This window comes from Carcharhinus amblyrhynchos, chromosome 7 (assembly GCF_965287045.1).
Source record: "Carcharhinus amblyrhynchos chromosome 7, sCarAmb.v2.hapA, whole genome shotgun sequence".
In the NCBI taxonomy this organism is placed as follows: domain Eukaryota; kingdom Metazoa; phylum Chordata; class Chondrichthyes; order Carcharhiniformes; family Carcharhinidae; genus Carcharhinus; species Carcharhinus amblyrhynchos.
This window is the reverse complement of record NC_137330.1, coordinates 121,640,200-122,193,667: the sequence shown is the minus strand read 5'-3', so window position 1 is coordinate 122,193,667 and position 553,468 is coordinate 121,640,200. Positions and strand designations below refer to the sequence as shown.

Here is a 553,468-nt window from a genome sequence, read left to right as displayed (position 1 = left end):
AGAGACGCGTGGGGGTGGGGGTGGGGGGGGGAGAGAGACGCGTGGGGGTGGGGGGGGAGAGAGAGACGCGTGGGGGGGGGGAGAGAGAGACGCGTGGGGGTGGGAGAGAGACGCGTGGGGGGGAGAGAGAGACGCGTGGGGGTGGGGGGAGAGAGACGCGTGGGGGGGGAGAGAGACGCGTGGGGGGGGGAGAGAGACGCGTGGGGGTGGGGGGGGAGAGAGACGCGTGGGGGTGGGGGGGGAGAGAGACGCGTGGGGGTGGGAGAGAGACGCGTGGGGGTGGGGGGGGAGAGAGACGCGTGGGGGTGGGGGGGAGAGAGACGCGTGGGGGTGGGAGAGAGAGACGCGTGGGGGTGGGAGAGAGACGCGTGGGGGGGGGAGAGAGAGACGCGTGGGGGTGGGGGGAGAGAGACGCGTGGGGGTGGGGGGAGAGAGACGCGTGGGGGGGAGAGAGACGCGTGGGGGGGGGAGAGAGACGCGTGGGGGTGGGGGGGGGAGAGAGACGCGTGGGGGTGGGGGGGGAGAGAGACGCGTGGGGGTGGGGGGGGAGAGAGACGCGTGGGGGTGGGGGGGGAGAGAGACGCGTGGGGGTGGGGGGGAGAGAGACGCGTGGGGGTGGGGGGGGAGAGAGACGCAGGGGGGTCGGGGGGAGAGAGACGGGTGGGGGTGGGGGGGGAGAGAGACGGGTGGGGGGGGAGAGAGACGCAGGGGGGTGGGGTTGGGGGGGAGAGAGAGACGCAGGGGGGTGGGGGGGAGAGAGACACAGGGAGGTGGGGGGAGAGAGAAGCGTGGGGGTGGGGGGGAGAGAGACGGGTGGGGGGAGAGAGACGCAGGGGGTGGGGGGGGAGAGAGAGAGACCCGCGGGGGGGAGAGAGAGACACACACGCGGGGGTGGGGGAGAGAGAGACACAGTGAGAGAGAGAGACACACACACGGAGAGGGAGACACAGAATGAGAGGGAGAGAGACGGAGTGAGACACAGAGTGAGAGGGAGAGAGACACAAACAGGGAGACACAGAGAGAGAGAGAGACACAGACAGGGGGAGAGGGAGACACAGAGTGAGAGAGACACAGACAGGGGGAGACAGAGTGAGAGAGAGACACACAGGGAGACACAGAGTGAGAGAGAGACACACACAGGGAGACACAGAGTGAGAGAGACATGCACACGGAGACACAGGGAGAGGGAGAGAGACACAGTGAGAGGGAGAGAGACACAGTGGGAGTGAGAGAGACACAGGGAGAGGGAGACACAGGGAGAGGGCGAGAGACACAGGGAGAGGGAGACACAGTGAGAGGGAGAGAGACACAAACAGGGAGACACAGAGTGAGAGAGAGACACAGACAGGGAAACAGAGTGAGAGAGAGACACAGACGGGGAGACAGAGTGAGAGAGAGACACACACAGGGAGACAGAGTGAGAGAGACACACACACAGGGAGAGGGAGACACTGAGAGGGAGAGAGACACAAACAGGGAGACGCAGAGTGAGAGAGACACACAGGGAGACACAGTGAGAGAGACACGCACACGGAGACACAGGGAGAGGGAGACACAGTGAGAGGGAGAGAGACACAGTGAGAGAGGGAGTGAGACACTGAGAGGGAGAGAGAGGCACAAAGTGAGAGGGAGTGAGACACAGACAGGGAGACACAGAGTGAGAGAGAGACACACAGGGAGACACAGTGAGAGAGAGACACATACAGGGAGACACAGAGGGAGAGAGAGACACATACAGGGAGACACAGAGGGAGAGAGAGACACATACAGGGAGACACAGAGGGAGAGAGAGACACATACAGGGAGACACAGAGGGAGAGGGAGACACAGTGAGAGGGAGAGAGACACGGAGTGAGAGGGATAGACACAAAGTGAGAGGGAGAGAGACACAGACAGGGAGACAGAGTGAGAGAGAGACACAGACAGGGAAACAGAGTGAGAGAGAGACACAGACGGGGAGACAGAGTGAGAGAGAGACACACACAGGGAGACAGAGTGAGAGAGACACACAGACAGGGAAACAGAGTGAGAGAGAGACACAGACGGGGAGACAGAGTGAGAGAGAGACACAGTGAGAGGGAGACACAGTGAGAGAGAGACACACACAGGGAGACACAGTGAGAGAGACACACACACAGGGAGAGGGAGACACAGTGAGAGGGAGAGAGACACAGGGAGAGAGAGAGACGGAGAGGGAGACACAGGGAGAGGGAGACACAGTGAGAGGGAGAGAGAGACAGTGAGAGGGAGAGAGACACAGTGAGAGACACTGAGAGGGAGAGAGACACAGTGAGAGGGAGAGAGACACAAACAGGGAGATGCAGAGTGAGAGAGAGACACACAGGGAGACACAGAGTGAGAGAGAGACACACAGGGAGACACAGAGTGAGAGACATGCACACGGAGCCACGGAGAGGGAGACACAGTGAGGGGGGAGAGACACAGTGAGAGGGAGAGAGAGGCACAAAGTGAGAGGGAGTGAGACACAGACAGGGAGACACAGAGAGAGACACACGGAGACACAGAGTGAGAGAGAGACACACAGGGAGACACAGTGAGAGAGAGACACGTACAGGGAGACACAGAGAGAGAGACACACACGGAGACACAGAGTGAGAGAGAGACACACGGAGACACAGTGAGAGAGAGACACAGAGGGAGAGGGAGACACAGAGTGAGAGGGAGAGAGAGACACAAAGTGAGAGGGAGAGAGACACAGACAGGGAGACAGAGTGAGAGAGAGACACAGACAGGGAAACAGAGTGAGAGAGAGACACAGACGGGGAGACAGAGAGAGAGAGACACAGACAGGGAGACAGAGTGAGAGAGAGACACAGACAGGGAGACAGAGTGAGAGAGAGACACAGACAGGGAAACAGAGTGAGAGAGAGACACAGACGGGGAGACAGAGTGAGAGAGAGACACACACAGGGAGACACAGTGAGAGGGAGACACAGAGTGAAAGAGAGACACACACAGGGAGACAGAGTGAGAGAGACACACACACAGGGAGACACAGGGAGAGGGAGACACAGTGAGAGGGAGAGAGACACAGGAAGAGGGAGACACTGAGAGGGAGAGAGACACAGGGAGAGGGAGAGAGACACAGGGAGAGGGAGACACAGTGAGAGGGAGAGAGACACAGTGAGAGGGAGAGAGACACAGATAGACACACAGTGAGAGGGAGAGAGACACAAACAGGGAGACGCAGAGTGAGAGAGAGACACACAGGGAGACACAGAGTGAGAGGGAGACACAGAGTGAGAGAGAGACACACACAGGGAGACAGAGTGAGAGGGAGACACACACACACAAGGAGACACAGTGAGAGGGAGAGAGACACTGAGAGGGAGAGAGACACTGAGAGAGGGAGTGAGACACTGAGAGGGAGAGAGAGGCACAAAGTGAGAGGGAGTGAGACACAGACAGGGAGACACAGAGTGAGAGATACACACAGGGAGACACAGAGTGAGAGATACACACAGGGAGACACAGAGTGAGAGAGAGACACACAGGGAGACACAGAGTGAGAGAGAGACACATACAGGGAGACACAGTGAGTGGGAGAGAGACACAGTGAGACACAGAGTGAGAGGGATAGAGAGACACAAAGTGAGAGGGAGAGAGACACAGACAGGGAGACAGTGAGAGAGAGACACAGGGAAACACAGACTGAGAGAGAGACACAGACAGGGGGAGACAGAGTGAGAGAGAGACACACAGGGAGACACAGTGAGAGAGAGACACACACATAGGGAGACACAGGGAGAGAGACACAGAGTGAGAGGGAGAGAGAGACACAAAGTGAGAGGGAGAGAGACAACACACACAAGGAGACAGAGGGAGAGAGACACAGACAGGGAGACACAGAGTGAGAGAGAGACACAGACGGAGACACAGAGAGAGAGAGACACACGGAGACACAGAGAGAGAGAGACACGGAGACACAGAGTGAGAGGGACACAGTGAGACACAGAGTGAGAGGGAGAGGGACACAGTGAGACACAGAGTGAGAGGGAGAGAGAGATACAAAGTGAGAGGGAGAGAGACACACAGGGAGACACAGTGAGAGAGAAAGAGACACACAGGGAAACAGTGAGACATGGAGACACAGTGAGAGGGAGAGAGAGACAGACAGGGTGACGCAGAGTGAGAGAGAGAGTCACAGAGTGAAAGAGAGAGACAGAGACACAGTGAGAGAGAGACACACGGAGACACAGAGTGAGAGAGAGAGAAAGAAAGAGGGAGACAGTGAGAGAGACACACACGGAGATACAGGCACACAGGGAGACACAGAGTGAGAGGGAGAGAGACACTGGGAGACAGTGAGAGATACACACAGGGAGATACAATGAGAGAGAGAGAGAGAGACAGACACAGAAACACAGTGAGACAATGACACACAGACACTGAGAGAGAAAGACACAGACACACAGGGAGACAGAGAGACACACAGGGAGACAGAGAGAGACAGAGATACACACACAGGGAGACAGAGAGAGAGGCACATGCACAGGGAGACACAGAGACACAACAGGGAGACATGCAGAGAGAGAGAGAGAGTCAGACAGACACAGGGAGACACAGGCAGAAAGAGAGAGACACACACAGGGAGACACAGGGAGAGAGAGTCACACACTGGGAAACAGAAAGAGAGACACACGCAGAGACAGACAGACAGACACGCAGGAAGACACATACACAGGGAGACATGAAGAGAGAGACAAACAGAGGGGGACACAGATGTACACAGGGAGAGAGAGAGAGACACAGACAGTCACACGGGGAGAGAGAGAGACAGACAAACACAGACATTGAGAGAGTGAGACGCACACACACAGACAGGCAGACACACAAAGTCAAAGAGAAGCAGACACACACAGACAGATGCAGAGTCAGACACACAGAGAGAAACACTGGGTCACTCAGTGTCCAGAGATGATATGGAGATGCTGGTGTTGGATTACATAAGAACATAAGAAATAGGAGCAGGAGTAGGCCATCTGGCCCTTCGAGCCTGCCCCGCCATTCAGTAAGATCATGGCTGATCTGTCGTGACTCAGTTCCACTTTCCGGCCCTCTCCCCATAACCCTTAATCCCCTCTCTTATCAAAAACCCATCAACCCGCTTCTTGAAAATATTTAGCGAGGCAGCCTCCACCACTTCAACGGGTAGAGAATTCCAGAGATTCACCACCCTTTGAGTGAAGAAGTTCCTCCTCAACTCCGTTCTAAAACGCCCCCCCTTTATCTTGAGGCTGTGCCCCCTAGTCCTACTGTCTTTTTTGAGCGGGAAGAGTCTCTCCACCTCTATCCTATCCATCCCATTCATCATCTTATACGTCTCAATGAGATCTCCCCTCATTCTTCTAAACTCCAACGAGTACAAGCCTAGTTTATTCAGCCTCTCCTCATAGTTCAACCCCCTCAACTCCGGTATCAGCCTAGTAAACCTCCTCTGCACTCCCTCCAAGGCCAAAATATCCTTGCGTAAGTGCGGCGACCAAAACTGCACACAGTACTCCAGCTGCGGCCTCACCAATGCCCTATACAGCTGCAGCAAGACCTCCCTACTTTTATATTCAATCCCCTTCGCTATGAAGGCCAGCATTGGGGCAGGCACAGTAAGAAGTCTCACAACACCAGGTTAAAGTCCAACAGGTTTTGTTGGACTTTTCCCACATACTCAATTACAAGATAATGGTTGGAATGTGAGTCTTAACAGGTAATCAAGTCTTTACAGGTACAGACAATGCCAATGGTACCAAATAAACCTATTGGACTTTAACCTGGTGTTATGAGACTTCTTAAAGTGTCCATACAGACAAAAAAAAACATTGGAACACACAGCATCCAGACAGACAGAAATACTGGACGCTCATATCAGGCAGGCTGATTCCCCCTCAACCCCACCCCGGACCCTCCTGCACAAGGCTTCCATCTCCTCTGGACTCCATGTGACACTTCCCTGTTTCTCTGCGGCCCCCCCATCACCACCCCTCCCATCACCGCCCCCCCATCACGCCCCCCCCCAACCCACCCCCCCCATCCCCAATCATTGAGGCATTCATCCGCCCCGCTTCCCATCAGCACGCCCACAAGTGTTCACTTGCCTTTCCCTCAATGCTAACAATCAAACTGCATGGAACTTGCTGGAATGCTCTGCCAAACTGCCTGTAGCTGATCTGCCCTAACAAGGGGCAGCTCCTTAAAAAACCCAAGGATGGACAGGCAGGCAGACATTCCTGCACAAGATGTGCACACGACCAAACTGTGCACCCCACCCCACCCCCGAATTCTCTGAGGGCGACTTGGGGAGGCTGCTGAATTTGGCAGAGCTGAGGTGGGACACCCTCTTGCCCCCAGGAGGACACAGATTAAGAGAGGCTGATGGAAATGCTGCCTAGGAGGAGGTTGCCACTTCAGTCAGTGCCATGGCAGTGGCCCCCCCGGAACAAAGAACAAAACAGCACGGGAAACAGGCCCTTCGGCCCAACAAGCCTGCGCTGCCATTTTAACATTGAGTGCCCTCCTCTACCTATGACCTTTGTCCACGCCCATTGGGGAAGATTGAGGGAAGACTAATTTAGGGACAATTTGTTACACCAATCTGCCTAAGAGCACATTTTTGGGGTGTGGGAGGAAATCAGAACACCTGGAGAAAACCCACGCAATCACGGGGAGAATGTGCAAACTCCCACAGACACTGGCCCAAATCCACGTATCTGCACAGCAAACAGTGATAGTCACTGAGATATCACATTGCCCGTCAGATGGTCCAGTTTAAGCGTACACTAACGACGTGAAGCACTAGGCAACTCTCGAAGAAACATCCAAGAGCAGCCCTTGCACGACCCACCATGTGTATGCCCCTTGTTGGCAGTGCCAGAAAAAGTCAGTGACCTCATCCATGCGGCAAGGGTGAGCGCTAAAGCCCATTTTGAATCTCCCCCAGATCCTCCCATCCCAACGTGCTTCCAGTTCCTGATCCTGAAGCACCTCCTTCCTCTTCCCCCCTCCCCAAGCCCCACTGTACTTGCCCTCTTAAGGGCCACCACTCGATACTCTGCAGGAGTCACGCTGCCATTTCTTTCATGGTTTCTTCTGTCTCGATGTGGAGGTGCCGGCGTTGGACTGGGGTAAACACAGTAAAAAGTCTGACAACGCCAGGTTTAAGTCCAACCGATTTATTTGATAGTAAACTCACTAGCTTTTGAGGGGTTTCCCTCTTCAGGTGAATGAGTTTACTATCAAATAAATCGGTTGGACTTAAACCTGGCGTTGTCAGACTTTTTACTGTCCTTCTGTCTCCACAGGAGAAGAGTGGGCACAATATCCATGAGAGGGCGAAGATAGGGGGTGGTGAGACAGACCTCTGGGTCCTCACCCCCTTTGAGGAACAAGCGCTGGAGCTCACTATAGAAGGGGAATATGGGCTGTAAGCAACAGCATGGTCAGGCTGCTATCAAGACGTGAGCACCTGTTATTCTTTCAATCATTTTGAGTCAACTTCTCAGGGACACGAGTTTTGGGTGCGAGGAACAAGGTTTAAAGAGATATACGAGATATAAATGTTTATTTTGCAGAGAGGGTAGTGGGTGCCTGGAACTTGCTGCCACAGGGAGGTCATGGATGCAGGTATGATAGTGACCTTTAAGGGGCATCTCTACAGCTATGTGAATGGGATGGGAATAGGGGCATATGGTCCCCAGAAGGGGGGTGATTACAAATCAGATGGGCAGCCTGGTCGCTACAGGATTGGAGGGCCAAAGGCCCTGTTCCTGTGGTATCATTTTCTTGCTTCTTTGTTCTATGTTCAATGAAGACATGTGAATCATGTGTTTAGCATCCCGGATTCCTCTCTCCCTTGCACTTAACCTTGTGTCATGTGCTGCAGGTACAGATCCAGACGCCCCCGGGACCTTCTGGATGACGTTTGCTCCAGCTCCCAAGCTGGTCCAGACAGCTTGGACAAGTCCTCGGAGGAAGCAACTGAAGGGACTTCTGAGGATGACACCATTTTGGCATCAACTGCCACCTCACAACTCACCGTCCTAGATACTGTCACATTGGTGGTTCCAATTAGTGTTGAGGCTTCTGTGTCACTCTCTGGTGAGCACGACACATTGGGTACTTTGGGTGGAGGAGGGAACATCCAAGGCCTTTGGCATACAGGGGCCTGCTGGAGGTGAGGACTTAGCTGGCCCCAGGCTACATGCTAGTCCTCTGCGATCATTTCTCCCTCAGCTGCTGGAGTTGCAGCAATGGGGCCAGGGAATGCAGGAGGGCCTGAAAGCCATTCTGGACCAACTGAGAGGCTGTTGGGAGGAGTCCCAAAGCTTTCAGGCGGATCAGGTTTTGCCTGTGTTGCATGATTCCCAGGTCAACACTGCAAGAGTGGCATCTGCAGTGGAAACCCTGGGCACAGAATCCTGGGCACACATGAGTGGCAGGCTCCAAGAGATGGCCGAGTCACAGCAGGCCACAGCTGAGGGACTGAACAGGCTTCTCAAGCTTCTGCAGCCCATGGCTCAGAGGCTTGGTGACTAGTGGAGTGCCCCAGGGGTCGGTGCTGGGGCCTCAGCTATTCACCATTTATATAGATGATCTGGAGGAGGGAACCGAGTGTATGGTGTCGAAATTTGTTGATGACACCAAGACTGGTGGAACGGCAAATTGTGCGGAGGGTGTGGAGAGTCTGCAGAAGGATCTAGATAGGCTGGGCGAATGGGCCAGGAAATGGCAAATGGAATTTAATGTTGGCAAGTGTGAGGTGGTCCACTTTGGTAGGAAGAATGGTAGGAAGGATTATTACTTATGTGGTGAAAAACTGCAGCAGGCGACGGTGCAGAGGGACCTCGGGGTCCTTGTGCATGAGTCGCAAAAACCCAGCCTGCAGGTGCAGCAGGTGGTCAGGAAGGCTAATGGGATGCTGGCCTTCATAGCGAGGGGGATTGAATATAAAAGTAGGGAGGTCTTGCTGCGGCTGTACAGGGCACTGGTGAGGCCGCAGCTGGAGTACTGTGTGCAGTTTTGGTCGCCGCACTTACGCAAGGATATTTTGGCCTTGGAGGGAGTGCAGAGGAGGTTTACTAGGCTGATGCCGGAGTTGAGGGGGTTGAGCTATGAGGAGAGGCTGAATAAACTAGGCTTGTACTCATTAGAGTTTAGAAGAATGAGGGGAGATCTCATTGAGACGTATAAGATGATGAATGGGATGGATAGGATAGAGGTGGAGAGACTCTTCCCGCTCAGAAAGGACAGTAGGACTAGGGGGCACAGCCTCAAGATAAAGGGGGGGCGGTTTAGAACGGAGTTGACTCAAAGGGTGGTGAATCTCTGGAATTCTCTGCCCGTTGAAGTGGTGGAGGCTGCCTCGCTAAATATATTTAAGAAGCGGGTTGATAGGTTTTTGATAGGCAAGGGAATTAAGGGTTGTGGGGAGAGGGCGGGAATGTGGAACTGAGACACGACAGATCAGCCATGATCTTATTGAATGGCGGGGCAGGCTCGAAGGGCTAGATGGCCTACTCCTGCTCCTATTTCTTATGTTCTTATGCTTGAGAGATTACAGGAGACCCAGCAGTACAACGCTGCGACACAGCGGCTGCAGCAATTGAGAACGTGGCCCAGTTTCAGAGGCTCGTGGCTGAGGGATTGCAGAGCATGGCCCAGTCTCAGAGGGCACTTGCTGCAGCCATTGAGAGGTGCCACCAACTCAAGTGGCCATCGCAGAGGGCTCAACCACCATGGGTAGGCTGCCGGTGGTTTTCCAGGACTGGCAGGGCCAGATGACACTGGAACTCACTGCAGAAGCATTGCTGTCCCAAGGAGTGACCTGGAGGCCCACAGGAAGCCCAAGGGAGGAGGAATAGCTGGAGCCCATACTGAAGCCTTCCAGACAAGACTCTGTGACTACACCTTTTGACACTCCCTTCCTGATACTGGAGCATCTCAAGAGCAGCAGGATGAAGAGGGTGTCATGGGAACATCCCAGACACCTGAAAGCTGACAGGGTCCTCAATGTCCAGGGCCTCGAGAGGACATCTGCCATGTGCATCACAGGCAATGGGGCAAGGTAAGCAGCTGGCCTCCTCCACATCCAATGTATGTTCTGGGGAGTCACTGAGACAGTGGTAGGCCACATGAGGTTAAGAAGTTGTAGTTGCACTAAGATGGCACAGATGACGGGCTGCACTAGTTAGAAAGATAATTAAGCACCTCAATGTTTTCTGTTCACAAGTTTTTATGTTAGAATGCCTTATTTAAACACCCTTATTGTAAATAAATGTTTTTCACTACCCGCTCTGACTAATTTGTCTTGATTATGAATCTTCTTCCACTGATGATCGCCTGAGGGATGCTTCATGTTGATGTCAGTTGGGGAGGCCCCTCAATGCTGTGTCACTGAGAAAAGGAAGACATTGGTTCCCCAGACCCCATTAGCAGTTTCCTCCTGTCATCCACCCCACTTGCCCCAAGGCCTTTTATCCCTTACCCACTCCACAGACATGGGCCGAGGTGCATCATGCATGCGGAGCTCAGATAGAAGTCAGACTAGTTTGCACCAGGGCATCATCATAATGGTGCTTAGCAAATTGTCATCCCCTTCCTCCCTGCCAAAAAACTCACTAACACAACGTACCAAGGCCTACCATTCTGGTGTGACAAGGTGCAGGAAATAGAAGGAATTTGGGGCGGGAGGGGGGATGGTGGAGCCCACAGACACAATCCCCTAGTGAGTGAACTGACTAGTTATCAGGGCCTCCCTTGTCGCCCTTGCATGCCTCATTTGTACTGCCAGCCCTCAACCGCCTGGTTGGTGTTCCTCAGCATGGTCTTCCTCATCTTCCTCCTCCTCCTCCTCCTGCTGATCAGCCTCCCCAATGACAGCCAGCTGGCCAGCCTCCACGCCTTCCACTTCCAAGACATGACCTCTCTGTAGAGTCAGATTGTACAAGGCAGAGCACAGGATAACTTTGCAGGAACAGATCACTGGCCTGTATTGGAGGGCCCCATCAGATCAGTTCAGGCACCAAAATTGCACCTTGAGAAGGCCAATGCATCTCACTACTTTCATGCGGGTGGCTACATGGGCCTCATTATAGCGGGTCTCTGCCTCAGACATAGACTTCCACAGAGGCGTCATCAGTCATTACTGAACAGGTAATCCATATCACCCAGGAATCAATCTGGCAGCCTGGGCTCCTTCTCAAATGCCTCCGGGATGTCCAAGCTCTTGACAATGAAGCTGTCGTGCACGCTGCCTGCATATCTGGCACAGACGTGCATGATGGTTATATTATGGTTGCTCACGAGCTGAACATTCAGGGAGTGGAACCCCTTCCTATTTATAAATCGTGTATTCTGTTAGGGGGCTTTGACGTGTGTGCAGTCGATCACCCCCTGCAGGTTAGACATCCCCACAATGGCTGTGAACCCTGCAACCCAGGCTTCCTGCTGCGCTTGGTCCAGGTTGAAGTTGATGAACTGGCCAGCCCAGGCAAACATGGCTTCAGTGACTTAGCTCACACAGGTGTACACAGCAGATTGGGAAATGCCACAGAGATCTCTGCTTCAGAGTCTGGAAAGAACCAGTTGCATAAAAGTTTGACGTCAATTTGACAGCCACCAAGAGTGAGTGTGTCTCATAAGAATATAAGAACATAAGAAATAGGAGCAGGAGTAGGCCATCTAGCCCTTCGAGCCTGCCCCGCCATTCAATAAGATCATGGCTGATCTGCAGTGGCTCAGTTCCACTTTCCCGCCCTCTCCCCATAACCCTTAATCCCCTCTCTTATCAAAAACCCATCAACCCGCATCTTAAAAATATTTAGCGAGGCAGCCTCCACCACTTCAACGGGCAGAGAATTTCAGAGATTCACCACCCTTTGAGTGAAGAAGTTCCTCCTCAACTCCGTTCTAAACCCCCCTTTATCTTGAGGCTGTGCCCCCTAGTCCTACTATCCTTTCTGAGCAGGAAGACTCCACCTCTATCCTATCCATCCCATTCATCATCTTGTGTGTCTCAATGAGATCTCCCCTCATTCTTCTAAACTCTAACGAGTACAAGCCTAGTTTATTCAGCCTCTCCTCATAGCTCAACCCCCTCAACTCCAGTATCAGCCTAGTAAACCTCCTCTGCACTCCCTCCAAGGCCAAAATCTCCCTCACCCACCTCTTGGTGCCAGGTCCTGCAACAGGTTTCAGAGTCAGAAATGTCGGTGGCACCCCATGTCTGAATTCTGCTCGAAGGACACTCGTACACAGAATTGCTGGGGTCTCTGCTCTCTCTTTCTCCTACGCTCCCCTCTGGTTCAATGGTGGCCACCTCCTGCTTCTGGTGGTCAACTCCCTCTGATTCTGGAAGTGGTAAGGCCCAGGCCTCCTGTGCCCGCAATTCTTCCTCCTGCTCCTCCTCCTCCTCCTCCTCCTCCTCAGCTCTAGCAGCAACCAAAAGAACAACAAGATCAATTGATTTTGCAGAAAAAGCCATGTTGTCACTCTGAAGGAGTGGGGAGGGGAGATGGACAAAAACACATGTAGAGGTTATGGAAGGCTGCTTGACCTTAGCACATCAACAGTCACTGTCCCTACTGTCCAATTTCCCCACCTCACGTGCTCCCTACAATCACAGCCCCCACCCCCCCAATTCCCACAGCCACATGCTCCCTACAATCACAGCCCCCACCCCCCCCAATTCCCACAGCCACATGCTCCCCACAATCACAGCCCCCACCCCCCCAATTCCCACAGCCACATGCTCCCTACAATCACAGCCCCCACCCCCCCCAATTCCCACAGCCACATGCTCCCCACAATCACAGCCCCCACCCCCTCAATTCCCACAGCCACATGCTCCCCACAATCACAGCCCCCACCCCCTCAATTCCCACAGCCACATGCTCCCCACAATCACAGCCCCCACCCCCTCAATTCCCACAGCCACATTGTCCTGACAATCACAGCCCCCACCCCCTCAATTCCCACAGCCACATTGTCCTGACAATCACAGCCCCCACCCCCTCAATTCCCACAGCCACATTGTCCTGACAATCACAGCCCCCACCCCCCCAATTCCCACAGCCACATGCTCCCCACAATCACAGCCCCCACCCCCTCAATTCCCACAGCCACATGCTCCCTACAATCACAGCCCCCACCCCCCCCAATTCCCACAGCCACATGCTCCCTACAATCACAGCCCCCACCCCCCCAATTCCCACAGCCACATGCTCCCTACAATCACAGCCCCCACCCCCTCAATTCCCACAGCCACATGCTCCCTACAATCACAGCCCCCACCCCCCCAATTCCCACAGCCACATGCTCCCTACAATCACAGCCCCCACCCCCCCAATTCCCACAGCCACATGCTCCCCACAATCACAGCCCCCACCCCCTCAATTCCCACAGCCACATGCTCCCTACAATCACAGCCCCCACCCCCCTCAATTCCCACAGCCACATGCTCCCTACAATCACAGCCCCCACCCCCTCAATTCCCACAGCCACATTGTCCTGACAATCACAGCCCCCACCCCCTCAATTCCCACAGCCACATGCTCCCCACAATCACAGCCCCCACCCCCCAATTCCCACAGCCACATGCTCCCTACAATCACAGCCCCCACCCCCTCAATTCCCACAGCCACATTGTCCTGACAATCACAGCCCCCACCCCCTCAATTCCCACAGCCACATTGTCCTGACAATCACAGCCCCCACCCCCTCAATTCCCACAGCCACATTGTCCTGACAATCACAGCCCCCACCCCCTCAATTCCCACAGCCACATTGTCCTGACAATCACAGCCCCCACCCCCTCAATTCCCACAGCCACATGCTCCCCACAATCACAGCCCCCACCCCCTCAATTCCCACAGCCACATGCTCCCCACAATCACAGCCCCCACCCCCCCAATTCCCACAGCCACATGCTCCCCACAATCACAGCCCCCACCCCCCCAATTCCCACAGCCACATGCTCCCTACAATCACAGCCCCCACCCCCTCAATTCCCACAGCCACATGCTCCCTACAATCACAGCCCCCACCCCCCCAATTCCCACAGCCACATGCTCCCTACAATCACAGCCCCCACCCCCCCAATTCCCACAGCCACATGCTCCCCACAATCACAGGCCCCACCCCCTCAATTCCCACAGCCACATTGTCCTGACAATCACAGCCCCCACCCCCCCAATTCCCACAGCCACATGCTCCCCACAATCACAGCCCCCACCCCCTCAATTCCCACAGCCACATGCTCCCCACAATCACAGCCCCCACCCCCCCAATTCCCACAGCCACATGCTCCCCACAATCACAGCCCCCACCCCCCCAATTCCCACAGCCACATGCTCCCTACAATCACAGCCCCCACCCCCTCAATTCCCACAGCCACATGCTCCCTACAATCACAGCCCCCACCCCCCCAATTCCCACAGCCACATGCTCCCTACAATCACAGCCCCCACCCCCCCAATTCCCACAGCCACATGCTCCCCACAATCACAGGCCCCACCCCCTCAATTCCCACAGCCACATTGTCCTGACAATCACAGCCCCCACCCCCCCAATTCCCACAGCCACATGCTCCCCACAATCACAGCCCCCACCCCCTCAATTCCCACAGCCACATGCTCCCTACAATCACAGCCCCCACCCCCCCAATTCCCACAGCCACATGCTCCCCACAATCACAGCCCCCACCCCCTCAATTCCCACAGCCACATGCTCCCTACAATCACAGCCCCCACCCCCCCCAATTCCCACAGCCACATGCTCCCTACAATCACAGCCCCCACCCCCCCAATTCCCACAGCCACATGCTCCCTACAATCACAGCCCCCACCCCCCCAATTCCCACAGCCACATGCTCCCCACAATCACAGGCCCCACCCCCTCAATTCCCACAGCCACATTGTCCTGACAATCACAGCCCCCACCCCCCCAATTCCCACAGCCACATGCTCCCCACAATCACAGCCCCCACCCCCTCAATTCCCACAGCCACATGCTCCCTACAATCACAGCCCCCACCCCCCCCAATTCCCACAGCCACATGCTCCCTACAATCACAGCCCCCACCCCCCCAATTCCCACAGCCACATGCTCCCTACAATCACAGCCCCCACCCCCCAATTCCCACAGCCACATGCTCCCCACAATCACAGCCCCCACCCCCCCCAATTCCCACAGCCACATGCTCCCCACAATCACAGCCCCCACCCCCTCAATTCCCACAGCCACATTGTCCTGACAATCACAGCCCCCACCCCCCCAATTCCCACAGCCACATGCTCCCCACAATCACAGCCCCCACCCCCTCAATTCCCACAGCCACATGCTCCCTACAATCACAGCCCCCACCCCCCCCAATTCCCACAGCCACATGCTCCCTACAATCACAGCCCCCACCCCCCCAATTCCCACAGCCACATGCTCCCTACAATCACAGCCCCCACCCCCTCAATTCCCACAGCCACATGCTCCCTACAATCACAGCCCCCACCCCCCCAATTCCCACAGCCACATGCTCCCTACAATCACAGCCCCCACCCCCCCAATTCCCACAGCCACATGCTCCCCACAATCACAGCCCCCACCCCCTCAATTCCCACAGCCACATGCTCCCTACAATCACAGCCCCCACCCCCCTCAATTCCCACAGCCACATGCTCCCTACAATCACAGCCCCCACCCCCTCAATTCCCACAGCCACATTGTCCTGACAATCACAGCCCCCACCCCCTCAATTCCCACAGCCACATGCTCCCCACAATCACAGCCCCCACCCCCCAATTCCCACAGCCACATTGTCCTGACAATCACAGCCCCCACCCCCTCAATTCCCACAGCCACATTGTCCTGACAATCACAGCCCCCACCCCCTCAATTCCCACAGCCACATTGTCCTGACAATCACAGCCCCCACCCCCTCAATTCCCACAGCCACATGCTCCCCACAATCACAGCCCCCACCCCCTCAATTCCCACAGCCACATGCTCCCCACAATCACAGCCCCCACCCCCCCAATTCCCACAGCCACATGCTCCCCACAATCACAGCCCCCACCCCCTCAATTCCCACAGCCACATGCTCCCTACAATCACAGCCCCCACCCCCTCAATTCCCACAGCCACATGCTCCCTACAATCACAGCCCCCACCCCCTCAATTCCCACAGCCACATTGTCCTGACAATCACAGCCCCCACCCCCCCAATTCCCACAGCCACATGCTCCCCACAATCACAGCCCCCACCCCCGCAATTCCCACAGCCACATGCTCCCCACAATCACAGCCCCCACCCCCTCAATTCCCACAGCCACATGCTCCCTACAATCACAGCCCCCACCCCCTCAATTCCCACAGCCACATGCTCCCTACAATCACAGCCCCCACCCCCCCAATTCCCACAGCCACATGCTCCCCACAATCACAGCCCCCACCCCCTCAATTCCCACAGCCACATGCTCCCTACAATCACAGCCCCCACCCCCCCAATTCCCACAGCCACATGCTCCCTACAATCACAGCCCCCACCCCCTCAATTCCCACAGCCACATTGTCCTGACAATCACAGCCCCCACCCCCTCAATTCCCACAGCCACATGCTCCCTACAATCACAGCCCCCACCCCCTCAATTCCCACAGCCACATTGTCCTGACAATCACAGCCCCCACCCCCCCAATTCCCACAGCCACATTGTCCTGACAATCACAGCCCCCACCCCCTCAATTCCCACAGCCACATTGTCCTGACAATCACAGCCCCCACCCCCTCAATTCCCACAGCCACATTGTCCTGACAATCACAGCCCCCACCCCCTCAATTCCCACAGCCACATTGTCCTGACAATCACAGCCCCCACCCCCCCAATTCCCACAGCCACATGCTCCCTACAATCACAGCCCCCACCCCCTCAATTCCCACAGCCACATGCTCCCTACAATCACAGCCCCCACCCCCTCAATTCCCACAGCCACATTGTCCTGACAATCACAGCCCCCACCCCCCCAATTCCCACAGCCACATGCTCCCTACAATCACAGCCCCCACCCCCCCAATTCCCACAGCCACATGCTCCCCACAATCACAGCCCCCACCCCCCCCAATTCCCACAGCCACATGCTCCCCACAATCACAGCCCCCACCCCCCCAATTCCCACAGCCACATTGTCCTGACAATCACAGCCCCCACCCCCTCAATTCCCACAGCCACATTGTCCTGACAATCACAGCCCCCACCCCCCCAATTCCCACAGCCACATGCTCCCTACAATCACAGCCCCCACCCCCTCAATTCCCACAGCCACATGCTCCCTACAATCACAGCCCCCACCCCCTCAATTCCCACAGCCACATTGTCCTGACAATCACAGCCCCCACCCCCCCAATTCCCACAGCCACATGCTCCCTACAATCACAGCCCCCACCCCCCCAATTCCCACAGCCACATGCTCCCCACAATCACAGCCCCCACCCCCCCCAATTCCCACAGCCACATGCTCCCCACAATCACAGCCCCCACCCCCCCAATTCCCACAGCCACATGCTCCCCACAATCACAGCCCCCACCCCCTCAATTCCCACAGCCACATGCTCCCCACAATCACAGCCCCCACCCCCCCAATTCCCACAGCCACATTGTCCTGACAATCACAGCCCCCACCCCCCCAATTCCCACAGCCACATTGTCCTGACAATCACAGCCCCCACCCCCCCAATTCCCACAACCACATTGTCCTGACAATCACAGCCCCCACCCCCCCAATTCCCACAGCCACATGCTCCCTACAATCACAGCCCCCACCCCCCCAATTCCCACAGCCACATGCTCCCTACAATCACAGCCCCCACCCCCTCAATTCCCACAGCCACATGCTCCCCACAATCACAGCCCCCACCCCCCCAATTCCCACAGCCACATTGTCCTGACAATCACAGCCCCCACCCCCCCAATTCCCACAGCCACATGCTCCCTACAATCACAGCCCCCACCCCCTCAATTCCCACAGCCACATTGTCCTGACAATCACAGCCCCCACCCCCCCAATTCCCACAGCCACATGCTCCCCACAATCACAGCCCCCACCCCCCCAATTCCCACAGCCACATGCTCCCCACAATCACAGCCCCCACCCCCCCCAATTCCCACAGCCACATGCTCCCTACAATCACAGCCCCCACCCCCTCAATTCCCACAGCCACATTGTCCTGACAATCACAGCCCCCACCCCCCCAATTCCCACAGCCACATGCTCCCCACAATCACAGCCCCCACCCCCCCCAATTCCCACAGCCACATTGTCCTGACAATCACAGCTCCTTGCAACGTTGAGAGGCTGCAGCAGTGCTGTCTGCAACGGCTTTGTGCACACACATCCTTCAGCTGGAAGTGAGCTGAGTGCAGTATGACCCAGCATACTTGCAGTCTGTTCTGAGACCTGGGTCCATGCTGCAATTCAGACACTGGACACCCTGCAGAGCAACAACTTTCCCACCCACTGCCCCCCCACACACACACTCGCGGAGCCCCCACTGACCTGAGAAAATGGCGCAACAACAAGTCACCCATGAGTGGCAAACAGTTTTGGACGCTCTGCACTTATCTCCTCGCTAGCCCTCACTGGTGGAGCACACAAATTGACCTTTTATTGATAGGAGAGTCATAGAGGTTTACAGCATGGAAACAGGCCCTTCGGTCCAACTTGTACATACTGCCCTTTTTTTAAATTCCCTGAAGCTAGTCCCAATTGCCCGCATTTGGCCCATGTCCCTCTATACCCATCTTACCCATGTAACTGTCTAAATGCTTTTTAAATGACAAAATTGTACCCGCCTCTGCTACTACATCTGGCAGCTTGTTCCAGACACTCATCACCCTCTGTGTGAAAAAATTGACCCTGTGGACACTTTTGTATCTCTCCCCTATCACCTTAAATCTACGTTCTAGTTTTAAACTTTGGGAAAAGATATTGACTATCTGGCTGATCTATGCCCCTCATTATTTTATAGAACTCTATAAGAGAAAAAAGTCCCAGTCTGTTCAGCCTCTCCTGATAACTCAAACACCAAGTCGCAGTGGCATCCTAGTAAATTTTTTCTGTGCAGTTTAATAATATCCTTTCTACAATAGGGTGACCAGAATTGCTCACAGTCTTCCAAGTGTGGCCTTACCAATGTCTTGTACAACTTCAACAAGACATTCCAACTCTTGTATTCAATGTTCTGTCTGATGAAACCAAGCATACTGAATGCCTTCTTCACCTGTCCATCTGAGACGCCACTTTCAAGAAGCTATGAACCTGTACCCTTAGATCTCTTTGTTCTGTAACTGTCCCCAGTACCTACCATTAACCAAGTAAGTCCTGCCCTGGTTCAATCTACAAAATGCACCACCTCACATTTATCTAAATTAAACTCCATCTGCCATTCATCAGTTCAAAGGTCCAATTGATCAAGATCCCATTGCAATCCTAGATAACCTTCTTCATTGTCCACTATGCCACCAAACTTGGTGTCATCGGCAAACGCAAATGGAATTTAATGTTGGCAAGTGTGAGGTGGTCCACTTTGGTAGGAAGAATGGTAGGAAAGACTATTACTTACGGGGCGAAAAACTGCAGCAGGCGGCGGTGCAGAGGGACCTCGGGGTCCTTGTGCATGAGTCGCAAAAACCCAGCTTGCAGGTGCAGCAGGTGGTCAGGAAGGCGAATGGGATGCTGGCCTTCATAGCGAGGGGGATTGAATATAAAAGTAGGGAGGTCTTGCTGCAGCTGTATAGGGCATTGGTGAGGCCGCAGCTGGAGTACTGTGTGCAGTTTTGGGCGCCGCACCTGCGCAAAGATATTTTGGCCTTGGAGGGAGTGCAGAGGAGGTTTACTAGGCTGATACCGGAGTTGAGGGAGTTGAGCTATGAGGAGAGGCTGAATAAACTAGGCTTGTACTCGTTAGAGTTTAGAAGAATGAGGGGAGATCTCATTGAGACGTATAAGATGATGAATGGGATGGATAGGATAGAGGTGGAGAGACTCTTCCCGCTCAAAAAAGACAGTAGGACTAGGGGGCACAGCCTCAAGATAAAAGGGGAGCGGTTTAGAACGGAGTTGAGGAGGAACTTCTTCACTCAAAGGGTGGTGAATCTCTGGAATTCTCTGCCCGTTGAAGTGGTGGAGGCTGCCTCGCTAAATATTTTTAAGACGTGGGTTGATGGGTTTTTGATAAGAGAGGGGATTAAGGGTTATGGGGAGAGGGCGGGAAAGTGGAACTGAGCAGCGACAGATCAGCCATGATCTTATTGAATGGCGGGGCAGGCTCGAAGGGCTGGATGGCCTACTCCTGCTCCTATTTCTTATGTTCTTATGTTCCTAACCATACCTCCTATATTCTCATCCAAATCATTAATATAAATGACAAATAATAGTACACCCAGCACAGATCCCTGAGGCACACTGCTGGTCACAGGCCTCCAGTTTGAAAAACAACCCTCGACAAACAGCCTCTGTCTTCTGTCATCAAGCCAGTTTTGTATCCATTTAGCTATGTCATCCCGGATTTTGTGGGACTTAACCTCATGTAACAACCTACCATGAAGTACCTTGTCAAAGACCTTGCTAAAGTCCATGTAGACAACATCAACTGCACTGCCCTCATCTACCTCCTTGGTGACACCTTCAAAAAACTCAATTAAATTTTTGAGACATGATTTTCCACTCACAAAGCCATGCTGACTGTCCTAATCAGTTCTTGTGTCTCTAAATGCCTGTAGATCCTGTCTCTCAAAATACTTTCCAACAACGTACCCACCACAGATGTGTGGCTCACTGGTCTGTAGTTCCCAGGTTTTTCCCTGGAGCCCTTTCTAAACAAAGGCATGACATTTGACACCCTCCAATCTTCAGGCACCTCACCCGTGACTATCAGTGATTCAAATATCTCAAAAAGAGCATGTCTGATTTGTGCCAATTCCTGATTGGTGAATGCGTGATAAAGGGGTAAGTGCTGATAAAGTTGGGCGTCCAGCCCATCAATTCAGTTTAAATGCATCCAAATGCATTTAAAATGGCTCAGAGGCAGTCACAGATTGCGTTACTCGCCTCACGCACAACATTACCGAGTTTTTGTGCTTGAAAACAGGTGCAACGTGATGATAAAATTAGATGGAGAAACACAATGACACACAATGTCCAGAACGGAAACACTGAGACACAGATTCCAAATAGAGAGAAACATTGAGACACAAAATGTCCAGACAGAGAGAAACACTGGGACACTCAACACCCAGATAGAGAAACACTGGAACACACAGTATCCAGAACAGAAACACTGGGACACTGTCGACACAGAGAAATACTGGGACACAGTGTCCAGACAGAGAAACACTGGAACAGTGTCCAGACAAAGAAACACTGAGACAAGCAACGTCCAGACAGAGAGAAACACTGGGACACACAGTGTCCAGATAGAGAAACACTGGGACACACAGTGTCCAGATAGAGAAACACTGGGACACACAGTGTCCAGATAGAGAAACACTGGGACACACAGTGTCCAGATAGAGAAACACTGGGACACACAGTGTCCAGACAGAGAAACACTGGGACACACAGTGTCCAGATAGAGAAACACTGGGACACACAGTGTCCAGATAGAGAAACACTGGGACACACAGTGTCCAGATAGAGAAACACTGGGACACACAGTGTCCAGACAGAGAAACACTGGGACACACAGTGTCCAGACAGAGAAACATTGGGACACACAGTGTCCAGATAGAGAAACACTGGGACACACAGTGTCTAGATAGAGAAACACTGGGACACACAGTGTCCAGACAGAGAAACACTGGGACACACAGTGTCCAGATAGAGAAACACTGGGACACACAGTGTCCAGATAGAGAAACACTGGGACACACAGTGTCCAGATAGAGAAACACTGGGACACACAGTGTCCGGATAGAGAAACACTGGGACACACAGTGTCCGGATAGAGAAACACTGGGACACACAGTGTCCAGATAGAGAAACACTGGGACACACAGTGTCCAGATAGAGAAACACTGGGACACACAGTGTCCGGATAGAGAAAGACTGGGACACACAGTGTCCAGATAGAGAAATACTGGGACACACAGTGTCCAGATAGAGAAACACTGGGACACACAGTGTCCAGACAGAGAAACACTGAAACAATGGGACACAATGTGTCCAGATAGAGAAACACTGGGACACACAATGTCCATTTAGAGAAACACTGGGACACACAGTGTCCAGGACGGAAACACTGGGACACACAGTGTCCAGACAGAGAAACACTGGGACACAGAGTGTCCAGATAAAGAAACACTGGGACACACAGTGTCCAGATAGAGAAATACTGGGACACACAGTGTCCAGATAGAGAAACACTGGGACACACAGTGTCCAGACAGAGAAACACTGAAACAATGGGACACAATGTGTCCAGATAGAGAAACACTGGGACACACAATGTCCATTTAGAGAAACACTGGGACACACAGTGTCCAGACAGAGAAACACTGGGACACACAGTGTCTAGATAGAGAAACACTGGGACACACAGTGTCCAGACAGAGAAACACTGGGACACACAGTGTCCAGATAGAGAAACACTGGGACACACAGTGTCCGGATAGAGAAACACTGGGACACACAGTGTCCGGATAGAGAAACACTGGGACACACAGTGTCCAGATAGAGAAACACTGGGACACACAGTGTCCAGATAGAGAAACACTGGGACACACAGTGTCCGGATAGAGAAAGACTGGGACACACAGTGTCCAGATAGAGAAATACTGGGACACACAGTGTCCAGATAGAGAAACACTGGGACACACAGTGTCCGGATAGAGGAACACTGGGACACACAGTGTCCAGATAGAGAAACACTGGGACGCACAGTGTCTAGATAGAGAAACACTGGGACACACAGTGTCCAAATAGAGAAACACTGGGACACAGAGTGTCCAGATAGAGAAACACTGGGACACACAGTGTCCAGACAGAGAAACACTGGGACACACAGTGTCCAGATAGAGAAACACTGGGACACACAGTGTCCAGATAGAGAAACACTGGGACACACAGTGTCCAGATAGAGAAACACTGGGACACACAGTGTCCAGACAGAGAAACACTGGGACACTCAGTGTCCAGATAGAGAAACACTGGGACACACAGTGTCCAGACAGAGAAACACTGGGACACTCAGTGTCCAGACAGAGAAACACTGGGACACACAGTGTCCAGATAGAGAAACACTGGGACACACAGTGTCCAGATAGAGAAACACTGGGACACACAGTGTCCAAACAGAGAAACACTGGGACACACAGTGTCCAGATAGAGAAAGACTGGGACACACAGTGTCCAGATAGAGAAACACTGGGACATTCAGTAACCAGCTGGAGAAACATTGGGACACTCAGTGACCAGACAGAGAGACACGCTGGAACACACAGTGTCCAGAGAGAGAGAAAAACACTGGACACTTAGTGCCAGACACAAACACTAGGACATACCATGTTCTCACAGAGAGAAACACTGGAACATTCAGAGCCCAATTTTACCATCACGTGGCGTCCATTTTCTGGTGCAAAGACTTGGTAAAGTTGGGCGTGAGGTGAGTAATGTGGTCCATGCCCACCTCTCTGCAGGTTTCCCCTTTACCAAGTTCGGAAAATTGCCGCGATCGGAAGCGCACCTGAAATGGGCACGACAGCCATTTAAATGCATTTGCCTGCATTTAGAGGAACTTAATGGGCAACACACCCAACCTAACCAGCACTTCCCCCTTTACCACCACATTCATCGATCCACAATCGATGCGAAATAAACATGTTCTACAAAAGTCCAATTCAGGCACTCCAGCTCATGAGGAGGTAAGTGCTCAGCATCCAATGGATCTCTGCTTGACACTGGGGGGAAGGGGGGTCTGACAGCTCTCTGCTTGAGATCGATGGGGGGTGCAAAGGCGGGGTCCGCTACCACTCTGCCTGAGGTCAGTGAGGAGGAAGGGAGGGGTGGGGCCTGTCATTGGTCTGGGTGGAGGGAAGTGGAGGGATGAGGGGGTCATTAATGTGGTGGGTGTGGGGTAATGTGAATGGGGAGGATAGGGGGTCAGTGTTATTGGTAAAATAATACCTCTGAAACAAAGTACAGTGGATTTATTACAAAAGCTTTTGGGAGAAGCTGGTTCCTAAAGCCAGACTTCTCCCCGACTACAAGTGTGCATACTTATACATTATGGTTCCCTGCTCCAGTCACGATCGTGGCCCCCGGCTCCAGTCACGATCGCTGTTCACGGCTCCAGTCACGATCACGGTCCCCGGCTCCAGTCACGATCGCGGTTCCCGGCTCCAGTCACGATCGCGGTTCCCGGCTCCAGTCACGATCGCGGTTCCCGGCTCCAGTCACGATCGCGGTTCCCGGCTCCAGTCACGATCGCGGTTCCCGGCTCCAGTCACGATCGCGGTTCCCGGCTCCAGTCACGATCGCGGTTCCCCGCTCCAGTCACGATCGCGGTTCCCCGCTCCAGTCACGATCGCGGTTCCTGGCTCCAGACACGATCGCGGTTCCCGGGTCCAGTCACGATCGCGGTTCCCGGCTCCAGTCACGATCGCCGTTCACGGCTCCAGTCACGATCGCGGTTCCCGGCTCCAGTCACGATCACGGTTCCCGGCTCCAGTCACGATCGCCGTTCACGGCTCCAGTCACGATCGCGGTTCCCGGCTCCAGTCACGATCGCCGTTCACGGCTCCAGTCACGATCGCAGTTCCCGGCTCCAGTCACGATCGCGGTTCCCGGCTCCAGTCACGATCGCGGTTCCCGGCTCCAGTCACGATCACAGTTCCCGGCTCCAGTCACGATTGCTGTCCCCGGCTCCAGTCACGATCGCGGTTCCCGGGTCCAGTCACGATCACGGTTCCTGGCTCCAGTCACTATCACAGTTCCCAGCTCCAGTCACGATCGCGGTTCCCGGCTCCAGTCACGATCGCGGTTCCCGGGTCCAGTCACGATCACGGTTCCTGGCTCCAGTCACTATCACAGTTCCCAGCTCCAGTCACGATCGCGGTTCCCGGCTCCAGTCACGATCGCGGTTCCCGGGTCCAGTCACGATCACGGTTCCTGGCTCCAGTCACGATTGCGATTCCTGGCTCCAGTCACGATCGCGGTTCCCGGCTCCAGTCACGATCGCGGTTCCCGGGTCCAGTCACGATCACGGTTCCTGGCTCCAGTCACTATCACAGTTCCCAGCTCCAGTCACGATCGCGGTTCCCGGCTCCAGTCACGATCGCGGTTCCCGGGTCCAGTCACGATCACGGTTCCTGGCTCCAGTCACTATCACAGTTCCCAGCTCCAGTCACGATCGCGGTTCCCAGCTCCAGCCACGATCGCGATTCCCGGGTCCAGTCACGATCGCGGTTCCCGGCTCCAGTCACGATTGCGATTCCCGGGTCCAGTCACGATCGCGGTTCCCGGCTCCAGTCACGATCACGGTTCCCAGCTCCAGTCACGATCGCAATTCCCGGATCCAGTCACGATCGTAGTTCCCGGCTCCAGTCACGATCGCGGTTCCCGGCTCCAGTCATGATCGCAGTTCTTCCTGCTGTTTCAGCAGTTTCTTCCTCTGTGTAGCTTGTGTGGTCGCGGCCGACTCAGTACTGTTCCTTGGTGGTTATTTTCCAGACGTCGCTGGATTCCGGGGAAGTGCCGGAAGATTGGAAAACGGCTAATGTTACGCCGTTGTTTAAGAAGGGTGCCAGGCAAAAGGTGGGGAATTATAGGCCGGTTAGTTTAACGTCTGTGGTAGGTAAAATGTTAGAATCCATCATTAAGCAGGAAATTGCGAGGCATCTTGAAGGGAACTGCTTGATAGAGCAGACGCAACACGGTTTCATTAAAGGGAAGTCGTGTCTGACAAATTTACTGGAGTTCTATGAGGATGTGTCTAGGGTGGTGGATAGAGGAGAGCCGGTGGATGTGGTCTTTCTGGATTTTCAGAAGGCGTTTGACAAGGTACCTCACAAGAGGTTATTGCAGAAGGTCAGGGGACATGGAGTTGGGGGTAGGGTGTTAGAGTGGATAGAGGATTGGTTGTCAAATAGGAGGCAGAGAGTGGGGGTCAATGGGTGCTATTCGGATTGGCGGATGGTGACTAGTGGGGTGCCCCAGGGGTCGGTGCTGGGGCCTCAGCTATTTACCATTTATATAGATGATCTGGAGGAGGGAACCGAGTGCAGGGTGTCGAAATTTGCTGATGACACCAAGATTGGGGGAAAGGCAAATTGTGCGGAGGGTGTGGAGAGTCTGCAGAAGGATCTAGATAGGCTGGGCGAATGGGCCAGGAAATGGCAAATGGAATTTAATGTTGGCAAGTGTGAGGTGGTCCACTTTGGTAGGAAGAATGGTAGGAAGGACTATTACTTACGTGGCGAAAAACTGCAGCAGGCGACGGTGCAGAGGGACCTCGGGGTCCTTGTGCATGAATCGCAAAAACCCAGCTTGCAGGTGCAGCAGGTGGTCAGGAAGGCGAATGGGATGCTGGCCTTCATAGCGAGGGGGATTGAATATAAAAGTAGGGAGGTCTTGCTGCAGCTGTATAGGGCATTGGTGAGGCCGCAGCTGGAGTACTGTGTGCAGTTTTGGGCGCCGCACCTGCGCAAGGATATTTTGGCCCTGGAGGGAGTGCAGAGGAGGTTTACTAGGCTGATACCGGAGTTGAGGGGATTGAGCTATGAGGAGAGGCTGAATAAACTAGGCTTGTACTGGTTAGAGTTTAGAAGAATGAGGGGAGATCTCATTGAGACGTATAAGATGATGAATGGGATGGATAGGATAGAGGTGGAGAGACTCTTCCCGCTCAAAAAAGACAGTAGGACTAGGGGGCACAGCCTCAAGATAAAGGGGAGGCGGTTTAGAACGGAGTTGAGGAGGAACTTCTTCACTCAAAGGGTGGTGAATCTCTGGAATTCTCTGCCCGTTGAAGTGGTGGAGGCTGCCTCGCTAAATATTTTTAAGAAGCGGGTTGATGGGTTTTTGATAAGAGAAGGGATTAAGGGTTATGGGGAGAGGGCGGGAAAGTGGAACTGAGCCACGACAGATCAGCCATGATCTTATTGAATGGCGGGGCAGGCTCGAAGGGCTAGATGGCCTACTCCTGCTCCTATTTCTTATGTTCTTATGTTCTAACCGTTCTTGCACTTCAACATCTGCAGCTGTTTAGCTATGTTTAGCTAGCACACAAGCCTGCACAAACAGATAAGGATGCTCTTGCACAAATTCCAGGTACAAAATTCATTAACCCTTTCCTTTCAGTCCCCCGTTTTGGTCAGGGCCAGGCCCAAGCATGGCTAATTCAGAGCCAAATGTTGCCAGCATATGGGCCTACCCTCCTTCGTCAGGAGGTCTGCCCCTTCTGCCTGTACACTTGCACTTGACATAATCCAGACTGTTACCGTTTTACAACAAACTTTCAATAATAAAACATACAAACACAACAAGCAATAACAACGACAATTAATACAATCAATCCATGCATCAAGTATGATCCCCACGATTCAAACCATTGCCCCAGCCATCGTAAAGGGTTATAATTATGATAGTGGCTCGCTTCATCTTGTATTGTCTTCACTACTCGTTTGATATGATCTACCAAAAGAGTTATATTTTCCGAATCACCTGGGATATACGTACAGCATTCAGATCCAATTATAGCGCATGTTCCTCTCTGGGAGGCTAACACATAACGAGTGCCAATCGGTTCTGTAAAGCAACAGTCCAGATAGCTACAACCACGGCTGATACCTCAGAGATAGCGGTGCTTACCTCCTCGAACCCATCTCTAGTTTCTTTTGCAATCCTCTCCAAGGTTGAGGTCATAGGTATAAGTTCCTGAGCTGCTTTTGCTGTCCTATAAGGTGGGTAGGCTATCATGAAGAACCATGCTCTCTCACTAATGGCTCGCTTAGCCATAAGAAGCTGTATTTCGGGGTGGTCCCATAAGTCAGTGTAATGGTGAATATAGGGCACCACATACGCTAAATAACACAATCCTGCCCAATCTCAGGGAAGCCACGGGTAGGCATTGTTTCCACAGATAAATTAGGTACTATTATATGCAGTCATACTGCTCACATAAGCAGAGAAGAGGCTGACTGGGACATTGGCACTGGGGTAATTGATTGTAATCTATCGCATAAAAGCCCAGGCGCCACTGGTGACATTACTGGTAATGTTCCATTTCTTACCAAGCAGATAGATCCCCTTTGTTGTTTTTCACAGTGAAGTGGGGAGGAGAGTCTGATCTATTATAGCTAGGCTGGTAATGGTTCTTAAAATGCACCCTCTGCCTCCTAACCCCAAAACAGCATCACTGTCACTGACATTGAAAGTACCTTGCTTAGTGGTACCTGATGAGGTTTTAAATGTCACTTTCCTTGCCTTGTCCTGGGTTCCATTCTGATTCAAAATCCATTCTACCATTTTTGGAGTTGACAAAGGGATAGGGAATAAAGGACTTCCCCCCTCACCTCCGTGCATGGGAATGTGTGAGCAGACCCAGCACTTACTCAAATTTGACTGTAATGCATACAAATGAGACATATACAAGAAAGTGTTCATGTGACGGGGTCTGATTTTAAAGGGTTGGTGCAATGATCGCTTGGATCAGCCAAATCTCATGTTGATGTACTCATCCCCCCGAGCCCTAGGCTGTCGCCAGACACAGGAGCATTCTGGTCCCTCAGCTAAACACCGGAAATTTCAGCTACATCAAGTTACATTGCATGGGAGACCCCAATCACCTCGCCCATCCAACAGAGTTGGCAACATGGTACGGTTAAGGAATCCCGAGCGGCTGTCCCTACGGGTTACCTCCCAGGGACCCATTCCATGTGTCAGAAGGTTACAATAGACAGAGTCATCATTACAGAGATGCTTGCGATGCTCTGTCCCCAAGTCTACACAATTCCACCTATACTTTCCCTCCATCACTGGCAGGGTGTGGGTTGTGAGAAGCAGCAAAAGAATCATCCTATCATTTAATTATAATCTGCACGACCGTTATACAATGGACCAAAGGCTATATTGCTCGTGCGCGACTTCCTGTGCACCCGTTTAGCTTGCTTGGAGGTCAACCGTCTCATGGGCCTGTGAATGGGAGCTCACTAGCATCCAATAAAGCTTCAATTATCTGTCCATGCTTCACTGGAATGCCCCTGTTGTAACAAATCCCCTTCTTCCCCAAATGGTCATATAGTCATGCACAATTCCAAATGTATATCTACTGTTGGTGTAAATGTTGACCCTTCTCTCTGCCGCCTCAGAAAAAGCCTGGGTGAAGGCCACTATTTCTGTCACTTGTGCTGACATACATCCCTCTATCCTCCCTGCTTGGACCATGTGTGAGTCCGGGTTTACTACCGCCCATCCCATTCGCAATGACCTGTCTACATACTTCCGTGACCCACCACAAACAGGGTCTCCTCCGGTGCCTCCAAGGGCACATCCTTTATTTTAGTTTCCTCTATCTCCTCATCTACGTTGCCGCACGTATGTGGTTTCCCTTCACCTAACATTCCTTCAGTGGGGTTCTCTCTCATGTCTCGTATGATGGTGATGGACTTAGTGGGGGGAAGAAATACTGCCTCCCACTTCACCCTTCTCATATTTGAGACAGACCGTAATTTTCCTGTATTTAACATTTCCACCAAGGTATGTTTGATGTGCAAGACTGTATTTCCCGTCATTACAATGGGCTCGCTGACTTTTACTGCCCATGCTACACAATCCAGTGCAGCTATACACCGGGGCAATCCGATTACTACGGGGCTCTTGGCTGTAGAATAATATCCACCGGCCACTGTTTACCTCCATGAGTTTGAGTTACTACTGCCGAATAGAACCCTCTTTCATTGTTACAATAGGTATGAAAATCTTATTAGTGTCTGGTAACCCAAGTTCTGGGGCTGACACTAATCCTACTTTTAGTTTACTATATGCCTCTTCCTGTTCTGGCCTCCACTCTACAGCTTCTAGAGTGGGTTTCCCCCCTTTTACTAGTCTTTGTATTGTCTCAGCTAATTTAGCAAATTCTGTTTGGACAGTTACTAGCCTTGGCATTTATTGTATTGTTGTTTTCCTGTCTATGGGCATTTCCTTGGCCCTTTTGGATATTAAATGTCCTGTATTTTTCCTATTTTGGGCCTTTTTTGGGTTTGCCTTTAACCCTCGATCTTCTGAGTGCTTCAAAACTGAGTACAGTGCCATCTGATGTTCCGCTTTCGTTTCAGAGGTTATCAAGATGTCATCTATGTACTGTAAAGCTGTGCTCCCTTTTGGGAGTTACGCTTGTTCCAGTATCTTACGCATTAGCCAGTGAAATATGGCCGGGCTGTTACGGAATCGCTGAGGGAGCCTAGTCCATGTATACTGTTTATTGCCTACTGTGAAGGCAAATTTATCCTGTGAATAAAAGTCTAAGGGGATGGACCAAAACCCATTGGCAATGTTTAATACTGTAAAAATCTCATGGGATGGTGACAATCCATTTAAGGTGATGAAGTGGCTGGCCACGATGGGATGTAGTTTAGGAGTAACTTTATTTAAAGCTGTATAATTGATGGTTAATCGGTAACTCCCATCCGGTTTGGACACTTGCCAAGTTGGGGAGTTAGTGGTACTAGTGGTCTTCCACAGGATCCCTTTTTCCATCAATCCCTTCACAATTTCCTCCACTGCTTCTTGGCTTCGGGCTTAATCGGATATTGTTGGTGAACTTTATGCTCCAGACCTTCCACTATTATGGGGTCAACTTTAATTAGTCCGGTATCTTGTTTAGCTTTTGCACATATCAAGAAAGAACAAAGAACAAAGAACAACCCAGCACGGGAAACAGGCCCTTCGGCCCAACGAGCCCGCGCCGCCGCATCACCCTACACCTATTGTACCCTGCGTGTCTACGAATGGAACCCCTAACTTAGCCAGATTCAGGGGAGAATAGTGTCAATTTAGTAAACCATTCAGCCTAAGACCACATCTTTGGGATGTGGGAGGAAACCAGAGCGCCCGGAGGAAACCCACGCAACCATAGGGAGAATGCACAAACTCCCACAGACACAGGCCCAAATCCATGTATCTGCACAGCCAGCAGTGCTAGTCACTGAGCTGTTGCGGCGCCCGTCTACCGGTCCAGGATCAAGCACACACACCAACACGAAGTACTAGGCCACTCCCGGAATCTCCAAGAGCAGCCCACGCACGACCCACCGTGTGCATGCCCCTCGTTTGACAACGAGGTGGACCTCCACCTGCGGAATAAAAAGACAAAAACGTCAACATACAAGTCTGCATTTCCGGTGCCTCCCGAGGCTCTGACCTTATTTAATAATCCCTACTATAACCCTCCATCCTCGTTTCATTCATGTGTCTGTCTAACTGAACCTTAAACGAGTCCAACGTTCCTGCCTCCACCACCCTACTCGGTAGCGCATTCCATACCCCCACAACTCTCTGCGTAAAGAACCTTCCTCTTACCTCCAAATTATACCTCTCCCCCCTCACCCTTAAATCATGACCTCTCGTATTTGTACCCAGTCTAGGGAGCAGTCTCTCACTATTGACTTTATCTATTCCCTTCAGTATCTTATATACCTCTATCATGTCCCCCCCAACCTCCGTCTTTCCAAGGAGAAAAGTCCCAGTTTCTCCAACCTTTCCTCGTACCCCAGCCCCTCCATGCCAGGCAACATCCTGGTAAACCTCCTCTGAACCCTCTCCAGAGCCTCCTCGTCCTTCCGGTAGTAAGGTGACCAGAACTGGACGCAGTACTCCAAATGCGGTCTAACCAACGTTCTATACAACTGAAGCATTAGATGGCAGCTTTTATACTCTATACCCCTACCTGTAAAGGCTAGCATTCCATAAGCCTTCCTAACAACCTTCTCCACTTGTGTCGCAACCTTCATGGATTTGTGAACCTGCACTCCCAGGTCCCTCTGTATGTCTATACTCCTAATCGGTTTACCTTTTATCACATAGCTCCTCTCTGCATTATTCCTTCCAAAATGCATCACCTCGCATTTGTCAGGATTAAATTCCATCTGCCACCTATCTGCCCAATGCACCAACCTATCTATATCCTGTTGTATCACCTGACAATCCAGTTCAGTACCCACCAACCCTGCCATCTTGGTGTCATCTGCAAACTTGCTGATCACACCACCTATGCTCTCTTCCAAGTCATTTATGTATACTACAAAGAGGAGAGGTCCCAGTACTGAGCCCTGCGGCACACCACTGGTCACTGGCCTCCAGCCCGAAAAGGTCCCCTCCACAACTACCCTCTGTCTCCTATTGCCCAGCCAGTCCTCAATCCACCTAGCTACCTGACCTCGTATCCCATGCGCCTTAACCTTTTCTACCAGCCTACCATGAGGGACTTTGTCAAACGCCTTACTGAAATCCATATAGATGACATCAACGGCTCTCCCATCGTCAACTGTTTTTGTCACCTCCTCAAAGAATTCCACCAGATTCGTAAGGCAAGACCTCCCTCTAACAAAGCCATGTTGCATATCCCTAATCAGATCACAACACTCCAAATGCTCATACATCCTACCCCTAAGTATTTTTTCCATTAATTTCCCTACCACCGATGTCAAACTCACAGGTCTATAATTTCCAGGGTTATCCCTACTACCCTTTTTAAACAGCGATACCACATTTGCTACCCTCCAGTCTTCTGGGACCTCACCTGTGTCCAAAGAAGAGACAAAGATTTGCGCCAGAGGCCCAGCAATTTCATCTTTCACCTCCCTAAGCAGCCTGGGATAAATACCATCAGGCCCCAGAGCTTTATCCGTCCTTACGCTACCTAAAAGCCCGAGCACTTCCTCCCTCGTAATAGATATTTCCTGCAACTGATCCTCCGCTCCCTCCAAGACACCGCACGACTCCGAACCCCTCTCCTTCGTGAATACCGACGCAAAGTATTCATTCAGGAGCTCCCCCATTCTCTCCGACTCAATACATAACTCCCCACTTTTGTCCCTAAGAGGACCAATTTTCCCTCTAACTACTCTCTTGCTCCTAATATAGGAATAAAATGCCTTTGGATTTTCCTTAATCCTACCAGCCAAAGCCATTTCATGCCCTCTCTTCGCCCTTCTAATTCCCCTTTTTAGCTCCCTCCTACTCTCTCTATATTCCTCCAGCGCACTCTCCGTACCCAGTTGTTTCGACCTAACATACGCCTCCCTCTTCTTCTTGACCAAGTCTTCAATACCCCCTGTAATCCACGGCTCTCTAATCCTACCTTTCCCATCCTTCCGCTTAACCGGAACATACCTCCCCTGCAACCATTTCATTTTGCCCTTAAAAGCCTCCCACTTGCCAACCGTGGACTTTCCAGCTAACAGTCCCTCCCAATCAGTGTCCTGCAGCTCCCTCCTAATCCTGCTATAGCTCACCTTTCCCCAGTTCAGCACACTCCTGTTCGGCCGGCACTCGTCCCTTTCCATTTTTATCCTAAAGTAGGTGGACTTGTGCTCACTGTTAGCCACATGTTCACCTACCTCTACCTCAACCACCTGCCCCGGCTCATTTCCCAACACTAAATCCAGTATAGCCCCTCCCCTAGTCGGGCTAGTTACGTACTGCTCTAGAGACCCTTCCAAAACACATTTCACAAACTCCTCTCCCTCCATACCCCCAGCTCTAGGCCCCCTCCAATTCACTTCAGGTAGATTAAAGTCACCCACTACAACCACCCTATCCTTCCTGCGCCTATCCAAAATGCCCCTGCAAATGCCTTCCTCCACTGACCTCGGGCTGTTGGGTGGCCTATAGTACACCCCTGGCAACGTAATCTCTCCCTTTTTATTTCTCAACTCCACCCATAGTGACTCAATCCCTATCTCTTCCATATTGTCCTCCCTCTGCACTACTGTGATGTTCTCCTTTACTAACAGTGCCACCCCTCCACCTCTCTTCAACCCTCCTCTGTCACACCTAAAACACTTGTACCCAGGAATATTCAGCTGCCAGTCCTGCCCTTCCAGTAACCACGTCTCCGTTACAGCCACCACATCTAACTTCCTCACAAACATCAAGGCCCTAAGCTCATCTGTTTTCCCTGTCACACTCCTAGCATTGAAACAGACACAGTTCAACCCACGAGTGTCCCTCGGAACCTCCTTCTCCCTGATAATTTTCCTTTCACCCGACTCTCTCCCAGCCACATCCCCACCCCCCGTCCCTATTAGTTTAAACCATTCCTAAACACCCCAGCTAACCTCCCTGCTAAGACACTAGTTCCCCTCCAGTTCAAATTCTCCCCACCCCTCCTGTACAGTTGCCCTTCTCTCCTAAACACCTCCCAGTGATCCACAAAAGTAAAGCCCTCTACCCTACACCAATCCCTCAACCATGCATTCAGCTGCATGATCTCGTCATTCTTTGCCCTGCTGGTACTGGGCAGCAACCCAGAGAGTGCCACCCTGTAGGTCCTGCTCTTTAGTTTGGACCCCAACTCCCTAAATTGCCTATGGACCTCTACCCTACTCCTCCTTCCTATGTCCCCCTCCCCTACGTGTACTATGACCTCAGCCTGTGTCCCCTCCCCTTTCAAAATTCCCTCTACCCTTTCTGTTACATCCTTTACCCCTGCTCCAGGGAGGCAGACCACCATCCTGGAGTCACGCCTCTGTCCACAGAACCTCCTATCAATGCCTCGGACCCTCCCATCCCCTACCACTATCACCTTGCCAGTCCCCTTCTGTCCCTCTAAGTCAGTCTCCCCCTCCTGCCTATCTTTCTGTGCCCCTGTCGTCGAACATTGGGGGGCCTCTGGGGAGGCTGGGGGACCCTGACTACTCTTCTTCTTCCTGTTTCTCCTCCTAACAGTCGTCCACCCTTCCTGCTCTTCAGCCCTTGGGACCTCTTCCTGCTCGTGGTTCCCAGCCATTATCTCCTCGTTTTCCCTGACTAGAAACGCATCTTCCAGACGCCCCTCGAGTTGCCTGACCCGGGCCCTCAAGCGCTGCAGTTCTAAACATTTAGTGCAGATGTGGATCTTGGGGACACGTGACGCCACCAAGAACTCCCACATGTGGCACCTGACACAGCTTATATTCCTCCCTATATTCCCTACCATGTCCCAACCTCCTATAAGCGCCAAAAGGTCGAAATGTGCAACTCACCTTCTCTAAGCCTGCTCTCTCCTAAGCCCAGCGAGCCAAAGCCCTTCTCACTCAGCTCCCACTCACTCCGCTGCCCGCTCCCGATGCTGCCCGCTGTGTGCTGCTACCCCTTTTTTATACCCCCCGCTCCCCCTTACCAACAATCCCCTCGCCTAACTTCCGGTACGGAAGTAAACTACTCTGAAACAAACCCCAAAAACCGGAAGTACAGAAAAAAAGCGGTTTTCAATTTAAATCAGGCACTCACCACAGCCACAGCCACCAGGTTCAATGCTCCGGAGAACATATCCCTGGGACAGAGGCGCAATTAGCACCAGATCTGCTGTCCTCTAATTGCCAATCATGTGCTGTCGCAGATGCGGCATGGACGATTCCCAAATAATTTGCATAGGCTCCTATCTTTTCCTTTTTTCCATTGGGACGGGGCCAAATCAATTTGCCCTTTTCACAATCTATTAAAACTTCATATTCCTTCATTAAATCATTCCTCATAAATGTTCCTTCATTGTTCTTACACACATAAAATCGCATGGGTTTATACAAATTATTTAATTCTACCAGAGTGGTTTCGCTTAGATAGGCTGGGGTTTTCTGTTCCCAAGGGGGCTGCTGACCATCAGTTAGCCTCCCCCCGTTGCAGCGGGAGACGCTGGGTTAGGTCGACCATGTTTGGTCCAACAAGTGGCTTCTGTATGTCCACTCTTGTTGCAAAATTGGCATGTAAGCATTTTCCTCTTATCTCCCTTAGGGGCCCTACAGTCCCAGGCAAAATGTCCTGGCTTCCCACGATTATGACAAGTCCCCTTAGCCTTGATCCCATTAGTTAAGGCTATGTGCTCCTGCTTTATTCTTGGATATTGCTTTTCGTCTGCTCCATCCTTAATTCCAGAAGCCCATTCCGCTAATTCATCATAATCCTGTGAACTGATAACTCCCATTTTAAGGATTTTCTGATGAGCCAGTGACAGCCCATCTTTAAATGTCTGGATGAATGCCCTACCTGTACGAGCGGCTTCGGGCATCCCTGAACATTCCTGGTCGACCTTAAAAAGTCACTCCCCATATTCGGAGGCCCCTTTACCCTTCTGATGTTTAGTATTTGTAATTTTAGACCAGTTGGTTGGCGCATTACCCAGGACACGCTGAACTGCTACCTTAAACCCATTAAACGGTTCCTGTTGTGCCTCCACTTCTGCTGTTAACTTGACTGCGAGTGTCTACCTTCCTCCCTGGTAATCAAACCGACACTGGTTGGCGGGGTCCTGTTGGATCGTCCTGTCACCCATCAGTCTCCATTTGTCCTGTGGGCAATCGGCTCGTACCAACTGATATATATCTCGTAAGTGTAACTGGTGGCCAACCCAGACTGTCTCCAACTTTACAATGACAGTCTCTGACTGTCTCCGAATTTATTGGAATTCTATGAGGGTGTGTCTAGTGCGGTGGATGGAGAGGAACCGGTGGATGTGGTGTTTCTCGATTTTCAGAAGGCGTTTGATAAGGTGCCGCACAAAAGGTTGTTACAGAAGGTTACGGGGCATGGAGTTGGGGGTAAGGTATTAGCGTTGATAGGGGATTGGCTGTCAAATAGGAGGCAGAGAGTGGGTGTCAATGGGTGCTATTCGGATTGGCGGTTGGTGACTAGTGGAGTGCCCCAGGGATCGGTGCTGGGGCCTCAGTTATTTACCATTTATATAAATGATCTGGAGGAGGGAGCCGAGTGTAAGGTGTCGAAATTTGCTGATGACACAAAGATAAGTGGAACGGCAAATTGTGCGGAGGGTGTGGAGAGTCTGCAGAGGGATCTAGATAGGCTGAGCCAGTGGGCGAGGACCTGGCAGATGTTGGCAAGTGTGAGGTTATCCACTTTGGTAGGAATAATAGTAGGAAGGACTACTACTTAAAGGGTGACAAGCTGCAGCATGCTACGGTGCAGAGGGACCTTGGGGTCCTTGTGCATGAGTCGCAAAAACCCAGCCTACAGGTGCAGCAGGTGGTCAGGAAGGCGAATGGAACGCTGGCCTTCATAGCGAGGGGGATTGAATATAAAAGCAGGGAGGTCTTGCTGCAACTGTACAGGGCACTGGTGAGGCCGCAGCTGGAGTACTGTGTGCAGTTTTGGTCGCCGCACTTGCACAAGGATATTTTGGCTTTGGAGGGAGTGCAGAGGAGGTTCACTAGACTGATACCGGAGATGAGGGGGTTGGACTATGAAGAGAGGCTGAATAGACTGGATTTGTACTCGTTAGAGTTTAGAAGGATGAGGGGGGGGTCTTATTGAGACGTTTAAGATGATGAAAGGAATGGATAGGGTAGAGGTGGAGAGGTTCTTCCTGCTCAGAAAGGATAGCAGGACTAGAGGGCACAGCCTCAAGATAAGGGGGGGGTGCAGTTTAGAACAGAGTTGAGGAGGAACTTCTTCACTCAAAGGGTGGTGAATCTCTGGAATTCTCTGCCCATTGAAGTGGTGGAGGCTGCCTCACTAAATATATTTAAAGACACGGGTAGATAGGTTTTTGGTAGGCAAGGGGATTAAGGGTTATGGGGAGAAAGCGGGAAAGTGGAACTGAGCCACTTCAGATCAGCCATGATCTTATTGAATGGTGGGGCAGGCTCAAAGGGCTAGATGGCCTACTCCTGCTCCTATTTCTTATGTTCTTATGTTCAACTCCGACCAAAATTCAGCATTCACACTCCAGGGCTAAAGTTTCCCCAGCGAAATCAGGATCTGTGTCTTTCCCCTGGGATGAAGGGCTTAAATCAGACATTGGGGCATTTATAGTACCTCCCCAAACTACAGAGTCTAAGTTATGAAACTCCTCCTCATCGGGGTCAAAATCTCCCACCGGCGTCGTGGGCTTTATTATCCGGCTACCGGCATACAGAGGCAGGGATCCCCAAGAATGATCACTTAATGTTTGACTTCTTTTTCCCAGTTCTCTAACATGTGATTCTCATGTCTTGATTCTTTCCTTATTATCGGCCCATTTTTTACTAGAGACAGAGCCCTGCCTTATCAGTCCGGCTAGTTAGTGCATCAACAAAACTCCGGTTTTCTTGGTCTTGTCTTTCTTTTCTTTCTCCAACCACTTATGCTGTTGATCCAGAGGGTGGGACAGGTCCCACCAGGTTGATCCAGAGGGCGGGATTTTTTGTCATCTGTTTAATGAGTCTATCTCTTTCAGTCGTGTACTGGTTCATCAAGGATCCCGGGGATCCCCACTGTCATTGTGATTCAAACTTATTGAATTTTATACTCACCATCTGGAGTCTTCTATTCTCCCTTCTCATTCTCCCACTCCTCGGTCGCTCTTATCAGAGTCCGGTGGTACCTTTCAGGGTTGATCAGATCCCTCCGTACCACCGCTTATGCTATTAAGCCAGCTTTTCTTTTTCCTCCGGCAATCATTCAGACAGTTTCTCTCCCATTCACATCCAAATGTCACACCCTAGGCACCTCTTTCTCCAGTGTCTACACCCACTTCAAGTTCCTGACCTTCATTTGGGGGGTCTACCCCTCTTAACAACCGATCTAAGGCTGGGCGTTAGAGATGGATGCCTCCTCATCCGCATATGTTCAGTTCAGATCTTCCACTTCCACATTATCTCATCATAGATGATTGCCCACTATAGTTTGACCCATTCCATTAGACTCAATGTTCTATTCTGGTGCCCTGGCTGTGGCCATTCAACCAGGTCTGCAAACTGAATCCCTGTTTGTGATGCCAATTTGTTGTCAGTAAAATAATGCCTCTGAGATCATTACTGAGTCAAAGTACAGTGGGTTTATTACAAAAGCTTTTAGGAGAAGCCGGTTCCTAAAGCCAGACTTCTCCCCAAATACAAGTAAGTGTGGATATTTATACATTATGGTCCCCGGTCAGTCACGATCGCGGTCCCTGGGTCCAGTCACGATCGTGGTCCCTGGGTCCAGTCACGATCGCAGTTCTTCCGGCTATTTCAGCAGTTTCTTGCTTTGTGTAATTTGTGTGGTTGCAGCTGTCTCAGTACTAAAGAACAAGGAACAACACAACACGGGAAACAGGCCCTTCGGCCCAACGAGCCTGCGCCACCATTTTAACATTGTGAGTTCTCTCTTCCACCCATGACCTTTGTCTACGCTTATGGCACCCCACATTGGAAACCAGATTGGGGGAGACTATGTTAGGGACAATTTGTTACACCAATCAGCCTAACAGCACACCTTTGGGATGCGGGAGGAAACCGGAGCACCCGGAGAAAACCCACACAAACACGGGGATAATGCGCAAACTCCCACAGACACTGGCCCAAATCCATGTATCTGCACAGCAAACAGTGATAGTCACTGAGCTGTCGTGTTGCCCATCAGCTGGTCCAGTTTAAGCACACACTAACAACGTGAAGCACTAGGCTACTCTTGAAACATCCAACAGCAGCCCTTGCACGACACATCACATGTATGCCCCTTGTTGGACAACAAGGCAGACCGAAGCACCTGTGGATTAAAAGAGAAAACATCAATATCATGCACATCTTATGCAAACATTCAAGGGAATCCCCAGAAGCTCAAAAGTAAAACAAGTGAGCCAGAAAATATGTTGGAAGGTCCATAGGAATCAATAGATTCCCAGGAATGTCCCAAGGCTCTTGATCCTTATTTAAAACAGTCTCCTATATCCCTCCATCTCTATGCGGCTCATGTGCCTATCTAAGTATCCCTTAAACAACTCCAGCGTGCCTGCCTCCACCACCTTACTTGGCAGTGCATTCCATACCCCCACAACCCTCTGTGTGAAAATCCTCCCTCTAACATCCGAATTATAACTTGCCCCCCTCACCCTACTGTTCCTCCTTTCAACTAACCGCTACCGCAGCTGTTTAGCTATATTTAGTTAGCACACAAGCCTGCACAAACAGATAAGGTTTGCTCTTGCACAAATTCCAGGTACAAAATTCATTAACTCTTTCCCTTCTTCAGTCAGGAATCTATTGGGGGTGGTGCAATGTGAATGGGGAGGATAAGGGGGTCAGTGATGTTGTGAGAGTGGGGCAATGTGAATGGGGAGGATAAGGGGGTCAGTGATGTTGTGAGAGTGGGGCAATGTGAATGGGGAGGATAAGGGGGTCAGTGATGTGGGGGTGGAGCAATGTGAATGGGGAGGATAAGGGGGTCAGTGATGTTGTGAGAGTGGGGCAATGTGAATGGGGAGGATAAGGGGGTCAGTGATGTTGTGAGAGTGGGGCAATGTGAATGGGGAGGATAAGGGGATCAGTGATGTTGTGAGAGTGGGGCAATGTGAATGGGGAGGATAAGGGGGTCAGTGATGTGGGGGTGGAGCAATGTGAATGGGGAGGATAAGGGGGTCAGTGATGTTGTGAGAGTGAGGCAATGTGAATGGGGAGGATAAGGGGGTCAGTGATGTTGTGAGAGTGGGGCAATGTGAATGGGGAAGATAAGGGGGTCAATAATGTTGTGGAAGTGGGGCAATATAAATGGGGAGGATCAGAGGGTCAGTAATGTTGTGGGGGTGGGGCAATGTGAACGGGGAGGATAAGGGGGTCATAAGAACATAAGAAACATAAGAACATTGTAAAGTTTACATTAACAGCTTATATTGTAAAGTTTACAATAACAGTTTCCACTGTAAAGTATGCAGGAACAGATTATATTGTAAAGTTCACAGGAACAGTTTCCATTATAAAGTTTACAAGAACAGTTTATATTGTAAAGATTATATGAACAGTTTCTGTTGTAAAGTTGACATGAACAGTTTATATTATAAACTTTACATGGACAGTTTCTACTGTAAAGTTTACATGAACAGTTTGTATTATAAAGTTTACAGGAACAGTTCATTTGGAAAATTTACATAAACAGTTTATATTGTAAAGTTTACACAGTTTATATTGTAAAGCTTACATGAACAGTTTGTAATATAAAGATTTTATGAAGAGTTTCTATTGTAAAGTTTACATGAATAGATTCCATTGTAAATCCTACAGGAAAAGTTTCTATTGTAAAGTTGACATATAGGGAGCATAACTATAAGTTGGGAGATATAGGAGGGATGTCCGAGGTAGATTCTTTACTCAGAGAGTGATTGGGGTGTGGAATGCACTGCCTCTGTGATTGTGGAGTCGGACACTTTAGGAACTTTCAAGCCATTATTGGATAGGCACACGGAGTACACCAGAATGATAGAGAGTGGGATAACTTGATCTTGGGTTCAGACATAGCTCAGCACAACATCAAGGGCCAAAAGGTCTGTACTGTGCTGTACTACTCTATGTTTCTATAACAGTTTCTGTTTAAAGCTTACATCAACAAATTCTATTGTAAAGTTTACATGAACATTTTCCATTGTAAAGTTTATATGAACAGTTTCTATTGTAAAGTTTACATGAACAGTTTACAGGAAGTTTTTTTTGTAACAGTTGCAGGAACAGTTCATATTGTAAAATTTACATGATCAGTTTCTATAGTAAAAATTTATAGGTAAGTTTATATTGTAAAGTTTATATGAAAAGTTTCCACTGTAAAGTTTACATGAACAGTTTATGTTGTAAAGTTTACATGAAAAGTTTATATCGTAAACTTTACCTAAACAGTTTGTATTGTAAAGTTTAATGAATAGTTTCCATTGTAAAGTTTACATGAACAGTTTATGTTGTAACGTTTACATGAAGGGTTTCTATTGTAAAATTCACATGAACAGTTTATATTCTAAAGTTTACATGCACAGTTTCTAATGTAAAGCTTACATGAACAGTTTCTCATGTAAAATTTACACTAAAAGTTTCTCTTGTAAAATTTACAGGGACAGATTCCATTGAAAAGTTTACATGAACAGTTTATACTGGAAAGTTTACATGAACAGTTTGAATTGTAAAGTTTACATGAACATTTTTCATTTTAAAGTTTACATGAACAGTCTCCATTGGAAAGTTTACATGAACAGTTTCTAATAAAAAGTTTACATGAACAGTTTCTAATGTAAAGTTTACCTGAACACTTTCTATTGAAAAGTTTACATGAACAATTTTTCATGTAAAGTTTCCATGAACAGTTTATCTTGTAAAGTTTAAAGGACATTTTCCATTGTAAATTTTACATGAACACTTTCTAATGTAAAGTGTACACAAAATGTTTCTACACTAATGCTTATATGAACAGTTACCATTGTAACATTTAAATAAATAGTTTCTAATGTAAAGTTTACATGACATGTTTCTACACAAAAGTTTACACAAGCAGTTTCTATTATAAAGTTTACATAAACAATTCCTATTGTAACGTTTGCAAGAAAATGTTAAATTGTAAAGATTATATGAACAGTTTCCATTGTAAAGTTTACATGAACAGGTTATATTGTTAATGTTATAGGAACAGTTTCCATTGTGGTGGTTTGCAGGAACAGTTTTGATTGTAAAGTTTACCGCAACAGTTTATATTGTAAAGTTTACAGGAACAGTTTATATTGTAACATTTCCACCAACAGTTTCCATTGTAAAGTTTACATGAACAGGTTATATTGTTAAGGTTACAGGAACAGTTTCCATTGTAGTGGTTTGCAAGAACAGTTTCGATTGTAAAGTTTACAAGAACATTGTATATTGTAAAATTTACATGAACCATTTCAAATGTAAAGTTTACATGAACAGTTTATATTGTAAAGTTTACAGGAACATTTTCCAGTGTAATCTTTACAGGAACTGTTTATATTGTAAAGTTTACATGAACAGTTTCGATTGTTAAGATTGTATTAACAGTTTCCATTGTAAATTTTACATGAACAGGTTATATTGTTAAGGTTACAGGAACAGTTTCCATTGTAAAGTTTACAGGAACAGTGTTCCTGCAAAGTTTACAGGAACAGTTTATATTGTAGTGGTTTGCAAGAACAGTTTCCATTGTAAAGTTTACATGAACAGATTCTATTGTAAAGTTTACATGAACAGTGTCCATTGTAAAGTTTACAGGAACAGTTTATATTGTAAAGTTTACAGAAACAGTTTCCATTATAAAGTTTACATGAAAATTGACTACTGCAAATTTACATGCACAGTTTATATTGAAAACTTACGTGAACGGTTTCTAATATATATTTTACATGAAGAGTTTATGTTGCAAAGGTTATAGGAACAGTTTCCATTGTAATGTTTACAGGAAGAGTTTATGTTGTGAAGTTTACATGAACAGTTTGCGTTGTAAAATTTACAGCAAAAGTTTCTATTGTAAAGTTTACATGAACAGCTTCTCATAGAACATAGAACATAGAACATTACAGCGCAGAACAGGCCCTTCGGCCCACGATGTTGCGCCCACCAGTTAAAAAACAATGACCCTCTAACCTAAACCAAACCCTTACCATCCATAAACCTATCCACGGATCTCTTAAACACCCCCAAACTAGGCGCATTTACAACTGCAGCAGGCAGGGCATTCCAATCCCTCACCACCCTCTGGGTAAAGAACCTACCCCTGACATCCGTCCTATAACTACCACCCCTTAATTTAAAGCTATGCCCCCTCGTGTTAGCTTTCTCCATCCGAGGAAAAAGGCTATCACTGTCCACCCTCTCTAAATCTCTAATCATCTTATATGTTTCAATAAGGTCCCCTCGTAGCCGCCTTCTTTCTAACGAAAACAACCTCAAATCCCTCAGTCTCTCCTCATAGGACCTCCCCTCCATACCAGGCAACATCCTGGTAAACCTCCTGTGCACCCTCTCCAAAGCCTCCACATCCTTCCTATAATGTGGGGACCAGAACTGCACACAATACTCCAAGTGCGGCCGCACCAGAGTTTTGTACAGTTAGAACATGACGCTGCGGCTCCTAAATTCAATCCCCCTACCAATAAACGCCAAGACACCGTATGCCTTCCTAACAACCCTATCTACTTGATTCCCAACTTTCAGGGATCTATGTACACATACACCTAGATCCCTCTGTTCATCCACACTATTCAGAGTCCTACCGTTAGCCCTATACTCTACACATCCGTTATTCCTACCAAAGTGAATTACCTCACACATTTCCGCATTAAACTCCATCCTCCACCTCTCGGCCCAGCTCTGCAACTTATCCAAGTCTCCCTGTAGACTAAGACACCCTTCCTCACTATCTACCACACCTCCAACTTTGGTGTCATCAGCAAATTTACTAATCCACCCAACTATACCCTCATCCAGATCACTTATAAATATTACAAACAGCAGTGGCCCCAAAACAGATCCCTGAGGCACACCACTCGTAACTGAACTCCATGTCGAATACTCCATCAACCACCACCCTCTGTCTCCTATCCGCCAGCCAATTCCTAATCCAATTTCCTAGATCACCCTCAATCCCATACATCTGCAATTTCTGCAGAAGCCTTCCATAGTGAACCTTATCAAACACCTTACTAAAGTCCATATATACCATGTCAACTGCCTTACCCCCAACCACCTCTTTGGTCACTTTCTCAAAAAACTCAATAAGGTTAGTAAGGCACGACCTACCCTCCACAAAACCATGCTGACTATCTCTAATCAATCCATTACTCTCCAAATAACCATAAATCCTATCCCTAATAATTTTTTCTAAAACCTTGCCCACAACAGAAGTAAGACTCACCTGTCTATAATTCCCAGGGAAGTCTCTGTTCCCCTTCTTAAACAATGGGACAACATTCACTAACCTCCAATCTTCTGGCACTATACTGGTGACCAACGACGACCTGAAGATCAGAGCCAGAGGCTCTGCAATCACCTCCCTTGCCTCCCAGAGAATCCTAGGGTAAATCCCATCCGGCCCAGGGGACTTATCTATTTTCAAACCCTCAAGAATAACTAGCACATCCTCCTTATCAACTGCAATACTGTCCAGTTTACAACCCTGTAACCCAGTGTTCTCCACAGCTACATTTATGTCCCCCTGCGTGAACACCGAACAGAAATATTGGTTCAATGCCTCTCCAATCTCTTCTGGTTCCACACATAAATTCCCACTGCTGTCTGTAACTGGCCCTAATCTTGCCCTAACCAACCTTTTGTTCTTAACATATCTATAGAACGCCTTAGGATTCTCCTTAATCCTATCAGCCAAAGTCTTCTCATGTCTTCTTTTAGCCCTTCTTAACTCTCTCTTTAACTCCCTCCTAGCCAATCTAAAGCTTTCTAGTGCACTACCTGAGACCTCAAGTCTCATCCGGACATAAGCCTCCTTTTTCTTTTTAACCAGCGAATCAACTCTCCTAGTGCACCACGGTTCCCTAGCTCGACCAATTCCTCCTTGCCTGACATGGACATACATATCAAGGACTCGCAGTAGCTGCTCCTTGAAAAAACTCCACATTTCAGACGTTCCGAGACCCTGTAGTCTCCTAGTCCAACCTATGCTCCCTAATTCTCTCCTAATAGCCTCATAATTACCCTTCCCCCAGCTAAAACTACTGACCCGAGGTTCATGCCTATCCCTTTCCATCACTAAGGTGAACATAACCGAATTGTGGTCACTATCACCAAAATGCACACCAACTTCCAAGTCTAGCACCTGGTCTGGCTCATTTCCCAGCACCAAATCCAATATAGCCTCACCTCTAGTTGGCCTATCAACATACTGAGTCAAGAAACCTTCCTGCACGCTTTGTACAAAAACTGACCCCTCTAATGAGCTAGAGCTATAGCTATTCCAATCAATATTAGTAAAGTTAAAGGCCCCCATAACAATTACCCTATTTCTTTCACTCCTATCCCGGATCGTCTCCGCAATCCTTTCCTCAACCTCTCTAGAACTTTTAGGAGGTCTATAAAAGACTCCCAACAGGGTGACCTCGCCTCTCCTATTTCTAACCTCAGCCCATACTACCTCAACAGACAAGTCCTCATCAAACTTCCTCTCTGACACCGTGATACAATCCTTGACTAATAATGCTACCCCTCCCCGCCTTCTACCTCCTTCTCTACTCCTACTGAAGCATTTGAACCCCGGAACCTGCAACAACCATTCCTGACCTTGCTCTATCCATGTCTCTGAAATGGCCACAACATCAAAGTCCCAGGTACTGATCCACGCTGCAAGTTCATCCACTTTATTGCGAATACTCCTCGCATTAAAGTATACACATTTCAAACCCTGCTCCGCTTCACCCCCACGATGCCGTGCATTGCAGTCCCCATCTATGCCCCCCTCACTTTCACCCCCGCTACTCAGGATCCCACCCCCCCTCTGAATCAGTTTAAACCCCCCTGCATAGCCTTAGCAAATTTTCCCCCCAAGATATTGGTTCCCCTCTGATTCAGGTGTTGACCATCACTCCTGTAGAGGTCCCACCTTCCCTAGAATGAGCCCCAATTGCTCAAGAACCTGAACCCCTCCCTCCTGCACCATCCCCTCAGCCACGAATTCAAACTTTCCCTCTCTCTGTTCTGCTCTGCACTATCCCGTGGCACAGGCAAGAGTCCCGAGATAACCACCCTGTCCGACTTGGCCTTAAGTTTCCACCCCAACTCCATAAATTTCTGCTTAATATCCCCTTTCCTTAACCTCCCTATGTCATGTGTCCCCACATGAACTATGACTTGGGGTTGATCCCCCTCACCCTTAAGAGTCCTGAACACCCTCTCTGAAACATCCCGGACCCCAGCCCCTGGGATGCAACACACCAGCCCTGAGTCCCTACCATTACCTCTGACTCTCCTATCCGTCCCCCTAACTGTGGAGTCCCCAATCACTAGGCCCAATCTTTTACATCCCCTAACCACCTGAGCCTTCACAACAGGCTCACCTCCAGAGACCTGCTCCCTTTGGCAATCTCCAGTTGATTCCTCCTCAGCTGTAGCCTCCAGGACAGAAAACCTATTTTGGAGGGGAACAGCCCCAGGGGATTGTCCCCCTAATTGCTTCTTTCCCTTCTTCCTGGCAGTTACCCAAGACTCATTTCTAGGAGTGACTATCTCCTTGTAACTCCTATCGATGTCCGCCTCAGCCTCCCGAATTATTCGGAGTTCCTCCAATTCCAACTCCAGCTCCTTAACACGCTTCTCCAGAAGCTGCAATTGTATACACTTCCTACAGGTAAAATCAGCAGAAACACTACTGATGTCCCTCACCACATACATACCACAGGACGTGCAGCTTACTGCCTGAACTGCCATCCCTGAAACAATTTCCAGCAGAAAAGAAAAGAAAAACGACAAAAAAACTTCCCACACACTTATAATTAGGTTAGAGGAGGTGGGAGGGTAGGATTCTCTACCAGTGTAGAGGATCGGGTCTCCTCTTTGTGCCGATTTATAGGGTCGGAGACCCGGAAAAAAAACTACAAATACCGGTAAGCGTCCTAGTGATGACTTCCGGTTTCGAGCTAATTCAAAAAAAAGAAAAAAAAACCCACCGCTACTCGCGACTTTAAACTAGAAATAAAAGTTAAAAAAAAAAACAAGAAAATGTACCTTACTCGCGACCTCCACACACACCCAGAAATCACTGCCTCTCGATGCTGCTCCACAGGAACAATGAGGCCGATACTCGGAGGTAAGTGCTTATAAAAGTAAGAAAAAAAACCCACAAATACCGGTAAGCGTCCTAGTGACCATAGACTCATAGGCTCATAGAACCCTACAGGGCAGAAAGAGGCCCTTCGGCCCATCGGGTCTCCACTGACCACAATCCTACCCAGGCCCTACTCCCAAATACCTACATATTTTACCCGTTAATCCCTCTAAACTAAGCATCCTAGTACACTAATGGTTTTTATTGTAAAGTTTACATGAACATTCCCATTGTAAAGTTTACATGAACAGTTTCCATTGCAAAGTTTACATGAACAGCTTCTATTGTAAAGTTTCCACAAACAGTCTCCATTGTAAAGTTTACATGAGCAGGTTATATTGTTACGTTTACATGAACAGGTTATATTGTAAAGTTTACAGGAACATTTCCCATTGTAATCTTTATAGGAACAGTTTATATTGTAAAGTTTATATGAACAATTTCTATTGTAAATTGTACATGCACATTTATATTGTAAAGTTTACATGAACAGCTTCTCATGTAATGTTTATATGAACAGTTTCCATTGTAAAGTTTACATGAACAGTTTTTGTGGTAAAGTTTATATGAACAGTTTATATTGTAAAGTTCACATGAACACATTCTATTGTAAAGTTTACATGAATGGTTTATATTGTAAAGTTTTCAGGAACAGTTTCTATTGCAGTTGTTACAGAAAGTATTTTCATTGTAAATTTTACAGAAACAATTTCCATTGTAAAGTTTATAGTAAAAGTGTCTACTGTAAAGTTTACATGAACATTTTCTAATGTAAAGTTTACACAAAGAGTTGCTTTATAAATTTTTGCATGAACAGTTTCCATTGTAAAGTTTACACGAACAGTTTCTATTGTAATATTTGCATTGAACATTCTATTTTGCAAAATTTACATGAAGTGTTTGTATTGTGAAGCTTACAGGAACAGTTTATATTGTAACGTTTACAAGATTAGTTTCCATTGTAAAGTTCACATGAACAGTTTCTATTGTAAAATTTACATGAACAGTTTCCATTGTAAAATTTACATGAATAGTTTCCATTGTAAAGTTTGCATGAACAGTTTATATTGTAAAGTTTATATGATCAGATTCTAATGTAAAGTTTGCATGCACAGTTTGTATTGTAAAGCTTCCATGAACAGTTTCTATTGAAAAGTTTACACAGTCTCCATTGTAAGGTTTACATAAAGAGTTTCTATTGTAAAGTTTACATGAATAGTTTCAAATGTAAACTTTACATGAACAATTTCTAATGTAAATTTTACATGAACAGCTTATATTGTAAAGTTTATAGGAACAGTTGTCATTGTAATGTTTACATGAACATTTTTTGTGGTAAAGTTTATATGAACAGTTTATATTGTGAAGTTTACATGAACACATTCTATTGTAAAGTTTATATGAACGGTTTATATTGTAAAGTTTACAGAAACAGTTTCCATTGTAAAGTTTGCATTGAACTTTCTATTTTGCAAACTTTACATGAACTATTTGTATTGTGAAGCTTACAGAAACAGTTTATATTGTAAAGTTTACAGGACTAGTTTCCATTGTAAAGTTTACAGGAGCAGTTTATGTTGTAAAATTTACAGGAACAGTTTCCATTGTAAAGTTTACATGTATAGTTTCCATTGTAAAGTTTGCATGAGCAGTATCCATGATGAAGTTTACATGCACAGTTTATATTGTAAAGTTTATATGAACAGATTCTAATGTAAAGTTTGCATAAACAAATTCTAATGTAATGTTTGTATGCACAGTTTGTATTGTAAAGCTTACATGAACAGTTTCTATTGTAAAGTTTACATGAACACTGTCCTTTGTAAGTTTATATTAACAGTTTCCATTGTAACGTTTACATCAACAGTGTCTTTTGTAAAGTTTACACGCACAATTTATATTGTAAAGTTTACATGAACCAATTCTAATGCAAAGTTTACATGCCCAGTTTGTACTGTAACATTTACATGAACAGTTTCTATTGTAAAGTTTCCACGAACAGTCTCCATTGTAAAGTTTACATGAACAGGTTATATTGTTAAGTTTACATGAACAGTTTCCATTGAAGTGGTTTGTAGGAACAGTTTCAATTGTAAAGTTTACAGGAACTGTTTCTATTGAAAAGTTTACATGAACAGTTTATATTGTAAAGTTTACATGAACACATTCTATTGTAAAGTTTAAATGAATGGTTTATATTGTAAATTGTACATGCACATTTATATGGTAACGTTTACATGAACATGTAATGTTTACATGAACAGTTTCTCATGTAACGTTTACATGAACAGTTTCCATTGTAAAGTTTACATGAACAGTTTCCATTGTAAAGTTTACATGAACAGTTTTTGTGGTAAAGTTTATATGAACAGTTTATATTGTAACGTTTACATGAACACATTCCATTATAAAGTTTAAATGAATGGTTTATATTGTAAAGCTTTCAGGAACAGTTTCTATTGCAGTTGTTACAGAAGTGTTTCCACTGTAAAGTTTACAGAAACAGTTTATATTGCAAAGTTTACATGAACATTTTCTAATGTAAAGTTTACATAAAGAGTTGCTATTGAAAATCTTTGCATGAACAGTTTCCATTGTAAAGTTTACATGAACAGTTTCCATTGTAAAGTTTACATGAACAGTTTCCATTGTAATATTTGCATGAACAGTTTCCATTGTAAAGTTTACACAAACAGTTTCTATTGTAATATTTGCATTGAACGTTCTATTTTGCAAAGTTTACATGAACTGTTTGTATTGTGAAGCTCATGGGAACAGTTTATATTGTAAAGTATACAGGACTAGGTTCCATTGTAAAGTTCACATGAAAAGTTTCCATTGTAAAGTTTATATGAACAGATTCTAATGTAAAGTTTGCATGCACAGTTTGTATTGTAAAGCTTACATGAACAGTTTCTTTTGAAAGGTTTACAGGAAGAGTTTCCATTGTAAAGTTTACATAAAGAGTTTCAATTGTGAAGTTTATAGGGACAGTTGCCATTGTAATATTTACATGAACAGGTTGTGTTGTGAAATTTACATGAACACTTTGCGTTGTCAAGTTTACATCAAGAGTTTCTGTTGAAAAGTTTACACAAACAGATTTACAAGATTATGAGAGGCATGGACAGAGTGGATAGTCAGAAGCTTTTTTTCAGGGTGGAAGAGTCAATTACCAGGGGCACAGGTTTAAGATGCGAGGGGCAAAGTTTAAAGGACATTTACAAGGCAGATTTTTTTACACAGAGAGTAGTGGGTATGTGTTTATCGTTGCTGGGGGAGGTAGTGGAAGCAGATACGGTAGTGACTTTTAAGGTGCATCTTGACAAATACATGAATAGGATGGTAATAGAGGGAGACGGTCCCCGGAAGGGTAGGGAGTTTTAGTTAATTCGGGCAGCATAGTCGGTGCAGGCTTGGATGGCTGAAGGTTCCTGTGCTGTAATTTTCTTTGTTCTTTGTTTATCATTCAGTCTCCATTGTAAAGTTTACACAAAGAGTTTCTATTGTAAAGTTTACATGAACAGTCTATATTGTAAAGTTTACATGCACAGTTTCTTCTGTAAAGTTTACATGGACAGTTTCTTCTGTAAAGTTTACACGAACTGTTTATATTATTAGGTTTGCAGGAACAGTTTCCATTGAGAGGTTTACATGAACAGTTTCTTATGAAAAGTTTACATGAACAGTTTATATTGTAAAGTTTTCAGGAGCATTGTATATTGTAAAATTTTCATGAACAGTTTCTGATGCAAAGTTTACATGAAACATTTCAAATGTAAAGTTTACATGAACAGTTTATATTGTAAAGTTTACATGAATGGTTTATATTGTAAAGCTTTCAGGAACAGTTTGTATTGCAGTTGTTACAGGAAGTGTATCCATTGTAAAGTTTACAGAAACAGTTTATATTGTAAAGTTTACATGAACATTTTCTAATGTAAAGTTTACATGAAGAGTTGCTATTGAAAATTTTTGCATGAACAGTTTCCATTGTAAAGTTTACATGAACAGTTTCCATTGTAAAGTTTACACAAACAGTTTCTATTGTAATATTTGCATTGAACATTCTATTTTGCAAAGTTTACATGAACTGTTTGTATTGTGAAGCTCACAGGAACAGTTTATATTGTAAAGTTTACAGGACTAGTTTCCATTGTAAAGTTCACATGAAAAGTTTCTATTGTGAAGTTTACACAAACAGTCTCCATCGTAAAGTTTACATGAACAGTTTCTATTGTTAAGTTTACATGCACGGTTTATATTGTAAAGTTGACATGAACGATTTAATGTAAGGTTTACATGAAGAGTTGCTATTGAAAATTTTTGCACTAACAGTTTCCATTGTAAAGTTTACATGCACAGTTTATTTTGTAAAGTTTACATGAACAGTTTCATTTATAATGTTTTCATGAACAGCTTCCATTGTAAAGTTTCCATCAATACTGCCCATTCTAATGTTTACATGATCAGTTTCTATTGTAAAGTTTACATGAACAGTTTATATTGTAAAGTTTTCATGAACAATTTCGGATGTGAGGTTTACATGAACCATTTCAAATGTAAAGTTTATGTAACAGTTTCAGTGCAAAGTTTACGTGAACAGTTTCTGTTGTACTATTTACATGAACAGTTTCTATTCTAAAGTTTACATGAACAGTTTGTTTTGTAAAGTTTCCGGGAACAATTTCTATAGTGTTTACATGAACCATTTATATTGTAAAGTTCACATGAACAGTTTCTATTTAAAGTTTACATGAAGTTTCTACTGTAAAGTTTACATGAAGAGTTTCTAATGTAATGTTTACATGAAGAGTTTCTATTGTTAAGTTTACATGAACAGTTTCCATTGTAAAGTTTTTGAAAACAATTTCTATTGTAATGTTTACGTGAACCGTTTATATTCTAAAGTTCACGTGAACAGTTTCTTCTGTAAAATTTACATGAACAGTTTATATTGTAAAGTTTACATGAACAGTTTCTATTGTAAAATTTACATGAAGAGTTTCTAATGTAACGTTTACATGAAGAGTTTCTAATGTAACATTTACATGAAGAGTTTCTATTGTGAAGTTTACATGAACAGTCTCCATTGTAAAGTTCACATGAACAGTTTCAAATGTAAAGTTTACATGAATGATTTCTGATTTACATTTTACATGAACAGTTTTTATTGTAAAGTTTATAGAAACAGTTTCCATTGTAAAGTTTACATCAACAGTGACCATTCTAATGTTTACATGATCAGTTTCTATTGTAAAGGAACAGTTTATATCAGAAAGATTACATGAACAGTTTATATTGTAAAGTTTACAGGAACAGTTTCTATTGCTAGATTTACAGCAACAGTTTCCATTGTGTGGTTTGCAGGAACAGTTTCTATTGTAAAGTTTACATGAAGAGTTTCTATTGTAAAGTTTACAGGAAGAGTTTCGATTGTAAAGTTTACAGGAAGAGTTTCTATTGTAAAGTTTACATGAAGAGTTTCGATTGTAAAGTTTACAGGAAGAGTTTCTATTGTAAAGTTTACATGAAGAGTTTCGATAATAGAGTTTACATGAACAGTTTCTATTGTTAGGTTTACATGAGCAGTTTCCATTGTAATGGTTTGCAGGAACAGTTTCGATTGTAAAGTTTACATGAACATTTTCCATTGAAAATTTACATGTAGAGTTTCCAATGAAAAGTTTACATGAACATTGTATATTGTAAAGTTTACATGAACATTGTATATTGTAAAGTTTACATGAATCATTTCAAATGTAAAGATTACAGGAACAGTTTATATTGTAAAGTTTATAGGAACAGTTTCCATTTGAATCGATATAGGAACAGTTTTTATATTAACATTTACGTGAACAGTTTGCTTTGTAAAGTTTACAGGAACAGTTTCTCATGTAAAAATTACATGAACAGTTTCCATTGTGAAATTTACATGCATAGTTTATATTATAAAGTTTACATGAACAGTTTATATTGTAAAGTTTACATAACAGTTTCCTTTGAAAATTTTAAATGAACATTTAGCCTTTATTAACAGGGGGTTTAAGTTTAAGAGCTGTGGGGTTATGCTGCAACTATACAGGACCTTGGTGAGACCACTTTTGGAATATTGTGTGCAATTCTGGTCACTTCACTATAAGAAGGATATGGAGGCATTGGAGAGAGTGCAGAGAGTTACTAGGATGCTGCATGGTTTGGAGGATAGGTCTTATAAGGAAAGGTTGAGGGAGCTGGGCTTGTCTCTTTAGAGCAGAGGAGGATGAGAGGCAACTTAATAGAGGTTTATAAGACAAAGAAGGGGATAGATAGAGTGGATGTGCAGAGACTATTTCCTAGGTGGATGTAGCTGTTACAAGGAGGCATAAATTTAAGGTTCATGGTGAGAGATATAGGAGGGACGTCTGAGGTAGATTCTTTACTCAGAGAGTGGTTGGGATGTAGAATGCACTGCCTGCTGTGATAGTGGAGTCGGACACTTTAGGAACTTTCCAGTGGTTATTGAATAGGCACATGGAGCACACCAGAATGATAGGGAGTGGGATAGCTTGATCTTGGGTTTGGACATTGTTCAGCACATCAAGGGCCGAAGGGCCTGTACTGTACTATATCAACAGTGTCCATTTTAATGCTTACATGAGCAGTTTCTATTGTAAAGTTTACAAGAACAGTTGTGTTGTAAAATTTAAATGAACAGTTTCTATTGTAAAATTTGTATTAAAGGTTTCATCTGTAAAGTTTACATGAACAGTTTCTATTATAATGTTTACATGAACAGATTTCATTTGAAGTTTACATCAACAGTGTTCATTCTAATCTTTACATGAGCAGTTTCTATTGTAAAGTCTACATGCACATTTGTATAGTTAAGTGTAAATGAACAGTTTCTGATGTAAAGTTTACATGAACAATTTCTACTCTAAAGTTTTAATAGTTTCTATTATAAAGTTTACATGAATGATTTCTTATGTAAATTTTATTGGAACAGTTAATATTGTAACATTTATAGGAACAGCTTCTATTGTAAAATTTACAGGAAAAGTTTCTATTGTAAAGTTTACATGAACAATTTATATTGTAAAGTTTCCATGATCAGTTTCTATTGTAAAGTTTACAGGAACAGTTTCCATTGTAAGGTTTACATTGAACATTTTATATTGTAAAGTTTACATGAACAGTTTGTTTTGGGAAGCTTACAGGAATAGGTTCCATTGTAAAGTTTACAGGAACATTTTCCTTTGTAAAGTTTACATGAAAAGTTTACATTGCAATGTTTACATAAACGGTTTATGTTGTAAAGTATCCATTCTAAAGTTTACATGAACATTTTATATTAAAAAGATTACACAAACTTTTCATATTGTAAAGTTTACATAAAAACTTCTCATGAAAAGTTTAAATGAACTATTTCCATTGTAAAGTTTACAGGAATAGTTTCTATTGTAAAATTTACAGGCACAGTTTTCTATTGTAAAGTTTACAGCAACAGTTTGAATTTTAAACTTTACATAAACTATTTCTAATGCAAAGTTTCATGAGAAGCTGTTCATGTAAACTTAACAGTTAATATTGTAAAGTTTACAGGAAAAATTTATATTGTAACATTTAAATGAACAGTCTCCATTGTAAAGTTTACATAAACAGTTTCTATTGTAAAGTTTACATGAACAGTTTATATTATAAAATTTTCATGAACAGTTTCTAATGTAAATTTTACATGACCAATTTATAATGTAAATTTCACATGAATAATTTATATTGTAACATTTACATGAATAGTTTCCATTGTAAAATTTACAGTAAAAGTTTCTATTGTAAAGTTTACATGGACAATTTATTTGGTAAAGTTTGCATGAACAGTTTGCATTGTAAAATGTACAGAAAAAAGGTCTATTGTAAAGTTTGTAGACTTTACAGCAACAGCAACAGTTTCTATTGTAAAGTTTACACGAACAGTTTATATTGTAATGTTTACATGAACCGTTTATATTGTAAAGTTTGTAGGTACAGTTTTCATTGTAAAATTTACAGCATAAGTTTATATTTTAAACTTTACATGAAGCATTTTTAATGTAAAGTTTATACGAATAGCTAATATTGTAACATTTAAGGAACAGTTTCAATTATGATGTTTACAGGAACAATTTATATTGAAACATTTACGTGAAAGGTCTCCATTGTAAAGTTGACATGAACAGTTTCTATTGTAAAGTTTACTTGAACAAGTTATATTGTAATGTTTACAAGAACAGTTTCTCATGTAAATTTCACATGAACAATTTCTACCGTATAGTTTCCATGACCAGTTTATATTGTAAAGCTTACATGAAGAGTCTCCATTGTAAAGTTTACATGAACAGTTTCTAATATAAAGTTTACAAGAACGATTTCTAATGTAAAGTTTACAAGAACAGTTTGTATATTAAAATTTACAAAAACTGTTTCTATTGTAAAGTTTACATGAACAGTCTCTATTGTAAAGTTTACATGAATAGTTTCTAGAGTAAAGTTTACATATTAAGGTTTACGTAAACAGTTTCTAATATAAAGTTCACATGAACTGTTTGTGTTGTAAAACTTACAGGAACAGCTTCCATTGTAAAGTTTACTTGAACAGTTCATATTGTAAATTTTTCATGAATGATTTCTAATTACAACGGAAACTATCCATTAAAACTTCACAATATAAACAGTTCATGTAAACTTTACAATGGAAACTGTTCATGTAAACATTACAACAGCAACTGTTCAAGTAAATGTAAGAATGGAGACTGTTCATGTAAACCTTATGATAGAAAATGCTGTGTAAAGTTTACAATGGAAACTGTTCATGAATAGGTTACCGAGGAAACTGTTGATGTAAACTTTATAGTAGAAACTGCTCATGTAAACTTTACAATAGAAACTGTTCCTGTAAACTTTACAATTTAAACGATTTGTAATGTAAATTTTACATGAACAGTTTATATTGTAATGTTTCAGGAACAGTTTCCATTATAAAATTTACATAAACAGTCTCCATTTTAAAGTTTATATGAACAGTTTCTAGTGTAAAGTTTTCATGAACAGTTTCTAATGTAAATTTTACATACACAGTTTATATTGTAACATTTACAGGAACAGTTTCCATTGTAAAATTTACAGGAAAAGTTTCTATTATAAAGTTTATATGATCAGTTTCTATTGTAAAGTTTACAGGAACAGTTTCCATTGTAATGTAATCTTTATAGTTTGGATTCTAAAGTTGATATGAAGTCTCCATTCTTATGTTTACTTGAACGGTTTCTCTTGTCAAGTTTAGATGGACTGTTCCCATTGTAAAGTTTACTTGCAAGTGCTGAAGATGGACTGTTCCCGTTATAAAGTTGAGGTCCCAACACTGATCCCTGTGGCACACCACTCATTACATCTTGTCAACCAGTAAATTACCCAATTCTGCCTATTCTCTATTTCCAATTCACTCATCAATCTTCAATCCTTGCCAATATGTTATCTTGCACCATGTGTTATCCCCAACACCATGAGCTTTTACTTACCGCAAATCTTTGATTTGGCACCTTAACAAATGCCTTCTGGAAGTCTACATACTGTACATTCAGTTGTTCCCATTTATCCATAACACATTACCTTCAAGCAATGCCACTAAAATAGTAAAACATGATTTCCTCCTCACAAAACCACATTGACTTTGCCCAGTTTATTGAAATGCTTTGATCTAACGTCTTTAATAATAGCTTCCAATGGTTTCCCTGTGACAGATGTTAAGTTAACTGTATTTCTTGTTTTCTGTTTCCCTCTGTTTTTGAATACATGAGTGACTGTTGTTATCTTCTAACCTATTAGAATTTTTTTATTCATTCACATGACATGGGTGTCACTGGCTGGCCAGCATTTATTGCCCATCCCTAGATGCCCTTGAGAAGGTGGTGATGAGCTGCTTCTTGAATTGCTGCAGTCCATGTTCTGTGGGTTGACCCACAATGTTGTTAGGGAGGGAATTCCAGGATTTTGACATAGCGACTGCAAAGGAATAGTGATATATTTACATATCAGGATGGTCAGTGGCTTGGAAGGGAACTTGCAAGTGGTGGTGTTCCCATGTGTAATAGGGAATTTAGGATAATTTGGGATTAAAAGATTAACAGATCAGCCTAGATTAGATCAGAGTGGATAGAGTAAAGAGAAGTCACAAAGTGCCCAAAAAGTACTATTTGCATAGGGGCAATATAACCACTAATAATAGAGAATTTAGACATGTAAGGGGCAATTCTCCTGACAGTGCTGAATTGGCAGCAAAACCAGTCTAGATCGACCAGTTCTGACAGTTCAGCTTTCACCTGAATCTCCGCACTCTGTGCACTGAAGAGGTCACAGTCGTGAATCTCATTAAAAACCCAGGGGAGGCGAGGTCTATTCGCGCCAGAGTTTTGACAGTTCTGGAGCTCTGCGCATGCATAGTGGCCCCAAACTGTCAAACTCCCATTATCTGACCAGCTTAAATCGATGACTAGCTTGGGACTGCCGCTAAGCTGCCCCTTCAGCCCACCCCCATGGTCCAACTGTGGCCCCCACAATTCCTGGTCCAGCCCTGACCACCCCAATGCCCAGACCCCACACCTCCAGCAGTGTCAATCCCACCACCCCCCTCACCCCAGAAGACACCCCCTTGGGATCAGACACCCCAGAGTGGACCATCCTGGCAAATCACACCCCCCCACTCCCATCGTTGCCCTTCATCCCAGACCGATCCCAATGCAGAGTGGCAGCAGGAACCCCCAACCACACCGATTGTCCCTAAGCCCTGCCCACAATAGGCCCTGCCCCCTTGGCATTGCCTGATGCCTGATGGGCTATGCCAAGGTGTCCCCCTGGACATGTGGACATGGCCCTGCCCACAGTAGGCCCCACCCCCTCGGCATTGCCTGATGCCCAATGGGCACTGCCAGAGTGCCCATGCCCAGTGAGCACCAACCCCCAATGCCAACCCCCAGGGGAGCCCTGATTGCCCCCCCTTCATTCCGTCGAGGTCTTCCACAAGCTCCCTGAACATGGGGAGCTAGTCTGAACTCCGCCAGAATGAAGTCCTCCTGGCGGGATGAGAGATTTCGATTGGGGCCTGAAATATCTCAACAATTAACTTTTCTACATATTTAAAATAGATTTTAAGAATATTTAAATGACATACCTGCCTTCCCGCCAGTTTCCAGCGTGGTCTGTCAGGCGACTTCTCGCCAGCTCTGGGAGATGCGCATGCATTCTCCGCACATACGCAAATCCCTGTTCAAGGCCGCAGATGCACATCTCCTGGCCGGACCCAGGAAAGTGGCAGGCGCGGATGGGAGAATCACGGCCATAGTTTTGAAAACATATTCTGCATTAAAAGCATGTCCTTGTTAGTAAGATAATGCTTGTGAGGTATGATGGGACGTAGTTCAGTGTAAAGAATCACATTCCTTGGAACAATGCAGCTACTGAGCAAAGGGAAGAGCAACTATTATCAGTGCCTCTGGACAGTCCTAATGAATAGGATATACATTAAACCAAGCATACACCAGGGGTTCCACACAGTTCTAATGAATGGGGTGTACATTGCACCAGACAAGAGGGTCTAGAAAGTATCAGGGGCCTATGAGAAATGTTCTTAAAGTCCACAAACTGATAACGTAGTCCCATGCTGTCCAGGAGCAAATGTTATATTGGCCAAGGTAAATAATCTATACTAATAATTATTGGCTCATACCCAGATGGGGTAGGCAAGGGGTGGGCACGTGGCTTTTGAAAATTGTATAATTGTAATACTGAGAGTGATGTAATTTCAGAGTGATTTGGAGCTGCCCCAAATCTCTTTTCTTTGAATGCTGACCAAGTTTGGAAAATAAAGACTTTTACCAGAGTACTTGTTTCTATGAGTCTTTGTGTTTGCTGAGCTAAAATTAAGAAGGGGAATCTCACATGAAAGCCAGTTTAATATAGTTTCTGAAAATGCTCCAACACCATGTATCTGCTGCCCTTGTCCTTATTGATGGAAGTGGCTGTGGGTTTGGAAGGTGCTGTCTAAGGATCTTTGGTGAATTGCTACAGTGCATCTTGTATATAGTACACACTGTTGCTACTGAGCATCAGTGCTGAGGGAGTGGATGTTTGTAGATGTAATGCCAATTAAGCGGGCTGTTTTGTCCTGAATGATGTCAAGCTTCTTGAGTGTTGTTGGAGCTGCACCAATCCAGACAAGTGAGAGTATTCCATCACACTCCTGACTTGTGCCTTGCAGACAGTGAACAGGTTTTGAGGAGTCAGGAAGTGAATTACTCACCATAGTAATCGTAGCCTCCGACCTGCTGTTGTAGCCACTGTGTTTATGTAGTGAGTCAGTTGAGTTATTTCCCCAAATCTAGGGAATTTTGGAAAATTAAAACCAATGCATCAACTATCTCACAAGCAATGTCTTTTAAGACCCTAAGCTAAGTCCATCAGGACCTGGGAGTTTGTCAGTCTACAGCTGTGACAGTTTGCTCAGTACCATTTCCTTGGTAATTGTAAACTTTCCCTTCTATTTCTTGTTTAAAGTTATTTCTGGGATGTTACTTGTATCATCTATAGTGAAGACTGACGCAAAATATCTGTTCAATTCACCTGTCATCTCTTTATTTTCTATTATTAATTCCCCAGACTCACTTTCTCTAGGACCAATGATCACTTTGTTAACTCGTTTTAAAGAAAATATCAATAGAAACTCCTCCTTTCTGTCTATTGAGGAACCAACTAGAGAACAGGCCATTCTAGACTGGGATGCCTAGAATGGCCTGTGATGAAAGAAAGGAATAATTGGCAATCTAGTTGTGTAAGATGACTTGGGGATGAGCGACTATCATCGATAGAACTTTTCATCAAGGTGGAAAGTGATGTAGTTGATTCAAGATGAGAGCCCTGAATCTTAATAAATGAACATATGATGAGATGAAGCATGAGTTGGCTATGTGTGTAAGACAGGATTAAGCTATTGAGTTGGATGATCAGTCATGATCATAATGAATGACGGAGCAAGCTTAAAGGGTTAAATGGCCTCATCCTGCTCTTATTTTCTATGTTTTTATATTTCTAATTAACTTTCTCCTGTATAGTCATTTAATTTTTTCTCGTATAGTCATTTAGTCATTCTTTGTTGGTTTTTCCCCCATTTTTTCTGTCTAATTTTCTGTCTTGCCGCCCACCTTTGAACAACTGTACACTTTTTCTTTATGTTTGATTCTACCTGTAATTTTTTAAGTTAACCACAGATGGAGGATTCTCCCCTTGGAATGTTTCTTTCCTGTTGGAATGTGTCTATTCTGTGCATTCTGAAATATCCTTTGAAATGATGACACTGCAACTCTGTGAAACTTCCCTTCACCTCATTTACCAGTTCACTTAGGTTCCCAGAGTTCGCTCTGCTTACTTGCCCTCATAATTGACATTATTTAAGTTTAAAAATATAGTCTCAGACACATTCCTCTCAACCTTAAACTATGTTATGATCACTGCTACCTAGGGACACCTTCACTATGAGGTCATTAATTAATCATACCCCATTGTACATTACCAGGTTGGTAAAGCTTCCTCTCTGGTCGGCTCCAGAACATTCTAAGAAACTATCCCAAAACATTCTGTGAGTTCCTGATCTAAGTAACTTTTGCCATCTGATTTTTCCAGTATATATGTAAATTAAAATCCTCTTGATTATTGCTGATTACTCTGACAAGATCCCTCTATTTATTCATTTATATTCTGTCCTATCATATGGTTCCTATTAGGGGGCCTGTATACTACTCCCCCAATTACTTCTTGCCTTTATCATTTATCATTTACTGGAGTTCTATGAGGATGTGTCTAGGGCAGTGGATAGAGGAGAGCCGGTGGATGTGGTCTTTCTGGATTTTCAGAAGGCGTTTGACAAGGTACCTCACAAGAGGTTATTGCAGAAGGTCAGGGGACATGGAGTTGGGGGTAGGGTGTTAGCGTGGATAGAGGATTGGTTGTCAAATAGGAGGCGGAGAGTGGGGGTCAATGGGTGCTATTCGGATTGGCGGTTGGTGACTAGTGGGGTGCCCCAGGGGTCGGTGCTGGGGCCTCAGCTATTTACCATTTATATAGATGATCTGGAGGAGGGAACCGAGTGCAGGGTGTCGAAATTTGCTGGTGACACCAAGACTGGGGGAAAGGCAAATTGTGCGGAGGGTGTGGAGAGTCTGCAGAAGGATCTAGATAGGCTGGGCGAATGGGCCAGGAAATGGCAAATGGAATTTAATGTTGGCAAGTGTGAGGTGGTCCACTTTGGTAGGAAGAATGGTAGGAAGGACTATTACTTACGTGGTGAAAAACTGCAGCAGGCGACGGTGCAGAGGGACCTCGGGGTCCTTGTGCATGAGTCGCAAAAACCCAGCTTGCAGGTGCAGCAGGTGGTCAGGAAGGCGAATGGGATGCTGGCCTTCATAGCGAGGGGGATTGAATATAAAAGTAGGGAGGTCTTGCTGCAGCTGTATAGGGCATTGGTGAGGCCGCAGCTGGAGTACTGTGTGCAGTTTTGGGCGCCGCATCTGCGCAAGGATATTTTGGCCTTGGAGGGAGTGCAGAGGAGGTTTACTAGGCTGATACCGGAGTTGAGGGGATTGAGCTATGAGGAGAGGCTGAATAAACTAGGCTTGTACTCGTTAGAGTTTAGAAGAATGAGGGGAGATCTCATTGAGACGTATAAGATGATGAATGGGATGGATAGGATAGAGGTGGAGAGACTCTTCCCGCTCAAAAAAGACAGTAGGACTAGGGGGCACAGCCTCAAGATAAAGGGGAGGCGGTTTAGAACGGAGTTGAGGAGGAACTTCTTCACTCAAAGGGTGGTGAATCTCTGGAATTCTCTGCCCGTTGAAGTGGTGGAGGCTGCCTCGCTAAATATTTTTAAGAAGCGGGTTGATGGGTTCTTGATAAGAGAGGGGATTAAGGGTTATGGGGAGAGGGCCGGAAAGTGGAACTGAGCCACGACAGATCAGCCATGATCTTATTGAATGGCGGGGCAGGCTCGAAGGGCTAGATGGCCTACTCCTGCTCCTATTTCTTATGTTCTTATGTTCATCCCTACCCAAACTGCACCTGCATCCCGGACTTAGCTCTTCGATCTCTACTGTGCTAATGCCATCATTAATCAACAGATCCATCCCTCCACCTTTTCCTTGCTTCTTGTCTTTCCTAAATATTCTGTACCCGTCAATAGTCCAATCAATGCAGCCACATCTCAGATCATATCAGCTATCAAGTCGTACTTACTTATTTCTATTTGCATTATCAGTTCATCTGTTTTGTTTCAAATTCTATGTGCATTCAGATAGTTTTGTCCTTGTTTATTTCTATAACTTCAAGGATTATCTGTTGACTTACTCTTAGTTTTGTACTCTCTATCCTTTCCTATTTATCATTTCCCATATTAGTACTTTCTCTCTTGCATCGTCTCCACTCTTTGGTGCATCACATCTTCCTCAATTTGAGTTCTTTCCTATTTAATTCAAATACTCTCTCATATGGTTCTAGCAAGCCATTTAGCTTGGGGCAGCACAGTGCTTAGCACTACTGCCTCACAGCGCCCGGGACCCGGGTTCGATTCCCGCCTGGGTCATTGTCTGTGTGGAGTCTGCACGTTCTCCCCGTGTCTGCATGGGTTTCCTCTGGGTGCTCTGGTTTCTTCCCAAGGTCCAGATAACATGCTGGTTAGGAGCATTGGCCATACTAAAGTCTCCCTTCAGTGTACCCGAACAGGCACCGGAGTGTGGCGACTGGGGAAATTTCACAGTAACTTCATTGCAGTTTTAATGTAAGCCTACTTGTGACACTAATAAATAAATAAAAATAAATAGATAAGTTCCGGTGTAGACTGTCCCAGTAGTATGGCCCCCACTTTCCCCAGTAATTAATTATACACCTGAATTAAATCTGCTCTCAGCCTCCTCTGGTGCAAAGAAGTCACTCCTTGCCTAACCAATCTTTCCTAACAGCTACAATTCTTCATTCCTGGCAACATCCTCATAAATCTCTTCCGTACCCTGTCATGTGACCATTTCCTGGGAGATCAAGAATATCCCAGGTTTAATAAGTGGAGTGACTTTCCTATTGTTTGCTAGTTCAGAGTTGTAATAGCTATGAACAAGGCTGACCTACTCTCTCTCTCCAGTCATTAAATTGAGGAACTGCTCAGCATCCTAAGAGCTTTGCTCAGATGGGTCTAACTCGGTGTCACAAGTTTTACATGTCAATCCACATTGCAGCCTTCATACGTAGTGTGGGTGAACACTCCCGTACAGTACTGAAAGAGCGCAATCTTTTCACTGAGGAATTAAACCTTCAGAGATAAAAGGCCCTGTCAGTTCTCTCAGCCACAGAGAAAAGATCCCTTGATACTATTTGAAGAATAAAGTGAACTGTTGTGGTGTTCTGCTTAACCAATATCTCTACAACTGATTAGATGGTGAATTGTAGATGAATACTATGAGTATCTTGACTACCATATTTCCTATGTTACAACAGTGATGACACTTCCTTGACTATGAAGTGTTTTGACAAGTCATGATGTCATGAAAGGCACTCATTGCAATATGCTGATTCCAGTGACAATTATAATTGGGCATCTTACTGCTGCATGGTTCTCTGTGGAAGAAACACATTACTTCCCATATACATCCCGCCTCTGAACAGCCATGGGTACAAACCACCTAAGGAAATTTGACATGTCCACTATGTCTCATCAACTTTTATAGACGCACCATAGAAAGCTTTTCTGGGTGCATCACAGCTTGTTATGCCTCCTGCTCTGCCCAAGACCGCAAGAAACTACAAGCGAAGCCCAGTCCATCACTCAAACCAGCCTCCCATCCATTGACTCTGTCTACACTTGCCACTACCTCAGCAAAGCAGCCAGCATAATTAAGAACCCCACACACCCTGGACATACTCTCTTCCACCTTCTTCTGTCAGGAAAATGATACAAAGAGGACACGTATCAACTGACTCAAGAACAGCTTCTTCCCTGCTACCATCCAATTTTTGAATGGACCTACCCCACATTAAGTTGATCCTTCTTACACCCTAGCTATGACTGTGACACGACGTTCTGCACTCTCTCCTTCACTATGAACAGTAACCTTTTGTCTGTACAGCACGCAAGAAACCATACTTTTCACTGTATACTAATACGTGACAATAATAAATCAAATCACCTCCCCCTTCATGTTGAAGCAGCCATCATTTCAGCATGATCTTGGTAAGAGTCTTCAATTACCCTTCCCTGGGAAAAAGACAGGAGAAAAAGGAGCAGGGTTTCAAATGGCCTCAGGTTTACAAAGGGAAAGAAATGGGACAGCAGCCAGGAGTGCATTGCAATAGTCAAGTCTTGAGCTAACAAAGGCTTGGGTGAGAGTTTTAGCAGCAGAGGAAGTAGGGGGTCCAGTGAGGAGATGTGGACTTTGGTGTTCTCAGTGCTGGCATGGTATGTGGTCAGAAGCTCAGCTCCAATTGCTTGCAGACAGTCTGGTTCAGTCTCACTCACTGGCCAAGCAGAGTGATGGGGTAGCCAGCAAACAGGGTTTTTAGTGGAGAGATTCTTTTTTCAACTTTCTCTTGGGTGTCAATTAGTTTGAACTTTTTAAATTAATTCTCTCAGGGGGCATTGCTGGATAGACCGGCATTTATTGCCCATCCTTAATTGCCCTTGAGTAGCTGATGGTGAGCTGTCTTCTTGAACCACTGCAGTCCTTGAGGTATAGGTACACCCACAGTAAGGGACGGAGTTCCAGGATTTTAACCCAGCAAAAGTAAAGGAAAGACAATATATTTCCAAGTCAGGATGGCAAGTGACTTGAAGGAGAACCTCCAGGTGGTGGTGTTTCCAGGTATCTGCTACTCTTGTCCTTCTAGAAAGTAAAGGTCACTGGTTTGGACGGTGCAGTTAAAGAACACTGATGAGTTCCTGTAGTTCATCAGTGGTGGAGGGATTAAATGTTTGTGGGTGTGTTGCCAATCAAGCGGGCTGCTTTGTCCCTAGTTTTCAATTACCCTTCCCTGGGAAAAAGACTATGTGCATTCATCCTATTGATGCCCCTCATGATTTTATACACTTCAATAAGGTTAGCCCTCATTCTCCTACATTCCAAGGAATAAAGCTCTAGACTGGCCAGCCTTTTGCTATAATTTAGGTCCAACAGTCCTCCAGGCAATCCTCATAAATCTTCTTTGCAATCTTTCCAGTTTATCAATGTCTTTCCTATAACAGGATGACCAAAACTGTACACAATGCTCCAAGTGCAGCCTCACCAACAATATATACAACTGTAACATAATGTTCCAACTCCTATACTCAATGCCCTAACTGATGGAGGCCAGTGTGCTAAATGCCTTCTTCACTACCCTGTTCACCTGTGATGCTGCTTGCAATGAACTGTGTGCTTGTACTCCTAGGTCCCTCTGTCCTCAACACTCCGCAGGGCTCTACCATTGACTATATAAGTCCTACCCTGGTTTGACTTTCCAAAACGCAACACCTCACATTTATCTATGTTGAAATCCATTTGGCAATCCTCAGCTCACTTCCTTAAGTGAGGTAGGTTTCAATGTCAAACAGTTCACACGTTAAATAATACATTTTACTTCAGAAACATTGCTTGCATTGATTTATTGCAAATAGAAAGTTGGGGCATCATAAAACATTAGGAACAAAACGATATGTCTGCTAGATGAGGGTATCCATAGTCAGAGTGTTTGAGGGAGATCAGATCCACACCATTTCTCCACAAGAGTTCAGACTCTTTATTAGACAAAAATCTTTGTTATTGTAACCAGGATACAGATATCTGTTGCTGATATTGTCCATCTGATGCACTGTAATTAGTGAACACAAGAAGAAATGAATGATTAACTGGAAGGTGTTTGAATAGCTTTTGCATTATCACAGCATAATTAGACTGACTTACTGAGGAATTGGATCGCTGACACTCACCTCAATCCTCTAGCTCTGGAACCTCAGCTAAACAGGATGTAGATTCTCTCTGCCGGTCTCCATTCCTCACTCTCAGCTTCTTCTCTTATCCTTGCTCTGTCTCTCTCTGCCCGTCTAGTTTTACTCTTTGATCTACTATAAGCGACAATTTCATCACCTCTTCCTTTCCAACTCTGCCAATCTCCTCTTCCTCGTTCTTTGCTCCTCATCTTCTCATTTCTCTCATCCTCAGTGCGCCTTGTCCGGCTCTTACTCTGTTTGTACCGCACCAGTCCATCTTCACCTTGCTGTCTATGTCCATCTCCTCTTCCTCTCTCTCTATCATCTTCTCTTTCTCTCTGTCTGTCCTCTCTTCCCCTTTCTTTTTCTTCTTTTGGTCTCTGCCTTGTCCCATCTTTTCCTCTATCTCGATCTCTGGCAAGATACTTCATCCTCTCTCTCTGCTTTTGGCCATCATTTTTTCCTGTTTCTGTCTCTATCCATTTTGCCTTCCTCTCTTTCTCTCTGCCAACGTTCTCTTCTTTTCTGATTGTCTCTTTCCACTTAGGCTTCATCTCTGTCTCCCTTGTCACTTTGTCTTCATTTCTGTTTGTCCCTGAATGCTTGTTTCCTTCTCTCAGTGCCTTTCTGATTCCTGTCTTCTTTTCCTTCTGTCTCTGGTCATCTTGTCTTCCTCTCTCTCGTTCTCCAAATGGTTGCTCTTCCTCTTCGTCTGACTCTGCCCACCTGAATTTTCTTTCTCTATGTTTCTTTTTGTCTCTCTTGTCTTCCTCCCTCTTTCTCTCTTTAGTCATCTGACCTTCATGTTTGAGCTCTACCCATCTTGATCTTGTTTCTTGCATCTTATGCTTATCACTCACTTTCTGTGTGTCTCTGTTCAATTTGTCTTCCTTTTCCTCTTGCTCTCTTCTTTCTGTCCAAGTTGCTGTCCTCCTTTTCTTCTCCTCTTCTTCTCTCCTTCTTTCCTGGTAGGCCTTTGTCTGTCTCATTTTCCTGTCTCTATCTCTATGACAATACGCTTTTTCTTTCTCTCCATGTCTTTCTCTGCTCATTCTCTCCCCCACTCTATGCCTAATTGTCTTGTCTTCTCCCTCTCTCTATGTATGCTGTGCATTCCTCTTTAATCTTTTCCGTGTTCTCTCCCTCTCTCAATCTCTATTATTTCTCAAGATACTTTGATGAAAGATGTTGGATAGCCTGACTGATTTCAGCTTCACTGATTGACAGTGTAACGTGCCTTAAACTCAGCAAAGTAACTTAGTGAGGTCATCAGAAAAGAGATTATGAGAAATGAAAATGTCACATGGGAGCATGCCCTGAGCTTGCTGACTGTGAAATGCAGGTCAGAGAGAGGAAAGGGAAATAAACTTCAGTCAGTCTTATATTTTCACCCAGTACTCACTGGGGAATTGGGGGATCACTGATTGGAGTCATATCCACCACAGAGGAAGGTGTTGTGGTGGTTGTTGTGCTTTTCTGAGGCAGCGGGAAGTAGAGACAGAGTCAGTGGATGGGAGGCTGGTTTGAGTGATGGACTGGGCTACATTCACACCCCTTTGTAGTTTTCTTGTGGTCTTGGTTGGAGGAGGAGCCATACCAAGCTGTGATATATCTGGAAAGGGTGCTTTCTATGGTGCATCTGTAAAATTTGCAGAGTCATAGCGGGCATGCCGAATTTCCTTAGTCTCCTGAGAAAATAGTGGGCTTTCTTAACTATAGTGTGTCGGCATGGAGGGACCAGGACAAGTTGTTGATGATCTGGACACCTAAAAACTTGAAGGTCTCAACCGTTACCACTTCATCTCCATTGACGTAGACAGGGCTATGACCTCCACTACGCTTCCTGAAGTCAATGACCACCTCCAGCATTTTATTGATATTGATGGAGAGATTATCGTCATCACACCGTTTCACCAGATTCCCTATGTCTTTCCTGTACTCCTTCTCATTGTTTGAGATCCAACCCACTATGAAGTCAAAAGCAAACTTGTAAATAGAGTTAGAGCAGAATTTGGCCACACAGTCATAAATATATAAGGAGTATAGTAAGAGGCTGAGGACACAGCCTTGTGGGACACCGCTGTTGAAGTTAATCATGGAGGAGGTGTGGATGAAGGAAGTGTAGGTCCTGTCCTTACTGAATGCAGTCTGTTGGTAAGGAAGTCTAGGAACCAGTCACAGAGGGAGGAGTCAAGCCTTAGGCTACGGAGTTTGAGGGTGAGGTTTGTAGGAATAATGCTATGAAGGTTGAGCTGTAACCAATAAATAGGCATTTGATATAAGTATCTCTGCTATCCAGATGTTCCAGGGTTGAGTGTAGGACCAGGGAAATGGCTGTGGACCTCTTGCGATGATAGGTGAACTCTAGTGGACCCAGGCAAGAGAGAATCCAACCATCATTTTGACATTCAATGACATTATCATCACTGAATCCTCTACCGTCAACATCTACAAAAATATCTAGAAGGATCGACAAAAGGTCATGAATGGAGCCCGATCCATCACGCAAACCAGCCTCCCATCCATTGACTTTGTCTCCACTTTCTGCTACCTCAGCAAAGCAGCCAGCATAATCAATCTTCCATCTTTTTCCTTTGGGAAAGGATACAAAAGTCTGAGATCGCATACCAACCGACTCAAGAACAGCTTCTTCCCTGCTGCTGTCAGACTTTTGAATGGACTTACCTTGCATTAAATTGATCTTTCTCTACACCCTAGCTATAACTATAACACTACATTCTGCACTCTCTCCTTTCTTTATGACAGTATGTTTTGTCCATATAACGTGCAAGAAACAGTACTTTTCAGTATATGTTAATACATGTGACAATAATAAATCAAATCAAATCAAATCAAAAATCCTTGGGTTCCTTATTGACCAGAAGCTGAACTGAAATGGCGTATAAATACTGTGGCTACAGGTTAAGTCAGTGGCTAGGAATCCTGCAGCAGTTAACTCACCTCCAGACTCCCCAAAGCTTGTCCAGTATCCACAAGGCATAGTTCAGGAGCATGAGGGATGCTCTTCACTTGCCTGGATGAGTGCAGTTCCATCAACACTCAAGGTTCAGCACAATCCAGGAAATAACAGTTCACTTAATCGTGACTGCATCCACCATCTGCAAAGGTGGCAGGAGTGTGTACCATCTACAAGATGTATTGCAGCAAAACACTGAAGATTTCCTTTGACAGCGTCCTTCAAATCCATGACGTCAAAGGACAAGGGCAGCAGGTACCTGGGAACAGCAAGATGTGAAAATTGCCTCCAAAACACTCACCTTTCTGACATCAAGAAATATTGCCATGCCTTCATTGTCACTGGGTCAAAATCCTGGAAATCACTTCCCCAACAGAACTGTGGATGTACATACGCCCCATGGACAGCAGCAGTTCAAGAAGGCAGCTCACTAAAACCTTAAAATTATACATTGTCCCTCCATCAAAATACACAAAAACTTATGTTCTTATATTCTTAAAATACACACATATAGACAGACACTGTCCCTCCATCAATATACACACATGTTCCCAACATCAATATACACATACACTGTCCCTCCATCAATATACACACACTCCCTCCCTCAATATACACACACAATGTTCCTCCATCAATATATACAGACACACTGTCCCTCCATCGATACACACAGACACACTGTCTCTCCGTCGAGGCACACAGACACACTGTCCCTCCGTTGGTGCACACAGACACACCGTCCCTCCGTCGGTGCACACAGCCACACTGCCCCTCCGTCGATGCACACAGACACACTGCCCCTCTGTCGATGCACACAGACACACTGCCCCTCCGTCGATGCACACAGACACACTGCCCCTCCGTCGATGCACACAGACACACTGCCCCTCCGTCGATGCACACAGACACACTGCCCCTCCATCGATGCACACAGACACACTGTCCCTCTGTCGATGCACACAGACACACTGTCCCTCCGTCGATGCACACAGACACACTGTCCCTCCGTCGATACACACAGACACTGCCCCTCCATCGATACACATAGACACTGTCCCTCCATCAATACACACAGACACACTGAACCTTCATTGATATACACAGACACACTGTCCCTCCATCAATACACACAGAGACACTGTCCCTCCATCAATATACGCACACTCCCTCCCTCAATATACACACACAATGTTCCATCAATGTAGTCCCTTGTTTCCCAAATATTTCTGGGAGATTTTCTGTACCTTCCTTTACAAAGACAGACAAAAGTAATAGAACACAGAACATAGAAAAACTACAGCACAAACAGGCCCTTCGGCCCACAAGTTGTGCTGATCATATCCCTCCCTACTAGGGCTACCTATAACCCTCAATCGCGTTAAGTCCTACGTACTCATCCAGAAGTCTCTTAAAAGACCCTATCGAATTTGCCTCCACCACCACCGACGGCTACCGATTCCACTCACCCACCACCCTCTCAGTGAAAAACTTACCCCTGACATCTCCTCTGTACCTACTCCCCAGCACCTTAAACCTGTGTCCTCTCGCAGTGACCATTTCAGCCCTGGGAAATAGTCTCTGAGAATCCACCCGATCTATACCTCTCAACATTTTATAAACCTCTATCAGGTCACCTCTCATCCTTCGTCTCTCCAGGGAAAAAAGACTGAGCTCCCTCAACCTATCCTCATAAGGCATGCCACCCAATCCAGGCAACATCCTTGTAAATCTCCTCTGCACCCTTTCAATGGCCTCCACATCGCTCCTGTAATGAGGCAACCAGAACTGAGCACAGTACTCCAAGTGGGGTCTGACCAGGATCTTGTGAAGCTGCAGCATTATCTCCCAACTCCTAAAGTCAATCCCTCGATTAATGAAGGCCAGTACACCATACGCCTTCCTGACCACATCTTCCACCTGCAAGGCCGATTTAAGAGTCCTATGGACCCAGACCCCAAGGTCCTTCTGATCCTCTACACTGCTAAGAGTCTTACCCTTGATATTATACCCCTTCATCCCATTTGACCTGCCAAAATGGACCACTACACATTTATCCGGGTTGAAGTTCATCTGCCACTTCTCCACCCAGTCTTGCATCCTATCTATGTCACGCTGCAACTTCTGACATCCCTCCAGACTATCCACAACACCACCAACCTTCGTGTCGTCAGCAAACTTACCAACACATCCCTTCACTTCCTTACCTAGGTTATTTATGAAAACTACAAACAGCAAGGGTCCCAGAACAGATCCCTGGGGCACTCCACTGCTGACTGACCTCCATGCAGAAATGTCTTGTTTCTTTGCCAGTTCCCTATTCTCCAACATAAATTCTCCTTTTCGGTAATGGACTAACTGGTGTCCTTGTTAGTCTTTTCCATTTTCACAGAACTAAAGAAGCTTCATGTTTCTCACTGTCTTCACTGGTTCTGATTTTACCTGGCACAAAGGATGGTGGTTGGGATGGTTGGAGGTCAACGATCTCAGCTCCAGAAAATCACTGCAGGAGTTTGTCAGGGAGTGTCCTAGGCCCAACCATCTTCAGCTGCTTCATCAATGACCTTCCCTCCATCATAAAAGGTCAGAAGTGGAGATGGGATGGAAGGGGGTAGGGGAAGAAGGGGGTGGGGGCAGAAGGGGGTTGGGGTGGGTGGATGGGGTTTGTGTGGACAGGATTGGGGTGGCTGGGGGTGGGGGTGGATGGGTTTGTGTGGACGGGATTGGGATGGATGGGGGTGGGGGTGGATGGAGTTTGTGTGGACGGGATCAGGATGGATGGGAGTGGGGATGGATGGGGTTGGGTGGATGGGGTTTGTGTGGACGGGATTGGGGTAGATGGAGGTGGGGGCAGACGGGGATAGGGGTGGATGGGGTTTGTGTGGACGGGATTGGGGTGAATGGGGCTGGGTGGATGGGGTTTGTGTGGATGGGGTTGGGTGGATGGGGTTTGTGTGCATTGGATTTGTGTGGACAGGATTAGGGTGAATGGGGTTCGGTGGATGGGGTTTGTGTGGATGGGATTGGGGTGGAAGGGGGTGGGGGTGGATGGGTTTATGTGGACGGGATTGGGGTAGAAGGGGGTGGGGGTGGATGGGATTGGGTGGATGGGGGTGGGGGGTGGATGGGGTGTGTGTGGATGGGATTGGGGTGGAGCAGGGTGGGAGTGGATGGGGTTGGGTGGACGGGATTGGGGTAGAAGGGGGTGGGGGTGGATGGGGTTGGGTGGATGGGGTTTGTGTGGATGGGATTGGGGTGGAACAGGGTGGGAATGGATGGGGTTGGGTGGATTGGATTTGTGTGGATAGGGTTTATGTGGACAGGATTGGAGTGGAAGGGGGTAGGAGATGTGGAAGCAAAGCAAATGATGTTGGATCGTTTATTGCCATGGTTTCAATCATTGTTTAGCTTTACATTTCTGGTGATGTCACAATATTCTATTGCCATGGTTACAGTAGTTTTATTGGTGTTTGATTTTATAAACTTAAATCTGTAAAGAATTAGCTAATAGGAATCTGATCGAAGCCCATCAGAGTGAGGTACGGCTTCACTGATACTCGAGCGATATTCATTCTTAACTTTTTGATTTGATTTATTATTGTCACATGTATTGGGATACAATGAATAGTATTGTTTCTGGTGAGCTATGCAGACAAAACATACTGTTCACACAGTACATAAGGAAGAAGGAAAGGAGAGGTAGCAGAATATAGTGTTACAGTCATAGCGAGGGTGTAGGAAAAGATCAACTTAATGCAAAACAGATCCATTCAAAAGTCCGATGGTAGCAGGGAAGAAATTGTTCTGGAGGCGGTTGGTGCATGTCCTCAGACTTCTGTATCTTTTTCCCAATGGAAGAAGGTGGAAGAGAGAATGGCCAGGGTGCACAGGATCCTTGATTATGCTGGCTGCTTTTCTAAGAGAACAGGAAGCGTAGACAGTCAATGGATGGAAGGCTGGTTTGAGTGATGGACTGAGCTACCTTCATGAGCCTTGTAGTTTCTTGGGGTCTTAGTCAGAGCAGGACCCTTAACAAGCTGTGATGCATCTGGAAAGACAAAGTGGCAGCTGCCCCCCTCCCTCCACCAGACATAGACAAAGTCACAGCGGCCCCCCTCCCTCCACCAGTCATAGGCAGAGTGGCAGCAGCCTCCCTCCCCCTACCAGTTATAGGCAGAGTGGCAGCGGCCCCATCTCCCTCCACCAGTCAGAGGCAGAGTGGCAGCGGCCCCCTCTCCCACCACCAGTCATAGGCAGAGTGGCAGCAGCCTCCCTCCCCCTACCAGTTATAGGCAGAGTGGCAGTGGCCCCATCTCCCTCCACCAGTTATAGGCAGAGTGGCAGCGGCCCCATCTCCCTCCACCAGTTATAGGCAGAGTGGCAGCGGCCCCCTCTCCCTCCACCAGTTATAGGCAGAGTGGCAGCAGCCTCCCTCCCCCTACTAGTCATAGGCAGAATGGCAGCAGCCCCCCTCTCCCCCCACCAGTCGTAGGCAGAGAGGCAATGGCCCCTCTCCTCCCACCAGTCACAGGCAGAGTGGCAGCGTCCTCCCACCGATTGCAGGCAAAGTAGTAGTGCCCCTCCCTCCCCCCACCCCGACCCACCTGCAAAAGACCCCATCTCCCCTTGACTCCGATAGCTGTATGACACTTTCCTCTCTCTCCCCTACCCCCGTGGAGGCATTGATTCTCCCGCCCTCCCATCAGCACACTTGCAAGTGTTCACTTGCCTTCCCCTCAATGCTAACAAACAAACTGCAAACTTGCTGGAATGCTCTCTCACACTGCCTGCAGCTGATCTGCCGTAACAAGAGGCAGCTCCATAAAAGCTCCAACGATGGAGAGGCAGGCAGGCAGTACAGGAAAAAATGTCTAAGACGTCAGTGCCCAGGTTCATGGAGGGTAACCTCAGCAGGTTGCTGGATGCTGCAGAGACAAGGCAGGGCATCCTCTTCCCCCAGCGGATGTAGACCCAAGAGAGGTGACGGCAAAGCGGCCTGGGAGGCGGTTATCACCTCGGTTAATGCCGTGGCACTGGCCCCCACAACATGGAAGCAGGGCCGCAAAAAGGTCAATGATCTCATCCAGGCAGCAAGGGTGAGTGTGCTTAACCCAATCTAGCATCTCCCCAGATCCCTCCACCCCCAAGCATGTCCTTCTTCCCCTCCAAGAGTATCACTCATTTGACGTCTGAGGGCCACTCCTGATACTTTGCAAGAGTCACAATGTAATTTCTTTCATGGCTTCTTCTGTCTCCACAGGAGAACAGTGACCATAACATCCATGAGAGGGTGAAGATGGGGGTGGTGAGCCTGGCCTTTAGGTCCGTACCCCCATTCACCAGCGGGCACTGGAGCTGTCCAGAGAAGAGTTCATCCATGCTGTCAGCAACAGCATAATAGGCTTAGAGTCAAGAAGTGAGCACCTGTCAATTCCACTCAATTTAAAGCAATTACGAGGGGGCATGGGTTTGAGGTGCAAGGGGCAAGCTTTAAGTGAGACGTATGAGGCATGTTTACTTACAGAGTAGGAGGTTACAATTCAGATGGATAGCATGGTCACTGCAGGCTAGAAGGGTCAAAGGGCCTGTTCCTGTGATGTAACCTTCTTTGTGCTTTGTTCTATGTTCAGTGGGGAAATGTTTAGCCACATTCTGACATCCCAAATTCCTCTCCCTCTCTTGCACTTAACATTGTGTCCTATATTGCATGAAGAGATCCAGACAAGCCTGGGCCATCTGCACTCGAGGCCCCTATTGCAGGTCCTGACCATTCTGAGGCTGACAACTCCGAAGACTCCTCAGAGGAAGCAGGTGAAGGGACCTCTGAGGGTGGCACTTTTTTGGCATCAGCTTCCACCTTACAACTCACTGTCCGAGGTATTCTCACATTGATGGGTCTAGTCAGTGACTTCTGGCTCACTATGGTGAGCACAACACATCTGACAATGTACATTGGGTGAAGGGAACATCCGAGGCCTCTGGCACATGGGGGCCTGCCAGAGGCAAGGACTCAGCTGGCCCCAGGCTACATGCTGGACCTCTGAGATCACTTCTTTCTCAACTGCTGGAGTTGCAGCAACAGGGCCAGGGAATGCAGGAGGGGCTGACGGCACACTGGACCAACTGTGAGGCTGCTGGGAGGAGTCCCAAGGCTTTCAGGCAGTCTAGCTATTGCCTGTCTTGCGTGCTTCCCGTGTCAACACTGCAAGGGTGGTGACTGTGATGGAAAGCCTGGGGCAGGGAATCCTTACCAGGAGTGGCAAGCTCCAAACAATGGCTGAGTCACAGCAGGCCACAGTTGAGGGACTCAACAGGATTCTTGAGGTTGTGTGATCCATGGCTGAGAGGCTCAAGAGCTTGCAGGAGACCAAGCGGGACAGCACTGAGGCACAGAGGGCTACCGCAGCAGCCCTTGAGAATGTGGCCCAATCACACAGACCTCCAGCAATACAGTCCCACCAACCCCTATCCACAACCCCCCTCATCTCCCACCCACAGCCCCACCCATTTCTCACCCACAGCTTCTCCCATTCCCCCACCCACAGACCCCCCAGCAACACAGCACCCCATCCCCACCCACAGCCCCCTCACCACCCACCCACAGCCTCCCCCAGCAACACAGCCCCCATCCCCCACCTGACAGCCCCCCAGCAATACAGCCCTCCCACCCCCACCCACAGCTCTCATACCCCATCCTCAGTCCCCCCAGCAACACAGCACACCATCACTTATCCACAGAGCCCCCATCCCCACCCACAGACCCCCATCCCTCACCCACAGCCCCCTCAGCAACACAGCCCTCCCACTTTCTGAACCACAGACCCACAGCTCCTCTATTCCCCATCCACAGCCCCTCTATTCCCCACCTACAGTCCCCCCAGCTGCCACCCATAAACCCCCATCCCCTACCCTCAGCTCCCCAGCAACACAGTTCCCCCATCCCCCACATACAGACCCCCATTCCCCCACCCACAGCTTCTCTATCCCCCACCCACAGCCCTCCATCCCCTACCCACAGTGCCCCCATGCATCACCCACAAACCCCCATCCCCTACCCACAGTCCTCCCATGCGTCACCCACAAACCCCCAGCAACATAGCCAGCCAACCCCATCCATAGCCCCTCAGCAACACAGCCCATCCACCCCCACTGACAAACTCCCATCGCCCATCCACAGTCTCCCATATCCCAACATAAGAACATGAAAAATAGGAGCAGGAGTAGGCCATCTAGCCCTTCGAGCCTGCCCCATCATTCAATAAGACCATGGCTGATCTGAAGTGGATCAGTTCCACTTTCCTGCTCTCTCCCCATAACCCTTAATTCCCTTGTCTACCAGAAACCTATCTACCCATGACTTAAATATATTTAGTGAGGTAGCCTCCACCACTTCAACAGGCAGAGAATTCCAGAGATTCACCACCCTTTGAGTGAAGAAGTTCCTCCTCAACTCCGATCTAAACTGCATCCCCCTTATCTTGAGGCTGTGTCCTCTAGTCCTGCTATCCTTTCTAAGGAGGAAGAATCTCTCTACCTCTACCCTATCCATCCCCTTCATTATCTTATATGTCTCTATAAGATCCCCCCTCATCCTTCTAAACTCCAACGAGTACAAACCCAGTCTATTTAGTCTCTCTTCATAGGACAACCCCCTCATCTCCAGTATCAGCCTAGTGAACCTCCTCTGCAATCCCTCCAAGGCCAGTATATCCTTCCACAAGTGCGGCGACCAAAACTGTACACAGTACTCCTGCTGCGGCCTCACCAGTGCCCTGTACAGTTGCAGCAAGACCTCCCTACTTTTATATTCTATCCCCCTCGCTATAAAGGCCAGCATTCCATTCGCCTTCTTGATCACCTGCTGCACCTGCACTTGCCCAGGTCCCTCTGCACTGTAGCCTGCTGCAGCTTTTCTGTCTTCACGGAGGAGGACGTGAATAGTTTGCCGGGTGTTAGCGATGGAAAGGTGGTAGGACTGGAGGGTCTTAATGACATTACTGTTACTAGAGAGGCGGTGCTCGACAGACTGGAGGGGCTGATTGTGGACAAGTCCCCAGGACCGGATGGAATGCATCCGAGGGTTCTGAAAGAAATGGCGGAGGTGATGGTGGATGCCTTGGTGGTTATTTTCCAGACGTCGCTGGATTCCGGGGAAGTGCCGGATGATTGGAAAACGGCTAATGTTACGCCGTTGTTTAAGAAGGGTGCCAGGCAAAAGGCGGGGAATTATAGGCCGGTTAGTTTAACGTCTGTGGTAGGTAAAATGTTAGAATCTGTCATTAAGGAGGAAATTGCAAGGCATCTTGAAGGGAATTGCTTGATAGAGCAGACGCAGCACGGTTTCATTAAAGGGAAGTCGTGTCTGACAAATTTACTGGAGTTCTATGAGGATGTGTCTAGGGCAGTGGATAGAGGAGAGCCGGTGGATGTGGTCTTTCTAGATTTTCAGAAGGCGTTTGACAAAGTACCTCACGAGAGGTTATTGCAGAAGGTCGAGGGACATGGAGTTGGGGGTAGGGTGTTAGCGTGGATAGAGGATTGGTTGTCAAATAGGAGGCAGAGAGTGGGGGTCAACGGGTGCTATTCGGATTGGCGGATGGTGACTAGTGGAGTGCCCCGGGGTCGGTGCTGGGGCCTCAGCTTTTTACCATTTATATAGATGATCTGGAGGAGGGAACCAAGTGTAGGGTGTCGAAATTTGCTGATGACACCAAGATTGGGGGAACGGCAAATTGTGCGGAGGGTGTGGAGTGTCTGCAGAAGGATCTGGATAGGCTGGGCGAATGGGCCAGGAAATGGCAAATGGAATTTAATGTTGGCAAGTGTGAGGTGGTCCACTTTGGTAGGAATAATGGTAGGAAGGACTATTACTTACGTGGCGAAAAACTGCAGCAGGCGACGGTGCAGAGGGACCTCGGGGTCCTTGTGCATGAGTCGCAAAAACCCAGCTTGCAGGTGCAGCAGGTGGTCAGGAAGGCGAATGGGATGCTGGCCTTCATAGTGAGGGGGATTGAATATAAAAGTAGGGAGGTCTTGCTGCAGCTGTATAGGGCATTGGTGAGGCCGCAGCTGGAGTACTGTGTGCAGTTTTGGGCGCCGCACCTGCGCAAAGATATTTTGGCCTTGGAGGGAGTGCAGAGGAGGTTTACTAGGCTGATACCGGAGTTGAGGGGGTTGAGCTATGAGGAGAGGCTGAATAAACTAGGCTTGTACTCATCAGAGTTTAGAAGAATGAGGGGAGATCTCATTGAGACGTATAAGATGATAAATGGGATGGATAGGATAGAGGTGGAAAGACTCTTCCCGCTCAAAAAAGACAGTAGGACTAGGGGGCACAGCCTCAAGATAAAGGGGGGGGGCGGTTTAGAACGGAATTGAGGAGGAACTTCTTCACTCAAAGGGTGGTGAATCTCTGGAATTCTCTGCCTGTTGAAGTGGTGGAGGCTGCCTCGCTAAATATTTTTAAGACGCGGGTTGACGGGTTTTTGATAAGAAAGGGGATTAAGGGTTATGGGGAGAGGGTGGGAAGGTGGAACTGAGCCGCGACAGATCAGCCATGATCTTATTGAATGGCGGGGCAGTCTCGAAGGGCTGGATGGCCTACTCCTGCTCCTATTTCTTATGTTCTTATGTTCTTACTATTATTTCAACCAAAGTGGATAACCTCACACTTGCTAACATTGTACTCCATCTGCCAGGTCCTCACCCACTCGCTCAGCCTATCCAGATCTCTCTGCAGACTTTCCACACCCTCCATGCAATTTGCTTTTCCACTCATCTTCGTGTCATCAGCAAATTTCGTCACCCTACACTCAGCCCCCTCCTCCAGATCATCTATATAAATGGTAAACAGTTGAGGCCCTAGCACTGATCCCTGCAGCACTCCACTAGTCATCAACTGCCAACCAGAATAGCACCCATTGCTACCAACTCTCTGCTTCCTATTAGACAGCCAATCCTCTACCCATGCTAACACATTACCCCCAACTCCGTGCACCCTAACGTTCTGTAGCAACCTTTTGTGAGGCACCTTATCAAACGCCTTTTGGAAATCTAAAAACACCACATCCACCGGTTCCCCTCTGTCTACAGCACTAGTCACATCCTCATAGAAATCCAATAAATTCATTAAACACACCCCCCACCCACAGCCTCCCACATCCTCCAACCACAGCCTCTCCCACTCCTCACCCACACAGCTTTCCCCATCCCCACCCACAGCCCCCCAGCAACACGACCCACCAATCTCCATCCACAGCCCCCCCCATCCCCCATCCACAGCTCTCCAACAACACAGTCCCCCATTCCCCACCCACAGAACGCCCCATCCCCCACCCACAGACCCATACCCCCCACCCACAGCTCCCAGCGATATAGCCCCCATTCCCCAACTACAGACCCCCATCCCCCATTCACAGCTCCCCAGCAACACAGCTCCCCATCCCCCACACACAGACCCCCACCCCCACTCACAACTCCCCAGCAATACAGCTCCCCATCCCCCAACCACAGCCCCTCCAGCAACACAGCCCTCCATCCCCCATTCCCCACCCACAGACCCCCCAGCAACACAGACCACCCACCCCCACCTGCAGCTCCCCAAGCAACACAGCCCCCATCGCCCACCCACAGCTTCACACATAAGAACATAAGAAATAGGAGCAGGAGTAGGCCATTTAGCCCTTCGAGCCTGCCCCACCATTCAATAAGATCATGGCTGATCTGAAGTGGATCAGTTCCACTTTCCCGCTTTCTCCCCATAACCCTTAATTCCCTTGTCTATCAAAAACCTATCTACCCGTGACTTAAATATATTTAGGGAGGCAGCCTCCACCATTTCAATGGGCAGAGAATTCCAGAGATTCACCACCCTTTGAGTGAAGAAGTTCCTCCTCAACTCCAAACTAAACATCCCCCACCCACAGCCCCTACTCACAAGCCCCACCCATCCCTCACCCAGCCCCTCCAGCAACATAGCCCCCCCATCCCCCACCCACAGCCCCCCCAGCAAATTAGTACCCCCACCCACAGCCCACCATTCCCCATCCACAGTCCCTCCAGCAACACAGCTCCCCATCCCTCATCCATACCCCCATCCCCCACCCATAGCCTCCCCCATCCCCACCCCCTCCCCCCATTGCCTTCCCATCCCCCTCCCCCTCTCTCTTCCTACCATTACCCATACACAGATCCCCCCATCCACCACCCACAGCCCCCTCCAGTAACACAAGCCCCATCCCTCACTCACAGCCTCCCCCATCCCTCATCCACAGCTCCCTCCAGCAACACACTCCACCATCCCCCACTCACAGTCCCCCATCCCCCACCCACAAACTCCCATCCCTAACCCACATCCTCCCAACAACACAGCCCCCCATCCTCCAACCCCATCCACAGCCATCCCATCAATACAGCCCCCCATACCCCACACCTCAGCCCCCCCACCCACAGACCCCATCCCCCACCCACAGCTCCCTAGCAACACAGCCCCACACCCCTCACCCACAGTTCCCCTAGCGATACAGCGCCCCATCCCCCAGCCAAAGCCCTCCCAACACAGGTCCCCCATTCCCCATTCACAACCCATCCATCCCCACCCGCAGTTTCCCATCCCCGCCCCCCAGACCCTACATCTACCCACAGCCCCCACACCCCCATCCCCCACCCACAGGCCCCATCCCCCCATTCCCCACTCATTGCCAACCCATCCGCTACCCACAGGCTCCCCAACAATACAGCCCCCCATTCCCCATCCACAGCACCCCCAGCAATACAGCCCCCCTATCCCTCACCCAGTAATACACATCCAGATCTCATTCAGTAGTAGAATTTGTACATATATAAAGAGCAAGAGAATAGCCAGGGAGAGGGTTGGCTCACTCAAAGACAAGGGAGGGAATCTGTGTGTGGAGCCAGAGGAAATGGACGAGGTATTAAATGAGCATTTTGCATCAGTATTCATCAAAGGACTTTATGAGGTGGATGATGAGTCCTGGAAAGGGTGTCTAGATAGTTTGAATCATGTTGAGATCAAAAAGGAGGAGATATCGGGGTTCTTGAGAACATTAAGTAGACAAGTCCCCAGGGGCTGGTGGGATATGCCCCAGAATACTGAAAGAGGTAAGGGAGGAAATTGTTGGGGCCTTGAGAGAAATCTTTGTATCCTCACTGGCTACAGGGGTCCCAGAGGATTGGAGAATAGCCAATGTTGTTCCTTTGTTTAAGGGTAACAAGAATAATCTAGGTAATCACAAGCCGGTGAGCCTTATATCAGTGGTAGGGAAATTATTGGAGATGATTCTTCCAGACAAGATTGATTCCCACTTGGAAATAAGTGAACCTATTAGTAAGAGGCAACATGGCTTTGTGAAGAGGAGGTCTTGTCTCACAAACTTGATTGAGTTCTTTGAGGAAGTGACAAAGGTGATCGATGAGAGTAGGGCAGCGGATGTTGTCTGTGTGAACTCCAGCAAGGCCTTTGACAAGGTCCCTCATGGCAGACTGGTGCAGAAGGTGAAGTTGCATGGGGTCAGAGGTAAGCTGGCAATGTGGATACAAAACTGGCTCAATCAAAGAACGTAAAAAGTCTGACAACACCAGGTTTAAGTCCAACCGATTTATTTGATAGTACACTCACTTGCTTTCGAGGTTACCCCCTTCGTCAGGTGAATGGAGAGTTCTGGCCTCAGACAGAGCATATAAAGCACAGACAGTTTACAGATTACTGATTCGAATGCAAATCTTTACACCTAACCTGCTGTTCAAAGACGTCCTGAAGCATGGTACATTGGGGAGATCATGCAGACGCTACGACAACGGATGAATGAACATCGCTCGACAATCACCAGGTAAGACTGTTCCCTTCCTGTTGGCGAACACTTCAGTGGTCACGGGCATTCAGCCTCTGACCTTCAGGTAAGCATTCTCCAAGGCGGCTTTCACGACACACGACAGCGCAGAGTCGCTGAGCAGAGACTGATAGCCAAGTTCCGTACACATGAGGACGGTCTCAACAGGGATCTTGGGTTCATGTCGCACTATCTGTAACCCCAGTGACTTGCCTGGGTTTGTAAAACCTCACTTACTGTACTGTCTGGAGACAATACACATCTCTTTAACCTGTGATCAGTGCTCCTTCCACTCACATTGTTAGCCACTTTAAGACTTGAACAGCAGGTTAGGTGTAAAGATTTGCATTCTATTCAGTAATCTGTAAACTGTCTGTGCTTCATATGCTCTGTCTGAGGCCAGAACTCTCCATCTCTCCATTCACCTGACGAAGGGGGTAACCTCGAAAGCTAGTGAGTTTACTATCAAATAAATCGGTTGGACTTAAACCTGGTGTTGTCAGACTTTTTACTGTGTTTACCCCAGTCCAACGCCGGCATATCCAAATCAGTCAAAGAAGACAGAGGGTAGCAGTGGATGGGTGCGTTTCTGAATGGAGGGATGTGACAAGTGGCGTTCCTCAGGATCAGTGCTAAGACCTTCGCTGTTTGTAATATATATAAATGATTTAGAGGAAAATGTAACTGGATTGATTAGTAAGTTTGTGGACATTACAAAGGTTGGTGAATTTGTGGATAGCGATGAGGACCATCAGAGGATATAGCGGGATTTCAATCAGTTGGAGACTTCAGCGGAGAGATGGCAGATGGAGTTTAATCTGGACAAATGTGAGGTAATGCATTTTGGAAGGTCTAATACAGATAGGAAATATACAGTAAATGGCAGAACACTTAAAAGTATTGACAGGCAAAGGGATCTGGGTGTACAGGTACACACGTCACTGAAAGTGGCAATGCAAGTGGAGAAGGTAGTCAAGAAGGCATACAGCATGCTTGCCTTCATTGGCCAGGGTATTGAGTTTAAAAATTGACAAGTCATGTTGCAGCTTTATAGAACCTTAGGCTGCACTTGGAATATAGTGTTCAATTCTGATTGCCACACTACCAGAAGGATGTGGAGGCTTTGGAGTGGGTACAGAAAACACTTACCAGGACGTTGTCTGGTATGGAGGCCATTAGCTATGAAGAGAGGTTGGAGAAACTTGGTTTGTTCTCACTGGAACGACAGAGGTTGAGGGACGATCTGATAGAAGTCTACAGGATCATGAGAGGTATGGACAGAGTGGATAGTCAGAAGCTTTTTCCCAGGGTGGAAGAGTCAATTACTAGGGGGCACAGGTTTTAGGTGCGAGGGACAAGGTTTAAAGATTTTTTTACACAGAGTGGTGGGTGCCCTGGATCTCGTTGCCGGGGGAGGTAGTGTAAGTGGATAGAGACTTAAGGGGCGACTTGACAAATACATGAATAGGATGGGAATAGAAGGATATGGTCCCCAGAAGAGTAGGGGCTTTTAGTTCAGCTGGGTAGCACGGTCAGTGCAGGCTTGGAGGGCTGAAGGGCCTGATCCTGTGCTGTAATTTTCTTTGTTCTTTGTTCTAGTGAGCACAAATACACTGCTGCTTGAAAAGTTGTGAGGCTGAAGCACTGCCATTTCAATGGCATTTGGGCACATCCTTCAGCTGGAAGAGGCTCCATGTACAAAGATCCAGCAGCATCCCCGATAGGTCAGATAACCTGCTGAGCAACAGCCCCCTAAACCCTCCCCCCACACACTCATAGAGTCCTCCCGACCCGAAACGCAACATGGCCACCATGAAAGGAACTCCCGTGAGCAGCATGGAGCTGTCCAACAACAGGCGCTTATCTCCTCACTAAGCCTCACTGATGCAGCAGCTGAATTGGATCTTTATCAAGCATGTCTGTTCCAGACCGATTCTGGATTGGGCAAAAGTGGTATTAAAGGCAAACATGCTGGTAAAGTGGGGCATGAAGCTCATTAAGAGGATTGAATGCATGCAGATTTATTTAAATTGACATCATGCCTGTTTTGGACTGTTTCCTAGTCATGGTCATTTTCAGGTCTTGGTAAAGTGTGAACTGGCACAGAAGCAGGTCAGATTGCACTATTTGCCTCATGACTGACTTTACCAAATTCCCTGCCTGAAAATGGGCCCAATGCGATGTCAAAATCTCGGTTTCTATCTTTTTCCGGTACTCCACCTCATCGTTTGAAATGAGACCAGCCTGTGCTGATGTAAATGACAACAATAACTTATGTTTATAAAGCACATTTAGTGCGATGTAATACTCCGGATACTTCACAGGGCATTATAAAATTACCAACAACATAAATCAATTTTGGATCAGAGACCAAAAGCTCAGTGAGTGATAGGTTTTAAGGAGTGACATAAAGGTGAAAAGTGATCGAGAGGTGCAGAGAGGGAATTCTGGGGCTGAAGCAACTGAAGGCACAGATCCCAATCGAGGAATAATTCAATTTGGGGATGAACAAGTGGCCTGAATTAGTGCAGAGCAGATTACACAGCTAGGGAGGGGTAAAGTCATGGTGGGATTTGAAAACAAGGATGAGAATTTTCAAGTCAAATCTTTGCTTGGCTGGGTCGGTCAGTGAGTGCAGGAGTGATGGGTAAACTCACCCCTGGCTTCAGTTTAATCAACATCTGATAATTACCAGCTGAACAAAGAACAAAAAGCAGTACAGCACAGGAAACAGGCCCTTCGGCCCTCAAGCCTGTGCCGCTCATTGGTTCAACTAGACCACTCGTTTGTATCCCTCCATTCCCAGTCTGCTCATGTGACTATCCAGGTAAGTCTTAAACAATCCCAGCGTGTCCGCCTCCACCACCCTACTTGGCCACGCATTACAGGCCCCCATTACTCTCTGTGTAAGAAAACGTCCCTCTGATATCTGAGTTAAACCTTGCCCGTCTCACCTTGAGCCCGTGACCCCTCGTGATCGTTACCTCCGACCTGGGAAAAAGCTTCCCACTGTTCACCCTATCTATACCCTTCATAATTTTGTACACCTCTATTAGGTCTCCCCTCATTCTCCGTCTTTCCAGGGAGAACAACCACAGTCTGTCCAATCTCTACTCATAGCTAAGACCCTCCATACCAGGCAATATCCTGGTAAACCTCCTCTGCACTCTCTCCAAAGCCTCCACGTCCTTCTGGTAGTGTAGCGACCAGAACTGGACGCAGTACTCCAAATACGGCCTAACCAACGTTCTATACAGCTGCAACATCAGACTCCAGTTTTAATACTCTATACCCCGTCCTATAAAGGCAAGCATGCCATATGCCTTCTTCCCCACCTTCTCCATCTGTGCTGCCACCTTCAAGGATTTGTGGACTTGCACACCTAGTTCCCTCCGTGTTTCTATACTCTTGATGGTTCTGCCATTTATTGTATAACTGCCCCCAACATTAGTTCTACCAAAATGCATCACTTCGCATTTATCTGGATTAAATTCCATCTGCCATTTCTCTGCCCAATTTTCCAGCCTATCTATATCCTGCTGTATTGTCCGACAATGTTCATCGCTATCAGCAAGTCCAGCCATCTTTGTGTCATCGGCGAACTTACTGATCACACCAGCTACACCTTCTTTCAAATCATTTACATATATCACATATAGTAGAGGTCCCAGTACAGAGCCCTGCGGAACACCACTGGCCACAGACCTCCAGCCAGAAAAAGACCCTTCAACTGCTACCCTCTGTCTCCTGTGGCCAAGCCAGTTCTCTATCCATCTAGTCATCTCTCCTTGTATGCCATGAGCCTCAACCTTTTTCACCAACCTGCCATGAGGGACTTTGTCAAACGCCTTACTGAAATCCATATAGATGGCATCCACAGCCCTTCCTTCGTCAACCGTTTTTGTCACCTCCTCAAAAAACTCCACCAAACTTGTAACGCACGACCTCCCTCTTACAAAGCCATGCTGTCTGTCACTAATGAGATTGTTCCATTCTAAATGCGCATACATTCTACCTCTAAGAATCTTCTCCAACAACTTCCCTACCACGGATGTCAAGCTCACCGGCCTATAATTACTCGGGTGATCCCTCCTACCCTTCTTTAATAATGGTACCACATTCGCTATCCTCCAATCCTCTGGGACCTCACCTGTGTCCAATGAAGAGATAAAGATTTCTGTCAGAGGCCCAACAATTTCATGTCTTGTCTCCCTGACCAGTCTAGGATAGATACCATCAGGCCCTGGGGATTTGTCAGTTTTAATGTTCCCTAAAAAACCTAACACTTCCTCCCTTGTAATGGAGATTTTCTCTAACGGGTCAACACTTCCCTCTGAGACACTCCCAGTCAACACATCCCTCTCCTCTGTGAATACTGATGCAAAGTATTCATTTAGTATAGATGGCCTACTCCTGCTCCTATTTCTTATGTTCTTATGTTCTTGTATCTCCCCTATTCCCTTGGGTTCTAAGCATAATTCACCTCCTTTGTCCGAGAGGTCTGATTTTTTCTCTGACAACTCTTTTGTTCCTAATGTATGAATAAAATGCCTTAGGATTCTCCTTAACCCTGTCTGCCAAGAACATTTCGTGACCTCTTTTTGCCCTTCTAACTCCCTGTTTTGAGTTCTTCCCTACCTTTTCTGTATTCCTTCAGCTCTCCGGCTGTTTTCAATTGCCTGGACCTAACGTACACCTCTCTTTTCTTGTTGATCAGATCCTTAATTTCCCTGGTTATCCACGGCTCTCAAATCCTACCTTTCCTATCCTTCCTTTTTACAGGCACATGCCTGTCCTGCAGCCTTATCAACTGTTCCTTAAAAGACTCCCACATGCCAGATGTTGACTTACCCTCGAACATCCTCTCCCAATCAATGGCCCTAATTCCTGCCTAATCCGGCTATAGTTAGCCGTTGCCCAATTTAGCACCTTACCCGTAGGACAACACTCATCCTTGTCCATTACTGTCCTAAACAGAATTATGGTCACCATTTGCCACATGTTCCCCTACTGAAACTTTGACGACCTGACCAGGCTCATTTCCTGTACTAGGTCCAGTATAGCTCCCTCTCTAGTTGGGCTATCTACATATTGTTCCAAAGAGCCTTCCTGTATGCACTTTACAAATTCCTCCCCGTCCAGACCCCCAGCCCTTAGCACTTTCCAGTCTATACCAGGGAAATTAAAGTCTCCCACTACAACAACCCTATTTTTTCTGCACCTATCCAGAATTTCCTTACATATCTGTTTCTCCACTTCCCATGGGCTGTTGGCTAGCCTGTAGTACACCCTCAGCATAATGATTGCACTTTTCCTGTATTGAGCTCCACCCACAGCGATTCATTACATGACCCCTCTAAATTGTCCACCCTCTGCACCGCTGTAATATACTCCCTAACTAATATCGCTACTCCCCCACCTCTTTTAGCCCCTCCTCTGTCTCACCTAAAACACTTATACCCCGAAATATTCAGCTGCCAGTCCTGTCCTTCTTTTAGTCAAGTCTCCGTCACCGCAACCACATCCAAATTTCGCGCAAGCATTAAGGCCCTAAGTTCGTCTGTCTTATCTGTTATGCTCCTCGCATTGAAGCAGATGCACTCCTGACCTCCAGGCCCACTGAGGTCATCCTCCTCCAGAACGCTCTTCTTCTTAGACAGCCTTGTCCTGGCCCTCTGCCTCAGTGCTTACTGACCTACTGTTTTGATCCCCACCTCCCTGCCACATTAGTTTAAACCCTCCCGAAACACTCTAGCAAAACTCCCAGCCAGGATATTTGTGCCCTTCCAGTTTAGGTATAACCCATCCTTTGTGTACAGGTGCCATCCTCTCTTGAAGACTTGCCAGTGATCCACGAATTTGAAACCCTCCCTCCTGCACCAGTCCTTTAGCCACGCATTCAATTGTACAATCTCCCTGTTCATAGCCTCACTAGCACTAGGCATCGGGAGCAGTCCAGAGATTGCTATTCCGGAGGCCCTACTTCTTATCCTAGCACCCATCTCCCTGAATCGCTCTCGTAGGATTCCCCTGCTCTTTCTACCTATGTCATTTTCACCAATGTGTACAATGACATCTGTTTGATTACCTTCCCTTTTTAATATGCTTCCGACCTGCTCAGAGACATCCAGTACCCCAGCACCAAGGAGGCAGATTACCATCCTGGAGTCCCGTTCATGCCCACAGAACCGCCTGTCCGTGCCTCTAACCATCGCATTCCACATTACTATTGCTCTCCTAATCCCTTTCTTTCCATTCTGGGCCACGGAGCCTGTCTCCATGCTGGCAATCGTAGCTTACCCCTGGAGAGTCATTCCCCTCCATAGAATCCAAAACAATATACCTATTTTGGATGGGGACAACTGCAGGGGATCCCTCCACTGACTGCTCACTCCCCTCCCCTCTCCCATCTGTCACCCAGCCCTTACTATTATGGGAGATTGCCACTGGGGTACTCTCTGGTACGTCACCCTTCTGACTTTTATCCTTCCTAACTGTGACCCACGTGTCTTCCTCCCGAGGCCCCGGTGTGACTACCTGCCTATAACTGTTCTCTATTAATTTCTCCTTTTTCTGACTAAACTGAGGTCATCGAGCCACAGCTCTAGCTCCCTAACACAGTCCCTCAGGAGTTGTAGCTGCAGTTCCACGCACCTGGCACAGATATGGACTTCTGGGAGGCAAGTCATCTCCAGGAACTCCTACATCCAACACCAAATGCAGCAAACTGACTTCTCACTCATACTTGCCATTTCCTTTATAGTTTTGGAAGAACAAACAAACAAACAAAAATAAAAACAACCTACCTTGCCTCCGCCTGTTTTTGCCAAAGCCTGGTGAGCCAAAGCCCTTACAGCTCACACTCTGCTCCCTGCTCACTCCACTGCCCGCTCCCGACGCTGCCTGCTGTATACTGCGACCTTCCTTTTATACTTGGCTTGCTTAAAAAAAACCCTTCCCAGCACATCCAGGGGTCCACTTCCGTTTAAATTTTAAAGTTAGTTTTAAAAATCAGAAAGCCCGCGAGAAACTTAAAAAAGTCAGTCGCTCACCTTCTCTCTCTCAATCCCCCTCTCCACTTGTTCCATGAACAATGAGAAAGCTTACCAAGTGAGTACCTTTATATATTACAAAAACCCTTCCCAGCACCTGCAGCCCACTTCGGTTTAAATTTTAAAGTTAGTTTTAAAAAATCAGAAAGCTGGCTGGAATGTTGGAGTTTAGAATAACTTGGGACTAAAAGACTAACAGACCAGGGTGAATAGAGAAAAAGTCACAAAGTGCCTAGAATATGCTGTTTGCAAGGAGATACAAAAAACCACTGTTAGAGAATTTAGACATGTATTTTTGAAAACATATTATATGTGGTATTAAAAGCACACGTCGGTGAATACTCTAAGGCATGATGGCACATAATCAAGTAAAAAGAACCACATTCCTCAGAACAATGCAGTTGCTGAATGAAGGGAAAAGCAATTCTTATCGATGTTGACCAGTGTTGTCCCTGACAGTTTTAATGAATAGAACATACGTTATACCCAATCAGGAAGTATCAGGAGACTGTGAGAAACTCTTAACGTTCATGAACTTACCATGCAGTCCCATGCTGTCCAGGAGTAAATGTTATTGGCCAAGATAAATAAGTTACTTTGTCTACCTGATACGTTGCAAGAAAGGATGCCCCGAAGCATGATACTTTGGGGAGACCGTGCAGATGCTACGACAACGGATGAATAAACATCGCTCGACAATCACCAGGCAAGACTGTTCCCTTCCTGTTGGCGAACACTTCAGTGGTCACGGGCATTCAGCCTCTGACCTTCGGGTAAGCATTCTCCAAGGCGGCCTTCACGACACACGACAGTGCAGAGTCGCTGAGCAGAGACTGATAGCCAAGTTCCAAACACATGAGGACGGTCTCAACAGGGGTCTTGGGTTCATGTCGCACTATCTGTAACCCCCGTGACTTGCCTGGGTTTGCAAAACATCACTTACTGTACTGTCTGGAGACAATACACATCTCTTTAACCTGTGATCAGTGCTCCTTCCACTCACATTGTCGGCCACTTTAGGACTTGAACAGCAGGTTAGGTGTAAAGATTCACATTCTAATCAGTAATCTGTAAACTGTCTAAACTTTATATGCTCTGTCTGAGGCCAGAACTCTCCATTCACCTGACGAAGGGACAAACCTGAAAGCTTGTGAGTTTACTGTCAAATAAATCGGTTAGACTTAAACCTGGTGTTGTCAGACTTTTTACTGTGTTTACCCCAGTCCAACGCCGGCATATCCACATCAAGATAAATAATCCATACTAATAATGCTTTGTTCATACATAGCTGGGGTGGGTAAGGGTTAGGCAAAAGGCTTTTGAAACTAATTGTAATACTGAGAGTGATGTAATTTCAGAAGGATTTGGAGTTGTCCCAAATCTCCCTCCCTCATATGTTGAATCTAGCTTGGAAAATAAAGTAATGGCTGTTACCGGAATATTTGTTTTTGAGAGACTTTGTGTTAGCTGAGCCGTAATGAAGAGATGAAATCTCGCACCTGAAATACATGGTCTCTGAAAAATACCCCCAAAACCTGCCACACAGCAACACACACACACGTCAGTTGCAGTCATCAGACTCTGCCATGGTCCACACCAACAGTAACAGCTGCCCACTGTCGAATGGAGGGGGTGCTCCCCAGTCGATGGAAAGTGTCCCAGAGTCTGCGAGTCCATGCATCAGCCATTCACAAGGTCAGGTGGGAAGTATCTCCTCAGAAATTCCCTCAGAATTTTCAATCCTCTTGCACATTCATCTGACCAACATTGACAAAGTGCCCACAGCATTGTCCAACACAAGAGAGAGAGGGGAGGGATATTAGCAGAGGACAGGTGATGGGTATGAGCAGGAGACTGGGGATGGGAGGATATGAGCAGCAGAATGGGGATGGGGGGGTATGAGAAGGGAAATGGTGATAGGGGAGGGGTATGAGCACGGGAATGGTGATGGGGGAATGAGCAAGGGAATGGTGATGGGGCAGTGTTGTGAGCAGGGGAATGGTGATGGAGGAGAGATATGAGCAGAGGAATGGTGATTGGGCAATATGAGCAGGAGAATGGTGATGGAGAGAGGTCTGAGCAGGGGAATGGTGATGGGAGGTGGGTATGAGCAGGGAAATGGTGTTGGGGGGGTATGAGCAGAGGAATGGTGATGCGGGGGGGAGATATGAGCAAGGGAATGGTGATGGGGCAGTGTTATGAGCAGGAGAATGGTGATAGGGAGGGGTATGAGCAGGGGAATGGTGATGCGGGGGGGAGATATGAGCAAGGGAATGGTGATGGGGCAGTGTTATGAGCAGGAGAATGGTGATAGGGAGGGGTATGAGCAGGGGAATGGTGATGGAGGGGTATGAGCATGGGAATGGTGATGGGGGGATATGAGCAGGGAAATGGTGAAGGGGGGGGATGAGCATGGGAATGGTGATGGGGGAGGGGTATGAGCAGTGGAATGGTGATGTGGGGGTATGAGCAGGGGAATGGTGGTAGAGGGGGTATGAGCAGGGGAATGGTGGTGGAGGGGGTATGAGCTTGGGAATGGTGATGTGGGGGTACGAGCAGGGGAATGGTGATGGAGGGGGTATATGAGCATGGGAATAGTGATGGGGAGAATATGAACAGAGAGTGGAGATGGAAGAGGATGAGCAGGGAATGGTGATGGGGGAGGGCTATGAGCAGGGGAATGGTGATGGGGGAGGGGTATGAGCAGGGGAATGGTGATGGGGGAGGGGTATGAGCAGGGGAATGGTGATGGGGGAGGGGTATGAGCACAGGAATAGTGATGAGGGAAGGGAATGAGCAGGGGAATGATGATGGCGGGTATCAGCAGGGGAATGATGAATGGGGGAGGGGTCTGAACAGGGAAACGGTGATGGGGAGGGGTAAGAGCAAGGGAATGGTGATGGGGGAGGGGTACGAACAGAGGAATGGTACTGGGGGGAGTTATGAGGAGGGGAATGGTGATGGGGGGGTATGAGCAAGGGAATGGCGATGGGGGTGTATGAGCAGGAGAATGGTGATGGGGGTGTATGAGCAGGGGAATGGTGATGGGGAAGGGGTATGAGCAAGGAAATGGCGATGGGGGGGGTATGAGCAGGGGAATGGTGATGGGGGAGGGGTATGAGCAAGGGAATGGCGATGGGGGTGTATGAGCAGGAGAATGGTGATGGGGGTGTATGAGCAAGGAAATGGTGATGGGGGAGGGGTATGAACAGGGGTGTGGGAATGGAGGAGGGGTATGAGGCTGCAAGGTGACAGGGACTGGGAGCTGAATGCCCAGGGGTATCAAGTGTTTAGGAAGGATAGGCAGGAGGAAAAAGGGGGGGGGGGGCGTAGCTCTGCTGATTAAGGATAGCATCAGGGTGGTAGTAAGGGATGATATAGGAGCCAAAGAGCAAAAAGTAGAATCATTGTGGGTGGAGATTGGGAACAGCAAAGGGAGGAAGACGCTGGTGGGTGTCGTTTATAGGCCCCCAAATAATGATCTGGAGGTGGGGCGGGCTGTTAACGCGCAGATAAATGCGGCGTGCAGGAATGGGACGGCGATAATTATGGGGGATTTCAATCTACGTATTGATTGGTCGACCCATGTTGGACACGGTGGGATTGAGGAAGAGATCTTGGAATGCTGCCGGGATAGTTTCCTTGAACAGTGCATGTTGGAGCCGACAAGGGACCGAGCTATCTTGGATCTGGTGTTATGTAATGAGGCGGGTAGAATTAGGGACCTTGTGGTGAAGGATCCTCTTGGGGAGAGTGATCATTGTATGGTGGAGTTTCTGATGCAGATGGAGGAGGAGAAAATGGGTTCCCGGACATGTGTCCTTTGTTTGAACAGAGGGGAGTACGGTAGGATGAGAGAGGAATTGGCGAATGTTGATTGGGGGAGCGTGTTGGAAGGTCGTTCTGCTGAGGAACAGTGGAGGATCTTTAAGGAGATCTTTCTTGGTGCTCAGCAGAAATTTATTCCGATAGTTAAAAAGGATCGTAGGAGGAGAGATAATCAGCCGTGGATAACAAAGGAGGTAAAGGAAAGTGTTAAATTAAAAGCAGATGCGTTTACAGTAGCTAAGAGTAGTGGGCGAGAAGAGGATTGGGAGAGGTTTAAATGTCAACAAAGAATGACAAAGTAGGATAAACTATGAAGCTGGGCTAGCACTTAATATAAAAAAGGATAGCAAGAGTTTTTATAAATATATAAAAAGGAAGAGGCTGACTAGGGTGATCGTTGGACCCTTAGAGGATGAGAGGGGGGACTTAGTGGTAGGGGATGGGGAAATGGCTGAGGCCTTGAATAACTTTTTTGTTTCGGTCTTCACGGAGGAGGACGTGAATAATTTGCCGGGTATTAGCGATGGAAAGATGGTAGGAGTGGTGGGCCTGAATGACATTATTGTTACTAGAGAGGCAGTGCTCGACAGACTGGAGGGACTGATTGTGGACAAGTCCCCAGGACCAGATGGAATGCATCCAAGAGTTCTGAAAGAAATGGCGGAGGTGATAGTGGATGCCTTGGTGATTATTTTCCAAACGTCGCTGGATTCCGGAGAAGTGCCGGAAGACTGGAAAACGGCTAACGTTACACCGTTGTTTAAGAAGGGTGGCAGGCAAAAGGCAGGGAATTATAGGCCGGTTAGTTTAACGTCTATTGTAGGTAAAATGTTAGAATCCATGATCAAGGAGAAAATAGCGAGGCATCTTGAGGAGAATTGTTTGATAAAGCAGACGCAGCACGGTTTCGTTAAGGGGAAGTTGTGTCTGACAAATTTATTGGAGTTCTATGAGGATGTGTCTACGGCAGTGGATAGAGAGCCGGTGGATGTGGTGTTTCCTGATTTTCAGAAGGCGTTTGATAAGGTGCCGCACAAGAGGTTATTACAGAAGGTCAGGGGGCATGGAGTTGGGGGCAGGGTGTTAGCATGGATAGAGGATTGGCTGTCAAATAGGAGGCAGAGAGTGGGGGTCAATGGGTGCTATTCGGATTGGCGGTTGGTGACTAGTGGAGTGCCCCAGGGGTCAGTGCTGGGGCCTCAGCTATTTACCATTTATATAGATGATCTGGAGGAGGGAACCGAGTGTATGGTGTCGAAATTTGCTGATGACACCAAGATTGGTGGAACGGCAAATTGTGCGGAGGGTGTGGAGAGACTGCAGAAGGATCTAGATAGGCTGGGCGAATGGGCCAGGAACTGGCAAATGGAATTTAATGTTGGCAAATGTGAGGTTGTCACTTTGGTACGAATAATGGTAGGAAGGACTATTACTTCCATGGCGAAAAACTGCAGCACGCGACGGTGCAGAGGGACCTCGGGGTCCTTGTGCATGAGTCGCAAAAACCCAGCCTACAGATGCAGCAGGTGGTCAGGAAGGCAAATGGGATGCTGGCCTTCATAGCGAGGGGGGATTGAATATAAAAGTAGGGAGGTCTTGCTGCAGCTGTATAGGGTACTGGTGAGGCCGCAGCTGGAGTACTGTGTGCAGTTTTGGTCGCCGCACTTACGCAAGGATATTTTGGCCTTGGAGGGAGTGCAGAGGAGGTTTACTAGGCTGATACCGGAGTTGAGAGGGTTGAACTATGAGGAGAGGCTGAATAAACTAGGCTTGTACTCGTTAGAGTTTAGAAGAATGAGGGGAGATCTCATTGAGACATATGAGTCTTACTTCTGTTGTGGGCAAGGTTTTAGAAAAAATTATTAGGGATAGGATTTATAGTTATTTGGAGAGTAATGAATTGATTGGAGATAGTCAGCATGGTTTTGTAGCAGGTAGGTCATGCCTTACTAACCTTATTGAGTTTTTTGAGAAAGTGACCAAAGAGGTGGATGGGGGTAAGGCAGTTGACGTGGTATATATGGATTTTAGTAAGGCGTTTGATAAGGTTCACCATGGTAGGCTTCTGCAGAAAATGCAGATGTATGGGATTGAGGGTAGTCTAGGAAATTGGATCAGGAATTGGCTAGCAGATAGGAAAAAGTCTGACAACACCAGGTTTTAGTCCAACCTATTTATTTATTTGATAATTATCAAATAAATAGGTTGGACTAAAACCTGGTGTTGTCAGACTTTTTACTGTGTTTACGCCAGTCCAACGCCGGCATACCCACATCATAGCAGATAGGAGACAGAGGGTGGTGGTTGATGGTAAATATTCGTCATGGAGTTCGGTTACGAGTGGTGTGCCTCAGGGATCCGTTTTGGGGCCACTGCTGTTTGTAATTTTTATTAATGATCTGGATGAGGGTATAGTTGGGTGGATTAGTAAATTTGCTGATGACACCAAAGTCGGAGGTGTGGTAGATTGTGAGGAAGGGTGTCATAGTTTGCAGGGAGACTTAGACAGGTTGCAGAGCTGGGCCGAGAGGTGGCGGATGGAGTTTAATGCGGAGAAGTGTGAGGTAATTCACTTTGGTAGGAAAAACAGATGTGTTGAGTATAGAGCTAACGGGAGGACTTTGAATAGTGTGGATGAACTGAGGGATCTAGGTGTATGTGTACATAGATCCCTGAAAGTTGGGAATCAAGTAGATAAGGTTGTTAAGAAGGCATACGGTGTCTTGGCGTTTATTGGTAGGGGGATTGAATTTAGGAGTCGCAGCGTCATGTTGCAACTGTACACAACTCTGGTGCGGCCGCACTTGCAGTATTGTGTGCAGTTCTGGTCCCCACATTACAGGAAGGATGTGGAGGCTTTGGAGAGGGTGCAGAGGAGGTTTACCAGGATGTTGCTTGGTATGGAGGGGAGGTCCTATGAGGAGAGACTGAGGGATTTGGGGTTGTTTTCGCTAGAAAGAAGGCAGCTAAGAGGGGATCTTATTGAAACATATAAGATGATTAGAGGTTTAGAGAGGGTGGATAGTGATAGCCTTTTTCCTCGGATGGAGAAAGCTAGCACGAGGGGGCATGGCTTTAAATTAAGGGGGGGTAGTTATAGGATGGATGTCAGGGGTAGGTTCTTTACCCAGAGCGTGGTGAGGGATTGGAATGCCCTGCCTGCTGCAGTTGTAAATGCGCCTAGTTTGGGGGCGTTTAAGAGATCCGTGGATAGGTTTATGGACGAAAAGGGATTGGTTTAGATTAGTGGGTCATTGTTTTTTTTTAACTGGTTGGCGCAACATCGTGGGCCGAAGGGCCTGTTCTGCGCTGTAATGTTCTATAAGATGATGAATGGGATGGATAGGATAGAGGTGGAGAGGCTCTTCCCACTCAGAAAGGACAGTAGGACTAGAGGGCACAGCCTCAAGATAAAGGGGGGGCGGTTGAGAACGGAGGTGAGGAGGAACTTGTTCACTCAAAGGGTGGTGAATCTCTGGAATTCTCTGCCCATTGAAGTGGTGGAGGCTGCCTCGCTAAATATATTTAAGACGCGGGTTGATAGGTTTTTGATAGGCAAGGGGATTAAGGGTTATGGGAGAGGGCGGGAATGTGGAACTGAGACACGACAGATCAGCCATGATCTTATTGAATGGCGGGGCAGGCTCGAGGGGCTAGATGGCCTACTCCTGCTCCTATTTCTCATGTTCCTATGTCATGAGGAGGGGAATAGTGATGGGGTATTAAAAGGGGAATGATAATGCAGGAGAGATAGAAGCAGGGGAATGGTGATGGGGGGATATAAGCAAGGAAATGTTGATGGACATGTTTGAGCTGGGGAATGGTGACAGAGAAAGATTATGAACAATATGAGTGGTTGGGGAGCAATCCAACTTGTTGCAGGTTTTATAGGGAGAAAGCAATGTCTGATTTTGTTGAAATTGGGCAGAATTGATGGTGAAGTTTATCGTAATGTCCAAAATACTGGCAAGCAGAGAATGTAAATAGACAGATTGGAATTAAACAGGTTTAAATGGAGATCACATGAGCTGCCAGTATCGCATGGTGTTGGATAAAACCCCTATAAGGCAGCATGGAGGCACAATGGCAACACTGCTGCCTCACAGCGCCAGAAAGCTGAGTTCAATGGTTTGGGCCACTGGCTGTGCGGAGTTTGTACATTCTCCTTGTGGGTTTCCTCTGGGTGCTCTGGCTTACACCCACAGTTTGATAGATGTGCTGGTTAGGTTGATTGGCCATGATAAATTCTCCTTTAGTATACCCAAACAGGCACCTGAGTGTGGTGATGAGGTGATTTTCACAGTAACTTCATTGCAATGTTAATGTAAGCTTACTTGTGACACGAATAAATAAACTTTAAAATTATTTCAGTCCCAGTGTTCACATACATACATACACGCAAATCATTCAGTGGTGGTCAGGAGCATGAATCCTAGCTGATCTGCCTTCCTTCTAGGCACAAACTCTGGTCTTGGTAATTTAATTTTATAAGAAAGATCAAACAGGATATCAAGAAATCTTCCAGATTTGCTTGACTAATTTCTTTCCTAGACCTTAAAACTGCAGCACTCACTACCTTTTACATTGGTCCCTTCATTTAGACTGTTCAAATCTATGCTGGGTATTATCATTATTAGACCGTGAATCATCTAATTTTCTGGCCTATTCTTCTCAAACCTTGCTGTCATCCTTCAATTTGTGGCTTGAGGCCCTTCACCTGGGTCACGGCATCAGGATGTTTCAACATGCTAAACTAGCAATTAAATACTCTTAAAATGTAGTCACTAGCATAGTTGTAATGCAAGGAAACACAGCTCCTAACCTACATGTAGCAATTTGGTGACTGTCCTACAATAGTTCAAATAGATAGAAGCTACAGCCCAGCAGCCTTACAGCAAAATACTCAAGTATAAGTAAGATATAGAGTGTAACTTCCTGGCATATTTCAGTGACATTAACTTAATATGCTTAAGGAAATGCCAAGAATCCATTTCCAAACAGAGAATACTACACACATCACAGACATGAGGGGGCAAAGAGAAACTGGAGCAATGCTATGGAATGGGACAAAAATAAACCCAGCTTGCAGGTGCAGCAGGTGGTCAGGAAGGCGAATGGGATGCTGGCCTTCATAGCGAGGGGGATTGAATATAAAAGTAGGGAGGTCTTGCTGCAGCTGTATAGGGCATTGGTGAGGCCGCAGCTGGAGTACTGTGTGCAGTTTTGGGCGCCGCACCTGCGCAAAGATATTTTGGCCTTGGAGGGAGTGCAGAGGAGGTTTACTAGGCTGATACCGGAGTTGAGGGGGTTGAGCTATGAGGAGAGGCTGAATAAACTAGGCTTGTACTCGTTGGAGTTTAGAAGAATGAGGGGAGATCTCATTGAGACATATAAGATGATGAATGGGATGGATAGGATAGAGGTGGAGAGACTCTTCCCGCTCAAAAAAGACAGTAGGACTAGGGGGCACAGCCTCAAGATAAAGGGGGGGCGTTTTAGAACGGAGTTGAGGAGGAACTTCTTCACTCAAAGGGTGGTGAATCTCTGGAATTCTCTACCCGTTGAAGTGGTGGAGGCTGCCTCGCTAAATATTTTCAAGAAGCGGGTTGATGGGTTTTTGATAAGAGAGGGGATTAAGGGTTATGGGGAGAGGGCCGGAAAGTGGAACTGAGCCACGACAGATCTTATTGAATGGCGGGGCAGGCTCGAAGGGCCAGATGGCCTACTCCTGCTCCTATTTCTTATGTTCTTATGTTCTTATTATGTTCAATTCAGAGATTATATGAGATGGAATCATTCAAAGACTGACGGAAGCAGAGAAGTTGCTCATGCTGTTATAATGAAACAGCTGTACAACAGTTTCAGTTAACACAAACAAACAGCAAATGGGCCTCGATCTCCTAGTCACAGCTGGTGAAACACATCCAGACAGCAAGTTGGATACCTACATCCTGAACAACAGGGTTTGACACACACTGACGTATGTCCTACAAACTGTTTCCACCGTGCGCATGCCTACTTCCACACACTGTTGGATGGGTATAAGCAGAAAAGCATCTTTAAAACCATTTGTAGTACATCCATTCAGGAAGGTCTGTGGCTTTGATCTTAAACCAGAGACTCCTATTAAGTAAAGGCCCAAAAAAGGCTCAGAACCATTATTATTGGCTCTGTTGGTAGATCGTGGGCAAAACTTTTTAAAAACTGTACAAGGAAAAATACATCTGTTTTGCACATTATCACACTTCAGAAACAACCTAAAGTATTTCACCGTGATTTTGGATTACCCACCATTTGAATGGAGGGGGAGACATGGTTCCTGTTGCTCCATAACTTTATTTAAAGGAGTGCAGCACTGAGACCTGGGGCAATATTTCCCCCTCGCAACATCTGGAATTCATAAAACAGCATTGCTGGGTGGTTATTGCTGTTCACACCCTGCAACTGTGAACCTTTCACTGGGATTTAGTGAAACTAAATAGATCCCAGTATTGGCTGGAAGGAATTAATGGATACAGCTCCATTTACATGAGAGTTATTTACAAAACATCACCTAATGATTGCGCAAATATCTTACTGTATTGGAAATTCTAGACTCTAACCATGAGTTCCCTGGGCATGATAGATCTTTGTGAAGAAAATTCCTAACTCTATCCTGCTGATGAAACAAGCAGCCTTGTGTCTGGAGAATTGGGGGGGCAAGGGGGAGGCAGACCTTAAAGTGCTGAAATATACTCAGGTCCTGTGTGTGCACAACTCTTACTGTTCTGTCCTCTGGGATTTGCTCATGCTTACTCTATTCCAGCAGTAGGGCCTAGATCCCTCAAGAGAAAATCGCCTAATTTTTAGACAATTCCAATTTTTGCAGTCAGATTTTGAATTATGTATCCCTATCCTACCTCTTCTCAATGACATTCAGATATACACATCAATGTTTTCCAATAGGATTTCAATGTTTGTCAAACTTGTGGTGATCAGGTCACCAAATTCACCTTGATACAAAATATGTTAAACAATATATTTAAATAATCTTTTGAAAATAGATTTGACATTTTAAACCACCAATTGAGAGCAATACATGTTCTGTCAGAGCCAGGAGTTCAGCTTCATACAGGTTTTGCAAGCCAACTGTTCTTTAAGCAATACACTCTCAAAGGATGGTGACAATCTGTTAACTGAAGTGTTCTCTTACAGCGTTCCAGTTTATTTCAACCTAACAAATTTCTTCAGGAGCAAACTGTCTCTAGCAAAACTGATATCTTCGGAGATGCAGAGAGTTTAAAGAATCACCAGATCTGTGTCTCTTGGATTTTGCATTCTGACTCTTGCTTTGTTCCTCCTCTGTTCTCTGCCATTTCAGAGCATAGCACCTGGACAATTGTTTGTAATCTCTTTCCTTATGCTAGGGAGACAGTGCATAGTGGTAATGTCAGTAGATTAGAAATATAAATACAGAGACACAGGCTGATGTCCTGAAGACATAATTTCAAATCCCACCATGGTGTGAGGAAAATGAGTGTTTTTAATTTTTGCAATACCAATGTCATATGCTGGGAAACAAGCTTGTTTGTCAGTTGGTGCACTAGTTTAATTAAACTGAAGATAGTTGGACTGCAAAAGTCAAAACATCAATGAAGGAAGTGCGAAGGCAAGTGCTTGAAATGGTAATGAACATGGGACCAGGGAAGCGGCTTGATTAAGAACGAAGGACAAAGAACAATGCAGCACAGGAAACAGGGCCTTCGGCCCTCCAAGCCTGTGCCGCTCATTGGTCCAACTAGACCATTCTTCTGTATCTCTCCATTCCCAGTTTGCTCATGTGACTATCCAGATAAGTCTTAAACGATCCCAGTGTGTCCGCCTCCATTACGCTGCTTGGCAGTGCTTTCCAGGTCCCCACCACCTTCTGTGTAAAATACGTTGTGATGTGGGTATGCCGGCGTTGGACTGGCGTAAACACAGTAAAAAGTCTGACAACACCAGGTTTTAGTCCAACCTATTTATTTGATAATATAACATAAGAACATAAGAACATTAGAAATAGGAGCAGGAGTAGGCCATCTAGCCCTTCGAGCCTGCCCCGCCATTCAATAAGATCATGGCTGATCTGTCGTGGCTCAGTTCCACTTTCCCGCCCTCTCCCCATAACCCTTAATCCCCTCTCTTATCAAGAACCCATCAACCCGCTTCTTAAAAATATTTAGCGAGGCAGCCTCCACCACTTCAACGGGCAGAGAATTCCAGAGATTCACCACCCTTTGAGTGAAGAAGTTCCTCCTCAACTCCGTTCTAAACCGCCTCCCCTTTATCTTGAGGCTGTGCCCCCTAGTCCTACTGTCTTTTTTGAGCGGGAAGAGTCTCTCCACCTCTATCCTATCCATCCCATTCATCATCTTATACGTCTCAATGAGATCTCCCCTCATTCTTCTAAACTCTAACGAGTACAAGCCTAGTTTATTCAGCCTCTCCTCATAGCTCAATCCCCTCAACTCCGGTATCAGCCTAGTAAACCTCCTCTGCACTCCCTCCAGGGCCAAAATATCCTTGCGCAGGTGCGGCGCCCAAAACTGCACACAGTACTCCAGCTGCGGCCTCACCAATGCCCTATACAGCTGCAGCAAGACCTCCCTACTTTTATATTCAATCCCCCTCGCTATGAAGGCCAGCATCCCATTCGCCTTCCTGACCACCTGCTGCACCTGCAAGCTGGGTTTTTGCGACTCATGCACAAGGACCCCGAGGTCCCTCTGCACCGTCGCCTGCTGCAGTTTTTCGCCACGTAAGTAATAGTCCTTCCTACCATTCTTCCTACCAAAGTGGACCACCTCACACTTGCCAACATTAAATTCCATTTGCCATTTCCTGGCCCATTCGCCCAGCCTATCTAGATCCTTCTGCAGACTCTCCACACCCTCCGCACAATTTGCCTTTCCCCCAATCTTGTATATATATACTCACAAGCTTTCGGGGTTAGCCCCTTCGTCAGGTGAATGGAGAGTTCTGGCCTCAGACAGAGCATATAAAGCACAGACAGTTTAGAGATTACTGATTAGAATGCGAATCCTTACACCTAACCTGCTGTTCAAGACCTGAAGTGGCTGATAATGTGAGTGGAAGGAGCACTGATCACAGGTTAAAGAGATGTGTATTGTCTCCAGACAGTATAGTGAGTGAGGTTTTGCAAACCCAGGCAAGTCACGGGGGTTACAGATAGTGCGACATGAACCCAAGATCCCTGTTGAGACCGTCCTTATGTGTGCGGAACTTGGCTATCAGTCTCTGTTCAGCGACTCTGCGTTGTCGTGTGTCGTGAAGGCCGCCTTGGAGAATGCTTACCCGAAGGTCAGAGGCTGAATGCCCGTGACCACTGAAGTGTTCGCCAACAGGAAGGGAACAGTCCCGAAGCATGGTACATTGGGGAGACCATGCAGACGCTACGACAACGGATGAATGAACATCGCTCGACAGTCACCAGGCAAGACTGTTCCCTTCCTGTTGGCGAACACTTCAGTGGTCACGGGCATTCAGCCTCTGACCTTCGGGTAAGCATTCTCCAAGGCGGCCTTCACGACACACGACAGTGCAGAGTCTTGATAGCCAAGTTCTGCACACATCAGAACGGCCTCAACCAGGATCTTGGGTTCATGTCACAATATCTGTAACCCCCACAACTTGCCTGGACTTGCAAAATCTCACTAACTGTCCTGGCTGGAAACAATACACGTCTCTTTAAGCTGTGCTTAAAGCCATTCCCACTCACGTTGTCTGTACCTTTAAGAATTGATTAGCTGTAAAGACTTACATTCCAATCACTATGCATGTAAATTGAGTTTGTGTCTTTGTGTCATTTTTACGAGCAGAACTCCCAGCCACCTGACGAAGGGACAGACTGTCCCGAAAGCTTGCAGCGTTTGCTACAAGTAAACCTGTTTAGACTTTAAACTGGTGTTGTGGGATTTCTTTGTAAAATATTCCCCTCTGATATCTGAGTTAAACCTCTCTCCCCTCACCTTGAACCTGTGACCCCTCGTGTTTGTCACCTCCAACCTGGGAAAAAGCTTCCCATTGTTCACCCTATCCATACTCCTCATAATTTTATACACCTCTATTAGGTCTCTCCTCATTCTCCATCTTTCCAGGGAGAACAACACCAGTTTACCCAATCTCTTCTCATAGCTAAGACCCACCATACCAGGCAACAACCTGGTAAACCTTCTCTGCACTCTCTCCAAAGCCTCCATGTCACCAACTGACTAGGAATTTAAATTAGGCAGATAAGAGAAATGATTTTAAAATTGACTGTTGGAATTCAAAAGAAACATATACAATTGGGTGATTGTACATCTGTGAAGTAAAATAGTAATACAAGTTTACTTTGTATACAGCCATAAAATGTTTTAAAATGTTTTGGAGTGACTTCCAAAGGACTGTGGAAGATTAAAGTGAAAAATATATTTAAAGTGAGACTGCAGGCTGTTGAGTAATGGCTGTGAGATCTTAAATCAAGACAATATATGCTCAAGTCAGACCTGTTAACCCCAGTTTTACTACTGCCCTCAGAGAGGACAGTCTCCAGAGCAGAAGGGCATTGTATGATAATGTCACTGGAAGTTTTATAGATTAGAAAACCTATAAGAACTATTGCCTTAAAAAGGTTCTAGCTCAGTTTATTTGAGTCAATGTTTTGTAAGAAATGTTGGTAAAAGAACTTGACTGTATAAAAATGTTCTTATGCCTTTACCATGAACAAAGAAAAGTACAGCACAGGAACAGGCCCTTTGGCCCTCCAAGCCTGTGCCAAGAACTATTAACTTTTTTCCCTTTAATTTGTATATTTAAATGTAATATTTAAAATAATCACAAGTGGTCTAAGGTTAATTATCTTCACTTCAGAAACCTCCTCGTAATTTCAAACTGTAGTGGGAGCTTGCTTCAAGTGTTCCTTTGGGATTTGGGCCACTGGGCACTTACCATCTGCCATGTGATAACAATGGCATTTGGAAGAACTTAAATTCAATTAATAAAAGCTAGTCTCAGAAATGAAACTTGTCCTAAAAATCCATCTGGTTTATTAATGCCCATAAGGAAATTTGCCGTCCTAACCTGGTTAGGCTCGATGGGCAACAAATGATAGCAACACATAAACCCCAATTACTCTTTTCAATAAATAAAGGGTGAACACATTTCGCTGCATCATCCAGCTTGCCAGAACTGTACTTTTCAACCTCACCGACAGCCAAGTAGTGCTGCAGCTCATAGCTCAACGATTGTTCAAAAACTGCCAACTACCAGCTAAACAAAACCAAGCAACAAGTTCTTCAATTAGCATCTCCTATCTCATGAGATTCCCCAAGAAAATTGAAAGCAATGAGGACTGATGTCTATCAAAAGACAAGCTTGCTTCTACAGTGCTTCACCAAGTGGCCCCACATGCATTATGATTTCAGAGGCACCCAGAGAGAACAGGAACAGAGAAGGTAACAAATGGTGGACTATTTTTCTCATTTCATTGGGGAAGTGACCCTTCAGCTTCAAATCCACCAAACTGACTTATACCCTGATAAACAAATGGGTGCTCCTGTTTTAACAACAACATGGTTGATTCTTTCTTGCTCAATTAGGGATGGACAACAAATAGAGTCAACAATAAGACAGATCACACAGCACTATGTACAATCACCCTTCAGTATTGCAACACAAATAATACAAAGGGCAATCATCAGCCTCTTTCAACTGCAGAGCATAGAAGTCACATGACCACACCCAGTCTTCCCTTGATATACAACTAGCACCTGGCTATGTCTAGCACCTCCACTGTGACACTGATTGCCATGAGTGATACAATACCACATATTTAACTGTGTCAGTTGTGGTAGGCCTCTTGCTCCAAGTCAGAACATTATAGGTTCAAGCTCTACCCCAGAACTTGAGCATAAAAGTCAAGGATAATCTTTCAGTGTAGTTTTGAAGGATTATTGAGCTGTTGTAGATGCTGTCTTTCAGCTGAGGCATTAAACAGACTCCATCCACCCTCTCAGGGGAATGCAAAAGACCCCATGGCACTACTTCTAGAAGAAGCAGAAGGGTTATTCTCCCTCCACTGTTCTGGCTAATGTTTATCACCGGAATAAACCATCAAGTGATTTTCATATTGCTGTTTGTGGGAGTTCATCGTGTGCAAATTGGCTGCCACGTTTCCTCCAGTGACTACATTTCACAAGTACTTCTATGTACTATTTTGTGACAACTTATGGTTGTGAAAGGTGCTATGTAAATACGAATCTTTCTTCCTCAATAATAAAGGGATAATACTGCAGATACCATAAATCTGAAATAAAAACAATCTGTTAGAAAATCTCATCAGGTCTGGCAGCATCTGTGGAATGAGGTACAGTTAACATTTCACGTCCTTGGACTCCTCTTCAGGCTTTTCCTTATTTTCTTCCTTTGACACAGGATGATCAGCCCTGTGATATAGATATTCTCAGTGGATTAATTCAGCCTCCTCTCCCCAGCACAACTGGTTAACATCTCTAAAACAGATTATCTGATCATTATCACATTACCGTTTGTGGATGCTTGCTGTTCTCAAATTGGCTGCTCACATAGCATCAAAAAGAGAAATATACGTTATGTGCAGTGCTACTTCCAATTGCTCCTCTATAGCCCATATTGCACCATGGCCTTGTCCAGCACTTACCCAGTGACATACATATGTCTAGCCTCTCTCAGAGTTGAGACACGGCCAGATTTTCCCCTCTCCTTGTGACTTACTGACAGTGATGCAAGACTCAAATGGTAGAAATCTATGGACAGAAATAAAATGACATACCAGAAAGTGTGAACTTTATTGACAGCAGCATGTAAAAATAACAGATATAAAACCAAACGCACAAGCCAAGTATGAACTAAATGTCTACGTTTTATGCAAATTAAAAAAACTAACATTTCAGCCAAGGTTTAATTTCCACACTTAATACAAAAATGAAAAACTTGATAAAAAAAGTTTCTTAAAAGAATTATAAAATCAGGATCTTGCATTTCATTACAGTTTTGAAAATTGATAACAGTTCCTTCATACGCCAGGCACTTGGTTCAATACAGGTTTGCCTATATGCAATGCCAGTTTAACCACTGGCTTTCGATATAGTATTTTTGCTTGTAAATATATGTTTAACGGTTAACATACATAAAATAAACTTTGTTTTTAAAAAAGGCAAATAAACAGTACCATATTGGAAAGACAAGATAATTGAGAACCTACTGAAATAAATAGACAGGTTTCTCCAGTTTCTTTCTACATTAAGCAACGTTGGTAGTGTTAGATTGTGGTTTTCTACAGTATGTACAAGCTCCAGGCATGGAGACAACCTGAGATAATGCACCATTCGCCAACAGGCAATGGTCCATTCAGATAGCTTGCAACTTCTCTCTAAACAGGATTAAATTTAAAAGATTGATTGTGCTTGGTCTCTTATTTTTTGAGATAAACAGTTTTAATGAAACAAATTCATTCTACCCAGTAACCTGTTGAGAAGAGAAGCAAGCGCTGTATTCCAGGTGAGCAGTTAGTGGAGTACTGTGATCATTTATTGCTCTTGGTTAATGCACAATAATCTGTAATGTTGCGCTCCACCTAACAAATCCCTCCCTGATGTATTTGGAGGTAATTATCTCAAACGCCATACTTGAGACACAAAAATCCTCCAGGAACACGTGGACAATGATAGCAGTGGGTGAAAGGCCTTGGAAACAGCAAACTGTAGTGTTGAAATTAAGCCAAAAGGTCCCATGAAATTGAGATGCTCTATTTCTCAGATGAAATGATGAAAAAAACACAAAAAGTTACTATAAAATCAAGGAGACACAGCCAGCAGGCAAGCCCTGGATGGGATGCCAATCTTGCCTTGTTAAACATTGTACATGATTCTGGGAGCAGTCATTAATCCCCATCAGACTTTGCTGTCAGCAGGCATTTCGCCCAGAGTGTTGACAATCTCACTGAAAGATGGACGGTCCTTGGGGCTTGACGCCCAGCAATGCTGCATCAGTTTGTAGAGTTTAGGTGGGCAGCTTTCAGGTGCAGAGTGTTTGATTTGACTGTTCTGCATGCCTGTAAATGAAACACAAGTTCATCTTTATGTGTAAAGATGTGCATCTTCACTCTCCCCATCCCATCATATACTGAAGCTCCCACCGCCAAATGGTTTCACCTTTTACAGTGCAGGGAGGAAAGACACCACATATCTCCATCACATTCAAAGAGCTCAAGGGGAGGTGATAGGAGTGATCCCATGTCTCCATCCCTGCTGGCCCCCCTCCACACACACACACGCATGCACACACACACACACACACACACACACGCACGCACACACACACACACGCACACACTTCTCCTGTGTCCTGGCCGAATATTTTTCCATCAGGATAGATTACCTGATCAATATCACGCTGCTGTTTGAGAGTTCTTGTGATGAGCAATTTGAATGCCACATTTCCTCATATTACAAAAGTACTTAATTAGCTAGAAAGTGCTTCGGAATGTCCTGAGATTACGAAAGATGCTTTAGAAATTCAGAGCTGTTTTGTTTTATTTTTACAAGCAGGGTGGGGAAATTGAAATAAAGATGCTGATGGTCAATCTTTTAACCATCACTGCCAGGAATGTCATCCAGTGTTCTTATTAAAAACAAGAGTTTTATCTCCATCGATCACAAGACAGCCCTAAGATCCAAACCTTCTCAACAACAGAATCCCTTCTCACGGTTCAAACAGATTCTTGGTTCCATGGACAGTTTGGAGACAGACAAAGATTGTCTCTGGCTCTGGGCAGCATAGTAAAAAGTCTGACAACACCAGGTTTTAGTCCAACCTATTTATTTGATAATATTCTCACAAGCTTTCGAGGGGACAGCCTCTTCGTCAGGTGAATGGAGAGTTCTGGCCTCAGACAGAGCATATAAAGCACAGACAGTTTAGAGATTACTGATTAAAGTGCGAATCCTTACACCTAACCTGCTGTTCAAGACCTGAAGTGACTGACAATGTGAGTGGTAGGAGCACTGATCACAGTTTAAAGAGATGTGTATTGTCTCCAGACAGTACAGTAAGTGAGGTTTTGCAAACCCAGGCAAGTCACGGGGGTTACAGATAGTGCGACATGAACCCAAGATCCCTGTTGAGACCGTCCTCATGTGTGCGGAACTTGGCTATCACATGAGGACGGTCTCAACAGGGATCTTGGGTTCATGTCGCACTATCTGTAACCCCCGTGACTTGCCTGGGTTTGCAAAACCTCACTTACTGTACTGTCTGGAGACAATACACATCTCTTTAAACTGTGATCAGTGCTCCTACCACTCACATTGTCAGCCACTTCAGGTCTTGAACAGCAGGTTAGGTGTAAGGATTCGCATTTTAATCAGTAATCTCTAAACTGTCTGTGCTTTATATGCTCTGTCTGAGGCCAGAACTCTCCATTCACCTGACGAAGAGGCTGTCCCCTCGAAAGCTTGTGAGAATATTATCAAATAAATAGGTTGGACTAAAACCTGGTGTTGTCAGACTTTTTACTGTGTTTACGCCAGTCCAACGCCGGCATACCCACATCTGGGCAGCATGGCAGCACAGTGGTTAGCACTGCCGCCTCACAGCGCCAGGGACCCAGGTTTGATTCCCGGCTTCGGCCACCATCTATGTGGAGTTTGTACATTTTCCCTGTGTCTGCGTGGGTTTCCTCCAGGTGCTCCGGTTTCCTCCCACAGTCCAAAGATGCGTGGGTTAGGTGCATTGGCTATGCTAAATTTGTGCCCCAGGATGTGTAGGTTCAAGAGATTAGTTGGGTAAATATGTGGAGTTGTAGGGATAGGGCCTAGGGTGGGATTGTTGTCGATGCAGACTTGATGGGTCGAATGGCCTCCTTCTGCACTGTGGGGTTTCAATGATCTGTGATCTATCACTGTGGAACATATACGTGAAATGAAGCCAGTGCTTCCTACTTAGAACTGGAGACTGAGTGTGTCCACCTGTCAGATCATACAGCTGCAGTGTGCAGCAAATGCATCTTTGTGCATTTGTATATCTTTCAAATAATCAGTTGCTTGAAAAAGAATTTTTGAACTCTTTAGTTGGTGGGGAGAGGAGAAGCAAAATTAAAAGGTCTTCTGGTTACTGGCAGAGCTAGCAAGCAATTCTACAACATGTGACATTAACAATATTCTCTAAGCAATGATCCAATAGGATTGGGAGATCTCTAGCATGTTCCTTCTGAAGGCACTGAGTAATTTCTCAAGTTTTGGATGGTGATGGAGATTTGTGTGTGCGCACATATACGCCATTGCAAAGTGATCTCAAGTGGGAATTCCGCCGCCTAAGGAAACAGTCTTATAGTAGCACTCGCATTCCAGGCGAGATTAGCTTATCAAATAGAAGGATTAAAATTAGACTTTCTTCTATTGATATGGCTCCATACCACACTGGGATGGGACATTTATACTGAGCCAGAGGGAATCAAAAAGCCCCGTGTGTTGCTCTTTCCAGTTCACGTATTGCAGCTGAAACCATGCTTCAAATACATCATCCTTGGTACATTTCAAAATGTGCAAATCAAATGCACAAATATAATCAGAAAATGTGCAAGATAATGCTAGCCCTCACAAGCATCAGCAATACTCCCAGCACTGGGAGGCAGGTTAATGATAAATGGGCCTTCGTTACTGAAAGTCAAGCAATAGCACCATCTGGTGGCTCATAATCCAATTAATTCCTGGAATATCAGTAGTACATCATTACAGGATCAAATTAAAACTCTACAGGAATAAGTTGAGCCTTGAAAGTTGACATAAAATGTGTCCAACTAGTGCAGATGAACAAAGCTAATAAGACAATGAATAACCATCAGAAAAGTGGAGCACAAGTCAGAGGAAGGGATAACCAAACAGTTCGAGTACTGTGTCCAGCTGGTCACCAAGAAACAATGGAGACATGGGTGCTGAAGGCAGGGAAAAGACGGTGTGGAAAAATCTGAATCATAAATTTATCGCACAAGGAGACTATTTGACCAATAATGTAAATGCCATAAAGAATAGTGTATGGTGTAAAGAATCGTATACTGTATATGATACAAAACAGTTATCTATCCAGTCACTAACCTGAAACATTAACTCTACTTCTCTGCTCATTTATACTGTTAAATGTGCTGAACATTTCCATCATTTTGTGCTCTTATTTTACTTAACACTTTTTTTTTCGTGGGATGTGGGTGTTGCTGGCAAGATCAGCATTCATTGCTCATTCTAAATTGCCTTCAAGACAGTGGTGGTGAGCCATCTTCTTGAATTGCTGCATTTCACGCAGTGTGGTAACCCTAATACATTGCTGTTTGAAAGGAAGTTTGAGGATTTTGACCCAGAGACAGTGTTTGAAAAACAATTTGGTGCAAGTCAAATGGCCTTTGGCTTGGAGAGGAACTTGTAGGAGCTGTTCCTATGCATCTGCTTCCTTTGGCCTTCTAGGTATAAGAGGTTGCGTGTTTAGAAGGTGCTCTCAAAGGAGCCTTGATATATTACTGCAGTCTTGTAGGTGGTACACACAACTGCCACTGTGCATTGATGGTCAGCTTGAATAGTGTGGAATTTCTTGGGTGTTAGTATCACACTCACCCAGGCAGGTGGACAGACTTGTATCTTGTAGATGGTGCGAAGGTTTTGGGGAGTTAGGAGATGAGTTACTCACCACATAATTCCCAGCCTTTGACTTGCTCTTATGGTTACAATGTCTATAATGCTGGCCCTCTTCAATTTCTGGTCAGTAGCAACCCACAGGATGTTGATGGTGGAGGAATTTAATGATGGAATGTTAACTGGCAATAGTTAAGATTCCAGGTGTTGGAAATAGTCACTACCAAGCACTTTCATGGCACGAATGTTATTTGGCATATAATTAGTCCAGCCCTGAACGTTGACCAGGTCCTGTAGCGTGTGGGCATTCTCATCTTCATTACTTGAAGAATAATGAATGGAACACAACATTGTGCAATCGTCAGTGCACATCTCTACTTCTGACCTTACGGTGGAGGGAAGGTCATTGATAAATGAGCTGAAGATGGTTGGACCTAGGATATTACCTGGGGAATTCCTACAGAGATGTCCTCGGACTGAGATATTTGACAACCATCTTTCTTCATGAAAGTTATGAGTCCAGACAGCAAAGAGTTCCACCCCCCCCCTACTCCCTCCCAAAATTCCTGTTAACCATCAGTTTACTCAGAATCCTTTTGTCACCTCAATTTAATGCTGCTTTGATGTCTAACATAAGCTTCCTATTTTGTTATCTTACTTTGTATGCTTCTTGATTTCCAGTAGGCTCTAGATGTGATGTCCAATCTTTATTCTTGATGGGGATATATTTATTCTGAACCTTCACTGTCGCCTCTGATAGACAATATCTATCAAGCAGATATTGTCAGCACACATTTGCCAATTTACAATTTGTCTTAGTAAAATAGGGTATTACCCATATTATGAGGTTCCCCACAAGATGTCAACCTTGGCAAGACAACCCTGCCCAGATTTGTCACTGTCTGGCTGGGATAAACCAAATTGTTGCAAATCCGGATGAGGAGAAATGACTGCCTTTGTGTTTTCATTCAAACCTTCCTCTGCTGATAGAAACAAGGTTCCCTTTCCCTTGGATATCCTTTCCAGACCCAACAGTTATGTTTAAAAATGAGCCAATTTATCTAGGCTTTCATAAAGTAAGATAGAATAAGCTACTAATAAACTCCCCCTCATAGTGAGGGGGATTGAATATAAAAGTAGGGAGGTCTTGCTGCAACTGTACAGGGCACTGGTGAGGCCGCAGCTGGAGTACTGTGCGCAGTTTTGGTCACTGCACTTGCGCAAGGATATTTTGGCTTTGAAGGGAGTGCAGAGGAGGTTCACTAGGCTGATACCGGAATTGAGGGGGTTGAGCTATGAGAAGAGGCTGAATAAACTGGGCTTGTACTCGTTAGAGTTTAGAAGGATGAGGGGAGATCTCATTGAGACATACAAGACGATGAAAAGGGTGGATAGGGTAGAGGTGGAGAGGTTCTTCCCGCTCAGAAAGGACAGCAGGACTAGAGGGCACAGCCTCAAGATAAGGGGGGGGGGACAGTTTAGAATGGAGTTGAGGAGGAACTTCTTCACGCAAAGGGTGGTGAATCTCTGGAATCCTCTGCCCGTTGAAGTGGTTGAGGCTTCCTCGCTAAATATATTTAAGATGCGGGTAGATAGGTTTTTGGTAGACAAGGGGATTAAAGGTTATGGGGAGAAGGCGGGAAAGTGGAACTGAGCCACTTCAGATCAGCCATGATCTTATTGAATGGCGGGGCAGGCTTGAAGGGCTAGATGGCCTGCTCCTGCTCCTATTTCTTATGTTCTTATGTCAAAAGGTAAGGAGAAATGATAAAATACACACATCTACATTCCTTACTACGTACAAACTAATTGCCTCATTATCTACACAATGTCTCTTGCACTTCAAAAGAAATTCATGAGTTAAGCAATGGTGGGGAGTGCTGCAAATTTGATAAGGTGCTACATAAATACAAGTTTTTTTTATTTGACCATGGCGCATATCACACTAGAAGTGATCATCAGCTCATTGAAACATGCATACTTCTCACTGGACAGCAATCAGCTACTATTAGATGGAGCAGACTGAAACTCAAACTTTAGATTTTCTGGTCTACATATTTAAGATAAATACAGGTCTTCAGACATGCATACATGGAAAAGTACTGTACAGTACAGGCCTTTCAGCCCTTGATGTTGTGCCGAGCTATGTCCGGACCGAAAGTCAAGCTATCCCACTCCCTCTCATTCTGGTGTGCTCCATGTGAAGCTTAAATCCACCTTCTCATTAATCCACACATGCCTCAAATTAGGATAGTAAATATTGATAACAACAGTTTGTGGTGTTCTAATCTGGCATCAGTGCAGCAGTAAGGGTACACGTGAGGATGAGAACACTGGAACAAATAAAACACACTTCAATACCTGTTAACACTTCGGCATCACTAAAGTTGGAAAACGGCAGCTCCCCCTGTGAAAAGACTTCCCACATCAGGACTCCAAAAGACCACACGTCAGACTTTGTGGAGAAATCATCCTCAAATATGGCCTCAGCTGGCATCCAACGGAGTGGAATCCATGCTTGATGGAAATGGTAATACTCACTGGTGAATAAGAGGCAGAACATTACTGTACAATCCTATGAATAATTAAACTTACAGTTATGAAGCATCAAAACATCTCAAAGCACTTCACACACTGAACTGCTTTCCACGCTGGTTATGCAGACAAGTAGCTCCAAGAATCACCAGTAAAACTCTTTTTGGTATTTTCAGCTGAGGGAAGAATATTGGCCATGCCAAGTACTCTGCTCTGTAAAATGCCGCAGGACCTCCTGCATCCAGCTGAGACAATATTTTGATTGAAAAGCTTGGCCGTAAGACAGCACGTGCTGCAGTTTTGGGAAATTTAACTGTTCATTTGTGGAACTTAGATGGAGAAACTTAATGGACAGGTTGTAGCCTGACATTTGGGGAAATAAATAGTGATGTCTTGAAGAATATACATATTACAGCAAAGGAGATGCTGGAAGTCTTAAAGCGCATCCAAGTAGATATATCCCCAGAGACCTGATGAAGTGAATCCCAGGACATTGTGGGAAGCTCGGGAGGAAATTGTGCATCCCCTTGCAGGGCTATTTGAATCATCAACAGCCACGGGTGAGGTACCTGAAGATTGGAGGGTGGCAAATGTTGTGCCTTTGTTTAAGAAAGACTGCACGGAAAAGCCTGGGAACTACAGGCCGGTGAGCCTCGGTGGTAGGTAAGTTGTTAGAAGGATCTATAGGCAGTTAGAGAGGCAAGGACTGATTAGGAACAGTCAGCATGGCTTTGTGGGTGGAAAATCATGTCTCACAAATTTGACTGAGTTTTTTTGAAGGGGCCACCAAGAAAATAGATGAGGGCAGTGCAGTTCATGTTGTCTACATGGATTTTAGCAAGACCTTTGACAAGATACTACACAGTAGGTTTTTGCGGGAAGTGTAAATCTCACGGGATCTAGGGTGGGGTAGCCAATTGGATACAAAGTTGGCTTGATGACAGAAGACAAAGGGTGGTTGTAGAGAGTTGTTTTTCAAACTGGAGGCCTGTGACCAGCAGTGTGCCTCAGGGATCGGTGCAAGGTCTTGTCATTTATATTAATGATTTGGATGAGAATTTAGGAGGCATGGTTAGTAAGTTTGCAGATGACACCAAGATTGGTGGCATAGTAGACAGTGAAGAAAGTTATCTGGGATTGCAACGGGATCTTGATCAATTGGACCAGAGGATTGATGAATGGCAGATGGAGTTTAATTTAGATAAATGCAAGGTGATGCATTTTGGTAGATCGAACTAGGGCAGGACTTACTAAGTTAATGGTAGGGCGCTGGGGAGAGTTATAGAACAAAGATATAGGGGTATAGGTTCATAGCTCCTTGAAAGTGGAATCACAGGGTGGACAGGGTGGTGAAGAAGGCATTCGACATGCTTGGTTTCATTGGTCAGAACACTGAATACAGGAGTTGGAATGTCTTGTTGAAGTTGTACAAGACATTAGTAAGACAACACTTGGAATACTGTGTATAGTTCTGGTCACCCTAATATAGAAAGGACATTATTAAACTAGAAAGAGTGCAGAAAAGATTTACTAGGATGCTACTAAGACTTGATGGCTTGAATTATAAGCAGAGGCTGGAATAGCTGGGACTTTTTCCCCTGGAGCATAGGAGGTTTGGGGGTGATTCTATAGAGGTCCATAAAATAATGAGGGGCATAGATCAGTTAGATAGTCAACATTTTTTTCCAAAGGTTCTGGAGTCTAAAACTAGAAGGCATAAGTTTAAGGTGAGAGGGGAGAGATACAAAAGGGTCCAGAAAGGCAATCTTTTCACACAGAGGGTGAGGAGTGTCTAGAACAAGCTGCTAGAGGTAGTAGTAGAGCCATGTACAATTTTGTCCTTTAAAAAGCATGTAGACAGTTATATGGGTAAATGGGTATGAAAGGATATAGGCCAAACGCAGGCAATTGGGGTAAACTTAGTGGTAGAAAAAAGAGGGGCATGAACAAGTTGAGCCGAAAGGTCTGTTTCCATGCTGTAAACCTCTATGACTATGATATTGAATCTCCAATGCATTCCAGAATCCCTCATGCCAAGTGATAAAGGTTTACAACAACAATAATGTGCATTTACACAGCACTCTTAATGCTGTTAAACATCTCAGGGCAGCTCTCAGAAGTGTAATCAGAGAATTTTTTTTTCATTTTCCATCAATTCATATATGGAACCATTAGGGTACATGATCAAAGGTTTGGCCGAAGAGAGGGTTCTATGGGTGTATGGAGATAGCAGGGGTGAAGCCATGGAGGGAATTGAAAACAAGACAACAACATACAATAATAGTGTGATTTACATAAACTATACATTAACTTTAAGCATGATTTGAGTGAATTTCTGTTTAAAGACACTTGGGATTTGAATCATACAGATTGGTTGTAGAACAGCAGGAAGCTGTTCAGCCTGCTAAGATTACGGTGACTCTTTCCAAAGGCCACTTATATTTATCTAGTTCCTCTCACCTGTTCTTTCCCCATAACCCTGCAAATTTTCTCTCCAGGTGCTTATTAAATTCCCTTTTCAAAGCAAATGCTGCAAGGCAGTAATGAGAGAGCACACAGATCTGTACAAAGACTGCTAAAAATAAGGAAATTTGGCTCCATTACACTCTCAAGGTTGAGCATTCTGGATTCTAGCTACATTCCACGTAGGCAGATATTCCTCCAGTAAATGAAGTGCAGCAAATGGGACTGTACTTTTACATAATACTGTTTCAGGGATTGTAAAAAGGCCACTTGATTCACCAATTTCATCCTGGTATCAAAACGCAGCCAAATTTATTGCATTCAAAACGAGCAAGTCATGGGTGAGGAAAATATAAAATCCATGTTTTGCATCGACAACCAATCTGAGCTGCAAATGCAGTCTACTCAGATGAAGCCTAAAAAGGATCAAACAACTTCAATCTCAAAAGGAAGGAATATTCCTTAACAAGCACACCCTAATATGGCCATAATGCTAGATCAACAGCATCTAGCTCTGGTTTCTACAGCTATTTGCTGTCTGTTTAGGAAGAAGGTGAAATTTAATAAAAAATTAGTTAACTTTTGTAAATTAAATTTCTAAACCTAAGAATCTGTGCAAAGTAAAATAAAATATAGAAGTTATCTTTCAAAAAATGAATATACTGAGAACACTCAATTGCAGAAAGTGTATTTCCAGCTTCCAAGATCATATCTCCTGTCAAAGGGTGCCCCCTGATGGAAGTTAGGGGGAAGACTGGCAAATTCAGCATTACACACAAACACACACACACACTCATATTTACAAAGGTAAAGCCACAATAGTCCCAGGTGACAGTAGGCTGCTCTGCCCTTTGAGGGGAGAGCTGATTGATGATGATTTAACCTGAGGATCACCACAACTCAAGGGGAGGGGCAATGTTGAAAATGCAGGGCCTTCCTGCATTTAGTAAGTTTGCTGATGACACCAAAGTCGGAGGTGTGGTAGATTGTGAGGAAGGGTGTCGAAGTTTGCAGGGTGACTTGGACAGGTTGCAGAGCTGGGCCGCGAGGTGGCGGATGGAGTTTAATGCGGAGAAGTGTGAGGTAATCCATTTCGGTAGGAATAACAGATGTGTTGAGTATAGGGCTAACGGGAGGACTTTGAATAGAGTGGAGGAGCAGAGGGATCTAGGTGTATGTGTACATAGATCCCTGAAAGTTGGGAATCAGGTGGATAGGGTTGTTAAGAAGGCGTACGGTGTCCTGGCGTTTATTGGTAGGGGGATTGAATTTAGGAGTCGCAGCGTCATGTCGCAACTGTACACAACTCTGGTGCGGCCGCACTTGGAGTACTGTGTGCAGTTCTGGTCCCCACATTACAGGAAGGATGTGGAGGCTTTGGAGAGGGTGCAGAGGAGGTTTACCAGGATGTTGCCTGGTATGCAGGGGAGGTCCTATGAGGAGAGACTGAGGGATTTGGGGTTGTTTTCACTGGAAAGAAGGCGGCTAAGAGGGGATCTTATAGAAACATATAAGATGATTAGAGGTTTAGATAGGGTGGATGGTGATAGCCTGTTTCCTCGGATGGAGAAATCTAGCACGAGGGGGCATGGCTTTAAATTAAGGGGGGGTAGTTATAGGACGGATGTCAGGGGCAGGTTCTTTACCCAGAGGGTGGTGAGGGACTGGAATGCCCTGCCTGCTGCAGTTGTAAATGCGCCTAGTTTGGGGGCGTTTAGGAGATTGGTGGATAGGTTTATGGACGAAAAGGGATTGGTTTAGATTAGTGGGTCAATGTTTTTTTTTAAAAATAAGACTGGTCGGCGCAACATTGTGGGCCGAAGGGCCTGTTCCGCGCTGTAATGTTCTATGTTCTATGTTCCTGTTGATTCAGGAACTGACCGTGCGTAATTGGTATACCCTGCATCAACAACCAGTCGTCCAGTCAATTGAACTGAGTGGCTCTCTACTTAGTTTGTCAGTGAAACAACTGTGATTAACTTAAATTAAGAAAATTACATTGAGACATGGATAGAGTTAGCTAAAGTGGACTGGATGGATAAATTAGCAGGAAAGACAGTAAGAAAGAAATGGCAGGCATTTAAAGATATAATTCATGACTCTCAGCAAAAATATATCCCAGTAAGGAAGAAAGATTTTAAGAGTGGGATAAGCCAACCACGGCTAACCAAGGAAGCTGAGAGCATTAAGTTGAAAGAAAAAGCATTTAAGGAGGCAAAAGTCAGTGATAGCCCTGAATACTGGGATGAAAAAAAATAAGGTGAGAGAAAGTAAACTATGATGGCAACACAGAGAGAAATGTAAAAACTGACAATAAGATCTTCTTTAAATATACAAAAAGGAAGAGAATGGTCAAAGTGAACATAGGCCCCTTTGAAAGTGAATCTGGGGAGATAGTTATGGGGAACAAGAAAATGGCAGAACAGTTAAACAAATATTTTACTTCAGTCCTTAAGCATCCCATTAATATTAAAGGAGACGGGGAGGAATTAAGTATCATCACCATCAATAGAGAAGTGGCATTCGGCCATCTAATGGGGCTAAAGACAGATATGTTCCCTTGCCCTGGTGGCTTGCATTGTTGGATCCTAAAAGAAATAGCCACCGAGATATTGGATGCATTGGTTGTAATTTTCCAAAAACTTTAGGTTCTGGAGAAGCAGTGGAACAGTGGAAAACAGCCAATGCGACCCCCCCTATTCAAAAAGGGAGGGAGGCAAAAAGCAGGGAACTATGGGTCGATCAGCCTAACATCTATTGTTGGAAAAATGTTGGAATCAATTAGTAAGGAAATAATAGTAGACATTTGGAAAATCATACTGTAATCAAGCAACATGGCTTAATGAAAGGGAAGTCGTGTCTGATTAATTTATTAGAATTTTTTTGTGCAAGTCTCAATTAGAGTGGACAGGCGGGAACTAGAAGATGTGTCAGATTTGAACTTCTAGATGATGTAAGGCAAGATACCTCACAAAAGGTTAAGTTACAAGAGAACATGGTGTTGGAATAGTATAATGGCAAGGATGGAGAGTTGGCTTAATAGGCAGGAACAGCAACTGAGGATAAGTGGTTCTTTTACAGGTTGGCAACCTATAACCAATCGGGTCCCTACTTGCTGTTTACAATATTAATGGCTTGGAGGAAGAAAGCGAGTGTACTGAAGCCAAATTTTCAGATGACAAAAAATAGCTGGAGAAGCAAGTTGCGAGAAGAATAAAAAGAGTTTACAAAGAGACGTTGCTAGGTTAATTAAGTGGGTAAAAAGTTGGCAAATGGAGAATAATGTGGGAACATATGAAGTTATTCATACTGGAGGGGAAAACAAAAGAACAGGGCGTTACCTAAATTAAGAAAAACTGCAGAATGCTGCAACACAAAGGGGCTTGGGGATGCCTGTGTACGAAACACAGAAAGCTAGCACACAGATGCAGCAGGTAATCAGGAAGGGTAATGGAATGTTGGCCCTTATTTCAAGGGGGTTGGAGTCTTGCTGCAACTCTACATGATATTGATGAGACCACACCTGGAGTGCTGTGAGCAGTTTTGGTCCCTTTATTTAAGAAAATATATTATTTAATTGGAGGCAGTTCAGAGATGCTTCACTAGGATCAGCCCCGGTATGGAACGATGCAATTGCTCTGGAGAGAGAGAGAGAGAGATTTATTAGAATGTTCCAAGGGCAGGAGAATTGTAGCTCCGAGGAGAGGTTGGGGTTATTTTCCTTGGAACAGAGAAGGCTGAGAGGGTGACATGATTGAGATATACAAAACTGAGAAGGGTGGAGAGAAAGTAGACAGGAGGAGCCTGTTTCTCTTGGCTGAGTTCAAAAACCAGGAATCAAAGATTCATGCTAACTGGTAGAAGGATTAAAGGGGACACGAGGAAAAACGTTCTTATGCAGAGGGTGATGGATGTCTGCAAAGTGCTGGCTGAGTTGGTGGTAGAGGTAGAGAGCCTAAACATGTTGAAAATGTACCTGGATCTGCACCTCAAGTGCTTTAAGTTACAAGGCTATGGGTCATGTGCAGGAAAAAAGGGTACCTGGGTATCCTTGGGTTGGCATGGACAAGATGGGCTGAATAGATCCCATCTGTGCTGTTTCACTTCTATGGTTCAATGGTTTTATGGAGGGATTGTTTTATGAGGAAAGACTAAACAGGCTGGGATTCTACTCATTGGAATTTAGAAGAATGCAAGGTGATCTCATTGTAACATAGAGAATTCTTAAGGGATTTAACAGGCTAAATGCTGAAAGGATATTTCTCCTCATGGGATAGTCTAGAACCAGAGGGCATAGTCTCAGAATATTGGGGTGCCAATTTAAGATAGAGATAAGGAGGAATTTCTTCTCTCAGAGAATTGTGAGTCTTTGAAACTCGTCACAGGGAGCTGTGGAGGCTGTCTTTGTGTATATTTAAGTCTGAGATGGATAGATTTTTGATTAGTAAGGGAACCAAGGGTTACGTGCCAAGGGCAGGAAAGTGGATGTGAGGAATGTTGAATCAACTGTGATTCTACTGAACGGCAGAATAGGCTCGAGGAGTCAAACGGCCTACTCCAGTTCCTATTTCATATGGTTTTCTGACATGGTAGTACTGAAGGAGAGAGTGGAGAATGGTAATACCATTTGATTTAATTCAGAGACCCAGGTTAATGCTCTGGGTTCAAATCCCACCAGCTGGTGAAATTTTAATTAAATTAATTAATTTGGAATTGAAAGCTAACCTCAGTAATGGTGACCATGAAACTATCACTTATAATTATAAAAGACCTATCTGGTTCTCTAATAAATCTGCATCATAGAATCCCTACAGTACAGAAGGAGGCCATGTGGCCCATCGAGCCTGCACAGATAATAATCTCACCCTAACTCTATCCCTGTAACCATATGTATATACCCTTCTAATTCCCTCTGACACAAAGGGGCAATTTAGCATGGCCAATCAATCTAGCCTGCACACATTTGGATTGTGGGAGGAAACCAGAGCACCCGGAGGAAATCCACGCAGAGAGGGGTTTTAGAAGAAACACTATAGCACAGGAGCAGGCCCTTTGGCGCACCAACTCTACGCCAATACAAATGTCTTTCTGATCTAAAATTCCCTTGCCTCTATGTGATCTATATTCCTCTATTCCCTGCCTATTCATGTATCTGTCCTGATGTTTCTTGAACATTGTTATAGAATCTGCTTCCACCACCTCCTTCAGCAGCACGTTCCAGGCATTCGCCATCCTCTGAGAAAAACTTCCTCCTTAAAACTCTTTTAAACTTTCCCCCTCTCACTTTCAATCTATGAGAACATAAGAACATAAGAAATAGGAGCAGGAGTAGGCCATCTAGCCCTTTGAGCCTGCCCCGCCATTCAATAAGATCATGGCTGATCTGAAGTGGATCAGTTCCACTTTCCCGCTTTCTCCCCATAACCCATAATTCCCCTGTCTATCAGAAATCTATCTACCCATGACTTAAATATATTTATCGAGGTAACCTCCACCACTTTAACGGGCAGAGAATTCCAGAGACTCGCCACCCTTTGAGTGAAGAAGTTCCTCCTCAACTCCGATCTAAACTGCCCCCCACTTATCTTGAGGCTGTGCCCTCTAGTCCTGCTATCCTTTCTAAGCGGGAAGAATCTCTCTACCTCTACTCTATCTATCCCCTTCATTATCTTATATGTCTCTATAAGATCCCCCCTCATCCTTCTAAACTCCAACGAGTACAGACCCAGTCTATTCAATCTCTCTTCATAGGCTAACCCTCTCATCTCCGGTATCAGCCTGGTGAACTTTCTCTGCACTCCCTCCAAGGCCAATATAACCTTCCGCAAATGCAGCGACCAAAACTGCACACAGTACTCCAGCTGCGGCCTCACCAGTGCCCTGTACAGTTGCAGCAAGACCTCCCTGCCTTTATATTCTATCCCCCTCGCGATAAAGGCCAACATTCCATTCGCCTTCTTGATCACCTGCTGCACCTGCAGACTGGGTTTTTGTGATTCGTGCACAAGGACCCCCAGGTCCGTCTGCACCGTAGCATGCTGCAGCTTTTCGCCTTTTAAATAATAATCCCTCCTACTATTATTTCTACCAAAGTGGATAACCTCACATTTGCTAACATTATACTCCATCTGCCAGGTCCTCACCCACTCATTCAGCCTATCCAGATCCCTCTGCAGACTTTCCGCACCTTCCACGCAATTTGCTTTTCCACTCATCTTTGTGTCATCAGCAAATTTCGTCACCCTACACTCAGCCCCCTCCTCCAGATCATCTATGTAAATGCTAAACTGTTGAGGCCCCAGCACTGATCCCTGTGGCACTCCACTAGTCACCAACTGCCAACCAGAATAGCACCCATTGATTCCAACTTTCTGCTTCCTATTAGACAACCAATCCTCTATCCATGCTAACACTTTACCCCCAACTCTGTGCACCCTAACCTTTTGCAGCAGCCTTCTGTGAGGCACCTTATCAAATGCCTTTTGGAAATCTAAAAACACCACATCCACCGGTTCCCCTCTGTCTACCGCACTAGCCACATCCTCATAGAAATCCAATAAATTCGTTAAACTATGCCTCCGAGTAATTGACCCCTCGACTCTGGGAAAGAAGACTCTGACTATCCACTTTATCCAAGCTGTCATAATCTTGTCAACCTCTATCAGGTCCCCCCGGCGCCCCAATGAAAACAATCCAAGTTTGTTCAACTTTTCTTCAAAGTCCATATCCTCCAAAACATCCTGGTAAATCTCTTCTGCACCCTTTCCAATGCATCAACGTCATTCTGGTAGTGTGACGACGAGAACTGTACACACTAGACCAATTGTGGCCTAACCAAAGTGTTATACAACTGCAATAGGATTTTCCAATTCATATACTCAATGCTCCTACCGATGAAGACCAGCATGCCATAAGTTTTCTTGACCACCTTGTCCACCCGAGTTGCCATCTTCAGGGAACTGTGGATCTGCACGCCTAGATTCCTCTGTACGTAATATTTCTAAAGGGTCTAGCATTTACTGTATATTTTCCATCTGCAGTAGACCTTTTGAATTGCATCATCTCAAATTTGTCCAGGTTAATTTCCATTTGCCATCTTTCAGCCCAGGTCTCCATTGATTTATATCCTGCTGTATTCCTCTGACAATCCTCCTCACTATTCACTACTCCCCCAATTTTTGTGTCATCTGCAAATATACTCATCAGACCACCTACATTTTCCTCCAAATCATTTATATATATTACAAACAATAGAGATCCAGCACTGATCCTTGTGGAACACCGCTTGTCACAGACCTCCTGTTAGAAAAGCACCCTTCCAATGCTATTCTCTGTTTTCTATGCCCAAGCCAGTTTTGTATCCATCTTATCAGCTCACCTCGGATCTCATATGACTTCACCTTCTGTACCTGCCCACTATGAGGAACCATAGAAATCATAGAAACCTACAGTACAGAAAGCGGCCATTTGGCCCATCAAGTCTGCACTGATCACAATCCCACTCAGGCCCTACCCCAATACTCCTACATACTTACCCACTAATTCCTCTAACCTACGCATCTCAGACACGAAGGGCAATTTTTTTTTAGCATGGCCAATCAACCTAACCTGCACATCTTTGGACTGTGAGAGGAAACCAGAGCGTATGTTAGGTCTAAGCAACTGGGAACGGAGAGAGCGGTGGAGGAATACAGAGAGAGTAGGAGGGCAAAAAGTGGGCATGAAATGGCTTTGGCAGGTAGGATTAAGGAAAATCCAAAGGCGTTTTACTCCCATGTTAGGAACAAAAGGGTGGCTAGGGGAAAAATCGGTCCCCTCAGGGACAGAGGAGGGGAATTGTGCTTAGAGTCCGAGGGAACGGGGGAGATCCTGAATGAATACTTTACGTCGGTATTCATAAAGGAGAGGGACTTGATGTCTGGTACAGTCTTCGAGGGAGCTGTAGACCAATTGAAGGAACTATCCATTACAAGGGAAGAAGCGTTAGGGCTTTTAGGTAGCATTAAAACTGATAAATCTCCAAGGCCCGATGGCATTTATCCTAGGCTGCTTAGGGAGGCGAGAGATGAAATTGCTGTGCCTCTAACGCAAATCTTTGTCTCTTCTTTGGACACAGGTGAGGTCCCAGAGGCCTGGAGGACAGCGAACGTGGTACCGTTGTTCAAAAAGGGTAGGAGGGATAACCCTAGTAACTATAGGCCGGTGAGTTTGACATCAGTGGTAGGCAAGTTGATGGAGAGGATTCTTAGGGATAGGATGTAGGAGCACCCAGAGCGTTGCGATCTGGTTAGGGATACGCAGCATGGCTTTGTTAAGGGGAAGTCTTGCCTTACGAATCTGGTAGAATTTTTTGAGGAGGTGACAAAAACGGTTGACGAAGGACGAGCCGTTGATGTCATCTATATGGATTTCAGTAAGGCGTTTGACAAAGTCCCTCATGGTAGGTTGGTTGCAAAGATTAAGGCTCATGGGATACAAGGCCAGGAATCTAGATGGGTGGAGAGCTGGCTTGCTAAGAGGAATGGAGAGTTCTGGCCCTGGTGTTGTCAGACTTTTTGCTATGAGGAGACAGAGAGTAGTAGTGGAAGGGTCCTTTTCTAGCTGGAGGTCTGTCACTAGTGGTGTGCCGCAGGGCTCAGTACTGGGACCTCTTCTTTTTGTCGTATATATAAATGACTTGGAAGAGGGAGTAAGTGGTGTGATCAGCAAATTTGCTGATGACACCAAGATGGCTGGATTGGCGGGCAGCGAGGAGCAGTGTCTGGCAATACAATGGGATATACATAGGCTGGTATATTGGGCAGATATATGGCAAATGGAGTTTAATCCTGATAAATGTGAGGTGATGCATTTTGGCAGGAATAATGTAGGGGGGAGTTATATGATAAAGGGTAAGCCTATAAAGAGTATAGAAATGCAGCGGGACCTGGGGTGCAAGTGCACAAGTCTTTGAAGGTGGCAGTACAAGTGGAGAAGGTTGTGAAGAAAGCTTATGGTATGTTAGCTTTTATAAACAAAAGAACAAAGAACAACCCAGCACGGGAAACAGGCCCTTCGGCCCAACGAGCCCGTGCCGCCGCATCCTCCTACACCTAATCTGCCCTGCATGTCTGCGAGTGGAACCCCTAACTTAGCCAGATTCAGGGGAGAATAGTGTCAATTTGGTAAACCAATCAGCCTAAGAGCACATCTTTGGGGTGTGGGAGGAAACCGGAGCGCCCGGAGGAAACCCACGCAACCACAGGGAGAATGTGCAAACTCCCACAGACACAGGCCCAAATCCATGCATCTGCACAGCTAGCAGTGATAGTCACTGAGCTGTTGCGGCGCCCGTCTACCGGTCCAGGATCGAGCACACACACCGACATGAAGTACTAGGCCACTCCCGGAACCTCCAAGAGCAGCCCACGCACGACCCACCGTGTGCATGCCCCTCGTTTGACAACAAGGTGGACCTCCACCTTGTTAAAATAAAAAGACAAAAACGTTAACATATAAGTCTGCATTTCCGGTGTCTCCCAAGGCTCTGACCCTATTTAATACCCCCTACTATAACCCTCCATCCTTGTTTCGCTCATGTGCCTATCTAAGTAAACCTTAAATGAGTCCAACGTTCCTGCCTCCACCACCCTACTCGGTAGCACGTTCCATACCCCGACGACCCTCTGCATGAAGAACCTTCCTCTCACATCCAAATTATACTTCTCCGCCCTCACCCTTAGATCATGACCTCTCGTAATTGTACCCAGTCTAGGGAGCAGCCTCTCACTATTGACTCTATCTATTCCCTTCAGTATCTTATATACCTCTATCATGTCTCCCCTCAATCTCCATCTTTCCAAGGAGAAAAGTCCCAGTTTCTCCAACCTTTCCTCGTAACTCAGTCCTTCCATGCCAGGCAACATCCTGGTAAACCTCCTCTGCACCCTCTCCAGAGTCTCCACGTCCTTCCGGTAGTAAGGCGACCAGAACTGGACGCAGTACTCCAAATGCGGTCTAACCAACGTTCTGTACAACTGAAGCATTAGACGGCAGCTCCTATACTCTATACCCCTTCCTATAAAGGCTAGCATTCCATAAGCTTTCCTCACAACCTTCTCCACTTGTGTCGCAACCTTCATGGATTTGTGAACCTGCACTCCCAGGTCCCTCTGTATGTCTATACTCCTAATCGGTCTACCTTTTATCACGTAGCTCCTCTCTGCATTATTTCTTCCAAAATGCATCACCTCGCATTTGTCAGGATTAAATTCCATCTGCCACCTATCTGCCCAATGTACCAACCTATCTATATCCTGCTGTATCACCTGACATTCCACCTCAGTATCCGCCAACCCTGCCATCTTGGTGTCATCAGCAAACTTGCTGATCACACCACCTACGCTCTCTTCCAAGTCGTTTATGTATACTACAAAGAGGAGAGGTCCCAGTACTGAGCCCTGCGGCACACCACTGGTCACTGGCCTCCAGCCCGAAAAGGTCCCCTCAACAACTACCCTCTGTCTCCTATTGCCCAGCCAGTTCTCAATCCACCTAGCTACCTGTCCTTGTATCCCATGCGCCTTAACCTTTTCTACCAGCCTACCATGAGGGACTTTGTCAAACGCCTTACTGAAATCCATATAGATGACATCAACGGCTCTCCCATCGTCAACCGTTTTTGTCACCTCCTCAAAGAATTCTACCAGATTCGTAAGGCAAGACCTCCCTCTAACAAAGCCATGTTGCGTATCCCTAATCAGATCACAACGCTCCAAATGCTCATACATCCTACCCCTAAGTATTTTTTCCATTAATTTCCCTACCACCGATGTCAAACTCACAGGTCTATAATTTCCAGGGTTATTCCTACTACCTTTTTTAAACAGCGGTACCACATTTGCTACCCTCCAGTCTTCTGGGACCTCACCTGTGTCCAAAGAAGAGACAAAGATTTGCGCCAGAGGCCCAGCAATTTCATCTTTCACCTCCCTAAGCAGCCTGGGATAAATACAATCAGGCCCCGGAGCTTTATCCGTCCTTACGCTACCTAAAAGCCCTAGCACTTCCTCCCTCGTAATAGATATTTCCTGCCACTGATCCACAGCTCCCTCCAAGACACCGCACGACACCGAACCCCTCTCCTTCGTGAATACCGACGCAAAGTATTCATTCAGGATCTCCCCCATTCCCTCCGACTCAATACATAACTCCCCACTTTTGTCCCTAAGAGGACCAATTTTCCCTCTAACTACTCTCTTGCTCCTAATATAGGAATAAAATGCCTTTGGATTTTCCTTAATCCTATCAGCCAAAGCCATTTCATGCCCTCTCTTCGCCCTTCTAACTCCCCTTTTATAGGAGAGGGTATAAAATATAAGAGCTGGAGTCTAATGTTGCAGTTGTATAGAACGTTGGTTAGGCCGCATTTGGAGTACTGCGTCCCGTTCTGGTCACCTTACTACCGGAAGGATGTGGAGACTCTAGAGAGAGTGCAGAGGAGGTTTACCAGGATGTTGCCTGGTATGGAAGGACTGGGTTATGAGGAAAGATTGAGCAAATTGGGGCTGTTTTCCCTTGAAAGACGGCGACTGAGGGGGGATCTAATAGAGGTATATAAGATTATGAAGGGTACAGATAAAGTAAACAGTGGTAAGCTATTTCCTATGTTAGGGACACACAGTATGAGGGGCCACGGGTTTAGGGTGAGGGGGGAGAGGAATAACACGGATATTAGAGGGGCGTTTTTCACACAGAGGGTAGTGGGGGTATGGAATGCTCTGCCAAGCAAGGTGGTGGAGGCAGGCACGCTGGATTTGTTTAAGAGTTACTTAGACAGGCACATGAGTGGTTTGGAGATGGGAGGATATAGGAGATTGTTTTAAATAAGGTTCATTAGCATTGGGACATCCCTGGTAATGTATAAGGATGAGGAATGATACGAATGTTTTTCTCTTTTAATTCACAGGTTTTAAGTCGGTCCGCCTTGTTGTCCAACGAGGGGCATACACATAAGAACATAAGAACATAAGAAATAGGAGCAGGAGTAGGCCATCTAGCCCTTCGAGCCTGCCCCGCCATTCAATAAGATCATGGCTGATGTGTCGCTGCTCAGTTCCACTTTCCCGCCCTCTCCCCATAACCCTTAATCCCCTCTCTTATCAAAAACCCATCAACCCGCGTCTTAAAAATATTTAGCAAGGCAGCCTCCACCACTTCAACGGGCAGAGAATTCCAGAGATTCACCACCCTTTGAGTGAAGAAGTTCCTCCTCAACTCCGTTCTAAACCGCCCCCCTTTTATCTTGAGGCTGTGCCCCCTAGTCCTACTGTCTTTTTTGAGCGGGAAGAGTCTCTCCACCTCTATCCTATCCATCCCATTCATCATCTTATATGTCTCAATGAGATCTCCCCTCATTCTTCTAAACTCTAACGAGTACAAGCCCAGTTTATTCAGCCTCTCCTCATAGCTCAACCCCCTCAACTCCGGTATCAGCCTAGTAAACCTCCTCTGCACTCCCTCCAAGGCCAAAATATCTTTGCGCAGGTGCGGCGCCCAAAACTGCACACAGTACTCCAGCTGCGGCCTCACCAATGCCCTATACAGCTGCAGCAAGACCTCCCTACTTTTATATTCAATCCCCCTCGCTATGAAGGCCAGCATCCCATTCGCCTTCCTGACCACCTGCAAGCTGGGTTTTTGCGACTCATGCACAAGGACCCCGAGGTCCCTCTGCACCGTCGCCTGCTGCAGTTTTTCGCCACGTGAGTAATAGTCCTTCCTACCATTCTTCCTACCAAAGTGGACCCCTCACACTTGCCAACATTAAATTCCATTTGCCATTTCCTGGCCCATTCGCCCAGCCCATCTAGATCCCTTTGCAGACTCTCCGCACCCTCCGCACAATTTGCTGTTCCCCCAATCTTGGTGTCATCAGCAAATTTCGACACCCTACACTCGGTTCCCTCCTCCAGATCATCTATATAAATGGTAAAAAGCTGAGGCCCCAGCACCGATCCCTGGGGCACTCCACTAGTCACCATCCGCCAATCCGAATAGCACCCGTTGACCCCCACTCTCTGCCTCCTATTTGACAACCAATCCTCTATCCACGCTAACACCCTACCCCCAACTCCATGTCCCTCGACCTTCTGCAATAACCTCTTGTGAGGTACTTTGTCAAACGCCTTCTGAAAATCTAGAAAGACCACATCCACCGGCTCTCCTCTATCCACCGCCCTAGACACATCCTCATAGAACTCCAGTAAATTTGTCAGACACGACTTCCCTTTAATGAAACCGTGCTGTGTCTGCTCTATCAAGCAATTCCCTTCAAGATGCCTCGCAATTTCCTCCTTAATGACAGATTCTAACATTTTACCTACCACAGACGTTAAACTAACTGGCCTATAATTCCCCGCCTTTTGCCTGGCACCCTTCTTAAACAACGGCGTAACATTAGCCGTTTTCCAATCATCCGGCACTTCCCCAGAATCCAGCGACGTCTGGAAAATAACCACCAAGGCATCCACTATCACCTCCGCCATTTCTTTCAGAACCCTCGGATGCATTCCATCCGGTCCTGGGGACTTGTCCACAATCAGCCCCTCCAGTCTGTCGAGCACCACCTCTCTAGTAACAGTAATGTCATTAAGACCCTCCAGTCCTACCACCTTTCCATCGCTAACACCCGGCAAATTATTCACGTCCTCCTCCGTGAAGATAGAAACAAAAAAGTTATTCAATACCTTAGCCATATCCCCATCCCCTACCACTAGGTCCCCTTTCTCATCCTCTAAAGGACCAACATTCACCCTAGCCAGCCTCTTCCTTTTTATATATTTATAAAAACTCTTGCTATCCTTTTTTATATTAAGCGCTAGCCCAGCTTCATCGTTTCTCCTACCCTTCTTTATCAACTTCTTTGTCAATCTTTGTTGACATTTAAACCTCTCCCAATCCTCTTCTCGCCCACTACTCTTAGCTACTCTAAATTCCTCCGCTTTTAATTTAACACTTTCCTTCACCTCCTTCGTTATCCACGGCTTATTACCTCTCCTCCTACTTTTTGACCATTGGAATAAATTTCTGCTGAGCACCAAGAAAGATCTCCTTAAAGATCCTCCACTGCTCCTCAACAGACCCTCCCTCCAATGCGCTCCCCCAGTCCACATTCGCCAATTCTTCTCTCATCCTACCGTACTCCCCTCTATTCAAACAAAGGACGCGTGTCCGGGAACCCACTTTCTCCTCCTCCATCTGCACCAGAAACTCCACCATACAATGATCACTCTCGTCAAGAGGATCCTTCACCACAAGGTCCCTAATTCTACCCGCCTCATTACATAGCACCAGATCCAAGATAGCTCGCTCCCTCGTCGGCTCCAACACACACTGTTCGAGGAAACTATCCCGGCAGCATTCCAAGAACTCTTCCTCGAGCCCCCCACGTCCTGCGATGGGTCGTACAAGGGCTGCTCTTGGATGTTTGAGAATAGCCTAGTGCTTCATGTCGTTAGTGTGCGCTTAAACTGGACCAGATGTTGGGCCGTTCACACGACAGCTCAGTGACTATCACTGTTTGCTGTGCAGACACATGGATTTGGGCCAGTGTCTGTGGGAGTTTGTGCATTCTCCCCATGCTTGCGTAGGTTTTCTCCGGGTGCTCTGGTTTCCTCCCACACCCCAAAGATGTGCTATTAGGCTGATTGGAGGTAAAAAATGTCCCGAAATTAGTTTCCCTCAATGTGGAATGCCATAATCATAGATAAGGGTCATGGGTGGAGGGGGGACTGGTAATGTTAAAATGGCGGCGCGGGCTCGTTGGGCCGAAGGGCCTGTTTCCCGGGCTGTTTTTGTTCTTTGTTCACCTGGAGGAAACCCACACAGACAAGAGGAGAATGTGCAAACTCTACACAGACAGTGACCCAAGCTCTGAATCGAACCCTGGATTGGTTCCTGGAGCCGTGAAGCAACAGTGCTAACCACTGTGCTATCATGCCACCCCAATCTTATCAAAGGCTTTACTAAAGTTCATGTATGCAACATCCACTGCGCTGCCCTGGTCAATTTTTTTGTCACTTCCTCAAAAAGCTCAATCAAGTTTGTGAGACATGATCTCCCCTTCACAAAACCATGCTGCCTATCACTAATAAGCCTATTCTCTTCCTGATGTGAGTACATCCTGTTCCCAAGAATCTTCTCCAATAATTTCCCCATCACTGATGTAAGGCTCACAGACCTACAATTTCCCAGATTGTCTCTTCTGCCCTTCTGAAGCAGAGGAACAATGTTTGTTACTCTCTAATCCTCTGGTACCTCATTCATGGCTAAAAAGGATACAAAGATTTTGGCCAACAATTTCTTCCCTCGCCTTCCTCAGTATTCTGGGATAGACCCTATCTGGCCTTGGCAACTTGTCCACCTTAATGGTTTTCAAAGCCTCCAATTCCTGCCTTCTTTCTACCTCAACCAATTTCAACATCCTGCTTTCTACAATCACCATCCACTACATCCATCTTTTTTGTGAATGTTGGTTCAAAGTACTCATTAAGGATCTCGCCCATCTCATCTGCCTCAACACACAAATTCCCTCCACTTTCCTTGAGTGGACTTATCCTTTCCCTCCTTAATTCGCATAAAAAGCCTTGGGATTCTCCTTAATCCTGCCATCTTTGTATTCCTCAAGATCTTTGTATTCCTCAGACATTTCTCCAAGTCTGCATGGCTTCTTCCCTGGTCTAGTCTAAAGGATAATGGGGAGGCGGTGGTGTAGTGGACACCGTGAAGTATTCACTGGATTAGTATTCCAGAGACCCAGATTCAAATAACGTCATGGCAGGTGATGAAATTTGAATTCAGTATAAATCTAAAATTAAAAATCTAATGATGTCATGAAACCATTGTCAGTTGTCCTAAAATCCCATTTCGTTCACTAATGTCATTTCGAGAATAAATCTGTGATTCAATGAAATTTACCATCCTAAACTGGTCTGACCTACATGACTCCAGATCCATAGCAATGTGGTTGACTCTTAAATGCAACCTCAAGGACAATTAGGGATGGGCAACAAACATTGGCCCAGCCAATGGCACCCATATCCCATGAAAAAATAAAAATAAAATCCACAAAATGGTTGCCTTGAAGCCATTTAATCCAAGGGCAAATAGTAGTGGGCAAAAACATGTAGACTGTCAGTGGCACCCACATTCCATGGAAAAATACATTTGGCAGAGTGTTCTCCAAATGTTCTGTGTAAAACTCTTCTCTCAACCAACATAACATTGGTTATTTATTTCAATTGCCTTGCACAAAACAGACTAAGGCTAATGTTCAAAAAAAGAATGCCATAGCTGCAGATATCCTGAGGATGTAATAAGTTTTCTTGTACTGGATGCCGTCTCATCTGCTACACAGTAGTTGAAGACATTAGTAATATTGTGGGAACACTATCACCTTCAAGTTTCCATAACTTGAAAACATAGCAATATATGCTCAATGTTATTAAATCAACGTCCTGAAATTCCATTGTGGGAGCATGATCACCACTACAAATTTGACCCACCATTGTCTTGGAACAACCAGGAGTGGGCAATAACTGTTGGCCTTATCCTCATCCTGGGAATAAATCAAGCTACAAATTTGGAACAAATAATTTTTGGGCAATGAGAAACTGAAATCATTTAACTAAGTTTAGAGAAGTAAGCAAATCAATCAGCTGGCATTTGTGCAATTGGACTGTCTAAATTAGCCAATGTTTAATTAGAGTGTGATCCTGCTGGATCATGGGGATATTAAAATTCTTGACATTTGTAGAAGGATGTTTTTTGTTCAACCTACTGTTCTGAATATTATACAGAAAATTAATCATATTTGATTTTACAAGGATGTGTAAAATGTCTGAACCTCATTGCTGGGAGGAACTATTTCACTTACCTGTTGTACACATCCTTACGCAGCCCAAGTGCTGCCACTTTGACCTGTCGTTGGGCACTGATCAGACAGTTTCGAGCAGCCAGGTCCTTATGTACAAAGCGATGATTTGACAGGCACTCCATTCCCAGTGCTACCTGTGTGCAAATACCCACCTGGAAAAGAAAATCGTAGAATCATGGAACAGCACAGGAGGAAGCCATTCACCCTACCATGTCTGTGCTGGGTTCTTGGAAGAGCAATTCACCTCGTGCCACTCCACAGCCTTTTTTCCTGTCATCCTGCACATTTTTCCTCTTAAAATGATTGCCTAATCCCCATCTAAAAGCCATGATTGAACTTGTCTCTACCACACTTACAGGTAGTGCATTCCGAATTCGAACCACTTGTTCCATGGTCCACAAGGTGGCATGGTGGCACAGTAGTTAGCACTGCTGCCTCACAGCGCCAGGGACTCAGGTTTGAATCCTGGATTGAGTCACTGTTTGTGTGGAGTCTATAGGTTTTCTGCACGAGTTTCCTCCAGGTGATCCGGTTCCCTCCCCTAGTCTGAAAAATGTGCAGGTTATGTGCAGTGGCCATGTTAAATTCTCCCTCAGTTTACCTAAACAGGTGCCGGAGTGTGGCGACTAGGGGGATTTTCACAGTAACTTCATTGCAGTGTTCATGTATGCCTACTTGTGACTAATAAATAAACTTTAACTTACTATAAGGTTTTCCCTTCTATTTTTGCCACCATTGCTTATTTTGACAATCACCTTAAATCAGTTTCCTCTGGTTCATGATCCTTTCACTAAAGGGAACAGCATCTCCCTAGTTGCTCTGTCATCTACCTCATTATTTTGAGTACCTCCATCAAATGTCCTCTTAATCTTCTCTTCTCCAAGGAGAACAGTTCCAGCTTCTCCAATCTATCTACAAAACTGTAGTTCCTCACTCTGAAGTTATTCTCGTGTCTCTTTTCTGTATTCTTTCTACCGTTTCTTCCAACCCTCAAAGTGTGGTGCTCTGAACTGGATGCAATATTTTACTTTGAGGCGGAACCAGTGTTTTATTAAGGTTTATCATAAATTTCCTTGTTTTTGTACTCTATGCCCCTATTTATAAAGCCCAGAGTCCTGAATGTTTTATTAACTGCTCTATCAATCTGTCCTACACCTTCTATGTTTTGTGCGTATATATATCCAATGCACTTTTAGAATTATATGCTTTATTTTACATTGTCTTTCTGTAAACTTCTGACCAATATGTATTATTTTACAATTCTCTGCATTAAATTTCTCCTGCCCAGAGATAGACTTAGAATGAAACATGTTGTGCTTAGGCACAGGGCCCCACACAAGGGGCGGTGGGGGGGCAGCTTGCTGGCTGGTGTCCATGGGAATTAAATCCAGTTTACTTAATAGCAACATTCAGAATAGAGGCAATGCAGAGAGAACTGGCTTGTGTGACTGGAGCCTTTTCCTGTAAGTGGGTCTGTATAGACTCTGTTCCTGGCATCAGCATCTTACAGTCTGATCTCCTGGTCCAGGTAAATCCTTCAGGTCATATTGCTGAATAAAATGAAGCTGGTTATTTTCAAAGGGATATTTGTGGGAACTTGTCATGTAAATTGCCTGCAGCATTTTAAATACAGGGCAGAGAATTCCAGAGATTCACCACCCTTTGAGTGAAGAAGTTCCTCCTCAACTCCGTTCTAAACCACCTCCTCAAGATAAAGGGGAGGCGGTTTAGAACAGAGTTGAGGAGGAACTTCTTCACTCAAAGGGTGGTGAATCTCTGGAATTCTCTGCCCGTTGAAGTGGTGGAGGCTGCCTCGCTAAATATTTTTAAGAAGCTGGTTGATGGGTTCTTGATAAGAGAGGGGATTAAGGGTTATGGGGAGAGGGCGGGAAAGTGGAACTGAGCCACGACAGATCAGCCATGATCTTATTGAATGGCGGGGCAGGCTCGAAGGGCTAGATGGCCTACTCCTGCTCCTATTTCTTATGTTCTTATGTTCTTATGAATGGGTTTGTAAAAACTGCTCAGATGTAAAGCTATTCCTGGGCATTGTGATATATGAGTTGATTAAATGAGATACATTTTCCATGTTAGTGCAACATTATGAAGTTCAGAGTTGGATTTCCTAGAAATAGCTCTCTCTCACTTTGACAGTTCCCCCAACCCTCTCTCTCTCTTTCTCACTCTCTTGGAGAATTGGATCCTATATTCCTCTTGCTGCTTGCAGCAGTGTGTGGCCACATACGTGGTGATCTGTGGAAGTATACGTCCTGTTTGACTGGGACCTACTCTCGTCAGCGGGCACCTTATGCAGTCTGTGGACATTGTGAGTTTTGAGCTGTTAATGCTGCAGTAATACTCATCTGTTTGATATTCTGATCAATGAATACTCCATAGATAATATTACTGAAAAGGTTTTGCCTGAGTATCTTCTCATGACTGTTTGTGGGAACCTACTATGGGAATTTTCCCTGCTGAAGTTGCTACATAATAACAGCGAGTTTGGTGAGTTATGCGTTGGGGCAGTGTGGATTTTGCGTGTGTGGGAGGATCTGAGGATCTATTTGACCTATCCCCCCCCTCTCTCTCTCACGTCCTGTCTTTTTAAATGAACATTTTAAGTGTACAAATGTCAAAGATTAAAATATATTTGTTAATTTAGAGAGGAAAATGAAGTTCAGAATAAGCCCAATTTCTATCTGGATCTGAGCTTTGGTGTGAGCCGCAGTGGGGTCTAGCCTGTGTGACAGGGGCCTTTTCCTGTCTGCAAGTGGCTGTGTAGAGCTTATGAGCGGTGTCAGCTTCTTAGAGGCCAATACTGCAGTCATGTTCCTCTTTTTCCCTCTGGGCAATGTTTACAGCCAAGACAACATCATTGCATAAATTTAAGATTAAAGCCCATATTATAGCAGGTCGTGAATTCTACTACTCACAAAATGTTTACTTCCTAAACCCCATCATAAAATCAATTTATGAAAAGAACAAGATCATGTTGCATTACTCAGTAATAAGGAGAGGCCCTTATGCGGATGTGGGTAATGCTGTTGATTTGGTGTAAATGGACTTTTGGGAGGTATTTGCTACAGTGCCACACAACAGACTTTTGAGCAAAGTCAGAGCTCATGGAATAAAAGGGAACAGTAGCAATATGGAGATTAAAATTAATGGAGTAACAGTAAACAGCAGTGGTTAATTGTTTTTCAGACTGGAGGAAGGTTTACAGTGGCTTTCCCAGTGATTAGTGTTCGAATCCTTGCTCTTCTTGGTATATATTAATGGCCTGGGCTTTGATATGATGTAGAGATGCCAGCGTTGGACTGGGATAAACACAATAAGAAGTCTGACAACACCAAGTTAAAGTCCAACAGGTTTATTTGGTAGCAAACGCCACTAGCTTTTGGAGTGCTGTTCCTTCGTCAGGTGAGTGGGACATCTGCCACTCACCTGACGAAGGAACAGCGCTCTGAAAGCTAGTGGTGTTTGCTGCCAAATAAACCTGTTGGACTTCAACCTGCTGTTGTGAAACTTCTTACTGGGCTTTGATATACAGGGCACAATTTATGAATGACAGGAAACCTGGAAGTAGTGTTAATTGTGTGGGGTGATACTAAAATTCAAAAGGACATGGACAAATTAGTGGAAGGAGATGCAGGGCCCTGCAAAGTGCAAGCCCACCACTGCTGCTGCTACTTGCTCTCTCCTTCCACTAATTTGTCCATGTCCTTTTGAATTTTAGTATCACCCCACACAGTTAACACTACTTCCAGGTTTCCTGTCATTCATAAATTGTGCCCTGTATATCAAAGCCCAGTAAGAAGTTTCACAACAGCAGGTTGAAGTCCAACAGGTTTATTTGGCAGCAAATGCCACTAGCTTTTAGAGCGCTGTTCCTTCGTCAAGTGAGTGGCAGATGTCCCACTCACCTGACGAAGGAACAGCACTCCAAAAGCTAGTGGCGTTTGCTACCAAATAAACCTGTTGGACTTTAACTTGGTGTTGTCAGACTTCTTACTGTGTTTACCCCAGTCCAATGCTGGCATCTCTACATCATATCAAAGCCCAGGCCATTAATATATACCAAGAAGAGCAAGGATTCAAACACTAATCACTGGGAAAGCCACTGTAAACCTTCCTCCAGTCTGAAAAACAATTAGCCACTGCTGTTTACTGTTACTCCATTCATTTTAATCTCCATATTGCTACTGTTCTCTTTTATTCCATGAGCTCTAACTTTGCTCAAAAGTCTGTTGTGTGGCACTGTAGCAAATACCTCCCAAAAGTCCATTTACACCATATCAACAGCATTACCCACATCCACACTCTGTTACCTCATCAAAAAACTCCAGCAAATTAGTTGAACATAATTTGCCCTGAGCAAATTCTTGCTGGCTTTCCTTAATTGACCCACATTTGCCCAAATGACTATTAATTATTTCCAAAATTATTGTTTCTAGAAGCTTCTCCATCACAGAAGTTAAACTGACTCAAACTAAGGTACAACATTTGTAAATTGTCCAGTGCTCTGATGCCACCTCTGTATCCACAGAGGTTTGAAAAATTATGGCATTTGCGTCTGGTCTTGGTGACTTATCAAAGATAAGTACATCCAAGCCTATCTGATACTTCCTCCTTATTGATTTAAACCCCTTCAGCTATCTCCTTTTTCAGCAAACCCTGGCGTCGTCTTCTTGATAAAGATTTATGCAAACTACTAATACCTCAACCATGCCCTCTGCTTCCATGCATAAATCATCTTTTGGTCCATAAACAGCTGCGACAAAAAAAAATCTTCAACTACAAGATGCAGTACTCCTTAAAAATGTTAACTTTCTTGATAGCCTACTGGGCAAAAGAACCATTTGACACAAGAGATTGGTCACAGATTGAATTCTGGGTTACTTTGACTTCATTGATCATAGCTGGTTTATCAGTGAGGATGCGACAGTTGAACAGAGAATCAGCCAAGAACATCCATTTTGAATTGTTATCCAGTTATTTCTGATCAAATAAAACATATGTTTAGGTGTACCTCAAGATTCAGACCTCAAGAATAAATATGAAAATTTACAACTTAGCATAAAGTTCTAACACTTTGAAGAAACACGAGCAAAAGGAAATCGACACTGAGCCAAAGAACTCCCGTACTAAGAAGGCAAGTGAAAGGCTTCAGCGACTGAAAGGAGATGGAGGTAGTGGGGTGGAATAGTTCTAGAATAGAATTCCAGAAAACACAGTTACCCCTGTTGGGCTAAAGGAAGTGGGAGTTCACAAAAGTTCAGAGGAATAGCAAGGTATCAGGAAGTAGGAGGGTCATGAAATTGGTGATGCTCAGAGCTGGGAAAGAATCAGATATTAAGGGAATTTAAACATGATGACAATTTTAACCTTGAGGAGCCAAAAAAAATTCAGCAGGGATAGAAAGTGAGTAAGTAGGACTTGGTGTGGGATTAGATATAGGGGGCTGAATTCTACATGGGAAAAGTCTAATTTTGCAGTAAGAAGTCTCACAACATCAGGTTAAAGTCCAACAAGATTATTTGGTATCACGAGCTTTCAGAGTGCTGCTCCTTCATCAGGTGAATCAGACTCATCTGATGAAGGAGCAGTGCTCTGAAAGCTCATGATACCAAATAAATCTGTTAACTTTAACCTGGTGTTGAAAGACTTATTACTGTGCCCACCCCAGTCCAATGCCAGCATATCCACATCATGATTAATCTTGCAGTTACAAGGGTATAGATGAAGGTTTTAGTTGACAAATGGGTTGGGATGGGGACACAGACAGGTAAAATAGAAATGGAGAAAATATTGAGAGAGAAAGGGTCAAGCACAGATCGATGGATTATAGAATCCTTACAGTGCAGGAGGAGGTCATTTGGCCCATTGAACCTGCACCAACAACAATCCCACTCAGGCCTTATCCCCTTAACATGACATAATTACCCTATTAATTCCTCTGACACTAAGGGATAATTTAGCATGGCCAATCAGCCTTACCCACACATCTTTGGAATGTGGGAGGAAACCTGAGCACCTAAAGGAGACCCACACAGCCAAGGGGTGAATGTGCAAACTCCACACAGACAGTGACCCAAGGCTGGAATTGAACCCAGGTCCCAGGCACTCTGATGCAGCAGTGCTAACCACTGTGACATGAGTTATTCTGGAGTAATTGTGTGGTGGAAGGAAGAAAAGCTGACATGTTTTGGCTGTAATTGGGTCACTAAAGTAAAAATAAGTGAGTGTATTGTCACTAAGTGGACAATGGAGTAGAGGAGTTGGAGGAGGAGGATGGCATAGTCGAAAATGTCAAAGGCTCAAGCAGCCAAAAGGGATCAGTAGTGATAAATGCACCACAGTTATAAACAGAGAATGTTGCTCGTGACTTTAATTAGATGTTGCATAGTTTCATACAATACTAAAACCATCTCTATTTTTTCCCCCAGTCTTAACTCATCCACTGATGTAACCCTCACTCTTGCCTTCATTACCTCTAGACACAACTATTCTAACCAACTCTTGACCACATTCTACCCTTTGTAAAGTTAAGGATACTCAAAATTCTATTGCCCCTTTTTTTAACTTGCAGCTAGTCCTGTTCCCCATCACCCTTGTGCTCACTGGCCTACTTTGGTGCCCCATCAAGCAATGTCTTGATTTTTAAATTCCCATCTTTTATTTTCAAATCATCCCATCTCTGTAATCTCAACCATCCCACAGACATATGTATTCCCATAATTAGGCCTCTTGAGCATTTCAGATTTTAATTGCTCCACCACTGATGTTCATACCTTCATTTGTCTATGCTTGAAACCCTGAAATTCTCTTCTGCCTTGCCTTCTCCATTAAAATACTCCCAAAATCTACCTCTTTGACCAAGCTTTTGGTCATCTGACCTAATGTCTCATATGTGATTTTGTGTCATACTTTGTTTTAAAATGTTCCTGTGAAACGCTTTGAGATGTTTCATTATGTTAAAGATGCTGTATAAATACAAATAGTTGTTGTTGTCATGGAAACTGAAAGATTTTGCATTCAATTCCAAAGTCTTTGTTTAGCTGTGGAGAGACAATCAGTTTCAACGATCTGGGCAATGGAAAGAACAACCAGCTGGGTTTCCACTTCAGATTGTTGTCCTAAAACCTGCTGGAAGGTAATTGTATGTGAATGTCAAGTAAGGATGAGATTGACTTGGCAGTAGCCTTTTCAATGGTCAAACAGCCATACAAATGAACCATCCTAGATGGCATGTGAACAATAAGGTAGCTAGGCAAGGACCCAGATGGCTACATGTGAATCATACACCTTCATGAATTATCAATTTTAGAGGACAAGGGGAAAGGGGCAAAATAAAACTCTCAGGGCAACAATCACCAGATTATTGAGCAACCAGTGCACCCACATGTGGGCAAATAGTGCTTCTGAAGAAGTTACATCAGGGTTTTAATATGTACAAAAAGTGACATGATCATGGTTTCCTTCCAAGTTTTGGAAGAACACAGCACAGACTTGGTGGAGTCTCTCAAGCATTTATTCTCCTGGCTTTTTTATATATGCATATGTACATATATGGAAATCTAGCTGGCTTCAAATGGCTCAATTCCTAAAACAATAAACTGATTTTCCACATGACACTTCAAATGATTTAAAAATCTCAATTGAAAATCCTCAGTCCCTACCTTCTGTTTTGTGCTTAATGGTTGAGATTTAATCTTCTCTTCTTTGCCTTTTGCAATACGCAGAAACTGCTTCAAATCTCCCTGGAAGACAAGAGTGTGAAGTTTAAATGCTCAACAGTAACATGTGATTGACTAAGAACATTTGGGATGCAGTAACTTTTGGTAGAGTAAGAATATTCGGGACACAATGTGCAAGTACTAAAACAGGAAACTATGACTATATTGTCACAAATAACCCCCAGCTTTGCTTCATGTTTGTAACATAGTTGATGTTAGGCACAATAACTGCAATATGTATGGACTTAGGCTATTTTTGGGACAAACAGTAAGAGTCCATCATTTGATTTGGGGCTTTTCATGGTAGTCTGAAAGGGTTTGGAATGGGACTTGAAAAGAGCACAGGAGAGAGCAGGAGAGGGTATGGATGGACCATGAGGAGAGGGAGAAAAGAGGGGGCGAGGAGGGGGCAGGAGGAAAGAGCTATGTTTGGTGCTGGCTTCTTGGCTGCCATCCCCTGCAGATGCTGTGGAACAAATGCTGGGAATGCTGGGGAACTGTTTCGATGCAGCTCCCCAGTGCTTGTAGTCGTTACACATGCAAATCATAGGGAGTGCGGTGCTGGAGGAGCATGAAACTCGTGGGAATAGAAATTAACACCATTGAGCTGAAACCACACTTCGCCATTAGCTGCCAGAACCAACAGTGTGCCATTTTTAAATAATCAAAGCAAACTCGTCAGGCTGTGCCACAAGACATTATATAAGTATACTGCACAAAAATTAAATTCTTCACTTATAGCCATTTAAACAATGCTGTGAAGGATTTTGATATTAATGTTCCAAGGTGAGTGAAAGAGAGACAACAATCCGGTATAGTTTTGATAAGAGAATTTTAAATTCAAGCATTCAGGTTTGGGGAGGGATATCCAGAGCATTGCATCCAGAGAGTTGGACACTCCATCAATTTTAATGTGAAGAGGGTGAAAGGGAGAGTCATAGAATCATAGAAAAACTACAGCAGAAACAGGCCCTTCGGCCCACAAGTTGCGCCAATCATATCTCTACCTACTAGGCTTACCTACAAACCTCAATCCTATTAAGTCCCACGTACTCATCCAGAAGTCTCTTAAAAGATCCTAACAAATTTGCCTCCACCACCACCGACAGCAGCCAATTCCACTCACCCATGACCGTCTTGAGTGAAAAACCTGTGTCGTCTTGTGGCAGCCATTTCAGCCCTGGGGAAAAGTCTTTGAGAGCCCACCTGATCAATACCTCTCATCATCTTATACACCTCTATCAGGTCTCCTCTCATCCTTCGTCTCTCTAAGGAGAAAAGATCGAGCTCTCTCAACCTATCCTCATAAGGCATGCCACCCAATCCAGGCAACATCCTTGTACATCTCCTCTGCATCCTTTCAATGGCTTCCACATCCTTCCTGTAATGAGTAATAAACAAAATGCAGAAGTCAAGAATAGAATGTGCTAAAGTATAGATGGTTGCAGAGTTGAAGCAGACTGAACAGACAGCATTAACAGTAAGATTTGGAGAACTTGGTAGTTTGTGGTATGTGGCATGCCAGTAGACATTCTGCAAATTCGAGGGTCTTGCATTGTCAGAAGAAATCCAGAACTATTACTCTTGACAGCTATCCATGGCCTTGCAAGAAGGCGAAGTGTGAATATTGAGTTGACATTGGTGTTCAGCATGGCTGTGAAAACTTCATGCTGCTAATTCATGCCTAGCCTGATGATAAAAATGTGAAGTAATATCAGGTCGCCTTCCCAAAACTTGCCGGCATTTTGATTTGATTTGATTTATTATTGTCACATGCACTAACATACAGTGAAAGTATTGTTTCTTGCATGCTAAATATACTGTTCATAGTGAAGGAAACGAGAGAGTGCAGAATGCAATGTTACAGTCATAGCTAGGGTGTAGAGAAAGATCAACTTAATGCAAGGTAAGTCCATTCAAAAGTCTGACAGCAGCAGGGAAGAAGCTGTTCTAGAGTTGGTTGGTACATGATCTCAGACTTTTGTACCTTTTTCCTGAAGGAAGAAGGTGGAAGAGAGTATGTCTAGAGAGCATAGGGTCCTTAATTATGCTGGCTGCTTTGCCGAGGCAGCGGGAAGCGTAGACAGAGTCAATGGATGGGAGGCTGGTTTGCATGATGGATTGGGCTACATTCACGAGTCATGCCAAGCTGTGATTCAACCAGAAAGAATGCTTTCTATGATGCATTTGTAAAAGTTGGTGAGAGTCATAGCTGACATGCCAAATTTCCTTAAGTCTTTGAGAAAGTAGAGACATTGGTGGGCTTTCTTAACTATAGCATCGGCGTCAGAGGGCCAGGACAGATTGTTGGTCTGGACACCTAAAGACTTGAAGCTCTCGACTTTTTTTACTTTGTTCCCGTTGATGTAGACAGGGGCATGTTCTTCACTTCGCTTCCTGAAGTCGATGACAATCTCCTTCGCTTTGTTGACATTGAGGGAGAGATTATTGTTGCTGCACCAGTTCATCAGATTCTCTATCTCATTCCAGTACTCTGTCTCGTCATTGTTTGAGATCCGACCCATTATGATGGTGTTGTCAGCAAACTTGAAAATTGAACTGGAGGGGAATTCGACCACACAGTCATAACTGTATAAGTTGTTGCTGTTCGTCCATCGTCATCGATGAGGACCTCAACACCATTAGTCATTTTGAGGCTGGTTGCAGTGTGTCTGAAGATAACTGATCAAGCCAATTCGGGCACGGAATGTCCTGGCACATATTGGACAGACTTGTGTAGACACTGTACTTGTTGCGCTGGTCGCTCTGGACTTGCGCAGCTCACGCTTAAGTTGTGCTTCAGCAATACACCTTGCTTTGTGAGCTTGACAGCCTTTGTGGATGAGACAGCGCCAGGTAGGGCAGTTTTGAGCCAGCGTTTCTCAGGTAGTCGTGTCAATGTCAAGCGACTTCAGGGAGGCTTTGAGTGTATCTTTGAAATGTTTCTTCTGCCCTCCATGCAAGTGTCTTCCAGCAGAGAGTTCCCCAAAAAGGAGCTGCTTGGGTATGCGCTTGTCTGACATACGGATGACATGACCTGCCCACCGGGTCTGCGCTCTCATCAGCGGTGTGTGAACTGATGGTAGACTTGCTCTAGAGAGAACTTCAGTGTCTGGTATTTTGTCTTGCCATCTGATGCATAATATTCTGCAAAGACAAGTCATGTGGAAACGATTGAGCTGTCTTGCACGCCTTCGATACACAGTCCACGTTTCACAGGCATACAGGAGGGTAGTGAGTACCACAGCGCTGTAGATCTTCAGTTTTGTTGCTGGGCTGATTCCTCGATGTTCCCATACAGTGGAGTGCAATCTACTGAAAGCAGAACTTGCCTTTGATATTCTGCAGTTAACTTCTGCATCAATAGTCACTGCTTGGGAGAGGGTGCTGCCAAGATAAGTGAACTGGTCCACTGCCTGTAGTTTCTGCCCTTTGACTGTGATTATGGGTTCTGTGTACGGTGCATGAGGAGCAGGCTGGTGCATGGCTTTGGTCTTTTTAATGTTGATGGTGAGTCCAAAGTTGTCACAAGCCCTGGAAAATTTGTCCATACTGACTTGTATCTCTGGCTCTGAGCCAGCATACAGGGCGCAGTCATCGGCAGAGAATAAATCTCTCAGAACGGTCTCTTACACTTTGGTAATAGCTTGAAGTCTCCTTGGGTTGAAAAGCTTCTCATCCACTCTGTACTTGAGGCTGATTCCAGCAGCACTGTCCAGGAAGGCATCATTCAGCATGGCAGTAAACATCATGCTGAACAGTGTGGGTGCGAGCACACAGCCCTGTTTGAAGCCATTGGTGATTGGGAATGCCTCAGAGGATTCTCCGCCATCCAGTACTCTAGCCATCATGGAACTGGCGTACCATCTGAATGAATTTGGGGAGGCAGCCGAACTTTGACATGATCCTCCACAGGCCTTGTCGGCTTACAGTATTGAAGGCTTTCGCGAGGTCAACAAAGGTTGTGTACAGCTTGCGATTCTGCTCCTGACACTTCTCCTGAAGTTGGCGCGCAGCAAAAATGTGTCATTAGTCATTTTGAGGCTGGTTGCAGTGTGTCTGAAGATAACTGATCAGGCCAATTCGGGCACGGAATGTCCTGGCACATATTGGACAGACTTGTGTAGACACTGTATTTGTTGCACTGGTGGCTCTGGACTTGCGCAGCTCGCACTTAAGTCCTTTCAGATCTTTGCAGAAGCCACACTGTGACTTTGGAAGCAGGCTCAGCTCCAGATGAGTGACCAGACGATTTAGCAGGACTCTTGCGAGGGTTTTTCCTGTGATGGAGAGCAGCGAGACTCCTTGGTGGTTGTCTCATACTTGCCGGTTGTCTTTCCTCTTGTAGAGGTGTACAATGGAAGCATCTTTAAGTTCATGAGGAATGGATCCTTGCTTCCAAAAGGACTGGAACAACTAGGTGAGCTTCTCGATAAGTGCAGGACCAGCAGCTTTATAGATCTCTGCGGGTATGGCATCCGCCCCTGGATAGCTGGCTGACAGCTTTCGTGACTTCAACTACTACCAGTGGGTCATCCATGGTGCTGATGGTATCAGCCGGGGGAATCCTGTCTATTGCCTCATCGTTAATAGATGACGGTCGGTTGAGGACAGCTTCAAAGTGTTCAGCCCATCTCTGCAGGATCTGAGCCTTCTCTGTAATGAGAGTTGTACCAACTGTACTCAGGAGGGGGGAAGCTCTCGAGAGATTGAGGTCCATAGAGAGTGTTGAGGGCTTCACAGAACCGTTTCAAGTCGTTTCTGTCAGCATATCCCTGTATTTCATCAGCCTTGGCGCTCAGCCAGGCATCCTGCATTTTATGCAGTTTATTCTGGACTGTCCTGCAAGCACTGGTAAAAGCATTTTTCTTGGCAGCTGAAGATGGGTCGTTCTGACAGGCCCGATGAAGACGGTGCTTTTCAACAAGTAGAGCCTGTATCTCCTCATCATTCTCATTAAACCAATCATGCTGCTTGTGGGTGGATGGCCCGAGCTTCTTCAGCGCAGATGTATGGATTGCATCCCTGAAGCGTTCCCAGTCGTCCTCAGCGCTGCCTGCGAGGTGTAGGTCAGCAAGCTTGATTTCTAAGTCTTCAGCCAGTGCTAAAGCTATGCTAGGGTTCTTTAGCTTGGCCGCGTTGATTCTTTTCATAACCTTGCTTCCTTGTGGTCGCCTCTTGGGTCTGATGCGGAGCCTCATTTTGGAGATAATGAGCCTGTGATCTGTCCAGCAGTCAGCACCACACATGGCCTTGGTTAGTCTTGACATCCTGCCTGTACAAATGATGGGGGCTAAGAACACAGCCTTTAAACATAGAAAATGGGTGCAGGAGTAAGCCATTGGCCATTCGAGTCTGCTACATCATTCAATATGACCATGGCTGATCATGTACTTTCAGTTCATTATTTAGGTTGTAAGCCTGCAGATCAACACCTCCAGGAAGGAAAAATATAAGAGATATTTCTGGTTCACATTACTTTAGAATTATTCACAGTGGAAAAGGATCTTGGCGATTGTAGTGCAGATTTGCAGCGGACTGAAAAGCTTGAGTATGTAGACATTAAGGAAGAGGATGTTTTGGAGCTGTTGAAAAGCATCAAGTTAGATAAGTCGTCGGGACCAGATGGGATGTTTCCCAGGTTACTGTGGGAGGCGAGGGAAGAGATTTCTGAGCCTCTGGAGATGATCTTTGCATCATCAACGGAGACAGGAGTAGTTCTGGAGGATTGTGGATATGGTTCCTTTATTCAAGAAAGGGAGAAGAGATAGCCCAAGAAATTATAGACCAGTGAGTCTAACCTCAGTGGTTGATAAGTTGATGGAGAAGATCCTGAGAGACAGGGTTTATGAACATTTGGAGAGGTATAGTATGATCAAGAATAGTCAGCACAGCTTTGTCAAAGGCAGACGATGCCTTACAAGCCTGATTGTATTTTTTGAGAATGTGTCTAAACATATTGACAAAGGAAGAGCAGTAGATGTGGTTTATATGAACTTCAGCAAGGCGTTTGATAAGGTGCCCCATGCAAGGCTTATTGAGAAAGTGAGGGGGCATGGGATCTAAAGGGACATTGCTCTGTGGATTCAGAACTGGCTTGCCCACAGAAGACAAACAGTGGTTATAGATGTGTCTTTTTCTGCATGGAGGTCGATCAGCAGTGGAGTGCCCAGGGGTCTGTTCTGGGACCCTTGCTCTGACCTGGATGAGGGAGTGGAGGGATGGGTTGGTAAGTTTGCTGATGACACAAAGGTTGGAGGTGTTGTGGATCGTGTGGACGGATGTCAGAAGTTGCAGCGAGACATTGATAGGATGGAAGACTGGGCGGAGAAGTGGCAGATGGACTTCAACCCAGATAAGTGTGTGGTGGTTCATTTTGGCAGGTCAAATAAGATGACAGGTTTTAATATTAAGGATAAGACTCTTGGCAGTGTGGAAGATCAGAAGGATCCTGGAGTCCGGGTTCATAGGATGCTCAAAGCAGCTTTGCAAATAGAGGCTGTGGTTAAGAAGGCGTATGGTGTACTGGCATTCATCAATTGAGGAATTGAGTTTTGGAGTCAGGAGATAATGCTGCAGCTGTATAAGACCCTGGTCAGACCCCACATGGAATACAGTGCTCAGTTCTGGTCGCCTCATTACAGAAAGGATGTGGAAGTCATAGAAAGGGTGCAGAGGAGATTTACAAGGATGTTGCCTGGATTGGGTGGCATGCCTTATGGGGAAAGGTTAAGAGAGCTCGGTTTTTTTCTCCTTGGAGAGACGAAGAATGAGGGGTGACCTGATAGAGGTGTATAAGATGATGAGAGGTATCGATCAAGTGGATTTTCACAGGCTTTTTTCCAGGGCTGAAATGGTTGCCACAAGAGGACATAGGTTTAGAGTACTGGGGAGTAGGTACAAAGGAAACATCAGGGGTAAGTTTCTCACTCAGGGTGGTGGGTGCGTGGAATTGGCTGCCGGCAGTGGTGGTGGAGGTGGATTCGATAGGGTCTTTTAAGAGACTTTTGGTTAAGTACATGGAACTTAGTAAGCTAGAGGGTTATAGGTATGCCTAGTAGGTAGGGATATGTTTGGTGCAACTTGTGGGCCGAAGGGCCTGTTTGTGCTGTAGTTTTTCTATGTTTCTAAACACTGATTGAAACAAGTTTATAGAGCCAAATGCAGAAAAAACACAATAATGTCTGGTCAGCACCTCTAAAACCACGTAACCAAATCAGATGTCAAACTTGTTAAATACTCAGAAATTCTGGTTTGCAGCTTACCAGGGCACTTTGGTAGAGTGGAATCCATTATTAACTTTTGTATTTTCTAGCTTTCATTATTGTTTAATAATGCTGATACATCTCTGGAGATTATATTGTACTATTGCTGTTTTTCACAGTTACTTCACAGAACTGTCATCATAAGTCTGGGAAACAAGGAGCTAAGTCTGCCAGAAATGAACAAGGAGGGACTGGTTCACTGGCACATCATCACTTCCACTACTAAGCTACTATTTCAACAACAGGTCAAGTGCAACTCAGTAAAGCCAGGCTGATTGTTATGCAAAAGCTATTACAAAAGGTACACACTAGACATCTAACATGACTGGACATAAAAATAGGATTTATCTCTGACTGAAGCCATAAGACTTGTTTTCAGTTTGGCAAGCATAGCTTCACATTTCTTCCATGTATAGCAATTCATTTTTCAGACTGCACTAGCTGATGGAAAAATCCAAATATAGGGGGAAATCTTATGTAAAAAAATTCTAAGTCCAGGACGAGTGTGAAAACAGGGGAGTTTCTGGTCTGTTTTTTGGGTGAATTCAAATCTGTGATCTTATCCACTCAGACAAAAACGTCCTCAAAAAACATTCTTCTGTGCTGCCATCAGATTTTTGAGTGGATCTCCCTCTCATTAAGTTGATCTTTCTCTACGCCCTAGCTATGACTGTATAACTACATTCTGTATTGTCTCTTTTCCTTCTCTCTACGTACATTATACTTTGTATAGCGCACAAGAAGCAACACTTTTCACTGTATACGAATACATGTGACAATAATAAATCAAATCAAATCAAAATGGTTTCTCACCAGTAAGGGGGAAGGGTGGGGCTTAAATCGCCCGAACGCTGGCGCGTGTGCCGGTTTCTAGCAACATACGTCTGTCATTCAGCCTCTTCTGCTGTCAACTAGTCTCAAACATTGTGCTCTCCCCCATCCCCCTACAGCTACCAAGGGGGCCCACAGCCTATTGCAGTCCCCACCCCTCCAGAAGGTAAGAATGCCCCCAAAACCCCATGGTTTTAGTGATTGAAAATGCAGAATTTAGATCCATATTATTGGACCAGAAAGCAAATTACATTAAGAAGTCAGACTAGAGCTCTGTATTTGTTTCTGTTCAGGCATTGTTGTGAAGATAGGATGCTTCACTCCAGGAGTAATTCCGCTGCCAAATCAGGGATTTTTATAGTAAAACAAACTTTATTTAGTAACACAGTTTAAGTATAACTGTACTTGAAAATTGAAGCAGCATAATTCAACAGCTGAACAATAGTTAAAAATGAAAAGAAATAACTTTAATTTCTGACTTATCATTATTTCATTTCTAAATATTCAACATTATCTTTCACATAAAATTCCACTCTAAATACAGTTAGCAACCATAAATATACTTGCTTTTAGTGGTGTAGACAGTCTTGAAGGTGTGAAGAATTGAGTTTCAGATCTCTGTTTAAATAAACACCAGCCTGAACTGAAAGCTTTTTTTTCTCTGCTGCATAGCTAGCTCCTCCCATTAACCATATTATCACATGACCCTGTCAAATCAACCTAAGAACGTAAGAACTAGGAGCAGGAGCATCTAGCTCCTCGAGCCTGATCCACCATTCAATAAGATCATGGCTGACCTTTCTGTGGATTCAGCTCCACTTAACTACCCGCTCATCATAGTCCTTAATTCCTTCACTGTTCAATAATTTATCTATCCTTGACTTAAAATGAGGTAGCCTCAACTGCTTCATGGGTAGAGAATCCACAGATTCACAACCCGTTGTGTGAAGAAGTTTCTCCTCAACTCAGCTCTAGATCTCCTTGCTCCCTTTTATTTTGAGTTCATGCCCCCTCATTCTAGTTTCATCTGCCAGTGGAAACAACTACCCTGCTTCTATCTTATCTATTCCCTTCATAATCCTATATGTTTCTAAAAGATCTCCCCTCATTCTTCTGAATTCCAATGAGTATAGCCCCAGTTTACTCAGTCTCTCCTCATAAGCCCATCCTCTCAACTCCGGAATCAATCTAGTGAATCTCCTCCGCACTCCCTTCAGTGTCAGTATATCCTTTCTCAAGTAAGGAGACTAAAACTGTCCACAGTCCTCCAGGAATGGCCTCACCAGCACCTTATACAGCTACAACATAACCTCGCTGTTTTTAAACTCCATCCCTCTAGCAATGAAGGACAAAATTCCATTTGCCTTCTTAATTACCTGCTGCACCTGCAAACCAACTCCTTGTGATTTTTGCAAACACTCAGGTCCCTCTGCACAGTATAATAGTGCATTTTGCTGTTATTCCTACCAAAATAAATGACCTCACATTTACCAACATTGTACTCCATCTGCCAGACCCTTGCCCACTCACTTAGACTATCTACATCCCTTTGCAGATTTTCAGTGTCTGCACACTTTGCTCTGTCAGTCATCTTAGTGTCATCAGCTAATTTTGACACACTACACTTAATTCCCAACTCCAAATCACCTATGTAAATCATAAACAATTGAGGTCCCATCACTGATCCCTGAGGCACACCACTAATCACTGATCACCGACCAGAAAACCACCCATTTACCCCCACTCTTTGCTTTCTGTTAATTAAACAATCCTCTATCTATGCTAATACATTACCCATAACACCGTGCACCTTTATCTTAGGCTTTGCTGTGGCACCTTGTCAAATGTCTTCTGGAAATCCAAGTACAACACATCCACATGTTCCCCATTGTCCACAGCACATGTAATGTTCTCAAAGAATTCCACCAAATTAGTCAGACATGACCTGCTCTTTATGAACCCATGCTGTGTCTTTCTAATGGTACAATTTATATCAGATGTCTCACTATTTCTTCCTTGATGATAAATTCAAACATTTTCCACAGTACGAAGTTAAGCTAATGGCCTATAGTCACCTGCCTTTTGTCTACTTTTTTTAAAACAGTTTTTAAAACCTAATCAAAAACCCCAAGGGAAAATCTTCATTTATAAACAAAAATCTATTAACACCACATGGTTAAAATGAGTAATTATCCTGCTCTCCCAGCATCTGAGTTGCATTCCCTCTAGACGTATCGACTGCCTATGGAAAAAGCTAAATTTTTAAACATTCCTCTTAAACATAAAGATATGTATATATCAATAGCAAGTACTATTATCACACAATCTCGATACAGAGGTGGTATGTTCTCAACTTTGCTGGTGGTTTTCATCTTTCTATTTTTGCAACTTTGTTTCACAAAAATTGGTTGCTGTGTTTACCACATCAGATTACATGCAAGCAAACAAGCAAAGGTACAAACCAGAAACACGAGTAGGCCATTTTGCCCATCCACCCTCTGCCAATTGATAAGATTATATTTAATCTGATTTAAGCTCATACCTTCCTGTCTATCCTTTTACCATTTGACTCCCTTGTCAGCATTCATCTATCCAACTTGGCATTAAAAATATTCAATGACCCTGTATTTACTGCTCTCAGGAGAAGAGAATTCCGGAGACAACACTGAGAAAAAATTCTCCTTAGACCTGAGAAAGATAGATTTTTGATCAGTAACAAAATCAAGGGTTTGATTTTGTTTTTGATTTTGGGGAAAAGGCAGGAAAAGCGGATGTGAGGAATGTTGGATCAGCCGTGATCCTACTGAATGACGGGGCAGGCTTGAGGGAATGAATGGTCGACTCCTGTTTCTATTTCTTATGGTCTTATAGTCAATCATCTCAGTTATTTCAATCCCACGTAGGCGGAATAGAATTTGCTGAAGACTAGCATCTGTGATGCTGGGAACCTCAGAAGGCCAAGAAACCTCATCCACATTGTACTTCTGGCTGATGACAACAAATGCTTTAATCCTTGTCTTTTGCATTACCATGCTGGACTACCGTATCATTGAAGATGGGAATGCGAGTGGAGTCTCCTCCTCAGTTAGTGCTCCCTGATATCGAATGAAGTCTCAGCTAAGATTTCATACTCAAGTGGGGATCAAACCCATAATCTTCTGAGGTGAGTGTATTACCATTGAGCTAACCTGACACAAAGACCAAATCTTATCAGTTTGAACAGATTAAAAAGCATTATCTATTTCTTAACTAATTTGTTCAATTACTTTGAAGATTATGTTCTACTTACCAAAAAGATAACTGGATTTTTGGTTCACAACATACAAGCAGAACCTCCAAGATTTATTCACAAATTGTGCTCGATTAATATGTTTCAAAACACTGTGGCATTTTCAGAACTGACTGAGCAATACAATGGAGCAACTTCCCTTTGAATCTCTTACCAGATCGACATATTCAGTGAGCATGTAGTGTGGCTCCATTTCTCGGCAGAGGCCCAGCAGTCTCACCACATTGCTGTGATTCATCTTACTAAACATCTCAAACTCCCGACGGAATTCTAGCTGGAGCTGTTCATCCCTTGTGGTCAGACTCTTCACCAGGACTACCATCTCTACATCATTTCTGTCAATCCCCTTGGCTTTGGCTAAGAAGACCTCGCCATACTCTCCTTTTCCTGTAGTTACAAACATAAGAGCAAAGGTTAAACAATGTGTCAGATCGAAAACAATTAATATCATAAGTTGACAGAACTTCATAGAAATCGTCACAGAAACTCTACAGTACAGAGACAGGCCATTCAGCCCATCAAGTCTGCACCAACCACATTCCCACTCAGGCCCTACCCCCATATCCCTACATATTTACCCTCTACTCCCTCTAACCTACACATCTCAGGACACTAAGGGCAATTTTATATGGCCAATCAACCTAACCTGCACATCTTTGGACTGTGGGAGGAAACCGGAGCACCTGGAGGAAACCCACGCAGACACGGGGAAAACGTGCAAACTCCACACAGATAGTGACCCAGGCCGGGAATCGAACCCGGTCCCTGGAGCTGTGAAGCAGCAGTGCTAACCACTGTGCCACCATGCCGCCCAGCATTGTGCTACTGTGCCACTCTTTAAAATAATTTGTTTTTGACAATGTACATTTGAAATAGCTAAACTTCCACATTCTACAGACCTAAAAGTAAAAATTGTTCAGGCCACTATATGATGGAGACACTATAGTAAAGTGCACATTTAGTATCCTTCTCACATGGGAGTGATTCTTTAGAGAAATATTTGAAGGCCAGTTATTTCCTCTTGGGAACACTCACCCCTCCCTGTCCTGCAGATACTTATTTAAGGGTGATACTATTGCACAATACTTGACAACTTGAATACTTGAAAGGACAAGTAAGTCCCTGGCAGACAGCACAGCTGAGTCAGATATAATCCATGCATTATCCGTGCACATGTACGTGATTAAATGGCAGTTAGAAGCATGGTTCATTTCTCTAACTCCTGAAATCAGCTGTAGTTGATTTCAATCAGCATGGTTGTGAAACTAACTAGAACAGGACGGGATGAAACCTGCAATCTTTCTGGTTTGTAACATTCAGCACCACATTAGAAAGAACACTTAGACATCGAGACTACCACTGAAGGTGGAGAGTATTTCAAAATCCCTCATCACTAGTAGCTGCCAATGCGGAAATGGTCTGAGTTAAGAACACAAAAACTAAGAGCAGGAGTAGGCCATCTGGCCCCTTGAGCCTGCTCCGCCATTCAATAAGATCACAGCTGACCTTTTCATGGACTCAGCTCCATTATCCGCCTGCTCGCCATAACCCTTAACTCCTTCACTGTTCAAAACTTTATCTATCTTCGCCTTAAAAACATTCAATGAGGTAGCCTCAACTGCTTCATTGGGCAAGGAATTCCACAGGTTCACAACCCTTTGTGTGAAGAAGTTCCTCCTCAACTCAGTCCTAAATCTTATTTTGAGGCTATGGCCCCTAGTTCTAGTTTCACCCACCAGTGGAAACAACTTCCCTGCTTCTATCTTACATAGTCCCTTCATAATCTTATTTATTTCTATAAGATCTCCCCGATCAATTCCAAGTTTGTGTTATTTTAATTCAGCATCAACAATACACAATGTAGAGCGACTGCTCAAACCTCATAGAATGCGTAAACATCAAATAAACTTGCTAGACATAGATTGAACCCAACACCCCAAAAAGATGCCAGGATGCTGACACACTAGGTCCAACAAAATACTTCAATGAACAGAATTTTTAAGACTTAACCTGACTTCCCACCTCCCAACTTAGATTTTTAAGCATATTGCGATTAGGTAGCATGCCAGTAGGGCATTTATTAATTTATTTAGGTCTTCTTAGTGGCAATTTTCCCCAAAAAAATCTAAGTGCCGAATTCGTGTGAAAATGGGAGTAACTCCCACTGTTTTTATTTAACGGCATTTTCAAAATAAATCTCCAAACTCTCTGCATCACAGAGTGCCTCAGAGAGCTTCACATTGAATATCACAGGGTGGGCCTGTTCCTGCTCGAGAGACCGGCAGTATAGTGCTGAGCAAGTCACTGCACACGCACCGACCTGTTAGACCAGAGATCTGTGAATGCGCACTGGCCCCTCACTGCAGGCCTCCCAATCACTGGCCAGCCCCGCAATCCCACATCACTGCCGTTCTGACCCCCACCACACCCGATCATTGGCCTCCTGGTCCTCTCCAGGAAAGCCCTGATATCATCCCTGCCTTCATCCCCACCCCCGATCTCCCCAAACCACCCGCCCATCCACCCCAGGGGCCAGCTTCAATCAGCCCTTTCCTCTGCCACCGATCCCAACTGCAGAGTTGCAGCAAGACACCCTCCCCCCATTTTAACTGATCTCCCCCACATAGGCCCTGCCCCAATAGGCCCCACTCCTTTACCACTGCCCAATGTCCCTCGGGCATTGCCACTTTGCCCATAGACAGTACAAAGGGACCAGGCTGGTACTGCCAAGCTGCCAATGAGCCCCTTACCCCCAACCTCCTGGTGAGGTGTCCATAGCCTCCCTTCTCTCCAGCAGGGTTGGGCCACTAGCTCCCAATTAGTGGGGAGCTGTTGTAAGCTCCACTGGAGTGAACACTCCTGGTTGGGTGCAGGAAGGTGCGAGGCTAGTGGGCCTGGAGACTTCAGTCCCGGGTCCACGAATGATATTAAAATTGTGATTACCGGCGCAGAGCTGTTGACATCAGAAATCCCGGAAACATGTGAGGGCTGTTGCGGCGAGCAGGGAGCCCACTAAACGGCTTATGCTGATGTCTTCCGGCCCAAGCAGCACAGCAGGCTGGAAGAATTGTGCCCCCTCCGCCCACCTTGCGTTCAACAGACTTTCCTGAATATATAAGCAATGGTACTATAAAATCGCTACAACACACTATGACAAGCAGTGGAGAAATCATAACATAAAAATGTTATTTAGCCTCTTGAGCTTGCTCTATCATTCAATATACTCATGCCTGATTTTCTATCTCAATTTCATTTCTCTGCCTAATCCAAATATGCATTGATTCTTTGATCTCAGTCTTCAAAATGTTCAATGAAGAAGCATCCACAACCAACTTAAATTGAGGATTCCAAGATTCACAACCTATTGGGTGAAGAAATCTCTCCTCATCTCAGTACTAAATGACTAACCCTTTATCCCAAGGCAGTCTCTCCATGTTTTGCATTCCAACAGACAAGATAAATAATTTCTGTCTAACTTATCAAGCCCTTTAAGATCAGATTTCCACTCAACAGGTACACATATTACTCCCGCCTGCAGGGTACATTGAAATTATTTAATGGCTTTGCATTACCATATTGCAATATTTCAACATCCCATCCTCTGATCTGGCATTACATTACCATGATTGCAATAGTGGAGACAGTGGACAATATACTTGCTCTAACGTGGCTTGTGGGATATTAGTTATAATCTTTGCTATGGCTGGAATTTGTCAACTTGATTCCTGCAAAAAGTCAGGGAGGCATTTACGTCTTTACAACATACCTAAGGTTGTGATTGCCTTAAGATTTGAGCGAGGGAAGTGCAATTTATCATGCATGCTGTGGCGCTTGTTGGACATGACTGTCATACTGATGTTATTCATGGATGCCTCCTCCTGAATCTCAGCTGTTAGCTGGCCATTCTGCTGCAAAGTCCCACCTGTATTTAAAGAATATAAAGATTTCAAAACATGTACTCAATCCAACTATTTGGATCATTATAATCCATAAATTATATAAAAAGAAACATACATACACATACACCCACCCATGCACAAACAATTAATCAAAGCAAGATTGCATCTGTACAGCACATTCCATGATATCCCAAAGTGCTTTGCAGTCATTTAAATATATGTGTAGTCACGTTGTAATGTGGGAAATGCAGCAGTTAGTTTGCACACAGGCTCCCACAAACATAGATCAGATATTATTTTTGGGATGCTGATTAAGGGATAAATGTTGGCCAGGTCACCAAGGAAAATATCTCATCTTTTTCAAAAATATGCCATGGGAATATTTTACTTTCACCTCAGATGTCAGATGGGACCTTGTTTTAATGTCTCACCTGAAAGATAGCATTTCTGGCAATATAGCACTCTGTCGGTACCGCATTGAAGTAAATCTGAAATTTGTGCCGAAATCTTGAGGCCCACAGCCTTCTAATCCAGAAGCAACAGTGCAACCAACTGAGCCATGGCTGACAATCAAGCAACTTATTGCGTTATGAAAGTAATTTTTCATTCAAAATTTTCTGTCCAATGTAATCACTGCGTAAAATCATAGAATGATAGAATAGCCTTCTTCTGTGACATAACCATTCAGCCATCATATCCAAGGGAGCTCCTCACAACAGCAACTCAGCTAGACTCAATCTCCCACCTTTTCTTTGCAGCCCCACAAACTTTCTCTCTTCAGATAATTATTCAATTCTCTTTTGAAAGCCATGATTCCACCTGTCTCTGCCATGTTTTTACATTCTCAGAAAGTGCATCCTGATCCTATTTTCTTTTCATGGGTTATCTTTGGTTCTTGTGCCATTCATCTTAAAAAGGAGTCCTCTGGTTCTTCACCCACCAATTAGAACAATTTCTCTTGAACAAACACCTTTATCAAATCTCCTTTCAACATCTTCTTGTAAAGAGCACCACTTGCCTTAGCTTCACCAATCTACGCAACTGAACTTCCTCATCATTTCGAAAAAAATGTTCTGTACTTTCCCAAAAGATATTTGCTAACTTGGGATGTCCAGAATTGGACTAGATGATCCTCATTTTTCTTATTATTCACTTGTGTGACATGGGCATCTCTGGCTGGCCAGCATTAATTGCCCATCCCGAGTTGCCCTTGGAGGGCAGTTGAAAACCAACCACATTGCTGTGGCTCTGGGCTCTGGAGTCACACGTAGGTCAGGCCAGGTTAAGAATGATAGATTTATTCCCTTAGTGAACCAGATGGGTTTTTCCAACAATTGACAATGGTTTCAAGGTCATAAGTAGATTCTTAATTCCAGATATTTTTTAATGAATTCAAAATCCATCAGCTGCTGTGGTGGGATTTGAACCTGGGTCCCCAAAACATTAGCTGAGATTCTGGATTAATATTCCAGCAATAATACCAGTAGGCCATCGTCTCCCCTGAAAGCCCAGTGTTGCCATGAGGCTTTGTATTTGTCTCACAACTAAGTTGTGTTGGTTGTGACAAGGCCATGTTCTTTTGTTGGGAGCAGGGTATTGTTCCTACCCTCTCTCTACCAATAAAACCTCTGCAGAAGTCTGTGTCCTTTCTAACTCTGGTACTGCAGTTGCCAAAGAGGATCAGCTTGAGATTCAGGCCAAAAATTGTTCAAAGCTGGAGTAAAATTCTTCTTTGGACTCATCTATAGTTTCCAATATTGAGGTGAATGGGGTGAGCGCACTGGTTCTCAGCCAGGGTGAGCTGAAGAGTCATGAGACGTTCATTTATCCCACAAATGGAGTCTGAAATGGTTATCTAGTTCATTTTTAATGGTGAAGCTGAACCCATGGAGCCAGAGATCTTCTTTTCCTTCACATTTCCACTTTGTTTCTTAGTTGGCCTTTCCCTGCCAACTGTGTCTCGCTTAGGGCAGCAATGTCAATGCAAAATGCCTGCGCTCCAAGGCAACGATAGCAGTACACCTGTTCATCTGTCATCGTTGGGGTTGTCCATCAGGGCCCTAACATTCCAGGTCCCAAACTTATTTTTAAGGGGTGGGAGATGCCTGTGTGTAAGTTCTTTTAACATAGGTACCACGAGGGCTTGATGGAGCAAGGCTCTGACACAGTGGAAGGGGGTCCAGTGACCACAGGAAACCAGGCTCCACTGTATGGGCCTATGACATGCAAGCACACATACCCTTACTGTCCTCCTTCCCAAAGGAGCTCTCATCCGTGGGTTTCATAAAATTAAATGGCGACTTCTAAGTTCATGAGGATGGCAATGGCCTCTGGCTGTGAATAGACAAGATCCCGCATGGCAGGCTAGTTAGGAAGCTTCAGTCGCTAGGTACACTTGGAGAGGTAGTAAATTGGACTAGACATTGACTCAATGGAAGAAGCCAGAGAGAGTGGCAGTGGAGGATTGCTTCTCTGAGTGGAGGCCTGTGACTAGTGGTGTGCCACAGGGATCAGTGCTGGGTCCATTGTTGTTTGTATCTATACCAGTGATCTGGATGATAATGTGGTGAATTGGATCAGCAAATTTGCTGATGATACAAAGATCGGAGGTGTAGTGGACAGTGAGAAAGGTTTTCAAAGCTTGCAGAGGGATTTGGACCAGTTCGAAAATGGGCTGAAAAATGGCAGATAGAGTTTATTGTAGACAAGTGTGAGATATTACACTTTGGAAGGACAAACCAAAGTAGAACATACAAGGTAAATGGGAGGACACTGAAGAGTGCAGTAGAACAGAGGGAGCTGGGAATACAGAGACATAATTCCCTAAAAGTGGCGTCACAAATAGATAGGGTCATAAAGAGTGCTTTTGGTACACTGGCCTTTATAAATCAAAGTATTGAGTATAAGAGTTGGAATGTTACAGTGAGGTTGTATGAGACCTTGGTGAGGCTGAATTTAGAGTATTGTGCACAATTTTGGTCATCTAATTACAGGAAGGACAATAATAAGGTTGAAAGAGTGCAGAGAAGGTTCACAAGGATGTTGCCAGGACCTGAGAAACTGAGCCACAAAGAAAGGTTGAATAGATTAGGACTTTATTCCTTGCAGTGTAGAAGAATGAGGGGAGATTTAACAGAGGTGTATAAAATTATGATGGGTATAGATAGAGTGAATGCAAGCAGGCTTTTTCCACTGAGGCTAGAGGAGAAAAAAACGTAGAGGACATAGGTTAAGGGTGAAGGGGGAAAAGTTGAATGGGAATATTGGTGGGGGTGGGGGGGGCTTCTTCACAGAGAGAGCGGTGGGAGTGTGGAATGAGCTGCCAGATGAAGTGGTGAATACGAGCTCACTTTTCACATTTAAGAAATACTTGGACAGATACATGGATGAGAGGAGTATGGAGGGATATGGTCCAGGTGCAGGTCAATGGGGCCAGGTAGAAAAATGGTTTGGCACAGATATAAAGGGCCAAAAGGCCTGTTTCTGTGCTGTAATGTTCAATGATTCTAACAATCCCATTGCTGCCCCTCGCACTGTGAACAATCCCATTGCTGCCCCTCGCACTGTGAACAATCCCGTTGCTGCCTCTGGCTGTGAACAATCCCATTGCTGCCCCTCGCACTGTGAACAATCCCACTGCTGCCCCTCGCACTGTGAACAATCCCATTGCTGCTCCTCGCACTGTGAACAATCCCATTGCTGCCCCTCGCACTGTGAACAATCCCGTTGCTGCCTCTGGCTGTGAACAATCCCGTTGCTGCCCCTCGCACTGTGAACAATCCCGTTGCTGCCTCTGGCTGTGAACAATCCCGTTGCTGCCCCTCGCACTGTGAACAATCCCGTTGCTGCCTCTGGCTGTGAACAATCCCATTGCTGCCTCTCACTGTGAACAATCCCGTTGCTGCCTCTGGCTGTGAACAATCCCGTTGCTGCCTCTGGCTGTGAACAATCCCATTGCTGCCTCTCACTGTGAACAATCCCGTTGCTGCCTCTGGCTGTGAACAATCCCGTTGCTGCCTCTGGCTGTGAACAATCCCGTTGCTGCCTCTCACTGTGAACAATCCCATTGCTGCCTCTCACTGTGAACAATCCCGTTGCTGCCTCTGGCTGTGAACAATCCCGTTGCTGCCTCTGGCTGTGAACAATCCCGTTGCTGCCTCTGGCTGTGAACAATCCCGTTGCTGCCTCTGGCTGTGAACAATCCCGTTGCTGCCTCTGGCTGTGAACAATCCCGTTGCTGCCTCTGGCTGTGAACAATCTCATTGCTGCCTCTGGCTGTGAACAATCCCGTTGCTGCCTCTGGCTGTGAACAATCCCGTTGCTGCCTCTGGCTGTGAACAATCCCATTGCTGCCTCTCACTGTGAACAATCCCGTTGCTGCCTCTCACTGTGAACAATCCCGTTGCTGCCTCTCACTGTGAACAATCCCGTTGCTGCCTCTGGCTGTGAACAATCCCGTTGCTGCCTCTGGCTGTGAACAATCTCATTGCTGCCTCTGGCTGTGAACAATCCCGTTGCTGCCTCTGGCTGTGAACAATCCCGTTGCTGCCTCTCACTGTGAACAATCCCGTTGCTGCCTCTGGCTGTGAACAATCCCGTTGCTGCCTCTGGCTGTGAACAATCCCATTGCTGCCTCTCACTGTGAACAATCTCATTGCTGCCTCTGGCTGTGAACAATCCCGTTGCTGCCTCTCACTGTGAATGGCTATATCATTGTCCCAAAACAAGTGCACTACCAGGAGCTTCAACACAGCAAGTGAATCCCAGGAAGAAAAGGAAACACTTCAAGGATACCCTTAAAGTCTCCTTGAAAACGTGCAACATGTCCATTGTTAGCTGGGAATCCCTGTCCTAAGACTGCCCGAAGTACAGGAAAGGCATCTGGGAAGGAACCAAACATCTTTAGTTTCATTGCCAAGGACAAGCTGAAGGCAAGTGTCAAAGACAAAGGAGCGCATGGCAATCCAGATAACCCACCCACCCAGTCCCCTAACCACTATCTAATCCACCTGTGACAAGGACTGTGGGTTGCACATTGGGCTCCTGAGTCACCTGAGAACTCATTCTTAGTGTGGATGCAAGTCATTCTCAACCCTGAAAGACCATCTAAAACAAAATTGACAGCATTCTTTTCTCCAGTGAAAACAAATGCAAAGTGTTCATTTAGTACCACAACCATGTCCTCTGCATCCACCAGATGGTCTTTTTGGTCCTTAACTAGTTCCAATCTGACTTTGATTTTTTTTACAATTTAGAATCATAGAACCCAAGAACCCTACAATACAGGAGGCAGCCATTCGGCCCATCGAGCCTGCACCAACCACAATCCCACCCAGGTCCTCATAACCCCATGCACTTACCCTAGCCAATCACCCTGACACTAACGGTCAACTTAGCATAGTCAATCCACTTAACTCGCATATCTTCGGACTGTGGAAGAAAACTGGAGCACCCAGGGGAAACCCACTCTCTTGCATAGGGAGAATGTGCACAGACAGTGACCCAGCCAAGAATAAACCCGGGTCCCTAGCGCTGTGAAACAACAGTGCTAACCACTGTGCCAGTGTGCCATCACATCGGGACAAGAAATGTCACTTGCTTTTTGACGGGGGGCTCATGGAAGAAACACAAGCGGGGAGGATGAAAGGCTGCAGAGTTGGGAACCATCGAGGTGCACATTCCTACAGGAAATGGAACGGAGAAAACGAAGGGAAAGATGCACAGATTTTGAATACTGTAATGCTTCGGTTTCCAACATCCCCTAAAATTGAAGCCTTTGACCAATTATACTCACCCATTTTAGCTTATCGAACATAGAAAGTAACGAGCTGTGCCGGTGATGGATAAAATCATCTTCATTCATGGTGGTCAGTGATTCACTGAACTTAAAAATTTATACATTTCTATTTAAAGACATTCAGGTTTCCAAATATCCTACTATTCTATTTCCTATTCACTTTCTTCTCCCCTTTTCCCCCTCTTATTTCCTTTTTCAGTTCTCGACTATATTCAGCTTTATTCTCTGCTATGAGCCTGAAATTCACCATTTCTCATCCTGCTTTTTATTAAACAAAAGGAAATCGAAGAGTTGCAAAAAATATGAGAAACAAATGTGGTTCATCACAAACCCCACCTCCTGCACCATATTGATCTGCAACATTATATCTGCCAAAATCAAGAGCTACACATGCAGCTTACCATTCAGCACCTCCATTTCCGGTTCCTCTCCCTCTGGACCCTTGTGCAACCTCTTTGCCTTTCGCCTTTTTTTGCAATAGAACATTAGACCTAATACAATGATGATGTAAGCTACTGCAGCTCCCACAGACAGTCCAATCGTCTGGATCATCTTATATGGAGTAGGCTGGTTTTCATTTTCATCAGGAATGGGCGGCTTACCTTCAAGATCATACAATAAAAAAGTAAATTCAAGTTTTTTGCTATTTTCAAATCAATATGCAAATATTAAACAGTGTGATGTGTAAATCAGCAATCGTTACTCACTAACAACATAGAGGAAAGCATCTCGGTGCTCGATGTTGCAGTTGTTGCCAGCAATACAGGTGTATTTCCCACTATCCTCTGCACTGACATCATAGATTACCAGGGACCCATTTGCTACTTTCTGTACCCTGTGGTAAAGAATTCAGAAACAAACCATGAGAAGAATTAGCCAAGACTGCTCAGTAGAAGGATTAATAATTGAAAGAAATATTCCAGATACCTTTAAATGGCACTAGCAGATGTTTATGCCGAATTAGGTATATGATTGGTTAGCACAGTTCAATACTTCAGAGGATGTGTGAAGTTTGAAGCAGGTTCTGGGCAGATTTTGTGCTTAGCTGTCAAAATACTACATCCAAGGTGCAGGAAGATGGATGGGTGCCTGCCAGACGGGGGAGGCAGCCAGTGCAGGGGGCCCCTATGGCTATGCCTCTATCTAACAAGCATGCCGTTCTGGACACTAATGAGAAGAAAGGTCCATCAGGCGACAGCAATAGCAGTGGCCAGAGCAAAAGCACCCCAGAGGGGGTGATACAAAACATAACAAAGCAATAGTGATAGGGGATTCAATAGTCAGGGACACAGGCAGGCGTTTCTGTGGCCGCAAGAGACTCCAGGGTGGTAGTTTGCCTCCCTGATGCCAGGGTCCTGGATGTCTCCAAGTGGGTACAAAGCATCCTAAAACGTGATGTAAATCAGACAGATGTCATTGTTCACATGGCACGGATGTAATAGGTAGGAAGAGTCGTGAGGTCCTGCAACGGCAATTTAGGGATAGGAAGTTAAAAAGTAGGACCTCATGCCAAATGCTAGTGAGGCTAGGAACAGGGAGATAGTGCAGTTGAACTTATGACTGAACAGGGGGATTTCAGATTTGTGGATCATTGGGGTGTCTTCCAGGGAAGGTGAGGCCTGTAGAAGGATGGATTACACCTGAACTGGAGAGGCACGAATATCCTGGCTGGGAGATTTGCTAGTGTGGTTCAGGTGGGTTTAACTAGCATGCGGGAAATCAGAACAGTAGGTCAGCAAGTCTAGAAACTGGGGATGAGCATGGGACAAAGACCAGTCTAGATAAGAGGAACAGCAGGAATTCGAACTCAGTGGGCTCAGAGGTCTGGATGCATCTGTTTCAATGCAAGGAGTATTACAGGTAAGACAGACAAACTGGGAGCTCTGATTCATTCACAGAATTTGGATGTGATTGTGGAATGGAGATTTGGTAAAAGGAGGGGCAGGATGGCAGCTAAATATTCCAGGATATAGGCGTTTTAGGCGAGACAGAGGGGAAGGCAAAAGAGGTGAGAGAGTTGCAGTACAGATGCATTACAACTGTACAGAGAGAGGACACCTTGGAAGAATCATGTAACAAGACACTGTGGGTAGAGCTCAGAAACAGGAAGGGAGCAATTGCTACGATGGGGGGTTACTACAGGCCTCCCAACAGCCCTCTGGAAGTTGAAGAAGAGATATGTAAGCAGATTCTGAACAGATGTCAAGGATCTGTGCTGGGTCCACTGTTATTTGTCATTGATATTAATGATTTGGATGAAAATTTAGAAGGCATGATTAGTAAGTTTGCAGATGACACCAAGATTGATAGCATAGTGGACACTGAAGAAGGTTATCTTGGATTGCAACAGGATCTTGATCAATTGGGAAGGTGGGCTGATGAATGGCAGATGGAGTTTAATTTAGATAAATGAGAGGTGATGCACTTTGGTAGATTGAACCAGGGCAGGACTTACTCAGTTAACAGTAGAGCATTATAGAACAAAGAGATCTAGGGGTACAGGTTCATAACTCCCTAAAAGTGAAGTCACAGGTGGACAGAGTGGTGAAGGAGGCATTCATAATACTTGGTTTCATGGGTCAGAACATTGAATACAAGAGTTGGGACATCTTGTTGAAGTTGGTACAAGACATTGGTAAAGCCACACTTAGAACATAGAACATAGAACATTACAGCGCAGAACAGGCCCTTCGGCCCACGATGTTGCGCCGACCAGTTACAAAAACAATGACCCACTATCCTATACCAATCCTATACTTGGAGTACTGTTCATAGTTCTGGTCACTCTATTAAAGAAAGGATATTATTAAACTAGAAAGAGTGCAGAAAAGATGTACTCAGATGCTACTAAGATTTGAGTTAGAAGGAAAGGCTGGGTCGACGGGGACTTTTTTCCCTGGAGCACAGTAGGCTTAGGGGTGATCTCATAGAGGCCTATAGAATAATGAGAGGCATAGATCAGCTAGGTAGTCAACATCTTTTCCCATAGGGGAGTCTAAAACTAGGGGGCACAGGTTTAAGGAGAGGGGAGAGATACAAAAGGTTCCAGAGGGGCATGTTTTTCACTCCAAGGATCGTGAGTGTCTGGAACAAGCTGCCAGCAGGTTGTGGTGAAAGAGTGTTATTCTAAATGGAGGTCGTAACTACTGATGTTCCACAGGGATCAGTGCTGGGACCTCTATTGTTTGTAATATATATAAATGACTTGGAAGAAAACATAGCTGATTAGCAAGTTGGCAGATGATATTAAGATTGCTGAAATTGCAGATAGTGATGAAGATTGTCAGAGAATACTGCAGGATATAGATAGGCTGGAAAGTTGGGTGGAGAAATGGCAGATGGAATTTAATCTGGACAAACGTGAGGTGATGCATTTTGGGAGGTCTGATTCAGGTGGGGACTACAAAATAAATGGCAGAACCATCAGGAGCGATCTGGGAGTACAGGTCCAAAGATCCTTAGAAGTGACAAGGTGAAGAAAGCATATGGCATGTTTGCCTTCATTGGCCGGAGCATCGAGTATAAAAGCTGGCAAATTACATTATTTAAAATGTTGGTTAGGCCACATTTGAAATACTGTATCCAAGTCCAGTCACCACACTACCAGAAAGATGTGGAAGCCCTGGAGAAAAGATTTACCAGGATGTTGTCTGGTATGGAGGGTATTAGCTATGAGGAGAGATTGAATAAACTGGGATTGTTCTCCCTGGAAAGAGGGAGGCTGAGAAGTGACCTGATAGAAGTTAATAAAATTATGAGGATCAGAAAAGGTGAACAGTTGGAAGTTTTTTTCCAGGGCAGAAATGCCAATTACAAGGGGGCACAAGTTCAAGGTAAGGTGGAAAAAATTCAGTAGAGATGTGCAGGGGAAGTTTATTTTTACACAGAGGCTGGTGGGGGCCTGTAATTCACTGCCAAGTGAGGTGGTTGAGGCAGACATGTTAGTGCCATTTAAGATTTATCTGGAGAAACACATGAACAGGTGGAGAATAGAAGGATACAGGCGATTGGTCTGAACAGGACAACGTGATCGTACAGCTTGGTGGGCCGAAGGGCCAGTTCCTACGCTGTACTGTTCTTTGTTCTTATTTTCTTGTTGTTGATTACATTATACGATTATGACCACAACGATTGTTAATGCCTATGCAAACCAAATCCCAGATGGAACCTTGGTTTCCAAACCATAGCTTTTTTTTATATTCTGAAGAAAATGTTCTTATCTCAGCAGCAAAGATGGATAGTAACACTTTTGGAATTTTGAAACTAAAAGTAAAAAATTAACAAGAGATAAAAGCACACAGGTTACAGTTACAAAGTTAAAATTAGTCTTACAAAACATTCCCCAAAAGACTCCCTACCTTGTCAAACTCACAAGTAAACACTTTCCAGGCAACATTCCCTTATAGATGTTTAACTATTAAAATACAGCAAAATACCCACAATAAAACTGTTGTCACTTTAATAAGGGCATATCACAAAACCTCAAACTTACTTCCACTCTGCTGTGGAAATCCTGAAAAATTTCAGGAACAAGGCTGCTTTCTGCAGCCTAACACTTTTCTGGCTTAATTGGATGGCTGGTTCAAATTGTACACTTTCTCCTAGCACAGAACTGTTTCCCAGGAAATCTTCCCCATGCAACCTATGCAACTCAGCCCAACATTTCTCCTCAAGTATCCTTTCATCATAGATTCAATTGTTCTCAGCACTACTTTGAACTTTGCTATCCCAAAATATAAAAGTCTTTTTATTTTCCCACTTTTGGGTCAAATAAAATTTGACAACACTCCTTTACTTCCAAAACCTTTGGGGTGTGATGCCTTATCTTGTCAGCTTGGTCTTGTTTTACTCTCTTGTGGGATCCATGAATTGGATTAAATTTGAAATTTAAAAATTGGAGCAAGCAAGGAGATGGATTCAGACCTTCCCAATCCATACTGCACATTAGCTTTATAACTTCAAGGACTGAAATTTAACAGCTGAAGAAAGAACAAGTCACACTATCTCTCAATGCAAATTTCTAAACTTGACTTATTTACTTGCAAATCTATGTGGCCCAATAACATCCATCCTTGTAATACTAAAAGAGGAATAATACCCTCAAGTTACAAGGATGTTGATTTGATTTCATTTATTATTGTCACATGTACACAGTGAAAATTATTATTTCTTGCATGCTATACAGAAAAAGCATTCCGTTCATAGAAAAGGAAAGGAGAGGATGCAAAATGTAGTGTTACGGTCATAGCTAGGGTCTAGAGAAAGATCTACTTAATACCAGATAGGTTCAATTAAAAGTCAGATGGCAGTAGGGTTGAGGCTGTCTTTGAGTCAGTTAGTACGTGTCTTCAGACTTTTGTATCTTTTTTTCAAAAGAAGAACATGGTAGAGAAATGTCCGGGTACATGGGGTCCTTGACTATGCTGGCTGCTTTTCTGAGGCAGTGGGAGGTTTAGACAGAATCAATGGATGGGAGACTGGTTTGCGTGATGGATTGGGCCCTATCCATATCAAGTACAGAGGAAAATTATTCCAGCAGTTCCATCATCAACATTACTTTTAATAATGAACCACATGAAAACTTTTATGAGCCCCAAAATTTATTTTGTTAAATACACAACCATGAATGTAAAATTCCTACAGGCTTTGAAGAGTTCAGATTTAGTTCCTGGTCTGGACTGATCTAACTACTTTCAGTTAAAGCAATGTGGAAGCTAGGATTAATGAACAATATATCTGTGTGCTATTCTGCCAGAATAGGTGCATATACCATACGGACAGCAGTAGGTTCAACAACAATATCTCCTCAACGGGTTAATGGTCATTAGGTTCTCACATGAAAAGATGGCCACTTTGGGTGAAGTATGTATGGAACTGTATCCCATCTTTAGAAGGGAAAAAAATGAGTAAAATGAATATCATCTTGTAGTGGTGGAAACATGTAGGAATGCCACAAAGGGTAGGACCTGCACACATAATTCAGCATAATTATTTTCTTATTTCAAGGATTCTGCTGGGATTGAAGAATGGATTCAGATCCTACACAACTAAAGTTTAAGTAGAGTCTTGAGCCACTTCCTCATTGACCAACAACTTAAAGTGATTGTCACAGAACTGTAGATGACAAATGAACTACCAGCTGGTAAAAAAAAAGAACACCTCATACCTTTGTGTGACCTTGCTGGAATCCAGGATCTTCTCCTTCACTTTCCAATGAATGTTAGGCTGGGGTTCCCCAGTGGCTTGACAGTTCAGCACTGCAATATACCCCTGGTATACAGTTGTGTTCTCAGGCACCATTTTAAACTTTGGCAAAACTAAGGGAAAGACACAGATAGGGAAGTTGGTTTTAAATGTGTTTTTTAAAATAAAAAAAAGTTATTCACTTGCATTTCACTACAAATTGAATAATTCTGTTTACTCTTTGCTCCTATTGCCAAATGTAAGTAAGTAGAAATTAGGTTAGAGTAAGACTCTGTCCCAATATTAGCAGATTCTGAACACACCACCTCACTGCCTAAGAGGCACAACAAAGAATTAGCTCAAGATCATCTAGGACAGCCAACAAATAGAAGAGTACTTCACTGCAATCTGAACTACAACTAAAGACAGATGACAATTCCCATGTAGCCCTCTTGATGTTCAGAGTAAGAAAGTTACTTCCTTTTATTTCTGAAAAATAAAATTGTGTATTGTTAATACATTTCATTCAATTTTAGCAACACATTTTTCATGCGTCAATGCTTTTAATTTAACTAATCACCTGAGATTGTTCAGCTCTTCGTTATTGATTTGGTGATTGAGATTACATATATGCACAAGAGGAATCAGTGATGGGTTTAAGCCTCACCACAATGCATCAACAGCTGAAACCACGTAAGCTGATCCACATGGCGGAAACACTGATAAGAGACGGTCTTACCTGCAACAATAAGGCGCACAGGTGCTCTGATTTCCCCTTGACTATTTGATGCAACACAGGCATAATATCCAGCATCACTTTTGGTCACTTTGGTAAAGTGCAACAATCCAGCTTCTTGCCTAATGTGCGGGGATATGCGACTCCCATCTGTACATGCAGATACACCAGTTCAAGACATATGAAGTCAAACAAAATGTATAGGAAAGAGGCAGTGAAGTAAAACTACACCATCAAAACACACGACAGAAAAAGGAGGCTTATCACAAAGCAGACAACTTACCACATAAATCCAAATCAACAAAAAAAGTCAAAGTGGCATTACAGATCAGTAGTTGATTGGATGCTGAGTATTGTCTTTTTCTTTTGTCTAAATGAGGGCAGTTGGATTGACTCAAAAACTTAGTTCGCAGTAGTCAAACAAATCTAGGAAAAGCAAGCCAACTCAGTCCCACCGAATGCACATCTTGATTTGTGTGTGAACTACGTTTGCCGGAAATGTTGTCAGCTGAAGGAATTTGAGCTTTGGGTTTCTGACCTACAGGAACACTTGGCTGCTTACAGTGCACATTGCATGAAGTAGTCACCCTAGTGTTTCAGAGTGTGCAGGCAGACAAGTACGAACTGACTGCCAGACTGACTAGGATAACTAGCTGATTAGTGCAGGAGGCCCAGATGCATCTCTCTTTCAAACTGGTATTTAGTTTTGAATACTGGTGAGGGTGATGGTGCAATAACGTAAGTAGAAAGAGGTTCTACAGGCAGATGTTAGGGAGTTAGGAAATAAATGACAAAGTTGGACCTCAAAAGGCAGCAAGGTGGGCGTTATGGAGTGTCACAGTAAACATCTTCCAAATTGAATTGTTAGGATAACAGATCAAAAATCCCAAGATATATTGTGAACCCATTCTAGATCCCAGCAATTTTTTGTTTTGGCACTGGCGTAAAGATGGTGATTCTCCCATCCCGCTGCACTGATATTTTTAGCACAGCGGGCTGGAAGATTTAAGCTGTGCCAGATTAGTGCAATATGGGCTGGATGTCCAGCCCTGAGAGCATCTCCCAGCGCTGGATTTCCAGCGCGGAGCTGCATAATACATGTAGCTCTTCATTTTAATATGAATTAAATAGCATTAGCGGGCCCTGGACTGAAATCACCAGGCCCACTAGCCTCTTTTCCTCTCCTGCCAGGAGTATTTCACTCCAGTGGGGATTATTATTGCTCCCCACTTGCAAGGATCTAGCAGCCCAACCTCACTGGAGTGAAGGGGGAGGGGGAGAAATCAAGGCCCTCCAGAGGAATGGACAGTGGGGGGGGGCAGGGTCACCTGTTGGAGGGGAGTCAAGACTGCGGGGGGGCGGGGGGTGTGTGTGTGTGGTGGCGGCAAGACTGCAGGGAGGGCAGTGATCGGGCCGTTGGGGGGGGGGGTGCATTGTTTGGGGGTGGGGGGTTGACAGGACTGGCGTTGCAGGGATTATTCATTTGTGTCGGAAGTAGGCTTATATTAACACTGCAATGAAGTTACTGTGAAAATCCCCGAGTCTCCACGTCCCAGTGCTTCATCAGGCACACTGAGGAATAATTTAACCGGGCCAATGTACCTAATCAGCAAGTCATTCCGTCTGTGGGAGAAAATCAGACCGCCTGGAAGAAATCCATGCAGACATGGGGAAAACGTGCAGACTCTGCACAGACAGTGACCCAAGATGGGAACTGGACATGGGTCCCTGGTGCTGTGAGGCAGCAGTGCTAACCGCTGTGTCACCATGCTAACCAGGATGTTAAAAAACTAACTGACCTCTAGTTCCCTGCCTTACGCCTTTCTCGATTTTTCAACAGGGGAGTCATATTGGCTGTTTGCCAATCTTCCGGCACCCTCCTGAAATTTAGCGAGTTTTGAGAAATGTCAACCAATGGGTTCATTATCTCTGCAGCCACTTCCATTAAAATCCTAGCATAACCATAACATGGTAGAATCTAGCGTTCAGTTTGAGTGTGAGAAACTTGGCTCACAAAGAATTGTGCTATACTTACACAATGGTAATTATACACAAATGAGGGCAGAGTTGGCTGCAGTGGACTGAGAAGGGAGTTTAGCAGGAAAGACAATTGATCAGCAATGGCAGACATTTATGAAAATAGTTCATAACAAAGGGATAGGATCTAGAACATGGAGTCACAGTCTCAGGATACAGGGCAGGCATTTAGAATTGAAGTGATGAGAAATTTATTCACACAAGTGCATGGTGAACCTGTGGGAATCCCAAACATGAAGGCTATGGAGGCCAAGTCACTGAATATATTTAAGGAGGAAATAGATTACTAGACTCTAAAGGTGTCAAGGGGTATGGGGAGGATGCTGGAGTGCAGCATTGAGATAGAAGATTAGCAATGACCATACTGAATGGTGGAGCAGGCTCAGAGGACTGAATAGCCTACTCCCTGTTCATATTTTCTGTTTCGATAATACAATTTCACGATTTGATCTGACTGAAAACAGTGTGAAGGTTTTATTGGAATTGGTTGATCTGCATCCTGTAAAACTAGTAACAAAACAAAAGAGTTCAGCATTCAGGTAGTATAAATTCTCACCGCTTTTGCTCCATTTGATGACAGGTTTCTCACGGCCAGTGGCAGAGCACTGGATTGTCATATTTTTATTTAACTCTATACACTGCTGTGACCGTGGAGGTGGTGTGAACTTGAGCTTCTCTGTAAAATACAATAATGAAGAATTGCAAGATAGAAGTGGCTTCATGTGCAGCACTTGAAATGAAAGAATCAGAGACTATTACAATGCAAAAGAGGCCCTTTGGCCCATTGAGTCTGCACCGACGCATGAAATGCCATGATCTGCCAGCCAAATCCCACTTGCCAGCTCTTAGCCCATGGTTTTGAATGCTATGGTGTGCCAAGTACTCATCCAGGTACTTTTTAAAGGATGTGAGGCAGCCCACCTCCACCACCCTCCCAGGCAGCGCATTCCAGGCCGTCACCATCCTCTGGGTAAAAAAGATTTTCCTCAAATCTCCCCAAACCTCTCACTTTTAACTTGTGCCCCCTCGTAACAGACTCTTCAATCAAGGGGAACAACTGCTCTCTATTTATTCTGTCCATGCCCCTCAATCTTGAGCACTTCAGTCAGGTCGCCCCTTAGTCTTCTCTGCCCCTCGCACCTTAAACCTACTCCCCCTAGTAACTGAGTCTTCCATCCTCAGAGAAAGCTTCTGACTATCCATTCTGTCCATGTCCCTCACAATCTTGTAGACTTCTATCATGTCGCCCCTCAACCTCCATTGTTCCAGTGAGAACAAAGCAAGTTTCTCCAACCTCTCCTCATAGCTAATGCCCTCCATACCAGGCAACATCCTGGTAAATCTTTTCTGTACCCTCTCCAAAGCTTCCATGTCCTTCTGGCAGTGTGGCAACCAGCACTGATCCCTGAGGAACGCCACTTGTCACAGCCCTCCATTCAGAAACGCACCCTTTCACTGCTACCCTCTGTTTCCTATGGCTAGACCTGTATCCAACATGCCAGCTCACCTCTAATTCCATGCGACTTCACCTTCTACACTGGTCTGCCATGAGGGACCTTGTCAAAGGCCTTACTGAAGCCCATGTAGACAGCATCCACTGCCCTATCCTCATCAATCATCTTCGTCACTTCCTCGAAAAACTTGATCAAGTTCATGAGACGTGACCTCCCCTTCACAAAACCATGTTGCCTCTCGCTAATACATCCACTTATTTTCAAGTGGGAATAAATCCTGTCTCAAAGAATCCTCTTCAATAATTTCCCTACCACTGACATTGGCTCACTGGCCTGTAATTACCTGGATTATTCTTGCTACCCTTCTTAAACAAAGGAATACACATATACGCTTTTTCCACCACCCTATTAACTTGCCTTTCTGCCTTCAGAGATCTGTGGACAAACACATCAAGGTCCCTTTGTTCCACAGAACTTCCTAGTGTCCTACCATTCATTGAGTGCTTCCTTGTCAAATTACTCCTTCCACAGAGCATCATCTCACACTTTTCAGGGTTGAATTCCATCTGCCATTTATTGGCCCATTTGACCATCTCATCTATATCTTCCTGTAACCAAGACACTCAATCTCATTGTTAAACACCCGGCCAACCTTTGTGTCATCGACAAACTTACCGATTCTTCTCCCCGCAGTCATCTATGTCATTTATACAAATGACGAACAATAGTGAGCCCAGCACAGATCCTTGTGCCTCAAGTCACTAAAGCAGCCATCTATCACCACCCTCTGTCTCCTACTACTAAGCTAATTATGAATCCACCTTATCAGATCACCCTGTATTCCATGTCTACTAGCCTTCTTAATAAGTCTCCTATGTGGGACTTTGTCAAAGGCTTTGCTGAAATCCACGTAAACAATATCAATCTACCCTCATCCACGCACTTGATTACATGCTGAAAAAATTAAATTAAATCTGTCAGATGCGATCTCCCTTTGACAAAACCACACTAGCTATCCCTGAATAAACTTTGCCTCTCCAAATGTAGATAGATTCTCTCCTTCAGGATCTTCTCCAGTAGTTTCCCAACCACAGAGATGAGACTCACTGGTCTGTAGTTCTCTGGCTTGTCTCTACAACCTTTCTTAAATAGTGGAACCACATTAGCTGTACTCCTGCTCTATGGTACCTCCCCTGTGGCCAGCGAGGAATTAAAAATTTGGGTCAGAGCCCCTGCAATTTCCTTCCTTGCCTCCCACAACAACCTGGGACACAATTCATCCGGATCTGGAGATCTGTCCACTTTTAAGCCTAACAATACCTCCAATACCTTGTCACTCCCTATGACAGGAGATGGAAATACTTTGTAAATTTCCCCGAGGTAGTACAAAAAAAAGGAATCATAATTAACTTGCACAAGTTAGTATCCCACTTCCCCCTGGATGATTTGGTGGGCCAAGGTAGTTGTACAGTGTTGTTTTTCAAACTGGAGGCCTGTGACCAGCGGTGTGCCTCAGGGATCAGTGCTGTGTCCACTGTTATTTATCATTTATATTAATGATTTGGATGAGAATATAGGAGGCATGGTTAGTAAGTTTGCCGATGACACTAAGATTGATGGCATAGTGGATAGTGAAAAAAGTTATCTCCAATTGCAACGGGATCTTGATCAATTGGGCCAGTGGGCTGATGAATGGCAGGTGGAGTTTACTTTAGATGAACGTGAGGTGGTGCATTTTGGTAGACTGAACCAGGGCAGGACTTACTAAGTTAATGGTAGGGCATTGGAGAGAGTTACAAAACAAAGAGATCTAGAGGTACATGTTCATAGCTCCTTGAAAGTGGAGTCACAGGTGGACAGAATGGTGAAGGAGGCATTTGGCATGCTTGGTTTCATCAGTCAGAACATTGAATACAGGAGTTGAAATGTCTTGTTGAAGTCATACAAGATATTGGTAAGGCCATACTTGGAATACTGTGTGCAATTCTAGTCACCGTTATATAGAAAGGATATTATTAAACTAGAAAGAGTGCAGAAAAGATTTACTAGGATGCTAATAGGATTTGAGTTATAAGGAAAGGCTGGACAGAATGGGACATTTTTCTCCAGAATGTATGAGGCTGAGGGGTGATCTTATAGAGGTCTATAAAATAATGAGGGGCACAGATCAGCTAGATAGTCAATACCTCTTCCCAAAGGTAGGGGAGTCTAAAACTTGTGGGCAGCATGGTAGCTCAGTAGTTAGCACTGCTGCTTCACAGCTACAGGGACCTGGGTTCGATTCCCAGCTTGGGTCACTGTCTGTGTGGAGTTTGCACATTCTCCTCGTGTCTGCGTGGGTTTCCTCCGGGTACTTCGGTTTCTTTCCACAGTCCAAAGATGTGCGGGTTAGGTTGATTGGCCATGCTAAAATTGCCCCTTAGCAACCTGAGGTGCATAAGTTAGAAGGAGTAGCGGTAATATACGTAGGGATTTGGAGATAAGGCCTGGTGGGATTGTAGTCAGTGCAGACACGATAGGCCGAATGGCCTCTTTCTGCACTGTAGGGTTCTATGATTCGATGAAAACTAGAGGGCATTGGTTTAAGGTGAGAGGGGAGAGATACAGAAGTGCCCAGAGGGGCAATCTTTTCACACAGAGGGTGGTGAGTGTCTGGAAGAAGCTGCCAGAGGTAGTAGTAGAGGCGGGTACAATTTTGTCTTTTAAAAAGCATTTAGATAGTTACATGGGTACAATGGGTTTACAGGGATATGGGCCAAATGCTGGCAATTGGGATTAGCTTAGGGATTTTAAAAAAGGGTGGCATGGCCAAGTTGGGCCGAAGGGCCTGTTTCCATGCTGTAAACTCTATGACTCTGAGTGTCCACCTTAAATGAGCGCAGCTGGGGAGCTAAGTACATGCCCTGACATTTTGGTGATTGAGCGAGTTAGAAGTGTCCATCCTATTCTTGTAAAATCTAATCTAGTCTGTGATTAGCAGTAACTGGAAGGTACTGTGCAAATAGACAAAGTTTATTTCTTTATTCCAGCCTTAGACAGGTAAACACAGAGCAGAGCTGAAGAGTGAATCAGCTGAATCTGGTTAATCTAGTCCCACTGCAACTGAGGAACAGAGTGCATACTGAGGAGTTTGGTGTGTGTGGGCGGAGGGGAAAGGAGGTGTTCATTTCCTTTTGCTTTTTCTATGTTTCTCACCCTGTAAAGAATTGGTTCTTACTCTACTACAGTGTTCGGTGAGTAGGAAATTGATGGTAAAGTTAATAAAAGCAACATAAATAAGTGAATCATAAAATTAAGTAGTAAATTTAAGCAAGTTAAAGATGACAGGCCGGGTGAAATGTTAAGGCTGCAGCATTTGGGAGCTCCAGAATGCCAGTGTGGTCATGCATAGACACATCTGCAGTGTTTGCAGCTTGAGGAGGTTCAGCTCAGAGTCACTGAACTGGAGGCGGAGCTGCAGACACTGCGATACAACAAGGAGAGAGAATGTTACCTGGATGCTTTGTACCAGGAGGCAGTCTTGCCACTTAGAATAGGGTCTTCCGATTTGGTCAGTGGTCAGGAACCAGAGAGAATGACTACGAATTAGTTAGCTAAGGAGATCCAGGAGGCAGGAGTGTCAGCCTCTACAATTGGCCCACAGGTTCTCTCAGCTTGTTTGGATGGGAGTGTGGACTGCTAAGTGAATGAGCAAAATGACAATGGTACAGGAGGTAGTGGCATAGCATGGATTAGTCACTGGATTAGTAATCTAGAGACACGGGTAAACTCCAGGAACCTGTGTTCAAACCTCACTACAGCAGATGGTAATTTGAATTCAATAAAAAATCTGGAACTAAAAATCGACCGATGACCATGAAACTGTTGTTGATTGCTGTAAAAACCCATCTGGTACACTAAATTCCTTTAGGGAAGGAAAGCTGCCCTGCTGACCCAGTCTGGCCAGCATGTGACTTCAGATCCACAGCAATGTGGTTGACTCTTAAACACCCTTTGAAATAGAGCGCAGTTAGGGATGGGCAATAAATGCTGGCCCTGCAAGCGACACACACATCCCCTACATTAATACAAAAAAAGCCATTCAAGTGGGAAGAACAAAAAGGTATGTTGTGGCAGCTGGGAACAGTATAATGATGGAGACTGACTCTGTTCTCTGAACAAAAAGAAAGGGGCGAGACAACTTGCCTGCCTCGACTGCAATTGTGCAGGGTTTTGGTGGGACAACACTTGGGGCATTGTGTGAAGATTTGGTGTCCTTATCTGAGGAAGGATGTCCTTGCTATAGAGGAAGTACAAGCAAAGGTTTACCAGGCTGACTCCTGGGATGGCAGGTCTGTCATATGAAGTCGGCTAGGATTATATTTGACTTATTATCGTCACATGTCTTAACATCCAGCGAAGAGTACTGTTTCTTGCAATACAGACAAAACATACATAGAGAAGGAAACGAGAGAGTGCAGAATGTAGCATTACAGTCTTAGCTAGGGTGTAAAAAAAAATCAACTTAATGCAAGGTTAGTCTATTCAAAAGACTGACAGCAACAGGGAAGAAGCTGTTCTTGAGTCGATTGGTACGTGACCTCAGACTTTTGTATCTTTTTCCCAATGGAAGGTGGCAGAAGAGAGAACCATGTGTGGGGTCCTTTATTATGCTGGCTGCTTTGCCAAGGCAGTGGGAAGTTTAGACAGAGTGAGTAGATGGGAGGCTGGTTTGCATGATGGGTTGGGCTACATTCACAACCTTCTGTAGTTCCTTGCGGTCTTGGGCACAGCAGGAGCCATACCAAGCTGTGATATAACCAGAAAGAATGCTTTCTATGGTGCATCTGTAAAAGTTGGTGAGAGTCGTAGTTGACATGTCAAATTTCTTTAGTCTTCTGTGAAAGTAGAAGCATTGGTGGGCTTTCTTAACTATAGTGCCAGCATGGGGTGACCAAGACAGATTGTTGATGATCTGGACAATTTGAAGCTCTCGACCATTTCTATTTCATTTTGTTGACATTGAGGAGAAATTATTGTCACCACACCAGTTCATCAGATTCTCTATCTTATTCCTGTACTCCGTCTCATCATTGTTTGAGATCCGACCCACTATGGAGGCATCATCAGCAAACCTGAAAATCGAGTTGGAGGGGAATTTGGCCACGCAGTTGTTGGTGTACAAGGAGCATAGTAGGGGACAGAGGACATAGCTTTGTAGGGCACCAGTGTTGAGGATGATTGTAGAGGTGTTCTTGCCTATCCTTACTGATTATGATCTGTGAGTTAGGAAGTTCAGGATCCAGTCGCAGAGGGAGGAGCTGAGGCCCTGGCCACAGAGTTTGGAGAGGAGTTTCATAGGAATAATGGTATTGAAGGCTGAGCTGTAGTCAATAAATAGGAGTCTGACATAGGTGTTTTTGTTATCTAAGTGTTCCAGGATCGAGTGCAGGGCCAGGGAGATGGCGTCTGGTATAGACTTGTTGCGACAGTAGACAAACTGTAGTGGATCTAGGCAATCTGGGAGGCTGGAATTGATTTGTGCCATATCTAACTTTTTGAAGCACTTCATAATGATGGATGTCAGAGCCACCTGACGATAGTCATTAAGACATGCTGCTTCGCTTTTCTTTGGTACCGGGATGACGGTCATCATCTTGAAGCAGATAGGGACCTCAGATTGTTGTAAAGAGAGGTTGAAGATGTCTGTGAATACCCCTGCCAGCTGATCTGCGCAGGATCTGAGTGTTCGTCTGGGTACCCCATCCAGACCAGTCGCTTTCCATGCATTGACATTTGAGAAAGCTGCTCTGACGTTTGCAATACTGACCTCAGATACAGGGTCATCCGAGGCTTTCGGGGTAGAGGGCACGCTCTTGCTGATTTCTTTCTCAAAAGAGGCATAGAATGCATTGAGCTCATCAAGAAGGGATGCACATTCTCCTTGTGTCTGTGTGGGTTTCCTCAAGGTGCTCCGGTTTCCTCCCACAGTCCAAAAATGTGCAGATTAGGTGGATTAGCCATGCTAAATTGTCCCTTAGTCTCAGAATAAATGCATGGGGTTATGGGGATAGGACCTGGGTGGATTGTAGTCAGTGCAGACTTGATGGGCTGAATGGCCACCTTCTGCATTGTGATTATAAATCTGAAAAAAATTATTGAGTGGTAATATGTGTAGTACGGATGAGCAGAGAGATCTTGGTGTCCATGTGCATAGATCCCTGAAAGTTGGCACCCAGACTGATAGGGTTAAGAAGGCGTATGGTGTGTTAACTTTTATTGGTAGAGGGATTGCGTTTCGGAGGCATGAAGTCATATTGCAGCTGTACAAAATTCTGTACAGCCTTCCCACCATGCCAGGCAACATCCTGGTAAATTGCCTCTGCACCCTTTCCAATGCTTGCACATCCTTCCGATAATGCGGTGACCAGAACTGTACGCAATACTCCAGGTGCTGCACCTGGAGTATTAAAGGCGTGGAATGCCCTGCCTGCAACAGTAGTGGAATCGCCAACATTAAGGGCATTTAAATGGTCATTGGATAAACATATGGATGATATTGGAATAGTGTAGGTTAGATGGGCTTTAGATTGGTTCTTCGCAATATTGAGGGCGAAGGGCCTGTACTGTCCTGTAATGTTCTACGTTCTATATTTGGGGGCTTGGATTACCCAAATATTATAAGGGAAGGCATTTGGGTCTTGCCTACCATTAGGACAGCTGATGAGAGACACACACTGCCTTTTTTTGAGAGGCATATCCCCCTTCCCCCCCAGGCAGTGGCAAGGCTACCACAAACCTTCCCCTGGAATCAAGACCCCAGAAACACAAGTCCCACCTACAGAAAGTTGAGGGCCAATTATAAACCAGCAGCTCTTACACTCAGCAAAGTCACTGGGGAGGTCATGGCTGCTGTTAAAAAACAAGCCACCAAAGTGTCAGGATACCAGAGCAATCCAGGCCATAGGTAACTAATTGGAGAGGGGTTTCATTTGGGTGGTCAGCACCAACCTTCCTCCTCCTCCCACAAACAGAAAGTGACAAGGTGGACCCACAATATTACCTGTCATACAGGCTGCAGCTGGGTTAATATCAGTGGCGGCGAGTTGAAGCTCTGGAGTGGTCATTAATTTGCCACTTAAGGTTCTCAATTGGTACTGTGGGAATATCTGTGTTGTGTTTGTTAGAAATAAAGTATAGTTTTAAGTTTAAGTTTAATTTATGTGCTTAAAAAGAGTTAAAACTTCAGTGCAGTTTCATGTTGAACAAAGGTGTCTGCAAGTCTGTGGGTTTAGTTTCACTTTAAGCTTTATTGACATTGTAATAAGGATTTTACAACATAAAAACATAGAAAGTTTAAAAACTAAGCTGCTGTTTAGCAACCAGAGGCCCACACTGAAAAGCAGAAGTAGTTGTGGTTCTGTCTGATACAGGCCACTCGAAGACGTTCCATAGAAGCTGCCATATAGAACAATACAGGGCGACAGAAAGCAAGTCTCAGAAACTAGGCATATGGATTAAAATAATATATCAGGAAGACAGTTCAGACTAAGGAAGAAAAAAATGGAAATCTTAACAAGATCCTGTTCAGGAGAATTCAGTTAAAAAGCAGAGAAAGGGCTTTGAATTAAACAGACAACTGGAAAAACCAGAATTCAAGTTGGCTATCTGAAAAGCCAAATATCCAAAGTAACCAAAAGCTTGGTGACACTTTAATACAGCAGTGGTGTTTTGTTCACATGGCTGGATACCTGAGAGGGTGTGTGGAAGCAATCTGAGGCAGGGAATACCAAAAGGAGGCTGAAATCCTGGGGTGGATCCTTGGTGAAGGCATCTAACAGAAAGCATGGTACTGTATAAAATTCCACAGATAAATTTTATAACCTGTATTATCCTTACAAATCTATCTCTATAAGTATGGTTGAAATGCCAGAGTGTTGTATTATAGTTAACATATTCTTTTTTAATAGAAGTTTTATTATTTTATTGATAGTTCATCAACAGTTCTGTGATTGTTAATCCATGTATCCAAATAGTGATTCCATCCTGGGAGATGTCTTATCTGGTAGTATCAGCTGGGATCATAACCAGAGAGGGCAGAAATCCTGAAACATGAACAGAATTTCCTGGGCTGTGTATCTTGGCCCAACTAGGAAGGAGGTACTGCTGTATCACGGAAATAAGGTGAAACAAGTCACTGTGCTGAATACCAGGTCTTCTAAATTAGATGGCTAACTTTTTCCTTGGAGCAGAGGAGACTGAGGAGGTACATGATTGAAATGTATAAAATTATGAGAGACATAGATAGTAGACAGGAAGAAACTTTTCCCCTTGGTGAAGGGATCAATGACTAGGGGACACAGATTTAAGGTAAGCAAGAAATACGCTGCTGCATTTGCTCTTTCACCTAAACTTTGGGCCATAACTTCCTCAGAGTGACAATCAGCATCGGACTGCTATTCCGTACCTACTTACCTGCACCAAATTTTTTTCCTGCCTAACCGTAAGAGTGAATTAATAGATTTAGTAAAATGAGAGATAGATTTAATATCCCTGCACTAGAGTACAATGGTACGCTCGTAAAATGCTTATACCATGAGATCCTGACACCAGTAAAATTTGCCAACAAGTTTACTTGTTTGAGGAACAGATGGTTGAAGCTAGCTCGGTAACTGACACATTTTTGGGTGAAGGTTTAATAATAAACCTATGTCGGCAATTTTAAAACAACGACCTGTGTATTGAATAATTTCATCAGCAGTCTGTATCTGTGATATGGGGCTGAGTGTTGTATTAGATTGTTGTCCCTGTGATTGCTGTGTTAGAGCTACATCATGGGTTCTCCTCCAGAGTTTCCCTTGGATAGTTCCCTTCATACTTGAATTATGAATAAACTATTGTAACCTGTTCCAGATCTCTTGTGGTTTGTTGGAAGAAGCCTACCACAATACTCAAATGAACTCTAACAAAGGGTCATCCAGACTTGAAATGTTTGTTCTGTTCTCGCTCAACAGATGCTGTCGGACCTGCTGAGATTTCCTAGCATTTTCTGTTTTTGTTCTACCACAACATTGAATCACTAGACCTTCTTGACTCAGGCCAAACAAGTACCAGGCAGCACATTGAGGCCCCTGGCTGCAGTGTCAAAGTCTAAAGGAATTAGAGGAAAGGAGAACACGTCCCCTATTTTACAGCACAGCTGCCACAAAGCAGGTCAGTTTAAAAGTCTCGTTGAATTTAATCAATTGAAATTGTTGGTAATAAAAATTAAAGTCATTCAAGTTAGCTACCCGCAGTGAATGAATACCCACACTTACCCAAGACATGGACACGGACAGTTTCCTCAATGGTTCCTGCTGGAGTGCTGCTCTGACATTTATACAGAGTTCCATCATACACCTCCACATTATTAATACGCAGAGTTCCATTGTCGAACTCCTCAAATCGGTTGTCCTGCAAACAAATCAAGACAATTAGGAGCCATTCGCAGTCACTGGGTCCAAATCTTGGAATTCTCTCCATAATGCCATTGTGGGTGACATGGACATGGACTGCAGTGATTCAAGAAGGCAGCTCACCACCACCTCCTCAAGGCCAACTAGGGATGGGCAATAAACGCTGGCCTCCTAGCAATGCCCATGTCTCACGAATGAATAAAAAAAAAGCTAATGTCAGCCAGGGCTATGATAATGGTGCTACAATTGGTTTCAGCATTCTTGAATAATCACTGAAAGCTCCAAACTCCAAATTCAGTAGTTCTTCCTCAAAAAGAGGACATGTGAACACTGTTCACTGTGTTAATAAACCACTCAGTTGAGATATTGTTCCTGCTTGAAAAGTCTATCAACAACTGGGATCTATACCTGAGAAAGGCAGAAAAAAAATCTTCAAAAGATGGGAAGATAAATATTTCCAATTACTCTTTCTTCACCAATGAGAACAAATATAAATCACTCAGATCCCTAAGAAAATAGTGATGTACTTACACCAGAGATGTCCACACTGTTCCGGAACCACGTAACTGTGGGAATGGGGGTAGCCCGGGTACGACAGTGCAAAAATCCTGGCTTCCCTTCATCTAGCTGGCTGTTAGTTGGTTTGACCACCCACTCTGGGAATGCTGCAAAATGAATTCATAGAAGTAATTTCCATTCCTCATCATCAACATTTGTCTCGGTTTAAAATCTTATTAATGAAAGAACTATAAAGAGTTACAATGTTAATGATATGGGGATTTAAAATGATCCTAATAGAGATGGGAATAGTAGCCCAAGTCACAAGCTAGCACAGACTGCTCTATAACATATTGCTTCTGTTACTGTGCGCAACATAGCCTCACCAAGTTGGTGAATGCAACTCATACGGTTTCTCCTCAGTTAAACAAGATTTAAGATTTGGAAAATAAACTGGAAAGGTGACGACGAGGATAAATTAAAGGATGTGAATGCAATGTTGAATCAGGAAGTGATGTCTCCAGAGAAAAATTGGATTAAGAGACAAACAAAGGAAAATATAGAAAAAAATTAATGAACTTAAACTTTGATTTTTAGTTCCAGTCCACAGTCTTTTCACTGACTGCCTACAAATCTTTCCTTATCACATAATTATCCCTTTTGAAAGGCATGATTGAATCTGCCTCCACCACTTTCAAGCAGCGTATTCTAGATCCAAACCACTCACTGCATAAAAATAGTTTTATTCATGCTGCTTTCAGTTATTTTAACTACCTATTTTATGCAGTAGAATTTTAAATATCTCTTTCAAACTTTCTCTCAAACTTGTCTCCAAAATGAAGAGCCCGGCTTCTTTATTCATATAATTGATGTTTCCCGTTCCCAGAACCATTCCCGTGAATCGCTTCTGCACTCTCTCCAAAACCTACACATTCTGTCAAGGTGCCCAAAATTGACAAAAATACTACGGGCTGAAGCCAAATAAATGTTTTATGAAGATTCGCCGCAACATCCTTGCTTTTGTAGTCTGCCTCGATTTATACAGACTCTATGACTTATGAATGGCTTTTGCAAACTTTCCTGCCAGCTCAAAACAATTTGTGCACAAAACCCTGAGGTTGCTCTGCATCCCATTAGAATTGTATTTATTTTGTATTGCCTTTCCTCATTCATCTAGCAAATTGTACACTTCACATTTAATGAGTTCATAACATTTAATCCAGTCCAAAGATATGTGAGTTAAGTGGCCTGGCCATACTAAATTGCCCCTTAGAGTTAGGGGAAAAACCAGGGTAAATGCATGGGGTTATGGGGATGGGGCCTGGGTGGGATTGTGATCAGTGCAGGCTCGATGGGCTAAATGGCCTCCTTCAGCACTACAGAGTTCTATGATTCCATATAGTTAACAGCACAGTGATGCAATTCAGACACTGGGGACAAGTCGCCCATCTCATAAGACCAGAAGACATAGGAGCAGAATTAGGCCACTCTGCCCATCGGGTCTGCTCTGCCATTCAATCATGGCTGAATTTTTTTCTCATGCCCATTCTCCTTCCTTCTCCCCATAAACCCTGATCCCTTTATTAATCAAGAACCTATCTATCTCTGTCTTAAAGACACTCAGTCTTCTGTGGCAAAGAGTTCCACAGATTCACCAAGCTCTGGCTGAAGAAATTCCTCCTCATCTCTGTTTTAAAGGATCGTCCCTTTAGCCTGAGGCTGTGCCTTCTGATTCTAGTTTTTCCTACCTCGTGGAAACATCCCCTCCACATCCACTCTATCCAGGCCTCACAGTATCCTGTAAGTTTCAATAAGATCTCCCCTCATCCTTCCAAACTCCAAAGAGTACAGACCCAGAGTCCTCAACCGTTCCTCAGACGACAGCCTCTTCATTCCAGGGATCATTCTTGCGAACCTCCTCTGGACCTTTTCCAAGGCCAACATATCCTCCTTAGATATGGGGCACAAAATTGCTCACAATACACCAAATGGAGTCTGACCAGAACCTGAGACAGCCTCAGAAGTACATCCCTGCTCTTGTATTCTAGCCCTCTCAACATGAATGCTAACATTGCACTTGCCTTCCTTACTGCCGAGTGAACCTAAGAACATAAGAAATAGGAGCAGGAGTAGGCCATCTGGCCCTTCGAGCCTGCCCCGCCATTCAATAAGATCATGGCTGATCTGTCGTGGCTCAGTTCCACATTCCCACCCTCTCCCCATAACCCTTAATCCCCTCTCTTATCAAAAACCCATCAACCCTCTTCTTAAAATTATTTAGCGAGACAGCCTCCACCACTTCAACAGGCAGAGAATTCCAGAGATTCACCACCCTTTGAGTGAAGAAGTTCTTCCTCAACTCCGTTCTAAACCGCCCCCCCTTTATCTTGAGGCTGTGCCCCCTAGTCCTACTGTCCTTACCAGGCAAACACACCCTTTTGTGCACTTTGTCATTGTGACAAAGGACAGTGTCAATACCCTTCACCCCACTATCCCCAATTACAACTACGTTCCTTTTCACCTTCTCTTTGCCTATGCCCTGCTGCATCACTGTACCGTGTGCAGTTTGCTCACCGACCTCACCTCCCTCGTCCAGACTGGAAGCAAGAACCTCAAACCTGTTATGCAGCTTGAGAGGCTGAGGCCTCCTCTCCCCACCCCCCTTCCTCCTCTCAGCAGCCCCCTCTTGTTCCTGACCCTTAGAGTTAGCCAGTCTAGGGGGGGGTGGATGTCTCTTGCAACCCATTGACAATGGCACCCTTTCTCCCCCTGATGAGCCTCAGTGTCTGTAGCTCAGAGGCCAGCTCATCTACCTTGAGCTGGAGCTCCTCCAGCAACCTGCACTTACTGCAGACATGGTCACCGGGGAGGACCCTGGGGTCCACCAGTTCCCACATCATACAGAAACCACACATCACATGCCCCTCCATTATTCACTGTAGTAATATGGAAAATTTCCACTCGAACTCACCTGGCCCTTTTTCTCTCCAGCCCTTTTGATCCTAAGCCCTAATAGCTCACTCTACTTCCCTCTCACTCCACTGCCCGCTCCGACGCTGCCCGCTGTCGAGACCAGGCCTCCTTTTAAACCTGGCGCTGATTTAAAGCTTGCTGGGCCACAACTCTTTCTAACCATTCCCTCAGAATTCTTAAAGCAGTAAATACAATAAATGCTTTAAACAGTTCTACAAAGAACAAAGTGCTTTAAACTTATTTAAACAGGGTTCTAACAGGTAAAATCTTATCTCTCTCTCTGCTCCTTCACTCGTCTGCTCCAGCAAACAATGGAAGGCTTCACCGTGCACATTAATCTTAAGAGAATCTTGAACATAGACTCCCAAGTCCCTTTATGTTTCAAATTTCCTAAGCATTTTCCATTTAGAAAATAGTCTATGCCTCCATTCCTCCTTCCAAAGTGCATAACCTCACACTTTTCCACATTGTATTCCATCTACCACTTCTTTCCCTACTCTCCTAACCTATCCAAGTCCTTTTGCAGCCCCCATGCTTCCTCAATACTACCTCTCCCTCTACGTATCTTTGTATCATCTGCAAATGTACCAACAGTGCCTTCAGTTCCTTCCTCCAAATCATTAATGTATATTGTGAAAAGTCATGGTCCCAGCACTGACCTCTGATGCACACCACGAGTCGCCAACTGCCATCCTGAGAAAGACCCCTTTATCCTCACTCTCTGCCTTCTGCCAGTCAAGCAATTCTCTATTGATGCCAGGGTGTTACCCTTAACACTACGGGCACTTAACTTATTTAACAGTCTCCTATGCAGAACCTTGTCAAAGGCCTTCTAAAAATCTAAATAAATCATGTCCACTGGCTCTCCTTTACCTAATTTCCTTGTTACCTCCTCAAAGGACTCCAACACATTTGTCAGACATGACCTCCCCTTGACAAAGCCATACTCACTCAACTCCTAGCACCGGATTTCCAGCACATAGAACATAGAACACTACAGCACAAACAAGCCCTTCAGCCCACAAGTTGCGCCGATCATATCCCTACCTACTAGGCCTACCTATAACGCTCAATCCCATTAAATCCCATGTACTCGTCCAGAAGTCTTTTAAAAGACACCAACGAGTCTGCCTCCACCACCACCGATGGCAGCCGATTCCACTCACCCACCACCCTGAGTGAAAAACTTATCCCTGACATCTCCTCTGTACCTACTCCCCAGCACCTTAAACCTGTGTCCTCTCACAGCGACCATTTCAGCCCTGGGAAATAGCCTCTGAGAATCCACCCAATCTATACCTCTCAACATCTTATAAACCTCTATCAGGTCACCTCTCATCCTTCGTCTCTCCAGGGAGAAGAGGCCTAACTCCCTCAACCTATCCTCATTGGGCATGCCACCCAATCCAGGCAACATCCTTGTAAATCTCCTCTGCACCCTTTCAATAGCTTCCACATCCTTCTTGTAGTGAGGCAACCAGAACTGCACACAGTACTCCACGTGGGGTCTGACTAGGGTCTTATAAAGCTGCAGCATTATCTCCCAACTCCTAAACTCAATCCCTCGATTAAAGAAGGCCAGTACACCATACGTCTTCTTGACCACATCCTCCACCTGCAAGGCCGATTTAAGAGTCCTATGGACTCGGACCCCAATGTCCTTCTGCTCCTCTACGCTGCTAAGAGTCTTACCCTTGATATGATACTCCTTCATCCCATTGGTCCTGCCAAAATGGACCACTACACATTTATCTGCATTGAAGTCCATCTGCCACTTCTCCGCCCAGTCTTGCATCCTATCTACGTCACGCTGCAACTTCTGACATCCCTCCAGACTATCCACAACACCACCAACCTTCGTGTCGTCGGCAAACTTACCAACCCATCCTTCCACTTCCTCATCCGGTCACTTATGAAAATTACAAACAGCAAGGGTCCCAGAACAGATCCCTGGGGCACTCCACTGGTGACCGACCTCCATGCTGAAAAAGACCCATCCACAACCACTCTCTGCCTTCTGCAGGCAAGCCAGTTCTGGATCCACAAGGCGACAGCCCCAAGGGATCCCCTTGGATCCCATGCCTTCTCACTTTGTCAAGTCTGCTCCGCTGGAAATAATAATGCGGAGATGCCAGCGTTCGACTGGGGTAAACACAGTAAGAAATCTCACAACACCAGGTTGAAATCCAACAGGTTTATTTGTTAGCAAAAGCCACTACTTTCAGAGCGCTGCACCTTCATCAGGTGAGTGGGAGTTCTATTCTCAAACAGGGTATATAAAGACACAAACTCAATTTACAAAATAATGATTCGAATGCGAGTCTTTACAGGTAATCAAGTCTTAAAGGTACAGACAATGTGAGCAGAAATGGCTTTAAGCACAGGTTAAAGGGATGTATATTATCTCCAGCCAGGACAGTTAGTGAGATTTTGCAAGTCTAGGCAAGTCGTGGGGGATTACAGATAGTGTGACATGAACCCAAGATCCCGGTTGAGGCCGTCCTCACGTGTGCGGAACTTGGCTATTAGTCTCTGCTCAGTGACTCTGTGCTGTCGTGTGTCATGAAGGCCGCCTTGGAGAACGCTTATCCGAAGATCAGAGGCCAAAGCCTGTGACCACTGAAGTGTTCCCCAACAAGAAGAGAACACTCTTGCCTGGGGATTGTCAAGCGGTGTTCATTCATCCATTTTTGTAGCATCTGCATGATCTCCCCAATCTACCATGCCTCAGAACATCCTATCCTGCAGCGTATTAGGTTGACAACGTTGGCTGAGTTGCAAGGGTATGTACCGTGTACCTGGTGGATGGTGTTCTTACATGAGATGATGGCATCCATATTGATGATCCGGCTCGTCTTGCTTAGGTTGCTGTGGCAGGGTTGTGTGGTGTCGTAGTCACTGTTCTCCTGAAGGCCGGATAGTTTGCTGCAGACAATGGTCTGTTTCAGGTTGTGCGGTTGTTTGAAGGCAAGAAGTGGGGGTGTGGGGATGGCCTTGGCAAGATGTTCGTCTTCATCAATGACATGTTGAAGGCTCCGGAGAAGATGTCATAGCTTCTCCACTCCGGGGAAGTACTGGATGAAGAAGGATACTCTGTCCGTCATGTCCCGAGTTTGTCTTCTGAGGAGGTTGGTGCGGTTTTTCACTGTGGAGGGTCAGAACTGTCGATTGATGAGTCGAGCGCCATATCCTCTTCTTATGAGGGCACTTTTTAGTGTCTGGAGGTGGCTGTTGCGATCCTCCTCATCTGAGTAGATCCTGTGTATAGAGGGCTTGTCCGTTGGGGATGGCTGCTTTAACGTGTTTAGGGTGGAAGCTGGAGAAGTGGAGCATCGTGAGGTTATCTGTGGGCTTGCAGTACAGTGAGGTGGTGAGGTGACTGTCCTTAATGGAGATACGTGTGTCCAAGAATGCAACTGATTCCGGAGAGCAGTCCATGGTGAATCTGATGTGGGATGGAACTTAGAACATAGAACATTACAGCACAGTACAGGCCCTTCAGCCCTCAATGTTGCGCCAACCAGGGGAACCAATCTAATGACCCTCTAACCTAAACTATTCCAATGTTATCCATATGCTTATCCACTGACCATTTGAACGCCCTTAAAGTTGGCGAGTCCTTGTTGATGTCATCATATAGTTGCTTCAGTGATTGCTCACCACGAGTCTAACGGAAGAAAGTGTCATCGATATATCTAATGTATAGTATCGGTTGAAGGTCCTGTGCGGTGAAGAGGTCTTGTTTGAACCTGTGCATGAAGATGTTGACATATTGAAGTGCGAATTTTGTCCCCATGCTGTTCTGTGTGTCTGGATGAAGAACTGGTTGTTCAAGGTGAAGACATTGTGGCCCAGGATGAGTTATAAAATTGCAACTGGAAACTGGCAGTCGTCGGTGTCAAGTACTGAAGCAATTGCAGCAATGCCATCATTGTGGGGGATGCTGGTGTAGAGTGCCAAGACATCCATTGTGACAATGAGTGCTCCTGGTTCAATTACTCCATGTGCGCTGAGTTTCTGTAGGAAGTCCATAGTGTCACAACATAAGCTAGGGGTTCTTGTACAATGGGTTTCAGGATGCCCTCGACGTAGCTGGGGAGGTTCTCGCACAGGATCCCATTGCCCAATACAATGGTGTGTTTGCCTTGTGTATCTTCAGGAGGCAATAGATCTCCAATGCAGGGAGTACGTGGGATGAGAGCACGGAAGGTGCTCTGAAGGTCCGGATCAAAGGTCTTGATCAATCTGTTGAGTTGACAAATGTGTTCTTTGGTCGGATCTGTGGGTAACTGTCTGTCGTGTCCCTCGTTGTTCAGTTGTCAATACACTTCTTGCAGTAATTCATTCTGTTCAATATGACGATGGCCCCCCCTTTGTTGGTTTGATGACAATGTTGCGGTTGGTCTTGAGAGCGCGGATGGCGTTGCATTGTGCTTGGATGATGTTTGGGGCTGTCTTGTGAGTGCGGTTGGTGAATCTGGTGTTGGTACACCTCCTGATGGCTTGGGCATATATGTCAAGTCGAGGGCAGTGGCCTTCCAGAGGAGTCCAATTCGACTCTTCCCTCGTCGGTTGCTGCACTGCAGATCTCTGTTGGCTGTTCCGGTTCATTGTCTCATTGTGTTCGCTGTTGGCCTCTTGGATTTTGTGGAAGAATTCCTGCAGCCTCATTTGCCTGATGAATTCCTCTGTGTCTGCTGCAAAACTGATGGGGTCTATTTTGGTGGTGGAGCAGAAATTGAGCCCTCGGCTGAGAACTTCAAATTCATCTAGTTGAAGTGTGTAGTCCGACAAGTTGACAATGGACTTCCCTGCAGTGGTACTGTTTTCTACTGTGGTACTGGGGGAGGCTTGGTTGCTGCTGGTGGTGATGCTGAGTTTCTCAAGTTTCCTGTTCTTGGTGTGCATATAGATGGTGTAATTCCTTTGTTTCGTCTGCTTGGCAGAGTTTCGCAGCTGGTCTATTCCTGAGCGCAAGTTGAGAATATGGATTCTATCTTGGTTTCCAGGATGCGGTGTTTGCTGTAAAGCTGGTATATAAGGTGGTTGAGGAGTGTGAGAGAGGTGTGACAGCAAAGTCTCTCAGCGTAGTCTGTGTTATAGGTTGACCTGAGTGGGTTCATGATCTGTAGTCCTTTTGATATCTTGCCTGCTTTCTTGCATCTTTGTAGAAACTTGATGTCTGTGTCAATATGCACAATCTTCTTGAAGATCCTTTCCACTTGGAGCCGACAGTTTGCGGTGTTGATGGTAGTCATGATGTGGAGATGCCGGCGTTGGACTGGGGTAAACACAGTAAGAAGTCTCACAACACCAGGTTAAAGTCCAACAGGTTTATTTGGTAGCAAAAGCCATTAGCTTTTCGGCACCTTGCGCCGCTGGAAACAGACAGGGAAGCAGGGCATGCATTTAAATGATATTTTAAATATATTTAAATGCTATTAGCAAGCCTGAGACTGAATTCTCTGGATCTGCTAGCCTCTCCCACCCAGTCAGAGTGTTTCACTCCAGCGGAGTTTAGAAAAGCTCACCACTTTAGAGGAACTAGAAGCCTGACCCCACTGGAGTGAAGGGGTGGCAATCGGGGCCCCCCAGACGGTTGGGCTGTGGTGGGGCGGTGCCCCTTGTGCATGGAAACCTTGTGCCAGCCTTTGCCCTGGCACTTCCCAAAGGGGCAAAGTGCCTATGCCGGGGGGACACCTCGGCACTGGCCATCGGAAGATTGGCTGACAGACAGAAGAGTGGGGATAAGGGTGTCATTTTCAGGATGGCTAGTGGTGTTCCACAGTGTTGGGACCACAACTTTTCACTATATACATTAATGATCTGCAAGATGGAACTGAGGCTATGGTTGCTAAATTAGCAGATAAAACAAAGACATGTTGAGGGACAGGTACTGCTGAGGAAGTGTGGAAGCTGCATAATGACTTGGACAGATTAGGAGAATGGACAAAAAGGTGACAGATGGAATACAACGTTGGAAAGTGTGATGTTATGCACTTTGGTCGTAAGAACAGAGGCAGGCTATTTTGTAAATGAGGAAAAGCTTCGGAAATCTGAAGTACAAAGGAATTTGGGAGTCCTGTTTCAGGACTCTCTTAAGATTAACATGCAGGTTCAGTTGGCAGTTATGATGTTGAGATGCCGGCATTGGACTGGAGTGGGCACAGTAAGAAATCTCACAACACCAGGTTAAAATCCAACAGATTTATCTGGAATCACGAACTTTTGGAACATTGGTCCTTCATCAGGTGAATGGACCTCCGCGCCACTGATGAAGGTGTAGCACTCCGAAAGCTCGTGATTCCAAATAAACCATTTGAAATTCAATGTTAGCATTCATTTGTAGACAGCTAGAATACAAGAGCAGGGATGTACTGCTGAAGTTGCATAAGGCTCTGGTCAGATCCCATTTGGAATATTGTGAGCAGTTTTGGGCCCCATACCTGAGGATGGATTTGCTGGCATAGGAGGGAGTCCAAAGGAGGTTCACAAGAATGATCCCAGGAATGAAAGGTTTGTCATATGAGGAGCAGTTGAGGAGTCAGGGTCTATACTCAATGGAGTTTAGAAGAATAAGGGGGGATCTAATTGAATCTTGCAGATTACTGAAAGGCCAAGATAAAGCGGAGTGGAGGGGATGTTTCCACTAGTGGGAGAGACTGGAACTTGGGCACACAACCTCAGACTGAAGGGGTGCTCCTTTAAAACTGAGATCAGGAGAAATTTCTTCAGTCAGAGGGTGGTAAATCTGTGGAACTCATTGCCACAGGCTGTAGAAGCCAGGTCATTGGGTTTCTTTAGGACAGAGATAGATAGGTTTTAGATCATAAGGGGAGAAGGCAGGAGAATGGGTTCAAGAATCATATCAGCAGGACTGAATGGTAGACCAGACTCGATGGACCAAATGGTCAAATTCTGCTCCAATATCTTACTGTCTTAAGGTCATGTGGCAGTGCCAGCGGGTGGAGCCTGATGGGGGCCAGGGCCTCGGGGTGATTGGCAGGAGTGGGGTCCTTGCTGCCAATCTGCAATGGGATCGATGGGGCCAGGAGGGAGGCCAGCAACCAGGGTGGACTGAGGGGCTGAAAATCAGGGTGGTCCGGAACAAGGGGGAGCATAAACGGCCAGTGGGGGCAGGGGGCATGATCAGGCAGTGGTGAGTTGGGGCTGGGGGAGGGGGGCGGGGGCAGCACTGCAGAGTTCCCAGGTTGGCCAGCGATTAAGCTGGTGGCCTCTGCATTGCACAGAATGTGAGAGATTCTAATGTGAACTCCCACTGAAAAAAATTACTCAAATTACTTAAAAACAAATTAGTTGTTTTTACCTACATTCTAACACTAACTACAAATCAAACTAATTTGTTAGTTGTTAATACTTTCCAGATGAAGTGAAGTGCACAGAAATCTAATTGCTCCTTACTTGCCACAGTGACACTCAGCTCACTGGTCTTCTCTCCAGCTTTGTTTCTAGCATGACAAGTATAAATCCCGGAATCCTCTTCTGCTATCTCATTGAAGATCAGCTCATTCCCAGCCTGATAAACACGACCTTCAGATGGAACTCGTGTACCATCTCTATACCATGACACGACAGGCAAAGGCAGTCCTCTTGGTGGTGGGCATTCAACATGCTGCGTAGTATTTACAATGAAAATCTTTGGGTTGAACGTTAGCATATCGTAGATTTCTGGATTTAAAAAAATGGATTTAGAAGCAGCTCAATATTTTAGATACTTTATAATCCACTTTTTCCCTGCATCCTAATGCAGGTTGCATGTTAATAGCTGCAGAAATTTTCATTAACACAAACATTTTGTTTTGCAAAACTTTACTCATAAAATATCTAAAAACATTTCAAAATGGTCAAACTGCAATTATGTTCAAATTTTCTACATAGATCACGTGAACTCTAACATCTGTTGACATTTTATATTCAATAGATGGCAGCAGTGCCGCTTATTTGCAGTTTTATTCCAAAGACGATTCTTTACTTTTTCAATTAATTGTGATAAACTTAATTTATATAAAGGCATATGGAGAATCTAAAAGCCAAGGATACAACTAAATCACCTTTTTAACAATCACTTATTTTTATTGATTTCTAGTAAGGGTACTTTCCGACATTGATACTAAAATCACTACAAGGTAAAAGTGAGCTCACACATCTAACTCCCAACAAGAACTTCCAGATGAATATGAACTCTCCATGACCAAAGACAGTTCACATGGTGGGGGTGAGGGTGGCAAAGAGGGGTTGCACCATTATTATTTAGGAATACATTGGCCATCGATTTTTTTTTTTAAACACCAAAGACTTTGTAAAATGCACTGGGATTTAGAAAAAAAATCCAACTGAGTTTCCTTAATAAAGGCTGTTTCTTTGTATGATTCTACACAATAACCTGTGCCGTAAATGGCTTCATTTCCCCCCCTTACACAATGTAAACATTCAGTATTTTTACAACTGGTTCATCTAGCCCATGTTTTTTATCTTTTAAAAAGCATTTAGATAGTTACATGGATACAATGGTTATAGAGGGACATAGGCCAAATGCAGGCAATTGGGATTAGTTTAGTGGTTTTAAAAAAGAGGCAGCATGGACAAGTTGGGCCAAAGGGCCTGTTTCAATGCTGTAAACCTCTATGACTCTACGTGTGACTGCAGTGCCACACTAACTGGAAAGATACTTGCCTTCTGAAATGGCCTGGAGGGTGGGTTGGGGCTGTGTTAGTGGTGCTCAATTGTATATATAAAACCACTGGGAAGAGAATAAAGAATAAAATTTGATGGGTAGCTTAGTTTTGATTTAAGCATTGAATCAAGACAAAAAATACCAAGCACAACAGAGCATCTGAAATTGGCAGGGCCTAGGACACTACCCTGAGGAATATTTGCAGTGATATTCTAGGTCTGCACAGTCACAACCTTTGCACTAGATATGAAATCAGTGATGTGCACCCCTCCAGATTTTTAGCACTGTCGATGATCCTTTCCAACACTTTGCTGGTGACTGAAAGTAGACCGCTGTGGCAGTAATGTGTCCTACATTTTGTGGACAGAACATACCTGAGCAATTTTTTACATTGCCAGCTGGATGCCAATGATGCAGCTGTACTGGAACAGCCTGGCTGAGGCGCATCAATTCTGAAAAATGACTTCAATACTGCTGGAATGTTGCCAGGGTCCACAACATTTTCTATATCCAGTGTGTTCAGCCATTTCTTAACATCACATAGCATGAATCAGGTTGGCTGAAGACTGACATCTGTCATACTAGAAAACTCAGGAACAGGCCGTGATGGATCGTCACTCTGCACTTCCGACTGAAGATGGTTGAAAATGCTTCAGTTTTGTACTTTTGCACCAATATACTGGAATTCCCCATCATTGAGAAAGGGGGTGTCTATGGAGCCTCCAGCCTGTGTTAGTTACTAACTGTCCACCACCATTCATGACTGGATGTGATGGGACTGCAGAGCTTTGATTTGATCCATTGGGTGTAGGATCACTTAACTCCGTCTAGTGCGTGCAACTTTCACTAGTCCTGCACAGGCAGCATAGTGGTTAGCACTACTGCCTTACAATGCTAGGGACCCGGGTTAGATTCTTGGCTTGGATCACTGTCTGCACACACTCTCCATGTTTGCGCGGGTTTTCTCTGCGTGCTCCAGTTTGCTCCCACAGTCCAAAAGATGCGCTGGTTAGGTGCACTGACCGTACTAAATTCTTCTGCAGGTACCCGTACAGGCACCAGATTGCAGCAATGAGGGGACTTTCACAGCAACTTCACTACAGTGTTAATGTAAATCTACTTGTGACACTAATAAATAAGTTAATTAAACTGAACCATAGCCTAATGGGTAGGGTTGGGAGTGAGAGAGAGAGTGAGTGTGTGTGCGTGTGTATGTGCATTAGCAGAAGGCTTCCTTGCTCATTTTTGACCTGATATCGTGAGACTTCATGGGGTCCAGAGTTGATGTTGAGATCTCTCAGGGCAACTCCAACCTGAATATAAAGATAAGGAGTACTGTTGCAATTATACAAGGCATTGGTGAGACCACACTTGGAGTACTGTACAGTTTTGGTAGATGTGGAGCAGATACTTCCTCTTGTGGGGCATTCTAGGACGAGAGGTCATAGTGTTAGGATAAGGGTAGCAAATTTAAAACAGAATTGAGGAGAAACTACTTTTCCCAAAGGGTTGTGAATCTGTGAAATTAGCTACTCAAAGTGCACTGGATGCTGAGACTGTGGGTAAATTGAAGGAGGAGTTAGACAGATTTTTAATTGGTAAAGGGTTGAAGGGTTATGGGGAGAAAGTAGGAAAATAGGGATGAGGAGCATATCAGCCATGATCGAATGGCAGAGCAGACTCATTGGGCCGAATGGCCTAATTCTACTCCTACATCTTGTTAAGTTATAAACTTATGACTGTATACCACTATTGGGGGAGGTGATAGCCTCATGGTATTATCGCTAGACTATTAATCCAGAACCTCGACTAATGATCTGGGGTCCCAGGTTCGAATCTAGGTGGCGGAATTTGAATACAATAAAAAATATCTGGAATTAAGAATCTACTGATGACCATGAAATTATTGTTGATTGTCACAAAAAACCATCTGGTTCACTCATGTCCTTCAGGGAACATAACCTGATCTGACCTAAATGTGACTCCAGAGCTTCAGTAACATGGTTGACTCTCAACTGCCTCGGGCAACGAGGGAAGGGCAATTATTACAGGCCAGCCAGCAACATGTCCCACAAGTGGATAAAAAAAAATGCTATCATCTCTGCCAGATATGTCCTGTGGATGGGACAAGGCATATCCAGGTATGGTGATGGTGGAATTTGGGTCAGTGTGTAAGATATGATTCTAAGAGTATGACAATGTCAGGATGTAGTTTGACTAGTCTGTGGGACAGCTCTCCCAATTTAGGCACAAGTCTCCAAATTTGGGCGAGGGGGATTTTGCAGGGTTGACAGGGCTGCATGTGCCATTGTAGTTTCCAGTGCCTAGGTCAATGCAGTGTGGTCATCTGGTTTCATGCCTTTTTGACTTTCTACTATTCTTGGGATGCTTTTTGTGCCTTCGAAGACAGATCGAAAATTGTTGTTCACAGTTTCTTCCATTTTTCTGTTTCCAGTACCAATTCCCCAGTCTCTTCCTCAAAGGGACAACCACTTATTTTATCAAAAGTTCTGCCTATCTGTTTTAACATTTCAGAGAGACTTAGAGATTTATAGCATAGAAACAGGCCCTTTGGCCCAACTTGTCCATGCCACCCAGTTTTTACCGTTAAGCTAATATGATTGTGTTCAACGTAGCAACTTACTCTCATTCTCCAAATTGTCCATTTAGAAATCACAGAAACGCTTCAGTGCAGAAAGATGCCATTCGGCCCATTGAGTCTGCACCAACCACAATCACACCCAGGCCCTACTCCCATATCCCTACATATTTTACTCACTAATCCCTCCAACCTACACACCTCAGGACAGTAGGGGGCAATTTTAGCATGGCCAATCAACCTAACCCGCACATCTTTGTGCTGTGGGAGGAAACCGGAGCAGCCAGAGGAAACTCACGCAGACATAAGGAGAACGTGCAAACTCCACACAGTAACCCAAGCTGGGAATCGAACCCAGGTCCCTGGAGCTGTTAAGCAGCAGTGCTAACCACTGTGCTACTGTGCCGCCCATTTAGTTTTTTTAAAATCTTATTTGCTGGTTTCTAAAATTTTCCCATTCATCTGGCCTATCACTAAATCTTCACAGTATTGTACACCCTTTGTTCCTTGATTTCATTCTGATTTTCCTTAATTAGCCACAGCTGGTGCATCCTTCTCGTAGAGTCTCTTTCTCAATGCAATATATATTTATTGAGTTTTGAAACATCTGCGGTGCTTTTCTACTGCATTATTTTTTAACCTATTTATTCAGTGCACTGTAGCCAGCTCTGTCTAACAGTCTTTAAGTTCAAGAATATAATTTCAGATCAAATTTTCACACCCTCAAACTGAATGTTATGTTCTATCAAATTATGGTCACTAATGCCTAAAAGATTCCTAATTACGAGTTTATTAATTAATCCTGTCTTATTACTCATAGAGATAGCCCATTCCATGGTTGTTTCTGGACATAAGGGACGACTCTCCCATCCCACTGCACTGATTTCTTAGTGCAGCTAGATGGAAGATTTCAGCGGGACCGGGTTAGTGGGCGCCTGGTCACAAGCGCATCTCCCAGTGCTGGATTTCCGGCACCATCAGCTCAACACTGGATATAGACACAGAGTTGCATAATTTATGTTAATTTGAATTTCAATGTAATTTAAATGCTATTTGAATGACAGTGTGGAAGGAGGCCATTCAGCCCATCGATTCTGAACCGAATACAATCCCATCCAAGCCCTATCACCATAACCCCATGCATTTATCCCTAGCTAATCCCTTGACACTAAAGGTGGATTGGCCATGCTAAATTTAGCATGGCTAATCCACCATTAATGGACCTGGACTGAAATCTCCACGTCTGCTAGCAACTCCCCCCCTGCCTGAAGTATTTCACTCCAGTGGGATTTACAGTAGCTCCCCACTTTTGAGGAGCTGGTGGCCTGACCCCACTGGAGTGAAGGGGGGTGAAATTAGGGCCCCGCTAGAGGTTGGGCACTGGGGAAGTACCCCCTGGGCATTGACACTTTGTCAATGCCAGGCAGTGCCCATGGCTATGCCCAACAGGCGAAGTGCCAATGTCCAGGATGCACCTTAGCACTGCCCATTGGACATGGGGCAATACCAAGGGGCAGGTCCTGATGGGGTCGATCAGTGCGTTGGGGGGGGGACCACTGCCACTCTGCACTTTGGTATCGTGAGCAGAGAGAGAGGCCAGCCATCAGGGCTGGGCCCAGGCATGCTTTTGTGGGGGGGTGGTCAGCAATTTGGCCACTGGGGGAGTGGGGGGGGCACAGAGGGCCAGTGGAGTACGGTAGCACTGCTGCTTTACAGCTCCAGGGTTCGATTCCCAACCTGGGTTACTGACTGTGTGGGTTTCCTCCAGGTGCTCAGGTTTCCTTGCATAGTCCAAAGATGTGCGGGCTAGGTTGATTGGCCATGCTAAAATTGCCCCTTAGTATCCTGAGATGCAGAGTTAGAGGGATCAGCAAGTAAATATGTAGGGATATGGGGATAGGGCCTGGGTGGGATTATGGTCAGTGTAGACTCAATGGGCCAAATGGCCTCTTTCTGCACAGTTTTCACACAAATTCAACACTTGGAATTTTTTTTGGGAGAATCTCGGCCAAAACAAAATATTTGCAAAACACCATGAGCTCATCCTCAAGAGTGCCTTTGCCAATCTAATTTCTCCAGTATACAAGATGATTAAAATTGCCCATGACTAATGTAGGTCCTTTCTTATAAGCCCCCATTATTTCATGATATATTCTGTGTGCTGCAGTATAGCCTTGGCCAAGGGGCCTACAAAATACACCCGCTTGTGACTACTTTCCCCTTGCATTTTTTTTATATATATTTCAACCAAACTGATTCTCCATCTTGATCTTCCAAGCCAAGGTTATTTCTCACCAGTGTACAGATCTCATCCTTCGTTAACAGAGCTCCCCTTATATTTTTTCCTTTCTCCTCCCCTTCTGAAATGTCAAATACCCTTGAATATTAGGTTCCCAGTCTTGGCCACATTGCAACCACATCTCTGCTATGGCTATCATGTGATATCCATTAATTTCTATTATCAAATCATCCAATTAATCAAATTCAGCTACAAATTTTTTGATGCATCCTTTAATTATGTGTTTTTACCATTTTCCCTATTTTTTACCTTATTTGCCAGTACACTCTTGTGTTTGCATGCTCTGTCCCTTCCTGTCACACACTGTCCATTACCCATATCTCTATGCTGGACTATTAAAAATATACAAAAGTTATACCACAGGAGGCCATTCAGCCCATCTGGTTCATGCCAGCCTGAGGCCACTCAGGTACCCCTTCTGGTCCCACAGCCTGACATAGCCTGTCACTTACAGAACTTAAGACGTAGATCCAGGTACTTCTAAAAAAAGTTTGGGGTCTCTGACTCCACCAACAACTCAGGCAGCAAATTCTAGACACCCACCACCCACTGCATAAAAAAGTTCTTAATCATGATCCCTCTACACCTTCTGCCACTTATCTTGAATCTATGTGCCCTGATTCTAGAATTCTCCACCAAGGGAAACAATTTTATCCTATCCACTCTATCCTTAAAATTTTGTAGACCTCTATCAAGTCTTAGCCTTCTTTGTTCCAAGGAAAATCACGCCAATCTATCCGATCTCTCCTCATAGCTACACTTTTCGAGCCCTGGTAATATTCTTGTAAACCTCCTCTGCACTCTCTCTCCAGAGCAATTACGTCCTTCCTGTAATATGATGATCAGAACTGCACATAATATTCCATTTGTAACCTCACTAATGGTTTATACAATTCTAACATTATACCCTTACTTCTACATTCAATACCCCTGTCAATGAAGAAGAGCATTCCAAATGCCTTCTTGACAACCTTGTCTTCTTGAACATTTAGGGACCTGCACACTTGTATGCCAAGGTCTCTTACTTCATCAACCCTTCTTTGTATATTCCCATTTATTGTGTTTTCCCAAAACTATTTGGCCTCCCTAAATGCTTTACTCACACTTCCCTATGTTAAAATCCATCTGTCATTTTACCACCCACACCACAAACCCATCAATATTATTTTGTAGGTTATAGCTATCCTCTACACTATTCAGCTAATATATAAAAAACACAAACAGCAAAGGGTTCCAAGACCGAACCATGTGGAACACCACTTGAAACTTTGCATTCACAAGGGCATCCAACAATCATTATCCTTTGTTTCCTGTTACTCAGCCAACTTTTTATCCAGTTTGCCACATTACCCTATATCCCATGGGCTTTTACTTTTTTGACCAATCTGCTGTGTGGGACCTTGTCAAACCCCTGGTTAAAATCTATGTACACAACATTCACTGCACAACATTCATCAACCCTTCTTGCCATTTCCTCAAAGATTTCAATCAAGTTTTTGGGGCAAAAACTTCCTTTAACAAATCCAAGCTGACCATTCCTGACAAGTCCATGCCTTTCTATGTGACAGTGAATCCTATCTCTCAGGATCGATTCTACCAATTTGCCTATCACCAATGTAAGACGAATTGGCCTATGATTGTTTGGCATTACCTTCAATCCCTTTTTAAACAAGGAAACTATGTTTGCATTTCTCCATTGCTCCGGTACCTCCCCTGTATCTAGTGAAAATTGGAAAATCATCCTTAGAGCATCTGCTACCTCCTACCTGACCTCCTTCAACAGCCTTGGAAACAATTCATCTAGCCCTGACAACTTATCAGCTTTCAAGGCTTCCAACCCTTCGAGTACTTACTCTCTTTTTATCATTATCCTATCTGGAAATGTGCCTCATTCTTTCTCTTAACTTTCCAAACCTTGCCTCACACAAACCCTTTAGTTTCAAAGCCCTCTCTACAGTCCTGGATGTACAACTTGCCAGAACTGTGTTCCCAGGACAGTTAAAGTGAAGACCATCCCAGCTAAGCAGTTTCCTCAGTCCCCAGTACTGATACCAGTGCCCCATGACTCAAAACCTATTCCTACCATCAAAACCTTTGAGCCACACATTCAACTTTGATCTTATTTATCTATACCAATTTATTAGAGGCTGAGGTAGTAACCCAGGATTATCAGTTTTGTAGTTCTGATTTTTTAACTTTAGCCCTTAGTGCTTATGCACTTTTAACGGAACATCTTTTGTAGTCCTACCTATGTCATTGGTATCCATGTGAACCACGACAACTGGATCCTCCCCCTCCTATAGGGCTAATATAGGGCTAATGGAAGGACTCTTAGCAGTGTTGACGAGCAGAGAGATCTCGGGGTACATGTGCATAGCTCCCTGAAAGTTGGCACCCAGGTTGATAAGGTTGTTAAGAAGGCGTACAGTGTGTTAGCTTTTATTGGTAGAGGGATTGAATTTTGGAGCCGTGACATCATGTTACAACTGTACAAAACTCTGGTGCGGCCGCACTTGGAGTATTGCATACAGTTCTGGTCACCGCATTATAAGAAAGACGTGGAGGCATTGGAAAGGGTGCAGAGGAGGTTTACCAGGATGTTGCCTGGTATGGTGGGAAGGTCTTATGAGGAAAGGCTGAGGGACTTGAGGTTATTTTCATTGGAGAGAAGAAGGTTACGGGGTGACCTAATTGAGGCATACAAGATGATCAAAGGATTGGATAGGGTGGACAGTGAGAGCCTTTTACCTCGGATGGTGACGGCTAACACGAGGGGACATAACTTTAAATTAAGGGGTGGTAATTATAGGACGGATATCAGAGGTAGGTTCTTTACTCAGAGGGTAGTAAGGTCGTGGAATGCCCTGCCTGCAGCAGTTGTGGACTCGCCAACTTTAAAGGCATTCAAAAGGTCAGTGGATAGGCACATGGATAACATTGGAATAGCTTAGGTTAGAGGGTCATTAGATTGGTTCCACTGGTCAGCGCAACATCGAGGGTCGAAGGGCCTGTACTGCGCTGTAATGTTCTATGTTCTATTCCAAGTTCCTCTCTAGCTCCAGAGAGACATTCTGAACCCAGGGTTCAACAACACTACATGGAAGTTCGCCTCCAAGGCACTAACCATCCTGACTTGCAATTATACTTACTGCATCAAAATTCTGGAGCTCCCTCCCTAACAGCTGCAGCAGATCAAGGCACTAACCATCCTGACTTGCAATTAAACTTACCCACACCCAATGAATGAAAAAAGATCCCCCATATCACCTATGGTTCTTTGGTCAGTATTCTCCTCCTCTCTGTAGTTGTCTACACATGCTGCAAAACCCTCAAGACAATCCAATTAATAGACTGATAATCAACCCTTGTCTGTTTGGAAGCAAGACAAAATTCAACCTCTAACTGGCAGAAAATTGTAAGAAGTCTCACAACCCCAAGATAAAATGCAACAGGTGTATTTGGAATCACGAGATTTTGGAGCACTGCTTCTTCATCAGGTGAGTCCTGAAAATAATCTAAAATTTGAATAAATTCCATTCCATAACTGTAAGGAGGGGTATGACTGTACATTGCTGGCACCCATTAATTTGTGACAAAGTTTAAAGCAGCAGAAACCTGCGGAGATCATTTTTACTCATGTAAGTCTTTATGTTCCTTCACCTAAAATGTTAATTGAAATGTCACTCAAAAGCTGCCGTGATCTTTAATTTACTGATGTTCAGAGCATCCTTCCTCCAACAACCTACTGCAGAAGAAGAAAAGAAAAAATGAAAAATAAAAGCTAACCATTGTTTTTCCCTTTCCAGCATTATGGTATCAGCACTACTGACTTCATATTACAACACATGAATATGGTCGCTGACATTTAATATTTACATTATTCTTTAGTCATACCTGCCATACGCAGTGCAGCTTCCAGCATTGTGGGCTTCCCACTCGGACCCCGACCAACACATCTGTACACACCAAAGCTGCGAGATTTCACGTTGGTAAGTAGCAGTGAGCCATTAGCAAATACGGTTGTCCTAACGAGAAAAGATTCAGAATAAACATAGATTTATGTTGCCCTCTGTTGGTTGTTTTGCAGTTCCCATATCCTGAAACTTCAGTATACTGAGATGTGGCTCCATCAACAGCAGCTAACCAGAGTAGACACATACTTTGTGTTGGAAAAAAATTTCCTGAAATACAAGAGAACCATGGAACTTGTGAGAATGAAGACTTGATATATCTTAATTTTACTAAAAATATAGCACTGGAGAAATTAATAACTGATAATTCCCCAGGATTTGATCATCCATATTCCAGAATGTTGAAAGAAGTAGCTGTAGAAATAATGAATGTATTGTTGGCCATCTTCCAAAATTCAATAGATTCTGGAACAGTTCCTGCAAATTAGAAAGTTGCAAATATCACCCCAATACTTAAGAAAGGAGGAAGGGAAAAAACAGAGAACTGAAGACCTGTTAGCATGTCAGCAGGAAGGAAAACTGCTAGAAACTAAAGGATGTGATAACTGGTACATAGATAAGATGGAATGAGTGGATATGGTGTATTTGGATTTTCAGAAGGGTCCTGTTAAGATCCCATGAGAGGTTATTAAACAAAATTAGAGCACGTGAGATTGGGAGGGGGTAATATAGTGGCATAGACTGAGGCTTGGTTAACAAGTGGAAAACAAAATAGGAATAAATGGATCATTCATGGGATGGCAGGCTGTGACAAATGGGTGCCACAAGGATCATTGCTTGGGGCTCAACTATTCACAATCTTTATCAATGATTTGGGTGTGGGGACCCAAAACTAGGTGGGAATGAAGAGTTGTGAGGAGGGTGCAAAGACGCTTCAAGGAGATTTAGACAAACTGAGTGAATATGCAAGAAAATGCCAAATGGAAACAGATTGTGGAAAAATGTGAAATTATCTATTTGGGTGGGACAAACAGAAATGCACAGCATTTCTTAAATTGTGTGGGACTGGGAAGTCTTGATGTCTAAAGGGACCTGGGTGTCCTTGTTCATAAATCACAAAGAGGGCATGCAAGTTTAACAAGCAATTAAGGCAGCAAATTGGACCAAATCTGAGATTTTCCAGATCTGTAAGACTGAATATTACATGGAAACATTTTGAAACAAACCTTCAAATCTATCTTAAGCAGCATATCCATTGGTTGAAAGCAAGTTGAATCACTCTTTTGAACTCAATGTAAGTTTGCTCAGGTTGTTTCTGGGAAGCTCAGAATTTTTGACTGTACACCCCTGGTTCTAGTTCCTACACAAGAAATTTTTGTCATCTCAGTTTGACAAGCCTTTGTTGGACAACAGGGAATAAACCTCATAGGCTTTTCCCACTGATCTGCTTTAGAATAGAAGAGTCCATTGCCTTGCTGAAAGCTTTTCAAATTAAACAAAAATGCTTCCATATCCTCCTCATTACATCAGACTGCCAATTGGGAGTTCAACACTCAATCCTGAGCTCGGGTCATTTATCTCACAAGTTGCAATTCCACTGGATGCAACTGATTATTCCCTACTCTGTTGAAGCTGTGTCATAAAATCCCCACAGTACAGAAGGAGGCCATTCGGCTCATCAAGTCTGCACCAACCACAATCCCATTCAGGCCCTATTCCCATAATCCCACGTATTTACCCTGCTAATAGGATAGCAAGAGTTTTTATAAATATATAGAAAGGAAGAGGCTGGCTAGGGTGAACATTGGACCCTTAGAGGATGAGAGGGGGGACTTAGTGGTAGGGGATGGGGAAATGGCTGAGGTCTTGAATAACTTTTTTGTTTCGGTCTTCACGGAGGAAGACGTGAATAATGCCGGGTGTTAGCGATGGAAAGGTGGTAGGACTGGAGGGTCTCAATGACATTATTGTTACTAGAGAGGCGGTGCTCGACAGACTGGAGGGACTGATTGTGGACAAGTCACCAGGACCGGATGGAATGCATCCGAGGGTTCTGAAAGAAATGGCGGAGGTGATAGTGGATGCCTTGGTGGTTATTTTCCAGACATCGCTGGATTCCGGGGAAGTGCCGGAAGATTGGAAAGCGGCTAATGTTACGCCGTTGTTTAAGAAGGGTGCCAGGCAAAAGGCAGGGAATTATAGGCCGGTTAGTTTAACGTCTGTTGTAGGTAAAATGTTAGAATCCGTCATCAAGGAGGAAATAACGAGGCGTCTTGAGGGGAATTGCTTGATAGAGCAGACGCAGCACGGTTTCGTTAAGGGGAAGTCATGTCTGACAAATTTATTGTAGTTCTATGAGGATGTGTCTAGGGCGGTGGATAGAGGAGAGCCGGTGGATGTGGTCTTTCTTGATTTTCAGAAGGCGTTTGACAAGGTGCCTCTCAAGAGGTTATTGCAGAAGGTAAGGGGGCATGGAGTTGGGGGTAGGGTGTTAGCGTGGATAGAGGATTGGTTGTCAAATAGGAGGCAGACAGTGGGGGTTAATGGGTGCTATTCGGATTGGCGGTTGGTGACTAGTGGAGCGCCCCAGGGGTCGGTGCTGGGGCCTAAGCTATTTACTATTTATATAGATGATCTGGAGGAGGGAACCGAGTGTATGGTGTCAAAATTTGCTGATGACACCAAGATTGGTGGAACGGCAAATTGCACTGAGGGTGTGGAGAGTCTGCAGAAGGATCTAGATAGGCTAGGCGAATGGGCCAGGAAATGGCAAATGGAATTTAATGTTGGCAAGTGCGAGGTGGTCCACTTTGGTAGGAATAATGGTAGGAAGGACTATTACTTACGGGGCGAAAAACTGCAGCACGCAACGGTGCAGAGGGACCTCGGGGTCCTTGTGCATGAGTCCCAAAACCCAGCCTGCAGGTGCAGCAGGTGGTCAGGAAGGCGAATGGGATGCTGGCCTTCATAGCGAGGGGGATTGAATTTAAAAGTAGGGAGGTCTTGCTGCAGCTATATAGGGCATTGGTGAGGCCGCAGCTGGAGTACTGTGTGCAGTTTTGGTCGCCGCACTTACACAAGGATATTTTGGCCTTGGAGGGTGTGCAGAGGAGGTTTACTAGGCTGATACCGGAGTTGAGGGTGTTGAGCTATGAGGAGAGGCTGAATAAACTAGGCTTGTACTCGTTAGAGTTTAGAAGATTGAGGGGAGATCTCATTGAGACATATAAGATGATGAATGGGATGGATAGGATAGAGGTGGAGAGGCTCTTCCCGCTCAGAAAGGACAGTAGGACTAGGGGGCACAGCCTCAAGATAAAGGGGGGGCGGTTTAGAACGGAGTTGAGGAGGAACTTCTTCACTCAAAGGGTGGTGAATCTCTGGAATTCTCTGCCCGTTGAGGTGGTGGAGGCTGCCTCGCTAAATATTTTTAAGACGCGGGTTGATGGGTTTTTGATAAGCGAGGGGATTAAGGGTTATGGGGAGAGGGCGGGAATATGGAACTGAGACACGACAGATCAGCCATGATCTTATTGAATGGCGGGGCAGGCTTGAAGGGCTAGATGGCCTACTCCTGCTCCTATTTCTTATGTTCTTATGTTCTAATCCCCTGACACTAGAGTCAATTTAGCATGGCCAATCAACCTAACCCACACATTTTTGGACTATGGGATGAAACCAGAGTACCCAGAGGAAACCCATGCAGAAATTGCAAACTCCAGACAGACAGTGAACTGACATCGGAATTGAACCCCACTGTCTGAATTTCTATTCCTCATTTTTGCTGTAGAAGACTCTTCTCTCCTTTCCTCAAATCCTCTCTCCTCCTTTCTTTCCTGTCTCTTTTCTTTCCTCTTTTTATTCTTGGAATTTTAGCTCTAGTTTCCACTGCTCCAGTTGTATCCTTGTTAATGCTAGCCTTTTGATTTACTATTGTCACACGTATTCGTGTACAGTGAAAAGTACGGTTTCTTGCACACTAGACAGATAAGGCATACCGTACATACAGAAAGAGACGGTACAAAATGTAGTGTTACAGTATCAGCTAGGGTGTGGAGAAAGATTAACTTAATGTAAGGTAGGTCCATTCAAAAGTCTGACGGCAGCAGGGAAGAAGCTGTTCTTCAGTTGGTTGTTATGTATACTCCGACTTTTATATCTTTTTCCTGACAGAAGAAGGTGGAAGAGAGTTTGTCCGGGATGTGTGGGGTACATAATTATGCTGGCTGCTTTTCCGAGGCAACCAAAAGTGTAGACAAAGTCAATGGATGGGAGACTGGTTTGCATGATGGACAGGGCTTCGTTCACAACCCTTTGCAGTTTCTTGCAGTCTTGGACAGAGGAGGAGCCATACCAAGCTGTGATAAATCAGAAAGAATGCTTTCTACGATGCATCTGTAAAAGTTGGTGAGAATCGTAGCTGACATGCCAAATGTCCTTAGACTTCTGAGAAAGTAGAAGCATTGGTGGGCTTCATTAACTATAGTGTCAGCATGGAGGGACTAGGACAGGTTGTTGGTGATCTGGACACCTAAAAACCTGAAGCCCTCGACCATTTCTACTTCGTCCCCATTGATGTGGACAGGAGCATGTCCTCCACTACGCTTCCTGAAGTCAATGACCATCTCCTTCACTTTATTGACATTGTGAGAGATTGTCATTGCACCAATCTGCCAGATTCTCTCTTTTCGGTACCCTGTCTCGTCATAGTTTGAGATCCAATCCAGTACAGTGGTGTCATCAGCAAACTTGAAAATCAAGTTGGAGGGGAATTTGGCCACACAGTTATACGTGTAGAAGGAGTATAGAAAGATGCTGAGGATACATCCATGTGGGGCACCAGTGTTGAGGATGATTGTGGAGGTGTTGCTGCTGATCTTCACTGATTGCTGATGGGTTAGGAAATTTAGGATCCAGATGCAGTGGGAGGAGCTGAGCCTCAAGCCACGGAATTTGGAGATAAATTTCAGTGGAATAATCGTGTTGAGGACTGAGCTGTAATCGATAAAATTGAGTCTGACATAGGTGTCTTTGTTATCTAGGTGTTCCAGAGTTGAGTGCAGGAGTACAAAGTCGGAGGTGTGGTAGATTGTGAGGAAGGGTGTCACAGTTTGCAGGAAGACTTGGACAGGTTGCAGAGCTGGGCCGAGAGGTGGCGGATGGAGTTTAATGCGGAAAAGTGTGAGGTAATTCACTTTGGTAGGAATAACAGATGTGTTGAGTATAGGGCTAACGGGAGGACTTTGAATAGTGTGGATGAACAGAGGGATCTATGTGTATGTGTACATAGATCCCTGAAAGTTGGGAATCAAGTAGGGTTGTTAAGAAGGCATACGGTGTCTTGGTGTTTATTGGTAGGGGGATTGAATTTAGGAGTCGCAGCGTCATGTTGCAACTGTACACAACTCTGGTGCGGCCGCACTTGGAGTACTGTGTGCAGTTCTGGTCCCCACATTACAGGAAGGATGTGGAGGCTTTGGAGAGGGTGCAGAGGAGGTTTACCAGGATGTTGCCTGGTATAGAGGGGAGGTCCTATGAGGAGAGACTGAGGGATTTGGGGTTGTTTTCGCTGGAAAGAAGGCGGCTAAGAGGGGATCTTATTGAAACATATAAGATGATTAGAGGTTTAGATAGGGTGGACAGTGATAGCCTTTTTCCTCGGATGGAGAAAGCTAGCACAAGGGGGCATGGCTTTAAATTAAGGGGGGGTAGTTATAGGACGGATGTCAGGGGTAGGTTCTTTACCCAGAGGGTGGTGAGGGATTGGAATGCCCTGCCTGCTGCGGTTGTAAATGCGCCTAGTTTGGGGGCGTTTAAGAGATCCGTGGATAGGTTTATGGACGAAAAGGGATTGGTTTAGGTTAGTGGGTCATTGTTTTTTAACTGGTCGGCGCAACATCGTGGGCCGAAGGGCCTGTTCTGCGCTGTAATGTTCTATGTTCTATGTTCTAACAGTCATTAAGGAACATTGTCTGGCTTTTCTTTGGTACCAGGATGATGATTGTCTTCTTGAAGCAGGTAGCGACCTCAGATTGTCATAAAGAGAGCTTGAAGATGTCTGTGAATACCACCGCAGGTTAGTCCATGCAGGATCTGAATGCTCATCCGGGTACCCTATCTGGGCCATTCACTTTCCATAGGTTGACCTTCCAGAAGGCTGCTCTGACATCTGCAATGGTAACCTCGGTGGTGGAGGATCTCTCACTGACTTCTTGTTCAAAATGGGCATAGAATGTATTGAGCTCATCTGGGAGGGGTGTATTGGTGCTGGCGATTTTACATGCCTTCATCTTGTAGCCTGTTACGTCTTGCAGACCTTGCCATTGTCGGCAGGGTCCACATGGCTAGCCTGTGACTTCAGCTTGGTCCGGTACTGTCTTTTGGCATCTTCAATGGATATCCTTAGATCACATCTGGCTTTTCTGTATAGGTCAGGGTCACTTGGCTTGAATGCCTCAGACCTAAACTTCAGCAAGCAGCGGATATCCCTGTTCATCCATGGTTTCCAGCTGGGAAGCACATGGATTTTCTTCTTTGGCACACAGTCTTCTACACACTAATGAAGTCAGTTACTGTCGTGACATACGCCTTCAGGCTGGTCATAGAGCTTTTAAATACTGACCAGTCTATTGACTCTAAGCAGTCCTGTAGGACAACATCTGATTCTTCAGTCCAACATTATATAACTTCCTTTGATGGATTGTTCCATTTCAGTTTTTGCTTCTAAGCATGGAGCAGGAGCACAGTCTTGTGGTGTGGTTTGCTCAAGTGTGCGTGGGCGATAGAGCAGTAGGCATGTTTGATATTTGTGTAGCAGTGGTCAAGAATGTTTGGCCTCTGGTGGAACAGGAGACGCGTTGGTGATATCTTGGTAGGGCACACTTGAGCTTGGCCTGCTTGAAGTCCCCGGCCACAAAGGACAAGGCCTCGATGTGTTTCATCTCAAGGCTATTTGTAATGGTGTATATTTTGTCCCGCATAGTCTTCACATCGGCCTGCAATGGGATGTAAAATGCTGTCAGGATGACAGAGGTGAACTACCGCAGGAGGTAGTAGGGGTGGCATTTTAGCATCAGGTGTGCTTGGTCCGGGGAGTAGAAACTCGCCAGTGTTGCTACATCTAGGCACCACAAGATGTTGATTAAGAAGCAGACCCTACCTCTCCTAGGCTTGCCTGAGGCTGCTGTATGGTCCATTTGATGGATTGTAAAGCCATCTGGTTATTGGGCACAGTCCAGAATAGCAGCAGTGAGCCAAGTCTCCGTGAAACAGACTACAGCAGTCCCTCAAATTCTCTTTGAAAAATGAGTCTGGCTTTAAGCTTGTTAGCTTCAGATTCAATGCCTAGTCTCTTGCTGTTCAGAGGCAATTGAAAAATGGGAGACTAAAAGTTTGCAGATTTCAAGTTCTGTAGCTTTGCAAATATTCATTTCAAAATGCCTAGCTACACTCTAGTACTGTTCAACAGATAAGACTTTTAAAGTATCCTAAATTACTTTGGTTTGATAGTCTTGAATTTGGAGACATATTCTCAGATGTAAACCAAAAGGAAATTTGTCTGAAGTTGTTGAAATACTTTTAGGAATAAATTTGATTTCCAGCTTCCAGTTTCTCATCGTCTATTAGTCCAATCCCAGGTGGACCCCAAGCTTCTGTTACGGTCAGGTGAAAAGTGGTAGAATAAGTCTCGCTTTTTCCACTCCACAGTTGACTGCAACAGGTCTTTTTTTTAATGTGCTTGCCATTTCAGTGTGTTTAACTATTTAACTGTTATGCTGTTAAAGACATTTTCAATATAAAAAAGGTAAGAGAGAGGCAAAAACAGTCATTGGACCACTGGAAAACGAGGTGGAGAAGTAACAATAGGAAACAAAGCAATGGCAGAGGAACTGAATAGTTACTTTGCATCAGTCTTCATGGTGGAAGACACCAGTGGGATATCAAAGCTCCAAGAGAAACGTGGGCACCGGTGAGTGTGGTAGCCATCACTAAGGAGAAGGGTCTGGGGAAACTGAAAGGTCTGAAAGTGGATAAGTCACCTGGGGAGGATGGACTACACCCCAGGGTTCTAACAGTGATAGCTGAGGAAATTGTGGAGGCATTGACGGTGATCTTTCAGCAATCACTGTAAACAGGGAAAGTAGCTAATGTAACACCACTGCTTAAGAAGGGAGGGAAGTAGCTGATGGGAAATTATAGGCTGGTTAGCCTGACTGCAGTCACTGGCAAGGTTTTAGAGTCCATTATTAAAGATGAGGTCACTGAGTACTTGGAAGTGCATGATAAAATAGGACTGAGTGAAGAGGAGGTCATGTGTGACAAACCTGTTAGAGATCTTTGAGAAGGTAACAAAGAAGTTAAGTGAAGGAGAACCAGTGTACGTAATTTAATTAGATTTCCAGAAGACCTTTGACAAGTTGCCATGTAGGAGACTGTTAAAATAAGCTAAGTGCCCATGGTGTTAAGGGCAAGGTCTTGACATCAATGGAGGATTGGGTGACTGGCAGAAGGCAGGGAGTGACTCTTTTTCAGGATGGCAGCCAGTGACTAGTGGTGTGCCTCAGGGGTCAGTGCTGGGACCACAATTTTTCACAATATACATAAACGATTTGGAGGAAGGAACTGAAGGCACCGTTGCTAAGTTTGCAGATGATACAAAGATATCTAGAAGGACAGATTGTATTAAGGATGCAGGGAGCGGGGGGGCTGCAGAAGGACTTGGACAGGTTTGAAGAGTGGACAAAGAAGTGATAGATGGAATACAATATGGAAAAGTGTGAGGTTATGCACTTTGGAAGGAGGAATGGAGGCACAGAATTTTTTCTAAATGGGAAAATGCTTAGGAAAATCAGAAACACACAGGGATTTGGGAGTTCTTGTTCAAGATTCTCTCAAGGTTAATATGCAGGTTCAGTCAGCACTTAGGAAGGCAAATGCAATGTTAGCGTTCATGTCAAGAGGGCTAAGAATACAAGAGCGGGGATGTACTTCTGAGACTGTATAAGGCTCTGGTCAGACCCCATTTGGAGTATTGCGGGCAGTTTTGTGCCCCGTATCTGAGGAAGGATGTGTTGGCCTTGCAAAGGGTCCAGACTTTCACAAGAATGATCCCTGGAAAGAAGGGTTTGTCGTATGAGGAATGGTTGAGGACTTTGGGTCTGTACCCATTGGAGTTTAGAAGGCTGAGGAGGGATCTTATTGAAACTTACAGGATACTGCAAGGCCTGGATATAGTGGACGTGGAAAGAATGTTTCCATGAGTAGGAAAACCTAGAACCAGAAGCAACAAACTCAGGATAAAGGGATGATCCCTTAAAACAGAGATGAGGAGGAATTTCTTCAGCCAGAGAGTGATGAATCTGTGGAACTCTTTGCCGCAGAAGGTTGCGGAGGCCAAGTCATTGAGTGCCTTTAAGACGAGATAGCTTCTTGATTAATAAGGGGCTCCGGGTTATGGGAAAAGTCAGGAGAATGGGGATGAGAAAAATAGCAACCATGATTGATTGGCAGAGCAGACTTGATAGACCGAGTGGCCTAATTCTGTTCCTATGTCTTGTGGTCACACACATAAACAAATTTTCTTGTAACTTTAAAGTAAGAGAGAATAGCTTTTATTGCGCTCAAAGCTGATCTAATGAAAATAATAAAAACTCTCCATCTCTCTCACACACATGTAATTAAGAGTTCACAGACACACAATGAAGTTACAAAGTGGAAGGGTGGGTAAAATTGTTGGAGTCCAAAATTGTTAGTCTCAGGCTGGACTCAAGGATTTTGTTGGATTCTGTGTTGAGACAATTGAAAGACATTGATGGACAATTTCTATTTTTTCTTTTGGAATCAGTAACTGCCGCCAGTAATGTGTCAACAACAAGCCGCGCACAAGATTGCAGGATGACTGGAAAGAGTGTTCCCACTCAGGGTCTGTCTGGTCTCACACTTAGTCCTTCTGTCATTCTTCTGACTGGCATGGGAAAAAACAGCATGAATCTGGGGGAAAATTTGCACATCAATATGACAACTCACTTTTATACAGTGGTCACAGAGGTACTGTAGTAACATGCATGTTCTGTCTCAGGAATTGTGGGAGACAGAGATCAACAAATTTTACAAAGAGTTGCACGAAACACTGCAGGCCTAGAAACAGGCCATTTAACCCAACTAGTCTATGTCAGTGCTTATGTTACAGGCTATCAATAATAACTCAGAAAGCTGATTTGGAAAGAAATGGTATTTATTATTAAACACAAAATAAAACCACTATTCCATGGCATACATACACAAGTCCCAACTACGACAACAATTTTGCAGTGCCTTCCTGGTGCCTGCCTTTAAAGGGCTCCGGTAAGGAGCTCCATATGCGCAGGGTATCACTGTTATCAAGAGAACTCGGATTCAACAAGCCCCACAGGGAGATCAATGAGAGATTCCCCATGGAACTTACGGGGCTTATCACATGTGTTTCTTGGGGAAATGCCTAGCTTCCCCTTAAACGCATCCCCCTCACCTCAGCCATTCCTTATGGCAGCGAATTACTCATTCTAACCATGTTCTGAGTAAACTGAACTTATTAGTGACTTGCCTTTATTTCCAGCTTCTAGTTCTGGACACAAGTGGAAATTTATTTTAAGTCTACCCTATCAAACACCTTTATAATTTTGTAGACTTTTACCAGGCCATCACTCAGTCTGTTTCCCAGAGAACATAAGAACATAAGAAATAGGAGCAGGAGTAGGCCATCTAGCCCTTCAAGCCTGCCCCACCATTCAATAAGATCATGGCTGATCTGAAGTGGGTCAGTTCCACTTTCCCGCTTTCTCCCCATAACCCTTAATTCCCTTGTCTATCAGAAACCTATCTACCCGTGACTTAAATTTATTCAGTGAGGTAGCCTCCACCTCTTCAATGGGCAGAGAATTCCAGAGATTCACCACCCTTTGAGTGAAGAAGTTCCTCCTCAACTCCGTTCTAAACTGTCCCCCCCTCTCTTATTTTGAGGCTGTGCCCTCTAGTTCTGCTATCCTTTCTAAGCAGGAAGAATCTCTATACCTCTACCCTATCCATCCCCTTCATTATCTTGTAAGTCTCTATAAGATGCCCCCTCAGCCTTCTAAACTCTAACGAGTACACACCCAGTCTATTCAATCTCTCTTCATAAGCTAAGCCCCTCATCTCCGGTATCAGCCCGGTGAACCTTCTCTGTACTCCCAAGGCCAATATATCCTTACGCAAATGCGGGGACCAAAACTGCACACAGTACTCCAGTTGCGGCCTCACCAGTGCCCTGTACAGTTGCAGTAAGACTTCCCTGCTTTTATATTCTATCCCCCTCGCTATAAAGGCCTACATTCCATTTGCCTTCTTGATGACCTGCAGACTGGGTTTTTGCGATTCGTGCACAAGGGCCCCCAGGTCCCTCTGCACTGTAGCATATGCTGCAGCTTTTCACCCTTTAAATAATAACCCCTCCTACTATTATTTCTACCAAAGTGGATAACCTCACATTTGCTAATGTTATACTCCATCTACCAGGTTCTCGCCCACTCACTCAGCCTATCCAGATCTCTCTGCAGACTTTCCACGCCTTCCACACAATTCGCTTTTCCACTCATCTTTGCGTCATGAGCAAACTTTGTTACCCTACACTCAGCCTCCTCCTCCAGATCGTCTATGTAAATGGTAAACAGTTGAGGCCCCAGCACCGATCCCTGCGGCACTCCACTGGTCACCAACTGCCAACCAGAAAAGCACCCATTGATTCCAACTCTCTGCTTCCTGTTAGATAACCAATCCTCAATCCACGTTAACACCTTACCCCCCAACTCTGTGCACCCTAACCTTTTGCAGCAACCTTTTATGAGGCATCTTACTGAACGCCTTCTGGAAATCTAAAAACACCACATCCACTGGTTCCCCTCTGTCTACCACACTCTTCACATCCTCATAGAAATCGAATAAATTCGTTAAACACGATTTCCCCTTCACGAATCCATGCTGCGTCTGCTTGATCAAACCATTATTTTCTAGGTGTCTTGCTATTTCTTCTATGATGATGGATTCTAGGATTTTTCCAACTTTGGTTGTTAAGCTAACTGGCCTATAATTCCCTGCCTTTTGTCTGCTACCTTTTTGAAACAGCGGCGTAACATTAGCCGTTTTTCAATCTTCTGGCACTTCCCCAGAGTCCAGCGAATTTTGATAAATAATTACTAAGGCATCTGCTATCATCTCTGCCATTTCTTTCAGAACCCTGGGATGCATTCCATCCGGTCCCAGGGACTTGTCTACCTTCAGTCCCGTTAGTCTACCAAGCACTACCTCTCAAGTGACAGTAATTGCATTAAGGACCTCATCTCCTACCATCCTTCTATCTTTAATATTCGGCCAGCTATTTGTGTCCTCCTCCGTGAAGACCGACACAAAAAACTTATTTAAAGCCTCAGCCATTTCCTCATTACCCATCGCTAAATCCCTCCTCTTGTCCTCCAAGGGTCCAACATTCGAAACGAAATCCAGGCAGCTCAGTCTTTGCTGGTAACTTTTGAGAACCTCCTCAAGAGGATTGGTTGTCAAATTGGCCAGAACTCTCCATTCACCTGACGAAGAGGGTAACCCCTCGAAAGCTTGTGAGAATATTATCAAATAAATAGGTTGGACTAAAACCTGGTGTTGTCAGACTTTTTACTGTGTCACATAGGAAGCAGAGAGTTGGAATCAATGGATGCTATTCTGGTTGGCAGTTGGTGACTAGTGGAGTGCCACAGGGATTGGTGCTGGGGCCTCAACTGTTTACCATTTACATAGATGATCTGGAGTAGGGGGCTAAGTGTAGGGTAACAAAATTTGCTGATGACACAAAGATGAGTGGAAAAGCAAATTGCGTGGAGGGTGTAGAAAGTCCTGAGAGAGATCTGGACAGGCTGAGTGAGTGGGCGAGGACCTGGCAGATGGAGTATAATGTTAGCAAGTGTGAGGTTATCCACTTTGGTAGAAATAATAGTAGGAGGGGTTATTATTTAAAAGGCAAAAAGCTGCAGCATGCTACTGTGCAGAGGGACCTGGGGGTCCTTGTGCACGAATCCAAAAACCCAGTCTGCAGGTGCAGCAGGTGATCAAGAAGGCGAATGGAATGTTGGCCTTTATCGCGAAGGGGATAGAATATAAAGGCAGGGAGGTCTTGTTGCAACTGTACAGGGTACTGGTGAGGCCGCAGCTGGAGTACTGTGTGCAGTTTTGGTCGCCACACTTGCACAAGGATATATTGGCCTTAGAGGGAGTGCAGAGAAGGTTGACTAGGCTGATACCGGAGATGAGGGGGTTAGCCTATGAAGAGAGATTGAATAGACTGGGTCTGAACTTGTTGGAGTTTAGAAGGCTGAGGGGGGATCTTATAGAGACTTATAAGATAATGAAGAGGCTAGATAGGGTAGAGGTATAGAGAAGGATAGCAGGACTAGAGGGCACAGCCTCAACATAAGGTTGGGGGGGGCGGGTGCAGTGTAGATCGGAGTTGAGGAGGAACTTCTTCACTCAAAGGGTGGTGAATCTCTGGAATTCTCTGCCCGTTGAAGTGGTGGAGGCTACCTCCCTAAATATATTTAAGTCACGGGTAGATAGGTTTTTGATAGACAGGGGAATTTAAGGGTTATGGGGAGAGAGCGGGAAAGTGGAACTGATCCACTTCAGATCAGCCATGATCTTATTGAATGGTGGGGCGGAGCGGGGCAGGCTCGAAGGGCTAGATGGCCTACTCCTGCTCCTATTTCTAATGTTCTTACGTCCTGATTGACATCATTGTAAATTTTTCCATACCTTCCCCTGTGCACAGCACTTCAAACCTTTTAACCGAAGATGGATAAATAATTGAAAGACAGGAGAATACATGGCCATTGGAAGAGAGCAGTGGATAGATTCGGATTGCTTCATCAAACAGCTACTGCAGACAAAATGGCTTGGAATGATTTGCTTCTTGTGCTTTGAAATTTGTATTTTTAAACTAAAGCTGTCACATTTACAAAGACACTTGATCAATACTCACTTGTTTCTTTCCCCCTCCATACTTCATTTTGATTGTCTTGTACCATTTTTGTCATATATCACCAACTGCTTAAGACAGGAAAGTGAGGGGAGGTGACACGCTGTAAACTAGAAGTAATACCAAATACTCAGGATTGATTCCTCTTTTTTGTGGTCCGGGCTCAAGGCTTCCTCTCCAGCAGCAGCCATTCAACTTAGGTTTAGTCTCTCTCCCGTTCCTCTATAACCAACACCAGAAAGCTGTTCACTTTCTCTCTAACGTGCACTCTACTTCTCAAATCTCTTTTTTAAAATTCATTTGTGGGACATGGGCATTGCTACCTGGCAGCATTTATTGCCCACCACTAGTTGTCCTTAAGAAAGTGGTGGTGAGTTTCCTTCTTGAAATGCTGCAATCCACGTGCTATGGGTTGACCCACAATGCAATTAGAGATGGAATTCCAGGATTTTGACCCAACGACTGCGAAGGAACAGTGATATATTTCCAAGTCAGGATGGTGAATGGCTTGGAGGGGAACTTGCAGGTGATGGTGTTAGCATGCATCAGCTGCCCTGGTTGTGGTTGTGGTTGTGGGTTTGGAAGGTGCTGTCTGAGGATGTTTGGTGAGTAGTTGCAATGCATCCTGTAGATAGCACACACTGCTACTGAGGTGCTGGAGTGAATCAATATTTGTGGATGTGGTGCCAGTTAAGAGGGCTTCTTTGTCCTGAATGATGTCAAGCTTCTTGAGTGTTGTTGGAGCTGTACCCATCCAAGCATGTGAGGAGTATTCCATCACACTCCTGACTTGTGTCTTGTAGCTGATGGGCAGGATTTGGGAGTCAGGAGGTGAGTTACTCACTGCAGTATTTTTAGCCTCTGACCTGCTCTTGTAGCTACTGTGTTTGTGTCACGAGTCCAGTTGAATTTCTGGTCAATGGTAACTCCAGAGATGTTGACAGTGGGGGATTCAGTGATGCTAACACCATTGAATGTCAAGGGGCGGTGTTAGAGTGTCTCTTACTGGTGATAGCCATTGCTTGGCATTTGTGTGGCGCGAATGTTGTCATTTGTCAGCCCAAGCATTAATATTGTGCAAATGCTGTTGCATTTGAACATGGGCTGCTTCAGTATCTGAGGAGTCGTGAATGGTGCTGAACATTGTGCAATCATTGGCGAACATCCCCACTTTTAACCTTCTTGCAGAGAGAAGGTCATTGATGAAGCAGCTGAAGATTGTTGGACCTAGGACACTACCCTGAGGGACTCCTGCAGAGGTGTCCTGGAGGTTGGATGACTGACCCTTCACAACCACAACCATCTTCCTATGTATTTAGTATGACTCCAACCATTGGGGAGTTTGCTTCCTGATACCCACTGTTTCCAGTTTTGCTAGAGCTCCTTGATGCCACACACATGGTCAAATGCGATCTTGATATCAAAGACTGTCACTCTCACTTCACTTCTGGAATTCAGCTCTTTTGTCCATGTTTGAACCAAGGCTGCAATGAGGTCAGGAGCTAAACTCAAACTGAGCTTCAAGGAGCAGGTTATTGCTGAACAGGTGCTGCTTGATAGCAGTGTTGTTGGCCCCTTCCATCAGTGGACTGATGATCAAGAGTAGACTGGACAATAATTGGCAGGCGTGGATTGTCCTGCTCTCTCAGGACAGAGCTGGGCAATTTTCCACATTGCTGGGTAGATGCCAGTGTTGTAACTGTACCGAAGACCTTGGCTGGGAGAGCAACAGGTTTTGGAGCAGAAGTCTTCAGTATTATCACCGGAATGTTATCAGGGCCCATTGTGTTCACATTCCAACTATTTCTTGATGTCACGTGGAGTGAATCAAATTGTCTAGAGACTGGTATCTGAGATGCTGAGGACAACTGGAGGAGGCCGAGATGGACCATCCGCTTGGCACTTCTGGCTGTAGATTGCTGCGAATGCTTCAGCCTTATGTTTTGCACTGATATGCTGGTCTTCTCCATCATGGAGGGTGAGGATATTTGTGGAACCACCTCCTCCAGTGAGTTGTTATTTAATTGTCCACCACTGTTCTTGACTGGATGCAGAAGGACTGCAGAGCTTAGATCTTAGATCCCATTTGTTGTGGGATCACCTAACTCTATCACTTGCTGTTTGTGCTATTTGGCACGCATCCGGTCGAAGCTGCTAAGGGACTTCACTGGTGCATTCTGGGAGAAGTCGGACCAGCAACATTTACCAAGAAGTGGGAAACAAAAGATCACATCCAGGGATAAACAGGAGTTAGAGCATCCAGTGGAGGCAGCTGAGGGACTTCACTGGTGCATTCTGGGAGAAGTCAGAATAGCAACATTTACCAAGAAATAATTATTACACAAAACATTATTTTGTAAATTGAGTTTGTGTCTTTATATGCCCTGTTTGTGAACTGAAATCCCACTCACCTGAAGAAGAAGCAGCGCTTCGAAAGCTAGTGGCTTTTGCTACCAAATAAATCTACTGGACTTTAACCTGATGTTGTGAGACTTCTTACTGTGTTTACCCCAGTCCAACACCAGCATCTCCACATCATGATTACAGGAAAGTTCCCAGAGGATTGGTGACTAGCCAGTGTTGGCCCCTTTTTCAAAAAGAATAGCAAGAATAATCCAGGTAATTACAGGCCGGTGAGCCTTACATCAGTGGTAGGGAAATTATTGAAGAAGATTCTTCGAGACAGGATTTATTCCCACTTGGAAGTAAGTGGACGTATTAGTGAAAGGCAATATGGTTTTGTGAAGGGAGGTCATGTCTCACAAACTTGATCAAGGTCTTTGAGGGAGTGATGTAGATGATTGATGAGGATAGGGCAGTGGATGTTGCCTACATGGACTTCAGTAAGGCATTTGTCAAGATCCCTCATGGCAGACTGGTGCAGAAGGTGAAGTCACATGGGATCAGAGGTGAGCTGGCAAGGTGGATACAAAACTGGCTTGGTCAAAGAAGGCAGAGGGTAGCAGTGGAAGGGTGCGTTTCTGAATGGAAGGCTGTGACAAGTGATGTTCCTCAGGGATCAGTGTTAGGACCTTTGCTGTTTGTAATATATATAAATAATTTGGAGGAAAATGTAACTGGATTGATTAGTAAGTTTGCGGACATCACAAAGGTTGGTGGATTTGCAGATAGTGATGAGGACCATCAGAGGATACAGCAGGATATAGATCAGTTGAAGACTTGGGCAGAGAGATGGCAGATGGAGTTTAATCTGGACAAATGTGAGGTAATGTATTTTGGAAGGTCTAATACAGATACGAAATATACAGAAAATGGCAGAACCCTAAAGAGTATTGATAGGCAAAAGGATCTGGCTGTACAGGTACACAGGTCACTGAAAGTGGCAATGCAGGTGGAGAAGGTAGTCAAGAAGGCATACAGCATGTTTGCCTTCATCGGCCGGGGCACTGAGTTTAAAAATTGCCAAGTCATGTTGCAGTCTTATAGAACCTTAATTAGGCCACACTTGGAATAGAGGGTTCAATTCTGGTCACCTCACTACCAGAAACATGTGGAGGCTTTGAAGAGCGTACAGAAAAAAATTATCAATATGTTGCCTGGTATGGAGGGCATCAGCTGTGAGGAGGGTTTGGAGAAATTTGGTTTGTTCTCACTGGAGCAACAAAGGTTGAGGGGAGACCTTTTTGAAGTCTACAAGATTATGAGAGGTATGGACAGAACGGATAGTCAGAAGCTTTTTCCCAGGGTGGAAAAGTCAATTACTAAAGGGCATAGGTTTCAGGTGCGAGGGGCAAGGTTTAAAAGAGATGTACGAGGCAGATTTTTTTACACAGAGAATACTGGGTGCCTGGAAATGGTTACTGGGGGAGGTAGTGGAAGCAGGTACAGTAGTGACTTAAGGGGCGTCTTGCGAAGTACATGAATGAGAGGGGAATAGAGGGATATGGTCCCTGGAAGGGTAAGGGGTTTTAGTTAAGGCAGGCAGATGATCGGTGCAGGGTCGGAGGGCCGAAGGGCCTGTTCCTGTGCTGTAATTTTCTTTGTTCTCGTCCTGTTCAGCAGCTTCATCAGTTTGACGCATCATTTTTAGATATACCTGGCGCTGCTTCTGGCATGCTCTCCTGCGCTCTCCATTGAGCCACTGTTGATCCCCTGGCTTGATAGTAATGGTTGAATGGAGGATATGTTGGGCAATGAGGTTGCAGATTGTGCTGGAGGACAGTTCCACTAGTGCTGATGGTTCACGGTGCCTCGTGGATGCCCAGTCTTGAGATGCTAGATTGGTTCGAAGTCTGTCCCATTTAGCATGGTGATAGTGCGACACAATACAACGGAGGTTATTTTCAATGTGAAGATGGGATATTGTCTCCATAGGGACTGTGTGGTCGTGACTCTTACCGATACTGCCATGGACAGATGCATCTGCAGCCGGCAGATTGATAAGGATGAGGTCAAGTATGTTTCTTTCCTTGTTGGTTCCTTCACCATCTGCTGCAGACCCAGTCTAGCAGTTATATCTTTTAGGACCTGACCGGTTCTATCAGCACTGCTGATGCTGCTGAGCCATTCTTGGTGGTGGACATTGAAATCCCCCACCCAGAGTACATTTTGTGTCCATGTCACCCTCATTGTTTCTTCCAAGTGTTGTTTAACATGGAGTACTGATTCATCAGCTTAAGGAGGATGGTATGTGGTAATCAGTCATAGGTTTCTTTGCCCATGTTTAACCTGAAGTCACGAGACTTCATGGGGTCCCAAGTTGATGTTGAGGACACCCAGGCAACTCCCTCCCAACTGTGTACCACTGTGCCACCGCCTCTGCTGGGTCTGTCCTGCCAATGGGACAGGACGTATCCAGGGATGGTAATGGTGGTGTCCGGGATGTTATCCATAAGGTATGATTCCATGAGAATGACTATGTCAAGCTGTTGCTTGGCTAGGGTATGAGACAGCTCTCCCAATTTTGGCACTAGCCCCCAGATGTTAGTAAGGAGGACTTTGCAGGGTCAACAAGGCTGTTTGTTTTAACATTGTCTTTTCCGGTGCATAAGTCAAAGTCAGATGGCCCATCCGGTTACATTTCTTTGTTGAGACTTCGTTGCGATTGATACAACTGAGGGCCTGTTAGGCCATTTCAGAGGTCAGAGTTGTAACTCTGTAGTCACATGTTGTCCAGACCAGTTAAGGATGCCAGGTTTCCTTCCCTAAAAGACATTAGTCAACCAGACTGATTTTTCCAATAATTGACAATGATTTCATGGACATCAGTAGATACCTAATTCCAGATTTTTTTAATTGAATTTGAATTCCACTATTGCCATAGGTGGAATTTGAACCCAGGTCCCAGGACATTAGCTGAGTTTCTGGATCAATAATATCGCAATAATACCACTAGGCCATTGCCTCCCCTAAACATCCACAATGCTTACATCAAGGATGCAATGTGCTACCCATTTTTCACTTAGAACATAGAACATTACAGCGCAGTACAGGCCCTTCAGCTCTTGATGTTGCGCCGACCTGTGAAACCAATCTAAAGCCCATCTAACCAACACTATTCCAATATAATCCATATGTTTATCCAATGACCATTTAAATGCCCTTAATGTTGGCGAGTCCACTACTGCTGCAGGCAGGGCATTCCACACCCTTACTACTCTCTCAGTAAAGAACCTATCTCTGACATCTGTCCTATATCTATCATCTCTCAATTTAAAGCTATGTCCTCTCGTGCTAGCCATCTCCATCTGAGGAAAAAGGTTCACACTGTCCACCCTATCTAATTCTCTGGTCATCTTATATGCCTCTATTAAGTCACCTCTTAACCTACTCTCTAACAAAAACAGCCTCAAGTTGCTTAGCCTTTCCTCATAAGACCTTCCCACCATACCAAGCAACATCCTGGTAAATCTCCTCTGCACCCTTTCCAATGCTTCCACATCTTTCCTATAATGCGATGACCAGAACTGTACGCAATACTCCAAGTGTGGCCGCACCAGAGTTTTGTACAGCTGCAACATGACTTCATGGCTCCGAAACTCAATCCCTCTACCAATAAAAGCTAACACACCTTATGCCTTCTTAACAACCCTATCAACCTGGGTGCCAACTTTCAGAGATCTATGCATATGGATCTCTCTGTTCATCCACACTACCAAATATCTTACCATTAACCCAGTACTCTGTAATCCTGTTACTCCTTCCCAAGTGAATCATTTCACACATAGCCACATTAAACTCCATTTGCCACCTCTCAGCCCAGCTCTGCACTTATCTATGTCCCTCTGTGACCTGCAACATCCTTCTGCACGTCCACAACTTTAGTGCCATCTGCAAATTTACTAACCCATCTTTCTATGCCCTCATCCAGGTCATTTATAAAAATGACAAACAGCAGCGGCCTCAAAATAGATCTTTGCGTCACACCACTAGTAACTGAACTCCAGGATGAACATTTCCCGTCAACCACCACCCTCTGCCTTCTTACAGCTAGCCAATTTCTGATCCAAATCACTAAATCACCCTCAATCCCATGCCTTCCTATCTTCTGCAATAGCTTACCATGGGGAACCTTATCAAACACTTTACTGAAATCCATATACACCACATCAACTGCTTTACCGTTATCCACCTCTTTGGTCACCTTCTCAAAGAACTCAATAAGGGTTTGTGAGGCATGACCTACCCTTCACAAAACCGTGTTGACTATCTGTAATCAAATTATTCCTTTCTAGATGATTATAAATCCTCTCTCTTATAATCCTTTCCAAAACTTTGCCCACAACAGAAGTAAGGCTCACTGGTCTATAACTACCAAGGTTGTCTCTACTCCCCTTCTTGAACAAGGGGACAACATTTGCTATCCTCCAGTCTTCTGGCACTATTCCTGTAGACAATGATGACCTAAAGATCAAAGCCAAAGTCTCTGCAGTCTCCTCCCTAGCTTCCCAGAGAATCCTCGGATAAATCCCATCCAGCCCAGGGGACTTGTCTATTTTCATACTTTCTGGAATTGCTAACACCTCCTCCTTTTGAGCTTCGATCCCTTCTAGTCTAATAGCCTGTATCTCAGTATTCTCCTCGACAACACTGTCTTTTTTCTGTGTGAAAATAGAACATAGAACATAGAACACTACAGAACAAACAGGCCCTTCGGCCCACGAGTTGCACCAATCACATCAACACCTACCAATCTATAGACCTATCTATAACCCCCAATCCCATAAAACCCCATATACTCATCCAGAAGTCTTTTAAAAGACCCCAGCGAGTTCGCCTCCACCACCACTGACGGCAGCCGATTCCATTCACTCACCACCCTCTGAGTGAAAAACTTACCCCTAACATCACTTCTGTACTTTCCTCCCCGCACCTTAAATCTGTGTCCTCTCATAGCAACCATTTCAACCCGGGGAAATAGCCTCTGAGAATCCACCCTATCTATTCCTCTCAACATTTTATAAACTTCTATCAGGTCGCCTCTCAACCTTCGTCTCTCCAGGGAAAAGAGACCCAGCTCCCTCAACCTAACTTCATAAGGCATGCCTCCCAGTCCAGGCAACATCCTTGTAAATCTCCTCTGTACCCTTTCAATAGCTTCTACGTCTTTCCTACAGTGAGGCGACCAGAATTGCGCACAGTACTCCAAATGAGGCTTGACAAGGGTCTTATAAAGTTGCAGCATTACCTCCCGACTCCTAAACTCAATCCCTCGATTAATGAAGGCCAGTACACCATACGCCTTCTTGACCACCTCCTCCACCTGCGAGGCCGATTTAAGAGTCCTGTGGACCCGGACCCCAAGATCCTTCTGCTCTTCAACACTACTAAGACTCCTGCCCTTGATAGTGTACTCGTTCATCCCGTTGGTTCTGCCAAAATGGACGACTATGCATTTATCCGCGTTGAAGTCCATCTGCCATTTCTCCACCCAGTCCTGCATCCTATTTATGTCCTGCTGCAACTTTTGACATCCTTCCAGACCATCCACAACACCACCGACCTTCGTGTCATCAGCGAACTTACTTACCCATCCCTCCACTTCCTCATCCAGGTCATTTATGAAAATGACAAACAGCAAGGGTCCTAGAACAGATCCCTGGGGCACTCCACTGGTGACTGACCTCCATGCAGAAAAAGACCCATCCACAACCACTCTCTGCCTTCTGCAGGCAAGCCAGTTCTGGATCCACAAGGCCAAAGGCCCTTGGATCCCATGCCCTCTCACCTTCTCAAGAAGTCTTGCATGGGGCACCTTATCAAACGCCTTGCTGAAGTCCATGTACACCATGTCCACGGCACTTCCTTCGTCAATGTGTTCAGTCACATTATCGAAGAACTCAACTAGGCTCGTAAGGCACGACCTGCCCTTGACAAATCCATGCTGACTATTCCTGATCATGTCAAACCTCTCCAAACGCTCGTAAATCTTGTCCCTCAGAAGCCTCTCCATCAGCTTACCAACCACTGAGGTCAGACTCACCGGTCGGTAATTTCCTGGGCTATCTCTGTTCCCTTTCTTGAAAATAGGGACTACATCCGCAATCCTCCAATCTTCCGGAACCTCTCCCGTCTCCATTGACGACGCAAAGATCATCGCCAGGGGCTCTGCAATCACTTCCCTCGCCTCCCACAGTATCCTGGGGTACATCCCATCTGGTCCCGGTGACTTATCTATCTTGATAGAATTCAAAAGTTCTAACACATCCTCCACCTTAATATCCACAAACTCAATCTTTTCCATCTGCTGCAAATCCGTAGCAAAATCTCCCAGATCAGCTTCCACCGTGAATACTGAGGCAAAGTACTCATTAAGCACCTCTGCCATTTCTTCTGGTTCCACACAGACCTTTCCCCCTTCACCTTTTATAGGTCCTATCCCTTCTCTTCTCATCCTTTTACCTTTCACATATTTATAGAAGGCCTTGGGATTCTCCTTAATCTTACCCGCCAAGGTCTTCTCATGACCCCTTCTGGCTCTCCTAATTTCCCTTTTAAGATCCTTTCTACAGTCCTTATACTCCTCAAGATCCTTAACCTCTCCTAGTTCCCTGAACCTTTTGTACACCTTCCCTTTCCTCCTGACTAGGTTCAACACAGCCTTCGTGCACCACGGTTCCCGCGACCTACCAAAACCCCCTTGTCTCATCGGAACGTTGTCATGCATAGCTCCAGACAAACATTCCTTGAATATCCGCCACCCTCCTTCAGTACTTTTCCCTAAGAACGCCTCCTTCCAGTTTATTTGTCCAAGTAACTTCCTGACTTCTTCGCATCTCCCCTTACTCCAGACAAACACCTTCCTAGCCTGCCTGATCCTATCTTGTTCCAATGCAATTGTGAAGGAGATAGAATTATGGTCACCATTCCCAAGATGCTCTCCTACCGAGAGATCCATCACCTGCCCTGGTTCATTCGCCAGTACCAGGTCAAGTACAGCCTCTCCCCTCGTAGGCTTATCCACATACTGTGTCAGGAAACCTTCCTGAACACACCAATGGACGAAAAATATTCATTTAGTGTCTCTCCTATCTCTTCAGACTCCATGTACAACTTCCCACTGCTGTCCTTGACTGGCCTTAGTCTTACCCTAGTCATTCTTTTATTCCTGACATACCTATAGAAAGCTTTAGGGTTTTCCTTGATCCTACCTGTCAAAGATTTCTCATGTCCCCTCCTGGCTCTTCTTAGCCAGGAAGGACCTAAAGAGAGAGCTAACTTGCAACTCTCAAGCACCCTAACTGAGCCTTCATGTCTCATCTTGACGTAAGTGTCCTTCTTCATCTTCACAAGAGATTCAACTTCTTTAGTAAACCACGGTTCCCTCGCTCAACCACTTCCTCCCTGCTTGACAGGTACATACTTATCAAGGACACACAATAGCTGTTCTTTGAACAAGCTCCACATTTCAATTGTGCCCATCTCCTGCAATTTCCTTCCACATCCTATGCATCCTAAATCTCGCCTAATCACATCATAATTTCCTTTCCCCCATGTATAACTCTTGCCCTGTGATATATACCTATCCCTGTGGTATATACCTATGCCTTGGTAAAGTTTACTTATGAGTCACAAGTAGCATTACATTCACATGAAATGAAGCTACTATGAAAATCTCTGAATCACCACGCTCCGGCACCTGTTCGGATTCACTGAGGGAGAATTTAACATGGCCAATGCACCTTTGGACTGTACATCTTTGGACTGTAGGAGGAACCCAGAGGAAACCCACGCAGACACAGGAAGAATGTGCAAACTCCACACACACCCAGGTCCCTGGCGCTGTGAGGCAGCAGTGCTAACCACTGTGCCACACTGCGTAAAAGAGTCCAGGATAAAGCAGTACATTTGATTACATTCTCAACACAAACCATACAATGCCATGAGACTCAATATCCACCAACAGCAAATATTTAAAGAATGCAGCACAGCAACTCACAAAGGTTAGGATTTCAACATTAATAAGTATCCATGGGTATTTCTGATTAAATCAAAATATGGAAGTTAATGCGCTTAATCACCTGATGAATTTTTTTTAAAAATTCATTTACAGGATGTGGGAGTCACTAGCTGGCCAGCATTTATTCCTCATCCCAAGTTGCCCTTAAGAAGATGGAGATGAGCTGCCTTCTTGAACTGCTGCAGTCCCTGATATGTAGGAACACATGTAGTGCTGTTCAGGAGAGAATTCTAAGATTTTGACACAGCAACAGTGAAGGAACAGCGATATATTTCCAAGTCAGGGTGGTGAGGGACTTGGAGAAAAACTTCCAAGTGGTTTTCTCTTGGATATCTGCTGCCCTTGTCCTTCTAGATGGTAGTGGTCATGGGTTTCGAAAGTGCTGCCTCAGGAGTCTTGATGAATTACTGCAGTGAATCTTATAGATGGTGCACACAGCTGCCACTGTTCATTGACGGTGGGAATTTTGAATGTTTGTGGGAGGGATTCATCAGCAAGACATCCCAACTCCTGTATGCAATGTTCTGACCAATGAAACCAAGCATGCCAAATTCCTTCTTTACCACCCTGTCCACCTGTGCCTGCACATTCAAGAACTATGAACCTGTCCCCTAGGTCTCTTTGTTCTATAACTCTCCGCAATGCCCTATCGTTAACTGAGTAGGAACCAAAAGGGAAAAAGCTGGAAAATCTCAGCAGGTTTGGCAGCATCTGCGAGGAGTGAAAAGAGCTGACATTGAGTCCAGAAGACCCTTTGTCAAAGCTAAAAGGCATAGAAGGAGGCCTTAACTGAGTAGCTCGTGTCCTGATTTGATCTACCAAAATGCATCACCTCACATTTATCTAAATTAAACTCCATTTGCCATTCATTAACCCACTGGCCCAATTGATCAAGATCCCGTTGCAATCATAGATAATCTTCTTCACTGTCCACTATCCCACCAATCTTGATGTCATCTGCAAACTTACTAACCATGCCTCCTATATTCTCATCCAAATCATTAATATAAATGAAAAAACAGTGGACCCAGCACCAATCCCTGAGGCACACCACAGGTCACAGGTCTCCAGTTTAAAAAACAATCCTCCACAACCACCCTCTGTCTTCTGTCGTTAAGCCAATTATTATCCAATTGGCTATCTCACTCTGGCTCCCGAGATATTTAACCTTATGCAATAACCTATCATGAGGTATCTTGTCAAAGGCCTTACTAAAGGCCATGTGGACAATGTCATCTGCATTGCCCTAATCTACCTTCTTGGTGACTCCTTCAGAGAACTCAAACAAATTCATGAAACATGATTTTCCACTCACAAAGCCATGCTGACTGTCCTTAATCAGTCCCTGCCTCTTTAAATACCTGCAGATCCTGTATCTCAGAATATCTTCTAACAACTTACCCACTGCAGACATTAGGCTCACCAATCTATAGTCCCAGGCTTTTCCCTGCAACTCTTCCTAAATAAAGTCATAACATTTGCTACCCTCCAATCTTCAGGCATCACACTTGTGATTCAAATATCTCTGCTAAGGGATCCACAATTTTCTCCCTGGCCACACACACATCCCCCCCCTGACATCCCCCTCCCTCCCTCCCCTCCCCCCAACCCCCCTTCCCCCCTCCCCCCTCCTTATCCTCCCTTCCCCTCCCTCCCCCACCCCCCCTCACCCCCCTCCCCCTCCCTCTCTCCCCACCCCCCTCCCCCCTCCCTCTCTCCCCCCCCTCCCTCTCTCCTCTCCCTACCCCCTCACCCCCCCACCCCCCTCCCTCTCTCCCCCCCTCCCTCTCTCCTCTCCCTACCCCCTCACCCCCCCACCCCCCTCCCTCTCTCCCCCTCCCCCTCTCCCTACCCCCTCCCCCTCTCCCCCCCCTCCCCCTCCCCCCACCCCTCCTCCCCCTCCCCCCCCTCCCCCCCCTCCCCCTCCCCCCACCCCTCCTCCCCCTCCCCCCCCTCCCCCTCCCTCTCTCCCCACCCCCTCCCCCCTCCCTCTCTCCCCCCCCTCCCTCTCTCCTCTCCCTACCCCCTCACCCCCCCACCCCCCTCCCTCTCTCCCCACCCCCTCCCCCCTCCCTCTCTCCCCCTCCCCCTCTCCCTACCCCCTCCCCCTCTCCCCCCTCCCTCCCCCCCCTCCCCCCACCCCTCCTCCCCCCCCTCCCCCCACCCCTCCTCCCCCCCCCTCCCTTTCCCTTCCCCTCTTTCCCTCCTCCTTCCCCTCCCCCCCCACTCTCGCTCCCCCTCCCCCCCTCCTTCTCTACCTCCCCCTCCCCTCTCCCCTCCTCCTCCCCCTCCCCCCTCCTTCCCTCCCTCCCTCCTCTCCCTCTCCCTCCCCTTCCCCCTCCCTCCCCTTCCCCCTCCCCCTCTCTCCCCTTCCCCCTCCCCCTCTCTCCCTCCCTCCCCTTCTCCCCCCCTTCCCCCTCCCCCCTTCTCCTCTCTCCCTTCTCCCCCTCCCTCCTTTCCCCCTCCCCTCTCCCCCTTCCCCCTCTCCCTTCCTCCTCTCCCCCTTCCCCCCTTTCCCTTCCCCCCTTTCCCCCTTCCCCCTCTCCCTCCCCCCCTTCCCCCTCCCCCTCCCCCCCTTCCCCCTCCCCCCTTCCCCCTCTCCCTCCCCCCTTACCCCTCTCATAAGAACATAAGAACATAAGAAATAGGAGCAGGAGTAGGCCATCCAGCCCTTCGAGCCTGCCCCGCCATTCAATAAGATCATGGCTGATCTGTCGTGGCTCAGTTCCACTTTCCCGCCCTCTCCCCATAACCCTTAATCCCCTCTCTTATCAAAAACCCATCAACCCGCGTCTTAAAAATATTTAGCGAGGCAGCCTCCACCACTTCAACGGGCAGAGAATTCCAGAGATTCACCACCCTTTGAGTGAAGAAGTTCCTCCTCAACTCCGTTCTAAACCGCCCCCCTTTTATCTTGAGGCTGTGCCCCCTAGTCCTATTGTCTTTTTTGAGCGGGAAGAGTCTCTCCACCTCTATCCTATCCATCCCATTCATCATCTTATACGTCTCAATGAGATCTCCTCTCATTCTTCTAAACTCTAACGAGTACAAGCCCAGTTTATTCAGCCTCTCCTTCTTCCTCTTCCCCCCTCCCCCCTCTCCCTCTTCCCCCTCTTCCCCCCTCTCCCTCCTTCCCCCATCCCCCTCTCCCCCCTCTCCCTCCTCCCCTTCCCCCTCTCCCTCCTCCCCCTTCCCCCTCTCCCTCCTCCCCCTTCCCCTCCTCCCCCCTCTCCCTCCTCCCCTTCCCCCTCCCCCCTCCCTCCTCCCCCTCCCCCCATCACCCCCCTCTCCCTCCCCCCTCACCCCCCTCTCCCCCCTCTACCCCCCCCACCCCAACCCTCCCCCACCCCCCCGCCCCTTGACGAAGGGGCAAACCCCAAAAGCTTGTGAGTTTACTATCAAATAAATTGGTTGGACTTAAACCTGGTGTTGTCAGACTTCTTTCTGCAGTGAAACCAGCTGCCCCTCAAGCTTGGAAATCCTGAGATATAATTTAAGTAACTGGAGACACTTCCTAAACATGGAATCCCTCAAGACTCATAAAATGTCCTCAATTTCCCACATGGTGCAAGAAACACAGCAACAGGTTTCAGCTGCCCATGCATCGTCTGAAAAAAATGCATTCCCTCTTAATCAGGTTTGTATCTTGATTCAGACCTGCTCTAATGCTAATACACTTATAAATTCACTTAATGTTGCACTTGTCCTGATCACTGTTTTCTCTCAAGCTTGTTCTCTGACTCCCTATTGCCACTATGAACTGTGCGTATCAGTTCCGGTTTCCCTTCAGGTTTGCTTGCACTGACTCCCCACAGTCACTCAGGCATGCTCACTCACAACTCCCAGTCACTGGTTTCATCTGTGGGCCTCCAGCACCATTCTCACCGAGGTGCTCTCTGGATCTTAAAACCGCTTACGCCGTTTCTTTTGCATGCACGCTCTGATACCAGGCCTAAGTCTTAAAAGCCCAAACACTAGGCTCTCAGAATCAGATCTATAATATAAAAGGCACCTATTTACTACCAAAAAGATGTATGCTGTAAAATTAGTAAATATCACCTACATGCTGTTGGAACACAGAGATAACATTCTTAAACTTTACAGTCTTTATTCTTCCTTTTATTGATCTCATCAGCAGGGGTTCTACTGGTTTGTTAACCTCCATTAGCAAGGCTACGTCAAGGCAGCCAGCTTCAACATTTTCCCTTTGGTTACACAGTAGAGCAAAACAAACCTGACAACTTTATGATGTGTGAATAAGCAGGAATACTGGCAAGGCTGTCATTATTATCAGTTCCTGACAAAAGGGTTCAGCAAAACAAAACAGAAACAAGCTTTGAGAAAGTTGTTTCCAAATTAACACATGCTTCACACAACAATGGTATAGAATTTGAGCCCTGCCCTCCCCCACTAAGAATTTTTACAACACCAGATTAAAGTCCAACAGGTTTATTCGGCAGCATGAGCTTTCAGACACTGCTCCTTCATCAAGTGAGTGGAAGTTGGGTTCACAAACTGTGCATCTATAGATACAAACTCAGTTACAAGATAATGGTTGGAATGCGAGTCTTAAAAGTAATAAAGTCTTTATAGGTACAGACAATGCGAACGGCGAGAAGGTTAAGCACAGGTTAAAGAGGTGTGAACTGTCTTCAACCAGGACAGTTAGTGAGATTTTGCAAGCCTAGGCAAGTCATGGGGGATTACAGATAGCGTGACATGAATCCACGATCCTGTTTGAGGCCGTCTTCATGCGTATGGAACTTGGCTACTAGTTTCTGTTCGGCGATTCTGCGTGAGTCTTGAAGGCCGCCTTGAGAACACTTACCCAAAGATCAAATGCTGAATGCCCATAACTACTGAAGTGTACCCTGGCAGGAAAGGAACACTCCTACTTAGTGATTGTTGAGCGGTGTTCATTCATCTGTTGTCATAGCACCTTAGACTTCCTAATTAGCAGTTAGGAAGCAAATGCAACATTAGCATTCATGTTGAGAGGGCTAGAATACAAGAGAAGGGATGTACTTCTGAGACTGTATAAGTCTCTGGTCAGACCCCATTTGCAGTATTGTGAGAAGTTTTGGGACCCATAACTAAGGAAGGATGTGTTGACCTTGGAAAAGGTCCAGAGGAGGTTCACAAGAATGATCCCTGGAATGGTGAGGCCGCAGCTGGAGTACTGTGTGCAGTTTTGGGCGCCGCACCTGCGCAAGGATATTTTGGCCTTGGATGGAGTGCAGAGGAGGTTTACTAGGCTGATACCGGAGTTGAGGGGGTTGAGCTATGAGGAGAGGCTGAATAAACTAGGCTTGTACTCGTTAGAGTTTAGAAGAATGAGGGGAGATCTCATTGAGACGTATAAGATGATGAATGGGATGGATAGGATAGAGGTGGAGAGACTCTTCCCGCTCAAAAAAGACAGTAGGACTAGGGGGCACAGCCTCAAGATAAAGGGGGGGCGGTTTAGAACGGAGTTGAGGAGGAACTTCTTCACTCAAAGGGTGGTGAATATCTGGAATTCTCTGCCCGTTGAAGTGGTGGAGGCTGCCTCGCTAAATATTTTTAAGAAGCGGGTTGATGGGTTTTTGATAAGAGAGGGGATTAAGGGTTATGGGGAGAGGGCGGGAAAGTGGAACTGAGCCACGACAGATCAGCCATGATCTTATTGAATGGCGGGGCAGGCTCGAAGGGCCAGATGGCCTACTCCTGCTCCTATTTCTTATGTTCTTATGTTCTTATGAAGAGCTTGTCATATGAGGAACAGTTGAGGACTCTGGGTCTGTACTCGTTGGCGTTTAGAAGGATTGAAACTTAGAAGATACTATGAGGCCTCGATAGAGTGGACGTGGAAAGGATGTTTTCACTAGTAGGAAAAACTAGAATCAGAGGGCACAACCTCAGGCTAAAGGGACGATCTTTTAAAACAGAGATGAGGAATTTCTTCAACCAGACAGTGGTGAATCTGTGGAAGTCTTTGCCACAGAAGACTGTGGAGGCCAGGTCATTGAGTGTCTTTAAGACAGGAATAGATAGGTTCTTGATTAATAAGAGGTCAGGGGCTATGGGAAAAAGGCAGAGGTTGGGGAAGAGAAAAATACCAGCCATGAATGAATGGCAGAGCAGACTTGATGGACTGACTGGCCTAATTCTGCTCCTACGTCTTGTGGTCTTATGGTCCAAGGTGGCCTTCAAGATACACGACAACGCAGAATCGCTGAGCATAAACTGATAGCCAAGTTCAGCGTGCATGAGGACGGCCTCAACTGAGATTGTGAGTACATGTCACACTATCTGTAACCCCCATGATTTGCCTAGGCTTGCAAAATCCTCCTAACTGTCCTGGCTTGAGACAATTCACATCTTGTTAACCTGTGCTTAACCCTCTCTCCACTCACATTGTCTGTACCTGTAAAAACTTGATTACCTGTTAAGACTTGCATTTCAACCATTACCTTGTAATTGAGTTTGTGTCTATATATGCCCTGTTTGTGAACCCAACTCCCACTCACCTGATGAGGAGCAGCACTCTGAAAGTTCATGCTACCAAATAAACCTATTGGGTTTTTACCTGGTATTGAAAGACTTCTTACTGTACCTACCCCAGTCCAACCCAGCATCTCCCCATCATGGCTCCCCCACTAAGACAGCATCCAAATACTAATCTTAAAACAATGGAACAAGCTGGTTTCACCTGCAAAGTACTTAAATATTTTACTTGTCCACAGGATCAACCCAAACAACTTTTTCAGGGGTCAGATTGCATCTAAATTCTAAGCTTGGTTCGTACTAATTGCACGGATATTTCTGTTTTGCAATCTGATGAATTGCCAACATGAAAATATCCAAAGTTTGATTCTGGCAATCTGGAATGAGAAGGTAAACACTAACTTCTTAATAGCAATCCACCCTCTCCTCTGGCTCCTTTACCCACATTTTGAAGTATGAGAAACTTTTGGACTTAGCCATCACAATTCAGGCCATATAATCAGCTGCTTCTGCCATCTCCTTCCCTTCCTCAAATCAGTGTGTGGATTGAACTTCCTTCAAGGTTCCCACCCTCGTCCTAGTTCTGAACTTGTATCTTTCTCTACTTACTCTCCCATCTCCCCTTGCACTCTCCATGAGCTCATTGTGTCTAAACAACTCACCTCTCGTCTCTATCCCATCAAACTGCTGAGCTCCCAACTTTTTACTGGCTCCCATGTTAGCCCACCTTGCCCAGAATGCCAAATTTGAATTCCTCCAATCAGATTTTGCGTTTGACACAGTGAAAAGTCACCAGTGACATCCTCTGTAAAAGGCAGACCATCTGTGATTATCCTTTTCAACCGTCCTGAAGCATAAGAACATAAGAAATAGGAGCAGGAGTAGGCCATCTAGCCCTTCGAGCCTGCAACAACAAGATCATGGCTGATCTGAAGTGGATCAGTTCCACTTTCCCGCTTTCTCCCCATAACCCTTAATTCCCTCGTCTATCAGAAATCTATCGACCCGTGACTTAAACATATTCAGCGAGGTAGCCTCCACCACTTCAACAGGCAGAGAATTCCAGAGACTCACCACCCTTTGTGTGAAGAAGTTCCTCCTCAACTCCGATCTAAACTGCCCCCTCACCCTATTTTGAGGCTGTGCCCTCTAGTCCTGCTATCCTTTCTAAGCAGGAAGAATCTCTCTACCTCGACCCTATTTCGCCCCTTCATTATCTTATACGTCTCTATAAGATCCCCCCTCAGCCTTCTAAACTCCAACTAGTACAGACCCAGTCTGTTCAATCTCTCCTCATAGGCTAACCCCTCATCTTCAGTATCAGCCTAGTGAACCTTCTCTGCACTCCCTCCAAGGCCAATATATCCTTTCGCAAATGCGGCGACCAAAACTGCACACAGTACTCCAAGTTGCGGCCTCACCAGTGTCCTGTACAGTTGCAGCAAGACCTCCTTGCTTTTATATTCTATCCCTCTCGCTATAAAGGCCAACATTCCATTCGCCTTCTTGATTCTCAGAGACTATTCCCCAGGGCTGAAATGGTCGCTACGAGAGGACACAGATTTAAGGTGCAGGGAAGCAAGTACAGAGGAGATGTTAGGGGTAAGTTTTTCACTCAAAGGGTGGTGAGTGAATGGAATCGGCTGCTGTCGGTGGTGGTGAACTCGCTGGGGTCTTTTAAAAGACTTCTGGATGAGTATATAGGATCTAATGGAATTGGGGGTTATAGATAGGTCTATGGCTTAGTAGGTATAGAAGTGATCGGCGCAACTAGTGGGCGGAAGGGCCTGTTTGTGCTGTAGTGTTCTATGTTCTATCACCTGCTGCACCTGCAGACTGGGTTTTTGCGATTCGTGCACAAGGACCCCCGGGTCCCTCTGCACCGTAGCATGCTGCAGCTTTTCACCCTTTAAATAATAACCCCTCCTACTATTATTTCTACCAAAGTGGATAACCTCACGCTTGCTAACATTATACTCCATCTGCCAGGTCCTCGCCCACTCACTCAGCCTATCCAGATCTCTCTGCAGACTTTCCACGCCTTCCACGCAATTTGCTTTTCCACTCATCTTCGCGTCATCAGCAAATTTCGTTAGCCCCCTCCTCCAGATCATCTATGTAAATGGTAAACTGTTGAGGGCCCAGCACCGATCCCTGCGGCACTCTACTAGTCACCAACTGCCAACCAGAATAGCACCCATGGATTCCAACTCTCTACTTCCTATTAGACAACCAATCCTCTATCACCTTATCCCCAACTCCATGCACCCTAACCTTCTGCAGTAACCTTTTGTGAGGCACCTTATCAAATGCCTTTTGGAAATCTAAAAACACCACATCCACCGGTTCCCCTCTGGCTAAGCATCTGACAGTTGATCACTTCATCCTGCACCAACACCTTTGCTCAGCTGGGTGGGGTTGCTGTTATCTGATTCAATCTCACAAATTTGATTGAGTTTTTTGAGGGGGTAACCAAGGAGGTAGATGAGGGCAGTGCAGTTGATGTTGTCTATATGGACTTCGGCAAGGCCTATGACAAGGTACCGCTTGGTAGATTGTTGCATAAAGTAAATCTCACAGGATCAAGGGTGAGGTGTCTAAATGGATACAAAATTGGCTTCTTGACAGAAGCCAGAGGGTGGTTGTAGAGAGTTGTTTTTCAAACTGGAAGCCTGTGACCAGAGGTGTGCCTTAGGGATCAGTGCAGGGTCCACTATTATTTGTCATTTACATTAACGATTTGGATGACAATACATGGGGCACAGTTAGTAAGTTTGCAGATGACACCAAGATTGGTGGTATAGTGGACAGTGAGGAAAGTAATTTCCAATTGCAGCAGGATCTTGATCAATTGGGCCAAAGGGCTAACGAATGGCAGATGGAGATTATTTTAGACAAATGCGAGATGATGCATTTTGGTAGACTGAACCAGAGTAGGATTTACTCAGTCAATAGTAGGGCACTGGGTCGAATTACAGAATAAAGATCTAGGGGTACATGTTCATAGATCCTTGAAAGTGGAGTCGCAGGTGGACAGACTGGTGGAGAAGGCATTCGGCATGCTTGGTTTTATCGGTCAGAACATTGAATACAGGATTGGGACGTCTTGTTGAAATTGTACAAGACATTGGTAAGGCCACACTTGGAATACTGTGTGCAATTCTGGTCACCCTATTATAGAAAGGATATTATTAAACTAGAAAGAGTGCAGAGAAGATTTACTAGGATGCCAGCAGGACTTGATAGATTGAGTTATAAGGAGAGGCTGAATAGGCTGGGACTTTTTTCTCTGGAGCTTAGGAGGCTGAGGGGTGACCTTATAGAAATCTATAAAATAATGACGGGCATAGACAAGGTAGACAATCAATATCTTTTCCCAAAGGTAGGGAAGTCTAAAACTAGAGGGTATAGGTTTAAGGTGAGGGGAGAGATACAAAAACGTCCACAGGGGCAATTTTTTCTGAAGGAGGGTTCTTAACTATGGGGTTTTGCTATAAATTGAAACAACTGAGATAGCTAGCTGTTAAGGATTATACTTTGCCAAGTCCAAGTGTTTTGATTGGTAAAAGTTATGTTAATTCCTTTTGTTATATTCTGTGTTCTGAAATAAAGTTTGCTTTGATAAAAGCTTCCTAGTGGGTTACTTGAATCATACCTGGAATGAAACACTTTATGCTCACCCTAATGCCAAAATTAAATGTAAAAGCTGAAGTCAGGGGTAACTTCATAAAATATTTTGAAGTTTCTGATCTGGTCCTTAACAGGGGTTTTGGGTTCTGAGGCAGGTGGGAACTGTACAAGGAAGACCGGTTACACCTTAATAGGTCTAGAACTAACAGCCTTGCAGGGAATTTTGCTACTGTGGTTGATGAGAGTTTAAGTTCATTTGTCAGGGGAACGTGAACCTGAGGGGGAATGTGGAAAGCAGAAAACAAAGCTGGTTCCTGTGCTGTACTTCTCTTTGCTCTTTGTGTGTGAGATGGAACAATATGTTAAGAAACCAACTAGGGAACAGTCTATTTTAAATTCTGCGACAAGAAAGGACTAATTAATAATCTCGTAAAAGAGCCTTTAGGGAAGAGTGACCATATAATGATGGAATCTTTCAATAAGATTGAAAACAAAGCAGTTCAGTCTGAAATTAGGGTCTATAAACTAAACAAAGGAAAGTCTGAAGTTATGAGGGGGACAGGTGGCTATGATGGATTGGGAAAATGAATGAAAAGGTTACGTCAGTAAACAGGCAATGGCTAGTATTTAAAGAATTAACCTATGCATCAACAAATGTACATTCCTTTAATCAAAAGGCACAAAAGCCAACAGGAAAATGAGTCAACCATGGCTAACAAAGGAAGTTAAAGATTGTGCTAGATCAAAGGAAGAGGTTTATAAAGTTGCCAAAAAAGGTACGAAGAGGATTGGGAACAGTTCAGAATTCAGCAAAGGTGCACCAAGAAATTGATAAAGAGAGAATAGAACATGAATGTGAACCGGAAAGAAACATAGAAGGTTTTGCAACTCATTTTTATAAGTAAAAAAGAACACATTGGCAAAAACAAATGTGGAATTCAATATAAAATACAGACGTGAGACGATAAAATCCAATACCAGTGTCATGCGCTTAAACAAAGGACACTTCAATGGTATAAGAGAGGAGTTGGCTAAGGTACAGCAAAGGCTTTAAGGGAGCAAAGATTTTATGGTAGGACAATTGAGGAACAGTGGAAGACTTTCAAAGTGATTTTTCACAGTACTCAACAAAAGTATATGCCATTGATAAGGAAGGACTGTATGAAAAAAAAGGAGAATCAGCCATGGATATCTAAGGAAATAAAGGAGGATATCAAATTGAAAGAAAGTGAATACGAAGTGGCAAAGATTAGTGTGAAACCAGAGGATTGGGAAATCTTTAATGGTCAACAGAAAGTCAGGTTATTCACTAGGTTGATTCCGGAGTCGAGAGGGTTGGCTTATGAGGGAAGACAAAGTAGGCTGGGACTATACTCATTAGAATTTACAAGAATGAGGGGGGATCTTCAATTGATCTGATTTATTATTGTCACATGTATTAACATACAGCGAAAATTATAGTTTCTTGCGCGCTATACAGACAAAACATACCGTTCGTGGAGAAGGAAACGAGAGAGTGCAGAATGTAGTGTTACAGTCATAGCTTGGGTGTAGAGAAACATCAACTTAATGCAAGGTAAGTCCATTCAAAAGTCTGAGAGCAGCAGGGAAGAAGCTGTTCTTCAGTCAGTTGGTACATGATCTCAGACTTTTGTATCTTTTTCCCAAAGGAATAAGGTGGAAGAGAGAATGTCCAGGGTGCGTGGGGTCCTTAATTATGCTGGCTGTTTTGCCAAATCCCTACAGTGCAGAAGAGGGCAATTCAGCCCATCAAGCGGCATGGTAACACAGTGGTTAGCACTGCTGCTTCACAGCTCCAGTGACCTGGGTTCAATTCCTGGCTTGGGTCACTGTCTGTGTCGAGTTTGCACATTCTCCTCGTGTCTGCACGGGTTTCCTCGGATGCTCCTGTTTCCTCCCATTGGCCATGCTAAAATTGCCCTTTGTGTCCTGAGATGCGTAGGTTCGAGGGATTAGTGGGTAAAATATGTAGGGATATGGGGGTAGGGCCTGGGTGGGATTGTGGTTGGTGCAGACTCGATGGGCCAAATGGCTTCCTTCTGTACTGTAGGGTTTCTATGATCTAAGCCTGCACCAACACAATCCCAACCAGGCCCTATCCCCATAACCCCAGGCATTTACCCTACTAATCCCCCTGACAATAATGGGCAATTCAGCATGATCAATCAACTAAATTTGTATATCATTGGGCTGTGGGAGGAAACCAGAACACCAGAAGAAACCCATGCAGACACGGGAAGAATGTGTACACAGTGACCCGAGGCTGGAATTGAACCCAGGCCCCTGGCACTGTGAGGCGGCAGTGCTAGCCACTGTGCTACCATGCTACCCGCCTTATAGAAAAATATAAAATTATGAACGGAATGGATAAGATAGAAGCAGGGAGGTTGTTTTCACAGATGGATGAAACCAGAACAAAGGGGCATAACCCTAAAATGAGGGAAGCAGATTTAGGACTGAGTTAAGGAAGAACTTCTTCACCCAAAGAGTTGTGAATCTGTGGAATTCCTTGCCCAGTGAAGCTGTTTTTAAGGTAAAGATAGACAGATTTTTGAACAGTAAAGAAACTAAGAGGGCAGTAAGTGGAGCTCAGTCCACAAAAAGATCAAGGGTGCAGGTTCGAGGAGCCAATCGGCCTGCTGCTGCTCCTACTTCTTATTACAAGCAGATTAGAGAATTTATAATGGAGAAATAGGGAAGTGACAGAGAAGTTAAATAATTACTGTATGTCGGTCCTCACTGAGGAAGATATAAGAAATCTCCCAGAAATACTGAGAAACCAAGGGACTAGTGGGAATGAGCAACTGAAAGAAACTAATTTCAGTGAAAAAATAATATTGGATAAATTGGAGAAATTAGTGGGATTGAACATAGAACATAGAACACTACAGCACAAACAGGCCCTTCGGCCCACAAGTCGCGCCGATCACATCAATACCTACCAATCCATAGACCTATCTATAACCCCCAATCCCATTAAATCCCATATACTCATCCAGAAGTCTTTTAAAAGACCCCAGCGAGTTCGCCTCCACCACCACTGACGGCAGCCGATTCCATTCACTCACCACCCTCTGAGTGAAAAACTTACCCCTAACATCACCTCTGTGCTTGCTTCCCTGCACCTTAAATCTGTGTCCTCTCGTAGCCACCATTTCAACCCGGGGAAATAGCCTCTGAGAATCCACCCTATCTATTCCTCTCAACATTTTATAAACTTCTACCAGGTCGCCTCTCAACCTTCGTCTCTCCAGGGAAAAGAGACCCAGCTCCCTCAACCCATCTTCATAAGGCATGCATCCCAATCCAGGCAACATCCTTGTAAATCTCCTCTGCACCCTTTCAATAGCTTCTACGTCCTTCCTATAGTGAAGCGACCAGAACTGCGCACAGTACTCCAAGTGGGGCCTGACAAGGGACTTATAAAGTTGCAGCATTACTTCCCGACTCCTAAACTCAATCCCTCGATTAATGAAGGCCAGTACACCATACGCCTTCTTGACCACCTCCTCCACCTGCGAGGCTGATTTAAGAGTCCTGTGGACCCGGACCCCAAGATCCTTCTGCTCTTCAACACTGCTAAGGCTCCTGCCCTTGATAGTGTACTCGTTCATCCCATTGGTCCTGCCAAAATGGACCACTACGCATTTATCCGCGTTGAAGTCCATTTGCCACTTCTCCGCCAAGTCTTGCATCCTATTTATGTCCTGCTGCAACTTCTGACATCCTTCCAGACCATCCACAACACCACCGACCTTCGTGTCACCGGCGAACTTACTAACCCATCCCTCCACTTCCTCATCTAGGTCATTTATGAAAATGACAAGCAGCAAGGGTCCTAGAACAGATCCCTGGGGCACTCCACTGGTGACTGACCTCCATGCAGAAAAAGACCCATCCACAACCACTCTCTGCTTTCTGCAGGCAAGCCAGTTCTGGATCCACAAGGCCAAAGCCCCTTGGATCCCATGCCCTCTCACCTTCTCAAGAAGTCTTGCATGGGGGACCTTATCAAACGCCTTGCTGAAGTCCATGTACACCACGTCCACTGCTCTTCCTACGTCAATGTGTTCAGTCACATTTTTGAAGAACTCAACTAGGCTCGTAAGGCATGACCTGCCCTTGACAAAACCATGCTGACTATTTCTGATCATGCTAAACCTCTCCAAATGCTCATAAATCTTGTCCCTCAGAAGCCTCTCCATCAGCTTACCAACCACTGAGGTCAGACTCACCGGTCGGTAATTTCCTGGGCTATCTCTGTTCCCTTTCTTGAAAATAGGAAGCACATCCACAATCCTCCAATCCTCCGGAACCTCTCCCGTCTCCATCGACGATGCAAAGATCATCGCCGGGGCTCTGCAATCACCTCCCTCACCTCCCACAGTAACCTGGGGCACATCCCATCTGGTCCTGGCGACTTATCTATCTTGATAGAATTCAAAAGTTCTAACACATCCTCTTCCTTAATATACACATACTCAATCTTTTCCATCTGCCGCAAACCTGTAGCAAAATCTCCCAGATCAGTTTCCACCGTGAATACTGAGGCAAAGTACTCATTAAGCACCTCTGCCATTTCTTCTGGTTCCACACAGACCTTTCCCCCTTCACCTTTTATAGGTCCTATCCCTTCTCTTATCCTTTTACTTTTCACATATTTATAGAAGGCCTTGGGATTCTCCTTAATCTTACCCGCCAAGGCCTTCTCATGACCCCTTCTGGTTCTCCTAATTTCCCTTTTAAGCTCCTTTCTACAATCCTTATACTCCTCTAGATCCTTAACATCTCCTAGCTCCCTGAACCTTTTGTACACCTTCCTCTTCCTCCTGACTAGGTTCACCACAGCCTTCTTGCACCACAGTTCCCGCGACCTACCAAAACCTCCTTGTCTCATCGGAACGTTGTCGTGCAGAGCTCCAGACAAACATTCCTTGAATATCCGCCACCTTCCTTCTGTACTTTTACCCAAGAATGCCTCCTTCCAGTTTATTTGTCCAAGTAACTTCCTGACGTCTTCGTATTTCCCCTTACTCCAGACAAAGTTAGTTATTTCCCGGGGATCCAATTATCTACATTCCAGAGTGCTGAAAAGGGTAACTGTAGAAATATGCACTGGTGATCAGTCTATAGATTCTGGAATGGTGCCTGCAAAGATAACAACTATTTAAGAAAGAAGGGAGAAGGAAAAAAAGATGACTATTGGCATATTAGGCTGGTGTCAGTAATCGGAAAAGAATAACTTGGCACATAGAAAAAAATGATCTGATTGGGCAGAGTCAACATGCACTTATGAAAGGGAAATCATGCTTGACAAATTTCGGAGTTTGCAGAATAGATAAAAGATTAACCATTGGATGTGAAAACTTGGATATTCAGAAGGCTTTCAATAAGATCCCACACAGGAGGTTAGTAAACAAAATTGGAGCATATGTGATAGGGGGTAATATATTATACTGGGGAGGCACGGTGGCACAGAGGTTAGCACTGCTGCCTCACAGCACCAGGGACCCAGGTTTGATTCCCAGCTTGGGTCACTGTCTGTGTGGAGCTTGCACATTCTCCCCACGTCTGTTTGAGTTTTCTCCCAAAAACATGTGAAGTTATCCACTTTTGTAGGAGGAACAGAGGTATATTGTATTTTGACATGGTGAGAGATTGGAAAGCATCAAGGCGCAATCTTACTGCTCACTCACATCACACTCCCACTGCAGCAACATGGAGAATTTGGTGACAAACCAAATCTTTGTTCACTGAAGTGGGATAGGATGGGAAAATCCCAGTGCATGAATGGTCAGGAAATTCCAAGTCAATGTCCAAAGAGTTCTAGGTGCCCTTGATTGTAAATCACTGTAAGCTAACATGCTAAATTAAGAAAGCAAACGGTATGTTGCAAGAGAATTTGAGTACAGAAATAAAGATGTGTCACTTCAACTGTACAGAAGCTTGGTAAGATGCCACCCGAAGAATTGTGTACACTTTTGATCCCCTCACCTAAGGAAGGACATGCTTGCTATAGAGGGAGTGCAGCACAGATTCAGCTGACTAATTCCTGGGATGGCGGTACTATCCCATCAAGAGAGAGTGAAGTGGGCCGTACTCCCTGGAGCTTCAGAGAATGAGATGTGATCTCATTGAAACATACAAAATTCTTAAGGGATTAGACAGCATAGATGCAGAAAGGATATTTCCTCTGGCTGAGGTAGAGTCTAGAACCAGGCAATACAGTCTCAGAATAAGAGGTAAGCCATTTAGGATTGAGATGAGGAGGAATTTCTTTACTCAGAGTAGTGAATCATTAGAATTCTCTACTCCAGAGGGCTGTGGGCGGTTAGACATCAAGTCTGTTCAAGACAGAAATCAGTACATTTCTAGATACTTATGACATCAGGGGATACAAGAATAGCATAGGAGAGAAGTTTTGAGGTAGACAATCAGCCACATTCTAGCTGAACAGCAGAGTAGGTTTCAGGGGCTGAATGGTCTTCTCCTGCTCCTCACCACCACTCCTTTCAACCCTTCCAACTGTCTCTAATTAATCAGATTGCTTGTCTAATGTCCAGCACTGGATAACCAGAAATGTAAATATTAAAAATTGGGAAGATTGAAGCCATTGTTTTCTGTGCTGCTCCAAACTTCATTCCCTGGCTATTAACACCAACCTTTATGCTGGCAACAGTCTGAGATTAAACCAGTTTATTTGGAACCTTCATGTCACATTTGACCCAGAGATAAGCTTTCAACCACATTGCCCAATTCTATCTCAGCTTTTCTGCTGCTGAAACCCTTATCCACGTCCTTGTTTCCTCCAGACTTGACTGTTCTAATTGCATTTTTGATTGATCTCCAATATTCCACTCTCCATAGACTTGATGTCTGTTGCTTGTATCCTAAATTGCATTGAATCCCACTCACCAACACCCACCCCCTGTGCTCGCTGACTTACATTAGCTCCCAGTTAATAAAGAAACACCTCAACTTGAAAATTCTCGCCTTTTGTCAAATCTCGTCCTCATCCTTCCCTACTCTGCAATTTCCTTCAGTCTAACAGCCCTCCGAAATATCCATGCTCCTCTATTTTCAATCTTGAGCATTTCCTGATTTTAATCACTCCCTTGTACACGGCTGCCAAGGCCCCAAGATCTGGAAATCCTTCCCTCAACCACCCCACTTTTCTAAATTTCCTCCTTTAAAATATTGCTCAAAACTTCTATCTTTGACCAGCTTTCGGTCACCTCAGCCAATATCTCCTTACGTGACTGTATTATCTTTTATTTTATAATACCTCTTCTGAAGCATTTGGGGTCATTTTATTATTTTAAAGGACATGGATGTTGAATACACATGCTGGAGTTATGAAAGAGTTTGATCTATTCCAAAAAAACTGCTGGTCAAGGATAGAACTGCTACCAATTTTACATAGTTACATATGTGTATGTATATAAATGGACAAGTTGCACCTGAGCAAGACTGGGATTAACATTTCTGAGGGAAGTTAGTTAGTCCTGTTGGGGAGGGTTTACGGAAACGTGGTTGCATGGTGACTGGGACTAGGAACTGAATATCCAGGGGTATCAGACATTTAGGAAGGATAGACAGGAGGAAGAAGGAGGTGGGGTAGCTCTGTTCGTAAAGGATAATATCAGGGCAGTAGTAAAAGATATAGGTCCAAAGAGCAAAACATGGAATCGTTGTGGGTGGAGATAAGAAATAGTAAGGGGAGAAAGTCACTGGTGGGTGTGGTTTATAGGCCCCCCAAATAATAATTTTGAGGTGGGGCGGGCTCAAAACAAGTAAATAATTGATGCATGCAAAAACAGAACGGCAATAATTCTGGGGGGTTTTAATCGGCATATTGAATGGTTGACTCAAGTCGGACGCGGTGGGCTTGAGGAAGAGTTCTTGGAATGCTGTCGGGATAGTTTCCTTGAACAGTATATAACGGAATCTACGAGGGAGTGAGTATCTTAGATCTGGTACTGTGTAAAGAGGCAGGAAGAATTAGGCATCCTCTTGTGAGGGACCCTCTTGGGACGAGTGATCACAATATGGTTGAATTTCTGATACAGATGGAGGGTGAGAAAGTAGGGTCCCAAACCAGTGTCCTCTGCTTGAACAGAGGGGAGTATGATAAGATGAGGGCGGAATTGGCTAATGTAGATTGGGGGCACAGATTGGTTGGTAGGACAGCTGAGGAACAGTGGAGGATTTTTAAGGAGATCTTTTTCAGTACTCAGCGGAAATATACTCCGGTGGTAGCTCGAAAGGCTAGTTGGCCTACTCCTGCTCCTATTTCTTATGTTCTTATGTTCTTATGGTAAAGAAGGACTGTAAGAAAAGGGATAACCAGCTGTGGATATCGAAGGAAATAAAGTAGAATATTAAACTAAAAAGCAATGCATACAGAGCGGCTAAAAATAGTGGGGAATTAGAACATAAGAACATAAGAAATAGGAGCAGGAGTAGGCCATCTGGCCCTTCGAGCCTGCCCCGCCATTCAATAAGATCATGGCTGATCTGTCGTGGCTCAGTTCCACTTTCCCGCCCTCTCCCCATAACCCTTAATCCCCTCTCTTATCAAAAACCCATCAACCCGCTTCTTAAAAATATTTAGCGAGGCAGCCTCCACCACTTCAACGGGCAGAGAATTCCAGAGATTCACCACCCTTTGAGTGAAGAAGTTCCTCCTCAACTCCGTTCTGAACTGCCCCCCCTTTATCTTGAGGCTGTGCCCCCTAGTCCTACTGTCTTTTTTGAGCGGGAAGAGTCTTTCCACCTCTATCCTATCCATCCCATTCATCATCTTATACGTCTCAATGAGATCTCCCCTCATTCTTCTAAACTCCAACGAGTACAAGCCTAGTTTATTCAGCCTCTCCTCATAGCTCAACCCCCTCAACTCCGGTATCAGCCTAGTAAACCTCCTCTGCACTCCCTCCAAGGCCAAAATATCCTTGCGCAGGTGCGGCGCCCAAAACTGCACACAGTACTCCAGCTGCGGCCTCACCAATGCCCTATACAGCTGCAGCAAGACCTCCCTACTTTTATATTCAATCCCCCTCGCTATGAAGGCCAGCATCCCATTCGCCTTCCTGACCACCTGCTGCACCTGCAGGCTGGGTTTTTGCGACTCATGCACAAGGACCCCGAGGTCCCTCTGCACCGTCGCCTGCTGCAGTTTTTCGCCACGTAAGTAATAGTCCTTCCTACCATTCTTCCTACCAAAGTGGACCACCTCACACTTGCCAACATTAAATTCCATTTGCCATTTCCTGGCCCATTCACCCAGCCTATCTAGATCCTTCTGCAGACTCTCCACACCCTCCGCACAATTTGCCTTTCCCCCAATCTTGGTGTCATCAGCAAATTTCGACACCCTACACTCGGTTCCCTCCTCCAGATCATCTATATAAATGGTAAATAGCTGAGGCCCCAGCACCGACCCCTGGGGCACCCCACTAGTCACCAACCGCCAATCCGAATAGCACCCATTGACCCCCACTCTCTGCCTCCTATTTGACAACCAATCCTCTATCCACGCTAACACCCTACCCCCAACTCCATGTCCTCTGACCTTCTGCAGTAACCTCTTGTGAGGTACCTTATCAAACGCCTTCTGAAAATCCAGAAAGACCACATCCACCGGCTCTCCTCTATCCACCGCCCTAGACACATCCTCATAGAACTCCAGTAAATTTGTCAGACACGACTTCCCTTTAATGAAACCGTGTTGCGTCTGCCCTATCAAGCAATTCCCTTCAAGATGCCTCGCAATTTCCTCCTTAATGACGGATTCTAACATTTTACCTACCACAGACGTTAAACTAACCGGCCTGTAATTCCCCGCCTTTTGCCTGGCACCCTTCTTAAACAACGGCGTAACATTAGCCGTTTTCCAATCCTCCGGCACTTCCCCGGAGATTGGGAAAGATTAAAAAAAAACAAAGAATGACTAAGAAAGCAATAAAGAAAGGAAAGATAAAGTATGAAGCTAAACTAGCTCTGAATATAAAAAATGACAGTAAAGGTTTTACAAATATATAAATAAGAGGAGACTGGCTAGAGTGAATGTTGGACCCTTGGAGGACATGAGGGGGGATTTAACGGTGAGTAATGAGGAAATGGCTGAGACTTTAAATAAGTTTTTTGTGTCAGTCTTCATGGAGGAGGATACAAATAGCTCACCAAATATTAAAGGTAGAGGGTTAATAAGAGATGAGGTCCTTAATACAATTACTGTCACTAGAGAGGTAGTGCTTGGTAGGCTAACGGGACTGAAGGTCGACAAGTCACCAGGACTGGATGGAGTGCATCCCAGGGTTCTGAAAGAAATGGCAGAAGTAATAGCGGATGCCTTAGTAATTAGATATCAAAATTCCATGGACTCTGGGCAAGTGCCAGCCGAGTGGAAAACAGCTACTGTTACGCCGCTGTTGAAAAAAGGTAGCAGACAAAAGGCAGGGAACTACAGGCCGGTTAGCTTAACATCCGTAGTTGGAAAAATGCTAGAATCCATCATCAAAGAAGAAATAGCAGGACACCTAGAGAAGAACGGTTTGATCAAACAGATGCAGCACGGATTCGTGAAGGAGAAGTCATGTTTAATGAATTTACTGGGTTTTTATGAAGATGTGACCAGTGCGGTAGACAGAGGGGAACCAGTGGATGTGGTGTTTTTAGATTTTGAGCTATCTTGGATCTGGTGTTACGTAACGAAGCGGGTAGAATTAGGGACCTTGTGGTGAAGGATCCTCTTGGGGAGAGTGATCATTGTATGGTGGAGTTTCTGGTGCAGATGGAGGAGGAGAAAGTGGGTTCCCGGACACGCGTCCTTTGTCTGAACAGAGGGGAGTACGGAAGGATGAGACAAGAATTGGTGAATGTTGACTGGGGGAGCGCGTTGGAAGGTAGGTCTGCTGAGGAGCAGTGGGGGATCTTTAAGGAGATCTTTCTTGGTGCTCAGCAGAAATTTATTCCGATGGTTAAAAAGGACCGTAGAAGGAGAGGTAATAAGCCGTGGATAACAAAGGAGGTGAAGGAAAGTGTTCAATTAAAAGCAGGGGCTTTTAGAGTAGCTAAGAGTAGTGGGCGAGAAGAGGATTGGGAGAGGTTTAAAAGTGAACGAAGATTGACAAAGAAGTTGATAAAGAAGGGTAGGATAAACTATGAAGCTGGGCTAGCGCTTAATATAAAAATGGATAGCAAGAGTTTTTATAAATATATAAAAAGGAAGAGGCTGGCTAGGGTGAACATTGGACCCTTAGAGGATGAGAGGGGGGACTTAGTGGTAGGGGATGGGGAAATGGCTGAGGCCTTGAATAACTTTTTTGTTTCGGTCTTCACGGAGGAGGGCGTGAATAATTTGCCGGGTGTTAGCGATGGAAAGATGGTAGGACTGGAGGGTCTCAATGACATTATTGTTACTAGAGAGGCGGTGCTCGACAAACTGGAGGGACTGATTGTGGACAAGTCACCAGGACCGGATGGAATGCATCCAAGGGTTCTGAAAGAAATGGCAGAGGTGATAGTGGATGCCTTGGTGGTTACTTTCCAAACATCGCTGGATTCCGGGGAAGTGCCGGAAGATTGGAAAGCGGCTAATGTTACGCCGTTGTTTAAGAAGGGTGGCAGGCAAAAGGCAGGGAATTATAGGCCGGTTAGTTTAACGTCTGTTGTAGGTAAAATGTTAGAATCTGTCATCAAGGAGGAAATAGCGAGGCATCCTGAGGGGAATTGCTTGATAGAGCAGACGCAGCATGGTTTCGTTAAGGGGAAGTCACGTCTGACAAATTTATTGGAGTTCTATGAGGATGTGTCTAGGGCGGTGGATAGAGGAAAGCCGGTGGATGTGGTCTTTCTTGATTTTCAGAAGGCGTTTGACAAGGTACCTCACAAGAGGTTATTGCAGAAGGTAAGAGGGCATGGAGTTGGGGGTAGGGTGTTAGCGTGGATAGAGGATTGGCTGTCAAATAGGAGGCAGAGAGTGGGGGTTAATGGGTGCTATTCGGATTGGCGGTTGGTGACTAGTGGAGTGCCCCAGGGGTCGGTGCTGGGGCCTCAGCTATTTACCATTTATATAGATGATCTGGAGGAGGGAACTGAGTGTATGGTGTCGAAATTTGCTGATGACACCAAGATTGGTAGAACGGCAAATTGCGCGGAGGGTGTGGAGAGTCTGCAGAAGGATCTAGATAGGCTGGACGAATGGGCCAGGAACTGGCAAATGGAATTTAATGTTGGCAAGTGCGAGGTGGTCCACTTTGGTAGGAAGAATGGTAGGAAGGACTATTACTTACGTGGCGAAAAACTGCAGCAGGCGATGGTGCAGAGGGACCTTGGGGTCTTTGTGCATGAGTCACAAAACCCCAGCCTGCAGGTGCAGCAGGTGGTCAGGAAGGCGAATGGGATGCTGGCCTTCATAGCGAGGGGGATTGAATATAAAAGTAGGGAGGTCTTGCTGCAGCTGTATAGGGCACTGGTGAGGCCGCAGCTGGAGTACTGTGTGCAGTTTTGGTCACCGCACTTACACAAGGATATTTTGGCCTTGGAGGGAGTGCAGAGGAGGTTTACTAGGCTGATACCGGAGTTGAGGGGGTTGAGCTATGAGGAGAGGCTGAATAAACTAGGCTTGTACTCGTTAGAGTTTAGAAGAATGAGGGGAGATCTCATTGAGACATATAAGATGATGAATGGGATGGATAGGATAGAGGTGGAGAGGCTCTTCCCGTTCAGAAAGGACAGTAGGACTAGGGGGCACAGCCTCAAGATAAAGGGGGGGGGGGCGGTTTAGAGCAGAGTTGAGGAGGAACTTCTTCACTCAAAGGGTGGTGAATCTCTGGAATTCTCTGCCTGTTGAAGTGGTGGTGGCTGCCTCGCTAAATATTTTTAAGACGTGGGTTGATGGGTTTTTGATAAGCAAGGGGATTAAGGGTTATGGGGAGAGGGCGGGAAAGTGGAACTGAGCCACGACAGATCAGCCATGATCTTATTGAATGGCGGGGCAGGCTCGAAGGGCTAGATGGCCTACTCCTGCTCCTATTTCTTATGTTCTTATGTTTATGTTCATTCGATAAGGTGCCTCACAAAAGGTTGCTGTAGAAGGTTAGGGTACATGGAGTTGGGGGTAAAGTGTTAGCGTGCATTGAGGATTGGTTATCTAACAGGAAGCAGAGAGTTGGAATCAATGGGTGCTTTTCAGCTTGGCAGTTGGTGACTAGTGGAGTGCCACAGGGGTCGGTGCTGGGGCCTCAACAGTTTACCATATACATAGACAATCTGGAAGTGGGCACTGCGTGTAGGGTAACAAAATTTGCTCATGACACGAAGATGAGTGGAAAAGTGAATTGCGTGGAGGACACGGAAAGTCTGCAGAGAGATCTGGATAGGCTGGGTGAGTGGGCAAGGACCTGGGAGATGGAGTATAACTTGAGCAAATGTGAGGTTATCCACTTTCGTAGGAATAATAGTAGGAAGGAATATTATTTAAAGGGTGAAAAGCTGCAGCACGCTACGGTGCAGAGGGACCTGGGGGTCCTTGTGCACAAATCGTAAAAACTCAGTCTGCAGGTGCAGCAGGTGATCAAGAAGGCGAATGGAATGTTGGCCTTTATAGCGAGGGGGATAGAATATAAAAGCAGGAAGGTCTTGCTGCAACTGTACAGGGCACTGGTGAGGCCACAACTGGAGTACTGTGTGCAGTTTTGGTCCCCGCATTTGCGTAAGGATATATTGGCCTTGGAGGGAGTACAGAGAAGGTTCACCAGGCTGATACCGGAGATGAGGGGGTTAGCTTATGAGGAGAGATTAAATAGACTGGGCCTGTACTCGTTGGAGTTCAGAAGGATGAGGGGGGATCTTATAGAGACTAACAAGATAATGAAGGGGCTAGATAGGGTCGAGGTAGAGAGATTCTTTCCACTTAGAAAGGAAACCAGAACTAGAGGGCACAGCTTCAAAATAAGGGGATGAGGGCGCAGTTTAGATCGGAGTTGAGGAGGAACTTCTTCACTCAAAGGGTGGTGAGTCTCTGGAATTCTCTGCCCATTGAAGTGGTGGAGGCTACCTCGTTGAATATATTTAAGTCATGGGTAGATAGATTTCTGATAGACAAGGGAATTAAGGGATATGGGGAGAAGGCGGGAAAGTGGAACTGATCCACCTCAGATCAGCCATGATCTTATTGAATGGCGGGGCAGGCTCGAAGGGCTAGATGGCCGACTCCTGCTCCTATTTCTTATGTTGTCAGAGTTTTAATTAGCTTGGTAGGGGATGGGAATTTGAGAGGGAGCTCAGATTAGACAGAAGAAAAACAGACCAGCACAGGAAGTAGAAGAGGCAAGCATCAAGTAGGAACAAAATAGAATAATTTTAAAAAAACAAGTTAAAGCCATTCTATTAAATGCACACAGTATTCAAAAGAAGATGGATGATTTGAAGGCACAAATAGAAATAAAAGGCTATGATTTAACTGGCAACAGGGTGACCACAGCTGAGAACTAAATATTCAAGGATATGTGACGTTTAAGAAGGAATATCAACAAAGAAAAGGAGTTGGGGTGGCACTGTTAATAAGGGACAAAATTAGTAAATTATTGAGAGAGAATTTTAGATTGAAAGGCCAAGATGTAGGTTCAGTTTGGATGGAGTGAGGAAACAGCAAGGAGCAGCAAACTTTGGTGGGAGTTGTTCATAGGCCAAACAGTACAGGCAATGTTGGACAGGGTATAAATCAAGATTTTAGAGCACCATGTTACATGTTTAATATAACAATAATGGGAGACTTTAATTTACATATAGAGTGCACGAATGCTGTAGAGAATGAATTCCTTGTTTGTGTATGAGATAGATTTCTGAAGTAGTATGTTGAAGAAAAAGAGATTGGGCTATTTTTGATTTAGTATTGTGAAATGAGAAAAGGCTAATTAATAAACTTGTTGTAAAGGAGCCTTGGAAAATACTGACCATAACATGATTCCTGGGATGAAGGGATTGACTTATGAGCAAAGGTTAAAAAGGTTTGCAGGAAAAAGTCAATGTAGTCGAGGAGAATACTGAGATACAGGCTATTAGACTAGATAGGATTGAGGTACATAAGGAGGAGGTGTTAGCAATTCTTGAGAGTATGAAAACAGATAAGTCCCCTGGGCCAGATGGGATTTATCCTAGGATTCTCTGGGAGGCTAGGGAGGAGGTTGCAGAGCCTTTGGCTTTGATCTTCATGTCGTCATTGGCTACAGATATAGTGCCGGAAGACTGGAGGATAGCAAATGTTGTCCCCTTGTTCAAGAAGGGGAGTAGAGACCATGTTGGGAATTATAGACCAGTGAGCCTTACTTCTGTTGTCGGCAAAGTTTTGGAAAGAATTATAAGAGATAGGATTTATAATCATCTAGAGAGAAATAATTTGATTAGGGATAGTCAACACGATTTTGTGAAGGGTAGGTCGTGCCTCACAAGCCTCATCGAGTTCTTTGAGAACATAAGAACATAAGAAGTAGGAGCAGGAGAAGGCCATCTAGCCCTTCGAGCCTGCCCAGCCATTCAATAAGATCATGGCTGATCTGAAGTGGATCAGTTCCACTTTCCCGCTTTCTCCCTTAATTCCCTTGCCTACCAAAAACCTATCTACCCGTGACTTAAATATATTTAGCGAGGTAGCCTCCACCACTTCAACGGGCAGAGAATTCCAGAGATTCACCACCCTTTGAGTGAAGAAGTTCCTCCTCAACGCCGTTCTAAACTGCCCCCCACTTATCTTGAGGCTGTGCCCTCTAGTCCTGCTGTCCTTTCTGAATGGGAAGAATCTCTCTACCTCTACCCTATCCATCCCTTTCATTATCTTATATGTCTCTATAAGATCCCCCCTCAGCCTTCTAAACTCCAGCGAGTGCAGACCCAGTCAATTTAGTCTCCCTTCATAGTCCAACCCCCTCACCTCCAGTATCAGCCTAGTGAACCTCCTCTGCACTCCCTCCAAGGCCAAAATATCCTTCCGCAAGTGCGGCGACCAAAACTGCACACAGTACTCCAGCTGTGGCCTCACCAGTGCCCTGTACAGTTGCAGCAAGACCTCCCTGCTTTTATATTCTTTCCCCCTCGCTATAAAGGCCAGCATCCCATTTGCCTTCTTGATCACCTGCTGCACCTGCAGACTGGGTTTTTGCGACTCATGCACAAGGACCCCCAGGTCCCTCTGCACTATAGAATGCTGCAGCTTTTCGCCCTTTAAAGAGTAATCCCTCCTACTATTATTCCTGCCAAAGTGGATAACCTCACACTTGCTAACATTGTACTCCATCTGCCAGGTCCTCGCCCACTTGCTCAGCCTATCTCGATCCCTCTGCAGACTTTCCACACCCTCTGCACAATTTGCTTTTCCACTCATCTTTGTGTCATCAGCAAATTTCGACACCCTACACTCAGCCCCCTCCTCCAGATCATCGATATAAATGGTAAATAGCTGAGGCCCTAGCACCGATCCCTGCGGCACTCCACTAGTTACCAACCGCCAATCAGAATAGCATCCATTGATGCCAACTCTCTGCCTCCTATTAGACAGCCAATCCTTTATCCACGCTAACACCTTACCCCCAACTCCATGCCCCCTAACCTTCTGAAGCAACCTTTTGTGCGGCACCTTATCAAACGCCTTCTGAAAATCGAGAAACACCACATCCACCGGTTCCCCTCTGTCTACCACACGAGTCACGTCCTCATAGAATTCCAATAAATTTGTCAAACACGACTTCCCCTTAACGAATCCGTGCTGCATCTGCTCTATCAAACAATTCTTCTCTAGGTGCCATCAGCTTATTTATTAGTGTCACTAGTAAGCTTACATTAACACTGCAATGAAGTTACTGTGAAAATCCCCTAATCGCCACACTCCAGTGCCTGTTCTGGTACACTGAGGGAGAATTTAGCATGGCCAATCAACCTAAACACATGTCTTTCAGACTGTGGGAGGAGACCGGAGCACCCGTAGGAAACCCATGGGGAGAACGTGCAGACTCCACACAGACAGTGACCCAAGCCGGGTATTGAACCTGGATCCCTGACATTGTGAGGCAGTAGTGCTAACCATTATGTCACTGTGCTGCTGTATTAGTGTAATTCACTAGTGTAGTGCGATGTTGAATTGTAGTGCATATCCTTCATGCTTATGTTGTGCATCTTATTTGACTTTTGGGTGGCAATTGTGAGCAAAATTTTAATGCCATTAGTACCTGGATCCCTAAATTCCTTTGTTCACATACGCTGGTTGTACTCCTATTTAGGTTATAGTCTCACCTCTTGTTCTTGTAGCCAGCTAAGTTTTCATATAAGTTCATGTCCAAATGCTGGTGCAGAGGAGGGTAGAAGTCGCGTATCTTTTTTTTCCTGTGACCCATATAAATGAAATAGTAACAAATGACCAAGTTGTGGTAAAATATTGTGTAATCTGTGTTTTATTTGTCACTGTATTATTTGTCACTGAAGGTGACCAAAGAGGTGGATAAGGGTAAAGCAGTTGACGTAGTGTATATGGATTTTAGCAAAGCGTTTGATAAGGTTCCCCATGGTAGACTACTGCAGAAAATATGGATTGAGGGTGATTTAGCAGTTTGGATCAGGAATTGGCTAGCTGATAGAAGACAGAGGGTGGTGGTTGATGGAAAATATTCAACCTCGAGTTCAGTTGCTAGTGGTGTACCACAGGGATCTGTTTTGTGGCCACTGCTGTTTGTCATTTTTATAAATGACCTAGATGAGGGTGTAGAAGGATGGGTTAATAAATTTGCGGATGACACTAAAGTCAGAGGAGTTGTAGACAGTGAGGATCCATGTTACAGTCTGCAGAGGGACATAGATAAGCTGCAGAGCTGGGCTGAGAGGTGGCAAATGGAGTTTAATGCGGAAAAGTGTGAGGTGATTCACTTTGGTAAGAGTAACAGGATTACAGAATATAGGCCTAATGGAAGGACTCTTGGTAGTGTTGACGAGCAGAGAGATCTCAGTGTACATGTGCATAGATCCCTGAAAGTTGGCACCCAGGTTGATAAGGTTGTTAAGAAGGCGTATGGTGCGTTAGCTTTTATTGGTAGAGGGATTGGTGCAGCCGCACTTGGAGTATTGCGTACAGTTCTGGTCGCCGCATTATAAGAAAGATGTGGAAGCATTAGAAAGGGTGCAGAGGAGGTTTACCAGGATGTTGCCTGGTATGGTGGGAAGGTCTTATGAGGAAAGACTGAGGAACTTGAGGCTGTTTTTGTTAGAGAAAAGAAGGTTAAGAGGTGACCTAATTGAAGCATACAAGATGATCAGAGGATTAGATAGGGTGGACAGTGAGAGCCTTTTTCCTCAGATGGTGATGGCTAACATGAGGGGATATAGCTTTAAATTGAGGGGTGGTAACTATAGGACCGATGCCAGAGGTAGGTTCTTTACTCAGAGGGTAGTAAGGCGTGGAATGCCCCGCTTGCAGCAGTTGTGGACTCACCAACTTTAAGGGTGTTCAAATGGTCAGTGGATAGGCATATGGATAACATTGGAACAGTTTAGGTTAGAGGGTCATTAGATTCGTTCCACTGGTCGGCACAACATCGAGGGCCGAAGGGCCTGTACTGCGCTGTAATGTTTTATGTTCTATAGGTTAGGCCTACAGTTACTGAGAACTGATCTTATTGAAACATGCAAGATCCTGGGTAGACTTGACAGGGTGAATGCCAGGAGGATATTTCCCCTTGTAAAAGATTCTAGAACTAGGAGAAGAGTTTAAAAATAAGGGGCCTACCATTCAAGACAGAGGTGAGAAAGGATTTCTATTCTGACAGTCGTTAATCTTTGGAATTCTCTTCCCCTCAGAGAAGCGAAGGCTGGATTATTGCAAATTTTGATGGCCATGGTGAGCAGATTTTTGATCTGTAGGTCAACGATTATCAGGGGCAAGCAAGAAAGTGGAATTTTGGCCATAATCAGATCAGTCATGATCTTATTTAAAGGTGAAACAGGCTTGAAGGGGTCAAATGGCTTCCTCATGCTCTTATTTCTTATATAATGTTCTTTGTCTAATCAATGGACAAAAAAATATTCATTTGGCCTCTGACTTGGCACAAATAATCTTTTAAAAAGGGAACAATTTACCTCCTGGAGATTTAAGAACATAAGAACATAAGTACATAAGAAATAGGAGCAGGAGTAGGCCATCTAGCCCTTCGAGCCTGCCCCGCCATTCAATAAGATCATGGCTGATCTGTTGCGGCTCAGTTCCACTTTCCCGCCCTCTCCCCATAACCCTTAATCCCCTCTCTTATCAAAAACCCATCAACCCGCTTCTTAAAAATATTTAGCGAGGCAGCCTCCACCACTTCAACGGGCAGAGAATTCCAGAGATTCACCACCCTTTGAGTGAAGAAGTTCCTCCTCAACTCCGTTCTAAACCGCCTCCCCTTTATCTTGAGGCTGTGCCCCCTAGTCCTACTGTCTTTTTTGAGCGGGAAGAGTCTCTCCACCTCTATCCTATCCATCCCATTCATCATCTTATACGTCTCAATGAGATCTCCCCTCATTCTTCTAAACTCTAGCGAGTACAAGCCTAGTTTATTCAGCCTCTCCTCATAGCTCAACCCCCTCAACTCCGGCATCAGCCTAGTAAACCTCCTCTGCACTCCCTCCAGGGCCAAAATATCCTTGCACAGGTGCGGCGCCCAAAACTGCACACAGTACTCCAGCTGCGGCCTCACCAATGCCCTATACAGCTGCAGCAAGACCTCCCTACTTTTATATTCAATCCCCTTCGCTATGAAGGCCAGCATCCCATTCGCCTTCCTGACCACCTGCTGCACCTGCAAGCTGGGTTTTTGCGACTCATGCACAAGGACCCCGAGGTCCCTCTGCACCGTCGCCTGCTGCAGTTTTTCGCCACGTAAAGTAATAGTCCTTCCTACCATTCTTCCTACCAAAGTGGACCACCTCACACTTGCCAACATTAAATTCCATTTGCCATTTCCTGGCCCATTCGCCCAGCCTATCTAGATCCTTCTGCAGACTCTCCACACCCTCCGCACAATTTGCCTTTCCCCCAATCTTGGTGTCATCAGCAAATTTCGACACCCTGCACTCGGTTCCCTCCTCCAGATCATCTATATAAATGGTAAATAGCTGAGGCCCCAGCACCGACCCCTGGGGCACCCCACTAGTCACCAACCGCCAATCCGAATAGCACCCATTAACCCCCACTCTCTGCCTCCTATTTGACAACCAATCCTCTATCCACGCTAACACCCTACCCCCAACTCCATGTCCCCTGACCTTCTGCAATAACCTCTTGTGAGGTACCTTGTCAAACGCCTTCTGAAAATCCAGAAAGACCACATCCACCGGCTCTCCTCTATCCACTGCCCTAGACACATCCTCATAGAACTCCAGTAAATTTGTCAGACACGACTTCCCTTTAATGAAACCGTGTTGCGTCCGCCCTATCAAGCAATTCCCTTCAAGATGCCTCGCAATTTCCTGCTTAATGACGGATTCTAACATTTTACCTACCACAGACGTTAAACTAACCGGCCTATAATTCCCCGCCTTTTGCCTGGCACCCTTCTTAAACAACGGCGTAACATTAGCCGTTTTCCAATCTTCCGGCACTTCCCCGGAATCCAGCGACGTCTGGAAAATAACCACCAAGGCATCCACTATAACCTCCGCCATTTCTTTCAGAACCCTCGGATGCATTCCATCCGGTCCTAGGGACTTGTCCACAATCAGCCCCTCCAGTCTGTCGAGCACCACCTCTCTAGTAACAGTAATGTCATTAAGACCCTCCATTCCTACCACCTTTCCATCGCTAACACCCGATTTATTCCTCAACAAATCAATGAATTATGAGCAACTGCAAAAGGTGAAATTTTTGTTTTGTTTCTTCGTCTCCCTTTAGGTTTAGTCATTATAAATAGCCATATCAAATATTGCCTGGCTCAAGATCACGTCATTACTAGGTCTGCCATACTTGACTGCAGAAAGCATTTGTTCAAGGCAAGATTTAAATGAAATTTCTTTTAATCATGCAAGACTAAGGGCCAGACCTCATAGGAGTGACTCAACTGATGAAATTTGTGGAATTCAATGAATAACTCCAAGATCATAACTATTTTTGATAGCTTACTCAGCTAGCTCAGTTGGTTAATGTGTTACCTCATGTGATACTGAAGTTTACATATCAGGAAGAAATTAGATTAAACTGATATGTGTCCAGTTAAGCAGCTTCACATGGAACAATGATAGGATTATTCAGTTTCTTAAATGCACCATTTAAGCTGAGACAAAGGATTGCTATTGACATATACTCGGTGAGTGGCCAGTAGCTATGGAACAAACGCCAGTAAAAAGCATGTTTGAAGCATTTGCTGATATCAGTTGTAAAATTGTCTTTTACCTCTATCCTGTTCTGATGCGACCTATGAATCTGCCATGAATTTACTTACAAAACTACTAAGTTAGGCTGTACATTTCCCTTTCATCACTTTGAACATTTCAAGGGCAGGAAGAAAGGAAGCAAGTGAAGGAAAAGTGACAGAATGCATTCTGGTCCATGATACTGAATGTGTTTCTTCGTGGATATACACTTAACACCAAGTATAGTTAATAATCAACATGCTGCTTGTTGTTTTAAATTACTGCTCTTCTTATCAAGCACTTGAGAAAAAAAATTACCGTGATGAGTTATGGATGATGGAATTATCAAATAACCATTCCTGTCTAGGGGGAGGTGTAGCTGCGAACTGACAATGAAACATGGCATCCTCCTTCTTATTGACAATCTGGTCTTGAGGTCGGATTACAGGCTGTGGAAAACTGGCATCTGTAAGATACAGTGACAAATAAAACACAGATTACACAATATTTTACCACAACTTGGTCATTTGTTACTATTTCATTTATATGGGTCACAGGGGCAAAAAAAGATACCCGACTTCTACCCTCCTCTGCACCAGCATTTGGACATGAACTTATATGAAAACTTAGCTGGCTACAAGAATAAGAGGTGAGACTATAACCTAAATAGGTGTACAACCAGCGTATGTGAACAAAGGAATTTAGGGATCCAGGTACTAATGGCATTAAAATTTTGCTCACAGTTGCCATCCAAAACTCAAATAGGATGCACAACATAAGCATAACGGATATGCACTACAATTCAACATCGCACTACACGAGTGAATTACACTAATACAGCAGCACAGTGACATAATGGTTAGCACTACTGCCTCACAATGTCAGGGATCCAGGTTCAATACCCGGCTTGGGTCACTGTCTGTGTGGAGTCTGCACGTTCTCCCCATGGGTTTCCTACAGGTGCTCCGGTCTCCTCCCACAGTCTGAAAGACATGTGTTTAGGTTGATTGGCCATGCTAAATTCTCCCTCAGTGTACCAGAACAGGCACTGGAGTGTGGCAATTAGGGGATTTTCACAGTAACTTCATTGCAGTGTTAATGTAAGCTTACTAGTGACACTAATAGATAAGCTAATGCAATCAGACAAATACTAGTCAGGCTTCACTTGGAATAATGCGTTCAATTTTAGGCCCCACGATTTAAGAACAAAGAATAGTACAGCACAGGAACAGGCCCTTCGAGGAAAGAAATACCAGCTTTGAACAGAGTTCAGCAATGATTCACTAGAAATATACCTGAGTAAAAGTGACTTAACTTGAGGAAAGTCTGGAGAAAAAATAGCGCTGTGAAACAGATTAAGTGATGCTCTGATAAAGCCACTTAACACAAATAAAAGATAATGGGCAAATAGATAGGCAAAGGCTTTTATCTCCAGTATATAAATCAGAACAGAACATAAAGTTAACTAACAAATAAAGTTACATTTTAAGTTTGTACAGAGTAAGCAGAATGTGCTAAATATTTTTAAGAAGCGGGTTGATGGGTTCTTGATAAGAGAGGGGATTAAGGGTTATGGGGAGAGGGCGGGAAAGTGGAACTGAGCTACAACAGATCAGCCATGATCTTATTGAATGGCGGGGCAGGCTCGAAGGGCTAGATGGCCTACTCCTGCTCCTATTTCTTATGTTCTTATGTTCTAATGCCGTCTGCCTCACTGTTGCACAAATCAATTGGATGTTTAAAAGGGAGACGAAGCATGGGCACGAACAATAGTGGGCAGAAAATTGGATGGTATACAGAATTCAAATGGTTAATGAAAAAGTAGAACAGAATCGATCACTTAAATCCCTATTTAGAGTTTACAAGGCAACGGATGGATTTTTCTTCTCTCTGATGACAACCTGCCCCAGAGCCAAAGTTTTCTTGCTCTCCCTCCTACATTCTCAAATTTTTGAACATCCTCTGCTTTCACGTGCAATTAAAAAGTTTTTAAAGATTTTAACGATTTTCAATTTTAAGCTTTGTAATGCCACACAAATAGCAAAGGTACACAAGTTAGGTAGAAAAAGGAATTAAGTGTCAGGGTTACAAAACCCTGATGAGATTTCAGAAGGCTATGCTGACCTGGAACAGACCTCAATCAACAATGTGGACATTGAGAGGCAGCAGGTTTTAAAATGAATCCATTTGCTCCTACAACAAAACTGAAGTACAACCCATTTGTCAAATTCATTGACACAGTATTACCCATGCTTTAAGTATGTCAATCACTAGTCAGTGAGAATGAAAGGAACTACGTCAGTTAATTACTTTGACAATTGCATGCAAGGAGGAAAAAATCCTGAAAGCAGGCAAGTCCATAACTTTTATCCTTGGTATGCCAAGAGAGATAATTATGCACAGAGGCATACTGTTTATTTTCCAAGCGCAGTGTCGCACCTCATCAAGTGAAAGTGATGTTCAGTCCAAGGTTTACAATACATTGCTTTCATCCTTTAACTTGGTCACATTATAGCACTGTTACTTCATCTGCATCAGACAGACCGTCTCATTTTATACTGTAACTGGATACTGAGGAAAAGATGGAATTTATTCCAGTTTGCTTGTCCGTTTCCCTCAACCCACCAACCTTGAAATACATTTGGTTCATCAGAGATATTATCTTACCTAACAGATCAATCTTCATTTATAACCAAAGCAAAATTGATTGTTTCATATTGTTCAATCGCCAGCTGCTTCATAATCAAGCACCATCCTGCCCCTATCATTCCGATCATATCAGCTTTGTAGAAAGTGTCACTGGATAACAGATGGGCACCCAATCCACAAACATTCACTCCCTAACTATAGACACACAGAAGTAGCAGTGTGTATTATCTACAAGATGCACTGCAGGATCTCATCAAGGATTCTTAGACAGCGCCCTCCAAAACCACGACCACTACCATCTGGAAAAATAAGGGCAGAAGGCACATGGAAACACCACTACCTGGAACCCACTTACCAATCTGACTTAGAAATATATCACCACTCCTTCACTGTCGCTGGGACAAAATCCTGGATCTCCCTCTCTAACAACAATATGGGTGTACCTATATCTCATGGTCTGCAGCAGTTCACAAAGGCAACTCACCATCACCTTCTCAAGGGCAAGAAATAACGGGCAATAAATGCTGGCCTGATCAACAACACCCACATTCCATCAATGAATAAAAAATAAAGCTCCTCACAAAGGTTAAGTGGTCTGTAGCCAATTCGAGTTCCCCTATCAATTGCCCATCAGCACCAAGATACTCAGCACAACTAGGAACTTAATTTACAAACTTCTACACTAACACTTAAAACATTATAAAACATCTCTAGTTCCAAAATTCCAACATTGCTATCCAAATTGACTTATACAGCACCACTGCATCCGATAATAAGTTTTGCACATTTCTATTTTTCCAACTGTGTTGAGCACAACTATCTAAGGAAATATGTTGCGTGCAAGGACACCATGCCCAGAGGACCTGAGCTTTAATGGCTGCTCCAAACATAGGCTTCATTAATTGTCCCTTTGTGATTAATTAAAACGTTGCCAAAGTAATCAAATTACCCAGCAGCAAACTTCAGCCTATAAAAAGGCACAATCATTAAAAATGGCCAAAATATTTCCTTGGAACAAATAATGGCCACAAACTACTGCAGAAGGCGATGACTCAACTGGAAGCAGAATAAATCTCAGCTGCTTTTCACAATTACTTTCAACTAAATGTAAGTAGAACTCATTAATTCTATTCAAAATCTGTACATTTGTGGAAGTGGACATATTCAAAGATACAGGGAAGGTTTCGCCCAGCCAGCTGCACTGTTTTTGTAGTACAACCAGCTGGGAGATTCAAGCAGAGGCTATTTTGTGGGCTCCCAGCTGGGTGTCATTGCCTCCACTCGTTTCTGGTAGCCAGATTTCCTGCACCACTAGCTCTGCACTGATTTCTGTGTGGAGCTCCATAATTTATGCTAATGACAATTTAAATTCTATTTGCTTGCCAGGCCTACTGGCCTCCCCCCAGCCAGATGAGTTTCACTCCAGCGGGGTTTAGTATAGCTCCCCACTTGCAGGGAGCTGGCAGTCTGACTCCGCTGGAGCGAAGGGAGGGGGCATTTGAGGCCCCCCAGAGATTCAGGCCGTCAAGAGTGTGCACCCTGACAGTGCCAGCCTGGGGTGGGGGCAGTGATCAGGCCATGGTGGGATCAGGCCATGGCGGGATCACAGTTGCCCACTCAGCACTATGCTGCTGACCTCTCCGGCAGGAATAGGCCCTGCCCACTGATTTTCAACAGCATTCACACTAGTGCACTCTGCAGTACACTGATTGTGGGAGATTCATTTTGAAACTCCTGCTGAAAAAAAACAGCATGAATCACTCCCGTTTTCACACAAATTCAACACTTTAGATTTTTTTTTGAGAGAATCACACCCACAATTTTCAAGGTTTGTTACTTTTATCACACCTAAGGTGGGATTCTGGACAGTCAGTTTTCAATGCTCAAGTTCTATGCAGGTGGCAGCAAGAATAAATCTGCTCGGTGCACAGTGGCACGCACTGTTGCCTCACAGCACCAGGGTTCGATTCCTGGCTTGCATCACTGTCTGTGTGAAGTTTGCACATTCTCCTCGTGTCTGAGTGGGTTTCCTTTGGGTGCTCCGGTTTCTTCCCACAGTCCAAAGATGTGCAAGTTGGATTGACTGGCAGTGCTAAATTGTCATTTCGTATCGGGGGACTAAGAGAGTAAATATGTGGTGATACAGGGATAAGGGATGGGTGGGATTGTATTCAGTGCAGACTTGATGGGCTGAATGGCCTCCTTCTGCTCTGTAGGGATTCTATGAAATGCTGAGGCCCAAGTGCTGGCCACATATGCACCTCATGGCCTATTTATTTGGAAATGGCAACACTTGCAGCCAACCAAACACAAGAAAAAATACAAAGACAGAAAATGCTAAAAATACTTAGCAGGTCTGGCAGCATCTATGAAAAGTGATATTAACACATTATATCAGAATTGGAAAAATCAAAGAGGTCTAACAGGTCTTAAGCAAGGGTAGGATGGAGCCAGGAGAGATTAAATGACAAAAGGGATAACAATGCAAGAGAGAGTAATGGGTCAAAAAACAAAAAAAAAGTATTACTGATCTGAAATTAATTATTGAACTCCGCATCAAGTTCAGAACACTGTTAAATGCCTAGCCGAATGATGAGCTATTCCTAGAGTTTAATTGGAACAATATACGTAGCTAAGCTTAGAGAGGTCAGAATGGAAGTTCAGTGGAGAATAAAGCAGCTTACATGGACAAGTGCAGTTGGTGTCAAATGCAGTTTTTAACTTAAATCACTAAAGTCATAATGATATATCTTCAGAAGGATTGAATTCTGTTTAAATCTGAGTTAAATGCACACTAAAAGGCTCAAAACACTGTAACAAATCACAAAATAATAGCACAGAATGAAGTCTTCAACCAGCTGAGTCTATTCCAATCCTTCAGACCCGTTAAAAAGAATATTTCTCATGCATTGCATCTCAACGTGGAGAAATGGGGATTCACAACTACTGTTTTGCACAGTACCTTAATCTGACTGCACAGCAATTAAACTTGGGAGTTCAACAAACAAAATGAAGTCTGGATGACATAATCAAAAAGTAACAAAGACATAGCAACCAAAATTCCATAGCAATCTAATCACATTATAAACTAATTAATACTGAGATTTAGATTACACTCCAAAAACTAATGAGATGCATTCATTCTCAAACTCACGTCAGCAGGGGGAGTTGTGAATACAAGATCACAAGGAGTAGGAGCAGAAGTAGGCCATTTGCCCCTTTGCCATTTGATAAGATCATGGTTGACGAATTGTGGCCTCAACCCTACTTTTCCTGTATGTCTTACATCAACACCATTGTTGATGAAAAATAAATGCAGAATATTGTAAAACTACTTGTACTCTGGAATCTGTCTATTTACATTGAATGATGGATTTAAAGCACAGAGTGCTCTTAATGGAACTGTGCATATACAATTGTTGAAATGTCTTGACTGTACCAAATTTCTGGTTACATTACATTACATCCACTTCCATTATTGAAGTGGGAAGTCAAATGATCTGTACAGCTCATTCTTATATATAAATACAATATTAACACATAATATAGAACATAGAACAGTACAACAAAGAACAGGCCCTTCGGCCCTCAATGTTGTGCTGAGCTACATCTAAACCCAAGATCAAACTATCCCACTCCCTATAACTCTGGTGTGCTCCATGTGCCTGTCAATAACCGCTGAAAAGTTCCTAGTGTCCGGCTCCACTGTCACAGCAGGCAGAGTATTCCACACCCCAACCACTCTCTGAGTGAAGAATCTACCTCACACATCCCTCCTATATCTCCCACCATGAACTCAGCCCCCTCTTCCAAGTCATTGATAAAAATCACAAATAGAAATATCTATAGGTAGTTTAAGTGCCCAGATAACTCCATGCCATTTGGACGCACCATGTATCAAATGGAAACGTTGCATCGTAGTTCTAGTATTAAAAATCATTACAGTCAGGTACAGACAATTTCAGCTGGGGTGGGGAAGGGTGTGATCTGATGCAGCAAAGAACCCAAGAAGCAGGGTAGAACAGAAAATCACTGCGCGTTTGCAAACCTCTTATTTTAAGAATGTTTAATTGGGTTTAGATATTCTCGTAAGCACTGGTAAAGACGGCAAGAAAGGAACTTAAATGAACCTAACTGTGCACAAGTCATGAATCCTGAAATTCCAGAGAAAAAAAATGAAATCCAGATTATATAATTACAAGATATCTGTGACGAGTCAAAATTCTACATCAATCTAATCTCATTACACCAAGTACAATCTAAATCTGTTTTATTGACAAGACACATCATATACAGAGTTACAATTCAAACCAGTAAGGATGCAATACAGCTTGCGTTTTTTTCATTCATTCATTGCCAATTTATAGAATATTGAGGACCATAACTGCCTCCCAGGTGACTCAGACAAGATGAAAGTTATTAGGTGAGATTCTCCGGCCTCCCAACCGTGTGTTTCCCGCCAGCAGGAGTTGGCGCATTATTTGCTAGTGGTGGCATTCTTTGTGCCTGCCACTGTCAATGGGCGTTCCATAGGCAGGATGCACTGCCAATGGGACCGGAGAATCTTGCGGCATGAATGGCCAGAGAATTCCAGCCACTGTGTTCTGTTAAAATGCAGCAACAGTTTACCCTGAATTGATCACCCCTAATCCTGAAACTCTGCCTAACCCTGTTTTCCCAGAATCCAGGCTGACTTCGTAGGTATCAAATTGGGACATGTTAATACAAATGAAAAAATGCAACATGGGGAATTGCAGAATGGGTGTGCAAGTGGCAAATGATAATAATACAACAATGAAATGCGAAATGGTGTACATTAGTTAAAAAGAATATGGAGTGTTAGATAAAGAAAGTCTAAATGGAAGTACAGGAGCAAAGAGGCACAGAAACAGAAATCACTAAAAATGGTTAGTAAGGACATCAATAAAGTAAAACAAGCATTCGGTACGTTACTGTGCTTTTCAATTTTACTTAAGTAGAATTAACATTAAACTTTATCGCAGTTAGATTGGATCAAACTTTGAGCACGTGCACAATTCTGATCCCCATGTTATCAAAAGGATATTGAGGAAAATGTAACACCTCTATGCAAGAAAGGACAGGGCAGACAGCAGGAAACTATAAGAACAAAGAAGGACAAAAAAAATTACAGTACAGGAACAGGCCCTTCAGCCCTCCAAGCCTGCACTGGCCATGCTGCCCAACGCAACTAAAGCTCCCGATCCTTCCGGGGACCATATCTCTTCATTCCCATCCTATTCATCTATTTGTCAAGGCCGTCCCTTAAAAGTCACTGTCGTATCCACTTCCACTACCTCCCCCGGCAACGAGTTTCAGGCACCCAACACCCTCTGTGTAAAAAATCTGCCTCGTACATCTCCTTTAAACCTTATCCCTTGCACCTTAAACTGGTGCTCCCTAGTAATTGATTCTTCTACCCTGGGAAAAACTTTTGGTTATCTATTCTATCCATGCCTCTCATAATCTTGTAGACTTCTATCAGGTTGCCCCTCAACCTCCATTGTTCCAGTGAGAACAAACCAAGTTTCTCCAACCTCTCCTCATAGCTAATGCCCTCCATATTATGCAACATTTCTGTACCCTCTCCAAAGCCTTCACATCCTTCTGGTAATGTGGCGACCAGAAGTGAACACGATATCCTAAGTGCGGCCTAACCAAGGTTCTATAAAGCTGCAACATGACTTAATAATTTTTGAACTCAATGCCCTGGCCAGTGAAGGCAAGCATGCTGTATGCCTGCTTGACTATCTTCTCCATCTGCATTGCGACTTTCAGTGATCTGTGTACCTGTACAACTAGATCCCTCTGCCTATCAATACTCTTAAGGGTTCTGCCATTTACTCTATATTTCCTATCTGTATTAGGCCTTCCAAATTGCATTACCTCACATTTGTCCAGATTAAACTCCACCTGTCATTTCTTGGCCCAAGTCTCCAACCGATCTATATCCTGCTATGTCCTCTGATGGTCCTCAACACTATCTGCAAATCCACCAATCTTTGTGTTGTCTGTAAACTTACTAATCAAACCAGTTACATTTTCCTCCAAATCATTTATATATATTACAAACAGAAAAGGTCCCAGCACTGATCCCTGAGGAACACCACTTGTTACAGCCTTCCATTCAGAAATGCACCCTTCCACTTTCTTCTATGACCAAGCCAGTTCTGTATCCACCTTGCCAGCTCACCAATGATCCCATGCGACTTCACCTTCTGCACCTGTCTGCCATGAGGGACCGTGTCAAAGGCCTTGCTGGAGTCCATGTGGACAACATCCACTGCCCTACTCTCATCCATCTTCGATCAAAAAACTCAAGTTAGTGAGACACGACCTCCCCTTCACAAAACCATGCAGCCTCTCACTAATACTTCCACTTATTTCCAAGTAGGAATAAATCCTGTCTCGAAGAATTCTCTCCAATAATTTCCTACCACTGATATAAGGCTCACTGGCCTGTAATTACCAGGATTATTCTTGCTACCCTTCTTAAACAAAGGAACAGCATTGGCTATTCTCCAATCCTCTGGGATCTCCCCTGTACGTGGAGATGCTGGTGTTGGACTGGGGTAAATACAGTAAGAGGTCTCACATCACCAGGTAAAAGTCCAACAGTTTTATTTGCTAGGAAAAGCCACTAGCTTTCAGAGCACTGCTCCTTCACCAGTTAAGTGATGAAGGAGCAGCCTCCTTCACATTAGCCTCCTTACCTAATGAAGGAGCAGTGCTCCGAAAGCTAGTGGCTTTTGCTACCAAATAAATTTGTTGGACCTTAACCTGGTGTTGAGAGACTTCTTACTATGTATCTCCCTTGTAGTCAGTGAGGATACAAAGATTTCTCTCAAGGCCCCAGCAATTTCCTCCTTTGCCTCTCTCAGTATTCTTGGGTATATCCCATCAGGGCCTGGGAACTTATCTACCTTCATGTTTCTCAAGAACCCCAATACCTCCTCTTTTTTGATCTCTACATAACTCAATATCTACACACTCTTTCGCAGACTCATCATCCACGAAGTTTTTGTTTGGTGAATACTGATGCAAAGTAGTTTAATACTTTGCCCATTTCCTCTGGCTCCATGCATAGATTCCCTCCCCTGTCCTTAAGTGGGCCAACCGTCCCCCTGGCTCTTGCTCTTTATACATGTATAAAAAGCCTTGGAAGTTTCCTTAATCCTGCCAGCCAATGCTGTCTCGTGACCCTTTTTAGCCCTCCTTATTTCATGCTTAAGTTTCTTTCTGCTTTCCTTGTAGTCAACACTTGTTCCAAGCCCCCTAAGTTTTGACAAATGCTTCCTTTTTCTCTTTGACTAGGCTCACAATATCTCTCATTATCCAAGGTTCCCAAAACCTGCCACACTTATCCGTCACCCTTACAAGAATGTGCCATAGAAACCATTGAAAATTACAGCTCAGAAACAGGCCGTTTGGCCCCTCTTGTCTGTGCCAAACCATTTTTTGCTTAGTCCCACGGACCTGCCCTTGGACCATATCCCCCCACACCCCTCTCATCCACATACCTGTCCAAGTTTTTCTTAAATGTTAAAAGTGACCCCGCATTTACCAATTTATCCGGCAGCTCATTCCACACTCCCATCACTCTCTGCATGAAGAAGCTGCCCCTAATATTCCCTTTAAACTTTTCTCCTTTCACCCTTAACCCATGCCCTCTGGTTTTTTTCTCCCCTAGCCTCAGTGGAAAAAGCCTGCTTGCATTCACTCTATCTATACCCATCAAAATCTTATACACCTCTATCAAATCTCCCCTCATTTTTCTACGCTCCAGGGATTAAAGTCCTAACCTATTCAATCTCTCTCTGTAACACAGCTTCTCAAGTCCCGGCAACATCCTCATGAACCTTCTCTGCACTCTTTCAACCTTATCCTTCCTTTAACTAGGTGACCAAAACTGTACTCAATACTCTAAATTCGGCCTCACCAATGCCTTATATAACCTTACCATTCATAACACTCCAACTTTTATACTCGATACTCCGATTTATAAAGGCCAATGTACCAAAAGCACTCTTTATGACCCTATCCACCTGTGACGTCACTTTTAGGGAATTCTGTGCCTGTATTCCCAGATCCCTCTGTTCAACTGCACTCTTCAGAGTCCTACCATTTACCCTGTACGCTCTACTTTGGTTTGTCCTTCCAAAGTGCAATACCTCACACATGTCTGTGTCAAATTCCATTTGCCATTTTTCAGCCCATTTTTCTAGTTGGTTCAAATCCCTCTGCAAGCTTTGAGAACCTTCCTCACTGTCCACTACACCTCCAATCTTTGTATCATCAGCAAATTTGCTGATCCAATTTACCACATTATCATCCAGATCATTGCTATAGATGACAAACAACAATGGACCCAACACCAAAACCTACGGCACTCCACTAGTCACAGGCCTCCACTCAGAGAAGCAATCCTCCGCAACCACTCTTTGGCTTCTTCCATTGAGCCAGTGTCTAATCCAATTTACTACTTCCCCATGTATACCTGCCGGTCCTGAATCCCTATCAACTTGCACTTGAAAGCCTTCCACAAGCCAGATGTTGATTTGCCCTCAAACATCTGCCTCTCAATCTACATTCTTCAGTTGCTGCCTAATATTGTTGTAATTAGCCTTCCCCCAATTCACCTGAGGACTACACTTATCTTTATCCATCAGCACCTTATGCTTACTGAACTGTGGTCACTTCCCAAACTGCTCCCCTACCGAAACATCGATCACCTGGCTGGGCTCATTCCCCAATACCAGGTCCTTAGCTGAACTATTTACATACTGTTTCAAGAAGCCCTCCTGGATGCTCCTTATAAACTCTGTCCCATCCATACCCCTAGCACTAAGTGAGTCCTAGTCAATATCAGGGAAGTTAAAATCTCCCACAACAACCCTGTTACTTTTACACTTTGCCAAAATTTGCCTACATATCTGTTCCTCTATCTCTCGCTGGCTGTTGGGTGGCCTATAGTAAATCCCCAACATTGTGACTACATCCTTCCTATTCCTGAGCTCTAGCCATATTGCCTCGCTGTATGAGCCCTCCAAGGTGTTCTCCTGCAGTACAGCTGTGATATTCTCCTTAACCAGTAGTGCAACTCCCCCACCCCTTTTACATCCCCCTCTATCCCACCTGAAGCACCTGTATCCTGGAATGTTAAGCTTCGGATCCTGTCCTTCCCTTAACCAAGTCTCTGTAATGACAACAACATCATAGTTCCTGGTACTAATCCAAGTTCTAAGTTCATCTGTCTTACCTCTTCCACTTTTCGCATTGAAATAAAGGCACTTCAGTCCACCAGGCCCTCTTTGATTAGCAATCCCACCCCGGTTGCTGTTTCTTTGAGTCTTACTGGTCCTACTCTCTGGTTCCCCTTCAACTAATTCACTTTGGTTTGGTTCCCATCCCTTTGCCAAACGAGTTTACATCCTCCCATGTGACACTAGCAAACCTTCTGGCCAGAATAAGAACATAAGAAATAGGAGCAGGAGTAGGCCATCTAGCCCCTCGAGCCTGCCCCGCCATTCAATAAGATCATGGCTGATCTGTCGTGTCTCAGTTCCACATTCCCACCCTCTCCCCATAACACTTAATCCCCTTGCCTATCAAAAACCTATCAACCCATGTCTTAAAAACATTTAGCGAGGCAGCCTCCACCACTTCAACGGGCAGAGAATTCCAGAGATTCACCACCCTTTGAGTGAAGAAGTTCCTCCTCAACTCCGTTCTAAACCGCGCCCCCCTTTATCTTGAGGCTGTGCCCTCTAGTCCTACCGTCCTTTCTGAGCGGGAAGAGTCTCTCCACCTCTATCCTATCCATCCCATTCATCATCTTATATGTCTCAATGAGATCTCCCCTCATTCTTCTAAACTCTAATAGTTAGAATAGTTATGCCCTTCCAATTTTGATACAACCTGTCCTTCTTATAATGGTCCCACCTGCCAGTTATAGGCCAGTAACTATAACATACGTTTCTGGGAAATGCCAGCATATATTATTGTGATTACAGCAAAGTCAAAATATAATCAGACAGAGTTGACATGAAGAGAAAATCAAGTTTGACAAATTTATTAAGAGTCCTTTGAGGATGTAAGACGTGGGATGGATAAAGGGGATTTCCAAAAGACATTTGATAAGGTGCCACATAAAAGGTTACTAAATAAGCTAAGAGCTCATGGTGTTAGGAGCGATATATTAGCATGGTGTAGCCAAACAGGCCATCTAAAATGGCGTTTTGTAAAGCACTCCGGGATAACTGGGCAAGAAACTAAACCGACAGGCTGCAGTTTAAAGACAGAGACAAACAGGCTGCAACCCTGATGAGTGAATACACAGGATATGGGCCATCTCCAGGATGAAAGAGACTTTCTGGTCACACTGGGTTGTGTGCCAGACCGTGAATCCTTATTTAGGAGGAAGGTATGTGACCTATGTGCCTACAACACATACAGGCATTGCCGCCAGGGACACACCCAGAGATCGGTGTGGTAGCACCTGATTGGACTCTTATCAATCAGGGTGATCAAGTCCTGATCGATTGATTGGCAATGGCCAAAAAAAGGGCGTGAAACCAAACGGGGCAGAAAGGATGCTGCACAACCAGGAATCTCTCTCTCTCTCTGATCCCACGAACGAGCTACAACAATGGTGAACATCGCCAGCAAGAGGAGAGCCACCACACCCAAGAAGGAAGAAAGAGAGACTACAGCCAGAATGCCAGACCAGAGCAAAGGACCAAACTACACAGACAACTACCAAGACCAGCACACAGATAAAGGCCAGTATCTGTTTGGGTATTTGTCAGTCACACAAAGTTAAGTCAAGGTCTTGTACTGTACTTGAATTCTAGCATTTTCTGTAAGATAACTTATTGTTGGTCGGGTGGGTGATTATTGATTGTGTGGGTTTAAATAAATATTGTTTGTACTAATAAGACGTCTACTCAAAGTTATTTGTCCACCGTATAAGGGTTAAAACAGGCTGATTTTTACAACAATGGCTAGAGGATTGACCATGTAACAAGAAACGGAGTTGGGATAAATGGGTTATTTTGAACAAATAGGGTACTACAGTGATCAGTGCTGGAGCCTCAACTATTTACAACCTACATTAATAACTTGGATTCACTCAGAGGGCAGTGGGAACCTGGAATACACTGCCTCAGAAGGTAGTGACAGCTGGAAACCTTACAACTTGTAGAAATTATTTGGATGAGCACTTGAAACATCATAACATTGTAGGTTATGGGCCAAGTGCTAGAAACTTCAGTGATAGTTATTTTTGGTGCAGACTCAATGGCTAACGGGCCTTTTCTGCACTGTAGGACTCAATGACTCAAAAGGGACCGAACCTATTGTAGCCAAATTTTCTGACAATCAAAAATAGGTAGAAAAGCAAGTTTTGGGAGGAGAACACAGAGTCTGCAAATGGATACAGGTGGTGTAATAATCTCTGTAGATCTCTGTAATAATTTATCATCATAGAATCATCAGAAGGGGGCATTTATTCACTGAGTCTGCACCGATAACAATTCCAACCAGTCCTATCTGAATAACCCCAGGTATATATCCCGACCACTAAGGGACAATTTCGCATGGCCAAGCAACCTAACCAGCACACCTTTGGAGTTTGGGAGGAAACCAGGGCACCCAGAAAAAAACCATGCAGACACGGGGAGAATGTGCATACTCCACACAAACTGTCACCTGAGGGCAGAATTGAACCCACGACTCTGGTGCTGTGAGGAGCAGTGCTAACCACTATGCCACCATGCTGCCCGCTAAAGAAATGAATTTCTCAATGATCAATGGAAAGAATTTAATGACAAGATTCCATGTTTTAAGGCTTTTACTGCAAAAAAAGTCAAACTGATCAAATTAAAGGAAAGGAACTTTTGCATCAACAAACACATACAAACAAGAATATGTCCTTTAGCCCAACGAGCCAGTAAGGTCATGGCTGATCTGGTCTTAGCTCCATTTCCTGTCTACCTCCTATAACAAAAATTTGCCTTAAATAAATTCAAAGACCCAATCTCCTCTACTTTATCAGATTCTTTGAAAAAGAAGTTTCTTACAACTCTGTTTAAAAAGGGAGACTTCTTATTTTCAAACCACGTCTCTCAATTTTGGTCTCCCCTACAAGAGGGAACATCCATTGGCTGTCCAATCTAGAGAGTCTCCTCAAGATCTTCTATGTGTTACTAAGATCATTTCTCATTCTTCCAAGCTCCAATGGGTGCAGGCTAACCTTGTTCAATCTTTCCTCATAAAACAACCACTTCTTCCTCGGAATGAGTTGAGTGAACCTTCTCTAAATTTCTTCCAACTAAATTATATTCTTCTTCAAATAAGAAGATCCAAACTGCACACACTACTTCAGATGTGGTTTCAACAAGGCCCTGTACAACTGCAGTAAAACCTCCTTGTTTTTATATTCCATTTCACCTGCAATAAACACCAACATTCCAGATGTCTTCCTAATCACATGCTGTACTTGCATGCTAACTTTATCTGATTCATGTATGAAGACGCCTAGATCCTTCTGCACCACTGAGTCCTGCAATCTTTCCCCATTTAAAAAGCATACTGTTCTTCTATTCTACATGCTGAAATGAACAACTTTGCATCTTCCCACATTTTACTCCATCTGCCAGTGTTTTGCCCACTCACTCAACCTGTCTATATCCCTTTACAGATTCTCTATCTCCTCTTGACAGTTAGTTTTCCTTTAGCACTACTGCATAACAGTGCCAGGGAACTGGATTCAATTCCTGGGTTGGATCACTGTCTGTGTGGAGTCTGCACGTTCTCCCTGTGTCTGCATAGTTTCCTACAGGTCCTCTGGTTTCTTCCCACAGCCCGAAAGACATAGAACATAACAGCGCAGCACAGGCCCTTCAGCTCTCGATGTTGCGCTGACCAGTGGAACCAATCTGATGACCCTCTAACCTAAACTATTCCAATGTTATCCATATGTCTATCCACTGACCATTTGAATGCCCTTAAAGTTGGCAAGTCCACAACTGCTGCAGGCAGGGCATTCCACGCCCTTACTACCCTCTGAGTAAAGAATATATAGGATAGGTGCATTGGCCATACTAAATTCTCCCTCATTGTACCCAAACAGGCGCCAGAGTGTGGCAACTAGGGGAGTTAATATAAGCCTACTTATGATAATAATAAATAAACATAAAACTATCTTGGTGTCATCAGCACAATTGAAATATGTCTGAAAACTCCTTTCGCTGTGCACCTCATGCTAGGCAGAAGCATAGGATTACACAAATAAGTCCAAACCAATTTACAGCTATCCAACAGGCTTGCTTTTCCCTGCCATGCTAGGTCAAAACTTCTACTGTCCTTACAAGTGTCCATTCAGCCCAACTTTGCCAGATCCAATTTCATCAGCAGGGCCTTTAATCATTCTTTCCTCCTTCAATCTGCAGATTTGCCAGTTTTTCTGTTGCTTTCCTTTCAAACAGAAATTATATACCCTCACCAACACCATCGCCCTCCTCACCAACACCAAAGAGCAAAGAACAGCACAGGAACATGCCCTTTGGCCCACCAAGTCTGTGCCAACACAGATGTCTCTCTAATCTAATATTTTCTTGCCTCTACATGGTCCATATCCCTCTATTCCCTGCCTCTTCATGTATTTATCCAGATGCCTTTTGACCATTGTTATGGAATCTGCTTCTACCACCTTCCTCCGGAAGCGCGTTCTAGGCATTCACCACCCTCTGTGTGCAAAACCTGCCCTTTACATCTCCTTTAAACTTTTCCCCTCTCACTCTCAACCTATGCCTCTGAGTAATTGACCCTTCGGCCCTGGGAAAAAGACTCTGACTATCCACTCTACCCAGGCCTGTCATAGTCACGTAAACCTGAAAAGAAAAACCCAAAAACCATCGCTCTCACCAACACTATCACCCTATGAGAGGGAATTTTGAATAACTTGGAATTGAAAGACTAACAGATCACGGTAGATTAGATCGGAGTGAATAGAGTATAGAAAAGTCACAATGTGCCTAGAATATACTGTTTGCATGGAGACACATATAACCACTGCGAGAGAATTTAGACATGTATTTTTGAAAACAAATTCTGTATTAAAAGCATACACCTTGGTTAATGAAACAATGCTCTCAGGCATGATGGGACGTGGTCAAGTAAAAATAACCACATTCCTTGGAACACTACTGAACGAAGGGAAGAGCAATTATCAATGTCACTCGACAGTCTGAATGAATATGATATTCACTAACTAAGAAGTCCCAGATAATTCTAATGAATAGTATACATTACACCAGATGAGAGGGTCTGGGAAGTGTCAAGTGATTATGAGAAACTCATGAGGTTCCCCAACTGATCACACAGTCCCATGCTATCCAGAAGTAAATGTTATTGGCCGAAATAAATAATCCATACTAATAATGATTGGCTCATACCTAGCTGAGGTGAGCAAGGGGTATTGACTTTTGAAAACTGTATAATTGCAATTCTGAAAGTGGTATAATTTCAGAGGGATTTGGAACCTCCCCAAATCCCTCTCCCTCATATGTGGGCCAAGCTTGGAAAATAAGGAAGTGTCTTGAACCACAGTACTGTCTCCACGAGTCTCTGTGTTAACTGAGCCTTAATTAAGTGAAAGCCAGCATCATACATGGTCTCTGAAAACACTCCTACAGATTGGCACTGCAAGCAGGGTCGTTCATCAGGTCCCAGCGGCAGGAAACGTCTCCTATGTGGGTGGGTATAGTTTTGTTTATCACCCAGAAGTGTCAGGCTGCTGGAACCATGAGTTGAGTGACCCAAATAAAATAGGATGCTGCAGACACAGTATTACTGAGTATATACGTCATGCTTAATGCAAGGGAACAAAGACAGACTTTGGTATTGTCCCAAGTAGCAGAGCGAAAAATGCAAAGGGGTGTAGGGTTGTGCTTAAAGCCAAAATAATACATGGTCTCTAAAAACACTCCTACACCCTCACCAAAACCACTGCCCTCGCCAACACCATCATCATACAAACACATGAATCAAAAGGAGTAGGCCACTTGGCCCCTCAAGCGTGCTCATGGCTGATCTGATTGTCATTGAGGTCTGCAACATAGAAAAAGGTCCCTCAACCCATCACATCTGTGTCCGTCAGAAGCCTCAGCTCCACAGCTCCACATTCCCACTTTCCCCAAAAAGCTTAAACCCATTCGCATTTCAAGAATCTAGTACTGCCTTAATAATATTTAAAGATTCTGCTTCCACTGCCTTTTGAGGCTTCCAAAGACTAACAATCTTCAGAGAAATGAAGTGTCATCATCTGTCTTAAATGAGCAACCCTTATTTTAAAACTATGACCCCTATTTCAAGATTCTTCCATTAGAGGAAACATGCTCTCCACGTACATTCTGTCAAGATATCTCAGGATCTTGTACTTTTCAGTCAAGTCACCTCCTAGTCTTCTATACTCTAGCAGATATAAGCCTAACCTGCCTAAACTTTTCTCGTAAGCAGTCCAAGTATTAGTCGCGTAAATTTTCTCTGCATTGCTTCCAGCGCATTTACATTTTTACTTAAATAAGAAGAACACGGTACTCTAAATGTGTGTAATCAATGCCCCGGGTATAACTGAAGCATAACCTCCCTACTTTTGAATTCTACTCCCTTCACTATGGACAATAACAATCTATTGACTTAGTTGCTGTACCTGTATACTAGCGTTTTGTGATTCATGCACTTACAGTCAGGGTCATACGGATTTACAGCATGGAAACAGGCCCTTCGGCCCAACTTATCCATGCCACCCCTTTTTTAAAATCCCTAAGTTAGTCCCAATTGCTCTGCAATCTCTTAACATTTAGGTAATAAGCTTTTTTATTCTTCTTGCCAAATAAATGCGAAATAATTTCACATTTGCCCATGTTATACACCATTTGCCAGATCTTTGCCCACTTACTTAACTCACTTATATAAGGGAAGTGGTATTGTCACTGGACTAGTAACCAGAGACTCAGGGTAATGCTCTGGGGTCCTGAGTTCAAATTGCAACATGTCAGATGGTGAAATATAGAAACGAGAAGCAGAAGTAGACTATTCAGCTCTTTCAGCTTGCTCTGTCATTCATTATTATCATGGCTGATCATCAAATTCGATATCCTGATCTCCCTTCCCCCATATTCCTTGATCCCTTTAGCCCCAGAGCTATACCTAATTTCTTCTTGAAATCAGGCAATGTTTTAGCCTCAACTACTTTCTGAGGTTACAAATTCCACACATCTACCACTCTGGGTAAAGAAATATCTCCTCACCTCAGTTCTAAAAGGTCTTATCCTCAAACTATGACCCTGAGTTCTGGATCCCCCACAGTGTGTACTACCCAGAAGATGAGCTACAGCAACTCACCAAGGCTCCTTAGAACTTTCCAAACCCATGACCTGTACTACCAGTAAAGCAAGGACAGCAGATGGGACAAGATAGGATCAGGCAGGCTAGGAAAGTGTTTGTCTGGAGTAAGGGGAAATACGAAGAAGTCAGGAAGTTACTTGGACAAATAAACTGGAAGGAGGCGTTCTTAGGGAAAAGTACCGAAGGAAGGTGGCAGATATTCAAGGAATGTTTGTCTGGAGCTATGCATGACAACGTTCCGATGAGACAAGGGGGTTTTGGTAGGTTGAGGGAACCGTGGTGCACGAAGGCTGTGGTGAACCTAGTCAGGAGGAAAAGGAAAGTGTACAAAAGGTTCAGGGAACAAGGAGATGTTAAGGATCTAGAGGAGTATAAGGATTGTGGAAGGGAGCTTAAAAGGGAAATTAGGAGAGCCAGAAGGGGTCATGAGAAGACCTTGGCGGGTAAGATTAAGGAGAATCCCAAGGCCTTCCACAAATATGTGAAAAGTAAAAGGATGAGAAGAGAAGGGATAGGACCTATAAAAGGTGAAGGGGAAAAGGTCTGTGTGGAACCAGAAGAAATGGCAGAGGTGCTTAATGAGTACTTTGCCTCAGTATTCACAGTGGAAACTGATCTGGGAGATTTTGCTACGGATTTGCAGCAGATGGAAAAGATTGAGTATATGGATATTAAGGAGGAGGATGTGTTAGAACTTTTGAATTCTATCAAGATAGATAAGTCGCTGGGACCAGATGGGATGTACCCCAGGATACTGTGGGAGGCGAGGGAAGTGATTGCAGAGCCCCTGGCGATGATCTTTGCATCGTCAATGGAGACAGGAGAGGTTCCAGAAGATTGGAGGATTGAGGATGTAGTTCCTATTTTCAAGAAAGGGAACAGAGATAGCCCGGGAAATTACCGACCGGTGAGTCTGACCTCAGTGGTTGGTAAGCTGATGGAGAGGCTTCTGAGGGACAAGATTTACGAGCATTTGGAGAGGTTTGACATGAGCAGAAATAGTCAGCATGGTTTTGTCAAGGGCAGGTCATGCCTGACGAGCCTAGTGGAGTTCTTCGAAAATGTGACTGAACACATTGACGAAGGAACTGCAGTGGACGTGGTGTACATGGACTTCAGCAAGGTGTTTGATAAGGTCCCCCATGCAAGACTTCTTGAGAAGGTGAGAGGGCATGGGATCCAAGGGCCTTTGGCCTTGTGGATCCAGAACTGGCTTGCCTGCAGAAGGCAGAGAGTGGTTGTGGATGGGTCTTTTTCTGCATGGAGGTCAGTCACCAGTGGAGTGCCCCAGGGATCTGTTCTAGGACCCTTGCTGTTTGTCATTTTCATAAATGACCTAGATGAGGAAGTGGAGGGATGGGTAAGTAAGTTCGCTGATGACACGAAGGTCGGTGGTGTTGTGGATGGTCTGGAAGAATGTCAAAAGTTGCAGCAGGACATAAATAGGTTGCAGGACTGGGCGGAGAAGTGGCAGATGGACTTCAACGCGGATAAATGTGTAGTCGTCCATTTTGGCAGGACCAATAGAACATAGAACATAGAACACTACAGCACAAATTGGCCCTTCGGCCCACGAGTTGTGCCGATCACATCAACACCTACCAACCTACAGACCTATCTATAACCCTCAATCTCATTAAACCCCATATACTCATCCAGAAGTCTTTTAAAAGACCCCAGCGAGTTCGCCTCCACCACCACTGACGGCAGCCGATTCCATTCACTCACCACCCTCTGAGTGAAAAACTTACCCCTAACATCACTTCTGAACCTCCCTCCCCGCACCTTAAATCTGTGTCCTCTCGTAGCAACCATTTCAACCTGGGGAAATAGCCTCTGAGAGTCCACCCTATCTATTCCTCTCAACATTTTGTAAACTTCTATCAGGTCGCCTCTCAACCTTCGTCTCTCCAGGGAAAAGAGTCCCAGCTCCCTCAACCTAACTTCATAAGGCATGCCTCCCAGTCCAGGCAACATCCTTGTAAATCTCCTCTGTACCCTCTCAATAGCTTCTACATCTTTCCTATAGTGAGGCGACCAGAACTGCGCACAATACTCTAAATGAGGCCTGACAAGGGCCTTATAAAGTTGCAGCATTACCTCCCGACTCCTAAACTCAATCCCTCGATTAATGAAGGCCAGTATACCATACGCCTTCTTGACCACCTCCTCCACCTGCTGTGGCAACTTGTGGCCAGATGGACAGAAGCCAAATTCTATGGCCACTCGTCTGACTTGTTAGAGCAATCCGGGTCATCATCGCATGCCCAGAGGTGTGGAATGCAAACTTTGTTCTCAGCGCTCTGGAACATGAGGCAGCAGTGTTAATCATTGTGGCACCATGCTGCCAATAGGAAAGGGCAACAAATGCTGGCCCAGCCAGCATTGCCCACATTCCATTAACAAATGAAAAATAGTAGGTTGCCGTCTCTTGTTGGTTCCCTTATCATCTGTCATAGACACCATCCTTTAGGATTAGACCAACTCAGTTAGTAATGATGTTACCAAGCCTCTCAGTGATGGACAATGACGTATATTCTGTGCCCTTGTCACCTTCAATGCTTCTTCAAATTGGTGTTCAATATAGAAAGCACCGATTCATCAGCTGATTGAGGAGTCTAATCGCCACGACTGACCAGAAACCATGAGACTTCATGAGGTCTGGAGTCAGTGTAAAGGACTCCAAGGACAAACTCCCTCCTGACTGTATACCACTGTGCTGCTACCTGCAGATGGCATAGGATATACCAGGAATGGTGATGTTGGTGGTGTCTGGGAGATCATCTACAAGTTATGATTTGGTGGGTATGACTATTTCAGGCTATTTCTTGATCAGCCTGTGAGGCAGCTCTCCCAACATTGGAACACGCCCCCAGATATTAGTACAGAGAATTTTACAAGGTCAATAGGACTGAGTTTGCCATTGTTGTTTTCGGTGTCTAGATTGATGCCATGTTGCCTGTCTGTTTCATTCTTTTAGATGTTTTACCAGTTTAATACAACTGAGTGGCATACGAGACCATTCAGAAGGCATTTAAAAGTCAAACATATTGCGGTCAAACACATTGCAACGACCTGGCAGATGGAGTATAATGTTAGCAAATGTGAGGTTATCCACTTTGGTAGAAATAATACTGGGAGGGAATATTATTTAAAGGGTGAAAAGCTGCAGCATGCTACAGTGCAGAGGGACCTGGTGATCCTTGTGCACGAATCAGAAAAACTCAGTCTGCAGGTGCAGCAGGTGATCAAGAAGGCGAATGGAACGTTGGCCTTTATAGCAAGGGGGATAGAATATAAAAGCAAGGAGGTCTTGCTGCAGCTGTACAAGGCACTGGTGAGGCCGCAACTGGAGTACTGTGTGCAGTTTTGGTCCCCGCATTTGCATAAGGATATATTGGCATTGGAGGGAGTACAGAGAAGGTTCACCAGGCTGATACCGGAGATGAGGGGGTTAGCTTATGAGGAGAGATTAAATAGACTGGGCCTGTACTCGTTGGAGTTTAGAAGGCTGAGGGGGGATCTTATAGAGACGTACAAGATAATGAAGGGGCTAGATAGGGTAGAGGTAGAGAGATTCTTTCCGCGAAGAAAGGAAACCAGAACTAGACGGCACAGCCTCAAAATAAGTGGTTGGGGGGGGCAGGCAGTGTAGAACAGAGTTGAGGAGGAACTTCTTCTCTCAGAGGTGGAGGCTACCTTGCTGAATATACTTAAGTCACGGGTAGATAGATTTCTAATAGACAAGGGAATTAAGGGTTATGGGGAGAAAGCGGGAAAGTGGAACTGATCCACTTCAGATCAGCCATGATCTAACTGAATGGTGGGGCAGGCTCGAAGGGCTAGATGGCCTACTCCTGCTCCTATTTCTTATGTTCTTATGGTATATCTGGATTCAAATATGAGCCAGAACAGGCAAGGACGGCAGATTTTCTTTCCTCATGATCATTTACAATGATTGACAATAGCTTCATGGTTAGACTAGCTTTTGATTTCAGATCTTATTAATTGAATTTAAACTTTACCAGCTTCTGTGGTGGAATCTGACGCAGTGTCCCCAGAGCATCAGTCTGGGCCTCTTGTTTATTGGTCTAGCAAAACTACCACTACTCTTAGTTGAAGAGAGAAAGAAAAAATAAAAAAAAAAGCTTGGCATTTCTGAACTCTCTAACAATAACACACTTGAGATTGGATATAATGAACTGTTTCCATTCTGAGCCAAAGAGCTTGACTGCATTAACAATTATCACATTGTTGAAGGTACTTGGGCTCTTATTTACCAGATTTAACTTGCTGTGGTGAGTTTATTGGGCAATTAATTTGAAAATTTAATAGAGTCTTGAAGACAACAGAGAGACTAAGGACACAGTGTCATTTGTATGGTGAACAGTGAAGCACAAGCCTTGGAGATTCACAACTCATGTCCTGAAACTTGCTGGTCAAATTGTACATTAACAATGCTGGGCCTAATCAACACACCTATTTTTCCAGCAGATCCAGCTATTATCACAATAGCCCAATCCCCCTTCTCAATACAGAATTAATTATCTTGTAAAGTAGTCAATCAATTGCAGTTCTGGGATTCAATTCAAAGTGTCTGTTATGGTAGGCTGTGACGCTCAAATTTCCAATGTTACTCAAAGCCAAACAATTTTATATGGTTATTTTTACAGGTTATGTGGTTTTACCACCCTGCTAAACACGATAGACTTCGAACAAGTCTAGCGGCTCAAGACTGTGGATCCATGAGGTGCTGTGGACAACCAACATCAACAGAATTGTACTTAACCACAATCCTCAACATCATAGCTTGCCATATTCACCACTCTACCATTACCGACAAGGGAGGGGATTAACCCTGGTTCATTGTAGACTGCAGGACAGCATGCCAGGGTCAACACCGAATAATGGGCTGTCAACTTGTTAAGACTACCTTTGTGTCAAACAGCATAAGCAGCAAGTACAAAGAACAATAAGAACAAAGAAAATTACAGCACAGGAACAGGCCCTTCGGCCCTCTAAGCCAGCACCAACCATGCTGCCTGTCTCAACTAAAAGCCCCAACCCTTCCAGGGACCATATCCCTCCATTCTCATCCTACTCATATTTGTCAAGACGCCCCTTAAAAGTCACTATCATATCTGCTTCCACTACCTCCCCCAGCAGCGAGTTCCAGGCACACACCACCCTCTGTGTAAAAAATCTGCCACGTACATCTCCTTTAAATCTTGCGCATCGCACTTAAACCTATGCCCCTTAGTAATTGACTCATTCACCCTGGGAAAAAGCTTCTGACTATCCACTTTGTTCATGCCTCTCGTAATCTTGTAGACTTCTAAGAGGTCTCCCCTCAACCTCCATCATTCCAGTGAGAACAAACCAAGTTTCTCCAACCTCTCCTCATAGCTAACGCCCTCCCTACGAGGCAACAACATAGTTAATCTCTTCTGTACCCTGTCCAAAGCCTCCACATCATCCGGTAGTATGGTGACCAGAATTGAACACTATATTCCAAGTAAGGCCTAACTAAGGTTCTATAAAGCTGCAACATGACTTGCCAATTTTTAAACTCAATGCCCCGGCCGATGAAGGTAAGCATGCCGTATGCCTTCTTAACTACCTTCTCCACCTGCGTGCCACTTTCAGTGACCTGTGTACCTGTATACCCAGATCCCTCTGCCAGTCTACACTCTTAAGGGTTCTGCCATCTACATTATATTTCCTATCCGTATGAGACCTTCCAAAATGCATTATCTCACATTTCTCTGGATTAAACTTCATCTGCCATCTCTTCGCCCAAGTCTCCAATTGATCTATATCCTGCTATGTCCTCTGATGGTCCTCAATGCTATCCTCAAATACACCAACCTTTGTGTCATCTGCAAATTTACTAATCAAACCAGTTACATTTCCTCCAAATCATTTATATATATATTACAAACAGAAAAGGTCCCAGCACCGATCCCTGAATAACTCCACTTGTCACGGCCCTCCATTCAGAAACGCACCCTTCCATTGCCAATATCTGTCTTCTATGACCGAGCCAGTTTTGTATTCACCTTGCCAGCTCACCTCTGATCCCATGCGACTTCACCTTCTGCACCAGTCCGCCATGAAGGATGTCAAAGACCTTACTGAAGTCTATATGGACAACATCCACTGCCCTACCCTCTTCCATCATCTTTGTCACTTCCTCAAAAAACTCTATCAAGTTAGTGAGACACAACCTCCCCTTCACAAAACCATGTTGCCTTTCGCTAACATGTACACTTATTTCCAAGTGGGAATAAATCCTGTTTCGAAGAATCCTCTCCAATAATTTCTCTACCACTGATGTAAAACTCATCGGCCTGTAATTATCTGGATTATTCTTGTTACCCTTCTTAAACAAAGGAACAGCATTGGCTATTCCCCAATCCTCTGGGACCTCCCTGTTAGAAGTCTCACAACAACAGATTAAAGTCCAACAGGTTTATTTGGTAGCGCAAGCCACAAGCTTTAAGAGCGCTTCTCCTTCATCAGGTGAGTGTGAGTTCTGTTCTCAAACAGAGCATAGAAAGGCACAAACTCAATTTACAAAATAATGTTTGGAATGCAAGTCTTTATAGGTAATCAAGTCTTCAAGATACAGACAATGTGAGTGGAGAGAGGGTTAAGCACAGTTTAAAGAGATGTGTATTGTCTCCAGCCAGGACAGTTAGTGAGATTTTGCAAGTTCAGGCAAGTCATGGGGATTACAGATAGTGTGACATGAACCCAAGATCCCGGTTGAGGCCATCCTCATGTGTGCGGAAATTGTCTATTAGTTTCTGCTCAGCGATTCTGCGTTGTCATGAAGGCCGCCTCGGAGAATGCTTACCCGAAGATCAGGGGCTGAATGCCGTGACTGCTGAAGTGTTCCCCAACAGGAAGAGAACACTCTTGTCTGGTGATTGTCGAGGGATGTTCATTCAAAGAAACCGTTGTTGCAGCATCTGCATGATCTCCCCAATGTACTATGCTTCCGGATATCCTTTCCTGCAGAGTATCAGGTAGACAATGTTGGCTAAGTTGCAAGAGTATGTACCATGTACCTGGTGGATGGGGCTCTCACGCAAGATAATGACATCCATGTTGATGATCCAGCACATCCAGACGTTGCTATGCCAGGGTCGTGTGGTGTCGTGGTCGCTGTTCTCCTGAAAGCTGAGTAGTTTGCTGCGAACAATGGTCTGTTTGAGGTTCTGTGGCTGTTTGAAGGCAAGAAGTGGGGGTGTGGGGATGGCCTTGGCGAGATGTTCATCTTCATCAACAACATTGTGAAGGTTCCGGAGAGGATGTCATAGCTTCTCCACTCAGGGGAAGTGCTGGAAGATGAAAGGTACTCTGTCCACCCGTCCCATGTTTGTCTTTTGAGGAGGCCAGATCATCAACACGGATGCCATCATCTCACACGAGAACACCATCCACCAGGTACACGGTACATACTCTTGCAACTCAGCCAACGTTGCCTAGGTAGTGCATTAGAAAGTTTTAGATTGGCTAGGAGGGAGTTGAAGAGGGAGTTAAGAAGGGCTAAAAGAGGACATGAGATGACTTTGGCTGATAGGATTAAGGAGAACCCTAAGGCGTTTTACAGGTATGTCAAGAACAGAAGGTTGGTTAGGGCAAGATTAGGGCCAGTTACAGACAGTAGAGGGAAGTTGTGTGTGGAACCGGAGGAGATTGGAGAGGCGTTGAACCAATATTTCTCTTCGGTGTTCACGCAAGGGGACATGAATGTAGCTGAGGAGGACACTGGGGTGCAGGGGTGTAAAATAGATAGTATTGCAGTTGATACGGGGGATGTGCTGGATATTCTAGAGGGTTTGAAAATAGATAAGTCCCCTGGTCCGGATGGGATTTACCCTAGGATTCTCTGGGAGGCAAGAGAGGTGATTGCGGAGCCTCTGGCTCTGATCTTCAGGTCGTCGTTGGTCTCTGGTATAGTACCGGAAGATTGGAGGACAGCAAATGTTGTCCCATTGTTTAAGAAGGGGAGCAGAGACTTCCCGGGGAATTATAGACTGGTGAGTCTTACTTCTGTGGTGGGTAAGGTTTTGGAAAGGATTATTAGAGACAGGATTTATAGTTATTTGGAGAGTAATGAATTGATTAGAGACAGTCAGCATGGTTTTGTAGCAGGTAGGTCGTGCCTTACTAACCTTATCGAGTTCTTTGAGAAAGTGACCAAAGAGGTGGATAGGGGTAAGGCAGTTGACGTGGTGTATATGGATTTTAGTAAGGCGTTTGATAAGGTTCACCATGGTAGGCTTCTGCAGAAAATGCAGATGTATGGGATTGGGGGTGATCTAGGTAATTGGATCAGGAATTGGCTAGCAGATAGGAGACAGAGGGTGGTGGTTGATGGTAAATATTCGTCATGGAGTTCGGTTACGAGTGGTGTGCCTCAGGGATCTGTTTTGGGGCCACTGCTGTTTGTAATTTTTATTAATGATCTGGATGAGGGTATAGTTGGGTGGATTAGTAAGTTTGCTGATGACACCAAAGTCGGAGGTGTGGTAGATTGTGAGGAAGGGTGTCATAGTTTGCAGGGTGACTTAGAAAGGTTGCAGAGCTGGGCCGCGAGGTGGCGGATGGAGTTTAATGTGGAGAAGTGTGAGGTAATTCATTTCGGTAGGAATAACAGATGTGTTGAGTATAGGGCTAACGGGAGGACTTTGAATAGTGTGGATGAACAGAGGGATCTAGGTGTATGTGTCCATAGATCCCTGAAAGTTGGGAATCAAGTAAATAAGGTTGTTAAGAAGGCATACGGTGTCTTGGCGTTTATTGGTAGGGGGATTGAATTTAGGAGTCGCAGCGTCATGTTGCAACTGTACACAACTCTGGTGCGGCCGCACTTGGAGTATTGTGTGCAGTTCTGGTCCCCACATTACAGGAAGGATGTAGAGGCTTTGGAGAGGGTGCAGAGGAGGTTTACCAGGATGTTGCCTGGTATGGAGGGGAGATCCTATGAGGAGAGACTGAGAGATTTGGGGTTGTTTTCGCTGGAAAGAAGGCGGCTAAGAGGGGACCTTATTGAAACATATAAGATGATTAGAGGTTTAGACAGGGTGGATAGTGATAGCCTTTTTCCTAGGATGGAGAAAGCTAGCACGAGGGGGCACGGCTTTAAATTAAGGGGGGTAGTTATAGGACTGATGTCAGGGGTAGGTTCTTTACCCAGAGGGTGGTGAGGGACTGGAATGCCCTGCTAGCTGCAGTTGTAAATACGCCTAGTTTGGGGGCATTTAAGAGATCTGTGGATAGGTTTATGGACGAAATGGGATTGGTTTAGATTAGTGGGTTAGTGTTGTTTTTTTTAAAAGCTGGTCGGCGCAACATCGTGGGCCGAAGGGCCTGTTCTGCGCTGTAATGTTCTATGTTCTATGTTCATCAACGAGCTTCCAACCATCATAAGGTCAGAAATGGGGATGTTCACTGATGACTGCACAACACTCAGCACGTGACTCCTCAGATACTGAAGTAGTCCAAATCCAAACACAACAAGACCTGGACAATATTCAGACTTGAGCTGACAAGTGGCAAGTAACACTGATGCCACACATGCCAGGCAGTCATCATATCCAACAAGGGAGGAACTAACTATCAGTCATGACATTCAATGAATGGCATTACCATCACTGAATCTCCTACAATTAACAACAAGTTGCCATTGACCACAAACTGACTGGACTAGGTCTATAAATACTGTGACTACCAGAGTAGGTCAAAGGCTAAGAAGTAACTTACGAATAACTCATCTCATAACGACCTACCTCCCCTCCCCCTCCATTGTCTGTCCACCATCTTTAAAGGCACAAGTCCGGAGTGTAATAGAATACTGTTCACTTGCCTGTATGAACGCAGCTCCAACAACACTCAAAAAGCTCAAAACCATCCAGGACAAAGCAGTCCACTTGATTGCTATCAATTCTACGAACATTCAATCCTTCCACCACCAACGAACAATGGCAGCTATGTATACCATCTACAATCTACACTGCAGGGATTCATCAAGGTTCCTTAGACAGCGCCTTCCAAACCCACAACTACTCCCATTAAGAAAGACGAGCAGCAGATACCTGAGATCACTGCCACTTAGTTGTCCCCCTCCCCCGCAAATCATTCACCGTCCTGATCTGGAAATATATCACCATTCCTTCACTGTCACTCAGTGAAAATCCTGGAATTTGTTTCTAAATAGCACTGTGGGTGCACTTACACCCAGGGACTTCAGCAGTTCAAGAAGGCTCACCACCCCCTTCTGAAGGGCAACTAAAGGTAGTCAACAATAATAAAGGATCTAACCATCGCCCATGATATTCAATGGTATTACTATTGCTGAATCTCTTACGATCAACATGCTGGGTTACCATTGACCAGAAACTGAACTGGACTTGCCCTATAAATACTGCAACTACCAGAGTAGGTCAAAGGCTAGGAACCCTGCAGTGAGTAACACACACATCCTGTAAAAAATGAATTTTTAAAAAATACACATGTATCTTGCTGCAACTGTATAGGGCATTGGTGAGGCCGCAGCTGGAGTACTGTGTGCAGTTTTGGGCGCCGCACCTGCGCAAAGATATTTTGGCCTTGGAGGGAGTGCAGAGGAGGTTTACTAGGCTGATACCGGAGTTGAGGGGGTTGAGCTATGAGGAGAGGCTGAATAAACTAGGCTTGTACTCGTTGGAGTTTAGAAGAATGAGGGGAGATCTCATTTGAGACGTATAAGATGATGAATGGGATGGATAGGATAGAGGTGGAGAGACTCTTCCCGCTCAAAAAAGACAGTAGGACTAGGGGGCACAGCCTCAAGATAAAGGGGGGGCATTTTAGAACGGAGTTGAGGAGGAACTTCTTCACTCAAAGGGTGGTGAATCTCTGGAATTCTCTACCCGTTGAAGTGGTGGAGGCTGCCTCGCTAAATATTTTCAAGAAGCGGGTTGATGGGTTTTTGATAAGAGAGGGGATTAAGGGTTATGGGGAGAGGGCTGGAAAGTGGAACTGAGCCACGACAGATCAGCCATGATCTTATTGAATGGCGGGGCAGGCTCGAAGGGCCAGATGGCCTACTCCTGCTCCTATTTCTTACGTTCTTATGTTCTTATATTACTTGTGCTGACTGTATTCTATCTTCAATCTGTCCTGATATTCAATGATGCTATCCAGACGAGCAAAAATTCAACTTTTACCACTTACCAATGATCATCAGGGTGAAGTTATCATTGCTGCAAACATTTCCCACAGCATTCCTTGCACAGCAGTAATAAATCCCGTTATCATCAGGGCTGGCACTTTTCAGAGTCAAACTGTGCTCTTTGTTGTTAAACGTGTAATGGCTTGTATCTGTTAACTGGATACCATCTCTGAACCATTGCCAGTTGGGACTAAAGATTGAAGTAATAAAAACAAGTGTCATGAGGCTAAGTTCGAAGGAAAGGATGAAGAAAAATGGAAGAAAACATTTGAATTAAGGCAGTGTACAAAACATTTGGATTATAACATAGCTGTAAACTTATTTTGCGCTCAAAACTAATAAAAGCAAGGCCAAAAGCTGAAAAAAGTAAGCAAAACACTCAGACCAGTTACCCTCAATTATTGCAAACATAACATAAAGAAATCACATTGAAGAAATGTAGCATTAAAGAATTATAATCAAAGCAGTAAATAAGAATTTGTATGGGTAGATTCCCTGGAGCTCCCAGGAAAAGGTGAACATTCTATACCAAGAGTTAGTATAAAGCATTTTTGTTTTTAAACATCTGCATGACTGAACAGACAGAGTTAAACTGGGATTTACAAATTACTACTGATCTATACTTTTGTAAATGCCCTTGATATTGATGATGTGGATTTAGAATTAAGGCTAAGGTATTAAGGGACTTTTACAACTTACAATTGTTTCATAAGTAAACATTGGAAAGTTATTAAACTTTATTTGACCCAGTGGAGGAGGGAATAGAAAAACATGAAAGGTTTTCATATTTTGGAAAAGTTTAGTTCAAAAACGCTGATGAGATGGCACTGTAGCACAGTGGTTAGCACTGCTGCTTCACAGCTCCAGGGACCTGGGTTCGATTCCCAGCTTGGGTCACTGTCTGTGCGGAGTTTGCACATTCACACTGTGTCTACATGGGTTTCCTCCAGGTGCTCCAGTTTCCTTCCACTGTCCAAAGATGTGCAGCTTAGGTTGAATGGCCATACTAAATTGCCCCTTAGTGCCCTGGGATACGTAGGTCAGATGGCTTCGCAAGGCAAATAAGTGGGGATACTGGGGTAGGGCCTGGGTAGGATTGTAGTCAGTGCAGTCTCAATGGGCCAAATAGCCTCCTTCTACAACGTAAGGATTCTATGATTCTATGAAAGGAAAAAGGATAGATAAGAAAACATGCAGAGTTGAGTTTTGTTGGCTGAAAGGAGGGGGCATCCTGGGACCATCTCTGTGCTGAAAGTGTGTGAAATCTGAAGCTGCCATTGAGAAATCGAGGGATAGTCGAGGGATTATTATCTAAAAGGCGAAAAGCTGCAGCATGCTACGGTGCAGAGGGAACATAACATAAGAACGTAAGAAATAGGAGCAGGAGTAGGCCATCCAGCCCTTCGAGCCTGCCCCGCCATTCAATAAGATCATAGCTGATCTGTCGTGTCTCGGTTCCACATTCCCGCCCTCTCCCCATAACCCTTAATCCCCTCGCTTATGAAAAACCCATCAACCCGCGTCTTAAAAATATTTAGCGAGGCAGCCTCCACCACCTCAACGGGCAGAGAATTCCAGAGATTCACCACCCTTTGAGTGAAGAAGTTCCTCCTCAACTCCTTGTGCATGAGTCGCAAAAACTCAGTCTGCAGGTGCAGCAGGTGATCAAGAAGGCGAATGGAATGTTGGCCTTTATAGCGAAGGGGACAGAGTATAGAAGTAGGGAGGTCTTGCTGCAACTGTACAGAGCACTGGTGAGGCCGCAGCTGGAGTACTGTGTGCAGTTTTGGTCGCCGCACTTGTGGAAGGATATTTTGGCCCTGGAGGGGGTGCAGAGGAGGTTCACTAGGCTGATACTGGAGATGAGGGGGTTGGACTATGAAGAGAGACTGAATAGACTGGGTCTGTACTCGTTGGAGTTTAGAAGGATGACGGGGGATCTTATAGAGACGTATAGGATAATGAAAGGGATGGATAGGGTAGAGGTAGAGAGATTCTTCCCGCTTAGAAAGGATAGCAGGACTAGGGGGCACAGCCTCAAGATAAGGAGGGGGCAGTTTAAATCGGAGTTGAGGAGGAACTTCTTCACTCAAAGGGTGGTGAACCTCTGGAATTCTCTGCCCGTTGAAGTGGTGGAGGCTACCTCGCTAAATATATTTAAGTCACGGGTCGCTAGGTTTTTGACAGACATGGGAATTAAGGGTTACGGGGAGAGAGCGGGAAAGTGGAACTGATCCACTTCAGATCAGCCATGATCTTACTGAATGACGGGGCAGGCTCGAAGGGCTAGATGGCCTTCTCCTGCTCCTATTTCTTATGTTCTTATGTAAATGGATTCTTTTGGGGAGGTTTTGCAAGACTTTTTAACTGTGCAACTTTAATCTCATGTGCGTAATGTTTTATTTTCTTCCTGTTAAAAAATCTTTTAAATTTTTAAATCCCAAAAGTGTTTCCTAAATTCAATGCTTCTGGGAAGTTTCTCCTCGTTTTCCAAATACGTAAAAAGGTGATGATAAGCAAGATAAGTTTCTCACAGGGGTTTGGCTTATTCAGTGAATAACATCTGCTATGGCCATAATGTCCATCCAGAACAATGCTGCAGTTTGTCAATGTAGCATTCCAATAGTTGCTCAAATCGTTTGTGGGTATTTCTTTCTATTATTTACCTAAAAATGTAGTATGCGTAGATATCACGCCTGAAGAACTTCCTGGCATTAGCCCTGAATTTGAATATGTCTCCTCTTCTCATACTCTTGGTGAACTGTGATTAAATTTATTTGTATTTAACATTTCCTTAGCATTTACGCTTTTGTTTAGATGGTGAACTATATAATTTGTGCATATCTTTAGCTGGCCCCATTCCAACCCTACCCGTGAACTTTTCTAAGCCCAATTCTTGCTGCCCTCATGTGCATGATCCTTTCTTCATGCAAGATGCTTTAGAAAGTGTCAGAACCAATCATATGTCAAATAGTTCACTCTTAACCTGCCTGAGTTGTCCAACTATCCTCCCGTCTTCAATCTCCTTTCCCTTCCCACAGTAACTGGAGTATATTAGTCAAAGGATTGCAAAGTACATTGTCTTTTTTTTTAATTAGTTTTGATCTCACCACATAATTGACCAGTTTATTCTCCTTGGCCACCTCTATAATTTACCTTCATTTCACAAAACACACTTATGTTTCTTGTCTATGTAAAAGAAGATTTTGCATCTGTTGTAATGGCTTCTCATCCCACATCAAATGTTCATGTGGGATCTGTTACGGTCTATCCAATATTCTTTTCTACTAATGATCTGTGTTATATATTTTCATTTTATCATCCATGTTATGGAATCAGTTTCCATAGGCATGAAACATACATAGGGTAATATTGGTAGGGAATTTTAAATTCCCCAATATTCATTGGGATAGTTGAAGTATGAAAAGCCGAGAGAGGGTGGAATTCTTAAGGTGCACCCAGGAGAGCTTTTTGAGCCAGCATGTCAAAAGTCCAACAAGAGAGGGAGTCATACTGGACCTGTTTTTGGCCATGCACATGGGAAAATTGTCAATGGGGAGCATTTTGGCAATAGTGGCCATAACTCAGTAAGGTTTAAGGTAGTTATAGAAAAGGACAAAGATGGGCTGGAAGTAAATGGTCTGAGTTCGGTGAAGGCTGATTTTAATATTATAAGACAGGATCTGGCTCAGGTGGACTAGGAGCAGTTATATGTATAAAATCCACATCAGACCACTGGGAATCATTCAGAGAAGGAGAGAAAAGGGCCAACATGTTCCCACAAAAGTAAAGGATCGGACCAACAAGTGCAGAGAACCCTGGATGGCAAGGGATGCACAGGATTGGGAGGGAGGGGGAGCTCAAAATGAGGATAGTCAGTATTGCTTTGTCAGGGAGAGATCATGTCTGCCAAATGTGACTGGGTGTGTAGATGAGGGCAGTGCAGTTGATGTAGTCTACAAGGACTTTTAAGAAGGTTCCACATGGGAGATCAATTCCACATGGGAGACTGACCAAAGTGCAAGACTCCCATGGGACCAAGGGCAGTTTGGATCCAAAATTGGCTTAGTGGCAGGAGGAAGAGCACGATGGTCGAAATTTGTTTTTGTGCTGGAAGCCTGCGTCCAGTGGTAGAACATAGAAAAACTACAGCACAAACAGGCCCTTCAGCCCACAAGTTGCATTGATCATATCCCTACCTACTAGGCCTACCTATAACCCTCAATCCTATTAAATCCCATGTACTCATCCAGAAGCCTCTTAAAAGACCCTAACAAATTCACCTGCACCACCACCGACAGCAGTCGATTCCACTCACCCACCACCCTCTGAGTGAAAAACTTACCCCTGACATCTCCTCTGTACTCACTCCCCAGCACCTTAAACCTGTGTCCTTTCACAGCGACCATTTGACCCCTGGGAAAAAGCCTCTGAGAATCCACTTGATCAATACCTCTCAACATCTTATAAGCCTCGATCAGGTCCCCTCTCGTCCATTGTCTCTCCAGGGAGAAAAGACCGAGTTCCCTCAACCTATCCTCATAAGACATGCCACCCAATCCAGGCAACATCCTTGTAAATCTCCTCTACACCCTTTCAATAGCTTCCACATCCCTCCTGTAATGAGGCAATCAGAACTGAGCACAGTACTCCAAGTGGGGTTTGACTAGGGTCTTATAAAGCTGCAGCATTATCTCCCGACTCCTAAACTCAATTCCTTGATTAATGAAGGCCGGTACACCATACGCCTTCTTAAACACATCCTCCACCTGCGAGGCCGATTTAAGAGTCTATGGACCCAGACCCCAAGGTCCCTCTGATCCTCTACACTGCTAAGAGTCTTACCCTTGATATCATACTCCTTCATCCCATTTGACCTGCCAAAATGGACCACTACACATTTATCCAGGTTGAAGTCCATCTGTCACTTCTCTGTCCAGTCTTGCATTCTATCTATGTCACACTGCAACTTCTGACATCCCTCCAAACTATCCACAACAACACGTCGGCAAACTTACCAACCCATCCCTCCACTTCCTCATTTAGGTCATTTATGAAAATGACAAACAGCAAGGGTCCTAGAACAGATCCCTGGGGCACTCCATTGGTGACCGACCTCCATGCAGAAAAAGACCCATCTACAACCACTCTCTGCCTTCTGCAGGCAAGCCAGGGGGTCATACCTGAGGATTCAGGGTAAACTATTTAGGACAGAGGTGAGGAGACATTTCTTCACCCAAAGAGTGGTGAACCTGTAGAATTCATTACCACAGGAAGTAGTTAATGCCAAAACACTGAATATATTCAAGAGGCAGCTGGATATAGCACTGCCTCTTGAATACATTCAAGGGGAGAATGGGATCAAAGGTTATGGGGAGAAAACAGGATTAGACTATTGAGTTGGACAATGAGCCATGATCATAATGAATGGCAGAGCAGGCACAAAGGGCCAAATGGTCACCTCCTGCTCCTATCTTCTATGTTTCTAATCTGAGGAAGGATGTCCTTGCTATAGAGAGAATACGGTGAAGGTTTACCAGGCTGATTCCTAGCATGTCAGGTCTCTCATATGAAGCACGACAAAGTCGGTTGGGGTTATATTTACTGGAGTTTAGAAGAGTCAAGGATCTTATAGAGTTGAGACGTCTTGTTAAAGTTGTACAAGACATTGGTAAAGCCACACTTGGAATATTGTGTGCAGTATTATAGAAAGGATATTATTAAACTAGAAAGTGTGCAGAAAAGATTGACTAGGATGCTACTGGGACTTGATGGATTGAGTTATAAGGAGAGGCTGGATAGACTGGGACTTTTTTCTCTGGCGTGTAGGAGGTTGAGGGTGATATTATTGAGGTCTACAAAATAATGAGGGGCACAGATCAGCTAGATAGTCAATATCCTTTCCCAAAGGTAGAGGAGTCTAAAACTAGAGGGCATAGGTTTAAGGTGAGAGGGGAGAGATACAAAAGTGTCCAGAGGGGCATTTTTTTCACACAGAGGATGATGAGTGTCTGGAACAAGCTGCCAGAGGTAGTAGCAGAGGCGGGTACAATTTTGTCTTTCAAAAAGCATTTAGATAGTTACATGGGTATGATGGGTATAAAGAGATATGGGCCAAATGCTGGCAATTGGGATTAGCTTAGGGATTTAAAAAAAAGGTGGCATAGACAAGTTGGACCGAAGGGCCTGTTTCCATGCTGTAAACCTCTATGACTTTATAAGTCTAACAGAACTCAAATATAAAATGTTAGCCTGATGTAGTTCGTGATTTTTGGAACAACCTTTCCCCATTGGGTGCAGTGGGATGTTTCCAGCAGGCAAAATGGTCAGAGCACAACTGCAGTTGCCTGTGCCAGATTCAGACAAGCAATCCAAATACTACGAGGCCAAAGATGGAATTGAACTAATATCAGCATTATACTTCAAGAAAAGATGGAAGAACTAAATTTGCATTATACAAATTCAGAAAAAACAAAAAATCCCACTCACGAACATCAACGACTGTGGAGTTCAGCCACTTCCACTTCCAAAATTACAGAACTTAAAGGTAGCATTTGGCATAAATTTATGAAAACTGTTCAGGCAGACAGGTGGAAGAGGGAAGAAATAATACTGCAAATAATAAGCTGATCATAATTTTGAAGAATTGCAGAAAAAGAAAATTCTTCAGCTGATAAGTGATGAGCCTATCAACTATTACTCAGAATTTACTCCATGTGTTTCACAGAATCGTAGAAACCCTACAGTGCAGAAGGAGGTCATTCAGACCATTAAGTCTGCACTGATTCTCTGACAGAGCATCTTAACCAAGCTCACCCTCTTGCCCTATCCCGTAACCCTACATATTTACCCCACTAATTTCCCAAAACTATACATCTTGGACACTAAGGGACAACTTAACATGGCCAATGAATCCTACCTGCACATTTTTGAGCAATGCTGTGAAAATAAATTCTTAATTCAACAACTGGCAGTAAATTAGTAGTTAACAACTGCCAATTTAGATCCACTTTTAATTTTCAAGATAATGATCTGCGGTTGCCAAAAGAAGTGACTTGCATGATATAACAGTATAATTGACTTCCAATTGAAACTGCACCTTACTGAATATAGTCCAAACATAAAAGAATGCTGACTGTACCACATGGGAATCAGTGGAATTATTCAATACAGGAAAGGCTTTCTCACCGGGGGTGCCCATCAATATGGCAGCGCAATGTGATCGGAGCAGATGTTTGTATTTCAGACATGCTGGGTGGATCTTTCAAAATCACTCCTCCAGTCTCTATCCCTGAAATACAGAAAGAAAAATTGAATGAACACAAAAAAAGGATCTTCTCAAAAATAGAGGTTGTTGCACATATTGGTAACAACGACATAGGGAGGAAAAGGGATGAGATCCTGAAGTGCGAATATAGAGACTTAGCCAGAAGACTATAGTGCAGGACCTTAAAGTTAGTAATTTCTGGACAGCTACCGGTGCCATGTGCTAATGAGAGTAGGAATAGGAAGGTTAGGCAGATGAATGCGTGGCTTGAGAGCTGGTGCACGGGGCAGGGATATGATTTTTGGATCATTTTACACCTGAACTGGAGGGGGACTAACATCCTGGTGGGGAGATTTGCTAGAGCCACTGGGGAGGGTTTAAACTAGTTTGGCAGAGGGGTGGAATCCAAAGCAGTCAGGAGGCAGAAGAGAAGGTTGTGGACAGCATAGAAGTTAAAAAGAGCACATTAAGTAGTAAAGGCAGTGCCAATAGTCCTAGTATCAGACAGGTCAGGCAAAAGCAAGACAGAGAGAGCAAGGGAAGTCCAGATTAAACTGCATTTATTTCAATGCAAGAGGCCTGACAGGCAAGGCAGATGAACTCAGAGCATGGATGGGTACGTGGACTGGGATATTATAGCAATTACTGAAACATGGCTAAGGGAGGTATAGGACTGGCAGCTCAATGTTCCAGGGTACAGATGCAATAGGAAAGGTAGAACAGGAGGTAAGAGAGGAGGGGAAGTTGCACTTTTGATTAGGGGAAGCATCACGGCTGTACTGAGGGGATATATCCGCGTGTACTCAGGAGGAATTTCTCTTTCAGTATATGGATGGCCTGACTAAAGAGGGGGCAAAACTTGACCTCCTCTTGGGAAATAAGGAAGGGCAGGTGGCAAAAGTGTTAGTGAGGGATCACTTTGGGACCACTGACCATAATTCTATTAGTTTTAAGATAGCTATGAAGAACAATAGGTCTGGCGTAAAAGTTAAAATTTTAAATTGGACAGAGTCAATTTTTATGCTATCAGGCAGGAACTTTCAAAAGTTAATTGGGGGAGTCTGTGGGAAGGCAAAGAGATGTCTGGTGAGTGGGAGGCTTTCAAAAGTATGTTAACCAAGGTTCAGGGTAAGCACGTTCCTTTAGCATGAAGGGCAAGGCCGGCAGAAATACGGAACCCTGGATGACTCGGGATATTGAGGCCCTGGTCAAGAAGGAAACAGATGACATGCACAGGTAGCTGGGATCAAGTGAATCCCTTGAAGAATACAGGGGGTGTAGGAGTAGAGTTAAGGGAGAAATCAGGAGGGCAAAAAGGGGGCACGAGATTGTTTGGGCAGATAAGGCAAAGGAGAATCCAAAGAGCTTCTACAAATATAAAAAGCGCACAAAAGTAACAAGGGGCAGAGTAGGGCTTCTTAAGGGTCAACAAGGTCATCTACGTGTGGATACACAAGAGATGGGTGAGATCCGAAATGAATATTTCTCATCCATATCTACTGTTGAGAAAAGCATGGAAATTAGGGAACTTGGGAAAATAAATAGTGCTGTCTTGAGGAGCTTACATATTACAGTGAAAGAGATGTCGGAAGTCTTAAAGCGCATCAAGGTAGATAATTCCCCGGGACCTGATCAAGTGTACCCCAGGACATTGTGGGAGGCTAGGGAGGAAATGGCGGGTCCCCCAGCAGACATATTTGCATCATCGGTAGTCAGGGATGAGGTGCCTGAAGGTTGGAAGGTAGCAAATGTTGTGCCTTTGTTTAAAGAGGGCTGCAGACCAAAGTCTGGGAAGTATAGGCCAGTGAGCCTCACATCTGTGTTGGGTAAGTTGTTAGAAGGTATTCTGAGAGATAAGATCTGCAGGCATTTAGAGATGCAAGGGCTGATTAGGGACAGTTAGCATGGTTTTGTGAGTGGAACATCATGTCTCACAAATGGCTTTTTGAAGGAGTAATGAAGGAGGTAGATTAGGGCAGCGCAGTTGATATTGTCTACATGGACTTTAGCAAGGCCTTTGACAAGGTATCGCATGGTAGTTTGTTGTACAAGGTTAAATCTCACAGGATCCAGAATGAGACAGCTAAATGGATACAAAATTGGCTTGATGGCAGATGTCAGAGGTTGGTTGTACAGGGTTATCTTTCAAACTGGAGGCCTGTGACCAGTGGTGTGCCTCAGGGATCAGTGCTGGGTCCACTGTTATTTGTCATTTATATTAATGATTTGGATGAGAATATAGGGGGCATGGTTAGTAAGTTTGCAGATGACACCAAGATTGGTGGCATACTGGACAATGAAGAAAGTTACCTCCGATTGCAACGGGATCTTGATCAATTGGGCAAGTGGGCTGACGAATGGCAGATGGAGTTTAATTTAGATAAATGTGAGGCGATGCATTTTGGTAGATTGAACCAGAGCAGGACTTACTCAGTTAATGGTAAGGTGTTGGGGTGAGTTACAGAACAAAGATCTAGGGGTACAGATTCATAGGTCCTTGGAAGTGGAGTCACAGGTGGACAGAGTAGTGAAGAAGGCATTCAGCATGCTTGGTTTCATTGGTCAGAACACAGAATACATGAGTTGTGATGTCTTGTTAAAGTTGTACAAGACATTGGTAAGGCCACACTTGGAATACAGTGCGCAGTTCTGGTTACCCTATTATAGAAAGGATATTATTAAACTGGAAAGAGTGCAAAAAAAATTTACTTGGATGTGCCTGGGACTTGATGGATTGAGTTATAAGGAGGGACTGGATAGACTGGGATTTTTTTCCCTTGAGTGTAGAAGGCTGAGGGGTGATCTTGTGAAGGTCCATAAAATAATGAGGGGCATAGATCAGCTAGATAGTCAATATCTTTTCCCAAAGGTAGGGGAGTCTAAAACTAGAGGGCATAGGTTTAATGCGAGAGGGAAGATATACAAAAGTGTCCAGAGGGGAAATTTTTTCACACAGAGGGTGTTGAGTGTCTGGAACAAGCTGACAGAGATAATAGTAGAAGTAGGTACAATTTTGTCTTTTGAAAAGCGTTTAGACAGTTAAACGAGTAAGATGGGTATAGAGGAATATGGGCCAAATGCTGGCAATTGGGATTAGCTTAGGGATTTAAAAAAAAAGGTGGCATGGACAAGTTGGGCCGAGGGCCTGTTTCCATGCTGTAAGCTTCTATGACTCCTCCCTCTGCATCTGGATCCTAGACTTCCGAATCCACAGACCACAGTCAGTAAGGAAAGACAATAACACCTCTTCCATGATTATCCTCAACACCAATGCCCCGCAAGGCTGTCTCTGCAGCCCTTACTATACTCCTTATACACTCATGACTCTGTGGCTAAATTCCGCTCCAAATTCTTTTTCAAGTTTTGCTTATGATATCAACATACTGGGTCAGATCGCAAACAATGTCAAAAAAGAGTACAGGAAAGAGATAGAGAATCTGGTGAAATGGCGCGACGACAATAATCTCCCCCTCAACGTCAGTAAAAGAGATAGTCATTGACTTCAGGAAGCATAGCCAAGGACATGCCCCTGTCTACATCAACCCTGTCGAAGTGGAAATGGTTAAGAGGTTCAAGATTCTAGGTGTCCAAATGACCAACATCCTGTCCTGGTCGCTCCAGGTTGATACTATAGTTAAGAAAGCCCACAATGCCTCTACTTCCTCAGGAAGCTAAGGAAATTCAGCACATCCACTATGACGCTCACCAATTTTTACAGATAGACTGTAGAAACCATCCTTTCCCGATATGTCACAGCTTGGTATGGCTCCTGCTCTGACCAAGACCACAAGAAACTACAAAAGTTTGTGAGCATGGCCCAGCCTCCCATCCATTGACTTCATCAACATTTCCCACTGCCTCAGAAAAGCAGCCAGCATAATCAAGTACCCCACACTTTGAACATGTTTTCTTCTACCTTCTTTCATCAGGAAAAAAGGAGCAAAAGTCTTTGATGAAGTATCCCGACTCAAGAACAGCTTCTTCCCTGCTGCCATCAGACTTTTGAATGGACGTATCTTGTATTAAGCTGATTTTTCTCTATACTCTAGCTAATACTGTAACACTATATTCTGCACCCTCTCTTTCCTTCTCCTTTATGTACTCCATGAATAGTAAGTTCTGTCTGCATAGCATGCAAGAAGCAATACTTTTCATTGTATACCAATACATGTGACAATAATAAATCAAATCAAAATCAAACTTCTTGGATGTGCTCTTTACCCATCCAGGTGACTGCTTTTAAGTGTTCCATCATCTTTCTGACTTGAGACTTGTAGGTGATAGAGCCACTTTAAGGGGATTAATCTTCTATTGTTCTTTCAATTCAGGAGCCATACTCTTAGCTTGGAAAATTGCACTTGTCAACATGCCGATTTGAGAAAGTTAAAAGAGGTTATCCAGGGGATAATAGACCAGTTAGTGTAATATCTGTCATTGGGATCCTGCATAGTCCACAATTAGGGAGGCGATGACTGAAATATTTGAAATTTTTCAGCTGATCAAAGCAAACCAACATTCATAATGGATAGGTCATGGTTGAAGAATTCTTCGAAGGCATGACTGAAGAGAACAGGGAAGTGTCTATTGATCTTATTTATATATTCCGGGGAAGTGCCGGAAGATTGGAAAACGGCTAATGTTACGCCGTTGTTTAAGAAGGGTGCCAGGCAAAAGGCGGGGAATTATAGGCCGGTTAGTTTAACGTCTGTGGTAGGTAAAATGTTAGAATCCGTCATTAAGGAGGAAATTGCGAGGCATCTTGAAGGGAATTGCTTGATAGGGCAGACGCAACACGGTTTCATTAAAGGGAAGTCGTGTCTGACAAATTTACTGGAGTTCTATGAGGATGTGTCTAGGGCGGTGGATAGAGGAGAGCCGGTGGATGTGGTCTTTCTGGATTTTCAGAAGGCGTTTGATAAGGTACCTCACAAGAGGTTACTGCAGAAGGTCAGAGGACATGGAGTTGGGGGTAGGGTGTTAGCGTGGATAGAGGATTGGTTGTCAAATAGGAGGCAGAGAGTGGGGGTCAATGGGTGCTATTCGGATTGGCGGTTGGTGACTAGTGGGGTGCCCCAGGGGTCGGTGCTGGGGCCTCAGCTATTTACCATTTATATAGATGATCTGGAGGAGGGAACTGAGTGTAGGGTGTCGAAATTTGCTGATGACACCAAGAATGGGGGAAAGGCAAATTGTGCGGAGGGTGTGGAGAGTCTGCAGAAGGATCTAGATAGGCTGGGCGAATGGGCCAGGAAATGGCAAATGGAATTTAATGTTGGCAAGTGTGAGGTGGTCCACTTTGGTAGGAAGAATGGTAGGAAGGACTATTACTTACGTGGCGAAAAACTGCAGCAGGCGACGGTGCAGAGGGACCTCGGGGTCCTTGTGCATGAGTCGCAAAAACCCAGCCTGCAGGTGCAGCAGGTGGTCAGGAAGGCGAATGGGATGCTGGCCTTCATAGCGAGGGGGATTGAATATAAAAGTAGGGAGGTCTTGCTGCAGCTGTATAGGGCATTGGTGAGGCCGCAGCTGGAGTACTGTGTGCAGTTTTGGGCGCCGCACCTGCGCAAGGATATTTTGGCCTTGGAGGGAGTGCAGAGGAGGTTTACTAGGCTGATACCGGAGTTGAGGGGGTTGAGCTATGAGGAGAGGCTGAATAAACTAGGCTTGTACTCGTTAGAGTTTAGAAGAATGAGGGGAGATCTCATTGAGACGTATAAGATGATGAATGGGATGGATAGGATAGAGGTGGAGAGACTCTTCCTGCTCAAAAAAGACAGTAGGACTAGGGGGCACAGCCTCAAGATAAAGGGGGGGCGGTTTAGAACGGAGTTGAGGAGGAACTTCTTCACTCAAAGGGTGGTGAATCTCTGGAATTCTCTGCCCGTTGAAGTGGTGGAGGCTGCCTCGCTAAATATTTTTAAGAAGCGGGTTGATGGGTTCTTGATAAGAGAGGGGATTAAGGGTTATGGGGAGAGGGCGGGAAAGTGGAACTGAGCCACGACAGATCAGCCATGATCTTATTGAATGGCGGGGCAGGCTCGAAGGGCCAGATGGCCTACTCCTGCTCCTATTTCTTATGTTCTTATGTTCTTATATGTACTTCTAAAAGCATTTGATAAAGTTAGAGAAGATGGTGACATTTTGGTAATATAACTGGACTAGTAATTCAAAGACCCAACCTAATGCTCTGGGAAAAGGTATTTAATTCCCACTGTGGAAGCTGAATCAATTTAAATTCAATGAATAAACCTGCAAATAAAAGCTAGTCCAATAATGGTGAGCATAAAACTATTGTCAAGTGTCACAAAACCATCTGTCCTTGAGGTAAGGAATTCTGACATTCCTATCCGACTTGGCCTACATGTGACTCCAGATCCACAGCAATGTAACTGATTCTTAAATGCCCCTGAAATGGCCTAAAAAGCCACTCAGTTGTATCAAACCCTTACAGAAGGCTCAAAAAGCAATGAATTCTACATCAACTTGGTCAATGGAAACAACAGTGGCACACTCTGCCCTGCGTAATATTCCCATTCTTGTGCCAAAATTGGAGAGCTGTTCCACGGATGAGCCAAGCAGCAGTCTGACAATCACACTCAAATTCCTTACACTTCCCAGACACCACTATCACCATCCCTGGGTATGTGCTGCCTCACCAGAAGTGGTGACATAGTGGTGACATAATCAGTCAGGAGGGATTTGCCCTGCCTCTGTAATTCATGAAGTCTCATGGCTTCAGGTCAAATATGAGTAGGGAATGGGGAAACCTTTTTCTGATTATCATCAATTACAAACATTGGGGCTTTCTCTCCTTGTAGACATAATCTGTGACTTATCATCTCAGCTCAGATGTTGTCCAGATCCAGCTGTAGGTCGGTATGGGGTGATAATTGAGGGAGAGTGATGGATGGAGCTCAACATTGATTTAGTTAGCTAACTGCCGATAATGCTGTTATGAAGGAGAGTAGGCCATTGATGCAAGAGGATTGCTATCATGATCAAAGAAATTACTGCATTCATGTTAAGCAGCTTTTCCAGCAGCAGTGAGAGAGGTGCTCACACTGCAGCTCATGGGATGGGAGAAAAGAAGGCAGTCCAAGAGAAACAGGCAAGTAGTGGAGGAGTCCCCTGGGATCCTGCTCTCAAATCGTTTTATCATTTCGGAAACTGATGAAGGCACTGGTTTCTCCAGGGGGTACAGTCAGAGCCAAGCTTCTGGCACCACAAGTGGCCTGACCATACAGGTGGGGAGAAAGGAGGAGGGAAGAGCAATCGTGATTGGGGCTTTAGTTAGGGGAACAGACAAGACATTTCTACTGCCACAGACATGACTCCAGGATGGCATGTTGCCTCCCTGGTGCTAGGGTCAGGGATGTCAAAGAACTCAACATTCTAGGGTACAGAATCTTCAGGCGTAGCAGGGGAGTGTGTAAAAGAGGTGGTGTTGCATTATTAATTAAGGAGTCACCTACTGCAGTAAGATGGGATGACATCTTGGGACAGTCTGCAAGTGAGGCTTTGTGGGTAGAGTTTAGGAATAACAAAGGGACAGTCATGTGTGTGGATTGTATTATAAGCCCCAAGCAATCAGTGGGCAATAGAGGAACAGACATGTCAAATAATAATAGGATAATTATATTGCAGGATTTCAACTTCCCCAACTTTAATTGGGATAGTCAGTAGTATGAAGGGCTTTGAGGGAATCTTCAAAGCTTCGGGTGAGCTTTTTTATATCAATATGTAGAACGTCCAACAAAGAGTGCCATAAATTCAATCAACTAAGCTCATTCAACAAACAAGTGGGAAAATAACTCACATATTCCCGTCATTGGGCACTTAGTTTCTTTTTGGCAAAATTCCATCCTTAATCTTTTGGAACAGGTAGAAATGCAGCACTGCACGTTGAATGTACACAACAGTGGAGTACAGTCACAGGTCTGATTAATTATATTTATTTCAGTTACAAGCAGGTTTGGTATCAAGCTTATAGGCAATGAAAGAAAATCTGCTGGGGTCAGGTCATTCCTCACATTGTACAGTGGCCGAGGAGAACTCCCAGACCAAGGAAAAACTTCTGTTTCGACAGTCAAGGAGTCTGAGCAAAAATGTTCTAGTTACGGAGAAAGACCACTGATTGAAATCTTCAATGGCATTGGTGAATGCAGCATAGTTAGCCAATTCAGCAAAAACTATCTCCAGCAGGATGGGAGGCAGAATGCTAATCAGACCCCTGGGTTTTGGAGGAAAAACAAACAATTCTACAAGCTGCAATTCACTACCCAGGAGTCCTTGCACAGTCAAATACTCACAACACTCACTAAACTAGGTTTAAGTATAAATAATGAGGTATAAAAACAGCACAATGTTATTTCTCAGCTGGAATCAATTAGAACGGAGGACAAGTTTCAGACAATAAAAGGCTTCCAGAACATAAACATTAATTGATGGAAAATGGTCTGGGAAGTTGTTGCAAAATGATCTGGGAGGTTGTTCTGCAGGTTTGCAGCAGACTGAAAAGATTAAGTATGTGGACATTAAGAAAGAGGATATGTTGGAACTTTTAAATTCTATCAAGATAGATAAGTCGCTGGGACCGGATGGGATGTACCCCAGGTTACTGTGGGAGGTGAGGGAAGTGACTGCAGAGCCCCTGGCAATGATCTTTGTGTCGTCGATGGAGACGGGAGAGGTTCTGGAGGATTGCGGATGTGGTTCCTATTTTCAAGAAAGGGAACAGAGATAGCCCGGGAAATTACCGACCGGTGAGTCTGACCTCTGAGTTGGTAAGTTGATGAAGAGGATTCTGAGGGACAGGATTTATGAACATTTAGAGAAGTTTAGTATGATCAGACATAGTCAGCACGGCTTTGTCAAGGGCAGGTCATGCCTTACGAGTCTAGTTGAGTTCTTTGAAAATGTGACTGCACACATTGACAAAGGAAAAGCGGTGGATGTGATTTACATGGACTTCAGCAAGTCGTTTGATAAGGTCCCCCATGCAAGACTTCTTGAGAAAGTGAGAGGGCATGGGATCCAAGGGGCTGTTGCCTTGTGGATCCAGAACTGGCTTGCCTGCAGAAGGCAGAGAGTGGTTGTGGATGGGTCTTTTTCGGCATGGAGGTCAGTCACCAGTGGAGTGCCCCAGGGATCTGTTCTAGGACCCTTGCTGTTTGTCATTTTCATAAATGGCCTGGATGAGGAAGTGGAGGGATGGGTTAGTAAGTTCACTGATGACACGAAGGTTGGTGGTGTTGTGGATAGTCTGGAGGGATGTCAGAAGTTGCAGCAAGACATAGATAGGATGCAAGACTGGGCGGAGAAGTGGCAGATGGGCTTCAATGTGGATAAATGTGTAGTGGTCCATTTTGGCAGGACCAATGGGATGAAGGAGTACAATATCAAGGGTAGGACTCTTAGCAGTGTTGAGGAGCAGAAGGACCTTGGAGTCCAGGTCCATAGGACTCTTAAATCGGCCTCGTAGGTGGAGGATGTGGTCAAGAAGGTGTATGGGGTGCTAGCCTTCATTAATCAAGGGATTAAGTTTAGGTGTCAGGAGGTAATGCTGCAACTTTATAAGACCCTGTCAGACCCCACTTCGAATACTGTGCACAGTTCTGGTTGCCTCACTACAAGGAGGATGTGGAAGCTATTGAGAGGGTGCAGAGGAGATTTACAAGGATGTTGCCTGGATTGGGATGCATGCCTTATGAAGATAGGTTGAGGGATCTAGGTCTCTTCTCCCTGGAGAGACGAAGATTGAGAGGCGACCTGATAGAGGTTTATAAAATGTTGAGAGGTATAGATAGGGTAGATTCTTGGAGGCTATTTCCCAGGGCTGAAATGGTCGCTACGAGAGAACACAGGTTTAAGGTGCTGGGGAGCAGGTACAGAGGAGATGTCAGGGCTAAGTTTTTCATTCAGAGGGTGGTGAGTGAGTGGAGTCGGCTGCCGTCAGTGGTGGTACAGGCAAACTCGCTGGGGTCTTTTAAGAGACTTCTGGATGAGTACATGGGATTTAATGGGATTGAGAGTTATAGATAGGCCTGGTAGGTATGGATATGATCGGCACAACTTGTGGGCCAAAGGGCCTGTTTGTGCTGTAGTGTTCTACGTTCTATTACTTGAGTACAGAAGTGTCATTTTTGCGCAATAAATTTGGCTGTCCACAGTCAGTATCTGAGGCTTTTGCAAATTTTTTGAATGTTTATTGCTTGCTATGGGGGTAGGATCAGGAGCAAAGTATTTTCCTACATGAAAGATAGGAAAGGGGAGACAAGGTGAAAGTAAATAAATGTAAATTAACATGTTCTGCTCAATCACTTTGACCAATTTTTTCATTATAGTGAGTATTTAGCATAAGCATAAAGACTCATTGTAGGGGATTGATTTTGAGTAGAACTGAGATGGAGTGCATTAATTGTTAATGACTGATGCGTTTTTTAAAATTCAGTCATGGAACATGGGCATCGCTGGCTGGCCAGCATTTATTACCCATCTCAAGTTACCCGAAGGCAGTTGGCAGTCAACCACATTGCTGTGGCTCTGGAGTCACATGTAGGCCAGACTAGGTAAGAACGGCAGATTTCCTTCCCTAAATGACGTTAGTGAACCAGATGGGTATTTCTGAATGTTAACAACAGTTTCTTGGCCATCAGTAGATTCTTAATTTCAGATTTATTTCATTGAATTCAAATTCCACCAGCTGCCGTGGCGGGATTCAAACCCTGGGTCCCAGAACATTCGCTGAGTTTCTGGATTAATAGTCTAGCGATACCACAGGACTGCTTTCAGAAACTTGAACTTTCAGAAACACAACTGGTGAGAGAAGTTACAATAACTTTCACTACGTGGATACAAAATAGGAAGCAGAGAGTAACAGTCAATGGATATTTTTCAGGCTGAAGGAAGGTTTGTAGTGGTGTTCCCCAGGGATTGATATTGGGACGCTTGCCTTTCCTGAGATATCTTAATGATCTGGACCTTGATGTGCAGGGGACAATTTCAATGTTTCCAGATGGCATGAAACTTTGACGTATTGCAAACTGTGAAGACTACACTTCAAAAGGACGTGGAATGGACAGGTAGGTGGCAGATGATGTTCAGTTTGTGACTTGATGCATATTGGTAGAAGTAGATAGAGAGACAATAGAAAATATGGGGTAAAATTCTAAAAGGGGTGCATGAGCAGAGGATCCTGTGTGTATTTGTGCATTGATCATTAAAGATGACAGGACAATTGGAGAGTAGTTAATAAAGCATATGATGTTCTGGGCTTTATTGATAGGGGCATAGAGTACAAGAGCAAGGAGGTTACGCTGAACATATATAAGACTCTAGTTAGACCTCAGCTGGAATAACACGTACAGTTCTTAGGAAGGATGTGAACGCAATGAAGTGCACAAGAAGTTTACAAGAATGGTTCCAGGATTGAGAAACTTCAGTTATGAGAATAGACTGGAAAGTCTGGGACTGTTCTACTTGGAGAGAATAAGGCTAAGAGGAGATCTAATAGAAATGTTCAAAATCATGAGGGATCAGGATAGAGTAGATAGGGAGAAAATGTTCCTGCTCATAAAAAGATCAAAAACAAGAAGCACAGATTTAAGGTAATTTGCAAAAGAAGCAAAAAAGTGATGTGATGAAGATCATTTTCACACAGCAAGTGGTTCAGGTGAGGAATGCACTGCCTGGAAGTGTGGCAGAAATAACTTCAACTGAGGCTTTCAAGAGGGCATTGGATGATTATTTGAATAGAAACAATGTGCAGGGGTACAGTGAGTAGGAAGGGGAATGACATTAATGATGATGCGCATTTGAAGAGTTGATGCAGACATGATAGGCCAAATTGCCTCCTACTGCGACGTAGCAATTCTGTGAAATACTGTATTCAAAGAGGATAACATTGCTTTCTGCTTGTCTCAGTTAAATTTAGCAGCACCCAATTAAATGAAATATGGGCATTAGCAATCTGTGGAAGCAGCTACAATGTATGGAATTGACCCATTATCTTTCCATGACAATAATGAATCTCGCACATATTAAGAATAAAAAGTGCTGAGTATTCTCTATTTCTTCAAGTTCACAAACACCTTTTCTATTTTGACTTTTCATTTTCCATGTCCTATTTCTTTCAGAATTTTCTCTAGAACAACTGCTAACTGTTCCCACAGATGATTTCTAAATGCTAGACTTCTGAAAATGTTCCTCAGATCCTCAAAATAACATTACTTGAACTTTGCTAAACTTTTTACAGTAATGTGGAAGCTGCCCTATTCAGAAAGCATTAATACTCACATTTAATGTTGAAGGATGCTGTTGCGGTTCTAGCTTCCTCTCCAGTGACTGAATTCCGAGCTACGCATTGGAAGTCTCCACTGTCCTTCCTCCGATCGACTGCTGTGAATTGCAGGTTGCTGCCTTCAACAAAACGTCTCTCCGAAGTCATCACAGGATTCCCATTTAGCAGCCACTCAAACACAATGTTCATTGGCATCTCAACTTCACAGCGGAGAATTGCACTGCGCCCATGTAAAGCATCTTGGGAATAGGGCTCTTTGGTGAAGAGAATTATCGCCCGCACACAGCATACTACAGAAAAAAAAAGTTTGGTTTCTTATTGCAAACTTCGTACCAATCCCTGTGACAGATGGCTAACAAGAATCTGAATGTCAGAATGATGCACATTTTTTTTCACCTCTGCAACTTGCTTCTGGTATTATTGCAGCATGGCAGAACAAGTTCCACTGTGAACTATGGAGTTCCAAAGTACTGTGATGCATGTAATCAATTATAAACGTGAACTGCGACTGCTTAATGGTACTGTATCCAAGGAGATATACTCAGCATTCAATCAAGGAGTAAGAAAGAAAACAGGGAACTGCAGACCAATTAGCCTAACATTGGTTGTCAGAGAAATGTTGGAGTCTGTTAAAGGAGTAAAAAGTCTGACAACACCAGGTTTAAGTCCAACCGATTTATTTGATAGTAAACTCACTAGCTTTGGAGCAGTCAGCAGTCAGAGTATTATCAGACAAAGACAACATGGCTTTATGAATGGGAAATCTTGTTTAACAAATTGTGTTTTTTGAGGATGTAACCAGTGACAAGGTAAAGGTGAACCAGTAGATGTGAATTACCAGGACTACCAAAATGCATTCAATAAATGATACACAAAAGGTTAACTGACAAGATAAACATAGAAATATCAGAACTGGAAGCAGGAGTAGGCCATTCAGTCCTTCAAGCCTGCTCCGCCTTTCATTCTGATCATGGCCGATTGTCAAATTCAATATCCTGATCATGCCTTTCCCCCATACCCATTGATCCGTTTAGCCCAAGGGTGATATTTAATTTCTTCTTGAAATCAGACATTTTGGCCTCAACTACATTCTGTGGTCATGAATTCTGCAAATTCACCACTCTCTGGGTGGAGAAATTTCTCCTTGACTCAGTTCTATAAGTTTTTCCCCTTATCCTCAAACTATGACCCCTAGTTCTGGACTCCCCCACCATCAGAAACATACTTTCTCTATTTACCCTGTCTAACCCTGTTAGGATCTTATAGAAACTCATAAAATTCTATCTCACTCTGCTAAACTCCAGTGAATACAGTCCTAACTGACTTAATCTCTCCTCATTTGATAGATCTGCCATCCCAGGAATCAGCCTGGTAAACCTTTGCTGCACTCCCTCTATAGCAAGGACACTCTTCCTCAGATACGGACACTAAAACTACACACATTTTTCCAGATGCGGTCTCACCAACACCCTACACAATTGGAGTAAGATACCACTCTTTCTATACTCAAATCCTCTTGCCATGAAGGCCAACATACCATTTGCCTTCTTTACTGCCTGCAGCTCCTGTGTGCTTACTTTCAGGGACTGATGCACGAGGACATCCAAGGTCTCGCTAAATATCCAACTCTCAATTTACACAGCTACTTTGCTATTTTTGCTATCAAAGTGGACAACCTCATACTTATCCACATTATACTGCATCTGCCATGCATATACACCCTCATTCACTCAACCTGTCCAAATCACACTGAAGCATCTCTGCATAGAAACATGAAAATAGGTGCAGGAGTAGGCCATTCAGTCCTTCGAGCCTGTCACACCATTCAATATGATCGTGGCTGATCATGCACTTTCAGTATCCCACTCCTGCTTCCTCTCCATACCCCTTGATTCCTTTAGCTGCAAGGGCCACCTCCAATCCCTTTTGAACACGTGTAACGATATACATCCTTCTCACAGCTCACCCTCCCACCCAACTTGTATCATCTGCAAATTTGGAGATAATAAATTTAGTTCCATCTTCCAAGTCATTCATATATCATGTGAATAGTTGGTGACTGAGCACAGGTCCCCACTAGTCACTGCCTGTCAACCAGAAAAATACCCATTTATGTCAACTCTTTGTTTCCTGTTAACCAGCTTTCAATCTATCTCAAGACACTACCTGCAATCCCATGCACTTTAACTTTATATAGTAGTCTGCTACGTAGAGGATTGGTTGTCAAATAGGAGGCAGAGAGTGGGGGTCAACGGGTGCTATTCGGATTGGTGGATGGTGACTAGTGGAGTGCCCCAGGGGTCGGTGCTGGGGCCTCAGCTTTTTACCATTTATATAGATGATCTGGAGGAGGGAACCGAGTGTAGGGTGTCGAAATTTGCTGATGACACCAAGATTGGGGGAACGGCAAATTGTGCGGAGGGTGTGGAGAGTCTGCAGAAGGATCTAGATAGGCTGGGCGAATGGGCCAGGAAATGGCAAATGGAATTTAATGTTGGCAAGTGTGAGGTGGTCCACTTTGGTGGGAATAATGGTAGGAAGGATTATTACTTACGTGGCGAAAAACAGCAGCAGGTGACGGTGCAGAGGGACCTCGGGGTCCTTGTGCATGAGTCGCAAAAACCCAGCTTGCAGGTGCAGCAGGTGGTCAGGAAGGCGAATGGGATGCTGGCCTTCATAGCGAAGGGGATTGAATATAAAAGTAGGGAGGTCTTGCTGCAGCTGTATAGGGCATTGGTGAGGCCGCAGCTGGAGTACTGTGTGCAGTTTTGGGCGCCGCACCTGCGCAAAGATATTTTGGCCTTGGAGGGAGTGCAGAGGAGGTTTACTAGGCTGATACCGGAGTTGAGGGGGTTGAGCTATGAGGAGAGGCTGAATAAACTGGGCTCGTACTCGTTAGAGTTTAGAAGAATGAGGGGAGATCTCATTGAGACGTATAAGATGATGAATGGGATGGATAGGATAGAGGTGGAGAGACTCTTCCCGCTCAAAAAAGACAGTAGGACTAGGGGGCACAGCCTCAAGATAAAAGGGGGGCGGTTTAGAACGGAGTTGAGGAGGAACTTCTTCACTCAAAGGGTGGTGAATCTCTAGAATTCTCTGCCCGTTGAAGTGGTGGAGGCTGCCTCGCTAAATATTTTTAAGACGCGGGTTGATGGGTTTTTGATAAGAGAGGGGATTAAGGGTTATGGGGAGAAAGCGGGAAAGTGGAACTGAGCAGTGACAGATCAGCCATGATCTTATTGAATGGCGGGGCAGGCTCGAAGGGCTAGATGGCCTACTCCTGCTCCTATTTCTTATGTTCTTATGTTCTTATGTAAGACCTTGTCGAAAGCTTCTGAAAGTCTAAATAAAGCACATCCACTGGTTCTTCTTGGTCACTAAGACTTCTTGTCATCTTGACTTATGAATAAGAATTGTGTAAGGGCAGTGAGTAGTCAGTGCCATTGTTTTATAAATACTTTCACCCATGGGGGCTTTGGAGTTGCTTTTTAAAAATCATAGAATTTGGGAGGAGTTAATGGTTCAAAGTACTTTCTGCAGAATTCACTTGCTGCCTCAGTAATCATGATTATGTAAACAGATTGGCAGGGGGTAATCTGCCAGTTCTGTATTGTGTGAAACAGCAATTAACAGTTTTTTGGAGTGCCATAAGAGACTAAAATTTTCCAGATTAAACCAAATGCCTTTTGGGTACAAAGAGGAACTTCAAATATTTGTAAATTTATTTGAGGTGCAAGACTTACATTCATAGAATTCATATTTTGTTTAAATCATTCCAAAGAAATAACTTATCACTTCAGTTTATTTTGGACATAAGTTGGGAAAGAGAGAAGATTGTTAAAAGGCAGGATGAAATCTGGAAAATTTTAGTTGTACCACCTTAAACAGAAGCTTTGCAGAGTAGTTTTCACTATCATACGCATTGACAAATATTGTCATCGGGTTAGCCAAAGATAAATTGTGAAGTATTACATGTTTAATTAAACAACGGTCTAAATCCACACTCTTTTTTAACAGCCCTTTTGTCTGAAGTTTGTGTTCAACATCTAATATTAAAATTATCACCCAATTGAGACAATACAGGTTTTCAATTTTTGTAAAGCATCTCAGGCACCCTAGCTCCGTGGCCTGCTATGTTCAAGTTACATAACTGGTGATACAGCTAAGGTTTTTTTTGTGACGGCCCTGTAATGTACCAGAAAAACAAAACACTGCATTAACTTCAAAGCTATTCAAATGTAACGTAACAATGAGGATTAATTGTAAAATACAATCCTCTTCTATTACGTGTCATCTTAACCACATCTATTTGGGTGGAATGTCTCATCTTATTTTGCTAAAAGTACCTGACCAAAGAATGTGTCTTTTTGATGTATAGTGAGCTTACTGCATGCTTTTCTGACAAAAATATGACATGCAAGGAAATCTACCAACATACCAACAGTCTCCAAATTAACTTTTTGAAAAAGCCACACATGCCACACTTGGTTACCCAATATTATTTGGGCAATTTTTCCATTTATCAAGTAACTCACCATACTTTCTTTTCCTGATCCTATGCTTGATGATATTATCCAAAAGCACAACATTACTTTTTACATGTAAGCTGATTACATTGAAATCACCTCCTCTCTCAACTCCTCCAGTGTTGCTAAATTATCAAATTGCTTACCTGACATCTAGCAGTGGATGAAAAGAAATTTCCTCCAAGTACCTGCTGGGTGGACTGAAACCATTGTTTTTGGACACTGCTCCAAACTCAGTTCCCTAGCAACTGACCCCATCCACCTCCCTGCTATAATCTCATATTTTTGCCAATGTGTGGTATCATACTTGACCCCCAAGTTAAACTTCCAAACTCATATTCGTAGGATCACGAAGACCACTTATCTCCACCTCAATCATTTGATTGACTGTCATATGTATTAGCACACAGTGAAAAGTATTGTTTTTGCATGCTGTATGAAGCATACCATTCATAGAGAAGGAAACGAGAGAGTGCAGGATGTAGCGTTACAGCCATAGCTAGGGTGTAGGGAAAGATCAACTTAATGCAAGGTTAGTCCATTCAGAAGTCTGATGGCAGCAGGGAAGAAGCTGTTCTTGAGCTGGCTGGTACATGACCTCAGACTTTTGTATCGTTTCCCCGACGGAAGAAGTGGAAGAGAGAATGTCTGGGGTGCGTGAGGTCCTTATGCTGGCTGCTTTGCCAAGGCAGAGGGAAATGTAGACAGAATCAATTGATGGGAGGCTGGTTTACATGATGCATTGGACTACATTCACAACCTTCTGTAATTCCTTGCAGTCTTGGGCAGAGCAGGAGCCATACCAAGTTTTCCTGATATGCTTTCTATGGTGCATCAGTAAAAGTTAGTGAGAGTCGTAGCTGACGTGCCAAATTTCCTTAATTTTCTGAGAAAGTAGAGGCATTGGTGGGATTTCTTAACTATAGTGTCGGCGGCATGGGGGACCAGGACAGGTTGTTGGTGATCTGGACACCTAAAAACTTGAAGCTTTTATATCATAATATCATAAATCATAATACTGCCTCAGCCTTTGCTTCAGCTCAGAATGCCAAAGATGCACAATCCTCATGAGTGAATAAACTTCTCTGCATCTCAGAAATAAATCATAATAGGCCATTTATCCTGAGGCTATATGTCTCACGTTTTAGATTCTCTGACCAATGAAAACAATCTGTCAAGCTCCTTCAAAATTTTATAGGTTTGAGTGGAAGTGTCTCGCTTCTAAACTCCAGAAAATGTAAGCCAAACTGACTTAGCATTTCATCTTAGGACCTCATCACAGGGTCCGATATGGAGAACCTTTGTTGTACCGCCTCCAATGCAAGGATATCCTTTGTGAAAATGTGGAGATCAAAACTGTACATAGTATTCAAATGTGATCTCACCAAAACCTGGACAGACTTCTTTGTTTTTGTACCCCAATCCCTTTGGAATAAAGGTTAATATGATGCCATTTGCCTTCCAAATTGCTCGTTGCACCTGCATGCTTCCTTTTGCTTGTAAAAGCAGAGAGCAGTATAGTAGCACAGTGGTTAGCACTGCTGCCTCACAGTACCAGAGACCCGGGTTCAACTCCCGGCTTGGGTCACTGTCTTGTGGAGTTTGCGTGTTCTCCCCATGTCTGTGTGGGTTTCCTCTGGGGTGCTCCGGTTTCTTCCCACAGTCTGAAAGACGTGCTGGTTAGGTGCATTGATCCAAACAGGCACCGCACTATGGCAACGAGGGGAATTTCACAGTAACCTCATTGCAGTGTTGATCTAAGCCCTTTTGTGACTTCACTTTTCCCAAATCTGTTTGAATGTCAAAAAGTTTCACACTTTTTAATTAATATTGTGCTTTATTCTTATGACCAAAATGAATATCTTCACCCTGCCCGTCTGTCATCTTGCTGCCCACTCATTTAACTTGCCTACATTTCTTTGCAGTCTCTGTGTCGCCTTACAGCTCACTATGGTGTCATGAGCTTCTCCATCTAAGTCATTAATATACATTGTAAATAGCTGAGGCTCCAGCATAGCTCCTTGTGGCACTCCACTATTCACTGCCTGTCAACCTGGATAAACCCCATTTATGCCCACTCTGTTTTCTAACTGTTAATTAATCCCCTCTCCATGTATTGCACGCATGAGCCCATATCTTACTTATTAACCTACTGCTGAACACCCTCAGGCAGCATGGTGGCACTGTGGTTAGCACTGCTACCTCACAGCGCCTGAGACCCAGGTTGGATTTCTGGTTTGGGTCACTGTCTGTGCAGAGTCTGCACATTCTCCCCATGTCTGTGTGGATTTCCTCCACATAGTAAAAAAAGCTACAGCACAAACAGGCCCTTCAGCCTACAAGTTGCACTGAACATGTCCCTATCAACTAGGCATACCTATAACCCTCTATCTTACCTAGTTCCATGTACTTATCCAAAAGTCTCTTAAAAGACCCTATTGAATCCGCCTCCACCACCACTGCCGGCAGCCAATTCCACGAACCCACCACCCTCTGGGTGAAAAACTTACCCCGACATCTCCTCTGTACCTACTCCCCAGCACCCTACACCTGTGTCCTCTTGTGGCAACCATTTCAGCTCTGGGAAAAAGCCTCTGAGAATCCACTCGATCAATACCTCTCAGCTCTTACACCCCTCTATCAGGTCACCCCTCATCTTTCGTCTCTCCAAGGAGAAAAGACTGAGCTCTCTCAATCTATCCTCATAAGGCAGGCCACCCAATCCAGGCAACATCCTTGTAAATCTCCTCTGCACCCTTTCTATGGCTTCCACATCCTTTCTGTAATGAGGCGACCAGAACTGAGGACAGTACTCCAAGTGGGGTCTGACCAGGATCTTATACAGTTGCAGCATTATCTCCCAACTCCTAAACTCAATTCATCGATTGATGAAGGCCAGTACACCATACGCCTTCTTAACCACAGCCTCTACCTGCAAAGCTGCTTTGAGCATCCTATGAATCCAGACCCCAAGATCCTTCTGATTTTCCACACTGCCAAGAGTCTTACCCTTAATATTACAATCTGTCATCCTATTTGACCTGCCAAAATGAATCATCACACTCTGGGCTAAAGTCCATCTGCCATTTCTCCGCCCAGTCTTGCATCCTATCAATGTCTCGCTGCAATATGCTCACATGCTCCAGTTTTCTCCACAGTTCAAAAGACGTGCTGGTTAGATGAATTGGCCATGCGAAATTCTTCCTCAGTGTACCAAAGAACATTACAGCACAGGAATAGGCCAATTGGCCCTCCAAGCCTGTGCCGCTCGTGCGCTCAAGTAGGTCATTCGTTTGTATCCCTCTATTTCCAGTCTGTTCATGTGGCTATCTAGATAAGTCTTAAACGATCCTAGCGTGTCTGCCTCAATCACCTTGCTTGGCAGTGCATTCCAGGCCCCCACCACCCTCTGTGTAAAATACGCCCCCCTGACATCTGTGTTGAACCTTGCCCCCCTCACCTTGAACTTGTGACCCCTTGTGTTCGTCACCTCCGACCTGGGAAAAAGCTTCCCACTGTTCACCCTATCTATACCCTTCATAATTTTATACACCTCTATTAGGTCGCCCTTCATCCTCCGTCTTTCCAGGGAGAACAACCCCAGTTTACCCAATCTGTCCTCATAGCTAAGACCCTCCATACCAGGCAACATCCTGGTAAGCCTTTTCTGTACTCTCTCCAAAGTCTCCACGTCCTTCTGGTAATGTGGTGACCAGAACTAGAAGCAAAATTCCAAATGTGGCCTAACCAACGCTCTATACAGCTGCAACATCACATGCCAACTTTTATACTCTATGCCCCATCCAATAAAGGCAAGCATGCCATATGCCTTCTTCACCACTCTCTCCACCTGTGCTGCCATCTTTAAGGATCTGTGGACTTGCACACCCAGGTCCCTCTGTGCGTCGATACTCCTGATAGTTCTGCCATTTATTGTATAGCTTCCCCCTACATTAGATCTACCAAAATGCATCACTTCGCATTTATCTGGATTAAATTTCATCTGTCATTTCTCCACCCAATTTTCCAGCCTATCTATTTCCTGCTGTATTCTCTGACAATGTTCATCACTATCCACAACTCCAGCGATCGTTGTGTCATCCGCAAACTTACTGATCACACCAGCTACATTTTCTTCAAAATCATTTATATATATCACAAACAGCGAGGTCCCAGTACAGAGCCCTGCGGAACACCACTAGTCACAGACCTCCAACCGGAAAAAGACCCCTTCACTGCTACCCTCTGTCTTCTATGGCCAAGCCAGTTCTCCACCCATTAGAACATAGAACATTAGAACACTACAGCACAAACAGGCCCCTCGGCCCACAAGTTGCGCCGATCACATCAATACCTACCAATCCCATTAAATCCCATATACTCATCCAGAAGTCTTTTAAAAGACCCCAGCGAGTTCGCCTCCACCACCACTGACGGCAGCCGATTCCATTCACTCACCACCCTCTGGGTGAAAAACTTAGCCCTAACATCACCTCTGTACTTGCTTCCCTGCACCTTAAATCTGTGTCCTCTTGTAGCAACCATTTCAACCCGGGGAAATAGCCTCTGAGAATCCACCCTATCTATTCCTCTCAACATTTTATAAACCTCTATCAGGTCGCCTCTTAACCTACGCCTCTCCAGGGAGAAGAGTCCCAGCTCCCTCAACCTATCTTCATAAGGCATGCATCCCAATCCAGGCAACATCCTTGTAAATCTCCTCTGCACCCTTTCAATAGCTTCTACGTCCTTCCTATAGTGAGGTGACCAGAACTGCGCACAGTACTCCAAGTGGGGCCTGACAAGGGACTTATAAAGTTGCAGCATTACCTCCCGACTCCTAAACTCAATCCCTCGATTAATGAAGGCCAGTACACCATACACCTTCTTGACCACATCCTCCACCTGCGAGGCCGATTTAAGAGTCCTGTGGACCCGGACACCAAGATCCTTCTGCTCTTCAACACTGCTAAGGCTCCTGCCCTTGATAGTGTACTCGTTCATCCCATTGGTCCTGCCAAAATGGACCACTACACGTTTATCCGCGTTGAAGTCCATTTGCCACTTCTCCGCCCAGTCTTGCATCCTATTTATGTCCTGCTGCAACTTCTGACATCCTTCCAGACCATCCACAACACCACCGACCTTCGTGTCATCGGCGAACTTACTAACCTATCCCTCCACTTCCTCATCTAGGTCATTTATGAAAATGACAAGCAGCAAGGGTCCTAGAACAGATCCCTGGGGCACTCCACTGGTGACTGACCTCCATGCAGAAAAAGACCCATCCACAACCACTCTCTGCCTTCTGCAGGCAAGCCAGTTCTGGATCCACAAGGCCAAAGCCCCTTGGATCCCATGCCCTCTCACCTTCTCAAGAAGTCTTGCATGGGGGACCTTATCAAACGCCTTGCTGAAGTCCATGTACACCACGTCCACTGCTCTTCCTACGTCAATGTGTTCAGTCACATTTTCGAAGAACTCAACTAGGCTCGTAAGGCACGACCTGCCCTTGACAAAACCATGCTGACTATTTCTGATCATGCTAAACCTCTCCAAATGCTCATAAATCTTGTCCCTCAGAAGCCTCTCTATCAGCTTACCAACCACTGAGGTCAGACTCACCGGTCGGTAATTTCCTGGGCTAGCCCTGTTCCCTTTCTTGAAAGTAGGAACCACATCCGCAATCCTCCAATCCTCCGGAACCTTTCCCGTTTCCATCGACGACGCAAAGATCATCGCCAGGGGCTCTGCAATCACCTCCCTCACCTCCCACAGTAACCTGGGATACATCCCATCTGGTCCCGGCGACTTATCTATCTTGATAGAATTTAAAAGTTCTAACACATCCTCTTCCTTAATATCCACATACTCAATCTTTTCCATCTGCTGCAAACCTGTAGCAAAATCTCCCAGATCAGTTTCCACTGTGAATACTGAGGCAAAGTACTCATTAAGCACCTCTGCCATTTCTGCTGGTTCCACACGGACCTTTCCCCCTTCACCTTTTATAGGTCCTATCCCTTCTCTTCTCATCTTTTTACTTTTCACATATTTGTAGAAGGCCTTGGAATTCTCCTTAATCTTACCCGCCAAGGCCTTCTCATGACCCCTTCTGGCTCTCCTAATTTCCCTTTTAAGCTCCTTTCTACAATCCTTATACTCCTCTAGATCCTTAACATCTCCTAGCTCCCTGAACCTTTTGCACACCTTCCTTTTCCTCCTGACTAGGTTCACCACAGCCTTCGTGCACCACGGTTCCCGCGACCTACCAAAACCTCCTTGTCTCATCGGAACGTTGTTGTGCAGAGCTCCAGACAAACATTCCTTGAATATCCGCCACCTTCCTTCTGTACTTTTCCCCAAGAATGCCTCCTTCCAGTTTATTTGCCCAATTAACTGCCTGACGTCTTCGTATTTCCCCTTACTCCAGACAAACACCTTCCTAGCCTGCCTGATCCTATCTCGTTCCAATGCAATTGCGAAGGAGATAGAATTATGATCACCATTCCCAAGATGGTCTCCTACCAAGAGATCCGTCACCTGTCCTGGTTCATTCGCCAGTACCAGGTCAAGTACAGCCTCTCCTCTCGTAGGCTTATCCACGTACTGTGTCAGGAAACCTTCCTGAACACACCTAACAAACTCCTCCCCATCCAAACCCCTTACCCTTGGGATATTCCAATCGATGTTTTGGAAATTGAAGTCTCCCATCACAACAACTCTGTTATTTCTACATCTCTCTAGGATCTGTTTCCCTATCTGCACCTCAACTTCCCTGTCACTATTGGGCGGCCTGTAGAATACACCCAGAAAAGTTATCGACCCTTTGCTGTTCCTAACTTCCACCCACAGAGACTCCGTAGACAGTCCCTCCATGGCATCCTCCTTCTCTGCAGCCATGACACTGTCCCTGATCAACAGTGCCACTCCACCACCTCTTCTGCCTCCCTCCCTGTCCTTCCTGAAGCATCTGAATCCTGGCACCTGAAGTACCCAGTCCTGTCCCCGAGACATCCAAGTCTCCGTAATGGCCACCACATCACATTCCCAAGCAGCAATCCACGCCCTAAGCTCATCTACCTTATTTACTACACTCCTGGCGTTAAAATAGATACACTTCAGCCCCTCAGTCTGGACATTTCCCTTCTCCACCACCTGTCTAACCTCCCTCTCATACTGCCTGCAGTCCTTCCCTACCTGGGAGCTAACCTCCTCGGTCCCAGTCTCCCCATCACTATTCCCTCCCCCCATCCTTTCTAGTTTAAAGTCCCCCCAGTAGCCCTAGCCAGTCTTCCCACCAAGATATTAGACCCCCTGGGATTCAAGTGCCACCTGTCTTTACTGTACGGGTCACACCTGCCCCTAAAGAGGTCCCAATGATCTAGGAACCGAAATCCCTGCCCCCTGCTCCAGTCCCTCAGCCACGCATTCAGCCTCCACCTCATTCCATTCCTTCCCTCATTCTCCCGTGGCACAGGCAGCAATCCTGAGATTACTACCTTCGCTTTCCTCTTCCTCAGCTGCCTACCCAGTTCCCTACAGTTCCTTTTCATGACTGCCTCCCTCTTCCTGCCTACGTCAGCAGTACCTATATGCACTACAACCTCCAGTTCCTCACTCTCCCCTTTCAGAATGTCTGGGACACGCCCAGAGACATCCCAGATCCCAGCTCCAGGGAGACAAACCACCATCCGCGACTCATGTCTACATCCACAAAAACGCCTGTCCGCCCCCCTCACTGTGGAGTCCCCTATTAGTACTACCTTTCTGCTCTCTTTTTTAATTTTTTGACATACTGGCTCAGCTCCAGAGACCTGGCCACTGCTGCCTCCCTCGGATGAGCTGTCCCCCCCAGTAGTACTCAGGCAGGAGTACTTATTTTGAAGGGGGGCATCCACCGGCGTGCTCTCCATCACCTGAGGTTTCCCCTTCCTAATAGTTACCCACGTGCCTTCTTCCCATTGCCCTGGTGTGACTACTTGCTGATAGCTCCTGTCAATTATCTCCTCACTCTCTCTAATGAGCCGAAGGTCCTCAAGCTGCATTTGCAGCTCCTTAACCTGGTTCCGTAGGGACTGCAGCTCCACACACCGAGCACAGGTGTGGAAGTCTGGTAGATCAGGAGCCTCCAAGACCTCCCACATGTTGCACTGGCAACAACATACTGGCCTCACACCCATACTTGCCCCTTTTTAGTAACCCAGAGGAAAAAGTAAAAAAAAAACTTATAACTTACCTTGCCTCATCCTTGTCTCTTTGGCCCTGTGAGCCAAAGCCCTTACAGCACACTCAAAAACAAAAACAAACTTACCTGCTCTCAGTCAGAGCCCTTCTCTCTCTCTTTTTTAGGTTAGAGGAGGAGGGGGGGTTGGGATACTCTACCTATGTAGAGTATCGGGATTCCTCACCACTCTAATTTATAGTAAGGTTAAAAAAAACTCTACCCGAGTGTCTTTGCAACTGCTTCCGGTATAAAATTTAAAGAAAAAAAACTAGTAAAAAGTTAGCTTTAAAAAAAACACTCTACTCACCCACAAGCTCTCCTCTCGCAAATCGCTACCTCTCTTCAGTGCTCCCAAGGAACAATGAGGTCGAATCCCCGAGGTGAGTAACTTTTAAATGTTTAAAAAAAAACTCTACCCGAGTGTCTTTGCAACTGCTTCCGGTATAAAATTTAAAGAAAAAAAACTAGTAAAAAGTTAGCTTTAAAAAATCGCTCTACTCACCCACAAGCTCTCCTCTCGCAAATCTCTGCCTCTCTTCAGTGCTCCCAAAGAACAATGAGGTCGAATCCCCAGGGTGAGTAACTTTTAAGTGTTTAAAAAAAAACTCTACCCGAGTGTCTTTGCAACTGCTTCCGGTATAAAATTTAAAGAAAAAAAACTAGTAAAAAGTTAGCTTTAAAAAAAAACGCTCTACTCACCCACAAGCTCTCCTCTTGCAAATCGCTGCCTCTCTTCAGTGCTCCCAAGGAACAATGAGCTAGCTCACCTTTTATCCCGTGAGATTTAACCTTTTGCACCAGCCTGCCACGAGGAACCTTATCAAACGCTTTACTAAAATCCATATAGACCACATCCACAGCCCTCCCCTCGTCAATCGTTTTTATTACCTCCTCAAAAAACTCAACCAAATTTGTGAGGCATGCCCTCCCTCGTACAAAACCATGCTGTCTATCGCTAATGAGATTACTCAGTTCTAAATGTGCATATATCCTGTCTCTAAGAATCTTCTCCAACAATTTCCCTACCATGGACGTCAAGCTCACTGGCCTATAATTACCCGGGTTATCCTTGCTACTCTTCTTAAATAACGGGACCACATTTGCTATCCTCCAATCCTCTGGGATCTCACCTGTGTCTCGTGAAGAGACAAAGATTTCTGTCAGAGGCTCAGCAATTTCATCTCTTGTCTCCCTGAGCAGTCTCATACGGATTCCTTAAGGCCCTGGGGATTTGTCTGTCTTAATGTTTCCTAAAAAACCTAACACTTCCTCCTTTGTAATTGAGATTTTCTCTAATGGGTCAACACATCCCTCTGAGACACTACCAGTCAACATGTCCCTCTCCTCTGTGAATACTGATGCAAAGTATTCGTTTAGGATCTCACTGACCTCCTTGGGTTCTAAGCATAATTCCCCTCCTTTGTCCCTGAGAGGTCCGATTCTTTCCCTGATAACCCTCTTGTTCCTAACGTATGTATAAGATGCCTCAGCATTCTCCTTAAACCTGTCTGTCAAAAACATTTCATGGCCCTTCTAACTCCCTTTTTGAGTTCTTTTCTACTTTCTTTGTATTCCTCCAGTGGTCCATCTGTTTTTAGCTGCCTGGACCTTATGTATGCCTTTTTTTTCTTTTTGATTAGACCCACAATTTCACTGTACCAGAACAGGCGCCAGTGTGGGCGACTAGAGGGCTTTCATTGCAGTGTTAATGAAAGCCTACTTGTGATAATAATGAAAAAAACTTTATTGAATCCATACAACATATATTGGTTTCTCTATCTACATCCTCAAAAAACTCTAATAAATTTGTTAAACAGACTTCTTGCTGGTAAAACCATGTTGACTTGTTTTAATCATTCTCTGCTTTTCTAAGTGCATTGTCAAGAATTCCTTAATAACAGATTCTAGCATTTTCCTAGGAAGTAATGTTAGGCTAGCTGAGTGACCTGTAGTTCACTGTTTTCTCTCTCTCCTTTCTTGAAAAGTGTCGTAACATTGCCAACTTCCAATCTAGCTGGACCATTCCCGTATCCAAGGCATTTTGAAAAATTGTAGCCAGCACATCCATTATCTCTGCAGTTATCCCTTTTAGAACTGCAAGGTGTAGACCATCAGATTCCAAGGATTTTTGGGATTTTATGCCTTAAGTTTCTGCTGATCTCAATTTCTCTAATTTCCTTGTTTTGTCTAGCCCCTAGGTTATCATCTATTTATATGACTGAAACCCTCATTTATTCCTTCCTGACTATTCCAATGTTCATCCTGGCTGTTCTCCCATACCCTCCATAAACTTGAGGTCATCCAAAACTTTGCAGTGTGTGTGTCTCAACTCATGTTTCCCTATTATTCTATGCTTACAGACCTGCTTTTCTTTCCAAATCCATCCATGGCCTCACTCCTCTCCATCTCTGTAACGTCCTGTCACCCTAAATAATAAGCTTCCTTTTCTTAAGGAAAGAATCACTTTATTATTCTCCCTCAGTGTACCTGAACAGGCACCAGAGTATGGCGACTTGGGGATTTTCACAGTAACTTCATTCAGTGTTAATGTAAGCCTACATGTAACAATAATAAATAAACAAACACAGTGGCTTCCAGAATTATCTGAAGCTTACAGAAAAGTACAATTTACAATGAGACATACTTTGATTTGATTTATTGTCACATACATTAATATACAGTGAAAAATTTTGTTTCTTGCGCACTACACAGACAAAATATACTATTCATAGAAAAGGAAAGGAGAGAGTGCAGAATGTAGTGTTAAAGTCATAGCTAGAGTGCAGAGAAAGATCACTTAATGCAAAGCAAGTCCACTCAAAAGTCTGACAACAGCAAGGAAGTAGCTGTTTTTTATTCGGTTGGTACGTGACCTGAGACTTTAGTATCTTTTTCCCGAAGGAAGAAGGTGGAAGAGAGAATGTCCGGGGTCCTTGGTGTTCTTAATTGGCTGCTTTGCCAAAGCAGTGGAAAGTGGAGACAGAGTCAGGGGATGAGAGGCTGGTTTGTGTGATGGATTGGGCTACATTTACGACCTTTTGTAGTTCCTTGCCGTCTTGGGCAGAGCAGGAGCCATACCAAGCTGTGATATAACCAGAAAGAATGCTTTCTATGGTGTATCTGTAAACGTTGGTGAGAGTCGCAGCTGACATGCCAAATTTCCTTAGTACTGCATTGAAAATACTGTAGATTTGCCTGGCTTGTGTGTTAGCTTATAGCATCTGCTACAGAGGTTGATTTGTTCTGAAATCTGGCCATAGCTGTGCCATTAAGGATTCACAACAATCCCTGCTCATCTCTTCTTTCATCACAGATAGGCTCTGACGCATTACAACTACTAAGCGGGGGCAACGTAGCAGTCTTGTCGCTAGACTAGTAACCCAGAGGCCCGGGGTAATTCTGTGGGTTTGCAAATTCAAATCCCACGGCAAATGGTGAAATATAATTCAAAGCCTAATGTTGATCGTGAAATGATTGTCATTAAGACTCATCTGGTTTATTAAATCCTTTAGGGAAGGAAATATGTTGTCCTGATCTGGTCAGGCCTACATGTGACTCCAGATTCACAACAATGTGGTTGACTCATCAACACCCTCTAAAATAGACTAGCAAGCCACTCAGTTCAAGTGCAATTAAGGATGGGCAATAAACGAATGAGTTAAAAAAGCAGCAGTTATTATTTTAAAATTATTTTCTCAGTAAAAATCTACATGCAACAATTATACTCAAGATTGGCATGCTATAGGTTTTAGCACTACCTTCCCAAACCATTTGCTTTGACTTTTTTAAATCCCTGCTTCAGGATTGTTCCATCATCCTTCACCTTGCAAAAGTGGTTCATGCAAGCAACCATGCCTTGCAGTCTACCAATGCTACTTAAAACCAAGTAGAAGGAGATACGTGAAAGCAATAGAAGTTCACAGCAGCATCCATGTTTGGAAACTCAGCACACTGGGGGATCATCACAACAGGCCAGGCATCACTGAAGCAACTCAGAAGACTTCAATTAGAGGTTTCCTCACTGTGATCTGTAGACTTTAATCTGTTGCACGCTTCATCCTCACTCCTGTTCTCGGGTGGCGGCGGGGGGGTAATGGTTTTCAGTACATCAACCAGCCAATCTTATTTAAGTGTTAAAATATCTTAATGTGTGGTAGTAAAATCTATGGCCTTTCAGATTGCAATGTTTGATTGACGGATGTGAACAAAGGGAATTACTTCACTGCAAGGCATACTTCAAATCTGCACAAGATCACAATTGAAAGCTTCTTAGGTGTTACCAAGCTGATTTGGTCAGAAAAGTGTCTAGGTGGTTAAATGTTTTAACAAAATACTGTCACAGTCATAAACTCAAGAGCTTTGTGAGAATGAAGTTGTATTAGGTCTGGAAGGTGAAGAGGTGAAGACTCAAAAGATTGTATTCAAGACAACTCAACAAATTGAAAATAGCTAATTTATGAAATTCTTTGTGCATCAAAATATCTGATAAAAGGAAGAACAAAGCAGAACTTTTTAAATATTAACCTGAAGGAGAGCAGAGATATCAAAATAATTTATCGACCCTGTAAAGTACTTGTTTTACCATTCACAGACCTCAGCCACAGCAAGCTGATGGATAGCAACAACTTAATGAGGAGAACCTTAGCAAGGATGCAGTGGGGAAATGACCCAGTCTCAAAACATTGAAACTTCATCAATCAAATACCAAAAGGAAAAGTAGCATTTATTCTCCTTCACTTGTCAATTTGTGAGTGCAAAGCATAGGCTGGGGCTCTACATTGCTGAGCACGGATCGAAACATTGGCTGGGATTCTTCCAAAAAAATTCTTAAGTGTCGAATTTGCGTGAAAACTGGAGTAAGTCATGTTGTTTTTATCAGTAGGAGTTTCAAAATGAATCTCCCACGTTTCTGTGCAAGCAGAGTGCACTTGTGTGAATCAGGCTGAAAAGCTTTGGACAGGGCCTATTCCTGCCAAAAAGGCCAGCAACATAGAACACTACAGCACAAACAGGCCCTTCGGCCCACAAGTTGCGCCTAGCAGGCCACAACGCATGTGCCAATCTGTCAGTGCTGGAATTGGCGCATGCACAATGGCCTCCTAATTGCTGGCTAGCTCAATCATCGGCCAGCCCTGCAGACCCCGCAATTCCGGCCCTCTCGCCCCATCCCCACAGGCTGATCACTGGCCCCCTGAACATTCCTAGGCCAGCCCCAATCGCCACACCACCCCCACACTTCTCCCAGCCCGCACCTATCTCCAGCACCCTCCCCGATCACTGGCCTCCTTCCCTTCCTCCCCCATCCCGATGGCCAGCCCCATCACTGGCCTCCCTGCCTTCCTCCCCCACCAATTTGACTGCAGAGTGGCAGCGTAATTCCCCCACCCAATGATCACCCTCTCGAGGCCCCATCCCCCATTCGACACTGCCCGCTTTAGGCTCTGCCACCATGTTCGATGGGCAGTGCCAAGTTTCCCCTGGGCATTGGCACTCTGTCCTTTGGGCAGTGTCAAGGGGTACAGGCTGGCACTCCCAAAGTTCCAATGCCAAGGGGGCAACCCCCATGCCCAATACTCAGAGGAGGCCCTGATTGCCCTCCTTCATTCAGGCAGGGTTAGGCCGCCAGTTCCCCGAAAGTGGGGAGCTACTGCAAACCTACCTGGTGGGGTGGGAGAGACTACGGGCCTGGAGATTTCAGTCCTGGGCCCACTAGTTACAGTTAAATTAGATTAAAATTCCTTATTTAAATAATTCATGAAGGTCCACACCTATTTCCGGCGTGGAGCTGACAGTGCCAGGTGACATGCTCAGGTGTCGGACGCATCCAGTGTGGATTGCGCTAATTTGCTGCTGAAATCTCCCATCTCGTTGCGCTAAAAAGTCAGAGACCCGCATTATATTCTGTATTTGGATATGTCAGCTGTAGTTTGCTGAAATAAAATTTAAATAGTCCAGAAAATAATCCATCTTTTGGTGGATAGATAGTTTTAAGAGGTGTTGCACAGAGAGAGCCTGCTGTGACTTCTGTTTTGATCTGTAATCTGGGGTTACACTGTGACTGTACCTGATAACAAGTCATTTGGTCGTCTTACGTGTTGATATTATCAGCATTCTTCACCCACCCACCACTACCCAAGTTTAATAAACTGATATTAAAGTTTCATCTTTAAGCTAAGGAGAGACATGAAACATTCTAGGCTCACCCTTCTCCTGTAACCAAATCTGTGTTCGGTTTAGGAAACAGACAGTACTCAACAGCTATCCATTTACAATCTAGTATTGGTTAATAGGTTAATGAAATTAGAGAGTTTCTATACAAGGAAACTAATCATAATTTGATTAGGAACACAAGTACAGCCTCAAATAAATGGCATTTGAAGTAATTTGATTTCACTGATCTGCATAATTAGGGTTAATAAGTATCACATGCTACTGTAAGTAGGAAAAGACTTATAGCCAGGTAAGTAAGTGGGTTCCCGGACACGTGTCCTTTGTTTGAATAGAGGGGAGTATGGTAGGATGAGAGAAGAATTGGCGAATGTGGACTGGGGGAGCGCGTTGGAAGGTAGGTCTGCTGAGGAGCAGTGGAGGATCTTTAAGGAGATCTTTCTTGGTGCTCAGCAGAAATTTATTCCGATGGTTAAAAAGGACAGTAGGAAGAGAGGTAATAAGCCGTGGATAACGAAGGAGGTGAAGGAAAGTGTTAAATTAAAAGCGGAGGAATTTAGAGTAGCTAAGAGCAGTGGGCGAGAAGAGGATTGGGAAAGGTTTAAATGTCAACAAAGATTGACAAAAAAGTTGATAAAGGAGGGTAGAAGAAGCTATGAAGCTGGGCTAGCGCTTAATATAAAAAAGGATAGCAAGAGTTTTTATAAATATATAAAAAGGAAGAGGCTGGCTAGGGTGAACGTTGGTCCCTTAGCGGATGAGAAAGGGGACCTAGTGGTAGGGGATGGGGATATGGCTAAGGTCTTGAATAACTTTTTTGTTTCTGTCTTCACGGAGGAGGACGTGAATAATTTGCCGGGTGTTAGCGATGGAAAGGTGGTAGGACTGGAGGGTCTTAATGACATTACTGTTACTAGAGAGGTGGTGCGCGACAGACTGGAGGGGCTGATTGTGGACAAGTCCCCAGGACCGGATGGAATGCATCCGAGGGTTCTGAAAGAAATGGCGGAGGTGATAGTGGATGCCTTGGTGGTTATTTTCCAGACGTCGCTGGATTCCGGGGAAGTGCCGGAGGATTGGAAAACGGCTAATGTTACGCCGTTGTTTAAGAAGGGTGCCAGGCAAAAGGCGGGGAATTACAGGCCGGTTAGTTTAACGTCTGTGGTAGGTAAAATGTTAGAATCCGTCATTAAGGAGGAAATTGCGAGGCATCTTGAAGGGAATTGCTTGATAGGGCAGACGCAACACGGTTTCATTAAAGGGAAGTCGTGTCTGACAAATTTACTGGAGTTCTATGAGGATGTGTCTAGGGCGGTGGATAGAGGAGAGCCGGTGGATGTGGTCTTTCTGGATTTTCAGAAGGCGTTTGATAAGGTACCTCACAAGAGGTTACTGCAGAAGGTCGGAGGACATGGAGTTGGGGGTAGGGTGTTAGCGTGGATAGAGGATTGGTTGTCAAATAGGAGGCAGAGAGTGGGGGTCAATGGGTGCTATTCGGATTGGCGGTTGGTGACTAGTGGGGTGCCCCAGGGGTCGGTGCTGGGGCCTCAGCTATTTACCATTTATATAGATGATCTGGAGGAGGGAACCGAGTGTAGGGTGTCGAAATTTGCTGATGACACCAAGATTGGGGGAAAGGCAAATTGTGCGGAGGGTGTGGAGAGTCTGCAGAAGGATCTAGATAGGCTGGGCGAATGGGCCAGGAAATGGCAAATGGAATTTAATGTTGGCAAGTGTGAGGTGGTCCACTTTGGTAGGAAGAATGGTAGGAAGGACTATTACTTACGTGGCGAAAAACTGCAGCAGGCGACGGTGCAGAGGGACCTCGGGGTCCTTGTGCATGAGTCGCAAAAACCCAGCCTGCAGGTGCAGCAGGTGGTCAGGAAGGCGAATGGGATGCTGGCCTTCATAGCGAGGGGGATTGAATATAAAAGTAGGGAGGTCTTGCTGCAGCTGTATAGGGCATTGGTGAGGCCGCAGCTGGAGTACTGTGTGCAGTTTTGGGCGCCGCACCTGCGCAAGGATATTTTGGCCTTGGAGGGAGTGCAGAGGAGGTTTACTAGGCTGATACCGGAGTTGAGGGGGTTGAGCTATGAGGAGAGGCTGAATAAACTAGGCTTGTACTCGTTAGAGTTTAGAAGAATGAGGGGAGATCTCATTGAGACGTATAAGATGATGAATGGGATAGATAGGATAGAGGTGGAAAGACTCTTCCCGCTCAAAAAAGACAGTAGGACTAGGGGGCACAGCCTCAAGATAAAGGGGGGGCGGTTCAGAACGGAGTTGAGGAGGAACTTCTTCACTCAAAGGGTGGTGAATCTCTGGAATTCTCTGCCCGTTGAAGTGGTGGAGGCTGCCTCGCTAAATATTTTTAAGAAGCGGGTTGATGGGTTTTTGATAAGAGAGGGGATTAAGGGTTATGGGGAGAGGGCGGGAAAGTGGAACTGAGCCACGACAGATCAGCCACGACAGATCAGCCATGATCTTATTGAATGGCGGGGCAGGCTCGAAGGGCCAGATGGCCTACTCCTGCTCCTATTTCTTATGTTCTTATGTTCTTATGTTAAGTAATTTAGCTAAACATTCAACTCATACACAACACTATATGCAACTTGGGTAAAAGTAAAGCACAAGTCAGGAATGTAATGGAATGCTCTCCACTTCCCAGATGAATGCAGCTCTAACAATACTCCAAAAGCTCAACATCATCCAGGACAATGCTACCCCCACTTGACTGACATCCCATAAGCCACTTTCAACATTTACTCTCTCCAACAATCTCCGCACAATGGTAGCAGTGTGCACCATCTACAAGGTGCACTGCAGGAATTCTCCAAGGCTTCTTCGTCATCATCTTCTGACAAACTTCTCCAACCTAGGACAATAGCAATAGATGCATGGGAACAAAAGCACCACGAAAGTTGCAAGCGAAAATTTGACGGGAATGCATAGTGCTGAATCCCTCCTTGAGCTCTGCATAGCCATTAATGTTCTTTTATAAGAACATAAGAACATAAGAACATAAGAAATAGGAGCAGGAGTAGGCCATCTGGCCCTTCGAGCCTGCCCCGCCATTCAATAAGATCATGGCTGATCTGTCGTGGCTCAGTTCCACTTTCCCGCCCTCTCCCCATAACCCTTAATCCCCTCTCTTATCAAAAACCCATCAACCCGCTTCTTAAAAATATTTAGCGAGGCAGCCTCCACCACTTCAACGGGCAGAGAATTCCAGAGATTCACCACCCTTTGAGTGAAGAAGTTCCTCCTCAACTCCGTTCTAAACCGCCCCCCCTTTATCTTGAGGCTGTGCCCCCTAGTCCTACTGTCTTTTTTGAGCGGGAAGAGTCTCTCCACCTCTATCCTATCCATCCCATTCATCATCTTATACGTCTCAATGAGATCTCCCCTCATTCTTCTAAACTCTAACGAGTACAAGCCTAGTTTATTCAGCCTCTCCTCATAGCTCAACCCCCTCCATTAATCGTTATCCATTAATCATCCATCCATCCATCCATTAATCATCAATTATCCATTAATCGTTCTTTCTTCTCTATTGTTTCTCCAACAATTCAGAAATAAGATGAAGGGGACAATCTTCCCAAAAAAGATATCACGGAAGTCTGAAAACCCAAGTGTTTCACTCTTTTTCAGCAAGCTACCCCACACAATTTCCCACACACTTTCAATTTTATGTGGCAGTCGGGAGTTACGCAATGGGGCGGGGGGGGGAGGGGGAAGGGGAAGGGAAGGGGGAGGGGAGGGGGAAGGAGGAAGGAGGAGGGGGAAGGGGGAGGAGGGAGGAGGGGGAAAGGGGGTGCAGAGGAGGAAAGGGGGCAGAGGAGGAAGGGGGGCAGAGGAGGAAGGGGGGCAGAGGAGGAAGGGGGGCAGAGGAGGAAGGGGGCGGGGGGAAGGGGGGAAGGGGAAGGGGGGAAGGGGAAGGGGGGAAGGGGAAGGGGGGAAGGGGAAGGGGGGAAGGGGAAGGGAGGAGGGGAAGGGTAAAGGGGGGGAGTGCGGGGGGAAGGGAAAGCGGGGCAGCGGGGGAAGGGCAAGCGGGGCAGCGGGGGAAGGGCAAGCGGGGCAGCGGGGGAAGGGAAAGCGGGGCAGCGGGGGAAGGGAAAGCGGGGCAGCGGGGGAAGGGAAAGCGGGGCAGCGGGGAAAGGGAAAGCGGGGCAGCGGGGACAAGGGGCTGGGGGAAGGTGGGAAGGGGGGGGCGCCCCATCAGGCCCCTGCCCCAGCAGGTCACTGCCCAGAGATGGTGGGCCCTCCAGTATGCCAGGCAGGCACTGTCCAAGGGGCACTACCCACCCCTGCCCCTAATCACCCTGGGAGTTTCAACAGCCTTCAATCCCATCAGGAAGGCCATCACACCAGGTCGCTGTGAGTAGGAATCATCTGTGATCCTTGCCGATGAGGACCTCCATGGGCAAAGTCAGAAAGGTATGTGAGCACAGACTGTTAAGTCTCATGCTCACTAATTATATTTAAATAGGTTTATAAATATTTAAATCACCCATGAGCCCTCACTGATTGCGAGGCTGATTACAACAGCAGACCCTGCCCGACAATATCGCATGGGATGAGGATTTGCACACGAACCCAATTTTTGCCTCTCGCTTATATTTCCCACCTACCATGCTACTCAATCAACAAAGAGGGGCATAAAGATCACCTCCATTGTCTTGAACTTGCTTTGTTATAAAGATGTACTATGTAAAGTATTAATTTGTAATGTCATCTGCAGGATATGTATTGAATGTTTTGAAAAGAACATTTTCAAAAACTGCTAAACCAATTACATTGCCCTTAACAGCTATTAAGTTTCATTTGTGAAGGCCATAAGGCATTTTATACAGAGAGACAGAGATTTCAGAGCTCTGGGATGATGGCTAAAATGAGCCCTAGATTGAATCTAGGGAGAGGTCACATGACCTGCTCTTGGATGTTAAATATACTGAATTTGAACTAACAGACACAAGAGCAGCAGTGTTAGCCCCCATGCTCACTCTCTCTTTCTGTCTCTTGCTCTGAAACCTCTCATTACAAAGCTCAGGCTTGTTTGAGGTTTGAATAGAAACCCATCAAAAAACTTATTGCTGTAAACCAAGAGTCCTTAAAAAGGAGATTTCCATCTCCCTACTGGTTTCAAGAGCAAAGAGAATCAATCAGCCATGATTGTACAGTGACAGGGCCGAATATCTCATTCTGTACAGTACATTCTGCAGTGTAGGGGTTCTACAGCGTCAGCTACAGTGAGAAGCCAAAATGTCAGCAGTCACCATGAAAAGTGGCCACGACTTCTGTCGGCCTGCTTTTCCCATGAAATTATAGTTCTTTGATCGATGAAGTTAAATCTATATCAAGAATTGATATAGGATCAGAAGGCATACAATCTCTGTGGGTAGAGTTGAGGAATTGTAAAGGTGAAAGGACCCTGATGGGAGTTATACACAGGCCCCCTTGCAGTGGGCAGCATGTAGGATAGAAAATAAATCAAGAGATAGAAAAAGCATATAAAAAAGGCAATATTACAATAATCATGGGCGACTTCAATATGCAGGTGGACTGGGAAAAATGAGATAGGTAGTGGGTCCCAGGAAAAGGAATTTGTGGAATGTCCAAGAGCTAGTTTTTTTGGAGCAGCTTGTGACAGAGCCTACAGAGCCTGGGGAGCATGGTGGCATAGTGGTTAGCACTGCTGTCTCACAGCGCCAGGGAACTGGGTTTGATTCCCAGCTTGGGTCACTGTCTGTGTGGAGTTTGCATGTTCTCCCCGTGTCTGCGAGCTCTGGTTTCCTCCCACAGTCCGAAAGATGTGCTAGTTAGGTACATTGACCCGAACAGGTGCCGGAGTGTGGCGACGAGAGAAATTCCACGGTAACTTCATTGCAGTTTTAATGTAAACCTGGTGACTAATAAATAAACTTCAGGGAACAGGCAATTCTGGATTTAGTGTTGTGTAATGAGGCAGACTTGATTAAGAAACTTAAGGTGAAGGAACCCTTGAGACAGAGACCACAATATGATAGAATCTATCCTGCATTTTGAGAGGGAGAAGCTGGAATCAGATATAACTATTACAGTTAAATAAAGGTAACTACAAAGACAAGACAAAGAAGCTGGCCAGACTTGACTGGAAAGGGAGCCTAGAAGGGAAGACAGTGGAACAGTAATGGAAGGCGTTTTTGAGAGTTATTTCAGAGGCACAACAGAAATTCATCCCAAGGAGGAGGAAACATGCTCAGGGGAGGACGAGGCATCCATGGCTGACAAGGGAAGTCAAGGACAACATAAAAGCAAAAGAAAAAGCATAAAGTGTCAAGGATTAGTGGGAAGCCAGAGGATTGGAAAGCCTTTAAAAGTGAGCAGAGGACAACTAAAAAAGCAATAAGGGGAGAGAAGATGAAATATGAGTTTAAGCTAGCTAGCAATATCAAAGAGCATAAGAACTAGAACATAGAACATTACAGCGCAGTACAGGCCCTTCGGCCCTCGATGAGGCACCGACCAGTGGAACAAATCTAATGACCCTCTAACCTAAACTATTCCAATGTTATCCATATGCCTATCCACTGACCATTTGAACACCCTTAAAGTTGACGAGTCCACAACTGCTGCAGGCAGGGCATTCCACGACCTTACTACCCTCTGAGTAAAGAACCTACCTCTGACATCTGTCCTATAATTACCACCCCTTAATTTAAAGCTATATCCCCTCGTGTTAGCCATCACCATCCAAGGAAAAAGGCTCTCACTATCCACCCTATCTAACCCTCTGATCATCTTGTATGCCTCAATTAGGTCACCTCGTAACCTTCTTCTAATGAAAATAACCTCAAGTCCCTCAGCCTTTCCTCATAAGTCCTTCCCACCATACCAGGCAACATCCTGGTAAACCTCCTCTGCACCCTTTCCAATGCCTCCACATCTTTCTTATAATGCGGCAACCAGAACTGTATGCACTACTCCAAGTGTGGCAGTATACTCCAACTAGGAGCAGGAGTAGGCCATCTGGCCCCTCGAGCCTGCTCCGCCATTCAGTAAGATCATGGCTGATCTTCCTGTGGACTCAGCTCCACTTACCCACCCGCTCACCATAACCCTTAATTCCTTTACTGTTCAAAAATTGATCTATCCTTGCCTTAAAAACATTCAATGAGGTAGCCTCAACTTCTTCACTCGGCAGGGAATTCCACAGATTCACAACCCCTTGTGTGAAGAAGTTGTCTAATAGGAGGCAGAGAGTTGGAATCAATGGGTGCTATTCTGATTGGCGGTTGGTGACTAGTGGAGTGCCGCAGGGATCGGTGCTGGGGCCTCAGCTATTTACCATTTATATAGATGATCTGGAGGAGGGAGCTGAGTGTAGGCTGTCGAAATTTGCTGATGACACAAAGATAAGTGGAAAAGCAAATTGTGCGGAGGGTGTAGAAAGTCTGCAGAGGGATCTAGATAGGCTGAGCGAGTGGGCGAGTGGCAGATGGAGTACAATGTTAGCAAATGTGAGGTTATCCACTTTGGCAGGAACAATAGTAGGAGGGATTATTATTTAAAGGGCGAAAAGCTGCAGCATGCTACGGTACAGAGGGACCTGGGGGTCCTTGTGCATGAGTCGCAAAAACCCACTCTGCAGGTGCAGCAGGTGATCAAGATGGTGAATGGGATGCTGGCCTTTATAGCGAGGGGGATAGAATATAAAAACAGGGAGGTCTTGCTGCAACTGTACAGGGCACTGGTGAGGCCGCAGCTGGAGTACTGTGTGCAGTTTTGGTCGCCACACTTGTGCAAGGATATTTTGGCCTTGGAGGGAGTGCAGAGAAGGTTCACTAGGCTGATACCGGAGATGAGGGGGTTGGACTATGAAGAGAGGCTGAATAGACTGGGTCTGTACTCGTTGGAGTTTAGGAGGATGAGGGGGGAATCTTATAGAGACGTATAAGATAATGAAGGGGATGGATAGGGTAGAGGTAGAGAGATTCTTCCCACTCAGAAAGGATAGCAGGACTAGAGGGCACAGCCTCAAGATAAGGGGGGGGGTGCAGTTTAGAACAGAGTTGAGGACGAACTTCTTCACTCAAAGGGTGGTGAATCTCTGGAATTCTCTGCCCGTTGAAGTGGTGGAGGCTACCTCGCTAAATATATTTAAAGACACGGGTAGATAGGTTTTTGGTAGGCAAGGGAATTAAGGGTTACGGGGAGAAAGCAGGAAAGTGGAACTGAGCCACCTCAGATCAGCCATGATCTTATTGAATGGCGGGGCAGGTTCGAAGGGCTAGATGGCCTACTCCTGCTCTTATTTCTTATGTTCTTATGTTCTCAACTTAATCTGCTTCCCTTTATTTTGAGGCTATGCTCCAGTTTCACCTGTCAGTGGTAACAACTTCCCTGCTTCTATCTTATCTATTCCTTTCATAATCTTATATGTTTCTGTAAGATCTCCCCTCATTCTTCTGAATTCCAATGAGTATAACCTCAGTCTACTCAGTCTCTCCTCATAAGCCAACCCTCTCAACTCCGGAATCAATATAATGAATCTCCTCTGTACCCACTCCAGTGCCAGTATATCCTTTCTCAAGTAAGGAGACCAAAACTGTACACAGTAATCAAGGTGTGGCCTCACCAGCACCTTATACAGCTGCAACATAACCTCGCTGTTTTTAAACTCCATCCCTCCAGCAACGAAGAACAAAATTCCATTTGTCTTAATTACCTGCTGTACCTGCAAACCAACTCCTTGAGGTTCCTGCACAACAACACCCAGGTCCCTCTGCAAAGCAACATGTTGCAATTTTTTACCATTTAAATAATAGTCCATTTTGCTGTTATTTCTACCAAAATGGATGATTTCACATTTACCATCATACTCCATTTGCCAGACCCTCACCCATTCACTTAGATTATCTATATCTCTTTGTGTCCTCAGCACACTTTGCTCTTCCAGCCATCTTAGTGTCATTTGCAAATTTTGACACACTATACTTGGTCCCCAACTCCAATTCATCTATGTAAATCGTAAACAATTGCAGTCCCAACACTGATCCCTGAGGCACACCACTAGTCACTGATCGCCAACAGGAAAAACACCCATTTTCCCCCACTGTTGGCTCTCTGTTAGTTAACCAATTTTCTATCCATACTACCGTAACATACCTGTAACACTGTGCACCTTTAGTCTTTGGTCTTGTCAAATGCTTTCTTGACATCCAGATATACCACATCCACAGGTTCCCCATTGTCCACTGCACATGGTAATGTTCTCAAAGAATTCCACCAAATTAGTTAAACACGACCTGCCCTTCACGAACCCATGCTGCAGCTTACCAATTTATATCCAGACGTCTTGCTATTTCTTGCTTGATGATAGATTCAAGCATTTTCCCTACTACAGAAGTTAAGCTAACTGGCCTATAGTTACCTGCCTTTTGTCTACCTCCTTTTTTAAACAGTGGCGTCACATTTGCTGTTTTCCAATCTGTAGGAACTACCCCAGAGTCCAGCAAATTTTGGTAAATTACCATTAGTGCATTTGCTATTTCTCCTGCCATCTCTTTTAGTACCCTGGATGCAATCCATCAGGACCAGGAGACTTGTCTACCTTTAGCCCCATTAACTTGCCCAACACTACCTCTCTTGTGATGATAGTTTCTAGGTTCTCATCTGCCATAGCCTGTCATCAATTTTTAACATGTTATTTGTGTCTTCCACTGTGAAGATCAACACAAAATATGTGTTCAATGCCTCAGCCATTTTCTCTTTTCTAGTTACTACATCCTCCTTCTCGTCTTCTAAAAGACCAATGTTTACTTTTGCCACTCTTTTTTGTTTTATATATTTGTAAAAACTTTTGCTATCTGTTTTGATATTGAGATAGTTCACTCTCACAATCCATCTTACCTTTATAGCCTTTTTCGTGGCTTTCTGCTGACCTTTAAAGGTTTCCCAATCCTCTAGGTTCCCAATTATCTTTGCCACTTTGTATGCACTTTCTTTCAATTTGATACCTCCTTTAATACCTTAGATAGCCATGGCTGATTATCTCTTTTTCTACAGTTCTTCTTTATCACTGGTATATACTTTTACTGAGCACTGTGAAAGATCACTTTGAAAGTCCTCCACTTAAAATAGGAAGAGTTTTTTCAATATATAAAAGGTAAGAGAGGCAAAAATAGCCATTCGATCACTGGAAAATGATGCTGCAGAAGTACTAATATGAATAATAGGAATGTGGGAGACTAGGAAGGAAATTTTGGGTCCCCTAGCAGAGATATTTGAATCATCAATAGTCACAGGTGAGATGCCTAAGGATTGGAGGGTGGCAAATGTTGTGCCTTTGTTTAAGAAAGGCTGCAGGGAAAAGCCTGGGAACTACAGGCAAGTGAGCCGCACATCTGTAGTGGGTAAGTTGTTAGAAGTATTTTGAGAGACAGAATCTATAGGCATTTAGAGACGCAAGGACTGATTAGGGACAATCAGCATGGCTTTGTGAGTGGAAAATCATGTCTCACAAATTCGACTGAGTTTTTTGAAGGGGTAACCAAGAAGGTAGATGAGGGCAGGGCAGTTAATATTGTCCATATGGACTTTAATAAGGCATTTGACAAGGTACCGCATGGTAGGTTGTTGCATAAGGTTAAATCTCATGGGATCCAGGATGAGGAAGCTCAATGGATATAAAATTGGCTTGATGACAGAAGCCAGTGGATGATATAGAGGGTTGTTTTTCAAACTGGAGGCCTGGAATCAGCAGTGTGCCTCAAGGATTGATGCTGGGTCCACTGTTATTTGTCATTTATATTAATGATTTGGATGAGAATATAGGAGGCATGGTTAGTAAGTTTGCAGATGACACCAAGATTGGTGGCATAGTGGACAGTGAAGAAGGTTACCTCCGATTGCAATGGGATCTTGATCAACTGGGCCAGTGGACTGACAAGTGGCAGATGGAGTTTAATTTAGATAAATGCGAGGTGATACATTTTAGTAGATCGAACTAAGGCAGGAATAGTAGGGCGTTGGGGACACTTACAGAACAAAGAGATCTAGCGGTGCATGTTCGTAGCTCCTTGAAAGTAGAGTCACAAGTGGACAGAGTGGTGAAGAAAGCATTCAACATCTTTGGTTTCATCGGTCAGTTGGGACACCTTGTTGAAGTTGTACAAGACATTGGTAAGGCCACACTTGGTCATCCTATTATAGAAAGGATATTACTAAACTAGAAAGAGTGCAGAAACGATTTAATAGGATGCTATCAGGATTTGATGGCTTGAGTTATAAGCAGAGGCAGGATAGACTGGGGTTTTTTCTCTGGAGCGTAGGAGGCTGAGGGGTGATCTTATAGAGGTCTATAAAATAACAAAGGGCATAGATCAGCTAGATAGTCAAGATTTTTTTCCCAAAGGTAGGGAGTCTAAAACTAGAGGGCATAGGTTTAAGGTAAGAGGGGAGAGATCCAAAAGGGTTCAAAGGGATAATTTGTTTGCACAGAGGGTGCTGAGTTTATGAAACAAGCTGCCAGAGGTAATAGTAGAGGCTGGTACAATTTTGTCTTTTGGAAAGCATTTAGACTATTATATGTGTAAGATGGGTCTGGAAAATATGGTCCAAACGCAAGAAATTGGGACTAGCTTAGGGGCTTTAAAAAAAGGGCAGCATGGTCACCTTTGGCTGAAGGGACTGTTTCCATGCTGTAAACATTTATGACTCTATGATACAAAGCTATGGCAGACGAACTGACTAGTTACTTTGCATCAGTCGTCACAGTTGCCTGGTGTGCTAGAGCTAGAGGAGAGTCAGGGATGAGTGTAGTGGCCACCACGAAGGAAAAGGTTCAGGGGAAACTGAAAGGTCTGAAGTTGATAAATCACCTGGACTGGATGGACTCCATTCCAGGGTTCTAAAAGAGATAGCTGAGGAAATTGTGGAGGCGTTGGGGGTGATCTTTCAGGAATCACTGGAGGCAGGGAGGGTCCCAGAAGACTGAAAAGTAGCTAATCTAAGACCGCTGCTTAAGAACATAAGAAATAGGAGCAAGAGTAGGCCATCTAGCCCTTCGAGCCTGCCCCGCCATTCAATAAGATCATGGCTGATCTGTCGTGGCTCAGTTCCACATTCCCGCCCTCTCCCCGTAACCCTTAATCTCCTCTCTTATCAAAAACCCATCAACCCACGTCTTAAAAATATTTAGCGAGGTAGCCTCCACCACTTGAACGGGCAGAGAATTCCAGAGATTCACCACCCTTTGAGTGAAGAAGTTCCTCCTCAACTCCATTCTAAACCGCCCCCCCTTTATCTTGAGGCTGTGCCCCCTAGTCCTAGACATGAGAAGACTTTGGCGGATAGGATCAAGGAAAATCCTAAAGCTTTCTACAGGTAGGTCAAGAATAAAAGATTGGTTAGGGCAAGATTAGGGCCAGTCACAGACAGCAGTGGGAAGTTGTGCGTGGAGCCTGAAGAGATAGGAGAGGCACTGAATGAGTATTTTTCGTCAGTATTCACGCAGGAAAAAGTCAGTGTAGTCAAGGAGAATACTGCGATACCAGGTAGTAGACTAGACAGGATTGAGGTACATAAGGAGGTGGTGTTGGCGATTCTTGAGAGTGTGAAAATAGATAAGTCCCCTGGGCCGGATGGGATTTACCCAAGGATTCTCTGGGAGGCTAGGGAGGAGATTGCAGAGCCTTTAGCTTTGATCTTCATGTCGTCATTGGCTTCAGGTACAGTGCCGGAAGACTGGAGGATAGCAAATGTTGTCCCTTTGTTCAAGAAGGGGAGTAGAGACCATCCTGGGAATTATAGACCAGTGAGCCTTACTTCTGTTGTGGGCAAAGTTTTGGAAAGAATTATAAGGGATAGGATTTATAATCATCTAGAGGGAAATAAATTGATTAGGGATAGTCAACACGGTTTTGTGAAGGGTAGGTCGAGCCTCACAAACCTTCGAGTTTTTTGAAAAGGTGACCAAAGAGGTGGATAAGGGTAAGGCAGTTGACGTGGTGTATATGGACTTTAGCAAAGCGTTTGATAAGGTTCCCCATGGTAGGCTATTGCAGAAAATGCAGATGCATGGGATTGAGGGTGATTTAGCAGTTTGGATCAGGAATTGGCTAGCTAAAAATGAAGACAGAGGGTGGTGGTTGATGGGAAATATTCAACCTGGAGTGCAGTTACAAGTGGTGTACCTCAAGGATCTGTTTTGGGGCCACTGCTGTTTGTCATTTTTATAAATGACCTAGATGAGGGTGTAGAAGGATGGATTAGTAAATTTGCTGACGACACCAAAGTTGGAGGAGTTGTAGACAGTGAGGATGGATGTTACAGTTTGCAGAGGGACATAAATAAGCTGCAGAGCTGGGCCGAGAGGTGGCAGATGGCATTTAATACGGAAAAGTGTGAGGTGATTAATTGTGGTAAGAACAACAGGAGTACAGAATATAGGGCTAATGGAAGGACTCTTAGTAGTGTTGACGAGCAGAGAGATCTCAGGGTACATATGCATAGCCCCCTGAAAGTTGGCACCCAGGCTGAAAAGGTTGTTAAGGCGGCGTACGGTGTGTTAGCTTTTATTGGTAGAGGGATTGAATTTCGGAGCCGTGAGGTCATGTTACAACTGTACAAAACTCCGGTGCGGCCACACTTGGAGTATTGCGTGCAGTTCTGGTCGCCACATTATAAGAAAGATGTGGAGGCATTGGAAAGGGTGCAGAAGATGTTTACCAGGATGTTGCCTGGTATGGTGGGAAGGTCTTATGAGGAAAGGCTGAGGGACTTGGGGTTATTTTCATTGGAGAGAAGAAGGTTACGAGGTGACCTGATTGAGACATACAAGATGATCAAAGGATTGGATAGGGTGGACAGTGAGAGCCTTTTACCTTGGATGGTGATGGCTAACACAAGGGGACAAAGCTTTAAATTAAGGGGTGGTAATTATAGGACGGATGTCAGAGGTAGGTTCTTTACTCAGAGGGTAGTATGGTCGTGGAATGCCCTGCCTGCAGCAGTTGTGGACTCGCCAACTTTAAGGGCATTCAAATGGTCAGTGGATAGGCATATGGATAACATTGGAATAGTTTAGGTTAGAGGGTCATTAGATTGGTTCCACTGGTTGGTGCAACATCGAGAGCCGAAGGGCCTGTACTGCACTGTAACATTCTATGTTCTCTATGTTCTATCTGAATCCCAATTTCCAGCACTTGATCCGCAGCCTTGTATGTTATGGTGTTGGGCAACAATTACTGACTTTGTTAGGAATGCCCACATCCTATGAAAGATTAAAGAAAAATAAATAACTTGCAGTGCTCAGTTGTGAACCTGCATTCATTCTATATTACTTGGCAGAAAATCTAGATATCATCTTTGCAATAGCAACTGGTGAAGAGGAATTTTTCTCAGTTGCAATGCATTATAAAAGGGGAAAACTAAAAACAACTCTTCCTCAATTTTGGCATAGGGTTGTTTTTTTGGATTGGATGAATGTATATCAACAGTAGCATTCTGATGGTTATACTCCCAATAATTATCATTGTGAGAGAACGAAACACAAGAGTACAACAAAGTGAAACGCAAAATTCAATTTTCCTCTATCCAATTTAAAAGAAAGTTATCCAATTTAAAAGAAAGTTAAGAAGGGAGGAAGGCAGCAGACGGGAAGTTATACGCCGGTTAGCCTGACTTCGGTCATTGGCAAGATTTTAGAGTCCATTATTAAAGATGAGATCGCAAAGTACCTGGAAGTGCATGATAAAGTAGGACTGAATCAGCATGGCTTTGTCAAGGGGAGGTCATGTCTAACAAATCTGTTAGAGTTCTTTGAGGAAGTAACAAGGAAGTTAGATAAAGGAGAATCAATGGATGTGACTTATTTGGATTTCCAGAAGGCCTCTGACAAAGTGCCACATAGGAGACTGTAAAATATGTTTAGAGCCCATGGTGTTAAGGGTAAGATCCTGGCATGAACTGAGGACTGGCAGAAGGCAGGAAGTGGAGATAAAGAGGTCTTTTTCAGGATGGCAGCCAGTGACTAGTGGTGTGCCTCAGGGGTCAGTGCTGAGACCACACCTTTTCACAATATACTTCAACGATTTGGAGGAAGGAACTGAAGGTATTGTTGCTAAGTTTGCAGGTGATACAAAGATATCTAGAAGGACAGATATTCATGAGGAAGCAAGGGGGCTGCAGAAGGACTTGGACGGGTTAGATGGACAAAGAAGTGGCAGATAAAATACAATGTGGGAAAGTGTGAGGTTATGCACTTTGGAAGGAGGAATGGAGACATAGGCTAGTTTCTAAATGGGAAAATACTTAGGATATCAGAAACAGAAAGGGACTTGGAAGTCATTGTTCAAGATTCTCTTAAGGTCAACACGCAGGTTCTGTTGACAATGAGAAGGCAAATGCAATGTTAGCATTCATGTCGAGAGCACTAGAATACAAGAGCAGGGATGTAGTTCTGAGATTGTACAAGGCTCTGGTCAGATCCCATTTGGAATATTGTGAACCATTTTGGGCCCCATATCCAAGGAAGAATGTGTTGGCCTTGGAAAAGGTCCAGAGGGAGTTCACAAGAATGATCCTCAGAATGAAGAACTTGTCATATGAGGAATGGTTGAGGACTCTGGGTCTGTACTCGTTAGAGTTTAGAAGGATGAGGGGGACCTTATTGAAACTTACAGGATACCGCGAGGCCTGGATGGAGTGCTGGTGGAGAGAATATTTCCATTAGTAGAAAAACTAGAACCAAAGGGCACAACCTCGGGCTAAAGGAATGATCCTTTAAAACAGAGATGAGGAAGAATTTCTACAGCCAGAGAGTGGTGAATCTGTATAACTCTTTGCCACAGAAGGTTGTGGAGACCGGGTTATTGAGCGTCTCTAAGACAGAGATAGATATGTTCTTGATGAATAAGGGGATCAGGGGTTGTGGGGAAAAGGTCAGAGAATGGGGATAAATCAGCCATGAATGAGCGGCAGAGCAGACTCTGATGGGCCGAGTGGCTTAATTCTGCTCCGATGTCTTATGGTCTTAATATTTTCAAGTTTAGGAACAGGAGAGGTTAGTTGGGGGGAGGAGGGGTTTATTGCCAATGTTTTCAGGCAAAATTTTTAATATCTATGAAACACATCAACACATCAATAATATGCAACCTTCTTTCAAAGCTCATTCAAAATGCAGCATTTTAATGTAATCCAATTTGGAATTTTGAGGTAATGCATTTTGGAAGGTCTAATACAGACAGGAAATATACAGTAAATGGCAGAACCCTTAACAGTATTGATAGGCAAAGGGATCTGGGTGTACTGGTACACTGGTGACTGAAAGTGGCAATGCAGGTGGAGAAGGTAGTCAAGAAGGCATAAGGCATGCTTGCCTTCATCAACCGGAGTATGGTGTTTAAAAATTGGCAAGTCATGTTGCAGCTTTATAGAACCTTAGTTGGGCTGCACTTGGAATAGTGTTCCATTCTGGTCGCCACACTACCAGAAGAATTTGGAGGCTTTGGAGAGGTGCCAGGATGTTGCCTGGTTTGGAGGGCATTAACTATGAGGAGAGGTTGGAGAAACTTGCATTGTTCTCACCAGAGTGAAGGAGGTTGAGAGAAGACCTGATAAAAGTCTACAAGATTATGAGAGGTACGGAAAGAGTGGATTGTCAAAAGCTTTTTCCCCAGGTTAGAGGAGTCAGTTACTAGGGGGCATAGGTTTCATGTGCGAGGGGCAAGGTTTAAAAGAGATATACGAGGCAGATTTCTTACACAGAGTAGTGGGTGCCTGGAACTTGTTGTGGGGGGAAGTAGTGGAAGTGGATTTGGTAGTGACTTTTAAGGTGCGTCTTGACAAGTACATGAATGAGATGGGAACAGAGGGATATGGTCCCCAGAAGGGTAGTGGGTTTTAGTTCAGACAGGCAACATGGTTGCTGCAGGCTTGGAGGGCCAAAGGGCCTGTTCCTGTGCTGTAATTTTCTTTCTTTGTTCTAATACATGAGTGAATTATCTTTAATCCTATAGTATATGAATATCATGCTTGTAGTGTTCTGAAGTTGTTTCAGACCTGCGTGCAGTATGGCTTTCCTTGGCATTTAGTATGATATGTTCATGGTGAGGGACCATACTGGGAATGAGTTAATGACTATTAGAACAAAGAACAATGAACAATACAGCATAGGAACGGGCCCTTCAGCCCTCCAAGCCTGCACCGCTCATGAGCCCAATTAGACCATTCATTTGTATCCCTCTATTCCTATTAATGATCATTTAAATTGAACCAAGGAGACACATTTACTGGTGGGAGGGAAGAAATGAAACATCACACAAATGGGCATTTCTACGTCCCTTTCAAAATCTACTGACTCCAGAAACTGATTCCATTCCTCTCTGTGGCAACTGTCTGAAGTTGAACCAGGCTGTTTTCAACTTTGGTGTTGCATTTGACCCAGAAATTAAATTCCGACTACACATGATCACTAAAATCGCCCATTTCCTCCTCCATAACATTGCCTGACTGCACCCATGTACTTATCTAAAAGTCTCTAAAAAGACCCTAACGAATCTGCCTCCACCACCGCCGGCAGCCCACTCCACAAACCCGCCACTCTCTGAGTGAAAAACTTACCCCTGACATCTCCTCTGTACCTACTCCCCTGCCTTAAACCTGTGTCCTCTTGTGGTAACCATTTCAACCCTGGGAAAAAGGGCTCTAATAGGGCTCTAGAAATACTCTAGTTATGGCCTCACCAGAGCTCCATAAAAGGTTCTGCATAACATTGCTGTTTTTGTATGCCATACATCTATTTACGAAGCCAATGATTCTGTATACTTTACAAATTACTTTCCCAATATGCCCTTCCACCTTCAAAGATCTAAGTACATGAACCCCATGGCATTTAGTATGATATGTTCATGGTGAGGGATCATACTGGGAATGAGTTAATGACTATTAGAACTATCTAAACCCCTAGGAGAGCATCTTGGATATGGTGACCATAATTCTATCTCCTTCACAATTGCGTTGGAACGAGATAGGATCAGGCAGGCTAGGAAGGTGTTTGTCTGGGGTAAGGGGAGATACGAAGAAGTCAGGAAGTTACTTGGACAAATAAACTGGAAGGAGGCGTTCTTAGGGAAAAGTACCGAAGGAAGGTGGCAGATATTCAAGGAATGTGTGTCTGGAGCTCTGAATGACAACGTTCCGATGAGACGAGGGGGGTTTGGTGGGTCGAGGGAACCGTGGTGCACAAAGGATGTGTTGAACCTAGTCAGGAAGAAAAGGAAGGTGTACAAGAGGTTCAGGGAATTAGGAGATGTTAAAGATCTTGAGGAGTATAAGGACTGTAGGAGGGAACTTAAAAGGGAAATTAGGAGAGCCAGAAGGGGTCATGAGAAGACCTTGGCGGGTAAGATTAAGGAGAATCCCAAGGCCTTCTATAAATATGTGAAAGGTAAAAGGATGAGAAGAGAAGGGATAGGACCGATAAAAGGTGAGGGGGGAAAGGTTTGTGTGGAACCAGAAGAAATGGCGGAGGTGCTTAACGAGTACTTCGCCTCAGTATTCACGGTGGAAGCCGATCTGGGAGATTTTGTTATGGATTTGCAGCAGATGGAAAGGATTGAGTACGTGAATATTAAGGAGGAGGATGTGTTGGAACTTTTGAATTCTATCAAGGTAGATAAGTCGCCGGGACCAGATGGGATGTACCCCAGGATACTGTGGGAGGCGAGGGAAGAGATTGCAGAACCCCTGGCGATGATCTTTGCGTCGTCAATGGAGACGGGAGAGGTTCCAGAGGATTGGAGGATTGCGGATGTAGTTCCTATTTTTAAGAAAGGGAACAGAGATAGCCCGGGAAATTACCGACCGGTGAGTCTGACCTCAGTGGTTGGTAAGCTGATGGAGAGGCTTCTGAGGGACAAGATTTACGAACATTTGGAGAGGTTTGACATGATCAGGAATAGTCAGCATGGATTTGTCAAGGGCAGGTCGTGCCTTACAAGCCTAGTTGAGTTCTTTGATAATGTGACTGAACACATTGACGAAGGAAGTGCCGTGGACGTAGTGTACATGGACTTCAGCAAGGCGTTTGATAAGGTCCCCCATGCAAGACTTCTTGAGAAGGTGAGAGGGCATGGGATCCAAGGGCCTTTGGCCTTGTGGATCCAGAACTGGCTTGCCTGCAGAAGGCAGAGAGTGGTTGTGGATGGGGCTTTTTCTGAATGGAGGTCAGTCACCAGCGGAGTGCCTCAAGGATCTGTTCTGGGACCCTTGTTGTTTGTCATTTTCATAAATGACCTGGATGAGGAAGTGGAGGGATGGGTAAGTAAGTTCGCTGATGACACGAAGGTCGGTGGTGTTGTGGATGATCTGGAAGGATGGCAAAAGTTGCAGCAGGACATAGATAGGATGCAGGACTGGGCGGAGAAGTGGCAGATGGACTTCAACGCGGATAAATGTGTTGTCGTCCATTTTGGCAGAACCAACGGGATGAACGAGTACACTATTAAGGGCAGAAGTCTGAGTAGTGTTGAGGAGCAGAAGGATCTTGGGGTCCGGGTCCACAGGACTCTTAAATCGGCCTCGCAGGTGGAGGAGGTGGTCAAGAAGGCGTATGGTGTACTGGCCTTCATTAATCGAGGGATTGAGTTTAGGAGTCGGGAGGTAATGCTGGAACTTTATAAGACCCTTGTCAGGCCTCATTTGGAGTATTGTGCGCAGTTCTGGTCGCCTCACTATAGGAAAGATGTAGAAGCTATTGAAAGGGTGCAGAGGAGATTTACAAGGATGTTGCCTGGACTGGGAGGCATGCCTTATGAAGTTAGGTTGAGGGAGCTGGGACTCTTTTCCCTGGAGAGACGAAGGTTGAGAGGCGACCTGATAGAAGTTTACAAAATGTTGAGAGGGATAGATAGGGTGGACTCTCAGAGGCTATTTCCCCGGTTTGAAATGGTCGCTACGAGAGGACACAGATTTAAGGTGCGGGGAGGGAGGTTCAGAAGTGATGTTAGGGGTAAGTTTTTCACTCAGAGGGTGGTGAGTGAATGGAATCGGCTGCCGTCAGTGGTGGTGGAGGCGAACTCGCTGGGGTCTTTTAAAAGACTTCTGGATGAGTATATGGGGTTTAATGAGATTGAGGGTTATAGATAGGTCTGTAGGTTGGTAGGTGATGTGGTCGGCGCAACTTGTGGGCCGAAGGGCCTGTTTGTGCTGTAGTGTTCTATGTTCTATGTTCTATGTTCTATGCCTTTAGAACATAGAACAAAGAACATTACAGCGCAGTACAGGCCCTTCGGCCCTCGATGTTGCGCCAACCAGTGGAACCAATCTAATGACCCTCTAACCTAAACTATTCCAATGTTATCCATATGCCTATCCACTGACCATTTGAACACCCTTAAAGTTGGCGAGTCCACAACTGCTGCAGGCAGGGCATCCCATGCTCTTACTACCCTCTGAGACAGTTCTAACTGGATCCCACAGTAAGCAACATTGGAACTAGAGGGAACAAGAAACTGTGAATAGCTGCACTGTCCTGAAGCTACTTTTAAACATGGGTACTGGAGTGAACCACGTGATGGGCAGTGAAAGCGCTTGGAGCAGGAGAACTGGAGCACTTTGACACAAAGTAAATGGTGTTTGTTGTGAGACTGCAGATACAGCAACAAGGTTTTGGAAGAAAAATAACTGGCCACAGAGATAAATAAATATTAGATTGAAGGAATTGGAAAACATTCATGGGGCTGTGATTATGAGATAGAGAAAACACAATGGACTGGTCTGTAGCGTTGCACGTGGTTTACATGTGATGTGCATTGCAGGTTATTATAGTATTCCAACATTACAGGCACAGCAAACTTCAGACAAATCTGTTTTCAAATGTGTCAGAAATCCAGAGTTGAATGAAAACGAGGGTCTGTTAAACTGAAGCATAAGTTATAGGTGGATTTCAGGATGAAATACATCTGCATTACAAAATACTCAGCAGTTTACAGCAGACAATTTCATAGCATGAAACATATAGCTAACAAGACGTACCACATTGCACTCTGAAGATGTTCCATTAAATTTACATTTGCTGGATTAAGCATCTTGAAACCAGTACTTGTTACTAATTACATCTTTGCACATTAAAGAACCTCTCAACAAGGAGGACAGTAACAATTCAAATTGGGATGAGATTGGCTTTAACCAAGCTACATTCCCACCACTGCCTCATATCCTGTGTCAATTAACAGCCACAATAGGAATCTTCAAGCCAAGACCACTGCCACAAGAGAAATGGTTCCATCAGTCTCCATCTAGATAAGAGAATGTACAGAACAAGCCCTGAAACAGGACTAAAGTTCAGCATTCATCAAAACCTCAATGTTTAATACAGCAGGTGACCAACGACCCTAAGATCAAGTGTAGTATCGACATGCTGCACTTGGTTGAAGTCATTGGGTTACATTTCAGCTTCATTTGAAGCAATTTTTTAAAGCGGCATCTCGGCCATTTGGCTAAGATGCAAATAAGATCAAGCCCTGGAGGAGGAGCTACACCTACTCCAGTCAGCTTGGATCATGTAGATCAAGCCCAAGATGTGGGTATGCCGGCGTTGGACTGGCGTAAACACAGTAAAAAGTCTGACAACACCAGGTTTTAGTCCAACCTATTTATTTGACAATATACTCACAAGCTTTCGAGGGACACCCTCTTCGTCAGGTGAATGGAGAGTTCTGGCCTCAGACAGAGCATATAAAGCACAGACAGTTTAGAGATTTCTAATCAGTAATCTCTAAACTGTCTGTGCTTTATATGCTCTGTCTGAGGCCAGAACTCTCCATTCACCTGACGAAGAGGGTGTCCCTCGAAAGCTTGTGAGTATATTATCAAATAAATAGGTTGGACTAAAACCTGGTGTTGTCAGACTTTTTACTGTGATCAAGCCCAAGACAGGAGGTGAGAGCCCTGTCTTGTCAGCTTGGATCGGGCATGTCCCAACTTGTTGGGACTCTGAATTGGGTTTAATTTGACTTGATTGGATTGGAATAAAGTTTAAAAAAAAACATAAGCTTGGCCATGGCAGAAATTTAAACATTAATTGTCTAATATTATTCACCCCCCCACTACCCCAAGTCAAATTTGAAAAAGATCAAAAACAAAGTGGATACAAACTTTGGTTACAGTCAATCAAAGATTGATCGTCAGGTACTTCAATTTAGACATACAGTAGACTTCAACCCTATCAACTCTACCCTACATCCTAATTAAAAATACAATTCTTAACTACTGTTTTGTAGAAATTTTGCCATTGTCACTCTATAAGCTAACCAGCCTAACAATGGTTTAGGCAATCAGTGGACAGAGGACTAAAAAAACAGAAAACTATCTTCCTTGCAAAGCATGCACAGCAGACAAAAGATACATCAAGTCAGCAAGAAGCTGGGGATATAGGCGTATAAAATTTGAAGGAAACTTTTCTGGGGCAATGTTTTGAGTTCCACATAAGCAGTTTAACTGAGTCACTTAACAGAAAATATTCAGAAGACCCATGTTTTCCTGCAATACTACTTACACTGGAAAAATATTTGCATAATTGTGAAAAAAATTCTGCTCATAAGAACATAAGAACATAAGAAATAGGAGCAGGAGTAGGCCATCTAGCCCTTCGAGCCTGCCCCGCCATTCAATAAGATCATGGCTGATCTGTTGTGGCTCAGTTCCACTTTCCCGCCCTCTCCCCATAACCCTTAATCCCCTCTCTTATCAAAAACCCATCAACCCGCTTCTTAAAAATATTTAGCGAGGCAGCCTCCACCACTTCAACGGGCAGAGAATTCCAGAGATTCACCACCCTTTGAGTGAAGAAGTTCCTCCTCAACTCCGTTCTAAACCACCTCCCCTTTATCTTGAGGCTGTGCCCCCTAGTCCTACTGTCTTTTTTGAGCGGGAAGAGTCTCTCCACCTCTATCCTATCCATCCCATTCATCATCTTATACGTCTCAATGAGATCTCCCCTCATTCTTCTAAACTCTAACGAGTACAAGCCTAGTTTATTCAGCCTCTCCTCATAGCTCAATCCCCTCAACTCCGGCATCAGCCTAGTAAACCTCCTCTGCACTCCCTCCAGGGCCAAAATATCCTTGCGCAGATGCAAAGAGAAGGGGGTTTCAAAGAACTACTATCAAATGGTGAATGAGTTCAGTCAGATGTTTGTATCACTCCTTAAGCTGCATTGATACTGAATTTTCAATTTCTGCAGCTCTTTTGAAACATTCCAGAAAGAAAATGTTACCTCAAAAAGAAATCTATCTGAACACACAGGCACTAAGATTTGATTACCAATGTCACTCAGTGAAGAATGAACAAGGATCAGTGTCGCAAAGAATGATCACAGAAGTTAGAAGATGCAAGGCTGGGAAAAGAACATGTGAGTAAATCAAGTTTACTTCACTGTATCACAATTGTTATGCTGCAGGAGGCCATTCGGCCAATTGTCTTTGCACCATCTCTCCAAACGACTCTTGTGACTCAGTACCATTTCTTTGCTATTTCCCCGTATGCCTGCATATTGTTTCTATATCATCTAACGTCCTCTTGAAAATTTCTCGTGTTCAAGGGGGCGTTAGATGATATAGAAACAATGGCCTCCTTCTTGCAATGTGACAGTTGTGATTCAATGCTGTAAACTTGATTTACTCAAATGTCAAATGTTCTTTTCACCACCTTGCACTTTCTAACTTCTGTAATTATCCTTTGCCACTCTTGAATACAAGAGTTGGGACATCTTGTTGAAGTTGTTCAAGACATTGGTAAGACCACACTTGGGATACTGTATGCAATTCTGGTCACCCTGTTATAGAAAGGATATTATTAAACGAGGAATAGTGCAGAAAAGGTTTACGAGAATGCTATTGGGACTTGATGGATTGAGTTATAAGGACAGGCTGGATAGACTGGGACCTTTTTCTCTGCAGTGTAGGAGGCCGAGGGGTGATCTTATGAAGGTCTATAAAATAATAAGGGACACAGATCAGTTGGATAGTAAATATAAGAACACAAGAACTAGGAGCAGGAGTAGGCCACCCAGCCCTTCGAGCCTGCCCCGCCATGCAATAAGATCATGGCTGATCTGAAGTGGATCAGTTCCACTTTCCCGCTTTCTCCCCATAACCCTTAATTCCCTTGTCTATCAGAAACCTATCTACCCGTGACTTAAATATATTTAGCAAGGTAGCCTCCACCAATTCAATGGGCAGAGAATTCCAGAGATTCACCACCCTTTGAGTGAAGAAGTTCCTCCTCACCTCCGATCTAAACTGCACCCCCCTCCGTTATCTTGAGGCTGTGCCCTCTAGGCCTGCTGTCCTTTCTAAGCGGGAAGAATCTCTCTACCTCTACCCTATCTATCCCCTTCATTATCTTATACGTCTCTATAAGATCCCCCCTCATCCTTCTAAACTCCAACAAGTACAGACCCAGTCTATTTAGTCTCTCTTCATAGTCCAACCCCCTCATCTCCAGTATCAGCCTAGTGAACCTTCTCTGCACTCCCTCCAAGGCCAGTGTATCCTTCCGCAAGTGCGGCGACCAAAACTGCACACAGTACTCCAGCTGCGGCCTTGCCAGTATCCTGTACAGCTGCAATATCTTTTCCCAAAGGTAGGGGAGTCTAAAACTGGAAGGTGTAAGTTTAAGGTGAGAGGGGAGAGATACAAAAGTGTCCAGAGGGGCAATGTTTTTCATAGAGAGGGTGGTGTGTCTGGAACAAGCTGCCAGAGGTAGTAGTAGAGGCAGGTATAGCTATAAAGGGATATGGGCCAAATGCAGGCAATTGGGATTAGCTTAGAGGTTTTAAAAAAGAAAAGCAGCATGGACAAGTTGGGCCGAAGAGCCTGGTTCCATGCTGTAAATCTCTATGACTCCATCTGTGACTTCAATTTAACTTACACTTCCACCACATTTCCAGGCAGTGCATTCCAGATTGTTTTAAATCTGTGCCCTCTTATTCTTGACCCTAAGAGCAGGAACAGTTTCTCCCTATCTACTCTGTCCAGCCACCTCATAATTTTGGGCATCTTTATTAAATCTCCTCTTCGCCTCTCCTTTACAGGGAGAATAGTCCCAATCTCTCCCTTCTATCCTCATAACTGAAGCTTCTCATCTCATCTTCTAAACCTCATCTGCATGGTCTCCAATGTGTTCTCATATGAACATAAGAAATAGGAGCAGGAGTAGGCCATCTAGCCCTTCGAGCTTGCCCCACCATTCAATAAGATCATGGCTGATCTGAAGTGAATCAGTTCCACTTTCCCGCTTTCTCCCCTTAACCCTTAAAATTTCATCCTTTCCATTGTGTACTGCCCAGAACAGTACTATAACTAAGGTCTTGTATCAGTTCACCATAACCTCCTTGCTCTTGTACCCTATTAATAAACTCCAGGATATCATCTATATTCTTATTACGTGCTCTATCCACCTGTTATGCTACCTTCAATCATCGATGCAGCACGGTGGCACAGTGGTTAGCACTGCTGCCCCACAGCGCCAGGAACCCGGGTTTGATTCCAGGCTTGGGTCACTGTCTGTGTGAAGCTTGCACATTTTCCCTGTGTCTGCATGGGTTTCCTCCATGTGTTCCAGTTTCCTCCCACAGTTCAAAGGTGCATTGGTCATGCTAAATTACCCCTTCGTGTCAGGAGGAATTGCTAGGATAAATACATGGGGTTATAGGGATAGGGCCTGGTTGGGATTGTGGTCAGTGCTGACTCAATAGGCCGAATGGCCTCCTTCTGTACTGTAGGATTCTATGATGTATGAAGCACATATACACTCAGATCCCTCTGCTCCTGCAGCCTTCTAAGAATTTTACATTTTATTTTGTATTGTCTCTTCATGTTCTTCCTACAAAATGCATCACCTCATATTTCTAAAGGTTTCAAAGGAAAATGGATTGAGGTCTGGGCAAAGACAAACACTATTAGTTACCAAGATTGTAGTTAGACATCTTTGCATTGTAAAGGATATGGGGTTGGAAGCTCAGCTCAGACTGAGCCAACAGTCAAATATGTTTATCTTTGATTCCCCCAATATTTAGCTGGCAGTAGATGGTGAATAAGCAGTTTGACAGAAGCACCGGAGGGGGTTTATTTTGGTGTGTGTAATTTTGGAAGTGAATATTGACTGAGGAACAATTTAAATATGAAAGAGGTGAAGGAGTGGCAGTGATACAAGAGTGACCACTTAAGAGATCCCCAGACCCTCAAGGGATTCTGCGATAACAGAAAAGTTAAGAGAAGAATTGTTGGAGAGACTGCAATGACATTCAGATAGATGCAATGGAGTCAAATGAAGGGAGTCCCACAGAGGTAGGCAACTGGCGAGTTATTGGTGAAACAGTGTGGTTAACTGCATTGATATTTGCAAACACATTAAGAAGAGATAATACACCATTGTCACAGAAAATTTGTGATTTTGTTTAGGGCCATTTTGGTGTTTTAGAAGGGATGGAAACTTACAGAATAGAATATCAAAATGATTACAGATGGGAAAGCAGTTATTCGGTCCCTCGAACCAATATCAGCTCTCTAAGCAATTGTGTTAATCTTACCCCCTTTCTCTTTCCCTGTAAACTGCAAATTTGTTCCCTTCAGGGGCTTATCCATTTCTCTAATGAAAGCCACAATTGAACCTGCTTCCACACCACCTTCCAGGTAATGCATTCCAGATTGGAACCATTTATCTCTAACAAAGCTTTTCCTTATATCACTTTTGCCAATCATTTTAAATCTGTACCCTTTGTTTAGCCACCTTTCTGCCAAAAGTTTCACTCCATCTATACTGTCTACACCACTCAATTTTAAACGACTTCTTCAAAGGGAACAGCCCCAGCTTCTCCAATTTAAAACCTCTAGTTTGTTTCATACCTTTGTGGTCTGCGGTTTCTCTTTTAAAATACCACACAACGTAAAAAAGCAAATTACTGCAGATGCTGGAATCTAAACCAAAACAGAAAATGCTGGGAAATCTCAGCATGTCTGGCAGAATCTGTAAGGAGAGAAAAGAGCTGACGTTGTGACTCGATATTCCAAGAATTTCTTTTTTGGTTCAATATAGGCCAATCTGAGGTTATCCATTTTTGGACATACAAATGATGTAACAGGGTGCTTTCAAATGTATTACTAATTCATTCATGGGATGTAGACATCACTGGCTAAGCTATTGATTATTGCCTATTTCTAACTGACATTGTGAAGTTGCCTTCTTAAACCACTGCAATCCCTGTCAAAACTGGACATCGGGACTTGAAATGTCAGCTGTTTTCTCTTCTTACAAACGATTCCAAACCTAAGATTATCCAGCATTTTTTCTTTTGGTACCACACGCTATGCCTCTGTATATAAAGTAAAAAGTCTGACAACACCAGGTTTTAGTCCAACCTATTTATTTGATAATATACTCACAAGCTTTCGGGGTTAGCCCCTTCGTCAGGTGAATGGAGAGTTCTGGCCTCAGACAGAGCATATAAAGCACAGACAGTTTAGAGATTACTGATTAGAATGCGAATCCTTACACCTAACCTGCTGTTCAAGACCTGAAGTGGCTGATAATGTGAGTGGAAGGAGCACTGATCACAGGTTAAAGAGATGTGTATTGTCTCCAGACAGTACAGTAAGTAAGGTTTTGCAAACCCAGGCAAGTCACGGGGGTTACAGATAGTGCGACATGAACCCAAGATCCCTGTTGAGACCGTCCTCATGTATGCGGAACTTGGCTATCAGTCTCTGTTCAGCGACTCTGCGCTGTCGTGTGTCGTGAAGGCCGCCTTACAGCAGGTTAGGTGTAAGGATTCGCATTCTAATCAGTAATCTCTAAACTGTCTGTGCTTTATATGCTCTGTCTGAGGCCAGAACTCTCCATTCACCTGACGAAGGGGCTAACCCCGAAAGCTTGTGAGTATATTATCAAATAAATAGATTGGACTAAAACCTGGTGTTGTCAGACTTTTTATTGTGTTTACGCCAGTCCAATGCCGGCATACCCACATCTGTATATAAAGCCAGGAATCCCTTATACCTTTTAACCAATTTCACAAACCTTCAGTATTTTGTGAATTATACCCTTAACTCTGTTTCTGCAACCCCTTTAGAACTACATCCTTTATTTCACCAAAATATAGTGATTTGTTTATTTGACCAGCCTTTGTCCTCAAAGTGCATATTTCTTCTCCTCATAGTTCATAATCTTTTCAAGTTTGGGGCCAGCTGAAAATTCTGAACTTTTGCCTTGCACACCCAAGTATAAGTAATTAATGTATTTCAAGAAAAGCAGTGGTCGTAGTACCTTCAGAGGAACCCCACTGTATATTTTCCTGCATTCCAAAAGACTACTATTCACCACTACTCTCCAACTGCCATCATTCAGAACTTTGTATTCACTATTTCTTTCAGTCCGTGGGCTCCATCTTTCCTGGCATGGGGCACTTCATCGAAGTTCATTGACACTACATTATCAACTTATTATTACCACCCCCGCAGAGGCCAACAGTGATTGAAGAAATCAGATCACCTACTACCTAACTGAAAGAATAACACCACAGGGTTTCATGTTTGTAAACGAAAACAAATTTTACTGCGTATAAAAAAAATTAAACAAAACAAGCAGTAACTTAACAAGGTAGTCAAGACACCCCTTTTACTCTGCCACCCACCCACCACAAGGTTTCCTTACACATTTACACATGAAGAGGTTGCTTGAGTGGGAGCCAATGTGGGCCAACAAGCGCAGGCATGATAGGTGAACAGGACTTGCTGCAAGATAAAACATGGCCATCAGAGTTTCGGGAAATCAGCCAGGAGAACATTGAAGTATTCAAGTATGGAGGTAACTAAGGCATGAATGAGGGTTTCAACAACAGATTTGCTGAGGCAAGGGTGAAGTCAGACATGGGTATCGAGGCGGAAGCTGGAAGTCTTACTGCAGCACAGATATGACTTTGCAGATTCATCACAGGGTTAAATGCAACACTGAGAATATGAATAGGCTTACTGTCAGACTTTTGCCAGGGAGTGAGATAGAGTCAGTAGTGGGAATGGAGTTGAGTGCTTGCCAAAAACAATGGCTTCCGTCTTCGCAGTATTTGATTGGAGGAAAGTTTTACTCATCCAGTATATCAAACAAGTTCTATGAGGAGAGATTTGGTAAACTGTACTCAGTAGAGTTTTGAAGAATGAAAGTGATCTTGGCAGATGTCTGTGCTGGTAAGATTGCAACTCTCATGATCTTACTGGCTCATCCCCTCATCAACCAGCAGGACAAAAAAGTAAGAGTAGAAATAGAACATAAGAACACGACAGCACAACAGGCCTTTCGGCCCACAAGTTGTGCCAATCACATCTATACCTGCCAAGCCATAGAACTATCTGTAACTCCCAATCCCATTAGATCCCATATACTCGTCCAGAAGTCTTTTAAAAGGCCCCAGCAAGTTCGCCTCTACCACCACCGACGACAGCCGATTCCACTCACTCACCACCCTCTGAGTGAAAAACTTACCCCTAACATCTCCTCTGTATTTGCTTCCCAGCACCTTAAACCTGTGTCCTCTCGTAGCGACCATTTCAGCCCTGGGAAATAGCCTCCAAGAATCCACCCTATCTATTCCTCTCAATATTTTATAAACCTCTTAACAGGTCGCCTCTCAACCTTCGTCTCTCCAGGGAGAAGAAACCTAGCTCCCTCAACCTATCTTCATAAGGCATGCATCCCAATCCAAGCAACATCCTTGTAAATCTCCTCTGCACCCTCTCAATAGCTTCCACATCCTTCCTGTAGTGAGGCAACCAGAACTGTGCACAGTACTCCAAGTGGGGTCTGACAAGGGTCTCATAAAGTTGCAGCATTACCTCCCGACTCCTAAACTCGATCCCTCATTTAATGAAGGCCAGTACACCATATGCCTTCTTGACCACATCCTCCACCTACGAGGCCGATTTAAGAGTCCTGTGGACCCGGACCCCAAGATCCTTCTGCTCTTCAACACAGCTAAGACTCCTACCCTTGATATTGTACTCCTGCATCTCACTGGTCCTGCCAAAATGGACCACTACACATTTATCCGCGTTGAAGTCCATCTGCCACTTCTCCGCCCAGTCTTGCATCCTATCTATGTCTCACTGCAACTTCTGACATCCCTCCAGACTATCCACAACACCACCAACCTTCGTATCGTCGGTGAACTTACTAACCCATCCCTCCACTTCCTCATCTAGGTCATTTATGAAAATGACAAACAGCAAGGGTCCTAGAACAGATCCCTGGGGCACTCCACTGGTGACCGACCTCCATGCAGAAAAAGACCCATTCACAACCACTCTCTGCCTTCTACAGGCAAGCCAGTTCTGGGTCCACAAGGCCAAAGCCCCTTGGATATCATGCCCTTTCACCTTCTCAAAAAATCTTGCATGGGGGACCTTATCAAACACCTTGCTGAAGTCCATGTAAACCATGTCCACTGCTCTTCCTTTGTCAATGTGTTCAGTCACATTTTCAAAGAACTCAACTAGGCTCGTAAGGCACGACCTGCCCTTGACAAAACCATGCTGACTATTTCAAAACAAAGAACAAAGAACAACCCAGCACGGGAAACAGGCCCTTCGGCCCAACGAGCCCGCGCCGCTGCATCACCCTACACCTATTCTACCCTGCATGTCTACGAATGGGACCCTACTCAGTCAGATTCAGGGAAGAAATAGTGTCAATTTGGTAAAAACCGATTAGCCTAAGAGCACATCTTTGGGGTGTGGGAGAAAACCGGAGTGCCCGGAGGAAACCCACGCAACCACAGGGAGAATGCGCAAACTCCCACAGACACAGGCCCAAATCCATGTGTCTGCACAGCCAGCAGTGCTAGTCACTGAGCTGTTGCGGCGCCCGTCTACCGGTCCAGGATCAAGCACACACACCGACGTGAAGTACTAGGCCACTCCTGGACTTCCAAGAGCAGCCCACGCACGACCCGCCGTGTGCATGCCCCTCGCTTGACACGAGGTGGACCTCCACCTGTGGAATAAAGACAAAAAATATTAATCATACAGCCTGCCCTTCCGGTGTCTCCCGAGGTTTAACCCTATTTAATAGCCCCTACCATATCCCTCCATTCTCGTTTCACTCATGTGCCTATCTAACTGCATCTTAAACGAGTCCAACGTTCCTGCCTCCACCACCCTACTCGGTAGCGCATTCCAGACCCCCACAACTCTCTGCATAAAGAACCTTCTTCTCACCTCCAAATTATACCTCCCCCCCCTCACCCTTAAATGATGACCTCTCGTGTTCGTACCCAGTCTAGGGAGCAGTCTCTCACTATTAACTCTATCTATTCCCTTCAGTATCTTATATACTTCTATCATGTCCCCTCTCAATCTCCGTCTTTCCAAGGAGAATAGCCCCAGTCTCTTCAATCTCTCCTTGTAACCCAGTCCCCCCATGCCAGGCAACATCCTGGTAAACCTCCTCTGCACCCTTTCCAGAGACTCCACGTCCTTCCGGTAGTAAGTTGACCAGAACTGGACGCAGTACTCCAAATGCGGTCTAACCAACGTTCTGTACAACTGAAGCATTAGACGGCAGCTTTTATACTCTATGCCCCTTCCTATAAAGGCTAACATCCCATAAGCCTTCCTAACAACGTTCTCCACTTGTGACGCAACCTTCATGGATTTGTGAACCTGCACTCCCAGGTCCCTCTGTATGTCTATACTCCTAATCGGCCTACCTTTTATCACATAGCTCCTCTCTGCATTATTCCGTCCAAAATGCATCACCTCGCATTTGTCAGGATTAAATGCCATCTGCCACCTATCTGCCCACTGCACCAGCCTATCTATATCCTGTTGTATCACCTGACAATCCAGTTCAGTACCCGCCAACCCTGCCATCTTGGTGTCATCCGCAAACTTGCTGATCACACCACCTACGCTCTCTTCCAAGTCATTTATGTAGACTACAAAGAGGAGAGGTCCCAGTACTGAGCCCTGCGGCACACCACTGGTCACTGGCCTCCAGCCCGACAAGGTCCCCTCCACAACTACCCTCTGTCTCCTATTTCCCAGCCAGTTCTCAATCCACCTAGCTACCTGGCCTCGTATCCCATGCGCCTTAACCTTTTCTACCAGCCTACCGTGAGGGACTGTGTCAAACGCCTTACTGAAATCCATATAGATGACATCAACGGCTCTCCCATCGTCAACCGTTTTTGTCACCTCCTCAAAGAATTCCACCAGATTCGTAAGGCAAGACCTCCCTCTAACAAAGCCATGTTGCGTATCCCTAATCAGATCGCAACTCTCCAAATGCTCATACATCCTACCCCTAAGTATTTTTTCCATTAACTTCCCTACCACCGACGTCAAACTCACCGGCCTATAATTCCCAGGGTTATCCCTACTACCTTTTTTGAACAACGGGACCACATTTGCTACCCTCCAGTCTTCTGGGACCTCACCTGTGTCCAAAGAAGAGACAAAGATGTGCGCCAGAGGCCCAGCAATTTCATCTTTCGCCTCCCTAAGCAGCCTGGGATAAATACCATCAGGCCCCGGAGCTTTATCCATCCTTACGCTACCTAAAAGCCCTAGCACTTCCTCTCTCGTAATAACTATATCCTGCAACTGAACCTCCGCTCCCTCCAAGAGACCGCACGATTCCGAACCCCTCTCCTTTGTGAATACCGACGCAAAGTATTCATTCAGGAGCTCCCCCATTCCCTCTGACTCAATACACAACTCTCCACTCTTGTCCCTAAGAGGACCAATTTTCCCTCTAACTACTCTCTTGCCTCTAATATAGGAATAAAATGCCTTTGGATTTTCCTTAATCCTACCAGCCAAAGCCATCTCATGCCCTCTCTTCGCCCTTCTAATTCCCTTTTTTAGCTCCCTCCTACTCTCTCTATATTCCTCCAGCGCACACTCTGTACCCATTTGTTTTGACCTAACATACGCCTCCCTCTTCTTCCTGACCAAGTCTTCAATATCCCCCGTAATCCACGGCTCTCTAATCCTACCTTTCCCATCCTTTCGCTTAACCGGAACATACCTCCCCTGCAACCATTTCATTTTGTCCCTAAAAGCCTCCCACTTGCCAACCGTGGACTTGCCAGCTAACAGTCCCTCCCAATCAGTTTGCCGCAGCTCCCTCCTAATCCTGCCATAGCTCGCCTTTCCCCAGTTCAGCACACTCCCGTTCGGACGGCACTCGTCCCTTTCCATTTTTATCCTAAAGTAGACGGACTTGTGGTCACTGTTTGCCACATGTTCGCCTACCTCTACCTCACCCACCTGCCCCGGCTCGTTTCCCAACACTAAATCCAGTATAGCCCCTCCCCTAGTCGGGCTAGTTACATACTGTTCTAGCGACCCTTCCATAACACATTTCACAAACTCCTCTCCCTCTGTACCCCCAGCTCTAGGCCCCCTCCAATTCACTCCGGGAAAATTAAAATCACCCACTACAACCACTCTATTCTTCCTGCACCTGTCCAAAATGCCCCTGCAAATGCCTTCCTCCACTGACTTTGGGCTGTTGGGTGGCCTATAGTACACCCCTAGCAATGTGATCTCTCCCTTTTTATTCCTCAACTCCACCCACAGTGACTCAATCCCTATCTCTTCCATATCGTCCTCCCTCTGCACTACTGTGATGTTTTCCTTGACTAACAGTGCCACCCCTCCACCTCTCTTCAACCCTCCTCTGTCACACCTAAAACACCTGTACCCAGGAACATTCAGCTGCCAGTCCTGCCCTTCCCGTAACCACGTCTCCGTTACAGCCACCACATCTAACTGCCTCACAAACATCAAGGCCCTAAGCTCATCCGTTTTCCCTGCCACACTCCTAGCATTGAAACAGACACAGTTCAACCCACAGTGTCCCTCGGAACCACCTTCTCCCTTATAATTTTCCTTTCACCCGTCTCTCTCCCAGCCACCTCCCCACCCCCCCTCCCTATTAGTTTAAATCATTCCTGAACACCCCAGCTAACCTCCCTGCTAAGACACTAGTCCCCCTCCCGTTCAAATCCTCCCCACCCCTCCTGTACAATTGCCTTTCTCTCCTAAACACCTCCCAGTGATCCACATAAGTAAACCCCTCTACCCTACACCAGTCCCTCAACCATGCATTCAGCTGCATGATCTCGTCATTCTTAGCCCTGCTCGTACTGGGCAGCAACCCAGAGAGTGCCACCCTGGAGGTCCTGCTCTTTAGTTTGGCCCCCAACTCCCTAAATTGCCTACGGACCTCTCCCCTACTCCTCCTTCCTATATCCCCCTCCCCTACGTGTACTATGACCTCTGCCTGGGTCCCCTCCCCTTTCAAAATTCCCTCTACCCTTTCCATTATATCCTTTACCCCTGCTCCAGGGAGGCAGACCACCATCCTGGAGTCGCGCCCCTGCCCACAGAACCTCCTATTAATCCCTCGGACCCTCCCATCCCCTACCACTATCACCTTACCAGCCCCCTTCCGTCCCTCTAAGTCAGTCTCCCCTTCCTTCCTATTTTTCTGTGCCCCTGTTGACGAACCTTGGGGGGCCTCCGGGGAGGCCGGGGGACCCTGACTACTCTTCTTCTTCCTCTTTCCCCTCCTAACAGTCGTCCATCCTCCCTTCTCTTCAGCCCTTGAGACCTCCTCCTGCTCATGTTTCCCAGCCATTATCTCCTCGTTCTCCCTGACTAGAAACGCATCTTCCAGCCGCCCCTCGAGTTGCCTGACCCGGGCCCTCAATCGCTGCAGTTCTAAACATTTACTGCAGATGTGTACCTTGGGGACACGTGACACCACCAGGAACTCCCACATGTGGCACCGGACGCAACTTACATTCCTCCCTATATTCCCTGCCATGTCCCAACCTCCTGTCAGTGCCCAAAGGTAAAAATCTGTCACTCACCTTCTCTAAGCCTACTCTCTCCTAAGCCCAGCGAGCCAAAGCCCTTCTCACTCAGTTCCCACTCACTCCGCTGCCCGCTCCCGACGCTGCCCGCTCTATGCTGCTACCCCTTTTTTATACCCCCCGCTCCCCCTTAACGACAATCCCCTGGCCTAACTTCCGGTACGGAAGTAAACTACACTCTAACAAGCCCCGAGAACCGGAAGTAGAGGAAAAAAGCGGTTTTTAATTCAAATCAGTCACTCACCACAGCCACAGCCACCAGGTTCAATGCTCCGGAGAACAATGAGCATTTCTGATCATTCTAAACTTCTCTAAATGCTCATAAATCTTGTCCCTCAGTATCCTCTCCATCAACTTACCAACCACTGAGGTCAGACTCACCGGTCGGTAATTTCCCGGGCTATCCCTGTTCCCCTTCTTGAAAATAGGAACCACATTTGCAATCCTCCAATCCTCCAGAACCTCTCCCGTCTCCATCGACGATGCAAAGATTATCGCCAGGGGCTCTGCAATCACCTCCCTCACCTCCCACAGTAACCTGGGGTACATCCCATCCGGTCCTGGCGACTTATCTATCTTGATAGAATTTAAAAGTTCCAACACATCCTCTTTCTTAACATAGAACATAGAACATAGAACACTACAGCACAAACAGGCCCTTCGGCCCACAAGTTGCGCCGACCACATCACCTACCAACCTACAGACCTATCTATAACCCTCAATCTCATTAAACCCCATATACTCATCCAGAAGTCTTTTAAAAGACCCCAGCGAGTTCGCCTCCACCACCACTGACGGCAGCCGATTCCATTCACTCACCACCCTCTGAGTGAAAAACTTACCCCTAACATCACTTCTGAACCTCCCTCCCCGCACCTTAAATCTGTGTCCTCTTGTAGCGACCATTTCAAACCGGGGAAATAGCCTCTGAGAGTCCACCCTATCTATTCCTCTCAACATTTTGTAAACTTCTATCAGGTCGCCTCTCAACCTTCGTCTCTCCAGGGAAAAGAGTCCCAGCTCCCTCAACCTAACTTCATAAGGCATGCCTCCCAGTCCAGGCAACATCCTTGTAAATCTCCTCTGCACCCTTTCAATAGCTTCTACATCTTTCCTATAGTGAGGCGACCAGAACTGCGCACAATACTCCAAATGAGGCCTGACAAGGGTCTTATAAAGTTCCAGCATTACCTCCCGACTCCTAAACTCAATCCCTCGATTAATGAAGGCCAGTACACCATACGCCTTCTTGACCACCTCCTCCACCTGCGAGGCCGATTTAAGAGACCTGTGGACCCGGACCCCAAGATCCTTCTGCTCCTCAACACTACTCAGACTTCTGCCCTTAATAGTGTACTCGTTCATCCCGTTGGTTCTGCCAAAATGGACGACAACACATTTATCCGCGTTGAAGTCCATCTGCCACTTCTCCGCCCAGTCCTGCATCCTATCTATGTCCTGCTGCAACTTTTGCCATCCTTCCAGATCATCCACAACACCACCGACCTTCGTGTCATCAGCGAACTTACTTACCCATCCCTCCACTTCCTCATCCAGGTCATTTATGAAAATGACAAACAACAAGGGTCCCAGAACAGATCCTTGAGGCACTCCGCTGGTGACTGACCTCCATTCAGAAAAAGCCCCATCCACAACCACTCTCTGCCTTCTGCAGGCAAGCCAGTTCTGGATCCACAAGGCCAAAGGCCCTTGGATCCCATGCCCTCTCACCTTCTCAAGAAGTCTTGCATGGGGGACCTTATCAAACGCCTTGCTGAAGTCCATGTACACTACGTCCACGGCACTTCCTTCGTCAATGTGTTCAGTCACATTATCGAAGAACTCAACTAGGCTTGTAAGGCACGACCTGCCCTTGACAAATCCATGCTGACTATTCCTGATCATGTCAAACCTCTCCAAATGTTCGTAAATCTTGTCCCTCAGAAGCCTCTCCATCAGCTTACCAACCACTGAGGTCAGACTCACCGGTCGGTAATTTCCCGGGCTATCTCTGTTCCCTTTCTTAAAAATAGGAACTACATCCGCAATCCTCCAATCCTCTGGAACCTCTCCCGTCTCCATTGACGACGCAAAGATCATCGCCAGGGGCTCTGCAATCTCTTCCCTCGCCTCCCACAGTATCCTGGGGTACATCCCATCTGGTCCCGGCGACTTATCTACCTTGATAGAATTCAAAAGTTCCAACACATCCTCCTCCTTAATATTCACGTACTCAATCCTTTCCATCTGCTGCAAATCCATAACAAAATCTCCCAGATCGGCTTCCACCGTGAATACTGAGGCGAAGTACTCGTTAAGCACCTCCGCCATTTCTTCTGGTTCCACACAAACCTTTCCCCCCTCACCTTTTATCGGTCCTATCCCTTCTCTTCTTATCCTTTTACCTTTCACATATTTATAGAAGGCCTTGGGATTCTCCTTAATCTTACTCGCCAAGGTCTTCTCATGACCCCTTCTGGCTCTCCTAATTTCCCTTTTAAGTTCCCTCCTACAGTCCTTATACTCCTCAAGATCTTTAACATCTCCTAATTCCCTGAACCTCTTGTACACCTTCCTTTTCTTCCTGACTAGGTTCAACACATCCTTTGTGCACCACGGTTCCCTCGACCCACCAAAACCCCCTCGTCTCATCGGAACGTTGTCATTCAGAGCTCCAGACACACATTCCTTGAATATCTGCCACCTTCCTTCGGTACTTTTCCCTAACATCCACACACTCAATCTTTTCAGTCTGCTGCAAACCTGTATGTAGTACAACCTCCCAGATTACTTTCCACCATGAATACCGAGGCAAAATACTCATTAAGCACCTCTGCCATTTCTTCCGGTTCCACACAGACTTTTCCCCCTTCACCTTTTATAGGTCCTATCCCTTCTCTTCTCATCCTTTTACTCTTCACATATTTATAGAATGCCTTGGGATTCTCCTTAATCTTACCTGCCAAGGCCTTCTCATGTCCCCTTCTGGCTCTCCTAATTTCCTTTTTAAGCTCCTTTCTACAAGCTTTATACTCCTCTAGATCCTTAACATCTCTTAGCTCTCTGAACCTTTTATACGCCTTTCTTTTCTTCCTGACTAGGTTCACCACAACGTTCGTGCACCACGGTTCCCGCGACCTACCAAAACCTCCTTGTCTCATCGGAACGTTGTCGTGTAGAGCTCCAGTCAAACATTCCTTGAAAATCCACCATCTTCCTTTAGTACTTTTCCCTAAGAGCACCTCCTTCCAGTTTACTCGTCCAATTGTCTGTCTGATGTCTTCATATTTCCCCTTGCTCCAGACAAACACCTTCCTAGCCTGCCTGATCCTATCTCTTTCCAATGCTATCGTGAAGGAGATAGAATTATGATCTCCATCTCCGAGATGCTCTCCCACCGAGAGATCCGTCACCTGTCCTGGTTCATTAACCAGCACCAGGTCAAGTACAGCTTCTCCTCTCGTAGGCTTATCCACGTGCTGTGTCAGGGAGCCCTCCTGAACACACCTAACAAACTCCTCCCCATCCAAACCCCTTACCCTAGGGATATTCCAGTCGATGTTTGGGAAACTAAAGTCTCCCATCACGACAACTCTCGAGGATCTGTTTCTCAAATAGTTGAGAGCTTCAAGTTGTTAGGCGTCCAGATCACTAACAACTGTCATGGTTCCTCCATGCCGATGCTATAGTTAAGAAAGCCCACCAACGCCTCTACTTTCTCAGAAGACTAAGGAAACATGGCATGGCCACTACAACTCTCATCAACTTCTACAGATGTACCATCAAAAGCATTCTTTCTGATTGTATCACACCTTGGTATGGCTCCTGCTCTGACCAAGACTGCAAGAAACTGCAAAAGGTTGTGAATGAAGCCCAGTCCATCATTCAAACCAGCCTCCCATCCACTGACTCTGTCTATTCTTCCCGCCTTCTCGGAAAAGCAGCCAGCATAATCAAGGACTCCACACATCTCGGACAAAATCTCGTCCACCTTCGTCCAGCAGAAAAAAATACAAATGTCTGAGATCAGAAAAGATTTACCAGGATGTTGCCTGGTATGGAAGGCATTAGCTATGTGGAGAGGTTGGAGAAACTTGCTTTGTTCTCACTGGAACGCCGGACGTTGAGGGAGACTTAATAGACGTCTACAAGACTATGAGAGGCATGGACAGAGTCAATTACTAGGGGCATAGGTTTAAGGTGTGAGGGGCAAGGTTTAAAGGAGATGTACGGGGCATATTTCTTTTTTTTTACACAGAGAGTAGTGGATGCCTGGAACTCGTTGCCGGGGGGATCTTTGGCAAATGTTCCATTGGATGCTTCTGCTGCCAGAGCTGGCCTCTTTTTAAAATAAACCCCCTTTTAACAATTTTTTTCATCTCTCTTTATGCTATGTATCAGTCTTTGGTTGAAAAAGTGTCATCACCTTCAATCAAGAATGGAGACAAGCCCAGAATGAATGAACTAAGTGCACCCAAGTTCTGTTTATTTACTTCTTTGGGTGATTTCAACCATTATCTCGGAAGATTAGAGGAAAAAAACGTTCAGATTCTAAATGGAATTTTTCTGATAAGTTATATCCTGCATCTTTTATAACCCTGTCTAGTTACAAAAGGCAGCAAGCTCTTTGATTAGTTTTTCTGTGCAATGGAAGTGGGGGCCAATATTGAAATGTATTTTCCCTCACTTGTTGTCACATATAATCAACCAGATGCGATGGTTTTGAACAAAACTAGTTATTGTTGGTTTTGCATCAGCATTGATTAAAATATCTTCAGAGCTTAAGACATAACAGTGCCTTCCCCGTTTCCATTAAGATGCCTCAGTTATACCACTATTACAAATGGAAATTAGCTGGATAATCATTTGGAGATTGGAATTTTGCTTCTGCAGACTTAACAAAATAACTGAACTGAGTTGGGATTTTTTTAAACTATAACTCATGAATTTGTCTGGATGTCCTCGTGACCACAGACAGAATTGTGTGTCTGATTTTATTGCAGCCATCTGTTTACTGTCAGCAGCACTTTGAAGTTATTTTGGATCTCTGCCTGGTCAATGTTTGCATTAATTCTTGGAGGCATGAAGACTTTTTTATTAAGTTGAAATATCGCTTTTTGGCCTTTTGGCTAAGATCAAGTATTGACACTCTGCTGGTTTAAGTCATTAGGTTACATTTTAGCTTCATTTGAAGCAATTTTTAAAAGTGGCATCTCGGCCTTTTGGCTAAGATGCAAATGAGATCAAGCTTTGGAAGAGGAGCTATTCCTATTCCAATTAGCTTGGATCACGTAGATCAAGCCCAAGACAGGAAGTGAGAGCCCTGTCTTGTCAGCTTGGATCGGAAATGTCTCAATTTGTTGAGACTCTGAATTGGACTTGATTTGATTGAGTTGGAATAAAAACAAAAAAGTGTGTTGCAACAAGTGTGACTCAACTTGCCAAAGATCACCTTGTAAATGATCCGTTTACTTTGTGGGATGCTGCAGCTCAGTGATCTGCGATAGCTCAGTGGATAGCGAATGTGGTACCATTGTTTAAAAAGGGTAGGAGGGATAGCCCGGGTAACTATAGGCCGGTGAGTTTAACGTCAGTGGTAGGCAAGTTGATGGAGAGGATTCTTAGGGATAGGATGTATGCCCACTTAGAGCGTTGCGATCTGATTAAGGATACGCAGCATGGCTTTGTAAAGGGGAAGTCTTGCCTTACGAATCTGGTAGAATTTTTTGAGGAGGTGACAAAAACGGTCGACGAAGGACGAGCCGTTGATGTCGTCTATATGGATTTCAGTAAGGCGTTTGACAAAGTCCCTCATGGTAGGTTGGTAGAGAAGATTAAAGCTCATGGGATACGTGGCCAGGTATCTAGATGGGTAGAGAACTGGCTTGCAAAAAGGAGTCAGAGAGTAGTAGTGGAGGGGTCCTTTTCTAGCTGGAGGTCTGTCACTAGTGGTGTGCCGCAGGGCTCAGTACTGGGACCTCTTCTCTTTGTAGTGTATATAAATGATTTGGAAGAGGGAGTAGGTGGTGTGATCAGCAAATTTGCTGATGACACCAAGGTGGCTGAATTGGCGGGCAGTGAGGAGCAGTGTCTGGCAATACAATGGGATATTGATAGGCTGGTTGATTGGGCAGATACATGGCAAATGGAGTTTAATCCGTATAAATGTGAGGTGATGCATTTTGGCCGGAATAATGTAGGGGGGAGTTATATGATAAAGGGTAAGCCCATAAGGAGTATAGAATCGCAGCAAGACCTGGGGGTGCAAGTGCACAAGTCTTTGAAGGTGGCAGTGCAGGTGGAGAGTGTGGTGAAGAAAGCCTATGGTATGTTAGCCTTTATAGGAAGGGGTATAGAATATAAGAGCTGGAATCTAATGTTGCAGTTGTACAGAACGTTGGTTAGGCCGCATTTAGAGTACTGCGTCCAGTTCTGGTCGCCTTACTACCGGAAGGACGTGGAGACTCTGGAGAGAGTGCAGAGGAGGTTTACCAGGATGTTGTCTGGTATGGAAGGACTGGGGTATCAGGAAAGATTGAAGAAATTGGGGCTCTTTTCCCTTGAAAGACGCCGACTGAGGGGGGGATCTAATAGAGGTATATAAGATTATGAAGGGTATAGATAGAGTAAACAGAGGTAAGCTATTTCCTATGATAGAGACACATAGGACAAGGGGCCATGGACTTAAGGTGAGGGGGGAGAGGTATAACACAGATATTAGAGGGAGATTTTTCGCACAGAGGGTAGTGGGGGTATGGAATGCTCTGCCAAGTAAGGTGGTGGAGGCAAACACGCTAGAGTCATTTAAGAGTAACTTAGACAGGCACATGAGTGGGTTGGCGATGGGTGGCGATAGGAGATTGTTTTAAATAAGGGTCATTAGCATTGGGGCGTCCCTGGTAAGGTAAATGGATGTGGTACAATAATAATGTTTTTTTTTCCTTTTCATTCACAGGTTTTAAGTCGGTCCGCCTTGTGTCCAACGAGGGACATACACGCGACGGGTCGTACTTGGGCTGCTCTTGGTTGTTCAAGATTGGCCTAGTGCTTCATGTCGTTAGTGTGTGCCTAAACTGGACCAGGTACTGGGCAAGACGACAGCTCAGTGACTATCACTGATTGCTGTGCAGACACATGGATTTGGGCCGGTGTCTGTGGGAGTTTGCGCATCCTCCCCGTGCTTGCGTGGGTTTTCTCCGGGTGCTCCGGTTTCCTCCCACACCCCAAAGGTGTGCTGTTAGGCTGACTGGCAGTAATAAAGTGTCCCTAAATCAGTTTCCCTCAATGTGGATGGCCATAAAACATTCGAAAAGGGTCGTGGGTGGAGAGGGGGACTGGTGGTGTTGAGATGGCGGCGCGGGCTCGTTGGGCCGAAGGGCCTGTTTCCCGGGCAGTTTTTGTTCTTTGTTATCTGCCCAGCCCCATTCCCCAAAAGCTAAAACAAAAGTTAATGGAATCATCTTGATTGCAAAAGTAACTTGTGTATCTGGGAGCATCAAAGAATCAGTGTAGGAGATGGCCATTTGGCCCATCAAGTCTGCACCAAACACAATCCTACCCAAGCCCTACTCCCATAATCTCTTGCATTTATCCTAGCTAGTCCCCCTGATACTAAGGAGCAATTCAGCATGGGCAATCCACCTAAGTACATCTTTAGTTCACTGAAGGATTTATTCCTTATAATAAACTTGCTGAGATTTTCCAGCATTTGTTTGGTTTTTGGAACTTTGCTCTTGTCCTAGGTCTCTTATTTTTCTCTCTCTCCCTCATCAATTGCATAATTATTTGCATTTTTCGCATTCTCATTCGCACAATTTCTCTTCCTCGTTTTATTCACGTTCTTTTTCCTACCAACAGATGAGATATTTCCTTAAGCTAATAAAATTGAATCTTTGGAATTCTCTGCCCATTGAAGCAGTGGAGGCTACCTCGTTAAATAAGTTTAAGTCACAGGTAGATAGATTTCTGATCAATAAGGGAATTAAGGGTTATGGGGAGTAGGCAGGTAAGTGGAACTGAACCACTATCAGATCAGCCATGATCTTATTGAATGGCGGGGCAGGCTCGAGGGGCTAGATGGTCCACTCATGCTCCTGTTTCTTATGTTCCTATGTTCTTAAAATTAACAAACATTGCCACCCCACCGGAACTATTTCAAAGTGGCACAGTGGTTAGCACTGCCACCCCACAGCGCCAGGTGTTTCTTCAGAAGGAACTCTTCAAATGCAGACAATAAAAATAACAAAACTTACTCCAACTGATAAATCAAAGAAAGGGTTTAATAGAAACAGAACAGTACAGCACATGCAGGCCCTTCAGCCCTCGATGTTGTGCCAAGCTATGTCCAAACCCAAGACCAAGTTATCCCACTCCCTACCATTCTGGTGTGCTCCATGTGCCTATCTAATAACCACTTGAAAGTTCCTAAAGTGTCCGACTCCACTATCACAACAGGCAGTGTATTCCACATCCCAACCACTTCCTGAGTAAAGAATCTACCTCAGACATCCCTCCTATATCTCCCACCATGAACCTTATAGTTATGCCCCCAGGTAACAGCTACATCCACCCGAGGAAACAGTTTCTGCAAGTCCACTCTATCTATCCCTCTCATCATCTTATAAACCTCTTTAGTCGCCTCTCATCCTCTTCCACTCTAAAGAGAAAAGCCCCAGCTCCCTCAACCTTTCCTCATAAGACCTCCAAACCAGGCAACATCCTGGTAAATCTCCTCTGCACTCTCTCCAATTCTTCCACATCCTGCTTATAGTGAGGTGACGAGAACTGAACGCAGTATTACAAAGGTGGTCTCACCAAGGTGCTGTATAGTTGCAGCATAACCTTACAGCTCTTAAACTCAAACCCCCTGTTAATAAACGCTAACACATTATAAGCCTTCTTCACAGCTCTATCCACTTGAGTGGCAACCTTCAGAGATCTGTGGGTATGAACCCCAAGATCTATCTGTTCCTCCACATTCCTCAGAATCCTGCCGTTGATCCTGCAATCCACATTCAAGTTTGTCCTACCAAAATGAATCACCTCGCACTTATCAGGGTTAAACTCCATCTGCCACTTTTCGGCCCAGCTCTGCATCCTATCAATGTCTCTTTGCAGCCTACAAAAGCCCTCCATCTCATCCACTATTCCACCAATCTTGGTGTCATCAACAAATTTACTAACCCACTCTTCAGCTCCCTCTTCCAAGTCATTGATAAAAATCACAAAAAGCAGAGGACCCAGCACTGATCCCTGTGGTAGACCGCTGGTAACTGGCCTCCAGTCTGAAAATTTTCCCTCCACCACCACACTGTCTCCTATGAGACAGCCAATTACTTATCCAATCGGCTAAATTTCCTTCTATCCCACACCTCCTTACCTTCTTCATGAGCCTACCACGGGGAACTTTATCAAACACCTTACTAAAATCCACATATACAACATCAACTGCTCTACCTTCCTCTGCACACTTAGTTACCTCCTCAAAGAATTCAATCAAACTTGAGAGGCAGGACTTACCCCTCACGAAACCGTGCTGACAATCCCTGATTAAACTGAATCTTTTCAAACAGTCATAAATTCTATCTTTCAGGAACCTTTCCATTAACTTACTGACCGCTGAACTAAGACTAACTGGCCTATAATTACCAGGGTCGTTCCTATTTCCTTTCTTGAAGAGAGGAACAACATTCGTCACTCTCCAGTCCTCTGGCACAATCCCTATGGACAGTGAGGACCCAAAGATCAAAGCTAACGGCTCCACAATCTCATCCCTTGCCTCCCAAAGTATCCTAGGATGTATCCCATCTGGCCCAGGGGACCTATCCACCCTCAGGTTTTTCAAAATTGCCAATACATCTTCCCTTAGAACATCTACCTCCTCCATCCTATCAGCCTGTATCACACATTCATCCTCAAAAACATGGCCCCTCTCCTTAGTGAGCACTGAAGAAAAGTATTCATTCAACACCTCACCCATCTCTTTTGATTCCATGCACAAGGTCCCACTACTATCCTTGACTGGCCCTAACCTCACTCTAGTCATTCTTTTATTTCTCACATAAGAGTAAAAAGCCTTGGAGTTTTCCTTTATCCAACCCGCCAAGGACTTCTCATGCCCCCTCCTAGGTCTCCTAAGCCTTTTTTTTAAACTCATTCCTAGCTATCTTGTAACCCTTAGGCGACCCAACTGAACCTTGTTTTTTCATTCTTACGTACGCTTCTTTTTGGAGTAATAAAATAAACTTTTATTACTCGAAACTTGGGGCCTCACCCTAAGCCATGCTGAGCTCCCCACAATTCCCAACCGGCTCTTATTTATACTGATTCAGCTAGTCAGCTAACCTTCACATCATTTTATAATTGGTTCCATAATTACTGGGTCAGCTGACCCTTACAGCTTGTTACCATTGGTCACATTACATCCGATACAAAGTTGCCACTGGTTACATTCTAACACCAGGCAACCAACTTTGACTCGGCGGCACAGTAGCACAGTGGTTAGCACTGCTGCTTCACAGCTCCAGGGTCCTGGGTTTGATTCTCAGCTCAGGTCACTGTCTGTGTGGAGTTTGCACATTCTCCTCATGTCTGCATGGGTTTCCTCCAGGTACTCCGGTTTCCTCCCACAGTCCAACAATGTGCGGGTTAGGTTGATTGGCTACGCTAAGAAATTGCCCCTTAGTGTCCACGGTAGCGGAGGTTCGAGGGATTAGTGGGTATAATATATGGGGGTAGGGTCTGGGTGGGATTGTGTTCGGTGCAGACTCGATGGGCCGAAGGATCTCTTTCTGTACTGTAGGGTTCTATGTTCTACGATTCCTGGCTTGGGTCACTGTGTGGAGTTTGTACATTCTCTTGTGTCAGCATGGATTTCCTCCAAGTGCTTTTTACTACAGTCTGAAAAGATGTACTGCTTAGGTGCACTGGCCCTGCTAAGTCCTCCTTCACTATATCCGAGTTGGCACCTGCGTGAGGCAACTAGGGGATTTTCACAGTAACTTCATTAGTGTGTCAATGGAAGCCTACTTGTGACACTAATAAATAAAATAAAATGCTGCTATGCAGTTGATCTGGTCAAATCCTCTCAATTTAGTGAAATCTCTGGACAAATCCATACCAGGATATGACACTTTGTATTATCTAAGTACATACAAAATATTAGTCCATACAACTAAAACATCACAGTAGTGCAGAGGGAGGACAATATGGAAGAGACAGGGATTGAGTCACTATGGGTGGAGTTGAGGAATAAAAAGGGAGAGATTACGTTGCCAGGGGTGTACTATAGGCCACCCAACAGCCCGAGGTCAGTGGAAGAAGGCATTTGCAGGGGCATTTTGGATAGGTGCAGGAAGAATAGAGTGGTTGTAGTGGGTGACTTTAATCTTCCTGGATTGAATTGGAGGGGGCCTAGAGCTGGGGGTACGGAGGGAGAGGAGTTTGTGAAATGTGTTTTGGAAGGGTCTCTAGAGCAGTATGTAACTAGCCCGACTAGGGGAGGGGCTATACTGGATTTAGTGTTGGGTAATGAGCCAGGGCAGGTGGTTGAGGTAGAGGTAGGCGAACATGTGGCTAACAGTGACCACAAGTCCGTCTACTTTTGGATAAAAATGGAAAGGGACAAGTGCCGGCCGAACGGGAGTGTGCTGAACTGGGGAAAGGCAAGCTATAGCAGGATTAGGAGGGAGCTGCAGGACACTGATTGGGAGGGACTGTTAGCTGGCAAGTCCACGGTTGGCAAGTGGGAGGCTTTTAAGGGCAAAATGAAATGGTTGCAGGGGAGGTATGTTCCGGTTAAGCGGAAGGATGGGAAAGGTAGGATTAGAGAGCCGTGGATTACAGGGGGTATTGAAGACTTGGTCAGGAAGAAGAGGGAGGCGTATGTTAGGTCGAAACGACTGGGTACGGAGAGTGCGCTGGAGGAATATAGAGAGAGTAGGAGGGAGCTAAAAAGGGGGATTAGAAGGGCGAAGAGAGGGCATGAAATGGCTTTGGCTGGTAGGATTAAGGAAAATCCAAAGGCATTTTATTCCTATATTAGGAGCAAGAGAGTAGTTAGAGGGAAAATTGGTCCTCTTAGGGACAAAAGTGGGGAGTTATGTATTGAGTCGGAGGGAACGGGGGAGCTCCTGAATGAATACTTTGCGTCGGTATTCACGAAGGAGAGGGGTTCGGAATCGTGCGGTCTCTTGGAGGGAGCTGAGGATCAGTTGCAGGAAATATCTATTACGAGGGAGGAAGTGCTAGGGCTTTTAGGTAGCGTAAGGACGGATAAAGCTCCGGGGCCCGATGGTATTTATCCCAGGCTGCTTAGGGAGGTGAAAGATGAAATTGCTGGGCCTCTGGTGCAAATCTTTGTCTCTTCTTTGGACACAGGTGAGGTCCCAGAAGACTGGAGGGTAGCAAATGTGGTACCGCTGTTCAAAAAAGGTAGTAGGGATAACCCTGGAAATTATAGGCCGGTGAGTTTGACATCGGTGGTAGGGAAATTAATGGAAAAGATACTTAGGAGTAGGATGTATGAGCATTTGGAGCGTTGCGATCTGATTAGGGATACGCAACATGGCTTTGTTAGAGGGAGGTCTTGCCTTACAAATCTTGTGGAATTCTTTGAGGAGGTGACAAAAACGGTTGACGATGGGAGAGCCGTTGATGTCATCTATATGGATTTCAGTAAGGCGTTTGACAAAGTCCCTCATGGTAGGCTGGTAGAAAAGGTTAAGGCGCATGGGATACGAGGTCAGGTAGCTAGGTGGATTGAGGACTGGCTGGGTAATAGGAGACAGAGGGTAGTTGTGGAGGGGACCTTGTCGGGCTGGAGGCCAGTGACCAGTGGTGTGCCGCAGGGCTCAGTACTGGGACCTCTCCTCTTTGTAGTCTACATAAATGACTTGGAAGAGAGCGTAGGTGGTGTGATCAGCAAGTTTGCTGATGACACCAAGATGGCAGGGTTGGCGGGTACTGAAGTGGATTATCAGGTCATACAACAGGATATAGATAGGTTGGTGCATTGGGCAGATAGGTGGCAGATGGAATTTAATCCTGACAAATGCGAGGTGATGCATTTTGGAAGGAATAATGCAGAGAGGAGCTATGTGATTAAAGGTAGACAGATTAGGAGTATAGAAATACAGAGGGACCTGGGAGTGCAGGTTCACAAATCCATGAAGGTTGCGACACAAGTGGAGAAGGTTGTTAGGAAGGCTTATGGAATGCTAGCCTTTATAGGAAGGGGTATAGAGTATAAAAGCTGCCGTCTAATGCTTCAGTTGTATAGAACGTTGGTCAGACCGCATTTGGAGTACTGCGTCCAGTTCTGGTCACCTTACTACCGGAAGGACGTGGAGTCTCTGGAAAGGGTGCAGAGGAGTTTTACCAGGATGTTGCCTGGCATGGAGGGGCTGGGTTACGAGGAAAGGTTGGAGAAACTGGGACTATTCTCCTCGGAAAAACGGAGATTGAGGGGGGACATGATAGAGGTATATAAGATACTGAAGGGAATAGACAGAGTCAATAGTGAGAGACTGCTCCCTAGACTGGGTACAAATATGAGAGGACATGATTTAAGGGTGAGGGGGGAGAGGTATAATTTGGATGTGAGAGGAAGGTTCTTTACGCAGAGAGTTGTGGGGGTATGGAACGCGCTACCGAGTAGGGTGGTGGAGGCAGGAACGTTGGACTCGTTTAAGGTTCAGTTAGATAGACACATGAGTGAAACGAGGATGGAGGGTTATGGTAGGGGCTATTAAATAAGGGTTAGAACCTCGGGAGACACCGGAAAAGCAGACGTGTGAGATTAACGTTTTTGTCTTTTTATTCCGCAGGTGGAGGTCCACCTCGTTGTCAAACGAGGGGCATGCACACGGTGGGTCATGCGTGGGCTGCTCTTGGAGGTTCCGGGAGTGGCCTAGTACTTCGTGTCGGTGTGTGAGCTTGATCCTGGACCGGTAGACAGGCGCCGCAACAGCTCAGTGACTAGCACTGCTAGCTGTGCAGATACATGGATTTGGGCCTGTGTCTGTGGGAGTTTGTGCATTCTCCCTGTGGTTGCATGGGTTTCCTCCCACACCCCAAAGATGTGCTCTTAGGCTGATTGGTTTTACCAAATTGACACTATTCTCCCCTGAATCTGGCTAAGTTAGGGGTTCCATTTGTAGACACGCAGGGTAGAATAGGTGTAGGGTGATGCGGCGGCGCGGGCTCGTTGGGCCAAAGGGCCTGTTTCCCGTGCTGGGTTGTTCTTTGTTCTTCTTCTTTGTACAAATGGCAAGATGATTTGGCTTTGCTGCATATTCCTGAGATTCAGTCTGTGTACTTAGGGTTGTGTAGCCTGCAGAGGCCTTCATCAAGACCCTCCAGCTGCCAATGTAACACATGCTCATTCCATCTTATTTTTGTCAAACAGCTTCTGTAGCATTAATTATTCCTGATCGAGGGTTCAGCAAACAAATCCTCATCTTCATTGATGGGGGATGAAATGTCACACTTTCCAAAGTGAAAATTAGTATCCCACATGGAATACTAAACATTGTAAAAAGTCTGACAACACCAGGTTTTAGTCCAACCGATTTATTTGATAGTAAACTAAAACCTGGTGTTGTCAGACTTTTTACTGTGTTTACCCCAGTCCAACGCCGGCATATCCACATCATAAATACATTCCCATAGCCTGGTTTGGAATTGAGTATTTTAACGTACAATACAAGTCTACCAAATATTTATTATTTCCATTTCTCAAATTTCTATACTGTATCCACATATTCTGAAACTGTGATTCTCTACAACATCTCAACAATGTCTGGTCATTAATCAGAAAAGTGTGCTCCACCCCTCTGCACTTTGTGACTTCTGTATTTTCCATATCAGCGCATTTTGCGCTGAGTGAGATTGTCAGTTTGTGATGAGTTTTATTTTAACCTTGCATTTGGTTGATATTCCCAAGCTTGGCGACAGTGTTTCAATTTTGTTTCTGGTCTACATTTTCTAACTATTAGTCAAGAATGTTGAAGGCAAGTCTGCTCTTCTGTAAGGGAACTGAGAAGCTGTTGCATAATTGAAGAGAAGTTGCTGGAAAAAACTTGTTTCTGTGGTCGCCTACTGGGATGGGGACCTTGCTCAGATCTTGAGGAATCATGCTGCTACAAACACAGTTTTCCAAGCCTTGCCCACTTAAGGATTCAATATGGCTATATCAAAGTGGCTTCATAATATAAGTTACTTACACAATAAGAAATGAAAATGATTTATCTAGTATAGGAATGTCAATGGAATCCTTCTGGAATTCAAGCGATTGACTATGATTTGATTTATTATTGTCACGTATCAACATACAGTGAAAAATATCTTTTCTTGCGCGCTATACAGACAAAACATACCGTTCATAGAGGAGCGTAGAGGTTCATGTTTCCAGAGGAGCAGTTGGAGTGGAGACTCAGTGCACAGAGCTTGAAGGTAAGAGGGATTTTTACCTTACTTTTTTTTTGGAGGTTTTTTTATTCTAAACTGGGAGAGTAAAACTGGAAGTAGGCCCCAGTGACCTCTGGGAAGATATTTTCCCCCCAGTAAATTAGAACGGAGAGGAAACCCGAGACTCTAGAGTCACTGGGGCCTACTTCCGGTTTTACTCTCCCAGTTTAGAATAAAAAACCTCCAAAAAAAAGTAAGGTAAAAATCCCTCTTACCTTCAAGCTCTCTGCACTGAGTCTCCACTCCAACTGCTCCCGAGACTCTAGACTTCTAGAGTCTCCCCTCCTCCCCCCCAACCTAACAAAAGGCTTGGAGTGAAAACAGGTAAGCTTTTCTCTTTTTTCACTTATTCCTCTAATCTAAGGGGGTGAGGAAAATCAGGCAAGATCTTTCTTTTTATCTAGAGGGAGTGGCAGTGAAAGGAGTGCAATGTTCCTCCTGCAGGATGTTTGAGGTGAGGGATGCCATGCTGAATTCACCTATGGGAAATGCACCCATCTCCAGCTCCTTAAAAACCATGTTAGAGAACTGGAGCTGGATGAACTTTGCATCATTCGGGAGGCAGAGGAAATCATAGATAAGAGCTTCAGGGATTTGGAGACTCCAAAAAATGAAAATAGATGGGTGACAGTGAGAGGGGCTGGAAGGAAGCAGCCAGTGCGGGGATCCCCTGTGGTTGTTCCCCTCACAACAAGTATTCTGTGTTGAATTCTGTTGAGAAGGATGACCTACCAGTGGTAAGCCAGAGCGACCAGACTTCGAGCACTGAGACTGTCCCTGTACCTCAGAAGGGAAAGCAGAAAAGGAGAGCAATAGTAATTGGGGACACTATGGTTAGAGGGACAGATAGGAGGTTCTGCGGCAGGAAAAGAGACTCACGGATGGTATGCTGCCTCCCGGGTGCAAGAGTGCGTGATGTCTCGGACCGGGTTTTCAAGAACCTTAAGGGGGAGGAGGATCAATCGCAGGTCGTGGTGCACATTGGTACCAACGATGTAGGTAGAAAGAGGGATGGGGATTTAAAACAGGAATTTAGGGAGCTAGGATGGAAGCTGAGGGCTAGGGCAAAACATGTTGTCATCTCTGGTTTGTTGCCGGTGCCACATGCTAGTGAATTGAGGAACAGGGAGAGAGTGCAGGGATGGTGTAGGAGAGAGGGTTACATTTAGAACATAGAACATAGAACATAGAACATTACAGCGCAGAACAGGCCCTTCGGCCCACGATGTTGCGCCGACCAGTTACAAAAACAATGACCCACTAGCCTATACCAATCCCTTTTCGTCCATAAACCTATCCAGAGATCTCTTAAACGCCCCCAAACTAGACGCATTTACAACTGCAGCAGGCAGGGCATTCCAATCCCTCACCACCCGCTGGGTAAAGAACCTACCCCTGACATCCGTCCTGTAGCTACCCCCGCTTAATTTAAAGCCATGCCCCCTCGTGCTAGCTTTCTCCATCCGAGGAAAAAGGCTATCACTATCCACCCTATCTAAACCTCTAATCATCTTATATGTTTCAATAAGATCCCCTCTTAGCCGCCTTCTTTCCAACGAAAACAACCCTAAATCCCTCAGTCTCTCCTCATAGGACCTCCCCACCATACCAGGCAACATCCTAGTAAACCTCCTCTGCACCCTCTCCAACGCCTCCACATCCTTCTTGTAATGCGGGGACCAGAACTGCACACAGTACTCCAAGTGCGGCCGCACTAGAGTAGTGTACAGTTGCAACATTACACTGCGACTCCTAAATTCAATCCCCCTACCAATAAACGCCAAGACACCGTACGCCTTCTTAACGACCTTATCTACTTGATTCCCAACTTTCAGGGATCTATGTACACACACACCTAGATCCCTCTGTTCATCCACACTATTCAAAGTCCTCCCGTTAGCCCTATACTCGACACATCTGTTGCTCCTACCAAAGTGAATTACCTCACACTTCTCCGCATTAAATTCCATCCGCCACCTCTCAGCCCAGCTCTGCAACCTATCTAAGTCTCCCTGCAGACTATGACACCCTTCCTCACAATCTACCACACCTCCAATTTTGGTGTCATCAGCAAATTTACTAATCCACCCAACTATACCCTCATCCAGATCATTAATAAAAATTACAAACAACAGTGGCCCCAAAACAGATCCCTGAGGCACACCACTCGTAACTGTACTCCATGATGAATATTTACCATCCACCACCACCCTCTGTCTCCTATCAGATAGCCAATTCCTGATCCAACTTCCTAGATTACCCACAATCCCATACATCTGCATTTTCTGCAGAAGCCTACCATGGTGAACCTTATCGAACGCCTTACTAAAATCCATGTATACCACGTCAACTGCCTTGCCCCCATCCACCTCTTTGGTCACCTTCTCAAAAAACTCAATAAGGTTAGTAAGGCACGACCTACCCGCTACAAAACCATGCTGACTATTTCTAATCAATTCATTACACTCCAAATAACTATAAATCCTATCCCTAATAATTTTTTCTAAAACCTTGCCCACAACAGAAGTAAGACTCACCGGTCTATAATTCCCGGCAAAGTCTCTGTTCCCCTTCTTAAACAATGGGACAACATTCGCTATCCTCCAATCCTCCGGGACTACACCAGAGACCAATGACGACCTGAAGATCTGAGCCAGAGGCTCTGCAATCACCTCTCTAGCCTCCCAGAGAATCCTAGGGTAGATCCCATCCGGACCAGGGGACTTATCTATTTTCAGCCCCTCAAGAATTTCCAGCACATCCCCTTTATCAACCGTAATACTGTCTATTTTACACCCCTGCAACCCAATGTCCTCCTCAGCTATATTCATGTCCCCCTGCGTGAACACCGAAGAGAAATATTGGTTCAATTACTTGATAATTGGAGCACATTCTGAGGAAGGTAGGACCTGTGCAAACAGGACGGTTTGCACATGAACCAGAGGGACACTAATATCCTGGGAGGGAAATCTCTTCCGGGGGGGGGCGGTGGTGTGTGTGTGGTGGTGTTTAAATTAATTTGTCAGAGGGTTGGGAAAATGGGATGTAGTCCAAAAGCCAGTGTTGAACATCGTGAGGTACTGAGGAAGGTACCAACGTCGCAAGAGTGTACAGGCAGACAGGATGGTGGATTGAAGTGTATCTACTTCAATGCAAGGAGCATCAGGAATAAGGTAGGTGAACTTGGAGCATGGATTGGTACTTGGGACTATGATGTTGTGGCCATTACGGAGACATGGTTAGAACAGGGACAAGAATGGTTGTTGGCAGTTCCGGGATATAGATGTTTCAGTAAGAGTAGGAAAGGTGGTAAAACAGGGGCAGGAGTAGCATTGTTAATTAAGGATAGTTTAACGGTTGCTGAAAGGCATTTTGAGGGTGATCTGCCTACTGAGATACAACAGGATATAGATAGGTTGGTGCATTGGGCAGATAGGTGGCAGATGGAATTTAATCCTGACAAATGCGAGGTGATGCATTTTGGAAGGAATAATGCAGAGAGGAGCTATGTGATTAAAGGTAGACAAATTAGGAGTATAGAAATACAGAGGGACCTGGGAGTGCAGGTTCACAAATCCATGAAGGTTGCGACACAAGTGGAGAATGTTGTCAGGAAGGCTTATGGAATGCTAGCCTTTATAGGAAGGGGTATAGAGTTTAAAAGCTGCCGTCTAATGCTTCAGTTGTACAGAACGTTGGTCAGACCGCATTTGGAGTACTGCGTCCAGTTCTGGTCACCTTACTACCGGAAGGGCGTGGAGTCTCTGGAAAGGGTGCAGAGGAGGTTTACCAGGATGTTGCCTGGCATGGAGGGGCTGGGTTACGAGGAAAGGTTGGAGAAACTGGGACTGTTCTCCTTGGAAAGACGGAGATTGAGGGGTGACATGATAGAGGTATATAAGATACTGAAGGAAATAGACAGAGTCAATAGTGAGAGACAGCTCCCTAGATTGGTTACAAATACAAGAGGACATGATTTAAGGGTGAGGTGGGTGAGATATAATTTGGATATGAGAGGAAGGTTCTTTACGCAGAGAGTTGTGGGGGTATGGAACGCGCCACCGAGTAGGGTGGTGGAGGCGGGAACGTTGGACTCGTTTAAGGTTCAGTTAGATAGGCACATGAGTGAAACGAGGATGGAGGGTTATGGTAGGGATTATTAAATAAGGGTTAGAACCTCGGGGGACACCGGAAAGGCAGGCTTGTGATTAAAGTTTTTGTCTTTTTATTCCGCAGGTGGAGGTCCACCTCGTTGTCAAACGAGGGGCACGCACACGGTGGGTCGTGCGTGGGCTGCTCTTGGAGGTTCCGGGAGTGGCCTAGTACTTCGTGTCGGTGTGTGTGCTTGATCCTGGACCGGTAGACGGGCGCCGCAACAGCTCGGTGACTAGCAGTGCAGATACATGGATTTGGGCCTGTGTCTGTGGGAGTTTGTGCATTCTCCCTGTGGATGCGTGGGTTTCCTCCGGGCGCTCCGGTTTCCTCCCACACCCCAAAGATGTGCTCTTAGGCTGATTGGTTTTACCAAATTGACACTATTCTCCCCTGAATCTGGCTAAGTCAGGGGTTCTATTTGTAGATACGCAGGGTAGAATAGGTGTAGGGTGATCCGGCGGCGCGGACTTGTTGGGCCGAAGGGCCTGTTTCCCGTGCTGGGTTGTTCTTTGTTCTTTAATATGGGCCGAAGTTAGAAATAGGAAAGGATCAGTCGTGTTGTTAGGAGTTTTCTATAGGCCCCCAAATAGTAATAGAGATGTGGAGGAGGAAATGGCAAAGCAGATTATGGATAGGTGTGGAGGTCACAGGGTAGTTATCATGGGCAACTTTAACTTTCCAAATATTGATTGGAACCTTTATAGGTCGAATAGTTCGAATGGGACACTTTTTGTACAGTGAGCGCAGGAGAGTTTCCTGACACAATATGTGAATCAGACAACAAGAGTGGGGCCACATTGGATACTGGATAATGAACTGGGCCAAGTGTTAGATTTGTTTGTGGGAGAGCATTTTGGAGATAGTGAGCACAATTCGGTGTCCTTCATTATTGCAATGGAGAGGGATAGGGTCACATGACAGGGCAAGGTTTATAATTGGGGCAGGGGTAATTATAAGAACATAAGAACATAAGAAATAGGAGCAGGAGTAGGCCATCTAGCCCTTCGAGCCTGCCCCGCCATTCAATAAGATCATGGCTGATCTGTCGTGGCTCAGTTCCACCTTCCCGCCCTCTCCCCATAACCCTTAATCCCCTCTCTTATCAAAAACCCATCAACCCGCATCTTAAAAATATTTAGCGAGGCAGCCTCCACCACTTCAACGGGCAGAGAATTCCAGAGATTCACCACCCTTTGAGTGAAGAAGTTCCTCCTCAACTCCGTTCTAAACCGCCCCCCCTTTATCTTGAGGCTGTGCCCCTAGTCCTACTGTCTTTTTTGAGCAGGAAGAGTCTCTCCACCTCTATCCTATCCATCCCATTCATCATCTTATACGTCTCAATGAGATCTCCCCTCATTCTTCTAAACTCCATGATGCAATTAGGCAAGAATTAGGGAAATAAGATGGGAACAGAGACCGTCAGGTATGGGCACAAATGAAAAGTGGAGCTTTTTCAAGCAACAAATACTGCATGTCCTTGTTAGGTATGTCCCTGACAGGCAGGGGGGAAATGGCTGAGTGAGGGAGCCATGGTTCACAAAGGAGGTTGAATGTCTTGTCAAGAGGAAAAAGGAAGCGTATGTAAGGGTGAAAGAACAAGATTCAGTTGGGTCACTTGAGGGTTACCAGGTAGCTAGGAATGAGTTAAAGAAAGGGCTTAGGAGAGCTAGGAGGGGGCATGAGAAGTCCTTGGCAGGTCGGATAAAAGAAAACCCCAAGGCTTTTTACTCTTATGTGAGAAATAAAAGAATGACCAGCGTGAGGTTAGGACCAGTCAAGAATAGTAGTCGGAACTTCTGTATGGAGTCAGAAGAGATAGGTGAGACGTTGAATGAATACTTTTCTTCAGTGCTCACTAAGGAGAGGGGCCATGTTTTTGAGGATGAATGCGTGATACAGGCTGATAGGATGGAGGAGGTAGATGTTCTGAGGGAAGATGTATTAGCAATTTTGAAAAACCTGAGGGTGGATAGGTCTCCTGGGCCAGATGGGATACATCCTAGGATACTTTGGGAGGCAAGGGATGAGATTGCGGAGCCTTTAGTTTTGATCTTTGGGTCCTCACTGTCCACAGGGATAGTGCCAGAGGACTGGAGAGTAGAAAATGGTGTTCCCCTTTTCAAGAAAGGAAATAGGAATGACTCTGGTAATTATAGGCCAGTTAGTCTTACTTCAGTGGTTGGTAAGTTAATGGAAAGGGTCCTGAGAGATAGGATTTATGACCATTTGGAAAGATTCAGTTTAATCCAGGATAGTCAGCACAGTTTTGTAAGGGGTAAGTCCTGCCTCACAAATTTGATTGAACTCTTTGAGAAGGTAACTAAGTGTGTGGATGAAGGTACAGCAGTTGATGTTGTATACATGGATTTTAGTAAGGTGTTTGATAAGGTTCCCCATGGTAGGCTCATGAAGAAGATAAGGAGGTGTGGGATAGAAGGAAATTTGGCCAATTGGATAAGTAACTGGTTGTATCACAGAAGACAGAGGGTGGTGGTGGAGGGAAAATTCTCAGACTGGAGGCCAGTTACCAGCGGTCTACCACATGGGTCAGTGCTGGGTCCTCTGCTTTTTGTAATTTTTATCAATGACTTGGAAGAAGGAGCTGAAGGGTGGGTTAGTAAATTTGCTGACGACACCAAGATTGGTGGAGTAGTGGATGAGATGGAGGGCTCTTGCAGGCTGCAAAGAGACATTGATAGGATGCAGAGCTGGGCCGAAAAGTGGCAGATGGCATTTAACCCTGTTAAGTGCAAGGTGATTCATTTTGGTAGGACAAACTTGAATGTGGATTGCAGGGTTCTAAGGAATGTGGAGGAACAGACAGGTCTTGGGGTTCATATCCACAGATCTCTGAAGGTTGCCACTCAAGTGGATAGAGCCGTGAAGAAGGCTTATAGTGTGTTCATGTTTATTAACAGGGGGTTTGAGTTTAAGAGCCGTGGGGTAATGCTGCAACTATACCGGATGTTGGTGAGACCACATTTGGAATATTGTATTCAGTTCCGGTCACCTCATTATAAGGAAGATGTGGAAGCATTGTAGAGTGCAGAGGAGATTTACCAGGATGCTGCCTGGTTTGGAGGATAGGTCTTATGAGGAAAGGTTGATGGAGCTGGGGCTTTTTTCTTTGGAGCAGAGGAGGATGAGAGGCAACTTAATAGAGGTTGATAAGATGATGAAACGGATTGAAAGAGTGGACGTGCAGAGACTATTTCCTTAGGTGGATGTAGCTGTTACTAGGGGGCATAACTATAAGGTTGATAGTGGGAGATATAGGAGGGATGTCCGAGGTAGATTCTTTACTCAGAGTGGTTGGGGTATGGAATAGACTGCCTGCTGTGACAGTGGAGTCGGACACTTTAGGAACTTTCAAGCGGTTATTGGATAGGCACAAGGAGCACTCCAGAATTATAATGAGGGAATAGTTTGATCTTGGGATTGGGCATGGCTTGGCACAACACTGAGGGCCAAAGGGCCTGTACTGTTCTGTAATGTTCTATGTTTCTATGAAACAAAAGAGTGCAGAATGTAGTATTACAGTCATAGCTAGGGTGTAGAGAAAGATCAATTTAATGCAAGATAAATCCATTGAAAAGTCTGACAGTAACAGGGAAGATGCTGTTCTTGAGTTGGTTGGTATGTGAGCTCAGGCTTCTATATCTTTTTCCTGAAGGAAGAAGGTGGAAGAGAGAATGTCCAGGGTGCATGGGGTCCTTAATTATGCTGGCTGCTTTCCCAAGGCAGTGGGAAGCAGAGACAGAGTCAATGGGCGGGCGGCTGGTTTGTGCAATGGATTGGTTGACATTCACAACTTTTGTAGTTCCTTCTGGTCTTGGGCAGAGCAGGAGCCATACCAAGCTATGACACAACCGGAAAGAATGCTTTCTATGGTGCATCTGAAAAGCTGGTGAGAGTCATAGCTGACATGCCAAATTTCCTTAGTCTTCTGAGAAAGTAGAGGCATTGGTGGACTTTCTCAACTATAGTGTCGGCATGGGGGTGCGGGGACCAGGACAGGTTGTTGGTGATCTGGACACCTGAAGACTTGAAGTTCTCGACCCTTTCAACTTCATCCCCATTGATGTAGACAGGGGCGTGTTCTCCTTCACACTTCCTGAAATCGATGACAATGTCCTTCACTTTGCTGACATTAAGGGAGAGATTATTATTGCCGCACCAGTTTACCAGATTTGCTCTCTCATTCCTGTGCTCGGTCTCGTCATTGTTTGAGATTCAACCCACTATGGTAGTGTCGTCAGCAAACTTGAAAATTGAATTGGAGGGGAATTTGATCATATAGTCGCAGGTGTACAAAGGAGTATAGTAGGGGGCTGAAAACACAGCCTAGTGGGACACCGGTGTTGAGGATGATCATGGAGTTGTTGTTGCCTAACCTTATCGATTGTGGTCTGAGTGTTAGGAAGTTCAGGATCCAGTCGCAGAGGAGGTGCGGAGGCCCAGGCCACAGAAATGAGTTTCATGGGATTGATAGTGTTGAAGGCTCAGCTATAGTCAATAAATAGGAGTCTGACATAAGTGTCCTTATTATCTAAGTGTTCCAGAGTTGAATGCAGGTCCAAGGAAATGGCATCTGTTGTGGACATGTTGCGGTAGTAGGCAAACTGTAGTGGATTCAGATAGTCCCACTGGTAAGACGCAGCATGGGTTCATGGTGGGCAGGTCACATTTGACTAACTTGGTGGAATTCTTTGAAACATTACATGTGCAGTGGACAATGGGGAACCTGTGGATGTGGTGCATCTCGATTTCCAGAAGCCATTTGACAAGATGCCGCACCAAAGACTGCTACATAAGATAAAGGTGCACGGTGTTACGGGTAATGTATTAGCATGGATAGAGGATTGGTTAACAGAAAGCAAAGAGTGGGGGTAAATGGGTGTTTTTTTGGTTGGCGATCAGTGACTAGTGGTGTGCCATTATGAATCAGTGTTGGGACTGCAATTGTTTACGATTTACATGAACATTGCAGTGTTCCTTAGCTTGAATCACCTCACAAATTCAGGGGGTGGAGCCTATTCCCATTAGTGAAGCCGGCAGCATAGTGCTGAGCAAGCCACTGCACACATGCCGATCTGACAACTGTGAGATCAATACATGCACAGAGGCCCCGCACTGCTAGCCTCCCGACCCCTGCACCACTGGCCCGCCAACTCCACCACAGCAAATCATTGGTCCCCGAACATGTCCATCCAGCCTCAACCACAGCACCCATTGTGGGCAGTGGGTGTCCCCTGGGCAGTGCTAAGAGCTCTTATGTTCTCAGGCTGTTACTGCCAAGGTGGCAATGCTGGGAGGGCACCCCCCCCCAACCCTTTTCACTCCAGCGAGGTTGGGCCTCAGGCACCCAGCAAGTGGGGAACTGTAATAAACCCCGCTGGAGTGAACTACTCCCTGCTCCTGGCCAAGGGGCAGGGGCATGTGAATGGACCTGGAGATTTCAGTCCCGGTCCTGCTAATGATATTTAAATTCTAGGAAAATTAGAATTTAAATAAATTATGTAGCTCCTTGTCGATTTCTGGTGCAGAGCCAATGGTGGCAGAAATCTGGGTGCTGGACACGCGTGATGGTCATGATGCCCAGTGAGAAGACTGCAAAACGGCCTCTGCTCAAGTCTCTCAGCCTGCTGCACTACAAAAGCAACGCAGGTCTGACAGAATAGCCCCATCACCTCCAACATTGCAGCCTTCATACAGTATTGCATTGGTGTGTTTGCTTAAATTTTGCACTCAAGTCTCTGTAGTTGGACTTAAATCAAATCAACAACCTCTGACTTGGAGGCAAAATTACTTGGATCTGAACTGTGACTATTACTAAAATTCTACATAATAGTCACAGTTCAGATCCAAGTAATTTTGTCTCCAGGTCAGAGGTTGTTAATTTGATTTAAGTAGGTGTTTGAACAGGAGCAGGCCGTTTAATCCTTGGAGTCTGGTTTCATGGCTGAACTTCCACATAGCTCCATCCCGCACTAACTGCTGTTTGCGAAGGAGAACCCCAAACTTCCACTAGTTTTTGTATGTAGACTTGTTTCCTAATTTCACTTTGCAAGGTTTGGCTCTAATTTTTTTTAATCCTTAGGACTAGTCCCAGACTATCCAACTGGGGGAAATATCTTCTGTTTGTATGAATTTCCCATAATTTACAGTAGCATCTTCAGGTATCATATTGAAACTCTGGAATGTGTACAGTCATTGAGGCAGCCTATGTAGGAACAGTTTTGTGAATTTCAAGGCTTGATCTTCAAAAGTGAGTCCACTATAACAGAGCTGCAATGAGATTAGATGATTCAGTATTTACTGACCTCTAGGTGGGTTGCTGAAAAATCCATGGGATTTCTTTTGGTCGCATTTGCTATTGTGCACAGTGTGTCTGTTAAATCTGTCTATTAACACTGAATGTTAGAATACAAGATAGTTGTCGTAAAGTGCTTCATATTTTTGAATTTGTGTAGTTAAGTTTATCTTCGTTCAAAACCTGTGGAATCTTGTGGCTTAGTGTGCTGAATCTCAAACTTTGCCTACTTCAGACAAAACTTTATTGGTCCCTGACCAGATCTTACAAAAACTTGGGATCTGGTCTAGGATGATAATGTAATATATGTCTTTCACCCATTTCTTCAAGGTAAGACTCCACCACAAACCTTCCTTCACTTGGGAATATCAATATCATGCCCACCCAACATTCTGGCTCTGAAGACTGTTCTACACTCAGGTCTTGTGTTATTATTTAGAAGTGGTCTGACATTCCATTAGTCAAATCTCAACTGGTAGTTAGTTACCCAGAGTTTTCTTTATGTTTCAATCAGTGATTAACCTAGCACGTTAAAAAGAGGTCAAGTTGTGCCAAGATTTCCTTTCCTTCCTCGTCCCTGGATTAGGGAGAGCAGTGCTGAACCCAAAATCAGAGCTGCATGTGTTATGGGAACATGTGGGGTAGTTATATGGGTAAGATGGGTATAGAGGGATCTGGGCCAAATGCTGGCAGTTGGTATTAGCCTTGGGGTTTAAAAAAAACAGGGTGGTATGGACAAGTTGGGCCGAAGGGCCTGTTTTCATGTTGTAAACCTCCATGACTCTATGTCACCAGCCCTAAAAATTACCATAACTCCTGGAGTGTGCTGGGGGCCAGGGCATCTTTCATTGCCCACTCCCAATCCTCCAGAGGATGTAGGCCTGATGTATCAACTTTGTAACCCAGATAGGTTACTAGCAGTGCTTTGATTGTACAGAATCGCTGTTTGTAACCTATCTGTAGCCATACAAATCAAGGTGGAGACCATTCAATTTTTTATGTACCCACTTAACCTGCATCAACGTGGCATTAGTTTGAGGTAGTTCTAGCACTGCATCTTCATCTCAGCTATTGGTGAGCTCTGCGTATGGTAGGGGAGCCGGCTAAGGCCTGGGAGAATGGGTGCACCTGTTGGGAAGATTGCCCTAGAGGCAGCCAATTAGAATGCTGTGTCCAGGATCTGTGGCCTGGGCCTTGGCTCCTCCCTCTGCGACTGGATCCTGAACTTCCTAACCCACAGACCACAATCAGTAAGGATAAGCAACAACACCACCTCCACGATCATTCTCAACACTGGTGCCTCACAAGGCTGTCATCCGCAGCCCCTATTTTCCTTATACACTTATGGTTGTGACAAACCTTTCCTCCAATTCAATTTTCAAGTTTGCCCTCGACACAGCCGTAGTGGGTCGAATCTCAAACAATGAGACAGATTACAGGAATGAGATAGAGAATCTGGAGAACTGGTGCAATGACAGTAATCTCTCCCTCGATGTCAACAAAATGAAGGAGATAGTCAACGACTTCAGGAAGCATGGTGGTGAACATGTTCTTGTTTACATCAACGGGGACAAAGTAGAAATGGTTGAAAGCTTCAGGTGGTCCAGATCACTAACAAGCTGTCCTGGTCCCCTCGTGCCAACACTATAGTTAAGAAAGTCCACCAACACGTCTACTTTCTCAGAAGACTAAGGACATTCGGCATGTCAGCTACGACTCTCACCAACTTTTTACAGATGCACCACAGAAAGCATTCTTTCTGGTTGTATCACAGCTTGGTTTGGCTCCTGCTCTGCTGAAGACCTCAAGGAACTACAAAAGGTTGTGAATGTAGCCCATCCATCACACAAACCAGCGTCCCATCCACTGACTCCGTCTGCACTTTCCACTGCCTCGGAAAAGCAAGCAGCATAATTACAGTCCCCATACACCCCGGACATACTCTCTTCCACCTTTTTCTGGTGGGAAAAAGAGATACAAAAGTCTGAGGTCACATATGAACTGACTAAAGAATAGCTTCTTCCCTGCTGCCAGTGGACTTTTGAATGGATCAATCTCATATTAAGTTGATCTTTCTCTACACCTTAGCTATGACTTCATTCTGCACTCTCTTCTTTCCTTCTCTATGAACGATATGCTTGTCCGTGTAGCACTCAAGAAACAATACTTTTCACTGTATACTAATACATATGACTATAATAAAGATTTTTATAGTTTTGACGTTTGGAAAAACTTGACTTGTACGATTCCCGGAGAGGAATTGTAAACCAAGACAACGAAATTTACTGAATCACCCCAAAAAAGATCCATCAACAAGATTCACCTTTTTAACACCAATAGAAACACTGCAAAGCAAACATGAATCGACATGAATTAATTCTGCCGAGTAGTTAGCAAAAGTTATATTGGTACATTTATTGGTGATGGTCCAATAACTCATTCTTTAAGTTGGATTCGTTAGATTTCCAGTGCAATATATTGATGAGCTATTATAAAACTTGGTTTTAAAAGCTGATTTTTGTTATGTGTAAATTGGCTGCCCCATTTCCTATATAAAATTCCTAGATAAAATTGAGTACAAGTGTTGGGAAATCATGTCTTGCTTAGGCCATATTTCAAGTATTGCATGTGGTTCTGGTCATCACACTAGCAGAAGGACGTGGAAGCTTTGGAGAGTGTAAAGAAGGTTCACCAAAATGTTGCCTCATTTTGAGGATGTTGTCTCTGAGGAGAGGTTGAATAAACAAGGATTATTTTCACTGGAAAGACAGAGGCTGAGGGGAGACCTGATAAAAAGTTACAAAATTATGGAAAGCATTGCCAGTGGCTTTTTCTGAGGGTGGAAGTGTCAGTTACAAGGGGGCACAGGTTCAAGGTGGGAGAGCCAGTTTCTACACTGTATTTTTTGTTGTTCTTTGTATAACAATTAACTATGCTTCAAAATCAATTCATTACATGTAAAATGCTTTGATCATGAAAAGCGCTATATAAATGGAAATCTATCTTTATAATTGCTGGACCAATATCCTTGCACTTCTTACCAAATACATCCGAGTGCCAACACCAAGAACCACAATGTTGAGAAGGCTAACAATTACCAAACTGACAAAAGAGTTGGGCAATAAAAATGATCTTGATAGTGTTGCCTGCATCTTGAGAACAAAAAGCAATTTCTTGCAATGATTTAAACCAGCACAATTTACATTTTTTTCTGCTTCTCAATGACTAGGTTTTGCAGCACTTAAACGTCTTGAACTTGACTTCAAAGCTAAGAAAAGTTGCTTTTTGATGCAAATGTCAATTTGTACTTTGAAGCAAAGTTGAAGTACTTGCTAAATTCCTATATTTATAAATGAAATAACCTCAACAATAAAAATACGCTGACTTTCTGTTTTTGTTCAGGTCCCTGACCCTTCTGATTGCCATGAAATCTCCTTTTGCCATTTCCCTCTCTCAAATCTTTGACGTGAACTAGGGCTTGGGAGATGAGTACTGAAGGACAGGAATAACAACTTTTGAGATGAAGGATTACTGTGTTAAGCCTCAAGCTAGAGGGTCAGCGAGATGGTCAGCAGTGACCAAGAGCGTCAGAGCAGGAAAAGATACTGCAAAATGTGCCAATCAAGCCAAGGGGCCCTATGTCAGACCCATCAGAACATAAGAAATAGGAGCAGGAGTAGGCCATCTAGCCCCTCGAGCCTGCCCCACCATGCAATAAGATCATGGCTGATCTGAAGTGGCTCAGTTCCACTTTCCCACTTTCTCCCCATAACCCTTAATCCCCTTGCTTACCAGAAACCTATCTACCCGCGTCTTAAATATATTTAGCGAGGTAGCCTCCACCACTTCAACGGGCAGAGAATTCCAGAGATTCACCACCCTTTGAGTGAAGTAGTTCCTCCTCAACTCCGTTCCAAACTGCTCCCCCTTATCCTGAGGCTGTGCCCTCTAGTCCTACTGTCCTTTCTGAGCGGGAAGAACCTCTCAACCTCTACCCTGTCCATCCCCTTCACCATCTTATACGTCTCACAAAACCCAGCACAAAACAATTTTAAAAAATAAAAACAAACTTTGATGCTGAATGTGAATACTATTACTGTTTGTGCTGTAGTGTTCTATGTTCTATTAACTGACAGATGTTAAAGTAGAATGACTTAAAGCGGGGCAACTTATGAGCTTACAGTATACTTTTCGCCTTGTTGCGCATTAATGGAGATGATTAAGTTTTGACAAGCTAAGCTTTGGTGTCACTTCAAAGGTTATTTCAAAATTAAACAGGCAGCTTCAAACCAACTGGAAAAGTGCCAACTCATGAAAGGTTGCATGATTGGCATTTCATCTTCTGAGCTGTGGTCAGAGGTTAAGTGTCTGGGAATGTTTTCGGACTATGCCAGCACAGTGGAATAAACGAAGTAATAAGCCTCTACTGATTACTGATGCACTTTCATGTTGATCTACAGAGTTGGGAGAAATCATTCTGACTTTGCTAGTTTTATTTTTTCTCTTTAGTTCTGGCACAATTTGAAAATCGAATAACTATTGAAATTCTAATGCCAGCTCTGACAGTTATCCAAACTTGAAACATTAGCTCTGTTCTCCATAGATGCTGTCTGTTTTTGCTTCAGATTCTGGCATCCACAGCAATTTGCTTTTATTGAAATTCTGGTTCTGAGTGAGGTCTGGTCAGATTTTGATGTGGGGTTTATATTTGACTAAAAATTAAATCTCAGACTTTGTTTGATATATAAATCTTTGGATTGCCGTACTCCTGTGTTCATTGATCCATGCTGCATTCCTTTCAATCAAGGCCAACTTATTTATTCATTCATGGGATGTGCGAGAAGGTGTTGTGATCAGCCTTTGCAAGCCATTGCCATCACTGTGGTGAACATACTCTCACAATGCTGCTGATCGGGAATTCCAAGAGATTCCCAAGTCAGGATGGCGTCAGATTTGGGAAGCTTGCATCCATCCTTGGCAAGTTGCTGCACTGCATCTTATCACTGGTCAGTGTGCTATGTAACACTTAAGCTCTGAACTGTTTTTGTAGTCACATTGTTTGTGGCTGGTCCAGTTAAGCTTCTGCCTAATAACCCCCATGCTGATGATGGTGGGGGATTCAGTGATACCAATGCTGTTGAATGTCATGGGGGGGATGGTTGGATTCTCTCTTGTCGATAGCCATGGCCCACCACTTTTGTGGTACAAACGTTCCTTGCCACTGCAAGCTAAATCTGAAAGTCTCGTATGCAGGTACGGACTGCTTCAGTACATAAGGAGTTGCGAATGGTACCAAACACTACCATGATTGGCAAACATCCCCACATCTGACCTTATGGAGGAATGATCATTGAAGCAACTGGGCATTACCCTGAGGGACTCCTGTAGTGAGGTCCTGGAGTTGAGATGATTGGTCTCCAAAAATGGCAACCATTCTCCTGTGTGCTAGGTATAACTCAATTCAGTGGAGAGTTTTTCCCTCAATTCCATGGAGTTCAATTTTGCTAGGACTCCTTGATGCCACATTCAGTTAAATTTTGTTTTGATGTCAAGGATAGGCACTCTCCCATCTGGTATTCAGTTCTTGAGTCCATGTTTGATTGTCATGAAGTTTGGAGCAGTGTTGTTATGGTTGTTACAGTTCAATCAGTGTGCAGGTTATTGGTAAGTAAGTAATGCCTGGTCCCACTATCAATAACCCCATCTATCACGTTGCTTGAGAGCAGATTGTTGGGATAAAAATTGCCAGATTGGATTTCTCCTGGTTTTCACTGATTGGAGATAGCTGGATAATTTTCGGCTTTGTAGAGATCACCTTGATGACCTCGTGCATCAGTCACTGAAAGAAAGCATGCAGGTTCAGCAGGCAGTAAAGAAGGCAAATGGTATGTTGGTCTTCATAACGAGAGGATTTGAGTAGAGGAATAGGGATTTGATTTGATTTATTATTGTCACATGTATTAACATACAGTGAAAAGTATTGTTTCTTGCATGCTATACAAAGCATACAGTTCATAGAGAAGGAAGCAAGAGTGTGCAAAACATAAGCGTGGAACAAGAGTAAAAGACAGATGAATGCTGGGCACAGCTTGTAAAAAGTCACCTCGCTCCAGCACCATCTTGAAAAAATATTTTGGTGTAATTGCATAAGGCACTACTGAGGCCACACCTGGAGTACTGTGTACAGTTTTGTTATCCTTATCTGACAAAGGATGTCCTTGCCATAGAGGGATTACAGTGAAGGCTTACCAGGCTGATTCCTGGGATGGCAGGTCTGTCATATGAGGAGAGACAAAATCAGTTAGGATTATATTCACTGGAGTTCAGAAGAGCAAGAGGGGATCCCATAGATTTCTAACAAGGTTAGACAGTGTAGATTCAGAAAGAATGTTCCCAATGGTGGGGGAGCCCATAACTAGGGGTCATAGTTTGAGGATAAGAAGTAAAGTAAAGAGGTAAACTGCCAAGCAGGGTGGTGGAGGCAGACATATTGGGATCATTTAAGACTCTTCTATAAACCTTTTAGAGCTGAGGTGACGAGAAATTTCTTCACCCAGAGAGTAGTGTGTGTGTGGAATTCACTACCACAGAATGGAGTTGAGGCCGAAATGTTATCCGATTTCAAGAAATGATGTTGTGGCTGACCGCAATTGCAGTTTCCAGTGTGCTTACTTGTTTATCATGTAGCGTTGATAGAATTGGTTTGTAACAAGCTTCTGTGATGCTGGGACCTCATCATAAGGTGGCTGATTGCCTCACAACTTTTTGGTGAAGTCGACTGCAAACCTCTCAACCTTGACTTCTTTGGGGCAGCAAGGATAACTACTGTGCCACAGTGCTGCCCCTTAGTGCCAGGGACCTGGGTTCAATTTGGCCGTGGGCCACAGTGTAGAGGTTGCACATTCTCCGTGTCTGCACACGTTTCCTCTGGGTGCTCCAGTTTCCTTCCACAGTTCAAAAAATTGATGTTCTATGTTCATTGGACATGCTAAATTGACCCTATATACCATTAATTTTGAGTCTCATTCTGGGGGACAGCTCGTAAGCTAGAATGGTGATGCAGCAGGCTGGAATTTTGCCTGAAAAGCTATGATTGTCTGTATGGCAATGTCAGAATGTTGCTTAAAACTCTCCCAATTTTGTCACAATGCCCAAGATGTTAATGAGGAAGACTTTTGCAGGGTTGATTGGACTAGATGTGTCTCTGTCTTATCTCAAGTCTAGGTCTATACTGGGTGGTTCACCCAGTGAGTCTGGGTCTATCTTGGATGGTTCATCCAGTTTGTTTTTCTGTAGTGTGTTGACGCAACTGAGTGGTTGACTCGGCCATTTCAGAGGGCGGTTAAGAGTTAACAACATGCTGTACGCTTAGAGTCATATACAGGCCAGATGGGAAAGAACAGCTGATTTGTTTCCCCATTATGTTAGTGAACCACATTGACATTTTACAATAGTCTAGTAATTTCATGGTCACCATTAATGATAGTGAGCACAGAACAGGCATAGTCATCGAGTTCCATCATTCAGTGAGAGCTTGATTTGTGACCTAACTCCAAAAGCTCAACTTGTAATTTATTGTCACATGTATTAGCATAGTGTAAAACATTATTTCTTGTGCACTATACAAAGTATATTGTTCATAGAGAAGGAAATGAGTGTGCGCAGAATGTAATGTTACAGTCATAGCTAGGGTGTAAAGAAAGATCAACTTAATGCAAGGGAAGTCCATTCAAATGTCTGACAGCAGCAGAGAAGAAGCTGTTCTTGAATCAGTTGGTATGTGACCTCATTTCTGCATCTTGTTCTCAATGGAAGAGGGTGCAAGAGAGAATGTCTGAGGTGCATGGGGTCCTTAATTAAGATGGTTGCTTTGCTGGTGAAACAGAAAGTGTAGACAGAGTCAATGGTTGGGAAGCTGGTTTGCATGATGGATTGGGTTACATAAGAACATAAGAACATAAGAAATAGGAGCAGGAGTAGGCCATCTGGCCCTTCGAGCCTGCCCCGCCATTCAATAAGATCATGGCTGATCTGTCGTGGCTCAGTTCCACTTTCCCGCCCTCTCCCCATAACCCTTAATCCCCTCTCCTATCAAAAACCCATCAACCCGCTTCTTAAAAATATTTAGCGAGGCAGCCTCCACCACTTCAACGGGCAGAGAATTCCAGATATTCACCACCCTTTGAGTGAAGAAGTTCCTCCTCAACTCCGTTCTAAACCGCCCCCCCTTTATCTTGAGGCTGTGCCCCCTAGTCCTACTGTCTTTTTTGAGCGGGAAGAGTCTCTCCACCTCTATCCTATCCATCCCATTCATCATCTTATACGTCTCAATGAGATCTCCCCTCATTCTTCTAAACTCTAACAAGTACAAGCCTAGTTTATTCAGCCTCTCCTCATAGCTCAATCCCCTCAACTCTGGTATCAGCCTAGTAAACCTCCTCTGCACTCCCTCCAAGGCCAAAATATCCTTGCGCAGGTGCGGTGCCCAAAACTGCACACAGTACTCCAGCTGCGGCCTCACCAATGCCCTATACAGCTGCAGCAAGACCTCCCTACTTTTATATTCAATCCCCCTCGCTATGAAGGCCAGCATCCCATTCGCCTTCCTGACCACCTGCTGCACCTGCAGGCTGGGTTTTTGCGACTCATGCACAAGGACCCCGAGGCGGTCTTGGACAAAGCAGGAACCATACCAAGCTGTGAAACAACCAGAAAGGATGCTTTCTATGGTGCATCTGTAAAAGTCAGCGAAAGTCATAGCTGACATGCCAAATTTCCTTAGTCTTGTGAGAAAGTAGAGGCATTGCTTTGGTGGGCTTTCTTAACTATAGTGTCAGCATGGGATTGGGGGAGCGGGGGGTGGGGAGTGTCCTGTTGTTGGCAATCCGGACACCTAAAAAGTTGAAGCTTTCGACCCTTTCTAATTCATCCCGTTGAATTCTCCTTTATGTTTCCTGAAGTCGATGACAATCCCCTTCATTTTGTTGGCTTAATCCCATAAGTCTTACTTTGCCCATAACTCTAGTCAACAAAACTTTATTGATCTCAGATTTAATATTAATAATTGATTTAGCAGCATTTGCCATTTACAGAAGAGTTACAGATTTCACCCTTCTCTGAAGTGTTTTCAAATTTTACTCCTTAAAGGTCTTGTTCTAATTTTTTCACTTTACCTTTGTTGTAGATTCCCAATCTATTGTATTGGTTCCTCATACAATATAAAAGTCTTAATCAGATCATCCATTACCTTGTAAATTCCAGCGATTGCAACTCTAGTTTGTGTAAGATCTCATAATTTAATCCTTGGAGACCAAATATACTGCCCAGGCCAATTATTCCCAGTGCATTGCTCAGAACTGCTTGCAGTACTCCACGTCACTTAACGAGGACTTTTGTATAACTGTAGCATAGCTTCCTTCGTCTTATAGTCCTCTATCTTAACATTCCATTATTTTAATTTTTTTCTTTACAAATTCATGACATTTGCTTGATCTTTGGAACTCAACTGGCTCTAACTATTTATCTTTTGTAAACTTAAGTGTGAACTATTTCATATGTCTGTATTGGGCCAATAGCTTTCATTTACTTACTACTATTCCTGGTGTCAACTGATGTCAGCTTGGGTATTGGTAAGGTACTGAAGATTGTACCTGCACTTGGGTTCAGGACTGATCAACCATCTTTATTAACCACTATATTGTGGACCTATTATAGATTTGTTAACATTGAGAGAGTTGGCTCAGCAGTGATCCTATTTCCCTAGAATAGCTTGTTAACACTGTTGAGCTTCCATTGCATGAGCCAAAGCTTCGTGGAGGGTGGTAAGGTGGTAGGGAGATGCGGTAGGGTAGTGATGCCAGCAAAATCCTCACATTTGAGTGAAACCTCATCTAAAAATCACTCAATTGGGGCAGACAGGCCAGTGGGGAAGAAATACATGTTTTCTTTGTAGTGGTGATAAAACAATGAAGCAGGTTTGAAAATAGGGTAAGTTTAACTTGAAGACTGCCGTACACTGAGAAATTATGGCATTTGGTAACTTCACAAAAGAGATGGAGTATAATTAACGGCAGTTTCATTGTATTGTCTAGTTCTCCAGCACATAGCTGTGTCACACAAAATCGCATTAATCCCAGTTTGCAAGGAAGTGTATGTTTTAGAAAATTAAATGCAGCTTAAATTGTACTGATAATTTCCTAGATTTGCAGACAAGGTGACTATTTTCTGGGTTAGATTTAATGTTTATGCAAAAAACCGAGCTTTGGATTCTGAAACTTCATCATGGACACTGCGGAAGCCTTTGCAAGTGGAGAAGTGCATCCTGCAGCTGAGTGAAACGATTAAGAATAGTTCAAATAAGCTGACTCATAACATGCAGTTTGTTTAAATCAAGTTTTTGTGTTGTGTCTGTTAGATATAGGAGTCTGGAATGGCTGCTCAGATTTCTAGACTGACTGTGGTGAATTAGATGTCTGCCACATCATCTGGTTAAGGAATCGGCAAAAAATACTGATTGCTTCAAGATGTGGATGAAACATTACCTTATATGGCAGAAACAAACTGATTTCAATAAAACGGGTGTTAACTGTTCCATCATTCATACCCTGCAAATTTACATCACTACACTGAAATAAAGTCTATACAGCAATACCCTCTGTCCCCAAATCCTGTATTGTATTTAGTATGATTTTTCCTTTATGGGTCAAAAGTAGGAAATCATGATTTAGTTTATACAGATATCCTCTCCTTTTGAGTGAAGGCAATTTATTACATGTATTCACATTGAACAAAGATTGCTTTTGAACATAGCATAATTCTGTTCCAATAAAGGAAATTTGATAAATGGTATCAAGGGCACTAACTTACCTGCACTGCGTGTGAAGACTGTCAGAACTAGAATAAGTTTTAGGATCCAGAGATATTTTGGGGGAGAACACATGCAGATTAAGAGTATTGGTAAGAACGTCCTGAAGTTCTGAAAAACACTTTGGCCACTATCATGCCTTTTGATGCCATGCTTCATTTCCACTGCCGTCCCAATTTTGCACATTAAGCCTTATGTTCCTGCTTTAAAGAATTACATAAGAACATAAGAAATAGGAGCAGGAGTAGGCCATCTAGCCCTTCGAGCCTGCCCTGCCATTCAATGAGATCATGGCTGATCTGTCGTGGCTCAGTTCCACATTCCCGCCCTCTCCCCATAACACTTAATCCCCTCTCTTATCAAAAACCCATCAACCCGCGTCTTAAAAATATTTAGCGAAGTAGCCTCCACCACTTCAACGGGCAGAGAATTCCAGAGATTCACCACCCTTTGAGTGAAGAAGTTCCTCCTCAACTCCGTTCTAAACCGCCCCCCCTTTATCTTGAGGCTGTGCCCCCTAGTCCTACTGTCCTTTCTGAGCGGGAAGAGTCTCTCCAGCTCTATCCTATCCATCCCATTCATCATCTTATACGTCTCAATGAGATCTCCCCTCATTCTTCTAAACTCTAACGCGTACAAGCCTAGTTTATTCAGCCTCTCCTCATAGCTCAACCCCTTCAACTCCGGCATCAGCCTAGTAAACCGCCTCTGCACTCCCTCCAAGGTCAAAATATCCTTGCGTAAGTACAGCGCCCAAAACGGCACACAGTACTCCAGCTGCGGCCTCACCAATGCCCTATACAGCTGCAGCAAGACCTCCCTACTTTCATATTCAATCCCCCTCGCTATGAAGGCTAGCATCCCATTAGCCTTCCTGACCACCTGCTGCACCTGCAGGCTGGGTTTTTGCGACTCATGCACAAGGACCCCGAGGTCCCTCTGCACCGTCGCCTGCTGCAGTTTTTCGCCACGTAAGTAATAATCCTTCCTACCATTATTCCTACCAAAGTGGACAACCTTGCACTTGCCAACATTAAATTCCATTTGCCAGTTCCTGGCCCATTCGCCCAGCCTATCTAGATCCTTCTGTAGACTCTCCACACCCTCCGCGCAATTTGCCGTTCCATCAATCGTGGCGTCATCAGCAAATTTCGACACCACACACTCGGTTCCCTCCTCCAGATCATCTATATAAATGGTAAATAGCTAGTTCCTGTTCAGAATGTGAAAGTGGAAAAACTATGATTTTTTATATTCTAAAAAAAACAACTTAATTATATCCAAAGTGCACTGTTGATAGTTTCCAATATTTTGCATTAAAAAAATCACAATAACTTAAATTTTCCTTACTTTCACTGGGTATTAAATATCTACTTTATGAACATATTTTACAATTAAGAGTGCAACTATCAGAACTTGGTCACTGTTCATCTAGGCATATAATACTGTGTTGTTTTTAGTTCACGTGTACTGATGATCTTGCCTGTGAAAGGAATGTGCAAGTCACATCAGGCTGGGAATGGTCCAGGTTAAGGGTGGAGCTGACATTGTGATAATTTATTTGACCTGAGTTGTGAGATTAATTTTGGTCTTGCGTACTACCCATCATATTCACATTGATCATACTATCCTTCATAGTCATTGGTTGGTTTGCCAAACAAAGTACTCCCTTGTGGAAAGCGTCTTTTAAAGATTCAGGCTCAAGACAGCCTGAAAATTCCCCAGTGGTAGGCAAAGACCACCTATAAAAAGGTACACTTTTCTATAATGCACAACACAATCTTGGAACATCCATAAGATATGGGGGCAGAATTAGGTCACTCAGCCCATCGAATCTGCTCCGCCATTCAATCATGGCTGATATTTTTCTCATCCCCATTCTCCTGCCTTTTCCCCATAACCCCTGATGTCCTTATCAAAGATCTATCTCTCTCTGTCTTAAATACACTCAATGACTTGGCCTCCACAGCCTTCTGCAGCAAAGAGTTCCACAGATTCACACTCTGGCTGAAGAAATTCTTCCTCATCTTCGTCCTTTAGTCTGAAGTTGAGCCCTCTGGTTCTAGTTTTTGCGATTCATGCACAAGGACCCCCAGGTCCCTCTGCACTGTAGCATGCTGCAACTTTTCACCATTTAAATAATATTCCATCCTACTATTATTTCTTCCAAAGTGGATAACCTCACATTTGCCAATGTCATACTCCATCTGCCAGGTCCTCTCCATGCCCAGTCTAGGCCTCACAATATTCTGTATGTTTCAATAAGATCCCGCCTCATCCTTCCAAACTCCAACGAGTACAGACCCAGAGTCCTCAACCGTTCCCCATACGACAAGCTCTTCATTCTAGGGATCATTCTTGTGAACCTCTTCTGGATCCTTTCCAAGGCCAACACATCCTTCCCTAGATACGGGGCCCAAAACTGCTCACAATACTCCGAATGGGGTCCAACCAGAGTCTTATACAGTATCAGATGTACCTCCCTGCTCTTGCATTCTAACCCTCTCGACATGAATGCTAACATTGCATATGCCTTCCTAACTGCTGACTGAAGCAACATGTTAACTTTAAAAGAATCTTGACCAAAGACTCCCAAGTCCCTTGGTGCTTCTGATTGCCTAAGCATTTTCCCATTTAGAAAATAATCTATGCCTCCATGTCTCCTTCCAAAGTGTATAGCCTCACACTTCTCACATTGTATTCCATGTGTCACTTCTTTGCCCACTCTCCTAGCCTGACCAAGTCCTTCTGCAGCCCCCCTGCTTCCTCAGTACCACCTGTCCATCAACATATCTTTGTATCATTTACCAAGTTAGAACACTGCCTTCAGTTCCTTCATCCAAATTGTTATCGTATATTGTGAAAAGAGGTTGTGGTCCTAGCACTGACCCGAGGCACACCACTAGTCTCCGGCTGGAATAAATGGGTGCTTTTCTGGTTGGCAGTTGGTGACTAATGGCGTGCCGCAGGGATCGGTGCTGGGGCCTCAACTGTTTACCACATACATAGACGATCTGGAGGAGGGGGCTGAGTGTAGGGTAACAAAGTTTGCTGATGACACGAAGATGAGTGGAAAAGCAAATTGCATGGAGGACACAGAAAGTCTGCAGAGAGATTTGGATAGGCTGAGTGAGTGGGCGAGGACCTGGCAGATGGAGTATAACATTGGCAAATGTGAGGTTATCCACTTTGGAAGAAATAATAGTAGGATGGAATATTATTTAAATGGTGAAAAGTTGCAGCATGCTACAGTGCAGAGGGACCTGGGGGTCCTTGTGCATGAATCGCAAAAACGCAGTCTGCAGGTGCAGCAGGTGATCAAGAAGGCGAATGGAATGTTGGCCTTTATCGCGAGGGGGATAGAATATAAAAGCAGGGAAGTCTTGGCTGCAACTGTACAAGGCACTGGTGAGGCTGCAACTGGGTACTGTGTACAGTTTTGGTCTCCTTATTTGCGAAAGGATATATTGGCCTTGGAGGGGTACAGAGAAGGTTCACCAGGTTGATACCAGAGATGAGGGGGTTAGCTTATGAGGAGAGATCGAGTAGATTGGGCCTGTACTCGTTGGAGTTTAGAAGACTGAGGGGGGGGATCTTGTAGAGACATAGAAAGATAATGAAGGGGCTAGATAGGGTAGTGGTAGAGAGATTCTTTCCACTTAGAAAGAAAACCAGAACTTGAGGGCACAGCCTCAAAATAAGGCTGGGGGGGGCAGTTCAGAACAGAGTTGAGGAGGAACTTCTCAGGGTGATGAACCTCTGGAATTCTCTGCCCATTGAAGTGGTGGAGGCTACCTCATTGAATATGTTTAAGTCACGGGTAGATAGATTTCTGATCAATAAAGGGAATTAAGGGTTATGGGGAGCAGGCGGGAAAGTGGAACTGATCCACTTCAGATCAGCCATGATCTTACTGAATGACAGAGCCGGCTCAAAGGGCTAGATGGCCTACTCCTGCTCCTATTTCTTATGTTCTTATGTTCTTATGTCTACCATCCTGCGAAAGACCCCTTTATCCCCACACTCAGCCTTCTGCCAGTCAGCCAATCCTCTATCTATGCCAGGATTTTACCCTTAACACCATGGGCTCTTAACTTATTTAATAGTCTCCTATGTGGCATCTTGGCAAAGGCCTTCTGGAAATCTAAACAAATCAAGCCCACTGCTTTGTCTTCATCTAACTTCCTTGTTACCTCCTCAAAGAACAGATTTGTCAGACATGACCTCTCCTTGGCGAAACCGTGCTGACTCAGTCCTATTGTATCACGCACTTTCAAGTACTCCGCGATCTCATCTTTAATAACAGACTCTAAAATTTTAGCAATGATCGAAGTTAGATTAACCAGCCTATAATTTCCCATCTGCTGCTTCCCTCCTTAAATAGCAGTGTTACATTAGCTCCTTTCCCATCCTCTAGCTCCAGTGATTCCTGAAAGATCACCAATGCCTCCACAATTTCCTCAGCTATCTCTTTTAGAACCATGGGGTGTAGTCCATCCAATCCTGATTATTTATCCAGACCTTTCAGTTTCCCCAAAGCTTCTTCTTAGTGATTACTACTACACTCACTTGTGCCCTGATTCTCCTGGAGCTCTGGCATACCACTGGTGTCTTCCACTGTGAAAACTGATGCAAAGTAACTGTTCAGTTTTTCTGCCATATCTTTGTTTCCTATTATTACTTCTCCAGCCTCATGCTTCAGTGGTCCAATGTGTATTTCTGCTTCTCTCATCTTTTATATACTGAAAAAAACTCTTCCTATCTTTATATTACTAGCTAGTTTACACTTGTATTTCATCTTCTCCCCACTTACTGCTTTTTTAGTTGTCCTCTGCTCGCTTTTAAGCTTCCCATTAATCCTCACCACTTCGTAGGCTTTTTCTTTTGCTTTGCTTTTATGCTGTCCTCAACTTCCCTTGTCAGCCATGGATGCCTCGTCCTCCCGAGCACGTTTCCTCTTCCTCGGAATGAATTTCTGTTGGGCCTCCCGAATAACCCTCAAAAGTTGCTGCCATTGCTGCTCACTGTCTTCCCTGCTAGGCTTCCTTTCTAGTCAAGTCTGGTCAGCTCCTCCTTCATGTCTAAGAAGTTACCTATATTTAATCATAATACCGTTACATCTGAATCCAGCTTCTCCCTCTCAAACTGCAGAGTAAATTCTACCCCAAAGCACTTTACACAGGGCAGCAGTGACAGTGGTTGGCACTGCTGACACACAGCACCAGAGTCCTAGGTCACAGCCTGTGTGGAGTTTGCACATTCTCCCCTGTCGGTGTGGGTTTCCTCCGAACGCTCTGGTTTTCTCCCACAGTCCAAAGATGTGCAGGTTAGGTGGATTGGCCATGCTAAATTGCTGCTAAATGTCAGGGGGACTAGCTAGGGTAAATACACTAGCTAGGGTGTTATGGGGATAGAGCTTGGGTGGGATTGTGGTCAGAGCAGACTCAATGGGCCGAATTGCCACTTTCTGGACTGTAGGATTCTATGATTTTGTAGGAATCTATAATTTACAGCCAATTTAGTATATGAAGTGCAGTCAAGATTGTCGGAAACCGATCGACTAAATTACACTAAATATTAGTCATGATTTTGCGGAGAACTTCCCTGTTTCCCTTCAGTTAATACTGTGGGATCTTTTTCATCCGCAAGAGAGAACAGATGGGATCTTGAGTGGGTGGAAAAAAGATTATCGTAGTGTCTCCAAGGATGAGGTACGTAATTGCCATGGATGGATTAGAGAAAGTGGGGTTTGGGAAAAGGAGAAAGGAACGTCAAAGGAGATTTGGTAGAGATGCTCAAAATTATGAAGGTCCTGGACCTGCATGAGTAGATCAGGAGAAACTGTTGCCTTTGGAGAAGAGGGCACCCATTTAAAATTTGAGTGGGGCTAACTGATTTCCCCTTGCAGGAAATTGGGAAAGGAGGAAGTCAAAGACAACCAATTGTGCTGCATCCAATGATTTTATATGTTTCAACCTCATAAACTATGGTCTGCTATAGAAGCTGATGTATCATAGTGCAATTATTCATCAGAGCTGAACTGTGCTAACATGCTTATTACTGTGCTGGGGAAGAAGGTTTTCTGTCCAGTGAATCACACACCATTCTCTCACTGGACTTTCAGAAGATCTATTAAGCTGTTTATTTTTCTGAAGATGAAGATAGTTGATTGAACTGACATTCCAGCTTCCTTTGAAACTTGACAGACAACTACCAATACTTTTTTGTAAACGGAAGCTTTCCTGCCTTGGTGTAACTTCTGCAGCTGTCTGTTCAGAACTGTCAAATGATAGTGTGCTCCTCATTTTTCATATCATGGTTTCTCCTTGCGATTTTTTTTCCATTTAATTACCTATTTTTGTTGCTGTTTCAGATCTTCGTCTTTAAAATGTTTGCTCCGCTGAACTCTTTCCCCAATAGTTTCTGCCTCAGATAATCTCCCCTTTTCTCCATATCCATGCTCTGATTCCTCATTCTGTGGTTTTAATCTACCTCAGCTTTCATACTGAATTTACTGCCTTTTTATCCTCACTAAACTTGAAATTTGTAGAATTAGCAGTCAGCTTTTTGGCTTTACCATCTATGATGCTTCACTACTCCCATTGTCTTAATCACCCATGATTACCGATGCATCCTTCTCAGAAGCCCTCATTATTTCTTGGTTTATACTATGTCCCACTATATATGTATTTCTCAGGGGCCTGTAAATTAACTCCTACCAAGATGTTTTCTCTTTTGGTTTTTATTTCCACCCAGATTGATTCAACATGTTGGCCCTTAGTACCAATCTCATTTCTTAATACAGCCATGATGTTATCTTTAACCAATAAAGTAACACCACCTCCAGTCCCATATTATTTATCCTTTCAGAATACTGAGTACCATTGGACATTCAACTCCCGGTCCCTGTCCTCCTGTAGCCATTTTTCAGTAATCCTTGCCAAATCGTACCCATTTGTTTGTATCTGATCTTTTTCCAAATACTGTGTGCATTTACATAGTGTTTTTAAATATGTCCTACTGGTTTGTCTTTCCCTTGTAGGGTTTTCTTGTGAACTATGTTTGGCACACATTTTGACATCCTTTATTACTTTGATGGTTGTTAGACTGGCCTGGTCTGTTCATCCTATTATCCTCTACCTTCTCCTCACATAGTAACTTGATAATTTGGTTCCTATTTGCCATTATATTCCTTATTGTTTTACCTTTCACTTGTCCTGATAAGTACAAGATGAAAATCCTCAGAGACATGTCTCTTTTCAATAATACTGAATTTCTAAAGTATCAGAAATAAATTGTTGATTCCAAGTGTTTTTAAAAGTGTTTACATTGAATCAAATTTAGACATCAGATATTTAGATTTTGTAATTGCATTTTTGTAGTTTTTGCTGTTATCCAGAAGAATTACTTCATCAACATCTTTCATAATTTCATCGAAATCTTTCACAATTTCAAAAATCTCTAATCGGTTACCTCTCAGTCTTCCCTTTGCAGGAGAAGGGAGACACAACCTTTTTATCGTTTCCTGATGGATACAATAATTGTTGTTCTCATATCATCCTTATAAATTGTTTTTGCATCCATCACAGTGGCTCCATTTCCTTTTCAAAATACAGAGTTAATTTCCTTTCTTGAATTGTTTCTTTTGAAAGTAAATGGTGTTTGAATAAAAAAGATAAATCCCATTTCATTGGCTCATTCCACACAAGTATAGGTTTAAGTGTCTTTTCACTTGATCTTTTAAATTGGATTCTGAGAACTGACTATTAATGTTATTGAATAGTTCCAAGCAAAACTGGGTCTACAGGACTACCGCAACAAGATTTAAAAGCGTAGACGCAAGGCAACTGGAATGCAGTGTAAACCAATATAAAGATGCCTTTCAGTTCAAGGTCATTGCGTAAAAGGATAGAGTAACATTAAAAGGTTTAGGCAGCAGCTGGATCTGGAAAATGGGAACAAATTTCTTCTGTTAAGCTGTAATGAACTTTTTACCGAAGCAAATTGAGGACTTTGTTGTAAGACTAATTTTCAGCATTGGACAGACTCCACCTCCACTTTCCTCCAAGGATAAAGGCAAATTCAAATGAATCCCAATCAATACAGAGCTAGATTGCCAAACGTTTGTACTTGGTTTAAGACTCTTGTAAAGCACATGGATTTATTTATTATAGAACCTCAGTCATAGTGCAGAACGAGGAGGAAAAACAACGTTAATAGAAAAGATAGTTTGACAAAAGTTAGATGATTCAGTATTTTAACTCTATCACCACAAGTATTTTACATTAAATATTCAGATGTTATTTTCCTTAGCTTCATATAGCATTCACTGTCTAAAGGCACGGTAGCACAGTGGTTAGCATGCTGCTTCACAGCACCAGCGACCCACATTCAATTGCAGCCTCGGGACAGTGTCCGTGAGGAGTTTGCACTTTCCCCTTTTGTCTGCGTGGGTTTCCTCCAATTGTCCAAAGATGTGCAGGTTAACATAATAATAAAAATTGACCCTAGCGTCAGGGGGATTAGCAGGATAAGTGTGTGGGTTACGGGAATAGGGCTTGGCTGGGATTGTGGTTGGCATAGACTTGATGAGCCAAATGGCCCTCTTCTGTACTGTAGGGATGCTATGAACCAATAAACAGGACAAGTGCTTGAAGCATTCCAGGCCATTGTAATCTAAGTTATACATTGACTTCATAATTTTTTATAAGTTTTTAAACAACCAACATTGCACAGGATAGCAGCACTGTGCACACCGCTGAAACAATTTTGTGGTGTAAAATTAAGTCTTGAGTGCAGACAAATATTAGTAATAGTTTTTTAAAAATTTCTGGGCGATTTCAGTGCCTTGATCTCATTTTGTATCAAGTCTTCTAATTTTGAAATTAAGTTTTAATCTGACTTGTCCTTGCTTGGTATTGGAGACAGAGTCAAATATTAAAATTGTTCCTTGACATCTTGCCTCTGATCTTATACTTATGATTTTCTATTGTCGTTTCTGACACTGACCTTGAATTTAACAGCTGTTCCACGCTTTCTGCAAATCAGCACCCACACACCATGAAGGCTACAGTCAGATTAAAATATATGGCCAGCTCTGTTTGGCGTGGAGTACATACATAGATATGCAGTAAGGCTCATATGTTCCTGCTGTCTGTAAGGTAGAGTAATGGGAGATGAGAACATTTTTATAAAATGAAATAACTGTTTGATGTTTGAAGAGTTCCATATGGTGAAATGGTAACAATGAACCACACCTGATGAAATGAGAAAGATGCTTAACCTAGGAAATGACCTCAGACGCAGTGCTGCTAAATCTTGGGAGACATTTCTGAGCACCACTGTCCCAAATTTACATTTCCCTTGCATTTTAAGCACAATTCAGAAGGGGCTTGACAGGGTATACACACGTGTACACATAGTCCAGCCAGCAGAAACAATCTGGAATGTAGAGCACAGTCTCAAGGTAATGAGTTGATCACTGAAGAAATTTATCCTCATCCCAGTCTTAAAAGGGCTGCAAAACTTGAATTTTTTGTTCAAGAGGATTGTGGAAGCTCCATTGTTGACTATATGAGATCAAAAGTTTTTTCTTGTCTCTTGGGGAAAATCAAGAGATATGGAAAGCAGCTGGGAAAGTGAAGTTGAAGCTCAATAGCAGCCATGGCCATATATAGTTTACTCCTGTCTCTTATGTTCGTACATTGACCATGTCCTCAGCCATTGGCCACTGCAGAACCATAATGAAATTGGCTCATGAAGGTATCAACACACAAAATATCTAAGGTAATGAAACAAATGATTTCACAGAATTATAAGAGTCTGGTGTTATACAGCCAGAGAGAATGTTGCTGGAGAAATCAATCAATTGACTTGTTAAAAAAATTTCACATGACATGGGTGTATCTGGCAAGACTTGCAGATTTTATTGCTCATCCCCAAATGCCCTTAAGGTGATGGCACGATGCCTTCTTGAACAGCGGTGTAGGAACACCCACAGTGCTGTTAGGAAGGAGTTCCACGATTTTGACCAAGTGACATTAAAGGAATGGTGTTATAGTTCGCTACGACAATCAATGAATGAACACTGCTCGACAATCACCAGGCAAGACTGTTCTCTTCCTGTTGGGGAACACTTCAGCAGTCACAGGCATTTGGCCTCTGATCTTCGGGTAAGCGTTCTCCAAGACGGCCTTCACGACACACAAGAGCGCAGAGTCACTGAGCAGAGACTGACAGCTAAGTTCCACACACGAGAATGGCCTCAACCCCCACAAACTTGCCTGGACTTGCAAAATCTCATTTTGAAAAAGACTTGTCAAAAGCATATGATATCCGATAACTTCGTCTAGTTTGTATGTTAATCGTGAGTTTTATGCTATTTAAACAGGTTTTAGCTTACAGTATTGTGAAATGAACAGTACCGGATGTTTTTTTTTGTTTACATATAGCATAAAGATCAGTGCATGTCGCTAGATAATTCGTGCCCTGGGTAAATAGTGGAATACTATGATTTTGCAATGTGACAAATTGCAGGAGTAGTGCACTGGAGCTGCATCACAGAATGGCATAAAAATTACAACTTTTTATTAATTTACAGAACATTGGCTTCATTGGTTAGGCCAGCATTTATTGTCTGTCCTGCGTTGCCCTTGAGAAGGTGGCACTTACCTTCTTTCAAATTGCTACAATCACTGAGGCACTTTTAAGAAGGGAGCTCCAAGATTTTTACCCAGCGACACTGAAGGTGAGATACTGCTAAAGCTGGATGGGAGTGGCTTGAAGGGTCAAATGCTGCCTTTATGTCAAGGGCAGTCACTCTCACCTCACCTCTGAGATCAGCTCTTTTGTCCATGCTGAAAGGCGACTGTAATTAAGTTCGGAGCTGACTGACCCTGGCAGAACCCAAACAGAGCATCAGTGAGTGGGTTATTGTTGACTAAGGGCTGCTTGATAACCCGTTCCATCACTTCACTGATAATAAGAGTAGACTAACAGAGTGGTAACCAGCTGGGTTGGATTTGTCCTGTTTCTTGTGTACAGGACGTACCTGGGCAGTTTCTCACATTCCACTCGGGGTTATTCAGCAAGTGCTGCCCAATCACATCCAACAGTGGATATCTTTGATTTTGCAGGTATGAACTGATTGAGTGCAGTCAGTACTTTGCATATTACAAACAACCAGGAACATGCTATTTGATTCAACCAGGCAATCATTGGGACATGCGACCAATGCACTTGCCATCACACCAACACTGACATTCATACCGTGCAATTGAGCAAGGTAGTGTATGCTGATCATCTTTTGTAGACAGATGGCAGCACCTGTCAATGGAAAGTACCACTCGCGTAATAGCCACTACATAGGAACAGTGAAAAACGGCTTGCTTAACTTGACATTCAAGCTTCAGAGGACTTGCCAACCAGCCAAGCGGAACCTTTTTCGCCAGAATCAGAATGCTACAGTGCAGAAGAGGCCCTCCGAGTCTGTACCAATGCATGAAAGGCCCTGACCTGCCCACCTAATCTCACCTGCCAGCACTTGGCCCATAGCCTTGAATGTTATGGCATGCTAAGTACTCATCCAGGTATTTTTTTTTAAAAGGATGTGAGGCATCCCACCTCCACCAACCTGCCAGGCAGTGGATTTCAGACCATCACCAGCCCCTGGGTAAAGAGACTTTTCCTCAAATTCCCCCTAAACTCCCCCCTCACTTTTAACTTGTGTCCCCTCGTAACTGACCCTTCAACTAAGGGAAACAAGCTGCTCCCTATTCATCCTGTCCATGCCCCTCAAATTTTGAACACCTCAATCATAGAGTCATAGAGGTTTACAGCACGGAAACAGGCCCTTTGGCCCAACTTGTCCATGTCACCCTTTTTTTAAAAAAACCCTAAACTAATCCTAATTGCCTGCATTTGTCCATATCCCTCTATACCCATTGTACCCATGTCACTATCTAAATGCTTTTTAAAAGATAAAATTGAATCCACCTCTGCTACTACCTCTAGCAGCTTGTTCCAGACACTCACCACCCTCTGAAAAAACTGTCCCCAGACAGTCTTGTATTTCTCCCATCTCACCTTAAACCTATGCCCTCTAGTTTTAGACTCCCTATCTTTGGGAAAAGATAGACTATCTATCTTGTCTGTGTCCCTCATTATTTTATAAACCTCCAAGGTAATCCCTCAGCCTCCTACGCCCCAGAGAAAAATGTCCCGGTCTATTTAGCCTTTCCTTATAAGTCAATCAAGTCTCAGTAGCTTCCTAGGAAATCTTTTCTGCACTCTTTCTAGTTTAATAGTACCCTTTCTATAATAGGGTGACCAGAATTGCACACAGTATTCCAAATATGGCCTTACCAACATCTTGTACAACTTCAACAAGACATCCCAACTCGTGTATTCTATGTTCTGATCGATGAAACCAAGCATGCTGAATGCCTTCTTCACCACTGTCCACCTGTGGCTCCACTTTCAAGGAGCTATGAACATGTACCCTGAGATCTTTGTTCTGTAACTGTCCCCACTAACCAAGTCAGTTCTGCCCTGGTTCAGTCCACCAAAATTCATCACCTCGCATTTGTCTAAATTGAACTCCATCTGCCATTCGTCAGCCCACTGCTCAATTGATCAAGATCCCGCTGCAATTGGAGATAATCTTCTTCACTGTCCACTATGTCACCAATCTGGATGTCATCTGCAAACTTACTAATCATGCCCCCAATGTTCTCATCCAAATCATTTATATAAATGACAAATGGGCCCAGCACTGATCCCTGAGGCATACTGCTGGTCACAGGCCTCCAGTCTGAAAAACAACTCTCTAAAACCACCCTCTGGCTTCTGTCGAGAAGCCAACTTTGTATCCATTTAGATACCTCACTCTGGATCCCATGAGATTTAACTTTATGCAGCAACCTACCATGCGGTACCTTATCAAAGGCCTTGCTAAAGTTCACATAGACAACATCAAAAACACTGCCCTCATCTACCTTCTTGGTTACCCCTTCAAAAAACTCAGTCAAATTTGTGAGACATGATTTTCCATTCACAAAGCCATGCTGGCTGCCTCTAATCAGTCCTTGCATCTCTAAATGCCTGTAGATCTGTCTCTCGAAATACCTTCCAGCAATTAAGCCACCACAGATGTGGGGCTCACTGGCCTGTAGTTCCCAGGCTTTTCCCTGCAGCCCCTCTTAAACAAAGGCACACTATTTGCCACTCTCCAAACTTCAGGCACCTCACTCGTGACTATTGATAATGCCTTCCTAGCCTCCCACAACGTCCTGGGATATATCTCATCAGGTCTCACAGATTTATCTACCTTGATGCGCGTTAAGACTTCCAGCACCACCTTCTCTATAATACGTACACTCAAGACATCACTATTTAATTCCACAAGTTCCCTAACATCCATGCTTTTCTCAACAGTACATACTGGATGAGAAATATTCATTTAGGATCTCACCTATCTCTTGTGGATCCGCACATAGATTACCTTGTTGATCCTCAAGAGGCCCTACTTTCTCCTTTGTTACTCTTTTGCCCTTTATGTATTTGTAGGAGTTCTTTGGATTCTCCTTTGCCTTATCTGCCAAAACAATTTTGTGTCCCCTTTTTGCCCTCCTGATTTTCTCTTAATTTTACTCCTAAACCTCCTATAGTCTTCAAGAGGTTCAGTTGATCCCAGCTGCCTAAGCACATCATGTGCTTCTTTCTTCTTGACCAGGGCCTTAATATCCCGAATCATCCAGGGTTCCCTACTTCTGCCTTGCCCTTCAGGTCACTCCTCAGTCTCCTCTGCTCCAGAGAAAACAATCCAAGCCTGTTCAACCTCTCTTTATAACTTAAACGTTCCATCCGAGGCAACATCCTGGTGAATATCCTGTGCATCCCTTCCACTGCAATCACATCCTTCCTATAATGTGGTGATCAGAACTACACACAGTAATCCAGCTATGGCCTCACCAAAGTTCTATACAACTTCATTATGACTCTCTGCTTTTGTAATCTATATCCTGATTGATAAAGGCGTATCACATGCCTTTTTCACAACCCTATTAGCCTGCCTTTCCACCTTCAGAAATCTGTGGACAAACACGCCAAGATCCCTTTGTTCCTCAGAACTTCCCAGTGTCAGATCTTTCACAGAATACACTGCAGCACAATGGTTAGCACTGCTGCCTCAAAGTGCCAAGGTACCAAGTTCAATTCCCAGCTTGGGTCACAGCCTCTGTGGAGTTTGCACATTCTCCATGTGTCTGCATAGGTTTCTTTCGGGTGTTCCAATTTCCTCCCACAGTCCAAAGATGTGCAGGTTAGATGGATTGGCCATGCTAAATTGCCCCTTAGAGTCATGGAGGTTAGCTAGGGTAAATGCATGGGGTTATGGGAATAAGGCCTGGGTGGACTTGTGGTCAGTGCAGATTCATTCCCTTGTTGGATCCTCTACATATTGACCAAAGCTTTCCTGTATATATTTTAGGACCTCTACTCCATCTAAGCCCTTAACATATGGTTATCCCAATTAATGTTGGGAAAGATGAAATCACCTAATATAATCTCCCTCATTATTTTTACACCCCTCTGTGAATTGCACATGTATTTGCTCTTCAATTTCCCACTGACTATCTGGGGGTCTATAGAATAGAGGAGCCTACAGCACAAACGGGCCCTTTGGCCCACAAGTTGTGCCAATCATATCCATACCTACCAGGCCATAGAGCTAACTGTAACTCCCAATGCCATTAAATCCCATATACTCGTCCAGAAGTCTTTTAAAAGGCCCCAGCAAGTTCGCCAATACCACCACTGGCAGCAGCCGATTCCACTCACTCACCACCCCAAGTGAAAAACTTACCCCTAACATCTCCTCTGTACTTGCTTCCCAGCACCTTAAACCTGTGTCCTCTCATAGCGACCATTTCAGCCCTGGGAAATAGCCTCCGAGAATCCACCCTATCTATTCCTCTCAACATTTTATAAACCTCTATCAGGTCGCTTCTCCAGGGAGAAGAGACCTAGCTCCATAAGGCATGCCTCCCAATCCAGGCGACATCCTTGTAAATCTCCTCTGCATCCTCTCAATAGCTTCCACATCCTTCCTGTAGTGAGGCGACTAGAACTGCGCACAGTATTCCAAGTGGGAGTCTGACAAGGGTCTTATAAAGTTGCAGCATTATCTCCCGACTCCTAAACTCAAACCCTCGATTAATGAAGGCCAGTACATCTTACGCCTTCTTGACCACATCCTCCACCTGCGAGGCCGACTTAAGAGTCCAATGGACCCAGACCCCAAGGTCCTTCTGCTCCTCAACACTGCTAAGACTCCTACCCTTGATATTGTACTCCTTCATCCCACTGGTCCTGCCAAAATGGATCACTACACATTTATCTGCGTTGAAGTTCATCTGCCACTTCTCTGCCCCGTCTTGCATCCTATCTATGTCATGCTGCAACTTCTGACATCCCTCCAGACTATCCACAACACCACCAACCTTCGTATCATCAGTGAACTTACTAACCCATCCCTCCACTTCCTCATCCAGGTCATTTTCGTAAATGACCAACAGCAAGGGTCCTAGAACAAATCCCTGGGGCACTCCACTGGTGGAGTGGATAAACAGAGCAACGTAGCTGTCCCTTTTTTTATTCCAAAGCTCTATCCACAAAGCTTCATTTGATGCCCCCTCCAAGATATCATCTTTCCTTACTGCAGTAACTGCCTCCTTAACTAATAATGCAATGCTCCCTCCTCTCTCCCCCCCGCCACCCCTCTTGTCTGAAGATTCTATATCCCAGGATGTTGAGCTGCCAATTCTGTCCCTCACTTAACCATGTCTCTGTGATGACTATTATGTCATAATTATGCGTCAATCCTCACCTTTAACTCATTTGTTTTACCTTTAATACTCTTGGCGTTAAAAGTAGAGGCCCTCCAGCCTTGTCTTATTCCCTTGAAACTTACTACTGCTATATTCCCTGATCTGATTGCTTTTCCATGTTAGTGTGTCACTATTCTGCTAACAGTCTGGGTCCCCTCTCCATGCCAAACTAGTTTAAATTCTGCCTAACAGCTTGAGCAAACCCACCAGCAAGGATGTTAGTCCCGTTCTGGTTTAGATGTCGACCGTCCTGCTTGTACAGCTCTCACCTTCTCCAAAAACAGTCCCAGTGGTCTACGAATCTAAAACCTCCCTCCTGCACCAACTCTTAAGTCACGCATTCATCTGTGTTATTCTCCTATTTCTATACTCACTAGCTCGTAGCATTGGGAATAATCCAGGGATTACAACCCAAGAGGTTGTTTAAACTGTTGTTTGAAATTTGGCATTCTTGCATTAGTCCTGGTGTGTGCAAGATCAAAAACTCCAGCAGCCTATCTCCTTTTCTAGCAATATTCAAATTCTGAACAGCCAGAAAATTTTTTATCAGACAATTTGACTATAATAAAGCTTGTACCGTTATCTATGTCATTAATATATTTTGTAAATCGTTGAGGCCCCAACACTCCACTAGTTAGTTTTCTAACCTTAAAGTGGCCCATTCATCCTGAATGTGTTTCCTGTTAGTTAGCCAATCCTCTATCCATGCTCACCCCCAAATCATGCTTAGTAACTTAAGTGGCACCTTATCAAATGTCTTTTGGAAATCCAAACACACGCTATATCTAACAACTCCACTTCACCTACCCTGCTTAATAAACTTATCAAAGTTTTTGAAGAATTTATCAAATGTGATTTTCCTTTCACAAAATTGTGTTGATTCTGCCCGATTACATTATGATTTTCTAACTATCCTTACCAGTCCTGAATGGATTTGAGTATTTTCCAAACTGACAAGCTGTCATTTCCTGCCATCTATCCCTTTCTTGAATGGTTACGTTTGCAGTTTTCTAATGTGAGCTTAACAGAACCTAGAGAATTTTGGAAGATTGCAAGCAATGCATCCACTTCTTTTAAGGTTTGAGGACACAGGCCATCAGGTCAAGGCAACTGGTCAACCTTTGGTCCTATTAGTTTTCCTAGTGCTTTTTCCTAATGATCGAGTTCATCCATCCATTTTGCCTCGGTTTTTCTACTATTCGTAAAATGCTTTCTTGTCTTCTACCAAGACGACAGATACAAAATACACATTCAAAGTCTCTGCCCATTTTCTTACAACTTCTTTGGTCTCAGAATTCCTTTTTATACCTTTAGTTTTTGTCTTGCTATAAATCTAGCACCACAAAATGAGTCTTACATTAAAAATAGTGAAGTGAACAGAGGCAGCTCAGAACAGGATGCTGTGGAACATGTCATTGTCATTATCATTTTCAATCGCTCTGAGGAAAAATTGCTATAATTCCCAATGTCTTCCTCTAAGTTTTTTTTAAAAACTAATTTGCTACTTTTAGTAATCCCATGTTTTTCCCCTTTCTTCTTAATCTTGTCTAGCACGTCCTGCCTTGTCAAAAACTTTCTGCCAGCCCACTTCCACCAGATTTGTTCAGAATCACCTTTCACCTTTTGGTTCTTATTTTAGATGCATAGTAATTAAATGCTCATTTTTTTCCCTACTACTCAGGCAACTTAAATCTATAAAGCAACTTCAATGTGGTTTCATGTTTAATGGCACTTCACAGAATAAATTTTGACACTGAGCAATGGACGGCCAAAAGCTTGGCTAAAGTTATAAGTTTTGAGTCTCTGTCTCATCACAAATCTATTTCCGACTTCATCTTCATCGACCTGTCCGTCCATGATAATATTACTAGGAGTGACCACTGCACAGTACTTGGGAAACAAATCCCATCTACCACAGTGCTAAATGGGATATATTTAGAACAGATCTAACAACTCAATACTAGGCATCCATGATATGCTGTGGGTCATTAGCAGCAGAATTATACTTAATCATAACTCATGGCCCAGCATATCCCCCACACTACGGATTATTGACAAATCAGGATATCAAACCTGATGCAATGAAAAGTGCAAGCGGCCATGCCAGGAGTAGCACAAGGCATTGATAAAAATGAGTTGTCAACCTGGTAAAACAACAAACAGGATAACTCACACTGCCAAACAGCAAATAATATATAGAGCTCAGTGGATTGACAATCGATGGATCAGGTTCAAGCTCTGTAGTCCTGCCACACAGTCAGTGACAAACAAACAACCCACTGGACGATGAGGCTCTGCAAATATCCCCATCCTCAATGATGGTGGAGCCAAGCACATCAGTGTAAATGATCCCTGAAGCATTTGCAACCATCTTCAGCAAGTGACAAGTGGATGATCAATCTCTGCCTCCTTAGAAGATATCCAGCATCACAGATGCTAGTCTTCAGCCAATTAGATTTACTCTGTGATATTAAGAAGTGGTTGAAGACATGGAATACTGCAAAAGCTACAGGCCTGACAATATTCTGGTATAGTACATGTTAGGGACCAGGTCAGAATCAATCTTCTCTGGGTTGTCTCCAATGCCAATATATTTTTCCTTAGCTAAGGGAACCAAAACTGTATTCCAGATGGGGTCTAACTAGTGCTTTGTATAGTTTTAGAAAGACATCCTTATTTGTACACTGCACTTGAAATAAAGGCTGACATTCCATTGGCCTTCCCTATTACATGCTGAACTTGCTTGCTGGGTTGGTGTGATTTGTGCACAAGGACCCCCAATCCCTCTGTGCTGCAGCTTTCTCAATCTTCCTCCATTTAAACTCCCTTATTCTTCCTACCTAAGTGTATAACTTCGCCTTTTCCTACATTATATTCAAACTTCCAAGTTTCACTCTCCAACCTGTTTATATCCCTCTGTAGATTCATTATGTCACCCTCACTATTTGCTTTCCCACCAATTTTTGTCAATTCCACAAACCTGGTAATGGTAAATCCACTTCCATCGTCCCGGTCATTTATATTGTAAATAATTATAGCCCCAGCACAGGCCCTTGTAGCACTCCACTCATTGCCACCCAGAAAATACCCTTCTTATCCCAACTACTAGTTAACCAAAACTGTATCCATAAATTATCAGTAAACTTCTCATTGCTCAGTTTGGCTTCTGCCCGGGTTACTCAGTTCCCAATCTCAGAAAGTAGCTGCTCTTGCCATCAAGGCAGAATATGACCGAGCGTGGCATCAGGGAGCTCTAGCAAAACTGGAGTTGATACTAATTGGAGTCTGCTGAAAGGTAGATGGTTACGATTTTTGCAGTTCAATCATCTCCATCCCAGGATATCACTGCAGGTCGCCGTTAGGGTAGTGTCCTGGCCCCAACCATTGTCAGCTGCTTCATCAATGACCTTCCCTCCATCATAAGGTCAAAAATGGGTAAGTGCATACAGCATCATTCACAACTCCTCAGACTGAAGCAGACCAGGTTTAACTGCATTTGAACCTGGACAATATCAAGGCTTGGACTGTCAAGTGACAGGTAACATTTGTGCCACACAAGTGCCAGGCAACAACCATCTCCAACAAAAGAGAATCTAATCATCACCTCTTGACATTAAATTGCACTATTATCCCCCAGTCAACATCCTGTGACCCTGACCAGAAACCGACCACATGTGGCTCCAAGACCTGGGGAGAAGTTTGGAATCCTGTGGCAAATAACTCACCATCTGGCTCCCCAAATACTGTCAACATTTACAATGTGCAAGTGTGAGTTTGATAAACGTGCTCCGTTTGTCTTGGAGATGCACTCACCCATAGCACTCAAGCAGCATTAAGTGGTATCTGGGACTGAGGTGCTAGACGTCCAACGATCTCAACAATCTTCCTTTGTGCCATCCAATTCCCACTGTCCCCAGTTTTTCCTCAGGCTCCTGGATGCCACACTCAGTCAAATGCTGCCTTGATATTGAGGGTAGGTCACCGAATTCAGCTCTTTCATCCATTTTTGGACCAAGGCTGCAATGAAGGCAGGAGCAGAGTGACCCTCACAGAACCCAAACTGAACAAAAATCCGTTCACTGACGCTAAGTGTTACTTGATAGTTCTGTCAACAGATTGGGAGATAATTGGCTTGTTAGATTTCTTGTTCTTTGAGGACAAAGCATACCTGGGCAGTTTTTCACATTGCTAGTTTTGCAGCTGTACTGAATCAGAATTGCTGAGGCCACAGCACATTCTACAGCACACCTCTTCAAGGCTATTCCTGGAATATTGTCAGGATCCATAGCCTTTGCAACATCCAGCGCCTTCACCCATTCCTTGATATCGGTAGGAGTGAATTGAATCGGCCGAGGGTCAGCATCTGTGATGCTCGGCATCTAGGCACTTCTGGCTGAAAATATTTTTCAAACGCTTCATTCAGTCTTGTCTTTTGTACTGATATGCTGCACTCCCTCATCGTTGTGGATAGAGATTTTTGCATAGCTGTAACCTCCTCTAGTTGTTTGTCTACCACCATTCATGACTAGATTTGGCAAAATTGCAGAGCTAAAATCTGATCAATTTGTTGTGGAATCATTTTGTTCTGTCGATTACATGCTGGTTTCGCTGTTCAGCATGCAAGTAGTCCTGGTGTAGATTCACCAGGTTGACACCACAATTTTAGGTATACCAAGTGCTACTCCTGACATGTCCTCCTGTACTCATCTTTTGACACAGTAAGAAGTCTCACAACATCACTTCTTACCGTATTTATCCCACTCCAACGCCAGCATCTCCACCTCACCTTTTGAGCCAGCATTGATTGATTTAATCTTAATGGTAGATTGTGGGATATGCCAAGCAATAAGGTTACATATGAGTGCCCAGTTTTGAGTTGCAAGGTCTGGTTGAAATCTGTCCCATTTGACACAGCGGCAGTGCCACACAACAGAGTGATGGATAGCATCATTGAGAAGATGGAACTTCGTCTTCAGAAGGACTGCACGTTGATTGATCCTACAAAAACTGATCCACTTGGCAGAATGAGGATGAATTGAAGTAGATTTTTTTCCTTTCAGTTCCTTCATGAACTGCCATAAACTCAGTCAGTAGTGGTGCTACAAGTCCGTCTTGGTTAGATATTGAAACCCCCACCCAGAAAACATTGTGCCATAGCTACCATCTGTGCTTCCTCCAAGGAGTAGAGCAATACTGATTCATCAGCTGAGAAGCAGCATTAAGTGGTAATTCACAAAAGGTTTCTTGCGAACATTTGACCTGATACCATGAGACTTCATGGAGTCGAGTATTGTTGTTGAAAACTCCCTAGGAAATTCCCTCCCAGATGTATATCGGTGCCATTACACCTGTGGGTGATACAAGACAAGTACATGGATGGTGATGTCTGGGGCACTGCCTATGTGGTATGATCCTGTGCGTATGACTGTCTAAGGGACAGTCCACCCAATTTTGGCATGAACAAAGATACCCTCAACAAATGCCTACTGCCATTCCTTTATTAACCCATGTTTATCCTATAACTGTTGATTTTTGTCTCAAATTATTTCAAGAAGCTTCACTACCATGGAGTTTCAAATGAATTGACCTGTAGTTGTTGTGCTTATCTTTACACTCTTTTCTGAACAAAGGTGTAACATTTGCAATTTTCTAGTCCCCTGGTACCACTCCAAGTCTAAGGATGACTGGAAAATTATGGTCAGTGCCTCTGCAATTCAACACACCATATCTGCTCCTGGTGTGTTCTCAATTTTAAGCACAGACAGTATATCCAATATCTCCTATCAACTTTAAACTTTTCTATTTCTCTAAATTACCATCTCTTTCACCTTGTCCTGGGTAACATCATCTTCTTTGGGAAAGACAGGTGCAAAGTATTAATTTTATACTGGAGCTTGGCCCTCCATGTGCAACTTCAAAAGAAGTGTGGAAATTTGGTGAGAAGAGGATGTTCAATGGAAGGGATATATTCCTTTGTTTTTTCTAACCCTGTAAGAATTCATTTTTCCTCCATTACATGGGTGAAAGTGAGCAATTTGTATCTGGTGAATGTTTGTTAAGTGGTCGAAATCTATTTTCAAAAGCTTAAAATATTACTGGAGTTTGTATTAAGATTAATAAATAGCTAAAAGAAAGTAAAGGAATAAAATTAATTAAAAGGTCATCAGCATTGCAGAACAGGTGATATGTCAAGACATGTAGGAGTTCATTAATACCAGCGTTGTCCATGGAAAGCACATCTGCAATAAGTGGTTGTGGATCAACAGACACTTTGACTCAGTCATCAAGCTGGAGGCTGACCCATAGCAACACATCGGCAGGCAAGTATGATATCTGGACACCTTTTGCACAAAGCAGTCACGTCCCTTCAGATAGGATATTCTGGTTTAGAAAGTGATCAGGACAAGAATGTGACTGCAGCTGAGGCAGGTAAAGGAATCCAGAGGGCATAAGTGCCATAATCTGCAAACGTCCAATAGGTTTGAAGTTCTTTCAGCTTGTTTGGGCGAGAATGGGGGCTGACTGACGATAGTACTGCGGTACAGGAGGTGGTGGCAGAGGCTGCAGCAGCAAGAATGTAGTGATAGTACAAGATAATGTAATGAGGGGGATTAACACCGTTGTTTGTGGCAAAGAGTGAGAGTCCAGCTCTCTGTATCGCCTGCCGGTGCCAGGACATCTGTTCAGGGCTGGAGAGGAACTTACAATGGGAGGGAGGGGATTCGGTGGTCTTGATCCATGTAGATACCAATGGCATAGACAGGACAAGGAAGAACGTTGTGCATAGAGTGCATGAGGAACTAGGCACCAAGAAGCAGAACCTCAAAAGGTAATAATTTTTGGATTATTACTTGAGCCTATTATCAAATTGGGATAGGACAATCAGATTAGAGAAATTGATGTGTGGTTCAAAGACAGGTGTGGGAAAGGTGGGTTGCGATTCATGGTACTGGCATTAGTACTGGGGAAAGTGTTGTATTGTTGGGACGGCCTACACCTGAACTGTGCTGAGACTGACGTTCTAGAGAGCCATTTAACTCGGGAAATAGAGAGAGTTTTAAATTAAATAGTGGGCAAGGACTCAAATTTGGGAAAATGTGGTATATCAAAAACACAAGGCAAGAGACAGAGCTGCGAATATGGGAAATGATAAGCAGGCTATGACACAAAGGGACAGATTACAAATCTAAGGCTAAAAGAACATAGAACATTACAGCGCAGAACAGGCCCTTCGGCCCACGATGTTGCACCGACCAGTTAAAAAACAATGATTCTCTAACCTAAACCAATCCCTTTTCGTCCATAAACCTATCCACGGATCTCTTAAAACGCCCCCAAACTAGGCGCATTTACAACTGCAGCAGGCAGGGCATTCCAATCCCTCACCACCCTCTGGGTAAAGAACCTACCCCTGACATCCGTCCTATAACTACCACCCCTTAATTTAAAGCTATGCCCCCTCGTGCTAGCTTTCTCCATCCAAGGAAAAAGGCTATCACTGTCCACCCTATCTAAACCTCTAATCATCTTATATGTTTCAATAAGATCCCCTCTTAGCCGCCTTCTTTCTAGCGAAAACAACCCCAAATCCCTCAGTCTCTCCTCATAGGACCTCCCCTCCATACCAGGCAACATCCTGGTAAACCTCCTCTGCACCCTCTCCAAAGCCTCCACATCCTTCCTGTAATGTGGGGACCAGAACTGCACACAGTACTCCAAGTGTGGCCGCACCAGAGTTGTGTACAGTTGCAACATGACGCTGCGACTCCTAAATTCAATCATAAGAACATAAGAACATAAGAAATAGGAGCAGGAGTAGGCCATCTAGCCCTTCGAGCCTGCCCCGCCATTCAATAAGATCATGGCTGATCTGTCGTGGCTCAGTTCCACTTTCCCGCCCTCTCCCCATAACCCTTAATCCCCTCTCTTATCAAGAACCCATCAACCCGCTTCTTAAAAATATTTAGCGAGGCAGCCTCCACCACTTCAACGGGCAGAGATTCACCACCCTTTGAGTGAAGAAGTTCCTCCTCAACTCCATTCTAAACCGCCTCCCCTTTATCTTGAGGCTGTGCCCCCTAGTCCTACTGTCTTTTTTGAGCGGGAAGAGTCTCTCCACCTCTATCCTATCCATCCCATTCACCATCTTATACGTCTCAATGAGATCTCCCCTCATTCTTCTAAACTCTAACCAGTACAAGCCTAGTTTATTCAGCCTCTCCTCATAGCTCAATCCCCTCAACTCCGGTATCAGCCTAGTAAACCTCCTCTGCACTCCCTCCAGGGCCAAAATATCCTTGCGCAGGTGCGGCGCCCAAAACTGCACACAGTACTCCAGCTGCGGCCTCACCAATGCCCTATACAGCTGCAGCAAGACCTCCCTACTTTTATATTCAATCCCCCTCGCTATGAAGGCCAGCATCCCATTCGCCTTCCTGACCACCTGCTGCACCTGCAAGTTGGGTTTTTGCGACTCATGCACAATCCCCCTACCAATAAACGCCAAGACACCGTATGCCTTCTTAACAACCTTATCTACTTGATTCCCAACTTTCAGGGATCTATGTACACATACACCTAGATCCCTCTGTTCATCCACACTATTCAGAGTCCTCCCGTTAGCCCTATACTCGACACATCTGTCATTCCTACCAAAGTGAATTACCTCACACTTCTCCGCATTAAACTCCATCCGCCACCTCTCGGCCCAGCTCTGCAACCTGTCTAAGTCTCCCTGCAAACTATGACACCCTTCCTCACAATCTACCACACCTCCGACTTTGGTGCCATCAGCAAATTTACTAATCCACCCAACTATACCCTCATCCAGATCATTAATAAAAATTACAAACAGCAGTGGTCTCAGGTATAGTATCTTCCGGTACTATACCTGAGACCAACGACGACCTGAAGATCAGAGCCAGAGGCTCTGCAATCACCTCTCTTGCCTCCCAGAGAATCCTAGGGTAAATCCCGTCCGGACCGGGGACTTATCTATTTTCAAACCTTCAAGAATATCCAGCACATCCCCCTTATCAACTGCAATACTATCTAGTTTAGACCCCTGCAACCCAGTGTTCTCCTCAGCTACATTCAACAAGAACAAGAACTTACGGCTCTGTAATTGAGTGCATGAAGGGTTCGAAACAGACGCATTAATGGTACAAACAGAAATTAATAAGTACAATCTGATAACTATTGCAGGTACATAGCTACAGGAAAACAGTGATTCAGAATATTGAGGGATACGTGACATTTAGTTACATGTTAATTAATGATAGTATTAACACGTGACGAGGGATGATCCAAGTTCAGGAAACCAGGATGTAGAAGCAGATTGGAATAAGATGAGAAATTCTAAAGGCAAGAAGTCACTTACGGGAGTGGTGTATAGGCCCATTAATTGTAAATACATGGTACGACAGAAAAGATAATGGGAACTTGTCAGCAATAAACAAGGCGGATTTTAACCTACATCTCGAATGGAAAAAAAAATCAGATAGGTGAAAATAGCGTACATGAAGAGTTCACAGAATGTTTCTGGGATAGTTTCTTGGAACAGCATGTTCTGGAACCAGAGGACACATTTTATTAGACCTAATATTGTGAGGTCTAATAAATGAGACAGGATTAATTGATAACTTCATTGCGGTGGCATCCCCCGGTAGCAGCCTATATAACTGAATATAAATTCAGTAATATAACTGAATTTTACATTATTTGAGGGAGAAAAGCGTATCTCTACAACGAGTATTTTAAACTTAAATAAGGGCAGTTATGAAAGAAAAAAGTGGAGTGAGCTAAAGTGAACTGTAAATATACTTAAGGGATAGGTCACCACATGATCAGTGGCAGACATTTAAAAGAATAATTCAGAATACACAAAATAGACATGTACCAATGAGAAAGAAAAATTCTAAGGGCCCCATCACCATTTTAGTATTCAACTTGAAAAAAAAAACCATATTTGCTCAAGAGTGGCAGGTCAGAAGATTGCAAAGAATATCAAGAACATCAACAAATGACAAAAGCATTGATAAGGAGAAATCAAAGTACAGAGAAAGTTAGTTAGTAAAAAAGTAACAAAAAGGAGTTTCTATAGATATTTAATTAAGTGTTAATATGGTGAGCATTGGTCCAATAGAAAGTGCTTCTGGGGAATTGGTAATGGAAAGTAAGGCTATAGTAGATGAATTAAACAGGTATTTTGCATTTGTCTTCACCATTGAGGACATGAGTAATATCCCAGAAAAGCTGTAAATCAGGAAATGGGCAATTTAGCACAGCCAATCCACCTAACCTGCCATCTTTGGAGTGTGGGAGGAACCTAAGGTACCCAGAGGAAACCCACACAGACATGGGGAGAATGTGCAAACTCCACAGACAACTGACAGCTAAACTACTGTCTAATTTTTAGCTGAATGAAAGCTTTTAATGTTTGTTCACCATTCACATGAAGTTGCTCAGATGATGCCCGAAAACTCTCCCTGAGGCGCAGGTTGCCTTCCCCATGAGGCGCGGGCAATGCAGTCAAGTAATGCTCCAGGTTTGGTGGCTGGTCTATGCTCAATTGCAAATGTCTGTGGAAGTACAGTAGAGCAGTACAGTTGACTTTACTAAACTTGAGTTGTAAAGGTGAAATAAGGCAGAGTTCCTTCTCCTTGATATGCAGCATCTTATTTTGGAAAGTTTAAATGCAAATTGAGAGCTGTATGGGATTTGACTGTGATTATTGCACTTAACAGGACCAACAGTAAAAAAAATTGAAGTAATTTTAAACTCAGGAAGTAAAGCCATACTGCATATAAATACTTCTGGTTTTCTTCTTGAAGGATTTCATGTTGACTAGTGGAGTGCCCCAGGGGTCGGTGCTGGGGCCTCAGCTATTTACCATTTATATAGATGATCTGGAGGAGGGAACCGAGTGTAGGGTGTTGAAATTCGCTGATGACACCAAAATTGGGGGAAAGGCAAATTGTGCAGAGGGTGGGGAGAGTCTACAGAAGGATCTAGATAGGCTGGGCGAATGGGCCAGGAAATGGCAAATGGAATTTAATGTTGGCAAGTGTGAGGTGGTCCACTTTGGTAGGAATAATGGTAGGAAGGATTATTACTTACGTGGAGAAAAACTGCAGCAGGCGACGGTGCAGAGGGACCTCGGGGTCCTTGTGCATGAGTCGCAAAAACCCAGCTTGCAGGTGCAGCAGGTGGTCAGGAAGGCGAATGGGATGCTGGCCTTCATCGCGAGGGGGATTGAATATAAAAGTAGGGAGGTCTTGCTGTGGCTGTATAGGGCATTGGTGAGGCCGCAGCTGGAGGACTGTGTGCAGTTTTGGGCGCCGTACTTACGCAAAGATATTTTGGCCTTGGAGGGAGTGCAGAGGAGGTTTACTAGGCTGATGCCGGAGTTGAAGGGGTTGAGCTATGAGGAGAGGCTGAATAAATTAGGCTTGTACTCGTTAGAGTTTAGAAGAATGAGGGGAGATCTCATTGAGACGTATAAGATGATGAATGGGATGGATAGGATAGAGGTGGAGAGACTCTTCCCACTCAAAGGATAGCAGGACTAGGGGGCACAGCTTCAAGATAAAGGGGGGGCGGTTTAGAACGGAGTTGAGGAGGAACTTCTTCACTCAAAGGGTGGTGAATCTCTGAAATTCTCTGCCCGTTGAAGTGGTGGAGGCTACCTCGCTAAATATTTTTAAGACGCGGGTTGATGGGTTTTTGATAAGAGAGGGGATTAAGGGTTATGGGGAGAGGGCGGGAATGTGGAACTGAGCCACGACAGATCAGCCATGATCTTATTGAATGGCGGGGCAGGCTCGAAGGGCTGGTTGGCCTACTCCTGCTCCTATTTCTTATGTTCTTATGTTCTATGCATGCTGTTTCCAAAGTGTGAAAATTTATGCAACCTGGACTTTAATTTATCAAGTGAAGTTTCACGAGTTATGACAAATTGTGTAAGTGATTCTTCATGCTACTCTGATCTCAGTCATTATTGGTATGCAAAGCCCTGGACTCAGTATGTTTCCATAGATAGATTCTGAAAATAAAAATAGTTAACATCTAAATATCAGCACTCTTGGAGTAATGACTTGTAGTTGGCATGGTTTATAGTTTTTATGGTCTGATTGTTAAAGCAGGGAAATTTTAAACTTGCACCAGCTGAACTTCTGGGCAATTCTAACATTGCATAAAGCTCACAAGTACATTGAGTATCACCTTGGCCTGAAAATTGCTGTTCCATGTCTCTCTGCACCAAATTTCAGAAGGATGTGGAGCCTTTGGAGAGGATATAGAAAAGATTTACCAGGATGTTGCCTGGTATGGAGGGCATTAAGCTATGAGAAGAGATTGAAGAAACTTGGTTTGTTCTCACTGAATCAATGGAAGTTGAGGGGCGATCTCATAGAAGTCTACAAGATTCTGAAGGGCGTGGACAGAGTGAATAGTCAGAAGCTTCTTCCCAGGGTGAAAGAGGCAGTTACTTGGGGGCATGGGTTTAAGGTGCAAGGGGCAAGGTTTAAAGCAGATGTACGTGGCAAGTTTTTTTTTAAAAACACAGAGGGTGGTGGGTGCCTGGAACTGGCTGCTGGGGAGAGATAATGAAAGCAGCACAGCAGGGAATCACAGCAATTTCTGCAAACGTTTTTATACCTCAAAACTAAATACATCCAAATAGTCATTCTTTTCCAGGAGCTGCAAATTCTGGTTGTGGGGAATCTACTGCCATAGAATCAGAGAATGCCTATGGTGCAGGCAGCCATTCAGCCCATCGGGTCTGCACCAATTCTCCCAAAGAGCATCTTATCATGCCCACATAATCCCATTTATTTACCATGGCTAATCCACCTAATCTACACCAATTTGGAAAGAAACCAGAGCACTCAGAAGGAACCCACACAGACACAATAAGAAATGCAAACTCCACACAGACAAGTCACCCGAAGTGAAATCAAACCCAGGTCCTTGGTACTGTGAGGCAACAGTGCTAACTACTGTTCCACCATTGAGGTGAACCTCCTCACATCTAATTCCTTCAACTCTCCTTTTAAACATAATGTAATTCTGTTTTGCTTTCAATTGCACAATCTTAGAGCAAGGGATGCAGTGGAAAGAAGAATTCAATACCTTAAAGATTAAAATGGGCATCAAATGGCACTATACCTATGATTTTAAAATTACACTAAAACTGGGGGATCAACAGTCGGCAAATACAGTATTCTGAAATAAGTCTTTAATTGCCATTTCACTGATACTGTTTCACTGGTCCAGAACCACATTTGCTGAATGTGCTGTAATCTACTCATTAACGGAGACAGCTGCAAGGCTTTAACAAAGTACATCTGAAGTCTATTTTCTGAAGGAATTGTCATGCGTAAAATTGGTCTAAAATGTTTAGTGTGTTGCTGCTTAGTCAGAGAGAACACTTCAGCATTAGTGGCAGTTATATTTTAATCAGTAATTTAGAGTGTTAAGTATTGTTTTTCTTATTTAATGGGATATGGCTGTCACTGCCCATCCCAAATAGCCTTTGAAATGGTAAGTTACTACCTTGAACTGCTGCTGTTTGTTTGTACTTTCAACACCAATGAGGAACTAAATATTGACAGTAGGCCCGATTGGTTAAATGAAGCAAACTTGGTTGTGTGCGCGTCAAAGGGGGCAGGTGTAATAGAGAAGCTTACCAGCGCTCGATATTTTGTTGACCTAACTGGACTGCATCAAATTCGACCAGGTCTGGATCTCCAAAAAACAGCTTTGGTTCATCTAAAACTACGAAGATCACCTTACAAATATTCCACATTTCCAATTATTCCTTCAAATCTTTTCCCATGCTTACCACTAACAAAAAAAGATTGGAATTCAAGGGTTTTGTCATTAAATTGACTTTTATTTAACTGTCTATTCTATTGCTCTCTTCTGTTCTCCAACAAACGTGATCCGTTAACTCCAGTGCCCTAGTCCGAACGAAAATGCTTGATTTTCCCTCCCCATCTCTCACAGGATCAACCTGTTTGAGACTGATCTCTCGCTCATGTAAACCTCAGACTTACTAAACTCAAACATTCAGCTTAGATTCTTGGCCCATATTAACTGGCATTGTAAATGACCCACCTCCTTGAGGATTCTGCCTTTTTCAAAAATCACTCATTACCACTTTCAAAAACCCACTTTTGATCTGATAAGTTACCACCTAATGCTGAACCTTCCTGATCCTGGCAAAGGTATTAATTCTCAGACCTGCGCTGATATTTCCTTGCTGCTCTATTTGAATTCATTCAGTCTTCAAAAAAAACTAAGTATTAGAAAATTTGGCTATACTTAAAATTGATAAACCACTTCTCTCTCTCTAGCAGTCCTTTGAAGCAAGGAGGAAACTTGTGCGAGTCCTTTGACATTGGAGTTCTGTTGTGCTGTAACTATCACAAGATTCTGGACTGACCAGAAAACTCTTCCACCCTAACCTCCTTGTCAAAGCACATATGCGTGTTTCTGACTCAGAGGTAGGAAATTGCAAAGTTAGGACTTAAAAGTTTAAAAATAATGAAGTTCCTTAGAGAGACAAGCAGTGCTGGGAAAGAGGATTGTAAACTCAATAAATATACACATTATTAAAATGGATCACGAAATTAAAGGAGTAGTTAATTTGCATCTCTATTTGGAACAACCAAAGCATGCCACATTGCAACAGGAATAGACTGTGGGGGCAGTGTAGAGGGAAGGAAGGGGTTTAGAAGCTCCTTTTAATTTATCCGGGTGTTTCCCATAGAAGACACAAAGTAGAGCTAAGTAGTCTGCAGCAGAAGTGATAAAGAATAGCTGTGACTCATTTAGATGAAAGCAAATAATGGATCCCCAAGAAATCTTGTACTTCAGGGGCAGCTGGAACATGGAGAAGAAATGGAAGTGAATTCTGACTTCTGATTCATCTCAGCTTAAGTGAATGAACCTTCAAGATTTCCTGATGCGAGGGAACTCTTGAACTAGAGTGCTGTTAGCAGTGCTTGCTTTTTTAAAATTTTATAAATAGTAAAGTTTCTGTTTACAAAATGAAATCTTGTGGCATCGCCCTTTCAATTACCATATGATCAGATTTCTCTGTTAAACACTGTTAGCTTCCGCAGGGGTGGTAACAATAACTTGGTGTCAATTGACTTCAATGCAGTGCCCTATGCCAGCAAAGATGGAGTTCATGGCCTGAAAGAGATAGTAACTATAAAGTTCTGAGTCACAGCGGTTGGAGAGTCGTGGTGAATGGTAGTCTTTCGGACTGCAGGAAGATATACAGTGAGGTTCCTCAGGGCAGGTACAACCACACTGTTTTTCTTGAAATGCATTAAATGACCTAGATTTGGTCTGCAAACTGCAAAGGATTATGAACCACGAGGAGGACAAAGATGCATTTCAAGAGGACATACGCTGTTGGTGAAATAGGAAAATTAATGTGTTTTGGTTGGAAAGGTAGTATAAAACAAAGGGTGTAATTCTAAAGGGGTTGCAGAAACTGAGTTGGGGTATAATCTTCACACAAAGTTGAAGGTGGCAGGTCAGTTTGTGAAAGCAGATAAAATGGTAGAAAGGGATTCTGAGCTTTATATACAGAGGGATAGAGCGTGGTATTTTAAAAGAAAAGCTGCAGATCACAAAAGGTATGAAACAAGTAAGAGCTTTTATTAGGGAAGGTGTTGCTCTTTCAAGCCCTTAGATTAGGCTGACTGTAAGCCTGGGCCAACTGTTGATGATATCATCAGTATATCATGTGATCAAACTCTCAGGACCTTGCCCAACCAGGGACAAACTTAAATACACAACACCGTCCTCTCCCTTTATATCACAGGTTCCCATAATGAAATACAGTAAAACACAAACAAATCACAATTTACATTATAAACACAACAATTAGTTAGATGCTCTGATGGACATTGATTCCTACGCGGTTGTCAGTGAACCCTTGACATCATTTTTTTTTGTGTGTTGACAGCAACCTCTCATCTTGTTCGATGAATGTGGATGTTGTCAGTTGTTGTCTCAACTAGAGTCCAAGGAGATGGAGATTGATGTGGCTGCTTTTGTTTAAAAAAAAGAGCTTTCACTTTGGAGACTAGCTTCTTCTTCTGCACTTTCTAGATGCATTTTGTTCACAGTTGGTTCCATTTTGATCTTTCACCTGCACTGTAATTAACCCCCCAAAGCATAGATCTTAGCTGGAATAAAGATGGAGTTGGCTTCTGTGTATTTTGGAGTTCTTCAACTTCGCTCCAGCTCAGTTTCCAGCTTCTTTAGTTCTTGTCCCAGGCTGCTGATCAGTATGTTAGTTGCCAACTGCTGCCCCTCCAGACTGCATACCAAGACCTCCTTTATCTGAATTGCATGGCAAAGTTTCTATGGTGTCTTCTCCAGGTTGTGGTGCACCTCCATCAGACCCTGTATCTCTTCCCTCAGGCTTGCATTCACCTTTACATTTTAGATCTTGCTTTGGCACTGGAGCCTTTTGCTCCTGTTGATGCTATTGTTTATGATCAGCAATTTTTTTCTCCTTGTTTACCAGCTTACTGGGAAAGAGAAAGGGAGTAAGATTAACCAAATTGTTCACACAGCTGGTACTGGTTTGAGAGGCCAACTAGCTGTTTTCCATGCTTGATTATTTTATATTCTATTCTAAGTTTCCAACCCTTCCAAAACACTAAAATGGCCCTAAACAAGTCACAAGTGACATTTTCTGTGGCTATGACAAAGGTGCGTTATCCCTTCTTAATGCGTCTGCCTTCATTTGACTCCAACAAAACTAGTTGCAGATCAATGGAATAGAACAAAAAAATCTGGCAATCAATAGCATCTTTTGATGGCGACAAGGGAAGAGAAGAGAATGGAGAAAAAAAACTTAAAATCTTGTTTGCTCAAAGAACAAATAATGAAAGCAAATGGTCGATAGAAAAAAATTAAACATTTGCATGAAGAATTACTACTGCCTAAATTAATAGTTGCATTTTGTTGAATGAATTTAAATGTTTTAAAATTCCTTTCCAACGTAGTAATCCATTCCACCTGCCAGATTTTTGCAGAGCATATAAATCCTTATAAATCAAGACACAAGCACAAAACTTGCTTTTTCTCCAATTTTGCTTCAATTTTTATTTTCCTTCAACAGTATTCTAGTTTATTCCTAAAGCTTTACATTAAAGCTAAATTGACTAGTAATTACTGACAAATGTAGAGTAAGAGTTCTAGCTTATATTTCCAGTTCTGAAGGCCAGGTTCCTAAATGATCCGCATCAAAGCGATGCGAGTACTATAGCTGCAAGTCTTTGACATGACAATTACCCTCTTCTGTGGTTGTGATTATGGCTAAGGGCTGTTTCCAAGTTGCAATTATACACTGGTGAGAATTCAACAGTCTGGTTTGCATTAGTTTGTTCTGTAGCACAATCTACTATTGACTCTAGCATTGCTCATGCTCCTTCTTGCCTAATTAAAAGCATACCAAGCATCTTGTACACATTCAAACACAATACACAGTGTTACATGGACTCACTAAAATCAGTAGCAATCTCTGACTTGCAAACTGCTGAAAATTTACAAAATTAAATTTACAAAAAGGTGATGGGATTTGACAAATTGGGAATAAACTCGAATAAGTCCACCATCCATTCAGTTATGAAGTAACAATATCTCCTGAAAATATTACACACAGCATATCTCCCAATTTTACTTTACGAAGCATCCTGTAAGCAGAGAAATGGAATGGAAGCCACCTCTCACTAAAGGAGAAGATTTTGACAAAGAAAATTTCAAGCTTCACCCTCAAACATTACCCAGGGAGTTATCATTGACCAGAACCTGAACTGGATCAGCCATGTAAAGACTGTGGCTACAAATGAAGATCAGAAGCTGGGAATTCTGTGATTGGTAGCTCATCTCCTGACTGCCCAAAGTCAGTCCACCATCTACAAGGCAAAGTTCAGGAGTGCGATGGAATACTCTCCAATTGCCTGGATGAGTGCAGCTCCAACTACATTCAATAAGTTCAAAACCATCCAGGTCAAAGCAGCTCTATCCAGGACAAAAATTGGTGTACCCCCCCCATCCACCAACTTAGGCATTCACTCATTCCACCACTGTTGGCAGAGGTGGTATATATCATCTACAAGATGCACTACATTAACTCACCAAATCTCTTGACAACACCTTTAAAATCCTCAAACATTGCCATCTAGAAGGACAAGGGCAACAGATAAATGGGAGCACCACTGCCTGCAACTTCCCCTCCAAGCTACGCACAATTATGACTAAGAACTTTCTTCCTTACTCCATATGGACTGCAGCAGTTCAAGGAGACAACTCATTACCATCTTCTCAAATGCAATTAGGGATGGGCAATAAATGCTGGTCTTATCAGCAACACCCACACCCCATAAATGAATAAAATTCACTATGACTAAATAGTCGCTTAAGTCATTAATTTTAGTATCTTACTCTAACTTGGAATGCAATATATACAAAACAAAAGAAATTGGAAATTCAGGAGGCACGAGCTACATGGGGTAGACCACGAAGTCCATTGAGCCTGCTCCGCCATGTAATGCATTCATGGCTAATCTTCGGCTTCAGATCCAATTTCCTGCCTATTCCCAAAGTGATGGAAAAAATCTGTCTATCCCAGCCTTAAATGTACTAACTGACGAAGATCTACAAATCCCTTTCTACCACTGGACTAGAAAATGTCAAAGATTAAACAACCTTTAAAACGAAGTAATTTTTCATTTTAGCGCTAATTCAGTCCCTTGAATTGCATCACCTTCAATAAGATCATGGTTGATCAGATCAGGGCCTTAACCCATTTCTTACCAGCTCTCTCACCACTCTCCTCAACTTTTTAGATCAAAAATCTGTCTAACTCAGCCTTGATAACCAAATCTCCATTGCTCATTTGGGAAGAGAACTTAAAAGACCAACAATCCTTTTGAGAGAAGAAACCCCTTTCACATTTTTATCTTAAATATGAGCCTCCTTATTTGGGGCAGCGTGGTGGCATAATGATTAGCAGTGCTGCCTCAGTGCCAGGAACCCAGGTTCGATTCCCAGCTTGGGTTGCTGTCTGTGTGGAGTCTGCACGTTCTCTCCGTGTCTGCATGGGATTCCTCCAGTTTCCTCCCACAGTCCAAAAAACGTGCTGTTTAGGTATATTGGCCATGCTAAATTCTCCCTCAGCGTACCCAAACAGGCGCCGGAGTGTGGTGACTAGGGGATTTTCACAGTAACTTCATTGCAGTATTAATGTAAGCCTACTTTAGGCTAATCGTGAGGGATGATGCACAAAATAAAGTGGAATGTCAGGTGACCTCGCCACACCACCGAATCTGCAACATCAGCTTTCCAGTCTTCAGATCACTGAATCAGGTATGTCCTTCTTACCAGACAAGACGGACTGCCCTTGGCAGGGTATCTGGGGAAGTGTTTACTTCCCCCACTCCCAGTTCCATTAGTTACTCGCTGCTGCATGTTCCTCTGAGCCACTGTTCAGACAGAGCTATCGATTGAGCTGGGTCTCAGCACTGGCCTCTGATGATAAGGAATTGCCACTTAGAAATGAGTTTAATACATTGTCCATTCATTCACTACAGTCAGTGAATGCCTTCAATCCACTACAGTCAGTGATTCTAGTCTGAATCACTGACTGATCCCTGGTGTGCCTCAGGGATCTGTTTTGGGGCCACTGCTGTTTGTAATTTTTATTAATGATCTGGATGAGGGTATAGTTGGGTGGATTAGTAAATTTGCTGATGACACCAAAGTCGGAGGTGTGGTAGATTCTGAGGAAGGGTGTCATAGTTTGCAGGAAGACTTGGACAGGTTGCAGAGCTGGGCCGAGAGGTGGCGGATGGAGTTTAATGCGGAGAAGTGTGAGGTAATTCACTTTGGTAGGAATAACAGATGTGTTGTGTATAGGGCTAACGGGAGGACTTTGAATAGTGTGGATGAACAGAGGGATCTAGGTGTATGTGTACATAGATCCCTGAAAGTTGGGAATCAAGTAGATAGGGTTGTTAAGAAGGCATACGGTGTCTTGGCGTTTATTGGTAGGGGGATTGAATTTAGGAGTCGCAGCATCATGTTGCAACTGTACACAACTCTGGTGCGGCCGCACTTGGAGTACTGTGTGCAGTTCTGGTCCCCACATTACAGGAAGGATGTGGAGGCTTTGGAGAGGGTGCAGAGGAGGTTTACCAGGATGTTGCCTGGTATGGAGGGGAGGTCCTATGAGGAGAGACTGAGGGATTTGGGGTTGTTTTCGCTGGAAAGAAGGCGGCTAAGAGGGGATCTTATTGAAACATATAAGATGATTAGAGGTTTAGATAGGGTGGACAGTGATAGCCTTTTTCGTCAGATGGAGAAAGCTAGCACGAGGGGGCATGGCTTTAAATTAAGGGGGGGTAGTTATAGGACGGATGTCAGGGGTAGGTTCTTTACCCAGAGGGTGGTGAGGGATTGGAATGCCCTGCCTGCTGCAGTTGTAAATGCGCCTAGTTTGGGGGCGTTTAAGAGATCCGTGGATAGGTTTATGGACGAAAAGGGATTGGTTTAGGTTAGTGGGTCATTGTTTTTTAACTGGTCGGCGCAACATCGTGGGCCGAAGGGCCTGTTCTGCGCTGTAATGTTCTATGTTCTATGTTCTAATAAATAAACTAATTTTGCTCCCTAGCTCTTGATTCCCCCATAAGGGGGAAATCCTCCTCAAGCGTTGCTCTGTCAAGCCCCTCATATTTCAGTAAGATCACCTCATTTTTCTAAACTCCCGAGCATGGGCCCATGCTTCCTTAAGCCCATCAATACAGCATTCCAGGTATGGCTGCCCTGTACAGTTGCAGCAAATGCCCCATTGCTCTGGAAATAAAGGCCACATTCCATTTGCCTAATTGCTTGCTCTAACTACATGCTAACTTTGTAATTTATGTACAAGGACAACCAGATCCCTCTGGAGTCTCTCTACCACTCACCCTCACAGCATTGTATGCCTTTTCTTTCCAGTTCAAAAACATTGATTAAAAAGCAATACTTACAGAAAGAGAAAATAGATGCAGGATTTGATTTATTGTCACATGTATTAGCATAGTGAAAAATATTGTTTCTTGCATGCTATACAGACAAAGCATACTGTTCATAGAGAAGGAAACAAGAGAGTGCAGAATGTAGTGTCACAGTCATAGCTAGGGTGTAACTTAATGTGAGGTACATCCATTCAAAAGTCTGATGGCAGCAGGGAAGAAGCTGTTTGAGTCGTTTGGAGAAGACTGTTCTGCCCCTCGAGCCTGCACCACCATTCAACATGACCATGGCTGATTATGCACCTTCAATATCCCACTCCACTTTATCTCCATACCCCTTGATTCCTTTAGTCACAAAGGCCATGTTCAGCTCCCTCTTGAACATATTTAACATTCTGGCCTCAACATGTTCCTGTGGTAGAGAATTCTACAGGGTCACAACTCTGAATGAAGAAATTCTTCCTCATCTTAGTCCTGAATGGTTTATCCCTTGTTCTTAAGACTTCAGTCTCATTTCACCCCAATGGTCAGTGAAATCAGGGGTGCCTGGGAATATCAGAAAAGGATTGACAGGCTGGTGTGAACATACGTAGAACAGTACAGGCCCTTCGGCCCTCAACGTTGTGCCAAGCTTTGTCTGAAACCAAGATCAAGCTATCCCACTTCCTATCATTCTGGTGTGCTCCATTTGCCTATCCAATAACTGCTTGAATGTTCCTAAAGTATCCAACTCCACTATCACAGCAGGAAGTCCATTCCACACCCCAACCACTCTAAAGAATCTACCTCAGACATCCCTCCTACATCTCCCACCATGAACCTTATAGTTATACCCCCTAGTAACAGCTAGGTCCACCCGAGGAAATAGTCTCTGAACGTCTACTCTATCTATCCCCCTCATCATCTTATAACATCTATTAAGTCACCTCTTAACCTCCTCCGCTCTAGAGAGAAAAGTCCTAGTTCCCTCAACCTTTCCTCATAAGACCTGCCCTCCAAACCAGGCAGCATCCTGGTAAATCTCCTTTGCAATCTTTCCAGTGCTTCCATATCCTTCTTATATGGAGGTGACCAGAACTGCACACAATATTCCAAATGTGGTCTCATCAAGGTCCTGTACAGTTGCAGCATAACCCTATGACTCTTAAACGCAAACCCCCTGTTAATAACCGCTAACACACTATGGGCCTTCATGGCTCTATCCACTTGAGTGGCTTTGGTTTCTTTTTTAAAAAAAAGAAAGCTAAAGAATGACTCAGAGGTCTTGAGAAACCAAATTGAGAACTCAGAACATATTTCAGAGTGGTAAAAATATATAACTTGTTACCAAAGAGTGGCTGAAATTAATTCCAACATTTTCCTTAACTCTGGGAAATCCTAATAATTTTCATTTCCAATTGAGTTTTACAACATGCATTCCCAGAATTTCTAGCTTTTCGCTTCAATGATGGAGTTAATGACACACTGGTCCAAAAATTAGTCACCCATTGCTCAGGTTTTCCACCACTGGCCCCCCCAACCCTCCAAATAATCAATTCTGTCCTTTCAAGATAAACACTGTGAATTGCATTTACTTTAAAGTTGTTCATCAGTTACTCAATCAGCTGCCCCCATTTATCTACAGTTAAAACCAATTCCTAAATCTGTGAACAGCTGCCAGGATTTCTGAGTTGCAAACCACATTAGGTCCAAACTGCAACCAGACCTTTCTCCCAAAATCTCAACAATCATACTCCCAGAACAAAACATTACTCTCTATGTTCATCAGAAGCCACAACGAATCTGTCATTTGGGTAGGGAGGGGGGTCAATATTAAAATCTACTGAGACACCAATCAAGCGTAGCCTGATGGATATTCACAAGGACACCAGCAAAACAAAGACACCTGTAAATGAGATGGTTAAAAGCACTAACTCTATCAGGCTAAGGAACGTGGGAGCAACAAAGAACAGGATATGCAGCTCTGGAATAAACACAGGAATTTCTCACACAACGGCTGTTGCGACGCCTTGAACAGATCGTGATCTCTGTCATGTTCCCAAGAGAATTAGGACCTCTTGACAGGAGCACGACATAACAACTGGCACTGCAGAGCAGGGTTCCAACATATACAGATGTCCTCTGCGGTGGACTGAACAAGTCATCACTTGGAGGCAGTGACATGAGACGGACAGACCCACAAGGTAAGATTAACCTTGTTCTGTCTCACTGAGCTAATACTCAGTCTACCGCTCATTCCCCAAGGCCCTGTACTGACAGAACCAGGAGACAGTTTACGCCCTTGAACACTGAGTAGCCCTACACTGGGAAGTTCAAGTCCCCCCAGTTGCCCTGATGGTTAGAGTCCCCAGGTTTATTTGTTAAGGCACTGGGTGGTTAGAATCCTCCAAGTGGCCTGGTAGTTAGAGACCCCAGGTTTATTCAATAAGTGGAGTTTGAGTCCCCCACATGTACCTGGAGGTTAGTGTCCCCAGGGTTCTGGTATATTAAATCCGGGAGGTTTGAAGCCCCTAGTAGCCGGGATTTGAGTCACTAAGTCGGTAGAATTTGAGATTCAAGTCCTCAGACGTAGTAACAGGTGGGAATTACTAGGGAAATATTATAAATTAATTGGCAAGATGGAAAATTGATTAGAAAAAAATCTAAGGTTGAGCTAATAATTTGAGTAGTTTTTGTATTTGTGTGTTTGTGTAGTCTGATTGCTTGTCAAACGTAGGTGGTTTTGTTGCATTAGGTTGAGAGCAGGAGTTGTTAAAGTCTGTTTGTTCTTGTGGAGTATTTATTAAATTGTTTTCAGAAAAAAAAAGGAATGGGTGGGAATTGGAGACATGACTACTTGTGCTGATCAAAAGGAAGTGCCCGTCTCAAACGTGTAGCCTTAGGCCGGCTGTTAAGAGGGGACATCCCCTATGTGAAGGTCAGGACCCTGAAGTGGGCATAGAGGCTACAAGGCACTGAAGATCGGAAGCACAAGTGATCAAAATCTCTTAACAGTGGGTCAAATTTTGGATAAGTCAGGGGATGGGACCCCTTTATATAAAAGGTGCCATGAAAACCCAAAGGATGAACAGCGACTCAGACACTTGTCAGGGTGTTTAAACAAAGTGTTGGAACGGAGAATTGGCAATTAGGGGGAACTTGGGATTTGGGTAAGCAAAGCAGAGGAGGCTACTTGAAACGCAATGCGGGAAGTAAGTGGAAGGTTTTAATGTCATCTTGGAGGAAGAGAGCCAATTAATTAACCGAGAAATCAAAGCTGGCCAGCTGGGTGGATAAGGCACGTAGGAGAGGGATCAGTGAATGGGATAATGAAGGGAAGCCCAAACCTTGGGAAATGCTGAAGTGGGAATGTGAGAACCATGAGAAGGACAGAAGAGATAGAGCGGAACAAGAGAGGTTAGAAAAGGAGAGAAGAGACTGAGAAAAAGGGTTACAGCGACAGGCCAAACAAAGGAAAGATAAAAAACCAGAACTACCTCCTGACATATTTGGCATGTCATTGTTGGTCCAAAGTACTGACACCAATGCCATTAATGCCAGGGCTGACTATGCCACCAAAAGGGCTGCAACAGCCCAAACTAGTGCCCTCCATGAATAAGCAGGCAATAAATTGCTTGCCTTCTTTGAACACACCAGCAAGCCAGATATAGTCACTATTCAGCGCTAACAGGAGATGCCCCTGCTTCTGAACACTATCTTTGGAAGACACATGGATGTTTGCATTCTGCATCAAAAGGCCTCTGGGTCACTCCAGCAGGCCAAGTTTGTATTCCGGATGCATTACTACCTTTATTGATTGATTATCTACACTCTGACACCCACCTTGGGAAGGAGAGAATGAGTAGAATATTGCTTCGTACCTGGTGGCACCCCCAGCTAGCCGAGGCTGCAGTCTCACATAGCATCATGCTTAATCTATCAACAAAATAACATTGGCCAAAGCATAAAGTGCTCGCCAGGGAAAACACCCTTGCCGGGTAGCCCATTTAATTGTGTTCAGTTGGATTTTATCGAATTACCACGTGTGCAGAGTTATAAGTATTGTCTTGTAATTGTTGATGTGTTTTGTAGAGGGATAGAGGCTTTCCCAACTACAAATAACAAGGCCTTGATAGTACTAAAGTTGGTATTGACAGAAACAATACCAAGATTTGGGGTACCTCAACAGATTAGCTTGGGCAATGGCTCCCATTTTGCAAGAAAAATTAATAAGGAACTATGTACATAGAACATTACAGCGCAGAACAGGCCCTTCGGCCCACGATGTTGCGCCGACCAGTTAAAAAAAAAAACAACAACAATGACCCACTAACCTAAACCAATCCCTTTTCGTCCATAAACCTGTCCACAGACCTCTTAAACGCCCCCAAAATAGGCGCATTTACAACTGCAGCAGGCAGGGCATTCCAATCCCTCACCACCCTCTGGGTAAAGAACCTACCCCTGACATCCGTCCTATAACTACCCCCCCTTAGTTTAAAGGCATGCCCCCTCGTGCTAGATTTTTCCATCAGAGGAAAAAGGCGATCACTATCCACCCTATCTAAACCTCTAATCATCTTATATGCTTCAATAAGATCCCCTCTTAGCCGCCTTCTTTCCAGCGAAAACAACCCCAAATCCCTCAGCCTCTCCTCATAGGACCTCCCCTCCATACCAGGCAACATCCTGGTAAACCTCCTCTGCACCCTCTCCAAAGCCTCCACATCCTTCCTGTAATGTGGGGACCAGAACTGCACACAATACTCCAAGTGCGGCCACACCAGAGTTGTGTACAGTTGCAACATAACGCTACGACTCCTAAATTCAATCCCCCTACCAATAAACGCCAAGACACCGTATGCCTTCTTAACAACCTTATCTACTTGATTCCCAACTTTCAGGGATCTATGTACACATACACCTAGATCCCTCTGCTCATCCACACTATTCAAAGTCTTCCCGTTAGCCCTATACTCAACACATCTGTTATTCCTACCAAAGTGAATTACCTCATATTTCTCTGCATTAAACTCCATCCGCCACCTCTCGGCCCAGCTCTGCAACCTGTCTAAGTCTTCCTGCAAACTATGACACCCTTCCTCACTATCTACCACACCTCCGACTTTGGTGTCATTAGCAAATTTACTGATCCACCCAACTATACCCTCATCCAGATCATTAATAAAAATCACAAACAGCAGTGGCCCCAACACAGATCCCTGAGGCACACCACTTGTAACCAAACTCCATGATGAATATTTACCGTCAACCACTACCCTCTGTCTCCTATCCGCTAGCCAATTCCTAATCCAGTTCCCTAGATCACCCCCAATCCCATACATCTGCATTTTGTGCAGAAGCCTACCATGGTGAACCTTGTCAAACGCCTTACTAAAATCCATATACACCACGTCCACTGCCTTACCCCCATCCACCTCTTTGGTCACTTTCTCAAAAAACTCAATAAGGTTAGTAAGGCACGACCTACCCGCCACAAAACCATGCTGACTATCTCCAATCAACTCATTACTCTCCAAATAACTATAAATCCTATCCCTAATAATTTTTTCCAAAACCTTGCCCACAACAGAAGTGAGACTCACCGGTCTATAATTCCCGGGGAAGTCTCTGTTCCCTTTCTTAAACAATGGGACAACATTCGCTAACCTCCAATCATCTGGTACTATACCAGAGGCCAACGACGGCCTGAAGATCAGAGCCAGAGGCTCTGCAATCACTTCTCTTGCCTCCCAGAGAATCCTGGGGTAAATCCCATCCGGACCAGAGGACTTATCTATTTTCAGACCCTCCAGAATATCCAGCACATCCTCCTTATCAACTGTAACACTGTCAATTCTACTCCCCTGCAACCCAGTGTCCTCCTCAGCTATATCCATGTCCCCCTGCGTGAACACCGAAGAGAAATATTGGTTCAATGCTTCACCAATCTCCTCCGGTTCCACACATAACTTCCCTCTGCCGTCTATAACTGGCCCTAACCTTGCCCTAACCAACCTTCTATTCTTGACATACCTATAGAACGCCTTAGGATTCTCCTTAACCCTATGAGCCAAAGTCTTCTCATGTCCTCTTTTAGCCCACCTTAGCTCGCTCTTCAACTCCCTCCTAGCCAATCTAAAGCTCTCCAGTGCACTATCCGAGTGCTCACGTCTCATCCGAACATAAGCCTCCTTTTTCTTTTTAACCAACGAATCAACTTTTTTGGTGCACCACGGTTCCCTAGCCTTACCAATTCCACCTTGCCTGACAGGGACATACCTATCACAGACTCGCAGTAGCTGCTCCTTGAAAAAACTCCACATTTCGGACGTTCCCAATCCCTGTAATCTCCTAGTCCACCCTATGTTTCCTAATTCTCTCCTAATAGCCTCATAATTACCCTTCCCCCAGCTAAAACCACTGGCCCGAGGTTCATGCCTATCCCTTTCCATCACTAAGGTGAACGTAACCGAATTGTGGTCACTATCACCGAAATGCACACCAACTTCCAAATCCAACACCTGATCTGGCTCATTTCCCAGCACCAAATCCAATATAGCCTCACCTCTAGTTGGCCTATCTACATACTGAGTCAAAAAACCTTCCTGCACACTTTGCACAAAAACTGACCCCTCTAACGAGCTAGAGCTATAACAATTCCAATCAATATTAGTAAAGTTAAAATCCCCCATAACAATTACCCTATTACTTTCACTCCTAACCAGGATCGTCTCCGCAATCCTTTCCTCAACCTCTCTAGAACTTTTAGGAAGTCTATAAAAGACTCCCAACAGGGTGACCTCTCCTCTCCTATTTCTAATCTCCACCCATACTACCTCAACAGACAAGTCCTCGTCAAATCTCCTCTCTGACACTGTGATACAATCCCTGACCAATAATGCTACCCCTCCCCCCCCTTCTACCTCCTTCTCTACTTCGACTAAAACATTTAAACCCCGGGACCTGCAGCATCCATTCCTGCCCCTGCTCTATCCATGTCTCTGAAATGGCCACAACATCGAAGTCCCAGGTACTGATCCACGCTGCAAGTTCACCCACTTTATTGCAAATACTCCTCGCATTGAAGTATACACATTTCAAACCCTGCTCCACCCCACCCCTGCGATGCCGTGCATTGCAGTCCCCATCCATGCACCCCTCACTTTCAACCCCTCTACTCAGGATCCCTCCCCCCCTCCGAATCAGTTTAAACTTCCCTGCATAGCCCTAGCAAACTTACCCCCCAGGATATTGGTCCCCTTCTGATTCAGGTGTAGACCATCCCTCTTATAGAGGTCCCACCTTCCCCAGAACGAGCCCCAATTGCTTAAGTACCTGAACCCCTCCCTCCTGCACCATCCTCTCAGCCACAAGTTCAAACTTTCCCTTTCTCTATTCCTCTCTAAACTATCTCGTGGCACAGGCAAGAGTCCGGAGATAACCACTCTATCAGTCTTGGCCTTTAGTTTCCACCCCAACTCCATAAATCTCTGCTTAATATCCCCTTCCCTTAACCTATGTCATGTGTCCCCACATGAACAATAACTTGGGGTTGATCTCCCTCTCCTCTAAGAGTCCTGAATACCTTTTCAGATACATCCCAGACCCCAGCCCCTGGTAGGCAACACACCAGCCCTGAGTCCCTACCTTTACTTCCGACCCTCCTATCTGTTCCCTTAACCGTGGAGTCCCCAATCACGAGGCCCAATTGTTTACAGCCCCTAACCACCTGAACTTTCACACTAGGCTCAACCCCAGTGACCTGGTTCCTTTGACTATCCCCAGTTGTTTCCTCCTCAACTGTAGCCTCCAGGACCGAAAACCTATTTTGGAGGGGAACCGCCCCAGGGGATTGTCCCCCCGATTGCTTCTTTCCCCTCTTCCTGGCAGTGACCCAAGACTCATTTTTAGGAGTGACTATTTCCTTATAACTCCTATCGATTTCCACCTCTGCCTCCCGAATTATGCGGAGTTCCTCTAACTCCACCTCCAGCTCCTTTACACGCTCCTCCAGAAGCTGCAATCTAACACACTTCCTACAAGTAAACTCCCCTGAAACACTACTAGATTCCCTCACCACATACATCCCACAGGAGATGCAGCTTACTGCCTGAACTGCCATCCCTGAAGCAATTACCAGCAAAAAAATAAATTTAAAAAAAAACAAACAAACTTCCCCCACTCTTATAATTAGGTTAGAGGAGGTGGGAGGGTGGGATTCTCTACTAGTGTAGAGGATCGGGTATCCTCTCTACACTAATTTATAGGGTTAGGGGCCCGAGAAAAAAAAACTACAAATACCAGCAAGCGTCCTAGTGACGACTTCCGGTTTCTAACTAATTTTAAAAAAAACCGCCGAAACTCGCAACTTTAAAACTATATATAAAACGTTAAACAATAAAAACAGAAAAATGTACCTGTTTGCTGCCTCCTCTCACGCCCAAAAATCGCTGCCTCTCAATACTGCTCCTCAGGAACAATGAGCCTGCTCATGAGCCTGCTATGTGGCATAGTTCAGCAGCAGTTCCAACGTGCCGACCATCCCCAGGCAACAGGAACAGTGGAAAGAGCTAATGGGGCCCTTAAAGCTAAGCTAGCCAAGTAACATCTGAAAGCCATCTAATCTGGTTAAAAAAGTCTTACCCTTAGCCCTCTACCGCATGAGAATAACACCCCACTGGTCTATCAACTGCGGAGTTAATCTGTGGTAAACCAAGCAGGACACCCTGGGATGCAAGTACAAGCGCATGCACCCAGACAGAATTACACGTTATGGGAGACAAAATGTAGAAGTACTTAAGAACATAAGAAATAAGAGCAGGAGTAGGCCATCTGGCCCTTCGAGCCTGCCCCGCCATTCAATAAGATCATGGCTGATCTGTCGTGGCTCAGTTCCACTTTCCCGCCCTCTCCCCATAACCCTTAATCCCCTCTCTTATCAAAAACCCATCAACCCGCTTCTTGAAAATATTTAGCGAGGCAGCCTCCACCACTTCAACGGGTAGAGAATTCCAGAGATTCACCACCCTTTGAGTGAAGAAGTTCCTCCTCAACTCCGTTCTAAAACGCCCCCCCTTTATCTTGAGGCTGTGCCCCCTAGTCCTACTGTCTTTTTTGAGCGGGAAGAGTCTCTCCACCTCTATCCTATCCATCCCATTCATCATCTTATACGTCTCAATGAGATCTCCCCTCATTCTTCTAAACTCTAACCAGTACAAGCCTAGTTTATTCAGCCTCTCCTCATAGCTCAACCCCCTCAACTCCGGTATCAGCCTAGTAAACCTCCTCTGCACTCCCTCCAAGGCTAAGATATCTTTGCGCAGGTGCGGCGCCCAAAACTGCACACAGTACTCCAGCTGCGGCCTCACCAATGCCCTATACAGCTACAGCAAGACCTCCCTACTTTTATATTCAATCCCCCTCGCTATGAAGGCCAGCATCCCATTCGCCTTCCTGACCACCTGCAAGCTGGGTTTTTGCGACTCATGCACAAGGACCCCGAGGTCCCTCTGCACCGTCGCCTGCTGCAGTTTTTCGCCCCGTAAGTAATAGTCCTTCCTACCATTATTCCTACCAAAGTGGACCACCTCACACTTGCCAACATTAAATTCCATTTGCCATTTCCTGGCCCATTCGCCCAGCCTATCTAGATCCTTCTGCAGACTCTCCACACCCTCCGCACAATTTGCCGTTCCCCCAATCTTGGTGTCATCAGCAAATTTCGACACCCTACGCTCGGTTCCCTCCTCCAGATCATCTATATAAATGGTAAAAAGCTTTACATAGAACACTACAGCACCGACCCCTGGGGCACTCCACTAGTCACTATCCGCCAATCCGAATAGCACCCATTGACCCCCACTCTCTGCCTCCTATTTGACAACCAATCCTCTATCCACACTAACACCCTACCCCCAACTCCATGTCCCTCGACCTTCTGCAATAACCTCTTGTGAGGTACTTTGTCAAACGCCTTCTGAAATTCTAGAAAGACCACATCCACCAGCTCTCCTCTATCCACCGCCCTAGACACATCCTCATAGAACTCCAGCAAATTTGTCAGACACGACTTCCTTTTAATGAAACCGTGCTGCGTCTGCTCTATCAAGCAATTCCCTTCAAGATGCCTCGCAATTTCCTCCTTAATGACAGATTATGACCAATTCTCGTATCTACACATCTTGAGACATAAAGGGCAATTTAACACAGCCAATCCCTCTAACCTACATTTCTTGGGGCACTAAGGGGCAATTTAGCATGGCCAATCAGCCTACCCTGCGCATCTATGGACTGTATGAGGAAACTGGAGCACCCGGAGGAAGCCCACGTAAACACGGGGAGAACGTGCAAACTCCACACAGACAGTCAGTCAAAGCTGGGGTCGAACATAGGTCCCTGGCTCTGTGAAACAGCAGTGCTAACCATTGTTCCAACGTGCCACTGCCATGATAACATTAGGTGTAATGGGAGGATTTGCAGCTGCTTAACAATCTGAGAGGATTTTCTTGTCATTCTTTGTGTAGCTTCATGCTTAGTGTGTAGTGTGGAATGGTGGAAGGATTCCTGGACTGGCTAACAGTCTGACAGGCTGTGATGTGAACACCAAGACTGTAACCATCTTTACAATAGGTGATGATGTGCTGTCATCTGGAACAAGGGCTCTCCCGACTGCCAAAAATCATTCAATGTGTGGAGGAGTTGCCTATGTCCACCAGACTTAAGTATCCAAATTTGCTTTGCCAACTATGCGATTAACTGTGTTCTTGGAGTTTTCATCAACATGATTTGCCTCAATGCTCGAGCCAATAGTTGGCCAACACAACCATCCCTATGACGCACTACCTTCCTAAGCCAATTGGAAAGAAAAGAATCATTATCTGATTGGATGTTGTGTGACTGTCAGCCTTTTCCTTCCTGTTTCCAATATTTTTATATCTGACAAAGAGAAATGTTCAAAGAAAGTCTTTACAGAACACAATCTTTTTCAATGATCCAATGATTTTCCTCAGGGTCGCACACAGCAGTATCCGGGAAATTGACCATCCATTCCTGGAGACTCCAGGCTAACCCTGGAAGGTTGGCCAATCAAGTCAAGTTAAAGTTAATTTATTAGTCACAAGTAGGCTTACATTCACACTCCGACAGCTAACCTCATCTTTAAAGTTTCTTCATTCACAGGTACAGTGCACCTTTGGGTCAACTCCATGGACACCAGATCAAGATTCTGACCCACAGGACTACTTCCCTGGACCACAGATAGGAACCCTCATGCTAATAAAGAACTGTAATCGACCCAAACTTGGGCCACTGTGGAAAGGACTGTTCCAAGTTCTCCTCCAGACTCCAACTGCAATCAAGGTTCAAGGACAACCTCGCTGGATGCATGTGAATGACTGTAAACGGTGGATACTAATGTCTACTAATAAATCATGAGGATCATCTTCACCATCTTCAGCCTTTTGGTTATTTTCCTGGCACCAGGACAACTGGATTAATAGAAAGGAAGCCTGAAAGATGGACTGACTAATGGACAATTTCACTTTAACACCTTTTTGTACATGTCTTATGAGTAGGCTGTAAAATTTAATGCAAGGTGGTGTTGGGTCTGCTCACACATACCACCACATGCTAAAGAAGGGATTCCTCTGTTCCCTATTCCTCTCAACCCCCAGGAAATGACACAATGGGATTTCGTATCAAAACGAGACTAAAAACGGACTGAAGCTGTGTTCAAGCCTACGGGCTTCATAAAAGTTAATGGGCAGGACGTCCCTCTATGGGTACCTTTGGGCAAAAATATTGCTCCACTTGTCGAGAGTTTTAATATAACGAATTCTTTTAAGAACCATTACCAACCCCAGGATGGTAGTCTGCCTCCCCGGAGCAGGGGTACAGGACGTATCAGAGAGGATAGAGGGAATTGTGAAGGGTGAAGGGTGAAGGGTGAAGGGACCCAGGCTAAAGTAATTACACATGTAGGAGAGAAGGACATACGAAGGCGGGCGGGAGGACAGAGACAGAGACAGAGACAGAGACAGAGACAGAGACAGAGACAGAGACAGAGACAGAGACAGAGACAGAGACAGAGACAGAGACAGAGACAGAGACAGAGACAGAGAAGGAATGTACGAAGGCAATTCTGAGAGTTGGGGGCCAAGCTGAAGAGCAGGGCCTCCAGGGTGGCATTCTCTGGGCTGCTGCCTAGTAGTCATGATGTGGATATGCCGGCGTTGGACTGGGGTAAACACAGTAAAAAGTCTGACAACACCAGGTTTAAGTCCAACCGATTTATTTGATATTACACTCACCAGCTTTCAGGTTAGTCCCTTTGTCAGGTGAATGGAGAGTTCTGGCCTCAGACAGAGCATATAAAGCACAGACAGTTCTGGAAACTGTCTGTGGAATCTGTAAACCATCTGTGCTTTAAATGCTCCGTCTGAGGCCAGAACTCTCCATTCACCTGACGAAGGGACTAACCCGAAAGCTAGTGAGTGTACTATCAAATAAATTGGTTGGACTTAAACCTGGTGTTGTCATACTTTTTACTGCTGCCTAGTAACAGCATGGCTAGGAATAATGAGATCATGCAGCTGAATGCGTGGCTGAGGGATTGGTGCAAGGAAGAGGGCTTTACTTTTGTCGATCACTGGGGAGTATTTGTGAGAGAAGGGCACCTGTACAGGAGGGATGGGGAACATTTGAATGGGAGGGGGGACAAATATCTTAGCTGGAGTGTTTTGGCAGGGTTTAAACTAATAGGGAGGGGGGGTGGGGATGAGACTGATAGCTTATTAGGCACTGGGATTGGGAGCGAGTTGAGTGACAGGGTAGGTTTGGTTGAAAGGAAAATTATCAGGGGAAAGGAGGATCCGAGTGGACCTGGAGGGTTGGATTACATCTGTTTTAATGCGAGGAGCGTAACGGGTAAAACGGATGAGCTTAGGGCCTTGATGTTCGTGAGGAATTTAGATGCGGTGACAGTGACGGAGACGTGGTCAAAGGAAGGGCAGGACTGGCAGCTGAATGTTCCTGGGTATAAGTGTTTTAGGTGTGACAGAGGAAGGCTGAAGAGAGGTGGTGGGGTGGCATTGTTAGTAAAGGAGCACATCACAGCAGTGCAGAGGGAGGACAATATGGAGGAGTTAGGGATTGAGTCGCTGTGGGTGGAGTTGAGGAATAGGAAGGGAGCGATTACTATGCTAGAGGTGTACTATAGGCCACCCAACAGCCCAAGGGCAGTAGAAGGAGGCATTTGTAAAGACATTTTAGATAGGTGCAGAAAGAATAGGGTGGTTGTAGTGGGTAACTTTAATCTTCCTGGAGTGGATTGGAAGGTGCCTAGAGCTGGGGGTTCGGACAGGGAGGAATTTGTAATATGTGTGCTGGAAGGGTCCTTGGAGCAGTACGTTACTAGCCCGATAGGGAGGGGGCTATACTGGAGTTAGTTTTGGGTAATGAGCCAGGTCAGGTGGCTGAGGGTGCAGTAGGCGAACATCTGGCTAACAGTGACCACAAGTCTGTCTACTTTAGGATAAAAATGGAAAAGGATGAGTGCTGTCCGAAGGGGAGGGTGCTGAACTGGGGGGAGGCGAGCTATAGCCGGATGAGGAAGGAGCTGAAGGACACCAATTGAACATAAGAACATAAGAAATAGGAGCAGGAGTAGGCCATCTAGCCCTTCGAGCCTGCCCCGCCATTCAATAAGATCATGGCTGATCTGTCGTGGCTCAGTTCCACTTTCCCGCCCTCTCCCCATAACCCTTAATCCCCTCTCTTATCAAGAACCCATCAACCCGCTTCTTAAAAATATTTAGCGAGGCAGCCTCCACCACTTCAACGGGCAGAGAATTCCAGAGATTCACCACCCTTTGAGTGAAGAAGTTCCTCCTCAACTCTGTTCTAAACCGCCTCCCCCTTATCTTGAGGCTGTGCCCCCTAGTCCTACTGTCTTTTTTGAGCAGGAAGAGTCTCTCCACCTCTATCCTATCCATCCCATTCATCATCTTATACGTCTCAATGAGATCTCCCCTCATTCTTCTAAACTCTAACGAGTACAAGCCTAGTTTATTCAGCCTCTCCTCATAGCTCAATCCCCTCAACTCCGGTATCAGCATAGTAAACCTCCTCTGCACTCCCTCCAGGGCCAAAATATCCTTGCGCAGGTGCGGCGCCCAAAACTGCACACAGTACTCCAGCTGCGGCCTCACCAATGCCCTATACAGCTGCACCAAGACCTCCCTACTTTTATATTCAATCCCCCTCGCTATGAAGGCCAGCATCCCATTCGCCTTCCTGACCACCTGCTGCACCTGCAAGCTGGGTTTTTGCGACTCATGCACAAGGACCCCGAGGTCCCTCTGCACCGTCGCCTGCTGCAGTTTTTCGCCACGTAAGTAATAGTCCTTCCTACCAAAGTGGACCACCTCACACTTGCCAACATTAAATTCCATTTGCCATTTCCTGGCCCATTCGCCCAGCCTATCTAGATCCTTCTGCAGACTCTCCACACCCTCCGCACAATTTGCCTTTCCCCCAATCTTGGTGTCATCAGCAAATTTCGACACCCTGCACTCGGTTCCCTCCTCCAGATCATCTATATAAATGGTAAATAGCTGAGGCCCCAGCACCGACCCCTGGGGCACCCCACTAGTCACCAACCGCCAATCCGAATAGCACCCATTGACCCCCACTCTCTGCCTCCTATTTGACAACCAATCCTCTATCCACACTAACACCCTACCCCCATGTCCCCTCCATGTCCCCTGACCTTCTGCAATAACCTCGTGAGGTACCTTGTCAAACGCCTTCTGAAAATCCAGAAAGACCACATCCACCGGCTCTCCTCAATCCACTGCCCTAGACACATCCTCATAGAACTCCAGTAAATTTGTCAGACACGACTTCCCTTTAATGAAACCGTGTTGCGTCTGCCCTATCAAGGAGAGGTTGTTAGCGGGTAAGTCCACGGTTGGCAAGTGGGAGGCTTTCAAGGGCAAACTGAAAATGTTGCAGGAAAGACATGTGCCGGTAAAGAGGAAGGATGGGAAAGGCAGGATTAGAGAGCTGTGGATTACAGGGGATATTGAGGACTAGGTCAGGAAGAAGAGAGAGGCATATGTTAGGTCTAAGCAACTGGGAATGGAGAGAGCACGAGGGAGTTCAAAAGGGGAGTTAGAAGGGCGAAAAGGGGGCATGAAATTGCTTTGGCTCATAGGGTTAAGGAAAATCCAAAGGCATTTTACTCTTATATTAGGAACAAGAGGGTGGTTAGAGGGGAAAATAGGTCCTCTGAGGGACAAAGGAGGGGAACTGTGCATTGAGTCTGAGGGAATGGGGGAGATCCTGAATGAACACTTTGCGTCAGTATTCACGAAGGAGAGGGGCTTGGTGTTTTTTGTAATGTCTTGGAGGGAGCTGTAGACCAGTTGAAGGAAATATCCATTACAAGGGAGGAAGTGTTAGGGTTTTTAGGTAGCATAAAAACTGATAAAACTCCAGGGCCTGATGGCATTTATCCCAGGCTGCTTAGGGAGGTGAGAGATGAAATTGCTGGGCCTCTGACGCAAATCTTTGTCTCTTCTTTGGACACAGGTGAGGTCCGAGAGGACTGGAGGATAGCTAATGTGGTACCGCTGTTTAAAAAGGGCAGTAGGGATAACCCTGGTAATTATAGGCCAGTGAGTTTGACATCGGTGGTAGGAAAGTTGTTGGAAAAAATTCTTAGGGATAGGATGTATAAGCATTTGGAGCATTGCGATCTGATTAGGGACACGCAGTATGGCTTTGTTCAGGGGAGGTCTTGCCTTACGAATCTGGTAGAATTTTTTGAGGAGGTGACAAAAACGGTTGATGATAGGCAAGCCGTTGATGTCATCTATATGGATTTCAGCAAGGCGTTTGACAAAGTCCCTCACGGCAGGCTGGTAGAAAACGTTAAGGCACATGGGATACAGGGACAGGTATCCAGATGGATTGAAAATTGGCTAGGCAACAGGAGACAGAGTAGTAGTGGAAGGGTCCTTTTCTAGCTGGAGGTCTGTCACCAGTGGTGTGCCGCAGGGCTCAGTACTGGGACCTCTTCTCTTTGTAATATATATAAATGACTTGGAAGAGGGCGTATGTGGTGTGATCAGCAAGTTTGCAGATGATACCAAGATGGCAGGATTGGTGGATAGTGAGGAGGATTGTCAGGTGACACAGCAGGATATAGACAGGCTGGTATACTGGGCAGATAGAATTTAATCCTGACAAATGCGAGGTGATGCATTTTGAAAGGAATAATGCAGGGAGGAGTTACATGATAAAGGGTAGACCAATTAAGAATATAGAAATGCAGAGGGACCTGGGAGTGCAAGTGCACAAGTCTCTGAAGGTGGCAACCCAGGTAGAGAAGGTTGCGAAGAAAGCTTACAGAATGTGAGCCTTTGTAGGAAGGGGTATAGAGTATAAGAGCTGGCGTCTAATGCTACAGTTGTACAGAATGTTGGTTAGACCACATTTGGAGGACTGCGTCCAGTTCTGGTCCCCTTACTACCGCAAGGACGTGGAGACCCTAGAGAGTGTGCAGAGGAGGTTTACCAGGATGCTGCCTGGTATGGAAGGACTGGGTTATGAGGAAAGATTGGGTAAACTGGGGCTCTTTTCCTTAGAAAGACGGAGATTAAGGGGGGATCTGATAGAGGTGTGTAAAATAATGAAGGGTATAGATAGAGTAAACAGTGGCAGGCTTTTTCCTAGATTGGAGACAAATGTCACAAGGGGTCACGAGCTGAGGGTGAGGGGGGAGAAGTATAATTTGGGTACTAGAGGGAGGTTTCTCACACAGAGGGTCGTGGGGGTATGGAATGCACTACCAAGTAAGGTGGTGGAGGCAGGCACGCTGGACTTGTTTAAGGTTTACTTAGATAGACACATGAGTGAAACAGGGATGGAGGGTTATAGGAGACGGTTTTAAAAAGGGTCAGAGCCTCGGGACATTACTGGAAATCTAATGCTACATGTTGATGTTTTGTCTCTTTTACTCCGCAAGTGTATGGGTCCACCTTGTTGTCAAACGAGGGGCATGCACACTGTGGGTCGTGCGTGGGCTGCTCTTGGATGTTTCGAGAGTGGCCTAGTACTTCGCGTGCTCTTAAAACTGGACCAGCAGATGGGCACCACAACAGCTCAGTGACTATCACTGCTAGCTGTGCAGATACATGGATTTGGGCCAGTGTCTGTGGGAGTTTGCGCATTCTCCCTGGAGGTACTCTGGTTTCCTCCCACACCCCAAAGACGTGCTCTTCGGCTGATTGGTGTAACAAATTGTCCCTAAACTATTCTCCCGAATCTGGTTTCCAATGGGGGTACCATATGCGTACACACGGGTCAAGGCAGGTGTAGGAAAATGCTTTGTTAAGATGGCGGCGCAAGCTCATTGGGCCGAAGGGCCTGTTTCCCGTGCTGGGTTGTTCTTTGTTAAACTACGATAGATCAGGCTCCCCACCTCACTTCATTGTAAAAAAATCCATCTGCCCGATAAGAAACGGAACCAAATCTGTTGGTTGTAGCTATTGCTTTCAGCAGTTTAATGTCACCAGTCCCAGTAGTAGTATGGTAGAGCAAGTCCATTGCCTTACTACCAAATCATTTTGGACAACTGTGGGGGCTCCATTCCAACTCGACCCAGTTCTATTAAATGACACGTTAGCATACAATGGCACTTATTTTGTCTGTGCAGATAACGCCTATCCTCGGCCTCCCTGGGACTGGTCTGGATCTTGTTATCTAGTGTATGTGGTCCCCCACGTCCGACATTATGACTCCCTGCATCTCTACCCCAAGACCAGTTAAGATCTAAACGGGCCATCACCAAAACTCAACAGTTTTATATGATAGCCTTTCCTGCCTACAAGACAGCAAAGGCAGCTCAAGAGCTGATCAATATGGCATCAGCTCTTGAGAAAATAGCTAATGATACTGCGAATAGATTACAGGGTGTGAGCACCGCTATCTCCGAAGTTTCAGCTGAAGTCGTAGCTGTATGGACAGTGGCATTCCAAAATCATATGGCTTTAGATTACTTGTTGGTGGCTACTGGAGACATCTGCGGCCCAATAGGCTCCAAGTGCTGTACATACATTTCAGACTCCTCCGACAATATCACCGATTTAGCTGAGCACATTAAAAAGACAGTAGACAAAATTAGAACCGAGGGGCAGAACTTTAAGGACTACAATCCCCCTGGCTTATGGCCCTTTGGTAACCTCTTTGGGGACTGGGGTGGAATGATAATACATTTGGGAATCATTATTCTGATGGTGTGCTTATTACTGTTCTTAAAGAACAAAGAACAACCCAGCACGGGAAAGAGGCCCTTCGGCCCAACGAGCCCGCACCACCGCCTCTTCCTACACCTACCCTGCCCTGTATGTGAACCCCTAATGTAGCCAGATTCAGGGGAGAATAGTGTCAATTTAGTACACCAATCAGCCTAAGAGCACACCTTGCTACAATGTGTTTGTCTATGCCTGGCCTATAACAGAGACCAAACTCCTGTCTAAAGTTAAGTTACGATAAAATGATAAAAGGAGGGAATGAGATATTAAGGGGTTAATATCTCATGCAACTAACAGCTTTTGCAAAAACTGGTAACACAGCAGTTTGGGTGAATGACAAGCTTAACGAACTTACCCATTAACAATTCTCTTTCTTTCAATATAACCATATTATGACTTTAGATAAGGTTAACCTGACTAGAACAAAGGATGTCTTGTGATTAGCTATATCGCATCAGTCCACATGTGACCATAAGGATTGTAAAAGCTACATAAAGGGGACTGTCCCATTATTCAGGGTGCCTTTGCTACCTGACTCCCAGCACTGAGTGGAAGTTACGTAGCAAAGGTTTGCCAGCTTGCACATATATGAAAAATAAAGAACTTTTGAATTGGACAGCAGTTGGTGTTTGCCTTTGTATCAAGGACAGAAGAGTCTCGCAAAAAGCTAACTTAACATTAGTGTTCATGACCAAAAAGACTGTAATCAATTAGTACCTGTCCTTGAAGTTTATGGCTGGGAGCATGGTCAGTGCCAGCACAATCCCGACAAAGGAGGAGAAACAAAGACATTGGCAACAAGAATTTGGGATTAATGTAGAAGCAAGACTTCGGGTCTGGGACTCAGACAGCGGAACAAAACCCTTTAATCGAGAATCTGATCAGTTCACCTTGCCACTGGTACCATATCAAGTCCGATTCATGAGTTTGGATATTTTGTGAAGTTTTGATACCTTTTGAATACTTGTGTGTATAACAGGGTAGATCAAAGGTTAGTTACTTTGTGTGTAATGAAGTCAGAGGTTAATATTTTGTGTATAACAAAGTTTGATATCTGATGTAATTTGTGATAACTTAATACAGAACAATAAAAGGAGATTTGCTGTACAATAATTTTGAGAGTTTGAGAATGTTTGTCCATGGTGTCAGTTGACCTGAGTTTGAGGGCAAGACCATGAGGAGATTTGAATGAGAATGACCATTTTACAGTAAAGGTTGACTGCATAATGCCAGCAGAGCTTGGTGCTTATTTGTAAAGGCATAGATCTGGATTTCAGTACATGGGCTCAGACAGATAAGAGAGAGAAGAAGTGTCAAAAGATATAGTATGCAGTCTTCCAAAGGGAGAGGATATGAGATCAGAAACTCAGCTGGTGGTCAATTAGGTTGCCAAATTATCTGGTGATCAGTGATATTGGCCAGTGTGAGAACCAGTACCAGTAATGATGGTTATATTTTGGGATACAACATATGGCTGAGGAACAGGATAGGACCAATTATAAACCCTTCAGAGAACAGCAAGGAGTGGATTGGCCATTCTAAATTGTCCCTTAGTGTCTCAGGAAGTGTAGGCTAGGGGGATGAATGGGGTAAATATGTGGAGCTACACAGATAAAGCCTCAATAAGATGCTCATTTGAAGCGTCAGTGCAGATTTGATGGGCCAAATGGCCTCCTTCTGCACTGTAGAGATTCTATATTAGTACGGATGTAATAAAGAAGTCAACAGTTGCAAATTCTCTGGTTACAACTGAATAGGTAAGAATAGAATCAAGCACGGGAAGGGAGGAGACGCTGCGGAAGAATACTTTAACACAGTTCCACTGCTAAATTGGGAAAGGGGCATGCCTGAGGAACAGGCTTTGACAAGAGAAAGGCATTGATGCTACAAAGACAGGTGAAAAGGGATCTTGACCCAAGTAAAATGGACCTAAATATTGATAGGCAGCAACATAATTCATTAAAAAGAGATGGTGACTCAGCTACAGTTTGGGTACATCTTCACAAAAGGGAAAGGAAAGCAGCAAAATCCAAAATTCCCTAGATAACAAAAGGAGGGAAAGATTAGAAAGCAGTGAAAAATGAAAAACGACATACATCAGCATGAGTGAGAACCATTACAAATGTTAAAAAGTATAGTGGACAAGCGTGAAATGCAGTGAGGGTAAGTGAGACAGTTCAAGAATAGCAATAATGCCAACTTTAAGGGCATTCAAATGGTGATTGGATAGGCATATGGATAATATTGGACTAGTTTAGGTTAGAGGGTCATTAGATTGTTGCACCGACTAGTGGAACCAGTGAGGGCCGAAGGGCCTGTACTGCGCTGTAATATTCTATGTTCTATAACAGTGTTGGAAAAACCCAGCAAATCTGGCAGCTTTCATGGAGAGAAACAGAAGAGCCATACAGACGTGAAATGTTAACTGTGTTTTTCTCTCTCCACAGATGCTGCCAGATCTGCTTAGTCTTTCCAGCATCCGCGTACTACCCTTTCCAATTCCATGCCTTGCTGTGCTCTGACCCTCCCCCATTATATGTCACACTCTCACGCATAGGGCAGAGAAACAGAACTATAGGTTAAAAGATGACAAGGTTAAAAGAATAATTTTGAGTTCATTTCAGGAGTGACAGACTTGAATAACAGGGTACAGAATCCCAATTAGATCACACAGAATGGTGAGCAGTTCTTATCTGCACAGAGGACATAAAGGCACTGGAGAAGACGCAAAAGATTTACTCGAATGCTGAAGCTTTCCTTTCTACATAAAGGCCGATGGAAGGCCTGATAAGAAGTCTTCAAAATTATAAAACATTTAAGGTCAAAAGATGTTTCTACTGTGGGTGCACCCAAAAGTAGGGACTACGTAAAGACACTAATAAAAAAATTCAGGAGAAACGTCTGTACTCAGAAGGTTAGAACATAGAATTGCTTACAACTGTGAGGAACTATTGCTCCTACATCTAGCTTGGATGCATTCAAGTGGAAGCCAGAAAAACATGAAAGAAAAAGTAACAGAAGGTTATGTTGATGAGATTTGAAAGCAAAGGACACACAGTCTCTCCGTGTCTGCGTGGGTTTCCTCCACAGTCCAAACAGATGATGGTTAGATGCATTGGCCATGCTAATTCAGAGGGGGGGATGGGAACCTGAATTGTAGCTCCAATGCACAGGAAAATGAGAATAGGGAGGTCATGAATAAGGTTTCTAGGTCACAGCAGAGTATTGGCAGGCAGGAGGCTGGGTTGAAGTGTGTATACTTTAATGCAAGGAGCATACGCAATAAGGTGGATGAACTTGCAGCCTGGAACTTCGATGTTGTAGCCATTTCAGAGACATGGATAGAGCAGGGACAGGAATGGTTGTTGCAGGTGCCAGGGTTCAGATGTTTCAGTCAAAGCAGAGGTGGTAGAAGAGGGGGAGGCGTGGCATTGTTAGTCAAAGACTGTATTACGGTGGCAGAAAGGACGTTTGATGTGGACCTGCCTATTGAGGTAGTATGGGCTGAGATTAGAAACAAGAAAGGAGGGGTCACCCTGCTGGGAGTTTTTTTTATATATAGGCCTCCAAAAAGTTCCAGAGATGTAGAGGAAAGGATTGCAAAGATGATCCTGGATAGGTGCGAAAGTAACAGGGGAGTTGTTATGGGGGCTTTAACTTTACAAGTATCGACTGGAAAAGCTATAGCTCAAGCACGTTAGAGGGGTCAGTTTTTGTCCAATGTGTGCAACAAGAGGTGAAGCTACATTGGATTTGGTACTGGGTAATGAGCCAGACCAGGTGTTAGACTTGGAGGTAGGTGAGCACTTTGGTGATAGTGACCACAATTCGGTTACGTTTACCTTAGTGATGGAAAGGGATAGGCATATATCGAAGGGCAGAAGTTATAGCTGGGGGAAAGGTAATTATGAGGCTATTAGGCAAGATTTAGGATACGTAGGTTGGAGTAGGAAACTGCAGGGGCTGGGAACAACTGAAATGTGGAGCTTACTCAAGGAGCAGCAACTGCGAGCCCTTGATAAATATGTACCTGTCAGACAGGGAGGATGTGGTCGAGCGAGGGAATCGTGGTGTACTAAGGAAGTTGAATCTCTAGTGAAAAGGAAGAAGGAGGCTTATGTAAAAATGAGACATGAAGGCTCAGTTAGGGCACTGGAGAGTTACAAATTAGCCAGGAAGGAGCTAAAGAGAGAAAGTTAAGAAGAGCTAGAAGAGGACATGAGAAGACTTTGACGGATAGGATCAAGGAGAACCCTAAAGCTTTCTATAGGTATGTCATGAATAAAAGATTGATTACGGCAAGATTAGGGCCGGTCAGAGACAGTAGTGGGAAGTTGTGCGTGAAGCCTGAAGAGATAGGAGAGGCACTAAATGAATATTTTGTCAGTATTCACGAAGGAAAAGGTCAATGTAGTCGAGGAGAATACTGAAATACAGTCTTTTAGACTAGACGGGATTGAGGTACTTATGGAGGAGGTGTTAGCAATTCTTGAGAGTATGAAAATAGATAAGTCCCCTGGGCCAGATGGGATTTACCCTAGGATTCTCTGGGAAGCTAGGGAGGAGATTACAGAGCCTTTGGCTTTGATCTTCATGTCGTCATTGGCTACAGGTATAGCACCAGAAGACTGGAGGATAGCAAATGTTGTCCCCTTGTTCAAGAAGGCGAGTAGAGACCATCCTGGGAATTATAGACCGGTGAGCCTTACTTCTGTTGTGGGCAAAGTTTTGGAAAGAATTATAAGGGATAGGATTTATAATCATCTAGAGAGAAATAAATTGATTAGGGATAGTCAACACGGTTTTGTGAAGGGTAGGTCGTGCCTCATAAACCTTATCCAGTTCTTTGAAAAGTTGACCAAAGAGGTGGATAAGGGTAAGGCAATTGACATGGTGTATATGGATTTTAGTAAAGCGTTTGATAAGGTTCCCCATGGTAGGTTACTGCAGAAAATGCAGATGCATGGGATTGAGGGCGATTTAGCAGTTTGGATCAGGAATTGGCTAGCTGATAGAAGACGGAGGGTGGTAGTTGATGGGAAATATTCAACCTGGAGTTCAGTTACAAGTGGTGTACCTCAGGGATCTGTTTTGGGGCCACTGCTGTTTGTCATTTTTATAAATGACCTAGATGAGGGTGTAGAAGGATGGGTTAGTAAATTTGCTGACGACACCAAAGTCAGAGGAGTTGTAGACAGTGAGAATGGATGTTACAATTTGCAGAGGGACATAGATAAGCTGCAGAGCTGGGCCAAGAGGTGGCAAATGGAGTTTAATGCGGAAAAGTGTGAGGTGATTCACCTTAGTAAGAGTAACAGGAGTACAGAATATAGGGCTAATGGAAGGACTCTTAGTAGTGTCGATGAGCAGAGAGATCTCGGTGTACATGTGCGTAGATCCCTGAAAGTTGGCACCCAGGTTGATAAGGTTGTTAAGAAGGCGTACGGTGCGTTAGCTTTTATTGGTAACGGGATTGAATTTTGGAGCCGTGAGGTCATGTTGCAACTGTACAAAACTCTGGTGTGGTCGCACTTGGAGTACTGCGTACAGTTCTGGTCACCGCATTATAAGAAGGATGTGGAAGCATTGGAAAGGGTGCAGAGGATGTTGCCTGGTATGGTGGGAAGGTCTTATGAGGAAAGGCTGAGGGACTTCCAATTGTTTTCATTAGAAAACCCTTTTCATAGAAAACCCTTAGAGGATGAGAGGGGGGATTTAGTGGTGGGAGATGAGGAAATGGCTGAGGCCTTAAATAAGTTTTTTGCCTCGGTCTTCACGGAGGAGGACATGAATAGTTTGCCGGATATTAAAGATAGAAGGATGGTAGGAGTTGAGGGCCTGAATGCGATTACTGTCACTAGAGAGGTAGTGCTTGATCAACTCGCGGGACTGATGGTGGACAAGTCCCCAGGACCGGATGGAATGCATCCCAGGGTTCTGAAGGAAATGGCAGAGGTGATAGTAGACGCCTTAGTGATTATTTACCAAACTTCGCTAGATTCCGGGGAAGTGCCGGAAGATTGGAAAACGGCTAATGTTACACTGCTGTTTAGAAAAGGTAGCAGACAAAAGGCAGGGAATTATAGGCCGGTTAGTTTAACGTCTATAGTTGGAAAAATGCTGGAATCCATCAAAGAAGAAATCACGAGGCACCTAGAGAAGAATTGTTTGATAGAGCAGACACAGCACGGATTTGTTATGGGGAAGTCATGTTTGACAAATTTATTGGAATTCTATGAGGATGTGACTAGTGCGGTAGACAGACAGGAACCAGTGGATGGGGTGTTTCTTGATTTTCAGAAGGTGCCACACAAAAGGTTGCTTCAGAAGGTTAGGGGGCATGGAGTTGGGGGTGAGGTGTTAGCATGGATAGAGGATTGGCTGTCTAATCGGAGGAAGAGAGTTGGTATCAATGGGTGGTATTCTAATTGGCGGTTGGTAACTAGTGGAGTGCTGCAGCCTCAGCTATTTACCATTTATATAGGTGATCTGGAGGAGGGGGCTGAGTGTAGGGTGTCAAATCTTTGTGTCATCAGCAAATTGAGTGGAAAAGCAAATTGTGTGGAGGGTGTGGAAAGTCTGCAGAGGGATCTAGATAGGCTGAGTGAGTGGGCGAGGACCTGGCAGATGGAGTACAATGTTAGCAAGTGTGAGGTTATCCACTTTGGCAGGAATAATAGTAGGAGGGATTAGTATTTAAAGGGCGAAAAGCTGCAGCATGCTACAGTGCAGAGGGACCTGGGGGTCCTTGTGCACGAGTCACAAAAACCCAGTCCGCAGGTGATCAAGAAGGCGAATGGGATGCTGACCTTTATAGCGAGGGGGATAGAATATAAAAACAGGGAGGTCTTGCTGCAACTGTACAGGGCACTGGTGAGGCCCAAGCTGGAGTACAGTGTGCAGTTTTGGTCGCCACACTTGCGCAAGGATATTTTGGCCTTGGAGGGAGTGCAGAGGAGGTCCACTCAGCTGATACCGGAGATGAGAGGGTTGGACTATGAAGAGAGACTAAATAGACTGGGTCTGTACTCGTTGGAGTTTAGAAGGATGAGGGGGGATCTTATAGAGACGTATAAGATAATGAAGGGGATGGATAGGGTAGAGGTAGAGAGATTCTTCCCACTTGGAAAGGACAGCAGGACTAGAGGGCACAGCCTCAAGATTGGGGGGGGGGTGCAGTTTAGATCGGAGTTGAGGAGGAACTTCTTCACTCAAAGGGTGGTGAATCTCTGGAATTCTCTGCCCGTTGAAGTGGTGGAGGCTACCTCGCTAAATATATTTAAGACACGGGTAGATAGGTTTCTGATAGACAAGGGAATTAAGGGTTATGGGGAGAAAGCAGGAAAGTGGAACTGATCCACTTCAGATCAGCCATGATCTTACTGAATGGCAGGCCAGGCTCAAAGGGCTAGATGGCCTACTCCTGCTCCTACTTCTTATGTTCTTATAAGGTTGAGAGGTGACCTAATTGAAGCATACAAGACAATCAGAGGGTTAGATAGGGTGGATAGTGAGAGCCTTTTCCCTCGGATGGTAATGGCTAACACGAGGGGACATAGCTATAAATTAAGGGGTGGCAATTATAGGATGGATGTCAGAGATAGGTTCTTTACTCAGAGGGTAGTAAGAGTGTGGAATGCCCTGCCTGCAGCAGTTGTGGACTCGCCAACTTTAAGGGCATTCAAATGGTCAGTGGATAGGCATATGGATACCATTGGAATAGTTTAGGTTAGAGGGTCATTAGATTCGTTCCACTGGTCAGTGCAGAGGGCCAAAGGGCCTGTACTGCACTGTAATGTTCTATGCTAAATTCTCTCAGTGTACCCGAACAGGCGCCAGAGTGTGGTAACTATGGGATTTTCAGAGTAATTTCATTGCAGTGTTAACATAAGTCTACTTGTGATACTAATAAATAGATTTAAAGGGGCAAGAGGAGATTCATATGAAGTATAAACCTGTGTCCTGTTTGTGCTCTTCATACTTCTAAAAACAAAAGTAGTTAAATTTATAGCGAGGTATTTTGTAAAGAATTCTTACAATTTTACATCAATTCAAGAGAAAATTGCCATTCACTGTATTGCTTGCGATTCACCATCATCACCAAGGGCTAGATGGCCTACTCCTGTTCTTACGTTCTTATTACCGACAAAGGCAAAAAGCTATACAACTCAGGTTTAGGTCTTCCTAGATTACGTGACACAGCGATAATCATGAAAATCTTTTTAATAGGCTGCACTATCAAATATAGGATAACATGTTTATCCAAGAATGTTGTATAAGTTTATACCATCATGAACATAAACCAAAAAAGATTAATTGACTCATTAAACCTGCAAAAGCGTAGCTTGGCTGAGTAAGATACTAAAAAATTATCCTCCCATTGTAAAATGATTACACTGTATCAGCTTGTTTATTGCTGATCAATTGTGGTTAACGATATGCAGGAGAACATGAATTGGGCTGTTACTGGAACACATATTTGCTCTTTCAGGGCTGTTAATTAGCTCATTTGCTTAATGCTGTGTCAAGAGCATAAAGAAACACTGACTAACACTAGCTGAGGGCTAAGACATATATTTGTTCAATTTCACCCTGTATAAATCTAAACTGATTAAAGGTAGGCTCTGTTTCATCCTTCACCATCTAGATTTCAGGAATTTAATAGCTGACACCATTGGATTCAAACCCTGTACTGCAGCAGAACATTTGTCTGTAATGGTATAGGAGGATTTCATTTACTTGGATAATTGGAGCACATTCTGGGGAAGGTGGGACCTGTGCAAACAGGATGGTTTGCACCTGAACCAGAGGGGCACTAATATCCTGGGTGGGAAATTTGCTTCGGCTCTTCAGGAGGGGTTTAAACTAACTTGTCAGGGAGATGGGAAAATGAGATGTAGTCCAAAAGCCAGCGTTGAGGGTCGTGAGATACTGAGGACGGTATCAAGATTGCAGGAGCGTACAGGCAGACAGAATGGTGGTTTCAAGTGTACCTACTTCACTTGGTAGAAGTGTATCTACTGAACTTGGAGCGTGGATTGGTACTTGGGACTATGATGTTGTGGCCATTACGGAGACATGGTTAGAACAGGGACAGAAATGATTGTTGGCAGTTCTGAGGTATAGATGTTTCAGTAAGAGTAGGGAAGGTAGTAACATAAGAAATAGGAGCAGGAGTAGGCCATCTAGCCCTTCAAGCCTGCCCCGCCATTCAATAAGATCAGGTTGATCTGAAGTGGATCAGTTCCACTTTCCCGCTTTCTCCTCATAACCCTTAATTCCCTTGTCTATCAGAAACCTATCCACCCGTGACTTAAATATATTTAGCGAGGTAGCCTCCACCACTTCAACGGGCAGAGAATTCCAGAGATTCACCACCCTTTGAGTGAAGAAGTTCCTCCTCAACTCTGATCTAAACTGCACCCCCCCACTTATCTTGAGGCTGTGTCCTCTAGTCCTGCTATCCTTTCTAAGCGGGAAGAATCTCTCTACCTCTACCCTATCCATCCCCTTCATTATCTTATACATCTCTATAAGATCCTCCCTCATCCTTCTAAACACCAAGGACAGACCCAGTCTATTTAGTCTCTCTTCATAGGCCAACCCCCTCACCTCCGGTATCAGCCTAGTGAACCTCCTCTGCACTCCCTCCAAGGCCAAAATATCCTTGCGCAAGTGCGGCGACCAAAACTGCACACAGTACTCCAGCTGCGGCCTCACCAGTACCCTGTACAGTTGCAGCAAGACTTCCCTACTTTTATATTCTATCCCCCTCGCTATAAAGGCCAACATTCCATTTGCCTTCTTGATCACCTGCTGCACCTGCAGACTGGGTTTTTGCGACTCGTGCACAAGGACCCCCAGGTCCCTCTATACCGTAGCATGCTGCAGCTTTTCGCCTTTTAAATAATAATCCCTCCTACTATTATTTCTGCCAAAGTGGATAACCTCACACTTGCTAACATTATACTCCATCTGTCAGGTCCTCGCCCACTCGCTCAGCCTACCCAGAATTCTCTGCAGACTTTCCACACCCTCCACGCAATTTGCTTTACCACTCATCTTCGTGTCAGTAAAAGAGGGGCAGGAGTAGCATTGTTAATCAAGGATAGTTTAACAGCTGTTCAAAGGCATTTCAAGGACAATCTGCCGACTGAGGTAATATGGGCTGAAGTTAGAAATAGGAAAGGATCAGTCATGTTAGGAGTTTTCTATAGGCCCCCCAAATAGTAATAGAGACGTGGAGAAGGAAATGGCAAAGCAGATTATGGATAGGTGTGGAGGTCACAGGGTAGTTATCATGGGCAACTTTAACTTTCCAAGTATTGATTGGAACATTTATAGGTCGAATAGTTTAGATGGGACACTTTTTGTACAGTGCAAGCAGGAGGGTTTCCTGACACAATATGTGGATAAGCCAAGAGGTAGGGCCACATTGGACTTGGTACTGGGTAATAACCAGGCCAAGTGTTAGATTTGAGGGGGAGCACTTTGTCCTTCATTATTGCAATGGAGAGGGATAGGGTCACACAGCAGGGCAAGGTTTATAATTGGGGCAGGGGTAATTATGATGCAATTAGGCAAAAATTAGGGAGCATAAGGTGGGAACAGAAACCGTCAGGTATGGGCACAAACAAAAAGTGGAGCTTTTTCAAGGAACAAATATTGCATGTCCTTGACAGGTATGACCCAGGCAAGCAGGGAGGGGAAATGGCTGAGTGAGGGAACCATGGTTCACAAAGGAGGTTGAATGTTAAGAGGAAAAAGGAAGCTTATGAAAAGGATGAAAAAATAAGGTTCAATTGGGTCGCTTGAGGGTTAGAAGGTAGCTAGGAATGAGTTAAAGAAAGGGCTTAGGAGAGCTAGGAGGGGGTATGAGAAGTCCTTGGCGGGTCGGGTAAAGGAAAGCCCCAAGGCTTCTTACTCACGTGAGAAATAAAAGAATGACCAGGGTGAGGTTAGGGCCAATCAAGGATAGCAGTGGGAACTTGTGCATGGAGTCAGAAGAGATAGGTGAGGCATTGAATGAATACTTTTCTTCAGTGTTCACCAAGGAGAGGGGCCATGTTTTTGAGGATGAGTGCGTGATACAGGCTGATAGGATGGAGGAGGTACATGTTCTAAGCGAAGATGTATTAGCAATTTTGAAAAACCTGAGTGTCAATAATTCCCCTGGGCCAGATGGAATACATCCTAGGATACTTTGGGAGGCAAGGGATGAGATCATGGAGCCTTTAGCTTTGCTCTTTGGGTCCAGACTGTCCATGGAGATTGTGCCAGAGGACTGGAAAGTGGCCAATGTTGTTCCTCTCTTCAAGAAATGAAATAGGAATGATCCTGGTAATTATAGGCCAGTTAGTCCTACTTCGGTGGTCGGTAAGTTAATGGAAAGGGTCCTGAGAGATAGGATTTATGACCATTTGGAAAGTTGTAGTTTAATCAGGGATAGTCAGCAGTTTCACGAGGGGTAAGTCCTGCCTCACAAATTTGACCGAATTCTTTGAGGAGGTAACTCAGTGTGTGGATGAAGGTAGAGTAGTTGATGTCCTATGCATGGATTTTAGTAAGGCATTTGATAAGGTTCCCCATGGTAAGCTCATGAAGATGATAAGGAGGTGTGGGATAGAAGGAAATTTGGCCGATTGTCTTCTATGAGACAGCCAGTTACTTATCCAGAGGGTGGTGGTGGAAGGAAAATTTTCACACTGGAAACCAGTTACCAGCGGCGTACCACAGGGATCAGTGCTGGGTCCTCTGCTATTTGTGATTTTTAATCAATGACTTGGAAGAGGGGGGCTGAAGGGCAAGTTAAATTTGCTGATGACACCAAGATTGGTAGAGTAGTGGATGACTCTTGCAGGCTGTGAAGAGACGTTGATAGGATGCAGAGCTGGGCCAAAAAGTGGCAGATGGAGTTTAACCCTGATAAATGCGAGGTAATTCATTTTGGTAGGACAAACTTGTTTGTGATTGTTGGAGGTCAATAATGTCAATCCCAAAAGGTATAGGAGTACTAGAATAGGTTGTTGGTGATCTGGGCACCGAAAAACTTGAAGCTCTCAACCATTTCTACTTCAACCCATTGATGTAGATAGGGGTATGTTCTCCACTACACTTCCAGAAATCAATGACAACCTCCTTCATTTTGTTGGCATTGAGGGAGAGATTATTGTCACCGCACCAGTTCACCAGATTCTATTTCTTTTTCCTGTACTCCATCTCATCATTGCTTGAGATCTGACCCACAACAGTGGTGTCACCAGCAAACCTGAAAATTGAGTTTGAGGGGAATTTGGCCACACAGTCATAGGCATATAATGAGTCTATCAAGGGGCTGAGGACACAGCCTTATGGGGCACTGGTGCTGAGGATGATTGTGGAGCAGATGTTGTTGCCTATCCTTATTGATTGTGGTCTGTGGGTTAGGAAGTTCAGTATTCAGCTGCAGAGGGAGGAGCCCAGGCCAGAGTTTGGAGATAGGTTTCATCGGAAAAACGGTGTTGAAGGCCGAGCTGTTGTCGATAAATAGGAATCCAACAGGTGTATTTGCTATCTAGGTGTTCCAGGGTTGAGTGCAGGGCCAGCAAGATGATCTCTGCTGTGGACCTGTTGTGATGGTTGGTCAACTGAAGTGGATCCAGACAATTTGGGAGGCAGGAATTGATGTGCGTCATGACTAACCTTTCGAAGCATTTCATAATCATGGACGTCAGACCCACTGGATGACAGCCATTAAACTACGCTGACTTGCTTTTCTTTGCTACCGGGATGATGGTCATCTTCTTGAAGCAGATAGGGACCTTAGATTGATGTAAAGAAAGGTTAAAGATATCTGTCCGCACAGGATCTGAGTGCTGGTCCAAGTACCCCATCCAGGCCAGTCGCTTTTCATGGGTTGACCTTCGAGAAGACTGCTCTGACATGTGCAATGGTGACCTAGGATACAGGTTCGCCCGAGGCTTCCAAGATGGAGGGCATGCTCTCACTGACCTCTTGCTCAAAACAGGCATAGAATGCACTGAGCTCATCAGTTATCAATTGCAGTAATTTAAAATACATAAATTCAATATGACCACTGGAAGCAATTCAGTTTTGAGAACACTAGTCCTTCAACTTTTCCCAAGGAAAGCATCAACAGCAGAAACAACAACATTAAACAAGACAGAAATGCAATTGGTCTTCCTGCTCATGTACAAAGCCATCAGCCCCACTTAAATTTGCATGCAACCCATTTCACTGTATACATTCATGGTCACTGTGCACTGAATGGGAAACACATTCCAGGTGTTCATGTCTTCACACCCAGTGCCATTTAACATACCCATTACTAAAAGTTTAATGAGATTTAAAGGTAGCCAAAGAATAACCTTACAAGGTATGACACCGAAATGCCTTTGTGAAGCATTCTTGCATTTCTCACTTCCTGAAAAAGCTCGTTAACATAATTATTTGATCACTTTGCTGTTTGTTGGATATTGCCAAGGGTAAATTGGCTGCTGTTTCATAAAATGGTTGTGTGCCGACCTTTAAAGCATTTTGGGACGTGATAACATTATAAAAGCGGCTTTCTAAATGCCTTCCAAATTTCTTTCACAAAATAGCATGCAAAAAACTTTCACGGATGTTAAATAAGATAGAAATACAGAGTTAGGAAAGTGAGTAATGAGTAATCAAAGCTTGGTCAGAGAGGTGGGTTTTTAAGGAGGGCCTTAGGTATAGTACACAAGGAAGATTATACCAAAACTATATAAAACACACATTCGGCCACAGCTAAAGTACTGTGCACAGTTCTCGTTACTGTAATATAGAAAAGAATGCAATCACACTTTGCATGGATGCAAGAAAGATCAATAACTAGGGGGGCAATTTTTAAAGAATGTGGGTATTAAAGAATTATGCGTAAAATGGGTATGGAAGGATATAGGCCAAATGTAGGCAACCAGGATTAGCTTAGGCGTTTAAAAAAGGGCAGCATGGACAAGTTGGGCCAAAAGGCCTTTTTCCATGCTTTAAACCTCTGACTCTAATGTGTTGAAGAATTAGAGGAGACTTGAGAAGAAATTCTTTCATCCACAGGAAGATGGGGCCTGAAATTTACTGCCTATACAAAGGTGGTAGTGGCAGAAATTCAAACTACTTGAACACTTGGATAGGCATTTAAAATTCTGTAACTTATGGGACAACTAAGACCTGGGATTACGTTGGCTAGTTTTTTTGTGAGCAGCACAGATAAGATTGGCCTCCTTCATTGTAAATTCTCTTGAGTCTGAGTCATACAGTGCAGAAACGACCCTTTAGACCATCAAGTCTGCAATAACTATTTCTAATTCTTTGAAGATGTAACGAGTAGAGTTGACAACGGCAACAGCAGATGTGGTATATTTGGGCTTTCAGAAAGCATTTGACAAAGTCCACATAAAAGATCATCGTGCAAGATTAAAGCACAAGGGATTGAGGAAGTGTATTGAGATGGATAGAACATAAGAACATAAGAAATAGGAGAAGGAGTAGGCCATCTAGCCCTTCGAGCCTGCCCCGCCATTCAATAAGATCATGGCTGATCTGTCATGGCTCAGTTCCACATTCCCGCCCTCTCCTCATAACCCTTAATCCCCTCTCTTATCAAAAACCCATCAACCCGCGTCTTAAAAATGTTTAGCACGGTAGCATCCACCACTTCAACGGGCAGAGAATTCCAGAGATTCACCACCCTTTGAGTGAAGAAGTTCCTCCTCAACTCTGTTCTAAACCGCCCCCCCTTTATCTTGAGGCTGTGCCCCCTAGTCCTACTGTCCTTTCTGAGTGGGAAGAGTCTCTCCACCTCTATCCTATCCATCCCATTCATCATCTTATATGTCTCAATGAGATCTCCCCTCATTCTTCTAAACTCTAACGAGTACAAGCCTAGTTTATTCAGCCTCTCCTCATAGCTCAACCCCCTCAACTCCGGTATCAGCCTAGTAAACCTCCTCTGCACTCCCTCCAAGGCCAAAATATCCTTGCGTAAGTACGGCGACCAAAACTGCACACAGTACTCCAGCTGCAGCCTCACCAATGCCCTATACAGCCGCAGCAAGACCTCCCTACTTTTATATTCAATCCCCCTCGCTATGAAGGCCAGCATCCCATTTGCCTTCCTGACCACTTGCTGCACCTGCAAGCTGGGTTTTTGTGACTCATGCATAAGGACCCCGAGGTCCCTCTGCACCGTCGCCTGCTGCAGTTTTTCGCCACGTAAGTAATAATCCTTCCTACCATTATTCCTACCAAAGTGGACCACCTCGCACTTGCCAACATTAAATTCCATTTGCCAGTTCCTGGCCCATTCGCCCAGCCTATCTAGATCCTTCTGTAGACTCTCCACACCCTCCGCACAATTTGCCGTTCTACCAATCTTGGTGTCATCAGCAAATTTCGACACCACGCACTCGGTTCCCTTCTCCAGATCATCTATATAAATAGTAAATAGCTGAGGCCCCAGCACCGATCCCTGGGGCACTCCACTAGTCACCAACCGCCAATCCGAATAGCACCCATTAACTCCCACTCTCTGTCTCCTATTTGACAACCAATCCTCTATCCACGCTAACACCCCACCCCCAACTCCATGTCCCCTGACCTTCTGCAATAACCTCTTGTGAGGTACCTTGTCAAACGCCTTCTGAAAATCAAGAAAGACCACATCCACCGGCTCTCCTTTATCCACCGCCTTAGACACATCCTCATAGAACTCCAGTAAATTTGTCAGACACAACTTCCCTTTAACGAAACCATGCTGCGTCTGCTCTATCAAGCAATTCCCCTCAAGATGCCTCATTATTTCCTCCTTGATGACGGATTCTAACATTTTACCTACAACAGACGTTAAACTAACCGCCTATAATTCCCTGCCTTTTGCCTGGCACCCTTCTTAAACAACGGCGTAACATTAGCCACTTTCCAATCTTCTGCCCCTTCCCCGGAATCCAGCGACGTCTGGAAAATAACCACCAAGGCATCCACTATCACCTCTGCCATTTCTTTCAGAACCCTCGGATGCATTCCATCCGATCCTGGGGACTTGTCCACAATCAGTCCCTCCAGTCTGTCAAGCACCACCTCTCTAGTAACAGTAATGTCATTGAGACCCTCCAGTCCTACCACCTTTCCATCTCTAACACCTGGCAAATTATCCACGTCCTCCTCCGTGAAGACCGAAACAAAAAAGTTATTCAAGACCTCAGCCATATCCCCATCCCCTACCACTAAGTCCCCCTTTCTCATCCTCTAAGGGTCCAACGTTCACCCTAGCCAGCCTCTTCCTTTTTATATATTTATAAAAACTCTTGCTATCCTTTTTTATATTAAGCGCTAGCCCAGCTTCATAGTTTCTCCTACCCTTCTTTATCAACTTCTTTGTCAATCTTTGTTGACATTTAAACCTCTCCCAATCCTCTTCTCGCCCACTACTCTTAGCTACTCTAAACGCCTCCGCTTTTAGTTTAACACTTTCCTTCACCTCCTTCGTTATCCACGGCTTATTACCTCTCCTCCTACGGTCCTTTTCGACCATCGGAATAAATTTCTGCTCAGCACCAAAGATCTCCTTAAAGATCCTCCACTGCTCCTCAGCAGACCTACCTTCCAACGCGCTCCCCCAGTCCACATTCACCAATTCTTCTCTCATCCTACCGTACTCCCCTCTGTTCAAACAAAGGACGCGTGTCCAGGAACCCACTTTCTCCTCCTCCATCTGTACCAGAAACTCCACCATACAATGATCACTCTCCCCAAGAGGATCCTTCACCGCAAGGTCCCTAATTCTACCCGCCTCATTACATAGCACCAGATCCAAGATAGCTCGCTCCCTCGTCGGCTCCAACACACACTGTTGAAGGAAACTATCCCGGCAGCATTCCAAGAACTCCTCCTCGAGCCCACCGCGTCCAACATGGGTCGACCAATCAATATGCAGATTGAAATCCCCCATAATTACAGCCGTCCCATTCCTGCACGCCGCACTTATTTGCGCGTTAACAGCCCGCCCCACCTCCAGATCATTATTCGGGGGCCTATAGACGACACCCACCAGCGTCTTCCTCCCTTTGATGTTCCTAATCTCTACCCACTTTCTGCTCTTTAGCTCCAATATCATCCCTTGCTACCACCCTGATGCTATCCTTAATCAGCAGAGCTACGCCGCTCCCCACCCCCCCCGCCCCTCTTTTTTACCTCCCGCCTATCCTTTCTAAACACTTGATACCCCTGGACATTCAGCTCCCAGTCCCTGTCACCTTGCAGCCACGTCTCTGTAATGGCCACCAGATCATATCTGTTTGTGCTGATCTGCGCCACCAGCTCATCCACTTTATTCCGAATGCTTCGTGCATTCAGATATAGTGCCTTCATCCCAGCCTTCACCTGGACCCTATTTGCCGGAACGCCACCAACCATACTCACACCCCCTACTCCCTTTATTATTGGGACATCCTCGGCCTCGACCCTTACCTGTCCCCTCTCCTTAACTTTAGACCCCGTAACGTCACCTACCCTCGCACCCTCCCCCCCTCCCCCTAATTAGTTTAAAGCCCTGTCTACAGTCCTCTTTACATGATTCGCCAGGACTCTGGTCCCAGCACGGTTCAAACCAACCCCATCCCGCCCGAACAGGTCCCACCTACCCCAATACTGATGCCAATGCCCCATAAATTCAAACCCATTCCTCCCACACCAATCCCTGAGCCACCCATTCACTTCCTTAATCCTATCAACCCTACGCCCATCTGCACTCGGTTCAGGCAGTAGCCCAGAGATAACCACCTTGTCGGTTCTACTTTTTAATTCCATTCCCAGCTTCTCATACTCCCTCCCCAGATCCTCACTTCGCATTTTGCCTACGTCATTGGCACCCACATGTACCACAACGACCGGATTCTCACCCTCCCACTCCAGGTTCTCTGCAGCCCAGATGCGACATCCCAGACCCGAGCACCAGGCAGACAACACACCCTTCTGTGCACTTTGTCATTGTGACAAAGGACAGTGTCAATACCCTTCACCCCACTATCCCCAATTACTACTACGTTCCTTTTCGCCTTCTCTTTGCCCATGTCCTGCTGCATCACTGTACCGTGCGCAGTTTGCTCACCGACCTCACCTCCCTCGTCCTCGTCCACACTGGAAGCAAGAACCTCAAACCTGTTATGCAGATTGAGAGGCTGAGGCCTCCGCTCCCCACCCCCCTTCCTCCTCTCAGCAGCCCCCTCTTGTTCCTGACCCTTGGAGTTAGCCAGTCCAGCGGGGGTGGATGTCACTTGCACCCCATTGACAATAGCACCCTCTCTCCCCCTGATGAGCCTCAGTGTCTGTAGCTCAGAGGCCAGCTCATCTACCTTGAGCTGGAGCTCCTCCAGCAACCTGCACTTACTGCAGACATGGTCACTGGAAAGGACCCTGGGGTCCACCAGTTCCCACATCATACAGAAACAACACATCACATGCCCCTCCATTATTCACTGCAGTAGTGTCGAAAATTTCCACACGAACTTACCTGGCCCTTTTTCTCCCCAGCCCTTTTGATCTTAAGCCCTAATGCTCACTCTGCTTCCCTCACTCCGCTGCCCGCTGTCTATACCAGGCCTCCTTTTAAACCTGGCGCTGATTTAAAGCCTGCTGCCCCACAACTCCCTTCTAACCACTCCCTCAGAATTCTTAAAGCGGTAAATACAAAAAGCCCGCAAAAATGCTTTTAAATTATTTAAACAGTTCTACAAGGTTAGTTCTTACTACAAAGTGCTTTAAACTTATTTAAACAGGTTTTTAACAGGTAATTTTCTTATCTGTCCCTCTGCTCCTTCACTCGTCTGCTCCAGCAAACAATGGAATGAAAACCGGTTGGCAGAAAGGAAACAAAGATAGGAATTAATGGATGATTTTCAAATTGGTTGGCAATAGGGATCAGTGCTAGGACCCCAGCTAGTCACAATATATATTAATGACGAAGGAACAAAATGTAACATCTCAAAGTCTGCAAATGGCACTAAGTGGGGTGGAGGTAAACTGTGACGAGATACTGAGATCCTTCAGAATGATCTGGACAGGTTGGGCGAGTGGGCTAATCAGTGGCAGATGCAGTATAATTTAGATAAGTGTGAGGTTATTTACTTTGGAAGCAAAAACAAAAAGGCAGAGTGCTTCTTAGCTCAAATCGGGCAGCATGGTCGGTGCAGGCTTGGAGGACAAAGGGCCTGTTCCTGTGCTGTAATTTTCTTTGTATCTGAATGGCTGTAAATTGGGAGAGGGCAGTGTGCAGCAGGACCTGGATGTCCTTGTGCATCAGTCACTGAAGGTAAGCATGCAGGTGCAGCAGGCAGTAAAGAAGGCAAATGGTATGTTAAGCTTCATTGTGAGAGGCTGAGTACAGGAACAGGGATGTGTTATTGCAACTATACAGGGCCTTGGTGAGGCCACACCTAGAGTATTGTGTACAGTTTTGGTCTCCTTTTCTGAGGAAGGATGTTCTCATTCTCAAGGGAGTGTAGTGAAGGTTTACCAGGCTAATTCCGGGGATGGGAGGGTCTGATACACGAGGAGAGATTGACTAGATTAGGATTGTTTTTGCTGGAGTTCAGGCGAACGAGGGGGGGGGATCTCAGAACTTATAAAATCCTAACAGGTCTCGACAGGGTAGATGCAGGGAGGACGTTCCCAACGGTGGGGGAGTCCGGAACCAGGGGTCACAATCTGAGGATTCAGGGCAGACGGATTTGAGGAGACATTTCTTCACCCAAAGAATGGTGGGCCTGTGGAATTCATTACCACAAGTAGTAGTTGATGCCAAAACATTGATGCATTCAAGTGGCAGCTGCATAAGCACTTGGGCCAAAGGTTATGGGGAAAAAGCAGGATTAGGCTATCGAGATGGATGATCAGCCATGATCTTAATGAATGGCGGAACAGGCTTGAAGTGCCAAATGGCCTCCTACTCGTACCTTCTAAGTTAAAGTCATGCTAATCCATTTTCCTGCACTTGACATATCATAACATTCAAGGATATGGGACAAGTGCTTATGCAAATTTTTTTTTGAAGGCTGTCAGTTGTCTGGCCTAAAAAACCTTCCCAGGCCAAGCATTCCAGGTTCCCATCACCCTGCAAGATTTTTTTTTCCTCAAATCCCCTCTGAATCTTCTGCTCCTCACCCTAGAACTATGCCTCCCTCATGACTGACCCCTCAACCAAGGCGAACAGCTGCTTCCTAATCACCCTGATCTTTCGGGTCAAACCAAGTAAACAAACTTCGTTTGGACGAAGAAAAAGGGGGCAGCTCCCCAAAAGGAGAGGGAACGGCCCGAACAGAAACAAAAGGTACAAAGGAAACTTAAGACACGTCAAATCGAAATGTGACTTTTTTTTTCCATAGCATTCAATCATGTCCCCAGCCCCACCACCAGAGTTTTCTCTGCTCTGAGGAAAACAATCCAAATCTATCTAGTCTCTCCTTGTAGCTCAAATGCTCCATCCTAGCCAACATCTTAGTGAGCTCTACTGTATCCTTTTTGGTGCAATCATATTCTTCCTATACTGAGGTGACCACAACTGCACACAGCATTCCAGCTGTGGCCTGACCATTCTGTATAGCTGCAACATAACCATCATAAGAACATAAGAAATAGGAGGAGTAGGCCATCTAGCCCTTCGAGCCTGCCCTGTTCAATAAGATCATGGCTGATCTGTCGTGGCTCAGTTCCACTTTCCCGCCTTCTCCCCATAACCCTTAATCCCCTTGCCTATCAAAAACCTATCTACCCGCGTCTTAAATATATTTAGCGAGGCAGCCTCCACCACTTCAACGGGCAGAGAATTCCAGAGATTCACCACCCTTTGAGTGAAGAAGTTCCTCCTCAACTCCGTTCTAAACTGCCCCCCCCCCCCCTTATCTTGAGGCTGTGCCCTCTAGTCCTACTGTCCTTTCTGAGCGGGAAGAGCCTCTCCACCTCTATCCTATCCATCCCATTCATCATCTTATACGTCTCAATGAGATCTCCCCTCATTCTTCTAAACTCTAACCAGTACAAGCCTAATTTATTCAGCCTCTCCTCATAGCTCAACCCCCTCAACTCCGGTATCAGCTTAGTAAACCTCCTCTGCACTCCCTCCAACGCCAAAATATCCTTGCGGAAGTGCGGCGACCAAAACTGCACACAGTACTCCAGCTGCAGCCTCACCAGTGCCCTGTACAGTTGCAGCAAGACCTCCCTACTTTTATATTCAATCCCCCTCGCTATGAAGGCCAGCATCCCATTCACCTTCCTGACCACCTGCTGCACCTGCAGGCTGGGTTTTTGCAACTCATGCACAAGGACCCCAAGGTCCCTCTGCACCGTAGCATGCTGCAGTTTTTCGCCATGTAAGTAATAGTCCTTCCTACCAAAGTGGACAACTTCACACTTGCCAACATTAAATTCCATTTGCCAGTTCCTGGCCCATTCGCCCAGCCTATCTAGATCCTTCTGCAGACTTTCCACACCCTCTGCACAATTTGCCGTTCCACCAATCTTGGTGTCATCAGCAAATTTCGACACCATACACTCGGTTCCCTCCTCCAGATCATCTATACAAATGGTAAATAGCTGAGGCCCCAGCACCGATCCCTGGGGCACTCCACTAGTCACCAACCGCCAATCCGAATAGCACCCATTGACCCCCACTCTCTTGTTCTTACACTCAATGCCATGACTGATAAAAACAAGTGTCTCATATGTCATCTTAACTATCCTTCAGGGATCTGTGAAAAGACTCCAAGATCCATCTGTTCCTGCCATTCATTAAATACTGTCTTGCCTTGTTACTTCTTCCAAAGCGCATTACCTCATACTTATCAGAATTAAATACCATCTAACACACTTTTGCTCATCTGACCAACCCATGTTTATCTTCCTATAACCTACAACCATCCTCTTCACTATTAACCACTCTACCAATCTTGGTATCATCTGAAAACTTGCTCATCATTCCTCACACATTAAATACACAAATGATGTAGATAACAAACAATAAGGTACCCAGGAGTCTTAGTAGTGTTGAAAAGCAGAAGGATCTTGGGGTCCGGGTCCACAGGACTCTTAAATCGGCCTCACAGGTGGAGGAGGTGGTCAAGAAGGCGTATGGTGTACTGGCCTTCATTAATCGAGGGATTGAGTTTAGGAGTCGGGAGGTAATGCTGCAACTTTATCAGACCCTTGTCAGGCCTCATTTGGAGTACTGTGCGCAGTTCTGGTCACCTCACTATAGGAAAGACGTAGAAGCTATTGAAAGGGTACAGAGGAGATTTACAAGGATGTTGCCTGGACTGGGAGGCATGCCTTATGAAGTTAGGTTGAGGGAGCTGGGACTCTTTTCCCTGGAGAGACGAAGGTTGAGAGGCGACCTGATAGAAGTTTATAAAATGTTGAGAGGAATAGATAGGGTGGATTCTCAGAGGCTATTTCCCCGTGTTGAAATGGTCGCTACGAGAGGACACAGATTTAAGGTGCGGAGAGGAAAGTACAGAAGTGATGTTAGGGGCAAGTTTTTCACTCAGAGGGTGGTGAGTGAATGGAATCGGCTGCCGTCAGTGGTGGTGGAGGCAAACTCGCTGGGGTCTTTTAAAAGACTTCTGGATGAGTATATGGGGTTTAATGGGATTGGGGGTTATAGATAGGTCTATAGATTGGTAGGTGATGATGTGATCGGCACAACTCGTGGGCCGAAGGGCCTGTTTGTGCTGTAGTGTTCTATGTTTAAGCTTGTGGATACTGGTCTCCATTCACTCAGCCTTCTACCACCACCCTATGTGCTACTACTAAGCCAGTTTTGGATCCTTCTCATCATTTTCTACAAATTTCTCAGTCTCCTTTGTGGGACATTATAAAAGGTTTTCCTAAAAATATATATAAATCCACTTATGCTGAAGAATGGGAGATGGTGGTAACAGTGTTTAGGAGAAGCAATCTGCAAAGTGCAAGGCCTGAGCAACTGAAGGTACAGCCATCATTAGTGGGATAAAGTGACGAGATGAGCAGGGCACCAGGGGAAAACAGATTATTTTTCAAGGAGAGTTGATTTGTGTGAGGGATTAATTTGATAAGCTCATTGCTATCTCTAAAAATTACAAACAGGACAAAGACCAAAAATGATAATCTATGTTAATTCATTCATAGGACTTGGGCATCGCTGGCTGGGCCAGCATTTATTGCCCATCCCTCATTGCCCAAGGGCAGTTGAGAGTCAAAAACATTGCTGTGGCTCGAGTCACGTGTAGACCAGACCAGAAAAGGGCAGCAGATTTCCTTCCCGAACAAAAGAAGCAACCTGGCACCATTGGTAAAACTTACATATTGTTAGCCTTAAAAAGCCATTAATAAGCCCTAAGGGTTGCACTGAACGAACTCAAAAAATGCTACACAAAGGCAATCTGCAATGCATAAGCCAGGTTGGCCAACAGGAATCTGATAAGGCCCTGAAACGTTCCTTTTAATTCTTAAATGGTTGAGACATTTAAAAATCTTGAGGACTCAGACAAGGGAGACATGTTCTTTATCAAAGACAGTGTGGGGAGCTGGGAGCTATGTGAGATACGTCTGCAGCTTGTGGAACCAGTAATTTACACTGCTGAACTGCAAACTCTCAGAATCTTTTTTTTTAAAAAAATCATCTGACTGGAAGTCTCAGGCCAGGAGCCCTGGCCCAGGTTGGACACCTGGCCCCATCTGCTTCTGCTGGAAAGATGGAGCATTGCCTATAAGGCTACTCATCTCTGCATGCATCAGTTTAAAGCCCGCTGACCTCACTGAAGGAATGCCGCAAGGAGAAGGTGGAAAGGAACATAGTAGTGATTGGGGATAGTCGGGTGAAGGGTATTGACACTGTCCTTTGTCACAATGACAAATTACATAGGAGGGTGTGTTGTCTGCCTGGTGTGGAGTCTCTGGAAAGGGTGCTGGAAACGGAAGAGGCCGAGGATGTCCCAATAATAAAGGGAGTAGGGGGCGTGAGTATGGTTGGTGGCGTTCCGGCAAATAGGATCCAGGTGAAGGCTGGGATGAAGGCACTGTATCTGAATGCACAAAGCATTCGGAGTAAAGTGGATGAGCTGGCGGCGCAGATCAGCACAAATGGATACGATCTGGTGGCCATTACAGAGACATGGCTGCAAGGTGACAGGGACTGGGAGCTGAATGTACAGGGCTATCAAGTGTTTAGGAAGGATTTGGGGGGGGGGGGGGGGGGGGTAAGTAGCTCTGCTGATTAAGGATAGCATCACAGTGGTAGCAAGGGATGATATTGGAGCCAAGGAGCAGAACGTGGAATCGTTGTGGGTAGAGATTAGGAACAGCAAAGGGAGGAAGACGCTGGTGGGTGTCGTCTATAGGCCCCCGAATAATGATCTGGAGGTGGGGCGGGCTGTTAACACGCAAATAAGTGCGGCGTGCAGGAATGGGACGGCCGTAGTTATGGGGGATTTCAATCTGCATATTGATTGGTTGACCCATGTTGGACGCGGTGGGCTCGAGGAGGAGTTCTTGGAATGCTGCCGGGATAGTTTCCTTCAACAGTGTGTGTTGGAGCCGACGAGGGAGCAAGCTATCTTGGATCTGGTGTTATGTAATGAGGCGGGTAGAATTAGGGACCTTGCGGTGAAGGATCCTCTTGGGGAGAGTGATCATTGTATGGTGGAGTTTCTGGTGCATATGGAGGAGGAGAAACTGGGCTCCCGGACACGCATCCTTTGTTTGAACAGAGGGGAGTACGGTAGGATGAGAGAAGAATTGGCGAATGTGGACTGGGGGAGCGCGTTGGAAGGTAGGTCTGCTGAGGAGCAGTGGAGGATCATTAAGGAGATCTTTCTTGGTGCTCAGCAAAAATTTATTCCGATGGTTAAAAAGGACCGTAGGAGGAGAGGTAATAAGCCGTGGATAACGAAGGAGGTGAAGGAAAGTGTTTAATTTAATTTAAGTGTTAAATTAAAAGCGGAGGCTTTTAGAGTAGCTAAGAGTAGTGGGCGAGAAGAGGATTGGGAGAGGTTAAATGTCAACAAAGATTGACAAAGAAGTTGATAAAGAAGGGTAGGAGAAACTATGAAGCTGGGCTAGCGCTTAATATAAAAAAGGATAGCAAGAGTTTTTATAAATACATAAAAAGGAAGAGGCTGGCTAGGGCGAACGTTGGACCCTTAGAGGATGAGAGGGGGGACTTAGTGGTAGGGGATGGGGATATGGCTGAGGTCTTGAATAACTTCTTTGTTTTGGTCTTCGCGGAGGAGGACGTGAATAATTTGCCAGGTGTTCGAGATGGAAAGGTGGTAGGACTGGAGGGTCTCAATGACATTACTGTTACTAGAGAGGCGGTGCTCGACAGACTGGAGGGGCTGATTGTGGACAAGTCCCCAGGACCGGATGGAATGCATCCGAGGGTTCTGAAAGAAATGGCGGAGGTGATAGTGGATGCCTTGGTGGTTATTTTCCAGACGTCGCTGGATTCCGGGGAAGGGGCGGAAGACTGGAAAACGGCTAATGTTACGCCGTTGTTTAAGAAGGGTGCCAGGCAAAAGGCAGGGAATTATAGGCTGGTTAGTTTAACGTCTGTTGTAGGTAAAATGTTAGAATCCGTCATCAAGGAGGAAATAATGAGGCATCTCGAGGGGAATTGCTTGATAGAGCAGACGCAGCACTGTTTCGTTAAAGGGAAGTCGTGTCCGACAAATTTACTGGAGTTCTATGAGGATGTGTCTAGGGCGGTGGATAAAGGAGAGCCGGTGGATGTGGTCTTTCTTGATTTTCAGAAGGCGTTTGACAAGGTACCTCACAAGAGGTATTGCAGAAGGTCAGGGGACATGGAGTTGGGGGTGGGGTGTTAGCGTGGATAGAGGATTGGTTGTCAAATAGGAGGCAGAGAGTGGGGGTCAATGGGTGCTATTCGGATTGGCGGATGGTGACTAGTGGAGTGCCCCAGGGGTCGGTGCTGGGGCCTCAGCTATTCACCATTTATATAGATGATCTGGAGGAGGGAACCGAGTGTATGGTGTCGAAATTTGCTGATGACACCAAGATTGGTGGAACGGCAAATTGTACGGATGGTGTGGAGAGTCTGCAGAAGGATCTAGATAGGCTGGGCGAATGGGCCAGGAACTGGCAAATGGAATTTAATGTTGGCAAGTGCGAGGTGGTCCACTTTGGTAGGAATAATTATTACTTACGTGGCGAAAAACTGCAGCCGGCGACGGTGCAGAGGGACCTCGGGGTCCTTGTGCATGAGTCGCAAAAACCCAGCCTGCCGGTGCAGCAGGTGGTCAGGAAGGCAAATGGGATGCTGGCCTTCATCGCGAGGAGGATTGAATATAAAAGTAGGGAGGTCTTGCTGCGGCTGTATAGGGCATTGGTGAGGCCGCAGCTGGAGTACTGTATGCAGTTTTGGGCACCATACTTACGCAAGGATATTTTGGCCTTGGAGGGAGTGCAGAGGCGGTTTACTCGGCTGATGCCGAAGTTGAGGGGGTTGAGCTATGAGGAGAGGCTGAATAAACTAGGCTTGTACTCGTTAGAGTTTAGAAGAATGAGGGGAGATCTCATTGAGACGTATAAGATGATGAATGGGATGGATAGGATAGAGGTGGAGAGACTCTTTCTGCTCAGAAAGGACAGTAGGACTAGGGGGCACAGCCTCAAGATAAAGGGGGGGCGGTTTAGAACGGAGTTGAGGAGGAACTTCTTCACTCAAAGGGTGGTGAATCTCTGGAATTCTCTGCCCGTTGAAGTGGTGGAGGTTACCTCGCTAAATATTTTTAAGAGGCGGGTTGATGGGTTTTTGATAAGAGAGGGGATTAAAGGTTATGGCGAGAGGGCGGGAATGTGGAACTGAGCTACGACAGATCAGCCATGATCTTATTGAATGGCGGGGCAGGCTCGAAGGGCTAGATGGCCGACTCCTGCTCCTATTCCTTATGTTCTTATGATGCTGATTCTGGACTCAAACTCACATGAACCAATATTTTAGGGGAGGCAATGGCCTAGTAGGCAATTGCTGGATTTGCGCATCCAGAAACTCAGCGAATGGTCTGGGGGCCCAGATTTGAATCTCATCATGGCAGATGGTAGAATCTGAATTCCGTAAAAAATATCTGGAATTAAGAATCTGATGACCATGAAACCATTATCAAAAAAACATCTGGTTCACTAATATCCTTTAGGGAAGGAAATCTGATGTCTTTACTTGGTCTGACCTACAGTCCCAGCACTGTAAAACTTCCTTGTTTGCTATCCCTCTTTTACTGTATGATTGCAAATGGGGAGGAATTGCAAATCGTCTTCTCGCAATCTGTGCAAATAAACTAATCCTTTGAGTTCATCCTAGCTAGAGTTTGCTGTGAGGAGGTAATGAAAATTGGATCGCACCAAAAACAAAACGTGTTGGGGAATATGTCACTGCTTATAACAAGAGAAACACACCAAAAACATCTTCCTGCTTACGGATAAGTTGAGAGGGGAAAAATTTAGTGCTGATTAAATTAATCCCCCTGCTGTCCATAACATTTGCATGTACGTACCTTAGTTCAGGGTCTATTGGCTGATCCAAATCCATGACAAGTTTCATTCCAGTTAAATAAAAATATTTATATAGTTATTTTAAAATAGTTATTGTGGCAATCTAGCGCAGCAGTTAAGCGTGCATGCAGCAAATTCTGATAAAATAATGTTGTGCTCATGTTTATCTTGGTGTTCATATTGGTCAGAACAGCACCAAGACCTCTCCTGATAATCTTCAAAATAGCACCACCTGAGGGGGAAATCTCAGTTTATCTAATCAAAATAATGCAATCTCAGTTTGACATTCCTCAGCTTGGATTTCATGCATAAATCTTCAGAATGGGAGGTAAACCGTTAATCTTCTGTCTCAGGCGTCAGAGTTCTGCCACCGATAGAATTCAGGAGCATGATTCTTATCATACGAATCTTTAGAAAGAATAGATCAGGGGGAAATCATTTTTTGCTTCTTTCCTTCCACACAGTTCCGAGCTATCTCCCAGTTAACGAAGACTAATTCTCATACGGTAGCCACTTGGACAAGGTTTAATAACTGCCCTTCACGTTTCCGTTCATCTTCAAAAATGCATCCTGGCATAAAGTTTCCAGTAAAAGCAAAATACTGCAGATGCTGAAAATCAGAGCCTTTCAGAATGGTAACTTTACAATATGTAAAAAGTCACATTGTCAAGAAAAGGCAAAGATTGAAAAATAACTGAAAGCATGAATGAATAGATCGAGTTCTAACGACTATATTCATGTACTGGAGTTGAATATCCAAATTTAATGTCTCAGATTAGTCAAAAATGGCAAGTACCAAAGAAAAATTAAATCTCTAAATTAGTGTTGAAAGTTAAATGTAGAAGCGCCCAATGCTGGCGAGCGCAACTAAAACAAATCCAACTTCTGACACAGGGGCTATTCAAACCAGTAATAGGCATCACCCCTCCCCCGACCACAAGACTTCTCAATCCGTCAGGAAAATTATCCTAATGAAATCGCTGAGTACAGTGTTTTATTTCTCAGTTACCACATACTCTGGAATGTATCCCACGAAGAGCAAGTCACAGCACTTTAAATGGTTTCAAGCTCCAATATACTACAGGACATTAACAAAACTTTCCAAGCATCAACTTATTATGACATCTGGTTGTAATCATGATATAGATCACAAAGTGCAGATTTAACCAAAAGGACATCTAGATTTTATACTCCCTACACGCCAGAACATTCGCCTTTTCCGAAAGTGGCGACTTAAACATCGAAGTTTAAATAGATTCGCGATCAATTCGATTCTTCTTCCCTGGTCAAACACACATGGGCATTTTTTACGAACAATTTCAAGCTCTATCAATAGCGAGTTGCTGGACGGACAAGTCCTTTAGAAGATGAGGAATGTCCTACGTTCACTTTAGCAACTTCTCACACAATTTTTTTTTGATGCTTAAATATACCGGCAAATTCATCTCTCATTAATGAAACGATTTTCTTTTTAACACAAACTCGAATTCCACCGTTTCCTAGCAGCCCAGGAAGAGCTTAATCCTGGCATTACTTTTTCAACCCCACCCACCCCGACTCCCGGGATCATGAGCCCACGGGGGAGGGGGGATTTAATAAATTTGCATCTTGTCGTTTCCTCAAAAATCAGACTCCCACCAGGTTATTTATTTATTAACACTGCCCGAGGTCCCCACACATTACCTTGCACCAAGAGTACCGTGGTTACAAGAACTGCCGTTGTCCTCTTCGCCATCGAAACTCCACAAGTCAGCACCAAGAAATATATGGAAAAAGGAATAGATGGAAGGAACTAGAGAGAAAGGCAAAGCCAGCTTTTCTTTGCACTTCTCTCTCTCTCTCTCTCGGTCGTCGCCTTTTAGCTTAGCTTGCTTTCTTTCTTTGCAGTTACCATCGTCCGGCAACGCTCGCGCTCTAAAACCACCCGCGAGCGAACGAGCAGCCAACGGAAAAAAACCGCCACCCCCAGGACCAAACCTGTTCACCGGAAACAGCTTGATTGACGGGCCCTTTCGCCAATCGCCACCTGCTTCTGGAGGCGCTATCGGTAGAACTGACCAATTGAATCTTTGAAGGGACAACTGGCTGCTTCCGTTGGGGCAAAGTTTGGTTGCACGGTGACCAGTGCTTTGTTAGTCTGAGGGGAGAAAGGTGAGTTAACCGTGAATGTTAAAGAGATGTAATAGTGACCCGGGACAAAAAAACTATCGACATTTCCATAGCCGTGGAGGAAATTAGGTTTACGTGTTCACTCAGATTTCCATGAAGAATAACCGTTCCTTGATTTGAATCTTCTGAAATCTCCTGCATTTTGTGATTGTTGCTTATTTCTATCGGTTCCCAGTCAGACCTGTTAAATAAAAACATCACGGTGTTAACCGCTTGACAACGGTCACTCCAATCCGAAACTACGGTTTGTCTCCAGATAGCGGTTTCGGCGAAGAGGACTTGGGAGTTGTCGGTAGGTGAATGGGAATGAGTGCCTTAGAAAGCCTGCATTGCACCTTTCGTAATCTCAGGTCGTCCCAAAGCGTTTTACAAATATTTGAATGGTAATCACTGTTGGCTAGGACCAAGAACAAGATCAGGTGTAATGCCTGTTCCTGTCAGTTCGGATCTAGTATGTCCTTTTTGTGGGGACCATGAGTTGCATTCAATTTGATTTGAATTGTTATTTTGCTGCAAGCAAGGAGATGGATTGAGAGTTGCCATGTCCACTGTCCATTGACTGTGTAACTTTGAGGGTGGAATAAAATGGGGGAAAAAATCTTTTGTAAAACCAGATTACCAGCCTGGTATGGAGCTTGGACAAAAATACAAATAAGTTGAAGCTATTCCATTTTAATTTTCAGTTACTCATCATTCTGATAATGCCCTGCTGTGCTAATTTCTCATGATGTGGATATGCCGGCGTTGGACTGGGTAAAAAAGTCTGACAACACCAGGTTTCAGTCCAACTGATTTATTTCTTTCTTGATTTTCAGAAGGCGTTTGACAAGGTACCTCACAAGAGGTTATTGCAGAAGGTCAGGGGACATGGAGTTGGGGGTAGGGTGTTAGCGTGGATAGAGGATTGGTTGTCAAATAGGAGGCAGAGAGGGGGGGTCAACGGGTGCTATTCGGATTGGCGGATGGTGACTAGTGGAGTGCCCCAGGGGTCGGTGCTGGGGCCTCAGCTATTTACCATTTATATAGATGATCTGAAGGAGGGAACCGAGTGTATGGTGTCGAAATTTGCTGATGACACCAAGATTGGGGGAACGGCAAATTGTGCGGAGGGTGTGGAGAGTCTGCAGAAGGATCTAGATAGGCTGGGCGAATGGGCCAGGAACTGGCAAATGGAATTTAATGTTGGCAAGTGTGAGGTGGTCCACTTTGGTAGGAATAATGGTAGGAAGGACTATTACTTAAGTGGCGAAAAACTGCAGCAGGCGACGGTGCAGAGGGACCTCGGGGTCCTTGTGCATGAGTCACAAAAACCCAGCTTGCAGGTGCAGCAGGTGGTCAGGAAGGCAAATGGGATGCTGGCCTTCATAGCGAGGGGGATTGAATATAAAAGTAGGGAGGTCTTGCTGCGGCTGTATAGGGCATTGGTGAGGCCGCAGCTGGAGTACTGTGTGCAGTTTTGGGCGCCGTACTTACGAAAGGATATTTTGGCCTTGGAGGGAGTGCAGAGGCGGTTTACTAGGCTGATGCCGGAGTTGAGGGGGTTGAGCTATGAGGAGAGGCTGAATAAACTAGGCTTGTACTCGTTAGAGTTTAGAAGAATGAGGGGAGATCTCATTGAGACGTATAAGATGATGAATGAGATGGATAGGATAGAGGTGGAGAGACTCTTCCCGCTTAGAAAGGATAGTAGGACTGGAGGGCACAGCGTCAAGATAAAGGGGGTCGGTTTAGAATGGAGTTGAGGAAGAACTTCTTCACTCAAAGGGTGGTGAATCTCTGGAATTCTCTGCCCGTTGAAGTGGTGGAGGCTGCCTCGCTAAATATTTTTAAGACGCGGGTTGATGGGTTTTTGATAAGAGAGGGGATTAAGGGTTATGGGGAGAAGGCGGGAAAGTGGAACTGAGCCACGACAGATCAGCCATGATCTTATTGTATGGCGGGGCAGGCTCGAAGGGCTAGATGGCCTACTCCTCCTATTTCTTATGTTCTTAACCCCTTCGTCAGGTGAATGGAGAGTTCTGGCCTCAGACAGAGTGTATAAAGCACAGACAGTTTACAGATTACTGATTAGAATGCAAATCTTTACACCTAACCTGCTATTCATGTCTTAAAGTGACTAACACTGTGAGTGGAAGGAGCACTGATCACAGGTTAAAGAGATGTGTATTGTCTCCAAACCCCCACTTCTTGCCTTCAGACAACCATGCAACCTCAAACAGACCATTGTTCACAGCAAACTACCCAGCCTTCAGGAGAACAGTGACCACAATACCACACAACCCTGCCACAGCAACCTCTGCAAGACATGCCGGATCATCGACATGGATACCATCATCACACGAGAATACCATCCACCAGGTACACAGTAAATACTCTTGCAACTCGGCCAACATTGTCTACCTGCTACGTTGCAAGAAAGGATGTCCTGAAGCATGGTACATTAGGGAGACCATGCAGACCGTACGACAATCACCAGGCAAGACTGTTCCCTTCCTGTTGGCGAACACTTCAGTGGTCATGGGCATTCAGCCTCTGACCTTTGGGTAAGCATTCTCCAAGGGGGCCTTCACGACACACGACAGCGCAGAGTTGCTGAGAAGAGACTGATAGCCAAGTTCCGCACACATGAGGACAGTCTCAACAGGGATCTTGGGTTCATGTTGCACTATTTGTAACCCCCATGACTTGCCTGGGTTTGCAAAACGTCACTTACAGTACTGTCTGGAGACAATACACATCTCTTTAACCTGTGCTCAGTGCTCTTTCCACTCACATTGTTAGCCACTTTAAGACTCGAACAGCAGGTTAGGTGTAAAGATTCGCATTCTATCAGTAATCTGTAAACTGTCTGTGCTTTATATGCTCTGTCTGAGGCCAGAACACTCCATTCACCTGACGAAGGGGCTAACCTGAAAGCTTGTGAGTTTACTATCAAATAAATCGGTTGGACTGAAACCTGGTGTTGTCAGACTTTTTACTGTGCTGATTTCGCGCCAGTCTTAAGTCATAACTGATGTTGAGGTAAAGTTTACAGAGGCTGACAACTTCCCAATTCTGTACAAACTATTCCTTGAGCCAGGATGGAAAGGGCCAGGTGATGAAAGGTCACAACCTGAAACATTAACTCTGTTCCTTTCACCACAGCTGCTGCCAGATCTGAGCATTTTTTTGTTTTTATTTATGACCAAAAAAAGGAAAGAAACTTTGTGTTAACAAGTGTTAGCTGAACACCCAATATTCAATGGCGATGAAGAACAAAGTTTAAAGTTTATTTATTAGTGTCACAAGTAGACATACATTAACAACCAACTGCTTAGCATGACTTGTGTGGTGGGGAAGTTGCTGGAATCAATTGTCAACAATGACTGAGCATTTGGAAAAACAAAAGGCTGCGTTTGACAACTTCTACCCCTAATTGCTATAAAACAGCAATGACGTTACTGTGAAAATCCCTGAGTCGCCACGTTCTGGCATCCGTTCAAGTAAGGACACTAAGGGAGAATTTAGCCAATGCCATTAATCAGCACTAATTTCTTTCAGACTGGGAGAAAACCAGATAACCTAGAGGAAACCCACACAGACACGTGGAGAACATGCATACTCGCATAGACAGTGACCCAAGCTGCGAATCAAACTAGGTCCCTGGTACTGTGAAGCAGCAGTGCCAATCACTGTGCCACTGTACCACACAGGATTTCTGATGTTGATTTTAAAGATTGAATATAGCGTTCCCTCCCCCAATAAAAAAATCAAACCTAATATGCAGCTATTTTGTAATAACTAAAATGGTTGCGAGATGTGGGATTACAATTATAGGATGTTTTCAAGATATTCCTTTACAAGATTATCATCGGATCATACAGTGCAAAAGGACACCATTCAGTCTATTGTGTCAGTGCCAACCCTTTGAAAGAGCTAGCCAATTAGTACCACTTCCCCATCACCCTGCAATTTTTTGCTTTAAGAATTTATCCAATTCCAAAGAACAAAGAAAATTACAACACAGGAACAGGTCCTACGGCCCTCCAAGCTGCACCAACCATGCTGCCCAACTGAACTAAAGCCCCCCTACCCTTCTAGGGACCATATTCCCTCTATTCCCATCCTGTTCATGTATTTGTCAAAATGCCCCAGAAACTATATCCCCCGGCAGCGAGTTCCAGGCACCCAACACCCTCTATGTAAGAAAACTTGCCTCGTACATCTCCTTTAAACCTTGCTCTTCGCACCTTAAACCTATGCCCCCTAATAATTGACTCTTCCATGCTGGGGAAAAAGCTTCTGCCTATCCACTCTGTCCATGTCTCTTATAGTCTTGTAGTCTGAATCGTGCTGGGACCAGAGTGTTGGCGAATCGAGTAAAGAGGACTGTAGACAGGGCTTTAAACTAATTAGGGGGGGGGAGGGTGCGAGGGTAGGTGACGCTACGAGGTCTAAAGTTAAGGATAGGGTACAGGTAAGGGAAGAGGCCGAGGATGTCCCAATTGGTGGCGTTACGGCAAATAGGGTCCAGGTGAAGGCTGGGATGAAAGCGCTTTATCTGAATGCACGAAGCATTCGGAATAAAGTGGATGAGCTGGTGGCGCAGATCGACACAAATGGATACGATCTGGTGGCCATTACAGAGACGTGGCTGCAAGGTGACAGGGACTGGGAGATGAATGTACAGGGCTATCAAGTGTTTAGGAAGGATAGGCAGGAGGAAAGAGGGGGTGGCGTAGCTCTGCTGATTAAGGATAGTATCAAGGTGGTAGCAAGGGATGATATCGGAGCCAAAGAGCAGAACGTGGAATCGTTGTGGGTGGAGATTAGGAACAGCAAAGGGAGGAAGACGCTGGTGGGTGTCGTCTATAGGCCCCCGAATAATGATCTGGAGGTGGGGCGGGCTGTTAACACGCAAATAAGTGCGGCGTGCAGGAATGGGACGGCAGTAGTTATGGGAGATTTCAATCTGCATATTGATTGGTCGACCCATGTTGGACGAGGTGGGCTCGAGGAGGAGTTCTTGGAATGCTGCCGGGATAATTTCCTTGAACAGTGTGTGTTGGAGCCGACGAGGGAGCGAGCTATCTTGGATCTGGTGCTATGTAATGAGGCGGGTAGAATTAGGGACCTTGCGGTGAAGGATCCTCTTGGAGAGAGTGATCATTGTATGGTGGAGTTTCTGGTGCAGATGGAGGAGGAGAAAGTGGGTTCCCGGACACGCGTCCTTTGTTTGAATAGAGGGGAGTATGGTAGGATGAGAGAAGAATTGGCGAATGTGGACTGGGGGAGCGCGTTGGAAGGTAGGTCTGCTGAGGAGCAGTGGAGGATCTTTAAGGAGATCTTTCTTGGTGCTCCGGAAATTTATTCCGATGGTTAAAAAGGACAGTAGGAAGAGAGGTAATAAGCCGTGGATAACGAAGGAGGTGAAGGAAAGTGTTAAATTAAAAGCGGAGGAATTTAGAGTAGCTAAGAGCAGTGGGCGAGAAGAGGATTGGGAAAGATTTAAATGTCAACAAAGATTGACAAAGAAGTTGATAAAGGAGGGTAGGAGAAGCTATGAGGCTGGGCTAGCACTTAATATAAAAAAGGATAGCAAGAGTTTTTATAAATATATAAAAAGGAAGAGGCTGGCTAGGGTGAACGTTGGTCCTTTAGAGGATGAGAAAGGGGAGCTAGTGGTAGGGGATGGGGATATGGCTAAGGTCTTGAATAACTTTTTTGTTTCTGTCTTCACGGAGGAGGACGTGAATAATTTGCCGGGTGTTAGAGACGGAAAGGTGGTAGGAATGGAGGGTCTTAATGACATTACTGTTACTAGAGAGGTGGTGCTCGACAGACTGGAGGGGCTGATTGTGGACAAGTCCCCAGGACCGGATGGAATGCATCCGAGGGTTCTGAAAGAAATGGCGGAGGTTATAGTGGATGCCTTGGTGGTTATTTTCCAGACGTCGCTGGATTCCGGGGAAGTGCCGGAAGATTGGAAAACGGCTAATGTTACGCCGTTGTTTAAGAAGGGTGCCAGGCAAAAGGCGGGGAATTATAGGCCGGTTAGTTTAACGTCGGTGGTAGGTAAAATGTTAGAATCCGTCATTAAGGAGGAAATTGCGAGGCATCTTGAAGGGAATTGCTTGATAGGGCGGACGCAACACGGTTTCATTAAAGGGAAGTCGTGTCTGACAAATTTACTGGAGTTCTATGAGGATGTGTCTAGGGCAGTGGTTAGAGGAGAGCCGGTGGATGTGGTCTTTCTGGATTTTCAGAAGGCGTTTGACAAGGTACCTCACAAGAGGTTATTGCAGAAGGTCAGGGGACATGGAGTTGGGGGTAGGGTGTTAGCGTGGATAGAGGATTGGTTGTCAAATAGGAGGCGGAGAGTGGGGGTCAATGGGTGCTATTCGGATTGGCGGTTGGTGACTAGTGGGGTGCCCCAGGGGTCGGTGCTGGGGCCTCAGCTATTTACCATTTATATAGATGATCTGGAGGAGGGAACCGAGTGCAGGGTGTCGAAATTTGCTGGTGACACCAAGATTGGGGGAAAGGCAAATTGTGCGGAGGGTGTGGAGAGTCTGCAGAAGGATCTAGATAGGCTGGGCAAATGGGCCAGGAAATGGCAAATGGAATTTAATGTTGGCAAGTGTGAGGTGGTCCACTTTGGTAGGAATAATGGTAGGAAGGACTATTACTTACGGGGCGAAAAACTGCAGCAGGCGACGGTACAGAGGGACCTCGGGGTCCTTGTGCATGAGTCGCAAAAACCCAGCTTGCAGGTGCAGCAGGTGGTCAGGAAGGCGAATGGGATGCTGGCCTTCATAGCGAGGGGGATTGAATATAAAAGTAGGGAGGTCTTGCTGCAGCTGTATAGGGCATTGGTGAGGCCGCAGCTGGAGTACTGTGTGCAGTTTTGGGCGCCGCACCTGTGCAAGGATATTTTGGCCCTGGAGGGAGTGCAGAGGAGGTTTACTAGGCTGATACCGGAGTTGAGGGGATTGAGCTATGAGGAGAGGCTGAATAAACTAGGCTTGTACTCGTTAGAGTTTAGAAGAATGAGGGGAGATCTCATTGAGACGTATAAGATGATGAATGAGATGGATAGGATAGAGGTGGAGAGACTCTTCCTGCTCAAAAAAGACAGTAGGACTAGGGGGCACAGCCTCAAGATAAAGGGGAGGCGGTTTAGAACGGAGTTGAGGAGGAACTTCTTCACTCAAAGGGTGGTGAATCTCTGGAATTCTCTGCCCGTTGAAGTGGTGGAGGCTGCCTCGCTAAATATTTTTAAGAAGCGGGTTGATGGGTTTTTGATAAGAGAGGGGATTAAGGGTTATGGGGAGAGGGCGGGAAAGTGGAACTGAGCCACAACAGATCAGCCATGATGTTATTGAATGGCGGGGCAGGCTCGAAGGGCTAGATGGCCTACTCCTGCTCCTATTTCTTATGTTCTTATGTTCTTATCATCCCTCAATCTTCATCGTCCCAGTGAGAACAAAGCAAGTTTCTCCAACCTCTCCTCATAGCTAATGCCCTCCATGCCATGCAACATCTTGGTAAATCTTTTCTGTACCTTCGCCAAAGCCTCCACATCGTTCTGGTAGTGTGGCAACCAGAATTGAACACTGCATTCCAAGTACAGCCTAATATTCTATAAAGCTGCAACATGACTTGCCAATTTTTAAACTCAATGCCCCAGCCGATGAAGGCAAGCATGCCATATGCGTTCTTGACTATCTTATCCACTGCATTGCTACTTTCAGTGACCTGTGTACCTGTACACCCAGAACCCTCTGCCTATCAGTACACTTAAGGGTTCTCCATTTACTGTATATTTCCTCTCTGTATTAAACCTTTCAAAATGTATTACCTCACATTTGTCCAGATTAAACTCCATCTGCCATCTCTCCACCCAAGTCTGCAACCGATCTATATCCTAATCTATCCTCCGATGGTCCTCATTGCTATCTGCAAATCCACCAACCTTTGTCATCCGCAAACTTAGTAATCAAACCAGTTACACTTTCCTCCAAATAATTTATATATATTACAAACAGCAAAGATCCCAGTACTGACCCCTGAGGAATGTCACTTGTCACAGCCCTCCATTCAGAAACACACCCTTCCACTACTACCCTGTCTTCTATGACTGAGCCAGTTCTGTATCCACCTTGCCAGCTCACCTCTGATCCTATGCGACTTCACTTTCTGCACCAGTTTGCTATAAGGGACCTTGCCAAAGGCCTTACTGAATTCCACGTAGACAACATCCACTGCCCTACCTTCATCAATCATCTTTGTCACTTCCTCAAAACTGGATCAAGTTAGTGAGACATGACCTCCCTTAACAAAACCATGTTGCCTCTCGCTAATATGTCCAGTAGGATTAAATCATAAGAACATAAGAAATAGGAGCAGGAGTAGGCCATCTAGCCCTTCGAGCCTGCCCCGCCATTCAATAAGATCATGGCTGATCTGTCGTGGCTCAGTTCCACATTCCCGCCCTCTCCCCATAACCCTTAATCCCTTTTCTTATCAAAAACCCATCAACCCGCGTCTTAAAAATATTTAGCGAGGTAGCCTCCACCACTTCAACGGGCAGAGAATTCCAGAGATTCACCACCCTTCGAGTAAAGAAGTTCCTCCTCAACTCCGTTCTAAACTGCCCCCCCTTTATCTTGAGGCTGTGCCCCCTAGTCCTACTGTCCTTTCTGAGTGGGAAGAGTCTCTCCACCTCTATCCTATCCATCCCATTCATCATCTTATACGTCTCAATGAGATCTCCCCTCATTCTTCTAAACTCTAACGAGTACAAGCCTAGTTTATTCAGCCTTTCCTCATAGCTCAACCCCCTCAACTCCGGCATCAGCCTAGTAAACCTCCTCTGCACTCCCTCCAAGGCCAAAATATCCTTGCGTAAGTACGGCGCCCAAAACTGCACACAGTACTCCAGCTGCGGCCTCACCAATGCCCTATACAGCCACAGCAAGACAAAGAACAAACAACAACCCAGCACGGGAAACAGGCCCTTCGGCCCAACAAGCCCGCGCCGCCGCATCACCCTACACCTATTCTACCCTGCGTATCTACAAATAGAACCCCTGACTTAGCCAGACTCAGGGGAGAATAGTGTCAATTTGGTAAAACCAATCAGCCTAAGAGCACATCTTTGGGGTGTGGGAGGAAACCGGAGCGCCCGGAGGAAACCCACGCAACCACAGGGAGAATGCACAAACTCCCACAGACACAGGCCCAAATCCATGTATCTGCACAGCTAGCAGTGCTAGTCACCGAGCTGTTGCGGCGCCCGTCTACCGGTCCAGGATCAAGCACACACACCGACACGAAGTACTAGGCCACTCCCGGAACCTCCAGGAGCAGCCCACGCACGACCCACCGTGTGCGTGCCCCTCGTTTGACAACGAGGTGGACCTCCACCTGCGGAGTGAAAAGACAAAAACGTTAATCACAAGCCTGCCTTTCCGGTGTCTCCCGAGGTTCTAACCCTTATTCAATAACCCCTACCATAACCCTCCATCCTCGTTTCACTCATGTGCCTATCTAACTGAACCTTAAATGAGTCCAACGTTCCCGCCTCCACCACCCCACTCGGTAGCGCGTTCCATACCCCCACTACTCTCTGCGTAAAGAACCTTCCTCTCATATCCAAATTATACCTCTCCCTCCTCACCCTTAAATCATGTCCTCTTGTATGCGTAACCAATCTAGGGAGCAGTCTCTCACTATTGACCCTGTCTATTCCCTTCAGTATCTTATATACCTCTATCATGTCACCCCTCAATCTCCGTCTTTCCAAAGAGAACAGTCCCAGTTTCTCCAACCTTTCCTCGTAACCCAACCCCTCCATGCCAGGCAACATCCTGGTAAACCTCCTCTGCACCCTTTCCAGAGCCTCCACGTCCTTCCGGTAGTAAGGTGACCAGAACTGGACGCAGTACTCCAAATGCGGTCTAACCAACGTTCTATACAACTGAAGCATTAGACGGCAGCTTTTAAACTCTATACCTCTTCCTATAAAGGCTAGCATTCCATAAGCCTTCCTGACAACATTCTCCACTTGTGTCACAACCTTCATGGATTTGTGAACCTGCACTCCCAGGTCCCTCTGTGTTTCTATACTCCTAATTTGTCTACCTTTAATCACATAGCTCCTCTCTACATTATTCCTTCCAAAATGCATCACCTCGCATTTGTCAGGATTAAATTCCATCTGCCACCTATCTGCCCAATGCACCAACCTATCTATATCCTGTATCTATCTGTATCACCTGACAATCCACTTCAGTACCCGCCAACCCTGCCATCTTGGTGTCATCAGCAAACTTGCTGATCACACCACCTACGCTCTCTTCCAAGTCATTTATGTAGACTACAAAGAGGAGAGGTCCCAGTACCGAGCCCTGCGGCACACCACTGGTCACTGGCCTCCAGCTGGACAAAGTCCCCTCCACAACTACCCTCTGTCTCCTATTGCCCAGCCAGTTCTCAATCCACCTAGCTACCTGACCCCGTATCCCATGCGCCTTAACCTTTTCTACCAGCCTACCATGAGGGACTTTGTCAAACCTCCCTACTTTTATATTCAATCCCCCTCGCTATGAAGGCCAGCATCCCATTTGCCTTCCTGACCACCTGCTGCACCTGCAAGCTGGGTTTTTGCGACTCATGCACAAGGACCCCAAGGTCCCTCTGCACCGTTGCCTGCTGCAGTTTTTCGCCACGTAAGTAATAATCCTTCCTACCATTATTCCTACCAAAGTGGACCACCTCGCACCTGCCAACATTAAATTCCATTTGCCATTTCCTGGCCCATTCGCCCAGCCTATCTAGATCCTTCTGTAGACTCTCCACACCCTCCGCACAATTTGCTGTTCCACCAATCTTGGTGTCATCAGCAAATTTCGACACCATACACTCGGTTCCCTCCTCCAGATCATCTATATAAATGGTAAATAGTTGAGGCCCCAGCACCGACCCCTGGGGCGCTCCACTAGTCACCATCCACCAATCCGAATAGTACCCATTGACCCCCACTCTCTGCCTCCTATTTGACAACCAATCTTCTATCCACGCTAACACCCTACCCCCAACTCCATGTCCCCTGACCTTCTGCAATAACCTCTTGTGAGGTACCTTGTCAAACGCCTTCTGAAAATCAAGAAAGACCACATCCACCGGCTCTCCTCCATCCACCGCCCTAGACACATCCTCATGAAGAATCCTCTCCAATAATTTCCCTACCACTGACGTAGGCTGACCAGCCTGTAATTACCTGGATTATTCTTGCTACCCTCCTTAAAGGAACAATGTTGGCTATTCTCTAATCCTCTGGGATCTCCCCTGTAGTAGAGATGTTGATGTTGGACTGAGGTAAGCGCAGTAAGAAGTCTCACAATACCAGGTTAAAATCCAACAGGTTTATTTGGTAGCACAAGCCACCAGCTTTCAGAGCGCTGCCCCTTCATCAGGCGAATGGGAGTTCTGTTCACAAATAGGGCGTATAAAGACACAAATTACAAAATAATGGTTGGAATGCGAGTTTTTACAGGTAATCAAGTCTTAAAGGTACAGACAATGAGTGGAGAGAGGGTTAAGCACAGGTTAAAGAGATGCCGTTTGTCTCCTGCCAAGACAGCTACTGAGATTTTGCAAACCCAGAGGTTACAGATAGTGTGACATAAGAAATAGGAGCAGGAGTAGGCCATCTAGCCCTTCGAGCCTGCCCTGCCATTCAATAAGATCATGGCTGATCTGAAGTGGATCAGTTCCACTTTCCCGCTTTCTCCCCATAACCCTTAATTCCCTTGTCTGTCAAAAACCTATCTACCCATGACTTAAATATATTTAGCAAGGTAGCCTCCACCACTTCAACGGGCAGAGAATTCCAGAGATTCACCACCCTTTGAGTGAAGAAGTTCCTCCTCAACTCTGATCTAAACTGCACCCCCCCGCCCACTTATCTTGAAGCTGTGCCCTCTCGTCCTGCTATCCTTTCTAAGCGGGAAGAATCTCTCTACCTCTACCCCATCCATCCCCTTCATTATCTTATATGTCTCTTTAAGATCCCCCCCATCCTTTTAAACTCCCAACGAGTACAGACCCAGTCTATTTACTTTCTCTTCATAGTCCAACCCCCTCATCTCCGGTATCAGCCTAGTGAACCTCCTCTGCACTCCCTCCAAGGCCAATATATCCTTCCGCAAGTGCGGCGACCAAAACTGCACACAGTACTCCAGCTGCAGCCTCACCGGTACCCTGTACAGTTGCAGCAAGACCTCCCTACTTTTATATTCTATCCCCCTCCCTATAAAGGCCAACATTCCATTCGCCTTCTTGATCACCTACTGCACCTGCAGACTGGGTTTTTGCGACTCGTGCGCAAGGACCCCCAGGTCCCTCTGCACCATAGCATGCTGCAGCTTTTCGCCTTTTAAATAATAATCCCTCCGACTATTATTTCTGCCAAAGTGGATAACCTCACGCTTGCTAACATTTATACTCCATCCCAAGATCCCAGCCGAATGCCCATGACTGCTGAAATGTTTCCCAACAGGAAGAGAAAACTCTTGTCTGTTGATTGTCGGGCAGTGTTCATCTTCAGGTTAGCGTTCTCCAAGGCGACCTTCAGAACACACCACAACGCGGATTCACTGAGCAGTGACCGGTAGCCAAGTTCCCCACACGAGGACAGCCTCAACCGGGATCTTGGGTTCACGTCACACTATCTGTAACCCCCATGACTTGCCTGGGCTTGTAAAATCACACTAACTGTACTGGCTGGAGACAATATACATCTCTTTAGCCTGTGCTTAACCCTCTCTCCACTCACATTGTCTGTACCTTTTTGTCTTGATTACCTGTAAAGACTTGCATTCCAACCATTATTTTGTTATTTGAATTTGTGTCTTTATATGCCTTGTTTGTGAACAGAACTCCCACTCACCTGATGAAGGGGCAGGACTCCGAAAGCTTGTGCTATCAAATAAACCTGTTGGACTTCAACCTGGTGTTGTGAAACTTCTTACTGTGTGTATTTCCCCTGTAGCCAGCGATGGTACAAAGATTTCTCTCAAGGCACTAGCAATTTCCTCCTTCGCCTCTCTCAGTATTCTGGGGTATATCCCATTAGGTCCTGGGGACTTGTCTATCTTAATGTTTCTCAAGAACCCCAACATTTCCTTTTTAAACTCAACATGACTCAAGCTATCTACACACCCTTTCTCCGACTCATCATCCACCAAGTCCTTTTTGGTGAATACTGATTCAGCACAGTAATACAATGGTTAGCACCGCTGCCACACACTGCTAGGGACCCGGATTCGATTCCCGGCATGAATCACTATGTGTGGGGTTTGCTGATACTGGAGATGAGGGGGTTGGACTATGAAAAGAGACTAAATAGACTGGGTCTGTACTCGTTGGGAGTTTAAAAGGATGAGGGGGGGTCTTTTAGAGACGTATAAGATAATGAAGCGGATGGATAGGGTAGAGGTAGAGAGATTCTTCCCGCTTAGAAAGGATAGCAGGACGAGAGGGCACAGCCTCAAGATAAGTGGGGGCGGGGGGGACAGTTTAGATCGGAGTTGAGGAGGAACTTCTTCACTCAAAGGGTGGTGAATCTCTGGAATTCTCTGCCTGTTGAAGTGGTGGAGGCTACCTCGCTAAATATATTTAAGTCACGGGTAGATAGGTTTTTGATAGACAAGGGAATTAAGGGTTATGGGGAGAAAGTGGGAAAGTGGAACTGATCCACTTCAGATCAGCCATGATCTTATTGAATGGCGGGGCAGGCTTGAAGGGCTAGATGGCCTACTTCTGCTCCTATTTCTTATTGCACTTTCTCCCTGTGTCTGTATGGTTTTCCTCCGGGTGCTCTGGTTTCCTCTCACAGTCTGAAAGACATGCTGATTAATTGCATTGAAGCAAATAGGTGCCAGCGTTTGGCGAGTGGGGCAATTACACAGTAGCTTCATTGGTGTTAATGTAAGCCTTACTCGTATCTAATAAATAAACTTTTTTAACTTATTATTAAACCTGTGTCCGCAATTCTTTCAAGTAATGTATTTAAAATGGTAACATCATGCTGCATAAAAGAAAGTGGAGTCATTCTCTGCCCAACACCACGCAACTGCCCTAAATCTTTGTCCTCTGATTACTAACCCTACATATTTTTAAAATTAATTTTTTGCATCTGCGTTCAGTGTGGAGCAGAACGATGTAGGCATAGAAATCAGGAAGGAGGTCTGTGATACAAGTTACAAAATACAAATAGATTTGGGAGGGAGGAGATATTGGCAATTTTAACAGTTTAAAGGTGGATAAATCTTCAGGCCTAAATGAGATATAATCCAGGCTACTGTGGGAGGCAAGGGAGGAGATTGCAGGGACTCTGACTCTAATTTTCAAATCCTCTTTGGCCACAGGAGAGGTACTAGAGAACAAAGACAATGTGGTACCATTATTCAAGGGAAGTAGGGTAGTTACATACCAGTGAGTCTCACATCAGTGGAAAGGAAATTATTGGAAAAAATTGAGGGACAGAATTAATCCCTAGATGGAGATGCAATAATTAATCAAGAATAGTCAACGTAGCTTTGTTGGGAGATCATGCCTAACAAATTTAATTGAATTTTATGAGATGACCAGTTGAGTAGCTGAGGGAGCTTGTTGATGTAATCTACTTAGACTTCAGTAAGGCTTTTGACCAGGTCCCACATGGGAGACTGGTCGAGAAGGTAAGAGCGCATGGGATTCGCAGCAAATTGGATCTAAAATTGGCTTAGTGACAAGTGGCAGACGGTGATGGCTGAAGGTTCTTTTTGAAACTGTTCATTGATGTACCGCTGATCGGTGCTTGGTACCTTTGCTATTTGTAGTGTACATTCTTGATCTGGAATGTGAATGTGATCAGTTAGTTTGCAGATGACATGGAAATTCGTGGTATGGTAAGTAACAAAGGGGAACATGCAAGATTAAAGAGTGAAAAAGACAGGTTGGTCAGATAGGCAGAACAGTGATAAATGGAATTTAACCCAGATAAGTGTGAGGTGCTGTCATTTTAGGGACAAGTAAGGCAAGGGAATACAAAATGAAAAGTAGAATACCAGAAAGTACAGAGGATGAGAGGGAGCTTGGGATGCATATCCACAGATCCCCAAAGGGCAGCTGAGTAGGTTGATAAGTTGGTTAAGAAGGTATATGGGATACCTTTCTTTGTTAGCTGGGGCATAGAGTATAAGACAATGATAGGTAGTATAGGCTGGTGAATGGGCCACATGAGTGGCCCTCCTTCATCTCAGTGTGCCGCAAGATTGAAATCAGATTTGTTCACTTAACTATGACCCCATGAATAATATTTAACAAGTTATAGAAAATACTTAATCATTATATATTAATAGAATTATCATCAGTTTCAAGTGGAAAATAAAATAAATGTTTACAATTTGGATGCAGAGAGGGTGGAAGGCTCTCACAGTCAATGTTGTGTACAATCAGCATGCACTTAATTCCTTTGCCCTTACTTTACACGTATATCACTTCAGTCATACCAGGGGGAGGAAAAGTTACATAGATGGAGATTGGAGGAATGTAGTAACCCTGCACATGTTAAACATTGAACAAAATGCCTTGTAGACCGCCCCTACTACCTGCCGTAGGAGTCCATCTCTTATTTTGACAGCAGTTTACATCCCACCCCATGCAGACATGAAGACTGCACTGGATGAAATATATACCACTACAAATAACCTTGAGATGAAACATCGTGGCCGGAGACTTCAACCAAGCCAAGATCAAGAGTGCCCTACCAAGATATCACCAACACGTCTCTTCTCCCACTAGAGACCCAAACATCCTCAAGCACAACCACACAAACGTCAAACATGCCTACCGGTCTATCGCTCATCTACACTTTGGCAAATCAGACCAAAAGACAGTGCTCATGCTCTCAGCTTACAAGCAAAAACTAAAGTGGGAGAATCTGATAAAGTCATGCAATGTTGGCCTGAGGCATCGGATGATCTCCTATGCGACTGCTTATGGTCAGTGGACTGATCAATATTTAAAGGACTCAGTGACCAACCTGAATGAGTACGCCACTACAGTCATTTTCACAGATTTTATTGATAAGTATGTAGAACACTGTGTGCCAAAGAAGCAAATCCATGTGTTTTGCAACTGGAAACCATGGATGAACAGGGACATCTACTGCTTACTGAAGCCCAGGTTTGAGCATTCAAGTCAGTAACCCTGACCAAGAAGTCCAGATACAATGTATGGAGAACAATCAAAGATGCTAAGAGACAGGACCAGACCAAGCTAGAGATCAGGCTAGCCACACAAACACCACCAATTATGGCAAGGTCCACACAACAGATTACAAGGTGAAGGTGTGTAGAATCACCGGCAGCAATGCACCCCTTCAGATAAGCTCAGTGCATTCTATGCCCGTTTTGAGCAAGAGGTCAATGAGAGAACATCATTTGCCCCGTAAGCCTCAGCCAAACTGGTATCCAAGGTCACCATCGCAGACATCAGATCGGCCTTCTTGAAAGTTAACCGCAGAATAGAATAGAAACCCTACAGTGCAGAAAGAGACCATTTGGCCCATCAAGTCTGCACCAACCACAATCCCACTCAGGCCCTACTTATTTACCTGCTAACCCCTCCAACCTCCACATCTCAGGACACTAAGGGGCAATTTTAGCATGGTCAATCAACCTAACCAGCGTAATAAGAAGTCTCACAACACCACATTAAACTCCAATAGATTTATTTGGTAGCATGAGCTTTCAGAGCACTGCCTCTTCATCAGGTGAGTGTTACAGCAGGGAGGTTATGATGGAGCTGATAAAATGCTCCATCAGCTACAGCTGGAATATTTGGTACGGTGCTGGTCACTAAACTGTGGGAAGGATGTGATTGCACCAGAAAGAGTGCCGAGGAAATGCAGCAGGATGTTGCCTGGGCTGGAACGTTTCAGCTGTAAAGAGAGGCTGGTTAGATTGGGGTTGCTTTCCTTAGAGCAGAGAAAGCTGAAGGATGACTTACCTGATAGTAGTAATTATGAGATAGGGTAGATAGGAAGGGAGTTTTCCCTGAGTAGAGGGGTCAATACAGTAAAAAGTCTGACAACACCAGGGGGCATAGAATTAAGATGAGAGACAGGGGATTTGAGAAAAATATTTTTCACCCAGAGTGGTGGGAGTCTGGAATTCATCGCCTAAAATAATGGTAGAGGTGGGAACCTCATTACATTTAACAAGCATTTAGATGAATACACAAAACACCTCAGCATACAAGACTGCAAACTAAGGGTTGAAAAATGGAAATAGAATAAATAGGTGCTTGATGGCTAGCACCGACATGATGGACTGAATGGTTCTTTCGGTGCTGTAAAACTTTGACTCTATGACTATGACATTACCAATGGAAATTGTTTCTTCCCAAGTACTCTGTACTGAGGCACTCATACATAAAGCAGTTCCAGAAAAGAAGAATACATAATATCAGAGGCTTGGAAGGAGAGAAACTTGTTGAGTGTATTCAGGAGGAATTTCTCATTCAATATGGATGGCCCGACTAGACAGGGGCAAAACTTGACCTCTCCTTGGAAAACAAGGAAGGCAGGTGACAGCAGTATTAGTAAGGGATCACTTTGGGACCAGTGACCATAATTCCATTTGTTTTAAAATATCTATGGAGAATAATAGGTCTTGCCCGAAAGTTAAAATTCTAAATTGGGGTAAGGCCAATTTTGATGGCATTAAACACAAACTTTTTAAAGTTTATTGGGGGAGCCTGTTAGCAGGCAAAGGGACAGCTGGTAAGTGGGAGGCTTTCAAAAGTATGTTAACCAGGGTGCCGGGTAAGCACATTCCTTTTGGAGTGAAGGACAAGACTGGTGGGAGTAGGGAGCCCTGGACAACTCGGGATATTGAGGCCCTGGTCAAAAAGAAGGGGGCATATGACATGCATAGGCAGCTGGGATAAAGTGGATCCCTTGAAGAGTATAGAGGGTGTAGGAGTAGAGTTGAGAGAAATCAGGAGGACAGAAAGGGACACAAGTTGCTTTGGCTAATAAAGCAAAGGAGAATAAAAGAGTTTCTACAAATTCACAAAGAGCAAAAGAGTAACAAGGAAGAGAGTAGGGCCTCTTAAGGATCAGAAGGTCATCTACATGTGAATCCACAAGGGATGGGTGAAATTCTAAATGAATATTTCTCATCAGCATTTACTGTTGAGAAAGACATGAATGTTAGGGAACCGTGGAAATAAATAGTGATGTCTTGAGAAATGTACATCTTGCAGAAAAGGAGGTGCTGGAAGTCCAAAAGCGCATCAAGGTAGATAAATTCCTGGTACCTGATGAAGGATATCCCAAGACTTGTGGGAGGCTAGGCGGGAAATTGTGGATCCCCTAGCAGAGATATCTGAATAATCGACAGCCATTGGTGGGGTGCCTGAAGACTGGAGAGTGGCAAATGTTGTGTTTTTGTTTAAAAAGGGCTGCAGGGAAAAGCCTGGGGACTTCAGGCCGATTAACCTAATAGATAGAGTCAATAGTGAGAGGCTGCTCCCTAGACTGGGTACAATTATGAGAGGTCATGATCTAAGGGTGAGGGGGGAGAAGTATAATTTGGATGTGAGAGGAAGGTTCTTCACGCAGAGGGTCGTGGGGGTATGGAACGCGCTACCAAGTAGGGTGGTGGAGGCAGGAACGTTGGACTTGTTTAAGGTTTACTTAGATAGACACATGAGCTAAACAAGGATGGAGGGTTATAGTAGGGGGTATTAAATAGGGTCAGAGCCTCGGGAGACACCGGAAATGCAGACTTATATGTTAACGTTTTTGTCTTTTTATTCCGCAGGTGGAGGTCCACCTTGTTGTCAAACGAGGGGCATGCACATGGTGGGTCGTGCGTGGGCTGCTCTTGGAGGTTCCGGGAGTGGCCTAGTACTTCGTGTCGGTGTGTGTGCTTGATCTTGGACCGATAGACGGGCGCCGCAACAGCTCAGTGACTAGCACTGCTAGCTGTGCAGATACATGGATTTGGGCCTGTGTCTGTGGGAGTTTGCGCATTCTCCCTGTGGTTGCGTGGGTTTCCTCCGGGCGCTCCGGTTTCCTCCCACACCCCAAAGATGTGCTCTTAGGCTGATTGGTATACCAAATTGACACTATTCTCCCCTGAATCTGGCTAAGTTAGGGGTTCCACTCGCAGACACGCAGGGCAGGGTAGGTGTAGGAGGAAGCGGCGGCGTGGGCTCGTTGGGCCGAAGGGCCTGTTTCCCGTGCTGGGTTGTTCTTCGTTCTTTGTATCTGTGGTTGGTAAGTTGTTAGAGCATATTCTGACAGACAGGATCTGTAGGCATTTAGAGAGGCAAGGATTCATTAGGGACAGTCAGCATGGCTTAGTGGAAAATCGTATCTCACAAATTTGATTGAGTTTTTTTGAAGGGATAACCAAGAAGGTAGATGAGGACAGTGCAGTTGATGTTAAACTCCATGTAGACAACAAGGCCTTTTACAGGTAGTTGTTGCATGAGATTAAATCCTACCCTTCATAACATTTAACAAGCAATTATCACAAGAGGGATAGAGTATAAAACAGGGTGGTCTTGCTGCAATTGTACAGGGTACTGGTGAGGCCACAGCTGGAAGACTGTGTGCAGTTTTGGTCCCCTTATTTAAGAAAGGATATATTGGCTTCGGAGGGGCACAGAGAAGATTCACCAGGTTGATTCCAGAGATGAGGGAGTTAGCTTATGAGGAGAGATTCATTAGACTGGGCCTGTACTCATTGGCGTATAGAAGGTTGAGGGGAGATCTTATAGAGACATTTAGGATTATGAAGGGGCTAGACAGGGTAGAAGCAGCGAGGTTATTTCCACTTAGAATGGAAACAAGAACTAGGGGGTACAGCCTCAAAATACGGGGGAGTCAATTTAGAACAGAGTTGAGGAGGAACTTCTCCCAGAGGGTAGTGAATCTTTGGAATTCTCTGCCCATTGAAGCAGTAGAGGCTACTTTTTTAACCAACAAGAGAATTAAGGGTAATGGGGAGTTGGCGGGTAAGTGGAACTGAACCACTATCAGATCAGCCATGATCTTAGAGCAGGCTCAAGGGGCTAGATGGCCTACTCCTGCTCCTATTTCTTATGTTCTTATCCATGTGCAGATTAAAATTGCCCATAATTACAGATGTTCCTTTAATGCCTATAATCACAGACGTTCCTTTAGCATCTCTGATTTCCTGTCTACTGTTTTTCCCAACATTACCACTACAGTTTGATGGTCTGTATACCACTCCCATCAATGTTTTTTGCCCCTTGTTGTTTCTTAATACATAGAACATGCAGAACAGGCCCTTCGGCCCACGATGTTGCGCTGACCAGTTACCAAACAATGACCCACTAACCTAAACCAATCCCTTTTCGTCCATAAACCTATCCACGGATCTCTTAAACGCCCCCAAACTAGGCGCATTTACAACTGCAGCAGGCAGGGCATTCCAATCCCTCACCACCCTCTGGGCAAAGAACCTACCCCTGACATCTATCCTATAACTACCCCCCCTTAATTTAAAGCCATGCCCCCTCGTGCTAGATTTCTCCATCAGAGGAAAAAGGCTATCACTATCCACCCTATCTAAACCTCTAATCATCTTATATGTTTCAATAAGATCCCCTCTTAGCCGCCTTCTTTCCAGCGAAAACAACCCCAAATCCCTCAGCCTCTCCTCATAGGACCTCCCCTCCATACCAGGCAACATCCTGGTAAACCTCCTCTGCCCCCTCTCCAAAGCCTCCACATCCTTCCTGTAATGTGGGGACCAGAACTGCACACAGTACTCCAAGTGTGGCCGCACCAGAGTTGTGTACAGTTGCAACATAATGCTGCGACTCCTAAATTCAGTTCTCCTACCAATAAACGCCAAGACACCGTATTGCCTTCTTAACAACCTTATCTACTTGATTCCCAACTTTCAGGGATCTATGTACACATACACCTAGATCCCTCTGCTCATCCACACTATTCAAAGTCCTCCCGTTAGCCCTATACTCGACACATCTGTTATTCCTACCAAAGTGAATTACCTCACACTTCTCTGCATTAAACTCCATCCGCCACCTCTCGGCCCAGCTCTGCAACCTGTCTAAGTCTTCCTGCAAACTATGACACCCTTCCTCACAATCTACCACACCTCCGACTTTGGTGTCATCAGCAAATTTACTAATCCACCCAACTATACCCTCATCCAGATCATTAATAAAAATTACAAACAGCAGTGGCCCCAAAACAGATCCCTGAGGCACACCACTCGTAACCGAACTCCATGATGAATATTTACCATCAACCACCACCCTCTGTCTCCTATCCGCTAGCCAATTCCTGATCCAATTCCCTAGATCACCCCCAATCCCATACATCTGCATTTTCTGCAGAAGCCTACCATGGTGAACCTTATCAAACGCCTTACTAAAATCCATATACACCACGTCCACTGCCTTACCCCCATCCACCTCTTTGGTCACTTTCTCAAAAAACTCAATAAGGTTAGTAAGGCACGACCTACCCGCCACAAAACCATGCTATCTCCAATATCTCCAAATATCTTTCCTCAATATTGTATTGATTTCTTCTTTAATCAATAATGCAACTCCATCATCTTTTACTTTTTGTCTGTCCTTTCTAAGCATTGAATAGCCTTCAATGTTTAGTTCTCATCTTTGGTGACTTGGAGCCATGTCTCCATAATGCCAACTATATCATACCCCTTTACATCTATCTGTGAAACTAATTCATCCATTTTGTTTGAATGATCTGAACATTCAGGTACAAAACCTTTAGGTGATCCCTTTTAACATTTCTTATTCCTTTACTACTACTTTTTATTCTGGTGCTTGATTTCTCTGCCTATCGCTTTTCTTATTCTCTTTACTGTCTTTTCTTGTTCTTAATTTTCCCTGCTATGAATCCTTGCATAGGTTCCTGTCCCCCTGCCATATTAGTTTAAACCTCCCCAACCACTCTAGCAAATACCCCCACAAGGACATCAGTCTCGGTCCTGCCCAGATGTAACCCATTCAGTTTGTACAGGTCCCACCTCCCCCAGAACTGGTTCCAATGCTCCAAGAATCTGAAACCCTCCCCCTCATACCATCTTCTCAGCCACATATTCATCCTATGTATCCTTCTGTTCTACTCTGACTAACACATGGTACTGGTAGTAATCCTAAGATCACTACCTTTGAGGTCTGACTTTTCAGTTTGCTTCCTAGCTCCCTATGTTCTGCTTTTAGAACCTTATCCATTTTTTTACCTACGTTGTTTGTACTATGACCGCTGGCTGTTCACCCTCCCCCTTCAGAATGTCCTGCTGCCTCTCCAAGACATCGTTGACCCTAGCACCAGGGAAGCAACGTAGCATCCTGGAGTCTCACTTGAGGCCACAGGAATACCTATCTGTCCCCTACACAATTTAATCCCCTATAACAATTGCATTTTCACAATTTTTACTCCTTCCCTCTGCAGCAGAACCAGCTGTAACTGTAGAGCAACAGATTTGCCTGTTGCTGTTTTCCACTGCAAAGTCATTCCCCTCGATAGTATCCGAAACGTGCAGGTCCCATTGTATACCATCATTTCCCAATCTATCACCACTTAAATAATACTCTGCCTTTTTATTTTTCTACTAAAGTGGGTAACTTAACACTTAACCATGTAATATGGATCTCCAATGCATTTACCCTATTGTCTCAACTTGTTTAAATAGCCTTGAAGCCTAACATCCACCTCACCAGTCACATTTCTTCATATTATCAGCACTGGGCGAATGGGCCAGGAACTAGCAAATGGAATTTAATGTTGGTAAGTGCGAGGTGGTCCACTTTGGTAGGAATAATGGTAGGAAGGACTATTACTTACGTGGCGAAAAACTGCAGCAGGTGACGGTGCAGAGGGACCTCGAGGTCCTTGTGCATGAGTCGCAGAAACCCAGCCTGCAGGTGCAGCAGGTGGTCAGTAAGGCTAATGGGATGCTGGCCTGCATAGCGAGGGGGATTGAATATAAAAGTAGGGAGGTCTTGCTGCAGCTGTATAGGGCACTGGTGAGGCCGCAGCTGGAGTACTGTGTGCAGTTTTGGTCGCCGCACTTACGCAAGAATATTTTGGCCTTGGAGGGAGTGCAGAGGAGGTTTACTAGGCTGATGCCGGAGTTGAGGGGGTTGAGCTATGAGGAGAGGCTGAATAAACTAGGCTTGTACTCGTTAGAGTTTAGAAGAATGAGGGGAGATCTCATTGAGACGTATAAGATGATGAATGGGATGGATAGGATAGAGGTGGAGAGACTCTTCCCGCTCAGAAAGGACAGTAGGACTAGGGGGCACAGCCTCAAGATAAAGGGGGGGCAGTTTAGAACGGAGTTGAGGAGGAACTTCTTCACTCAAAGGGTGGTGAATCTCTGGAATTCTCTGCCCGTTGAAGTGGTGGAGGCTGCCTCGCTAAATATTTTTAAGACGCGGGTTGATGGGTTTTTGATAAGCGAGGGGATTAAGGGTTATGGGGAGAGGGCGGGAATGTGGAACTGAGCCACGACAGATCAGCCATGATCTTATTGAATGGCGGGGCAGGCTCGAAGGGCTAGATGGCCTACTCCTGCTCCTATTTCTTATGTTCTTATTATATTTGGTTCTTGCATCCAAATCATTTCTCAATATTGTGAATAGCTGGGGCCCGAATACTGATCCCTGTGGCAATCTATGACCACATGCCACTGAAAAAGACATATTTATTCCTGCTCTCTCTTTCCTGTCTGCTAACCATTTTTCAATACTTGCAATAGATTACCCCAATCCTATGCACTTTAATTTGCATTTTTTATGGGAGACTTTATTAAAAACCTTCTGAAAATCCAAATACTCCAAATTCACTGGCTCTTTTTTATCTATTCTCCGAGTTACATCCTCAAACTTCAGGAGATATTTGTCAAACATGATTTCCTGTCATAAATCCATGCTGACTTTGTCTAATCAAACAAAGAACAACCCAGCACGGGAAACAGGCCCTTTGGCCCAACGAGCCCGCACCGCTGCATCGTCCTACACCTACCCTGCCCTGCGTGTCTGCGAGTGGAACCCCTAATGTAGCCAGATTCAGGGGAGAATAGTGTCAATTTGGTAAACCAATCAGCCTAAGAGCACATCTTTGAGGTGTGGGAGGAAACCAGAGCGCCCGGAGGAAACCCACGCAACCACAGGGAGAATGCACAAACTCCCACAGACACAGGCCCAAATCCATGTATCTGCACAGCTAGCAGTGCTAGTCACTGAGCTGTTGTGGTGCCCGTCTACCGGTCCAGGATCAAGCACAGGCATGAAGTACTAGGCCACTCCCGGAACCTCCAAGAGCAGCCCACGCACAACCCACCATGTGCATGCCCCTTGTTTGACAACAAGGTGGACCTCCACCTGCGGAATAAAAAGACAAAAACGTTAACATATAAGTCTGCATTTCCAGTGTCTCCCGAGGCTCTGACCCTATTTAATACCCCCTACTATAACCCTCCATCCTTGTTTAGCTCATGTGTTTATCTAAGTAAACCTTAAACGAGTCCAACGTTCCTGCCTCCACCACCCTACTTGGTAGCGTGTTCCATACCCCCACGACCCTCTGCGTGAAGAACCTTCCTCTCACATCCAAATTATACTTCTCCCCCCTCACCCTTAGATCATGACCTCTCATAATTGTACCCAGTCTAGGGAGCAGCCTCTCACTATTGACTCTGTCTATTCCCTTCAGTATCTTATATACCTCTATCATGTCTCCCCTCAATCTCCATCTTTCCAAGGAGAAAAGTCCCAGTTTCTCCAACCTTTCCTCGTAACTCAGTCCTTCCATGCCAGGCAAATCCTGATAAACCTCCTCTGCACCCTCTCCAGAGTCTCCACGTCCTTCCAGTAGTAAGGCAACCAGAACTGGACACAGTACTCCAAATGCGGTCTAACCAACGTTCTGTACAACTGAAGCATTAGACAGCAGCTCCTATATTCTATACCCCTTCCTATAAAGGCTAGCATTCCATAAGCTTTCCTCACAACCTTCTCCACTTGTGTCGCAACCTTCATAGACTTGTGAACCTGCACTCCCAGGTCCCTCTGTATTTCTATACTCCTAACCGGTCTACCTTTTATCACGTAGCTCTTCTCTGCATTATTCCTTCCAAAATGCATCACCTTGCATTTGTCAGGATTAAATTCCATCTGCCACCTATCTGCCCAATGTACCAACCTATCTATATCCTGCTGTATCACCTGACATTCCACCTCAGTAACTGCCAACCCTGCCATCTTGGTGTCATCTGCAAACTTGCTGATCACACCACGTACGCTCTCTTCCAAGTCGTTTATGTATACTACAAAGAGGAGAGGTCCCAGTACTGAGCCCTGCGGCACACCACTGGTCACTGGCCTCCAGCCCGAAAAGGTCCCCTCAACAATCCTGTTGATATTTTCTCAATGTCCTGTTATCACATTCTTTATAACTGTTGTTTAATTGGAATTACTAAAAAAAAAAATTCCATTCCACAATAGGGGGGGTTCTCCAGTGTATCTTTAGGGCCCCTCCCCCACCCCCCATTACAATGCCCAGAAGCTCCAAGTTTTAGACCATCAGACCATAGTATTTAAAAGCAATGCAAAATAACCAACATACTATCATGATGATGGAAAAAAAGCTAAGGAATTACACCTGAAATATTGGACTTTAAAAATGACAGTTCTTTTTAAACAGACACATCCCAAAAATGGCTGAAAATGTACAGTCAACCACTCAGAGCAACTGCCGCAAGGTGTTCCTCTAAGGGACAGTGGAATGTTTTCAGAAACGTACTTCTAAAAGCAGCCAGAAATGGATTACTATCTCCGGTAAAGATAATGGCCATCTCATTTCAAAAGATCCTGTCTGTGATGCCAACATGAAGTAGTGGAGTCTGTTTCCCATGTAAATGACATCCACTACTCGTCCTTCGTCGACTGTTTTTGTCACCTCCTCAAAAAATTCTACCAGATTCGTAAGGCACAACCTCCCCTTTACAAATCCATGCTGCCTATCACTAATCAAATTGCCACACTCTAAATGTTTATACATCCTATCTCTAAGAATCCTTTCCAACAACTTCCCTACCACTGACGTCAAACTCACTGGCCTATAATTACCCGGGTTATCCCTACCACCCTTTTTAAACAACGGTACCACGTTCGCTATCCTCCAGTCCTCTGGGACCTCACCTGTGTCCAAAGAAAAGACAGATTTGCGTCAGAGGCCCAGCAATTTCATCCCTCGTCTCCCTAAGCAGCCTAGGATAAATGCCATCAGGCCCCGGAGATTTATCAGTTTTAATACTACCAAAAACCATAACAGTTCCTCCCTCGCAATAGATATTTCCTCCAACGGGTCTACAACTCCCTCCAAGACAGTACCTGACAACAGGTCCCTCTCCTTCATAAATACTGATGCAAAGTATTCATTCAGGATCTCCCCCGTTCTCTCGGATTCTAGGCATAGTTCGCCTCCTCTGTCCCGAAGAGGACCAATTTCTCCTCTAACCACCCTTTTATTCCTAACATAGAAGTAAAATGCTTTTGGATTTTCATGTCCCCTTTTCGCTCTTCTAACTCCCCGTTTGAGCTCTCTCCTACTCTCTCTGTATTCCTCCAATGCTCTCTCCGTTCCCAGTTGCTTAGACCTAACATACGCCTCTCTTTTCCTCCTGACCAAGTCCTCAATCTCCCTAGTTATCCACGGCTCCCTGATCCTACCTTTCCCATCCTTCCTCTTAACCAGCACATGTCTTCCTTGCAACCATTTCAGCTGTCCCTTAAAAGACTCCCACGTGCCAAATGTGGACTTACCCTCAAACAACCTTTCCCAATCAGTATCTATAAGTTCCTGCCTAATCCGGCTGTATTTAGCCTTCCCCCAATTTAGCACCCTCCCCTTCAGACAGTATTCATCTTTTTCCATTAGTATGCTGAAGTAGACTGAATTGTGGTCACTGTTCGCCACATGTTCCCCTACTGCAACCTCGATCACCTGACGAGGCTCATTTCCCAGAACTAAATCCAGTACAGCCCCCTCTCTAGTCAGGCTAGTTACATACTGCTCCAAAGACCCTTCTAGTACACATTTTACAAATTCCTCCCCGTCCGGACCCCCAGCCCTAGGCACCTTCCAATCCACCCCAGGGAGATTAAAGTCTCCCACTACAACAACCTTATTTATTCTACACCTTTCCAGAATTTCTTTACACATCCTTTCTTCCACCTCCCGCAGGCTATTTGGTGGCCTATAGTATACCCCTAGCAAAGTGATTGCTCCCTTCCTAGTCCTGAACTCCACCCACAGCGACTCATTTCCCGACTCCTCTGAATTATCCTCCCTCTGCACCGCTATAATGTGATCCCTAACTAACAACGCCACTCCCCCTCCTCTTTTTGACCCTCCTCTGTCACGCCTGAAACACTTAGACCCAGGAATGAGAGTGGGGGTCAACGGGTGCTATTCGGATTGGCGGATGGTGACTAGTGGAGTGCCCCAGGGGTCGGTGCTGGGGCCTCAGCTTTTTACCATTTATATAGATGATCTGGAGGAGGGAACCGAGTGTAGAGTGTCGAAATTTGCTGATGACACCAAGATTGGGGGAACGGCAAATTGTGTGGAGGGTGTGGAGAGTCTGCAGAAGGATCTAGATAGGCTGGGCGAATGGGCCAGGAAATGGCAAATGGAATTTAATGTTGGCAAGTGTGAGGTGGTCCACTTTGGTAGGAAGAATGATAGGAAGGACTATTACTTACGGGGCGTAAAACTGCAGCAGGCGACGGTGCAGAGGGACCTCGGGGTCCTTGTGCATGAGTCGCAAAAACCCAGCTTGCAGGTGCAGCAGGTGGTCAGGAAGGCGAATGGGATGCTGGCCTTCATAGCGAGGGGGATTGAATATAAAAGTAGGGAAGTCTTGCTGCAGCTGTATAGGGCATTGGTGAGGCCGCAACTGGAGTACTGTGTGCATTTTTGGGTGCCGCACCTGCGCAAAGATATTTTGGCCTTGGAGGGAGTGCAGAGGAGGTTTACTAGGCTGATACCGGAGTTGAGGGGGTTGAGCTATGAGGAGAGGCTGAATAAACTGGGCTCGTACTCGTTAGAGTTTAGAAGAATGAGAGGAGATCTCATTGAGACGTATAAGATGATGAATGGGATGGATAGGATAGAGGTGGAGAGACTCTTCCCGGTCAAAAAAGACAGTAGGACTAGGGGGCACAGCCTCAAGATAAAAGGGGGGTGGTTTAGAACGGAGTTGAGGAGGAACTTCTTCACTCAAAGGGTGGTGAATCTCTGGAATTCTCTGCCCGTTGAAGTGGTGGAGGCTGCCTCGCTAAATATTTTTAAGACGCGGGTTGATGGGTTTTTGATAGGAGAGGGGATTAAGGGTTATGGGGAGAGGGCGGGAAAGTGGAACTGAGCAGCGACAGATCAGCCATGATCTTATTGAATGGCGGGGCAGGCTCGAAGGGCTGGATGGCCTACTCCTGCTCCTATTTCTTATGTTCTTATGAATATTTAGCTGCCAGTCCTGCCCTTCTTTTAACCACGTCTCTGTCACTGCAACCACATCTAAATTCCTTGTAAACATTAAGGCCTTAAGTTCATCCATTTTACCCATTACGCTCCTCGCGTTAAAACAGACGCACTCCAGACCTCCGGGCCCAGGCCCACTCAGATCCTCCCTCTCCTGGATGATTTTCCTCTCATCTAATCTTACCCTGTCACCCCAACTCGCTCCCAATCCCAGTGCCTACTGAGCTATCGGTTTCATCCCCAGCCCCCCTCCACATTAGTTTAAACCCTGCCGAAACACTCCAGCTAACCTCCCAGCTAAGATATTCGTGCCCTTCCCATTTAAGTGTTCCCCATCCCTCCTATACAGGTGCACTTCTCTCATGAACACTTCCCAATGATTAACAAATGTAAAACCCTTTTTTTACACCCTTTGTTGACCCGTCTTACACCAATCCTTCAGCCACGCATTTAGCTGAAGGATCTCAGTATTCCTAACTCGACCGTCACTAGGCACTAGTAGCAGCCCAGAGATTGCCACCCTGGAGGCCCTGCTCTTCAGCCTGGCACCCAACTCCCTAAACTGCCTATGTATTTCCCCCCTGCTCTTCCTTCCTAAGTCCCTCTCACCTATATGCACAATTACGTCAGCTTGGTTCCCTTCACCCTTCAATATCCCTTCTATAGAACATAGAACATAGAACATTACAGCGCAGAACAGGCCCTTCGGCCCACGATGTTGCGCCGACCAGTTACAAAAACAATGACCCACTAGCCTATACCAATCCCTTTTCGTCCATAAACCTATCCAGAGATCTCTTAAACGCCCCCAAACTAGACGCATTTACAACTGCAGCAGGCAGGGCATTCCAATCCCTCACCACCCGCTGGGTAAAGAACCTACCCCTGACATCCGTCCTGTAGCTACCCCCCCTTAATTTAAAGCCATGCCCCCTCGTGCTAGCTTTCTCCATCCGAGGAAAAAGGCTATCACTATCCACCCTATCTAAACCTCTAATCATCTTATATGTTTCAATAAGATCCCCTCTTAGCCGCCTTCTTTCCAACGAAAACAACCCTAAATCCCTCAGTCTCTCCTCATAGGACCTCCCCACCATACCAGGCAACATCCTAGTAAACCTCCTCTGCACCCTCTCCAACGCCTCCACATCCTTCTTGTAATGCGGGGACCAGAACTGCACACAGTACTCCAAGTGCGGCCGCACTAGAGTAGTGTACAGTTGCAACATTACACTGCGACTCCTAAATTCAATCCCCCTACCAATAAACGCCAAGACACCGTACGCCTTCTTAACGACCTTATCTACTTGATTCCCAACTTTCAGGGATCTATGTACACACACACCTAGATCCCTCTGTTCATCCACACTATTCAAAGTCCTCCCGTTAGCCCTATACTCGACACATCTGTTGCTCCTACCAAAGTGAATTACCTCACACTTCTCCGCATTAAATTCCATCCGCCACCTCTCAGCCCAGCTCTGCAACCTATCTAAGTCTCCCTGCAGACTATGACACCCTTCCTCACAATCTACCACACCTCCAATTTTGGTGTCATCAGCAAATTTACTAATCCACCCAACTATACCCTCATCCAGATCATTAATAAAAATTACAAACAACAGTGGCCCCAAAACAGATCCCTGAGGCACACCACTCGTAACTGTACTCCATGATGAATATTTACCATCCACCACCACCCTCTGTCTCCTATCAGATAGCCAATTCCTGATCCAACTTCCTAGATTACCCACAATCCCATACATCTGCATTTTCTGCAGAAGCCTACCATGGTGAACCTTATCGAACGCCTTACTAAAATCCATGTATACCACGTCAACTGCCTTGCCCCCATCCACCTCTTTGGTCACCTTCTCAAAAAACTCAATAAGGTTAGTAAGGCACGACCTACCCGCTACAAAACCATGCTGACTATTTCTAATCAATTCATTACACTCCAAATAACTATAAATCCTATCCCTAATAATTTTTTCTAAAACCTTGCCCACAACAGAAGTAAGACTCACCGGTCTATAATTCCCGGCAAAGTCTCTGTTCCCCTTCTTAAACAATGGGACAACATTCGCTATCCTCCAATCCTCCGGGACTACACCAGAGACCAATGACGACCTGAAGATCTGAGCCAGAGGCTCTGCAATCACCTCTCTAGCCTCCCAGAGAATCCTAGGGTAGATCCCATCCGGACCAGGGGACTTATCTATTTTCAGCCCCTCAAGAATTTCCAGCACATCCCCTTTATCAACCGTAATACTGTCTATTTTACACCCCTGCAACCCAATGTCCTCCTCAGCTATATTCATGTCCCCCTGCGTGAACACCGAAGAGAAATATTGGTTCAATACTTCTCCAATCTCCTCCGGTTCCACACACAACTTCCCCCTGCTGTCTGTAACTGGCCCTAATCTTGCCCTGACCAACCTTCTGTTCTTGACATACCTATAGAACGCCTTAGGATTCTCCTTAATCCTATCAGCCAAAGTCTTCTCATGTCCTCTTTTAGCCCTTCTCAACTCACTCTTCAACTCCCTCCTAGCCAATCTAAAGCTTTCTAGTGCACTATCTGAGCCCTCCAATCTCATCCGAACATAAGCCTCCTTTTTCTTTTTAACCATCGACTCAACTCTTTTAGTGCACCACGGTTCCCTAGATCTACCAAATCCACCATGCCTGACAGGGACATACCTATCAAGGACTCGCAGTAGCTGCTCCTTGAAAAAACTCCACATTTCAGACGTTCCCAGTCCCTGTAATCCCCTAATCCAATCCATGCTTCCTAATTCACTCCTGATAGCCTCATAATCGCCCTTACCCCAGCTAAAATTGCTGACCCGAGGTTCATGGCTATCTCTTCCCATCACTAAGGTGAACGTAACCGAATTGTGGTCACTATCACCAAAATGCACACCAACTTCCAAGTCTAGCACCTGGTCTGGCTCATTTCCCAGCACCAAATCCAATATAGCCTCACCTCTAGTTGGCCTGTCTACATACTGAGACAAAAAACCTTCCTGCACGCTTTGTACAAACACTGACCCCTCTAGCGAGCTAGAACTATAGCAACTCCAATCAATATTCGTAAAGTTAAAGTCCCCCATAACAATTACCCTATTACTTTCACTCCTAACCAGGATTGTCTCCGCAATCCTTTCCTCAACCTCTCTAGAACTTTTAGGAGGTCTATAAAAGACTCCCAACAGGGTGACCTCTCCTCTCCTATTTCTAATCTCCGCCCATACTACCTCAACTGACAAGTCCTCATCAAACTTTCTCTCCGACACTGTGATACAGTCCTTGACTAGCAATGCTACCCCACCCCCCCTTCTACCTTCTTCTCTACTCCGACTAAAGCATTTGTACCCCGGAACCTGCAACATCCATTCCTGACCCTGCTCTATCCATGTCTCAGAAATGGCCACAACATCAAAGTCCCAGGTACTGATCCACGCTGCAAGTTCATCCACTTTATTGCGAATACTCCTCGCATTAAAGTACACGCATTTCAAACCCTGCTCTGCCCCACCCCCACTATGCCGTGCCTTGCATTCCCCAACTATGCCCCCCTCACTTTCACCCCCTTTCCTCACTATCCCTCCCCCCCTCCGAATCAGTTTAAACCTTCCTGCATCGCTTTTGCAAATTTACCCCCCAGGATATTGATTCCCCTCTGGTTCAGGTGTAGACCATCCCTCTTATAGAGGTCCCACCTTCCCCAGAATGAGCCCCAATTGCTCAAGTACCTGAACCCCTCCCTCCTGCACCATCCCCTCAGCCACGAGTTCAAACTTTCCCTCTCCCTATTCCTCTCCAAACTATCCTTTCAGAAACATCCTGTACCCCTGCTCCAGGGAGGTAGACTACCAATCAGGTACTCTGGTGCTCACAGATTTGAAAACATTTCTTGATGGCAACACTGCTGGAATGTCCTCAAGTAATCCATATGTTTACGAAGGATCAGTTCCTCCAAGTCTATTGGGTACTATAGGAGTTCAGTCTCAGAAACAATAATTTCAAGGTCTAGCTTGATCTGTGACTGAAATTTCATATCATGACATATAAGAACATAAGAAATAGGAACACGAGTAGGCCATCTAGCCCGAGCCTGCCCCGCCATTCAATAAGATCATGGCTGATCTGAAGTGGATCAGTTCCACTTTCCCGCTTTCTCCCCATAACCCTTAATTCCTTTGTCTATCAGAAATCTATCTACCCGTGACTTAAATATATTCAATGAGGTAGCCTCCACCACTTCAATGGGCAGTGAATTCCAGAGATTCACCACCCTTTAAGTGAAGAAGTTCATCCTCAACTCTGTTCTAAACTGCCCCCCCCTCTCTTATTTTGAGGCTGTGCCCTCTAGTTCTGTTTTCCTTTCTAAGCAGGAAGAATCTCTCTACCTCCACCCTATCTAGCCCCTTCATTATCTTGTAAGTCTCTGTAGGATCCCCCTCAGCCTTCTAAACTCTAACAAGTACAGACCCAGTCTATTCAATCTCTCTTCATAAGCTAACCCCCTCATCTCCGGTATCAGCCTGGTGAACCTTCTCTGTACTCTCTCCAAGGCCAATATATCCTTTCGCAAATAAGGGGACCAAGACTGTACACAGTACTCCAATTGTGGCCTCACCAGTGCCTTGTACAGTTGCAGCAAAACCGCTCGACAGACTGGAGGGGGCTGATTGTGGACAAGTCCCCAGGACCGGATGGAATGCATCCGAGGGTCCTGAAAGAAATGGCGGAGGTGATAGTGGATGCCTTGGTGGTTATTTTCCAGACGTCGCTGGATTCCGGGGAAGTGCCGGAAGATTGGAAAACGGCTAATGTTATGCCGTTGTTTAAGAAGGGTGCCAGGCAAAAGGCGGGGAATTATAGACCTGTTAGTTTAATGTCTGTTGTAGGTAAAATGTTAGAATCCATCATCAAGGAGGAAATAGCAAGGCATCTTGAGGGGAACTACTTGATAGAGCAGACGCAGCACGGTTTCGTTAAAGGGAAGTCGTGTCTGACAAATTTACTGGAGTTCTATGAGGATGTGTCTAGGCCGGTGGATAGAGGAGAGCCGGTGGATGTGGTGTTTCTTGATTTTCAGAAGGCGTTTGACAAGGTACCTCACAAGAGGTTATTGCAGAAGGTCAGGGGGCATGGAGTTGGGGGTAGGGTGTTAGCGTGGATAGAGGACTGGTTGTCAAATAGGAGGCAGAGAGTGGGGGTCAATGGGTGCTATTCAGATTGGCGGATGGTGACTAGTGGAGTGCCCCAGGGGTCGGTGCTGGGGCCTCAGCTATTTACCATTTATATAGATGATCGGGAGGAGGGAACCGAGTGAAGGGTGTCGAAATTTGCTGATGACACCAAAATTGGTGGAAAGGCAAATTGTGCGGAGGGTGGGGAGAGTCTACAGAAGGATCTAGATAGGCTGGGCGAATGGGCCAGGAAATGGCAAATGGAATTTAATGTTGGCAAGTGCGAGGTGGTCCACTTTGGTAGGAATAATGGTAGGAAGGATTATTACTTACGTGGCGAAAAACTGCAGCAGGCGACGGTGCAGAGGGACCTCGGGGTCCTTGTGCATGAGTCACAAAAACCCAGCTTGCAGGTGCAGCAGGTGGTCAGGGAGGCGAATGGGATGCTGGCCTGCATAGCGAGGGGGATTGAATATAAAAGTAGGGAGGTCTTGCTGCAGCTGTATAGGGCATTGGTGAGGCCGCAGCTGGAGTACTGTGTGCAGTTTTGGGCGCCGTACTTACGCAAGGATATTTTGGCCTTGGTGGGAGTGCAGAGGAGGTTTACTAGGCTGATGCCGGAGTTGAGGGGGTTGAGCTATGAGGAGAGGCTGAATAAATTAGGCTTGTACTCATTAGAGTTTAGAAGAATGAGGGAAGATCTCATTGAGACGTATAAGATGATGAATGGGATGGATAGGATAGAGGTGGAGAGACTCTTCCCGCTCAGAAAGGATAGTAGGACTAGGGGGCACAGCCTCAAGATAAAGGGGGGGCAGTTTAGAACAGAGTTGAGGAGGAACTTCTTTACTCGAAGGGTGGTGAATCTCTGGAATTCTCTGCCCGTTGAAGTGGTGGAGGCTACCTCGCTAAATATTTTTAAGACGCGGGTTGATGGGTTTTTGATAAGAGAGGGGATTAAGGGTTATGGGGAGAGGGCGGGAATGTGGAACTGAGCCACGACAGATCAGCCATGATCTTATTGAATGGCAGGGCAGGCTCGAAGGGCTAGATGGCCTACTCCTGCTCCTATTTCTTATGTTCTTATGTTCTTATATTCTATCCCCCTCACTATAAAGGCCAAAATTCCATTCGCCTTCTTGATCACCTGCTGCACCTGCAGACTGAGTTTTTGCGATTCGTGCACAAGGACCCCCAGGTCCCTCTGCACTGTAGCATGCTGCAGCTTTTCACCCTTTAAATAATAATCCCTCCCACTATTATTTCTACCGAAGTGGATAACCTCACATTTGCTAACATTATACTCTATCTGCCAGGTCGTCACCCACTCACTGAGATCTCTCTTCAGACTTTCCGCACCCTCCACGCAATTTGCTTTTCCACTCATCTTTGTGTCATCAGCAAATATTGTTACCCTACACTCGCCCCCTCCTCCAGATCGTCTATGTACATGGTAAACAGTTGAGACCCCAGCACCGATCCCTGCAGCACTCCACTAGTCACCAACTGCCAACCAGAAAAGCACCCATTGATTCCAACTCTCTGCTTCCTGTTAGATAACCAATCCTCAATCCACACTAACACTTTACCCCCAACTCCGTGTACCCTAACCTTCTGCAGCAACCTTTTGTGAGACACCTTATCGAACGCCTTCTGGAAATCTAAAAACACATCCACCGGTTCCCCTCTGTCTACTGCACTAGTCACATCTTTATAGAAATCCAATAAATTCGTTAAAACACGACTTCCCCTTCATGAATCCGTGCTGCTTTCACGGATCCGTGCTGCACCATATCATGTTATGTACTTAACATAGGTTTTCTTAAAATTGTTGCAGTGGTGATACCTCATTGATGAGGTATTGAGTGAGGCTTGTGTATCCAAACATAGATACTTTCATTGGTAGGCTTTAACTATGTATAGTTCCAAATATGGTCTTGCTTAGAGCTGTTCCACACTACCTTACTACTTTCTTATGACCATTTCAGCAATCTTGTTCTGGCACGTAATCTGAGTTTTCTTTTTGTCTAAATTGCTGATTCTGCTGTCAATTTCACTGTTTTTACCTCTTCAGTTAATTTCTCACTGTCAAGCTTCATTTCTTCAAGCTCTCATTCTCCTGATCCAATTCTTCACCAGACTTGCTTTTATCTTCTGGTTGTTCTTCATTGAATTCAACTTATTCTCTATTGTCTTAATAATTTCTCAACTTTATTTTGTACATTTTTGCAATTTTATTTTTCAAGCCTACTCAGTCATTTTGTCTTGTTTTGTTGTCTTCTCTAGAGTTTTATTTCTTTTTACTGATGCCTCTTGATGTTCAGTAGTTCCTAATTTCATTTGAACATTTTTTCTGAGGGAAATCCATCATGTTCTTACTGGCCAAATACATTTCACAAATAGAATCTTCTTTTCTACTTGTCTCCACTTCAACTATACCCTTTTTGATTTCACTGTTGGTCACATCCGTTCTGGTAAAGTGTTGACTTGGTTCCATAAGAACATAAGAAATAGGAGCAGGAGTAGGCCATCTAGCCCCTTGAGCCTGCCCCGCCATTCAATAAGATCATGGCTGATCTGATCGTGGTTCAGTTCCACTTACCCGCCTTCTCCCCATAACCTTTAATACCCTTAGTGTTCAAAAATCTATCTACCTGTGACTTAAACACATTTAACGAGGTAGCCTCCGCTGCTTCAATGGGCAGAGAATTCCAAAGATTCACTACCCTCTGGGAGAAGAAGTTCCTCCTCAACTCTGTTCTAATTTGACTCCACCTTATTTTGAGGCTGTGCCCTCTAGTTCTTGTTTCCATTCTAAGTGGAAATAATCTCTCTGCTTCCACCCTGTCTAGCCCCTTCATTATCTTATATGTCTCTATAAGATCTCCCTTCAGCCTTCTAAACTCCAATGAGTACAGGCCCAGTCTACTCAATCTCTCCTCATAAGCTAACCCCTTCATCTCCAGTATCAACCTCGTGAGCCTTCTCTGCACTCCCTCCAAAGCTAATATATCCTTTCTCAAATAAGGGGACCAAAATTGCACACAGTACTCCAGGTGCAGCCTCACCAGTATCCTGTACAATTGCAGCAAGACCTCCCTGCTTTTATATTCCATTCCTCTCACGATGAAAGGCCAACATTCCATTTGCCTCCTTGGTCATCTGCTGCACCTGCAAACTGAGTTTTTGTGATTCATGCACAAGGATCCCTGGGTCCCTCTGCACAGTAGCATGTTGTAATTTATCACCATTTAAATAATAGTCCATTTTACTATTATTCCTTCCAAAGTGGATAACCTCACACTTGCCAATGTTATATTCCATCTGCCAGATCCTCGCCCATTCACTTAGCCTATCCAAATCTCCCTGCAGACTTTGTGTTCTCCACGCAGTTTGCTTTCCCACTCATCTTTGTGTCATCTGCAAACTTTGTTACACTACACTCGGTCCCCTCCTCCAGATCATCTACGTATATGGTAAACAGTTGAGGCCCTGGCACCGATCCCTGCGGCACGCCGCTAGTCACCAATTGCCAAGCGGATTATTCCGACTCTCTGCTTTCTGTTAGATAGCCAATCCTCAATCCACGCTAACACTTTACCCCCAACTCCGTGTACCTTAATCTTATGCAGCAACCTTTTGTGATGCGCCTTTTTGAATGCCTTCTGGAAATCTAAAAACACCACATCCACCGGTTCCCCTCTGTCAACCGTACTCATTAGATCTTCATAAAAATCCAGTAAATTTGTCAAACATGACTTTCCCTTCATGAATCCATGTTGTGTCTGCTTGTTTGAACCATTCTTTTCCAGGTGTCCTGCTATTTCTTCCTTAACGATAGATTCCAGTATTTTCCCAACTACAGATGTTAAGCTAATTGGTCTACAGTTACCCCCTCTTTTGTCTACCTCCCTTTTTAAACAGTGGCATTACATTAGCTGTTTTCCAATCAGCTGATACCTCCCCAGAGTCTAGCAAATAGCTTCCATTCTGCAATTGTCTCATTATCCTTTATTTGGTCATTTGTTGCCTATGGAAATTTTTTAAGAATTGCCCTCTATTCGGAGTCTTCTCCATTTTTCTTGTCCATTGCCCTCAGTTTCTTCTTGTGGTTGCTATTTTAAATACATTGCCACATTTAAAGTGGTAATGCATTCAATGCATTGCCTTATTAAAGGCATTATCACTTTAAGACTGTCATCTTTTTTACCTGTCAGCAAAAGCTGATTCTCTCTATGTACTTTTCCAGTGCTTTAGAAGTTTTGGCAGGAATTTTGGCTACTCCTTTTTCAACATTTTTAAAATTTCTCTCCTATTAGTAGAAAGCCCACCTCATGATCTCTGCAGCTTTTTTTTTGGCTCATGGAGAGTCCATTCATCCTCCTCTCCCTGATGCTAGTTTCCCTTATCAATTTCAACGGGAAATTCAGAGCCATCTTCTAAAACCTTTTGAACTTTTTTAAACAGTTTGGGAACTTCTCCCCAAAATGTTGGAACTTTGCTGCCTTGAGTCCTTCAGTGCAGGTATTGCGAGCTCTGCTGTGATGGAGCCCTAGCAATGTCACATCTTCAATTTCCCCCGCTTTTTAAAAACTTGATGCAGCTTCTTGGGGTATTTTTCCCATTTCAATTTGAACACTGCTCTCTGTACTCTGCTTTCTCTTTTCTTCAAAACACAACTCTGCAGAAACTTTTTTTTAAACTTGTTCCACTTTTCCTCAAATTCAAACTCACAACTCTTGTTTCTGAAGATATGGAGATGCTGGTGTTGGACTCAGGTGGGCAGAGTAAGAAATCTTACAACACCACAGGTTTATTTGGAATTATGAGCTTTCGACACACTGCTCCCTCACTCACCTGATGGACTTCTTACCTTGCTTCTAAAGATTATTTTCTCTTGATATTTTTCTTCTACAGATTTCTAAACTTTTGATTGCATCAGCCAATTCAGGTATACACAAGCCACCCCCTGTCCGTCCATCCCTCAGTGTTTAGCAATATCTGAAAATCTCAGATGGTCTATTTGCCCAAAGGCAGGCATTTGGGTGAATATTTCTTTTTTCAGACTTTTATTCAAACAAGATACTCACAGGTATCATCGGGCCAGAGGCAGTATCATCAATAATCCATCTTATCCTTAATTTGGAGTTGCCAGCATTGCATTGGGGTAGGCACAGTAAATAGTCTCACAACACCAGGTTAAAGTCTAACAGGTTTATTTGGTAGCACAAGCTTTGGGAGCATTGCCCCTTCATCAGGTGAGTGAAGAGTTCAGTTCACAAACCAGGCATATATAGACAAACTCAATTACAAGATAGTGTTTGGAATATGAGTCTTAACAAGTAATCAAATCTTTTCACATGCAGACAATGTGAGTAGAGAAAGGGTTAAGCATAGGGATAAAGAGGTATTAATTGTCTCCAGCCAGGACAGTTAGTGAGATTTTGCAAGCTCAGGCAAGTTGTGGGGCTTACAGATCGTGTGACGTGAACCCAAGATCTCAATTGAGGCTGTCCTCATGTGTGCAGAACTTGGCTATCAGTTTCTGCTCAGCAACTCTGCGTTGCCATGTGCCATGAAGGCCGCCTTGGAGAACGCTTATACGAAGATCAGAGGCCTAATGTCCGTGACTGCTTAAGTATTCCCCAACAGGAAGGGAACACTCCTGCCTGGTGATGGCCGAGCAGTGTCCATTCACTCATTGTCAATGTACCATGCCTCGGGACATCCTTTCCTACAGCGTATCAGGTAGACAATGTTAGCCAAGTCACAAGAGCATGTACCGTGTACCTGTTGGATGGTGTTGTCATGTGAGATGATGGCATCCATGTCGAAGATCCAACACATCTTGCAGAGATTGCTGTGGTAAGGTTATGTAGTGCCGTGGTCACTGTTCTCTTGAAGGCTGGGTAGTTTGCTGCGTACAATGGTCTGTTTGAGGTTGCTTGGTTGTTTGAAGGCAAATAGTGGGGATGGCCTTGGCGAGATGTTTATCTTCATCGATAACATGTTGAAGACTCTGGAGAAGATGTCATAGCTCCTCCGCTCCAGGGACGTACTGGACGACGAAGGGTATTCTGTTTGCCGTGTCCCATGTTTGTCTTCTGAGGAGGTCTGTGAGGTTTTTCACTGTAGCGCATTGGAATTGTTGCTCGATAAGTTGAACGCCATATCCTGTTCTTACAAGGGCGAGTTTCAGCATTTGTAGATGTCTGTTGCGATCCTCCTCATCTGACTCGGCCAACATTGTCTACCTGATCCGAGGCCTCATACATTGGCAAGAACATGCAGATGCTACAACGAACAGAACCACTCGACAATCACCAGGCAGAAGTGTTCCCTTCCTGTTGGGGAACACTTCAGTAGTCACGGGCATTCAGCCTTTGATCTTCAGGTGAGCGTTCTCCAAGGCAGCCTTCACGATACATGACAATGCAGAAAAGAATTGCTGAGCAGAAACTGATCGCCAAGTGCCACACACGTGTGTGACATTTTGGATACATGTCACACTATCTGTAGCCCTCATGACTTGCCTGGGCTTGCAAAAATCTCATTAACTGTCCTGACTGGAGACAATTCACACCGCTTTAACCTATGCTTAACCCTTTCTCTACTCACATTGTCTGCACCTGTAAAGACTTGATTACCTGTTAAGATTGGCATTCCAATCATTTTCTTGTAATTGAGTTTGTGTCGACATATGCCTCTGTGAATTGAACTCTTCACTTACCTGATGAAGGGGCAAAGCTCCGGAAGCTCGTGCTACCAAATAATCATGCTGGACTTTAACCTAGTGTTGTGAAACTATTTACCATCTTATCCTCCATGTCAACGTATTGATGCACACTTACAGACTTTGTCAGGAACACAAGGAGAAACTGTACAGCCCCTGGCTGCCCTGGAACATCCCCAGTCCCTAAATGTCTTCAACTCTCTTCTGCCTATGAGAGGATTCCACCCCTTGACATGGAACTCCACAGGATTCCACCAACACTCTGTCCTAGTTGGTCCTGCAAGCCAGATGACTCTGTTTTGCTTTGCCCTCAAAGGGACAATCACCACACCTGGTTAAATTGGCTCATTTTTAAACATAACTATTGGGTCTCAGAAAGGTTCCCACAGGAAAGAACACCTTGTTAGGTTAAAATCTTGTGACTACCAGCAGATGGAATTGAATAAAAAGAGCCAATTCATTCTCCCTCACCCTGGTTTGTAACAATTTGGTGGAATCCAGCCAGACAGTGACAAATTGAGGGGTCTTTCCTGGATCAACAAAATTGGGGAATTTCACCTGTGGTCGTTGTAACAACACCCTACCAAAAAATCTAACAGGCTGGTGTGTGCTTTAAGTTCTACTTACAATTGTAATCCGATTGAAAATAGATTTGCTGTCACCATGTGGATAGAAGCATGCATTGCACCAACATTTAGTTGTTACTTCAGTATTGCAGTGGGACTTGGCCCGAGCATCAGACATATAAGAGCACAAGAGAAATTCCATCCCTGGATTTAACAGGAAGGTGTGGAAGTCTTAACAATGCACTTAGAAAATCAACGTGGTTTTACGAAAGGGAAATCATATTCACTTACGTGGCGTAAAACTGCAGCAGGCGACAGTGCAGAGGGACCTCGGGGTCCTTGTGCATGAGTCGCAAAAACCCAGCTTGCAGGTGCAGCAGGTGGTCAGGAAGGCGAATGGGATGCTGGCCTTCATAGCGAGGGGGATTGAATATAAAAGTAGGGAGGTCTTGCTGCAGCTGTATAGGGCACTGGTGAGGCCGCAGCTGGAGTACTGTGTGCAGTTTTGGTCGCCGCACTGACGCAAGGATATTTTGGCCTTGGAGGGAGTGCAGAGGAGGTTTACTAGGCTGATGCCGGAGTTGAAGGGGTTGAGCTATGAGGAGAGGCTGAATAAACTAGGCTTGTACTCATTAGAGTTTAGAAGAATGAGGGGAGATCTCATTGAGACATATAAGATGATGAATGGGATGGATAGGATAGAGGTGGAGAGACTCTTCCCACTCAGAAAGGACAGTAGGACTAGGGGGCACAGCCTCAAGATAAAGGGGGGGCGGTTTAGGACGGAGTTGAGGAGGAACTTCTTCACTCAAAGGGTGGTGAATCTCTGGAATTCTCTGCCCATTGAAGTGGTGGAGGCTGCTTCACTAAATATTTTTAAGACGCGGGTTGATGGGTTTTTGATAAGCGAGGGGATTAAGGGTTATGGAGAGAGGGCGGGAAAGTGGAACTGAGCCGCGACGGATCAGCCATGATCTTATTGAATGGCGGGGCAGGCTCGAAGGGCTAGATGGCCTACTCCTGCTCCTATTTCTTATGTTCTTATGTATATTTGATAAATTTCAGGAAGAGGACCCAGTAAATGTATGCTGTGGGATATCTGGATTTCCAAAAGGCATTCAATAAAGTGCCTCACAAAATATTAACACAAAAGATCATGGCTCATAAAGTTGGGGTAATATATTAGCATGAATGGAGGATTGGCTAACAAACAGAAAAAGATAAATGGAGCATTTTGATGCATTTTCAGCAGGCTGTGAATAGCCTGAGTTCCCCAGGAATAAGTACTGGGGTTTCAGCTATTTACAATCTATATTAATGACTCAGATGAAGAGAGAGAAATAATGTCAAGAGGAACACAAGCTGCAATGAGGACACAAAGATATAGATAGGTTAAGGAAGTGAGCAAATTGGTGGCAGATGACATATAATCTTGTTAAATGTGTGGTTATGATGCACTGCAGCAACCCAATGCTCTTTCAACAGCACCTTCCAAACCCATAGCCTCTCCCACCTAGAAGGACAAGGGCATCAGACACCTGGAAACCACCTGCAAGTTCTGCTCCAAGTCACACACCATCCTAACTTGGAAAAATATTGCCATTCTTTCACTGACATATAAGGAGTATCTGAGGATTCTGGGTCTATAGTTAATGGAGTTTAGGAGGATGAGGGGAGATCTCATTGAAACTTAAAGAATAATGAAAGATCTGGATAGAGTAGATGAAGGGAAAATATTTCCATCAGTAGGAGAAACTACAACATGAGGGATGACCCTTTAGAACTGAAATAAGGAGGAATTTCTTCAGCCAGAGGATGGTGAATCTATGGAATTCATTGTCTGGAGGCCAGATCATTGAGTATATTTAAAACAGATAGATAGATAAGTTCTTGATTGGTAAAGGGACCATGGGTTACAAGGAAAATGGGGCTAAGAAACTTATCAGCCATGATTGAGTGGCAAAACAGACTCCATGGGCCAAATGGTCTAATTCTGCTCCTATATCTTATGGTCTAACTGTTGCTGAGTCAAAATCCTGGAATTTCCTTAAAAGCACTATGGGAATATTTACCACCACATAGACTTAAGTGGTTCAAGGTCAATCTTCTCAAGGGCAATTAGTGATCACGTTACCAGTGATGCCTTCCTCCCGTGATACTTTGAATTCTGGGCTGTTTGATCCACTATTACCAATTCTCATCGTGTTACGGATGTTGGCTGCAATGCAAATCCCCCTCCTGCATGCATGGGGATGTGTGAAACATACCCAGCACTTCACCTGACTGTTCAATCAAGTATATGCGTGTGCCATATATAAGTATTAACACATACCTCCTGCAGGGAATGCTGAAGGACCTCAGTTGCTGGTCCCACCTGAGTCAAAATCTGTTCATTCGATAGTAAAAAGGTTATAACCACATACATTCATTATAGCGGTCTCTACAACTTTTGCCTTACAATCAAATACAATTGTCGATCGATGTCAGGTAATAATACAGCTTGTTTACAAAACTTGCACAATCACCACACAATACTTCGCACGTGCTCGTGACTTGCTTCTGCATTGGAGGATGTCTGATTGATCTTGATTGGAACAATGCCTTGATATCATTGTTATAGAGCTCCAGATTTCTTCTGCTAGCATGTAATCTGTAATATAATTCAGATAGCCTTATGGCCTTAAAATTAGCAATCAGAATAAACTCGATTTAACCAGATTCTTTCTATTTCTATTATTATAATAAATTATTCAGTTGCTGGGTCAAGTTCGCTATGTCCCTGTGAAGGCAACTTAGGAGTCCTTTCTCCCGCCAACTTAGTCCAATCTCAGTGTTGCTATTGCGTGATCGCCTGCTTTTTGAGAAAATGCAGATGGTCTATTAGATCCTTCATACACTGAAATACTGTGCATCAGCTTATTTTTAATTCTTCTCCACCTGGAACTATGTCATCTGGGAGGCGCATTGTTATTTGTTATCAGCTCAAGAGGGGTTAATCCTGTTCAACAAGCAGGAGTAGCCCTTTAATGCAATAATATTGCTGGCAAGGTCTGCACCCAATTATTTTCTCCTTCTTAAATAGCCTTGGCCATATTGTTCTTTCGTGTTCGATTCATCCTCTCCACTATCCCTGATCTCCGAGGGTGATATGGTACATGGAACCTCTGCTTTATTCCCAACATTCGACAGACCTCTTTCAAAACTGTCCCCATGAAAATGAGTTCTCTGATCAGAATCTAGCTGAAGAGGCATTCCCCACCTGGGAATTATCTCATTTGCTACTGTTGTAGCTGTGGCATCTCTACATGGGAATGCTTCAACCCATTGAGTAAACTGGTCTACAATTACTAAACAGTATGTTTTTCCCTGCAATTGGGAGCAGCTCTGTAAAATCCATTTGTAAATTCTCCCAGGGTCCTTTGGGTCTGAGTTGACTTTCTATTTTAATCTTGCAGGGATGTCCTGGCTCCACTAGGGTGCACTGCTGACATCTCTGACAATACTTGGCTGCCTCCATCCCATCTCTTTCCAATACCAACCTGTCTTCAATAAATTAAGCATTCTGTCCCTGCTTGCGTGTGTTATTCCGTGATGAATCTTCAGGAGCGAGTGCTGTACTACTTTAAGAACCATTATTTCCCCTTTTCTCCTCCATATTCCATCATGACCTTTCTGCCCTCCGTCTTTTTTCCGTTGCTCCTTTTCCTCTTTATCTGCATGTTCCTGCACTTGTTTTACATCGATATCTGGACTGTCCTCAACTGCTACAGCTGCCAACCCTACAGGCTGTGTCCACTCTCAATCCTGTTCCACTAAGGCTTTTGCTGCCTGGTCGGCAAAATAATTTCTTTGCTTACTTTATTCTCAATTTTCCTGTGAGCTTGAACTTTTATTACTGCTGCTTCTAAAGGAACACTAGCTGCCTGGAGTAAATTCCTGATTGAAGTCTCATGTTGTATATGATCCCTATTCTAAGTCACAAAACTATGTCTGCCCCAGGCTGCCATATAATCGTGCACAACTCCAAAAGCATATTGGTTGTCTGAAAAAACATTAACCCTTTTTCCCTCTGCTCCAATCTAAAGCTTTAGTTAAAGCTATCAACTCTGCTAGTTGTGCTGAATCAATTCCCAGAATCTGCTCCCCTGCTATCACTTTTCTCTCCTCATTCCCCACTGCCCATGCTGCACAGGGCTTCACGTACTTCTTTGCACCATCTGCGTATAAGTTAATTACCCCTTCACCTACCAGTGGCTCTTCCACTAATGATCTGGAGGTGGGGCGGGCTATTAATGCGCAAATAAATGCGGCGTGCAGGAATGGAACGGCGATAATTGTGGGGGATTTCAATCTACACGTTGATTGGTCGACCCATGTTGGACGCGGTGGGCTTGAGGAAGAGTTCTTGGAATGCTGCCAGGATAGTTTCCTTGAACAGTGTGTGTTGGAGCCGACGAGGGAGCGAGCTATCTTGGATCTGGTGTTATGTAATGAGGCAGGTAGAATTAGGGACCTTGTGGTGAAGGATCCTCTTGGGAAGAGTGATCATTGTATGGTGGAGTTTCTGATGCAGATGGAGGAGGAGAAAGTGGGTTCCCAGACCTGAGTCCTTTGTTTGAACAGAGGGGAGTACGATAGCATGAGAGAGGAATTGGCGAATGTTGATTGGGGGAGCGCATTGGAAGGTAGGTCTGCTGAGGAACAGTGGAGGATCTTTAAGGAGATCTTTCTTGGTGCTCAGCAGAAATTTATTCCGATGGTTAAAAAGGATCGTAGGAGGAGAGATAATCAGCCGTGGATAACGAAGGAGGTAAAAGAGAGTATTAAAAATGTTTAGAGTAGCTAAGAGTGGTGGGCGAGAAGAGGATTAGGAGAGGTTTAAATATCAACAAAGAATGACGAAGAAGTTGATAAAGAAGGGTAGGATAAACTATGAAGCTGGGCTAGCACTAAATATAAAAAAGGATAGTAAGAGTTTTTATAAATATATAAAAAGGAAGAGGCTGACTAGGGTGAATGTTGGACCCTTAGAGGATGAGAGGGGGGACTTAGTGGTAGGGGATGGGGAAATGGCTGAGGCCTTGAATAACTTTTTTGTTTCGGTCTTCACAGCGGAGGACGTGAATAGTTTGCCGGGTGTTAGTGATGGAAAGATGGTAGGAGTGGAGGGCCTGAATGACATTATTGTTACTAGAGAGGCAGTGCTCGACAGACTGGAGGGACTGATTGTGGACAAGTCCCCAGGACCGGATGGAATGCATCCAAGGGTTCTGAAAGAAATGGCAGAGGTGATAGTGGATGCCTTGATGATTATTTTCCAAATCTCGCTGGATTCCGGGGAAGTGCCAGAAGATTGGAAAACGGCTAATGTTACGCCATTGTTTAAGAAGGGTGGCAGGCAAAAGGCAGGGAATCATAGGCCGGTTAGTTTAACGTCTGTTGTAGGTAAAATGCTTGAATCCGTAATCAAGGAGAAAATAGCGAGGCATCTTGAGGAGAATTGTTTGATAGAGCAGACGCAGCGTGGTTTCGTTAAGGGGAAGTCACGTCTGACGAATTTGTTGGAATTCTATGAGGATGTGTCTAGGGCGGTGGATAGAGGACAGCCGGAAGATGTGGTGTTTCTTGATTTTCAGAAGGCATTTGATAAGGTGCCTCACAAGAGGTTGTTACAGAAGGTTAGGGGGCATGGAGTTGGGGGTAGGGTGTTAGCGTGGATAGAGGATTGGCTGTCAAATAGGAGGCAGAGAGTGGGGGTCAATGGGTGCTATTCGGATTGGCAGTTGGTGACTAGTGGAGTGCCCCAGGGATCAGTGCTGGGGCCTCAGCTATTTACCATTTATATAGATGATCTGGAGGAGAGAACCGAGTGTATGGTGTCAAAATTTGCTGATAACACCAAGATTGGTGGAACAGCAAATTGTGTGGAGGGTGTGGAAAGTCTGCAGAGGGATCTAGATAGGCTGGGCGAATGGGCCAGGAACTGGCAAATGGAATTTAATGTTGGCAAGTGTGAAGTTGTCCACTTTGGTAGGAATAATGGTAGGAAGGACTATTACTTACATGGCGAAAAACTGCAGCATGCTACGGTGCAGAGGGATCTCAGGGTCCTTGTGCATGAGTCGCAAAAACCCAGCCTGCAGATGCAGCAGGTGGTCAGGAAGGCGAATGGGATGCTGGCCTTCATAGCGAGGGGGATTGAATATAAAAGTAGGGAGGTCTTGCTACAACTGTACAGGGCACTGGTGAGGCCGCAGCTGGAGTACTGTGTGCAGTTTTAGTCGCCGCACTTACGCAAGGATATTTTGGCCTTGGAGGGAGTGCAGAGGAGGTTCACTAGGCTGATACCGGAGTTGAGGGGGTTGAACTATGAGGAGAGGCTGAATAAACTAGGCTTGTACTCGTTAGAGTTTAGAAGAATGAGGGGAGATCTCATTGAAACGTATAAGGTAATGAATGGGATGGATAGGATAGAGGTGGAGAGGCTTTTCCCACTCAGAAAGGACAGTAGGACTAGAGGGCACAGCCTCAAGATAAGGGGGGGCAGTTTAGAACGGAGTTGAGGAGGAACTTCTTCACTCAAAGGGTGGTGAATCTCTGGAATTCTCTGCCCGTTGAAGTGGTGGAAGCTGCCTCACTAAATATATTTAAGACGCGGGTTGATGGGTTTTTGATAGGCAAGGGGATTAAGGGTTATGGGGAGAAGGCGGGAAAGTGAAACTGAGCCACGACAGATCAGCCATGATCTTATTGAATGGCGGGGCAGGCTCGAAGGGCTAGATGGCCTACTCCTGCTCCTATTTCTTATGTTCTTATGTAATCCTTCACTTGCTTCTTTTCTAGTTCTGCTGCATATTCATGTTCTATGCCCTGTACAGTCAATCCCACTGCTGGGTTTTCCCTGACATCTCTGCTGATCACTACATGCTTATCTCCCGGTAAAAGATTCGCCTCCCATTTTGAACGTCTTTCATCACTGACCCCTTTCAATCACCCTGCTTCTAGAAGCTGGATAATAGTATATGGGCTATAGAGAATTATTTTTCCCATTAAGATGAGGGGATCCGACACACTGACTGCCCACGAGGCGTAAGCTAGCGCCTTCACACACAATGCATCCTCTGGCTCCTGAGTCCAACTTAGTGAAGTAATACCCCATTGGTCTCTATCTGTCCCCATGCAACTACAGCTGCCTGTATTCCATCATATTCCTCACAGAAAACGTGGAATGGTTTAGTGATGTCGGGCAATCCCAAAGCTGGGGCTGTCACCAAAGCCTGCTTCCCCATTCTGTATCTTTTCCTGATTAGCTTTTTCTCCCTTTATCGAGTCCTGTAAGGGCTTTACCACTTGGGCGTAATCTTCCACAAAACTCCTACAATAGCTAAAAAGCTTCAATACCTGGCTTACTCCTTTTCTGGTGAAAAGCCTTTGTGCACAAATAACCTTCCTCCGGTCCTCTGGAGTTTTTTTTTCCTTAGTTCTATAACATAATAACATCTTTGAAACAGAAATCAAACCTTTCACTTTGATCCCAGGCTATTACTTATTTTGATTATTTGTTCTTACATAAGAACATAAGTAATAGGAGCAGGAGTAGGCCATCTAGCCCCTCGAGCCTGCCCTGCCATTCAATAAGATCATGGCTGATCTGTCGTGGCTCAGTTCCACATTCCCGCCCTCTCCCCATAACCCTTAATCCCCTCTCTTATCAAAAACCCATCAACCCGCATCTTAAAAATATTTAGCGAGGTAGCCTCCACCACTTCAACGGGCAGAGAATTCCAGAGATTCACCACCCTTTGAGTGAAGAAGTTCCTCCTCAACTCCGTTCTAAACCGCCCCCCCTTTATCTTGAGGCTGTGCCCCCTAGTCCTACTGTCCTTTCTGAGCGGGAAGAGTCTCTCCACCTCTATCCTATCCATCCCATTCATCATCTTATACGTCTCAATGAGATCTCCCCTCATTCTTCTAAACTCTAACGAGTACAAGCGTAGTTTATTCAGCCTCTCCTCATAGCTCAACCCCCTCAACTCCGGCATCAGCCTAGTAAACCTCCTCTGCACTGCCTCCAAGGCCAAAATATCCTTGCGTAAGTACGGCGCCCAAAACTGCACACAGTACTCCAGCTGCGGCCTCACCAATGCCCTATACAGCTGCAGCAAGACCTCCCTACTTTTATATTCAATGCCCCTCGCTATGAAGGCCAGCATCCCATTTGCCTTCCTGACCACCTGCTGCACCTGCAAGCTGGGTTTTTGCGACTCATGCACAAGGACCCCGAGGTCCCTCTGCACCGTCGCCTGCTGCTGTTTTTCGCCACGTAAGTAATAGTCCTTCCTACCATTATTCCCACCAAAGTGGACCACCTCACACTTGCCAACATTAAATTCCATTTGCCATTTCCTGGCCCATTCGCCCAGCCTATCTAGATCCTTCTGCAGACTCTCCACACCCTCCGCACGATTTGCCGTTCCACCAATCTTGGTGTCATCAGCAAATTTCGACACCCTACACTCAGTTCCCTCCTCCAGATCATCTATATAAATGGTAAACAGCTGAGGTCCCAGCACCGACCCCTGGGGCACTCCACTAGTCACCAACTGCCAATCCGAATAGCACCCATTAACCCCCACTCTCTGCCTCCTATTTGACAGCCAATCCTCTATCCACGCTAACACCCTACCCCCAACTCCATGCCCCCTTACCTTCTGCAATAACCTCTTGTGAGGTACCTTGTCAAACGCCTTCTGAAAATCAAGAAAGACCACATCCACCGGCTCTCCTCTATCCACCGCCCTAGACACATCCTCATAGAACTCCAATAAATTTGTCAGACACGACTTCCCCTTAACGAAACCGTGCTGCGTCTGCTCTATCAAGCAATTCCCCTCAAGATGCCTCGCTATTTCCTCCTTGATGACGGATTCTAACATTTTACCTACAACAGACGTTAAACTAACCGGCCTATAATTCCCCGCCTTTTGCCTGCCACCCTTCTTAAACAACGGCGTAACATTAGCCGTTTTCCAATCTGTAGCAAGGAACTACAAAAGGTCATTAACATAGCCCAATCCATCACGCAAACCAACCTCCCATCCATTGACTCTCTTTACACTCCCTGCTGCCTCAGCAAAGCTGCCAGCATAACTAAGGATCCACGCACCCCAGATATTCTCTCTTCTGCCTTCTTCCATTGGGAAAAAGATACAAGAGTCTGAAGTCGCATACCAACTGACTCAAAAACAGCTTCTTCCCTACTGCTGTCAGACTTTTCACAGCATCGCACCATTTGTAAACTTGAGCTCATCCAAAACAGCTTTTGGCTGGCATCTGCAACCATCTGACCTTCCTTGGCGTTTTTGCTCCATTTAAGCATACTATGAACATTGGTAGTTGCCGACATTCATGTTGAAGTCATGTGAGAGAAAATTCCTCTCCAGAAGAAAAATGGGCATGGACTTAGATGGACCGAATGGTCAGTTAGTGTTTTATATTGTCTATAAATCTGTGAAAATACTGTATAATATGATCCTGTGTGTCCTGCGAATCGCTTCATTTTTCAGAGCTTAAACTCGGAGGACTGAAATGGATTATTTTCCTTCTAAAACCTTCTTTTTCCTGCATTGGTGGCTAGTTTCATTCTTTTGAAGCCGCTCCGAGAAAGCTTATCGAGACGCAGAACGAAAGGGGGCGAGAGAGACAAAAGAGAGAAGCGGCCATTTTCCCACGGAGTAATTCAAATGAGGCAATTTCCGCTCTCTGCAGCCTCTTTGTCTGTTTGAGTGGAGTGATCGGCGCCATTCTCAACTCCTGCAGCTTCACACAGACAAGTGCGCAGCAATCCCGCCACCATGACCGAAGAAGGAAAGTTGTTTGTTGGTGGCCTGAACTTCGAAACAGATGAACAGTCCCTGGAAGACGTTTTCTCCAAGTACGGGCAGATCTCTGAGGTGAAAGTGATTAAAGACAAAGACACCATGTCGTCCCGCGGTTTCGGCTTCATCACTTTCGAAAACCCGGAGGACGCCAGGGACGCGCTGCAGGCGATGAACGGAAAATCCCTCGATGGGCGCCAGATCCGAGTGGGCCACGCCGAGAAGAAATCTGGAGGCGGCCGCGGATATGGTCGAGGCGGCGGCGGCGGCTACAGTAACAGTGGCCGCAGGAGAGGAACAGGAGGCGGCTATTGGGATAGTGACAGGAGCGGCGGCTATAGCGGCGGAGGCCGGTACGATACAGGAGACCGGGATAGCTATTCGGGTGGGTACAAGAGCCAAGGTGGATACTACTACGGTGGTGGTGGTGGTGGTGGTTACGGAGGCCGCTCATACAGGGACTATGACTGATCAAATCAAGAGAAGCATTTCTGCCAGATTCAGGATCAACCCCCCACAATGTTTCTAAAATGGCTCTTGGAATCGCAGAAAGCAGTATCTGATGAAATTTGATTTGCCTGTTATGTTAAAATGCTAGAAAACCATTCTCACCATGATTAATCTTGTTACCTGTTGTTTAGTCTGGAGCTTGTTATGTCGGGGCTTTCGACTCTGAATCTCAAATACAATGTCGTTTTCGCTTTTTTAAAATTAAACCTTTGGTCATTCGGACGTTATCTAGGCGATTTAAATCGCCACTGAGTCACCTTTTGTCAGCTCCTTTTGGAATTTGTCGAAATTGTTTTGCTTTCTGGCGAGATTTTTCCACAATTCCATACAGTGCAAAGAATTAAAGAGCACAGAAAAGCACTTCACTTCCACTGTCTGGCCGGCCCTTTTACTAAATCTTATATTTGGAAACCCTGACTGCCATTCTTAAGATGACTGGTCTGCGAGAATACGATCACTCGAGTTATTTTTATTTTAATCGGCCGACTTTCTCTGAATTTGTGTTATCCAGTTGTTGACTCAGTTAACTCATTATGAGGATTGAACGTTTCTTGCAAAAAGACAAGCCTTGTGGCTTTTAATGAATTTAATCAGAAAATTGGCATGGAACACCTAGAGATTTTTTAGGCGGGGAGACCGTAAGTTGAATATTGCCAGCAATGTACCGAATTAATTTTGAGTCATTTACCTTGCCACTGAAAAATAATGAAAGATTTCCCTACGCAAGCAGCTTTTTCATGTAACTTATTGCAAGACACTTTGAAAGCAAACTGATGGTCTTTTGTTTTAAAACTCATTTATTGAAAACTGTATACTGATTTTAAAAATCAAATGTCATTTGTTGTACTTTCATCAGTTGGCATGGTCCTTTGAACAGAACGTTGCCACTTGGGAATCAAATCTTGCCAGTGGATTTATCTGAATAAAATGCAGCTTCAGGAACACTCGTGACTTGTCTTTGTTATAAACATTCAAATTCCTTTCAAGGAAATTAATCCGAAGACGATTCTTTTATTCCAAATTTGCTGTTTCCATTATTTGATTTCTGTTATGTAAATGCTGAAGATTTTGTGGTGCTACTCGAGAAAACTGCAAGGACTAAGGTAAACCATTGGACAGACTTTCATATACTTAGCAGTTTCAAATATGATTTATATACACAATGCTGCATATTACTGTAGTTGCTGGGAAATTATTTAAAATCCATAATTATTGCATTTGTGGAATTATTTATTGACTTCTAGGTATCAGAAATCCAGCCCTTAAAATTCTTATGTCCTGTGTTCTTTCCAAAGATGCTTATGCTGCCTATTGTGTGGTTTCCATTTTATCATTTTGAGTTCATGTATGATTTGAACTTAATGTGTCGGCAAGACATTGACTGTCTTGTGATTTCAGCCAAATGTGATAACAAATGTAGTTATGATTGAAGATTCTGACTGGCTCCCATTTTCCATCCTCAGTAAACCAACTTAAGTCCTCCAAAGCCTGTCCACCATCTACAAGACAAGTCAGTAATGTGATGGAATAGTAGCCACTTGCCTGGATGAGTGCAGCTGCAACTATAATGGAGAAGCTGAAAATCATTCAGGACAAGGCAACCCATTTGATTGGCATCCTGTGACCATGATACAAAATTTAGACCAATCGTGTAGAAACTTCTTGCAGCTTGATTTCCCTCGCCCCTGCCCCAAAGCAATGTCCCATATGCACTTTATGGGTTTATGGATATTTATATTCAAGGTCCATGATTTCCTATAAAAGTATTGATTCATGCAACCTGGAATCCTATGTTAATAAAATCAGAAATTGAAATAGAATTTGCAGAAATTAAATAGGCCATTTGGCCCAACAGATTGATGCTTCATATAAACCTCCCCTCATCTAACCTTAACAACTATCCATTCCTTTCTCTCCTGTTACCTTTTTAATTCCCTCTTGTGTATATATGAGGGGCAACATGATAGCACTGTGACTAGCACTGCTGCCTCACAGCGCCAGGGACCCGAGTTTGATTCCCAAGAGTTTGCACATTCTCCCTGTGTCTGCGTGAGTTTCCTCTGGGTGCTCCAGTTTCCTCCCACAGTCCAAAGCTGTGCAGGTTAGGTGAATTGGCCATGCTAAATTCTCTGTGCATCTGAACAGGTGCCGGAGTGTGGCGACTAGGAGATTTTTCACAGTACTTTCATTGCAGTGTAAGTCTACTTGTGACTAATAAATAATAATATATGGTAATTTAATCAAATGATCAACGTGATGCAAATTTCACTTTCTTACCAGTCTAGGTGAGATTTCTCCTGAATTCTTAGTGGACTTATTCATAACCATCTTGTCTTTATGGTCTCCAGCTTTGGACAACCTTAAAATTTGAAATAGCTCTATCTGCCTTATTGAACTCCTACATAATTTTAAAGACCTCTCTCAGGTTAACTATTTTCTTAGAAAAGAACATCTGATGGTTCAGTCTTGTCCTAATAATAACCTTGCTGGTTCTGTATTTATACTTGTAATATATCTGTATATTCTGTGACTTCATTAATGTGCTTTAATATTGTGTATTTGTAGCTTTAGATCCTATTGTACCTCCAGCCTATTTAGTCACTTTTTTTCTTACAAGTGATCTTATTTTTCCTAAAAAAAAATTTATAACTTAGCATTATGCTAACTTTCTCACTGTAAGCCAGCATTCTCTCATCTGAGAGACATGCTAATTGAGAAAGTACAAGTGTACTATGTATCTTAGCTGAGCACACAAACCCAACCAATAAAATGGCTCCTTTTCTTCCTCCACAGACTAGGGTTTGACCAATGTCTCAGTATCAGCAGCTGAGTACCAAGATGCTGTGCCTTTCGTTGTATACATGGCTGATATGCACTTTATGAGTTTATGGATATGAAACAAGTGAGTAAAGATAATACAATCAATAATTTAATATACTAAGAAGTCCAGTTTGATTATAGATGTAGACACCCAGATTCATGTGCCATCCAGGATGAATTTACATTTAACATGTTAATGGAATGTGGGTGTTGCTGAAGATGCACTGTCTGCCCAATACGAATTGCCCTCTGAGGTGGTGATAAACTGGCTTTGAACTGTGCAGTCTGTTGTTGGTGGGGGGGGGGGATAGGGAATTCCAGGACCTTGGCCTGATGACTGAAGGAATGGCAATATGCTTCCAAGTTGGGATGTTTGTGATTGAAGGGGAAACTTAAGTGATAGTGTTCTTGTGTGCCTGGTGCCCTTGTTCTTTTGGGTAATGAAGGTCACCAGTTCAGAAGGTACTGTTGATAGAGATTTGTTGAGTTGTTACACAGCATTTTGTAGGTGCTACAGTGTTCCAAGATGTCATAATGGGTACCAGTCAAAGAATAAAGAAAATTACAGCACAAGAACAGGCCCTTCAGCCCTCTGAGCCTGCACCAATCATGCTGCCCAATTGAACTAAAACTCCTTACCTTTCCAGGGACCATATCCCTCTATTTCCATCCTATTCATTTATTTGTCAAGATGCCTTGTAAAAGTCACTATCATATCCTCTTCCACTACCACCACCTGGCAGTGAATTCCAGGCACCCACTACCCCCTGTGTTTTTAAAAAAAAAACTTGCCTCATACATCTCCTTTAAACTATGCCCCCTTGTAATTGACTTTCTACCCTGGGGAAAAAGTTTCTGACTGTCCACTCTGTCCATGCCCCTCATAATCTTGTAGACTTCTATCAGGTCACCCCTCAACCTCCATCGTTCCAGTGAGAACAAACCAATTTATCCAACCTCTCCTCATAGCTAATGCCCTTCATACGTGATAAATCCTTTCTGTACTCTCTCCAAAGCCTCCACATCCTTCTGGTAGCATAAGAACATAAGAAATAGGAGCAGGAGTAGGCCATCCAGCCCTTCGAGCCTGCCCCGCCATTCAATAAGATCATGGCTGATCTGTCGCTGCTCAGTTCCACTTTCCCGCCCTCTCCCCATAACCCTTAATCCCCTCTCCTATCAAAAACCCATCAACCTGCGTCTTAAAAATATTTAGCGAGGCAGCCTCCACCACTTCAACGGGCAGAGAATTCCAGAGATTCACCACCCTTTGAGTGAAGAAGTTCCTCCTCAACTCCGTTCTAAACCGCCCCCCTTTTATCTTGAGGCTGTGCCCCCTAGTCCTATTGTCTTTTTTGAGCGGGAAGAGTCTTTCCACCTCTATCCTATCCATCCCATTCATCATCTTATACGTTTCAATGAGATCTCCTCTCATTCTTCTAAACTCTAACGAGTACAAGCCCAGTTTATTCAGCCTCTCCTCATAGCTCAACCCTTTCAACTCCGGTATCAGCCTAGTAAACCTCCTCTGCACTCCCTCCAAGGCCAAAATATCTTTGCGCAGGTGCGGCGCCCAAAAATGCACACAGTACTCCAGTTGTGGCCTCACCAATGCCCTATACAGCTGCAGCAAGACCTCCCTACTTTTATATTCAATCCCCTTCGCTATGAAGGCCAGCATCCCATTCGCCTTCCTGACCACCTGCTGCACCTGCAAGCTGGGTTTTTGCGACTCATGCACAAGGACCCCGAGGTCCCTCTGCACCGTCGCCTGCTGCAGTTTTTCGCCTCGTAAGTAATAGTCCTTCCTACCATTTTTCCTACCAAAGTGGACCACCTCACACTTGCCAACATTAAATTCCATTTGCCATTTCCTGGCCCATTCGCCCAGCCTATCTAGATCCTTCTGCAGACTCTCCACACCCTCCGCACAATTTGCCGTTCCCCCAATCTTGGTGTCATCAGCAAATTTTGACACTCTACACTCGGTTCCCTCCTCCAGATCATCTATATAAATGGTAAAAAGCTGAGGCCCCAGCACCGACCCCTGGGGCACTCCACTAGTCACCATCCGCCAATCTGAATAGCACCCGTTGACTCCCACTCTCTGCCTCCTATTTGACAACCAATCCTCTATCCACGCTAACACCCTACCCCCAACTCCATGTCCCTCGACCTTCTGCAATAACCTCTTGTGAGGCACTTTGTCAAACGCTTTCTGAAAATCTAGAAAGACCACATCTACCGGCTCTCCTCTATCCACCGCCCTAGACACATCCTCATAGAACTCCAGTAAATTTGTCAGACACGACTTCCCTTTAATGAAACCGTGCTGCGTCTGCTCTATCAAGCAATTCCCTTCAAGATGCCTCGCAATTTCCTCCTTAATGACAGATTCTAACATTTTACCTACCACAGATGTTAAACTAACCGGCCTATAATTCCCCGCCTTTTGCCTGGCACCCTTCTTAAACAACGGCGTAACATTAGCCGTTTTCCAATCATCCGGCACTTCCCCGGAATCCAGCGACGTTTGGAAAATAAACACCAAGGCATCCACTATCACCTCCGCCATTTCTTTCAGAACCCTCGGATGCATTCCATCCGGTCCTGGGGACTTGTCCACAATCAGCTCCTCCAGTCTGTCGAGCACCGCCTTTCTAGTAACAGTAATGTCATTAAGACCCTCCAGTCCTACCACCTTTCTATCGCTAACACCCGGCAAATTATTCACGTCCTCCTCCGTGAAGACAGAAACAAAAAAGTTATTCAATACCTTAGCCATATCCCCATCCCCTACCACTAGGTCCCCTTTCTCATCCTCTAAAGGACCAACGTTCACCCTAGCCAGCCTCTTCCTTTTTATATATTTATAAAAACTCTTGCTATCCTTTTTTATATTAAGCGCTAGCCCAGCTTCATAGTTTCTCCTACCATTCCTTATCAACTTCTTTGTCAATCTTTGTTGACATTTAAACCTCTCCCAATCCTCTTCTCGCCCACTACTCTTAGCTACTCTAAATTCCTCCGCTTTTAGTTTAACACTTCCCTTCACCTCCTTTGTTATCCACGGCTTATTACCTCTCCTCCTACTATCCTTTTTGACCATCGGAATAAATTTCCGTTGAGCACCAAGAAAGATCTCCTTAAAGATCCTCCACTGCTCCTTAACAGACCCTCCCTCCAACACGCTCTCCCAGTCCACATTCGCCAATTCTTCTCTCATCCTACCGTATTTCCCTCTATTCAAACAAAGGATGCGTGTCCGGGAACCCACTTTCTCCTCCTCCATCTGCACCAGAAACTCCACCATACAATGATCACTCTCCCCAAGAGGATCCTTCACCACAAGGTCCCTAATTCTACCCGCTTCATTACATAGCACCAGATCCAAGGTAGCTCGCTCCCTCGTCGGCTCCAACACATACTGTTCGAGGAAACTATCCCGGCAGCATTCCAAGAACTCTTCCTCGAGCCCCCCACGTCTAACATGGGTCGACCAATCAATATGCAGATTGAAATCCCCCATAACTACGGCCGTCCCATTCCTGCACGCCACACTTATTTGCGCGTTAACAGCCCGCCCCACCTCCAGATCATTATTCGGGGGCCTATAGACGACACCCACCAGCGTCTTCCTCCCTTTGCTGTTCCTAATCTCCACCCACAACGATTCCACTCTCTGCTCCTTGGCTCCAATATCATCCCTTACTACCACCGTGATGCTATCCTTAATCAGCAGAGCTACGCCCCCCCCTTTTCCCTCCTGTCTATCCTTCCTAAACACTTGATAGCCCTGTACATTCAGCTCCCAGTCCCTGTCACCCTGCAGCCACGTGTCTGTAATGGCCACCAGATCGTATCCATTTGTCGATCTGCGCCACCAGCTCATCCACTTTATTCCGAATGCTTCGTGCATTCAGATAAAGCGCTTTCATCCCAGCCTTCACCTGGACCCTATTTGCCGCAACGCCACCAACTATACTCACGCCCCCTACTCCCTCTATTATTGGGACATCCTCGGCCTCTTCCCTTACATGTACACTCTCCTTAACTTTAGACCTCGTAAGGTCACCTACCCTCACACCCTCCCCCCCCCCCCCCAATTAGTTTAAAGCCCTGTCTACAGTCCTCTTTACTCGATTCGCCAGCACTCTGGTCCCAGCACGGTTCAGACCAACCCCATCCCTCCCGAACAGGTCCCACCTACTCCAATACTGGTGCCAATGCCCCATAAATTCAAACCCATTCCTCCCACACCAATCCCTGAGCCACCCATTCACTTCCTTAATCCTGTCAACCCTACGCCCATCTGCACACGGTTCAGGCAGTAGCCCAGAGATAACCACCTTGTCGGTTCTACTTTTTAATTCCATTCCAAGCTTTTCATACTCCCTCCCCAGATCCTCAGTCTGCATTTTGCTTACGTCTCCGGCACCCACATGTACCACAACGACCAGATTCTCACCCTCCCACTCCAGGTTCCTCTGCAGCCCAGCTGCGACATCCCATACCCGAGCACCAGGCAGACAACACACCCTTCTGTGCACTTTGTCATTGTGACAAAGGACAGTGTCAATACCCTTCACCCCACTATCCCCAATAATTACTACGTTCCTTTTCCTTTTCTCTTTGCCTATGTCCTGCTGCAGCACTGTACCGTGTGCAGCTTGCTCACCAACCTCACCTGCCTCGTTCTCGTCCAACTTGGAAGCAAGAACCTCAAACCTGTTATGCAGATTAAGAGGCTGAGGCCTCCGCTCCTCACCCCCCTTCCTCTTCCCAGTAGCCCCCTCTTGTCCCTGACCCTTAGAGTTAGCCAGTCTAGGGGGGGTGGATGTCACTTGCACCCCATTGACAATGGCATGACAACCAGAATTGAACATTGTGTTCCAAGTGTGGCCTAACTAAGATTCTATAAAGCTGCAATATATATGACTTGCCAGTGTTTAAACTCAGTGCCCTGGCCGATGAAGGCAAGCATGCTGTATTCATTCTTGACTACCTTCTCCACCTGTGTTGCCACTTTCAATGATGTGTTACCTGTACACCCAGATCCCTCTGCCTATCAATACTCTTAAGGGTACCAAGTGGGCAGCTTTGACCTGGATAATGGCAAGCTTTGTGAATGTTGCTGGAATTGCACTTATCCAGGCAAGTGGAACGTATTCCATCACACTCCTGATCTGTGCCAGACTTTGGAGTGTCAGGAAGTCTGATTTCATGAAATTCCAGCCTCTGATAAAAGCAAAATGCTGGGAATATGAAGTAAAAACAGAGTAAATTAAGCAATCGGGTAGCATTTCATCTGCATCTCCTTCAACTTTCTCCGCACCCAATGCCGTCAGTGGGGAGACTAAGCACAGGCTGGATGACTGCTTGGCAGAACATCTTCGCTCCATCCATAGGCATGACCCCAACCTTCCAGATGCTTGCCATTTCAACTCTCCGTTTTGCTCTCATGCCCATAGGCCTGCCTGCTGTAAAGCTCCAGTGATGCCCAATGCAACCTGAAAGAACAACATATCTGATTAGGTACAATTCAGCTTTCTGCACTCAACGTTTAAGTTCAACAACTTTAAATAGTGAACATCCCTCTATATCTTTTAATAATAATAAATGATCTTACAGTTAGGGATCCTCTCGGAAGGAGTGATGCCTGTGAGTGAATTTAAAACACAGATGGAACTTGAGAAGGTAAAATCCAATGCCAGTGTTTTATGCTTAAACAAAGGGGAACACAGAGGGATGAGGGAGAAGTTGGCTAAAGTAGACTGGGAGCAATTGAACAGTAGAGGACTTTCAAAGCAATTTTTCAGTGCTCAGCAGAGGTATATACCAGTGGTGAAAGACTGTCGAAAAATACATAATTAGCCATGGATATCTAAAGAAGTAAAGGAGGGTATCAAATTGAAAGAAAATGCATACAAAGTGGCAAAGGTTAGTGGGAAACGAGAGGATTGGGAAATCTTTAAAGGTCAACAGAAAGCCATGGAAAAAAAACTATAAAGAAAAGTAAGTTGAAAAATTGAATTATCAGAGTAAACTAGCTCAGAATATAAAAACAGATATATATTTGTAGAAACTTTTGTTAAAACAAAAAAATGGCTAAAGTAAACATTGGTCCTTTAGAGGACAAGAAGAGGGATGTAATAACTGGAAATGAGAAAATGGCTGAGGCATTGAACAGTTATTTTGTCAGTCTTCACAGAGGAAGATACATGTGACATGCCAAAAATTGATGACAAGAAGGCTTTGGCAGGTGAGGACCTAGAAACTACCATTGTTACTAAAGAGATAGTGTTGGGCAAACTAATGGGATTACAGGTGGACAGATTTGGTCCTGATGGAATGCATCCCAGGATACTAAAAGAGATGGTGAGGGAAATAGCAAATGCAGTAGTGGTAATTTACCAAAATTCACTGGACTCTAGGGTGGTTCTCGCAGATTGGAAAACAGCAAATGTAACACCACCATTTTAAAAAGGAGGTAGACAAAACTCAGGTAAGTATAGGCCGGTTAGCTTAACTTATGTAGTAGGGAAAATGCTTGAATCTATCATCAAGGAAGAAATAGACTTTTGGAGATAAATTGTCCCATTGGTAAGAAGCAGCATGGGTTCATGAAGGACAGGTCATGTTTAACTAACTTGGTGGAATTCTTTGAGAACGTTATGTGCGCGGTCGACAGTGGGGAAGCTGTCAATGTGGTGATCTGGATTTCCAGAAGGCATTTGACAGTGTACTGCACCAAAGGTTGCTGCATAAGGGAAAGGTGCATGGTGTTATGGGTAATGGATAACTAACAGAAAGAAAGCATGGTGTGGAGGTAAATGGATGTTTTTCTGGTTGGTGATCAATGACTAGTGGTGTGCCTCAGGGATCAGTGTTGGCACAGCAATTGTTTATGATTTACATAGATGATTTGGAGTTGGGGGACCAAGTGTAGTGTGTCAAAATTCACAGATGACACTAAGATAGGTGGAAGAGCAAAGTGTGCAGAGGCTGCTGAAAGTCTTTGAAGGGATATAGATAATCTGAGTGGCAGATGGAGTACAATGTTGGTAAATGTGAGATTGCCCATTTTGGTAGGAATAACAGCAAAATGCACTATTATTTAAACGATAAATTGCAGCATGATGCTCCAGTTTGAAAAACAACCTTTACAACTTATCTTCTGTCATCAAGCCAATTTTGTATCAAATTAGTTACCCACCCTGGATGTGAGATTTAACCTCATGCAACAACCTACCATGCAGTACCTTATCAAGGCCTTGCTAAAGGCTGTGTAGACAACATCGGCTGTTACATAAGAACATAAGAAATAGGAGCAGGAGTAGGCCATCTAGCCCTTCGAGCCTGCCCCGCCATTCAATAAGATCATGGCTGATCTGTTGTGGCTCAGTTCCACTTTCCCGCCCTCTCCCCATAACCCTTAATCCCCTCTCTTATCAAGAACCCATCAACCCGCTTCTTAAAAATATTTAGCGAGGCAGCCTCCACCACTTCAACGGGCAGAGAATTCCAGAGATTCACCACCCTTTGAGTGAAGAAGTTCCTCCTCAACTCCGTTCTAAACCGCCTCCCCTTTATCTTGAGGCTGTGCCCCTTAGTCCTACTGTCTTTTTTGAGTGGGAAGAGTCTCTCCACCTCTATCCTATCCATCCCATTCATCATCTTATACGTCTCAATGAGATCTCCCCTCATTCTTCTAAACTCTAACCAGTACAAGCCTAGTTTATTCAGCCTCTCCTCATAGCTCAATCCCCTGAACTCCGGTATCAGCCTAGTAAACCTCCTCTGCACTCCCTCCAGGGCCAAAATATCCTTGCACAGGTGCGGCGCCCAAAACTGCACACAGTACTCCAGCTGCGGCCTCACCAATGCCCTATACAGCTGCAGCAAGACCTCCCTACTTTTATATTCAATCCCCCTCGCTATGAAGGCCAGCATCCCATTCGCCTTCCTGACCACCTGCTGCACCTGCAAGCTGTTCTGCCCTCATCTATCTTCTTGGATACCCCTTCAAAAAAAAATGCAGTCAAATTCATGAGACATGATTTTCTACTCTCAAAACCATGCAGTGCTCCAGTTTCTTCCCACAGTCTGAGAGGTGTCCTGTTTAGGTGCACTGGCCGTGCTAAAATTCTCCATCGGTGTACACTTAATTTTGATTTATTATTGTCACGTGTATTGACATAGTGAAAAGTATTGTTTCTTGTGCAGTACACAGACAAAACAGACCATTCATAGAGAAGGAAATGAGGGAGTGCAGAATGAGGTGTTGCAGTCATAGCTAGGTTTCTGAGTTGGTTGGTATGTGACATCAGACTCTTGTAGCTTTTTCCTGATGGAAGAAAGTGAAAGAGAGAATGTCTGGGGTGCATGGGGGTCTTAATTATGCTGGCTATTTTGCTGAAGCAGCGGGAAGTGTAGGCAGAGTCAATGGATGGGAGGCTGGTTTGCATGATGGTTTGGGCTACATTCATGACCTTTTGTAGTTCCTTGCAGTCTTGGGCAAAGCAGGAGCAATACCAAGCTGTGGTACAACCAGAAAAAATGCTTTGTATGGTTCATCTGTAAATGTTGGTGAGAGTCGTAGCTGACGTGCCAAATTTCCTTAATCTTCTGAGAAAGTAGAGGCTTTGGTGGCTTTCTTAACTATAGTGTCGGCATGGGGAGGAGAACCAGGACACGTTGTTGGTGATCTGGACATCTAAAAATCTGAAGCTGTCAACCCTTTCTACTTTGTCCCTGTTGATGTAGATTGGGGTATGTTCTCCTTTACGCTTCCTAAAGTTGATGACAATCTCCTTCGTTTTATTGATGTTGAGGGAGAGATTATTGTTGGCACACCAGTTCACCAGATTCTCTTTCTCATTCCTGTACTCTGTCTTGTCATTGTTTGAGATCCGACCCACTACAGTTGCGTTGTCAGCAAACTTGAAAATTGAATTGATGGGGAATTTGGCCACACCTCTTTATATACCTTGTATACAGGTATATAAGGAGTATCGTAGGGGGCTGAGAACGCAGCCTTATGAGGCACCAGTGTCGAGGATGATCGTGGAGGAAGTGTTTTGCGCCTCCTGATTGTGGTCTGTGAGTTAGGAAGTTCAGGATCCAGTAGCAGAGGGAGGTGCCGAGTTCCAGGCCACAGAATTTGGAGATGAGTTTCGTGGGAGTAATAGTGTTGAAGGCTGAACTGTAGTCAATAAATAGGAGTCTGACATAGATGTCCTTGTTATCTAGGTATTCCAGGGAGAAGGTGTCTGCTGTGGACTGGTTGCAGTGGGAGGCAAACTTGTGGATCCAGGTAGTCTGGGAGGCTGGAATTGATTCATGCCATGACTAGCCTTTTGAAGCACTTCATAATGATGAATTCAGAGCCACCGGTCAACATTCATTAAGACACAAATGTGGCAACTAGGTGATTTTTCACAGTAACTTCACTGCAGTATTAATTCAAGCCTACTTGTGACACCAATAAATAAACTAAAAACTTATAGACACAGGAGAAAAAGTTTGGTGAGTAAGTCTACTTCTGGTCTCCAGTTCATAGTAAGTAGTACAAAACTAAAGATATGACAGGGCAGTTTGGCCACGTAGAATACCCATTCTGTGGCATCCTATGACTTAATATGGCTTAGCCAAACAGGTGCAGGAAATGTAACCAGTTGCAGAAATTTGAGCTCTAGTTTTTGGAACTCAAGCGGCAGCTAGAGTCACTGGCAAATCTGCAATGTTGAGATACGTGGATAACATGTTTAGGGAGGTGATTACACTACAGGTTAGGGGCATATGGCAGAAGTGGTATGGTTGACCACCAGAAAATTTAAGAGGACCAGGCATGTGCAGGGGTCCTCTGAGCCTACCTCACTCAAGCCAGTTTTCCATTCTGGATGCTGTTAAGGGCAATGGTTCCCTGGGAGAATGCCGCAAGGGCCAAGTTCTGGGCACCACGGCTGGCTCAGCTGCTGGAAGTGACAAGTTCATGCCACGCTTTAGAACCATAGACCCATAGAATCCCTACAACGCAGAAGGAGGCCGTTCAGCTCACCAAGTCTGATTGACTCTCCAAAATAACATCTTACCCAGACACCCTCTACATTTGCCATGGATAATTCTCTTAACCTAAAAATCTTTGGACAGTAGGGAGCAGTTTAGTATGGCTAATCCACCTAACCTGTGCATCTTTGGACTCTGAGGAAACCCACACGGATACAGGGCCAACACTGTTATTTGTCATTTTATATTAATAATTTGGATGAGAATATAGAAGGCATAGCAAGTTTGCAGATGACACCAAGATTGGTGGCATAGTGGACAGTGAAGAAGTTATCTTCGACTGCAATGGGATCTTGATCAATTGGGCCAGTGGGCTGATGAATGGCAAATGGAGTTTAATTTAGATAATCCAAGGTGATGCATTTTGGTAGATTGAACCAGGGCAGGACTTACTCAGTTAATGATGGGGTGCTGGGGAGAGTTACAGAACAAAGAGATCTAGGGGTATAGGCCCATTGTTCATAGAGTATAGAAGGTGTCAGGCATCTAACCTCAGGCAGAGCAAAAAAGATGACAAGTATGAGAAGGGAGGTGGTCAGTGCAGGACTGAGGGTGGTGCACGTAAATGCATGCAGTATACGGAGCAAGGTAAATGAGCCAGTTGCGCACATTGAAATTGGCCAGTACAATGTTGTGGGTATCACAGAGACATGGCTGCAAGGGGATTAGGGCTAGGATCTAAATATCCAAGAATATGTATTCTATCTGAAGGACAAGCAGATGGGCAAAGGTTGCATTGTTAGTAAAAGTTAAATCAATAGCAAGAAGTGATATAGGACCAGAAGGCATAGAACCTCCGTGGGCAGAGCTGAGGAATTGCAAAGGTAAAAAGACCCTGATGGGAGTTATGTACGGGGAGTTATGTGCAGTTCGTCCAGTAATAGTCAAGATGTGGGGCAGAAAATAAGTCAGAAGATAGAAAAGGCATATAACAAAGGCAATATAACGATAGTCATGGGGACTTCAATATGCAGGTGGACTGGGAAAATCAGGTAGGAAGTGGATCCCAGGAAAAGGAATTTGTGGAATGTCTTAAGAGATTTCTTTTGGAGCAGCTTATGACAGAGCCTACTAGGGAACAAGCAATTCTAGATTTGGTGATGTGTAATGAGGCAGACTTGATTAGGGAACTTAAGGCAAAGGAACTCTTGAGAGCAGTGACCGCACTGACAGAATTTACCCTGCAGTTATAGAGGGAGAAGCTGGGATCAGATGTAACAGTATTACAATTAAATAAAAGTAATTACCTTGATTGGAAAGGGAGCCTAGCAGCATGTGGTCAGGAAGGCGAATGGGATGCTGGCCTTCATAGCGAGGGGGATTGAATATAAAAGTAGGGAGGTCTTGCTGCAGCTGTATAGGGCATTTGTGAGGCCGCAGCTGGAGTACTGTGTGCAGTTTTGGGTGCCGCACCTGCGCAAAGATATTTTGGCCTTGGAGGGAGTGCAGAGGAGGTTTACTAGGCTGATACCGGAGTTGAGGGGGTTGAGCTATGAGGAGAGGCTGAATAAACTAGGCTTGTACTGGTTAGAGTTTAGAAGAATGAGGGGAGATCTCATTGAGACGTATAAGATGATGAATGGGATGGATAGGATAGAGGTGGAGAGACTCTTCCCGCTCAAAAAAGACAGTAGGACTAGGGGGCACAGCCTCAAGATAAAGGGGGGGCGGTTTAGAACAGAGTTGAGGAGGAACTTCTTCACTCAAAGGGTGGTGAATCTCTGGGATTCTCTGCCCGTTGAAGTGGTGGAGGCTGCCTCGCTAAATATTTTTAAGATGCGGGTTGATGGATTTTTGATAAGAGAGGGGATTAAGGGTTATGGGGAGAGGGCAGGAATGTGGAACTGAGCCACGACAGATCAGCCATGATCTTATTGAATGGCGGGGCAGGCTCGAAGGGCTAGATGGCCTATTCCTGCTCCTATTTCTTATGTTCTTATGTTCTAGCAGGGAAGACAGTGGATCAGCAGTGGCAGGAGTTTTTGAGAGTTATTCAGGAGTCACAACAGAAATTCATCCCAAGGGGGAGGAAAAGGCATCCATGGCTGACAAGGGAAGTCAAGGACAGCATGAAAGAAAAGCATACAAAGTGGCAAGGATTAGTGGGAAGACAGAGGACTTGCATTGTCTGCACCTGTAAAGACTTGATTACCTGTTAAGACTCAAATACCAACCATTATCTTGTAATTGAGTTTGTGTCTATATATGCCCTGTTTGTAAACCAAACTCTTCACTCACCTGATGAAGAGGCAGTGCTCCAAAAGCTCGTGCTACCAAATTAAACCTGTTGGATTGTAACCTGGTGTTGTGAGCCTACTTACTGTGCCTACTCCAGTTCAATGCTGCCAACTCTACATCATAAGTCAGGAGAACAGTTCTTGATAGACCTTCTGGTAAGAAATATGACTGCACAAATTTGAGTGCCAAAATGCCATTAATTGGGAAGTTGGAACCATTTGACCCTGAAACATCAGTGGATATACAACAGGGTATAGATATCCTGGATAGATTGGAGACTTCGTGGCGGATGAAATTCAATCCAGACAAATGCGAGTTGATGTATTTTGGAGGATCAAATTTAGGTGTTAGAATATAAATGACAGGACCCTTAAGAACATTAACACACAGAAGGATCTGGATGTGTAAGTCCACAGTTTCCTAAAAGTTGCAACACAGATGGCCAAGGTGATTAAGGCGGCATATGGTATGCTTGCCTTTATCAGCCGGGCATTGAATACAAGAATTGGGAAATCATGTTGCAGCTACATAAAACATTGGTTAGGCCGCGTTGGGGAATATTGCATGTAGTTCTGGTCACCACACTACCAAAAGGACGTGGAAGCTTCAGGTAAAGTGCAAAGAAGATTCATCAGGATGTTTTCTGGTCTGAAGGGTGTTGACTATGAGGAGTCATGAGGAGATGCCGGCATCGGACTGAGGTAGGCACAGTAAGAAGTCTCTCAACACCAGGTTAAAGTCCCAACAGGTTTATTTAGTAGCATGAGCTCTCAGAGCGCTGTCCCTTCATCAGGTGAGTGGAGGATTTGGTTCACAAATGGCATGTATAGACTCAAACTCAATTGCAAGATAATGATTGGAATATGGGTCTTAACAGTTTATCAAGTCTTTACAGGTACAAACAATGCGAGAGGAGAGAAGGTTAAGTACAGATTAAAGAGGAATGGATTATTTCAAGCCAGGACAGTTACTGAGATTTTGAAAGCCCAGGCAAGTCATGGAGGTTACAGATAGTGTGACATAAACCCAAAATCCCAGTTGAGGCCATCTTTGTGTGCGGAACTTGGCTATCAGTTTCTGCTCAGCGATTCTGCGTTGTGTGTCTTGAAAGCCACCTTAGGAAACGGGTACCAAAAGATCAGAGGCGGAATGTCCTTGACTGCTGAAGTGTTCCCTGATAAGAAGGGAACACTCTTGCCTGGTGATTGTCAAACGGTGTCCATTCATCCATTGTGGTAGCGTCTGCATGGTCTCGCCAATGTACCATGCCTCGGGACATCCTTTCCTGCACTGTATCAGATAGACAACGTTGGCCGAGTCACAAGACTACGTGCCATGTATCTGGTGGACAGATGGATCACCGGAGATGATGGCATCTGTGTCGATGATCGAGGGCGGTGTTATGGGTAATGTATTAGCATGAATAGAGGACTGGTTAACTAACAGAAAGCAAAGAGTTGGGATAAATGGGTGTTTTTCTGGTTAGTGATCAGTGGCTAGTGGTGTGCCATTAGGGATCAGTGTTGGGACTGCAACTTTTTACAATTTACATATATGATTTAGAGTTGGGGACCAAGTGTCATGTGTCAAAATTCACAGATGCCACTAAGATGAGTGGTAGAGTGAAGTTTGCAGAGGATACTGAAAGTCTGCAAAGATATGTAGATAGTTTAAGTGAGTGGGTCTGGCAGATGGAGTACAGTGGTGGTAAATGTGAGGTCATCCATTTTGGTAGGAATAAAAGCAAAATGGACTATTATTTAAATGGTAAAAAATTTCAACTTGCTGCTGTGCAAAGGGACCTGGGTGTCCTTATGCATGAATTGCAAAAAGTTGGTTTGCAGGTAATTAGGAAGATAAAAGAAATTTTGTCTTTCATTGAATGAAGAACAAAGAAAATTATAGCACAGGATAGGCCCTTCGGCCCTCCAAACCTGCATTGACTTTATATGTTGATATATGAAGTATATCAACATATACTTTATATGTGTACTAAAGACCCCTACCCTTCCAGGGACCACATCCCTCTATTCCCATCCTATTCATATATTTATCAAGACGCCCCTTAAAAGTCACTATCATATCTGCTTCCACTGCCTTCCCCGTAGCAAGTTTCAGGCATCATCACCCTCTGTGCAGAAAAAAACTTCTTTTAAGCCTTGCCCCTTGCATCTTAAACTTAAGCCCCTAAATAATTATCTCCCCCACCCTGGGGGGGAGAAAGCTTCTGACCATCCAGTCTGTCCATGCCCCTCAATCTTGTAGACTTCTATCAGGTTGCCCTCAACCCCTGTCATTCCAGTGAGAACAAACCAAGTTTCTCCAACCTCTCCTCATACCTGATGCCCTCCGTACCTGGCAACATCCTGGTAAATCTTTTCTGTACCCTCTCCAAAGCCTCCACATCCTTCTGGTAGTGTGGCCACCAGAATTGAACACTATATTCCAAGTGTGGCCTAACTAAGGTTCTGTAAAGCTGCAACATGATTTGCCCATTTTTAAACTCAATGCCCCAGTCAATGAGGCAAGCATGCCGTATGCCTTCTTGACTAACTTCTCCACCTGCGTTGGGACTTTCAGTGACATGTGTACCTGAACACCCAGATCCCGCTGCCTATCAGTACTCTTAAGGGTACTGCCATTTACAGTATATTTCCTATCTATATTAGACCTTCCAAAATGAATTACCTCAC

General features: G+C 45.0%; 1 protein-coding gene and 1 pseudogene across 1 annotated transcript; one reads left to right on the top strand and one right to left on the bottom strand.

The window, feature by feature from the left end:
• Positions 1–106,306: 106,306 nt before the first annotated feature.
• On the bottom strand, positions 106,307–483,926 carry ptk7b (protein tyrosine kinase 7b). Its single transcript, XM_080193066.1, has 20 exons — positions 483,655–483,926; positions 308,534–308,827; positions 296,161–296,263; positions 288,975–289,162; positions 258,990–259,137; positions 202,691–202,821; positions 192,626–192,892; positions 182,264–182,397; positions 181,595–181,730; positions 171,401–171,520; positions 168,811–168,957; positions 168,055–168,205; positions 162,596–162,723; positions 162,290–162,490; positions 155,959–156,114; positions 152,347–152,579; positions 140,751–140,831; positions 133,072–133,223; positions 113,520–113,698; positions 106,307–107,590 (listed from the first exon to the last, which is right to left on the bottom strand). Exons 1-20 carry the CDS (start codon positions 483,704–483,706, stop codon positions 107,430–107,432), a joined length of 3,162 nt encoding a protein of 1,053 aa, XP_080049192.1. The 5' UTR covers positions 483,707–483,926; the 3' UTR covers positions 106,307–107,429.
• A 50,871-nt stretch (positions 483,927–534,797) lies between these two features.
• LOC145345257 (RNA-binding protein 3 pseudogene) lies at positions 534,798–536,593 on the top strand (annotated as a pseudogene).
• The last annotated feature ends 16,875 nt before the right edge of the window (positions 536,594–553,468 follow it).

Bases quoted from the DNA above. Each gene is read 5' to 3' on its own strand.
- ptk7b (XM_080193066.1), bottom strand. From the start codon at position 483,706: ATGGCGAAGAGGACAACGGCAGTTCTTGTAACCACGGTACTCTTGGTG. The intron at 156,115-162,289 runs GTAAGCTGCATG...CTTTAAATACAG, and splicing joins GGAAATGGAGGTGCTGAATG to GTGGGACTTTGCAGCAGAAT. The intron at 133,224-140,750 runs GTAGGGACTGAG...TTTCTTTTCCAG, and splicing joins CATTAAGCACAAAACAGAAG to GTGGGTATTTGCACACAGGT.